The sequence below is a fragment of the Seriola aureovittata genome, chromosome 15 (genome assembly GCF_021018895.1).
Source record: "Seriola aureovittata isolate HTS-2021-v1 ecotype China chromosome 15, ASM2101889v1, whole genome shotgun sequence".
Lineage (NCBI taxonomy): Eukaryota > Metazoa > Chordata > Actinopteri > Carangiformes > Carangidae > Seriola > Seriola aureovittata.
The window spans coordinates 15818794-16395509 of NC_079378.1; the positions used below are offsets into that span (position 1 = coordinate 15818794).

At 39.7% G+C, this 576716-nt stretch overlaps 28 protein-coding genes and 3 long non-coding RNA genes across 62 annotated transcripts; 17 read left to right on the forward strand and 14 right to left on the reverse strand.

Moving 5' to 3' along the window:
- Window positions 1–1064: 1064 nt before the first annotated feature.
- LOC130182907 (voltage-gated potassium channel subunit beta-2-like) lies at window positions 1065–22701 on the forward strand. The gene is made up of 14 exons (XM_056398108.1): window positions 1065–2792; window positions 15322–15365; window positions 15450–15487; window positions 15777–15856; window positions 16104–16148; window positions 16792–16836; window positions 16953–16996; window positions 18309–18395; window positions 18553–18638; window positions 18743–18863; window positions 18965–19059; window positions 19223–19343; window positions 20019–20107; window positions 20285–22701. Exons 1-14 carry the CDS (start codon window positions 2476–2478, stop codon window positions 20372–20374), a joined length of 1302 nt encoding a protein of 433 aa, XP_056254083.1. The 5' UTR covers window positions 1065–2475; the 3' UTR covers window positions 20375–22701.
- A 3300-nt stretch (window positions 22702–26001) lies between these two features.
- On the reverse strand, window positions 26002–30838 carry LOC130181935 (sialidase-3-like). 3 transcript variants are annotated; one of them, XM_056396405.1, is made up of 5 exons: window positions 30304–30838; window positions 29415–29530; window positions 29208–29313; window positions 28218–28460; window positions 26002–28123 (listed from the first exon to the last, which is right to left on the reverse strand). In XM_056396405.1, the coding sequence occupies exons 4-5, from the start codon at window positions 28443–28445 to the stop codon at window positions 27104–27106; spliced, it is 1248 nt and encodes a 415-aa protein (XP_056252380.1). In that variant the 5' UTR covers window positions 28446–28460; window positions 29208–29313; window positions 29415–29530; window positions 30304–30838; the 3' UTR covers window positions 26002–27103. The 3 variants fall into 3 exon arrangements, with proteins under 3 accessions (XP_056252380.1, XP_056252379.1, XP_056252378.1); XM_056396404.1 differs by having other exon boundaries at window positions 29208–29530; XM_056396403.1 differs by lacking the exons at window positions 29208–29313; window positions 29415–29530 and having other exon boundaries at window positions 30304–30837.
- Window positions 30839–31001: 163 nt separating this feature from the next.
- On the forward strand, window positions 31002–38689 carry xrra1 (X-ray radiation resistance associated 1). The gene is made up of 17 exons (XM_056397668.1): window positions 31002–31203; window positions 32152–32291; window positions 32403–32474; window positions 32562–32634; window positions 32728–32825; window positions 33388–33536; window positions 34468–34572; window positions 35009–35127; window positions 35244–35296; window positions 35408–35473; window positions 35554–35647; window positions 35729–35847; window positions 35964–36098; window positions 36250–36409; window positions 36533–36648; window positions 36790–36895; window positions 36986–38689. Exons 1-17 carry the CDS (start codon window positions 31113–31115, stop codon window positions 37168–37170), a joined length of 1881 nt encoding a protein of 626 aa, XP_056253643.1. The 5' UTR covers window positions 31002–31112; the 3' UTR covers window positions 37171–38689.
- A 6554-nt stretch (window positions 38690–45243) lies between these two features.
- chrdl2 (chordin-like 2) lies at window positions 45244–51831 on the reverse strand. Its single transcript, XM_056398347.1, has 11 exons — window positions 51692–51831; window positions 51135–51247; window positions 50879–50972; window positions 50624–50769; window positions 48934–49027; window positions 48487–48548; window positions 47681–47849; window positions 47369–47557; window positions 47092–47265; window positions 46493–46585; window positions 45244–46364 (listed from the first exon to the last, which is right to left on the reverse strand). The coding sequence occupies exons 1-11, from the start codon at window positions 51756–51758 to the stop codon at window positions 46231–46233; spliced, it is 1335 nt and encodes a 444-aa protein (XP_056254322.1). The 5' UTR covers window positions 51759–51831; the 3' UTR covers window positions 45244–46230.
- Window positions 51832–52367: 536 nt separating this feature from the next.
- spag7 (sperm associated antigen 7) lies at window positions 52368–56496 on the reverse strand. Its single transcript, XM_056396410.1, has 7 exons — window positions 56349–56496; window positions 55039–55106; window positions 54820–54908; window positions 54637–54721; window positions 54433–54522; window positions 53664–53817; window positions 52368–53566 (listed from the first exon to the last, which is right to left on the reverse strand). Exons 1-7 carry the CDS (start codon window positions 56431–56433, stop codon window positions 53448–53450), a joined length of 690 nt encoding a protein of 229 aa, XP_056252385.1. The 5' UTR covers window positions 56434–56496; the 3' UTR covers window positions 52368–53447.
- Window positions 56497–57474: 978 nt separating this feature from the next.
- On the forward strand, window positions 57475–58964 carry defbl2 (defensin, beta-like 2). Its single transcript, XM_056397793.1, has 3 exons — window positions 57475–58022; window positions 58317–58428; window positions 58607–58964. The coding sequence occupies exons 1-3, from the start codon at window positions 57965–57967 to the stop codon at window positions 58626–58628; spliced, it is 192 nt and encodes a 63-aa protein (XP_056253768.1). The 5' UTR covers window positions 57475–57964; the 3' UTR covers window positions 58629–58964.
- Window positions 58965–62039: 3075 nt separating this feature from the next.
- mepcea (methylphosphate capping enzyme a) lies at window positions 62040–71834 on the reverse strand. Of its 2 annotated transcripts, none has more exons than XM_056396426.1 (5): window positions 71694–71834; window positions 69104–70989; window positions 66767–66985; window positions 66496–66619; window positions 62040–66400 (listed from the first exon to the last, which is right to left on the reverse strand). In XM_056396426.1, exons 2-5 carry the CDS (start codon window positions 70940–70942, stop codon window positions 66366–66368), a joined length of 2217 nt encoding a protein of 738 aa, XP_056252401.1. In that variant the 5' UTR covers window positions 70943–70989; window positions 71694–71834; the 3' UTR covers window positions 62040–66365. The 2 variants fall into 2 exon arrangements, with proteins under 2 accessions (XP_056252401.1, XP_056252402.1); XM_056396427.1 differs by lacking the exon at window positions 71694–71834 and adding an exon at window positions 71413–71539.
- On the forward strand, window positions 71553–113574 carry LOC130181952 (serine/threonine-protein kinase PAK 3). Of its 5 annotated transcripts, none has more exons than XM_056396433.1 (18): window positions 71553–71599; window positions 72755–72821; window positions 72941–73032; window positions 97349–97542; window positions 97658–97758; window positions 99189–99342; window positions 99483–99520; window positions 102514–102576; window positions 104060–104215; window positions 104307–104481; window positions 105237–105300; window positions 106564–106612; window positions 106714–106826; window positions 108021–108138; window positions 108367–108466; window positions 108615–108811; window positions 108942–109079; window positions 109678–113574. In XM_056396433.1, the coding sequence occupies exons 4-18, from the start codon at window positions 97371–97373 to the stop codon at window positions 109765–109767; spliced, it is 1728 nt and encodes a 575-aa protein (XP_056252408.1). In that variant the 5' UTR covers window positions 71553–71599; window positions 72755–72821; window positions 72941–73032; window positions 97349–97370; the 3' UTR covers window positions 109768–113574. The 5 variants fall into 5 exon arrangements, with proteins under 5 accessions (XP_056252408.1, XP_056252406.1, XP_056252405.1 ...); XM_056396431.1 differs by lacking the exon at window positions 71553–71599 and adding an exon at window positions 71918–72053; XM_056396430.1 differs by lacking the exons at window positions 71553–71599; window positions 72755–72821; window positions 72941–73032 and adding an exon at window positions 84090–84287.
- LOC130181951 (calpain-5-like) lies at window positions 113427–124223 on the reverse strand. 2 transcript variants are annotated; one of them, XM_056396429.1, is made up of 13 exons: window positions 124016–124223; window positions 121422–121596; window positions 121073–121204; window positions 119693–119901; window positions 119106–119298; window positions 118825–119015; window positions 118222–118299; window positions 117931–118126; window positions 117728–117850; window positions 115651–115853; window positions 115022–115143; window positions 114771–114907; window positions 113427–114313 (listed from the first exon to the last, which is right to left on the reverse strand). In XM_056396429.1, the coding sequence occupies exons 2-13, from the start codon at window positions 121584–121586 to the stop codon at window positions 114131–114133; spliced, it is 1932 nt and encodes a 643-aa protein (XP_056252404.1). In that variant the 5' UTR covers window positions 121587–121596; window positions 124016–124223; the 3' UTR covers window positions 113427–114130. The 2 variants fall into 2 exon arrangements, with proteins under 2 accessions (XP_056252404.1, XP_056252403.1); XM_056396428.1 differs by having other exon boundaries at window positions 121422–121610.
- A 4966-nt stretch (window positions 124224–129189) lies between these two features.
- Window positions 129190–156801, reverse strand: LOC130182715 (neuronal migration protein doublecortin-like). 3 transcript variants are annotated; one of them, XM_056397830.1, is made up of 7 exons: window positions 156641–156801; window positions 152393–152818; window positions 149303–149643; window positions 139446–139548; window positions 135807–135896; window positions 132304–132401; window positions 129190–132190 (listed from the first exon to the last, which is right to left on the reverse strand). In XM_056397830.1, exons 2-7 carry the CDS (start codon window positions 152754–152756, stop codon window positions 132134–132136), a joined length of 1053 nt encoding a protein of 350 aa, XP_056253805.1. In that variant the 5' UTR covers window positions 152757–152818; window positions 156641–156801; the 3' UTR covers window positions 129190–132133. The 3 variants fall into 3 exon arrangements, with proteins under 3 accessions (XP_056253805.1, XP_056253804.1, XP_056253806.1); XM_056397829.1 differs by having other exon boundaries at window positions 139392–139548; XM_056397831.1 differs by lacking the exons at window positions 129190–132190; window positions 132304–132401; window positions 135807–135896 and adding an exon at window positions 137700–138097.
- A 9866-nt stretch (window positions 156802–166667) lies between these two features.
- Window positions 166668–174901, forward strand: LOC130181938 (transmembrane protein 47-like). Its single transcript, XM_056396409.1, has 3 exons — window positions 166668–166988; window positions 169725–169865; window positions 173918–174901. Exons 1-3 carry the CDS (start codon window positions 166772–166774, stop codon window positions 174097–174099), a joined length of 540 nt encoding a protein of 179 aa, XP_056252384.1. The 5' UTR covers window positions 166668–166771; the 3' UTR covers window positions 174100–174901.
- A 3885-nt stretch (window positions 174902–178786) lies between these two features.
- il13ra2 (interleukin 13 receptor, alpha 2) lies at window positions 178787–189791 on the reverse strand. Its single transcript, XM_056396465.1, has 10 exons — window positions 189591–189791; window positions 189166–189292; window positions 188550–188701; window positions 187273–187429; window positions 187037–187157; window positions 186190–186374; window positions 185869–186023; window positions 184277–184424; window positions 181112–181229; window positions 178787–181010 (listed from the first exon to the last, which is right to left on the reverse strand). The coding sequence occupies exons 2-10, from the start codon at window positions 189254–189256 to the stop codon at window positions 180923–180925; spliced, it is 1215 nt and encodes a 404-aa protein (XP_056252440.1). The 5' UTR covers window positions 189257–189292; window positions 189591–189791; the 3' UTR covers window positions 178787–180922.
- Window positions 189792–193103: 3312 nt separating this feature from the next.
- Window positions 193104–226190, reverse strand: lrch2 (leucine-rich repeats and calponin homology (CH) domain containing 2). 2 transcript variants are annotated; one of them, XM_056397833.1, is made up of 21 exons: window positions 225753–226189; window positions 216013–216157; window positions 215652–215778; window positions 215460–215565; window positions 214501–214637; window positions 214158–214288; window positions 213841–213928; window positions 212979–213075; window positions 212757–212854; window positions 212492–212559; window positions 211417–211521; window positions 210888–210956; window positions 210289–210351; window positions 208433–208481; window positions 208213–208353; window positions 207733–207783; window positions 207577–207640; window positions 205236–205348; window positions 199888–200025; window positions 199578–199655; window positions 193104–198726 (listed from the first exon to the last, which is right to left on the reverse strand). In XM_056397833.1, the coding sequence occupies exons 1-21, from the start codon at window positions 226063–226065 to the stop codon at window positions 198607–198609; spliced, it is 2301 nt and encodes a 766-aa protein (XP_056253808.1). In that variant the 5' UTR covers window positions 226066–226189; the 3' UTR covers window positions 193104–198606. The 2 variants fall into 2 exon arrangements, with proteins under 2 accessions (XP_056253808.1, XP_056253809.1); XM_056397834.1 differs by lacking the exon at window positions 210888–210956 and having other exon boundaries at window positions 225753–226190.
- Window positions 226191–227410: 1220 nt separating this feature from the next.
- Window positions 227411–237538, forward strand: zgc:163098 (uncharacterized protein LOC100037380 homolog). The gene is made up of 24 exons (XM_056396824.1): window positions 227411–227544; window positions 228607–228691; window positions 228906–229017; window positions 229377–229486; window positions 229646–229713; window positions 229810–229925; window positions 230018–230082; window positions 230164–230329; window positions 230411–230610; window positions 231269–231312; window positions 232689–232793; window positions 232892–232958; window positions 233220–233389; window positions 233486–233648; window positions 233781–233860; window positions 233955–234042; window positions 234132–234260; window positions 234410–234599; window positions 234898–234978; window positions 235054–235117; window positions 235228–235378; window positions 235781–235891; window positions 236876–237054; window positions 237150–237538. The coding sequence occupies exons 2-24, from the start codon at window positions 228614–228616 to the stop codon at window positions 237268–237270; spliced, it is 2658 nt and encodes an 885-aa protein (XP_056252799.1). The 5' UTR covers window positions 227411–227544; window positions 228607–228613; the 3' UTR covers window positions 237271–237538.
- A 111-nt stretch (window positions 237539–237649) lies between these two features.
- On the reverse strand, window positions 237650–248264 carry wdr44 (WD repeat domain 44). Of its 2 annotated transcripts, none has more exons than XM_056396823.1 (20): window positions 247729–248264; window positions 246785–246818; window positions 245707–245739; window positions 244682–245300; window positions 242857–243005; window positions 242641–242736; window positions 242373–242509; window positions 241723–241806; window positions 241506–241612; window positions 240915–241066; window positions 240695–240833; window positions 240523–240587; window positions 240247–240363; window positions 240002–240124; window positions 239706–239897; window positions 239478–239579; window positions 239252–239367; window positions 239005–239132; window positions 238764–238898; window positions 237650–238676 (listed from the first exon to the last, which is right to left on the reverse strand). In XM_056396823.1, the coding sequence occupies exons 1-20, from the start codon at window positions 247803–247805 to the stop codon at window positions 238588–238590; spliced, it is 2694 nt and encodes an 897-aa protein (XP_056252798.1). In that variant the 5' UTR covers window positions 247806–248264; the 3' UTR covers window positions 237650–238587. The 2 variants fall into 2 exon arrangements, with proteins under 2 accessions (XP_056252798.1, XP_056252797.1); XM_056396822.1 differs by having other exon boundaries at window positions 245656–245739.
- Window positions 248265–251823: 3559 nt separating this feature from the next.
- On the forward strand, window positions 251824–290009 carry klhl13 (kelch-like family member 13). 4 transcript variants are annotated; one of them, XM_056397001.1, is made up of 9 exons: window positions 251824–251914; window positions 253275–253346; window positions 268274–268345; window positions 273469–273610; window positions 275910–276042; window positions 277388–277584; window positions 278796–279591; window positions 283382–283495; window positions 288912–290009. In XM_056397001.1, the coding sequence occupies exons 2-9, from the start codon at window positions 253294–253296 to the stop codon at window positions 289397–289399; spliced, it is 1995 nt and encodes a 664-aa protein (XP_056252976.1). In that variant the 5' UTR covers window positions 251824–251914; window positions 253275–253293; the 3' UTR covers window positions 289400–290009. The 4 variants fall into 4 exon arrangements, with proteins under 4 accessions (XP_056252976.1, XP_056252978.1, XP_056252979.1 ...); XM_056397003.1 differs by lacking the exon at window positions 268274–268345; XM_056397004.1 differs by lacking the exons at window positions 251824–251914; window positions 253275–253346 and adding an exon at window positions 259456–259791.
- Window positions 290010–301473: 11464 nt separating this feature from the next.
- LOC130182247 (leucine-rich repeat neuronal protein 4) lies at window positions 301474–304155 on the reverse strand. The gene is made up of 2 exons (XM_056397005.1): window positions 304017–304155; window positions 301474–303263 (listed from the first exon to the last, which is right to left on the reverse strand). Exon 2 carries the CDS (start codon window positions 303253–303255, stop codon window positions 302572–302574), a length of 684 nt encoding a protein of 227 aa, XP_056252980.1. The 5' UTR covers window positions 303256–303263; window positions 304017–304155; the 3' UTR covers window positions 301474–302571.
- A 3780-nt stretch (window positions 304156–307935) lies between these two features.
- On the forward strand, window positions 307936–312446 carry si:ch1073-224n8.1 (zinc finger protein 70). Its single transcript, XM_056398141.1, has 2 exons — window positions 307936–309112; window positions 309261–312446. Exons 1-2 carry the CDS (start codon window positions 308395–308397, stop codon window positions 310226–310228), a joined length of 1686 nt encoding a protein of 561 aa, XP_056254116.1. The 5' UTR covers window positions 307936–308394; the 3' UTR covers window positions 310229–312446.
- Window positions 312447–315203: 2757 nt separating this feature from the next.
- Window positions 315204–352016, forward strand: ltbp3 (latent transforming growth factor beta binding protein 3). 4 transcript variants are annotated; one of them, XM_056397611.1, is made up of 30 exons: window positions 315204–315302; window positions 317811–318367; window positions 333818–334093; window positions 334192–334355; window positions 334455–334560; window positions 336617–336703; window positions 336908–337024; window positions 337154–337309; window positions 337497–337589; window positions 337684–337697; window positions 337786–337852; window positions 338129–338206; window positions 339071–339199; window positions 340297–340428; window positions 340518–340646; window positions 340807–340926; window positions 341746–341868; window positions 342036–342158; window positions 342362–342481; window positions 342938–343066; window positions 343345–343515; window positions 343807–343887; window positions 344167–344295; window positions 344449–344586; window positions 344671–344811; window positions 348442–348570; window positions 350190–350351; window positions 350452–350541; window positions 350665–350793; window positions 350943–352016. In XM_056397611.1, the coding sequence occupies exons 2-30, from the start codon at window positions 318130–318132 to the stop codon at window positions 351092–351094; spliced, it is 3723 nt and encodes a 1240-aa protein (XP_056253586.1). In that variant the 5' UTR covers window positions 315204–315302; window positions 317811–318129; the 3' UTR covers window positions 351095–352016. The 4 variants fall into 4 exon arrangements, with proteins under 4 accessions (XP_056253586.1, XP_056253590.1, XP_056253588.1 ...); XM_056397613.1 differs by lacking the exon at window positions 315204–315302 and having other exon boundaries at window positions 317661–318367; window positions 339074–339199; XM_056397615.1 differs by lacking the exons at window positions 315204–315302; window positions 348442–348570 and having other exon boundaries at window positions 317660–318367.
- Window positions 352017–357820: 5804 nt separating this feature from the next.
- On the reverse strand, window positions 357821–387192 carry LOC130182002 (inactive serine/threonine-protein kinase TEX14-like). Of its 3 annotated transcripts, XM_056396515.1 has the most exons (25): window positions 387117–387192; window positions 386843–386995; window positions 384914–385065; window positions 384206–384320; window positions 382754–382919; window positions 382250–382395; window positions 380931–381009; window positions 379897–380030; window positions 378926–379021; window positions 377025–377148; window positions 374447–374625; window positions 372505–372656; window positions 372137–372327; window positions 369907–370024; window positions 368934–369736; window positions 367661–367751; window positions 367469–367553; window positions 363383–363516; window positions 362685–362797; window positions 362083–362497; window positions 361025–361141; window positions 360817–360922; window positions 359733–359822; window positions 359381–359468; window positions 357821–358074 (listed from the first exon to the last, which is right to left on the reverse strand). In XM_056396515.1, exons 3-24 carry the CDS (start codon window positions 385032–385034, stop codon window positions 359432–359434), a joined length of 3612 nt encoding a protein of 1203 aa, XP_056252490.1. In that variant the 5' UTR covers window positions 385035–385065; window positions 386843–386995; window positions 387117–387192; the 3' UTR covers window positions 357821–358074; window positions 359381–359431. The 3 variants fall into 3 exon arrangements, with proteins under 3 accessions (XP_056252490.1, XP_056252491.1, XP_056252492.1); XM_056396516.1 differs by lacking the exons at window positions 386843–386995; window positions 387117–387192 and adding an exon at window positions 385235–385375; XM_056396517.1 differs by lacking the exons at window positions 386843–386995; window positions 387117–387192 and adding an exon at window positions 385235–385342 and having other exon boundaries at window positions 361067–361141.
- LOC130182003 (uncharacterized) lies at window positions 385836–388644 on the forward strand. 6 transcript variants are annotated; one of them, XR_008829658.1, is made up of 5 exons: window positions 385838–385987; window positions 387315–387437; window positions 387572–387677; window positions 388045–388272; window positions 388503–388644. It is a non-coding gene; the product is annotated as an uncharacterized LOC130182003 (long non-coding RNA). The 6 variants fall into 6 exon arrangements; XR_008829653.1 differs by having other exon boundaries at window positions 385836–385987; window positions 387572–388272; XR_008829657.1 differs by lacking the exon at window positions 385838–385987 and adding an exon at window positions 386105–386322 and having other exon boundaries at window positions 387572–388272.
- A 1161-nt stretch (window positions 388645–389805) lies between these two features.
- Window positions 389806–395736, reverse strand: taf6 (TAF6 RNA polymerase II, TATA box binding protein (TBP)-associated factor). The gene is made up of 15 exons (XM_056398439.1): window positions 395528–395736; window positions 393666–393823; window positions 393431–393517; window positions 393168–393321; window positions 393011–393067; window positions 392801–392920; window positions 392537–392658; window positions 392284–392361; window positions 392074–392175; window positions 391787–391969; window positions 391422–391496; window positions 391213–391338; window positions 390869–391042; window positions 390453–390644; window positions 389806–390368 (listed from the first exon to the last, which is right to left on the reverse strand). The coding sequence occupies exons 2-15, from the start codon at window positions 393819–393821 to the stop codon at window positions 390078–390080; spliced, it is 1917 nt and encodes a 638-aa protein (XP_056254414.1). The 5' UTR covers window positions 393822–393823; window positions 395528–395736; the 3' UTR covers window positions 389806–390077.
- A 267-nt stretch (window positions 395737–396003) lies between these two features.
- On the forward strand, window positions 396004–401519 carry mrps31 (mitochondrial ribosomal protein S31). The gene is made up of 7 exons (XM_056397179.1): window positions 396004–396163; window positions 397422–397907; window positions 398026–398178; window positions 398345–398488; window positions 398574–398647; window positions 400686–400826; window positions 400916–401519. Exons 1-7 carry the CDS (start codon window positions 396057–396059, stop codon window positions 401152–401154), a joined length of 1344 nt encoding a protein of 447 aa, XP_056253154.1. The 5' UTR covers window positions 396004–396056; the 3' UTR covers window positions 401155–401519.
- A 388-nt stretch (window positions 401520–401907) lies between these two features.
- Window positions 401908–420589, forward strand: LOC130182335 (forkhead box protein O1-A-like). Its single transcript, XM_056397178.1, has 4 exons — window positions 401908–403871; window positions 416109–416300; window positions 416437–417647; window positions 417734–420589. The coding sequence occupies exons 1-3, from the start codon at window positions 403260–403262 to the stop codon at window positions 417622–417624; spliced, it is 1992 nt and encodes a 663-aa protein (XP_056253153.1). The 5' UTR covers window positions 401908–403259; the 3' UTR covers window positions 417625–417647; window positions 417734–420589.
- Window positions 420590–426268: 5679 nt separating this feature from the next.
- si:ch211-215c18.3 (uncharacterized) lies at window positions 426269–430612 on the reverse strand. 4 transcript variants are annotated; one of them, XM_056398185.1, is made up of 4 exons: window positions 430310–430612; window positions 429743–429860; window positions 428272–428619; window positions 426269–428174 (listed from the first exon to the last, which is right to left on the reverse strand). In XM_056398185.1, the coding sequence occupies exons 2-4, from the start codon at window positions 429810–429812 to the stop codon at window positions 428068–428070; spliced, it is 525 nt and encodes a 174-aa protein (XP_056254160.1). In that variant the 5' UTR covers window positions 429813–429860; window positions 430310–430612; the 3' UTR covers window positions 426269–428067. The 4 variants fall into 4 exon arrangements, with proteins under 4 accessions (XP_056254160.1, XP_056254162.1, XP_056254163.1 ...); XM_056398187.1 differs by lacking the exon at window positions 430310–430612 and adding an exon at window positions 429986–430272; XM_056398188.1 differs by lacking the exon at window positions 430310–430612 and adding an exon at window positions 429982–430272.
- A 612-nt stretch (window positions 430613–431224) lies between these two features.
- LOC130182953 (uncharacterized) lies at window positions 431225–437338 on the forward strand. The gene is made up of 4 exons (XR_008829762.1): window positions 431225–434581; window positions 435194–435237; window positions 435383–435706; window positions 435846–437338. It is a non-coding gene; the product is annotated as an uncharacterized LOC130182953 (long non-coding RNA).
- A 1088-nt stretch (window positions 437339–438426) lies between these two features.
- On the forward strand, window positions 438427–448126 carry f11r.1 (F11 receptor, tandem duplicate 1). Of its 3 annotated transcripts, none has more exons than XM_056398260.1 (11): window positions 438427–438546; window positions 438633–438732; window positions 442058–442117; window positions 442883–442999; window positions 443441–443581; window positions 443758–443960; window positions 444061–444163; window positions 444501–444608; window positions 446481–446493; window positions 446601–446661; window positions 446750–448126. In XM_056398260.1, exons 2-11 carry the CDS (start codon window positions 438681–438683, stop codon window positions 446783–446785), a joined length of 894 nt encoding a protein of 297 aa, XP_056254235.1. In that variant the 5' UTR covers window positions 438427–438546; window positions 438633–438680; the 3' UTR covers window positions 446786–448126. The 3 variants fall into 3 exon arrangements, with proteins under 3 accessions (XP_056254235.1, XP_056254234.1, XP_056254236.1); XM_056398261.1 differs by having other exon boundaries at window positions 438488–438506; XM_056398259.1 differs by having other exon boundaries at window positions 438468–438732.
- Window positions 448127–449966: 1840 nt separating this feature from the next.
- Window positions 449967–472230, forward strand: ubash3ba (ubiquitin associated and SH3 domain containing Ba). Its single transcript, XM_056396741.1, has 14 exons — window positions 449967–450611; window positions 464765–464818; window positions 465031–465217; window positions 466624–466822; window positions 467166–467335; window positions 467506–467714; window positions 468395–468539; window positions 468766–468886; window positions 468988–469110; window positions 469244–469336; window positions 469808–469952; window positions 470039–470145; window positions 470650–470759; window positions 470856–472230. The coding sequence occupies exons 1-14, from the start codon at window positions 450484–450486 to the stop codon at window positions 470991–470993; spliced, it is 1929 nt and encodes a 642-aa protein (XP_056252716.1). The 5' UTR covers window positions 449967–450483; the 3' UTR covers window positions 470994–472230.
- A 5820-nt stretch (window positions 472231–478050) lies between these two features.
- LOC130182123 (uncharacterized) lies at window positions 478051–534235 on the forward strand. The gene is made up of 4 exons (XR_008829678.1): window positions 478051–478369; window positions 496765–496817; window positions 518212–518315; window positions 528381–534235. It is a non-coding gene; the product is annotated as an uncharacterized LOC130182123 (long non-coding RNA).
- A 14879-nt stretch (window positions 534236–549114) lies between these two features.
- Window positions 549115–560034, reverse strand: LOC130182711 (carotenoid-cleaving dioxygenase, mitochondrial-like). The gene is made up of 12 exons (XM_056397824.1): window positions 559876–560034; window positions 557551–557755; window positions 557239–557450; window positions 556655–556770; window positions 556377–556479; window positions 556090–556218; window positions 555826–555986; window positions 555547–555714; window positions 555045–555182; window positions 552006–552188; window positions 551203–551313; window positions 549115–549818 (listed from the first exon to the last, which is right to left on the reverse strand). Exons 1-12 carry the CDS (start codon window positions 559901–559903, stop codon window positions 549702–549704), a joined length of 1671 nt encoding a protein of 556 aa, XP_056253799.1. The 5' UTR covers window positions 559904–560034; the 3' UTR covers window positions 549115–549701.
- Window positions 560035–560690: 656 nt separating this feature from the next.
- Window positions 560691–568990, forward strand: snx19a (sorting nexin 19a). 2 transcript variants are annotated; one of them, XM_056397825.1, is made up of 12 exons: window positions 560692–561823; window positions 562815–564329; window positions 564412–564550; window positions 564642–564742; window positions 564822–564941; window positions 565304–565422; window positions 565886–565976; window positions 566085–566235; window positions 566502–566625; window positions 567456–567640; window positions 567771–567858; window positions 568137–568990. In XM_056397825.1, exons 2-12 carry the CDS (start codon window positions 562839–562841, stop codon window positions 568279–568281), a joined length of 2754 nt encoding a protein of 917 aa, XP_056253800.1. In that variant the 5' UTR covers window positions 560692–561823; window positions 562815–562838; the 3' UTR covers window positions 568282–568990. The 2 variants fall into 2 exon arrangements, with proteins under 2 accessions (XP_056253801.1, XP_056253800.1); XM_056397826.1 differs by lacking the exons at window positions 567771–567858; window positions 568137–568990 and adding an exon at window positions 566958–567007 and having other exon boundaries at window positions 560691–561823; window positions 567456–567590.
- Window positions 568991–576716: the final 7726 nt, after the last annotated feature.

Consider the following 576716-nt stretch of genomic DNA (forward strand, 5'->3'; position numbering starts at 1 on the left):
GTGTAGAATATTAGTCAAACTGATTGTATAAAAAGTTCAGATACTTGGATTAAGATGATCTTTGGCAAACCGACTGCAACGGGGCAGCAACATCCAAATGTGTGTGCAGGTACTCACTGTGCTCGCACAGGAGAGGAGATCATTAGACCTTTCTCTTTCAAAGTGTCACAGTGGGTGGCACTCACATTTTCTTTCTGCATATACAGCTGGAAATTTCCCATCTCTCAACTTGTACTGAATAGCTCTTTAAAAAGAGCTGATTGCCAACTCGCTGGCAGCTCATCCTGGAACCACAGATCGCTCTAAAAGCAGGATATCATTGGGGCGTGAGAACAAACTGACAGAAACGATGAAAATTTGTATGTATGACTGTGTGTGTGTGTGTGTGTGTGTGTTCTGCATTTTTATTTGCATAAGTGAGGTTCTTTGCAGATGGTCCTGCTGCGAGAAACAGATACTGCAGAGCAAACACTTGCAACTTTTTGAGGATTGACAGTCTTCTCTGAGGCTGTGGCAGTTCACATTGTCAACACAGCTTTACAGGAGCTATTATCATTGCCTGGCCACTAAATGACACATCGCCTTTACTTTAACGTGATGTGATGTTGATGCAAAATGATATGATATGTCATTCTTACGGTGTGAGCTGACGTTGGATGAAATCATGAATCTGTTTTGTTCTGAAAGGATGATGATGATGACATTGATGATGATGATGATGATGATGGCGTTTCAGTATAATTTAGGTGAGTAGTCATATAGATGCACAGCATATCAAGTGAAAAAAAGGCACATGGAAAACTGGGTGTGGTAGAAAAACACAGATCCTTGCATATGGAGATGGAGAGTCATGTGTGAGAGATGAGGAGCTTTGTCGATTTATCATCGACTATAAATGAAAATTAAAGACAATATAATGAGGATATTGTGATATCGACTCTAACTGGCATTTTGTGTGCTGATATAAAAAAAAGAAAAGAATGGTGCATGGTGAATTTTTTTTTTTTCACTTTTTCAAAACGCAGTAGTGCGTATAAGCTCCACTAACATAATGTGACGATGTGATGAAATGTGTGTACACTCGTGTGATGAAAAATGTAGAGATCACACCCGAGAGAGCGAGAGATAGAGGGAGAGGAAGGGAGAGAGAGAGAGAGAGAGAGAGAGAGCGCGAGGGAGCATCTTGCAAACCCCCACACAGCTTGTGTGTCGTGAACATTTTTTGGAGCCTCTGGAAAAAAAAAAAAGGGAAAAAGGGAAAGGAAAAAAAAAAAAAGAAAAAACAAAAAGAAGTCGGACTGTGAACTGACAGAATGATGCTGAGGGAGAGCCAAGAGGCGGCATCATCATCGAGCGTTTGAAATGTCTGCTGCAGCTGATTTTTGGGCCACTATGCCGGCATTTTTTTCAAATCCGTGCACCGTGAGATTTTGCCGAATAACAGGAGACCTGCACAGTCTCTGCCGCCGCTGCCGGTATGTGAACGACCTCACTCACTGAAGGTAATAATAAAAAAAAAAAAAAAAAAAAAAAAAACCGGCTCGGTGTTTGCTCTTGAATTTGTTTCTGCTTCTTTTTTTTTCTTCTTCTTCTTCTCCTCACTCTCTTTCTCTCTCTTGCATCAAATTTGATGCTGCGTGAGGCTGCTGGGCGATGATGCATCGGTTGGGTCTGACGGTGTGAATACGCATCCTATCAAGTCTGTTTACCCTGTTAGGACCAAGGCAATGTAAATTCGAACAATCGAGCCAGTTTTTCCTCACCCACCTTGCGACAAATAGAAGAAAAGGAAAAAAATGCCTTATTTCGACGCGAGGTGTGAGGATGCCTGTAGCTGTGATTGTGTCATTGCTGCGGCACACTCCGGAGCTCCTCGGCTCAAGTCCGACACAACTAACCTCAGCTGAAGAGAAGACAGCAAGCTGGCAAGTGCTCCACCACCCAACATAAGCCATACGAGCCCTTGCATGTATGTGCGAAAAGGCCCAGACTGACTGACACTCTCGAGGGGGGGAGGCATCTATTGCACTGAGGTTTTGGGGTCTTCCCAAAGAACTGCCACATCCTCAAATCTGTCTGAGGACCGCTGTGAGCTTACAAGCTTCCTGATGATTTTTGGAGGGCAGCCCTGATGCATTTTGTGAGTGTGAAAACTCTAAGAGCCTTTTTGCCAGGTCTGCATCACCAGACAGGAGCCAGAGCAGACGGTAACTCTGTGTGTGTCATGTTAGAGGCTGGACTCCTGCCTGCTCCCACCAGCTCTCAGCCAAAATCTCTGACCTGCCCTGTCTGAGCCCTTTGTATGAGCATCACTGCTTTGCCACAACAGCACAACGGGAAGCAGTGTCAAGCAGTACCGACAATTTGCAGACATTACTGCTTGTGTGACTTCCTGAACCGGTTCCCCACACCCCCTGTCCCACCCCACAGCCCCTCAACTCTCAAAAATAAGAGACACCGGAAACCAGGGTCAAGATGCAGGTCTCATTCGCCTGCACTGAGCACAACCTCAAGAGTCGCAGCGAGGACCGACTTTGTGGCCTTCGCACCGCCCCGCCACCCGGAGGAAGCAGTGGAGGAGTAGGGGGCGGTGGTGGAGGAGGAGGAGGCGGCGGCGGCGGTGGTAGTGGAGGAGGAGGTGGTGGAGGAGGAGGTAGTGGACAAGGGAGTAATGGCAACTACATGTCCCAAGGCTCAGTCAAGACCAGGGAGGGGTCCGGGTCCCGTCAGACTCCACAGGGCCATGCCCACATGAAGGAGGCCATCGGGCGCCACACCAGTATGAAGTACAGGTGAGTATGGGCCTGTGGAGGAGAGGAGGAGCTGGAGCGTCAGGTGGTGGAGGAGGGTTAATTCATATCAGAGGGATCTGACTCAGAGATGGTTTCAGATTATCTCCTAGGTACTAGATTATCATGATGAGCATCAGTGGCAAATCCTCCATCATAAACAAGGTGGCAGGTGATTCTCTCATCATGACGCTGTGCCAGCCAGGCTTTCTTTTTTCCTATTTCTATCAATCTCTTTGTGGAGATGTGAGGTGAATTTAAGGTTAGCTTGAATTATCACCAACATGCATGCTATAATATAATGTGCTGACTGCCTCCATATCCATTAGCCGAGATGAAAGCACCTCAGTGAGAGCACATACAGCAGTGATGTTACTGACATTATAAAAAATATGACATTCACTCTCAAAAACGCTTACACTGATGGATGTAAAAATGCTTATATAATCCATAGGAAACAGCCATAGTGTTATCACAGTATAACAGACAGTATGCATGTAGGAGCATTTGCCTCAGGCTAAAGTGATTTATGCAGATTTTCCCCTGGCCTCTTGCTCTTCACAACAGATTAATAAAAAGCCTGTATTCAATAACAGCTTCCCTTAAAATCACCCCAGGACACCCAGCTTTTCTTGTGAGGTTTTTAAAAGCATTTCATTTTCATAAAATAGTGTTGCAGAGGACTACCCTATGCACAGAAAGCCATCGTTGCACACACCAGGTCTGAGTCATAATGTAGGAAAGAAAAGCAGACGAGATAAACAGCAAGACAGAACGTCACTTGTGTTTTTTCCTCCTCTTATTTTGTCTCAGCATCATATTCAGTTCACCTTGATGGATCAGAGCCTCAGCTTGACAAGGACAGCTGTTCATGCAGCCTCCACTCACATGGGGGTTTCTTGGAGCAGTGGAAAATAATGTATACTTTTATAAATATGTATATAAAAGCACACAGCATGCACTTAACATTATACCTTAAGAGCATAACCGCATACCATTTGTTTCCTTCCTTTCAACTGTAAAATTCAATAACTAGGTGGAGAGTTTTAATGACCTGTTTTCCCGTTAATCAGGTTGATTGAATTGCTGCCATTCTCTTCAGTCAATTTAGTTTTCATTTAATAGGATGTTTAAAAAGGGAATGAGGCACAAGATGAAACCCAGATATCTTCACCACTGTTTCTCCCTTCCTTGAGAATTACAAACACACACTTCTGATTGGGTGGGATCATTCTGGATGCTCTGCTGTCTCCGGGAAAAGTGTCACTAATAGGGAGTGCAGCAGCACAATACGTCTATATAGCATATGGCCAGCTCCAGTTGCCAGTGGCAACACCCTAGGCATTGCCTTTAGTTTTTGTCTGTCTTATTTCCTAATGAGCCAGCACTGCTGTCGCTTATCAGTCCTTTCTGCAAGTGGGTCCGCTCAAAGCCCCACCACCCGGCCACAGAGTGTGTTTGTGGCAGCACAGTGGTCACACGTTCTCCATTTTACACTGTTGTCGCAATCAGACTGAGGTCAGGGAGGGAAGAAACGGGAGTGTACATAAATCACATCCGCATGCTGAATGAATGAGTCTGTGCAGATAGTAGATGTCGCAGATTTCTTGACATGACATTGATTGAGGCCAAATTAATACCACAACAGAGCAGAAGTGAAGAACTGCAAGTAAATTCAATCTGTATTCCGTTTTCCAGATGGCACCCATCATTACCTCTATTTGCCCTGTTTGACTGCATGTTTTTGAATCCCTCCCTGCTATCTCATTAACCTCAGTATTCATCACTCACCGGCAGGTCACAGACAATGGCACCTGCTGCCAGTTATCACTCCCATGAGCCCCTGCTGTCGCCCCCTGCCCCAACTCTCCCCCTTTATCTCCTCTCTTTGATCAAAGTTTCTCAATTTCTGACTTAATTTGCCACAGCGAATACTGTTGCAGTGCACTGCACCATCCTCTGTTTGTTGAGCTGAACAGGTGTGCGTGCGTGTGTGTGTGTGTGTGTGTGTGTGTGTGCGTGTGTCTGTGTGTGTGTGTGTGCGTGCGTGCGTGTGTTTGTGTGTGTGTAATTTTTAAGATAAGAAAAAGGGTGATGAAAAGGTGCATTAATCTTTAATGCAACAACAGAGAATGCCTATTCATGTCTATAATAGAAAACCTGCTTCATTTCTTCAGGAGTAATTGATAATAAATGAACATTTAAATATCATTTTTTTGTCTTTCTTATCTTAGAAGAGTTGAATAAATTAGATCTTAATACAAGTATCACTGTGTGATTACAATAACTGTAAAATTATTGGACCAACTTGTCAGAGAAAATTTCTGTGGACTCTAAATGATGACTGCATACATTCCTCAAACCTAGATAAGAACATAACTGCACCCAAATTTACAATTTACAATCATATAATTATGTTGGATTTCTTCATTTAAAAAAATGTTTTGAAAACAGTAATGATTATTTTTGGACCTGTTGAGAGGTGAGTCTGGAAGTCACTCAGGCAAACCTCTGTCACAAATTGGTCGTTTCTATGGTAACAAGGCCCTCTCCTTTCACCAACAGCAACCTGATAAGCAGGTCAGGTCCATTTCCTGTGTAGATTTATCTGCCACTGGACATTTCTCATGGATTTTTGTACGTTAATTGCTGCTGGGCACGTTGTTGTCAGTGGCAGCTGAACTATCTTAATGCATGAGTGACAGGAAGTGCATGTAAATAGGAAAGAAAGCCACACTTAAATGAAATATGCAACACTACAACACACATGGAAGGAAGTCTGATAAAGAGTTAAACAAATTGTTTTGGGGCTGTAAAACAACTTCCAGGACCGCAGGGGAAACAGGAGGGGTCCAGGGAGTATGACACATGGAAGCCATTTTTGCGTCCATGTGTCATCCATGTGTCTGTCACCCTGGAGGCCTCAGCTCGTAATTTGTCAAAGGAATCATTTGACATTTTGGGAAATAAGGTCATTAGTTTGCTTGCTGAGAGCGAGATAAGATGAGCCAAAACCTGTAGCTAGTTAGCTTAGCTTAGCACAAAGACTGAACACTTCAGTTTTTGTAAGGATTAAACAAATGAGCAAACTAAGACACAATGTGTTAATTAGTGAGCTTTGTTTCCTTTTGACAGAGCCAGGCTAGCTATTCCCCCCTTTTCCATGCTTTATGCTAAGCTAAGCTAAGCAGCTGCTGGTGCTAGCTTCATATTAAATGGTCAGATGTGAGAGTATCAGTCTTTTCATCTGACTCTGTTGTCGAACTGTTCCTTTAACAAGTCCAAGTCTTCTAGTCTTGAAGAGACAAGTTGGACACTGCCACTTAACTGAAGGTCCATTTCTTAGCCTTTAGTTGCGCTCTCAGTCATACCTCACAGTCTAATCAGTGTGATCTTCCTCAGATGCTGTGATGTGGTAGAAAGCTCAGGAAAAAGAGTTTGATGGTGGGCCTTGAGTTAGGATTATTTTGTTAACCTTCTATTTTCAAGGTCAAGAATGAACTTACACCACCTCAACCGCCTATAGCTTGTTTTATTTAAAGAGGAATGACATAACAAGCACTAGTCAAAGTAGAAAACAAAGAGAAATGTCCAGTGGATGGAGATGTATGACATAGCTAAATACTGTAATGATAATAATAGCTAATATTCAGCTGCATGTTTTAGTGGAGAACAAGGCCTACATGTATTTGCATTTGTATCAGGAGTTGAAGTGTCCTGACATTGAACTATGCAGAGTGGCCGTGTTCACTTGAACAGTGAGCTGTGAAAGCCTGAACTCTCAGTAGCTGATGAAGTAATGATCGAGTCATTGTTATTGATGAACAGCCCTGTCAAGTTTTACAGATATACTGTGATCATTTAGAGCCACGAGACAGTGATCCAGTCTTATTACTCTCACAGCGGACCTGTTGTTAGAGTTAACCCTTTACACACACGCACACACACACGCACGCACATGCACGCAGACTATTCTCACTTTTATTAATACCCTATGGAAAGCATATGTATGTAACTTGTAATAAATCACAAACAGTAATAAAATGACTGCATTTCATAGAGTGGAATCATCATGAATAATAATCATGGTTAAGGTCAAGGATAATTAAGTAATTTGGCCTCATATTGTTATCATGATGAATTATCAATGGAAACAAAAGGTTTGGGTAGCAAGGGAGGAGAACAACAACCTTGGTCTCAAACCCTCCTCTCTCCAAAAGTCAGACTACATCTACAATTTTCAGATTTCTGTCTGGCTCATAACCAAAATATATCCAAACTATCTGTTTTTGGCTGCTAAACAGCAAAAATCTGGCTGCTTATTTCATCTGCCACCTACTGATATATATCAATGAGTTGCTGAATGTTATAGTTATAAATAATGAAACTGAAGAATACTTTAGACCATTATTATTTGTGCAGCTGCATGTTGGAGCTAAATATCCACACCACATCAGCCCTAAAAAAAGAACTTGTACACATAAAATGCCATAAAGCAGATCAGACTGCTTCATGCGAAGTAACTGCTCAGTGTCGTGTGATGAGGCCTGCATTTGTCAATACTAATGGATGCGAGGGCAGCAGCAATCAGCAGCAGGCTCTTTCTGAACCGCGAGCGTCATAATCAGAGGCAGAAAGTCCACGTCACGTCCTCTGAATATGACTGTCTAGTCAAAGTCAAAGTCTGATTTTGTCTTCTGGCAAAGACAAAGTCATCACTGCATGCCATTACGTAAGAGCAGAAACGCAGACTGATGGAAAACAATCTCCACAGGTCCTGGAAAAGGTCTCAGTTTTTCTGCTCTTCTAATAGATATACTTCTAATTAATAAATCATTTCGGTGTGGTGATAAAATAAGACTGTTCTGACAGATCATTTAGATTAACAACATTAGATTGATCAGATAAATAACAAAAGTTGTGTTTCAACGAATGGCTTGCCATCATATTTGGACTGTGTATTTGCATTTAGAGATAATGCCACTGAGAAAAGACAAAGAAAGATGTTGATGATTATGATTTTGGTTGTTGGGATATTCTAACTAATTCCAGGTGGCTTTAAAAAGTCAAACAGCCACCTTAAAATCTGGCTGCTTAGACTGTAAAAGTGATTACAGCATCTCAATATTACAAATCTGACCATGTCATTGTGGCAAAGTAGCTCAGTTGGGATGTTTTAAATTACAAGAAACAAATGGAGGCACGGTGTGATGCTCCAAAACTACTCTGTGACTGCATTTAATCATTTTAAATTCATTGAGCTGTCAGGGTCTGTGTTTATGAGGCAGCAGACCAGGAAACTGACGTATCATTCTAATATTCATCTTCATCTCTCTCTCAGCAGACATAAAACAGGTCGGCAAGTAGCAGCACAGTGCAGTGACCTTTGAGACGTTGAGGTGACTCAAAATTCAAAGTGATTGGTCATTTTTGGATTGTTTCACCTTCAAGTGACATTCAAAAACATAATCTGTGTCAATGAGAGGAGTCTTACACACACATCCTCTGTAAGTCCCAAACTTTGAATAGTAAAACACTTCACACTTTTAATATCAGCTGGTGGACTCTCAGCTGTGCCACTTCATTACATGCAATTGCAGTTAGTAAGAGAGTCTTGACCACTAATAAAGCGTCAGCGGTTCATAAAACCGGAGGAGAGCAGATGAGTTTGTGCGAGCGAGTCTGTCTCTGTGCTTATTTAAAAATTTGTTTTTTCCATTTGCTCCGCTCACAGCGTGTGTATTTTATAATTAGGACAGACCTACTTTCCTAAATGTTTAAATATAACTGAATTAAAAAACATCATGTAACATGAAAAGTCTGTAGTTTAGCGTAATTCATTAATAATAGCTGAAGCAGGAATTGGTACCCTGTCAGAATTACACTGTGTTCTTGTCCCTCAGAGCCGAGTCAGACAAAATAACATTTTCTCACTTATCTCTGTCGCTATGCCGAGAATTTGGGTTTATTTGTCCAGCTCCTGATTGATCTGTCTCTAAAATTTGTGCCTCTACCTCAATACAATGGAAGTGATGGAAATTTGTTTGTGGTGCTCACAGAATTGAAAAATATTCATTTTTTTTATTCAGCAACAACAGAAACAGTGTCCCTGAAATCTTTTCAGTGAAACTACTTTCTACAGAAAAAAATAGTCCCTTTAAAAACTGTTAACAGGACTATAGATTAACCAAAGTCACAAGGACACATGGACTATAGAAAAGAGATGTAGGTGTTTAAATGGAATTTGTCAGTGCTGTGAGCGCCACAAACAAAAATGTATTCACCTCCTCTGTATTGAGGTGGAGGCAGAAATCTCTGCATGGCTAATTACTCGAGAGAGAACATTTCCTCGTAATTTAGATGAACTGACCCTTTAAACCCCAGAAACACAGTGTGCAGCATTATTAAATAAGAACAGACAGTCCACAATCTTCCCACAGTTTGTGCTCAGAAAATGCATGTATACGCGTACACACACACACACACACACACACACACACACACACACACACACACACACACACACACACACACACACAGACACACTGATGTGAGTGTTATTAATATCTAGATGTGCTTCCCTCTGGAGAACAGCCTGCTCAGCATGTGTGTGGCATTTTATGACAACTGCAGGAAAAAAAACTCCACCTAACCATCTGTATAGAGTGTCTTCCTCCAGTCTCAGGTGAAAACTAACTGTAAATGTCAGCATAGGTTAAAATGCTGACTACACCATGACAGAGCACCCGCGTGCCTCCTTTCTCTCCATTAATAATGTATGTAACAGCCAAGTCTCTATATAATCACCTTGTTTGAGGTTCATGATTTATGGCGCGAGGAAAGAATGGACAGGAAAACATAGGAAGCCACTACTTATGAAGGCTGCGGAGAAGCATCTGTGTTTCTGTGTGCCCTGCTCATGAGTGCATTCATGCGTGGCCGTATGCAGATCTGTGCCTGTGTGCGAGTGTAATTCTCATCAAGCGTGAATATCCATGTGAAAGCATCGACCAGCCCCACTGACGCATAGCATAGATCTCTAACGTACGCCAAATCCATGTCAGATGAAATATAGGCCGAGTGTCTGTGTACATGCATGTGTATGTGATAGTGTGTGTGTGTGTGTGAGAGAGAGGGAGAGAGGGAGAAAGACTGCCATGAGGGAGGTAGTGTGAGGAAAGAGAGAGAGCATGTGTCTCTCTCCAGACTCACTGATAGTAATTTAGCAGACTGCAGCACTGCAGAGAGCAGTGGAGTTGCGAACAGGGAGGGGGCGACCAGTTGTCACACACACAGAAACAATGACATTCTCCATTGGCAAGAAATCAAAATGATAATGATTTTTAAAAAAAAGGTATTTTCTGTGGCACAGCAGTCGTGGAATTCACCAACTAATGCGCACTGGTTTCTCATTTGCCCCCTGTCACGATGTGCTCATAGACGGTGTGAACCAAACATGTTTGTGTGTCAGCTTCATGCGCCTGTTTTCCATCTTGAAAAAGCGTATTGAGTATGAGCACAGTCAGAGAGAAGACGCATGCATTTCTGAAGCAGTGGTGGATGCTACTGGATGCTTGACATTCTCCTAATGCTGACTCATGTTTTGTACTTGCTACACATAACCTTTCTGTTTTTCATCATGCCACCATTTTAAAAGGGGGACATTGAAAAAGGGGGACTGCTATGTGACTAAGGTGGTAAACACTCTCTCGCTTTATTAATGTAATTATTTCACACTATTACAAGAGAGCCCTGGGCTAAATAAAAGCCTTTTCATAAATGTATGAAAAGGCTCTCTAAAGATGTAAAATAGTTTTCCTTAAATTCCCTGAAACCTTACAGTATAGGTGATATAATAAAAACCCAACAACAACATACAGTCTACTGAATATAATGGCATTGTTTATTTAAAGGTGCACTGTGTAAGATCAGATAAGGGGCAGCATTTCACCTCTTTGCGCCCGTCCAGTCGTCCCTACGTTCCTTATAATAACATGATATTATAATATAATTATAATAATACACTGTTGCTCATGAAGTTGGAATAAAACATTTTTTACTTCTTTCCATGAAATGATTGTGACAATGTGATTTATTTCATTTCACCTGGGTAATTGGGACACATAATGTAATCATTGCACCTGGTCAAAAGTGATTACTGATGCATTTAAATAGGAATAAACAGAGGATTGTGTCTGAAAACAAAATTATTCCAACTTTATGGGCAACAGTGTATATAATAATTATTTATATATGCATTTATTGTTGATATTGTTAAAATTGTTGATAGCACTAAAACAAACTAATAACTATTAATACTTTGTTGAACTACTTTGTTCACCTATATAAATATGAAGGCAAGGGGATGCTGCATGGCACATGGGTGTTAGAGCAGTATGAAGAAGGGATGATGACAACATCACAAAGGCAGAATCAGAAAATAATTTTTATTGCCAGGTATGTTTTCACTTAAGATATTTCAGAAAGTTAAATTTATACAAGGATACAAAGATACATTTATAACAAAATAAAACAATGAAAAAGATACTACACAAAATACTATAACTATGTACAAAAGTGTTGACAAAACTCCTGCTGGGCGGGATGTGCAAAAGGTAGTGATTAGGGGATGTGCAAAAATCGTTGTTATGTGCAGGGATAATACCTCAAGGTGTTACTGTAATGTGGTTGTTGATGATTGATGAGGCCAGACTCAGAAGGAAAGGCAGGTGCTGGTCCATCAGTGGGGATGGCTGCACTGTAATTCTGGTCCTGATACAGACAAACATGTGATACGACAATTACTGTAGATCATACAAGTTCTTTATATTCAAACATGTTAGGTCTCTTGTGTGTGTATAATAAATAGTAAGGATAGATATGAATATGCTAAAATAAATACAGTATTGCTATTGGCATGAATATGCAGAGATATACACAATGTGAACACTAGTAACAGTATGAATATTATGAAATGTAAATGTAAGGAAATGAAGAGTAAACAACTAGCGGTATGATTAGAATTCAATGTACACACTGTATAACCAATAAACTATAGAGTAGTACAAGTATGGATATACTGTAAAATACATAACCAATATAGGCAATGGTATAATTGTGGTATAAATATTCATTATTATGAATCAGCAGTATGAACATGTACACACTGTAGCTCTGATATAATCACAGTGGTATAGACAAGTGGTGCAGAGCTGAGCAGGGTGACAGCTGAGAGGAAGAAGCAGATCCTGAGCGCACTGGTTCTTGAACGAAGATTCCAGTTGCAAGCAGTCTCTTTGTCTTACTTGTAAAAGTGAATGATGGAATTTTAATTACCTAGACCCTCCTCGCTGTGTCTGTAAACTCTCTGCCGTCGGTGTTGGTATGACAGGCAGAAGCGGTGTCTGTACTGACTACAGGTCTGCGATAAAGACAGAGGTGTGCCGAAATCGTGTATTCACTCTGTCTACTGGATCCATACAATCTGAATGTACGGTCATCAGTTATAAAATAAGCCTAAAGTTACTGATGTGACTAGCCGGCAACAGCTGGCAGGAACAGGCTAACTTCTACTAACCCTAATCAGTATCATGCATCTATGCCATTTGAATGTTTTTCAGGACGGTTTGTTATTAGTTGCACTAATGACACTGTTCACTACAGACCAACATTAGATGTCACTCACCAGTCTAAAGGTTGTGAGCTCGGCATTAAAACCGCATCTCTTTACTCGTCAAGAGCTGTCGCCAGTGGCACCAAGATTTACTCTTGTTTTGCTTCTTTTCTTTGCCGTTGAATGTGGTTTCTTGTCGGAAGTGGTACCTCGGGATGGAGATGAAGATTGCTTTCTAGGAGCTACAGCCATCTCTGTGTTTCTGTGATGGTAGTCGGGAGCTGTAGCATAACAAGCTCTGGAGGAAGCTCTTCTTCTTCATGGGCCTGAGGGCAGATTAGATGCTAAACTGACTCACACAGCATCTAGTTTCAAACAGTGGTATTACAACACAGGACGGGTCAGAGCTAGCTGGTTAGCATGCTAATTTCAGTAGATATCTCTGAAATACAATATATAGAGGTCTTGGTCATGACATCATCCCTTCACACACTGTTGATAGTGTTAGTTCATTTTTGAACATTTTAAACTGAAACTGTGGCCAGATCTTATATTGCACCTTTAAAGTTAATTTATTATTCACCTTTAAAAATAAGGATCAAGTTTGGGACTGCACTTTGACACAAACAATGGCCTATAATTAACAGTGTATACTCTCAGCATGCAGATACAGTTAGCTATCTTGCAGGTGCATGTTGAGACATAATTACTGTTGTTTTATAATTAGTTTCAAACTTCATTTTAAAAAATACAAATCTGATTAAAGCATCTTTGTACAAGCAGGGAATACTTTTGGATGCTGTTACTGGTGCAACCATGTCAAATGTTGTTAGAATTTTTTTTTCCTTTAACTTCCCCCTAGTGAAGTCAAGGCAAAATGGTATAATTTGATGGATGTCACAAAAACTGCCAGTAAAGGAGAGAACAAAACAATGAAAAAATATTTAAATAACAGATTTGAAAAAAAAAATGCTTTAGAAAAAGTCTCTGAAGTGTGTTTTCTCCCATGTGCCTCATTTATATTTACTCCCAGTGTTCAAAGTGACTGTCAGTGTGTGAGAACAGGCAGAGCTGTCATTGGTTGACAAACAGTGAACAAGAGCCAGATTACCATACAAGGAATCAACTACATCAGACCCCACTAACATTTTTCTCTTTATATAGTATCACTGACCTTCCACCTGTCTGCTATTTTGACAGTTTAAAGTAATGACACAAACAATAAGTGTTTCACACCCACATGCAGCACACACATGAACACTGACACCCCACACACCACACACACACACAAACACACAAACACACAAAGAAAGACACAAACGCTTACATATGCAGGAATCTAAAAATAGCTTAATGTCAGGCATTAAAAATAGACCAGAGAAAATAAGAGCAGGAGTCGTTCGACTGAGTCTAAATGCTCTGACAGTCTGTCTTTCTGCATTTGGCTATTTGTGGCGGACGCAGGCAGGCAGACAGGCAGAGAGGGGAGAGGCGCTGGAGATGAAAAGACGGCGAGCAGCGAGTAGCACTGCAGTTCTGCTGCCGCTCCAGCTGGCTCCCCGGCTAATTAGAATGGGGGAGAGCATGCATGGAGGAGGAGGAAGAGGAGGAAGAGGAGGAGGAGGAGGAGGAGGAGAGCAAGCATGAAGCCCACATCATTTTCAACTGTACATGCTCCTGTGGTCAGAAATGCAGCTCTCTGCTTCTCCCTGTGCACCCTTCAAAAATTCAGCTGTCTGGATAATCAGATGTGGCACGCTGGGTGACGACTCCTCTGTAGCTTATGGAACATTTTGGACCGATTAGCATACAGAACATGGCAGCTTTTGCCTGGACTCGATCTAAGCTGAGCTGAGCTCGCTTCCCTCCAGCTGTTTCACTGACCCAGTGTAATACACTGAACTGTTAACATACGAAGGATAAAAGGTCAATTGTTCAGAAATAATTAGACACAGGCTGTAATTTAACCACAGGTGAGAAAGACTTGAACTCAGACGCTTTAGTGGAGGAGGAATTCTTACCCAGGAACACTATGAAATAAATTATATGAGGTTATGGTTTTATCTTGTGTCATGTCTCAATTTTAAGCATAAAATCTGGTCATTCTATGTCATGTATTATAAATCATTTTATTTTATATCTTTGTGTATCAGTGATCCATTTATAGATTGAATGTGTCTTTTAGTTTTATGATAGACAAAAGTAAAAGTAAACATACCTCCACAGTGTATAAATACCGCTATTCTTCAATGGTACCACAATTGAAGTATTAACAGCAAAATGTTCACAACTGTCAAAAAGTATTAATGCCAAAAGTGTTATATCATAATATACAATATATTATCATATAATTTTTACTGCTACTTCTACTGACGTGTATGCAGTTTTTTAATGTTGTAGCAAATTGGGTTTGACCTGACTACTCCATAACCTGTTATAATGTATCATATTTTAAAGGCTAATCTTAATCTTTGTATAAAAAATCTTTTCTAACACAATATAATACGATTGTAAGCAGATATAAGTGATAACAGATAGTAGATGTAGTAAATATAGTAAAACACCGCAGTAATAATATCAAAGATTAAATAATATTAAACAATATTTCACTCTGAAATGTAGTGGAGTAGAAGAATAACATGGAGAAATAAGGTCAAGTACAAGTACCTCGAAGCTGCACTGACTGCATGGTAGCTACTTTCCATCACTGCTTAGTAGAAGTGGAGATCAGGTAACCAAGTCTCATCATTCAGGATTATTTTCCGCTTTGCTTGTCACTTACACACATCAGTGTACAGTAAGAAGGGATCTCGGCTATGATTGATGTGTGAGCAAACGTATTCAAAATGCCCACACATCATAGTGTCTTCTTCCGTTGTTTATTTCTGAGCCTCACAGCTTGCTTTTTCATCTCCATAGGAACCTGGGGAAGTCAGGCCTCCGTGTTTCCTGCCTTGGGTTAGGTGAGTTGGTTTGAAAGCAGGAAAATACTCATCTCCGTTCCAACCCCTCAAACAAAACAAACTTCTATCTCTCCTCTCGTTTAGGCACCTGGGTGACATTTGGATCACAGATCTCTGATGAGGTGAGAGTCTGTTGGCCCTCTGTTTGTATGAGAAGTCAATTCCCGAGCACTTTCACTCTTATTGCTTTTGTGGAAAACGCCAGACACTGTGAATGTGAATCTCGGTGTTTTCAATTATAGAAATGTTTCAAAATCCCACAGACCTTGAAAGTATTGCAGCTTAGTGCGATGTTGTGTATATCTCTACTGTATCATCCTCCCTGCATAGTGCCCTTCCCGGACGACCTCTGGGTAATTGGAATTTATCCATCGTCTCCCTTTCACAGTCTCAACTTTTGTGTTCCCTCAGATGGCGGAGAACCTGATGGCCATAGCGTATGAGAATGGAGTGAACCTTTTTGACACGGCAGAGGTGTATGCCTCTGGAAGGTCAGACTCCACCAAGCACCAATTAAATCTTCTGCTTTTCTTCCTGTTGAAAGTTTTTGTATCAGGACTTTTATGTGCATTTCATAGCCTCTGAGTGCAACTTCTCTCTGAGGCAAATGAACAGCTCAAAACATAGTGTTCAGGTTTCTTTAATATGTTTGCAGATTTCCTGTTTGCTTTAATGTTGTTGTACAGTGACTTGAAGTTAGCATCAAACTATCACAATCCATGATGTGCTTCTCCACAGAGCGGAAATCACTCTAGGGAACATTATCAAGAAGAAAGGATGGAGGTGATGTCACTCATTTTTCCAAATTGACTAACGTGCATGTGAAAAGAATATAAAAATATATTTTTTGAAAGCTTAATAATCCCTAACAATCGCTTGCTTTTCTGAAATGCACTGCATTAACACGTGTTTTTATTATTGTTGGAACAAATGCACTATTAAATTATCTTGAGGGAAATTCATTCATTTAAGAAAAATGAGGAGCTTTGGCCTCAGAAAGACTATAAAAGGACAAAAATGCAACCATGTGAAAATAGATTCCCAGCTCACAATACTGCCAAACACTCATTTGTGTGGGAATTCCTTGAGATATTTTTATTCTGGAGAAAAAATATATCAATAAAAACAAGTCAGACTTTATGCTTATGCTTTTGTAGTCTGTCACTGCCATTTATTATGTCAGATGAATTTGTCGATATTGAGAAAGAACACAATACTGGTTTATAGACACAATATTTTAATGAACCATACCAATAATAGCAAGCACAGAGAAACTGACTGTTATACTTACTTACATAGCCAAAGAGACAATGACACTGTACACAGTATTAGAAGTAGAAATAGAGAGATAGAACAAAAGATTTTTCTACTCAAATTCTATCTTCATATCTAAACTGTGCTCCTAACCCTCATGTGTCCTTGCCAGGCGTTCAAGTTTTGTCATCACAACAAAAATCTATTGGGGAGGCCAGTAAGTATAATGTTAAAAGACTATATACTGGACTATACTGTTTTTTTCAATCAGAATCCTTGTTTGCTTTTATCATTTCAATGGCGCATCAATCGTGTATTTTCAACACTCCACAGAGCAGAGACGGAGAGAGGACTCTCCAGAAAGCACATCATTGAAGGTAAAGTATGATGATTTTTTTCTTACAGTTAAGTACCTGAATACATTTATAAAGAATAATGACTTAAAAAGGTAATGGGCCTGAGCATAACTGTGAGCTCAGGCTCCCGAAACTTTGTTTCATCAATCAATACATCCTGCAGTAATCCTATAATCAGAAAGTGGTCAATTCAGAGCTGTGTTTTATTACTGAATTCCTATTTGTTTGCTGAAGATATTAATAAAAGTTCAAAAGTCAGTTTCTATCAGAATGAGTGGAACTTTTATTGTAGTTGAAATGTCTCCCAGAGAGCATTAGTTCAACAAACCTGAGTTGTGATGAATCATTTGATGACCCTTTATTCTTTGAGTGTAAGCATTGTTTGTCTCACTCAGTTAAAGCCACCTCATGTCACGTCACAGTAGTTACGTCCACATGCCTCATAATCAAATAAATTACTGTGTGTCGTAACAGCTAAAGAAAAAGAATGAAAAAAAGTATATTCCTCTGCAGTTGTTTATGATTGCTGGTAGGACATGAAGTGTAAAGAACATCTCAGGACTGTTGTTTCTCCAGCCACTTAATCAGCCCCCCACACCTCCATCTTCTTTGTTTTGTAAATAGTACGGCCTTAGGGTGCCTGTTTACCAAAGAGTTGAAGGGGCTGTTTCACCGTCATGAGGCTTTTGATTTGAAGCAACTGCATAATGAGCGAACTACATGCAGCTCTAAAGGTTTGCACGACATGCAGTGATGACTTCATACAGTAGTTATGTCACTTCATTTGTGATTTTAACCTCTAAATCAAATTGCAAACAAACCCAAGTTCGGAAAGTTAGCACACTGGCATTGCTTGGGAATCTATATCGTCAAAGTGTTTAATTGTTGCCCAGAAGCTCTTTTTAGCCATGCTAGCAGCATGGCTCTGTGTATGGCAGTGTGGGTCGGTCAGTTTGGCCCTGGTGGAAATATCTCAACTGTTGGATGGATTCCAGTGAAATGTTATACAGAGGTTCATGCTCCCCATGATGAATCACTGACTTTGGTGATCTCCAGCTGCTTTGGTTTATGGCTAAATAACTAACGACATCCCTGTCAGCCTCAGCTGTACTTTGTGTTTAGTGTTAATTGGCATGTTACATGATGTAAATGAAAATAGTAAACATGGTGAACATTATAACTGCTAAACATCAACATTTTCATAGTGAGCATTTTGGCATGCTGATGTTAGCCATTAGCTCACAGCACAGCTGTGCTTAAAGTCAGTCTGGCTGTTGACTTTTGCTCTTTTTGATGATCATGTTGTCAAATAATTGACTATTGCTGTTGACAGGTTTAAGAGGATCCTTATCAAGACTCCAGCTAGATTATGTGGACATTGTTTTTGCGAACAGAAATGACGTCAACAGTCCAATGGAAGGTCAGTGACACATGCTTGAAATTCTTCTTCTTCTTTGCTGATATGCATAGATCATGTAATAGTCATAGTAATATATGTTTTATTTGTGAATCAATTAGCTGAAAGTGATAAAAAAAGAGTGTTGTTGAAATATGATGTTATATACTGTGATTTGCAGAGATTGTACGGGCCATGACCTTTGTAATAAACCAGGGTATGGCCATGTACTGGGGAACTTCACGCTGGAGTGCCATGGAAATCATGGTGAAAGCTCATCTCCCATTCTTTACAAAATTTGATGCTGTCAGCTTATGGCAGAAATGCTGATCGGTAACCATGGCGTTTTGTTTCTGTCCTTTTGGCACCAGGAGGCGTACTCAGTCGCACGCCAATTCAACCTGATACCACCTGTGTGTGAGCAGGCAGAGTATCACTATTTCCAGAGGGATAAAGTCGAGGTCCAGCTTCCTGAGCTCTACCACAAGATTGGTTGGACATCCACAGTCTCACAGCTCTATTTATCTTTATTTTTTCAATTGAAGCTTCATTTTTGTTTCATTCAAATGTCTACGCTTATTCCAATCTTTCAGGTGTTGGAGCAATGACCTGGTCTCCACTTGCTTGTGGATTAATCACAGGGAAGTACAGCGACGGTGTACCAGAGTGCTCCAGAGCAGCAATGAAGGTCAGTTCGATTTGACTGGTCCTCCTCTGGGATTTCTCTCTCACTGAAAACCAGCCCCAGTGTGATTCTCTACCTTATCAGTGAGGTATTGTACTGTGAAATCACTATAGAAGTCCTGCACATTGCCTTATCATTGCTTCTCTCCATTTTGCTCCTGGTGAAGGGATACCAGTGGCTGAAGGAACGAGTGAACAGTGAGGAGGGCCGCAGGCAGCTCGCTAAAATCAAGGAGCTCCATCTACTGGCAGACAGACTGGGCTGCACTGCTGCACAGTTAGCCATAGGTATGACCCAGGCAAATGACATGATTATACAGTGCACATTCAGGGACTTATTCTGTGTGTATTGTTGCATGAGTGGAGGATAACATTTAGCTGTTTCTCAGATTTGGATTTTAAATGTGCACAAGACTACTGAAATGTTTGGTCATTTATTTCACACGAGTCAAGTCAATTTTTATTTATATAGATCACAAATCACAAATTTGTCTCTAAGGAGCTTTACAATCTCTACAGCATACAGTATGAAATCATCTGTCCTGAGATCCTCCATAAAAATTCTCCCCCCAAAAAAACCCTCAAATTGAAGTGCTTTGATTTATTATGCACAGCGAAGGTTAGGCCACAGATTTGAGCATGATTTAGTGCATCACACAAATCTTTCCAATGTGCCCATCTGCCTGTGTCCAACCACTCTATTCCTGAGCAATGGCTGTATTTGTTAATTACATAACTTTTTTTCCATCTTTGTGTTTATTCAATAAGGTTAATTTATTGCTTAGGTTTTCCCACTATCCTTGCCTGCCTACTACAAAATGTTCTAATTTGGGATCACTGTCACGATTAGCAGATCTTAGATCAGAAATCCTGCTCAAATATATTTGATGCATGTTTAATATGGCCAGTAGATTGAAAGTTGATGAGTTCTATTGGTTTTCTCTCTTTTTTTTAATTCTACAGCCTGGTGTCTGCGCAGTGAGGGAGTCAGCTCAGTACTTCTGGGAGTTTCTAATACAGACCAGCTACTTGAGAACCTGGGTGCCCTCCGGGTAGATATTTATTTTTCCTTTTTTCCTCCCACATCAATAATTCTGCCTGACATACTGAGCTACAGTTGTGTAAAACAATAGATAAACTACTTTGTGTGTAATACGAAGTTGGTAAATCTGACAGACCACAGAAGAACACATTTGTAACTGAATGCTGTCCTTCCCTCCTCCTTCCAGATTTTATCTCAAATGAACCCTCAAACCATTACCGAGATTGATGCCCTGCTGGGAAATAAGCCACACTCGAAGAAAGAGTCACGCGCTTGAAGATGCAAATCTGAGTGACAGATGATGTTTCAAGAAGATGAAGAAGACAATGACATTGGGAAACATTGCTTTTTGCTCTGCTGTATACTCAACAACTTGCATGTCCTCAGCAACATTATGCTTCCAGTATGTGCGCATATCCATTTTGCGCAGTACATTGTATCATGTATGAAAAAAAAAAAAATCTTTCAATTGTGAAAAAAAAAACAGGTCATATATTGCTCACTGCCGATTGTTCACAGATTAATTATTTCTACAGAGGGGGAGGCTAAAACAGGTTGGAGTGACATGTTTCTGCAATCCATAGAGACCAAGAGAGGTTGAAAAATATTCAACAGATTTGACTCTTGTTAATGAAATGTTCTAAAGTGAAAAAAACACACCTATGTGCTAAAAATGAAACTTTACTGCGTTAACGGTGCTTTCATTGGAGTCCCCCCTCCCCTCGCAGCTGCCTGTTATTCTGTATGATGTTTAGTACCCAGCAGCCAGAGAGCCAAAGGTTAGTACTCATGAGTCTAGCCTAACATCTCCCATAGTGTGCATGTGACTGGTCTGCCACGCTCACTGCTTTACAGGGTTGGGAACAATGGATTACTTGTAGAGTCATTACAGTGATGTGACTTTAAAAAAAAACTTAATCCATTCTGGTATTACTTTAAAAAAAAAAAAGGATCAGATCACATGCTTTAAAAAAAATAGCCCATTCATTTAAAGCAGCAAGACAGACAGTAACACATTTTACACTGAAATAATAACTGATTGTGGCTCAAGTTACTTGATCTAAATTGGAAATAATTATTACTGAACTGGCTTTTGAATTAAAGTATCTCAGTGCACTATGTTTTTACAATTTAAAATTGTCAGTCAAGAATCTATAGTAGTTGATTTTGAAAGTAACTTTCCCAACCCTGCTGCTTTCTCGGCAGTCTTTTTGCCTCTTCTGTTTGTAAACTGTGCGCATGTCCCTTTAAGAGAGAATAGCCCTAACAGGGTGTAAATGTGGCATGGCTTTTATGGCTTATGTAGATTTGCAGTGCCCTTGTAAGCCATTTTTTACTCTAAATGGTCTGGCAGTTTGATTCAGGATGCGTGCTGGTGGGCACTTTTGCTTTAAAGACTCTCTGCAGTCTGCAGACACAGCTGTGTGTCCATCTGACATATAATCTTTGTATTGTCCTAAACTGTATCAAAAGATGTTCACGTCACTTTCAATGATGCCATTCTTGTGAAGAGCATCATTGTTCCTAAATCAGAGGTTTGAGACAGTTGGACTATATGGGAAGGTCACTGAGCGTCTGACACAAAGATCTGGACACACTGTGGTGAACTAGTAGTTTTCCAATGATAGGACATAAATGATACGTCTGAGTTTATCAAATGTGATATTACTCTTGCCACAGGTCACTTGGGGTAAGATTTAGCAAATGTAACTTTTTTTGTGGAAGCCTATAAATATAGCTTCTCTGCTCATTTCTCTGGGAGTTCTCTCTCTCTGTATTATTTGTTCCTTTGATTCTTGCACACATGCACAGGTCCTTTTATACTGTGCATGCCCATGTCTTTTCCCTTTAGTTTTGTATTGATTTCCGTACTTTGTAATGTGAGGGGGATTTGTTCCCTTTGTGGTTTCCCATGAAAACAGCACTAATCTCTGGGGCAGGGTGTGTTTTGATACATGAAGTTGTTTTAGCTGGCACAAGGTTACATTGTACTGTAAATAGGCTTATCTGTTTCACAGTGAGATAAAAGATAAAGGTTACATTTATGAATGAAAGAAATTCCTGAAGGAGCAGCTGAAGCGTTGCTTCCCTCTGTGACTCTGTGATGATGTACAGTTCAACTGAGTGTAGCTTTCAGTGTACATAGATACTTCAATCAAACCTTGAAAATGTAACTTTGCCTGCATAACTTATATTTTACTGTCTTGCAAACAAAGAGAAACCAAATGAGAGACAACTCATACTGAATGTATCATGTCTGTTGCTCAAACCTATCTAACCTAAAGGGACAAAGCACATAACATGTTTTAAAGGTAGTTTCCTTTTTGTGTTTTTGAACCTGTTACATAAGAACCTGCAGAGCTCTCGTGCAAATATTTACAACAGGATTTGGGCAAAAGGATATTCACAGTAACTTCATGCATAAACACCATTCTGAGTCAAAATTGTGCTCACCTGTTTATGGAAAGTCAAAAAGATTTTGTATTGACTATTCATAACCTGAACATTTTAGCTGAAACAGGCCAATCATAGCTGTTATGTTGAACATTAACGTCAGCTTACCTTTCATGTTAACGTTTGGAATAAACTGTTTGTTTGAGTATATGTAAAGGGATATTAATTTATGAGGCACACAAAAACAACTTATGGATAAGTGTGGACTGTTACCCACATTGTGAATTGTAGGATTATAATATCATTTTCCATTCTCACACACAATGATGGTTTCTCTACATTTTACTGAACAACACGCTCTTGAGAACATACACTCACGTATATGACCTTATAACTAACACACTTTATGTGTACAAATTAGCAAAAAAGCAGCAGCAGCTCCTTCAACCATAGCTTTTTCTCATTGTAGTCAAACTATTAAGTTAAAACTGGCACTGCTTGGCAGACATGCTGTTACAACTAGTCAGTGTTCATAACCTGAACTAACATAACCTCCACACCAAATCCACACAACGATGCAAACTTCCACAGCTAACCAAACATTGAATCTACCTTTGACCCTGAACAGGTTTTCTACATCTCTGCACCCAGTGAGGCTCATAATGTGCGTTTGTGTCACTGCTGCAATAACAGAACTGCTTCATGGTCTCACACTAAAAAGGAGCAGAATTTTTTTTTTTGCAGGTGTAGAAAATGGCAGCAGCATTTACTGAGCATGGAAGAGCATGGAAACAATACCATAGTTTTGTCTGTTTCTTTACTAGCTAGATGTGGCCCATTTAAAGCTTGATTATCCATGTAGTATGTACAAACTGTGCAAATTCATATCAAAATACAAAACATACAGAAGTCAACATCAACTTTTCTCCATCGTGTTACAGTAGGACATATTTTGAGGTTAGGTAAGTGATGTCTCTTGTCATTGATATATTGCAATGACAAAGAGGCTGCTTATGACAATCAAAGTGGATGAATAAGACATTTTCAACTTGCAATAAACAAGCCATGCAATATCATTCTGCTTAACAAATCAAAAAAGAACTCGGACCACAAACTAAGTGTACTCCTGTCATCCTCACATCCTCCCATATGTCTGGCACCCCTTCACCTGTGGCGCCAGAGTCATTCAAATGGACTGTACAAGAACAAATATCAAAGCCGTGTGCCCAGCACTGTCTGTGCTGCTAAAACAGCAGAGCCTTCTGGGACGTCTCACACACTTAACACAAACAGCAAACATCTGCAACCTCTCTGGGGCTGGACTCCATAATGTCATCAGAGTGACAGATGACACATATGTGTGTACTACCATGAGCCACTCTCTGATAAAGATAATCATATGTGCTGAAAAATGTTGGATGTCTCACCACCGACCGTGTCAGAGAAAAACAGGTTTCACTACATGATTCATCCTTCCTGTGAAGAAGCAGGTTGGACAAGGTGATGAAAAACAGAAATGAAGTAGCCGTAGCCAGTTAATAAACACATTTGAGATACACAAGCCTTCACATAAAGCACACCTCAAACCTAGCTTATTTATTGCTTTTGTATCAGATCAGTGATTCTATTAATGATCAGGACAGGTGCTGAGGTCGCAAGCAGCCTGGAGCTACTGCTGTGTGTGGTGGAAATCTGTAAACTGTTTGGTGAGAAAGCTTCAAAGGAGAACGCCTTGTAAGGTTTTGATGTTTATTTGAATCACTCAATCAAGTGTAAAACAGACAAAGAACAAGCAAATGGAGTGCCTAGACTGAACCCTTCATCACTTTTAAAGAAGCAAACAGTTGTTCTGGACAACTGAGATAAGGGCCTCTCCTAGTTCGTTTAACCCACCTTCCATAGGTCCGTTGTTCCCTCCAAGGGCGGGCCATGAAATGCAGTCAGAGATAACATTTGGGTGTAACTATAACTACTCTATTCTATATCTAACAATCAAAACCTAGTAATAAAGACATTTTCCCCTACACTGTGTACCCAAGGACACAGGGAACAATTAAAAATGCATCTAGTGGTTCAACGCTTGTTCAGTTAAGTTAATATGTTCCTTCACTTTTGCATTTGAAGTGGGATAAGGCTGGTGGTGTTCAATAGTTTTCATATTGTAAAAATATCCCCACAAAAGACCAAACACTGAATTGATCTAACAAACAAGTTTTGCCTGTGTAGCCAAAACCTGATATCGGTTAGTCATGTGTCCCATAGAGCTCCATTGTTTCCAAAAACACATCAATAAGCCACTTCGTTGCACTGGCTGATATGTTCCTTCATTACCATGAACATAGTCACAGTATATTATCTAAAAAATAATTCCATATACACCATCCCCCTACCACAAACACTAATTAGAGCACCAAATGTGTATTCATCCACTGCTGAAAATAGTCCACAAGAAAGGAAGTGTTTACTCCTGTTTAAGAAACCTTTGATTAAAAACTAGTGCCCAGAAAATTGCTAAGCCTCCACGGTTGTATGCCTCCACCTCTTAGACAGGTTTCAGGTTTCATCCCTGTTCATCCAGAATCATATAAAATATTAAATTCTGTGGTAATTGCTGTGTGAATTCTTGAGTTATGGATTAAAACCTATTGTGTGCTGTCAAAGTGACCATGACCATGACCACCATAATCTAATCAGTTCATCTTTGAGTCCAAGTGAACATTTGTACCAACTTTGAAGGGATTCCCCTGAGGAGTTCCCAAGATGTTGCATTCACAAGGCCAAAATTGTGTTTTGTGAGGTCACCGTGACCTTTACCTTTGACCTTTAACCTTTAACCACCAAAATATAATCAGTGTAATTTTATCACACTGTACACAATAAGAATCAGGACAAAACTGTAAATGTGTTTCTAATATACACAAAGCACTTACTCTCTCTAGTGCGGCTGTGACAACTGTGAATCAGTCAGAATATAGGTACAAACCAACCAACCAATCAGAAAAGGGCTACAAATCAACCAATCCGAATACAGCTACAAGGCAACACAGCTACTTCTCATTTAACTGCAGTCTGACAAACACTATAACCCCCTTTACAGTAAAGACATCATATCTATTTTGTCAATCTCTACAAGCATTGAATGTCCAGATTCCACCGTCTTCTAAAATGTTCCCCCCTGTCCGTAATTGATCCCTGCTGCCTGCACATCTGTTGAATCACATTCAAATCCCCACAGGTTGCTTTACAACAAAACCACTTCACATAATTTCAACACACTGCAGCCCATAGTCTCTTTTGCCTGCTGAGGGAATAAAATACTCCCTACAGCAGATGAAGTGTTTCTCATAGTTGCTTTTAAACCATATCTATGCCCTATGCTTTTATGCCTTATCCCTGTTTGACAAATGATTGTTGTTTAACTTGTCTTCATAAATTCATCAGAATAATCAGCTATTAAAAGCAATACACTATAATCAGGAAGAAAGTGTACAAAATTAAACGCAAGATATGTCAGGTGATCACAGGTTACTTTTATTTTCTACTAAAATACACGTTTCATGCAGGTTTTGTCACTTTCCACAATAGTCAACAAAAAGACAATGAAACAAGTCACCTCGAGGCATTTTGCCACACAACATTAGGCAAAGAGGGATGTTAAAACCGTTCAGTACAAGGTGTGCAAATTCCTAGTAGCTTTATAAATAGTTAATCTTCATCGGCTGTATCATGCTCTCATGTGATAACCTACAGCCAATCAATCATACCTGGTCGTAATACTGCACTTATTTAACTATGCCAGGAAAAAAATGTGTGTCCTGAAAATCATGTTAAATACACTGGGGAACTGAAAATAAACAAGTAAATAATGTTGCAAAGTGATATAAAGCTTTTGGACATGAAAGTAATAAAAACCAGTGTACATTACAAAGTAACACAAATGCTCTTGACAGTAGCTTGCTGAAGGTAAATAATCTCTTTCAATCCATTAGCTGGTACAGTTTAGCTGGTCTCTTCCTTGATTAGCTGGCAAGTAAAAAGTGAATATTTATCTTTTCAGTCCAGTTTTTGTTGTCAACTTTTCGGCCCCCCACTGTGACCTACAGAAAAGGTTGTGCGCTGACAGGCTGTGGCACGGCTTAAGTTTAAACAGTGGAGTAGAAGGCATATGTGAATCAGAGAATACTAAATGTAAAGGAGAGACTGAGCATTGGAGGATACTCTACGCTCCGCTTTACAAGGCCTGCTATGATCTTCATATGAAAATAAAAAGAGGTAGGCAAACTCTCAGCTCTGCTCTGCTCTGCTCAGCCGTACTGACAGTCTAATAAGTTGCAGAAATGGGGATGAAGTGCTTGTCAAACATGCTACACACAAAGCCTGTTTTAAAAATGACAGCTCAGCACAGCATGCTTACATCAACCACCCTTCCTTTAAAAAATGGTTTCCTTCCTGATACAGCTGGTTGCATATTAATACTATAAGGACTTGAATTACATTTTCATGTAAACAAGGAGACAACAAAACACAAGACTCATGCATTATCATCTCCAGAATGTAGAACAACAGTAAACACAGACAGATGTAACTGCACAGCTTATTTAGTGGCTTCTGCTTAGATTTTTAGGTTGCGCATCTTCTTCTCTCTCTTATTGCCTGTCTGCATGACATCATTAAGGGTAAACGATATGAAGGCAATCTGCTCGTTTTCACTATGTGTCCCACACTCTATCACGCACGAAAACTGATCCTTGTCGCTGTTGTAGGCCAGGTCTGAGTAGCCACTGGGTCCGCTGTTGATGATCCTGGGCCTGTCCCAACCGGAAGAGTGCAGGGGGGATCGGTTCAAATACACGCCCATGTCCCTTCTACTACACTTATTGGTTGGGTGCATGAAGAGGAGCCAGGTTTGTGTGTCTGGAGACAAGAGCGATGTGCCACAAGCTTTGCTCTCGGCGTCATCATTTGGGAAAAATTCAGGAGCAGGAAAGCCAATGACACTGCCTTGACAGCCGGAAGGTGGTTCGACGAGCTCTGAGGCCATGTGGGGTTTGTCAAAATACTTGCCGCTGTCTTCACTCAGGGCCTCACATCTGATCCCGCCATTGTTACGAGCATTACAGTAAAGATAAGACCTGCCCTCGTGGTCTATGATCTCTGCCATTTCACATTCACATGAATATTTTTGAAGCTTCTCACCCATGTGCCATGTCTCCCCACCGTTGTCACTATAAATAGCCAGTGCATGTGGGTAGACTGTACAAGGAATGGGGAAGGAACAGCATCTGTAAGGGACGTAATAGGCGTATGCTGGGATGATCAATCTGCCATTTTCCATTTGAACACCGTGGCCGGGACCAACAGCAAACGTGGCCCACTCATGGATAGTTTCGCCAATTACACTCTCTGTCAAGTCTTTTGCTGATGTCCAAGTTTGTCCATCATCACTGCTGCTAACACAGCAAAGCCGTGCCTGGTTTCTACCTGTGATTACCTGGTATTTTTCTGTGATGGTTTCCAAGACGCAGATGAAAAATAAAAACAATGTTCTGCTGTTTTTTTCATACACGGGGCAAGGATTCATGGTGCGGCAGCCCGGTTGACGTGCTGTTGACAGCTCCTGACTGGAGGACCACTGGAAAAAACATTGTCAAAGGACAACAATTAGAAAGATGAGCACAGATAATGCTGACAGTTTTCAGTATTAAAGCAAAGGTGCCAATAATAACCTGAACAGATCCATCATCTTTCAATGTTCCGCTTCTCATAACAAGAATTTTGGCATCTTGGTCAGAAGGTGAGGACCTTTTCTCTGCAAAAGCAAGGAAGGTGTGACTGTGCTGCAGATAAATGAGAGCGGGAATTCTGTATGTTATCCCACTTTGCTGCTCTTGTTCAAACAAGATTGTTTTAACCGGTTCCTCTCCGCTGCCACTCTTTGATGATGTGTTTCCCATGGTGGGTCAGAGTTCCTGGAAATAGAAAATGTTCCAAATTAATGACTGTACAGTATAAGTCTTAGCCTGTGATTTAGTCTTGTTATAACAGTCTTTAAAAGCAGACTGACAGTTGAGAGTTCACACTCCAGCAGCTCCTCGTAGCCAAGGGCGGAGCAAGACATAGTATATAGTCAAGACATAGTCTATATTTCCCATGGGGAATTTTTTCCCCAGTCACAGCAGCTACATGTACTATTTACTGAATCAAGCCATTTGAACATCATTTGGGGAAAAAATGATAGTTGCCCAGGAAAAAAAAATCATCCAGAGCCTGCGTCATATTTTGAATCAACTTTTCCTCTGTCTCCATCATTCTGAAACGACAACACAACAAATTTTGACAATGACTAATTTTCACTTCTTCCACATAAAAAGAGGCACAACTTGTTTGGTGTTATTATTTTGAATTTCCATGACATAGGTGGGGAATGAATATGGCATAAACAGCATCACTAAAGTTTGAAACCTATTTTTGTCACACTATGCCGGAGTACAGTTCATGAATTTAATGTTTAGATGACAAATCTACATTTCATTCCCGACCATAATAATATGTGCTGCTCTAAATGAGCAGTCATATCCACAACATGGTCAAGTAAATGTCTTCTCTTCATTTCTCTGAATATTAGGCCAACAGAAGAACATTTACTCAATTAAATTTCTTTAAGGAATAGCATCATAGGACAAACAACATGGACATATACTGTAATATTATCGTACAGTATTTTATTTGATCCACTCCTGATCACTCTGTTCTCCTTTCCTCCCCTTTTCTTCTTCTTTCACTCTCTCTGCTCCACTCATCTATTCCTGGAAATGTCCTCCACTCAAAGAAAATATAAAAAAAAAAGATTTTTATTTCTCTGATCATAAACTGAAGATGTAAAAATATTAAACACATATTTTATTCTCTTATATCTGCGCCACCTCTGCTCTCTTTTCCTCCTCTTTTCTTCAATCCTGTCTTGTCAACACATTTTCATCTCTTGTTGTTGGATCATGAAGATACATTGCAACAAGGCCATATTTCATACCCATCCAATCTGTAAAGAGATAACTGGTGTAATTTGTTTTACTTTTGAGATTATTGGAATTATTCAATCAATTTGTGTAAGGTGTTTTATATTTACAGATTACACATTTACACACGGACTGTCAAATCTACGTCCATAGAAATCCCACTCTTACTTGTTGAAGTATTTGGGGAAATTAAACTCATAGAAGACGGTGTGTTCTTACTTTGAAAAAAAAAAGTCGATTTTCGTTCAGACTGGCGGAAAGTTTGTCTCAAAACTCTGTGTGTAAAATGCAAATCCACAAGCGTGGAATAGAGATCCACAAATGCTTTTTCGCCTCACAAATGGAAAATGGATTCACAAATGTCTGTTTGAAAGTTTTAAATGTTAGGAAGATATTCACAAATGAATTGTTTTCATTTATTTGTAAATTAATTGAATGTATTCACAGACATGTTTTTATTCCTGGAATTTGTTTGTGTATTTTCAGATCCTTTTTATATTTGCAAGATATTTGCAAAGTTTACAAATGTATTTTTTGTATTTGTGGAAGGTGTTTCATATTTAGATTAAACATTTACTCACTGTGTCAGTCTGTTCACACTGAGACTGAGAGGAAATGACACCAAGTTGGAGTTATATTATAAACTTTATATAAGATTCGGGGCTTTTGGGGAAAACGTCTCGGGCTGGAGCCCCACAAACCGCCCCTCAGCTCCGTCTATGCTCATAGCCACATATGATTGCATTGGTATAAACAACATGTAGCCTTTACTGTGCGTGCATACCAAAGCCCTTACCTTCACTTGTCACTTTTCCCATTCGTCACCTTTGATCTTTTCTTGAACGGCATTACACCATCTAATTTCAAGCCGAACCAGGGACCTCTGATGTTCACGACACTGATGCTATAGGTTCATCAGAAACGAAGGCGGCGCTGAAGTGAGAGGAACACACACGTACTTCCGTGTTCGCTTGGACACCACCTGGCTAAACTAGATGTCGGTGGTAAATGAGCTTCGTAAAATGGAGCGCCAAAGAGCCCCTTTATCGTTTATTTTCCCATTACTATGCTAACACAACAACTACGTAACAGACAAGCCGTTACATGAGAGGAGTACACAAAACAACATCCAATTGCAGTCACAGTGGTACCCGACGTTACATATGCGTAGTGTGGACGTTTCTGATTAAACGCCAGGTGCTAAACGGTTTAAACCAACGGTCGGACGTTAATTCGTCTTATTGAATAAATTACACCCTTTCTTACAGATAGAAAAGAACTGCCACATAATGTTAACAATTGCTGTTTAATGTTTTTAAACACTTGAGGCAGGCTAGGTGGTGTATTATCTTACCATTGAATTCCATCTTTGATAAACTAGGCTCGCCAGTCTCTTCCGCCGTAAAGAAAATACCCATGTCGACTTCTTACCGCCCCCCGCTGGACGGGAGGGGCAGGTATCGTTTAACGTGCTGTTGCTAGGATACGGAGCATTACAGTGGAGCTGTAGCAAGTAGTTTTGCCAGTTCAGTGCGTGAAAAGCGTAATTAACATTTGCATAAAGAGTTTTTTTTCGTGACAAATGGATTTACCCAAGCAAACAAGATGACTGCTGCATCGTATAAATTTGATGATGGGCAGAGCTATCCTACCAAATGTTTCCCGGCCCGAACATTACTCAGTCGAAGGAAAGACGGTGGGTTAAATTAATTTAAGTTATATATCAAATGACTTGTCCAGAAAGTTACATGAAATTTTCAGAAACAAGGACACTATCTCAAACAATAGGGAGAACAATTATATTAGGTTAACGCAATGAAAACACGATATTACAAGTTAGTAAGTAAGTTAAAATGTGACTTAATGAATCTATATGTATATTAAATCAGGCAGAAATGAATAATTTATTAAATTATTATGAAATTGCACAAACAGCCGTTCACCTGGAGGGGAGGGACTACAGGTTTAATCACAGTTTCCATGACAGACACTTTGAAGCAAAAATGTTGCAAACAGTGAGGGACTTTTTATTACTTTTTAGGACTAGATAAGTAATGAAGGATGTCTATCCTGGCAAATGGTACATTTCAGTGAATATCTGATCCAGAACATATATGTGTAAATTTTGTCAGCACTACGTGTTTTACAGTATCTGATTATATGAATCACATGCTTTTTTTAATCTTTGCTGATAGTTTGTATAGACATACAGTTTATTTTGTGCTACACAGTAGACTGCAGATTTGAAACATTTAGTGGATTATCTGCAACTTTTTTGATAATCAGTTTATAGTTTGAGACATTAATCAGGCAAAAATAGCAAAATATTCTTTGGTTCCAGTTTCTCAAATGTGCTACTATTCTTTGTTTTATGTCATTGCTCATTCTTTTATCTTTGGGTTTTGGACTAAAGGTTGGACGAAACACGCAATTTGAATTTGAATATGAAAAATTATGATGGCTACTTTTCACAATTTTATCACATTTAATAGACAACACAATACATAATTAATAAGAAAATAATCTGCAAATTAATCAATAATGAAAATAATTGTGAATTGCTGGCCTATTATATTGTATACATTTGTAAATCTGCAAACAGTATTTGCTGGCATGATGGTATTAAATTTGACCTTCCTTTCAGGTGGTGGTCATTGGCTTGTGGCTTACAGAAAGGCACAGGAGCAGAAGTACAGTAATGTGCACAGAAGAATAAAAGAGTCTCATAAAAAACTACAGAACGGTGGGGTGGCTGATGGTAATACATTAGATGGGCCCTTCCTGGTAAGTCACTGAGATCTAGTTATGTGAGAATTGGTTATCTGACGAAAGAGCACACCATCAGTTGTTTTTTGGTGAACGCAAATAATCACAATTTTAAATCTTCTTTTGTAGCTCCAGTTACATTGTGTTGATAAACCATCTGAACTGTGCTCTGTTGACGTCAGTGACCATAAACTGAATTCTGTAAGACTCATTTTTCACATTTTAGTCAAAATCACTTGGTAGTGTGTGGGTAAAACCGACTGAAGAGTTTTCCCTAACTGTGCACAGGTCAAGCCAGAAGACCTCAAGTTGTTTGATAATGTAGTTTACATCGATGCTTCTGTTAACTCCCTCTCTTTAGGTGATTATTTTTTACACATCAAGCAAACCCTGAATACAATCTTTTCTGGCAAAAAAGTTTCACGTGTCTGAACTGTCGCTTATTTTTCTACAGGGTCTTTCAGCAGTTTTGTGTCTTTAAGAGAACTCAGTCTGTCTCTAAATGGGATTTGCAACATGACGTTTCAAGCATCTGACTTCCCTTGTCTTGAGGTAGGATGACAGATTTTGACATACTGTACTAATTCGATACACTGTTGCTATTATTATTTTTAATGTTGTTTATTTGGATTATTAACATGTCATAGCATTAATACACAACTCGACCTAAATTTTCATTTCTCACAAGAACTCGAACTCCTTTTATTACCATCCAACATGTTCTCATTTACTTTTGCTGCTCCCTCTGTTCTTTTTACAGCTTCTTTCACATCTCCAGTTCTTTCATGTTTTCCTATAATCCACTGACAAACAAAGACACCCTGTACTGTTAGTTTAATCTCTACTGATGCCTACATCATGCCTTTTAAATTTCAATATTTGTGCCTGTTTGATGCTTGAACAAAGTTGATTAAGATGGAGGGAGGTTGCAATTCATAATTAATTCATGTTAGTGCAGGACAGATCAGCAGCTAATCTGTGTAACATCTGTAATATTTCAAACTGCATTATCTCAGATTCACACTCTGTTAATGCCATACACTCCTCTTCGTTCTCTATTTCATCCCCTTGATGTGATTATGTTCATCTAAATGCTTAATTTAAATCCTAACAGGTTTTGGATTTGTCCTACAACAGTTTGTCAGCTGATGATATTGTTTCCATCGGTCGACTTCCACGTCTAAAGGTCCTTCATCTGACTGGAAATCAGCTTCGTCATCTTCCTCCTAATCTGGGTTCCTCCAGCTGTGACCACACTCAGCTGTTAGTAGAGTATCTTAATTTCCATGCAGCAGCAATATAAGAGTGACGAGATACAATGTTTGTCATAGATTTTTTATTTTACATATAGCTTCACTTATGATCAGTCAACTTCCCGTTTCAGTTCATAGATTTTCTTTTTCTCTAATTGTTTTCATCTATCTTCATTGATGCAAATTTATGCTACGAATCAAAACAAATTAATCTGCTTCTCTTCTAACAACATTGCTCATTTGTTCAGGAAAAATTGAAAAAAACACAAGTTGATAATGAAACAAAATTCCGCTATGAGTTGTGGAGAAGCTGGCAGACTGAAAGACAACTAATCTGTTTCAATGCATATTTTCCACATCAAAATGCAAATTAATTCTCTAACTACAGTCTGACACTGCCTCCAGTCTGCTGCTCTCAATTATTCCTGCAGAGAACATCTTAAGCAGGCAGTGCACATGATACAGTACCCAGCCTCAGTTTATGAGAAGAATGAATAGTGATATATCCTAAATTCTTTTAATAATAATGCAAATGTTTTATAGTTATCTTTCAAATCAGTTGTACCAGTGATCACTTGGCTTGCAAAATCATCACATATCAAACATGCTTATACTTGTTCAGTGCATTGGTTATCATTCTTGTCAAAACAGTCAATTACAGAGAAAGGCCACAAAGTCAAGATGCATTTTCAAATTGACCAAAAGGGGGTGCACAAATGTTCCAGATTCACACTCCTGATTCTGGTCAAACAAATGTAATGACATTCAATACACCTGCTCCACAGCCAGGTCTATGATTGGTATGCACACATATATATCAGTAGTATGTAAATGCAGCTTTAATTGCATTATAAAATATTTTGACTGTTTATTAGTGTGTGTACTGTATGGATTTCATGATGTTGGTTGATTGTACTGTTGCATTTTTTTTTTTTATACAGGCCGGCTAAAGAAGAGGACACACACTTTAGAGCTCTCGAAATCCTGATGCTTGATGATAACAAACTGTCCTCTGGAGTCTTCAGCAGTCTTACAAATCTGAAGAGGTACTGATGAGGTTTTCTATATAATATTTTAAATAAAAAAGTGTTACTTAAAAGGACAATCCACCAAGTCATAGTCATATCCCTTGTGTACAATTCAGCCTGTGGAGCTGGAGGAAGTTTAGCCAAGCATGACAAAATAATTCCAGTGACATCATCTGAGTAATCTCAGTTTATGCTTGTAAACCAGTTGCTTTTTTACAGAGATCCTGTGTTATAAACTGGCAACATTGGAAGATGTGAACATTTATTTATCAAGTGCAATCATGTTTCATTATGAGAAGTGTGGGATCCTGTGTTTTTGAAGATGAACTCATATTAGGGAATAAAAAATGGGTTATTTTAGTCTTCAATTCTGACCATTTGTCACTGGAATACAATTTTAAAGCACAAAACAATCTGTGAAAACATTAATTCATTTCTAAATTTTCAATTTCAGGCTTAAGTATTTAAACCTACAGCGCAACCACATTTCAGAAGTACCATATTTACAAACTAAGGGCTGTTCAAAACCTGTGCAGACTTCGGCTGAAAGGCCAACTGAGGAAGAGGGAGCTGGTAAATGCTAAGAATCTGCTTGATGTAATTTGTAAATAATTTAACAATGAACCTGCATGTAAGAGTTTCCTCAGCATCCTCTGAAAAAAGTTGTCATTTTTATCCATTCAAACCAGCCCACACTGAGCCAGATCCTGAGGATGATGAAGATTTACAGAGAATCTCACAGGTAATTGATTCTGCAGTTTGTGTTTGAGATGTTTCATCACTGTGTTTCTGTAGCCCACATTTTAAATAAATTAAACTTGTGTGTGGTCTGTCAACCTGGATCAACCTGGAGGAGTACTGCAAGGGATCCAGTTTGCCTCTACCAGAGCTTCAGTATCTCAATTTATCTGACAACAAGGTATCCCTGTTATTTTATATAAAGAAATCAACTATTTTGGAAAAAATAGCAAACGTGTCTCATCAGTGTTTTGTCATCAGATTGCCGAGGAAGACGCACTGATGGCTGTCATTCTTTTCCCAATGCTTCGCGAAATTGACATTCACTCCAACCCTCTGACCACAAAGAGAAGTGGTAATCCTCTCCTATAAAATACAGTTTTTGAAGATCAGTTCTGAATTGGAATTGGTGAATCATGTCTTTGCTTGAATACAGGGGACCCTCCCTTACTGACCTATTACCTCCAAGAGAGACTGGGGATAACAATAAAGCGTAAACAGACGCGAGAAGTTGCGAAGCCCCCACTGAAGGTGTCCACTAATCCAAAATGGCAGGTTGGATGTGTTCTGCATAATTAATATTGTCTGATCATGACCCTCCAGATTTCACTATATGAAAGTTAAACAGTGTACAATTCATCTCCTTTTTTTGTGACATTTTTGTATTGTAGTTCGAAGAAAGGATCCCAAAGGTGCTAAAGAAGCAAATGCTGATGGATCAATCATGTCCTGCACAAACTCAGGAGGGCAAGGACAGCAGGGACCACACTTTCCAAGAAAATACAGAGCACTTCTTTGTTACTGAGGTATGTACATGTCCAGTATCTGTGATTTTCATATTGCTCCTGTTGGTTGGGAAATGTGAATTCTACAACTTATATGTTATTCAGAAATACACGGTGGATTAGTGCCTGCACAGTTTCTTTGTCTCTTCATGGGATGTTATTTCATGTTCAGGCAGCAGACATTTCTGAAAATGAGTTTGATCTTCGAGCTGATGAGAAAGAAACAGCAGGGAATGATGACAGATACGAGGATGATACGATTCCTGAAAAATTCAACTGCTACAAGATGTTGATGGATGCAAAACCATATCCTGAAGCCGTGGAGCCCACTGGTGAGGACTGTAGTTTCACCTGCAGCTGTTTATTTTTGTACATTTTCGTGAAGCCCTAAAGAGTTTGCCTATACAATGGCCCCATAGTGAAGGGGGAATATTCATGCTTTTTTTTTCCAACAGGAATTCAAACAGCTGTTCGGATGCTGGAACACGCACTGAAGAATCTTAATGTTTACAGAGACTCAAAACCAAAACTTGATAGCATCCAGATGCCATATAAAGAAAGAGAGAAAAGGGTTTGATATTTTGCTTCTCAAAATTTCTTTGCATTTGGATTTAATGTCACTGTCAAGTTACAACAAATAAAACAAGGACTGTTAAGAACAAGGGAAACAGTTTCACCTTCATGTTATGACTTCAAACATTTGTCTTCACAGATTAAGGAACTTCCACCTCTGAAACCAGTGAAGCAGCCGACTGAAAGGGTTGACGAAATGATCAAGGAAATCAAAGGGAGTACAACGATAAGAGAAGTCGCCTTGAGTATGCACAGTTCTGATACAATCCCGCTTCAGACAACTTGACCTTTCATGACCTTACCTTTCCTTATGTAATACTTTGTTTTGCGTACAGGCAGTGCCATACACGGCGCAGGCGTTAACAAGCAAGAATATAAGGAAGCTTTGTCGCTGCTGAGGGACATGAAGACAAAGTACAAGATGGTCCATAAGAAAACAATGGAACAAGCAGCCAGCATTGAGTCTGATGACAACACCAACCTAAATGGAGCTCAACCTCCACCTGTGCAGATGGTGTGATGCCTGCCTTGAATAACACCTTGTTGATGTTGGCATAGAACTGGTGTGAGTGGAATTGAAATCACTGTGTTTCTGTTCACATGAGTCTGTCTGGTTAATACTGTGACAAACGTATAGTGACGGTTTTGAGCAGCTGCACCGATGCTACTTTGACCACATTCAGTCCAGCGTGCTTGCATAGTATGCATCAACTGTTAATAGAGTTCAGCTGTAAGAGTCGACTGGGTCCTCCTTGGGGAGAGACAGTTTAAACTATTACATTACTATCTTTTCAAGCCAATAAGAGGTCTCAGTGTTTCCTCTGGCCCAAGCTGTTCCCATATGTATTCTCTTTAGCATGAACCTACTAGTGATATCTTTAAGTCCACTATAGGCCAACAGGCTGTGATAATAAGTGAGGAAGAGGTCAGTTCCAGCACCCATCTTGTAAGCCTACTGAAGCGTCCTTAAGCAGTGAAGCAATGCTGCTCTTTGGGTGACCAGTGAAAAAAAGACAAACAGGATTGTGTGGATTCATAAACAATGAAATCCACAATGAGCCCTGTGCTGACTTAAAATATAAATATTGTTCAGAATTCTCTTAATCTTAAAATAGCATTAGCACTATTGTCAACCGTGGATTAAATGTCACCTTGCTACTTGAGAACAAAACAAATGGGAGAAGCTGCAGCCTACAGCTTAAGTATAGTGAGTGTTACATCAGAACAGCAGTGATTGAGTTACTAGTTAGAGTCTGCAGTTTTTTTTTAAATATTGCACAGCCTGAGGTTGATCAGAATCAGATATTCTCCAGGGACATGCTATACATTTTGTTGACCAGGTCGACTTTCTAACCAATAGAATAAAGCTGAGGATGTGGTCCTGTGTATGGTTTGTTGCCATGTAAACGCTTTTAAGACCTTGAAATCAGCTACAGAACATTTATACTGCAAAGTGGCCGGTAATTCATTTGACAGATGATTGATCCATTGTCTCATGACTCTCTGACTCATGTCTCACTCTCTTCTGGTTTGTTGAGTCCCGTGTATTTGCTTTCATACTGTAGGTTTCAGATACCATTAGTGAAGCTACGGCTGTGGTCATTTCTGTCAGGCAGGAACAATAGTATTTAGTTGAGTAGTAGTTGTTTGTAGTTTTGAACGGACCTCTGTAGCTCAACATGATTTACAGTCCACATCCTTGAACGCATAAATGATCAAGTCAAGCTTTATAAAATTTCTAGTCATGTTTTGTTTTCGTTTTCCATTCCCTTTTTGATTTCATGGTCTTGTCCTTCATATGATTTCAATTATTTTTCTGCAGAGCAGCTTGCAGCTGTGGAATGCACGTTCAGCCCAGGTGGAATAAATCAATAGGTACTCTGAAGATATGTCATGCAGATTTTCTACATTATTACATTCATCTGTGGATATTCCCCTGCTTCTGTATTGAATGGTAAATAAAATATGAATTGCACACAGTAAGCAAAATGCTTTCTGTACACTGTATCTAGTACGCTGTCATTTTGTGCCATCTGTTTCACATTTTCATTTTGTTTCATTTCAGTTATTTTTCAACTGTTACATTCATTTATTAACCATAATAAAATTGTTGTAAAGCTATTCATTCATTTATAATGTAGATTATTATAGCTCTATATGAAATCCCTGAAAAAAAAAACTTTTTTTTTTCATTGACATTGACATTTTTTTTTTTTTTTTAATAAGAATTTTTACAATAACACAGTTGAAAACAGTTACATATTTGTATTACAATTTGAAAAGCTGATATTAAAATATCAGGGACAAAAAAAAGGCCGGGTACAAATAATCTAAAATATTTAAACATATAAGGTTACAGCAACACATAAAGAGTGTGTTTGCTCTGGTAAATAAATTAAGACACTGAGAACGAACAGTACTTTCATGATCTGTGCTATCAAGCACTTCAGTCTGCGGGGTTTTTCATCTTCAGCGGTATATTTGGTGGTAATGAGGAGACTGGCAATTGAAAGAGTTTTGACATAAAAACTGTTTTCCAGGTAATTGTCTTATTTTCCAGTACACTGTTAAATCTAATCAGAATTCCTTTTTCTTTTTAAACCACAATACTTTTACTGCTCTCTCCAGACGATAGTGCAACTCAAGTAAATGTCTTTTGAGAATTTGTTGTTGCTTTACAGGAACTTGTTGGAGTTTGTTCTTCAGCCAGTGAGTCCTGCCATGAATTTATTTTGCCTGACAAGAAAGCTGTTATGAAGTAATTTTGAAGTGATAATGACTGGTTCTTCAAGCATCTAGTGTTGCATAAGTTCAGTGTTTTCATGCTGGAATTCTGTGATGTAAGAGCTTCTTATACATGTCAGTTTTCCACAGTTTTGGGCAATGATTAGTTACAGCTGTTATAATCCATGCCGACAGGATAATATGAACAGGTTTAGATCAGTGTTTACTTTGATCCTTCTGTCACCATTTTTTTTATGATAAATATACTTTCTTCCTTTGTCTGCTTGTGTTTGCACCAACTATTATGAACCACCAAAACCTATCCTGCTTTGCCTTTTTACTACAGACATCAAAATAATCCTGGTCACACACCCTGACCACTAACTTTCTCTTCGTCCGAAGCTTAAGCTATATATGAAAGCAATGACCAGGTCAGGTGATCAAAATGAGTCATGTTTGAATCTGTCAGCACAGTTTAAACATTACACACATTTTAATTTGCTTCATATAGACTCAAATGCAAGTTTACAGGATAGCCAAAAAATACTCTGTTGGATTTGAGTACAGCACATCAACTCTGTCAGGAAAAAAAAACATCATTATAAAAAACCATCAAACAGAGCAACAAATTTTGTTTTGCACAAAAAACGAAACATACTATAAAAGAATGGTCAAAACCGAAGAGGCCAAGATATCCAGACTTTTAGTCCGTACAGTTCAACTTCCAAATACAGTGAATGCTACTGGGTTTCCCATAATGCAACTTGTAGTCTCTATGCCCAAACCAGGATAACCCCATGACACTGTGACATCTTTTTTTTCAGACTCTGGAGAGCTCCATCCAGAGACACAACAGACATTGTACCAATAGCTGATCTTGGTGCTATATAAATATTGTGAAGGTATCTCAATCTATGGAGAAATGCACACAGCCTTAATTCAGGAACTGCGCCTTATCCTAGCTGTCATTACTTCTGTAATTTTGTGACATCACAACTATACAAACACTGCTCTCAGCCATGCCCCCAGCACGGCCCACCTTGACCCACTATCCAACCTATTTTTTGGTTGTTGTTTTAACTTTATTAACAAGACAACACTGAGCTCTCATCACGTCTCTGAGCCAATGAGATAGAAGACAGACAGATGTCAAGGAGACGCTGCACAGCTGGTTGTCAGAAAGCTGATATATCATTGCACAGCCTTCCTAAGGATAGTACAAGTTTATTTTTTCTGAAATACCTAAAATTTTAGACCCAATTTTGACCCTCTGTTCAGCTCATTTCAGCACTGATGGACCATCGCCATTTGCATTAAATTAGTGAGTTTTACAGTGGTAGGCAACAATCCATCACCTGTAATTGGTCTGGCCTGTGCATCAATCAGAAAACAGTCAGCCAATCAGAAGAGAAGCTCCGAGACTGACACAAAATGCCCTGTTCCCTCTAGAGCTCCAGAGAGAAGCATAAGAGAGGAGATGTAAAACTGTATTGAAATAGTTTCATACTTAAACCCACAAATATGTCTTCTTATGAATATCAAAACTTCAAACACAACACTGGCAAAGTGTAAAATATAGCACGTTTAATGTCACTTTGATTAGTGTCACAAGTTGATCCCCATTTCTAACTTAATATCAGTGGCTGTTTTTTCTTCTTTTGAATATAATAGTGGGAGATTCTGACTGTGCAAATATAATCACTAAACATTCTCTGCTCTCTGGCCTGCCCTTGGTGATTTACACTTACTGACCTCATGGAGGCATGCGTGTTTAAAGAAGTGAAAATGGCCAAATAATGTGACAAATCACTTCAAGACAGAAGATAATTAGACAATCCACATATGTCTGTAATTTATTTCCTACATATATGTAAAGTTATTCCAGAGGTTTCACTTTAATAAGCACAGAATTAGATCCACTTAACATTGTAGGGTGAAGCTAATGGAAATTTATGTCTCTTTTTATTTTCATTGGAGTCCTTCTCACATTAACATCAACACAGAATAAACGGACAAACAAAAAGGCTCAGTTCTGCTTTTCTTCTGTAACCTCTTTGCTCTTACCATAAAAAACTGATGAGGTGAGTTATTAACTGAAAACACATTTTATCCATGCGCTTGGTGATATAACAGAATCTGGCAGGAGAGCCGGTTACTGTGTCCAAAAGCAAAAATAACAAAAGACATGGTGGAGAAAGGCATCGCCGGTCTGTGTCTTAGATGGATCTGTGTTTGTATATCTATATGATTTTTTTTTCTGTACATTTGAACGCAGAACATTTTCACATCTGGGGCAGTCATCGTGGCAATCAAGCCTGAGAAATGTTTGGGTAAGATTTGTTTGACTCTCAAATTGAGGGCCAACAGTTAAGCTTTGAGAATAACCCTGTGGAGACTCAGACACCAGATTTGGCTCAGGAAGAATAGGCCTGAATACCTCATCAACACTCCTCATTACTCAAGTGCCAAATGAGTTCACTGCAGACTGGACCTATTCATTATTTCTTTTGATGGACAATTGAACTGTAACACAATTATCATGTAATCCTGGAAAGGCTTCGGATACTCTGGCTGACATCTGAAAAGAGGCCATTATTAATTACAGATCATAACCGTAAAGTTGTTGTCGGTCTTCTTTCTTCTGCAAAACAAAAGATCTCACTGTGGTCTGTCTTTAATAGTCTACAGTCATTACTAGCATGTGTTTAAAATGTTGACCTTTAAGCTGAGCCGATCAGGATAAGGGGATGAAGACCAAAGTGTTCATGACATGTATCCCGGTATTGTCCATGTTTTCTTGGCCAGACTCCAATCATCAGCTAAAATGATCAGGGCCAACTTAATTAATGAGAGGGTAAGGGTGTAAAAAACAGAGCCCTTGATAGATTTCGGAAGTATTTTGATGAAGTATAAACTCAGGGGTTCTGCGGAGCACCTTAATCAGCTATGAAAGCAAACGCATCTATCAGACTTAATTAACTTAACACAGTTTGGCTCCCTTTGAATCAAAAGACTGCCTGATTGATTTGCAATGCTTCAGTTCCTCACAAACACTGTAGACATCTGCGAGGAACGACTTGCTGCAGCAGATCAGGATGCTTTATTCAGACTTCTGAAATAAGTTCAACTCAGCAAGGCTGCATGATTAATGCAGAGCTACAAAAGTAAGTGAAAATCTGTGTGAACTTTGACATTAACCTTCTCAAAGTCTTTTCTGTAACATGCATGGATTATTTCTTGTTCTCTGACTGTGTCACAAAGGAAGCGGCATATAGAACAAAAGCGAAACAGATTTGTTAATATAACAATGGTTAAAAGGTGCCTCCAATCCTGAGCCGAGACGTGACCATGAGTCTCACATTTTCTTCACTTCTCAGTGAATCTGGGCTACATGGGCAGCAGGGTGGAGTACACATACACAGAGAGCTGACCGACTGCATGATTTATACCTACTGACTGCCCCCAGCTGTTACAATTGCCAGAGCCAAGATTAAGCATGCATAGCTGAATTGGCCCGTGAGACAAATTCAAACATTCACTAAATGTGGGGCTGATAGGATTTCTATCAAAAATGACTGACAAAGATATTGAAACATGCAGTGCCAGATACATAAAAGTGGTTTTAAACCTGAACAATTAACATTTATCTTTTAATGATCTGCATGGGAAAATGACAACGTGAAAATGTTAATTACTAATTTAAGTTGGCAGCAATAAAGTAGAACACCCCTTTCTCACCAGACTGGAACAGCCACTTTGGACAACTAAGGCAGAGACTGTTGTAAACTGTCAGGTCCAGCAGCTTACACAAAAATATTTGTGTGAGTAATGAAGGCACACAAGGGAAGAACGTTTGTTTCAAAATATTGTTTCATGCCTTTAGTGAGAGACGGACAGAGCTGTCTGGCGCAAAGTGTGAAAGAAATACAATGACTCATTGTGGAAGGGGAGGGGACAGAGAGAGCATGTCGGGAGTTCACAGAGAAGGGAAGCAGCATTATTCTGAAGCACCCACTCAGTCTACCAAATCTGCAGTTGCACACTGACTGAGTCATGGGAACCACCGTGATAATTTGACACCTGTTGATCAAACAGGCCTAGGGACAGACTGCACACAGTGCTGCTGAGCAAAACCACTGTTTCTGGGCTGTAGAGAAATCACAGCTAGGCTACTTGTCTATAATAATGTTATTCAAAGTTTAAATATGTTTTTGGTGGCACCTAACTAATTATTAAGTATTATAGGCTACTTCCTTTGCTCAGTGTTTTGGAAATACAGATGTCCTACATTTTGGCCTACATTTAGATCTGCCAGCACAATCCTACACCACATGTTAACAATAGTGCAATCCCCGTGACAGAAAGTCAAAACATTTAACCAAAGATATGGTTTTCATCTTGTTATTAGTTTACAGTGAGCTCAGCCAAAACAGGGATGTGGGAAAAAATGCAGATAGAATAAGCCTATATTTGCAGCCATGCTATAATATATTTTTTGTCTATCACTGATTTCAAATTGCACTTTCATTTTTTTACAGATTTTATGGGAAAATGGTTTTATTTTTTCTGCATTTTTACCTTGTAAGTTTTTTTCTAAACGTTGTTAAAATTTAAAACAGACTATGTCATTTTTGGCCACTTGGGGGCAGTGGAAACAAATTATGTACACAACACTGACATAATAATCACCTTTACAGTTAATTAGGTCAATGTGTTTGCAAACAGTGGCCTATTACACATTCAGCAGGTACAGAGCAACATTGTCATTCATTTGGAGTCATGTTTCTGTCCACCTGGTGAATGTGTGCAACATTCTCCCTCCTTTAGCTCTGTGTTTGGTCTCTACCGGCTCTGGCTTTATGCAGCTATATGCTCCGCAATATTTGCTAGCTAGTAGCTAACTTTGTCGCACTGCTGTTTGATGCTCAGAGGGTCATGCACAGAGTTTTAAGAATCTTTTTGCCGAGAGCTAGTAATATAAAAAATTTCAGAATAGCAGCTTTAACATTGGTTAACACTGTATATGTATATATATGTATCAGTGAACCATATATATGTGGTGTATGATTTCAGATTGACATAAATAATTCAACTAGCCAGCACTTTTACATAGTGTGCCAGTTGAATGGATTTTGCAGGAAGCTGTTCCTGCTTTGAAACTCAAAGAGGGATTCCTTTATGGCACAGAACAGGAAGAGAACACTTTTATACCCGTGCACATGGAAGTGAAGTTTTCAGTTTGAAATATAAGACAGGCTGTTAAATAAGCTCCTATACACCATCCTAAATAAGCTATAACTTATCACAAGAGAGATTCAACAGAAACCTTTATGGACAAGGTATTATGGGGCAGTAGAATCTCACATATTAACCCTTTAATCTTGAGGGCAAAAGTAGGTGTGGGACATGCAACCAGTCATGTGCATCATGGTGTCATCAAGGTAGTAAAAAGCTATTTTTAGGAAAATATTGGTTCTGTAAAAAATATTGTGCATATGTGTTTGTGTGAGAGAGTTTGGTTGGGTGAAAGGAGTTTCAACTTCTGCTTTTGATTTCCATGTCTCTGATAACATTTCATCTCCAGCGGGAACACAGTTTATCCGGCCTTCCGGAGCTCTATTAAATGGAAGCCTTGAGGCGATGACGGTGTTAGGACGGCTCTGCTGCGGCTGGTGTGCGGACCATAGATGAATCAAAAAAAACGTTTTCAAACAACACCTTCAAAAACAAGCTCTGAGTCAGATCTTAAGGCTGTCTCCAGCACATATTCCCACTGTCTTACTACGAATGACTCCATGCAAATTATGTGGGCCATACAATATAAAACGTTAAAGTCACAGCTAGAAACAAATCAGACAGAAATGCTGGCTGGTGTAAAACACTGAGAAAACTTTATGGGTTAAAATTGTGAGCAGAGGTACAGAGTGCATTCAGCTACATCAACAATGACCACTTTAAAATACAAATATTTCTGGTATGTGGAGTTGTAAAATGTCATTAGGCTATGATAACAAACCAAATCCTGTGGCTGTATAAAAATAGCTACAGTAGGTCTATATTTGACAACAGAAAGAAAGAATTGTGAAGGCCGTTTTCTCACTAACAAACACACAGTTTTGGCAAAGCTGTGTATTTACCCCAATGCGATCGCCTTTTGCTACTTCATTCAAAAACAACGACAACATTCAAACAGTCAAATGTATATACACAAATCAAACAAGAACCAATACGCTTTAAATAAGGTGACATTTGTATTTACAATAAATATGTTGATCACATAACAATCCTTAAAAAAACTCATCACATTCTAAACAGAACGTGGCCCCTCACCCAGCATATTCTAAAATACACATTATATTCATATACTTAAGCAAAGGGTTTGTTTGAGAGATTCTGATCCAAAAATGTCCCTAAATGTTGCTGAGTCTAAAAAGTCTCAACACACAGACTCGGAGCTGGGTACTAAGGCTGTCTCCAGCTCTAAGCTCTATAATCCGCATTCACATTTAACTTTTGTTGCATTTTGTTTAGAGGTTCAATATAAATCAACCCAATCTAATCATGTTTGAATGATGACGGGTGGCGGCAGAACCATCTTCCAGTTTATGACCAAGGCAGGTGTCAACCACACTGCTATAGCCTGTGTTTTTAAACCCAATAATGAACAACACAAATATGTGACGATTAAAACATGATGGACAATGAGGTATGAATTAACTGATAAACAACAATATTATAAATGAGAAATTCCACAATTATGACAGGAATGACGCAGGACACCCAAGTGCAACATGCATGACTGAAGTATGTATGTCAACCATGTACTTATGGGGAGTATCAATATAGAGAGTGACTTTTAGGGTGAACACAGGCCTTCAATCTGCGTGGGATTTAGGAAAGTCACCACCTCCCGTATGCCGTCTTCACAAATTGTGGTCTGAGGAGCTTTACTCAGATTTTCTCCCTCCTCTTTAAATTTTCTCCATGTGTCTGAAAAATGAATTAACATAAATATGACACACACAGAAAACAAAATAATATTAAAATGAATATAAAAGTCTAATAGGTTCCCCAGAATCCAAACATATAAATTCATTGTGAAATAATTTTCAACAAACCTTCATCAAGTGTTGTAAGCATTGTGTAATTTTCGGGGTGATCCATAATATCTTTTCTTTGAACGTCACCAATTTCCATTAATTGTAAAACACCTGCATAAATAAAATAATCCAGATGAGAATCAATCATGGTGCTTAAATACTGTTTATTTGTCTTAAAGGAATATTTTTGGCCTTTTGGAAAATGCTGTTATTTACTTTCTTGGTGAGTTAGATGAGAAAACTGATGCCACTCTCATGTCTGTACACTGAATATAAAACTATGGTCAGGATACAAGAGGGTAGCTTAGCTTTGCATAAAGACTAAAAACACAGGGTAACAGCTAGCCTGGCTCTGTCAAATGGTAAAAGAAATCCACCTACCAGCACCTCTAAAACACTCATATCCCATTTGTTTTATTCTCACAAAAACAATGAGTTGGTTAACTGTTTTCCCCTGTTTCCATTCTTTATGCTAAGCTAAGCTAACCGGCTGCTGGCTTGAGCCTCACACTGAATGGCAAGTGCATTGACCTTCTCATCTAATTCTCTGCAAGAAAGTGATTTTCCCAAAATGTTGATCTATTCCTTATAATTGTTGCCACCAGTAGTTACAGTACCTTCTACAGTCTTCCATACTTGCACTTCAACTTCAGCAGTACTTTGTTTTTCAACAGCAATGACCCTAACTGTGTTGGGTGAGTCAATTCTCAAAGATGATTCCACTTTATACACCAAGAGGCTATTTTTAAATCCAAGATAACACTGCGTCTGGTTACTTTCAGCTTTACTCTCTAGAGAGAAAAAACAGAGGAATGTAATGTGCATGATGTATACAGTCGATCAACATCACATCACTATAAACAGCTCATTATGTTCAGAGCCATGCTTGACTACCTGGACAAGTCTTGCAGCACTTTCCCACTGATTTCATAGGATGTTGGCATGGGTACTGGCTGGGACATGTGATGCGTTTGCAGTCCTGGAGACCATCATTACAAGTGCACAGGATGCATTCCAGGACCTTCCCCAAAACTGGGTGCCACATGTCTCCATGAGAGTACGTCTTGCCATTGTATAAACAGGCTGAGAGAAATGGAAAACATCTGATGTTTGTGATACATATGGAAACAATCGTAAAAGTTGTGAGGAAGATGTCCATAAAATCAAACACCTATAAAGGATCTTTCTGTTTTGACAAAGTCTCACCTTTTTGGTGTTTCCTCTGCAACAAAATCTTCACAGTGGTCTCTGAAGCCCCTTTGAGGTTAAGTTTACTCAGGCTCAGGCCTCTGGGAGAAGTCCTGACCTTGGGTGGAGTGGCACGGTCAGACCGCGCCTTGTTCGGCTCTCCAGGACATTGGTCGACTGAATGCCTCTGTTGTAAACAAACATATAATAAAATGCAGTTATCTTTCATCTGTTCAGCTATTGGCTTACCTTCTGTCTTCCCTCAGTAATAGCTGAATAGCATCATATTTAGTCCTAAATCAAAAAAGGTTCACAGCCTGGCTCCAGAACGCTGAGTCACTGCCCACATTTTTTCAGCAATTCAAATAAAACAACATTGCAGTTCAGTCTGATTATCAGGCCAAATGGTCCATAAATCTTGGGGGAAAGTCTTTGTCTTTAATGATCTCAGTAAGATGGATGTTTCAGTGCTAATCTGAATAATGTGATGCCAAGCTGAGCAAATTATTCTGGCAATTCTTAAGGGAAAATAATTGATTTGCTTGTTCCTTTGCACAGGGAGGTCAATGGTCAAGATCAGCTACAGAGCAGCTCCCCTGAAGATTGCACTGATATGTGTCACATTCAAAGACACTTCATCAGAGCAGACACTTGCCTGTGAGACTTGAACTTAAGTCGGGTAATTAAAGTCCAGTTACTCAAACACATTGCTTTGCTACCTTCCACTGTATTTAAGTATGTTTTCAAACACAGGCAAGTTTCATGTTAAAGCAGCGGCTAAGGTAGGCTATGTTATTTTTTATGACAAATCAGCAAGGACATACAACGCCTCTGTTCAGTTGCTGGTTTCCATCCTCAGTTGATGAGGACCCACTGGTGCCATGATCTAAGGGAGAGAAAAGGATGAGGAAATTGTAATTAACACAGAAAATAATGGAAGCCTAAGTTCATTTATATTAGTGCTGGGCCATAATTTAATAATATCTCATATCGACCTTTAGAGGAATTGTATAATGATATGTTTTTTAACATGTGGGATTAATTGATCAGATTTATTGCGTTATATTTAAACAAAATGTATTGCTTTGAACATTAATTTGATCATTCTAAGTCTAATTTTGTATCTATTTGCATATGGCGATATGTATCAATATCAGAAAAAAACCTTCTTAGTAATAAGCCATATCTTCAACCCCGATGTAATAAATAATATTCCAGGTCAGAAACAATGTAAAGACACTTTCTCAGCTTGGAGCTTGGAGTTTGACTACCTTTACACACCAAACAGCAGGTATCTGGAACTGAGACTGGTGAGGAACAGGTGATTGATTGGCATGTTTTCAGAGCACAGAAGATGTTTCCATTCTGAGAAAAGAAAGGGAGGGAAAATTTCTTATTTTTTAAAATTTCCAAGTATGTGCTCCAGAAGGTGAAGTCTCAAGTACTCCAGTGCTTCTGTGGACCTCTCTAGACCTCTTTACTGTTCACATGGACTCATATTTACAGCATATGACTTGAAACAATAGAAACAAAGTCCCAAAAACATAATCGCAGTGTCGTCTGAGAGCTACTCTTCTTGAAGTATGAATGCAAAAAACATAATGAGACCTAACTTTTATTTGGCTTTTGTCCAGAGTAAATTACATTTTCTTTCTCCACACACAGACACACTCATACACCAGCGGAGGCAGAGGTGCTGTAACGGTGTGGGACAGCTCACTGGAAAGAATTGAGAGCTAAAGGACACTCGAACCAGCAATCCCATGAATAATGGACATGTTAATCTACTAGCTGAGCCACCTCAGGGCATCTCAAGGCATGTCTTGAAAAACTCATAATCAAAGGAAACTTGTATCAAGGTAATATGCAAAGCCATGAGCATGTTGCATTGAAATCAAGGCCTGAAGAGAAACTGCTCGAACATTGAGAACGCAACAAGTTACAACTGTCCAAGAGACAAATGAAAGTGTAAAGATAAACACAATTTGTACTGTTCTAAAATGTATACTAGGAAATTCATCTTGATTAGTTTATTGTTATGTGTTGTCTCCTTGGAGACTTAGAAACATATGTTAATGAACACCACTTAACAACTCATAAAATTAACTTGACAACGCCAGGGTGATTTCAATTTTGGCTTCTCTTCCCATTTCATCTTCATTATCTGCCTTTTGTTTTCTAAATTAAAACCTTCATCCAGTCTCTAGTGCCAATCACAAACAAGCTAAGCCAACACACAAACCAAAGCAAGATGCTTTCACCAGAGTATTCAGAATTAATTGAAATTCAACAATGCATTTCCACTTTGATTGCATATCATTAGCAGCAGGAAGTTAGCGGGCAGAGATACTCCTCATGCATATGCAGTGACCTTATTAGCGATGCCAACATGGGATGCAATAAACACACATACACATGCACACAAAATTAATTTTAGAAAAATGTTTAAATGCACATGTGGCCTTTAGTTAATGGTAGGGCTGTGGTATTCATTATTTAAAGATTGGCATAAACACAAGTTTCCTAATTGTCAGACAGACACTGTGTCGTTAAAGTTTTTCATTTCATAAACACCTAGTAATTAAAAGCTGATTTTTTTTTTCACCCATTTTAAGCTGTGATGGAATAAGGTGTCCCAATCAAACAAGGATTGTGAGGAACTCATGAATATTCAGAGGGAAAACAGTTACTAGTGACAAGGACTGAGAATTTGTAATATATTTTTTAAGATTAAGATGTAATTCTGCTATTATTCCATTCCTTTTCCTTGTATTTTATTTCTACATTACATATTTACATGATAAATTTGCTTTGAGAACAAATTCCACAGACAGTTTCACCACATGCAGGGCTACAATTATAGACCTTGCATGTCCTACCCTATCCACTCTATGCATTTGGCATATGATATTCTTTCACCAGAGCAACAGAAACAAAAGCAGTAAATGATCTGTAACTTACAGAGCATGTGCACATAACACACTGATTGCTTTGCTTGGATGGGAAGAGGTCGTGCTTAGTGAAGGTCTCCCCTGGCTGATAAATGCTTCCATTATACCTGCAGGATTTCACTGAGGCTCTCAGCCCTGCAGGGATCCTGGGCTCATCTGAGAGAGGACACATCACACAGGACAGGAGGCTTTGAAGTCACAACCAGAAATGATTCTCTCAAAAGCTCAGAGCTGGTGAGGAGGTGATTGGAGAAAGAGGGTCTACCTGTGCATCTTGGACAACACTGCTGAGGCTCAGCCACGGGGTTTTCACATGGCAGAGCGGGGCACTTGATCGTGCTACATTTCACATGGCCTGTCTAAGAGAGAGCAGTATTAAGACTTTACAAGCATGGGTCACTTTTAAAACCCCAGCCACTGTCATGGCAGCGGCTCAGAGCAGAGACAGCTGAACAGTGTTTGGTGTAATAATCCTTTAGGTACTCTGAAGTGATACGGGTTTGTAAGATATTAACAGTTACCTCTGTGCAGACACAGCGCATGCAGAACATAAATCCGAAGGGCTCCAGATAGGGATGCCAGCTGTCTCCTGGGCTGTATGTCTTGTCTTTGAAAGTACATACCACCCCGGACCCTGGGTGTTAAAAAAAAAAAAAAAAAAGACAGATGAGCCATTGGGAAAACCATATGGCGCAGATAAACTGAACGGGAATAAAACATTTGCATGTGAACTAATATAAACATTTGTCAAAGCGACAATCAGCTCCAAGTAATGCAAACTAGAGGAGAATACGGGAAACTACAAATGCCACTGATCCCACTTCAGCCCATAACTATCCAGACAAAAAGATTGAACTTTCAGTGGCTTCTGTCACAGAATGAGGTGAATAACTTATACAACAAAACACCAAAGCAATGTTTAGAGCAGGAGAGGATGTTGGTCTTAAAATATGAGTTCAGTTTTGGCGGAGTCCGACAAACTTTTCCTTACTTGAGTCACATTTAACACGCTTTTCCTTATTTTAAGTCCCACACGTTAGATCAGGACACAATAAGCATCAGCAGGGTCTGGTCTTACCTTTCCGTAGTTTTAGTTCTGCATCTGCAAACCAAATGATGAAAAAGAGCAAAAGCATGGACTTCATTTTTTACATGTGCGTGACTGAGTCTTCAACGCGCAATAAATATGTTTCTGCAGGACAGAAACTACAGGACAGTGTGAAGCAGGGATAAAAAAAAAAAAAGAAAAAGAAAAGAAAAAAAAAAGCAACATTTTTTTCTTAGTTAATCTCTGGCGCCTCCTTCAGGACAGAACTCTAATGAACTGGAGGGATAAGAGAGTGAACGCATGACCTTAAAATAGATGAGACAAAGAGTGACCACATAAAACCCACAAATGCACCTTAACGCACATAAAACAACATTTTGTCTGCTGGTCCCCTAAAAGGATTATGCTGACTGTCATTTTGTTGAATACACAACTGTGTATAATTCATATACTTTATATATGCAGATAACCAGTGAGTGCACAAAGCAGTCATTGTGCCATCTCATATTACATTTGGTGATAGTGAAATCACTGCTGAATAATGCTAACGTGGATTCAACTCTATGCTTATGTTTGAGCTTGTATTTCATGTTGTTGCATTGGATTAAGTTAGATTGTGTTCTTGTTGTGTTATTTTGCCCTTGTAGTCAACAGCAAAAATCTAAAATGCAGATTTGACTTTGCAGAAATGAAGGTAACACACAGGTACAGGTCTAATACTGTTCTCCATTTATTAACACACAGGGGGGAATAAAACAGTGCAACCATGTTAAAAGACATCAAGATGCCAATAAACTTTTACTTAAAAGACATGAAAAAAAGACAGAGAATAAAACGTAGTGACCCATATCTCAAAAAGGAGTCTGGCAATCCCACTCTCTACTATGATCCTTATTGCAAGCCGTTGCATAACTTAACAATAAAGCATTCGACTAGGAGTAAACAGTTTAATTCACAGTCAGTGCAGATGTATAGAAACAAAGAATATCTTAGACATAATCACAGATTACTAAAATCCACAAAACAGCATTTTCTAAAACGGGGTTCCTCCAATGACGGAGGAAATGGCATGCTTCCAATTTGACAAAGCTTTCGAACAGGTTGAGATTTTGGGGGGGGGGGGGGGTCACCAAACCAAACCAAAAGCTGGTCAATAGACGGCATTGCTGTTTCCCTTTTAAAAACTGCACTGGATATTTGGAACACTGTCAGTGGGACTTCTCAGCCATGGTTTGACTAAAACCTTGTTTTCAAAACTTTATCAGGCCTGGCCAAAGCTCAAAACTGTAAATATTGATAATGATAAAAATGTCCCATAGGACTATAAATGTACATCTGCATCAAAAATGCTAGTCACTGCCAAAAAAATTAATCCTTTAAAAATTATGTATGAAGATATTGGGTGTTTTTTATGTAGCTGAACACAGAGACACTTTTCAAAAAGGTTTCTCATACTGTAGAGGTTCCAATCATGTGTGAGAGAAGCTTGATAACTGACAGAAAGTCACTGACATATGTTAAACAAACATGTATAGTGACCCACCTCCAGGATCAGACACAGCTGAGCATCTTCCACTTAACAGGATTTCAGCACAGACTTGGTCATAGAGTGGCATACACACGAGATTTAATGTCTGTCATATAAGTTAAACTTTTAAATGTCTGAAGTAAAGGATATTGCATTACAGAATGAAGTGTTCAGACAGACACACTAACGCGCCCACACATACATACACATACACGCACACTCACACACAACAGTAGATAAAGCAAAAACAGTGGAGACTCAAGAGCTGCTGCTGCTTTGTGCCCCTGTGTCGTCCTCTCGCTTCTGCCGTTTCTTCGCTCTGATTTCATTCATGGCTTCCTCTATAGAGCGAGTGTCCCTCTTGTTGGCCACCGGCACTGGGAGAGAACATTAGCAACATAATGAGTAAATAAAAGGGGGGGGGGGGTCCAAAGCAATGCAGTGTTTCTATGAAACAGTGCAACATTTACTCACCACAGCCATAAGCCCTGTTGGCCTCTAGTGTATGCGCTGCATCTTTTGCGGCTGAGGTGCCGATCAGGTGACTGTACTTGTCTCTGTAGTTGGAATTGGGAGCTTCTGTCTTTTTTGTCTGACTGGATGCTGCCATTTCCAACGCAGCCTGCTCCTGCAGCGACAAAGAGAGGCAAAGTCAGACACTGTGACAGGAATTCTCTTACACTGTCTGAAATGTATTCTTGAATTTACCTGGCAATTAAATTTAAAAACACAAACCTGCTTCTATTTAGGCAAAGTTAGTTACATCTAGTACTAAACAAGACAGTTTCCAGCCAAGATAATGCAAGTCAAGGCATTTTACCAAACGCACAACATGTCTGGTGATTGTATTTCTTTACGCTCCACTAGAAGAACTGGTGTCTCTTTTAATGATACATTTTTTCCCTGTATCACAGTTGAGTGTTTGAACAAAATGGCAGCACTACAGATAAGTGCTTTCACTTTTATTCTGAGACATCAATATACATTTTTATTTTTTATTTATTAGGTACTTTCTTGTTTGTTGTTTCTTACAAACTCCAATGTACTGTAGGTTTGGATGCTGGAACATTATGAGATATTTATGGTGTAACATAAGTATTTCATGATGCTTATTGACAGGAATGAGAGAAATGCAGCACAACAACAAAATAGAACCAGAGGTTGCTGATTTTGTTACACAACACTGTCACCTAGACACACCTAAATACTTGAGTAAATGCAAAGAACGAGCATCCAGTCTTACTTTTAGTCTTCGCCGCTGCTCTGCCAGCTGGGGATCCCACTCTTCTCCTTTGCGATAGGCTTCCAGCTCTTCATCCGATGGCGCGAACTCCTGCCACAGCCCAAGGTGGAAAACAGTCACATTACTCCACACTGCTTAAGATGAGCCTAGCAAGCTGGCATTTTAATATGTCAAACACTGGATTAAGAAGAATTCAGTTCAGACCTTCTTGAAAAGCATGACATAGCGACTCTCTTCGTCCTCCCCGAAAGAAAAAGAAGTCAGACCAGCCACTTCTGCAACATCGTGTCTATAAGACAGGAAGAAATACAATGTAAATAGTTGTGAACATGTGACAGATAAAACTGAATTTTCTTATTTTGCTTATATGAAGTACTGACTACTTACAATATACTCCTTTCAATTTTCCCCATAGGGTTGTATTTTCGTTTCTGTTGTGAACTGTCTTGGATGAAATCCGACACTTCTTTCTCCATCTAAACAAGAGATGTAGGAAGTCAAAGTCTGTGTAATTTTGGATGTGATAAACCCCAACAGTCCAGGCCAGATGAGCTCAGTGCCATAACTAAAATCAGTGGGCATTATATGTGACACTAAAGCACTTACCTTTTTCCTGAACTCTGCTTTCTTTCTTTTCTCATCCTCCTCCATCTTCTTGAGTCTTGCTGCTTGCTCTTAAAATTACAGAGGAGGAAGTTTTCATGGGGTTCTGTTTGTGTTCGATAGCATTCAAAGTTTCCATTGTCAACACAGATCATGCAGTCTTATATAAACACCCAGCCTAAGTGTGTTTTTAAAGCCAAAAGTCACAACAAGGCTAATCAAGAGACAGAATTTCTCCAATCCCAAAACCACATTTCCAGATCATTCAGGGCTGGAGTGCAGAGTGACTCAGATCCTATTATTTGTGGCACATGACTGTGAGGAAACAGCCTCTGATGTTTTATTGGTAGGCATACTCACAACAATAAATGAAATAATTGTGGCCACTTTTTTATTATCACAGCCATATAAAAGTTATGTCTTTACAACAACTGAAATGTGGATTAAGTTGTTTATTTGTTGCAACACTCCACCCAGCCTTGCTAGTGTTGCAGAGCTTCGTTACTAAGGATTTCACCGAGAAGTTTTCAAGCTCTACAGACACGAGTTATTGTCAAGTATTCCCAATTTCATATATTTTGGTGTTGCCATATGGCAGTTGTGAATTACCGCAGTTTTGATCTTATATAAAAATGGAGCCAAATGGAAAAGTAGCTGCTGACTCTGAAGGTTTGGTGGAAACTTTCCGCAGCATATGACAATATGGCTATACCATCTGTCTGTGGTATTTAAGACTACAAATGAACAAAGCTAGAAATTATGTAAACGTTTTATTTTTATAGTATTTATTATTCAAACATATCCACTGTAACTCACTAAAGGCCCATACCCAGAATTAATCACAAATATAATGGTTTTCAGTGAATTCACTGGCAGGGAGAAAAAGAATGATGAGAATAATAAGGGCTCACAAGAGACTGATATCTAAAGGGCAGAGCACTGAGAATGCGCAGAAGTAACTTTCACTTTAAGTTAACATCCAGGAGGAGGCTGCAGTAGATAAACCGGAGCTGTTTGTCTACAGAGTGGTTTTAGCGGGTTTGTATTACAACAGTAGCTGCCTGTGGTCCCGACTCTGCCCTCTGGTCTGCGGAAATCTGCAGGACACGCGGGGCTTCAAGCTCCGTTGAGGCGGTGCTAAACCCGGACCACAGAGTTTACTTGAAAGCTCAACGAGCCAATGGCAGCACCAGAAGAGCTCTCCTCGCCTGTCCTTTCGGTTTTTTACACACTTCTAAGTTCCATCCCAAAGCTATCTCAGCAGCTTCAAACTAACGCACAATGAGTTGTTACTAAGGCAATACATGATGTACCTCGAGCCTTTCGTCGGCTCTCCTGGTCTCCGACAGTCGGAGGCTTCTCCATCGAGTTTAAGATTGAGCCTAGGAGGTCCGCCATCTTGGAATGATAGGGCAGACGGTCCAGACTGTTGTTGTTGGCTGCAGCTGTACGGGTTGCGCAGGCGCAGAAAAGGCCACCGTTTTCTTCGCGTGTTGAAAAAGTGCAAATAAAAACATCTATCGCCACCCCCTGTACCGGAAGGTTGTATCGCTATGCTGTTATGTAGGATATACACAATGTTACATATTCTGTTTAATGTTCTGATTAATGAAATAAGTCACAATACGATATAAAATCACATAGTGCAATCATATCTATCTATCTATCTATCTATCTATCTATCTATCTATCTATCTATCTATCTATCTATCTATCTATCTATCCGAATTAATACAGAAACCTCAAAGTAAGTGTTTTTAAATGTAGAGGGGGGTCTACAGGGCTCCACCTCTTTCTTGGCCTTTGGAGACTCAATACTTTTTGATCTTTAGGAGTATCATAGTGGTGGGCTTCAAATCAGGGCATCAAATACATCCTTCCAGTAATTTCTGAACTTTGGACATGCCCAGAAACTACAAAGCTCATTCTGACAGTTCCAGCTGTGGGGTTTGTGGTGGGAGACAACTGATTGAATGAGTTTTTGCTCCTCCTCAGGAAAATGTTTTTTAAATTTGGAAAGTTGCTGAGTGCCCTGTACTTTATTCTGTAATGCTGTTAAGCTCCTCACTCTCAGTTGTTTTCTGTTTTTTCCCAGACCAAATGTGGCAAAAAGACAGTGTTGAAAACACTCTTTAGACTGATAAAACACAGATTAGATCATGATTTATTCCTTTAAGGTGGTTTATCTGTACATGTACGTGTGTGTTAAGAGAGAATAAACAAGCAAACTAACATCTTTACATAAGCACTAGGGGGCATGCTATACAAATACATGTCCATTAGTCCATGCCTTGTGTTGTTATTGTTTTGTTAACAATCCACCCCTGCGTCACTGGAGCAGTGTGTTTTGTGCAGTTTGATTGTAGTTTCACAGCATCAGCAATAACACATGAACTACTGCCATATTCAGATGTGGGCAGAGCAGTGGACGAACAGAGGGTAGCCCTGAAAACACAGTAGGGCAGAATTGTACTGCTTACTGTGTCTAAAAAAACAGATTAGTTAGTTCTTCACCTGTAATTATAGCTTTTGGAGTCTTTTGTGGTCAGTGTTTATTCCTCTGTCCAGCCATAGGGGTGTATGTAAGTACAAAACCAAAGAACTGTCCCTTTTCATTTAGATGTCTGTGTTGGTGAACAGTACAGAGCATTTGTATCTCTAAATCACATTGACAGGAAATTACCGCAGCCGATGGTTCTTTGTAAAATACCTAAAAGCAACCTCATATTCTCAAGAAGGTGCAGCTGTTGACTAAGCTGAGTAAGCTGATAGTCCTGACCCTCAGCCCTCAGACTCCCATCATTCAGCGATACTTTGTTATTGTGATTTGGACAGAGCACGACGGACTCCTCCCCCGTGGTTGAAATGCTGTATAAATGCAGCATCAGCCTGTCAACTGCAGTGTCTGAAAGCTTATTGGTACCCAAACATGAGGGGACTGAGCTTGGTTCTCCTTGTGCTTCTCCTGATGCTCGCAGTCGGGGAGGGTAAGCAATGGATACACCCATTTTCTTACTGTGTGAGATCAAATCAAGCAAATCATGATATGGCAAATGCTCATACTTCACTGTACTCATATGGGGCCTGTTTGTGTGACTCTGAGGAGAAGTAAAACAAATTATGAAATCACAATGTGACAGTCTTAACCGTCAAGTAATTTAAAAATGTTTAATTTAAAAGATTTACGGTGATTACAGTTTATGAAACTATTACAAAAAGTTAAGTAAATGTTCATTGGGAATATGGGAACATATTTGTAATTCTTTTCTGATTATCTACAGGCAATGATCCAGAAATGCAGTACTGGACATGTGGGTATAGAGGACTCTGCAGACGGTTCTGCTATGCTCAGGAGTACATCGTTGGTCATCATGGTTGCCCTCGAAGATACAGGTAGGCCTGCTAAGATCATAATGTGGAGGTGCCCACAACTTTGTAATATTTGTTCTCCTATTACGAAGACAACGCTGTATGAGCTTCATCAAAACAAATACATGTGTTCTACAGAAGGCAAAGAGAAATTATTGCTAATTGTGATATTCCCTTTAAGTTGTACTGTGCTCATTTTCAGGTGCTGTGCTGTGCGGTCTTAGCACCGGCTAATGACCTCTGCAAGATGTCCCAGATCGAGGGCTGACATCTTCAGTTCAGGTAGCCGGGATCCTGGTAACTGACACAGCATTCTCCTGGATAAACCATTTTGACAACTTCACTCTCAGTCAGTCCCTCTTGGACCCCTATCATTCTGTGGGATCTAACAATGAGTGCTTTTCATGAGGTGTGCCCCTGCAATCATGTTGCTCATATTGTTCCCTGAAATATGGTGTGACTGATCTTGTACCTTCACGATTAATGATGTTTCATAATCAAGCCTTTGTGTACAGTGGGTTCCTCTCTCTGAAATGCAGTGTTGCCAATAAATGCATGAAAATAAATGCACTGATGTTTGATTTGTTGCGGTTTAATAAGGGTGATCATCACTATCAGCTTTAATTATATTGTCCTAAATATGATGCAAAGTAATGCATTCACTTTAAAACTGAAAAACATCTAAAATATAGTGTCTATATACAGCCCATTATCCACTTGGCTTGACCTTGGGGAAATAACAGCATGGAAAGCAGTCTGAGTTGAGTCTGGCATGCTGTCGCTCAGCGCTGTACTGACAGGAGACAATAATGGTCAAGTGACTGACCTAAATAACTGTGATGGAATAGAGCTTTTGTGAATGAAGTGTTATGTCTCTTGTCTGTGTTTATGTTATCTCACCATTCTGTCTGTCTGGACAACACTGTCTGGAACAGACGGACAACGTCACAATGCACCAGTCACGATTGCAAAGCAAATTCATTGTCTTAATGTCTGCCTATCTCAGATCATCGTAAGGTCAAATGTCTTTGCTGATGAACTTTGGCTTTGTACTTTTATTTATATTTTTTATGAAGCAATATAACTGTCAGCTGAAAACAAATTCACTCATCTTAGTTTGAGATACACCATTACTGGACGACAAAAGGCCTGTCATAATGAATTATAAAGTACTAACATCTAATAACCAACTCAGTGTGTGAGTCAATCGTTTTATTATCCATCTGATTACTAGATGTTGCACCAGAGTTAACTGAGCCAGGATCTGAAGAAGGTTTGGTGACCGGCCCGGGCTGGTAGGTGTTAAAGGCATGGATGCTATTTGTAAACAGGAGCCACTGTATTGTGCCCTGCATTGTCATCTGGGTTGAATCTTTGTACTATTCAGACAGCGCAGCGTGACCAAACTACAAAGGGGTAAAACCCCACAAACCTGTTTACACAAGGCTGTCTGTCTTCACAAAGCTGACAGCAAGCAACAGCTTAAAACAGAAAATGATCACAGGGTGGGTGTATTTTTGAACTGTAACTGTATAGACCTGTGTAACTGTAGGGAAATCAGGGTTTGGAGATGTTGTAATCACATAGACATACATGGAAACTCTGATGTTCAACATGCCCAAGTAAATTGAGTCCTGGTTTTTGGTTTTCTGATTAACTTATCAAAATAAAATAGTGACTTTAGAGAGAAATTAAACAATTAGGAGAGGAAATCAAAGAGCTGATGTTTGTTTTTAACAATGCACATTTCAATGGTGTCTTTATTGCTAAGTATATGTGAATATACTGAATGTTAATCTCATAGAAATGTGGGCCCAAACTTGATTGCTTTCAGTAAACATTAAAAACATGGCATCATCATGATTCATGTAAAAGCATCGAGGATAATTCTGACTTGTCTCCATTATAAAGAGTAAATTTAGTGTGTATGTTATAAATGTACCATTTGAGCAATTATGCCTGTAATCCTGTCATGTGAGAAAGTTTCCCTCTGCTTTGGTGTTGAAAGGCAGTTCTGAGACTAAAGTGATTTTTATTGACAGTAAGTGAGTAAAATAAAATGGCCTCTACCTCACTAGATGGCAGTGTGTGAAAAAAATCCTTCAGCTTCCAATAATGTTACTGTGCTCTGGTAAAGTGTAATGGTAATGTTGGGTGAAAACAAACTAGATTTTTTTTTTTCAGGTCAGATGTTTTGTGCTCTCTGTGTAGCAGTCTCTTAAAAATTAAAACTTGTGTTTTGCTACATCCATCATTACCTCAGACTGGACCAGTCTCTCACACACCCTGCGTTTAAGAAGCACCTCTCAGGATGCCGACGGCACCAGAGGGATTATCCAGGTGGTCAGCAATGCCTGACACTCATTTGAAGTAGTCCTTGACATTCAAGCTGGAGTTTAACTTCTGTGGAATCAAAGAAGAATTCCGCCATGTCTCCATGTTTTTAGGTCCCATTAAATACCATTATACAAGCTCTATGTAGAATGTCATAAGCCTTTTACTTTTACAACCATACAGGCCTGATCGACGGAGCACTGCAGACGGGGTGTTCCTTGAAGTTTGTTTGCCTGAGGAGGATCTCTGAAGCTCTGTTAGAGCGCACCTTTGGGTCTTCTGTCACTTCAAATGTGTCTTCACTCTTCCTTGAGTCTGTTCCTCGCTACAATTTTCTGAGCTGACTTCATGGATTGGTTTTTGCTCTGACATGAATCCTGAACTGTGTTATCTTTCATACAACGTGCTGAAGGGCAGGGAGTTTGAAGAGAAATTGTAAGGATGAAACAACACGTCTCTGAGGTCAGTTTAGAGCATCACAGCAAATGGTCTGAAATCATGTACATGAGATATTTCTGTAAATGGACAAAGATTATGTGCAGGCTAAATAATAATACACTTGCAAATCGACAACAACCAGAAGCAGAAAAGTATAAAAATAAAGATGAGTGAACACTCAATGGTGGCCATTGTACCACATAACAAAAGTAACACCTGTACAATATTATGCAATCCACTAAATAGCCCTGTAATAGACACTATCACTGGGATGCTGTTGTACTGCAATACCTGGCAGTACAACACATTGTTCCAACTGAAATTTGGACTGTAGGCCTGTCTTGGATTATCATGGAGGCTTTTATAGGGAGACATAAACTGCATGAAATGACTTCTCCCTTGATACAGCAGCAGCTAGATCACATGAAAGGTCACAAGACTTTACTTCCCACATACCTGGAAAAAAAAATCTCTCTCCTGGTGACATCAATCAACCTTGACCTGTTTCCAGATGAAGGGGATGGATTTGCTTTTAACTTACCACGTCCTTCAAAAGTAGGTTACTAACCTCTTTATAGACGCTGTGATGATCATCTCAATAAGGACAGATATGGGCAGACCACAGATATTGCTCACTACTTCTTGCTTATCAGAGGAGCTTTTGAATACAGGTCATGTGTGAGCTAGCAAACTGTGGCATGACTAATAAAATGGCAGCCCAACAAGACACATAACAGACTGTTTACTATGAAAACAAAAATTAATTAGAGAGAGTAGTCCATACCTTAATGTCTGTACCTACTTCCATCCAAAAAGAAATAACCTTTAAATGTTCTGTATAAGCAAATAGTGAAACCACCAAATCTGGAACCACTTTTAATCAATTAAAATGTTACATAGAGAAACATTCAGATATATCTTGTTGTTCAGAGGCATGAAAATTAAAAGCTTCCCTGACAGAGGGCTTATTTTATTCCAACAGTTTTTCCATAAAACTGGTTCTAGGAAAATTAGGGTACATGTAAAACATCAACTTGAACTGCAAAAAAATGTACTAAACTAGTTTAATTCCCTCGAGTCATTATCAGTGCAAATTCAACAGGAAGAGGTGAATTTTAGTGCCATTAAAAATCATACACCCCTTGAATTTATGCATTCGTTGTGCTCCAAAGAGATTAACATCTTTTTTTTCCTTTAAGACATCCAGTTTAAGCTTTATTATTTCAGTTTTAGAACAAATTTAGGTACATGTGTTACAAAAGTTCTAATAAATTAGAAGCGAGTATGCAACTGTAAGTAAAGTTGTTCCTGTGTCAGAGTGTTATTGTGTTTCTGACAAAAATTGTATTATTTCATTGGGATTGCTGTTCAAACGTTATAATCAGGTTGTAGCTACTGGTTTTAAACATTATAGTTTCCATTATTCCATTAGTTATAGGACGAGTTGAAGTTAAGTAAAATGTAAGCATAGTCTTGAATGTGAGGTTTACTTTCTGTGGCATTTACAGATCTGCTGCACAAAGCAGGATTACTAATTTACCTGCATCATATAGTTAAATAAAAGCCAGAGCAGCTCTTTCTCTCAACAAAATGCCAGATAACAAAATGCTAGAATTCACTAAACTACTTCTTGGAATGGCTCCCAGTCTTCAAGTTGCAAATACAAAACTATGTAAATACATTAAAATAAATAAAAAAAATTGAAAAATACAACAGGTTGTGCTTTGATTGCAATGTATCTTGTAATATTTACCTTTTGTGTTCTTTGCAACATGAAAACCTGGACGCTTAAGCTTTCACATTCAATGCTACACTGGTTTTCTTAACTTCAATCCATTATACACTTGAATTATGATGGAATCAATTTTTGCTGGCTAAAAAGGCAGAAGCACAAATGTTGCACAATATTGTACTGTAAACTACAACCGGAATATGAGGTCTGATCATCATAGGTTTTAAAATAGTAATATTTCTCATTAGCATTACACCTTGTCGATGCAAGGGGTGTTAGATTTAATACACCCTATTTTTGTGTAATTTCCTTTCATTCATGACTTTGCACAACTTTGTGCAAAACCTCAAGGGAAGTACAAAAGTTTTTACAGCACTGTATATAACAACATATCATTTCACATCTCCAGCAAAGACATGCTTTAGCTTGACTACCTGGAATTACAAGTCAGACCTACTGGGTTAAAATCTGTAAGATACCGCTGCTGAGACAGTAAGGTGCAATTTTTAACACAAGTTAGCTTTAAACAATTCATTTTTCAAATAAAATGCTTATTATGTGACCTGCAAAAAGCAAAACTTTTGTTAATAATGCAAAAAGCAAAATGCCCCTTGCAGTGGGCTGATCTAAGCCTGAGAATCCGATTGTCTGAGCTTAGGAGGAAGGTGTGATTTGGTGCTTTTGTGTCTGTTGGGCCAACTGAGGTTGAGGCCAATTCACTTTCAATTCAAAATGTAACCTGAAGCTTCATTTAATAGGTTAATCAGTGTTCCACAACTTGTTATAAAAAGTCTGATGGAAAAAGTATGCAAATCTTTCTTGATTTTGAATCATTTTAAAATGTCTATAGCATGTCAAATGAAGTGAAATGAGAGTGCGTTAACACAAACACTCCTTTCAAACAGTTTATAAAAAAAATAAAGAGCTAATCTAACAATCCATGTGCCTGCCAGGACAGAAAAAAAGCAAACACATCAGAACTTTGCAATGTACATTTTCATTTGTTGTTACAGAGCCGGATTAGCGATCCGTTTTAGGACGAAAAACTCTGACCTGTGACTCACCCGCAAATTGGCAGCAAACATTTGAAAACAAGACAAAAACAAATCCACTGGAAAATGACAAAAGCAGTTATGAACTTAATATTGACAACAGTGAAACAAAATTTGCAAACTTATTTACATTGATCACATACTAAAATAGAAACATACATTATCCATCATCTCCTACCCTAGTGTGCCAAACACTATGACTGAATCAGTCACCAAAAAAAGGAAGATTTTCTGTCCCAGCCACTTCAAATGAAAGGTTGTAGATGAGCAGTGCTCAGTGCACACCAATTAAGATACAATCACAAAGACTGTCATAACTGTCCTCATTAGGCCAAAGACTAAGATGATGATGGCATATTTTGTCAAATTCAAGAGCAAATGACCCATAAAATATTTTGGCAGCGCTTCAATACAAACAGCATATTAATATTCAAATTTGGTATAAAGTCATACGGATATATTCCAGTACTTTTAGTAACAATCCATTTTCTACAAATGTAAATTTTTGTTCATCCTCACAGAAGGTGAGTTCAACTCAGGAGCTACAAAAGCACTAGAGTATTTTAAGTGATTCTGATGCGGTTTGAATTAATGCCTGTCCAGTCGAGATGATCAGACCACACAAAACTATGTACGTGCCAGAATTATACAGCACTGAAGAAGATCTAGCATGTCTACTAACAGTTATACTCTCAGTCAGCACCTCATGAAGGACACTGCAAACACGTAACGTAGGGCTATGGCTTAACTGTCATGGAAAAAAAAAAAGAAAAGAAATAGATCACTGCATGCTACACATTGACTTTGCAAAATAGTCCTTGTGGTCTCTGGGCTGAATTATCTTGAGCTGAGCCCAACACCTGCGTGTCATCACAGCTCAGCCCCCTACCATTAGGATGGAGCATCGAAAATGCTTGAAGAACCCATGAAGTGATCTGTTGCTTCTTAAATGGTAAAGTTTACACTCAAAACAGCCCAAACCCCTTTTTCCTTGAAAACAAAGATATGAACATTTTCAATGTGCACTTAGGGATGTAACATTTTATCTGTCAGTTTTGAAATGCTAAGTATGCCCAATGATAGTAAGCCTTATTCAACTATATGCTGTCTCCATGTAAAATGATAGAATCTAATGTTTGTGTTTGGGTCACCGTGGCCACTGACTTACCAATTTGCCCAGCATTACCTTTATACAGCTACATACACTTAAGCTGCACGACAAATTTCACCGTGCTGATAAAGGGGGAAAAAAATACAGCACTCGGACGCAACACGGACTGGGTTCAACAGTCAACATTTCACAAGATCTTTTGCTGTTTTGGCTGTTTTGAGTGCACCTTTCTCATTGTGCATCATTATCTTTATCACATTGACATTTTTCAAAGGTCTCCAACTTGTGCAATCTAGGAGCTTTTTGTATTTCAAACTGTGGAGTTACAGCTCTGTAACAGATCAAAGTTAATTCGGCTCTTATGCCTATTTTGCAAAATAATGACAAAACAATCTACATACTAGGGTTGGGAGATAAGACAAACACATCAGCTATTAGTGATACACTGACTATGGCTGATGGTCTTTGGCTGTTTTAAAATCAACAAAATATGCGCATTTATATAAGACTGCTGCATCAAGAATTAAGGCCATAATGTAAATATTTAACAACTAAGAACATTTTCTGTGCCAGGAGTAGTTGCAATTGAGCCGGCAATATGGGGCTTCATTTACCAACAGCCTGCAGTGTCCTTTACCTGCACTCCAGAGTGGCTGTTAAAGAGACATCATGTCAGTGTAAGATCTGTTAAATGGCTTTGTAATCCAGTGACAAGCTGCAGTTTTGCAGTGAGCTAATCTATTGAACACACCGGCTACTGCCAGTTGAAGTTGTAACGATGGCCAATTGGGAAAGTCTGTCTTTTATCCCCCAACCCTAATATGTATAATGTATGGTGATGCGGTGGCACAGAACAAAGTTATGAAAGTAAAGATATATGGCCAAAGGTATTCAAACATGTGTTATGGCCTGCCATCAAATTGGGGCATCATTAGCACTTGGACAGTCTGAGGAACTGATCAGATGAGCACGTCTTCCACAGTCCGGCCAAACTATGATATTTGGCTCCAGGTTACACACTGTAGATCCTGTCTGAGTTCACTCGATATTTTAAGAATTTGTAGTCACAGAAAACTCTGATAGGTGCCTCTTCTTCACAGGTATTGTCTTTACAAAATTAATTCCACTTTTGGTCCCATTCCTCCTTTCTGAATTTCATCTTCAGCGTCTGAAGAGTCTGGAGTAACTGTTAAGGATTCACGATGATTCCTTGCAGTCCAGGGCAGCTGGCTGGCTTGAATGTATGATGGTGGTTCAGGCTACTCACATTCAATGATCTTCAAGGCAGGAGCGGTCATTTGTGAAATAAGTAGATTGGCCTCTGAAAACCTGTCATAATGGAAAGAAAAGTGGATCATGGCATCGAGCTACAACAGTAAATAACAAGAAGGACATAAACTGGCACTGACAAATTATTAATTTACCTCTTATTGAACATTTAGGGGCACCAAGGTACTCGAAACTGGTGAAGCCCACCTCAGTTGTAAGGTATGATGGAAACTGCTCAGGTTTGAGGTGGATGCTGTGATAATTCCTGCTAATATTATCCTGTCACATGAGAGAGAAAACAAGAATTTCTTATATTTCAGTAAAACAGTAAAAACGTTTTAAAACCACCGACTGCTACCAATATCTAGGCACAGTTGTGTTGTTAGAGAAGTCACGATGTGCATCACAATCATCTCAGTTTCTTACAGTCAGCTTTCTCCTCCTCACGTAGGACTCCCACGGCTGCGGCTCCAGGATGAACATGCCTCCAGGACGGAGATGTCTGTAGACTCTCTTGAAGAGCCGCTTGAGGCCACTGTCTCCCCAGTTCAGGTGAACCCATTTGGTAACGCTCAGGCACAGGATCACGTCGTACTCTGGCCGCTGAGTCACAAGCAGGTTATCATTCTCCAGTACATAATTGGCCTAAAGGAAAAAAAAAAAAAAAAAAAAGGTGCGGTGAGAAAAACATGGACTTCACTGGATGAACATTTTTGGGGAAATTTAGTGCTATACAACTCTAAACGACTCTTTGGTCCTTTATCAAGTAAAGATGTTAAGTTTAGGTGGCTCCCCGCTTCACTCTGTCTGGATCATTATAAATTATTATTATTTTTTTTATACTCTTTATTTGTCTTTGGGAACTTACAATGTCTATTTATTTTCTGACATTTTATATAACAATAAATCATTATTTGAAAAAAAATTGATTAATCAATAATGAAAATTATCTTGTAGGTAGAAACAATGAGTGCTACAGCTGAAAACGTTTGCATGCTATGATCAATAACAATAGTAAAGAATAGAAAGGGCAAAGGGTCACAGCAACTCCAGTTACAATACACAGATATTTTTGATTTTATATGCAGTGTATATATATATCATACAATTGCTAAGTATAGCAGTAGGACCCTAGAAAGGACTGATATGCATGATTGATGCTGAATGAGAAAAACAGATAACAGTAGAGCAGAGTTGAGAAGAAACAGATGGCGAGTGTTATTTGATCCTGATCATCCTTTAAATAGAATACAACTGAGAACAAAGTCTGCTTTTTTAGTATACATTTTGACATTTTGAAATGTCATATCAGGAAAAGCACTGGTGTAACTCATTAGCAAGGGTTTGATCTACCACAGATCCAAGATGGGTGATAAAGGATCAAGATTTGCCTCCTGATCACTGAAACTGTATTTTCTAATTTTTCTAATTTGGGAATTGATAAGAATTTAGCAATAAGGAAAAACAACTGTTATATTAAATCAATATATCCTTTCCCTCAGCTTTCCACGCTCTCACTCGATACCAGGGAAGGTTTGTCAAACAAATGCTACACAGACTGACATTTCTCTTTCAAATCCATCTTTTATTGTGCAGACTGAGGGAGTTCAGGCGTTCGTCTTGATGCCTCTCACTGATTTACAGAATAAGCTCTGTGCTACACTGCCGTTAACTCTAATGCTCAAAGCAAGGGGGGTGGTTATTGATTTCATTCAGAGACGCTACAGTTTCTGCATCTAACCAATTCATGTAGCTGCCTACATACAGCCTGTAGGCACAAGGCCAGTGGAGTGAAGTAACTTCCATAGAAATGATAATAATAAAACCCTTAATGAGAAAACTTTAAGCTGTAAAAGAAAAGCTGTCAAAATATTTGTCAAATTCTAAATGAAGGCTGGCAATTGAAAAGCTGATGCCATTAGAATCAACATCAATCTGGTGAAAAGGACAGACTGCTGCCTCTTTGCTGCTTCTATCTTTCAGTTCCCAACATCACCTTCAGAGATTAGGGAGCCTCTAGTTTTAAAAAAAAACAAACAAAAAAAAAAAAAACCCACACACACCAAGGTGCGCAACACACCAATAATTTTAAGCAGGGCAAACCTGTGGTCAATCCCTCTTTACTCACAGTTTGAGACAGTGAAGATAAATTTAAGATACATAAATGAAGTGGTGCAGATGCTTCTTTATTAGTAACTATGACAAGAGAGCAACATGTTTGCTTTATATATTATTATTAATCTATAAGAAAAGAGAAGCCTGGGTCTTTTTGACTGATAGCTGAGTATCTTTTGTTTTAACAGGAAAACAAGAACTTAAACAATGCATCCAATCATGCAATATTTCAATGTTAACTTTGCATGCAATTCAAGGCTGCTATTCCCTTTTCTGGTAAGTTAATACCATACATGTATTCTCTAGATAGGCTGCATGATTCAGGCTGCATGCTTTAATGAGGCTGACTGTGCTGTGACGGTGCTACCCCTAATTTAGATACAAGACAATTACCATCATCATCATCATCATCATCAGGTTCCAGGGAGAATAAGTGGGCGCACAAATTCTATGAAGTCCTCAGACAGTCAGAGCTCAGAGACTTTCACCTAACACAAAGCCTTTTTCTTATCAGATCTGTTTGGGTGTGTTTAAGGGCTAGCTCACTGTGAAGTACTGAATTTGATTCTACTATCATCTCGGCTCCCAAGATGCAAGAACATGGCAACTACACTGCATCAGATGTTCACACATAGAAAGCCATCTTACCTTGATGAAGGACACATTTGAGGGGAACTCCCCGGGCTGTGTGGTGGGTGTCTCTGTCAGTGGAGGTGCAGCGATGGGCCCCCTGGAGATCCGTAGGGACATAGGAAAAGAGCAGCTTACAGAGTGATCAGTGGGGTTTGAATCACAATCTTCCTGCTCCATTTCCTCTGTTTTGCTGTCCTGCCTCTGGGTCCCTGCCTCATCTGTGTGACAGGAGTCATTGTCATTTACAGCGTCTGCAGGGCCACTTTCTCCTTTCACTGGTTTCCCATTTTCATCCCTGCTCTCGGCTTCATTGTGCTTCTTTTCTGTGCCTGTGTGACTCTCATTTCCATTCCTCTCCTCCTGTTTAGTGCTCTTTTTCTCCTGCATTGCACGCCTGGCCTCTTGGGTCTGCAGCTCCGAAAGATAATGTCTAATGTTCTTTCGGGCTGCATGTACCAGTCCACTGTCAATATCCAGGCCCAATATTCGTGCAGGTCTAAGCATTTTGGCAATATAAAGCGTTAGATGGCCTGCGTTGCACCCCAAATCCAGTACGTCTTTACCTTCAAACCATTCTGGACGAAATACACGCATCCGTGGGTCTTCACTAGCACCTGGGTTGCGGTAGCCATAATACTTGTTGTAGTTCCCATACTGGAACTTCCTCTGTTGCTCCTTCGCCTGGTTGTGGGGCTGCTGGTGCTGGCGGCCTCCCAGGCCTGTTCTAGGACCACTTCTTGGTGTGTGGAAAGACTGAGAATTTTTCTGTCCCCCTGTACTACAACTTCTGTCTCCAGATCCTGACTTTCCAATGGGGGTGGAATGGGTTACAGGGGTCTCCATTTTGCCGGAGTTGCGCCTACGTTTGCGTCTGCTTGTGTGCTGGTTTGGTCCTCCCGATATGGAGGACGTGGAATCCTCCAAGGAAATGGATGTCATCTCCTCCTTGCAGCTGGCTGAGTTGTCAGCTGAGTGCTCATGGGAGTCCTCTGTGACACTGGAGAAACTGTTGGACTCTTTGGAGACATCTAGAGCAGAACATGAGGCTAACATACCTGGAAGCGGTGCGGAGGTGCTGGTTTTAACCTCACTTTTTCCTAATTCTGAGAGGTTGATCTGTGTGTTTGAAATCCCACTGCCGCCACCGCCGCCGCCGCCGCCGCCACCGCCACCACCGCCACCACCACCTCCACCATGGTGTCTATTGCGGTGTCTCTTCCTTCCACCACTCTTGAAGGGGGACACCAAAAAGCTGCTGTCTGCTATCCCGCTGTTCAGGTTCAACGGATCTGTGATGTCTCTGGGGATAAGGATCTCCACAGGGTCTCTACTCTTTGCTGGCAGAGGGGAGGATTTGGGCGTCTCTGCATTCAGTGCCTTGTTGACCTCCTCATCCAGCAGACTGTTGAGATTCAGTGGGTCAAAAATGTTCCCACCCAGAAGGAAGTTGGTAGGCAGGACGGAGTCACTCTCAGAGTTGGCCCTTCGTCTCCTCTTGCCAGATGTCGGATGCTTGAAACTGGAGTTTGCTGTGTTGCGCCGTTTCGTTAGTTTTGTTTGTTGCTGTTGTTTGGAATGATGAAAGCTGTTCCTGCGATTGATGTTATTCTCGTTCCCTCTGGCTCTCTGTTCAGCATTGTCTGAGTGGGTGAGCGTGTCAGTCGTACTGGTATGTTTAGGTGAGGCTGCAGTGCCCGGGACAGGACATGCAGCTGCAAAGTCAGGGGTGGCTGCGGTACCCTCCACCATTACAGATATACTACTGTAACCTCCAGTACAATCTGAGAGCTGCAGAGATGAAGTTGAGCTGGCCTGTGGGCTGCCAGTTTTTACAGTATCCTCATCGACAGACATCTCTTCTGGTTTCCAGAGCTGATGCAGACATGGAAGTTTTCCTTGATCTGAAAGTCCCAGAGAACATCAGTTAAATGAAAACATTTGAAATAATCTACTGAGTAGCATAAATCATTTCAAGCACGGTGAACAATATTACATAAAAGGAGGTTCTTCACACTTGCAAACTCAAGTCACTCATACCAGTCTAAGTTGGCTAACATTACTACTAGGTTATGCTTCTGGGATCCTCAAACCTACATCAAATCCAGGGACCTGCGCCCTCCAGGGGGCAACTTAAAAAGGTTCAGCTTAAGTTCACGTCGTGGTCAATTACTTTGAATTTACAGAGGGGGGTGTACAAGGTAACCATTTACTTTTTCACTATTGTTGCACTAACAACAAAAGTCTCACTTAAAATGCAGAGTCTCAATGATAACAACATTATCAGCCTGAGGATTTGAAGCATGTCTGCTCAGGGGGTTACTGACCTGAAAAGTTTGGGAGTCTATGTGTTGGATAGTTATCTAGTTAGCAAGCTAGCTCCTAGCTTCTCTATCGCGGGCCAGAAGACTGAAACGTCGAGTAAACGTTCAGCTCCACTCCGGTCAAAAAGCGGTATTAGACAAACAGTCAAGTACCCACATCGATATGCTGCTGCCTGAACCCTCTAAAACCGTGAGTCACATTTATGAAAGTGATACTATCTTCCAGATGGCCACCTATTCGCAAACAGTCAACAGTGTAGTCACCATCAAAATAACAGTCTCACCTCGCAGTTCTCCCCGCCTCCGGCCGGACTGTCACTACCCCGCACTCCCTCGACTCGAGCTAACGTTAGCGTAGCTAGCACACAAGTGTCCCTACATCAATACAACGCTGGCAGGGCAACACAAACACGTAAGAAAACACAGCGCGGTTGTTCCGTGCCACTCTGTCCGCCGCAACGGCTCCTCTGCTCTCCAAACTGTCTTGACTACTTCTTCAGTCAACTCCTAGTCGCCCAGTGTCAGGCAGGTTGGTGAATAAATTATTCCACTCGCTGATAGAGTCGGCATGGCGGCGCATCCGGGCTCCGAGCTGTAGCCCAAGATGACTGGGGCGGAGATCTCTGACTGGTGCCCGCAAGGTGGTGAGGAGGACTCAGTCTCTAGGATATTATAATGAGCCTCACTGATCTTCATGCTGGTTAACATGAGGGCTACAAGTTCTGATTGTTTTCCTTATCGATTAATAAGTCAAGTAGCCTATTGTTAAATTTAACCAATTCATTGTTCAGTTTGAATGAACATGAATGTGAGTAGATTAATCAACAAATCGCTCCAGGCCTTACTCTGGTGTATCATTGCAGAGTAATGTAGGCCTGTTAGATACTTTTAATATATTTTCAATTCAAAATATAGTCATCACTGTACATAGCTATAAGCTTAAATTGGCATTTTTTCAGTTTTCACTACGGATCAACACATTACTAATAAGAATGAACATTTTCGCTCTGAATATTCTAATTACTAAAGTGCAAGAAAGACCTTCTTGTCTGCAACCAGGTCCTTGTCAGGATTAAACACATAGCCTACAGATTTTCATATACTGACTTGAAATTCAAAAAATTTCATTATTCAGAAATTTATTACCAGGATTTCTACTGTTTAAGACTAAATGTAATGTGCAGAAAATGACTAAGGCCTAGACTTTTATGTTTCAGAGTGCATTTTGAGCAGCCACGATGACACAATGATTGTAGCCTCATGCAGTTTATATATTAAGGAGACTAAATCCCAAAATGTATCTTCTTTTTTTTTTTTTTTAAACTTTTGTCTTCTCTCTGCACAGATGGAGGAGTGACCTATATAACATGGACCATGAAGGTATGCAGTGTGAATGCAACTTCAAGCTCATGGTAAGGTTGCTCAAAAAATCATGCCAAATGCCAAATATTTGTTGTTGCTATATGTCAGTTCTAAACACACACTAAACACTTGGTTATTATCTTTTTTTTCTTTCTTTTTTTTATCACAGCATCGCAGCCATGGCTAAAATCCACAAACCAGCTATAGGTGCGTTGGTTTAATGACACCTTCACCATCAACTTCAAGGCCACAAACTGCATGGTAGGTTTGTTCATCCTATCATTGCCCCCCTGACCAGTATCTAGAATAAGCCTGAAATTAGAGCTCTGGACGTGAACCAAGAGGAATTTGCTGAGGTAGAAGGGACGCTTCTTGTTACTTCCATCCCTACACTTCGATCTCAGTAGAAGATACTGTATACAGTGGTACTAGTCTGGGGCAGCAAACTGGTCAGTGCTGCTGAAGCCAAGCAAATTCACTATTATTCTATGACCCACCTGTGTCTGGAACATCCTTGAGCTCTGAATGTAAACCTCCTGTTGGTGAGGAATGAAAGTTTTATACTGTAAAGGTATAAAAAAAAAAATATCATTGTATATTCATAAGTTACATCCTTTATGCAGAGTTACTGCTTATATCTGTGTTCTTAATCAAATTACACATACAATATGTTGTTTTATGATCTTATATTGTAGTAAAGGAGCTAGCTAGGAAACTAGCAAACATCTGTTTCAAGAGTGTTTAATTTGTCCATGCTTCTGTCAAGTTCTATCAAATTAAGATATCTAATCTATATATAATCTAATCTTATTAAGATTTCTCAATGCTCCTTAGTGAATGTGGGACACAGTAATTATGTAATGAGATATTGTGCTGAACTAGTCAGGAGGATATCTGAATTTACTGGAGATTTTAGCAGTCCTCCAAATAACCACTAGGGGGAGACAAAAACAAGCGTAATAATATGCAGCACACCATAGGCTGCATGTCCACTTATATACACACTTTAACAGTGTTTCAATTCTCTATCTCGCTCATTCTCTTTAGTCTCCTCTTTTTATTCATGTTGTTTGGTTGTAGTCATGATGATTTTATTGCTGCATCACTGCAAATTGAACCATAAAATGTTGCTGTTCAGCGTTGCCATTAAGTTGGTTTATTTTGGAATAAGAGATGAAGGAATACATTTCTTTTTAGTGGGTAATGTTGTGGTCATGAGAAATTCTCACATTGTGGTTGGTGTGATTAATGAGTCAAAACAACAGAGCGGCCTCTCTCCACCCGGAGAGAGGCTCCAGCCCCAGAAATCTGCAGCTGTGGCAACAGGAATGTTTATGTTTTTAGGTAAAAGATGCCTCCAGTGAAAAGAAAGGAAAACACTACCAACCCTCAAGGAATCTGGCAGGGTTTTGTTTTGAAAAGCTAAAAGAATCTGCAAGATATTATTCTGTAGTTTCTTTAGTGACACTATGGGCTGGACGTTGTTGCTGAAATATATTCTTGCTTTTTCTATTTATTCCCAAACAGTAAGTACTCTAGCAGCTTTAACTCTATCTTTTACGTACTTATGTAAAAACCCAGTATGTAGGCTATAACCACTTGAATCTGAGATGAAAGTACATTAAAAGACATTTTACTGATTTCACCACCTGCTGGCATTTAACATTAAGGGTATAATTAAATGATAATAAAGATAATGATAATAATGATTATAAATAAAAACGTATGATCTCTTATTCACTCAAAAATAACAGAAATCCTGCTAACATCATAAAACTCACAGGAACTGTATCCACACACACCAAAACACACTTTTTTATAATAAAAGCCTCAAATATTTTGTCTTCACCCATAATGTTGTACTAAAATGATAATCATGAGTTATTCTTAGAGGCTAATATGGCACTTGCAAAATGAAATTTCCTAAATAAAAGATGACATGGAAATCTTAATAAATATGCATAAGAAAAACTGCATTTTTTATGCAACTGTAGATGGGACTTTTTTTTTTTTTTTCAAATTGGAACCTCACACTCGATATTCTCTGCTGCTGAGTTGACAGCATGCTCCTAATTGGGTTCCAAATCAGTGCCACAGACTGTGTTGGGTAAATGAGTCACCCCCTCTCTAATCTCTATAGAAGGGGAAAATGGGAGAGAGGGTACCTGTTCCCCCGCCTCTGTCCCTCTCTTTTCTCATGTTAATGGGGGTGCGGTCCTCGATCCCGGACACCATCTGCCCTTCCTCAGGGTTTGGGCCCCAAGCACTCCAGACGTGTCCCATTGTTTGTGTGTGTCCAAGCAGAAAGTGGTGAGTACACACGGTTCTTGTGGCCCAAAAGGCTCCTCCATCAAGAGCACGAGCCTGCTGTTCATTAGCCTACATGTGACAGAGCTCGCGTGCCCTGTGTGCAGTAACATCAGGGAAATCCGCCGTTTGTTCTGCCGTGAGCCCAGTTCAGATTTAATGTGTGATGTCATTGTAAGTAACTGTTGGCTGAGGGGTGAATCGACAGGTCAACGTGCTATTTTGAGTATTTTTTTCACCAGTTCATTTTTACATTGATACCATCATTGCCATTACTTTTTTTTTTCACTAAAAATGGATCAAATAGCATTTAACAAAAATAAAATACATGAAGCACAAAACAGCAAAAACAAGGTTTATTCGTTTATTAGTGTAATAAGATGATTAACAAGTTTTGCTAATACCCATCGCCCTGTAAATGAACTGAAGGTGGCGGATGTGGAGCCTTCCTTGATCTAATTATTCTAGCTTTATTGACATGAATCAACCCCACTGAGCTTAGTCAGAATAGCGTTTCTGAGACGTGACAGATGGATGAATCAACTGAAGGCTGGAGACCAAACTATAGTTGCCCTTTCTCAATTTCATTATTGTGGGGGGATGATAACATGACGGATCAAAATGTCATTTGCAGTCTTGGGAAGAATAATTGCAAACGTGCCATGATAACCTTTGATATGATTAATTTCAGGCAAATCAAATAATTCTTCAGATACTGAAAGAAAAGTTATTCAACGTAGTAAATATTCAAAGATAATTAGTTAAATTAGATTACATGTCTGACCTGTGGAGAACATGCTGTTGGCTATGAAACTAAACCAGTAATAACTGGTCAGATGTAACAATAGTCCACAAGCACATCTTTGGTGAGAATGCCACTTCTTAACAACTTCATGAAAAACTGTCCACCATTTTTAATTTGGCATTGCATAGCCAAGGTGTGCGCACCATTTCTGACACGTCCATGAATCCTCATGTGAACTGACAAGGTACCCGACCAGTGACCCAACAACACTGACAAGCAGCTTATGACTTTTCCATCGGGCCTGCCCTCCTCATTTTCAAAGCTACATGCTGCTGGCTGCATTGAGATTAGTTATTGAACAGTCCAAGCAAAGGGAAACAAGGCCGCTTCAGAGGCACAGCACACAATAAGCCAGCTGTCAGTGGGAGGGACTTGTCCAGACCAGCGTTGTCATGGATAGTACTTTTATTGTTGTGTTGCCCTCTGAGAGCTGATAGGTGCTGCTGCCATCCGCTGATTGATATTGACACAAGGCTTGATTGAGGACAGGCAAGTGAGCAGAGTTAAAGCAGTGTGTGTTCAACACAGAAATGTGAATATGCAAACTCTGTCGTTTGTGAATATCCATGAGAAATGTTACTATGTGAATTGTGTGTTTGTGCAAGCAACACTGTCGCATATAACGACATGGTTAATATGAGACAAAACTTATTTGTTTGTGACATTGTGCTGAAAAATATGCTGAATTGTGCTCCCTTTATCTGTATATCCGACTGGATTGCTAACCACCGGCCATTAACAGTGTGAGGACATTTGCAGGAGCCTATCCTTTTAAATAATGTTTACTTGTACAACAACTGAATAATAACTGATCTTTATAGGCACACACACTCCTCTCTCTAATCCACAGAGGCTACTCATTTGCCTTCCCACACCTGTTTTACATTCATAGGTGTGTCTCTGAGCATCTTGTTTGCAGCATCAGACCTGGTGTCCTTGCTCAGTGTTTCAAATTACTCAACTGTGTGATTTCACGCTACTATGCTGAATGATAACCTGTGTTGTTATGATACACTAACACTGAAATAATATGGAACCAGAGTCGTTTGATTTTGCACTCGTTTGTTCATTCATAAACCTGTGTATGTCGATGCTTACCGGCTCCCCTGACATGGATCATAGACAAATCCACACCATTTATCACCAATTTGCTAATTATAACATCTCATAATGGCAATTTTTATGTTTTACTTGTTATCAGTTGCAAAATCTGGTTAACTTCACCTGTTTGCCAAACACCATTATAAATGAATGAATAGATTAATATTTAATTGGCACGGCTAACGGCTGAGGTATTTGCTATTTAAAATGTATATTACAATCCCCCATCACCTTTGTTTCACATCAGAATCACATCAAACAGTTTGGAGCTGCCTCATTTTAAAGTTCATGATTATTTAAGTGTAAGATGGATTTGTATATTTTAGATTCCAGTGTCACACAAATGTCATAATAAAAATCCCCAAATCCCTCTTAAGAACGGATTTACCAGACTGTGTTACAATCCAGAGGTTAGAGTGTGTTGAATGGTAAAAGTTGCATTGTAATAGTCAAAATACCAGCCTAATGTTTAAAAGATGAGACTGCACATTACTTTAGGAGAATAAAAACAAAGAAGTTATGAAATGTAGTTGTAATACAGCAGTTCCCATCACCATATCTACTGTGACACATTTCTATTACTTTGCAGTGTAGCTTGAATCATTGCCTGAACACCCGGGTGGATAGATATATTTCAGTGGGACATAAATGCATGTATTCCAGATGCAACACTGCCCCTGAGTGTAAATTAAATAGTTTGGTTGTCATTGTGTTTTATCAGCAGAAATGTTGCAAATTGGTTTATCATCACAGGCCATCATGTATTAGACTTACTGGGAAACTACTGTTGACATTAGACACACACCAGCCTCACAGTCATCAGATAGAGCAGATGATGCAAAATGTCAATAAGACCCCCCTCCTCGCCACCCCCACTGTGGGTCACCACAGATTAGCATTGTGGCCACAGAGGAGTTGTGTTTGAAGACATAAACTAGCATTCGTGATCGGAAACATACGGTAGCAGGAGTCAGATGAAATGCTCCCCCTTAGCCTTAGCATCCTCTCTGAGTAAGCAGGTTGAAACATGTAACATAGCTTACATTTAAAATCTTGGCAAAACAGCCGAGGTGTTAAGTGCACAACATTAAACCTGTATTAAACCACTGTAATCTGTAATTACTGCGCTCTGCTGACAGCGCTTACATTACTGCTGAGCATTTTTCATTCTGAAAAATGGGAAATAGACTTAATGAGCTCCTGTAAAACCATGTGGAACCTATCAATAGCCAATACCCATAATCAGCAGGATAGAGGCCTACTAACCTCAATTAGGGGGTAATCTCTGTATAGTGCCAACGAACACAAAAAGTGTGTTTTGTTTTTTTCCTGTTTGTGAATGTAGCTGTAGCATGGGTGAGCGTGACCCATTATCTTTTACATGCCAAGTTACCAGTGGAGGGTTTACAGAAGTTAATCTGATGTGGTAAAATGAAGAGCATTTAATACACTGTCCATACCAGCCCTCTCCCTTCTGTTTTATCCACAGACATCAGCACACTTAGACAAATACCATATAATGCCCTACATGCTTTTTGTTGGGTATTGTGCAATATATTGATAAATCATTTTATCAATCAAAACAGCTGCCAAACATTTTGTAAAAAGTATGAAGTCGCTTTAAAAGCTAAAGTCCTCCAGTGTAGTTCAATGGTGAACAACACTTGATTTAAATGTGCTTGATTCTGTGAATGTTACTGCTATTATCATTGCAAATATGCACTGTTTTAAAACAATATAACTTGCAGTCTTTACTCTTTTTATTGGCTACATCGCAAAAAAAATGTGTAACTGAGTTCTGTGATGTAATTGTTTTTACACAGGAAATTTGTGTAGAGTCTCATAATAGAAAGAGCTGCCTCATCACAGTAAACCACTGTTTACTGTCATAATATCCCTCTTGAATTTAGTCAAAGAAACTAAACTGACTTGGACGCATGAAACCAGAAAACAGACTTATCATGACTGTGTGCTCTCCTATATGATGTCAGCATTAACTACAAGAAAAACCGCTTAGTTGTTATCACCAGATGGCACAAGTGTGATATTGAGGGAGAGAGATTGTATTGATGCCCATAGCAGAGTGTGAAGTTCAGTTCAGTGGGATTCACCCACACACCTCATCTCTTCTCGTATATCATCATTTCCTGCAGGGCTTGCAAGTCTCTCTGAAGCTTTCCTCTACCTCTGCTCCCAAGGCACAGTGAGCTCTACCATAATAAGATAATGTAAACCATAATTTGATACGCTTTATAGAGTAGTGATTGACCAGTGCTATGATTATTTGATTCTAGACCAAAGGACCTTCCTTCTCAAATATCTTCCTTCCATTTTGCAGAATGAAACATTCTTCTTGATCTGATGTAAAAGGATCATCAAGAAATGCTGCTGCACACAAGCATTGATGAAATTACATTCATATTGCAAACAAAAATTGTATGCTGTGTCTGTTGATGGATTTTATGGCTGGCCTGGCTGAGTTTGTAAACCAAAGGGATATTTGAGCAGATGAAATAGATTCAACTGGATTGCAAATCTTCATTGCCATAAAATGAGAAAACTTGTTTTGCCCATTGCAGCTGTGCATGATATTTCCTGTTACCCAGAAGGCAGAAAACTTTCAAAGAACCAATAAAAGGTGCACAAATCTCTGAATTCCCTCTACTAATATACATAAAATACAAAATAAATACAAACAAGACTAGGAGACTGCACCCATGCTTTAGCAGCTCTGTGGGGCTGGACTAAGGCGCAGTGGTGCGCTATACTAAATGGGAACATCAGCTTGCTAACATGCTCACAATAGCACTGCTAACATGCTGATGGTGTAATGTTCATGCTCAAAGTTAGCATTTTAGAATGCTAACATTTATACTAAACACAAAATGTAGCTGAGGCTAATGGGAATGCCATTAGTTTTGGAGGTCTTTTAAACCAAATACCAAAACCAAATTAAATGTGCGACAGTGCTAAATGAAAAGTGAAAGGATCACCAGAGATGTTACAATTCATCCTGAGGGGGATATGAATATTTTTACAATATCCATGGCAATCTATTGAATAGTTGTCAAGACATTTCACCAAAAATCATTAATCATCCAGGAACCATGAATATCTGTAATACATTTTGTGGCATCCAGTACATGAGGACATCTGTCATTGGATAAGTTGGAGCACCGACCTGCTGGTGGCGCTAGAAGAACAGTCAGGGGATCACCAAAGTCATCAGGATTCATCATAATAAATGCTGTACCAAATTGGGCCTGCTGGTGGGACTACATGAAAAGTCTGGGGATGACGAAAGTCATTAGTATTCATCCTCTGGGCACCGTGAATATCTGCACCAAATTTGATTGTAATCTATCAAATACTTGTTGAGATATTTCACTAAAAAACAAAAATGTCAGCTTCACAGTCGCGCCTAAGGAAAAGTCAGGGCATCACCAAAGTCAGTAGTATTCATCCACTGTGGACCATGAATATCTATCTATACATAATTTCATTGCGGTTGATTCAGTTGTTATTGTGATATTTCAGTCTGGACCAGAATTGTGGACAGAAAGACCGTCCATAAAGTCATGCCTCTAGCATGGCTTAAACACCGTTAATATTTTCCTTACAGTCACTTTACATAATGCTCATGTTATGACAATAGAAGTAATATACACTTGTTTGTAATTTTCCCTAATAATCTTTTTTTGACACTGACATGTACAGAAAAGCAACACTTCAGTGTTAAGTGAATTATGGGTTGCAGTGAAATAACAACACTGCTTTACATTACAGGCAGTCAACTGTAAACTCAGATGCACATAACAAGATTACAACACAGTTTTCTTTAGGAACCTACCTGATTGTGTTACTGATACAATTATAAGTCAGGGTATATGTAGGTTATACAGTTATACAATGTAGATTCCACTTAGAAAGCATTTTTCCTGACTCTGCCCACCACACGTAAATTCCAGACAGGGCTTATTACAAAATGTCAACATGGAGATGTGCTGTGCCCCAGAGGATATTTATAGGATTCATTATATAAACCTGATCACTGACAGCAGCCTATGGATACTAGTAAATCATGCTCCTCCTCACTGCAGCTGCAGGTTGTCCTGTCAGCTCCTGATCTGAGCTTACACTGCCAAGCTTTAGGAAGTGATGTGCCTTGAGTGTTACTTGGCTAAGTTTATAAGTAATTGCCACATATTTAGCAGAATGTGGAATGGAGCAAGTATTGCATCAGTCATATTAATGTCAATATACAGCTGCTGGAACTGAAACAGTTTGAGACACAACAACAAATAAAAGTGGAGCAGCATCTGTATGTCTGTCTGTTGTGCTGGTCTTTAATTAAGACATTATATGCATTTCTTATCTATGGTGACTTACAGTGAGGGAGCAGGTGTACGGGTTCAGTAGTTCTAAAGGACACGGCAGTGGCGGTGAGGGGACATACAATGGCAGTAGTAGAAAGTCTGTGACCTTTCTAATCATTGTTGCCAACCCAGTTTATCGCTTTCGGAGTACAAAACATCTGCTCCTCTCACAGAGCAGACAAATTACGTTAATCCAGGTGGGAGGTGTAATCTTTTGTTCATTTTGCTGGTTAAATCAGTTTGAATCTACAAAAATGACGGCCAACCGAAAGGTTAAAGAAAAACTGGAGCATATACCTCAGTGCAGTCATGTAGGGAATTGGTTGTGTATTTCTTTGTTGAGTGGTGGGTCAGGATTCTGGCCAGGGCCACTTAAATGTTTGGGCCGACCCTGTTGATTGGCTGAAGGGGACTGACCTGAAGTGCGCACAGGAACTGATGGGTTACAGTAATTGAACTAACAGCCATTTATAACTTTGGAAGAAAACTCATTATGCAATGACATGAGTCGATCCGTGGAAAAAGAAACAAGCCTTTGATATTTGAGAATACCAAAGACGCGAATTGATCAATCCTCGGGGAAGCACGGTCACCTCAAGGGGGGAGTTTGCGTGTTTCTGTGTTTGTATGGATTTCTCTCGAATCCGAAGGCCTTTGGGTTAAATAGTCACGTGTTTGAGAGTGTTTGTCTAATCATGTGTTGGACCTGTGATGGACAGTTGACCTCACCACTGTATTTCCTCTCCATCAGCCAAATGCCTGCTGTGGCAGCCGCACTGTGATGCTGATTATTCACAATTACAGTCACATGTGATGAAGTCATAAGCATAGAAAATGAATGAAGTGGTGGTTGCTGCTGTTTTAAACTCGTGGGTGGACTGGATTGGCAAAATCTGACAAAAAAAGAGACTTGGATATAATATAGATGTCCAGAAATGATAACATTGAAAAGGCCAACATTATCCAAATGCAGTTTTTTTCATGTTTTCAAGGCTTTCTCGTTGTTTTGTTGTCTTGTTGTCTTGTTATCTCAGATCCAGGAGCATTTTGACATTTTTGTCTATTAACTTTGCCTCACTGCCTCTGTGTAAGTGTACAGTGATCCTTCGTGTCTGCTGTCAGGAGACAGAGCAAAACCTCCTCTCTGCTTTAAAATGTTTTTTGTGCCACTGCTGAGCTAAATTTACATTTTGCATTTCTTTTTCTCATCTATGTTGGCAGGGTTTAATCTGGTCTTGCAATATAGTCTGTAAAGCTGGAGGAAACTGTCAAAAAAAAGATGTGTATGGGATTATTTCTGATTTTTAATGTATCTTAAATCCCCAAGACTTCAGAAAGTTTCATATGCTTGTTACAAAAAAATAAAAAGAACAACCAACTACCAACATTTATTGTATACTAATCCAATTTTTTTCAAAGCTCCATTTTTTATGTAAAACATCACAAAGGCCAACCTCTGATGTAAATAAAGGATTATAAGGGACATTGTCTTCTTGTGATTATCGGGTTCTCCATTTGACTGAACACTGTCACAGAACAGCCATATTACTCTCCGACAAGGAATCGACATTACAGGGGTTGTCAGGACAACCAGCCATGATTCACAGAGCCTCAGATAGGCCTCCACCTTGGGCTAGAAGCACTAGCCATGAGACTGAGCAGATGCTGTGACAGTCAGCCAATCGCAGGTGAGATAGAAGAAAAAGATGACATCATAGGCAAATTAGGGCAAATGCAGTGAGCATTGTGGTTGTCGTCTCCGCCTGCGTATGAACCTTTTTACACTTATATTCACTTTTATCAGAAATCTGTTGGTGTTTGGCAGATACATCATAAAATCGAGAAAAGATTTCTTTTCATTTTAAAAAGTCGGTATCACTTCAAGATAAGGAAAAAATTCAAATAGGTGAAAATGTTGCATTACAGTTAATTAGCAACGTTGGATCAAAGTACAATGATCCTATATGATGTATTAGTAATATTTTAGTGATGTGCACATGTAAGTTATCAGTGGACCAGAATATTATTCTCTTTTAAATTACATTTTTTTGTTATCAAGTATTCATGTCTGAGTCTGTGGTTTGCAAAATCTTCAACATCTTAAGAAAAAGATGAAATGCACGTGGCTGGGTCTCATCAGCAGCGATTACCTTCTAAAAAAAGAAAATAGAAAGCCTTACCTTACCTAACTTTAGCCAGAATCGGCAGAGATTTGTTGTTTCTGTTTATTTTGTGGACTAAGATAACTCTGAAAGGAAAGAATCCCCCTTTCCTACACAAAATAAAGCTGTACTATTCCATCTACGATAACCAAATATCAAAGATCACTAGGTGTTTGTGATACATTTGAGTAATATACAGGGATCCTAATTACATTTAATCACATTTCAACATGTGATTAGTTGTTTACTACTTTTGTACTTGCAAATTCTTATATTTTCACTATTTATACTTAGTTATATATTGTTTTCTTTCATGCAGTCTACACATAGTGAAACTATAGTTATAGCTATAGCAACATAGACCCCTGCTTTACAAGTCTGCAAAAGAAAAGCTTTTGATCAGGACACATAATTCCTCCCTCCTAGCCTTCTCACTCAGCAGGTTTGGTCTGTTAAACAGAAAACCAAGTCTGTCTGGCCGTTGGCTGCCTCCTCCCCCAGACCTGCTGCCTGCATTAATATTCAGCCTCTCAGCCAATGGGCAAAGCTGGGTGGATGACATCATGGGCTAGGGAACAGTGAGCAGCCAGTGAAGCATCCAGCCTGCCGAACAAGCTTGCTTTTAGGGTCAGGAACTGGTCTGACAAGAGAATGGCAATCCTGCCTTTACACTGTCATTAGGACTGTACGGTTGACGATGAATCTACCACAGCTCCAGGCTCAAAGGCGAAAGACTGAGCAAGAGAATGTGAAGACATATTTCAGGTAATTCCCTCTCTGTGTATGCGATAGGGGATGTGGAGGGGGGAGGCAGAGGAGGGAGGAGAAGAGAGGAGGAGGAGGGGGAGGCTGTGTATGTAGGGGTGCTTTGTAGCCTTTTTTTTTTTTTTTCTTCCATTCTGCATTCTGCCCTGCTAAGGAGGCAGCTGTTTCATCAGCAGTCTGTCCGTGAGGGCGAGATGGAAATGGATGCCTGCATCAGATGGGCTGGATATTTTTTCTATGATCATATACCCCCCTCTGCATCACATCATCTCTGTATGTACTCCCTCGTGCCTCACAAATAGCATCTTTATTGATGGGGAGGTGTTAGAATCAATGGTGGCGTTTGTACAGGCCTTGTTTGTGTGTGTGTGTGTGTGTGTGTGTGTGTCAGTTCTGGAGAAATGCAGCAGCTGCAGTGGCAACACTGGAACAAAAAAGAGGCAATGCTATTTTGGGTCTGTAGACCCGAGGCTGACGGATGGATCTGAGCTGTATATGCTGTGGATAGGGTGGGGGGTGATGGATGGTTAATATGCTGATGGATGCTCTTTTGTTATCTCTGCACTGCCTCACTTATGGTCTTTCTAGGTAGGGTTTCACGAAGAAATGGCTTTTATTTCCATTTCTGTCTTTCAGTGATCACACTCACACACACACACACACACACACACACACACACACACACACACACAGACAGCAGAGACATGCCTCTGTCTCCTGCCTTTAACATGGATGTGTGTAGCGGTTTCATGGCGGCTGTAGTGACAGGGAGATATACAACATCTGGTCACCTGACTTCATTGGGGATCGGAGTGGGGGTGGGGGCCGGTCCTGTGAAAGCTGAGCTGTTCTGCCACGGATTCTTCCACAGCCATCGTTGGTGGAGGAGGAGGATGGAAGGACTGGCTACAGTACGAGCTGAATGTGTGTCTCCCCATCACTGCTGCTCATTTAGATTGTGGTGTCAGAGCCAACGTAGAGGGAGTGAGAGATTCCTCTCCCAGGAAGCGCAGTCATCCTCCGGTTTGTGAGAAGCAGGGCCTGATGGGAGACCTGTTGTCTGGCTGTCGTGTGAAAAGGGGATGTTAGGGAGTCATGTCAGTGATCGAGGGAGGGTGAAATGATTGTAGAGGGGAATTGGGGGATGGGATACTGAAGGTGCTACTCCCTTCGAACGTTGGCCTGTTATATTGATACACATCCATGCCCTTCCATTCATCACTAATCTGTCTGTCTGGACATCCTACACCATGACTGCACTCTATCCTTCTTTCACTGTGCTCATCCACGGGTTTGTGCTGTATTTTTGCATTGAAATATGAATTGGCTAAAACCTAAACTGTCCATAAACACCACCACCGTGCCCCCTCCTTTGTCCTTTTCCATTTTAACAACATAATTTTATCATCTTTACTGTTGTTTTTACTTAAAACTCACAGAAAATTTTGTCAGTGCATAAAATAGTTTGTGCTAGTACAGCACATTATTACACAGCACTAGTCTTGGCAGAAAAGACACCAGGCGTACAGTGGTAATCTAATGCAGTGTCAGGTATAGAGACAATCAGACAGAAAAGCTGTGTTTTATGTCCTGTTCTGTGAAACTGTTGCTGGATAATTGGTCTCCTCTCTGGACTGTAGACACTATGCACCACATGCCACATCCGATATATATTTATCACACCTTTATTTTCAGTTAAAAGCTCTGCATTTTATATGTCTTTATATGGGTTTGTGCAGGGCTGCTCGCCGTCATTTGAAAGTATTCATGTAGCTGTATAGGCTATTGTCTCTGCATAGGTTGCATGCACCTCATAAAAATTTCATATGTGCAAAGACAAAACACAGGCAGAAGCTGTTGCTACTCAACATGTGATGATGTGACTGCTCTCATACACCTTGCATTCTGTGTTCCTCAGAATAAAAGTAAACCTGCACCTCTCAGTATACCGTTTATAGTGTAAACACATGTTCTGCAGGCAACATCCAAGTTTATTGTGGTTTAGCTTTGATGCAAATGTTTTCACAACTGACCTTTATGACCGACTAACCAAGACATCCATTACCTTTATTATTCATATTCAGTGAACAACCAGCATTAGATTGAATGGCCTTGTAAGACTGAATGGAGAGAAACGTGGAAAAGAAAATCATTTACTAAATCATCACAGAAAAGAGATACGCATCATTTACAGTTTCTTTTCACTGTTATAAACTGGGGTTTTGACTTTTCTCTCTTCATTTTGCTTAAATAATGAATGATTTTATTGTAGCTTGATTTCTCAGGCAATACTAGCTAACCTGGACATCCTTATCTGTTTGGCACTTGGATAAATGTACTAGTAGATGTTTCATTTTACTTTGTTTTATTTATGTTTTCAATAGGATCATCTGCCCAGACCTGGGTGACCAAAATGAAACAGTTAATCTAATCTGCCACCTCATGTCATGCGCTTTTATTTAACATGGTCATAGAGGACACATGGTAAAAGCAGCACTTCATTTGTGCACCGAGAACATGTAAAACATTTCTTTTTTCAGTATGTCTGCCTGTTTGTCTCCCTGTGTATTAGCGTGCCATTCTGGGCTTCCCCATGTTTTCCGTTGGCCGGTGTAACCCAACACACACAGCTTCTCTTACCTCACCTCAGCTAACAAAAGCAGTAGACACAGGACCTCATCTTGGCCAGTAGCCTGCTAACTGGGCTGGCTGAAATATGATAGTATAGGACACACACACACACAACACATACAAGTAGGCCTCCATCTGTTGAGGACTTACTCTGGGTAAGTTGTGTTGCTATTGTTAAGTGGAGTTATCATTCAGGACTCTTGTTGACAGTTTATGAATGTGTAGTGGTCTCATGTTGGGGTGTGTGTGTGCTTGTGTGTTTGTGTGTGTGTGTGTTGTGCACGTGTTTTAAGGGCACAGCCGTCTAGATCGGAGCAGTACTCTTGTGGTAGGTGTGTCAGAGCTACAGTCTGTGTGTTGTGGATTAGCATCTAGGATTGGAAGCCATCTGGCCATTTTGTCTCAGAAAGAGGAGGGGGAGTAAGTGAGAGAGATGGATGGAGAGAGACAGGGAGAGAGAGAGAGAGAGAGAGAGAGAGACAGAGGAAACACTCACACACTGACACATTGACACAGCTCCCTCCGTAATCTCCCTACTTGATGTCTGTAGCTACTTAGAATAGGGTTGCTTGTCTGTGTGTCTGTGTGTGCGTTTATCCGTCGTCTCATTGTGTGTACTACAAATATAGACAGTCCTCGTGCGACTTGTTCTGTTTCCGAAGTATCAAACTCAAATTACAAACGTGGCGTCAAGATAGTCAGAGAAACGTCTTGGGAGGATTCAAGGTTCCAGAAAGTAAGAGGTGTTAAAGTCTTTACAGTAAGATGATGCAATGGGCGAAGACGTTCCAGATGGATGGAGACTGTGGAGAATAAAAGGATGAAATGTTGCAGAGGAGGAAAGGGTTCAGGGGGTTTAAGAGATTAACAAGTTTCACTGGGTCGAGAGTTGCAGGAGGACTGAGCATCTGGACTTGAATTTGTTTGAAGACGAGCAGGCTGCAGAAAGAGCAGCAAGATGTTGGAGGCTATCAAGTAGGGAAGAGTTTTCAGAGAAGGCAAAGACTGCCATGACCTCAGATGCGGTGTGCAAGGTGACTGTTTCATCTATGGTATAGAAATAATTGCTTTAGCTGGTATAAATTCACACCTCCTCACCATTGCACTGTATCTCCTGAGGTTAGAACTCAAAAGTATCTTATTGTACATGGAAACGTTACACGTTGCTGGAGAAAATGCTGTAGAGAGTGAGAACATGGACATGCTCCTTTGGTGTTTTGCCGTCTTCCCTTTCAGTGGGTGTGTTTTAACCCTTTCAACTTGACTCAGATAAGGTGCACCAGCTGGCATGGCAGGAGGGAATCCACTCCCCCTCTCTGCCTCCAGCTGGCACTCAAACGTGCCCACCCATGCCACACTAATGCAAGAAAACCAAAAAAAAAAACAAAAAACACATTGGTACCTGGAGAGCAGATAATACAAGATAAGCAGCCTTACCTGTGCTTGGTGCTCACATATTTATTGGAGATGGAGAGGTCATTAGCAACTGATAAAGAATAAGCAGTCAATGTATAGTTTGGTTCCAGAGGTAATTGTAGTGGGATTTGCTCATCTTTTTGATAATATGAAACCAAACCTGTCTGATTTCTGAATAGTCCTCGTGGGAAACTCAGAGATGCTTGAGAATGCGCCAGACGTATCAACCAACAGGGAACCGTCAGTATCTCTGGCTTGTCATCTTGAAAACAGATGTGTTTTACGGCTCGTTACTCACAGTGTATTCAGTCCATTCATGTATTCATAGATTACAGCCACCAACATAAGGTAAAATTATGAGGTTTATTTGGAATGTCAAAAGTGTAAGACATGTTTGAGGTTTTGGGCATCCCTGTGGCCTTGGCACTTGATTTTATAATTGCAATATCATTCTGTTTCCTGGAGACCTCTACTATCAACCATCAAGTAAAGACAGCATACATTGAAAAGGTATTCAAGCTATTCAGTTGGACTAAGCCATGGGCAACCACAAACTTCTGCATCTATCCCGTGTCTTTATTTTACACCTGAGAGAGCAGCAACTCATAATTACAATATCTGAGATCTTGTATACAAGTGCAGGAGAAGAACTTTAATGCATGAAATACATCAAAATACTTCACATTTTAAGATGGACTATCAAATGTGCTTGGAGAAAGGGCAGCTCATTCTGTCAGGAGGCATAGGAAAGCTGGTGGTATAATGCATTGGCTCTGTCAGGCAGGAAATACCCATCAGAATAAAGTACCAGTTAGAGAAATTTGCTTTGAATAAAATCAGGCCTTGTCTCAGAACAGACAAGCCGCCATATAAACTAGCTTAAAAATAATGTTTCTAATTTTATCAATAGCTTTTGTCCAGTTGAGCTGACATTTTTTTTTTTTAAAGCAGATTAATATTACTGGTATTCCTTTTTGATAGAAATTCCCCACCTGACAGAATAAATTGCTTCACTTTAAAGCACTTTTATTCCACTGCTAGCTCAAACTGTCAGAACACGGCGCACAGCAGTTTTGTCAGCTGTGACTGCTCCATAGTGTTATTTTCTGTCTTTTAATTTAATATTGTTTACTGCTGCTGCTGACATGTCATCATCAAAACAAAAAAAAAAAAAAAAAAAAGATGTGTGCACACAGCTTCTGAAATTACCTTGGAAACCACTTACGGAAACTATTATTTTGAGACATTGGTACAAGAATCTTTTGAAAATGAGAATAATAATGTGGCAGGTTGAAGAAAAATAGGGTTTGTCTGACATGAGAGAGCAGCGCTGGGGCGGGTTCACTAGAGCTAAATATTAAATGACAGAGTGAGTTCTCAGGCCTCCACAGCAGGGGAGTTTGGGAAAGGATGATGCCTGGTAAAATGAGAGTCATGGTGGATTGCAGTCTGCAGGGAATAAATGGGTCTTGAGTGTGGGCTGCGCTGCCTTCTTCTGCTTTGTTTTGAATATGAGGAACGTTATCGCACACCCTGTGAGCAGAGGCTTTACTTAATAGTAAGTAAGTCAACTAGGGAGATATTGTGTGGTAGGACCAATGAATCCTTTCAATCTGAGAGCAATTAGTGCGAGCACTAAGAGAAAATAAAGCAGGTTCTTATCACCGCGTTTTTCACTCTCATTAGTGTTGCTGCTGATTAGCATTGGACAAGATCAATGTAGAATTTTAACAGCCAAACAAAAGGTGCATTGCAGTCATCTAATTTAGATTAAATGAGGATCGGATCAGAAAACACTGTGTAATTTTAAAGCGGATTACATCTCAACTCAAACTGCTCGACCTGAGATATGTGGTGGATTTAGTCCTGTGGAGTGTAGGACCTTAGTTTTCTTTCATCTTTATATCCACAATAGAAAATTCAAGTTTTCTAATATGACCCAGTTTCATTGCGGCGTAATTTTTGTGTGATTTGCAAGGAAATAGAACAGTAAATAATATGAGTGTAATAAAAAAAATAAAAAAGTCACCAGTACGCTTAAGCTACAATAACATACAGTTTATCTAGAGCTCTCCAGTCAATCCAGGAAAATAGAGTGACGAAAGCGAAAACAAGATCAGACACAGACATCTGGGTGGCGGCTAATAATAGATCACTGGTTACTTATTAGAGACATTTATGCTCTGTGCTGTGTGCAAAATAGGACTGAATAACTACATGATTGCTTGAATAAATTGAAGTGTCTGTAATATATTATATGTGAGCTGATAGTTTGTCAGATCTCTGAGGGGTCAGTGTGAATGGACATTTAACGTGGAAGAGCTGCTATTGCATCCATTTAGGTTTGCCTTTGATATTGTGTAATCATGCTCTAGTTGGCATATTATGAACGGGTATAAGCCTTTTATACCAACATGATTAAAAGATGTTCATGTTCAACATTTTCATGGCTTTCCCCCAAGGCGTGTGTATCAGCTAAAAATAGAAGTTGAAAGAAAAAGTTTGACTTTGAATTTTTTATTTGGTAATGAAACACATGATTTTACTGCTGTGAGGCAATTAACAAGCGATGAAAGAGATGATTCTGCACTTCCCGAAAGGTGACAGGAACTGAATCAATATTGAGTTACTGAGTTTATATTCATTGTCGGTCTGTATATAGATGTTTATTAAAAACTGTTGCAAAAACATTGTCACAAAACAGTTTCTAAAATTCAGCTTTCCTCATGAACTTTAAACCGACAACTTGTGTAAGGCAAGAAAACTTATACACCCCTGTCTCACCTGCCGCCTCTTATAAGAAAACTCATGAGGTAGTTGTGACTTGTCCCTCTCATGAACAAAACGTTGGCAGCTGTATGCAAAGCAGAGTTAGTGAGTTTTTTGCAGGAGGGGAACCAAACCGAAGAGGTGGAGCCTCGTCAGACAAAAGCTTCTAAAGCAGAAATTTTTATAGCACAGAAACTACAGTCACAGTGATCAGTTGTATGACGCCACAGTGGCCAGGATTCAGATGTTTTGGAAATTCCAGGTTCAATGTACCGTACGTTTTGGATGTTGACTTTATGACTTTATGCTATCACAATGTCAAAGCTCTGTTAGACACTCATCTACGGATTAAGTATCAAACAGTGTAATTTTTCACAGACAAAGTAATGCTGACATATTCTTTGTTGTCTTCATCAGTGCAAAAACTGAATTGTAAAAATAACATGTTGGAGATTAAACAAACAAGATATAATGTGTTGATTAGTGAACTTCAGAGCTGCATCTGGTATCAATCTTTTCACCTGAACAAGAAAGTGAAAAAGCATATGTATGGTTATTGTTTAGTTTTTTTCAGACATTAAGTCCAGGTCTGTGGCTGAACACAAACTCTGGTGTAGTAGATGAGTGAGTTCAAAAGCCTGTAAAAAATAATTCATCTTTACAAGAATGCTTCAAAATATCTGTATAATAACACAATAACCATCAGATGTAAATGCGAAGTCAGATGATATCACAGCATTGGATCCCTTTTCCTTTATATTTAATTTTAATATCTCTATAAACTAAAACAAACAAACAAAAGAAATAAAAGGAGATGAGGTCATTTCTATGAGGATGCTGTGGCATGTTTGACCACATGAGGTTTTGATCTTGTGACGATTAATTCTCCTCATGCCCCTTTCAGAGTCCTTTTTAACAGAATTGAACACCGACCTCCTCCTCCTCCTCCTCCTCCTCCTCCTCCTCCTCCTCCTCCTCCCTCTCTCTCCATTTGAAATTAAAGGGGGATGGCACTCCGTGGCATCTACACTGTGGCTGTGTGTGTGTTTTAGTCTGACCTTGACAGACCAACCATGTGAGAGAGGAGTGTTTATAGCATGTTGAAATGTGTGTGTCGGTGGCCTCCAGTGCTTTAATGTCTGGGTGAAGTGTCTGTGTTTTGTTTTATTGTGGGGTTCTTTTGTTTTCTTTGCGTTGGTGTGTGCTTGTGTTATATGATGTTTTTCAGGTGAACTGCTCTTGTCTTTCTGTCTCAGTGTTTCTAAAAACTCTGCGGTGGTCAGTACACACCAAGATAAAGGAGATAACAATGGTAAACTGTGGCCATGGAGTTTCCCCCCTACCTCCTTATCCTTTGAATGTCCTCTAGCTGTCCATCCCATCCAAGTAATCAGCATCCTTCAAAGAAGCACAGCCAAAGCTAAAGCCAAGTCAAACAGAGAGCGTGTCCTAATCAGGGGCATGAAGAGCCAGGCTTATGGAGCCCTCCCCCCACCGCGGGGGCCATTACTGGGCCGCCATGGGCTCAAGATTAGAGTCTCTTCCTGTGTTAGCCATTCAAATTCAGCATTAATGTTTGAAAGAGCAGAGAAAATGCCTGCTCTTCTTGGATAGATTAATATTTTATGGAGGAGAAATGTGAAAACATCCCCAGTAATATGTGAGTTGAGCTGGTGTGTCTGTGGTGGGTCTGTGTGTGTTTTTGAGACACTTGAACATCCTCATATCGCTGTCAAAATGTCACATCCTACCACAACAAGCCAAGTAGAATGAGGTTTGGGGTTTTAATTTCTGACAAATTAGCATCTCGTGTGTCAGCGTTACAGCTGCAGTTTTCCTGGTTTACATTTACAGCCTCTTTTTTCTTTTTTTTTTTCTAGTGTGCTGGAATAGTGGAGCCTCATAACACTATCTCAGTATCAGTCAAAAGACAGACGTAGAGTTGATTTATGATGTTGAAAGACTGGCCTATGTGTGTTTTCAGAAATAGGAGCTGCTTGTTTCAGGGACAGTGCTCTCACTGACTGCCTGCCTGTCTGTCAGTGTGCACAGTAAATAGGTCAGTGTTTTATGTGAGTGAAGAATCAGTGATGTCTGGGCCTCCATGAATCTGCCATCTTTAGCCGTCTGACCGCCCGGCATCCAGCATGTCAGGTGATTAGCCAAATAGCCACAGAGTGGCGAGGACCAGAGTGAGAGATTTGTTAAATATAAAACCACTCAGTTCCTTGTGGTTTTATATTTTTCAGCTAGTGCCGCGGATTCTCGCTGTTGCCTGATATAGAAATGACCAGAGACGCTGAAGAGTTTTTTTCGTTCAGCCACACTGCTCTCCAATGGCTGAAACTATCATATTTATGAGCATGCGCTTTACCTGCACTGCTTTATGTAAGTGTATGCTGTCCCAAGGAGGACGTGAGAATCGATGAAGTGAAGGAGTACAGTGTGAAACACCCAAGAAAGCTCGAGAAAATATCCATTTCATTTTCAAAGGATTCAAAACCTCCTGACACCTCGTCATTATTTGATGTTGCAGCCATTGATTTCTCTCCCACTGTATCTGCTGACCAGATAGTGACCTGATTGATTAGATCCCAGCTACTGTTGTCAGGTCTTGCTTGTGCCATGTGCACATGTTGGTGAAGCCACTTCTCTGCATGACTACTAAAAAGCTGAAAGCTGCATGACAAACTGTAGCTGGCAACAATGTGTTCCCAAGATTATGTTAATGGCTTAACAGAGGCATCAGTCACAGCTGCATTAGTCTGTAGACAATGGACTCCAGACAAGGTGGATATATGTAGGGGATTATGCACAGCATTTGAATGCTTTTTTAATGCTGTTGAAAAGCTGGAGGTGTTACAGTGATTGTCTTTCTCTCAGTGAATAATCTGATATGATTTCTGGGGATATGAATGTATTTTTTTTTATTATTTTTGTAGTTTTGAAGCTAAGATGAGCTGTGAGCTACCTTGTATCAGCTAATAAAGACTCAGTTGGTTTCATTGCTATTTTCGTGAACATGTAGCCTCAGTCCACACCTTGCATTTTAAATCAACCCTTTAAAAAGCATTTTAAAGCCATTCCTTTCCAGCATGGGGAAAATTGAAAGCTCAACTCTCGCTCTAAAGGTCAAGATTTCCTGACTTAGCCTCTTGTGGTGCTCTATTATATCCTATACTATATCCTTTAACTAAATTTGGGTTCATTTTGAGTTCCCACTATGTCTTCTATACACTTATTGTTATGTTGGTATGATAGCCATGTTGTCAGCAGCTCCCTGTTGCTTCAGCTTGTCAACATTGTGACATTCTTCTGCAAACAGCGCAGTTCCACCAGGTTTTGTTGTCGCTGACACGCCTAACCTCCAACCTAAGAGAACCTGTTTGCTGCAGTTGTCTGGTCTCTCACCTGGAACTCACCCAGCACGGTAGAAACTGCCAGGAGGCTCACCCCCACCACCAGTATATATCCCATGAGAGCCTGGAAATACACCCGGAAACAATCTTAAAAATGTATCAGTACATTAAGACCATGAAGTCTTTGTCTGTAGCTGTCTGGTTTCACAAACATAGTGCGTGCCCTCCAGCCAAGATGGATCAACAAGTAACTTTTATTAGTATAGTTTACCAATCTGACAGGAGTGAGTCACCTTTTACATAAATCTGTCTTGGGGAGGATTAAATCAGCAGTTTCTCATGAGTGCAACTGATGTAATCTTTGTATCTTTATTTATATCATGTGCCACTCTGTGGCTTGTTCAGTGTGTAACTTGTGTCCACCATTTGCTGCATCTTGACTTAGATAAGACATGAAAATCCATCTACAGCAAGCTCTGGTACTGAAGGCCAGCACTGTATGGGCTGCTATCAAACAAATACTTTCCCGCAGTGATTATAGAAAAGTGCATCTGGCTGAAAAGACCTCAGTGCATTTTGCAAGAGTTAAATGCTGTTGCTAAGTGAAACAAAGATCTTCTTATTCTCATCATACGAGAGCAGAGAAGAACAACAACACTGCACAACTAATAGTGTTTTCATCTTAGACCGATGTTTGACTTTCACATGATAAAGATTATCAAATATTCTGTAGTCTGGTTTATATTAATATAACGTTAAAAATAGTCTCATTACTCATTAATTCATATTGGTAATATTATCAAAGGGAAGAAAGATGAGACAGTGTTCGGCTGTTTTGGAGATGGGGTCGAAATATGATGACTTAATCAAATTGAATGTGTACATATATGTGTAGTTATCATAAGGAAAACACAGAATGTGAAAGTGAAATTACTATGATAGTACGATAGTGATCAAAATATCCCTGAGTTAATAAATCAGTTTTTGTTGGACATCAAGATCTACAGTCATTAAGTTGTAAAGACAACTATTGGTTCTGCTCATACAGGTTCATGAGGAAATTACACAGTACCGCCAAACATGTTGCACAAAAGGACAAGCATCTTCCTCAAGATTTGAGGCAGCGGAAGGGAAAGCACAGAGCTCTTGTGTAATAATGCTGTTACTGTGGACATATCTGATTAAATCATGGCTTCTTATCATGTTACATCTTCCTTCCTAATCTAATTCCTTCATTCAAAACCAGTTCTTTTGGGAAGTTCACAAAGAGTAGGGCGTAACCAACCAGATTTTGCGTTGTGCTGGCGATGGTTATGTAAAATCGTAAAGGCCACTGGGAAGGCACATGTGTAATTTGTCAGAGGCAGTGTGCACTGTGTAAGAGCCGAGTAAGGCTCTTTGTTTGCTAATGTAGGTCTACACTAAGGGGGCGGCCTGGATGGCCCGCTTTCTGGGACGGTCGTGCTGCACATCACATGATGGGCTTGGCCTCGGGGTGAGGCAGTGAAGGAGTCTAAAATGTTAGTCGGATGGGGAGATAGAAGATGAGAGGATGAGTGATGGGAACGTTTAGTCTTGCCAGTTTCTTTTAGAATCAGCTCCTGGTTATTGTTTTAGCAGCTGAACAGATCCACTGGACATCAGACGCCACCTCCACCGTTTCAAATAGCCTCCGTTCAAATAGCAAGAGGAAACACGATTCTTGTAGAGAGTCCTTTTTAAACTAAATTTCAGTAGTTAAATCTGAATAATAGAGTCTAAATCTGAATAATATCTAAATCTGCAATGCAAAATAACAGATGTGTTAGCAGAGATCTATAAATATACACAATTTCATGAGACTTTTTCAGACCTGCAGTCAGTGTCGCTCTAACAGGATTCCTCATGTGAAAATGGGCCAAAGCTCTGAAAATACAGAACTTTGAGACTGTAATGAGGAGTCTTCTGTAAGAGTTTTATCCGTCTGAATGCAGCGATCAAGTTTTGATTTGTCTCTGGCACATTGATCCTTCTCCAGTTCTGCTGCTCCAGAAACCAGCCACAGAGAAAAGACATTCACCTCATTCTCTGCCCACATTTATCAGAAGTTAATGCAACAATTTTAGTAGATTTTCAAGGAAAAAACAATCAAAAACAATCAAAAAACAAAAAGCTGTTTTTCTCTGTATTATATCACTGTGGATTTAATATCTCTGAGTTTTGGACTGTTGGTCAGGGAAAACAAGCAATTTCAAAACATTACATTGGGCATTGGGAAATTCTGATGGCCAATTTCACACTATTTTCCAACCTTTTATATCTAATCTCAGAGTTATAGAATATGCATTTTACTTGCAGCTGTCCTTGATGTTGACAAAAACATTTTAAAAACTAGAATTGTACTCAGCGGAGCGCATACCCTCGCCGAGGCCAAACATTTTTTCTCCACCAGATCCGGATTAGTATCTGGGTGTGCACCAAATCACACAAAGTCATTGATCTCAACATCATAAATATGTCAGTGACCTTTAATTGGATCAGCACCAAAATATAATGGCCCGTGCCCCAACCCTCCAACAAGTTTGGTGCAAATTGGTTCAGTACTTTTTGTGTAATCCTTCTTAGAAACAAACAAACAGACAGACGCAGGTGACCACTTATCCTCCTTGGCACAGCTCAAAATCAAGCAGAAAAAAAAAAAGCACAAACAAACATGTATTTCTCAGTTAGGTCCCTTGATATCATTGTATTTTGTACACTTAAGTACCTGTCAGACTTCAAGGTTGTATGTGTGTTTGGTTCATCCAGAGGGATTTTTTAACCTTGCTCATGTGTCACTGTTCCTGCTGATCCAAAATCAGACTCTTTAACACTGGACTTCTCCATCTCTCTCGTTCTCTCCCACAGGACATTGTGAGTGCCACTAAAGATGTCTGATAGTGTCGATATTGAAGAGAAACCACCAGCCCCCCCCTTGAGAATGAACAGTAGTTCCCGAGACTCTTCATCAGTGAATCACGCCTCTAAACCACTTCCAATGGCTCCTGAAGAGAAAAACAAGAAGGTCCGCCTGCGCTCCATCTTCCCCGGGGGAGACAAGAGTGAGTGTCCGTCTCCATCTCACTTTTTACGCTCGGATTTACTCACGTGTAATTTAGGAGTTTACTTTCTGTATGAATATTCAGCCTGTAATCAGGTTTTATTTGTGTCTTGTAGCAAACAAGAAGAAGGAGAAGGAACGTCCTGAGATATCCCTACCCTCAGACTTTGAACATACCATTCATGTTGGCTTTGATGCTGTAACAGGAGAATTCACGGTGAGTTTCCCTTTCACCTGACAATCAGGCGTATAAACAGGGACTAATGTGCTTCTAAAATTCTCCTCCAAAGGCAGAAGCCCAGGCACACACTAAAATTCCGCAATTCCCTGAGGTGATGGAGTCAAATAATAATATATTTCCCCGCACATAAGGTTGGTAATACATGTGAATTGAATGACAATCACTCTCTCCTATCAAGTGAAACCTGCGCTGGAAGCCTTCAGCATTTCTTGGTAAATTACATTTTAGCTGCAGTTTCACTTTTCAGCAGATGTTTTATTCTTGCCAAAGCCTGGATAACGACACCATGACACAGTATTTCCTTATTCTTTTATTTCCTCCGTTTGATGTTCTTCACATTAAATTGATCTAGTCTTTTTTGTTTCAGCAATTCATAGAGAAGGTCTTAAAGTGTTTAAACTTTATTTTTTTATGCTTTATAGCATCTCAAACCACCACGCACTCTAACCAGATATGCTCTAGTATATTAGGAAGAAATAAAACCTCAATATCTGTTTGACACAAGAGGATCAATGCGATAGCCCTCATGCAAAATTTAAGAAACTTTTAATGTTTAATGTTTTTAATTTGAGGCCCCAGTCAGTGGTGATGGGTCATTGCACTGTAGTACATACAGTTTATCTTTATACAGTATAAAGATACACTGCACTGTAGGGGGGTTGTTGCAGTATAGGTGCATTATATTGTACAAGTGTTCATGATATTGTTTTCCTCACCCTTGAGATCATCTGTAATGAGAAAAGCATTAACATAATAATAAATACGAAATAGGAAAATAATAAGGGAGAACATGAATCTGAAATGGATTCACAACAGCACAGGACTAATCTGTAACACAAAAGTCTAGTTTTCTTTGTTTAGGCAGACGGATGCAATTATTTATTATTTCAGATAGAAATAACATGCGGGCACTTTAAGACTTATCATCATCACCCTTTAAAACCACCTTTACATTGAAGAATATGTAGTCTAACCTATTTGACTTCCAAATGTACAGCACTCAGTCCGTGACATCAGTGACACATAGTTCCTTGTTCATTTGATTAGCTGAGTGCCTGTGACACAGAGTTTAAAACAAGACCTCTCTGTATATCGCTCTTGATTTGCTCCGTGATCCCACTCAAAGTATCATCTTTTTCTGAGCCCCTAATGCCACTGCTTCTGCACAACAGTGGACTTACTTTGTCAGCACACTGAGTTTTGGTTTAGTGGTTAAAAAAAAAAAAAAAAAATATGCACAAGTTTAGAAAGATGATATGAATGAAAGACTGCACCAGTTTCTTGCTGTGGCTGACAGACTGTTAACAACCCCACATTCTTTCCTCAAGACAAAACTTGCATATTGTGGCTTAAATGTTACATTTCACTCAAGAACTAATAATTGATTTCCTTTTTTGATCGCACAGGGTATCCCAGAGCAGTGGGCGCGACTCCTACAGACCTCGAACATCACCAAGCTGGAGCAGAAGAAGAACCCACAGGCCGTGTTGGACGTCTTAAAGTTCTACGACTCCAAAGAGACCGTCAACAACCAGAAATACATGAGCTTCACCTCTGGAGGTGAGCGGCACCAAAATACTGACACCATAAAATAAAAGTTACCAATAAAAAAAAATTTCAGACAAAAACATTTCATTTATTTAAATTTCTAACACCAAAGATACGCTGTCTCTATAATAAAGTCTTCTATCTTGTTACAGACAAGTCGGCACATGGCTACATAGCAGCAAACACTTTGGTGAGTTGTTTTATACCTTAAGTTATTTTTGCTTGTGTTGGTTTATTTTCTTAGGCTAAATAATATATATTAAGTGATTTTTAAGAATATTTTTTTAATGAAAAATATTACCATAAATGATAATCTGACAAAATATCGGGCAGTTAATAGTATCCAACTACTTTTTAATGCTCCATTTTAAAATAATTGTGATGTTGTTAATTAAAAATGTGCATTTTTATTGGAGGTGGCTCGTCTGCCTGTTTTATGTGGAGTTTTATTGCTGCACTGTGTATCTTGTCCTCTCTAGACTGTCTGGTTATTATAGCCAAAAAAAATTACAATTACAAATCAAGCCAGTCTTTGGTTCTTAGCCATGCACCATTACTGCCATATTTCATTGCTTTGGAAAATCTCTCTAAGTAATATATGGAGGAATTTTCTTTTCTATGATTTATATATCTGTAATAATTTAACAGGTAAGTTGCAACATTATGTGGCTTCATTTCATCGTCTTGAACCTCAGAGGAATTATACCACTCCTACACTACACCACAGTAAATCTTCTTCACTTTACTCTCACTAACTCTGTGTGGGAATTCCTGGGATGGACTGTGTTACTCTCAAGCACATTCATTTCACACAGACCTCAGACCCTCTAATGGGAAAAATGTTTGTGTTCCCCTCTGGAGGCTCACTGCTCCGACTATGCAGCACAATGCCCTGAATTTTGCGTAAAATGCCACTCAGTTCTGCAGCTCGTGCACGGAAACGGTGACTGCTGCGTGAGCTGCTGCTGCCCTGCTCATTGTTTATTTTTCCAATCTACTTAACCAGATTTTGAAATACCCATAGACAGGCTTCACTGGAGGCTCAACTGCATCTAGAAGGACTCCCGCTGTGCTGACCTCATTCCTGGCTTTGACCAGAGTAATCTATGCTTTGAATGCCTTGGCCTGTACACGCTCAGCCGGGTGAAGAAGTGGAATCCAAGTCTGTTCAGTGGGATTCGCTGCCCCAGGCAAACTACACTGGGATCACTTCATGCAGGGCTATTGCTTGAAAAGAGCTCTTTGCCAGTGAAGGGCAAGCGGGTGTGGCAGTGAGTCTAAAAGGTTGTGCGAGCTCACTGAGGGTATTTGAGAGCGTCTCGGCCTTGGACTGTCACAGTGGTCCACGGCTGCAGAGATGACTCAGCTACTGGCTACCGCACCGCAGATTCTCTCCTATGGCTGGACCACACTGTCTGAGATGAGCAGAGCTACAGGAGAGGTGCCAATCACTGGTCTATAGAGGCAAACAGTTCCATAAGAAACCTGACGCTCTCTGTCCGAATATTCTGAACACCAGCTTCTGCTAACCTGCAATACAGGTAAATGTTTGAGATCTGGTGTGTTATTTACTGTAAGCAAATCACATTCACTTCTGCAATTATCACCTGCTACAGTCCACGTCTATCCTGCAGCTATCTTGTCTTGTCATTGAGGATTCAGAAAAATAACGGTTTCCCATAATGCATTAGGACGATGGGAAAAAACTGCTGGCCCTATTGTGAAATCTCTGGTTTTCATTTAAGATCTTTGAGCGTTCATTTGAGCCAGTTGTTCATGTTTCAGGTCGACCAAGTGCCTCACCTTGACCTAAGTGCTCAGCGTGCACTTAGAGAAACTGTCACATCCTAATCCAACCAATTAAAAAGTCATAATTGAATTTTAGATTCAGGGATTGAATCGGTAAGGAAATCTAAACTTTACTTCCTGTGCCTGATGTCCTCTCTGACATGCTAAATCTTGCACTCGCACATGCTTTAAGTGATTGTGTTTGTCAGACCACAGCAGTCATATGTCAACCAACAAAGACGGCTCGACCGCATAACTACATTCACGGCATTGACACTTTGTTTGTCAGAGTGTGACGTGCACCTCAGGTTGCACTGCTGAAATTACTGCTTCACAAAAACCTTAGACTCTAGTGTGGTTGGTGCATGGAAGCCACAATGTTGGGAAATGTGTCCCATGTTTGGTTAGGCTCACACAATACATGTGTGCCTTAGTAAACTTAAACGTAAATCTGTCAATTCCTGTAACTTCATTTATGGTCATTTTAAAGTCTTTGAGGTAAAAAGCTTCAAAATGGTTTGATGTTCAGAAGTAAAAAGCAACTGTAAAGACATGTTTAAGCTAACTCAGTAAAAGTTGCCACGCAAGCTGTAATGTTTCTTTGTTCATATTTGTTTTATTGTATAATGGAAAACAGCATGAATCCATCCAGATCAATGAAAACAGCCACTTCATTTTCCATCAGTGTTATAAAGCCAGTCTGTGGCTGTTCCCTTTTCTCAACGGTGAAACCATTTCCCTGTTACGCTGAAGAATCTAAAACAAATACAAACACAACCACAGCAAACACTGGTATCCTGCATTGATAATGAGGCACAACATAGTAATGCAAAGTAACATTGATTGAGTCAAACTTAGTGATGTAAAGTTTTATTTATAGTGATTTATAAGTTTGGGCCAAAAGGTGCTTTTCACAAAGCAACACTGACAAATACAGTAGCAAAGACTAATCCTGTGTATGTGCGTGTGCTTATGTGTGTGCTGTCACAACGCTGGACAATAATTGAGGTGTAATTTGATCATTTTTGTTTTGTAATAACTAATGGATTGCATCTTTAGCATGTGATGAGGAAATTAGAAACCAGGTACAGACATGAGATTGTCACTACTGAAGTGTCCAAATCAAAGGTGACTAAAACAACGTTTGAAGTGTAGAGGGAAACATGTTCTGGCCCTGTGCGAGGACAGTCCTCAGGTGGCATGATTTTGACTCTATCATGTCCTCTCCTCATGCTGTGTGTTAGGAGGACAACTTGTGGACTTAATGTCCATCCCTCAGTAGCGGACCCCTGCCCTCCCCTCCCCCCACCCTCCTCCCCCTGAAGTCCACTTACTCTTAAACATTGTGTGGGTTTGTTTTGAGTAAATCCTCCCATTTTCAACCTTCACATTCAGAACCGACTGCTGTCATCTGGGCCTCCTGTCAGCCTTAGAACCTGCAGCGCATTATTTGACAAGGTAACTCCTCCATATTACTTCTCCACATGATGTATCTCTGCATTGGCTTTGAAGCTAAATTCCACTATTTGATCTCCTAATTTTGATTATGCCAACTGGCTAATGCAAAATGCATACAAATACTTGATTTTAGAGGCATCATCACTCTCTGTATTGAAATTTCTTGGGGGGTATGATTGGATCTATTAGTTTAAACTGTATTTATTATCTTCCACAAGAGCACCTCTTATCTTCTTTTTTTTTTTGAATGGACTGTGTCTGAAATGGCAGGGCAGGGGCGCATGCCACAGAGGGTTGTGATGACTGTCGAAACTGCATGTATGAGCTCATATTCCTTACTATTTGATCCACATTGCCAATAATGTGCCTGTAACTTCATCACCATTGTAGACATTAGCGCATGGCTCTTTTAAAAAAAAAGAAAAGAAAAAAAAAACACATGGCACTGCTTACAGTCAGCCAGACACTCATTTCTGCACTGCAGTCCTGGCTCAGCACTCCTTGCAGCAGGTCAGAGGCCCAGTATGTCTGAATGAAGGACTGGGACTTTCCTTCAGCCAGACCCTTCCCCTTTAATCACTAGAGCTAAGCTGCACTGATTCATTTATGCATGACGACACTGGAAATGGATGAAATGTTTCCATTCCATAAGAGGAAGATGATCCAAGGCTAGCAGAGTTTTGGATGGGGGGAATAAAGGCTGAGCATTAGGCATAATAAATATGCCTCAGGCATATTAATCATGCTTGTTAAAAGGTATCTCCCACATCAAGAGGATGTCTACACTTCATCACCATATTGCACATTACTGCAGTGTTGCAGCATGTTTTCTCCTGTAGCACAGTTAAATATAGAAAAGTTTGTTCTTATGTAAAAAAAATCATTCTCATCACTGGTTCATGGCCACCTGACCCGACCCTTCAACTTAAAAGCCCTCAGATAAACTGCACTAAATGGCACCTCACTCTTTTTGCGCTTGTCTCTTTAGCTCTCACTTGACTCATATTGCTTTCCTCCACTATTAACAGAACTTAACCTGACTCATTCTTGGTTTTTTGCACAAAATGTCAGATGCACTGTTGCAGCGCAGAGTGTCACGACAGATTAACTGTATGTTGTTTATGTTGATCACATGTGCTCCTTTTTCTGGCTACATGTTAATGAATACGATGCATTTTTAATCTACACTAATCTGAATCTGTTATCACTGTGTGATTGACATGATTTAAAAATTAACTCAGCATCACTGGGGCCTGTATGACAGACGAAGTCCTGCTTAACTTCAACTGGCCAGAACTCAAACTCTGTACCTGGGCTGGTTTGGGGGTTTGCAGGCTCTTTACTGTGGTGACAACTCATCACAGAGAAAATAATCATTTTGTTAATAATTTGGGAAAAATTAGAAGATCTGCATCTTCTCTTTTTCACTCCATGCTGCTACGTGGCACATGCATCCACACTTACTCACATCTCTACCCTCCAGGGTGCCAAAACATCATCGTCAGAGCCCCCGATTGCTCCACCTGTGTCAGAGGAGGAGGATGAGGAGGAAGAGGAGGAGGAGGAGGAGGAGGAAGAGGAGGATGATGACGACGAATTGCCCCCGGTCATCGCGCCTCGGCCCGAGCACACCAAATCTGTGAGTATATATGGCACGACTGGTAAAATCGTTCTCCTGCAAGTACATTGGCCCCGTCTGCATTTTTTGTGACTCTTTCCTCCTCTTGCAGATCTACACGCGCTCTGTCATGGACCCACCAAAGCCCCCCACCCCTGTGAAAGAAGTTTTGACTCCACCGGAGTCGCAGGTGCAGCCAGAGAACACATCCAACACAATGTATCGCCACACTGACCGCCAGAGGAAGAAGTCCAAAATGACGGATGAGGAGATTCTGGAGAGACTCAGTATGTGTCTTTAGAGCTCAGTATGTGTTTGTATGTTTATCAGGACAGAGTTATAGGAACTTAGAGTCCAAATGAGATTTTATTCATTAAGGGTTAGTTATATGATTATTTCAGTATGATTTCAAATCTTTCTCCACACAGCCAGCAGCAATGGTTGTACAGAAATCCTAAGTCTCTTGATTTTTTGTTTATCCAATTTAAAGATATTACGTCAAAAAATGATCGCAATCATCCAAATATTGTAGAATGAAAACTCTTCCCCAAGGTTAAAATCCACACGTGTCCAAAAACAACACCGAGGACATGACCTCATTGTCCCTGATGTGTATCTGTGTGTGCTTGTCGATTTGTGGTTGTGTACGCAGCTGTATCAAATAATTCACTGTGGTAATACAGAAGACGGGCTGGATATCCGGTTTCTAGTTGAGGTTTTACACATTTACATTGCACAAATTCTGTGCATTTAGAGGAATGGTTATTATAAACAAAAACAATGGCAAAGAAGTTTTTATCATTAATTGTGGCCTTCATCGCGCCGCTCCTCTCCCTGCAATGCAACTTCAGCCCCAATTAAAGTGGAGCTCCATGTACTTGGAGTAGCTGCACTACGAGGCAGGCCATGTCTGAAATAGAGAGGCAGAAAAGGCTCTGCGGTGTTGTCTTCTGTATATTTGCGTGTTTGTGTGAAGGCTGTCATGACGGTGTGCGCCCACACAAGCTCAAACATTATATATCTGTTTTTCTCTCTGACTCAGGGAGTATTGTGAGCGTGGGGGATCCCAAAAAGAAGTACACGCGCTTCGAGAAAATAGGACAAGGGTAAGTCCGTCCGTGATCATCAACCAGTCATCACAGTAATTGAAATGGAGCAATTTCAGGAGCAGTCAGTCTCACCAGGAGAGATGGAGCTATGGTGACCACTTCAGAGAGGCAGAGGGAGGGTTAGGTTGAATGACTGGGAGAAAAATAAGTAGAGAGGAAATGAGAACTGTATCCTGAAATGGCCATGGGCCAGATTAGCTCAGCCAGCTCTTTCTCTCCCCCTGCTTGTCTTTCTGTTTTTTAAGGTCCTCTCTCCCTGTTCACTACACATCTGCACAGATAAAAAACTGCGTGGTTCTTATCTGTTTTAACGTGCTCACTCTTTCCACATTTGATCAGGAAGCTCTTATCTTAAACAATAGATAACTGTCTATTTACTCTCCACCAGGTTATCTTTAACTTATTAGTACCAGGAACTGTGCTTCATTATTCATAGCCTCTGAAGGTACACAGGTGCAGCTTACAGCAAGACAAACAGAGAAAGTGGAAAGACTAGAGGCTTAGGTGAAGGTTTTCACTATCATGAGTTTCACTTCCAAATAAGGTCAGAATGGCTGCATACCATTCCTTTGACCAACTATTGGAAACCATACACTCCTTGTGCATTCAGTATAAGTGCTCATCACTGCTAAGGTAATCCAATATAAGTTTCCATATTGCACACATACAGTTCGCTAAGCGTCTGGCATCAAGTGTAGACTATTTTACACTATGGCGTCTCTGCTAATTTATTATTTCATGACATCATTAGCACTTCATTTTAGCTAGTGATATTTTAATATCAAAGGAATAAAGGCATTTAGCCACCACGCTAACTCGTCCACTCAGTCTGACTGCCCTATCCCAGCAGAGTTCCTGTTTTCTAATTAAGTTAAATCAAGTTGTAACAACCAGAGTATGTCTGTGGCCTGAATATTAACTAGTAAATCTGATGTATTCAATGTAAAATTGTTCTTGCATTTAAATAAAATTACTCTTTCTCTATATTAATCTGCAGAATATACAAATTTAAGTGGCTCATACTGTCGTTTTGAGCCCAGTTAGCACTGCTCCTGTAGTAGCAGCACGAAATGATGATCACTTTAATTTTGCTGATGTATATGCTGTAAGTCTCTTATTCCTCACGCTTTACAGGCAAAATAGTAATCATATAATAACACCATTTAGTTTTGGTTACACTTCTTTATGATTATCAGTGTCTATGTATAATACATAAATGATGTATCATTGACGTGATTTTGATTTGTGTGTTTTTTACAGAGCATCCGGCACTGTGTACACTGCCATCGATATCGCAACTGGCCAAGAGGTACAACACTCTCACACTGTATATTATTCCTTTTTTTCCTCACTAAACCATCAGGCTTACATTTGTTCTGAGCTGCAAATTCCTCCCGTATGTTTTCTCAGGTGGCCATTAAGCAGATGAACCTGCAGCAGCAGCCCAAGAAAGAGCTGATCATCAATGAGATCTTGGTGATGAGGGAAAACAAGAACTCCAATATAGTGAACTACTTGGACAGGTCAGTTTTAGATTTCTGATCACCACAAAACAACATTTCAAATCATTTTCCTGGAGCCCAAAGTGACGCCCAAACCACAGTCCAAAGATCTTGAGTTTCATGTCATATATATAACAGAGAGAAAAGCAAATCCTCACATTTGAGAAGCTGAGACCAGCAAATGTTTTGCATCTATCAAACCCCAAAGTTATTCTTAATTCATTTTCTGGCCATTTAATTGAAAAATAGTTTTAGTACTTGTAGTTTTACACATTATCTTGCTCCTGCACGCATTTACATGACATTGGAAATACAAGGCTGATACAAAGATTTCATAAAACTCAGAGAAGACATTAGCAGGTTAGTGGCACAGCTGTTGTTGCTTTTCTAGCATATCGACACCCTCTTAAAATAATGGCCTAAGTCATTTTTTCAGGTTTTTCAGGAAACACAAAAAACTCAACAAAAGAGTCACACTTTTGACATAGGCCATTATACAACCGGGGGTAGAATTGCATGTTCCCCTCAACTGAGGATTCAGGCGATTTTACCAGAGGTGGCCAGCATCATGAGGGGGTGATTTAGGCAAAAAAAACATTTTTGTCAAAACATGACTTAGGCCATTATTTTAGGAAGGTGACGATATGTAAAATCATTTTTGCATTTTTTGTTTTCTAAGACGGTTAAAGGTTCTAACACGACTCACACAGCTGCATGAATGTATCTGATGTTAACTTGCTAAAAGCAACTGACTTGTCATCATAAGTTAAATGAGGTCAATGTACGTTGTTACCACAATGACATTGAGGGATCCTCTATGCCTCCTTCTCAGGTCTTTTTCCTTTTCCTCATCTTGTTCTTCTTCTTTTTCCCTCTTCATGGTAGTCAGCATTCATCTAAAGGTGCATTACCGCCACCTGGTGTTTTAAAAATCAAATAGGAATTAAACATCCCGAGTTTCTGTCACATTTTAGTACCTGGTTTACTCAGCTCTGATTTCTGAACTGTCCTGTTGTCCTGTCCAGTTTTTTTTTTTACCTCTAGCAGTAACATGTCTGAGGACCTTCTACCCTGTGTTAGAAATTAACTCTGTGTCAGGCTATCAAAGCAACAGCTGAGCTGAACACCACATTATGAAAGGCCACACTAGTTCAGAACCACAAGAATTTTTCAAATTTTTTTTTCTCTTTTCCCCTCCCTCTTTCCAATGTTTAGTTACTTGGTGGGAGATGAGCTATGGGTGGTGATGGAGTACTTGGCCGGTGGCTCGCTGACAGATGTAGTGACTGAGACCTGCATGGACGAGGGCCAGATCGCTGCGGTCTGCAGAGAGGTAAGAAGCCAAGTTTACACATCAGCAATACTGCCCACTACTTCTGTAGCTATGATGAGCTGACCCTTAAATTCAGGTGGGCACATTAAAAAAAAGCATGTGAACACTTAACCAGCCAAGAGAAAAAGACAGTCCAAATACTCTATGTGCTTAGTGCAGGCTTCCCTTTGTGTGTGTGGGTGTCGATCAGATATATATTTTTAGCTTTTTTTTCCTCCCTCTTCATAGTGTCTTCAAGCTCTAGACTTCCTACACTCCAACCAGGTGATCCACAGAGATATAAAAAGTGACAACATCCTCTTGGGTATGGACGGATCCGTCAAGCTTAGTAAGTCTTTACTTTTTTGACATTTCTGAATTGGTTTTAGCGTGGAAGAATTACAGTAAAAAAAAACCACCATTAATGACAAACAAGTGGCTCAGATTCAAATGTTTAACACACCACGGCACCTCTCTCCCTCTGCCTCCCCCTGCAGCCGACTTTGGCTTCTGTGCCCAGATCACTCCAGAGCAGAACAAGCGCAGCACGATGGTCGGAACGCCCTACTGGATGGCACCGGAGGTGGTCACTCGAAAGGCTTATGGCCCAAAAGTGGATATCTGGTCCCTGGGAATCATGGCGATAGAGATGGTGGAGGGAGAACCGCCCTACCTGAACGAGAATCCACTCAGGGTAAAACACAAACAGGACTCAAAGCTTTAGCTCGCTGGTCATACAGTATGCATGAAAATGAAATATTCAGATTTTTTTTTCTATAGTGCCCTCGTTTGATAATCTGTTTTGACCGCCTCCATCTTTCCAGGCGCTGTACCTGATAGCTACCAACGGGACTCCAGAGCTGCAGAACCCAGAGAGACTGTCATCCGTGTTCAGAGACTTCCTCAACCGTTGTCTGGAGATGGATGTGGACCGCAGGGGCTCTGCCAAGGAGCTGCTACAGGTGAAACTGAGACTCAGACCCAAAAATGCATGTACACAGTTTTGCCACACGTATTATCTTGTACATGAACTAGTCCTGCACCATGGGGGTGATATGGCATCAACCAGGTTGCGTTGGCCATGGACAAGTAGTTAGTCAGGTGTTGGCTTGCAGGAAAATACCAAAATATTGTGGGGAAAATTTGACAGTCAATACAATCTTATTCTTGCAAAATCAAAGTTCAAAGTAGCCGATGTGATTCTTCAGGATCTTTGGGATTTTTCAAAACCATTTAGCAGAAAGCACATGTCCATAAAACCAAACGACAATAATAAAAAAAAAACCTTTCTTAATCTTACTTGATATAATTTGTGTTAACATGAATAATTTCACATGTAAGTGCACAAACACTGTTGACTAATGTTACTTGTTCTCCTGGAATTGCTAGTTAATATTGCTAAAGATGGCTTCAAGATCAAGATTTTGCCTCCTACCTTTGCCTATCTTCTGCTCTGATTTGGTAACATCTGGAGCAGATGTTACCAAATCATCACTAAATGTCAACTTTTTTATATTTTTGTAATTCTGTATTTCTTCATATCCTCTCTGTCCTCTACAGCATTCCTTCCTCAAGCTGGCGAAGCCTCTATCCAGCCTGACGCCTCTGATTGTAGCCGCGAAGGAAGCCATAAAGAACAGCAGTCGCTAGGGAGTGCCCTCTGTCCGCACCCGAGGCTGGAGCCCTGCCTGTGTTGTGTGCGTTCGTGGGGGCAGAGACTTGGGTGTATGGTTGGTGGGTGGCGTGACAGTGACAGCACAAGGAGGGGGCTTTGTGTGACGTACAGTGACAGCACAAGGACAAAAGACCCCCAGGCCTCAAATGTAGGACGGACATCTGGCCTTGCAGCCTCTCGGCCCATGCTGCTGAAAAGACCTTGCCTCTTCGTTTACTTCTCCAGCACTCTGTACATGTAGAGCAGTCCATCACAAGTGTGTGTGTGTGTGTGTGTGTGTGTGTGTGTGTGTGTGTGTTTGTGTGTGTGTGTGTGTGTGTGTGTGTGTGCGCGCGTGTGTCTGGGCGTGTGTATGTGCGTGTGTGCAAAGTGTGCACATCTCTTTGTGTCATATGTCTATCTTTGGGAGGCAGTCGCTCCCCAAACACCCTCCCAAAAAATAGGGTGAAAAAATAGAAAAACGTGCGCTCAGTTTCGAGAAGAAACTTCAGGAGTGAGGAGGAGGAACTAACAAAACTGAGGAGCCCCCGATCCCTTCCCTGGCCAGCTCCTGGCTTGGCTTTCTTTCCTCTAGTCCCTCCACAGTGCACGATCAGGCCACACCTGCACCTGCAGTGACCAGCTGTTGTGAGAGAGTGACCCTGGACCCAACCTTTGCCTGCATGACCATGGCTCTGTGCAGAAACATTGCTGCTCCTCTGCAGATCGTCACGTCTCAAAGTGGTGGATTTGTGTGTGTGTGCGTGTGTGTGTGTGTGTGTGTATGTGTGTGTGTGTGTGTGTGTGTGTGTGTGTGTAGGGGTGCAGCTACAGGGGAAAAAAAAGTCAGGAATAATTTCACATGACCTACGTCAGCTTTAAACATCCTTCAGTAATCTGCTTCATGTCAGTGAAGAGATACGGGTCTCTATTTCATATGAGCCAACGTAGTTCAGACAGTCTCTGTCATAGAAATCACTGGAGTTCATGAAGGTTACCTGCAGTTCATTTACTGATTTCCGCTCTTTCCAAAACTGGCTACATGCTATCAGGTTTAATGCTCTGACTGTTTCAAATACTGAAAAAACTGAGTTTCCCTACATAAAATGTTGAATTCAACCAAAACTGTAGAACAGCATCCATCTATAATGTGACACAGCCGCAGATCACACCTGCAAATAGAAAATAATAAGTATATACTGTACATAATTTTTCATCATTTTCAGGAGGAAAGTGTTACATATTCAATTGTCATTTTAGTGATGTAGTGACACTGACATGCAGATGACCTGTCACATATTTAAATCAACGTTTGACACTGTAAATTCTGCATAGTCTATGTGGCAGAAATTTTTAGAATAACTATAATAGTGCACATTAACACTCAGTTTCATTACCAATGCAAGCATTTTATCTGCTAATTAGACAGATCCTTTAAAAGCACATGTCCACGTACACTATGGCATTCATTGTGTACAAGCATCTCAAATAGGATTATCCATGCTAGTATTTGTGGGTTTCTGTTTTCATGTTGTACCATGTTGTAAATAAATCAGAGCTAAACAGACAGTTCAACATCTATCTTAATTAATGTTCAGGCCTTCTTTTTTTATTTCATCTGACAATTATGTATGAAATAGAAGAAAAGACAAATACTAGATCAGAGACTCAACAGAAATGATATATGTTATCATTTAGATCTCTGTATATGTTGATGGATAGTAAGCTTTTTAAGGGGCTGGTACACAGTGGACAGTGCGTAATCCTAAAAATGCAACATTTCAGATTTTCAAATGAGCTCTTTTTTTTATGACAGTGGCGAACAGAAGGTCATGTAATTATTTACCTACAGTGAGTTGGACGTCCAGTGCCACATTTATCACAGTTTCCCAGAGTGTCCTAAGCATCCTCGTGCCCTTAGACCTTAAGCAGGAAATAACAAGATGCCCTTTGACGAAAATCTTTGCCAACATAAAATACACTGAACATAAATTTAGTCAATCCAAAACAACAATCTGCAACGAGACATTGAGGGAGAAAAAAAAATGTTCATGTCATTTGTCCTTTGACAGTTTAAATAACCTTGTCGAAGGTTATGAGAGATATGTATGGGCAGAAATGTAAAATGTAGATGAAGGTGGTCGTTTCAGTTGTTCTCCAGTGTGGGAAATGATTCCTCTGTTTTACAGGAGCATGGGGTATTAGTAAATCTTGTGATCTTAGATTGCAGAATACATGACATGACTGTGACTGTGCCAGCAAAATCCTGGCCTTATCTTTCCCTTTCCAGCTGAACAAGCTAAATATTCAACAACATTCATGTCTAATAAGGCACCGGGCACCAACCGTCCTCCTCACCCACCTGCACCCCTCCCTCCTCTTCTCCTTTGGTATTTCAGTGCTCTTCATTCATGCTTCAGTGTCCTTTTGTCTTTTAATGGTGTCTTATGTGACTTTTCTCATGTGATCTATATGTTTGTGGTGAGTTTTTTGGACAGATTAGAGAGGGGGAATGTTATCCACTGAGCGAAGTAGTGAGTGCCATTTCATGATTGTACCTTGAGCACTGAAAACAGAAACTGTGGTAGAGGTTCATATCGTTTCCTAACATTTCCTTCCATACCTGGTTTAGCGTTTAAACTCGTTCCTGTACAGAGGTTATCTACTTTGTGTCGTTATTTGGTAGCTTCGTCAGGCATTTCCCATGTAGCATCCCTCTGAGCGTGAGTGTGTGTGTCTGCGTGTTGTTAGGGGGCTACCTCAATCTGCACTAGAAGATGCCTCACTCGTGTTGTCCACCTTGACTTTGAGGTGCAGGGTAGCTGCTTAGTCACATTGTACCTCCATTGTACAGCAAATGTACAGAAGATGAAGGAGTGATGTTAGACAGGAGGATGCAACAGAATTCATGCATGTAAAACAAACTATACACTGTATCTCATCTTCAAATAGGTTAAGATTGTTAGGATATGTATGTATGTATGTAAATATGACGGGAAAACCCCCCCTTTTTTCAGAATTATGTAACTTAAAATGACAATATTCAGGTTGCTCTATGGTATGTATCAATAAATGTTTTGCACCCTGGAAATCAAAAAGAGAAAAACAAACACACACGCTGTCTCTGCACTCCCGGATCCAGCTCTCCTGTTTGGGCTTTATCGGACACTCCTTCATCTGGACAGAGAGAGCCGATGAATGCAGCACTCTGTGTGCGGGCCCACACAGTCTGTCCACTGCTGAGTGTTAGTACATGTATGTGTGTGTGCGGTAGGTGTGGGTGGCCTGTCAAGGAAGCTTCGCCGGCCCTGGGACGTTTGGCCTCTGCCCCATGTACAGGTCTGAACTATGAGCACAAAGGTGAATTTCGGGACAAGAGACACCGCTGACGTGCCCCTTTTCTGTGGTTGCGCCTGTACATTCCTATCTTCTGAATGTGTAAACCTGTACACGTGGTGTGAAAATTCCTCTATTAATGTGTATCAAGAGAATGGAACAAAGACAAAAAATGTTACTTTTTAAATTATTATCATTATTATTATTATTATTACTCTTATTATTGTCTAGCTTTGTAAAACTGCTGATCCATCTGGCATACCTCAGCAGGCCTTTCCCCATCTTTGAAAAAGGACAAACGATTGAAGGGGAAATGAGGTTTTGGATAAACTATTTTTAATTGTGGTTGAAGCAATAGACTTTTTGAACTTTGAATTGTGCATGGCTGTGTCTTGAGTGTAAAAAAAAACAAACAAAATATTGCAGTTTGGGAACTGGACTGAAATAAAAAGAGGAAGAAAACCAGAGTTGTGACGATGCTTGTTGGCTATCATGATTCTTAGGTTGGATTTATTTTAATTTGTTATGTTATTCATGGTTTTGCATTTTGTTAATAATCATGAGAACGAAACATGATGATATGAACTGATGGAACATGCATTAAAGAGACAGATGATACATGAATTATGAGTTGGGCATACAGTGAGTTCTCTGCATAATGATGATTATATAGGCCATAAATATAATTGTATCTAAGACTTGAATGACAAAGCATTGCCATATTTCTCATAATATTTGAAGTGTAAAAAAAAAAAAATATCTTCACAAGAAAATTGCAAAATCGTCAATATAAAAATGTTTCATAAGTTATTCAAAAGTAATTTAAAAAAAGTAATAAAAGAGAAGATGAAACATTTGATTAAAAGTAACAAACAGGAAGTGACATTCAGTCTATCCAATAGTGCCCTGAAAACAGGTCATACTGCTGTTGGTTTTAGTGCTTTGATGATGGCACGTGTCAAGTTCACACCACACAGCTCAGCACTGAAAATGATTCAGCTGTCTCTCGGGTCACCGGCGAGGTCACATGGCCGTCAGCTGAGTCGCAGTGATGATCCTCACGCCGATGCTCCCCGGCATCTCGTCAGCCATCTGCCGACCTCGCTTCCTCAGCTGAAGCCTCTGAGGATCAGTGGTGTCCTTCACCGACCCGGACAGCACCACTTGGCCCATGAACTCGTCCTTCACTGCGTTACTGTTCCACACCTGAGGAGGACCAGTCAGTTTTGAACATACAGTAGGACACTGTGCCGTATCACAAAGTGATCATAAGGGCTTTGACAAAGGGTTGGTGACTCTCATTTGATTATGTTGAGTTTAGGTAAACATGATGATGCTGTGCTCTCAGATATAGCCAAATAAAAGCTGCCATTACATATACATACAGAAAAATAACAACAACAACAAAAAACCTTTTAATAAGCATGTTAGGGGAAGGTTAACAAGTTCCTTATATTAGTAGTAAACCCCTTTGAAATCACACTGAATTATTGAAAAATAAAAAAAATGTCTTTGAGCATAAATCAAGGCTTTTTTTTCTGAATCTGTAAAATTTTCATTTTGGTGATACATGGTTTCCACAGGACAGTGACCAACAATCTCTCTGCACTGCCAGTCACTCAGATTAATTACAGTCATAAGGAGCAGACAGGTGCCATCTTACCTCAACAGTTATGGGCTTTCTGGGTTTCTTCCTATAGAAAATGGCGCTGGTTGTAAATTCTGGTTGCAAGGTGTCCGTCTTGATGATGGACTTCACTGACCGGCCTTCACAGGATATAATCACGTAGGGGTCTGCACCTGCGTGAAAACATGTAACAACATGTTTCAGTGAACTACACTGGTGGAATGAAGACTTTTCATAGCGTTTAGGAGACGTGCGGGTGAACTCTAGATTGTGGGACATCCTCCAACCTCCTGTGCTGTCCTGGTTCTGCAGCCCCTCAGCTCCGTGGACGTAGATGTGAGTCACAACTTGCGGGTATCCCAGAAATGAACTCCAGCATCTCACTTTCGGCTTATCCTCTGTCAGCTCCCTGTGAGAGTAGAGGAGAGTTAAACTTCCAGAAGAGAAGCTGAGTTTGATAGTCCAAACATTGTGACATTATGTCTGTGTTTCATAGACACAACACTGACTGGACTTGACAGCTTGGATTGCCTGTATGCGAGCAATCACGATTTGATGCTGTGTTTAGATTTGCCAACAAGAATGTCAGAAACAATGAAAAATTTGGTAAGACAGAAACTTTGGCCAAGAAAAGTAGTGGTAGAGCGATGTTTACAGACCACCGACATCCATTACGGGTAAATTTTTATAGTTTCCACTCTCCAAAACACTCATTTGTGTGCTTTTCTTGGAAATGATCCATTCACCAGTGTCTGAAATGAACAGTCCAAGAACAGCATGTTCCCCGTTTCCCTGAAGTGTCTCTTTAGACCTAATAATTGTAAGATAAAACTTACAACATTACATTTCTTTCTGCCAACATTAAGCGGAGCCAAACTGCTGATTCACACCGACTCCACTGTCACCACAGTCGTACCTGCACCCTGAGTCCACGTCAGTGAAAACCCGGATCATGTAATCGCCCAGCGTCTGAGGCCTGAAGGTGGTGGGGATGATGACGTAGCGGCCCTGCGGCAGCATGCTTCTCATAAACACTGTGCGAGCGTTGATGTAGGTGGACGTCTCCACACAATGTTGTGTCAGGAAGTCATGCATCCGATACTTCCTGTTCAGCTCCACCTGGAAAAGGAAAACCGTTTAAACTTTATTTAGTGTTCATTTACTTTACTCATCAAGTATAAAGTCTGGCACGTGATTTTTATATGTGCATTCATTGGTGTTTGCCCATGTAAACACCGGCTCACTGGTTCATATTTAATATAAACACATAAGTATTGTGGTTCAACCAGTTTAGGCTTGATGGACTGTGTGTGGTGATACATGTCATGCTATAACTCAAAGGTTACTTTTTGACACTTGTAAACCCACTGACATCTGAAATAAACACACAATACAAACATATAATACATACACATTTGATAAAAATGTTATTTTATGGATGTTAACCGTTCTAGTGGAGTAATACTTTGCTGTGTATTGCCTACACATATTATTCTTCCCCCTGGTGGCAGAATAGTGAATAAAATCTTGTGTGTAAAGTGTGTATTTTTTCAGTGTTATTGTAAGTTTAGAGTGATACAGTTCTTTTACTGGTAAGATGAGTGATGTGGTGATCAGTTAAGAAAATGAAAATCCTGTTGGACATGCTCCATAATTACACTGCATATACTTCTTGCTTATGCAGAGGATTAACATCATAATCATCGTAGTCCTCAAGCTCCAGCTGGGGACAAACTCAGAGGTTCACTGACACATATTTATCTATTTAATCAAAAGTCTTAAAAACTGGTAATTTGATAAAACAACTATTGAGTAAAAGTCTTCTTTTGACTGAGGACACAAAGAGTAGTGGACAGCAACATAAAACAGAGAATGTGGACACAGTGTCTGGAGTCCATCACATAAAGGAGGAGGACACATCTCTTACACAATGACCATAGATGACAAGGGTTAAATTCAGGTTAAGGCTTCAAGCTCACAGCATTTCAACAGGCCGCGTGCACTCAGCTGTTCACAGGCCCTGTGCTGTGTGGCACCAGCACTTATTGCTGTCCAGAATTTGCCCCTTTGGCAGCACTTCTGTGAGCATGATAAGAGTGTAAGAGCAGAACTTAGCCAGATCTCTGGACTCATGTGAACGTAGCAATCTAATCCCTGCATAAGAGATAAAATCTAGTCTGGCATGTTTTACAGCTGCTTTAAGGGAGAAATGCGTTGGCTTTGTAATTTAATAATCAGTTAAAACTTCTACTGAAAAACATCAAGAGTTAAATAGACTTTATGAATGTCGCTCACCACTGTATAATTCTACCCATAAATGTGTTGTGCTTTTTTTAATCCTTTAGTGAGGTTGTGGTTTCATATATATTCGGTATATTGTCACTCAGAAGGAATGTAAATGAAAGGCTTTTTTAAAATCTCCAGCAACCATCAAATTACACGAGATTTCTATAATGGCTGCACAAGCGCAGCACCAGCACACGGGCTGCTGAACAGCCTGCACCTCGCCTAGAGCCCAGGAAAAAACAGTCACCAAATGTATTTGTTTCCACTCTGTTTTTCAGCTTGAAACAATCAACTAAAGAATGTGCATTCTTTGTGTTTAAATGTATGATTTCACCACTTGTTAAATGGTCTGTTTTGGTTCTGATAAACTGATCAAGTAATGTCTGCCTGTCATAAGAAACACCCAACAACTCTTCACTGTTGGCTCAACAAGTGAGCAGAAAAGTATTGTGAAAGCCAAAATGTGATGAAATGACCCCGTTTTCCCCCAAAATAAACTAACTTTTGACTAACGACCTCATCCCAGACGAACACCATTTCCTCTGTGATGAACTTATCATTGCAGTCAATCTCCTCTTGATCTTTGTGCAATGTTTCACAAACTCTTCAACTCTCTTTTACTGTCATTTGCCCCTGGTTTGTAAGTCTCTTGGTGCTTATTATGCAGGTATATTAGTGGATGTTGGAGGTTTTACACCATATGTTACCTTAAAGACACCGAACCCAATGGTTAGATTTTCTCCTTGGCCAACTTTTCTGTGGATCTTCATGTCTCTCTGTTGCAGGGAGATCAAAACTTCATCGACCTCCTTCGTAACATCAAACAAATACTGTAAAAGAAGTTGAAAAGGAGTGAATATACAGGTGTGCATGTGCATGAACGCAGGTGATGTGAGGAGCGTGCGGGTACCTGTGGGTTCTGCAGGAATGTCTGCTTGTGGTTAGCACAGCCTCCACACCGGTTTAACAGCGGCTCTGCGTTTTTGGTCCAGCTCCCGAAGTGCACGACCTCATTCCATGTCTTGTGGATACTGATGAGCGAAGTATTGATTAGACGGCAAATGTCTGCATCTGTGAAGCACTTGCACCAGTCTGTGAATGACATCCTGCGGATGCAAACAGAACATGCGTGATTACAATGTCATGGAGGAGATAAACTCCGCAGCTGGACCGTTGTAATTCAGGGGACTTAACCACTTACCAGAACTCTCCATCATCCTCCACTGTGATGCCAAGGTTGCCCCTCTCCATGTCACCGACCTTTGACCATTCCTCAGAGCTGACAGACACCAGGCAGAGCAAATGGTTATTGCACTTATGAATCACACAAAATCCACCTTTTGAGTCATTAAATGTGTTTTTTTTTTGTTCACAGAATAGATGCTGTTACCAGGTTAGATATACAGCAGCTCCAGCATATTTCACATTGGAAAAAAGACGGACAACTTCTAAAGCAATGTCCACGTCTCTGCTGTCTCTCCATATGCTCAGTATGTTTCACTAAAATATGGTGAATTACTTCCATCTCAGTTATCATGCAGGGCCCAGGAGAGCTTGTGAGTTCTTCCACTGGTCAGAACTGAAACCTTTGGACCATACTGGGCATACAAAGGGACATATTTTTCTCATCCTTATTGGAATCTGACTAATATGAATTTAAGTTGACCACAGTGTCTTCTCCATGAAGGAAACTATCAACGTTTTACAGTCACCTTTTACATCTTCAGGCAATGAGTTTTCCATTTTATCATCTGTAATGAAAAAATAAACCATGGAGAATAAATTACCTCTATCAGCCTCTCACCTGTCACTCCACGCTCCTTTCCACTCAATCTTGCCCCAGGGGTTCCTCATGCGGATCAGAGGGATGGTTTCGTTCTTGAAGTAGGCCAACAGCCCATGACCCAAGCGCACCTTCTTCACTGCAGTCACTGAGTACGCATGGCCTTTCACCAGCCCGTTTGCCATCCTGTTCTCAATTTCATGAGGCTGCGCCTGATGAAATTATAAAAACAATCAGTTCACAGTGGCCAGTTTGTCTTAAGAGCAGAGACAAAGCGGTGAACGTTCAGAAACGGAACAAACCTTAATGGAGCAGCTTATAATTCCTCCACGGTCATACACCTTTAGTAGGTCTTCAAACAGCTGGTCTTGTTTTTTCTGTTCTTTATAGTAGGCGCCAGCCTCCAGGTTGATGGCTTCAGCCACGGCTCCACTGAAATCCACCACAGCATCTCCAGTGTTTCCCCCCTCCAGAGACTCATAGCAGCCGGAGAGCCTGGACACAGGGTGCAGGGCAATCACAAGTTTAGAGTTGGAAGTGTTACAGAAATATTAAAAGATATAATGAACTATATTTAAGAATACTGTTGAACACAAGACAGCATTCTATATATTTGTATAATATAATATACAATATTACAAAACACATTTAAAAAATTTTATAAGAAAAGCAGCAATAGTTGTTTTATTTTATCATGCATTATTAATGTATTGTTGCTATTAGTGTTATAAGTAGTAGAACTTGTATTGGTAAAAGGATCTATATTTGTATTTAATAATGCCAATTATTTATAATGATCATTTATAACTTATAGTTATATTTTTGAATATGAAAAAGAAGGTGAAAATCAATGTCTGAATAAGGGACAATCTGGTTTAAGTGCACTGACTTGGCGTAGGCCTTCTCCAGCAGGGCGCTCCAAAATTCATTGTGGTTTTTTGAGTGACAGTAGATGAGTTCTCCGTTAATTGTAGGCAGCCGGTCGTCCACCACCACATCTATCCACTCTCCAAACACCCAGAACTGAAAGTGGAAGATTCCTGCATAGTCCTCCGGGTGTTTGGGATCCCACTCCTGCTCCTTCCAGTCAGGAATGACCTGGAAACACACAAACACAATGCAGCAAATATCAGTGAGACTGCTGAGTCATTTTCAGATAAAGCTACTGTAAATAAAATGGCACGTGGCTCCCAATGTAATGTCACTGACAGATTTTAGTAAAACTACACATATAGCACTCAGCAATGACATAAGTCTGCTTAGACATACTGTACATTATAACAACTTAGAAATACATTTTTAATTTCTACTCTCATACATCAGTCATACAGCATTTAGAGCAAAGGAGAAGAGCCGTGGATATCAGCTTTTTTACACAACACGAACACATATATATATATATATACATATTTTGAAAGTACAATCTATAACCTATGGGTTGTACTGTATATATAATATATATTGTACAAGGGATAAATGTATGGTATATTTTCCCCACGTTTTCACAAACTCTTCCAGTTATTTAAGGAACACTTATCTTTTCAGAATATAGGATACATAGAATATACACGAAACATTGTAAATAGCATAAATCCAGTCATCAGTTGAAGGCATTTGTGGCTTTAGCAACTTTGTAGTGGTGGCTTGTTCACAATGGTGTAAACAAATATTCGATGCTTAAGTTTATTTCTTTTAGTTAATAAGCCACTTTGGGAACTTTTAACCCGATAGATCAAAAAAGCCCAAATATGTGGAGAGTTTACAATGACTCACTCTGGCTCTAACAGTTACAATCTGCACGCTCAGTTCTCTGAGCAGGAGAGGAAACAACTCTGAGCAGAAAGTTTGTGGCTGACATTTGATTCCTGAGTGTTCGGTTCTCTAGCTTCTCTTCTCTTCCTCCTACTACAAGTTTCTACACACTGTTTTCTAAATATTATTTTGAATTATTTTGAATTCATGGCAGTGGCACAACACAGTAGCTTATATGATAGACTACCATATACAAGCAAAGACAATCTGACTCAAAGTTATGCGTTATTGTACTGAAGGAATGTGGCGTCGTTCTAAATCATGAGTGAAGCCCCTCAGGTGAATTCCTGAGACGTCCAGATTTGAGTTGAGTATCAGCCGGTTACACGTTTCAACCCTAATCCTTTACCCCACTCCTGCTGTCTCATCAGAGCTATTAGCATTATTAAAATTTGGTTACCAACAGCAAATACACCAGCCCTTTGACTCACAGAGTAAATAAATCAAGTGAACTCACCTTCTTCCAAAGGTTTGGCTTCAAAGCCAGACAAGAGCAGGCAGCAACAAACCAGCAGTTCCCCACAACTCCCTGGTTCAGGTCATGGGAACTGATGCCCTCCACAAACAGATGGGGCTCATTGCTTATCTCCTGCAAGAGAAAAATGAACAGGGTGTACACTTTGTTCTTAAGTTTGTAGAACACTTTACCATAAACAAGAAAGAAGAAACAAACCTAATGGAGCGGTGTTATAGGATTTTTCAGTTAAATTGCAGTTTGTATAATTCACTCTATTCTTTTCAGCAGCAGTAATTGCATTTCCTGATGGATGCTACTGATGAACCGCTACCACAGCTGAGTCACTCACCCCGGGTCGTTTCCACTCCACAGTCCCTGGAGGTGATCTCTGATAATACAGCGACGCATTGGTGGCTGGAAATTCTGGATCCTCAAACAGCTTCTTGTCCTGGATGCAGTTCCTCCTCAGATCAGCGTAGTGCTGGTTTTTGTACGGGGCAGCGGAGGAGAACATGGTCCGGATGCTGATGATTCACAGCTGCGGGTTAATGACAGGCACCAGACGTTTTCAGACTTTATATAGTGTTTAGGAGCAGGATCTCTCTGTGGCCTATGACGGTGAGCATTTCTGGGCAAAGTCTCCTAGAGGTTTTCCTATAAATCCCTACACTACTTCACTCCCACATCAGCAACAGACTGCCCTGTGACCCTGAGTCCCTCTGGACAATCTGAATTTACTGATGAGCCTACAGTGTTGCATAAAAAAGGTTTTTTTACAGCATTGTAAAATCCAAAACATTTATCTTTGCCAACTGTGGTCTATTAATCAAGTTTCTATGGAAAGAGCACGCAGATCCAAAGCTAAATTTATCTCACAAGTATCTCACCAGAGATACTTTTTCTCTGGATTTTTCATGTCCATCATGACTGACAGGAAAACAAATTAATTACATACTGTATCCTTCACACACACTTCCTGGTCTCAGGCAAACAAGACTGCTCTAAATCCAATAAGATCACTCTATAACCAAGTCCTAAAAGTCTTGGATAAGAAACCACGACAGTTCCATCACTGTGATCTACTCTCAAAATACAAAATGTTGGGCCTTGATAACCTTGTTATGTTCGCAGATATTCGCTTAGTATACAAGATTATCCATAATGCTGATCCTAATGCCAACCTTGTCACTTTAAATGTAGCTATTGACTCTCGCATATTGCACCTTGAAATATGCACCTATATCTTCTATCTGTGGTTTTTACTGTTTTTATTGTGGTTTTTATTTTTAAAAATTTGGTTATTGGGTCCTCATACTTTATTTCGTGCTTTTTTGTAGTGTCTTTCGATATATACTGGGTCCCTGTATTTTCTGTATTCTGTCATTTTTCGTGATGGGATCTTTTCATTTCTTGTAAATGATCAATGTCATTGCACATTGTCCCTTTGTTAAATTGAAATAAATAAAATATGTTAACAACAGCCAACAAAAGCTGCCACGTATATGTGATTGGCATTTCATGAGTCAGTTTTAACCTAAACTCTCAAGTATTTTAAGAACAACAGAAATGTGTTTAAGGCCAGAAAGATTACTGTATTTATGACAGAGTCAGTGGTGAATAACACAGCTGTATTCTCTGGGGAATGATGATGTTTTAACCCTTGATCTTTTGTCCCTTCTCACTGACCCCTCAGGACTGAGTTGATTTATATGGATAGCTTGATGTTTTATTTTTGCCAAGAATAACACATTACAGCAAACCAAGATTACTTCACTGGAAGCAATAAGTTCTCGACGCACATAAAGTTTCTTCTTCATAAGAATCCCCCAGAAGTGGGTCTTTAGAAGTCAAATGTTAAGTAGTGAAATGTCTGGGGCAGCAAGAGCACTGACTGGAAAACTTCAAGTAAGAGAAATGAGGAAACTAAAGTGAAAAAGAAACAATAAATGCCAACCGTTCCTCTCAGACACCGCTCTACATTAAGGAAGTTTCCAGGTGTTGTACCTGTCTGTATCGCCCCTCCTACGCACCAGTGGCCTATTTATGCATGTGCATTGCAAGAGCCACACCCGGGCTTTTGACCCTGCGTTTGTTTTGTTTTACAATGGATTTTATTTCCTCCCTGTTATTGTTTTACTCCAGTAAGTGACATTAGGAAGAAGGAGTGTTAAAACTTCAGATGTCATACGCAGCTACCAGACTTTAAACTGAGAAATCATAAACATTCTGTGGCTCTGGTAAGGGGACAGCGTTGTGAGCCTGTATGCGCTTGTGTGTGAATGTTATCTGTTTGAGAGTTCCTGGCTAATGTGCTCAGGCAGGTTATTTTTGGTTGGTTATTTGCTCTTCTTTAGTGGACCATGAGCGTAGTAAACTTTGCGTCACACACTATTTGGTATGATATTCTCTGTTTAACCGGCGTAATATATGTAAAAGAGACAGCAGTTCGTTTTCCACACATTTCTGTCCTGCATGACAGGACACGATGGGAATGTTAAAAGTGTTTTAGTCTCATTCAGGGGTGGCACAGCAAGAAAACAAAAACATCAGATCAGAACCAACTATGGGTATCACCAGGCTGCAGGCATGCCTAAATGTTTTGCCACATTTTGATGTGGAGTTAGTACTGACTTGTATCTGAGAAAACCTCTTAATAAATCGTTACATGGACACAGAGAAGTATGAAATATTGCCAGTAGAAACATTAATGTGAGTGAGCACATTAATAAGGAAGAACTGGCATAGAGGTTTGAGGCAAAACTTTTACTTGCGAAACTAAAGATGTCTCATACAAAAGGTTGTGAAGTGATGGTACAAACAAACAAAACACAGTAAAGGTTAATCCTAGTTAATCCCATGAAACTATAGTGAAGCTAAACACTGTATATAAGATCACTAAAACTGAATTAAAGACACTAAGCTTGTAGTAAAAGCAGCTCTCACCTGTGCTGAGCTGTCTTATCTTGCAGTGCAGTCCTGTGAAGCCTCCTGAGAGATGTGTTCAAATCAGTCACCACATTTCTCTTTGAACATTCGTCACACAAAACGAGGCGTCTGTGACACAATTTTGTCCAAACAAAATCCAGTTTCTTGAGTTTCAACTTCTGCCTATGAGGACAAACACTGACTAAAAACTGGTCTGACGAGCACCTCTCTGCAGCAGGAGGTGTTATGCAAAGGCTGGTGATTACAAGGAGGGAGGGAAGGGAAGACTGAAACTGAACACCTTCTACCTCCCATTACCCTGCAGCTCATAGGTGAAACAGGCGAAAACTTGTCCTGTTCTATTACAATAACAACAAAAAAAACTTCTATATATTTTCCTCGATGTATGTACTGGATGACACATTTATCTTTGTTAAATCATTTGTTGTGTGTTGTTTATAATGCTAAAAAAAAAAATCTTACAGTTATCCAGAGGTCAATCAATTTGAATAAACATGACTAATAAGCCATGTGCAATCCCCAGACTGTAAGTGAACTGTGGTTATAAGACAAACTGGCAGGCTCTCAGAAGTGAGGGCTTAACTTTTAAGCAGCACAAGAAGCATTTTGACTCCCTCAGATGGACAAAAATCTTGTCTGGATAATTGCAGCTTTAAACTGAGAGCAAAAGAGGCTGCTTGAGAAGAATGCTTGGAGGAAGCCAACAGTAATAATTGATGCGGGAGTTAAGAGGAAAGGCGGATTAAGAAGCTAAACTAATTTTAAAAATAAAAATAATAATAATCAATTGGATTAGAAGGAATATGAGAAAGAAACAATGGAGGGTTTCATATACGAGCAAAAGTTCATGAGAAAAGGGTGTTTCAGTGGGGGGGAAGGGAAATATCTAGTCACACAGTGTATGACGGGAACCTATTTAAAAAGGCGACAGCAACTTAATGTAACAGAGTGCAGCGGGGCCTAATAATGCTCTCTCCTATCACTTGCAGTCTTCAATGCATTGGTTAAATGAAGTGCAGCCAAAGTGCAGCCTGATACTGGCTCCAGGGAAAAGTTCACATGTCAAAAAGATCTCTTCCTTGTGAGAATGTATGTATGCTGTGTTGTCCTCAGAAAATTCTTTGCCTGGACATCAGTTTTTTTGCCACTAAAAACAAAAAAACTAAAAACACAGAAGCAAATCACAGAGGTTGGTAATTGTACACATTATTCATAAAGTATATTTTTTTATTTCATGATGTTCTATTTATCTAATTATCTGAGGGACAATATATTGATTGATTATTAAAATACTTAAGACATTTCTGCTTATATTTTGAAAACAAATTGCAAAATATAAAAAAACAAACCAATTAACTGAAGCATTCAAGAAAATTGTAAAGCTCAGCTTATTACTATCAAATGCTATTTCATCATTCTGAATTTCACATTAAAGCACATTTCACATTGAATCAATATTTTTACAACAATAATGTCCCAAAGGACAAAGTGAAAACAATGTCACAATGTTAAAATCGTATGAACGTACGGAGAAGGATCACCCAAATCTGAAGCTCCACTCAGCTTTGTGGAGCTTTACAGTTATTTTCACTGTACTGTTTAGCCGTCCGGCCTCTAACTTTTCTGCCCTGGTTCACTAGCCTACTGTTGTTTTTGGCTGCAGCAGCTGCTTTCATCGACGAAGTGCAAAAAACCCACTGTACACCACCTGCTCACTGGACCATTCAGAATAACACTGGCACTGTAGTTGTTCTAGCTAATTGGAGCTAACTGGCTAAATTTGGTAGCACTTACTAAGCTTTATTTCTTAAAGGACAAGTGTAGGATTTGGGGGATCCATTGGTAGAAATAGAATATAATATCCATATTTATGTTTTCATTAGTGTATAATCACCTGAAACTATGAATTGTGGTGTTTTTGTTTCTTAGAATGAGCCCTTCATATCTACACAGGGAGCAGGTCCTCTTCCACAGCCTGCTGCCATGTTGTAGCTACCACCATGTTTCTACAGTAACCCATAATGGACAAATGAAACACTTTTACGTTACCTGAAGGCCACCGTAAGTTCTGCAACGGTGAGGGGAGAGGTATTCAGTTGGTTGCAATCTGCCGTCTCAGATGGTACTAAATCTTTCGTGCTGGTCCTTTAAGAGAGGCTGGGAGCGGATGATTCGCTGAAAGGTGAGGGAATGGTAACTGCAGAAAACAGCACTGTCACGTAAGTGACAAAAAAAAAAAACTGAAATAAAAAGTGACATGAAATAACAGTGTTGTTGTGAATAATGACATGAAATAAAAACAAATCTGAGGATAGCAGTGTCCATCATTGCTCTCTTGTGCTTCAGTTTGGTCCAAAAGAAATATCTCAACTGCTGGCCAGATTTTTAATCACATTTGCTGTGGACACTCAGAGTCCACAGAGAATGAATCCTTTTGTTGACCTCCTGACCTTTTATCTCACATCATCATCAGCCAAAAGAAATCTTCTTGCACACAAGAAACATTCAAATTCAAAAGCGCAGGTTTTTATGACATTTACTGAGTAAATGTATGTCCCCTTGAAGATGAACCTTTACACTTTGACTCCCCCATGAATTTTCATTCAGCTCTATTACCATCCAAATTTCAAGGCCAAAAAAACACTCATACACAAGATATTTCATAAACTGACGAGGCACATGGAAATAAAGTTAGCGCAGCATGATGATGCATTTGATTAACTCGTAGCCCTTCCTCCAGTGCCACCCAGAGGTTAAACTACATTTTGAACCACAGCACTGAGACTCCATAAATTGCACAGTTACAGTAGCACTGTGTTGTCCAGTGCTTTGCTATTGTGGAACAGTAAAGCCTCTGGGGATATTAGCAGAGATTTACACTTTTCATTGTGTTGTTACAAAAGAAACAGCTGACAGCAGAAATCTGTCCCACGCTGATACCTAACATGATTAGACTATTCCCTCGTCATCTTTTTAAAAATCTCTAATCGCCCCAGAGACACATTTGTGATCTGTAATGGATTCTGTGTTTGAATCTCATGAAGACTTGACAGGTCAAAGAGAAATATCTGTCCTATAAGGCTGCAGACAGTCAATATTATTGAACATGAGACAATCTCTTTCAGAGTCAGAAGGCGATGAACTTGAACCCTTAATGTCGTCAAGATGTGAAATCTGAAACAGACCCAGAGAATGAGTGGTGAAGAACGCAGTATTTGGAATAAAGGTGCATTCTCTGGCACAGAATAAATAACAGGACAGAAAAAAAATCCTACCCCACAATATCAACTGAGCTGCTAAGGACTTTCTGTCCTAATGTCAGCAGAGATTAGAGTTTTGATCATAAATATTGATTACACCGTACTTTACTGAACCCCACTCATTACGAAAATAAATTCTTAAATTAAGTATTTCTATAAAGCATGTTTTACTAGAGCTGTTTTTCTACTATTGGCTTGAATTTTCCCTCACTGAGCACATAACCACATGTCTAAAGAATGCTTGCTTTGAGTTTTGAGTTGAGTAATATTTCACTCTACCTCAAATAAATCATTGTTTCGGTGGTTGAAATCAGAGAATGAAAGGATCAAATTTCTGCTGATATCAACTCAGATGACAGCCAGACTCTGTCACAACATTTAGTCTCATGTCTGTGGAAAGTTACTACCACAGAAAAATTACGTTTTCCTGGTGACATTTTAAAGATATTCAACTATTAAAAAACAGGCTCATGATCTTATATGGCCTAAAATAGTTGCCAGGAAAGACAGACATTCAGTACTGTGACCCTGTGTTAAATATTTAGTCTTTTTATAGTAAATTTACAGTACGAGATAGTCACTGATAATAGCATTTTCTAGTTCCTTTTTATCTTTCTACAATTTTGGCAGAATCCCAGAGTTAATTTGAGTGGAGTCACGGATGTTTGTTTTAGTGGAGCTCCCCTTCAACTCCTTCCCCAGATTTGACTACTCCTTATGGAGAAATGCCAAATTGTAGGACACACACATTATAGCCAGCAGATGGCAGGACATTCATAAAAGGTGAATGTGCGTCTCCATATGTGTTGCTAAAAACGGCATCAGTATGTCCACGCTTGAGTCCTGCAGTAGGGGCCGCCAGAGCTGAACGGTTGTATTCCAACTCCAGCAGTCAGTCAGATCCAGCATCATGTTATAGCAGGAAGAAGAGGGGGCGTTCTCCAGCACAACACAACAATAAAATGTGCAGTCATGGTACAGAGAGGAAGTGCTGCACTAATGCTGCATATTTGTTATAATCAATATTGGATTGTATCATATAATGATGCACCACCAGATTAATGGCTTTCTGTGGGTTATTAATGAATTCATGGGTTTGTTCTGAGCTAAGACTTCTTATTTGAACTGTTGCTAGGCACAACAAGCAGCATATGTAGGGGCCTGTTAGGTGGATACAGGACTAATGAAGGTAAAAACTGGCCACAGTATTTGTGATGCTGACTATAACTACAGGACAACGAGGGAGGCTAGTTGCCAAATTTAAGATACAATTAGATACAATGCAGTTTAGTTATATTCTGCAACATGTTTGTACTAACATTTTTTTATTGCTCAATATACAACATTTTATCAATTAATAAAGAAAATTGATCAAACCTGGGCCACATACAATATCCCACACAAGTATCTGGCTCTACAAGCAGCTTACAAATGTTATAATTTGAATAAGCTGAAGCTGTTACAAACCTTGATAGAGACAAAGGAGCATGACACATCATATTTCTACACTACTATTTACTATTGTGTTATGAGAAAATTAGCAATGCTAACGGTTCAGTTATTGTTTGACATGTTTGGCCGCTGCTGATAAAGCGAGAGGCAGATCTCCTGTTCCCATGGTGATGAAGATGGTTTTGTAGTGGTCTCCTCTATTTTTTTACACACAAATCTTTTATCTATTTATACAACTAAATTTGTAGCACACATTAGTGTTGTACACATACAGAACCAACTTGTTCACAAACTTCCTTTGCCGACTATGCCAGCAAAAAATGTGCGTGTCAGAAATAGGTGTAAAAAAGAAAAAAAAAAGAAAAAAAAGAAAAAAAGTAAAGTACTGTTGCTACAATAAAATGTGTTCGACTTTGTAGATCAGAAAAGAAAACAACCTTTAAGTCAAGACCAGAGGGGTGAAATACAACTGTTTTAATTGCAAAAGGATACCGGTTAATACATTGAATGAAGCACTGAAACAAGCCACTGTGACATTGCAAAATACCACTAAAAAAGGACGCTGTAAATTTCCAAGAAAAAAAAGTCATTCATTCGATCAGAAAGGCATACATATGAAAGAACAGGGAGCGTATTTACACCATGATAAAGTGTCCTGTAACTCTACAAAACAAGATGTGTTGGGAGGCTTCCCCATTCAAGACATTTAAAAATGTTTTACAAACAGCTGTTAACAAAGAACAAGCCTTCGATGTCCCATTTCATTTATTTTATCAAACAGTAATCTTAAAAAAAAAAGAAAAAGAAAAGGCACCACTGTGGGTGATGAATTCACACCATCCATCTTACATGGTGGCGGCCGGTTTACACAAGACAACCAACATTTTCTGTTCATGTTTAATATGCTGTAGCGCTGTAATAAGCTGTAGAAAAATCAAGGAAACAAGACCATTATTAGCATGTAAGGTTATACAGAACTGATAGCTTGAGAAAAATGACAACAAATGGGGCGTTTGTACAAACTGGTGGGTAAAGTGAGGCGTCCCTGCTGTTGGATTAGCTGATATTATTAGCCGTTGTGCTGGTGTGACAGCGCTCCCTGCAGGAGAAAGGTGTAGTTCACAGCACCAGATATTTTTGTAGCAGTGTGTCATGAGCGTTAAGTGGCTGATGAAAACAGCTATTCAAAGCTTATCCAGAGGGCGGACACCGGATCTCTCCTAAGACATACAACTTTCAGACGGTCACGTCATCACAAAGGAATAACTGCATGGAAATCTCAGTTTTAGTTCATTTCTTATCATGATATTGGGTATAAAAAGGCCATCCTCTACACAAAAGAAAAACTTTTTTTTTTTTTTTAACTACTCTTTAATCCGAATGCATAGATGTTAATTTAAAAGATGCTACACGTGCAGCATTTTTACCACTTAATAAAAGCATTGAGAAATGAATTGTGGTCACGCATTGTAATGCTGGCAAGTAGACAGTAAAGTGTTTGTTGCCGTGATGAAAAAGTAGCTCCCTGCTTTGTGCTTCAGTGTTTTCCAATTTAGAGATTCTCAGGTTTGATTCCCTGCAAAATCTGAGAAAACTCCTAGCATTTTTGTAAGACACATGATGCAAGTCATGACTACAGAAAAAGACATATTGCGATAGAAAGTTGCACACAGAGGCTTGAAAAAAGTACTAGTGTTTAGAGCTCGTGTGAGCAAGTTAAAACTAGAAAAGAAATCCTAGACAAGTACCCTTGATATAAATTAATAAACTTTATAAAATTTAAAACCCACACATGGATTTAGACAACCGTTATGTTTTCATCTCCCCTGTATCTGAGAACTATGCTGAGCCATGCAAAACAGGAGAAATCCCACTAAAGTTTAGAGCCCTGACAACGCCAATTGCCTCAGATGAGCATGATTTAATCTTGACCTTTTTCTGATGTGTTTAAAAAGTAACATGCATAAATCTCCAGACGTGTTTCCTCCAGAACATTTAAAGAATTTTACAACTAATAAAATTACATATTTTCCCCATTTCTATAATTCTTTATCTAAAATCATACTTTGGCTTTGAGACCTTTATTTATCTTTGAATTTCACACATTGAACGATAAAATGTCACCACTATTTGTGATGAAGAAGGGAAAGGGAATTATTTAGACTTGGTCAATAAAACTGTATACTGCATGTGTGTTGGTTTTTCTTTTTTTTTTTTCTTTTTTTTTTTTAAACAAGGGCCTAATTGTTTTTCCTTTGGTTGTTTTATGCATTGTTAGGTCCTTTCAATCAGCTTTTTACATGCCCAAAATTTCATAACCATTCACCAATATCATGCACTGCAGTTTGTGAAAATCTAAAACACAGAGGGTATATATACCATGTATAGCCTACTGTCTATGTAGAGGGTCAAAATGGAGGAAACACCAACATAAAGATTTCCCATGAGGGCTATGTGAGATGCTTTTTCTCCGCCTTGTCTCTGATTGGACAAGATGAACGCCAATTACAGCATAAACATATGGATTTATGGTAGTTTAAATAGTATCATTTTACACAATTACGGTTTTATAATTTCTCATGTAGGGAACATGAATTGTCATCGAGGAGGTGTGGGCTTCCGACCAACAATCCTCTTCAGTCAGGAGCTGCATCCCACACATCCTCACCCTCTGTGGTGGGACTTCATTTTGGTTGCTTCTTTTACTTTGACCATACCCTGTATTATGTTGAGCAAATGTTAGACAGATATTGTAGTGACGTTATGGAAGCACAGCAATGGACATTGGGCAGAGATGTTATGATGGATAGCTATACACAGTATTTACAGCGGGTTAGAAAGACGTTCTCTGGCTTAGCAAACTTCCTCTGACGAGGAACCATTACCTTTCACACCATTAACCGTAGGGCAGGAGGACAGAGGGACATGGAGGAACGTCACAAATACAAGTGATACAAAAGTTGAGTCAGTTCTGACTAACACCCCTAAAAATGGCCATTTGCTGCTTGGAATTGTGTGACTGAAACATTGAAGTCAGAGTGAATCCTTCAACAAAATGTCTGAGACAGCTGAGAGAAGCTTTTACACCATGAAATCTGTGGGTCAGTGAAGTGTGTACCCTTTTAAAAAACAGTGGCTAACCTCCACATAAAAACATGTCTGAACATCAGTGAGCTGATTGTTACAAAGTGGTTGAAACTGATTTAAAAAAAGAAAAAAGGTGTTTGTGTTATTCTCAAGCAGCAAATGGTGTCATAGCCCTGGTGGCTAAGGCCTTAAAAAGAGACAAAGAGTGGTTCTCCTAGACAACAGGTGGCACTGTGAGTGAAGGTGGAAAGCAGCAGAGGTATAAAAACTTCTGTGTTTCAGGCCAAAAAAGGGAGGCAGGCTGCAGGAGGAGAGTCTACATGGATTCGCCGAGAGAATCATCATCATCCAGAGATAAGGGCAGGTAGAGATCCTGGAGAAACAGCAGAGCAAAATCACAGTCAAGAGCAAAAAAAAAAAAGACTGATTTGGAGAAAAACAGGGCAACAAGATGAAAGGGCAGGAGAAGGAGAGATGTCCGGGTACCTTCTGCTTGTTGTTCAGGCCTGGACTGGTGGGGGTGGAGGTAGGGGAATGCTTGGAAATCGGGGTGGAGAGCTGGCTGCTGGAGCCCGTCCCATTGGCTGAGAGAGCCCCACAGGACAGAGAAGAGAGGGGAGAAGAAAAGAGGGAGTGATGGGGGGGAGGGGGGAGGGAAAGAGGTAAGCAGAGTAGTGGATTAGAAAGTGTACGAGAGAAGCCTGGACCTCTTTCCTTGGCTGAGGAGAAAAGTCATTCCTGAACTGTGGCCTCATTTGGCGACAGTGTAGAGGGACGCTGTCTACAAGCTCTGTGTTTGTTAGATGACATTTTATTCACTCACTGTGCGTCCTGCCACGTTGCTAGGATTCCCTCTGTGTGGAACATTGTGTTTATATCTGAGAGCGGTGCGATGTGATGTAGCTGTGTGTTTTAAGTGCTTTAAAAAGAGTTTTTGTCTGCAAGAGATGAAAAGAATCTAAAAAGGACTATGAGCCAGATGGCCAGTGTAAATTTGAGCCAATGAGTGTTGAAAACGCGACGCGGATAAAGCTTTATTGTTAACTAACTTAATGCCACTGGCTTCATTTAACCACTCCACCAGATAAACAGACTTACAAATGTAGATTTAACAAGTGGTTTAAACACTATAAAGGACAAGCCCACCCCCCCCCCAAAAAAAAAAAACACAGGAAAATTACACATCCTATTATCTTGGGATCTTAAAATCAGTACATCTAAACATGAGCAGCTCTCCCACATTTACTGAACAGAGCAGCTGTTTCATTCAGAGACCAAACCTTTTCTATGCGCATCAGCAAAGTTGCCCACACTGTCTAGGTGGTCTTGTCTTTAGATTTCTACATTTGAGAGATTCATTCATCCTCTGTAGAAAATTCACCCCAGCATAGTGATGTTGAATTGAAGATCACTGTGTTTTCATCGTGGGCTTTCATCCCAGGACCTTGCCGAACACACTTTCAATACATTCAACTCATTAAACCCGATGCACCCTCAGACAAGTTGTTTTTGTTTTGTTTTTTTTGTTTGAGGTGCCAGACGCTGAAGAGAGAGCCGGTAAGCAGTCTAACTGCTCCGTAAACCAGACGTATATTTGAGACTGACTGAGCGCACAGGAGAACGAGAGCCTGCGGTTCAAGGCACATGTGCACCTATTGTTGACCCGCTGGCCAATAAAAAGCCAACAGCTCAACAATACCAGCTGTTGCCAATTAGAGGCAAGAGAAGCATTCAGAGACAGATGGCAATATACAGTACTTTATAGCTTTTCATGTTCCAGTAGAGTTTTACAGTGAAGTGCCTTAGATAGGGAGAATATAAAAGTATACATATTATCTGGCAGCTCCCTGAACCTGCCAAAATATCTCTGTTTAAATAGCAACCCCAATATTAACTAAAGGAATCAATTTTTTTGTCATATTGTGCATGTCCTGTGTAGATATCCTTAAATTCATGCCAGGAAAGGTTTAAACTGAATATGAACATGCACTAAAATGGATGAATATATCTGGCTTTATACAGTTGTTTAATTTATACGTTAATGCATAACCATGACAAAGAAGTTTCACAAATCTTAGAGGAGCCATGCCATCCCCCCGAATCATCACTTTCATCTTCTACCTTCAGGGAGACGGCACAGAGTCTCCTGTGCAAAGAAAAATGTCTATTAAAAAAATCATACATCAGTTAAACTGGTAATTAATGGACATGTCAGTGTTGTTCTGAATCCTCCCCCCTGCGGGCACTTCACTTCTTAAATTTGTCTAAAATTACTTTAAATTATTTTAAATTCCTTTAAGTAATTAATCCCTTTTTACAAAGTTACATCCAATTAGTGTGTTTAAATGTTTTTACTTATTGTTAATGTGATGTATGATATAATATCTGATGACTGTAATTTCAGCTGATTATCATGCAAGCTGAAGATGAATTACTCCTGCTTTGATCTTTTTTTTTTTTTTTTTTTTAAACTAAAGATCCAAAAAGATTGATTTCAGCCTCACAAAGACCCATTCTTATTTTTATTCTTTAGTACTAATCCTAGTTAAAATGGACAAGTCGCATACGTTTCCTTTGCAACGACCTCATTATCTCTCTGCTGACCTCTCAGGTCCTACAGAGGTGGTTAATGCTCAACAGTTTACTGCCCGTCCAGCATGTTGGTCAACCATCTGCTGTCTTAAAGGCCAGGCATCCCCCCCATCACTGATCAATAAACTATTCAAGACCACTGAAGGACCGAAGGAACCTGCAGAGCTGGCCAGCACAATGCCCCCACCCCACCCCTTCTCATCACATAAAGTGGTGTGAAACATGAGGCAAGGACTACCTGCTGCTACCAGGCCGCCAACTGTGAGAGCATCATCTCTCTGCGTTTACCTTGCAGGGGATTTAATAGCTAAACTGTTCTGTTCTGCCACTGCTGGGGAGACACTGTCACACTGTCCCTCATACTTAAATGGGTTTTAAATGGTTGTGCCATCATGGTAGATAGCAATAACCAGCTTTTTTTTTTTTTTTTCATGCCGGCACTGGATTAGATTTCATGGCACCAACTGTTCAGCCGAGTTACAGTGCAGCTACTACATAAACTCAGAAAGCACTGTAGCACAGAGGTATAGCAGTGTTAAATGCTGTTGTTAACATTAAAGATTCAAGCATGAGTAGGCACCAGTGTCTCCATTATGCTCTGTTGCCTACTGGATATTATTAAATGTTAAAATCCCTGATTGTGAAACAAACTGCTAAAGGCTATTTACACTGTCTTTGTTTACTTTTCATGTTTTATTCATGGTTTAAAAAAATAAAAAAGAATCTGCATTAGCAACATTACACTAGATCTCATCAGATTACCCCCAATAAACAAAGGCTGGATTTTTTTCTGTCCTCATTCTCATGGAGGGTTTTTATGGGGTGTTGTAGTGAGATTAAGGAGTTGATGTCTTTTGGACCACCCAGTAAAAACAATGCGACTCCAGCTCTCTAAGCAAAAAGCCTGACAACACAGAGAGGAACCACAATTTTATGTCCCTCTGTGCAAATTCCAAACAAAAATTGAGATTATAGTTGAATAAAAGAGAAAAAAAAACAAATTTTTCTCTCATTACCATCTCTGAATGTTTGCTTATTGGGAGGATCATTGATTGGTATTTGTACACAAACACAATCAATCATGAAGGAGAAATCCATCTTTATGCCAATTATTCTCTAGATCAGAGTAAGGTCAGAGGTCAAGGCCAGCTACAGACGAGCACCATTGGATTTGGTTGGGATTTAGTGTCTTCCACCACAACCCCAGGAGCTGATCACTACATCACCTTGCTGTCATATTTTATGTTGTATTTGAGTTCAGTTCCTGCATCAGCTTTAGCCTAGTTCCATTTTCCACCAGCACTTTGTTTTGATTCATAGAACAAGGTGGGGGCAGGTTCTGCTCTACTTTAAAAACAGGAAGAGTTACAGTGTAGGTGATGTAATAATGGGCTCACTCGATTCAGCAGGAGACTTGCTGCGCTTGATCGGACCAGGACTCTTTACTGAACCACGTGGAGTTTTGGGTCCCTTCATCACCCTGCACTCTGTGGAAAGAAAAAGCACAAAGAAAGTTAGAGATCATCACTTTTATCCCCCAAACCCAATGAGTGAGCAACATCTGCTCCTGTTCAGTAGCGCAGCTCTGTCCAAAACATGAGTTTAAAGTTAATCGCAATGTCTGAAAAGAAAACTAGTCAAAGCTCTACCTTTGGATAAACTGGCCAGTCAAATAAGACTTCCAACCGATGCTGTCCTGATAATGTGAAATACGTTAACATTTGGAAAGCTGTGTGCATACTTGTTGCAATAATATAAATTTTGTTTAAACAAAATGAATGATGACACACTGATTTGTCATGATGACTGGTGGAAATAAAATGTAATACAAGAAGATGGTGAAACAACCAATGCATTGATCTCATCACAGCCTCAGTATTTTTCCAGTTCTGATAAACCAGGGAGGCTGGTCCTGAGCTGATGTGAAGTTCATTTTAATGTATTAAATGAATTGCTTTGATTCTTGCCTACGTTTTTAAAATTGTCATTTTATAAATCATTTTATTAATTTAATCAATTTTAACAAACAATAAATAGCTTTAACGGTCTGATTACAACAGTATTATGTAGTTCCCTTGTTCCCTTTTGGGTTTTAGGAACAAGCAATGCATGAATACACACCCAGTTTTGTGTGACCCCACAGCACAAGTTGACAGAAAAAAACCAGCACAAATACAACATGAAACGACATGTAGGAACAGTTTTTTTGCAGAATATCACTGCTTTTTTTTTTGGTTGGTCTACATCACTTCACTTTAAAGTATTAAATTTGCTGAGGCAAGACAATTAGCAGCTTTCACATGCATTTTAACAAATGCATCCATACCACCAAGAAACAAAAAGCACTAAGAAGGGGGCATTAAATGTCTCATCAGATTCATCATCTCATTATGTTTCCTTTGATCAGATAGTTTGTGATTTAAATCAAAATCTTGGAAATTTTTGATTTCTTGTATGGATGAGCATGACAACATTTAACATTTAAGGGTTTGGCTTCCTTTGTTAAATGGAAAAAAATGGTTTTGTAGAAAAACATGTTTTTTTATCCTTAAGTATCATCACAGTAACATATTGGTATTAGTACAGAAACTCAGGTACTGAAAATGGTTTTCAACAAACATAGTTTGATCTTGATATTCCTGGATCCACTAGTGATCTCTGTTGCTTTTAAATTCATGTACTGTACATGTATAGCAATGAGCACCTATATAAAATCATAGAAAATTGCATCCAGTATATTCTGGGTCATTGTATTAATCAGGGTAGACAGACTCCAGACACTGCTGCTACTCCTCCCTTCTGCATCTTCCTCTCTGTTTGTACCGTCAGGCTCCCTCTTTCCTCCCCCTCCCTCCTCTTTTCCACTTTTGATGCTAATTATACTATCTGTCCTCCCTCCGTCTCCTGGGATCGCACCACGTCTGTCTCCTCTCTCTTAACCTTCACACACTACTGGATACAGGCGTACATTCATGTGCTATTGTTTGCAAGGTGTGCCACCACGCCTTTGACAGTACTTCAGACTGGCAGCTTGTCTAGTCTACTCAGTGGTCTCAAAAAAGCCCCTCGAGCCTATCTACACAGATTCTCTCTCAGCTTCGACTAACTCCGTCTCTGCGCAAACAGAGTTGCAGGTACACATGTCTGCACGTCCATCTGTATAGTCTTGTATTTAACATGAGGAGTGTGAAAAATAACCACAGGGGATTTCAAGCTATTTTGGTAATTCTGCCAAACCAAGCTTAAAAGCAGCACCAGTGGAAAAGAAGAAGAAAAGAGAAAAACATATGCAAAGTTTACCTCCGGTAACACAGAACATTTTATTACATGATCACTGATTTTTTTCACATACAGAATCTGGACTGTTATCATTCATCATATTATCTGAATTGCCTTCCAAAGCATCAGGATTTGACCAGACATCCTCCACAGTGACGAGTGTTATGGATACACAGGTAATGTAATGTGATGTATTACAGACAGGGCTTTCTCCGCCTCGGCTCCACTGAGGCCAACTCACTCAGTGATGTCTGGATGCTCGAGACTCTCAGCCATTTTATTTAGCATTGCCCCGAGGTTATTATAGACTAAATGAAACAATTTAGCTTTGGTTCCATGGGGGAGGTATGCTGAGAGGAGAAGGACCCAGATCATTATAAGTGACCTGGCATCGCCATCCTACCACGATCTGACAAGGAAAAGAGGGGAAGAGAAGGGATGAGGGGAACATGATGACAAATCAGGCCTGTTCTGTATCAGTGCTGTGTTGAGATTAAAAGACATTTATATGATACTGAATGTATCAAGTTGGGACATTAGGTGGAAGTGGGTTGTTAAAAATAGGGTTTTCAGGTCTGTGGAGAGCAGAGCGACTCAGCGAGAGGATTGGTTTCGCATTTTCTCTCCTTGACTTCTCGGCAGTATCAGCACCAACAGATCACTGGCCTAAACCTGTCACCGGACAGATTAATGGCTCTTCTTCTCTACCTTTTCCTCTCCCTGCTGCCTGCCGCTGATAACAGACTCTCCCTTGTTGGCTTCCCTCTCACAAACATAATTTTTCTCCTTACTATGAACAAGCACACAGTATTATGCATGTGAAAATAACATCTTTTACAGAAAAAGTCCATTATGATACCTTTAAAGAGACCCTAATGGGACACTGGTATATTAAATGACACCGCAGGGACTTTGGTGTATCTGGGCATTTTCATTGTGTGTATATATATATATATATATATATATATATATATATATATATATATATATATATATATATAATATATATATATATACACACAATGAAAATGCCCAGATATGTGTATATATATATATATATATATATATATATATATATATATATATACACACAATACATGATACATTTTATGTGCTAAAGTGCAATGCTGGAAACCAGGAGCAGTATGCAAGAAACAGGTTTTTTTTTTTTAAATATCAAACTATCACATCCATCTCACATTATTATGCTTATTAAAGAGATGAGATGGGATTTCAGAGTAAGAAAGTCTCTGTAATCATAATAAAGAGTAAAAAATATTGGGAAAACTAACCCTCTGTGACTGCACAAATTTAAACCATTACACTAATATATAAATTGAATTCGCATTACAGCGCATTTTGCACTGCCAGAGATTTAAAATCAAAGCATGAGCCAAAACAACAATAACGTCAACTTCAAACAAAGACAAGACATATATGGACAAAACTGCATCAGATTACTATTCAATAAAATGGTCAACTGTTTGACATAATATACATTTTAATATGCTTCTTCAAATTAAAATGAAAACATAATTGTAATTTGCTGCCATGTGTTTTATTAATGTTTTTGCTGCTTGATTGATTATTATAAAGCTCACCCACTATGTTTACCATGGTTTTACAAGTACATTGCACAAAGATGTGCAGGTCACAACTACAAAATAATACGTTTAATGTACAGTGAATATACTTTTACTCGCCTTTGCTTGCTGTATTACATGATGTAAAATACAGACTGAAGCTGTATCTCTCACCGTTCTCATCCAGAGAGAAGTCATCCTGGGCATAGCGGAATTTCTCTGGTCCACACGCAATGAAGACATCGTCATCACCAAAGAAATCTTGAAGGCAGGTAACCTGTGAAGCCAGAAGACAGAATTCCTGAGACCCTTGATAATCTGGCATCAGCTGGTATAATAACAAGACGGCGAGTCTACGCCACAGCAGTGCTCTGAGCTAACATCAGAGTACGACTTAGGCTGGTGGGAAAGTCATTACAAATGAAGGTTTTGACCTGATGATGGTACTAGATGAATATTAACGGATCAAAGTTCATCCGGAAGAGAACATGGAGAATTTCATGGCAACACCAACACCATGGATGTTGTGTGACTAGGGAAGAAGTCAGAGGATCACCAAAGCGTGGTCCCCTGATGAGGGCCAATTACAATCCTGCAAATAGTTATTGACCCTGAACCGATGCGATTGACCGCCCTTCAGGCCGACACTGCCGTCCCTATAGCCACGTCACTAACAGGGCTAACAATGTCAGTATTAAATGCTAACCAGTGACTCTCCACTTCTCACTGAGAGAGTTACAGAAACCAAGAGAGTGCAATTGCTAAGAAGGAATTATCTGTTCATATCCATCTGATTATATTCCTGTTATTATTCATAATTTAATGAAGTGCATTGGAAATGCTGATTCAGGACAAATTAAAAAAATATTACCCGTACAGACATTTACAGCATGAAGCACAGGCAATAGCTGCACAGAGGAAGCAACCACCATGATTTACTCACAGAAACGAAAGTGTTAAAGGCGGATTACGTTTTATTTATTTTTTTAGACAGAAAAGAGGATGAACTCTGTAAACAAACTGAGTAACTGTAAGGATTTAGTCAGCTGCAGGTGGTAGGGTTAGGCCTCTGTCTTTTACTTGTCATGTTAACATGTTTAGCTACAGTAGGTGCATGTAACCAAACACAAACACACAAAAAAGCCCAAACAGAGAGGATAATGTTACACCTTTGCTGTAATGTTTAAATGATTCAACTTCTTCCCCTTAGGACGTTTCACTCTATAGCAGCTGTTGACACAATATGGCCTACTTAGTGGACAGATGTCTTTGGGCCACACCTTCTCCTCTGCTCTCCATTATACAAGCCCCGTTACCAGCTCAGGCACGCCTATTAAAGCCATTCAAGCTAAAAGCTGTGTTTCCCCTTGGCTGTGTTTTTTTTTGTTTTTTTTTTTCCTTCCTGGTGCAGATGAGATTTGTTACAAAGCATCTCAGTCTCATTTTCAGTTTGCCTTTCAACACCTGTTAAAACCTCTAATTTCTCCCTTGAATTAATGGATCAAGACATGTGAGTGAAATGAACTACAGATGACTGGCTCCATCTTTTCTAAGCAGGCCTAATTGTTGGGCTTTTTTATTTTCTAAAAACACAGACTCCCACAGACAGAGTTTCTCTGAGGGCCCCGAAAGATTATCCTCTGTTGGGACGTTCGCCAGGATAGTCAAGATGCATCATGGTTTCCTTTGTGATACACATCCAAACTATGAGCTGCAGATAATTTGGGACCACCCCACCCCTGCAGCTGCCATGTTGGTTCTCTGTCCAGCTAGACAAGCTAAAAGTGTGTGGTGGTGACTCGGTGGCGTGGCATCCAACAGCTGTACCCTCTGTGTCCCACAAGATTCCCTGGATACAGGCCTGGCAGATCCCAGCTGAGATACAGAGATGGTGTTTTGACTCCAGGGATCAAAATCTAATTGGTTTTTCAGCCAGGGCTGATTTACAAGCTGCACTTTTGGGTTTTCTTCTGTGTTCATTATCAAGAGATTAGATACATGTTACTTTCATTAGGTTAAACTGTTGTGAGGCAACAAGGGCACCTGACAGTTAATCATAAGATGGAAGCATTAGGAAGGGCTCCTTTTCCCCCCAAGGCCAGCAAGAGGAGGAAATGGGCTAGAATGGGATGAGAGGGTAGAGACGAGTCCCTCTTTTAATAGCTTTAAGAACAGAGCTGATTAAAGGGATAAAGTGTTTATCCAACAGACTGCTAACTTAATCTCTCTTAACAGAATCGCCATTAGAAATGAAGATTCGGTTCTCTCTGTTGGTTTCTGATTGCTGAACAGGCAGCACCATTTTATCTCCTAACAGTCAATGTGTCTACGCATTGACCTTAGAGGGGATTCAATATAACTACCCCAAAACAAAGAGGTTGCACATTAAAAATTATCATAAAATCCAGATTTGAAAAAACTTGGTATTTTATTTGCTTTCAAACCCCCATCATTTTTTTCCCTCTTTCTCACATCTTGGACCAAAATAGAAGGAAAACTCCAACTCTGACGTGTACTGTAAGTTTAGGTGTCTCTGGCTCAGCAGATTTGACAGCAAGAAATTACTCTTTTCTTACTTAGCATTGCTCTTGAACCAGGATATTATTATAATGCAATATCTCAGAAACTTTTATAGGCATGACGACACGGTAAAAAAAATAACCTGGGTTCATTCCCATTTACAAGAAAGCCTCCATCCTTCTCATGAGTCCTTAGCTAAAACACTGAATCCTATCTAGAAGTCCTACTAATCCAGCTCCCTACAGGGATCGCTTGAGATCCACATTATCTGTACAGTCCTCTTTGCATTATCAAGCCCACAAATATACTATAATATAGGAATATACTATAATATAAAAAAGTTCATATACAGTGGGTTTCAAATGTCCTGCAAACAATCCAACATTCACACAAACCTGGGCTGCATGTGGACAACCTTCTAATTAACATTAAAATCGTCATCAGGTATTATTTTTCCTTCCATGTTGGATGCCTCTCATGGATAAATGGTTACTGTAACCTCCAGTGAATTTTGACATCTGTCAACAGTTGACAGAAATACTGTGGAAAACCGCTTTGCTTTGCATCCAATCAGACCGCAAGGAAAATGTCAGAGTCTCTTTGAAACATGGCTGCAGTGAAGAAAGGGCAGACCAGCTTGGGAACATTTGGATATAGGTTAAGAAGCATCCTCTCTCAATTTGAAAAGGTCAGTCAGCCACATCAGCCACAGCCACCTGGCAACAGTATCTAGGAGAACGACAATATGAGATGACAGGATGGCATTCGACTTCAAGACTACCAGAAGCCCTGCTATATTGCATATTTACATACTGCACATGCAATGCACGTGCATTAGAGTCAGTGTGTATATATTTATTTATGTCTTTATGGAAGAAGGCGAAAGGGCTTTTCTGAAAAAACTGGCTCCTTCCAGACTCCAGGTGCCCCCCCCCCCCCCACCACCACCACCACCCTCTGTCCCAACAAGCCCATCCCTAATCTCTGCCTCACCAGCTGTCAGGACCACATGACCCCCCAAAAACCACCAACACCACCAGCAGCTACGCAGGGATCCACCAACTACAGCAACTAAATTATTTAGATTTCCTTTGGACCGACTGACCACTCTTGGACAGGCCGCAGGCGTTTCATTAGGTGATGGAGGTCACGTGGTGAATACAGAAATTGAAGTGTAATTCTGCTCCTCTACTTGAGACAGTAGTGGGTCACAAGTTAGTGCAGTTTCTATAGTTTGTCTCTGTGCTGCCTAATCAAATATTTCTTCTTCTTTTCATATTACAAATAAGATAGCAGAGAGTTAATATGTCACTGTAAATGAGAAAACTCTTAGGTCATTCGAACCAGAGCCACAGTTTGAAAAATAACATTATAATTATAAATCATTATAATCTGGTGCTTATAATCTGGTGCTGAGCAACATCTATATATATATAGAGGATATATATTTTTGTGTAAGCAAGGTGCAACTAAAATGTTTGTTTTTTTTGCTGCTTTTGTTTTAAGCAACATCTTCTAAACAAAGCTCATGTGTCTTTTGTGTTGTCTTCACTTCAGCTCATCCTTTCAGCATCATGAGTGACTGATGAGTCCCAAGGTCCAGTATCTCCCCCGACTCCACACTGACATGTTAATTGATCTCCGTGCAGAAGTAAAGCTATTCAGTGTTGCATTACGACGTTTAGACTCCATGTCCTGACCTGGGTGGCTCATCTCATCTGTGTTTATCTGACGGACAGTAAAAGGTTTACCACCAGTGTAAATGAGTCAGCAAATGGCCAGCCAGTAAATTTAAATATAGCTAAAAAATAATAATCTGCTCTGCCCTGAAAAACACCCATAGAGGAGTGATCTCAGATCAGTTTATGAGAGAGTTTCGTTTTACTTCCACACAAATCAGCTGGAAATGCTACTGTACTGTACTACTGTTTAAAACAAAATAGGTAGGTTTTAGTGGTGGTGCACACTGCAGCATTTTTTTGTGACTGTGCTTTCTGTATGTTAGCAGAGGATATGACGATAGCTGTAAGGCTGAGTGCAGAGCATTCAACTAAAGCTCGAGTAAACGTAGCACGGCAAAAAAAAAAAAGAAAAGAAAAAAGACAAAAAAGATATCTCACAGTGAGCAAATTAGTTTTCATTAAACATCATATTGTGTCTCTGAGCTACGTGAGAGGAAAGTGATGTATAAAAAAAGATGAAGGCTGAAAAAGAGCCAGTAAGACCTTGCTTTGCAACCCATGGGGAAACTCCCACACCATTTCCTTCACTGTAGGCACAGAGACCTGATCAATATCAGCGCCTCTGCACCGAGTGGAATATTCCATCCAAAACGCACACACAGTGTCTCCATTTTGTCCGATCAGTGTTTCACAGACAGTACAATGTATTTTAAAAAAAAAAAAACACGGAGAAAGAATAATTGCTGAAGAAAAATCAAAATACAATCAGGCAATCAGTGAATCAAAATATAAAGGAAGCCCATATTTGGGCATCAGAAATCACTTCACAGAGCTGTGCCCCATGATTTTTACAGCCATTTGCCTTTTTGACCTCACTGTGACCTTGGTGCACCAGCACAGTGTCTGTGTGCTACTGTAGGTGCTCCGGATACATTTGGAGCACAGATGAGACAGTTAGGCAGAGATATCTGCACAGTCATGGGGACCAGCTGGTGCCTGATGTTGTTTTAACTCCACCCCTCCCCAACCCCGAGGAAGCAGGCTTTCCATTTGGCTGACTGATGTGGCCTTAGCATTATTAAATTGCGCTTCCTCCTCTTCCCCCCTGGGGTCATGCTCACTTGTTGATGTGGTGCTCCTGCAGGAACGAAGCGGCTGTGTGAGGGGATTCAGGCACAGAGGATGCAGACAGGCTTCCATGCTTCATCACTGGGACCACACCCCTCTATCAGCCCGATTGTCTACCTCTGTTGAACACTGCGCGTGAACGCGGGGGCGTGCATGTGCGAATGAAATGTGGCTGTGGTGAGCCGTGTTGACGGGTGAGGAACAGAGAGCAGGCAGGTAAGACCCAACGTAAAGAGCACACTCAGCGTATTACAGCCATTGTCACAAACTGAATCCATCACAGCGGAGCTTATTGCCATGACAACTGCTTCTGCAGCATGGCAAAGAACAGGCAGACTGCAAGAGCACTGATAACCAGGGAAAAGCAGGCTTTTCTTCCCCATTAGCGGATATATTTTAGTCGTTAAGAAGCCCTGAACCCATGCCTGTATCCATCTCCTGTTCAGTGAATAATTTCTTACCACGAGCTATTAACTTTTAAAGTGAATTGGAATCTTTTGTTCTCTGACAATAACAGTGTGACCTTGTGCCTGAAGCATGCCTGAAGCATCCGTTTCTTTCTTCTTGTTGACAAATTTTTTAATTTAAAAAAAAGACTGAACTGAAAGCCTTAATTCTAAACCAGGTCAGAATAATGGGAGCCCCCCGCAATCCCGAGGACATGTCAAGATAATTCATAAGGACAAATGGTACAGCAACACAATGTGCCATAGATATATTTCACAAATGATATTTGGATTTGGCCTCCATTAGACAAGAACCTTCCCAAAGAGAAATTCAGATGAACAAGTAGTGGATCTTAAATGCAAATCAGAACTATTCTTCTATGCAGACACCTCTATCAAAGAGGAATGAATACAAAATGGCTGCCGGCAATTAAATAAACGCTCTCTGATTTTTAATGTAGCCTTTAAAAGCAGTGAGGGCAAATCAAAAACTGTACTTTTTTTGTTAGGCACGGGGAATAATTACTCCCCATCAGCGAAAATAATATGATCCTAATTTGCTCTAAGAATGGAAAATGACTCCTGAATCCACTGGCCCCACCCTTCGTGGTTGAAGTGAAAAGCACCAGCATTTGAGGGGAAAATGGGAGTGATTTTGTTCACAACAGTGACAAAGAGAGAGAGAGAGGAGGGCAGTCTGTCTTTAGAGTCTACACGGCACTAAGCAAAAGAGGAGAATCAAGCATGAAAAGTGGCCATTTTAAAAATGCTAGAAAACACAACCTGAACCACCTTTTAGTCAATCACAAATGAATCTTTCAGACCTATTCACACCCCCACACGCTACAGTACAGTCCATCATGCTTCTGATTCACACCCAATGATGGAAGTATACAGGTAAAAAAAAAAAAAAAAGACAAACAAAAAAAGACGTGTTTTTTAAAACCAAAAGGCTTGCATTGATAGTAAACTCTCACACCCACTACAGGATGTGGTATCTGACAGACCAGTCCACACCAGCTGGGCTCTCTTTGTGCCTGGGATGTGGTCTCCTAGCAACCAGTCCCAGCAGCTATCGCAATGGAATGGGAAGAGGAGGATCAGCGCAGAGTCAGGGAGGGGCGGGCACTGCATCAATATTGCTTCTACCATATCACCTCGACCACAGAGCAGCTGCAGTGTGCCTCTGCACACAAAGACACTGCAATAATGTGTGCAGCATTTCTGTGCATTGCAATAAAACTGGGAGTCCCAAGCATGAGTCGGAGATCAATGGACACTAATTATGATATAATTAATCTATATCTACAGTGATGACAACAGGATCAATATGCTCTGATTGGGATAGCTACCATATGGCGGCTATTAAATTCATTTTGTTGAAAGATATCATCATTAAAAATGCATAGCGTGGCAAGAGATTCTTGATGATCAAACCCAACCACAGCCCAACCGCAAAGATAAATAGACAAAAATATAACAACAACTGCAATATACCGTAAGGTGAAGACAATCTCCAAACATCTTAGCAAGTGTTTCTGTAGGAAAAAAGCAGCGCGAGACCTGGGGCTGCCAGACTGCACCCCTGGGAGAGCGCATTAAAATCAAATTCCCCCATCTATCATTTCAGCGCACCGCCCCTCCTCCAAAACACATGTGAGTTGGGCCTTATTAATACAGGAGGAAAAAAAAGAAGTACAACACCTAAAGGAGCTCAGCAGGGCTCGATCCTCAGTCCATCTGTAATGAATAATACAGGAAAAAAGGTCCCCACATGAGGATTAGTGAACATTTAACCGTATCAAAGAAAAGGACTGAGGAACAGATGTCCACATGCATATCCACACATGCTTTCACACTGACTCCTCGTCCACGCTGCGGTTCACAATAATCTTGAAAAGCGCATGTATTTGACCTACGCTGCAAATTACAGCTGTGAGTTTTTGATGGATCTTTTTAGATCTATCTGCAAGACACATCTTCATCGTGGTTGCTGAATGCTTTTTTTAGGCAAAAGGTCACTTCCTACTGCACAGAGCACTGCACCCATATCCAAACTTGTCTGTTGGACCACACCACCCATTCATTTTATTTATAACTTTACAAATTAGCGCACACACACACACACACACACACACACACACACACACGCACGCACACACACACACACATCACGATACAAAGGAGAACTAGACCGGTCATCTCACAGACCTTTCCACAACCTTCCAGGTGGTGACCCTGCATGGTGGCTGTGGTTGTTCCTCAAGATTGCTCCACTAAAGCACAAACATGAATAAAACATCATGTCCTTTTAGCTGAGCCCATGTGTTGAGCAAACAATGGTCTTCCCCTGGGAGTGACTTTTAGCCAAAGTTAAAGCATGTTGTGTGCCTCATACAGATTGTTTGATTAGCTTTCACCATTCTTGTGCTTTTTTCCCCCACTGACGGTCGTTTCCCAATTCAATTCAACATATTACCTCTATATATTCTGCTTGTCTGCATTGGAGGTACTACCCTGTACCAGAAATGAATACACTTTATTATAAATCAGTAGTGTGGAATTGAGGCACAGCTTTTTTGTGCGACTGTTGCCAAGACAACCATCTAACACATTCTTTCCAATCCGCTCTTGATTGTGTTAAAAGCAAAACATGTGAGCGCATTTTCCGGCCTTTTCAGTGAAAGGCAAGTGGCTCCAGATTCACTGAGGCTTTGCACCTCAAAACTGGACTTATGTCAGAGTCAAAGAGAAAGTTATGAAATTATGTAGGCAATAAAAATATAGGCTATTCTGATGATTGAATTTGGCAGGTAAGCAAATTAGGGTAGCAATAACTAACAAAACTAGGGTAGACTCAGTTAGCCATTAAAGAAAACACAGATTAGGATGCGTGTTTCAATATTTCTTGTAAAATAAAGAATGTAGGATGTGCAGCTTAAATGTTGACAATTGGCAGTGTGATAACAAGGTCAATATGCAATTTTTGTATATGAAATCAATGATTTTTTTTAATTCGGGAGACACCATATTAACTTTACTCTCACACAACAGAGGTTTGATGTCATTTACTGCCCACAGCCAGCCACTGGAAACATTTCTCTGCAGGGTCTCCTCATGGGGATTCCTGTGCCCTGATTTCTGTTTGACCTACAATAGCCAACGGATCCCATAACTGAACACCAGACAGCAGTCAAGGTCGCTCAGGACACTTTATTCTGTGGCTTCTGTTACATGGAACCAGACATGTCTGTATTTTGAACATCAACAATTACAGCATCATCTCACATAGGGAGCTGATGCTGAGAATCCAGACGTGCCAGGTTTACTGTCTGATGATAGAAAGCTGATCCTTCTTTCAAAAATGTTTATCCTCAACCTTGGAGGGGCTCAGAAAACTGCAAGTTCGCAGAGTAAATTAAGTTTCGTTGACAATGGTTCTGATGTGTATGTTAACAAAGGTTTTCTAAACCCCTATTCTCAGTGTTTTACTAAAATGCCAGCAGGCCCCATCCCAAACACAGCAACAAAAGGGGACAAAATGATCAAACCCAACAATACAGGGCTTGGCCCTTTGTGCACGACCATAGAGGGTGGAAGACAGAACTTCCCAGGACTTTTGAGCTTTTCAATCACAGATGCACTCAGAAATGTCAGTGGCCTAAATACTAACCACACAACAAAAGGTGGGCAGGATACAAATGACCTGAACCACAAGACAGGAGAGTATGCTGTGTCAGACTGAAAGTCAGAATAAAGACTGTAGACAATGAAGGTCATTGTGCACACAGGTTGTTCTCATGGATGTTTCATGGTTCTCATGGACCCGCTGTGTCATTGTTGACGGAGGGTAGGACACGACAATAACGTTCTGTCCAGTAGCAGCTGCTTTAGTTTTTTTTTGCATTTCTATGCAAATAATTTGGTTTCCTGATTTCCTTTAATCCTAATGATACCTGCCTGGGTGTAGCTTATGAATGACAAATTGTCCTCAATCCACACCACAAATTTTCCTATCGTGTAGCTTTGCTTGAATAATGTACTATATCACCTTTATTCCAGTTCTTCTAGAACAGAGGCCCTTATAATGCATTCAGCAGAAAACCATCAACAGCTTGGTACATTTGAATTTTAGATGGTTAGAGTTTTTCATATGCATATTGTGACCCAGTTAACTAAGGTCTGCGGCTATGATCGAATGTCTTTTACCTGGGGGCGTGATGTGCTCAGGCCTTTGGCTGAAAGCCAGACATACCTGCTTGCCGTCAAGTGTGTAGATCCTCTTGACCACGCCACTTTCAAGTTTAATGGCCTCTGTGATGTCAGTGAGGACCTGCTCGAAGGAGTGCGCCGTTTTCTTGTTGAGCAGGACGCGCACAGCTTTGCGTGGCTTCACACCACTGCGCATCACGGTCACAAGTTTGGGTCGAACAAAGTCCTTGGTCTCTCTGGGCTCGTTCGCGGCCTTGGCAGCTAAGGACTGCATGTTCTTCTGGCTTGCTGAGGCCTTTACATTCACGGACCAGTTGGGGTTGACATTCTTTGTGTAGTCGACCTTCTTGTAGAAGTTCTCTGATGCACAAACGTAGCTTTCCCCTGTGACGGCAAAAAAAAGAAATTGGGTTAGTAACACATTCAGCTATTCAACTTCGACACCTGAGAGTCCCGGAGGTCTCCACTCGGAAACATCTGAACCTGGAGGAAGTCAAACTGTGAGATGTCAAGACCAGTGGGAGAAATTACCTCTAGGCCTCCACCTCTCAGATTTCATCTCAAATCGATCCAATATCACAGCTAAAAACCATTTTACTTTGTTGAAGAATACAGTACATACTGTAGATGCTGTCAGTTTTGTTTGCCGACATTGCTCAGAATGAAAATGGTTCATGGTTACTCGATGCTTTGAGTAACCAGATTCTGGAAAGACATGTTGCGCTCAAGGTTTTTTCATGTTTTTCATCCTTTGAGCACCACAAACTAAATTCCATTCATCCCCATTGTATTAGGGTGGAGGCAGTACCAGTAAACTACAGTACCTGGTTGGATAGATACCACTGGGAGAAATGGGAATGTTTATTCTACAAAATCTGTTCTGAGTATTGAAAAAATGTCAGACTAAAATACTGTGTGTATACAATGAGTGCATTTCTTTAAATGAATCTATGATGAACAAATGACACCTGAAATATACAGTGTGATCATGAATTATTATGTATAGTAGCTCGCACTTGCATGTCTTTGTCTGGTGTTGAAGGAAAAAGAAGAAGCTAAAATTTCAAGGATCTCCCATGAGACCACAGCACAGATCAGTCCAACAATACCTGTGTTTTACAGCACACACTGACAGTAATAACAATACATTAGAAACACATCTTCACACTTTCAAGATTCACGCTGGTTTGAGTTTAAAACATGTATCCCTCGGTTAGACTGACATTACAACAACCGCCTCCATCCTCCCAGATAAACTCTGACGGACTTCCTCACTGGACATTAAAAGGAGGACTCCAGTCACGTGAAGACTAAACATCCTCTTATGAAAAAACAAATACTCCCCAGCCTCACCACAAATGTACTTTTGCTAAAGTGGCCCATCCTTCTCCTTACTCTAAATAATCTTCAATTTTTATTGTCATTTATCAATGTTTTTACAGCGGATTGTGCTGTGGCTCAGACAGGGAGAGGAGCTAAAGTAAAGACAAAAGGCAGCAGGGAGAAGGAGATAGAGAGAAAGAGAAAGAGAGTTTTTGGCATAAGGGGAATCCAGAAGGCAACAATTAGGCCAAATGTGGAGAAATTACGGCAAAGACAAAGGCACAAAACAGGATTACACTGTGCAGAAGAGATTGAGCAATTAATTATAGCCCACAAGAGGAAGCACAATGAAATGCCCCCCACCAACCACAGTGCTTACTGTGCAGCCCCTTCTCTCCTGCACACGCACACGCACACACAAACACACACACTCCTATCTCTCCTAAGCAGCTCAAGTAGCAGAGATGATCACCTCGTTTTGGACAAATTAAGATGCAGTTCATCTTCCAGCTTTACCCCAAACTGACTCTGCCCATCACTTCTCTCATAAATAAATAAATAAGTCAGTCTCATAAATATAATGTTTCCCAGCAAGTCGATCAGGACTCACAGTTGGGTTGATTAATAAGGTGTTGAAATTACTCCTGAGAAACATCTGATTGCTCAACATGATTAAGGATTTACCAGGGTCAAACCATATTCAACAAACGTTGTTGTCCTCAAAAAACAACTTCAGCATCAATGTTATGCACTTCTGTGCAAAGGTTTCACTCGTATGGTTTTCTCTAAGCAGACCAACACAAGGATCACCCTGTTGGGTGCCAAGAAAAGACTTCATTCAATTGCCAGAAAGGTTTTCAAATCATCTTGGCAACTTGCACAACAAGAATCTGCAAACACAAAAATCTGTACTTGTTGTGATCAACCCTCCGATGCCAAATATAGACTATAACAGACACTAACAGCCATGATGGCAGCTGCTCATGAAGCTTGCAATACTGATCAGCTTCCCAAGCAGTGATAGCATAAATATGTCATGATGTAAAATACCTTGACCGCTGAATTTTTTTTTCCCCTCATAAATATTTTCTTATTTCCATCCATTGTCACCGCAGATGCTGATGGAGACATTTGACAGTAGAAACTCCTTTAAAAACGCCCTCCTAGATTGTGACTGGAGGTCTTCTTTTAAGAATTAGATCCTAATGCCGTCTGTTACTGAACTATTCATCCCATGCTGAGCCGCAAAGAACTGTCTTTACAGCTCAGTATGAAGCATGCTGAATCTAAGCTAAACATCCTAAAACTGAGACCTCTGAGCCTCATTAATACCAAGGCAGAGGAGCTGCCTTTAGGTTTGTCAGCAGAAATCTTTAAAAACTGAACCATGAAATACAATTTAATAAAAGTAACATCGGATAGAACTCGCCAAGAAATGTTTCATGCATGTGGGTGTTTAAAACCCATCCGTTTTTTTTTTTAATACAACTTTCAATACATTTCATCACTTTTGTCTACGATGCATTAAAGAAACAGGATCATTTTCAAAATGCCAATAGTTGATAAAAGTGGACCATGTCACTCAACTGCCCCAAAGTAACCCCTCAGATTAGGAGTTGCTACATCATATGAGAGATTACAGGAGTGTAGACTAAACAGATAAGACCTCTAATCTCAGTAAACTGGAAATGTTATGTTTCTTAATCTTCTCAGCACACAAACTGACTTCCAAAACTGATGATCCAAATGATCCAGCATCCCATGAAAGAGATGCATTAAAAACAGACATAAGAGTTTGGTGGATGCTTACCTTCCTCTAGCTCATCCATGGATCCGATCTTACGAGAGCCGTCAATAGTGAAGATGAAGCGGACACCCTGTGGCAAGTTGATGTGGTCAGACAGCGAGCGCGTGAGGTCAGCCAGCAGGGAGTCAAAGGTGCGAAATCGGTCGTTGGCCACAGCGTACACGATGCCCTTGAAGTAGCGGTCTCCGTTGCGGTAGAAGCGCACCTTTTTGGCTTTCTTCTCACTGGTGAGGGCCTGGAGAGTGCGCGTGCGGTAGAAGCTGCAGTGGGCGCTGTGGGTAGGGCTGGGGAGTCCATTCATGCGCCCACCCCGCGGGGTACGGGATGCCTTGTCTCGCTCGTCAAAATGTCCAAAGTCTAGCTCCATGATGACTGAAAGTTGTGATGGTTGTGACAAATGTGCGGTGGTGGTGACCAGCTCCGAAGAGTCTAGGAAAAGAGGGGAAAAAATGTATAGAATGTATCATCTTGTAAAATACTGAAATAATATAACTATAATACATCATTGTGATTTAATCTGTTGGCTCTTGTGCGCTTTTTCCTGTCCCTGATGACTTTAATTACTCACCACTATTATTATTAATCACTATGATGTTTAGTACAAACACAGTCATTTATTTTCATTCCATTTCAAAAGCAGCAACTTCTATGATTTGGACTTGAATTCCATGTATATAAATCTGCCATGATGTTAGTGGTTTCATCAGCATACAGGTGGACAATGAATGAAACAATCATTTTTGTTACTGGAGGAGCAACTGGGTCTTAAAGTCAATGAATAGCGGACCCGCCCACTGTGGTGGTAAAGGTACATGGACAGAAAAAACTCGCATGAATTAAAGGTGGGGATTATTTACAGTTATGGATGAAAGATGAAAGAGTCTCATATGTGGGAACTACATGAGGAACTTCTACTTTCTGCCAGGAGGTGAAAGTTAATTAACTGGTTATTTCATTAGCAAAGATTTGATGACAAAGAGAATATTATTAAAAAAAATTGTATGGCCATACTTTGTTAAACTGTTAAAAAAGTTAAAAAAGGTGGATTTATCGTTAGACAGGACACATCCATAAATGGCTTGGACCCTGCTGTGGAGCAAAATATACAATTCATGAATAAAAGTAAGATTAAAATCCAATGTCTCATTGGCTTTGGCTAAACTGCTGTGTCAGGCACGTAGCACATATGATATGCCTCAGTCACTTCTCCTGTCTCCCGCCTACATACACCTGTGAACAGTTGTCTCACTTGCCCAAATTAATCACAAACTAACACATGGCCACCAATAAAGTTCAAATGATCCTTTGATAGAGCATCTGGTAACTTGCTGATTGTTGGTTTAATTATCCAAAATCAATTAAGCCCCAAAATCATAAGGAGGCATGATCAACTTAGAAGAATCTCAGTGATTATGTGCAAAATGATAAAGGGGATCTTTTTAAATGTATATGGATAATGTACCGATATGCATCTTTCACATAGCAACACATCCATCCCCTACATGAGTGGGGGATGGATGATATAATCATATAAGCAGAACATTTTTATCTTAATATCAATTTGTTAGATTGTATATTTACAAGTAATATATAGAAGCAGATGGTTTAAGTTACACTTTGTTGTCTCATTGAGTGAAATTATGGGTTTTTTAGAACACAATCCTGAGTGTGGATATCAGAATCTATATCAACATTTGATGCAATACTAAGCTCTGCGTACAACATTACCTGTCAAAACATTGTGAATGTTATTACAGTGAAGAGTGTTGGAGTTATGGCTGTAGTACATGTACACTGTTCAGTAGAAATAATGGATTCTCAGAGTAGTGTTTAATATTTAAGTGGAGACAGTGTTACAGTGAGGGAGTTTACAGTAAGTGTTATCAGCGCATTTCTACTGAAATTTATGTTTAACATTGTGACAATTTAATTTTATCTTTTATCACTTAAGAGAAAAGGTTAACCCTGGTGGGGTTTTTTTTTCCAGAATAGTGGCTTGAGATTTATGCAGATGATGCACCTGCTCAGCCGTTAAACAATAAACCACTTATGCTATGAGATGGACTGGCATAAGGCTGGAGCAGCTTTCCCATCTAAATACCGGTCTTTTCCTGTTACCCTCCCACCTGATGACTACAACTCAGTCCTCAAAAACCACAAAAACCCATTGAACCAAACTGTTACACACCCATGAAAAAACACCCACACATACCCACATAAAAGAGGGAGTTATCTGTGCCCAGTTTAAAGCCCCACTCCATTGACACAATCTCCTCATTCATGCAGTGTTCTTTAAAACAAGTGTGATCTCTACAAATTCACAAGCTCAATAAAGATGTCAGAATAAGGCAAAGATGTCATGCATTGCTTCTCTTATATTAGCCTACAGGACTTGACTACATTGACTGGAAGGTCACAGCTCTTTGAACTCAATTCACCCTTAAGTGGCTTATTAACAACACACACTGTGTGTCTCTTAGGATGCTTAAAAGAAAAAAAATTAGTTTCATGTTTCAGGTCAGAAACGGTTTAGTCATCTCCTGTCACTGACAAAGAATTTTTCAATTTTCTACCAAACTGTCAGTCAGTTATTATCATTTATCAACTTTGAGTAGAACTGAATCATGATGATGTCAACATACAAAATTGTGTTATTCTGAAACTGAGTTATGTCTGAAGGGTTTTGTCTGATGGATGCATGGGATTTGTTCAGTGTAAACTTGAATCTCTTCAGGTTTTGATCTGTTGCTCAGTCGAAACACGACATTTGAAGACGTCACCTTGCTCTCTGGAAAATTATAAGTAGCACATTTAATTTTTTTTTCTCCAGCATTTTATTAACTTGTCAACTTATTGGGAAAATAATCATCAGATTAATCAGTAAGGAAAATAATTGTTGATTTGAACATCACACTGATACTACATTGTGATGTTGATTTCCAACATACCACTCAGTCCTACTTCCAATGAACATATGAAAAAGTAAATCAGTGCTTCTTTCACCATTTTGTTTCATGCATGCAAGCCAGTGAATGAAATAGTGTCTATTATGCCCATTTGCCCAATGAATTTCCTTCATCCTTCTTCATGGTTAAAAATCTTATATGTTACTTATGCATATACAGTACTATACAGATGAACACATAGACAAACATAAGCCATTTAAACAGAAGAAGCATGCTGCCGCCACCCATCCATGTGGTGGGGCCCTTCAATCCTCAGCTAACCCCTGGTTCTGCTGCTGCTGCTGCTGCTGCTGCCATGACAGCCACACCGGCAGGGGTGGGACTCCTGCAGAAAGGGTGCTCCTCAGCTGACAAAGGCCAGGTTTCAAGCCCATCTGCTGCACTAATGGGCAGAGCTAACTGTGACCCTTCCCCAGTGGAGCATCAACTAGGACAGTCCATTGTCTCAAACAGGGTGCCTGCCTTCAGAGTGACATCACCATCGCTGCTGCTGCTCCTGCTGCTGCTTGTTGGAGGAGCAGCCGGCTTATTCTCCAGCATGAGTCCATAAAGTAATATCTTCTTAATGAAGATTTTTCTCATAGCCAGAACAGCATCACAGATTTACAGTATTAAGATATATGACATGACACACCTTACATCATGATTATCTCTCTTTATGGTTGATTGATACACTGCTGAAAGAAAATCACTACCACAGCAGCATGCATGCATTCTCCCAAGCATTAAGCAGCACTGCAGTAACATTGTGTGGTATCACTGATATTATGGCTGGTTCTGTGTTCCTGACTGAGCCACCCACACAACACCCCGATGACTACACACTCCTGACAAAACCAGCACCACATTATGACTCTCCAGTCTTCTTCATCAAAGCTGATCCACGTACAATATCTCTCCTATATATATCACACCACGACACGCAGAGCTAGTTAATCTTAGTTCAATCACAGTCACAAAGAGGAAAAAAAAAAAGTTTCATGATACTGCACTTCTCATTTATGGTGGATGAGTGAGGCCACATGGCAGAGCAGCGGCATAAAATGCAAGTTTTTCCTCAAGAAAAAAAAAAGGAGGGGGTGGAGGGGGAACTGGGGTGTGCGCACACCTTCTCACAATCCACCTGCTCAAACGCGCATCTGAAAACCTAAAAATCCTTCCCTCCACACAGAAAATACCCGCAATCTAACCTCTACTTGCCCACTCCGAGTCAAAACCATTACTATTTCATGATTTCCTGTGATCAGTAAAGTCTCTGTGTAATCCCAGCCGGTAGCGGACTCACCTGCGTCGCTGCTTGCGGAGTGAAGGGAGTGTGTGTGTGTGGGGAGTGGATGTGAGTGTGTGAGTCGATGCTGCAGGATAGAAGCACGCCGTCTCTCCCCTTCGCCTTTGTCTGTCTGCTTCAGTCTGAGAGCCGAGCCGCTGCCTGCCTCACTGGAGGAGCCACTGGGTCCTAAAGCCAAACGAGCGGCGGACCCGCCCACAGTGGAAACAGTGGAGGTACCGGTCAGTGTGGGCTGGGGTGGAGCCGGCCTCAGTCTCACCATAGGTACATGAATGATAAACGCTTGCATGAATTAAATGAGGATATTATTTACAAGTATGGATGAGAGATGAAAGATCCCTCTTTGAGATCTCATGATACAGTGGTTACTGCATGAGGCACTTCTACTTTCTGTCAGGAGGTGAAAGTACATCTCATTCCCTGAATTTCTCCAGGAATTTCTGATTTCAATGTCCTGATTTTATTTTCTCATCACCCTACAAGATTGTGGTTTCCTGTGTGTGTCATTGCAGTCAACTGAGTCAAAATCATCACGAGTGTGTCCCTTTGAGACAAACCACAGTTTGATGCTTTCGGTCTGTTGGAGCTCTTTGTTGGTAGTAGATTGAAGCTTGAATACCTCTGTGCTAGTGTTTGCCTTCCCTTTCTGCTTCACTTAACCAAGTGTTTCATTGTCAGGTACCCACATATATGTATACTCAGTCCACTTTCTTACTGTTGCATTTGGCAGAACATCACACTGCAGTCTGAAAATATTGCCTGTTGCAAGTTGTTGCACTCGGTCTAGTAATTTCACATTTGCAGCCCCCAGGGGAGCAAATGTCTTGGGTTGGTTTTGCATGAACTTATAAGGCAGTTTCAGTGGTAGATGCACCAAAGTGATGTCACCATATGAATAATGCTGTCATTTTAAAGGTCTTTGCAGGCAGGGACTGTCACACTGAGGAAACCAAAATACCTTAGTATAAAGCCAACATCAGTCACTGTTTCACAGTGATGTCATATTAAATTACAAGACAGGGATGTAAACTTTTCTCAGCCTTGTGACTCTGTAGCCGATTTGAATAAGAAGGCTGTGTGCTAGTTATTGTAGTGCTGTATCAATTTCACTGAAAGCTCTGTCATGGCTGCTGCGGGCTCCATAGTCAGTGTCATACATCGGGGAAAGGTGAGATGTAGGACTTCAGAGGTGTCACATGATACTCCCAACGGGCTAAAATGTGCCAAGGAAAACACAAACGTAACATCAGGCCAAGCATCACCAAACAAATGAACAAATTCCTTGAACAGAAATTACCTCTGGGCCTCAAAACTGGGCCACAGTACAGATGTATAAGGTTGCATAAAGTTCATCTTTAAAACTCTATAATACTTGAACAGGACTGGCTTAAAGGCAAATACAAGATGACAGTATGTGTTTTTTTTTTTAAGAATTAGATCTATTTCACTTCACTGAACATGCACATGAACGAGAAATGTTTTTTTGATATACTCTGCGATATAAAAATAACTTTACAAGCCTATCCTGATATGAAATACTTATTTGCTCCTCAGAATCTCGAAATTCAAAATGATAGTTTCAGAGGACACAGATTTTCATGCCACTAAAGTTGAATTCTTTATTCCCTCTTCTGCTGATATTGGCTCTCAGATCCTGGGATATTTTCTTCATAAATCTCATCATATTTTGGATTCAGAATTAGAACCAAGCATCGCAAACATTCGTAACTCTCAGTGCATCTTGTGGATTGAAAATCAGTGTCAGAATCTGTTTAACACAAATCAAATCAGATCTTGCAGATTGAGAATTAGATTTAAAACCAAGTTTAGCAAGTTAGCATATTAAATCTGGCATGACGAACCGGTCATAGTATATATACTTGACACTGAAGACATCACTTAATAGTTTTAAATGAGAAGACCAATGGGTAACAGGTCTCTGTTTTTAAAGAGCCAACAAAAGGAGTTGACTCTTCTCACAGCAGGCTGTACTCTCTTTGTCGTCTATTCCTCTCCCCTCAGGCAGAAAAGCTTCACTTTAAAACTCAGCTGTTGTCACATTCTGCAGCCTCTCCTTTGCATGTCAAGCATAACTCTAATTCACTCTGATCACTGGCTGCTCCACACCTCCCTCAGTGAGCTCCCCAAGGGCTGCTGTCCACTGTCTGTCTGACGGAGGGGAGGGGGAAGAAAGTGTCAGTGCAGGAGGTAGTTTATAAGGGGGGGTGGGGGTGGGGGGGTCGGGAGAGGGCATATGGGACGAGGAGCAGATTTGGATACTTGGCTCTCAGTTGGGTGCTGTGTCACATAATGTCTCATGCCAAAAGTGAACATGTACTCAGCGACTTTCCAAATCTGGTCACATACAGTGATTACTTCTTTGGCTATGAGATGGCCACTAAAATGCTTTGTTAGAATTGGAGGCATTTTCCTGTCTGTTGTCTTGGATATGATTTAAAGAAAGAAGGCCTCTTCTATCTGTTCATGTATTGTTCGGTCCCACTGACAGTTACACCAACCAAGAGTAAACGTGACATCCCTACATGTGGGTTTAGGAGGAAGTGTGTCACACTGAATACATTAGATATCATTTGCCTTATGGTCTACTCATGTTTCACCACTGTTTTGCCTATAAAATCACTGGAAATGGATACTTCCCAATAACACACAAAAAATCATTCAGTATACAATAAACCCTATCACGCTGCTAAAATGTGATTTAAAATACCTATAAGTACAACCAATCCCGGCCTACGCTTTAACTATGTGACGATCCACATATAGACACGTCTTCTGCCTTTCAAAGCTTTTGTACATCTGTAAATGAAGTACAATATAAAGAGAGTAAGGTTTTACTGCTGGCACTTTAAATAAGTATACCAGCGACTTAAAGTCCCACTATGCTGAAATTATTCAACATGAGCAAACTGACACGACCTCAGCCCACTTCACGTACACATTCGTCACCGTCAAATAAAAAGCCCCATAATAACAGACAATGTGAAGTTATTTCAATTCTGCCTCGCAAATGTGAGGATATTAGGTGGAGCAGCTTAGTCACCATTTTCCCTTTTCCTGTTACTGATGACTTGCTTTTAATGCCTGTTCTTTCGACTGAATCTACTGAAGTAAAACTCAAATTCACTGCACAGCCTGCAGCATAGGCGAAGGTCAGCCAGGGTTTCCGCGGCAACAGGCACATGATAAATAATGTACTATTTCTGTTTCTTCCTACACTGATATCAATTTAGAAACATACAAAACATTATAAAATGTAAATCAACCCAACATGTAAACTAAAAATTGTATGACTTTAATATTCAAAGTAAGTAGGATACAAAACAGATACAATGGATGAATCCAAATCTGCATTTTCCAGTCTCTCTGCCATTCAATCATATGTACAATTTCCCATTCCTACTTTGTTGCATATAAATCTCAATGTACCCAGTCTCAGTGTGCGTATTTAGATAAGGTGTCTCTGGATCAGCAAACCAGTACACACAGCAAAGTGCAGTGACAGTTTCAGAAAGAGTGCTGTGCTGTCGATATGACAAGACTAGGTGGACTGCAGGATAAGCATAAGTGGTTCACAGCTGGTGTCTGGGGGAAACACGAGAGAGGGGTGGAGAAGGCCGGCCGGCGAGGGGAGGGGATGGGAGGGGTCTGGTGGCGGTAGCAGAGGGGGGGTTTGCAGCCATGACGACTGATGGAGGAGGAAGTAAACAGATGTCCACAAGCTGGCAGACAGGCCCAGAGTGGTCGAGCCACTGAGAGACAGGTGGACATCCAGGAACACAGTGGGACTGCAGAATGACTGTGAAGCCAAGCAGGGCTTTGTATATAGAACGCAAGCACTGGAGTCTCATAAATAAATCTGTCATTGTATAATTCAGTGAACTTAACATAAATGAGGCCCATTTTTGACATCTTTAGGATTTGTTAGTGGGATTGTGGTGATCACTGTGGCATCAAATAAAGGCTTTTGTTCATTGTTTTATCGACACATTAATCAAGCTCGTAAAATGAAAAGTGAACGTGACTCCATCTGGTGTTGTCCACATCAAAACTATTGAGTCTCAAATAAAAATTTTCAGCCAACTGATGATGACTCCCAAAACCTAAGAGGCCAAACACAGAATTTGACTCTTCTTCATTACCCTAATTGCTGTCTCTTCCAATTTTTTTAAGTTGAAATGATGAAATGATGAGACACTGGGGATGCAGTGAGAAAACCTTCATCACAGCAGTCGAGGTTTATCCACCACTGTTGTTCTCTTAACCCACATCAGCATTTTTTAGAGTCACTGCAGCAGCAGTAGTCTCTGGGAATAGACTTGAAACTGGAAAGCCATCAGTTTAAATCCCCTGGCAAGCTGGTAAATCTGAGTGCAGGAAGTGAAGGAGACATGCTGTCGCCTCCCTCAACACTAACTGTCAACATGACCTTGAGCAAGGCACTTCAAACCCGGCTGCTCTGATGCACTTTTAAGATGGAACTGACTTGGAGGACACTATGAAATACCCACTGAAGAGAAAAAAATGACAACATTTGAACAGGTGGAGGGTTCAAGGTGACTTGGAGCACGCCCCATGTTGCTCTGATGGCTGTGATGTTCAGGAGACAGCAGCATCGATGTGATGCCACAATGATGGAGGGAGGGACAGTGATGAGCAAAACAAGCAACACAGTCCAGAGAGGATGAATAGCGCAGTGTGTCTGTTGGCGCGCCTCTTAATGGGCCACTAGAGGGGGAGACAGGCGAAACATGAGTGTGTGAGTCAATGAATGAATGGATTAGCTTGTTAGTTTATAAATGAATTGATTAAAATGTGGGCAACTTCTATGTCAAAAAAATAAACAGATCACAGTAACAAGTGCTTTCACTCAATACTTTAAAAAAATGATGGGTCAGTCGCACTTACATCCCAAGAGCAATGTCACTATCATGGCTAAAATGAATTGTTTTACTTTGGGTCTGGTTGTCACTTTGGTCCAAACAGAAATATCTAAATAATTACAGGATGGAAAACAAAATTGATGTTGATGAATCCTAATGACTTTGTTGATCCTGTGACTTTTATAATGCCATGCACCATGAGGCTGGCATGTTTTGTTTTCAGTGAAATCTCTCAACGACTATTGGACCGATTGCGATGGTATGTGGTAAATGTTACAAGTCAAAGTCCTGCAAGTAGACGAAAGAAAGTATTAATATCAAAATATACTAGTAAAAGCACTCATAGTGCACAATGGCCCATTACAAAATACTGTATATTATATTATTGGATTTTAATTATTGATGCATTTATGTGTACATCACTTTATTGTTGCAGCTGATCAAGTGGGGCTAATAACTGTTTGCTTGTAAACGTCTTACTTTGTCTTAACCTATTATATTAAATAATTATATGATTCTTTTGTTGATTTTGTTTTGTATTATCTGAATCTGCAAACTAACTAACTTTATCTCAAGTAAAGTTAAAATACAGTATTTGTCGCTGAGTTGAAGTGGGTTGAAAAGTATAGTAGAAAATATAAATACTGAAGAAAAATACACACACATCAAACTGTAAGTACATTACTTAAGTAAATGTATTGTTACTTTCCACTACTGACTCGTGAGGTCAAAATTATAACTCCTATCATCCTCAGTTGTGCTTTCTGTTTAGCGCTAATTAGCAAATGTTAGCATGCACCTTACACCAGCTAAACATCAGCATTTTAGCATTTTCTTTGTGACATGTTAGCATGCTGATTTAGCTCAAATCACTGCTGTGCCTACAAAGAAACAGCGTGGTTATACACTTAATTCTTGTTTTACTCAAAAAAGAAAGAAGTAAACTGTAGATTTCAGCTAGATTTCTATATGAGCTGGTATTTGATCCTTTTGTTTTATATTTCTTTTAAGTAGTGACTTGAAAAGTACTGTTATTGCTTAAATAAAAAGTAACCGTGTGTAATGAAAACAAATACACTGAAAAGTGACATTCCACAACACTATGGACGAATGAATGAAAGAATGAGACCGTGTAAGTTAATATTCCTGATTCATAGGGTTTTAACATGTAAAATTTCTTCTCTACACGCAGTCTGACCACAGCATGACTCATGATGGTGTGACGGTGGTGTTACAGTAAAAAAGGAGAGATGAGCAGGGCAGACCTCTGTAGTAATGGCAGCATCATTAAACAAGACCTCATCAGTTACCATGGAAGCTTATTCATAGCCGGAAAAACCTTGAGAGGCTTATTCTGAGCCTAATCAGCTGCAGCCTCCCCAGCAAGACTGCAATGAGCAACAGAGGATGACGTCATGTGATGTGTTGTCTGCGAAGAAGCTTTTTCATCCTCAGAGACACTATGTAACCTTCATCATTATTAATTAAACTTCTGCTGAATCACAGATGTGTCATCGTCATGTGTGTTTACTGTTTTATATACTCTACCCCCTCCCCATTTTCCCATCGTCTCGTTCTCCTTACATCTTTGTCACTTTACTTGATTTGCTTTGTTATCTTTATCATGGGGAAAGGGTATTAACCATCTGGTGTGTTTGCGCCTGTGTTGGCATGTGGGAGTCTGAATAACATTACCTGAATGTTTAAAACATGGCGGATGAAATAAATCAGGTTTGTAGGTGGATGGCTCAGTGGATAAATTAGAATTAGGGAGAGAGGATCCCAAAAAGTAAAACATGACCTGGATTTCCTTTATGCTCTTTCAAATCACCATGTGGGGAGTCACCATTGTGCCATCTCAAGTAGCTTTGTCTGCTCGGCAGATTTTCTAATGAGGGGCTTTTGGAGGAGGATGACAGAGCGCTCTGCGTGCTCTGTCGGGGAGGAGGGGCATTTAAAGGAAATGAGCAATGCTCTGTCCATGGATACCCCTAATACTAGATCCCCCTACTCAGACACCCTGCTGGCAGCTTGGTAGTACCATTAGGACTGAGAAGGGTGGCATTAGTCTGAAACTCTCATTATGTCAGATACACTGAAAACCTCTAATCTAGGCACCAAATGATAGGGGTAGAATTAAACCAAACTGGGCGAGAGAGCAGCAGAGGTGTAATTCAAAGTACCTAAATCACTTCTGTTTGAAGATTTGTTTGGAGACCAAATGCTGTGCTCAGAATATATGCGAGTTCTGAAGTGCTTAAAGCAACAATTATTTATGTTTTCATATAAATCAGTTATATGTACCCATCTTCTCTAGTTGCTACACACAGTGACACTCAGTGTCTGTCAGGAAAAAAAAACCCTCACTCACAAAAGTGAGGTTTTTTTTTACCATTATTTATCAATACTAACATTAACATCATGTGTATCTATACTTCTTAAAGAAGTGAACTGAAAGAATGGAAGACAGGAGGGTAAATAAACTTAAACTTCATTGCAAGAAAATTGATTTTTCTTTAAAATCTCACAGGACAGTTAACACTCGGGGTGAGTTTATAGAAACTCATTTGTAAAACTAAAATTTGTCACCAAAATTTTAAAAACTTGGATCTTGCAGATTATCCATTTATATTTGCAATATAACTTATTATGGGTTTCATGGTATTTTCTTCTTTATCGAAGGAGAAAAGAAGCAGATATTCAAACAAATTCAAACACATTATCCCTCTCGTCATCATGCTAATATTGTTGTGAGGCAGATGCATGGCCGCTGGTCAGTGAATCATTCAACCAAAAAAGTGTGAAGAAGAAAGTCTGACAGGCTCATCTAAGAATATGTGGTGGTTTGTACTTGTGTCAACAAAAGACTCCTTTATTCTTAACAAATGTTTCTGGATATGTTGGAAGTTGTGTCATTTCTACACATTGGAGAAATGTATTTAATGCCCAAGAAATGCATCACTTTTTATGAAATCAAGGAATGAATTACTAATTTCCATAACAGCAGATCAGTGCATCATGTTGGGCAGCCAGCTTGATTCTTAAGATATGTGGGTAGTTTCTCATGTTTTTCTCTCGTTGGTGTGACAGACAGTTGAAGGTGTAGCATGGATGGCCATTCTTATGGCAGTGTGTAGAAACATTAAGGTGGTTGATACGGATTGTGTTGAAAAAAACAAAAGCCACCTTATAAGCTTCCTCCAACACATGGAGATTGAACAGATGTGGTTCAGAAAGGCCGTTTGGATTGTCCCACATCCATCTGATTATCCATATTTATTCCTGCAATTATTTGGTTCACCAGAAGATGGAAATATTTCACCAGACATACGGAGCAAGTGAAAATCACTGGACCACATTGTAGTCAAATCTTGTCTAATTTTATACTTGTCATTTCATTTAGGGGATTTATGAAGTGTATGAAATTCTGTGGCTGTTTACAAGAGATATTAAACCCAACATATGTTTGAGCATGGATGAAAGGGTTATTTCCCAAAGTAGTTAAAAATATCAGTGAGCTCGGCCTACACACTGGCTGTGTGAAGAAGCCAGAACGGGATTAACAGAAAAGACCAACAAGCTCATTGACAGCTCTACTGTTACAATGTCACAACAATTTTCAGCAAGCACTGGATTTTTGTCTTTTGTGGTCAACATGTTCATATGAGTACTGCTGTTCCTGCTACAAATCATATCTACTTCTGATAATTACACAAATCATGGTGTAATAAAGGGAATAGGTAGTAATAGTAGAAATAATGTTGTTTATGGACATTAGTAACCGAAATGTTGCATGGCTGCCATCTGCTGGATCATTACCACATTACAATAATTCACAATATGTAGTCTATGAGCTATTCTCCAATCAATAGCACTGCTAGTCACACCATCTTATGTTAATAAATATGTACTGGCCCTTTAATTCCACATTGCATTATTGTCTTACCTGAGATGGGGGAAATCAATGTTTGCATCACTATTTTGTCTTCCTATACGTTTTGGTATGTGCACAATATTTTTGGTTGCATGTGTCAGAATCACTCCCCCCTTTTGAAGTTATACATAGTGTCAGTATTTGTACTAAGTTGGTTTTACAGTGGAAAATTTGAGTTACTTTGAGTCTAATACAAGTTGTTTAGTACACACGATGTAATTTTATGATCTATTAGGTTTTTATCTTTATCTTCACTTTATATTCTGTGCTGCTTTGAATGCATACTCTGTTTAGGTGTGATTTTGTATTATTGTTGTTGCTCCAGTCTAACTCTACTCTATGTAGGCCACACTGTGTGTGTGTGTGTGTGTGTGTGTGTGTGTGTTTTTATGTGTGTTTTTATGTGTGTGTTTTTATGTGTGAAAAACTTTGTGTTACATTTCCCTCTGAGGGGACTTTGAAGGGGAACTGAATTAACTTTCTGACCCTCTAAAAATAAAAACATGTAGAAACTTCTAAAGAGGTTGTGGTTTCCTAATTTGGCTTTCAAAATAAAAGCACCAAAGTTGAGACTTTATGGGGCCTGGTTGAGCAGGACTTATCCTATATTGTTGTGGATGTCTGTTTTCCCAGAGGTTTTTGACATCAACTAAAAGTGGTACATCAGCCCATACCCTCTCCAAATATAGTCTAACTTCGATTTGGGATTGAGTTTAAAGAGTCTTTTATTCTTTGGTCATGTTTTGTAGCCCATCCCTTTTACCTATTGTTTTGTTGGTCCTAATTTTGTTTTTAATTTCAGTCCATGGAGTAAGCCTGACATATGGCCACCCAATTAATATTTTGAAACTGTATCTATACTAAGTGCACCAAAACTGACATAGGCCTAGTATTAGTTTAAACTCTGTGCTGTCCTGCTTTGAAATCTTTTGCAAACAAAATCAAACCACGCAGACTTACATTATAATCATGATTAATAATTAATCATTAGTCTAAATGTAAATTATTATACTGCAATTTATTATATTGTGGCAGACTGGAGCCACATGGCTAAAAAAAAAAAAATTTAAATAAGGGATAGGGTTATATATAGGGTCATATCTTTTTGGTCTAGCACAGCACAAGAACAATTATTTTGAAAACCCGATCTAACCGGATGTCTCTTGTTAAACTTTTCCAGCTGGACACACAGAAAAGCAGTGAAGGCTATGGTGGGAGAAGACGCACACGGACCTCCAGCGAGCTGATCTCACAGTGACTGACCTGCAGCGGTGTTTATCTCTTACTGAGAAGATGTCTGTGAACGAGGTGTATGTGTTCCGACCCTTCAAGCTGATCGCTCTGCTGTGCGTCTTTCTCGCGCTGTGTTTGGACGTGGTGGCTCTGCTGAGCCCTGCCTGGGTCACCGCCGAGCATTTCTCCCTTTCTCTGTGGGAGTCCTGCTCCCAGTCCGAGGCACGGGACCAGACAGAGGAGCCTCAGTGGAGCTGCTTCTCCACCCTCACATCTGGTAGGAATCAGTCTCTATGATTGTTTTTTGCACATTTGTTTTTTTTTTCTTCACATTTTATTGTTTTGTTGTTTATAACTTTTTTTTACTTTTGGTGTTAGGAAGCTGTTATTTTCTTTGAGAATAGTGGCAAACTGCTGTGGTTTTTGACCTGTTGTTGCTCAGTGTAGGACGATGTTGAAAATATGTGCTACATAAAGCTGAGAGCTCAAGGCTGAATCACTGTAGTACTACTTTTTGTGGAGAAGTACTTTATATGGTATAAATACCTTAACTCTGTAAGTTGTGGAGATGTTTTTAAACCAACATGTTATCAGTGACTTGTTTTCAGTATGTGTTAGTAGCCATAAAGAGGCTGCACATCCAGTGTTTGAAACAAACAAAGAGGAATATTTGTTGAACTGTACAAACCATCAGACTGGCCTCTATGGACATCATCTCCCAGCCAGAATTTGTTTTAGTTGGCCTCTTGGTCTCTGTCCAGGCATTCATGGTTTCTTGTGCTGCTGAAATATTTCCTCTCTTCATACCAGAGCAGTGACGTGGTGTCACTATGACAAACACACTGTGATGCTCAGCTCAGCCAGCATGGTTTGACTGATTCATGCATGAGCACAAGACAACAGAGTGTAAATTGTGACCATGTAGATTAAGTAATAGTTATCATTCTTTTCATTGTTGCTGTGAGTAACGAATCAGTCATAAAGGGTGGTGAATCAGCATCATGTTGAAACGTTGATTCTTTATGAGTAATTTAACATTACTTCTTTGTGAATGCAATGTCAGTTTCCTTAGTTGGGATAAAAAATAAACAATGATGGCATTCTGTGGAAACTTAAAAAAAAAAAAGAAATCCCTTTGGCACACAAAGAGTTAACACAGTCTAACCACCCAGAAGGCTTTGAGGGGATATGAAAAGACACATGCAGCATCTTCCCCGTCGTCCACCTCACTAGACCTGGACCCACCAGGTCGCCTTTTGTCAAGCATAAAAGCCACATGACAGGAGTGTTCACGCACCCAACCCCCTTCCTTTCCCCACCCGGGGAGGAAATCCGTATTAAATGTACCAGATTTACCAGCATTTGTCTGGTGGCTGGTACTGTGGAGCTCCATTAAACATACAGTAGCTGACTGTTAAGATATTCACAAAAAAGACTCGAAGGCTGAAAGCACGCCAAAGAGAATTAAATATAAATTTAATGAACATATATGATAGTTTTGCCCTAATTGGTTGCCAAAAGTATGATTTTTGTTATATGATTTTAACAGGAGAGAGTGACTTTTGCTGCACGTTGACCACCATCACAGACACAAACAGCTACAAAGAGGGAAACACAGGCTGCTCTCTGACTGCCCTCTGATATTGTGGAATGTGTCGGGGTGAATAGGAGGCGGTTTGTCGCTTTGAGTGTCTGCAGTGCTCATTAAAGCAGCGGTGGAGGGGTGTGTTAGGGTTAAAGGTGCAGTTCACCAAAAAGGCGAAGCAGATTTACTATGCACATATTTTCATACCTATCCCAGGAGTCTTAAATTTCAGCTCATCTTTGGAGTGATGTAATATGATAGACACGAGTCCATACAGGACAAATTGCAGGTGACTAAAATGATGTAGATGGGAACAGTATAATGACTGAATGTGTCAGTGAGTGACAGAGAGACATACCAGTGATGTGAGTACGCTGTTTTATTCTCTTTGAAGAGATGGTTTTTTATTTTAGTTAAAATTGTAACCACATAATGGCCCAAAGATGTCAGAAAAAAATGTCTCCCCTGAAGGATGAATCAAATCGAGTTCAGATGTGTCTTTGTCAAAATGTTGCTTTTAACCACCCTAAAGAAAAGTGAATCAGTAGCTCAGAGAGAGAGAGAGACACACACACACAAACCCAGCAAAGATTGTTCGCTGAGCTTGTTAGCTTCATCAAATGCAAATTTTCCTTTTGAGTCAAGTCTTTTGAGGTTTGGCTTTCTTCTGACAGTGATAAGTGGGACATCAAAGAGGGAATACTCAATGCAGGCAGGGATGGAGGAATACATTTCTGGTTTCAGACTCTCTCTCAGTGCTTTTCTGAATAAAGACTAAAGCTGAGTCCCAAAAAAAAACGAGCGTTGTGTAGGTATTTCCAGGGAAGAATCCTCTGACGCACTGGAAGCGATGAGTTTTACTTTTCCAGCAGGAGCAAATGCAGTTTGTTTGAAGTAAATAGAATAAATGTGCTGTTAAAAAGCCTCCGGGGCTGAACCGACATGGAACAGGCTGGAAACCACAAGTTAAAGACTTCATCAACTATCAGCTTGTTCTGAAGCTCAGAAATATACAGAGATTTATTTTCGGCCTATGTTGCCTTCAGAATACTGTAAATGAAGCGTGGAAATAATGATAATGTTTCAGAGGATGCATGTGGTTTGAATATCTTTGAAATACAAACTTAAACCCACTAAACATGCATGATGACAGGTAATAAGAAGTAGTTCAGGTACATTCTGCATATTTAATCTAATAACTGTGACTGCTGAGTTACTAATCAGGTTCTTGTTACGTGTATTCCTGATGGAGGCCGTGTGTCGTGCAGGCCTCAGTTTGTTCTGCTTCACTCACTTCACTCTGTGGGATTAGCACTTGTTTTGTGTTTGTCAGCACAGCGGTTCAATTCAACAGCGCTGCTCTGTGAATCGAGCTTTTGTTGTCGAGTGGGATGCTCCGCTCTAACCTGCATGTGTTCCGTCCTGCAGACTGGCAGATTGCCACCTTGGTGCTGCTGGTGGCCGGTGCCGTGGCAACCCTGGTGGCCTTTTTGGTGGCCCTTATTTCCCTCTGCCGGGGGACACAGAGATACCACTACCGCACCGTGGCTGTGTTCCTCTTCACGGCAGGTACGTCTTCCTCTTCTTTACTAGCACCTTCCCCCTCTGCACTTTCTCACCTTGTATGAATATTTATCCAATGTTCCAACACATCATACTTTTGCACATTTTGAAACAGAAAGATGGTACATTTACGCATTCACCACAACCACAACAATTTCCATATAGACAGTGTTTTTTTTTTTGTTCCAGTGCTCACATTAAATAAAAGGGTGCAGAAGAAAAGAAGCAGCTGAAGGAGGCTTGCTGGTTGAGCTCATGTTTTCTGTGGTGTGGAGTCTGGGGAGCTGCTCGCTCCTGCGCCAAGAAAAAGTAGCCGCAGAATTTGCAGAGTTACCAACACAGTGAAGTCACAGAGTGAAAAAAAAAACAGCCACCACAGACTCCTCAGCCAGCACTGCCTCGTAGTTGGACTTCTCATGCATCCTTGAAGCTGCTCCGGCTGAAACCAAATTTTGACACTGGTGAGGGAGGATCTATCTATAAAACTTAATTATGAGGAAAGGTTTAGCAGTCAAGATCCATTGTTCCATATACTATACAGGCATTGTAATAACTGACTCATAACCTGTGCTTACTTTACTTTAACAACAGCAATGAAACATTAACCACTCACCTCTACTTAACTCGTGTGTAGTTCCTGTTTTACCAGTTTCCAAAACAAAATTGGATTATATAAAACAGACATTCTTAATTATCACAAATAATGTTCCTCCTGCAGTTTTACCTCATTAACTTAAAGGACTAGTTGGCAAACCATACACTTATTTGGTTATTTGACATGAGTTTCTGTAGATGAGAAGACTCGTATCGCTCCTATACCTTTTGCATCTGTAAAATGTTTATTCATGAGCTTTCGAGGTGCTGGTCAGAACATTTAGTTGACTTTGGACAGAGCTGTTTCCCCTTGTTTGCAGTCTTTGTGCTCTGTAGCACACATTTAAGAGACAGACATTGAGAGTGGTGTCATTCTTCTCAGCTACAGAAATTCCTCCAGATAGATAATAATGTGTATATATATATGATGTTGTCAAACTGCAGAAAAATGTTTACGTTTAGGAAAATGTAGTCTTGTTCTGTCCCTGGAAACATCAGTCACAAAGGACCAGTGTGTGCAGTCGACATAATGGCCATGTCTTTGACTATTAGCCATTTACTGAAAAGCGTGGGAATGCAGTATTATCCTTTCCTGTGTGTAATTGCTTTAAGATCCTGGTGAGAATAAGGTCTCCATACAGGCACACAGTCATCAGCAGAGCAGCAGCAGAACGGTTGGTTGTTAAATGCCCCTTGGCAGGACTGTGGCTGTGTGGTATTTATTTTCTGTCCAGAAATATGACCTCAGCGGGCTGCGAGCTCAGTCTGGCCTCCATCAACACCGCCACATTCTTGCACCGCCACCCGTCCTCCTGCACGCCCACTTCTCCGTCCTGTAGGAAGGAAAGGTGGAGCCGTAGTTGCACACAGTCCTCTCCTCCGGAGTCACCAGGCGCGCATGCAAAGGAACTGCAGTGAGAGCAGACCGCAGAACGCCTTTGATCACACACATGCTCTTACACTCACAATGACGCCAACACATTTACCACCAGTAGTCCATGGTGCTGAATGATTTAAAGGAAAAATGATTCACAGTGATGGAGGCAATAAAAGTAATTTTGTTTCAAGGGCAAAAGAATAATGACGATTGTTTGATATTTCACAAAATAAAGGAACTGCACAGACTTTACTTTTGGGTGCGGAAATGTGTTGTGTTAGTCAGTCACTGTCAGGGAGAAAAGTCAGGCCTTAATTTTCCACTGAACAAAAGACCCACAGGAAGATGTGTCATACAAAGACTGTTGTCCTTGAAGTGTTTTTGCCTTTTTATGCAGATGACTAGTTGAGAAACAGAAAAACATTTTATGCTAAAACACATGCTTTATTTTGTTAAAGCACTTTTGGTCCTCACCTGAAATTTGCTATGAAAATAAAATTACTGCCAAATACATATAATACAATTTTTTAATAGATGATAATTTTTTTCAAATGCATCAGAGTAATAAATTAATCAAACCTTTTGTAGCCAACCCATTTATTTGGAGCTTCATCAAAGTAATAAACCCTGCAGCACTAAAGGTAAATAGTTCAAGGCTCAACTGAAATTACATAAACCTGTTTTGACATGTATCTTTCCTCATTTAATGGCTCCTAAAAGCACTCATATTTTATATTGCTCTGCCTATAATGATAAATCTTTATAGGCTGGTTTTGCTGAGATCATCTGAAGCAGCAGAAACACTGACTTGAAGAAGATAATCACTAATATAACGATTCTGTAGTTACTTTCACTGGCTCCCGGGTCTCTCCGCAGACACTGAACAACACCCTCCTTTTTTTCATCCTTCAGCCTCTTTTCATAAGCAGCCACAGTCACATCTCTGCATTTACAGCAGTGTGTTAGCTGTCAGATCCATGTTCTCAAAAGAGCTAGGCCATTACCATGACATGTTTTTTTGATTTGAATGGTGCATTTTTAAGGACTAAATGACTTCTCTGAAAGCACAGACCTTCTCCTTGTTAAGGTGTGAAACGAGGTGAAGCAGATGAAATACAAAAAATTGTTTAAAAAGTCTGAAAAGAACGATGACATTCAGAGTTGGACAAAAGCATTTTAGAAGATGGAAAGAAGAAAAGAAAAGTTTGAAAATTTAACAAATAAAGAGTGAAGTGCCAATGTGATGATGAAGAATGAGCAGGAGGATTAATGAGGAATAAAACAGATTTGTGCAGAGAGGACACAAGGGCAATAAAACATTAGGTAAAACAGACCCTGTAGTGATAGAGCTTAGGGTTCTTGCAACAGTAATACAATATGGTGGCAGCAGCTGTAGTAGCACAATAGTTTCAAGGATCTTTCAATATGTACATTGAAATGTGGGAGTGGCAGGATGTGCTGAAAGGCTCATGTACAATAATAATAATTACAATAAGATGAAGGATAAAATTTCAAAGATAAAAAAGTATATTTTCATATTTTCATAGGCAGACTATATATTAAAACATTGTACACTATTTATAAATACTATCAATACTACTATAACATTTGAGTGTTGGTAGCAGAAGTGGACCAATTGTAGTTCTGGTAATAGAAATAGAAGTTTAATAATGGTGTGTTGATAGTGGTAAGTAAGGTTTCCACTCATTGTTATTTTCATTACTGATTAATGTGCAGATTATTTTTTCTCTTAATTGATGAATCGTTTGGTCTGTGAAATGTCAGAGTAACGACAAATGCCAAAGCTCAAGGTGATTGTCTTCACACTGCTGGCTTTGTCCATAGACTGTATATAAAGATGGAGGTAGCCTCCGTGACGTCACCCATAGATTTCTGAAGAGTGGTTTTGAAGCTCAGAGTGGGCTGCTCCATCGTCGCCATCTTGGTAGTGCCTGACCTCGCCAAACTCTCGGCTAATCCAAAGATGGGCTAAGAGGTGGGGCGTGTGTGGAGCTGAGACTTCGGTGCATGCCAGTTTGTGGCAAGCATATGCCCACTCAATTGTCACTCAAAGCGTCCACAACCTCAATTATGCAGAACTTTAAGCCTTAATGAAATTTAAACAGGTAAGTTATATAAAAATTCAAGCCCCGTACAGTTGTCATTAAGAAGGAAATTAGCCATAGAGATCCAAAACCATTTTTTGTACCAGGCTGTAAACATGTTTATTTCTGCTGTAAAGTTGGGCATTTTCCACATGGGAGTCTATGGGGATTGACTCACTTTTGGAGCCAACCTCAAGCAGCCATTCCAAGAAGTGCAGTTTTTGGTACTTCCGTGTTGGCTTAATTTTTCAGCCTCGGAGGTCACCAGTTCAAACCCCAAATATATTCCATTTACTGTCATGTAAGACAAGAAGCTGGAACAAGAGGTGGAATCAATTCAATGATAAATGTTTCCACTCTCGTGGTAAGTCAACTAATAAGAATGAAAACTGTGAGAGGTAACAAGTGCAGAGCTCTGCTGGTACAATTTTAAATTTGTACGAAACAACATCATATTATATTTGACTCTCCTTTGGTTCTAGTGGTTCTGCAGGCCTGCGCTCTGGTCCTCTACCCAATCAAGTTCATCGACGGAACGGTTCTTCAGACCTATCATGAGTTCAACTGGGGCTACGGGCTCGGCTGGGGAGCAACCATCTTCATGCTGGGCGGAGGGATCCTCTTCTGCCTGCGGACGGACATATACGAGGATGCAATGTACTGAGTCTTCCGCTGCTGGAAATACACACATAAACACACACACACACACACACACACATACACAAATACAGCCCTTACAAGAGGCGTGCTACTTTTCTTCACTCTGCACATGGCCAATGCATATGTGAGCACAGACCCTGTTTCTCTCTTTCTCTTGCTGTCTAGCTCCCTGTTATTTTTAGACAGGTTGTGAAGGCCTAATTTAGGCCAGGGCTGTTTGAATAGGACCTCTACCACCCCCCCCCCCACACACACCCTCCCCACACATGCAGCTATAGCGGGTCCCTCAGCCCTGCCGGTATCAGCGGTGAGGCGGCAAAGCTAAAGCAAAGAGAGCTTTCTGGACAGGCACGAGCCTCCGATGCTGGACGTTTCCAGTGCACGTTGACCTGGATCTCTCTATTGTCAGAGAAACAGGACAGTAGATTCTCAGCACAGACGTGATTGTGCAGTGGCTGAACAATGAAAGAGACTGACTTATCTCCGCATTTACTTTTTTATTCTTTTTATAGCATTTCATGAGGACAAGCTCGTTGTTAATGTATTTATGGCATCATTTCCCACTTTATAAATATTGAAAAACTGAACTTGTCCCTCCATGTGTTTTAGCTGAAACATATCTAGTAAAGATAAGCCTTCTGATATTAGAAGTGTAAATTAGTCAGCTTTTGATATATGCTGGAGCTATCGAGTGTTTGTAGTTTGTTTGGAAACTCACACCAGTTTGTCTCAAAGGAAAAATGTAAATGTGTACAAAGTATTTCTACATGAAGGAAAATCCAGAATAAACAACAGTAGTTTTGGGAGTTTTAAGAGTGTAAATGATTATTTTCAATGGTACAATGTTTCCTCCTGACACCCCCCTCCTCCCACTTTTTTTTTTTTTCAGACGGAGGAGCAATGAGATAAAATTACATATTCATTATCCAGGAGCACATATTCCTCAGAGGCAGCTACAAGTGGTTTCCTCTGGTTGAAACATGATTAGCAACTGAAAGATTTTTATTGCTAACCGCACAACAAGTTTTGCAGTTAAACTTTACAACTGCCTGAGAGCTGATGCGTCCATGTCATGTAATTAGGTGGGAGATTTTTATTACGTTGTCATGCCTGTGATAGATGAATGTGGTTGAAGGCTTAAATATACTGTGATGTTTACTTATCAAACATTGCAGCCACCATTGATGAAAAATATGAAAACATGGTCTTTTTTTAACCCTTTACTATGCAGATCAAAAGATGGCTTAAGGCTGTTTATTTATACACTTTTTTTTTTAAGTGTGTTTATGAAAGAAAAGTTTTAAAAAATCTTTTGTGTGAAACAGAAGGCACCGCTACACTTGAGCAGCCTGTTGTGAAATCTCTCTTTTTTTTCTTTTTTTTTTTTATCCCAAAAAACAGCAACAGCTGGTTAAGGAATCTTTCGTAAGGGATAAACAATTTCCCCAGCTGCAGCAGTGTGAAAACGTACTCCCCAGCAGCTCCAAGGGGAAAAGACACAAAATACTTCACCGTGTGAACGTGACGCTTGGCTCCTGTGAATGGTGTAGTGGTGGGTTGAGTGTGTGAGGTGTCGGTGTCAGTGGTTCTCTTATAATAGCAGTGACCTCGCCGGAATCTTTGAAATGTGACTTACTAGTCAAAGGTGACGTGGTTACACGACAGGGTGGCAGAGATGACACACACATCATACAGTTTGTAAAGCATGACACCGATATGAGCATTTTAATTTGTTGTCCCACACACTGTACACGTGTCAGTAGTTGAACATTAGAGCACAAAGTGAAATATGTTTTGACAGTGAGGGGACTTGGCACTTTAAACAAGTGGAACATTGACTCAGGACATTTAAAGAAAAATGAATGTATTCTACTGTAGATGAATGTTTTGAAACTTTCAGGATACACACACACACACACACACACACACACACACACACACACACACACACACAATGTCTGCGTCAGTTGATCCACATAATATTCAAATCTTTTTCCCAGAGCAAATTTTTCAATGTTTTCACTTGGAGGGAAGAAGGTTTTAACATTATTCACTCTCTAATTTTGGTGTATTATAAAGGTCAAAGGTCAAAATTCCAGTGGGTCGTCAGCACTCCCAGCAATCCACCCACACAGTTACAGCTTTTTCTGCATTACGTGCTTCTGCATTATGAAGCGGTATATTGGCACTGGTCAAGTTTTACAGTAAATATAATAATTCTCCCCTGTGTTCAGAGCACCATGTTTGACCAGAACCACTCTAACCTGGTGATCAGACTCGATAACATCTGGAGCTGTGAGAGTGAGAGAGAGAGTGATCAACTAAGAACTGCTAAAAAGTGCTGATCCAAAATCAGTTTACACTGGTGTGTTTATTCTGATTCTCTCTCTTTCCTTTATGAAAATAAAGACGTGACAGAGACAGACAAAGAAAAAATATTAAGCGTTTACTTTTTGTAAGACAGTAGACAGGAAAACAAACTTGACGCCTGCATGCTTGACTGGAGTTGAGATTGCTCTGATAGAAATAGCCACAAGAGAAGCAACAGACTCCAATAAGACTGACCTGACACAACACACAGAATAATTGTAATGATTTATAATAACTGTATAACGTAAGATTAGAAAATATTTATTTCATGGGTGTCCAGCTGAGGATGATTCTGTGCCTCTGCAGCTGCTGCTACTTTTTCTCATCTCTGGATACTTTGGGTATGACAACAGCTTTCCACACTACTGTAGAGGATTAGATCAGCTTGCTGTATGTCAGCAAAGGACACAAAACCAAAGCAAGAAATATCTTTTACTCCAGCTGTCAGGACAGACAACACATTTAGTCACATTTGATTGTGAAACTCATGCAATGGATTCTATCTGAAGTGACGATAATATGGCCTTTGGAGAGCAGCCTGGCCCCTGGGTGCAGTAACCAGCCAGGCCCTGCACACTTTCACTCTGCAGGGACAGATTCCAGTTACTGAGCCCGGGGGACAGAGACAAACATGGGCTCTGACGCCTTGTTGCCTGAGGAGGGACATTAGTGTTTTAGTGATAGAATTATTCACAGATTGACTGAAAATCCAAGAAAATTATGAATGCAAACCTGAAGCTGTCCAGCTCCTCATTTGATCCTCAGCAGTGGAAGTTCTCGGCAGACTGGGGTCAGCAGACCAGTGAGGCAGATAAATGGGCTGAAAAGTAACACCCGGGCTATACATTACCCTCCAACCAATCCTCCATCAAGCTTGGCTCCACCAAAATTACATATTAACTTCAAAAAGGTTACTCACTTCTCCTCCGCTATCAGCTCGTGCTGCCCTGCAGTCCCTTTGGTCCTGATAAACCCCAGCACTGTGCATGGAAAACCTGGTGTAAATACAGCAGTCAAGTTACATGAATAACATTTGTGTGCCTCACCCATGACCCAAAAATGAGAAATATCTGTGTGTGTGTGTGTGTGTGTGTGTGTGTGTGTGTGTGTGTGTGTGTGTGTGTGTAAGAGAGAGAGAGAGAGAGAGAGATTCATTACGGTTTCTTTCATTCATTCTTTACTGAAAAATTAATTTTATAAAACACAATCACCCATAGACACACACAAGCACATGGACAGTCAAATATGGACAAGGCGACCTGCTGTGGGAAGCAGTCAGCTGCGTAGCTGACCTTGTGGATGTCAATGAATGTTGGATCAAACACTCAAAAAAAGCAGTCAGCCTGGAATCAGATGGTTACTTTCCCAACATGAAAGAAACTATCATGGAGTGGAAATTCTGTATTTAACGTATGCTTGCACTGCAAATTGACTCGTTTGGTGAGACCAGTATATACACTATCAACAGAGTAGTGTAATGTGTGTTAATTAAGAGCAAGGAACATAGCTGCACACAGACTCACAGCTGCCTGCAGCTTTACTGGCAATGCTCTGCTCTTCAGCAGCCAAATACCCACACATAAAGCTAATGACAGATCCTGTTAACAACAAGATGACAAGTAGCATCATAACCACTTTATCAGATTTACATGTGTCAGAACATGGTAATTAAAAGTTAAATGAAAAATATTAGTATGAGGAAGCATTGAGTTCACTTTAATACAAATATGTTTTAATCATAATTGAATAAATTTAATAATCATAATCATAATAATTTAATCTGTATGTCACAAGATGATCCACTAAAAATATCAAAAACACCCATTTCATCTACAAACCTGGTGGGTGTCATAGTTTATCTGGACACTAGAGGGCATCATGAGTATGGCAAAAATCAGGTGTAACCCATAATTATATACTATATTCTTAACAAAAGCAGGCTATCTACATAAGCAAATGGGGTAAACAACATAACAGGTCATCTTACCGTACATACAAGTATTCTGCCATGTACCTTTGACAGCCACTGCCCTGCCTTTCAATGTGTGTTCATTTTCTTAGGTGTCAGAGGAGCCTGATTGTAAGGCCCAGTCAGTTCCACAGCATTTAGGTCACTCTCACTCTCTCTCTCTCTCTCTTTCTCTATCTCTCACCCTCTCTCGCCCTCAGGCCCTGCCTGCCACATCTTTTTGGTTTGTTTCGACATCTTACAACACCTGTCATTTGATTGTTCACACATGTATTCATTCCACTCACATCCATATTTACCCAACTGATGCTATTGACTGACTCAGATACCTCAATTTCACAATACTGGTGTATTGTCTTTGCTGTACATAAAATATTTTTTCTCTCTTTTAGACAAAGGCAGCTGTGATGGATACATATGAACATACAGCATGTTAGATTGTTCTTCTATGACTAGTATAGAAGTTGCAGCAAACTTAGCAAATGGAGCCTCCTTCTGTGTGGTAAAATCATTCATAGAAACATTGACTTGCAGGTTGAGAGGTTGTCAAAATACTATGACTTGGTGAATATGCAAGTAAAACTATGCTCAAAGCAATCTGATAAGATGACTACAAAAGCATTATGTACAAAGTACAGCAGTGATTGCTGTTATTGTTCCTGACTTTATACAAATATACCATGATTCATTAATAATAAATAAAACACAGATTCCAGCTATTTTATTCATGAAACCAAGGTTGAGCAGATGTTAAATACTGTATCATTACCAAAGCATTTTCATTTTAAAAAGTAAATTACCCCTTCATGTTTACTTCTGTGAAATTTAATTGATTTGATAAGGGGGCATTCAATGGACCATACTACTTTTATGTTAGGGATCAAAGCTGAATCTGATAAGTCGGAACCAGAGAATTTTGCCTTTTACAGTTCTCAAAAGAGTCAGTTTTCAAACAGACAAGAAGTTGAGCAAATTCAGTTGATATGATCAATTTCTGCTACAGTCTCCTCCTTTTGCCCTGAATAACACTTTTATCAGAGGCAGGCACTTTCAAATTCATTGTACCTAATATTCACTAACAAACTTTCTTGAAAGAATTTATACTTCTACAGCGTATAGTAACTTCAACAGCAGACTTTATTTGAAATAGGCCACAAAATTAAACAGGAGTCAGTTCACAATGAAATACTTACTGGTTCCCACAGTTTTGTTTCCCAGAACCCATCTTACAAAAATAGCCTACTGGTTTTTATTAAACTGCCCAATTGTTCCCATTGACTTGTTTTCTTCCACTGTGCTCTATATTTAAGTGTCGGACAAAAAAGTAGTTGTGTATTTAAATACAGTAGGAGTTCAAAATATTCCCACAATATGAGAACATGGAAGCTACATCTTTCGCATTTTCTTTATTTCTTTGTTTTTTTTAAGTTGTTAAGAGTAGATAGTTAGGTACCTGGATGTGAGGTCACATTATAAATGATACTTTAGAGCTCATTATAAAGTGACGACAACATTCAACTCTACGTTTTAATACAACAAAATGTACCAAAATGTAAAAGAAGGGAGGGCGCATTTAGTGTAACGGTTGATGTAAATGAGGCATTTTGGCATATTTGAACAAATATTATTTAACAGTTACGTAAACATTGTTTTGCATTCATGTTATGATTCAAACCCTTCAAAACAAAAACAAAAAAAATACTAGAACAGGCAAGGAGCTGTGGCATTAAAACCCCCTGACACACTCATTTCTTCCGTATTAACCCATTTAAAAATCCTCTCAGTTAAATTCTGCAGGCAATTAAAGACTTCACTTACTGAAGTGTGCAGTAAAGACATAGTACAAAACCATTTCACATGTTTTATCTCTGTGTGGTGGATTTAAACACAAAACATATAATTTCTTGTTTTAACTATCTGGCAAGAGTTGAGGCAAAAAGTGAAAATAAAAAAATATAATAAAATAACCCATAAAACATTGTTAATTCTCCACCACACACAAAAAAAACCCTTACTGATTGGATTAACTATCAAATAAGTAATAAAACATCAAACACAAATTCCCAAAAGATAAGTAATTGCTCCTCAACACAACATCTGCAAACTATTCTCTGCTGACTAACTCAGCTGGCAAGCGGTAGCCATAAAATAAGCAACCCCTCATTATAACTGACACTCTTCTCCATAAACATAACATGTCCAGTTAACATGACATCACAGAGTAGTTCATAAAAATGTAAGCATTTTCATAAAAATGTAAACAAAAAAGGCAAGCGCAGTACAGCATGTTGAAATAGTATAATACTGTTTGTAAATATTATATTTGTTTGTAAATAACTTTCAGTCTAATACGGAGTATCTTCAGTATGTGTTAGCAGTGGTTACAAACACTTTGAGGGCTGCGTAGTGTGATTTTCAATATAGAGACCCTGAAGAATGAGAGAGATGGAGTGCAACATTAAAATATCCGTCGGATGAACGTGTCTTTTTAGGCCTCCACCACTGTAAGAACTGAATTTCTGGCAAATAGGCTGGTGAGCAGAGAGTCCGGCTTCTTCTCTTGTCTTGATCTCATCCTAGAATGGAAGCACAGTCTGAAGTGAGCTCATCTTCTAATATCATTGTATATCTTAGTGTGTGTGTTTGCATGAAGTACTGTATATATGTATGTACTCACACTTTGAGCACTGCCACCATACACAGAGTCAGCATCAGTATGGCTATGATGGCGATGGCAATATATACATAAACTGGTATCATGTCCCATTCTGGTTCAGGTGTGACTTCTTTCATTTCTAAAACAGACAAACACACACACACACACACACACACACACACACACATATGAGGTCTATCTTAACATTTATGAGTTTTTTTTTTTTTTACAAATCTCTTCATCAAAAAACATCTATCAATGAACAAGTCAACTAAAATCTACATAACAACAATAAATCAGCATGAATAAAATGTCCAAACAAAGCAGAAGATCAAGATCATTTTATAGATCAATGAGTAGTTTGGAGACATTTTGTGTTAGCACTATACTACAACATTTTTAAATGAGAAATTTAAAAAATGTTCATGAGGGTAAAAAGTGCTGACTTTCAGAATCAACTTTAAGATCACACTCATGTCACTGTTATCTGGCACTGTCTAAGTTGTTTCAAGTAAAGTATGGTGGAGATCAGAGCCAAAACAACACAACAGATGTCTGCAGGTCATCAAAAGCAGACTGTTACACTGTACTTGTCAGCAAAAATAAACATTTCAAGGGGCCTAATATTGATCCTTGAGGAACACCTTTATCAACCACCTGGAGTACAAAGAAGGAGACTCACACCAGCACAGAGTTTGATCATTTATTCTTTGTAAATGACAATGAGATACAGATGGAGATATTTAATGTCAATTTTCTCAGAAGAAATAGGAATTGGAATTTTAACAAAGATGAAGTCATGGAAGTCTAAATAAACTGGCAAGAGATTTGGCAAATAGTCAAGACAAACATTAAACATCAAAATAAAAAATTAGGCCACCTAGAAAACAGTGCACACAGCCAAATACAGCTGGGACAGCTGAGTCCCATAATCAACTAGCTAGATAATAATTGAAAAAACAGTGCCTTAAGAATTATAGTTATGTAACTCAAGTGACTAATGTGTCCATTTAAGAGAAAATACCACAATGTACAAAAAAATCACTCACTTGTGTCTTTTTTTCTCACAAAATAGTTTTTCTCGTGCCATGCAGTTCTTTTTGTGGACAACTCCCTTTACTTGGGGAGTGCAGACACATGGATATAGTATAGCTAGGCAGACAACTTGAGTCACTAATTGTGCAACAAAGGCAGAATTTTCTCCTTCAGTACCTGTACCTTGTTCTGGCTGTTTTTGTACACACTTGGAACCTATAAACTTTCAAACACTTTTTTCTAAGTTCCTGGTTTATGAAAAGTCTCTTGAGGACTCATTGTGTTTGTTATGGTACATCTGTGAAAAATGTTATTCTTCAGTACAACATGACTGCAACTGCAGCGAGGACTGTAGCCTCTACACATGGGGCGCCTGCTTAGACCACTACGCCACACGACACCCCCAAAATGACAGTAATTTACATTCAAAATTTTAATGCAACACTGAAAATAATCTCAAAAAACAAAGATTTTTAAGATAGATTAACATTAATGTTCAAATGACAATAATGTTGTGTAAGTGTCTAAATTTCCATACAAATTGAAAATGAATCCAGTTACCACAAATAAACTGACAGAAAGCGATGTTTCCTTTCTATTTAATTTTGTTCAGGACATTGCCAGTACAGCACGAAGCCTAAACAGAAGATGATCCTTCACCCTTGTGACGAACAATGGACAGGACCTTTGTGACATCTGTGGAAAGATTTTTTAAAAATTATGAAGTTTGCTTGTGTTTTTGTTTTGTAAAAGCCGAACTGTCATTTTGTTATTCTGACACACATGGTGGAGGTGACATAAATGAAATATTGAAATGCCAAACACGTTAGAGTGAAATTCCACAAAATGTCAGGTATTGTCAGTGCGTTATGTATTTTTATGGCTCTCTGTATCTGAAAATTTTTACGAATGAAAACATTTTGATTTACATTGTTACTTCATCAAACAAAATCCTCTTTAACACTGAAAATGGTATGGAGGAAAATCATAAAGTCTAATGTAATAATTTCAATTAAAGCTGACATTAGAATAGAAAGATATCAAGATCATGAAATGAATAATAATAAATAATAAAATGAATCTTACTATGATGAGGACATCAAGGTCTTCCAGCTGGTAATCCACAAAGTTAGCATGACTCATGAAGACTTGTTGATGTGGCTTAAGACTAAAAAGTTGCTTTACATCTTAATCTGTAATTCATTTACCCACTGGAAACACACTCTGAATATATCCTTCAGAAATTATTAAATACAAATCCCTCATGAATTTAAACTCATGATTAGGGATGTCCTGATCAAGTTTTTTTGGCCCATCCAAGTCTCTTAATATTGGGTATTAAATTAGATTGGTTTGATCCGATAACTTATATATTTTAGGAGCTTCTTGATCCAAGGAACCCTCCAAGGATCATGTTGTAGAAAATACATATTTCTGTGAGAATCTGTGGAAACGGATTAAAAAACCTTGCACATGGATAGTACACGGATCAGTAAACCATGCAGGCGGACTGGAAAACCGTTGCAAAAACACGTACAACTGAACTGTAATGGTGTCTATAGCAAAGTATTGTTTAAAAATATAATCTTCTTTGTCGGGTTCCCCAATTATGATAAGTGACGTAAAGTGTATACTATACTATACATTTAGAGTCAAGTAGCATTTCTTTGATATGATTGATCTGAATTTTTCCACGTTTCCTATCTCTCAATATCTCTTTATCGATGTGTTTTTAGGCATTTCAGACAGTTATACTAAAGTGTGATTGTAAAATCAGGTTTAAATGCAAAAAACGCTGGTGTTACATTTATGACATTCTAGGATTCTCCCCTAAATATTCATTTTTCTACCACAAGAGCCCTGGGGGGCTCCGTGTACTGAAGGTCATGGTTCAAAAATATAAAGTTTATAAGCCTAAATTATGGATGTGATGTGGATGACAGTGCAGTTGGAAGAAGGAATGAAGACCCAGTTCACACATGGTTGTACAGTAGTGTGTAGTGCAGACAGCAGACAAAGCACACACAGCACACAAACTGACAACAGCTAGGTTTAAATTCACAGTTACTCACAGAATTAACATTGATTAGTGACAGATAATGAATACTGATGTATTTAATGCAGTGATGTAGTAAATTTAAACATCATTACCTGGATGGCAGGTTGTACGACTCCACTCACTCCAAAAGCTTTTGTCTACACAGTACTTGTGCAATTTGGACCGAACCCTGAGGCAGTTTCTCTCATAGTTGTTGAGGAGGGGCAGAGTCAGGCTTGTCTGCTCGGTTAAAATCTTCTGCTGTTAATAATTTAAAAAGTAGAGAAATTATTTGAGTATAACATAAGTCAGAGTCAGAGAGTTAATACTCAGTGCCAAAACTTCCTTAAATTACGTATCAACATTTTCTCAAAGTAGCTGTCACAAAAACATCTGGCAGCTAAAGATCCAGAAAAGTTTCTCAGGAGTCAGCGGAGGACAAATTAGTGTTACATTGCTATTGGATTTCCACGAACCACAAACCTAATTATAATGTTACTCCATGTCTATTAAATGTGTTAAGTGTGTGGAATTTACAAATGAGGTTGTTATTATGATCATTTATCTACCAAAAATATTTATATACTTCTACTCATATGTCTCAGAACTTTTTACAAATGTCACAAACTACTGCTGTTCTGTTATGTGTGTGTTGAAGTCTTTGCATGACAAATCATAACCACCAATGTCTTTTATAGCTTGGGGGTGTGATCATTTTGTGCCTCAGGTGACTTGGAATTACATATTCTGACAGAAAGACAAAAACTAAGCTGTAGGCTGAATCCTATGATTGGCTGTCATCAAAACTAACAAGAATCTGAATTTGGTGTTGACATAATTAGTCAAATACTTGCAGAGGGATGGATAATTGGAGACAGATGACAGATAATTGCAGAGGGAATAAAGCAAATGGCTGGAATCAGGACTGGAACTATTTTCTACACAGACATTCTGGGAGTGTTCTTGGAAATAAGAAGACACAATGCTCAAGTTAAAAGAAGATGCTGTTGCAGTTTGAAGTTTTAAAGTTGTGTCGCTTGTTATTCGACTCCTCCCTGTATACTTATACAACTCTCACAGAAGCTCTGGCTCTGCAATAACTCCTGCGTCTGTTTAAGCCCATTCAAGACAGAGGTGGAAAGCTACACACATTAATAGGATTTCTGAAAGGATAGCTCTGGTTGGTGGCAGTGAGTGACTCAAAGGGATAGTTCGGGTTTTTTGACGTGGGGTTGTGTGAGGTTGTCACGCATAGTCAGTACATTACTTCAATCAAATCCTGAGCAGCGTGCTCCCAGTTATGAGATCCCACCGTGAGCACCGGCAGACTAGCAGAGCTATGTGTTGCTGTGCACCTGCAGAGCGCACTGTAGCGGAATGATAGGAAGACGGTACTTCAGCGGTTGAAAAATGTAGTTCCAAAGGAAAGTGCTTAAATGTTCTACATGAAGCATACATTTAAACAGGTTGTTTCGGTGGGGGTTCTTAAAAGTGTCTAAAACACGTTTTTTCTGCTGGCCCCGTGCTCTGCTGCCGGTGCCCTAGGTGGAATCTCCTAACTGGGAGTGCGCTGCTCAGGATCTAATGCAGGTATTGTACCGACTATGCATCCACCAAGTCACACAGCCCCACGTCAAAAAACCTGAACTCTCCCTTTAAGAGTGTTTTATCAGGGGGAAAAAAGGACTCATTAGGTAAACCATACCAATACAATCTTTCCATCAGGTCCCGCTTGACTGCGTTCCACCTCCCATTCTAGACAGTGCCCAGGAACCTTCCCAACAGGACTCTCCCACTGTAATTCCAACTGCCCATCTGGGCGTGTTTGCAAATGTAGTTTCTCTGTGGTTTCAGGCTTCACTGCATGAATATTAAAACAAGGTAGATGTTTACAGATTACAAACTGGAGGAATCCGAGAGGAAAACCAACAGCAGATCTGCAGTAAAGACTACAAATACAAGGTCAAAACATGAGGACAAAAATGACTATATCCTCACTGAGCAGTCAGTGAAGGCAAACATGTACCATGGTTTTGGATTTGCAGGGAGATGAATGTTGGTTTTAGGGGTCCGTGAGGTGAGGAGCCGTTTATGCAGATGTTGATGTCAGTGAAATCAGGGAGAGGTTTCCCTGTGAAGTTGCAACCGGTCCTGACACTGTGTGAAATCATATATTTCGGGCACTCCTCTGCTTGTTCCAGTTCTTTGTGCCTGGGGAAGAGACAGACCAGATGACACACTGCTTACAATGCTATTATCTATTCATCCAGACATGTTTTTTTGAGTGTTGCAAGCAACAATGACGTATGATGTAAATGATACTACAAGCTTGGAGGGTATGTAAACAAAAAAAAAAAAAAAAACTGTAAGATGAAAGTTGAGCTCCAGTTTGTATATGGTTCCTAACAGTCGTGGTTAGGTGAATATAAAATGGTTAAAAGTGGTTGATTTGGAACTGGCTGTCAATCTAACATGCTCACAATCACAAAGTTAAAATGCTGATGTTTAGCAGGTAGCGTATAGCTTGATCACCATCTGAGTTTAGCTTGTTAGTATGCCAAACATTTCCTAATCCACGATAAACACAAGGGGAATGATGTTAGTTTAGCAGGTATTTGTGGTTTATGACCAATAAACCAAGGTAATGGAGTAGGTGAAATTTTGATCTGCTGTTGGCTCTAGATGAAGATCACCATATTGATTAAAATAGGAAACATGAATGTCTATATGAAATTTCAAGGCATCAAAGTAGTTATACTGACAAAAATTTCATGGGAATCCATCCAATAGTAGTGAAGATTTTTTGCTTTGGATCAAAGTAGCTACTGATCATTACTGGTGTGGCTTAAAAAAAAAAAAAAAAAATGACATACCAGAAATATAAACTTTGCTGTGAGTTGGCTGGCAGCTTTTGGTTGCTTTCCCAGTTGCACTCCATGTTCTCCATGTTATGGAAGACACAGACGAAATCCTTGACTGTGGTACCGACAACACCTAGAGGTAGAACAATCAATGTCAACTGCATACACTTTCAAAAACAGTCAGGATCATATAAACATCTCCCTATATTTATTTTCAACCACACATTTGTACAACCTCAATGACTGACCTGTGGTGGGAGGTTTCTGGACCAGTTCAGTGTAGCTCGTACTCTTGATCATAGTGCCGTTGGTGCATGGTCCACTCAGCAAAGTGTACACTCTCACTCTAACGTCCTCCATCAGATCAAACTGGGCACTGTATGACCTGCTAGGTGTCCTGATGGCCTTTCAATCCAGAAACACAAATCTGTTATTCAGATTGCGTTTATTATGTGTATTGGGTGTATTTACAGAGATGCCAATGGAAACTGGACTTTCGATGAAATATAATCCGACACTGTGCTTCCCTGTGGACTTCTTTTTGATTATTGTTAGTTAGTCCTGTTTTTGAGAAAATTTGCCGTCCCACCAAGTAACCTGAGAAAACAATATCTCTGAAGCATTCAAGTATGGCGAGGAACTGTTAATATCCTGCCAACAATAAATTCACCACATCAAATGTGTGGCAATAACAAATGGAGTTTTTCAGAAAGTCACAGCCAAACTTTGATAGTTTATTTGAAACATCAGTTAAAATTGGTTGAACTGTATGAGACGCAGAACAGTCAAAATAGGCGACATTATGTCAATGTAGTCACAGAGATTATCACAGCATCACTCATTGTGACAGACAAGATCATTAGCATGGCTCATTGCCAAGTTCTCCACACCTCAGTTTCTGTAATTGCCTAATTCCTCTTTCTAATTGTTCACCTGCCTGCTTGACTAAGCTTCTGGCTGCCACTCCTTTGTAGCATTTCCTGCCTGCTTTGTTTGCATGGTTTTGGATATTCCAGTGAAAACTGTTTCCCTGCCATCACTGACAACATCATTGTACTTTTGGGTCTTGAATTTCTCAGAGCATGATAGTTATCATCATCCTTGCTTCTTGCATCAGATATCAACATCCCTTGCATCAACATTACTACATCTGGATTGTTGTCCCAGCCCTGCTTAGCATTTTATGGTTTGCTTAGTTTTGGTTAAGCACATCATGGTCATCCATAGATATATGACTCAGACCTTAGGCATTTTCCCAACAAAAAAACCCAACAATGATTAAAAAAAAATATATCCACAGTGATGAAAGACTTTTTTAACCAGAATGAACCAGGTTGTCTGAAGTGGAGCAAGCGGCAACAATAATGAGCAGCCCATTTAATGATCCTTTGAGGAGCCTGCCATATACTGTTGTAGCTACATGAATATCATTTTAGATAAGTATTCAAAATACAGACTTTTACATCTGTTAAATCTGTATTTTTATGCCTGGATCTCATACCATGTAGGAATGGGAATTACTTACAGTCCAGCTGTTCTTGTATGTGTTGAAGTATTCCAGCTGGTACAGTTTTGGGCACTCTGTCATGTTGATCAAGCTGGCTGGGGGGCTCCATGTAATCTCAAGATGTCCAAGATGACCAGGGTCTAATATCTTAAGGTCCTCGGGAGGTTCCACTGCAAGTGTTTCATGATAAAGGTTGAATGTGAATTCCCAGTCACACCCAAACACCATAATTAGATCCAGGGCCAACCAAAGAGTTCAATCAATCAAAATCTACTTTATGAGCATGCAGATGTTGCCTGGTAATTACAATTATAATTGGACTGCATGAGTAACTTTTAATAAAAGGCGTTATTGTTCTTACAGCAAGTTGCTTTTGGCGTTATTAGCGCAAGTGGATTTCTTTTCATTTCTCCAGGCACAAAGTTGCACCTGAACTGGCAACCATCCCCTGATTCTGTGGAACAACTTACTCACTGCGCGCCTCATTAAATTAAATTCATTTGGTTTTATTTGGTTACCTCGGAGCACCACAGAATGATTTCGGTTTTTCGGGGGGTTTAGGTAATTCAAGAACAAACAAATAAGAAAGACAAACGAATGAGTGAATAATTGTAGCAAACAAATCTGGACCAACCTGTAAGTTCACTGCAATGTATGCTTTCCCTCCAGCTTATAAAGAGCAGCATCAGTGTAGCTGGGTGAATCACCGCGGATTTACTTCCCATCAGTATAATCTACAGGTTACACGTTTCTAACCGAGACTGAAAAAACAAATAGAGTGAAGAAGATGTAAAAATGGCAAAATAGAGTCAAGATGTAGGCTATACTGCCAGAGCGAGCTCATTTTAAATTATACTATTAAACTGTAATGCCATTGGATTTACAGGTTGATTAAAAATGAAATAAAATAAAAATAAAAAGCATGGAAACAAAATTAAAAAAAGATCACAAAAAATATCTTGTCCAAAATACTGTCCGGGTGACTTTTCCCCGTGGTATGCAAGTAGATCAAATAATGCTGAGCAAAATAAAGCTGTCAGACGAATGCAGTCTACTTACCTGAAGAGAGGAGGGCTGCTTTCCTACTGTAGCAGGTTCAGGCGAAGTTTAGGAGACTGACACATCGTGGGCTGGACTGACCCATTTGTATGCTGCTCAAGTGGAATTGTTAACCTTGTAAAGTGTCCATCCCCCTCCCGTATAATGTTTTGGTTCTAAGTAATCAGGAAACTGTGAGGAATCGGTGAGTATCAATGTGGTTTAGGTTGCAGAGGAAGGAGAATGGGAAGGGTAGTGGCGGGGGGTGGGGTGGGTGGTGAAAAGACATTGCTGCTACAAGTGATAAGTGACTTGTGTCATGTTGGCTCTTGTGCATTCACCACTTTTGTGGATGGTTAAACATTCCACCGAAATGCTCGTCACGCCTGGTCACAGTGATATCTCTGTGGTACGTCTGTATGAGTCACACACTGACACGTACAACCAAGCACACGTGTCACAGATTTTTATTTTTAATCGGAAGGAAATATTGTCTTTAAATCTAAAATGATCATTACGTAATTTCATCACCAGTGTCCCCTGACAAACAGTGACTAGCAGAAATAAGGACATGATCCCTCACCAGCGTCCCACCCATAAACTCTTAATTGTTTGGGTGCATACGGAACTTGGATTGGCTGTGATGATAAACCAGTTCTTCAACTTGAACTTGGGCTTTTACCCTGCCTGACAATGATGTCAAACAATGGCTTTTGGGGTCACTGTAAAAGAGTACATGCTGTACTGTATGCTGCATCCCACTTACTGCACTTAAGTACAATTTTGAGGTACTTTACTTAAGTAATTCCACAATAATTCCAGTTATAACAATGTTGAAAACCTCCCTTTCTACATCAGAATATTAACTTTTATTGATTTTCAAAACTATTTGAAGAATCACATTATGCTCTTCATACACTAAATTGAAACATAAAGCATCCGTTACACCAAAGACTACAATGGGTTTTCCTGCATGATCAATGAATATTATACATATATTGAATATTAACTTTCAGTTAAGTGTTTAACTCTGATGATAATCTAATGTTCATGTTAGAACAGGTTGAGGTCTGTGGGTGAGTTTGAAAATGAGAAATTGCTATTTCCTCAACACAGAGTAAAAAATAGGATGTCATACAAATGATGTCTATGGTGATATTTATAGTACACTGTGGTGATTTGGTTGAGCATAAGCAGAACATAAGCAGAAACAGTAAGTTATTCATAATAGCTAAAACCAAGAACAAACAGACATGGTTTGTATCGACGGCGTTACAGTATATACTCAGATAAACATCCCCTTAATTTTACTGTAATTGATTTATCTGGCCCCTTTTGGGGATATTGGATCAAATGTGGTAACACCAAATTCCCTTTTAAAGTCACATTGGAAAAACCTATCTGGTTATACAATTACAATTAAGGTGATTTTTCTACCACAATTGCTTTTTCTCCTTCAAAATATATATACCAATGTTCCTCGCTAAATCCATTTTACTTCAAAGCTAGATTCAATAATTCTTCCCTTTGTATGGAATTATAAATCTCATAGAATAAAGAAGTACATATCAGCCAGGGGACTTTTACTACCTAATTTTATGTATTATTACAGACATACATCCCATTGCATCTTGGTTAGCTTTGCTTCCCAGAGATAGAATGAGATCATTGCCTGCCATACTTCATATATTCATCGAATATCATTTTATCTCCAGTTCATCTCAGTAAAACATGCTATAAACTCAGTCCCATAATACAATTTCTTCCTTGTTGTCAATATAAGCAAGGGCAGGTGATATCATGCAAGTGATTGTATTATTGTATTATTTATAGTGAGGCACACGACACTCAAAAAACATAGAACTAGTCAAGCAAGTGTTGGGCACAGTAAAAGCAGACAAGACTGCTCAAGAAATTATGCCAGGAGGTTGAACAGACTGGAGGAACCAAAGGAGTCAGAAGAAACCCCTTGAGCTGCAGACACAGTTGGGACCGCTGGGGATGGTAGCTCGGGAGGGGGAGAGACTCATGGAACAGCTTGGGAGGACAACCCAGTGGCAGGAGAGTCAGGAAAGGAGGAAACCCAGATGCTGGGAACAGGTAGCGTTTCGGGAAAAACATACAGACCAAAAAGATCAGGATGATGAGGCTCGGAGGTTGGATGCAGGACGAGGAAGGAGGAACCATAACACTGAGGCTGAGAATGAAGAGGAATTGACTTGGGCAGAACTGAGGCAGACCAACTTGAGCATAGGTTCAGAAAAGGCAGGCTGAAAAACAGAGGCTCAGTGTGAGAAGAAAAGAGGGGAAATAGACAAAGGAGAGATTTAAACAGACAAGGGTGGAATACATGCAGAGAGCTAACAGGGAAGCTTGCCAAAATCTATCTCCTTTTCCCAGGAAAAGAAACATGCAGGTGTGTGCTTGTACATCCAAGCACTGAAGAGAATAGTTTTTCCCCCATACCTCATCAAGGCCACCTCACAACCATTGAACCTAAATACAAGTCTGGCCTTGAAATGCCATCATTATGGTTTTTTACTGGATTAACTCTTCAGCCTCAGCAGTTTTTTCCAGGTGCTCTCCATGAAGAAATGGCAGCTTGGCAGCTGGATGAAACTACAGAGGCATGCAGACATGTAATTTTCATCCGCAAATAAGATTGCAGAGCAGCCATCAACCTCACAACAACTTACCATAAGACAGTGAGGAAGTGTTCAACTATGAGAAACATTATGAAAAAAAATGTGAAAGAATAACATAAATGACAGTATAAACCACTTTAAGATTGATTGGGCATTAGTGAGAAATTACATTATCCTTGGAAAAGAGTGATATATCACTGGGAATTAGTCATTCTCAAGTTATGGGAAAAGCATTTATGAAGCTTGGTGTAAGTTCAGTCAGGAAGACTATCTCTATTCCGCTTCCATTCACAATTCTCTCATTTTCTCCCTCTCTCACCGCACTCCTCGTAAACAGCTGACCTCAGGTGTTCGGCATCCGATCTCAACCAGCCAATCACATTGTCCCTGCCATACTTTATGACTTTATGGGGGGGGGGCTGAACACAGAGACTGACCATAGTACAGCTTGACATGAAACGAAGGAAGGCTCAGGCTGCAGATTCAGGGAAGCAGAAACAGAAAAGGGCTGTTACTGGGACACATGAAACATATCTGACTGGGAAACTGGAACAGAATAAAAACATCGCAGGTGTCATGTGACAAAGTGATTTTGCAAAAACAAGTTTTGAGTGACCTAAGACTGACTTAATGATGAGTCCCATTCATTGTGTCTTACCATATGAGTAACTACACTTTGTTTTTTCTTACAGTCCTTGTCTCATACATTGATCTGAATCTTCCAAAGAAGCCAGTTCCTGATTAGTCACTATCAATTGTAAATTTTATGAGCTGTTGCATTCCGACAATAAACCACTCTATTATTAAAAGATATTGCTTTATGTTGCAAGCAAGGGAGCCTACTATTTAGAGCCTGAGGTGCATTTAATAAAAACAAGACAGCCTAAGCTGCAAAGAATTTGACTTTATTTTATAGTGACCACGTTTGCTTTTTAAGAAAACCCTGGAATTTATACAGATGATATATACAGGTTCATTCAGTATCCTTGCATGCATTTGACTTGTTTTAAAATACAAAAAGCTTGTATACATGAGTTTTAAATGTTCTCGGCAGTGTAGTATTTAGACATGTCTCACTGTTTCACTGTTTTCTTTGGATGAGATGACAAGTGTTAAATCATAACAAGCAAAATTCCTGATATCTGTTGTGGCACATGAACCAATTACAGGTACAGGTGTAGTTGTAGTGCAATGGATTTATGACATACACATTGCAAAACAGAGATCAGCACCACTATCTGTAGAAAATGATGTGCCAGTTTGACTCCATGTTGCAGGTATTGCTGAATGTTCATTAAGTTGCAAGTGTGCTGTAAAGGGAGTGTCACGTAACAGCATAACGAAAAACATTCTATACATTGCTTTTCCTCAAAAACACGCAAACTTGCTCCCAGGCCTCATAAAACACCCTCCGTCAAACCTATCTGTTTGTCGAATCTGTACAAAAGAACTGAACCAAGAACTGGATAGAACTGTTCTTGAGGTAAAACACTATGTTCACAGATGACGACACACACATTAATGTATAAAAATGACAATCAGCTACAACTTTTGATTAACAGAAGTTCTACATACTGTTTGATTTCCACCTCCTTGAAGCAGAGCCAACCTTTTTTAAGGATAGGTTCACATTTTTTCAAGTCAGTCTTGAAACAACACTCACATGCCCGAATTTTCTGTTGCTACAAACTTTCATTCAGTCCATACTGGCCATGAAGAAACCCCTTTCTATAGGTAAGTGATGGGGGACAGAAACTCACAGAAAAAAAAAAGGAAAACTTCTTAAAGTTCAGCTAAAGTTAAGGAGTCAGAGTAGTTACAGTCTTTTTCGCAGCCACAACTCAGCAATAACTGTATTGTACTAAAAGAGAAATGTCGCAATAAAACGATTACATTTTGAAGATACCCAAATGATGCAGCCTTAATTTAGCTTTGGCTGAACTTCAGAAACCATTGGTGTGAGGATTTCTTTATGGCCAGTTTAAACAGGACAAATGATTACAGCCACTCTAAAGTGTGTCAGCATATGTACTATGCACAGGTATTAATGTGACTGCTGTTTTAAGATGATTTAACAGTGTGTATCGATCCTTCAAACAAAGGCATAGCAACCACAGCTAAACATGCAATCACACAGTATGTGATATTTAATATTCTGATTGGAAATCAGTACACAAACTATCTGAATACTCTTAATACAAGTTTTGCCGGAGCAGTGTGTGTGTGTGTGTGTGTGTGTGTCTGTCTATGCTTGCTTGCGTGCTTGTGTGTGTGTGTCATCGATGCATCAGCAGACATCTGACCATAAATGTTGATAATTGCCATGGTAATGCTTCCGCTGAATCTGTTTTGGTACGGGATTATTTACACTAAAAGTGATGAATGAAAGGGATAGTGTAACGCACAGCATTGTTAGCTGGTAAAACAAGAATAAGGCATCAGTGTGGTGACACAAGCACAGGTATACAAACAGAAAACAGCCAATCAATCTTGGGAGGTGCCGCCTCGCATAGACATCAGAGGAAGGAGGCGAGAGCCCCACACTTACCTTCAATGCATTGAACTTATTTATAAGGGTGCCCAACAACATCTCTTTATTAATTGGAATTCCAGCCTGCATGTACCAGCATGTGTGTGAGTTAATGAGGAAATTAACTTTGATGGAAAACAGACAGATGAAAAATAGAATCAAAAAGGAAAGAAAGCCAACTTTCACCAGAATAAATACACAAAGGGAGAAAAAAACATGCCCCAGCATAGATTGCCCATCACCTTGGATATAAAAAAAATAAATAAGAAATTATTTTTAAAAAAACAAACAAAAAGAACATTACACAAGATGTGAGTCATGTCTGCCATGTCTATAGGTGTATGAAATGTTGGTAATTGCCACTGTTACAAAGACAAAGAGTTTTCAGGGTTTTCCTGTGGGGAAAGGGTTTCATGTTACTACTGTTTTATGTTTTATGAAGCTGATAAAAGCTAAACCAAGGTTCACAATGGTTCTGATGTTAAGAGAAGGTCATACTTGGTTCACGTGATTCAACCTCTTTCCTCAGGAGAGATCATTTTAATTTGTTTGTGCTCCTCTCCTATGACACATTATATTATTCACCTTAATCCGACATGGTTCACCACAACAGTACGATCATTTTGCCACACTGTTCTCTTTCTGGTAGGTCTTTCTTTCTTTCGTGCCTCCTCTCACTCACTATGAAGCTATCATGAAAATGTATTCAATTTCAACCTCTGCAAAGTTGAATTTGTTTCTTTCAAGCTTTTCACTGATCTCACATAAATTAACCCTGTGTTATCTGGAAAACCCAAGACAACTGAATACATGCAGCGACATATGGGACAATATTGCATACCTACAGCAAGATACGGCAGTAAGTGAACATCATTTTTAGGCATCCGGAGCGATTTTTAAATTTTCATCACAAAAACCATCTAAATCTAAAACACCCAAAATTTGACACAGCAAACCTGAGGTAGGTCATGCATCATTTCAAGTTTTTCGTTGTCTCTGAACTTGTAATTTTAGACTGATGAAGATAGTGAGAAGTCACAGTGGTGCCATCAGTAATAATGCTTTCCCTGTGTGACTCTTGTTGTTAAGCTGAGCCAGCCAGCTTCAGTGATTCTAACAAAGCTGTGTCTGCTACAATTCTGAGTTTATTTTTCAAATGATCTGCTTGTGTTTCGTAATAGATGAACGATGCACTTTTAGTATTGTTAGAAATGTGTCTATCCATTAAAAGCTGCTCGATTGATAAATATATGGCAGCCAGGGCCATAAAAGATGGCGTGTGTGCAGCAACAGAAAACTGTGTAATGGACGAGGCTATTTCCAGAGGCAGACTGTTTTTGAGTGAGTGCACGTAGCCCAACACTGATATCATTCATTGTGATTTTCTGAAGAAGAGACAGGTGTGACTTGTGATTGTGATGATTTGTGCATAATTTTTTCACTGGAAGCCTGATAAACTGCAAGGCCTGTCTGATTTTTTTTTTCTTTTTATATCTCAGTCGTACCTGTTCTTTGGAATACAATGGCGAGGTTCTCATGAACAGTATTCATATCAGGACATCCATGGGACGTACAAGTTACAGCAGAGACGGCGCTTTTGTTAAATAAAGTCTAAAACATCCTGTTCACTTGTAGGTGAAAACAGAAGTACAGAGAATTGTTAAAACCATAATGCATGGGTTAAAAAGAAAAAAAAATGCATTTAATAAACTTATAAACCTGAAATAATTAAAGATACCCCTCTTTTAAGGCACAGTATATGTCATGTTTTTAGATGTTACAAGGCTGTTGAATATGATGACACAAAACTCTGCTTCGTGAGCCTAGTTGAACTCGCAAAGCCTGTGCCATAGTCAGAGGTCGTTTGATTGATATTTAATTGATGTTATGTCAATGTGCCAACAACGTATCTCTGATAGAGGCCAAGACAGGTCATTCATTTCTCTTTAGAGGTGCATTTTCAAATTCAGTATGCTCTGTGGCTATGTGAGAAATGGAGTAATGGAGCATGAATAATGATTACTCAGTAACTTTACACACACAGACACACACACAGACACACACACACACACACAACATCAAATGGTGTGTTTGATCCGATCATGACTCTCATGCCAACCACCTGTCAAGAAATTTTGCCCCCTAGAAAAATGAATTAATAAATAAGCAACAGATGACAAAGTGATTTTAAAATACAAAAGGCTAAATAAATAGGGTGATTAAATTAGCAGATTCTCTTATACTGTCACATAACTTGAATTTTCTGTTTACAAATCCATGAAGTCCATAAAGATCATGTGAATATGTTCAACTCTTGCTCAATGTTTGTAACAGAATTAAGCCTCTCTTGTGCTGTCAGCACTGATGTCTGCTATATTGACAAATGAAGTCAAAATATTTGTTTTAAGCTTCCAGACTGAGTGCTTCTCACAGACACTGGAGTTCCTCAGTTTGACATCCTAGATACAGAAAAAATAAGAGATACTAACTGCTCAGCCACACCTGAACAGTTAGTCAGGGTTAAGACACACAAAGCAACAACATATAAATATAGAACAAGTGAATAAATACATAAATAATTTCATTTCCCTGAAATAATTAACTGTATCAGAAACCGCAAACAGCAGGGTGGGCCGGTAGTTTGCAGGAGTGATGACCTCTTACTAGAGGCTCATCACTCAGACCCCTCCACTCACAAACAAATACAGTATAACATGTTTCATCTGAGCGTATGCAAAGTAATAAAATCCTAGCTGCTTGGGGTATAACGTGGCAAACCCAGGTTCTGAACTGAATGACGATTGATGATTGGGAAGAAAGTATAAAACCTTTAGAAAAGTTAGAATACTATTTTTCAAAAACAGAAACCTTGCTTGTAAACTGGAAAAACGCTACAAAACTGGACCGTCATGCTTTTGGCAACAGCCAAACATGTTCTCACAGTGGTCAAATGTCACCTTGTCCTGGTGCATGCAGGTGTGTATTGAGAAAGACAGGTTTGCACATGATTTGTAGTTAGACAGTAGACAGTAGTTTAAAGATGTGAAAAACACACCTACTATAGCGTGACTCCCACTGAGTTGCCACATCTATAATTAGCTCCTTCTCAGAGGAAAGCCTCCAAGAGCAAGAGGAGAGATGATTCCTCAAATGCAATATTGCCCAGCAAATCAAAACTACTTATGAATCAGGCTTGGCTGCTGAAAAAAAGGTACAGTAGGGACCTGATGTAAACATGTAAAAAACAGAATCCTAATAAATTCAAAAATGAATTTTCATGATAAAAATCAGTTGCACAAAAAAGAAGAGAAACTCAAGAGTGTAAGAACCACTTGAGGTTTAGGGTTAGGAGGCCAGCGTGCAGCTTATGTCTCTTTAGTGAAAGAGTGAGTTACATGTCTGTCCTCTCCTCACCGCCTATGTGTTCAACACCTGCATGGAAATGTTGTCAACACTGGCACTTGCAGGCTCAATAATCACTGAGCATGTTGAGAGGGATGTGCAGGTCTTTCTAATGACCCTTTGTCTTGTCTGTCTCTGCCCGGCAAGTCCAAACTGTGCAGCTCAGGAAAACACACAGTCACATTTCAAGTCCACACACATTAGTCCACACACGAACAGGATACAAATGAAAATGCGATGGACAGGAAGTGGGTGGCAGCTGACATCATATGGGAGGACAGAGGTATTTCAGCCGCCTGTCTCCTGTTTCAGTCAGGCAGAAGCAGACTCCCAAAAACCCACCGCCCACTGGGTCCTCACCCCGAGGGGCTCTCTGGTCCCTGGCAATATGGTGTGGGTTTGGGCTGGGGACAGGGGTTGACTGGATGACCGCAGGTTGGACGCAACATTCAGGCTTGCGTCAAACTGCTGACAGTTGTGTTGGTTTCAACGCGGGCAGGTCCAGCAGAGCCTGGACAGTCACTCCCACCTTCACCAGACCGCGCTCTTCCAGGATGTGATGGGGCAGACACAGCTTGTCCTGAGTAACGGCAGAAAAGACAGGTGCAGTTTACACAGCTTTTCCTCTCTGTCACTACTTAAGGAGTTGGTTCACCCACATTAGAAAGAAAAACATACTTTCTCACTCACTTCTAACAGATATCAACCAACCGTGCAGGTTTTTAGATATTAATCTCTCAGATTTCTGTCTGTGATCTTTATCATCAAAGATTTTCTCACCATGTTGTATTTAATTAAAATATTGTGTGTACTTTATATGATTAATAGTTCTTCAGGAAACTTGGGACTTATCCAAGAAAATTTGTGGTGACTTTCTGAACTCTAGTAATAACACACTGCTTCATTCTCTATAAAATTAATTTTACATATCCTTTATTAAAGGATCAGTTTACTCAAAACAAAAGAAAAAAAAGACATACTCTTCTCATCACAATAAATGTTTGATAGATAGTGATTTGATTTGTCTCAGGACCATAGTAGTGTATTATTAGGTGCGTGCAGAAATATCAGTAAAAGCTCCCTCAGTACCTGGGAAAATTACACCCAAACTACGGAATAAAAAAAAAATTGAATGATCTTCCTTATCAACCTTATATGCAACTATATCCCTAATTGTGAAACAAAATCACTGCTTAATAGACGAAATTTTCCATCTGTGGGAAGCTAAATGAAGGTATAAACCAGACCAGTGAGCATGAATTAACTTGCAGGGATACAATCAGTCATTCATGAGGTTTGTAATTTATTTTCCATAGCTAAGGTCACTAATCCTGGTAAAGCAATATAAATAAAATGTTAGCTTGTTTTGGCATATTGTAAGTATTGTATATAAGTATTGCATGACTGAGAATGAAAGGTATTTGATATTACCTGTGGAACACCCAGCTTCTTACAGGCATCCAAGAAGTTCTCCACATTCCTACGGCATTTAGCCATGCTAAGCTTTGGCTGGAAGCCAGAATATCAATCATGTTAGCCATTAAAAGCAGAACAAACAAAAACAGATTATATCGCTGTAAGGTCATGTAGACGGCAATACATGTAACAGCTAATAACTACATACAGTTAGTAAGCTATTAGGAAGAAAAGCCCTTTTATTATCACAAAGTAGTACTTTTGAAGAATCCATAACTCTATGGCACTTTGATTTCAAATAAAATGAACCTTTTTATGTGCTTACCACTGCGGGCGATGGCACATGGATGCTGGCAACAGACCGAGGACAAATGTGATTGGCTAAATGGCAAAGGACGACCCCATCCATTAGAGCAGCTCCAACATCGTCTGGGAGCAACACCTTCAGTCTGGACTCGATGTTCTGCAAACACATTAACAATGATCTCATGACATTACCGTCCTTAAAAAAGGTGTTTGATTCATTTATTTTTACTGTATTATTCACAGTGAGTTATGTCTCCTTTCTGTCCTACACTTACCAGGAATGTGCCACTGAGACTCTGTGTTTGTAAGAGTGGCTACAAGCAAGTGCCTGCTCAGGCAGAAAGTGCATGCGGTTGTGCGAAGCTGCCGAGCTGAGGAGATTATCCAGGCCTGCACTGCACTGTATGAGTTAGTCATATTTGGGTATGTTTACAAAATAATGTCACTACTGTAAATACGGTGAGGAAAGCTGTTTACGTTATCATATTGTGTGACTGATAATAGTCCTGTTTAATATTATTTTTGATTTTCCAGGGAGTATTGCTTTTGGAAAAAGAAAGGTTGACGTGCTTCACTTACACCCGAGGATGTGTATTTTTGACTCACAGTTCAGGTATTTACTACCTGGTGTTCCCTAGGACTGGAGATATAAATTACCCCAGTAGCAGGTCATCTGTATTGTTATTGTACTAAGTGTTGTTTTAAAAGACTGGTCGTGTGTGTGTCTGGAAAGTAAATGAAGTTCAAAACAGGTGCTTTCTGCTTCTAAAAGTGAAATATTAGTTGAATGGAAGACACTTTTGGAACTGCGATCGTGCTCTCTTCCTGCAAGAAGAAATATTAGTTTAATGGCCCAATGCTGTCAGTATAAAAACAATTCATGTGGTAGATTTCTGGTAATTCTTTAAACTTTAAAACTCTCGAACAGACTTTGAAACAGATGTCAAATTTCAAACAGGCCTACTTAATGACAGTTCAATCATATTACGCTCAACAATCCTAAGTCAAGGTCCACTTGCAAGCTTTTTACAGAGCTTTCAACCACAATCCATAGTCCTTCCTCGCCAGAGTTTGCTCAGTTGTCCTGAATATACTGCCGCTCAGTTGTAATCAGGTGAACTAAGTACAGAACATTAGTTGCAGTATATAGGGGAAGATGCTAACCCCTGTCTCTGTTCAAATATGGCCGCCTTAATGTTTCTCTAGACTGTCGGTGAAGTCTGACACCTTCCCACTCAGTGCTGTGACTAATTCTGTTTCTGATGACCACTACGAAAATTCCATTGGTTGAAGAGGGCTGCAAGATGTGGCTGATTCACACTCAACATATTGCACTAGACTGGAACTGCTGTAACAGTGACGGGAAACACACACTCAAGCTGGAAACCATTGAGGGAAAGAGAAGGGTAAAACCGTGTGAATATGAACAGGCTGTTGCACTGCTGCTGTTGTTGGAGTGCTGAACAAAAAGCTCCTGAAAAGTGACCTCATTCTACCTCAACTACTGCTGAAGACAAAAGTTGTCTTCACTCACCGTTTCAATCCCTCTCTTCAAGCCGGCTATAGTCTCTGTCCTTGTGTCTGTGCCTGATCATGTATTTTTGTCTCAATTTCCTCTGCTGCAATGATGATAAATTCTTGCTGTTTTGCACCTTAAATGGAAATAAAATGAAATACATTTTGCATAAGCCCAAACAAAGCTATGACACATTTTTCCCTAACCTTGATGAAGCACTTTCGTAAGTATGGACAAGCGTCATTTGACTGTTCAGCTCCAAAAGAGGGCTGCAAACCCCTAGTCAAATTTTGGAGCAAAAGATATATCCAAGGCGCCTCAGATCCTGTCTACAGGTGTGAATGTGAGCGTGAATGGTTGTTTGTCAGCCCGGACCGGCCACCTGTCCAGGATGTACCCTGCCCTGTCACACAATGGAGCTAATGGATGGATTCCAATATGCGTCAAAGAAGCCGAAGGCATAACTGAATTTTAATGAATGTGTCGTGACATCTTTTGGCACCAAAAGGTTCTTGCCAGTGTCCAGTGTTGATCTTGGTTTATCTGATGGTGTTTTTTAATCATGACCCAGTTATTGAAATATAAAGGACGTCAGACATGATGCATTCCTCAGATCGGATTAGACAGGATATGACTATTGTTCATACCACAATGAATTCACAGCAGTCACAGATCTTCATCTTGGTAATGCATTTTATTGAAGTTAATTGTCTGCAATTTGATGTTTCATGTGTACACTATAAAACGCTTTCTTGCTTTCTCCATAAAGCTGATGAAAAAAGTTTTTCTTTCTGATGTCGCCATTGTCTCAGTTTTCTAAATGTGAGACTCTGGTCCACGCACTCTGTTCTTTTCTGTCAGCGTGACGGTCTGACGTCAGTTGTAGTTTCCTTTCTGAATATTTTGCTGGGGCAAGAAAGTAGTGCAATTTCTTCCCGGCCATTACAATGATATCTTTGAGGTTGAAAGTTCATTCTTGACCATGGGAACAGTAAACCACTGTTTCCAAGGTCAAGAATGAACTTCAAACTTAATGTTCAGAAAAATGGAAATGAAATGACTCATCAACATAAATAGTGCCCCAGTTCCTTGTGAAAGAAGTCAGTGGTGGGTTTGCCAGTAAAGGGCACGTCCACTCCATTGTTCTCAGCATGGAAAGCATTGCTGGAAAGCCTTTTGTTGCTGTTGCTTCTCAACCTTTGAACACCATCTCCCTTTTGTAAAACACTTTGAAAGTGTTGTTTTGGAAAGTCCTTTGACTATATGCATGATTAAGTTAAATTGAGAACATCTGTAGTAAAAATGGTTCTGAATCAGATGTAACAGGCACATTGTCCATCTGTACACATCTGTAAATCTTTGTATTTCACAGACCATGATCAACAGATAATTTTTGTGACAAGAGATGACAGGTTGAAACTTCATTAGCGTGATGATCTCATGCGGGCTCCGAGATCTCTGTGGGGTGGATCCCCTGTCTCACTGACAAAGTGTGCAAGAGTAATGTTTGGTCTCTCCCAGCACAATAGCAAATGTTTACATCCTTTTTCTTCTAGAACGTGTAAGCCACCTTTCAATCTTATCTTCAAGCTGTTTTCCTTTTCTTATCGCCTTTGTCTACATTTGACTTAAAGCCAAGGACACCATGATCTTTTCACATAGTTTAGGTGTGTCTGACAGTCTCCAACATGCTGGCTTGATTCTCCTCTGTTTCTGTACAGATGTCTTGCAATCGAACCCTGTGTTTTTCTACAGGCATTAGCACCAGGGTGTATGACAGTATATGACAGGGTATATGGGCTAGACACTGTCAATATTAATGTGGTCAGTCTGGTTATTCAGCTTAAAAGTACCTCATCCACACAGTGGCCTGCCAACAGGGCAAGCAGTGCTTGCCCAGTTAAAGCTAAAAATATTTAAAAAATGGACACCAACTAGAACGATAATGAAGTGGAAGCGATATAAAGGATCCCATAAAGGATCAGATATTGTCTGTTAGCATCCATCATGTAATTTACTGCCCTCTTGTGGGGCTAGAAGGCTATTGTCTCTGGAAGCTAGCTTGACTTCCAGCTGTTGTATCTATAGTTTCTGTCATATTCGTGGGCATGACCGTGTCACCCATGACAAAGGCCGGGGCTTGTCAAGCCGAGAGGGGTGCAGCACTTTTTGCACGCATGCACATTGAGGCCTCAATGAGGTTTTGTTCGTGTCATGCGAGCACACAAGGACACACATGCATGTGCATGTGGGTGAAACAATATACAGTCCTGCCACTGGTTTCCCACTATTCCACTGATTGACAGGTGGCAGCAATGTGCCAAGATATGCAGCAATGGACTTACAAATACAAGCAATAAGAGAACTGCTAGCTTTATAAACATAGATGTAAACAACGCAGGATTTAAAATACTTAAAGTCCTACTCTACTCAAAAATGTATTTTGGTACTAAAAGGCTGTTTTCATCTGGTGAAAGTGGAAAGTTTCTCTGTGCTGACTTGTGAAATCAAGGCGTCAGTTTGGTAAAGTAACTTACACAAGTATGATACGGAAACCTGAAGCCTGCATTGCACATGCATTGAGAGTGGTCTTTCAATGATGTAAGAGACTTGTATCCAGCAGTTCAACTTTTGAAATGAAAAAGAAATTTCTGAACAGGCCGTTTAGTGTTTTGGAAAAATGTTATGAGACACGAATTATTATTCAAAGCAGAGTATTTATACAGTATATCTCTTCAAACGTGCCTGGAGGAGATCTTTCTTGTTTGTTCAACCCTATGATACATTGGTGAGTGACACTGAATGCTTGTTAGCCTGTGGATATTACTCCTGATTCCTGATTCATGCTGTCTGTGGACTTTGGAAAGTTTCAGTGTATATTTGTTTTGCATTTTGATCTAAATACTTTTACCCTCTCTATGTCGTTTGTTTTTATCTGCTGCTGTCTTGATTTAACATACATATGAGTTGATAGATTTTTCTTTATTTACTCAAAAGCACACAATATTATCACAGTAAGTTAAGTAAAATTACCTGCAGCTTAATATTTGGGATTGTAATGAAGCAACATCAAGTTAGTGAGCCCTGCACTCTGTGGCCTGAAAGGTGCGCAATACCCAATACTTAAAATACTTGACAAATTTGAGGTCCACATCAGGTATATACCGAGGGAAAATTACACTTGAACTAGCACTATTATACTATTATACTATTAAACTGACACTTAATTAACTTTATGTAATCATCTTGTCATTCATGTGCTATTTTTGAAGCATATCCTCATCCTCTGTATGAAGACATGGCAGCCCGCAGTAACAAGGCTTCTTTCTAGCAGTGCTACATTATAAGAAGCATGTTTTACATTTAGCATTCCATCAACGACTATTACAACACCCAAAAAACTACTGTACGAGTACTTAAGCAAGACTACTACTAGAAAGGTTGGTAGTTTCCAATGGGCAGCCATCTACTTGAGAAGAAATTAGCAAGAGCAAAGTGGTGATGAGGCATCATGGTCAGGCACCAAGTGAAAGATGAGAAAAGTTGAACTTGAACAGCACAATATAATGCACTGCAGAGGCCTCAAATATGAGATGAGTCAGTTATTTGTTGGACACACAGTACAGTAGGACTCAACTTATTAGGAAGCACGTGGAGTTGTGACACTTCTGTATCACTAAATGGGAACACTCACTGAGGAAACATATCCTCCAAACATTTGATTTAGATCACTTATTCACTAAGAGGTATAAACACAGGAACAAAAGCAGGATCTGACAGGTTTTGGCATCTGAATGACTCAGTGTTTTGTGTGAAATGCAAATGCATAAACAAGCTGTGAGGCTTCTGACCTGCCGCAAGAGTCCTATCTGTTCCATTTCCTCTCTCAAGTGCTCCATCTTCCTCCTCATAGTGAAACTGGGGTCTGTTGAGCTGTACTCCTGACGGCTTCCTCTGGTGAAGGCTGAAATAATAAAAACACAGGCAGATAACATAGTGAAATACGAGAGAAAACAAAAGTCCCAGAAATTTCTAATACTGACTATCCTAGAAGGTCAACTCTGGGCCACTTGAAGTCTGCTTCAGGTCAGTGTGATAAAAGATTCAAACAGCAAGTAAAATTGATTATTGTGTGGCCAAAAACCAAAGCCCTACATCTGCTATCAAAGCAATACAACTAGATATTATCTCTGTTATCAAGGAAAAGGTGACGCCGCTACGAAACAAACCTACATTGTGCAGAGAGCACTATCATTGCATCTTTACCTGTGTAGAGTCTGGAGATTCACAAGATAAACATTATTCTCTGATCTTTATTCATTTTACTGCTAAATAACATGGCAGAGTACATTTCCTCAGAACTCTTGATGAAATGTTTCCTCTCTTGAAAGGTTTTGTTATAATAGCAGCTGACAGAAATCCTTTATTTGAGTGTGCTGCTACTTTATTTGTGGAAAATAAGCTTCTTGCATTATATTGTAATTTAAACTTATTCACAATATCATTCCTCATCTTACCCAACATCTTAAGAAATCAGATAAAAGCGTCCAATCTTTTGCAACTCTTTCTCTTATTTATAAGATGCACCGTGAAATAAATGGACTTTTTCAGTCAAAGCATAGCAGCATTAAGCGGTTCAACTCGTCCCAAATACATATCTAACAGAAAAAGAAGCTTTTGAGAGATTGTCTTTATTTGGGTAAATTTCATAGCTTCACCTAAAACTCTCCAAAATAGTGAGGTAGTTTGCATGTTTTTCAGTGGTGGGCAAGTGCAGTACACTGTATTTCCATTTTATGCATTCCATTTATGTAGTTACGTCTTCCATTTAGAATTTGTATGCAAAACACAGAGCATGAAGAGGTTACAACACATGATGCCTTGCCATAAATTAAACTAACCAGCAGTATTTAGAATTAGAAAAGAAATGATTAGTCAATTAATCGATTAGTTGATCTGGAAAACAAAAATCAAAACTATTTTAATAATTGATTAATCAAATTAAGGAAAAAAAAGTCAAACATTCTCAAAAGAAAAAGCAGCTAGCTTTTTTTTGTCTTAAATTGACTATTTGTCAGATAGGATCATTTGAAGGTGTCCCTTTGGTTCTTGGTGATGGGTATTCTTCATTATTTTGCTAAAATTTTACAAACCAAACAATCAATCTTTCAATCAATCCACTGATCGAGAGAAAATAAGCAGATCATTTCATTATGAAATTATAAAAATTATCATTACTTGCTGCCCTATACAAAACACATGCACCTCAACCAAGTAAAAAAGCCAAATGCTGCTTACACATTGATACATAATAACATACATAACAAGGACCTAATTATATAAGACTCACTGGGGCAATTTTCTGCATTGAGTACTTTTACTTTAGATATTTTAACTACCTTTGCCTGATTATACTCACATACACGGGTAACATTTTCAATGCAGGGCTGTTGCTTGTAATGGAGTAAATACAGTATTTCTACAGTGTTGTATTTGTTTTTTTACTGAAGTAAATGATCAGTTAGTCCCTCCACTACTAAAGCTCTAAATCAGTAATGGAAACAAGATTGGTTGTGTACTGAAACAAATCTATTAATACACTCAAAATAAAACCATTCAGGAAAAGATAAATATCCCTCCTGTTCAGCCTTGTCCTTAACGGCTAATGCACTGATATAAAACAGATCAACAGTTCGCCAGAAGCCTTCCCCTCTTCCAAAGAAAGGGCGCTGGGACTCCACCTAAAAATATTTTGGCTTCATGTGAGAAGGAAAGTCTTCACATTACACACATGAGCCTTGAGTTAAAAAGGAACAGTGTTTAACCAGTTTTTATGCAAGATGAGTGTACACCAAATATAGACTCACTTAGCTAGTCCCACTGATTTGAGGGAATCCTAAATGAAAGAGACAGTTTTCTACTCATTGACATAGCAAATACATGGAAAGGACATTTTTCAAATATGTTTTGGATTCACCAATTTTTTTCTTTTAATTCCTCTGGAAGTAAAGCCTCTGGATTTATCAAGAAGTCTTAAGGGATTGCATCATTGTAGATTTTCAGCACACACTGAAAACACATGAGAGTCTATCCGTAAACCTAAGGTCTTTGTTTATTACCGCGCTGAAAAATGAAAAACACTGTCATAAACAGAAGACAATAGCAGTAGCACAACAAGCGCTTGTATATTACCTGATCTTGGCTTTAGACCAAACACTGTCAAAGTGGTGCTGAAATCGCTGTTGCGCAACCCTTCCTGGAAAGAAAAATCAGAAAGGGGCATTATGGTAACCCTGAAAGATGTGTTGAGATGATAAAATGTCCACACGGGATGTTTCTCGCACCCACCTCACAGTCGTCATTCCCACTGGAGTTTTTCCGGGCACTCTGACACTTGTACTGTCGGAAAAGGAAAAACTAATTTTAATAATTTGACTCCAATTGTTCCACAGATGGATAGATTTTCACTTGAGGAGACTTTCGATGACTGTTATTCTTGTAGATGTCATACTGACAGACATAATGTGGGTGAGTTGATAATGATAAATGTGTTCAAATCAAACTTTCTTGAGAAATCCTGGGACTTTCTCGAGGATCTTTGTGTTTACCAGATGCACATTTTGGAGATCTTCTGTGCTGCAGTAACAGCACACATTTACACAGCACACAGTTCACCCATGTTTTCTTCTACTACTGATGTTATCTAGCAATGCAGGTTTTATTGGCCAAGGTTTTGAGATATCTGCCTTGCAACAAACCATCCCAGAGTCAATGAGTTTATTAGAATATTAGTGACAGCTACGGATATAAAAATGTGCATGCTTATACCTTTAGATAATCCTTTCTCAAGTACTTGTTCCTCCTGCGGTCTTCATTCTGATTGAGCACAGGCGGGACTTCAGGCCATTTTGGCTCTGAATCTGACTGATCTGTCTTCAGGCTACCGTCAAAGGAGCAGGAAGAGGAAGGCTGGAAAAGCAGACAGTTAAAGTTAAAATCATTCCCTGCATCCTTGTGAGAAAAATTGTGAGAAATTAAGAGTTTGCACCTGTCCACTTAGCACTGTTGCTCCGCCACTTCCTTCATCCAGAGAAGCACTAGAACAGAGACACAACAACTTTTATTTTTGTGGGTCTAAGCAAAACATAGGCTACCGCATACTTACAGTACTGTGCAAAGGCTTTAGGCTATTTGTGAAAAACAAAAAATGCTCTAAAATGAGGATACCTTCAAAAATAAGGCCAAGAATAATCTTTATTTATTAATCAGCTTTGTATCATGCACATAACAATCCTTAATCAAAACAATATTTCATATGACCACCCTTCTGCCTTTTAAAAGGCACAAGTTGCAATTTTTCTGCAAGCCATGTCTTGTGTTTACATGCACAGGTGAGTCACTTGGCCTTGTTTCCAAATCAGACAAATTACTTCTGCAGCTGCAAGTCTTCCATGTAGACTACTTCTAGCCAGACTTCTCTGGACCGTAACAGAAGTCAATTTTTATTTTCATTCAGACTATAAAACAAGGAGTGCACAACAGAGACAGAGTGTGCAAATGATTGATATAAGTAAGACAAGTCATAACATATTTTGGACGAATAGATAATCATAACAGGTGGTTTACTGCACGATATGACTGTGTAAACATTAACACTACAGTATACTAATAAATTGCTGAAATAATAGAAGCATTGACTTGCACAGTGTAACAGCAGACAATAACAACAAGCGGTGTATAAAAAGATAAAATACTATCAGCAGAGAGAGAGGTGGATATATGTATTCAGTCAGTCCTTGTGTGTGTGTGTATGTGCGTGTGTGTGTGTGTGTGTGTGTGTGTGTGTGTGCGTGTGTGTGTGTGTGTGTGTGTGCGTGTGTGTGTGTGTGTGTGTGTGTGTGTGTTTTAAAGAATGGAACTGAGAGCTTGGCAGTCCTGCACCACATGATGCCGTAGAAGGGTGAACAGCCCATGGGTATGGAAGCATAAAAAGTGCCATAAAAAAGACTAAATCTGTAAAATAATAAGAAAATAAATGTTGAAATAGAAAACAAAGATTAATAAAAGAATAAATAAATGGGGAATTATAAAGACAAATATAAAAGAAAAATATTTTTAAAATGTGTTTTAGACAATCAGTCAAAAAGATTTCATCTTTTCTGACTGGAAATGTGAAGGTACATTTTCACTACTTTTACAACAATCTGTCAGCATGGTATGGCAGTTGCTCTGCATAAGACCGTAAAGAACTCCTGCAGGTGAGGAAAACTGGATCACCAGCACCCAATTTCCCACCAATAAAAGCATTTTCCATACACACTGCTGGGGCAGGGCGGGCAGCATTGTCAAAGCATCTCACGCTAACCAACTTCCCTAAGGCAGTGACCCTGCTGAACAGCAAACTCTACTGCACTCATTACTGCTCTGTCTCAATAGTTTTGTATTTGCACTGCTCATTCTTGCACAGCTTGACATTCTCACATTCTTCAGATTACTATTATTTATATTGTTCATACAACCAACTGGCGTTCCCCTTTCCAACCCTGTTCACCTGTCCACCTCTGTGTATAGACTTAAGGACAGATCAACCAAATGAACAAAACAAAATAAATATTATTTGCAACCCTATGAAATATTATGGCTTACTAGCTGAGTTCGGCTATAATATTAGGATTCAATGTAGCCATGAAGTATTTGCCTCTTTTTTTTTCTGCTTAATTTCTTTAAAATAAAATGTAGATAAATTGTAGTAATTAGAAATTCTGTCTCTATAGTTTCCTTTGAGAGAGGGACAGAGCAGATAAATTAGTGAGGTTCCTGGTTATCAATACCTCGTGGCCTCAACAACCGCTGTTCAACAGGACTCAACTTGTGCAGGTACGGTGCACATGACTGAGTACGTACCTTCGAGCGGTCTGAGGCGGAGGCCTTGGTTTGCTGCTGGAGCTTCCAGAGTGACTGAGGAACCTGCAGACAGAAAGAGATTCAGTCACAGTGCTGTATAAAGACAACAACTACTGAAATAGATATGACTTGAGCAAAATAATGCACTCCAAATTTTCCCAAGGTGAATCATTTACAGTAAAATGTTTACAAATGGGGCTGGCCTGAGTCAGATTCAACAGAAATCCCATCAGTTGAGCAACAAAAGGAAACTAATGGATTGTATTGTATTTGAGAGTGTCTCTTTACTGTCTAGACTTTGTTATAGCAAGAGTATTGATCCATACATGACTTACTCAAGTTTGCATAAACCATCTCATGGGAAAAATTAGCTAAATCCCTAAGGTAGAAACTTTTTAGTACATTCATAGAAAAGAAACTTCCTGATATCCATTTAAAAAAACCCTTAATGAAACCTGCATGGGAAAGTATGTTTTTACAGAATAGCATTAATTATGTGCTGTACTTGTTGTGAGGCAGATAATGAAACACCAGAGACTGGTTGTGTCAGTATGTTTGACCAGGGGTCATCTACCCAGTGTGACACACAGACTCTCTACCTGTGTGCCCGGCCGGTCACTCTCCGTCGGTGAATAAGACTCTCTGCTCTGCAAATTAAGGACCGTCGTCTAGAAGCCGTACATCAAATGTGCAGCGGCCGAGTCAAGGGAGAAAGCAGGGAACAAGGAATGAACAGAGAGAAAGTGAGGTAAAGCTGACTTGATACGATTTGCAGAAGGAAAAGAGTACAGGTGGTGCTGATGGAGCGATATTTGGGGACATAAGGAAAAACATCTATCTGAAAAATAAGAAACAGAGAATAAATCCACAAAAATTGGGCTGATGTGAGGATTTTTTCACACCATGTGCAGCTCTAATTCTTAGTAAGAGCCAAAGCAAATAAATATCAGATCCTGGGAAACAATCTCCCCTGTAAGCTGTTAGCCTGACGATGAATAAGCAGAGAGGATCACAAGAAATGTGGATTTAAGCAGTGAAGCGAATGAAGAGCTAAACCAACGCGTAGTGTGTCAGTAAGTATAGGATGGCTTTTGTAGTGCTGCCAAAAGAGATGTGAGAACCACACACCGATTCTGCTGTTCCTGCTGCAAAAGCTGAACGGCAATCTTCCTCAGATCCAGCACTTCTTTCAGCTCATCATCCTCTTCCTCAACCAGCTGCTCCTTGTCAGAACTGCAACAAGTTCAAAGTCAAAGTTAGTTCCATCACAGGCAGTGCACAGCTTCCCATTTTGAGTCATTAGCTTTGGCAACAACATACAGTCATCTGGACACAAATTCCCAAACCCTATATCACCAAAAAAACAAATTCAAAAAGCCTCAATATATCTGTCAAAACACTAAATCCTCGTTGGCAGCTAAAAGTTATTTAAAAGTTACAAGTCAAACCATCTTGTTTTTTTTGACCATCAATACTGCACATGACTGTGTAACATTATTCAGTACAATCTTGCAAAAATATTTGCAGACTGCACGCTGAATGTGGCCATTCATGATAGCTGCAATCATTGTAAAACAGATACTCTTGTGTTTACATACATAGCCTAGAGATGTCCATCAAACAGAGTAGTAGTTGAAGAAATCTGTCAACGACAGCAGATTGGTCATCATGCTGAGCAAGGTAGTATGTAACTGCAGCTGTGATGACATGAGTTATCTGCTTACACTGGGGGTTTGCCATCTAGATGACTGATGGAGCAGACAGCTTCTGCTCATTGTGGAGAATATGTTCTCAGCCTTCATTTCCTGATTTACAATGGCTGGTTTGAAGAGAAACCTTTACTTGTATTTCTGGAAACATGTTTTTTCTGCTTAGTGCTGCAGTATTATCACAGTCAAGGTGAATTAAAAATATATAGAGGTATACCATTGTCAAAATGTTAGATTAACACTGCAAAACAACAGCTGGACAACTTCTGTGTGCATATCTGGTCCATTACTGTTTTGATGCTCTGGTGACTCAAATCTTTGGTTACGGAACTCATTACTTCCACAGAACTGTTGCAAGTCTTTGCACAGGATGGTGCATTTGTAAGTAATTTAACATAAGTAAAAACATTTGCATCACAGACACAACATGTGTCATCACAACTCAAGCTGAAACAAGCGATTTGTTTGACTGATTTATTGAATAATGAACTCACCCTGACTCCTCTTTCCAGCTGTCTTTATCTTTGCTTTGGTGGGACATGTTAAGAACTTTCTCCAGTTCCTGAAACAGACCATGACACACACACACACACACACACACACCATGTTAGAGACCATTAAACAGAAACTAATTTTGTCTATGGTGAACCTCCCTTAGATTTCCCATACTTTTCTTGCTGTTGGTCATCATCCTTTTCCCAAATTGTGTTGTTTGTGCATGCATCTGTGTATACAGATCATAGATAGATTGATTCATACCTTTATACAAGACACATGGCTGCTCTGCTGTCCATCACACTCTGACAGAGCAGGATCCTCATCAGGGTTGGGCTCTATAAAGTCATAGAGATCCTGATCTGATAGAGGGAGGAAGCATCCGCGTTGATCACACAAACTGTCACATTTTAGGCACTTCATTCAACAACCCCGTGTCTCTGTTACTGCTTTCAAAGGCAATGTGTGATACTTATTTTCGGTAACCTTTGCAAGAGTCCATTTTGGAGAGGAGTGAGAGGGCATCAGCACGGGCTGTCTCTGAAACCTGAGAGTGCAGGCTGACAGTGTCGTCGTCTGAAGGCTGCAGGAGACGACAAGAATGAGGAGTAAACGGCCGATGAGTAACTGTGGAATTTTCACGGCAGTTTCATTTGATTCAACCGTGAATCTGTTTTATCTGCCTTGTTTTCTTTCTAACTTTGCGGCTGATATTTATGTTTGTATAGTCACCATATATCAGTGCTTTCATCTCTTGCCATGATTGCGATCAGTTGAATTTTAACAATCATAGCCCACTCTAAATGTCTACCCAGACATACCCCTGAATCTGACTTTCAAGTCTCTAAAGTTATTCTGCCGTCAAGAACGGCACAATACGTGGCTCATCATTTTAGACCCAGTTATTCCCCATCTGTCCACCAGTCGGCCTCAGAGAGCGTCATTCTTGCACTTGCAGTTTGTGCACTGCCTGTTTGATATGACATATCCAGCCACTGTTTTGTGCAGTCTGCCTTTTTTTTTATGACCCTCAGCCAGTGTTTCGCTCCTCTGGTGTTGACAGCAAGGCTGAATTTCAATCTAATAAACACAGTCATGTCCTCTACTGCTTTGTCTTAAGAGTCTACTTTTGATTCCCACTGCCTGAACCCAAAAATGGTAACAGACAGTTAACAGAATTAAACTAAAATTAACACTGGCTGGCTAGCAGCAGCAATTTAAATGGTGACTCAAAAAAAGTTCACAAGGTGTACGTTGACAGTTATGTATCTCAAACTGTGACATCCTGGTACGTAGTACAACACAAAAACACACTCATCATGTATTGGCAATGTGTTTGAATGCTGACCTCTGTTGTAGACAGCCTCTTGTCACCATTGTCACTACCAATTCCAGAGTCAGGCCCGTGGTTCTTACTGGGATAAAAATCTTCCATGCTGGAAATACGCAAAACAAACAGCTCATCATCAGGGTTTCTGTCCATCACGGTGAATGAACATGTGCTGATGCCATTTGATACCAATAAAAATAATAATGAAAAAAATAATAAATATATGTTACATCCAGTTGTAATATATATATATGTGTGTGTGAAACAGGAACAGGATATAATAAGAACAGAAGTGAAAAACTAATGCATTATGCTTCATGTCACGATGTCAGTACCTATCTGTAAGTGGCTGTGGAAGGCAGCGCTTGCCGAGGGAAGGGAGGTCCAGGGTGTCTGGTTTCTTGTCCATCCTACACGCCTGGATGTTCAGGTACTTGAATATGTGCACTTTGCCCTTGAGACAAATCTGAAACATAAAAATGTTCATAGGGTCTCTGTTTAGTCTGAGTTAGTATTAGTGTTCGCTCATCCACTAGATGGCGCAGTTGCACCAGGTTCATAAGACTGTGAGGGGAAATGACAACCTGTCAACTCAACCATATACAGGAAACCAGAAAACCCATTTGTGCTGCCTGTTTGCCACCACATGGATACATAGATACTGAACAATGCACATACCTGTGCGGGTGGAGACTGCATAGGGTTGTTGTCTAGGATGATGTGCTGCAGCTGCCTGAGTTTCCTATAGGCCGGAGGAATCTCTGTGATCTTATTGCAGGAGAAGTCAAGTCGGATGAGGGGCAGGTCAGCCAGCTCTGCAAGAACAGACAAGAAAAGAGTTTTAAAAAGAGCTTTTGTTGAATGTGATGCACTGGGGATTGGGGAACACAGTGTATGCTTTGTTATGCTGGTGAGTTCGACCTCATCAACGTGCTGCACCACCCTAAAGACTGTACCAACTCCATTTATATATTTCTGCTCTACCCTCCAAGTTAAGGGTGTGATCATGTTACATTTTGTAATTTTACACCAAAGACAAGATTTGTAACCAGAAAGCAGTCAATTTTTATTCACCCTCGTTCAGAGAGAGAGAGAGAGAGAGAGAGAGAGAGAGAGAGAGAGCACCTCTGCCCTTAAAAAAATAATTTTCTCTCCATTGACTTATTGACATAATTGACATAATATTTGTATTTTGTAATCTGTATAACTTTCCTCCCAGATAAACATATTGGCCAATTGCGCTGGTCTGGTACCTGTCACATCAACAAGTAGGGTTAGCCAACAAGATTAGCGGCCTGATGGAGCCAAATTCCCAACTTGAGTTATTATTTCAATCCACCCCTGCTTACCCTTGTCACTTCATCAAATACAAGCAAAATGAGAGGCTGCAAGGTTTGTTTTGCTTCAATCAAAAATCATTCAAGTGTGTCTTATTGCTGCTCTTCAGGAATGCTTGACTTTTGTTATATGAGAACAGAACTACATTTTACTCATATCATCAAGGTGATTTTGGCTTCACTCACAGTAACATGACAGCTGACACAAAACAAACACTGTATGTATGTAATTCTTGGCTGTGATGTGACTGTATTCTTGTCAGATGTATCAAAATAAATCAGCGATGAAAATGGACTGACCCTCAGGCAGCATGTGAAGACAGTTCTTCCTGATGTTGAGTTCTCGTAAGGCGTGAAGCCTCCCCACCTGAGCTGGCAGCACCTGGATCTCATTACAGCTCACATCCTGCAAGGGGAGGCAAAGTGTAAGAAATGGGATGTGCGATATACTGTACACAAGGTCATATGCACTGATGCATACACACTGCTCACCAGTTCCATCAACTCTTTGGCCTTGCCGATCTCCTCGGGGATGGACACAAGCTTGTTGTTGCTCACGAGCAGAACTTTGAGGGGGAGGTTGAACAGATATTTTGGCAAAACCGACAGGAGATTTCGACTGTGGAGAAAGACAGAACATTGACCTAGTTTTAAAATGGAGTACAGAAGCATGTAACAGTGAGTATCTGGTGATTGGGAATTGAGTTTCAGCAAAAGAGGAAATGCTTCTCTTTCATGTAAGCCTTTTCACCCTGTTAGCGTAGTGAAAGGGGAACAAGCGCCTCTTGAGAGATATAAAACTGAACACACATAAACATTACAAACTGAAAGAACAGTGTTAGCAGTGACCCACCTGATGTCGAGATAAGTCAGCATCTGCAGATTGATGATAGCTTCTGGGATGCACTTGATGCAGTTGTGGTAGAGGTTCAGCGACTCGAGGGGGGCGAACAGACACACTTCTGGGGGGATTTCTGTGAGGCGATTCTTGGACAAATCTGCAAGGTGGAGAAAGAGAAGATGATAAAATGTGTACACTTTGAACATACAGGAGACATACATGTTACCTTTGCAAGATCTGGGCATCGTCCAATATGCTTCCTTTAGGCATGAGAGGTCATAGGCATGAAAGACTGATCGATATGTTTCCATGACGGAGCAGGGGCTAGCGTTCCTTTTCATCGAACACGGGTCTAATGTTACACCAGAGTCTTGGGCCTTGAAGTTCTGAGTGCTACTGGCAGTGTAATATCTCAGTATTTCCAAGATCAATCTCACTGGGAGTGGCACAGTAATGGCTTTAGATTTGTATGAATGGGTGGAAAGCTTTTTATTGAAGAGATCAGTTTTAAGCAAGAGAAGATAATCACCAAATGGGTAAAAAAAAAGGAAGATTTGGGCAACTGTTTGTGCAGCAGAGTGGTAGGTTTTCTATACCACTGGATAGTCTAGAATAATTTACAAAAACAAATGTATAGGATTTATCTGTCTGAGCTTGATCATTGTTGTTTTTAATGGTCTTCGATGCCTGTGTTATGTAACTATACTGGACTGTTGTTGAGAGACGCATGCAATGTAAGATGGAGGCCATCTTTGGCAATACCAACCACCATCTCCGCAACATTCTGACACGACAGAAAAGCAGCTACAGCTGCAGCAAATGTCTCCTCTTGCTGTGCTGCTCTATCTATCTATCTATTTATCTATCTATCTATCTATCTATCTATCTATCTATCTATCTATCTATCTATCTATCTATCTATCTATCTATCTATCTATCTACTTCAACTAACTAAAGTTAGTGCACATATGTAAATGTAATATATTGACATAAACTTAGCATATTAGCAATGTAATGTAATTAAATCATGCTAAATGACAGAAAAGACAATTTTCTAATATACTGTAGCAAAAGTCATGAGCCATGCTAGCTAATGACTCTGTAGGCTAAGGCTGCTCTTAGACACAATAGTGATATAAGCTAACTGCTAATTCTAGCCGGGCAATAATCACAAAATACAGGTGTGGCTGATGATAATGTCTTTATAGTTTTGTATTTAGTCATAAACCGAAGTATTGAACAGACTGCAGCTTTGACCTGATGACAGCGCTTGAGGGAAAATAATAATCCATTCAAAAGCTGCTGAGACATTTCACTTAAAACGATAAATGTCAACCTCATGGTGGAGCAGGACAAAAAGTCAGGGGATCACCAAAGTCAGTAGGCTCCATCCTCTAACCACCATGAATATCTGTAGCAAATATCATCCAAGGGCAATCCATGCAGCAGTTATTATTGCCGCATTAATTGTTGTTAAGATATTTTAGCCTGGATCCTTCGAGCCATGCCTGTAGCATTGCCGAAAGCATTTTGCAAAGATGATAGAAATATAAATTAGGTATAGTTATTGTGTTTTTGTACTATTCTTGAAAAAAATATTAAAAAGGAAAGAAATAGAAAATATTTACTTGTAATTAAAACCCGATAATAATGCTTATGGTCTCCTTTACTACTGAATTTGCTGCAAAATCACGGCCCTGCATTATTCAGGTAAGAAGCTTCTATTCTGCAACAAGAATATGAATTTAATCCTTCTTCTAGTCAATGAATATGAGCATAGCCTCACATCTGCATCTGCCTCTTATGATAAAATATTTAGATACTGGCTCTCTTGCCCAAGAATGTCAACGTGAAGGAGTCACAGCACTCAAGCAGATACTGATGGTGAAGCTCAACACTCAGTCATCTGTCCTCATTTTTTCCCATTTATACAAAATTTAAAGTAATTTAAAATTGTATCATGAATGTTTTGTTTGAAATGTGAGTTTCCAATAAATCTTTAAGTCTAGACGCCTACAGCCCCGAGTCTGACTGTGCTTGATGGCTGCACTGTTTTTTACTTCCAGCAATAAGAAAGCGTGAGATGCGACCAGAGAGAGCAAACAACATACTGATGATTTTGCAGTTCTTACAGCCAAACTAGCAGTGAGTATACAAATGCAATGTATCCCTAAAGGTTTATACTGAAGAAACAACATCAAGTCCCTACAATCAAATATCTTATATTTGGTATGGGCATGGTGAAAACACAAAAATCTCAAATCTCAAATCTCAAAATGGAGAGGGCTCATCCTCTGAAGCATGAATGCACTCTCAATGCAGGCTCATGCTCATTCTGGAGGTCTACATTCTCTGCATGTCTGCATGAGTCTGGGTTAAGGCACAAGGTTGCTGAAATACTCACACAGCCAGACATTTCCGTGCAAATGAAATCCACACTATCCTACTGTCCTTCTGTCTCAATGTCTGTCTATTCTGTTGAATACAACCTGACACATCCATTTAAACAGGTTACACCAGGATACATGGGGACTTATGAGAACAGCGCACGCCAAGGCTACCTTACATTGTACAGAATTCACCTTCAGACAGGTATTGATTCAGTGTGTGCGTGTGTGTGTGTGTGTGTGTGTGTGTGTGTGTGCGAACAGTCCTGTCTCCTGAATTATCTCAGGGTGACATGGTAATTAGAGACCTATGTGAGGAGCTGCACAGCCACAGATAAACACTTTCCATTATTCAGTCCCATCTAACTGGAGTGCTACGTCCACACTGCTGGAAAAGGACACATTAACACAACCTCCATCCCCTTAATGCATGCAATTACATATAGCTACCACCCTGTATTAAATCACTAAGCTACTGCCTATGGGCTTTACTGAAAGCAAACATTCACTTACTTACTGTCATGACATTTCTCTTTTACTGTGGATGGATTAGAAGCATAAAGAAAATACAAAATGTCACAAAATGTCAATATCAGTGTTTTTCTTCAAAAAGCATTTGAACATATTTATGCAGATATCGCAGCCTTTAATCCCCACTCCCTGATGTTACGAGATGTCATGAGGAGAGCAAAACTATGCACGTCTGTGCGGTTAAATAGACTCAATTCTGACAAGCGTTCAATGACCAACAATAGACCTGACAGGCCTCACTCTGTAGCTGTGGTCTGAGCTCTGACAGCAGCCAGTAAGCAGAAGTGAGAAGCAGACCACGAGACAGTCAGCAGCACAAAGGAAAAGAAGTCGAGGGGTTAAGGGAAACAGAAATTACCACACGGGGAAAGACCAAAGCTGAGGTCATAGGGTATACTTGTTTTCCATTAAGAGTAAATTCTGCCTCTCCCTGAGGGTCGGACCTTGATGCTATAACCCAGCTGTACACGGATGACTCCCCCACCCTGCCTCCCTCCCTCCAGCCCCACAACTGGGGATTCTTCTTTAGCAGTGGAATCATGTGAGTCGATTGGATATGGGGATGGGTGGAGAGAGTCTTTGTGAGCCTGTCCATCTCCACCCTCCGACATCTCCCTCCTCCAACCCAGGCTGTACACCATCTGCGGCCCACAGTGGGTCTTTCATCCACCTGCTGCTTGAACTAGAGCTCCCGCAGGACAAGGCCAGCCAGGCAGACAAGCACTCCGCCGAGGTTCCACTCTGCTGCGCTGCACCCTCGCACCAGATCAGCAATCTATTCATTTTTGTGGGAAGCGCTGGCTATGTCCTCCCATGACACAGCAACCTCTGTACTAATAGACATCCTGCTGAGTGCTGGAGCAAATAACTCTCTCTCTCTACTCTCTGTACTGCAAGTCACTGTAGAGGGATTTGGAGGAGGAAATATTTCTGTTTACAGCTGCCATTAAAGAAAAATCCACCTGCTACCAGCTTAATACAACAAGACATCCCACCATCAAGGGCAAAAACTGCAGAGAAACAGACACCAAAATACTTCAGTCCTAAAGCTCTTTGCTGTAGCAATTTTGGCCGTGTATAGTCACAAGGTTCAGTTTAATGAAAGGAAAGACGGAACAGAACAAAAACATGATTTATTGGGGTTAATTATTTGCACCCCACAGCAGATGAGGCCACAGTTTCTGGATGGCAGGTTTTGGGTGTGGTCTGGGGCTCCGCTGGGTGTTCAGAGCAGGCGAGTACATTCTGTGGGGATTTAAGTGTTTTTCGCTCAGCTAGGTGCTCCTGCTATCAATCTGCTCCTGGAGATACCCTAATGGGATTCCTCATCAGGTTTTGAGGAGCCATTTCAAGATGTGCATGATATTTTCCCCTTAGTCTATGACCCCGACAACTGCTGACTGAATGGAATGAAATCATAAATGTGACCCATGCTCTGCATTGCAAATGAAGCTTTTAGCTTGACACTGTTAACATCCTGCAAAGTCACATGTGGGAGACGCCCCCTGCTAACCATTGAAATAAGATGAACACAGCCACTGTTGTATGACACACACAAGTTTCTCATTGTATTTGCAGGAACATCTATATAGATTCTAAGTTAGTGAATGTAGGTCAGTTTGAATAATCATTTAGTCCATTCCAAACACTTGATTATTATTTCTCTAACATGGAGGTTATCTCTGATTCATATCACCATGACTTTGACACTTTTTTTTGAAAATGTATATTAATACATGCGATACACAATACACTTTATACAGACATAAACATTGCCCGATTCATTTAAAAGGTAGTTACAGCTCTAAAATTAACCCCAAGCTAGCACACAAAAAACAACCTGCTTTAAACGTGCGTGTTGTTTTTTAACATCCTATTCTGGCCTAAATTACTCAAAAGCTTCTTTCACTTTTCTTTTGCTCATGAGGAAGGCCATCCAGCTCTTAAAACACCACAGGTTTCTGACCTGAGAATCTCCACATCTCTTTTTAATTTCTTAAGCTTAAGTTATGTGGCAACAGTCAAGGTACAGTGGACTTGTCAGAGAGAAGAAGAGATCAGTATCATATTTCCGAATGTACAGGCTGTCACTGCATGGAATAATCTCCAGTTAACTCAACTATTTAATATCCTGGAGACAGACAATAAATCATTGGACATATACATGTGGACATATACAGTATATGTGACTAAAATCTCCAGTGACAGCGGAACCCAAGCAAAAAAAGAGACACACACAGACAGTGTGTAACATAATAAACTCTTGTGATTGTGTTATTCACAATCATCACTTTATTTTTCAGTAAGATAAGGCATAGTGTTCCTGCTGACAGGTATGCATATGTCTTGCCTAGACATGAAGAGGCACATCTACAAAGACCCTGAGGGAAGAAACACTGTCAGGAATGTGATTCTTTTTCAGCCTACACTCAAATAGCATATAGCTGTAATCACTCAAAAACTACACCAGGGATTTTCTTAAAGGATGCATTCTGCATTCTGCATTCTGCATGAAGAGCAGCATCTGCTCTTCATCACAGACCAGCCTTGGCTGAACCAGGTACGAGTAGCTAGGTGCAGTGTTGTATTTTTAACTATCAAACCTCTTGATGCCTTTTAAATGAGTCAGCCGGTAATCTGCTTGTACTTGGGGAGTAACACTTAAAGTATTTACACTGGCTGATCCTTAAATCCAAGTGTGCTACCTTGGTACTCGTGTCCTTGTGGAGCTTGAAGAACCAAACTTCTGAAGAATGTGACAACAAAGGAGCATTCACACAGTGTGAGATTCACCATGTGCTTCACACAGTTAAATGAAATGTGCAATGTTCATTTTGCCGCCTGTTTCAACCATCTCTGGACACTACACTAAGGAAGTCTGGACATGGTCCACAGCTTTTAATTTGTTCTTGGCTGTCCAATCACTAACACATGTACCCTCCGTTAGTGAGAAAAATCACACTTCTTTATCGTTCCTTTGACCTCCCATTCTTTTCCTTTGAAGTAGTATTTGGCTGGTAAATATTACACCAAACCCTTCATTGAGGAGTCATGTACAAGAGGGTGAAAGATTTGTAGTGCAATGACAGATTTTGTGCAGTCTTACACAAGGGAAAAAAAAACTAAAAACCACAATCTCCAGCACGACCCATATTCTTAAGTATACTGTAAATAAATCATTATGTTCTCTCAGACACCAAACAAAGTTGTGGGTTTAAAAATCTGTTTGTTTACTGGCTACCACAGAGACCGCACAGCAGCTGCATGAGCCTCCTGCTGTCTATATACACTTTGTTGTATGTCTGAGAGGAACGCACACATGTAAAGACACTGCATGGTGCTGCAGTGGAAGCACATCACACTGCCTAATGTGTGTGTGTGTGTGTGTGTGTGTGTGTGTGTGTGTGTGTGTGTGTGTGTGTGTGTGTGTGTGTGTGTGTGTGTGTGTGTGTGTTTGTCCCCTTGGGAGCAGCGTTAATGGCAGGCAGGGGCATGCTGGAATATGAACCTGAACATCTGCCCAGGTTGATTCACTGCTCCTCAGCCCCTTTCCAAGGTCAGAGCAGCGGCTCCAAGCTCTTGCACTTTCCCATGGGAAAACAAACTGACTGGAGACAAACTGCCAGTAGCACACTGCAAACAGACACCCTGGTGTGAGCAGGCCTCTCTCTCTTTCTCGCACTCTACAGCGACCGCTGCCCATTAGTCAGATGGAGACCATTCACTTAGATGCTGTTCTTTTTATAAACCCCATTTCATTTCTAAAACCAGCAACGGGATGGATTGAAATTATAATAACGCCCAATTTATAGTGGGATAACCTGCTATTGCTTAAATGAGCAGTCCAGATCTAAACATTCCTCATAACGTATGAGGATATAAAATGCAAAGACACAACTAAAAATCTGTCTTCTCCTCTTTTACATCAACTTCTACATTCAATTATCTGGGGCAGCAAAAGAGTTAACCTGTTACCAGACACCCCTATTTATACAAACAAGCCTGAAAACATTGTACCCAAAATACAAAGCTACCTGTTCTTTAACCCTTTTGACTACAGTCATAACAATGATGTCTTTTGACAGGTGACTCTTTGAATTTTACAACCAAAAATTCAGAATGAGTGAAAGAGATCCTGAACCAAGGTTACAGAGGCACAAACATAGTAAAAAAAAAAAAAAAAGAAGAAGAAACAGGTCTTTTGGCTTCACCTTTTTGGTTTTTTGCATAATAAAAGGAATATAAGAGGTGTAGGAGTACCGAGTTGGAGGTAAAACCACTAGTCTAAACCAATTTTGTGTTATGCTATGGCAGTGATATGGGGATCCTAAAATGCTTTGTGCAAAGAGAATCAGGTGGCTTAGAGTTTTCAAATAATGTATCAAGACTGAATCCAGCACAGACCAAAACTATAAAACCTAAAGTAGTGCCACCAAAGTGTCCCATAGGTGGGACGTGTATTTATAAGGAACACTGTTTGTAAGTGGTGAACTATCTTAACTCATGAGGTGTGCAGACTGTTAAAGGGACTGCATCTTTGTCTTTATATGACTGCCACTCTTTAAATGGCTTGAGAGGGCCAATACTCACAGGTCAACTTCAGTTCAAATACCAAACAACTAAACTGTCAGGAGAGAACTAAGAAAGAACTGGTTTTATCTTCATTTCAGGAGAAATTGCTTTATTAAATAGGAATGAGCTTGGCTCAGATGTGGCTTCAGATGTGATTGATCCAGCGTTGACACACAAATGTAAAGGCTGTATGCAACATTGTAAAGGTTTTTCTTTTCACGACACAGATTGTTCTTGATGTGAAAATGGCGTCATGTGTTGATCTCTCTTTGCACATTTGAAAGTGAGACTTTGCACTGGCACGCCTTTAATTCCAGGCATCGAAATGAAGATGTGGGAAGAAAAGTGAAAAAGACTGCAGCATTCACAGTGACACAGTCTAAGCAACAGAACAAAGGTGTGACAGAAATGTACACTCTCTCATATCTCTTTTGATTACAGTCAGTTGTATAACATGCAGTTATTTAAAAATCTTATGTGCAAAATGTTGATAAATTTGAACATTTATCATGTTTAGATAGAGATAAGCTGATCTGATCATTTGTACAGTATGTCATAACAAGTTTGTACATTCGCTGCCCATAAACAGTGCATACTAACTAAGGCATCAGTCTGCCCCCCATGTAAGGCGGCCTGCATATAATATTTAGGGCTTCAGCTCTTCAAAGGTATAAGCTTCTACCAAGCAATTTGAAATGACTCCATTTTATCACATCACTTCACCATGCTTACTTGAATCATGGTTCATTTCTGGTTTGCTATCCATTGCAAGCAATGAACAGGGTTCATTCACTCACACTAAAAAGCATCATTCTGCATTCATGTCCGAAATATGATGATATTGATGACAAATCTGTTATCAATGATTTGTCTCAAGAGGTTGCAGCCCAGCTTATTATAATGTAATGTAATGAGTATTTTACACTCTACTACTAATATTTTAACTTTACTTTAAATCTGTCAGTTTTCCAGAAGGGTAGGATTTTTCTCTGGTTTGGAAAAAACTGTCTGGGTTTGAAGAGGTACCAAAATCTTTGAGCAGAAAATTTAAATCCCCTGGGGTTAGGGCTCTCCAATGAGCCAGCGGCTTGCCAGAGTAACACCATATGGTATGTGGACCCCTCAGAGGAGGAGAGTATGATTCTGAGATCCAGCTACATCTAGAAGTCCATGATAATGACTGAGGAGGTTCCCATAATAATCAATGAAAAAATCAGTTTTAGTATTATTCATTCAAATTACCTACAGTAATAAAATGTGTATTTCTGTACTAACACATCCTACATAGGGTTCCTTGGAGCTAAATGTTATCAGCAGCATGGTCCATCATGGGGTCTTTTCTGTTTAAAACTTAGTGTAAGCCCTTTTCCACACAACCATGTTTAATACAAATTAGTATGTATGGCCTGACCCTGATAACACAGCCTTCAGAAAACGTGAGTCTAATACTGACCCACTGACTGACATGGCTATTAGAATACAGAATAAGATTGGCTATTATTCTAACCACCTCTTGCAGAAACGCAATAAAATGCATGAAACAAAGATCAGATAAAAAGCTATCAACCAACATATGAAGCCAAAAACGGACCGGTGTCTTCTTCCTCCTCTGACAGATTCTGGGTTGTATGGGCACACATGCACCCAGGCAGGGAGGGAAGCAGGGGGGTGAGGCTGCAAGTACCCCCGCATCTTTTGTCTGGTTTTACCGAAAATGAAAGAAAGCATGTACGTGTATCACATGCTCAGCGCAAATGATATTCAGGGAGTAAGAATTTACACCCTGGCCTCTCGGTTCATTCATATTCTGCTCCTGCTGTCCGGTGCCAAATCAACTGCAGCTCGGTGTGCAAACCACTGCACAGCGCCTGACTTGGGTGCGCCTGCCGTCTCATTCATGTGTCTCAAGGGGGGCTGAAAAGCTGAAAGCTATCGGCGTCGACCAAAACAACCACACAGCAGCAACAGAAGCCCCTTGCGCAGTAAACTAGTGTGATATATGAGCCTGAGTGGACGTTAATTACAACCAGGATGTAGCCTATGTGTGCATTTACACAAGCCAGTTCAGTGGGCGGAATATCCCTTTAAATATTGTCACTTAAACGTTAATGCGCCTCTATCCACAAAATCAGACAAAAATCCACACACAAAGCGGGCGTGTTGCATTCACTTACACATTAATCTACATGCACATTTTTATATGAAGCCCACCGGGACGGACTCTCGTGGTCTCCGGTGGACCATGCATGCACGGCAACCCACCTGCTTGTGTTGTATCGGTCAGATCGTAGCTCATCCCCGGGTACTCTCTCAGCTTCCTACCGCTCAGGTTCAGTATCCCCGAGCACACGGCATCATCCAGAGCCCGGTCCAGGCTGCGGGCCGTGTGGTGCTGCTGCTGGTGCTGCTGAAACTGGCTGATGCCCGGGCTCCAGTGAGGTCCGCTAGAGTAGTGATGGCTTTGTAGCGCCGTGACAGCTCCCACACCTCCCTGACTAGACGCCATTTTCGTAAAAAAGAAATTACTCTTACAATAATAACAGCGCACAGCGGCAGTTTCTCCGCCCATGCGCATACAGGGTACATTCCCGGGACGGACGCTAGGGGATGGGCTTCTGAGGTGGTGGTGGTGCTGCTGCTGCTGCTGCTGCTGCTGCTGCTGCTGCTGCTGCTGCCGGTGATGATGATGATGATGATGATGGTGAGCAGGGTTTGGTGGCCATTTTAGGCTTTTACCCTTCTTCCACCTGCTATTACTAACATCACACCAGGGGCCCCAGTTGAGCACACATGGGGCAAGGGCTGATCATGAAATATCATTTTCATAATTGAGCTCCCAGTGTCTGAAGGCCAGTGGGTGGTTACTGACAAACTATGATTAATTACTATGATAAAAACAATATCACAGGTATTTAAACAATGCTGACTGTCCTGTGGTGCCATATCCTTCTGAACACTAATATGCATCAGATAGTCAATATGGCAGATAAAAAAAATAGTACAGCACCCTATAGCCTATAGACTTATGTACTAGCCTACAATCAGTTATTGATTATCATCTCTGAAGATAGTCACTGGCGATTGCCTGGCTGGTAAAGTCAGGTCAGCCCTGTGATACTTGTGATCAACTATGGCAACTTTATTTTAGCATTTACTCTCAAGGTGATTTCTCCCAGCTCCAAATTTCATTTGATTAATTGAAACTATGTTATTGTTCTCTCTGAAAAACAAAAAATTAGACCCTAAGAGCTTGTATGGTAATTTATGGGGGGTTTCAGAGTTGTTATAAGTACACTGAATATAGTGAATCTCAATTTAACTTATTTGATATCTCTATTTACTGTGTGCTTTAGTATATTTCAGTTTATTTTAGTTTGTGTTCATGCATCATAGTTTTAATATCATCACTTGTCAATGGCCCAAATGTAGCCTATACTGTTAACTGTACTTGGCATGGCATTAAGTTGTCAAAACCTAAACTGGTCCGTTATATAACAGGATATGTAATATTAATGCAAACAAGTGATTAGATCAGATTTGTTATGGTTTCATTATAGGACATGTTATTATACGATGTGGGAATATTTTCCACCAGATATTTAAGGTTGTCTTTTGTCAACTTGTATTCAAACCTGAACTTCACTTTATTCCACGATGCACTTAATTTAGATCACAAAAGTTAGGAATAATTCTAAGGGTTTAAACCTCAGGAAAACGTTTCTTCACGGTTTTTTTCTCTCAACAAAAACTGTTCAAACCAGAAACTTTAGAAAAGTACATGTGTAGAAAAAGCTCAGCATACATGGGAATATAAGCAGGAAGCAGCTAGAACATGAGGAATCTGACTTTAGGTAAATCAAGTTCCCATGAAAGATAATTTCTCTCTCATGAATATGTATGAGGACTCAGACAGCCTCGTTTATTATCGAGCACACCAACCAAGTAGGCGTCCTCACTCCACAGCTCCAGTCGGATGTCACGCCTCTTAGCATGTTGTGATAGAAATCCATTGTCGTCGCAACCAAAATGGTGCAGCAATAGCATGACACACATTGTAAGTTACAGTTTTAGCTAAGATATGGAGCTATGTGCATGCGTTGTTGTTTTATAATTTTTTGTGTGGTCTCTCGGTGCTCTGTGGCGTTATGGAGGAACACATTAGACCGTTATGTTAGCTAGCTGAGAACTGCATTCGCTGTATGTCATACGGGGTTAGCAGATGTTAACGATTAGGATAGATAGGGATGTTTGTATCTGTTTGGGTCATGAGATTGTGAAGATCACGGTAGATGGAGAAATAACGGCTGTATTAATATTACTTATCTAAAGGCTGACGCTACCTTCTCATCTCACTGCCGCCCAGCCACAGTTAGCAAAGCTAAACATTAATGTTAGCTAACGTTAGCAAAGTGAGGTGATAGCTGGTGTTAAGCCCAGGCCTTTTAAAGACTATCTGTGCTACAAATGGATAAAACAGCATCCAAAATATTTGTTGCAAGGTATTATCAAGTTGAAACCGCTACATTATGTGATGGAGTAGTTTGGCTGTAGCTAACATGACAGTTATTCAAATCCCAAGTTTCCATGAATGTGGGTAGAGAAAAGTACTGTTGTGTCTGTGCCTCACTCACTGTCTGTATCTACCATCTGACCAAAGAAGGGATAGTAAATGAAGGATGCAAATTAAGTGACACGACTGAAAACACCCCACCCTGTTCCCCAGAGGACCAGGGAGAAGTGTGTCACTGTTTATTGCACTCTACTGACCCTGAAAGTGATGTACAGTTTGTACAACATAAATCAAGGATGTCAGACCTTTTTGGATACATGTAACAGGAGTGCAGTAATTTAAACACTAAATGGGTGAAATGGTTTATATGCTTACTTTTAACTACTAAGTACAGTAGAAAGGGTTGAGTTGAACAATAAATGTAAGGGGATTATGTTATAGATTGAATAAATACAGTGGGGTCCAAATGTCTGTATGTTACTGTCATTGTTTTTCAAATATTACAAATTTAACTACTAAATTCTTACAAAATTAGCAGTTTGACAGTAACCTTTCCTTTATTTATATATATATATATTATATTATATTATATTATTTATTTTGCAGTTTGAGGATGGCAGATAGAAAGGGAAAACCTGTCACTCCAATCAAAACACTCACAAAGAAAGAACAAGAAGAACTCAAGAAAAAGGTAAGGAGGTGCAGGAGGGTATAAAATTAGATATTATTTAAAACAAAACTGCATTTTGTAATATATATTTTGGTTGCATGTTTTCCAATAAATATATTTGTGAAATAAATGCATATTAGGATTCACAAATCTTAAAATTTTGAATGTGATCAACAGTGAATTAAGGGATAAAATAGATACTATATACAGTGCATGTTTTTGTGTGACCCTCTAGGAGGAAGAAAAAGCAGCGGAGGTTTTTGAAGAATTCTTGGCATCATTTGAGACCAGTGAGAAAAGCAGAGTGAAAACATTTGTCCGTGGTGGTATCGTAAATGCAACTAAAGGTCAGCAGCTAGGATTTCATGATTTTCAATCTAGCATTATGATATTATACAGCTACATCGCAATTCTCTTCCTCTGTCTGGACAAAAGATGAATTATGAGTTATCTCTTCCTAAAATGGGGAAAAAAAGAGAACTGAAAGTAATTATTACAGAATATCAAGCTGACTCAGGAGTGAAATAGTTCACCATATGAATTTTTCAGTGCCCATATTTTTAGGATGTTTACTAAAATTCATTCACTAACAATAACCGAGCATTCTTCTGTTCTTACAGATATAAATTACTATTAACTCAATTACAGTTTCCACACCTAGTGAATTGTTAAGTTGTCAGTGTTCATGAATTTGTTCTCTTTGCAGAGGAGGAAGCAGCAGAGGTCAAGAAAAGTAAGCTGTATCGACCAGCTACGAAGTTTGTCCCTGTGTCCCAAAATGTTTTACCAGCATCATCTGCTGAAAGCAAAAAGTCTGTAAGTTTGTACTGGGATGTTTGTTTAATGAAACTGGAGTCAGTATACATGCAAATGTAATATTTATATGTTGCCCGTGACTTCTTACTTTGGTCAGCCCAGTTGGACAAATCAGTCAGTTGTAATAATGATCACAATGGCTGCCTGGTCATTTAACAGATATTTAAAAGAAAGACAGAAGAAAAGAAGAAGAGTAATCTTGAGCTCTTTAAAGAAGAACTTAAGCTGTAAGTGTAAATCTACCTGATTCCGCATTTCAGTTGAATCCGTTGTTGTCTTTTTGTCATACCGAAGCCTTTTTTTTTATATGTGAAAAATTTCAGAATACAAGAAGAACGCGAGGAAAGACATAAAAGGAAGAAAAATGACCCCGGCGGGGGAGGAGGAGGGGGAGGAGGAGGGTATGGGGATCTGGACATACCATTATCAGGGCGATCAAGTAAGAGTCCCTCTTCATCAGTGTCTGATTAGTTGAGAATGTCATTATCATCTAAATCATACTAAACTCAATCCCGTTTTTTTCCCCTACAGCATTATATGATGACCTAACAGTGCCAACGACCACTAACCTCTACATCAGCTGCATTAGCCCAAAGGTAGAGGAGCACACTGATATTGATTGGCTCAGGGCGGCAGAGAGGTACATTTCTCACTGATCACGTTTCATCATTTTTCAGATGAATGAGGAGATGCTCTGTAAAGAGTTTGGTAAGTATGGTCCCCTGGCCAGTGTGAAGATCATGTGGCCCCGGACTGATGAGGAACGATGCAGGACCTCCAACAGAGCCTTTGTGGCTTTCATGACACGGAAAGATGCAGAGAGGGCCTTGGCTGCACTTGATGGTACAGTTGAGACCCACTCCCCCCCTTTTGGCTTTTATTGTATGGTTGTGTGTCCACACTGACTTATGTTTTGTATTGTAGGTAAAGTGATTATGGGCTTTGAAATGAAGCTGGGATGGGGCAAACCAGCTCGCATTCCACCTCAGCCTCTCTACACACCGGTGGGGGTGAGGGCCACACCGCCACCTCCGTCTGGTCTGCCTTTCAATGCTCAGCCAAGGGGTCGCTTCCGCAATGACTTCACCAAGCCGCTGGGCATGTCTAAAGGGGAACTCGACAAGGTAAACTTGTCTCTGTTCTCTGGGGTGTTTGCATGACCATTTTGTCTCTAATGTGGAGTTTCACTTGGCACTATGGGCTCTTATATCTTAGTGACAAGTAATGAGTGTTGAAGGTGAAAATTAAGGAAGGATGAACCTTTGAAAAAGAAGACTGAAAATTCATCACTTGGTCTTTATGTTTAAATAAAATGCAATCAGTTCAAATTGCAGTGGGTTCTGCGACTGATTCAGACTATGACTAAGAAGCAAAACTGTAATTTGTCATAAATCACTTAAAAAAAATGGAAATCACGTTAAGATTATGTTGCATGTTTGTTCATTCATTTAATTTATCGCCTTGTCCATGTAGTGCGATTTTATAGGATGCTGGGGTATGGTAATGCACAAATTCAAAGTTAACAGTTTGACTGTGTATTCAAAGTGTTAATGCATCTTAGCCCTTTAATCTTATTTAATATCTTTAAATAAATTAGGTAGTTTAGATGGTGAAGCATTTTAGAATAATTTACTGCAGTAATAAAGCTGTGTCACCCTCCCCCCCATTTCACTGACTATGAATGCTATCGTGGTTTTCTATGCTGTATGTATCCTGCAGTGTTTCATCTGTACAAGTACTCACTTTTTAATATTTCACTATTTGGTTTGACTTCACAAACAGACTCTGTCCGAAGCCGTAGTCAAAGTGGTTATCCCAACCGAAAGGTACACACACTCTTCTTACTACGACTGACCAGCTGTTAATAACACAAGTGTTATAGGACAGAGGCTGTGGTGCTATGTTCTTATATCCATACACATTCTGTCATGCAGGAATCCCAGGCCTAAGAGCTGTTACTGTATTTGACATATGGGACATGGGAGTCAAGTATACACCTCAAACTCTTTGTAGTGTTGCAACACTTGCCATTGTCAGTGGACATTTTGACAGCTGGAGGCTCTTATCGTAGATGTCAAAGGTCCCTATGGCCTTAGATTTACATACAATGAATGTGCGTAGTATTTTTTTTTTTTAAGAGATATTTGGTGTTTTATCTTCTAGTTTGCTCAAATACCTCAGAAAATCCACATTGTTTCCGATATAATTTTAAGGTAGTTTTATGTGAAAAATGAATAGCAATAGACTTTGTAAATGACTATTAGAGCCATGGATTTATACCAACATCTTTGAGCCCTGGGTTTCCCTTGGGTTGGCTGAGACACTGCAGACCGATACAGCTAGAAGGCAGATAGATTTAATATTAACCCCAGTCAGATTATGACAGAGGTAGCTGGATGCTAGTGCCATAAATCAAAACAGGTAATGTTTCAGGTTAGAGTAGTGATTAATATGAACGTGCAAACCGCAGTGGTAGATCAGACACATAACCTGCAACACTGCATGAACATACTGTACATTGATGCTCCAGTTCAGAGAGATTTCAGGCCCGAAGCCCCTGTCCACAGTAACTATTCTATTAGACTTGTGTTAAATATGTCTTGTTTCAGTTATTGTCTTAAAGCGTGAATTTTGAGGCCATCACATCTAAAGAACATATCTTCAACTGGGTGGCCATACAACTGAAATGCAGCTGTGTATGAAGTTTGTAGTTGAGACGAACCTTGTCAAGTCCAATGACTATATTTACAAAAGTCTTGCAGAGCCAAAACAATTGGATTCTTCTCATCAATCAAGGTAAAATGGCTAAATTCAAACTTTGGATTGGGGCTTTTAATCTAAGTGTTCATGAATGGACATTGTGAATGATTGCTTTTACCCCTTTCATGGACACAGTGACCCAGGAATATTAAAATATGCTGACACAGTGTCTGTCCCACGTAGACGGCAGTAAATATATAGTTTTATATAGTGAAATGTCCCATGGGCTGTTACCTTATTATGTTCAACATTTTTTAAAATAGGGAATGATTTGACATGCAGTAACACTGTTCGGGTCAGTTGCATTCAGTTTGCCATTCAGTCAGCAGTTTGCAAGGGCCAGTAGTTCACTGTAAAGAGGTGTTAGATCTCATGCTTTAACTGACAGACATTGAGAGTTTTGACACAAACCCTGCTCTGATACTCTCCTCTTTCCCCTCAGGAATCTATTATTCCTTATTCACAGGATGATAGAGTTTGTGGTGCGTGAAGGTCCTGTATTTGAAGCCATAATTATGAACAAGGAGAAAAACAACCCAGAATACAGGTAAGCGTTGCTGTACCTGGTCATGTGTTGTTCTCCCAAGTGACCTTGTAAAGTACATATTTAATTAGCTCTTTTTTTTCCCTTTTTTTTTTTCTCAGGTTCCTTTTTGACAACAAAAGCCAAGATCATGTGTACTATCGCTGGAAACTGTTCTCAATCCTCCAGGTATGTCTTTGGAGCAAAACTTTCATTAAAAAAAAAAAAAAAAAAAGGTGCAGCCTTCAGGAGTCCATCAGGAAGAAATAAAAATATTTCTATACTAATCTTTTACATGTTAATCTCATTTTAATGAGGAATATCCATTAGAGTCATGCTGTTTTGAAGAGTTACAATTCCTTCCACATAGATTGTTTTACTCCATCAAAATCCAGCTGTGGTGTATCCCTGTGTAAGCATCCATGTATCTGGCCTTCATCTCTATCACAGGGAGAGTCCCCAACAGAGTGGAGAACCACAGATTTCCGTATGTTTCGCGGAGGGTCCTTATGGAGACCACCTGTCCTAAACAACTACTCGCAGAAGGGTGAGGAGAGGGCAGAAGTGGAGGAGGACGCTTCCCCCGAGGAGGAGGTGAAGAAAGGGCAGCTCAGAAATGAGTAAGTGTGTCTAGCAGGCACAGCGACATTTCCGTTTGTAAGCTGAGTTGATGTAGTTGAATGTAGACCTGTTCTTCTTCTGTACACACCGTTCAGGCACAGACAGAGACTGGAAACGTTGCTTAAAGAGCTCACGCCAAGCAGAGGAGACATTGCCAATGCCATGCTGTTCTGTCTGGAGCGAGCAGATGCAGCAGAGGAAGTAGTGGGACACATCACTGAATCTTTTTCTTTGCTTCAGACGCCCCTTCAGAAGAAGGCTAGTGGCATCTCTTTGAGTCTTTTATTTAAGAAATAAAAAAAACGTACACAGAACACCTCTGTAAAGTATAGGTGATTTAACTCACATCATGTTTTACTTTTTTTTTTTTTTTTGTCCTCGTTCCCACAGGTTGCCAGATTGTATCTAGTGTCAGACATCTTGCACAACTCATGTGCCAAAGTAGCTGGTGCATCATATTATCGTAAATAGTAAGAGACTTTCGCACAATTAAGCCCCACACACTTATTGTGTTCTGTTTCTTCTCCATCTGACAGTCTTAAAGTGTTTCTGTCTCTGTCTCAGTTTTGAAACAAAGCTAACGCAGATATTTGGAGACCTTAATGCAGCACACAAAAACATACAAGCCAGGCTGCAGGCTGAGCAGTTTAAGGTAATCCCGTCTTTCATTTGCCTCACACAAGGACATTTACCAAAAAACAAGAATTACAACAGAAACATTCTCATATCCTATCTCCACAGCAAAAGGTCATGAGTTGTTTCAGAGCATGGGAAGACTGGGCCATATACCCACAGCCTTATCTAATCCACCTTCAAAACATCTTTCTGGGCTTTGCCAAAGCAGGGGAAGAGTTGGCAGAGACAGCAGAGGTGAGCTGAATATTTATCTGCTCATTACAGACATTATAACCTTTTTCTAATGGCATTTTGTTCAAACATTTGAACATCATCTTCTTCTTGTTCGAATGTTTCTACACAAACAACCCTAAACGTATGTGCATTTGTGTGTCTCCTTGTAGGAAGTACCCTTAGATCTGGATGGTGCACCAATGGACAGCACACCTATAGATGGGTTACCTTTGGACAGAGCTCCTGTGGATGACCTGGACGGCTGCCCCATGGGTTGGGACCCTCTAGATGGAGTCCCTGTTGATGACATAGACGGTGTTCCTTTAGGAGTCGCCATTGATGACATTGATGGAATGCCCTGTGAGTCCACCACACATCAAAAGCACATCTTTCAACCACATCCACAGTTTCCTGTTGTCAATTTCTTTTTTTTTTTTTTTTTAGATCGGTACACTGATCCACCCCCTTGTGTAGCTAAGTGTGCACTCTGATCTCCATGAGAACAGGGCATGAAAATACAGAATTTTCATACTGGGATTTTAAAAGCCATCAACATCATTAAATAGCAAACATAACCCATAAAATCATGGTGTGACTCATACCATTTATTTGATCACCTGTCCTTGTCCTGACCCGGCTATCTCTTTCTTTCCCTCAGTGGATGACAGCAATGCTCCTCTCTCCAGAGTGCCTTTGTCAAAGTGGGAGAAGACAAGTGATACGGGGACATTTTCTCAAGGTAAATTGGGTCAAGATCTGTATCATATCACTCTGCTCCCCGTGATCCTGCTCATCTTTCCCCTTTCTCTCTCAGCAAAGGCTGAGTCGAAGTGGGACATTGTGGTGGAGCAGGACAGTGAAGATGAAGTGAATGTAAGGTAAGACCCCCGTGGCTGGTTTCAATGCATCTGTGAAAAGCATGCACAGTATACATAAACAGTCAAATGGTATGGAAATTTTACAGTTCTCCTCTCCCTCACGGTGACAGTGTCAACTCCCAGGATGGAGATGAGGACTCAGAGTGTGACAGCAGTGATGACTCCTGCAGTTCATCCAAATATGACAGTGCAGACTTCCAGAGCTCCCTCAGAAGTTTTCAGATGTCTGAGAGCAAAAGGAAGAGGTTGAGAGAGTTGGAGGCAAGTGCATATCTTTCAGAAATATCTTTGTCTATCTTTATCTAGGTTAGATTAGCTGAAAAAAGTGACTGTGGTTGTCATCCGGCAGTACAGACAATCCACTTTTGAACATCTCACCTCATACCATGCTCACCTCAATATCCTGTTTAAGCCAGAAGTATAGTATTTAATTCAGGAAGGAAGATGCTATTAAAATGTAGTGTTCTTGTGATTTTTAATTATCACCAGTTGTTAATTAGAACAATTAGAACCATAACTGCATTCGCACATTTGAATTCCCTTACACCAATTTACATTAGAGACTGTAGTTTGCAGCCTCCCTTCATCTTCTACACATTATGAGAATGTGTCAAGATATAGAGATAGTAAACATGTGGAACTGATGAGATTGATCTGACACAGGTAAAAGTTATGAAGATCCAAGATGAGCTGGAATCCGGCAAGAGGCCGAGAAAGTCTGGAATGAGCATACAACAACAAGTGGAGCACTACAGAAACAAACTGCTACAGAAGGTGGGCTACTGGACAGCTTCTACTAGCATAGCTTTGAATTAGTATTGCATGTTTGATTTGACCCTTTACATAGCCTTAAACTAACTTACCTCTAAACAGGAATTTTCCTGAATTATCATGACAGTTAATCACACACAATTCCTATTTACACCCAGCATTAATTCTGCTATGAGGGGTCTCTAAAGCAAAACTGCAAACAACTGTGATAGAAATATTTCTTTAATTGTGAACAATATGGGGCAAAATTTACAAAAGTGGTTGTTATCAGTTCCGTACATTAAAATTAGAATATCAATTGGCAGCGTATTGAACGGTGTTACTGATGTAAAGCACTCAAAACCAGACACAGTTAATGTGAAACTGCATAGCCACAGGATTAGTAGTTTCAGATCTGCAGATTCAGTCCCGTGTGCACCATCTATAGGGACGCAAAGTCTAGCTAGTTTTTCTTTCTAACTTTTGTCTCTTTGTTGTGTTTTGTATTTTACAAGTTAAACATGCAAAACTGATGTTTTGTTTACTGGAGTACAGTTTCTGTTGAATGTTAAAGTTAGACCAGAGCTTACACTGTTTCAAGCATCCTCATGTGTCCGTTTCTCATGGTTAGCTTGGAGAAGAAGAAACTAGTTGTTAGCAAGGATTGACACTGTGGTTTAGTGGTTTCACTGAATGACCTGAACTGAATTCTGGAGAGGAAAAAAAAATAAAAACCATGACTTTCTCAAACTGTAGGCATTAATGTTGATATGTATATATCTACAAGTCTGAAATCATGTTATTTTCCATTAATGTAGGTCCAACAGTTTAGCGTGTGTTGAACTGGTCTGACATTGACCAAACAGCTCCCCCTTGTGGAGAATCTAATCGCTATTGAGCACGAACGGGTTTGTTTTACAAGCCAGTTCCCATGTGATGTTTTGCATCTTAACAGACATAGAGGCCTATATCTGACTACGTTGGCATGTTTTACCCCGTCTACTATAGGAGTTTCAAAAAGATGAAGAGAAGAATGAGAGATCTACATCAAAGTCCAAAGATAGGTCGAAGGAAGACAGAAGGGACAAAGAAAGGAGCAAAAGAAGTGAAGATGGGGACAGAAAACAGGGACGGAGTAGAGATCCCGATGACCAGACTCGAAAATCGAGGAGCATCTCTCCTTTAAGGCAAGTGCCATGAGATGTTTTTGTAACGCACCAAGGAATTCACCCCAATTGTTGTTCTTGAAACCACTTAATCATATGTTCTACCCATTTAACAGGACAAGGTCTCCCAAATGGTCCAAACGTTCCCGATCACCATCCCCAGACCGGAAGGCAAGAAAGTCCAGGTCACGGTCACCGCACCGCTCCCACAAGAAGACAAAGAAGAGCAAACATTGACTCTCAACTCTGGACCTTGTCATCCATTAGCTTGCTGGTGTCCATGGGTTAGACAGTGCACTCCTGCAGTGCTCTTTAAACAGACTGATGTCTGCTCTCTTGGTCCCAACTTTAACTAGCCATGCAAGATTCAGCACTCTTTTGTATGATGAAGTTTGAACACTGTAACTAATTAAATATATTTTTGTTTTAATGTTTGTTTTTAAAATTATAACCAGAAATGTTGCTGCAAAGTTCTGACACTAAATAAATCCCTGTTGGTGATGAATGTGTGGAGGACATGATTGATAGGGCCAGGTATCAGAAAATATTTATACTGTTTCTCTACTGAATTACTGACATTGATTTTTCAAGGTTAAAAAAAGGTTATCAAGAAGAATTTTTGTGTGGATTTTTATTGAGGAAATTAATAGAGCATCATTTGGTTCTGTTTACAAAAGCAGTAAGTATGCAATGTTACACAGTAAATTTACAATACTATTTTATATAATGAAATGTGCTTTCATTGATCAAAGAAATGTATCAAAAGTACTAAGAGCCAGTACTGTTTCTGAAAAATTTAAGATACCCAGCCCTAATCATTAGTTACCGTATACAGATTTCCTGTACCATATAGTTGCTGTCATCTGCTGAAATGTTTTGATATATTTTAGAGGAAAGCTTGAGAAGTTGAATTTAGAAAAGCGATCTAGATTTCGTAGGCACAAATAGTTTGTAAATTATATTTAAAACCACTTTGCTTTCGAGACAAATGGTTATATCTCTTTACACAAGACACATTAAAATTTGTGACTGACATTAGGACAGGGTCTTGCACTTTTTAGGAGTTAATGTAGTTTTTCTGAAATGTGATAGCAAAACAAAATGCCCATACTGTTACAAATAGCCTTCTAGCTATACTCAGTCTTGACCATACAGCTTTGAGTTTACACATACAGTACGCATCTGAGCAGATTAAGTTTCTGCTCAAACATCACACGCTTGGCATTTCTGGGCTCTTCTTTTTTTCTTTTTTTTTTTTTCTTGATGCCAAACCATTCACAGTTGCTTGGTATTAAAGATAAAAAATAGTAATGTGACAGGGAATCACATCATGTTCTGCTTTGTAGAGTCCATTTCTTCCACCCATCCCCTCATCTTCTATTTTAAGGTCCCTATTATCCTGAAAAAGCTACAGACAGCTCTTTGTCTCAGAGCGATAATCATTAGGTAGTTGGGTGACAATGTACGACTCCCGACGGGCTGTCCTGCGTCCTTCAGGACCAACGTCCAACGGAAACAGGCCTGAACGTGAAGAGCTGACCAACTCTGACCTGCTCAGTACTTTTTTACATTGATGAAAACCTTGATGGCTCCAGTGAAGTCCGCAGAGAGAAGAACCTCTGTGTGATCTGTCTTAAGGGCACCTGCAAAGGACAGTGCAATTTTATAGCAATGAAATGACAGTCTTGGTGTTATGAAATCTTTACATGAATGAGTTCAAGCGGACTTACCTGAGGGTATGGTTTCTGAGTCTGTGGAGTCCAGGCTCTTACACTCTGCTTCTGGTTTCTCTGCCCCAGTTTCTTGAGGAACAATAAGGCCTGGGTGAGGCGCAAAAATGGCTGAGGTGACCACTGCGTTGTGTGCTGCAAGATAGGTAAAGCTTTAGTGACAGTTCAATCAAAAGGCAACACATTAATTAGACAAGTAGTAATAAAATGCTGTTTGTCATTCAACACACAGCACAGTTACCTTTAATCCCTTCCCAGAAGTCATTGCGGTCTCGTCGTACAGATGTGAATTTGCTCAGGTCGTGGTAAGTGCTCCAGATGTACACGTACTTATCCTCTGAGCCACTGACTATGAAGGAGTAGTCATGGCTGTAGGAAGATAGTCCCACAATAAACCAGTTTTAATAAACTAATAAACTATAGTACATGTTTCTAAATTTAGTTCAAAATGCTCAAGCCAGAACTACATGAAAGGGAACCATCCTCACCTGAAGCTCGCTTTGATCTGGCTGCTGCTGTTCACATAACCCTTGTATTTCATGGACAGAGACAAGTCCCTCAGGTCATACAGGCGAATGCGGGAATCATTTGAGGTTACCAAAATCTGTCAAGGGGAAAGAGGGATTGTGTCATTTAATAAATCTTTCTGACATACCTTATTACAGGGACATGAAACATACTGGAGATGTTTTTGTAATGGAAATAAGATGATACCTTATTCTCTCCAGGTAAAGGTTCAATGCCAGTGATTTTGCGTCCAACTTTGTTCCTGCCTCTTGTGGACCTCACATGAATTTGGGTGTGGTATTTCAGACGCTAGGTGATATGCAAACAGAAAAATACATTTGGTTCAACCTGGAATGAATACTGTCATGACAAAAATTGATAATAAGGACATAAAGAAGCCACCTATTTGCAGAGAGAAGTAGCTTGACTGGTTACCTCTGTGTCATAGAAGATGCATCGGCCATCGTAAGTGCCAATGACAGCATACTTCCCGTTTTGGCAGAAGTTAGCAGCAGTGATGAGGCGTGTTTGGCCATCCACCTCATTCCACAGCGCCACCTTCTTGTCTGGAATGTTCCAGAGCCGTAGCTTTCCATCCAGAGAGCCGCTTAAAAAGTATCTGTCATCCTGGGAAACAAGAACTGAGTGTTACTATAAATACAGTCTGGGAGTCAGAATGAATAGTTGTCTCATTTGTGCTGAGACAAGTAATGCAAGGTGATTCAACTTACTCTCGGATGAAAAGCAATGGCCGTAACAAAATCAATGTGCTGAAAGCAGCAGAGACACTCTCTCCTGGATATGTGCCATAATCTAACGGTTTTATCCATGGAAGACGAGAGCAGGAAAAAGTTCTAGATTGATTGAGACAAAAATAGACAAAAGTGGGACGAGAGATAAAAACCAGCAGGGCAAGCGTCTAAAATATATGAAGAGCAGGGACAAAAGGATGAAGACAAGACAGTAAGACCATCACCTTAGACCAGGACAAGTCCAACAGATCAGCTGTGTGACCCTTGTACTTGCAGAAGGGGACTTGACGGAAAGGGGCATTCCTATCTTCTGTGTCTGGGTCCTCTGGAGCACAACTTGCCTACGATAAGAGTACAATCTGTTATGAAGCCCCGGCGCCTCAAGACTGTAAAATATACAGTATTGCAATACTTGCACTATTAATAAAATACCTTAAAAATATTTTAATATTTTCAGGAATGACAACCCACAAATCAAAGGTGTTATTAATTTCACTCACCCCAGGATCAGTGTCAGATTTAGAGGAGCATAAACTTTCCTGAGACGGAGACGGTGAAACTCGACCTGGAGAAGCCAAAACAAAACGAATCTTATAGCAGCCAAAGCTGAGCATCTAAATTAAAATAATCAATCATCACACAACACATAATCTTAGACACTCATGAGGCTACCTTCAGTGTTGTACTTTAATCTCATGTTATTGAAGTAGTCGAAGGCAGTCTTCAAGACCCAGATGCGAACCACATTATCTTGGCCTGCGGTTGCCAGCAGCCTACCACAGTGAGAGAACTTCATTGTCCAAACAGCCCCCTGAAGAAAAGAAAAAAAATAATATAATATAAGCATTGATTTGTGCACAGAACAAATTCAAAAAAATGGAGATCCTCTTACCATGTGCTCTCCACTCAGGTCCTGTACAACCTTAATCTGATCAAAGTCAAAGGGACCCTTGAAGCCGTGCGCTGCTTTGAACTTGGCAGGCCGGGTGTAAGGCATGCCCTCATCGTCACTTGATGACGGATCATCTGGATCTGTATGGAACACTGAGCCCGTACAAAACAAAAAGCGTAACTTAGATTATCAAAACTTCCCGGCAGCAGGAGTATTTATATTTCATAAGCATGTGCTGGCACTGTTGCAGTTCAGAAATTTAACAACTGCTCTGTACTAGGAGTTACCATTTTCATGATTATGTAGAGCTTGTTCAAGATCTAACAGCCATACTTTCAACAGTAAAACATCGTTTTTGGATTCCTCAGGGAACAGAAACAGTTTCATCACCCTTTTATAATTCTACACATAGTGGATACATGAAGATTCACAGATGAGACAAAGAATAAGTTCAATGAAGATAAATGATCTGTTTTATTAATTCAGTACTTTCTTGAAGTACTTTTAAGGTCGATATAAAAGAAAAAAGAAAATCTAGTTTAAAGCTGTACATTTACAATTTAGACACTTCTCACATCAGATTTCTTTTACCTTCATCACGCACACTTTTCACTTTGTTGACTGCCTTCTCTCCATATTCCTCAGCAAGATGCTTGGCTTTCTTCACAGACTTGCCCAGGAATTTTTTTAACTGGGTTCTGGTTGGAAATAAATGACAACAAATCATTATATTTATATACAATCTTGTGATAGAAGGGCGGGGAAATCAATTCCCAGCAACAAACAACAAGAAGTCATTAATGCTTACGTTTTCTGTTTCAGTTTTCCTCCATCTGTGTCTGTCAGTGGTGCCTGAGGCTTGTCATCATCATCCGACTGTGCTGCATCATTCCTGTGAGGAAAAAACATAACAAATCAGTTTCCTCTAGAAAATGCACCATTTGTTTTTACATGATGAGGCTTAAAAAGGATTTTCACAGTGGGAAAATGTTTTATTCATGTGTAAATCCTCCAAAGACAAGAATGCTGTCATGCACTTTTCCTGGAAGCTTGATTTGATGCTAACTTGTCTGGATTAAATATATTCTGTCCACCTTCGACTTTTTATTTTGTACAGTGTATTGTATTACTGGACAAAGCACTACTTATTATAGGATTTGACGTATGAAGCTGTCACTGTTTCTCCTTGTCTACCAAATGTCTGTTGCTTCACTAATTTGAAATGAATGACCAGTGGTTGTTTTTGTCTCTCCTGTCTGCTGCTGATGCAAGTCCTTGGTCAGTGAATGTTCGATTTTTCCAACTCAGAATTTGTGTTACACCTTAGCAATTAAGTCTTCAAAAACACACTTGGTTTCTCATAAAATACTTTATGGATTGGACAGATGACACTAGCTTCCTGCACCAATCAAATTTAACAATTCTGCAGCTAATACTGAGAAATTATATTCTGCTTACGCAATGTACTCCTTGGTCCTCCTCATGATATGCAGAGTGAGAGGGTTAATCCCAGCAGGAAGTTTCTCTTCTGCTTGGATTAGAGGGATCTCTTCCCCAGTGTCCAGATTCTTGATCATCACACTAGCCAGGATTTCCTATTTTAAGATAACACATAAATGTACATTTAGTGCATAGAGGGTTGGAGAAAGTAATGTGCAAGAGGCTGGGTTATGGCTTGGATTCAAACTGATAAAAAGGCAATAAAAAGAAATAGAGGGACTCTTACTTCATCTGTCAGTTCTCTACCAGAGTTGGACCGCGGACGCTGAGGGCCTGGAGTTTGTCCTCCACTCTGAGATGACGCCTGTTCATCCTCATTTTCCTAAAAAAAAAAAAAAAAAAAAAGAAAACGAAACAGGAAATGAAGATATTGAAACTGCTACACCATATGTAGTTTTGAGCAGTTCTGAATAAGCAACAAAAGGACAGCAGCCTCACTCACCTGTGCTGTCACCACCTTGTCCCCACTGGTGGCACTGGCCAGATCCAAGGAATGCTGCAGCTCTTTGGTCAAACTCCTCACTGTGCTGCTAGGAGACACCAGGCCGGAGGGCTCCAGACCATCACCGCTGACTGGACTGACCACAGACACTGAGCAATCATACAACAGCACACAACACTTAGAAACAGCACTTAGAAACTTAGACTCAGAAAACCTGGTCATCTATTCTGTCTGCTTTGCAACTGTTTGTCATCATAGCTGATAAAGCATAATAATTAAAGACATTTTGCATAGATTGCCCTCTGGTAAGTAAAACCTTCACTACAGAGGAGAGGATGCTGTGAGCTGTTCTCCCAATTCTTTAAAACACATATTTGTGGAAATTCATGTGTATATTGAGCAGCACTGGGGCTCCACAGGGGACTGTTATGGCTCCGTTCCTGTTCACCCTCTATACAACTCTGAGTCCTGCCACATCCAGAAATACTCGGATGACAAAGCTATTGTGGCGTGTATCAGGAACAGGCAGGAAGAGGAGTACAGAGATCTGACGATGGGCTTCAGTGAATGGAGCGACAAGAACTGCCACCTTCTGAACACCTCCAAGACCAAGGAGATGATCATGGACTTTCGGAGGTCTAGGCCAACCCTTCAGCCAGTCAACATTCGAGGGAAGGACAGGTGCACACTTATAAATACCTAGGTGTGCACCTGGACAGTAAACTGGACTGGTCCCTGAACACAGATGCCATCTACTGGAAGGGGCAGAGCTGGCTCTTTTTCCTCAGGAGGCTCAGGTCCTTAGATGTCTGCAGTGAAATACTGCACATGTTTTATCAGTCAGTGGTGGCCAGGGTACTTTTTTCTGCTGCAGTCTGCTGGGCCAGCAGCATGTCCGATATGAACACAAAGAGACTGGACAAGCTGGTAAAAAAGGCTGGGTCTTTGCTTGGCAGGAGACTGGACTCACTCAGGACTGTTGTGGAGAGACGCATGCAATGTAAGATGAAGGCCATCTTGGACAATACCAACAATCCTCTCCACAACATTCTGGCAGGACAGAGAAGCAGCTACAGGTGCAGCAAACGTCTCATCTCACTGCACTGCAGAACAGAGAGGTTCAGGAGATCCTTTGTCCCCACTGCCATGAGGTTGTACAACACCTCAGCCAAAGGAAGTGGACTAATCTAATTATTAATTATTATTATTATTATCAACAATGAACTAATGGACACATGAATTTCCCCTAGGGGATAAATAAAGTATCTATCTATCTATCTATCTATCTATCTATTGTTGGGATTAAGCACATTTCCCTTTGAACAACAGGTTACTACATCTACTTGTTAATTGTTAGAACAGCTGTACAATAAACGCTGTCTATAGCAAGGGATGTGAGATGACAGCATAACCCTGAAACACTTGACTTTCTAATATGATATCAGTCTGAACATTGGGTGTTACTGTCTTTGTGTGGCAAATGTTTAGAAGTCATACCTTTGGTTTCTTTATGTCCACTTACTATTTTTCTGTGGTTCAAGCCATTCATCATTAATCCAACACACTATTTACACTTGGTTCTTACCGGTTTGTCAAACATTATCTCATGCGTTGCGATGCCCAGTACAAGTAAATCAAAAGAAAAACTAATGGGCTTATGCTATTGCTCTAAAGGCTGCACTTTACAGAAATGTCAAATGCCTTAAAACAGTTACTAATCCAGTGATGTCTTAAAGGTTGAGTTCAACATTTCAAAACACAATCTGTATCAAGGTAACACTTTTCAACCTCAGTGTCATTAACTGTACACTTCTTTTATTTTTACCTTCCAGTCCACTTGGTCTCAGACATTCCTGAGACTTCTTGGAAGGTACACTCTGCCAAGATGGGGGAGGTGGTCTCGGTGGAGGACCTCCACTAGGAGGGGGTGGGCGTACAGGAGGAGGCTTCTTGGTGCTGGCTACAATGTCTGGCTCCACTGTGAATTGACGCGGGGGTTTCGTAGGCCCAGAGGAGTCCGAGTCACCTGGCATGTCTGTGAATGGGACCTGGTCTAAGATGTCTGCAGGTCTCTGCTCCTGCTCTCCCTCTGCTACCACAACGGCCCCATATTGCTGACTCTGCCCTATGGTGCTGGTGATGTCTGGGGGCTGAACACGTTCTTGTGACCCAGCTGATGGCCCTGGGAGATCTGTGGGTTCAGGGGCAGGTACAGAGCATGCTCCATTTGTTTCTGCACTTTCCTGTTGTTCCTCTTGCCTCTCAACAAGCTGAGGTTCGACAGCTGGCGCTGCTACCTCCACAGGAACATCCTGAGCATTAATCTCTTCCTTTTGCTCTGGCTCTTCTCTTACATCAACATGTAGTTGATCTAGCAGCTGGGCTACTTCACCACCATCGCCAGCGCTTTCCTTTTGACTCTCCTCAATGATGCTATCAATGATCTGTGAGGAAGAAAAAAATAACAGTTATGTAATTTAACAATATAGGAACCATGATGCATGAAGTTCCCTTGTCCAGCTCACATACAAAAGAAATGTTATTGTCTGCACATGTACCTTGTCTGTCTTTCTTTTCACAGCAGTTATCACAAAACAAAAAGTCAGAGCAAGAATGAAACCCACATAAAACCTGGTATAGTAAAGGACGCACTGCAGGAAATGGCATTTCAAAAATACATCATCATAGATTTTGGCTCACTTGACAAATAGAAATATGAGAATATGATTTAACTCCAATATTTCCATTTTATCATTCATCTCCTGTGGGACACTATTCAACAATAAACAAAACCATTACTTGTAGGGAATCATCTTGCTGAGTCTCAGATGTGGCCGCTCCGCAGCTCACCTCTTGTGCAGCGTTAACTGATCTCTGCGAAAGCTGTTAAAAAAAAACAGTAAGGAACATTTTAACCTACAATATATACACATAGGAAATAACAAAAGCCAGAGACCAGCTGTGATTTACATTAAGGCTCATCAAGCACATCCAGACTGAGTGAAACCTATTTTGAGAGCAACATTAACTACCTAAAGATACGCATGGTTAATGAGCACATTTCCTTTAAATTTCCATAGTTGTCTCATCTAGCTACCCTTTTAATTGGTCTTTTTTCATTGGATGCAGTCTGCTTGCAATGAGGATGGATTTACTCTAAAAGTCAATTACAAGGTCTTTACACTGATTTGTATCCATGCATGAAACACTGTTCCATGATGCAACTTCCTTTTGCTTCAAACTCAATGTTTTCAGTTCACTTTACTGATTTTAAGTGCAGGGCTAATGCTAGTCTGTGAGCAAGCATCTCTCCTGCGTCCATTCCATTATCAGTTAACTACAGTGTAGATCTTATTTGCAATCTCTCATGAGCAGGTGTAATTTGAATTTCAGTTGTAACTGTCTGTGGTAAGTGCAGGCAGAGCAAAAAGTCCAGATGATCCATTTCCATGTCATTTACATTTTCCTAGCTGTCAAGAAGGCAGCACTGGCTAACAAATGAAGAAGGCAGGCATCATGGCAGAGGGCTGAATATTTGCAGTCAATGACTCACTGCTGAAAAGGCTGTGTTAAATCACTTAAAATAGGTGCAACTTCAAGGAGAACTTCTATAAACACTGCAGTCGCCTCTAGATTGTGAAACACTTAAGTGTATTGTATTAGTACAGTTCAATTCCAATTGTCATTGGTACAAAGCAGGTAGTAATTTTGCTAAATAACAAATACTTACAAACAGATATATAATCAATCTGACAAAAATAACTGCGATAGATTCTATAAAAGATCTGAGAGGGACCCAAAATGATCAAACTTAATTGAAGTCCTACCTAAACTTTATTTTCAAGCTTTGGTAACTTTTGTTGGAATAATCATTCTGATAGCAACTTACTACCTTGTTTCAACAGTGCCTGGGTTTAGATAAACATACCTTAGGCGAGGGAATGACAAACTTTGCAGGTGACCTAAAAAACACAAAGGGATAAGGCTCAAAAATGCGATGACAGTCAATGTTTGAAATACAGTAACCTAAAACAAATCTAATACAAAACCAAATTTGTTAGCATTTTACCCCCAACCCATTTCTAGATGAGGTTGCTAACAAGTATTAAGTATGAAAGAATGATTCAGTAGGGTTCTGAATGATTAATGATTAATACCTTGCATGTCAAATTACATAATAGTTACAGGGTGGCCTCTACCTTTCGTATTTACTTTGAGATTTTCTCCTTCAGTTAAATTTCAGAATGTAAGACAGACATAACAAAATCCAACAAGCACAGCAGCAGTCTAATTTTTTTTTTTTACATCAATCTATCATAAACAGGTTCTATTCCCTAACATTACTTAGAAATTGGCACGTTTAACGGGCTGATCGAGACTAGATGCTGTACACACCAGTCGAAAAGCAAGCTCCCACCATGACAACCAGTGATATCTTTTTTTGGTGTTGCAACACACAATGTGTCTGAATGGAAACTGTTGATTTGCATCTTGGTTTCAGCTTTCACAGGAACTTGTTCCTACAACAAACCTTCTCCTACAGTCCACGAGATCTAAGGAATAACATCATGTGACTTGTATGTTGGGCAGACTCTCCCTACTGTCAGACAGCTGGTGAACAGAAGTACTTGGTGACACTGCACAACACATATTAATTGTTTAAAATTGACTGGAAAATTATTTGAAAACAAAATCCTCCTTGAAGCACCAGAGGTAATGTTATCTATGCAGATGAGCATTTTCGCAAATTTACCGTTCCCCAGTTAGCTGTCCATGCTAAGTTTGCTAGGTACTTTGCTAGGTATGGCACATGAGATATGCAAGAAGAAGTCACTCTTATCAACGTACTATTACAAAAATTTGTTTCCTTACACTTTCGGAGATGGAGTAAAATTGACGTCCTCAGGAGCATCATAGAATTCCTCGGTGTCACTTGTATCTGACGCCATGCTAACGACAATTTAGCTCACTAGCTAGTTTAAGTTAGTCGCCAGGCAGCTGTCTAAAAGCCTAACCTGCGAATGACTTAAGTGTTGCACACATGTGCTTGTCTAGCTATATACTGCCTTCTCGATACTGATGTTATAATGTAAAATGCTTGGCCCAGGCGTCGTCAAACAACCACTTTCCAGTCTAACGTCACGCCATAACGTCAAAGTAAGTATGCTAGCCAATTGCTAGGCTAACAAATGTAATCTGGTCGTACGACTGACCAACACCTACTGCTAACTAGCTTTCAACCCTATTTTAAATCTGTCTCATTCACGACAAAGTAGATTCCATGAAAGCAGACACTAAAAGCGCGTTTTTACAACAGCGTACACTTGATCAGCTGTCAAGCTCCCGGAGCCAGTGTACCGCGTCATAAACAAACCAGCCCTACAAAAAATACATCTCAGCGAGGTTGAGTCAAAGGGCGGGGCACAGACTCCCTTCTTCTTCTGCTTCACTATTAAGGCAGCGGGGGATGATTTCGCCTCGAGACTGCCCGCTACTGATGGTCTACAATGGACGGAGAAACTGGGGATTGGCTGCTAAGTGCAGTGGGATGCCAAGGAGGGAGCTTTTCATTACATCCAAAGAATACAATACACACTACAATATTTTTCGGAGGCTGGAAAAACATTATCCAAGAATGAGAAGTCAATCACTGAACTGATACCTATATAGAATTTTAACATAAAAGCATAACAAGACAAAATATATTCATCAGGATCCCTTAAATTTGGTTAATAAAATATGTGATGGGCAATTTATGTCATAACACTGTAACACTAACACAAGCCACAGTGTTTCTGGAATAATGTTCTATGGACAGGTGGAAGGAAAGTAGGCTATAGAGCTCTAATGCAATACATCAGTTTGTTTATAGTTGATGAAGGAGAGTCATGGTGGAGGTTCTTTGCTGTGGAGCTGCTTTGTTGCCTGTGATACAAGAGGTACTCAATGTATCAAAGGAAAGATGAAATCAGAAGATTACCAAAGCATTTTAGAGCGAAATGTGTCAGAAAAGTAGGTGAAGGTCTTGGGTCTTTCAGCAGGACAAAGACCCAAAGCTCACATCCAGCTGCACAAAAAAATGCCGGAAAATTAAAAGATGGATTGTTTTAAACTGGCCAGCAATGAGTCCTGACCTATATCCCATTGGAAACTATGGAGAGAGCTGCATTGCAAACTGTTGCAAACTTAAAAGCGCTTGGATGCAGTGAAGGAATGTCAGAAACTACCACCAGGTGCAAGAAGCTTATAGATGGCCTCAAGAAACATTTAGAGCCTGTCAGTGTTGCCAAAGACCAAATATTAGTGAAAGGTGCAAATAATTGTGTTTATATTATTTTCTATTGTGCAAGAAGTTTAATTTGTTTTCACTTATTCAGCAGCCTTGGACATTTTATGAAAATATTCTGATTACACAACATCGGAAGATAATAATGTTTAATAATAATAATAATCATTTTTATCACTGTATCTATCAATCAATCTATTCATCATTTTTTTAATTCATCATCATATCTTTGTTAGTCCACTCTTAACCTCTACTCTGTAACTCCTGCTGAATACCTGCCGTTGGTGACCTTTCTTATGTAAAATTTTCTTCCTTGATTCTTCTTGGGCCCTACTCTGTATCAATATTTATTTCACAGTTCAAACACTCCCTCCTTCCCCGCCATGCACTATTTCTTCATGTTACATTAAAGCTTCTCATATCTCCCACATTCAGCTTATCGTCTCTACAAGCCCTTGCATAAGAGGCTTTATTCTTCTTCTTCCTGCTCCGTGTACCTGTGTGAGCCTGAGGGCAACTCACAGTGATAATCAAAACTATTTAAGAAATGAAAATGATACAGAAAAAACTGATCCTTGAAAGTGTGTGGGAATCTTTAATTACCTCTATCAAGGTAGTTATGTTTTTACCCATGTTTGTGTGTTTGTTGGTTTGTTTGTTAGATTGTTAGTAGGATTATGCAAAAAGGTAGTATTGAACGAATTTGCACTGAACTTGTAGGAGGGATGTGACATGGACCAGGGAAGAACCCATTAAATTTTGAGGCAGATGCTGATCATTTACTATGAATGTGAATTTTTATCTCTGAAGTCCAGTGTATGTTGTTTGACATTGGCCTTGGTGGAGGTCTCCGCTCTCTGAATGCCCCTCATGTTATAAACTTTAAATATACTAGAAATTGTAAACACATGATAACTGTTACCAGTTGAATGCTTATTTAACTAGGAGTGCAGCACATAAGGTGATAATAAGGTGGCAAAACATGCTCATAAATTAGCAGCTGTAGGTCCCACTCATTCACACATGATTCAGGGAGTCACTATTAACAGCTGTAGTTCAGCAACATGACCACTTTTATTCATTCAAAGCACTTTTTGTTCCAGATCAACGCATCAGTTGATTAATAATGAGCTGGCAATTTAACTGATGATTTGAGAGGACAAAAGGCTGGATGTGGTAGAGGTGTGATTATCGAAGGAGCCTCACTGCATGTTAATGAATGCATACATTATTTTTGTTTTGGTCATATTATAATTGGAGACTGTGGTTTCTTTAATGTTTTCAAGCTCAGGTTATACTGATTGCAAAAATAATCTGCAATCCCTTCACCTAATAAAATTCAATATCTCTTAATAACTAACTTAAGTGTTGGTAATGAAACCCAACTTTTTTTTTTCTTTTTTTTTTTGCATTACTTCATATGAGGTTTGGTAATTATTTTCATTGCCAAAACATAGGTTTTTCTCTTGAGCTATCTTTCTTCATCTTTTCAAAAGTAGATCTAAAAATATCAATACCTTTAGATGGATGTCAATGGTCCAAGAATCTCCAAGAATTCTCATTCATTGTTTATTGTAGATGTACCATTGTCACATGGGTTGATAATTTAAGAGTCTACATTATATGTCTAGTTAAGTGTAGGGACATATGTAAACTCAAGTTGCACATTTGTGGAGGAAGTCCCGCCTGGTAAGATTATTGCTTTGTGCAGCTGACAACACAAATTATCAGTCAAACCTTTCAGTTGCTCCATCAACAATTTTATGTTACTGTAACAATTAATCAAATGACATGTGAAATGGGCTCAGTTTTATTTATGGAACTCACAGAGATTTATCTTGCAACTCTGACGCTCTGTGTAGCTGTTTAGCCTATTTTAGGGCATTGTTGTTGTTTCACACCATTTTGTGTGTGTGTGTGTGTGTGTGTGTGTGTGTGTGTGTGTGTGTGTGAGAGAGAGAGAGACAGAGAGAGAGAGAGAGAGAGAGAGAGAGTGAGTGAGTGAGAGCGTAAAATAAAAGAGCCTGCTTTGTCAAAACTGTACTTTATTTTGGTCATGCAAATAAAGAAAATCTGAACTTGAATTGAGGATTTAAAGAGGAGAAGAAAGCAGCCTAACTGTTGGCTCTTGTGGTAAGAATAAGGAGGGAAGTATTATGCAAACAAATCTCTATCATTATTGCAATGTAGATTAGCACCTGTAAGAACAGATAGCTTCCCTGCTTCAACAAGAATAGCATCACATTACCTCATAAAAAAATCCCACTTTGATCACCCTGTTCAACCCAGAAATTCATAGTTCTGCTTTTTTTATTTTAAAATTATTACTCATATTACACTAGGAGGTCATTTATTTTTTCATTAACCACACAGTGTATGTCCTTGTTATAGATGTTCCCTGTAAGTTCATACTTGTAAGGGAACCCTATAGATGTCTTGAAAACTACAGCTAGGGGGTTTAAAAGGATATAGTACAAATGACCACGAATAATGGTTTAGGGCAAAGCAATGTAGACATTTCCTTCAGACTTCAAATGCTTCAAAAGTAAGAGGACTCTTATTTAGAGCCACTTTATATAGTAACGGAAGTTTTGAGCCAATGAGAAAAGATTGCCATACTCTTCCGCCAATGGAAAGTTTGGATGCTCCAGCTCTCCTAGTAAGCGCCAGTCGGATTGGATAAAACAAGGAAGGAGGCTCCAGTGGTATAAGTGGATTTGAGGGCTTGGAAGGAAAACAAGGACGCTAGTTAACGTTGTCTCGGCGTTGAAGGTAATGAATCTGTTTTTTAAAAGTTTACAGAGTCTATTTAAGACACATACAGGGATTGTAATATCATATATGTTGTATTGAGCTCAACAAATAGAAGGTTGACAGTTAGTCACAGTCATTTGTTGGTGGTGGCAAACCAACCAACCAACCAGACTAACTAATAACTAACCCAACTAACTCATGTCCAGACCCTGGTAGTTTACGCTGTCGTTAGCCAAGGTAACATGGCTAGCTGGGTTAACTGTAACCAACTTGACAGGCATACAGTCGACTGTCCTGATCCAACGTTATTTCAAGCTAGCCAATGTTAACGTTAAAGGGTTAGCTTAGCTAGTTAGCTTTAGCCTGTTCCCACTGGGGATGTAACGACAGCATTGAGGCAACATGGCCAGAAAATGAACAAAACTCCAGTCTGACAGGTTTGCCTCATTTGTCAATACAGTTGTTCAGTCCGGCAATGAAAGGCTGGCGTTTTAAATGATGATAGCCTAAAGTCTTTGCTAGCAAGTCGGCTACCTCGCTGTGGACTTAGTTTCTGTCACACTTAGCTTTAAAAGGACTAACCTCTCCGACTTGCTGTCTGAGAGCTACAGCACTTTGCAGAGGTAAACTGTCAACTCCATCGGTCGTGTGTCACTAAAATCATGTCATGCCAAAATTAACATGTTAAAACGTCGGACCAGGCTGCAACTTTTAAGAAAACTTTACTGGATCCAAACTAATGTTTGTACCTGTTAGCATTGTTTTTGTAGTAGATATCAATGCTACTACACCAGTTGTTTTGTAAATAATGTAAGCTGAATTTCAGAATACGAGGAGGATTTTTTTGTCAACTAACACATGACAGATATTTTTAGCGTCCATTAGCCTAGTTCTGCGTAAAGCAACAAGTTACAGAAATATGATGCAACTGTCACATTTCAGCACGGGATGAGGGGTCAAGAAACACCCATACATCTTGCCATCAACTTCTGTTGGACAGTATGCATCTAAAATTAACATGACAGCAATTATATTCACATTACTCCACTCTCATAAGTAACACAGCCACTGGCCGTAAATGTCATAAATACACACGTTCGCTTTCAGGATAAACTTGAAAGCAATTATAGCATTGAAATGTTATCACCATTAGGCAATAAATATTATCTAAAATAATGTGCAGACTGGAAAAAATAAATAAAATGAGTTCTGATAAAACTGCAGATGTCAGTCTGACTTGCAAATGCTGAAAGATAAGTTGTCTCCATTTAACAGCTTTATCTTGTTTTTCTTGCCTGAGATTGATATGATGTGTTTTTGTTTTTTTGGAAGGAAGACTTAATACAAATATTGAAAGTATCATGTGTCTGTTTTTGAGGTGTGGTTTTGGTGAGGGTATGGAGCACCCTGTACACAGAGGGGAGACAATGCCCATCGGACTGCATGACAGGTAATGTGCAATATCACATATTCCATTATTTGTTAGCTGCTGTGAATATGTTTAATCATTCACTTTAATTATTCACTTTATAGTTTACACACGTTGCTTCAAATTCTGGAGCTGTTAATAGACAGCATTAGCTGTGAGACAGTACAATATTTTCTTTTTTGTTGTTCTCAACATTAATAATTCACGGTTAACCATTAATCTGCATATATTGCAGTAATTATTGGTCCTGGTATCAGTCCTCGTTAGGAAATAGCTTCCACTTGGAGTCAGAGGAGTTAATCAAGTAATCCCTGATTAGATTGTAAGAAAGAAAAGCAGAAGGGCTGTAGCGCTCAATGACCAGGATTCAGAACCACTGCTGAGTCCACCAGAGTGTTACCTGTTGCAGTTTCCAAACCTGGATAGCCTGTGAATAAAACAGTTGCTTGTGTTTAGACAGCGCAGTGCCTTTTTTAACCTGTACACATGTCTATCTAGGGCTGAACAATTAATCAAAATAGTCATCATTTTTATATAAAATTTTATTTATTTTTTATTTTTTTCAGTGAAAATGAAATTCAAAAATGCAGCTGATAAAGTTTTTCTTGACTTTGCCACGGAGAAATATTAGTTTGTGAACGTGCTGCAGAAGAGCTGAGAGATGGTCAAATGGAGAATATACAGAAACTTTGGTTTGGTGATATAACCATAGTTCTCCAACTAGCATGTGTGTGTATCTCACATTAGGAACATCTTATGTGTGACTTCAGCAGGAACTCCTGTTGCTCCATGTTAGCCATGATTGGGCACACCCAAATACATGAATGTGAAGAACAAATTAGTTACACCTACATCACATAATTCAGAAACCTTCTCTTTGCTCTTCATAGTAACTCCCTAATTCTGGAGCTCAACTGTTTCTGGTGTGTTGTTGTGTTTATGTGGCTGTTACTCTGCAATACCAAATGAGATAGGATATGTTAGTTCTAAATTTGGACATAGTGCTCAGTTTCTTTTAGCATCAGTGACAAATGAAGACAAAAACCAGAAAGAGGATTGAACAGTCTCTCACATTATATCAGTATTGTAAATCACATCTGAGATGTGCTCTTAGAGACAGTTTTCGGGCTTTTTAAGTTAAATGGCTGTGTAATACTCTGACCATCAAGGAAGGAAGGAGCAGTGACAAATCAAGTGCGCCTATTGTTTGTATGTGAGATGTTGCCCAGGTTATACAGTGTTTTTATTTTTAGAAAATATCATACAAAAGAAATTTATGGCCGATGGACTCCCTTTTTTTCCTTGGTTGACTGAAATCAAAGTGAGCATCAACAATCAGCATTCAGTTTTTTTTCAAATCAAAGAATGGCTTTTTGAAGAGACATCATGTTGGTATATATGTTAGAATTGAGATCTGTTGGTATAGTACAGTTCTGTGCAGAACAGAAGATGCCATAGAGCTTATATCATTGACCAGTCCTAGTAGCTTACCTGCTCTCTGCCAGATTTTAAATCACCATCACTTTCCATCTTACCACATACTGACAATTAGATGACCTATGCGTGTTGACTGACTGGTCTAGTTGCAGTCTTCCGTCAAGCAGCCGGATCGTTTTTTTTCTTATTTTACACAACTTTTAAAAAGGCTAATACTGCTTTCAGTCTAAGGCTCTGACTTGAATAAACCCACGTTTGCTGTTGGTATGAAAATATCACCATTCATTTCCACTCCAATTCATGCACCGTAAGTTCAATGCTTGATTGACAAGACATTTTCTGATGAATGTGTGCACGACCAGCAGATACTGATATTAATATTTGAGAGGTTAAAAAATTAAAATATGATAATATACAGTATATCGTCTCATATTAATTTTGTTTAACAAACACATAACCTAAACAATCAATTTTGATGTAATAATAGTATTGTATCCAAGATCCATACATAGAAGGGACATTTTACAGTCGAATCAACTTGACAGTACACTGCCGGGCAAACTATGTAATTGTGAGACTGTTACAAAATTGCGTCAAACCTAGTTTTGGCATTTCTAACTTTTTGTTACTTATCAGCCGACATGTGCACCAATAACAATATCTTTAAGAAGCTTATAGTTGCTTTGACGATTTCCAGTCTAGCCCTAGTATTGAATAGAGTAGATGTTGACAATTGACCAATTACCATTCTCACTCAGCCAATCAGAGATTTGAAACATGCCTATAGGACCTCAGTTGCTGGATTGCTTTTTCATAAGGGGACACAAAGACAATAGTCATACTGTTGCATCACTTTGCTTGTACTGGTTACCATGTTAAATCTATAGTGCAGACAATTTAGCAGTGATTTGTACAACACAGTTGTGGTCGAGGTTTGCATGAACAACAACGACCGTTGTAAGACATGGCATTATGTTTTCAGCTATGTTGTTCATGACGCAGCTGTCAGCTAGTCAAAGCCTGGCCAGCTTGAAGATGTAATGATTGTAGATAAAACATCAATTGCATATTTATTGAGTTGCACAGATTTTGACTGTTTTATTTCTTACTGTAGGCAGTGTTAATTGGTTGCATAGATTCATCTCAATATTAGACCTGCACATTGAAATACTAGGGAAACGAGCTTTTGCAAAGGTTCTCCTTTAATTGTCAACAGAATTGTGATTATGTGGAGGTGGATGAGACACCAAACCAACTGGATGGGCAGTGTCAAGAACTGTTATTAATGCAGGTGGAAGCAAAGTGCAGACTCTATCCACTGCTTGAGCTATTAAAAACAGATACTTCACCACAAACACTAATAAGATTACTTAATAGTGCAAAACAAATTGAATTGGTAAATCAACATCTTTACATTGAAAATATTTGGTATTATTGTACGGCTACTAAAGGCAAACATACACGTTTTTCTGTACTATATAGAGCAGTGAAAGTGTAAAAGCCATGAAGAAATTTATGTGTGTGTGTGTAGATATAAAAATGTAAATATATAGTGTGTGTGTGTGTGTGTGTGTGTGTGTGTGTGTGTGTGTGTGTGTGTGTGTGTGTGTGTGTGTGTGTGTGTGTGTGTGTATATATATATATATATATATATATATTAGGGGTGGGACGTTTCGTGAAAAAATCTGTCATGTTCGGTTCGCTTGTCTGGTTTGGGGCATGTGTGTATTGTTCGGTTCAGGGCATGCGCAAAAAAGCCTTAACCCGCGCCAGTGACCCAGTGAAGTTTTGTGCATGCTAGCGGCAACACATCCAATATGTTGGCTCACCTACGGAGACAGCGCATTGACAGTGCAAGGAGTTGAGAGTCGGGTAGAAAATAACAACTTCTACTCCCTGCAGCTTTTAAACAGCCTCTCAGGGAAAAGGGATACAGGGCAAAAGCCATGACGAAAGCATTGGGGGGTTTCCTAGCGAAAGATATGCAGCATTATGCCATGGTAGAGGATGCGGGATTTCAGCATAAGATTAAAGTACTTGAGCCGCGGCATAGTTTCCCCTCCCACCGACACTTCAACACGGTAATTCCTGAGTTTTATGAAGAGACGCAACAAGGAATTGTCAGAGTTGTCCGACACAGCCTACATAGCTCTTACTACTGATAGATGGACCTCCAGGGCCACTAAAGTTTCCTAACTGTGACTGCCCATTACATTACTTCGTGGTCAGAGATGAAAGCTCCGTTTTGCAGACCCGCCCCCTTTGCTGTACCAAAATCTCACCTAGCTTTAACCTAAGACTGTCACAATGATGTACTTATTATCAAACTGCCTCATTCTTTTAGTTTTTGCATTACAACATGACATGTACTTGAGAATAACTGGCTATATATCTTATGCTGATGTATGGTATTTCTGGAGTGTTCGAACCGAAAACCGTGATCCCAAAACCATGATACGAACTGCACTGTGGATAATCTTTTTAACCCAGATGGAAGGGAGTTGCAATTCTGGGAGGACAGTAATATAGTAGAACTGAGGATAACAGGTGTAGCGCTGAGCTTTTAGGCTTTGACAGAGGAGACGAAATGACTGCTGCCTTTTCTGTTGAGATGAGGCCATTCTGCCACTTACAGTATAGGCTGTTGAGGCTGGATCATGTGATGAAAGGATGTAGCTGCAGGTGGTAAAAGACGAGGAAAAGGTCATGACCAAGATGTAAAGGAATCTTATCCTCCCCAGGAGACTTGTAAACCAGCTATGTGGTTTTAAAAGTGCAATAACAACCACATAAGGTAGTCATTTAGTATCAGCTGGTTTGAGATTTTCTTTTATGTTTTTCCTAATGCTATAGTAGAGAGAAATCTATCTGGTGTTGGTTGGTTTGCGGTTAAGTGATCAATACTACTGCAGCCATTGTAGTATGTTTTGGGTGGTGGTGGGTTGGTATGAGTAGACAGATGTATTTGATATGCAGAAATATCTCTTTAGAGACATGACAGTGTATTTCCACATGTAGTATAGTTGAAATTTGAATAGATTGTCTGGACAAATATGCAGCTTGTTTTGCTATTGCTATAGCCATCGTAAGCATTAACAGCTGTTTACTTGGCAGTCTAGAAGAAACATGAGTACAGCTGACAACTTGTGAGCTCACCAGCTCACAGGGCTGTGTCCGGTGGTGGAAAGCCACCCTCTTGTTTTGCTTCCATCTCTGTCACTTCTTTTATTCTCCTGAAGTTAGCTAGCCCCAAAAAGGTATTGTTGCTCACAGGATACACATATTTGAACCTCTTGTTTTGTAAACACAATAATGGCTGAAGCTCTGACAAAGACTGGTAAGTAAACTACATTGGCTATAAAGTGATAGCAAAACTTACCTCCTTTAAGGTATTAACCATGAACCACAAGGTTGTTGCATATCATCACCCCCCCCCCCCTTTCCTGTCATTTCTCTACTTTCAACTACCAAATAAAGGCAATAAATGAACAATAAGCTTATTATAAATTACCTTTTTTTTTGTTTTTTTTAACACCAAAACATTTGCTAATGCCTTTGGATAGCTGGAACACTTGTACCGTGAAGCCACTGCAGGAAGTGTTGATGATGCTTCATAAAAGTTGGACCAAATCTAGATGACATTTTGCAACTTTATGCTTATAATATGTTGCCCTGCGCTCATGTTTATCAAGATCAGTAAGGTCATGAAATTCTTTGCTGATGCAAGCTGCCTGCAAGCTTGTTGTTCAGTCTAGTTTGTATGAGGCGTCTTTACTCTGTCAAGGTTACAGGCATCATCACAGCAAAGTTTTGAGTTTACCTGGTGAATGTATCTGAGGAGGAAGGACTGGCATATTGCAAAGAAAATTCTGATTCAAAACTTAATATATGGAATAAATAGAATAAAAATACATTTAGATTTATAAGAATGTAATGCATAGCCAAACATTAATAGGTGTTTTCTTAATTGTGTTGGTCCATCTTTATTGCTTTACCTTGATTGTACTTAGACTGATAATGTCTGCCTCCACCCATGAATGTTCCTGAATAATGCACATTTATCCCACTGTAGAGAAACACAAAATACAGCCATGTCCACAAATGATATGTGGAAAAAATCCTATATGTAAAGAAGATAACTTTTTTCAAAATGATTAGTTAATTCACCCTCACAGCTCTCCAAGTCTTAAAACTTGGACTGCCATGGTGACAAGACATGTGGTAAAAAGAGAATACAAATTTAAAAGCTGTAGCATTTCATTATTACATCAACTATAAAACAGTATTGTTTTCTGAAACATAAATGATAAACTTAATTCACACAATTCACTGCATAAGGAATAACTGGGGCTCACTGGATTTTTACAGACATCCAGTTTTATCTGGTAGATTGTATTTTAGCATTACAACTGACTTCCTCAAAACCATTTGTTAAACCTTAAAGGCTAGTAAAGTTATTAGGTTCAGAGTAATTGAATTTTATGAATTTCATTATAGTTTGATCTTTCTCATGCTATTTCTCCCACCTAACTTCCTTTTACTTCTTTTCATAGCAAGCCCAGCGCTGTAATCACAACTCCTTTAACAAGGTGGCACTGTTGCTTAGCTACTGGGTTATTCACAGACCCTGAAAGGGTGATGGGAAGGCAGGGCTTCTTCCCCCTCCTACCACGAGACAACCGTGAATGCAGCAGGGCAAGTAGTCGTGGTGGATGCAATCTATTGGCTTCTCAGTGCTGCCGCTAAAGTCACAACCCTGACTGTAGCCTGCACTGCCTCTACCAGTGTATTTCTATAGCTGCTGCTGCTGCTGCTCTCCCTCCCCCTTAAATGGTGTGGGCAGAGTGGGATGGAAGACTGCATTGGAAACCTTTTCATGGAAATGGTCTTTGCTGTTGGTATTGCTGTAGCACCATTCTGGTGACAACAACATGCCGTTGAAATGGAAAAGCGGTTCTCCTGTCAGCTGGAAATTCCCAGTGCCAGTTCTTAAGACATCCAGGTCCTCACCCCTTTCGCCTGCATACATGTGAGTAAGAGCTAAATAGCATTTGCATTATGCCATTTTGGCAATGTATATGGAGATGGATTTGTATGCTTTCCAGTTTTTTTTTTTTTTTTTTTTTTTTTTTTTGTGACATTATTTTTTGTTGCAGCCCTAATTAGGCAGAATGCGATTGAGCCTTGCACTGTGTCAAGAGATTTGCCTTGTCCAGCATGTATTTTATGGTTCGCCGGCAGACTGATTTTCTCTTGGGCAGAGGGACTCATTTTGCCGCTAGTCTGGACATGGCAAGCACCACATCCCTGACTCTTGCCCTCTCCCTGTGGCTATGTTTATTTGGGATTGGGGACTCAGCAGCTTGGGAGGAGCCTGCCTTTGTCAGGATGTCTGGCGTGCCCTGGTTTAGAAGCTATTGTCATCTGCCACTGTTCAGGAGGGGGGGGGGAGGGTAGAATGGAAGTGCTTCACACAGCCTCTCTCCATCCCCTCGCTTTACCCCTTTTTCTGAGCTCTGCTGAAAAGGGCAAGTGTCTTGTTTGACTTTTGATCTGTAAAATGTCCTTGGCCAAAAAGAGTGAGAACTAAAATCATGACAAACAAAAAAAAAAAAAACAACCACAGTTTTCAAGGCAAGCTAGGCTAGCTGATAGCCTAAAGGTAATTTCATAGGCTAATAGGGCTTACTTGGATGGATTTTTACAAAATTGGATTTATGCAGTACACAGTTATGCAGCTTTACTTATGAGCTTAAGAGCTTAATTTTACTAGTTTTACAGAAATGTTTATTTTAGTGCATCACAGCAAGAGAGATCTGTGCTCTAACCTCTGTTTTGGTACATTTTTCTTTAAATGTCAGTGAAACAAGTGATATCTTCAATGTGGCTTATTGGAAATGTACAAATATAATATGTCTTTACACATATATAGCCCCACCTTCAAGTCCTAAACCCTACAGAAGTCTTGACTAAATAATGTCACTTTGTAGGCTCTTTACAAAATGACACAATGCTTCACTGTTGACTTGCTAATTATGGGTTTAATATTTATTTAACCAGGGTAGTTTAACTGGAAGCTGCTGCCTCACACATTATTCATATCCACACCTGGAAGCTGCCCAGTACGAGCACAATCTTAGCTGTTGGCCACTGAGCAGCTCCACTGGAGCAGCTGGGGGTTAACGGCCTTGCTCAAGGGCACCTCAGTACTTTTAGAGATTGAGGGGGAAAATGTGCCCTTCTCGGACAGTTTGTAGATCAAACTGGCGACCTCACACTGTGGTATACTATCTGTAATATGACTTATAAATGTAGATCGGCCAAAAATACTTGTAATATTTGATAATGAATGGAATAGGTTGAACTGACATTTCTATGTGAATCTCCATCATGAAAAATATCCATTCAGCAGATATGTTGACTGTGCATGTCATTGATGGTGATTGGTTTGTATTGTTGGTGTGTGATGAAGCGCCTTCAAAACAAAACAACATAAGCTAACAGTAAAGTGAGACCACAGCTACAAAAAATGTATTTCTTACAGGTAATTTTTCTTGATAGTTATGGACCTCTTGTCTTTCTAAAAGTATTTTTATCACTTATTTGAATACTCTATTGTATTTCTTTAGCATCACAATCATTATACTGTTACATGATTTTGAATTTCTATATAAATAGTCAGTCATTTTTCTGTTACACTACCTTTTTGTAAAAAAAAAAAAAAAAAAAAAAAAAAATCATGCTGTATCAATGACTTAGCTACTGTATATTATGTCTGCCTTCATAGAAAATGGTGTGCACACACTGGCAAGTGAAGCATATTCAAGCCTTGAAGCTCCACCTTAATCTGCCCAGTGTGGCTCAGCCCCACCAGAGCACCTTCTATTTTGAAACATGTATATTGTAAGCTGTGTTTTTAGGCAGACTGATATTGGGCCCCCAATTATAGGTTACTCTGTGGTCAGGGAGAAGTCACTCTTTATAGGCCATTTGAGTGGTGCCTCTGTTTGGCTTTAGGGACATTTTTAACTTGGTATGCTGGTAGGGTAATCTTTGTATATGTAACCAAAGCAGCAGAATGACACAGGAGAGAGCTTTCGGAATATCTGACATACATAATGTGTAAAGAATTAAGAGGTGTTTTGCACAATGTGCTTGGCTGTTGTGAACCACCCTAATCTATATATAGACTGGTGAACTGCCTGTGGTGCAGATTTCATGCTAGCGAGGAATGGTAAAGGTTCCCTGCCAGTATGACCCCTGGAATAATCTTCAGCTCAGTAAGAAGTCATTGGGTTTATCTTTCATTCCACAAAAAGTCCTTGAAATGAATGTCATCCCTTATCTTACAGTGATTCAGTGCTAAGCACTTAATATGTGTGACTGCTGTCTTTAGTAATCACCTCTTGGAGGCGTCATGGTGAGCCAGCAGCCTTAACTGCGGCAACGCCTGTTCGATTCCAGTCAGGGACATTTAGCACATGTCATACTCTCTTTTCTCTCTCCCCTTGTACCCTGTCACTCTTTGTCAACAATCTAATGGAGGCAAAATGCAAGAAAATCAATCTTTCAAAAACAGACTAAAATAGGATAACATCTTGTATATTTTGACCTTCATATTTTGTTTTAGCACATTAGAGTCTTATCTGCTGCTCTCCCTTGGTGCTGATTTATGTATTTTTTTGTTCAAGTGTTGAGACTTTAGTTAATACCAGTGTGACCAGATTAAATTCCATACAGATAGTGGGTAAAATGAAAGCTTTGAAAGTCTGTTTAACAGACTTTTGCAAATGTGGATGCTTCACATGTCTCATGTGGCTGTCAAATCCTGCTGCTGCTGCTGCTGCTGCTGCTGAGTCCTCTGTGCGGCTGCTATGAGATTATTTTAAGTGTCTGAGGTAAATGGCCAATTAGTTTACATACATTTCTTTAAACCCTACTCCATTACCAACCTAGATTAATTAATTAAATTAATTAAATTAATTAAACAATTAATCTGTTCTAAAATAATCAGAACAGTTGATTTGACAGCTGACATAAAACTGAATAAGAGGTGCATTTGCGCTGGAGGATTTTCATTTACTTTGACTTTGAACATCAACTTCCGCTGACAAAAAATACATTTTTCATGGTTAAAAATTCATAAAACAGTGGAGTTATACTCGAGGGCCTCACCAGATATATCCAAGTGTGATTTATGTGTTAATTGGACTCAGGGATGATATGCCAGTAGAGATGTTAAAACTACAATGCTGCTCTTAGCCAATATACTGTATGATTTTAATGGAAGGTGGAGAATCAGCTGGTGTGCTACATCAGCTAAAAAGTAGTTCAACTGAAATAGCCTGCTCTGAAATGAAAACATTAAAAGTGAATGATTAATATGCTCTCTAAATGCCTGGCTAGATGGTCATTGATCACAATGATGTGAAACAACACATGATAATTTACATAAAACATATTAGATTGCTTAATTGTTTGCTTGAAAACTAAAACAGAATATTGAATGCCACCTTCCTGAGAGCAGCATCTGCCAATGTTTTTAAATGAGGCCAGTATTGTGTCATGGTTTTGATATTCATAAGTATCCAGCTTCATGTGGACACACACACACACACACACACACACACACACACACACACACACACACACACACACACGCGCGCAATTGCATGGGCCCCTGGTAAACCTGAGTCACATGTGCCTTGCTACGGGAAAAATTATCAACTTTAAAGAGTTGTGGTGGAGCTTTTAATTCACCTGCCCTTTGGAATGGACATTTAGTTCTTGCTGACTTGTGGCCATTTTGTACAAAAAATGCAGTAGCCACCCAGGGATCATTTATTTTCACTGAAAGGCCAGAGGGGAGGCACAGCCAGTCTGACTGGCAGACCATCAAGTGAGTTCAGTCAGGTGAAACAGTCATGTCTGTGCTCATCACACACACACACACACACACACACACACACACACACACACACACACACACACACACACACACACACACACACACACACACACACAGGTGCACACACATTTCCCTACTCAAAGCTGAGCTGTAATGAAGTTGGGTGGAGTTTCAACTCACAGTTGACCAGTCATAGGCTGTTATTATGTATGAGTAAGATGAATCATAAAATCCTGACGCATCATAGAAATCCCTCATTGGATAGATGATCAGATTCACCATGTTCCTGTCCACATGTCAGAACATGGCTTAGAATAAGAAATAAAACATGAAAAATCCACCAAATAAAAGTGTGACTTGTAAGATTAATAATGGTAAACTTCTGAATCCCAACACATTCAGCAGCTCAGGTCAGTCTGACTTTACGCTTTACCACTTCCATCTTTTTGTAGGGGTATAAGGTTGTTAACACTCACTGATGTTCCTTCCTCAGTATTTGCTCTGCTTACGTAGCTGCAGATTTAGAGGTTGTAACTGGACTCACCTAATGGAAGGTGTACCCCACCGGCACAGTCGTGGGAATCAAAAATATATACATTATATACATTTCAATATTGCTGACCTACAGGGACACTTCCCATTATCTAATGCCTTGACTCATCTGTTGAATTTTTGTTTAGAATCTGGAGTCAGTCCTCGGGTACACGTACCCTGCCTGGTCTACATATGGTGAATAATACCACAGATATGCAGTGACTATACAGAACAGCCTATTTTGTAGCTATTTCTAATTTATAAATGTAAACTAATATTAGTAAAGTCAGTATTATTCTGGCTGTCCTTTTGGATTACACTTACTCAGCTGGATCATGTTTCTTCTTATAGCATCCTTCAGGTTAATTTAGCATTTGGTACATGTGGACAGATTGCTCCACCCACATGCAAACACGCTCTGAAGCTTGTTTTGCTTAACCACTTAAGATGCAGGTTGAAACTGTGGTTTTGAGACTTAATTTCAGGTACTCATGAATTCCCCAGTTCTCTCTGATGTGAAAGCCTTGACCTTAAAGTGCTCTCTGATTATAAAGTTTAATTACAGACTCATTATAGCATACAGACGGCTACGATTATTAGCAGTGAGGAGCAATTATCTGGAGATCATGCCCAGTCTGTCCTGGACAGAGTGAGCCGCAAATATCTCTTGGAAATATCACTGGACTCGCTCACTGGATGCTTAACAGTTTCCTTGACAGTTCTTACTACAGAACTTACTAGTTCGTACTTACCTGATCAAAAATGTGAGGTGATGCAACACAGTCAAACAACATGATCACAGAGGCTTCATGCAAATCACATATCTCTCTTACCATACACTTTGTGACACCCTGGGTGGTTGTTTTTACATTTTGTGTTTATCATTTCACTGTGAGACCTTCATTGCACTTTTACTGAAGCTCATAAAGGACGTCCTCTCATAAATACAACTCCGGTTTGTTTGTAATAGAACCTACTCAAAGTTTTTTGTTTTTTTTCAGCTTCCAAGAGTTCAATTAAAACCTAAAGTGTTTATGGTATTCCGTTTTTAAAATCAGAAGTACATGTGTTATTTCCAACATTTTAAAAGAGTTTTCAATAGTGCATTGCAACTATCCATTCAGTTAGTTAAGGCAGAGCATTAATTATGGAACATGCATCAGAATGGGCAGAGCAAACAACATTTGTCAGACATATGGGACACAGATGTTTGAAATATTCTGAACTGAATAGATTATGGCTCATTTTTAAAAAATATTTTTCTACATTTAAAAATATCTATGTTCATTATGATGATGAACATATTCACATTTTCATATTGTCCTCTATCCACCAGACGCGTTGTCACATTTTAGACTCACCAAAGTCTGTTTGATGGGACGGAGACGGTATGGGAGAACAATTTAAAGACTGCACAACTACCTCTCTTTCTCTGCTGTATTGCTTCTCGCTGGGTGTGTGGTTGGGAAAGGGAAACAAGAGCTGCTCCCACTTGTGTGAAATTTTGAGAGAAATTTCTCAATAATCATCTGGCTAGTCTCATTCTAGGTTTGGTGTTTGGAAGTGTTTAGCATGCTAATAAGTAAGCAGAATATTTTTTTGACATGACATCCATAGACAACCTCGGCAATACTGGAAATCCAAGTGATTCTATACGTTAGATTTGCAGTTAGTCCTTCAGTTCAATGATGCTGCTGACACAGAGGCTGTAGTCATTGCCTATATGATGTAGGGGTTTCTATTTTCTGCATCTCAACAACTGCACTTCATAAAGTGTTTTTTTTTTTCTCCCAGGAGAAGAAGCTGTTCAACATGTAGCTTTATTGCATTGTTGTGCTCGTGATTGAGATGATTCTTCAGTGTAGGTGTCTGTCATTGCTCTGCTTGCTAGAACAAATGGGGATTTCCCTTCTGACTCCACTCACATCACTTCAGAGGTTTTTAGAGTGTTGCCCGTGTTTAGTTTCCATGTGCCTTATCACCTTTTCTTGTGCCTTTCTGTTTTATATGTGAGTGATTTTGGAACACTTGCCAGACTCTACGAGTCCTGTGATGTTTTTTTCCTTGTTTTTTTTTTTTTTTTGTGTTTATACTGCTGCCTCATTGTCTTGTCTCTTTTGCTCCCAGGCTCTTCCTGTGTTCCTGTTAAAACGGTGTCACATTAGTCCACTGTAACCATAAGCAACTAGAATGTAATGAAACTTTTAAATGGCTGTGTAATGCAGTTTGTACAAAAATTAGTCCAAGAAAAATAGGCTGCAATCAATTTTTTATTAGCACTACACACATTTTATCTGGGATGTCTGGCTCTTTTACTGATTGTGCTTCCTGTCTCCTGTGAGTAAAAGTTGTCAAGTACGGCCTGTAACCGACTCCATAAAGAAATTCTGTGATAGAGACTTAATCACCCAGTACATCATCATGTCTAATATCTTCTAATGGGTTAGGGTTACTCACTGACCAGTCATAAAACACATCACAATACTGCAAATTCATTCCTGGCGGTACTGATCTTGTAAGATAAGATGAAGTATTTGCTTTAAAATAGATGTGAAAATATATGAACCTATCCTTTAACATGGGTGTAAATATTTTCAAGTAAATTCCACCATACAAGTTCTTAGTTATTTTGCTCCAGAAACCATGGCATTGCTCTTTCAGATGTTCAGAACCTGAAATAGATTAGATTAATGAAGTTTCCATCAATGCATGGCTAAACATGACAAGACAGCAAAGCTATACTCATTAATCTTTTAAGACCCTTCCACTGTCATCCCCGAGAAAAAGCCAAGTTGAGTTTAGCTTCCTGAACTGTCACTGGTGGAAGGATGTTTTTTAAGCTTTCCACTGACGTGAAGGGGCTGGATGGACTCTTCCCCATGTTACTTCATTACTTCTTTTTCAGTCCTCTTGCTTCTTAATTTTCCCTCAGGCCCCTTTTTTCTTCAAGCTCTGCTCAAAACCTAAATTGATGAAAATGAAAGTAACTTTGCTGCTCGTGCAGATTGTCACTAGCATTAAAATAGGATCCATAGCATGTCATGCCTCCTATTTGTTCTTTTCATTGTAGTTAACAATGTACTTTCCAGTGCTTACTGTGGGAAGAAAAAAACCATGTGGCCAAATGGCCCATAGTGTAAACACAAGCAATCCACACTGCACTCCAAGCCAGCCATAGCTCTTCTTTTTTTTTTTTTTTCATGTATCCATCAACCAGGATATTTTTTGCATTTGTTGAAGTTAGACTCTGAAATGAAAACCTTCCTGTGTACCATAACTATGTGTGTGATTATTATAAGTAATGATTCTTCTCTAATTGAAATGATACTGTGAATGTGTCAGCCAGCGATTTGGGATCTAACATACTACCAAATTTGGGAATATAAGATGCAGTGTATAAGCATGAGAGCATAAGCCGCCAGTGGTCTTCTTATCAAAGACAAAAAGGCTTTTACCTTTGTCTATAATCTATCACTTCCAGCTTGGCTTGAGGTCAGTGTTTTTATATCGGAGAAAAAGATGAAATTGGAGCTTTTTGTGATCATTTTAATATCCCCCTAGTTTTAGTTTTTTCACATACATTATACCCTCCAGGAGATAAGTATCATTATGTGTCATGTTAGTTTGATATGGGGTTTTATATTCAATTGTGAACAAGTGTGAACAATATACTGCTGTATATCAAATTAAACTGTAAAATCAAAACCATATTTATCAATGTATCTGAGCGTTCATTTTAATCCCTGAATTGATTTAACAAATGAAATTTAAAATGTAATGTTATTGTTGATACACATGAAACAGACTTAAACATACCTAAAATAAACCAGTAATAGCCATCGGTAGCAGGCATTTAACAGGCTAACAGTTTATGAATTCTTCTGTGATGTTAAATAAATGATTTCTGCACTGGTCAGTGCTCAGCCGCTCTAAATCTTTATTCATAACTATCGTCAAACACACTTTGGTCATGGATACAGCTAGAGATTCAGTCTCTGGTGTCTTTGGGAAGAGCAGAACTTTTATGTGGGATGCTGTAGCTGTTGTTTTCTTTGTTTCGTTCCGGCAGCCACCAACACTCCTTTGTGGTTTGGACAACCCACTCTCTCCTCGCTGCCTGTCCGACTTACCACCTGACGGGGTAAATGTACCAGTACATTGCCTGTGCTGTGTCTCAGTGTGATTGTGACCGCTGTTTAAGCCATGCCAGTTTCTCAGCGTTTAGTGTTGGTGGTGTTCACAATTTCCTACTAGTTGTAGTTCATGATCATCCTCCTTGTAAAATGTACCTGATTACTGATCCCGTCCTCTCATCGTCATTTTAAAACTTGTACTATCTAAGTATTAATCTTCAAGATTTGTATGTAATAGACCTTGAGCATGTGCAGGGTAGATCATAGAGTTGTACCTGTTTTCCTTACCTCTTGTGGTAGCAGAAATCTCCATGTTTTTGTGTTTGTTTTGTCTTTTTTGTTAATGTATCCTCATTGGTCCTCCAACCTGCTCCTCAGTTCTTGTATGGCATGTGAAAGGAATAACAATTAGAATCGACCTAACCTTTTCTTAATGTTTATCCATCATACCCCCAAAATGTCTTTGGCCTAATCTTCTTGGAAAGAAGACTGCAGCTGACTGCGAGTCTGCTGAAGTCTTCTTGGTGTGTTCAAGTGCAAAGATGTGAGGTGACACAAAACATTTGATCAGTCAGCCTTTGTCGTATTTGAGGCTCAGAGTATCCGAGCCCTAAAGTGACATTTTTGTGAGAAGAAAAGAGAAAGTTTTCATTCCACAATTCCTTAGACAAGTGGCCATGAAACGTTTTATATCTGTAAGACTAAACGTGTCAAATTGCATAACTTTTTTTTTTTTTTTAACTGTTTTTTAATCTCAATGACATTTCTAACCAGATTATGCAGCCAAAGCAGCGCTGACATATTTGTGGTGTGGGAGTTAACTAATTTTTCTCAACTCCAGGTGACCTTGGATAATTGTGACTCACAACTTTGCAAGTAAATTTCATTATTATGCTTTTCCAGTAACAACTCCATGCATTCACATTCAGTCTGTACTGTGTAATAGTTACTTTAAAGATACTTATTAATAGCACAAGCACTAGCAACAGTTTCATATTAATTTGCACATTGTGAACATCACAGGACTATTCTGTTCTCTACTCATAAGCAAAGCAGAGTAAAACAAAGGTGTTGGCTGTTCTCTCCTGCCTTATCGGCTCATTTTCTTCACAAATCAAAAGCATACCAAAACAGCAGTTATAGACCATAATATGTAAATGGGTGTTATTAGTTTATTTGTCCTTCTGAATGCTGTTGTTGTTTATCTCATGGCTGAGTCATAGAAGTAAGATTTTAGATAGAAATAATATAAATCCTTTCAATCATTCAAATGACAGATTATTGATTGAGCCATTAGTGTAACCTTAGCCTGAGCCTTCATTTTGATTGTCAGAATCATCAAAATAATAACAGACTACAGACATTTTCTTCAAATCACATGTCATGTTGTGCTCTGTGTGTGAAAAAAAAACAACAAAAAAACATTTTTATGTGACAGATATATGAATATACCAGATAACTCTTATAATACATCTATTACAGATCTCCTACCTTACCATTTACATACAAGACTTGTTTTTGAGGAGCAAAGATCTGAAGAATGTAGATCACTAAAAATGTTTTTCATTTATAAGTAAAACTATACACATGCTCCAATCACATTGATCTATATCAGATGCAGTGCAGTTGTAATGTCCGTATATTAAGTCTGATAAGTGAAAAATATTTGTACAGGAACCTTTCAGGAGCGAGGACATTTTAGCCCTTTATTTTTGGCATGCATGTCTTTTTATCCTGCACCTAAAAAGAATATTAAATTGCGAATCTTGACATTTGTCTTATTTTTGTGTCACTGTCATGATTTCAGCTGAATTGAAATAAGTTTTGAATGAGACTAGTCTAAATCTGCCTCATTAATTAGTTAATTTCAAATATAAAGAAGAACTGTATGACAGTAGTCTGCCAAACATTTTAATAGCATCTAAAATCTATGTTTTATTATAAAATGTTGAATGATGTAGCCTCAAAGTACAGATGACATCCACTAACAAATTCTAAAACCACTCTGCTAACCGCAAAAAAATCAAGGGGACCTGGAATTGCTTCATTATATAAATAGTCCACCCAAAAACCATTAGTCTTCTACATCTGACAAGCGCTGCCTGCTCATGGGCCTGTTTGAAGACACAAATCTACTGCAATGCTGAGCCAGACATTTTTGTAAAAGAACATTTTATCAAAACCAGGCCAATCTTCATCTGAAAATGAACGCCTTTTAAGTCTCTGATGCCACATTCAATGACTATTCTGTCATCTCTATATACTGCATGGAGAATAGTTGTAATATTTTAAGCTCACTTTTCATTCAGTGTGTGAAATGCAGATTTTTATGCATCATTGTGGTTCACAGCACTTGTGTCTGTGCATCACCTCTTATTAGAGGTGCAAGTTCAGGCACCTTTTTTTTCTTTTTTTTTTTTTTTAATACACAAACCGCCCCATTATTATCAGTCACAAGTTGTTCCTTTTTGGTGTTAGACTTACTTTATCACCTTAAACACTCTGTGTGCTTCACCTCCAAAAAACCTCCATAGTCTTTTTGAATTGCACTGTTAACACCAAGGCCAGCTGTTTCTCTTGTTATAGAGGCAGCAGCACACAGGAGCTTGACATCAGTCAAGGAGGCGCAGTCCTCACTGACATAACCTTTAGAGACAGTTGTGCTGTTTGCTAGCAGATGACAAATGCTTGGCTGGTTTTGTTGATTAACAGACTGTTTATAATTTTTTACCCAAATGAGCTTCATACTCTAATGGCATTTTTGTCAGCACAAAATGTACCCGTATCCCTAGAGTATTCCCCTTGGGGCTTTTGAGTCACACTTGCCATCTTTCCACATTCATTCTCCGTGGGCCAGTAAGAACTTTAAATTATATTACATCACAGGTTAAGTCCTGGTTGTAGCAGAAATTTAATACTTTTGCACAATTTTGGTTCGACTGTCCTAGAGCACAAGGAATATCATGAGAACTGGGCCATGCAGATTATAAGGAAACACAAGAATATCAGAACAGAGCATATTTCTTTTTACTCAGGAGTCTGTTAAAGACTCCAGATTTCTGGTGTAGTGTAGAATCCCTGGGTTATGAATCAATTACACACTCTGAAAAAAATCTTCCATTTACTTCAATTATCATTAGCAGTGTTTGTGTCTCCTCTGAAAACCAAGAAGTAATGACTGTACATGTATTGTGGTTTCATATTTTAGTCAGTGTTTTTCTAAAAACTAATGATCTATTCACCACTGCGCAGCCCATTTCAAAATAGAGTAATTTAATTTCATGTCCTCATTTAACCCAGATCCACGATTCATCCCATAGCTGCGCAGTTTATTGAAGGAAAACGCTTCCACAACCATGAAGGTCCTGCTCGGGTCAAAACACTCGAGGCAGAATAATTCTGTTTATCAAAACTTCACCCATAATTTACAAAAATATCCTAGTAGCTTTAATTTAGTCATTTCACTTTCTTACATATTTTTGCAAATACTTAGGTTCAATGATATTTCTGTGAAGCATGTTTTATGTCTTGGGTACTAAAGCCTTGCCTGTGGCCCTTAGAGGCCACAATATACCTTATAACCCACATACAGAAGTATTGGATGGAGCAAACAACATGAAAAGGTCTTAATGTCTTATCCATGCACAAGTGATCCATGCAAATTGTATGGCAATGGATCTATTATATTTATGAGATATAGTTTATGTTTGAAGTTGATATCTTGGCCTTTTTTTCTTTTTTTTTTTTTTTTTTTTTAAACTGCTTTTTAGATTTGGATATTGTGTTCAAGGGGTAAATGGCTGCATTTATATAGCACTTATATCCAAAGGGCTTTACAATATGCCTCTCATTCACCCATTCTCTGATGGCAGCAAGAAGCAGACTGCCATGAATGATGTTGCCCAGACCATCAAAGAGCAATTTGGTGTTCAGTGTCTTCAAGAAAATTTTAACATGTGGACAGGAGACACTGGCATCAAACCGCCACCCATGTGGAAGGACACTATGTCCTGAGCAATGGCAGCCCCTAGGAGAGGTGGTCAATTGTGGCAAGAAAATAGGTCAGGGTCTCAGTATAATACCAGGATTCATTCTATGGATACAACAAATATCTATGTTAAATATCATGGAAATCCAGCAAATAGTTTTTGACCTTACAGTTGCGCCAGGTAAAAGGTCAGGGAGACACAAATATCAGTGGGAATGGTCATCTTCAGAGGACTATGAATGCTCGAGCCATATTTCAAGACCCTCTGGGAAGCTGTTGACATAATTTGCTTTGGACCAAACTGTTGAATGGACTGACTAACCAAGTAGCCTCACCATTCCTCCCGCAAATGTGTCTTGCTCCTAGCTTGTCAATCTGTAAAACTAAGCAATTCAGTGAGATCATAGTAGTTCAAGTAAAACATTAATTTTAGGGCTTCACAATGCAAATTTCATTGTTTTAGTATTGATCCTCAACAGCTTAGTTGGTCGGCATAAGCATATATATTTACACACCATCGTTTCTGATATAAAGTAGTTGCTTTAGTTTCATTAGCCATGGCTATTTTGCAGATTACAACCTACACATTTGACTTCTAAATGATCATAAGACTGATAAGAGTCGCATTCATCACTAATGTTTTGGAGGAAAATGTCTTGCAGCTAATGTTTCTGTTACTTTCTGAGCTTCTGTTTTCTAGCTGTTATGTCATACACATATTTCAGTGAATTACTTAGAACATGTATGCAATGTGCAATTCTTATTTTCTTTTTTAAAAACAAGGAAAACACACATTTTCAGAGAAGATGGAGATTTACAGTGGCACACAAAATCAAATAGGGAAGCAGTCAAGTCATAGTTTAGACCACTGATTTTAGTCCCCCCCCAGGGCACTTTGGGAAGGTCAGAGCATGCATGGTTCACTTCCCCTCCATTATTTTCCCAACCGGCCCAGGCTTGCAGACCTGCAACTTTTAGGTGACGATTTGTCTAACAATTAGGCTACCATCACCCAATATGTCCTTTTTAAGTAGTGTCACTTTGAAAACTTCTCTGTCCTACTTTCTATAAGCTAAAATTAGATGGAAACACGTGTTTTTGCTACCCTTTTGAAGTAAAAACTTCTTTCTTTTTTCCTAATAGATCCCTCGTGGAGGACGACGACGCTCACATGAAAGTTGCTCTGGGCTATGGTGATATGGGCATCTCTGCTCACCTTCAGGCATCAAAGACTGGAAACACTCGATTTTTCACAAGCAACACACACAGCTCAGTTGTTCTTCAGGTGAGAGTTCCGACATCTAGTGACAGTTTCTTATGAAAAAGTGAATGTTAAGTCAAATATTGTCATAATGTGATGATAATGTTTTTTTTTTGTGTTCGTTTAGAGTTCAGGGAAGTCATGTGGGCTATATAGTAATTCACATTTCTTAGCATTATTTCTAGAATGAGATAAGGCTCTATCCAAGTTAATCTATTCCTACTACAAGACTACAAATGCAGCAAATGTCTTAATTTAATTTCTTTGCACACTACAAAATCAAAACTACCTCAAAGAGCCCACGGCAAGAATTACTGGAAACAATTAAATAGCTTAGATAATGTTGCAGTAATTAACCAAAAGCATTTGGGACTTGGTTTCTGTCTAATTTGATTGAGTGAGCACAACCTGAATATTTTTGATTATATTGCTTATCAAGAATGGAACAGAAAAGCTTTAATAGAATGTAGCAAGTTTTTGAAGTGACATTTTGTTGTATGTATTTGAAGTCATTAACAGTTGAAGTACATAACACCATGTTGACAAAGAACATCAACTACCCTGTCACTTAGGTGCAGTCACAGTTTATCTCAGCTTGCTAATGCTATCTATGCTCACAAAAAGAAAAAGTAAACAACTCGCATACAGCGGAGCACTGAATAATCTAACAAATTACGCCATTACGAGAAGCAGGCTGCTTCAGAATGTCACCACTTTGCATATAGTTACAATCACCCTAAAGTTGTAGTGGGTGCTGTTTTTGTTGAGGCCACAGCAGTGTCTGCCCTTCATCCCCAGCTTTCATTGAAAATGACTGGCTGTTGGCTGCTTTTGCTGCTAATTAATCGTTTGGTGTCAGAGCACAGTAATGGAATGATAATGATTTTTGTCGGCTATCTGATCTTACAACCTGATAGTGCAATCAGTTAGTCTCAGCTAGCTGGTGCATTTGGAAGAACCCCACCTAAAAACAACTCGCCATTGATTATTGCATTCAGTTGGTGTAGTGTGTTACAGGATCAACGTGTGCTGTCTATTTTCTGGCTGGCTCAACATTAGACTACCTGCCATCACCATTTATTTTTTTTTATTAGATGTGGTTGTCAGTGAAATCCAGTGTGTGAATAAGTGAGTGGATGTGTGAAGAATGTGGTGTGAGGGTGACAAAAAAGCTCAGACTGTAAATGTGTAGCTTGAAGCACGCGGCAGCCAAGTGATTAAACAATGACAAAATGTGCAAAGTCTGACTCTCCAAGGAGTCACTGCAGTTGACTTCATCCTGTAAATGAACAGTACAGCCATCTTGGGATTATTTGTTTTAAATATCAACAACAGGGTGAAGCCAGAAGTCTGATGTACTGTAGCTAATACCTCCATGAAGTACAACTCTACCTACAAGGTTATGGGAATGGGAATTGATAATATTTTATGGATACCAATGCCATTATCTATTTTGCTTATCGGTTCGATTCCTTATTGATCAATTTTCTTGTGGCAAAAATAGTAGGCCTACACAGTGTCAATCCAACATTTTTCTGAGTCTGAACAGGAAAAGGACATGTGGGTGACTCGAGTGTGCAAAAGCTCCACTGTTTAACTGTTATTTTAATTTAGGTTCTCTTAGTCAAAGAAAAAAATCTGCTAGGCCTGCTTGCAAGGCACTAATGTTATTATAACATTGGATATTTACCCTCAGTAACAGACATGCTGAATTTAAGACCATGGTGAACAGGAACATATGTGAAATTACCATTTTACAGAGATTACAGCTAGCACTGTCGTCATCTTTATGAAATGAAGCCACGCTTGGGACAGTTTCTTCCTCTCCGCCATGAGTCCTCCTTGTTGCAAGTTTCCGACAGTGTCGATGCAATGCTTGCAATGTGCAACTGTATGGAAAAACATGCCGGCATCATAAAGGGGATTGATAAGCTTGTAATCATACGATTTCGATGGTTCACACAATTCGGAACCGACTCTCAACTAGAACCGGTTCTCGGTTCCCATCCCTGCAATGGTACGGTAAAGCTGTAGCTCTAAACGTACAACTCTGAACCAGTTTATGTGTAAGAAGGTCAAGAAAATGAGCAGGCCGCAGTCAGACAGCTCAAGTAGACTAAAGGGCCATCACATACTGTGAGCTCACATCTCACTGGGCATGGCCAAGATGTGTTTTGGTGGGAAATACCGTTTTGTACCAAACTCACCTTTGGTAGCTCAGACGGAGACGGCCTACTTTTCTGGAATAAAAACACTGCATATTTCAGGTCCTCTATGCATAGCTCAGTGACACTCATCTCTCTCTTTCCTCTTCTTCTCTTAGGGATTTGATCAGCTGAGGATAGAGGGTTTGCTATGTGATGTCACGCTGGTGGCCGGGGACGGCGATGAAGCTTTCCCTGTACACCGTGCCATGATGGCCGCCTCCTCAGACTATTTCAAAGCCATGTTCACAGGTGGGTCTGCACAGCCTCACACTGACCAGAGCAATCTGCCCAACAACGAGTATTTTATTGGTACCACTTAACGCTGATGTACTTTTTCATATGGAATGTGTTTCTTGTTGCTTTGTCGCATGCATTTGATTGCTTTATATCTTCTTCTTCTCTGCCTGCACTGTTTTTTCTTTAGTAAAGCATGATCGATCATGACCATCTCCATGCTTCACCTCAGTAATGACATGTCACTGTGATTTTGTATTAGTTCCCACGTCCCTCCTGTGTGTGTGTGTGTGTGTGTTTGTGTGTGTGTGTGTTGTGTGTGTGTGTGTGTGTGTGTGTGTGTGTGTGTGTGTGTGTGCATGCATAATTCATAAAGATTTCCATGTTATAAAACCAACCAGGTGAAGTCATTGCCATGCATTCATGGTCGTTCATACTTGTAATGAATGTAAGTAATCTGCGCTTTGTATGCAGAGGTAGTAGAACCTTGAATACCTTTTTGAAACACATACAGTGGTGTGAAGGGTGTTTTCAGGAATAGTTGAAAAACTGTAAAAAGATAGCTTATTTTTAAACGCGGCAAACGTTTCACAACAAAAAAGGTAGTAAAACTAGAAAAGACAGTTCTTGTGTACTGTACTGGGTTTTATTTGGCTTTTTTCAGTTAAACCCAAAGAAAACAGGCAACAAAGTGGTTGCTAGTAAAAGTGACTTCACTGACATGATTGGAAGTTGTATTGACCTGTAGCCTTTTCATATTATGATGTTTTTTTTCATGACTAGAGCTTTGAATATAGCACTATAGTCATTCACATTACAAAGTTACAGTAATGAGCAATGAAAGTGAATTTTAATTTTGGAACAGCTGATGGGATTACTTTTGATCTCATTTCGTGGCAGTATTGGAAGTAAGTTTGGACGTTTGGCATTTAAAGTATATGATGAAGATGAAGAAGGCTCTGCAATGAGAACAGAGGAAGAGCTTATTAAAGTAGGAGTAAGGGGAAACTGTACTTAGAGTTAGGGATTTCTTATTAGTGATAAGGAAGCCGTGTGAGCATAGACGCTGAGCAAAGGTTTCTCCCTAAGACCTTCAATCCTTTCTAAACGTAAGTCCTTTGACATTAAAAAATACATGACTTCATCTAGATGCATATGAAATGTTTTCACATTTTCAGCTTAATTGAATTTGTTCAGTCGTGTAAACTTTATTCTTCAAGTTCTTAAAAAAAAAAAAAAAAAAAAAACCCAAAAGAAACAAATAAGCTGCTAGCAGGTCTGTCAGTCAAATAAGATTATGTATGTTTGTGCCACATGTAAGCATCTACTTTTATTTATCCCCTCCTCTGTCCTGATGCAGGTGGAATGAAAGAACAGGATTTAATGTGCATCAAGCTTCACGGAGTTAACCGAATAGGCCTGAAGAAGATCATTGACTTTATCTACACAGCCAAGTTGTCACTCAACATGGAGAACCTGCAAGACACACTTGAGGCAGCCAGCTTCTTACAAATCCTTCCTGTGCTGGACTTCTGCAAGGTCTTTCTTATATCTGGGGTAAGGAAGCAGACACACAAGGATCAGCTGTACAGGGCACAGCTTTCCTATAATCTTCACCAGTTGTAAAATAGCAGTTGTTTTCATTTGTATCTCATAAAAGAAATGCTGTTGTGTGTTTAAATGTTTAAGAGCATTGGCTAAAATAATGGATTTTAGGATTTCAAACCAAATTTTAAATAAATTCAGTGGTTTAATCTCATTAAATCTTGCCAAACTATTTTCAATTTAAGTTTGACACTCTAGAAATCCTGTGAGAGTGTCTTTGAGTCAGACCCAGCGAGCACATGCATAAAAGCACATCAATAAGGGTCTGTTTTCTCTTGTCATCATTATCTAGAAATTTCCAGTCATAATCATTTCTGCTCTCACTAAGACTTGATTTGGTTTTGCTTGCTGTCTTAAAGTCAAAAGCTAAGGTGGTCAGATTCTGCTTGGCAACATGTATGTTAGAGCAACCTGCTGAAGACAAGTGACAAGTAGCCCCTGGTTAAGGGCTTGTTTCACAAGGCAGATTACTACTCTATGTAAAACGTAGAGAACAACCTAAAATTTGGAACATGAACTGAAGTAAAAAGAGTTGTATCATGTTTTTAGTGCACTTACTCAGCTAACTTGATAAATATGTGCTTCCAGGTAAGTCGTGAAATATGCTATGTGTATAAATGTCATTTTTATAATAAAAAGGATATGAATTCAAATCATGTATGTCGACTTTGGCATGTTCAAAAGGTATGTAGTTGTTTTTACTTTTGAATACACTGCTAAAATGTAAGTAAAACTAATTAGTGTGGATGCAAATTAGAGCAGCAACGAATGATGACTTTCATTGTTGATTTTTATTTTTTTTGAATAAATCCTAGAGCCATAGTGACATGTTAAAATGGTTTATGTCACTACTCTTGCCAAATGTCTAAACACTTAAAAGGTATTACATTTAAAGGTATTACATTTACTATGATATAAAACAGAGGCAGTAAATCCTCATGTGCACTACTTAGCTGTGTACTCTGTGTTACAGGGGGAGACTATGTTAATTTGTCTTATTGCAGCATCCGTCAAAACTAAATCACTGATATTTTGTATCAAATCATTCTGTCTAATGATGAGTTTCTGGTTACAAGCTGAGAAGATCAAGTTACTTTTTTCTATGGATGAGTGCTCAATGTTAGTTGCAGCTTTCCATGATTTTGATTTCTTCTTCCTTGCAGGTTTCTCTCGACAACTGTGTAGAGGTGGGCCGCATTGCCAACACATATAACCTCACAGAGGTGGACAAATATGTCAACAACTTCATCCTGAAAAACTTCCCGTCACTGCTGGGCACGGGAGAGTTTGTCAAGCTACCATTTGAACGACTGGCTTTTGTACTGTCCAGTAACAGCTTGAAACACTGCACTGAATTGGACCTGTTCAAGGCTGCGTGCCGCTGGCTACGCTACGAAGACGGTCGTATGGACTATGCCCCAAAGCTCATGAAGAACATCCGCTTTCCCCTCATGAACCCACAGGAGCTCATCAATCACGTGCAGACAGTGGACTTTATGCGCACGGACAACACCTGTGTCAACCTTCTCCTGGAAGCTAGCAACTACCAAATGATGCCCTACATGCAGCCAGTTATGCAGTCAGAACGGACAGCCATCCGCTCGGACAGTGCCCACCTGGTCACCCTGGGTGGTGTTCTGCGCCAGCAGCTAGTTGTGAGTAAGGAGCTGCGTCTGTTTGATGAGAAGGCTCATGAGTGGAAGGCGTTGGCTCCCATGGACGCACCACGCTACCAACATGGCATCGCAGTCATTGGCAACTTTCTCTATGTGGTGGGTGGCCAAAGCAACTATGACACCAAAGGCAAGACAGCAGTGGACACCGTGTTCCGGTACGACCCTCGCTACAACAAGTGGATCCAGGTGGCGTGCCTTAATGAAAAACGTACCTTCTTCCACCTCAGTGCACTCAAGGGACACCTCTACGCTGTTGGTGGAAGGAATGCTGCCGGGGAACTTGGTGAGTTTATTTCTCTGCTTGTTTGTTTTAGCTATCCTTTTATGTAACAACAGAAATCTTAAATTAATATTGTATGAGATTGTACACTTAAATATCAAGGAGCATTAGGAGAAAAAATGTGCAGTTTAAAAAGGCTGCAAGCACACTGATGGTGGTAATCAAGTGTTGTGCCTACACATGATTTGCTGTTTCAGCATGTCTGTGCATAATCTAAGAGGGTGTGCACATGATCATGACCATCTTTACAATCAAATGTCATCCAATAGAGGAGCATCTCAACACATGCAGAATCCTGTCTAACATTGAATGTTCACATTTAGTTCTCACTGTGTCACAGAAATGTTTCATAATTTTTGGGGCTATATTTTGGTGGATTGTTGTTGTTGTTGTTGTTGTTGTTGTTTTCACCTTTCATAATGTAGTGCAGTTCAATACAACAAAGCCACAGCCTACACCCTGAAGTGTGTCTGAGTTGAACACTTTATTGATACAGTCTGAACAAATATGTAAGATTTATGCCGCTCATCCTTAACCAGTGATCTGATCCCTTTCATAGTTTAAACATTCACAGTTCACCTTTTCTGGATGAAACACTTTAATGATTTTCATATATTTATATCTGTTCATTGTAGTTTGTTTGTTGATGGTGAGTAACCAATCTGGAGTCTCTGCACTCGTAACTGTGGACCACAGAGAGGTGCCACCCAGTACTTAAATTCAGCTCGATGACTGCAGTGGACAGAGCGAGGCCACTGTGTGAGCAGTCTTCTCTTCTGGGTTATAATTAGACCAAAGAGCACAGCCCCGGTTCACTCCCTGTCTATGCCACTGCCGTTTTCTGCTTTACATTCCACTGCTCTTTCACTGCATGTGGTTCATCCTTTATTATTCTGGATGTGCCCAGCTGCTGCGTAATATTTGTTTACTCTGGGCAGGTCATAGGGGTGTGGTTTTATTGTTACATCTGAAATGGCCAGATTATAGATAAAGAGGGAAAAGAATTTATTAAAAAAGGTTCACTACATCAAGATGGATATTTACAGGCAGAGGCTTTGAATCTTACCTGGTATACTTTGCATTTTTTCATTAGATAAGTTTTCTATTGATTTTAACTTTCAAAATGACAAAAATATTACATTACAAATAAGTGACATTAGTTTTAATCCAGATTTGTCAGACACATTATCCTATATTTACCCCATTGTAAGACCTTGTGTAGGTGTTTAAAAAAAAAAAAATAATAATAATTACAACATTGTTTACCTCAGTCACAAGAACGAGAGAAAATATTTTCTTACAAAGTGTTACATAGTCCTTTGATAATTATACAAGATTCTTAATTTTGTAAATGGTTAGCTGCACATTTTTTAATAGAAGAATATGTAAATTTGCTCTAATGATCTTTTGGGTTTAAATAGACTCTTTTATGACCCACTCTACTGAAGCAAAATGTACAGATCAGCAAAGATCACTAGGTCAGTGGTTCTCAATTTTTTTTTTTTTTTGCCTTGCCGCCCATTCAAACAAAGCATTATCTAAAGTTAAATTTAAAGTCTGAAAAAACAGAGCAAGATTTTGTGTTACACAGTGTTTTTCTTCTGTCATCTCCCTTGAAATCATCTGAGGTTATTGGGACCGATCAGGCTCCACAGATCATTTATAGTATCATTCCGTCCCAGCTCGGAGTCCTGACCCCTATGTTGGGAACCGCTGCTGTAGGTCAGAGAATAATGTTGCATAGTAACCACTGCCAGATATCACCAGCTACCAGCTTGATCCATGGAGTGTTTCATTCATTTTTGGCGAACAGCTTTCAGGAAGAGAAAATTCATGCTAATTAGGAATGTGACCTTTTCAGCTTATCATAGGAAAATATGATTAAATCTGATTGAGTGGAGAGGATATTCAATGTAAATCAGTGTACCTGTGAATTGAATTACTTAAACTGAGTGCCTGTTCATTTTTTATAAGTAAACAATTTAGTTAATTTGACAAGCTGTAATTTATTTATTGATATTGGTACATTCCTTTTTCAGTGCATTTGTACAATTTAACTACTGTGTTTTAGATCTGCTCAGTACAACTGTTGTTTTCTAATGTCTGTATTACTTCCACTGAGTGGCTGCAAGGTTTTGTGTACTGCTCAAGCTGACTTTGATGATAGCTGTTGAGCAAGTAGAGCAAGGTGTTCACTCATTTTCCCCGCTGAGATTTCCCCAGCTGGCCCAGAGATGCCTCACGCTCCTTTTTGGTCCTGAGCTTATTGCTGTCTTTTGGAACCAGTATGAATCATTTTTATGCTTCTGCACCAGCGTCAGCCAGGGCTGCAGGCATTATGTTTTCAGATCTGTCCCATTCTTATGAACATGATATCTCCACTCAAATTTCTTCAAATTTGGCACAAACATTTACTTGGTTTTGAGAATGAACCGATAAGATTTTGGTGGTCAAAGTCACTGGGACCTCACAAAAAACGTTTTTGGCCATAACTCATACATTCATATGCTAAATATGACACAATTTAACACCAATCTCTGAAAGGATAAAATTATAATATTTTATATCCAAATGGTCAAAGGTCAACTTCACTGTGACGACGTGATGACGATGTTCTGTAAAAACACCTCTGGCCTTATTCAATGCTGTAACTCAGAAATGGGAGGTTGTGACCATATTTCCTGCAACTTGGGTGGTTTGTGGAGGCATACAGATGTGAGGCAGTAATTCTAGCTTGTCTCCGAAATCACTCACTCATTCACTACTCCCTTCTCACTATCCAGGGAGTTCAATGCAGAGGACTATACAGTGAGCTCATCTGTGAAATGAACAAACAATTTTGGTCACTACTCTGGTAATTTTTGCACAGTTTTTCTGTCTTTCAGTATGAGCACAATGCATGATGGTATATATTGTTTGGTTAGTGACCATCAGTTGTACACAACTTTTCACGAAGTATTGTGGGATACTATGAGTCCTCTATATAGGGTATAATAATTCTCACTATACATTCGGACAGCACTACAAAATGGCAAACTCACTATATAGGGAGTAGTGAGTGATTTTGGACACAGCCCTAGTTTAATAATTTTTCAAGGTATTGATTTAACCAAAGTCTTTAAAAATGCAGAATTTTACTGCTTGAATTTATTCTCTGAGTTGCATTCATCCCGGCTTGTGACATGCAACCAAAAATGCAACACCACTGTATTCTGTTATCCAGCTGGGAAGCTAACAAGAACAAGAAGGTAACTCGATAGAGACATCTATGGTCCACAATCTTCTGCTAAAATGTACACTTGTGTTCAAAAAAGCACAAAGCACACATTCTATGTTGTAATGTTAAATTATAACACTTTGAGGTGACGATCCCTTGTTATTTAGGTCCACAGTTCTCCAGCTAGTTGTCTAAGTTGCTCTGCACCCAATCAAAACCCTTTTCCAGACAGACAGTGAGCCCACAAGCTGATGGACCGTGACTGCTCGGGAAGGGCTCACCTACAAGCATCACTCCTGAATCCCAGTGTCCCTATTCCTGGTTCTCACAAATAGAGTGAAACCATCCTAAGGGACCTTAAGATAAAGGATTTTACAATCTCCCTATTTCCTGTGCAGTCAGTGCATTCAGTGCTGGTGGCGTTATGGGGATGTGTACTCTGTATTTAAATCCGTGTTTTAGCTCCCACGCTGAGACCCTCCAAGGCCTCATTTGCTGCTGTTTGTCCTCCTTAGCTGTGTCTTGACCTACTTTCTACTAATACGTTCTCCTTTTTTTCATCTTTTTTTCTTCAAGCTACTGTGGAGTGCTACAACCCAAGGACAAATGAATGGACATATGTTGCCAAAATGAATGAGCCACATTATGGCCATGCTGGGACAGTGTATGGTGGTTATATGTATATTTCAGGTAAGTGACTCCAGGGAACTCAAGTCATTTCATTTGTAATAAGCCCAAATAAAGAGGGATGTGTAATGCTGTGGGAATGTGTATGAGTTTAAAAATGTACTTCATGTCTTTGAGTCATAATTGGAATTAATTGCTGTTTGTTGTGATTTCCAATTAGACAATTTTTTTTCCTCCCAAGTATTTCATGTCAGCAAACGGCTGATTACATCTTATTACATTCTAGGCCATTGAATCTATTCTGTGGTACCTCATCTCATACCTTTCCTCCATGATCCACTGCACGTATCATGTATTGCTATGAGTCATTGAGAGAGGGCTGTGTGTGTATTCTTGAGACACATGATTGACACATTAGAGGGCTGTAATGGAAGTAGGGTCACAACAATAAAACATAGGAAAGTATTATTAAAATGATTTCATAAGGAATTAGTGAGTTTAGGTTTTTGATTTAAAAAAAACAAAAAAAAAAAACACTTCCATACAGTACATTCTAGTGTGAGAGTTATGAGATTAGGTAAAATTGCTAACAGTATGCTAATGCTAGGTATCTGAGTGTCTTTAACATTTGGAGACTTTTGCAAGTCATTACTCAACAGGGTTGGGTTAGATTACTTTGAAATGTAGTCAGTTACTGAATTCAAATTATATGATAATTAGTATTACAATCCATTGGATAACAAAAAAGTAATCTAATCTCCACTTCCACAAATATTCCTTCTTCTCTTGAACCATCTCAAAACAATTTAAATGCAAATAAAATGCATTTAGCATAGTCAACATGTACATTTGGTCAAATCAAATTAATCTCACAAAAACATTACTGGCACAATCTACAGATGTACTGTGTGTATTTTACAAGAAAGCCCGTATCTCAGATGAGCTTTTCATTGGTTATCATAATTTTGAAATTGAAAAGATGAAAATTATGAAAATGTAATCATGTAATCCTTGACAGCGTAACAATGTAAAACTAATTGCACATTTTTTTCAAATGTAATCTGGGTTGATTATAGTTTTTTTTTTTTTTTTTTTTTTTTTTTTTTTTTTTTTTAATTCTGTTTACATAATCCGGATGTAATTCATGACTACCCAACCCTCACCTCAAACCTCACACACTTTGTTCATCGATGCTGAGCACCCAGGTGAGGTTAGCGTGAGTGTTGAGTGCACAGGGCAGAGGGTGGACACTGAGGTTGGGCCTTTTGGCAGTCAGTACTTTCTCTTTGGGGGTCACCTCATCGCTTGTTCACTTCATAGGATTGAAAACAAATCCTGCATTATGGAGATGAGCCCTAGTTTCTCAGTGTGACTAATCCAGAGCGATGCTACAAAGAAGGGGGGGGAGGCTGGAAGGGAAATTGGGAAGGATGGAGCAACGTAGAGGACTGAAGCTTGTGTAGGAGGTGTAACACAGAAGAGCGTGTGTTAATCCCTCCTGGCCGTGGATACTGTCATCCGTCTACAACACAGAAACATGAAAAAGATCCCCAAAAAAAGGGATCACAAGGTTTCCAGAAATATAGATTTTTTTTCTCTGTATATATTTTTTAGCATGAAAGAAAAAAATTGAATGAAGTTATCTCTTAATACATATACAACATACATATATATATATATATATGTGTGTGTATATATGTATATATATATATATATGAAGATCTAGTGAATATCTGTAAGCCCATCCCACCAAAGAAGTAAACATTGAAGTAACTATAAATAATAATGTAAGAATTTAAACTGATGCATTTCAGCATCTATGGAATATCTGAAAAGGCGGTATATTGACATTAAAATCAGGCTAGTGTTTTTAGCCATGGTGAATTAACTTACAACACCACCTGGGAAGCTTTGGTAAATGAAAATAAAATATTGAAAAGCTCTTAAGTAGTAAAGAGTAGTATTAAGCTTATTTACAATGTAAGGCGCTGACCAGCATACACACCGTTCTATTAGATACACTCCCTGATTTTTGATTACTGTGCACACCCCCAGTGAATGTAATTTCATAATCCACGGATTTCATTATTCCTGCAAACCTTTTATCAGTGGTGTTTAGTTCTGTACACGGCACATTAACTACTGTAGTAGCTCTAGTTATGTTTTTTTATAGATTCAGTTCCGTGAATGTTTTAGTATATACCCACGTAGTCTCTATTACCAAAGATTGATCTTTGTTTTTTATTTTATTCTAATTTTAATTTTTTTTAATGAATTGGAGTGCTGCAGGAAGAATAGTCACAGTGTGTATGCATGTGAAAAGTTAATAATCCGTGTAGCCCCTTTAATTTCATTTATTATTATCTAATGCAGACTGAAACAGGCCATAACGTAATATATACCTTCATACATGATTATGATGATTTACATAAACAAAAAGCAAAACTTTTAAAACATTTTTAATTAGTTAGTATTTCACTTGGCAAGCACAAGAACTGGGGCATATTTGGGACCAGACAAACCCCATGATTTGGCAAGCCTGACATTGCAGTGGAGGAAAAGATGAAAGCCACATTTCCACTTTGTAAAATAAACTGAAATGATGAATAACATAATAGTCACGGACTAAGCTAATCTGCTGGTAGCCAGCTGTTTCTCAATCTCTGCCTCAGGCTGCACTCTGCGGTACATGGTATTTATTGCTCACCCTTTTGATATAGTAATGGATTCCTATTTTGTTGGCATCATGTTTCAGTGGTGCAGTTAATAGAAAGCCAATAGCTTGGTAAATTTCGCTATTGTAACAGCTGGCTGAGCTGTGACACAATGTCACGCTTTGCACCTGCAGTAACTAAAACTGCATGTGTGGGGGAAAAAAAAAAAGATCATTTGTAGGATCAGGATAGAGCTGGTCAAGCAGTTTTGTGAAAACATCTGTGGGTTACAACCCAAGAAAGAAACATGCATGGCTCATAGGAACAGACAGTAGTGCTTTTAATGCAAAGGGTACAGGTAAACGAGCATTTCCCATTTGAGGAATTTTGTTGCACTTAGGCCCTACCTTAGTGCCCACAGTCCCAGAGGTTACAGTCTAGCTGTGCTGCGCTGTCTGAAGGTATTCTGTCAACTGGATGAACCTGACAAATGCACTCAGCCCGCAGACCATCACAGCTCAAGTGGTGTGGCAGAGTTCAGACATGAGTACTGAACCGGTGCAGAGCCACACTGCCTCTGGTGCACAGTCTTATCTGAGAGATTAATATCTGTATGAAAAGCCTGTGGTCTTACAGTTCATTTTTTAGTTATTTATCTACAAAAAGGACACTGCATGCTTTGAGTAATTTAGACTTGGGTGTCGTGACAGACCAGAGTTATGATTATGATGATTTGTGATAATTTCAAGTCATTTTCCAGTGATTTGCTGTGGTATGTGCAAGAAAGCTGTTTTTTATAGCCTCATAACTGAGTATTTTATACAGAAAAGAGTGATGATCTGTAATGTCTGCATGCATCCTCCCCACTCAATCATAGTTGAAATACTACCTTTATTGACATACTCTAATTGCAGCTCTTACAAACAATGTGGGGATTGGTTAAGACTGTCCCTGTTTACTATATAGAGCACTGCAGTATATTCCTCCTCTGCCATTTTATTTGAGTGTGAACTTTATGCTCAATATAATAAACTGAAAAAATTCTCGCAATGGAATAAATGCACACCTCTTTCTGTTTACAACCCCACAGTGCAGTGTGTGCTATAGATGTAGAAATTACAGTCGTATGACTCAACATCTGTTAGTGATGACCCAAAATGAAGATGATTCATAAGTGTCTGAAATTTCGATTTCCTGCTCACTACAGAGTAAATAGCTGTCTATTGTATAGAGCTTAGTGAATGTAGGTATTGAGCAATGCAGTGGTTTTTAGACACAGCTGAAACTTGTTTGTTTGATCGTATGTTTCTGCAGAGACTGATACCCAAACTGAAATGTCAAAATGCTGTAAAATCAACTTGCCAGTATGACTTGAGGAGTGTGATGACAGTCAGTGGAGTGAGTGAATAAGGACCCTAAATGAAAAACACTGGGTTTGAACTTGATATAAAGAAATAAAGTGAAATTAGGAGCCAATGAGATTTCATTAGCTTTTACAATCTATACATTGATCACTATATGCTAATGTCCATTGATACGTTCCTGGCCATCCTGTAGAAAAATGATCAATCGTAGCTGTAGCTTGGTTGTGTCTTTTAGCAATGTGCAACCTTGAGGGATCTGACTGTGCATTTGTTTGTTCAGAGACCAGTACAGATCATTAGAAGTTGATATTTATGTTTAAATTATATTTTTAAATGTCTTTAAATGGTAAACTACTGGCATATGTAGCAGACAGTGTAAACAATAACCCAGTCTCTCCTGCGCTGTCTGAAGAAGGGCAAAAGCTTTTAGGCTCAATTTGGCAAAGCCTTGTCCACTCTAAATGTCTCACTAATGGCACTGATTAGATATTAGGACAGTGGGATACTGATCAGACATCGTCGTATCAGGGAAAGGCCAAAGCCCTTAAACTGAATCAGAATAGCAGCAGGGCCTCTTGAGAGGAATTAGGAGGGCCCTGCGCTAACTCCAGCACTGTTCTCTTGTCAGGATTTTAATAGCAGACTTGTCCCGTGGACTACTTGGATAAAGAAAATGGATAGTCAGACTATCATTGGATTTGATCAGAGGAGGCGCAGCATCACAGATCTGAGTCATGGCGGCTGAATAGACAGCTTAGGCTGCAACAATAAACCAAGCACACGAGCAGTGGGCAGCAGCAAAAGAGGGATACTGCCTGTATTCGGCATGCTCTGCAAATCTTCGCTGCATTTGCTCCTAGTCAGTCTGCCCGGGGGGGGGGGGGCTGGCTTCCACCCAAATGCATGCTGGGATTGTGTTCCTCTTTATTTTAAGCCTTCCCTGTAGACATGTCCTGTTTTTTTTTTTTTTTTTTTTTTTTTCTCTCCTCCCCACTTTCCCTCAGCTTTTTGTGTCCCAGCGTCTACAGACTGTGCGTATGTGCATGAACGCTTTGTAATGGTGTTCCCCTTTGTACTGAGTGCTCATCATCAGCATTATTTCATGCTGTAGAAAAGAGGCTAAATGAATATTGATATCACTCTAGTTTGTAAAATTAGGGTTTACCCTGTATATTGGTTGTTGAGTTTGAGAAATAGCGATTGTGAGAAGGCAAGATTTAAAAATATACAACCTTAATCCTGATTCTTGGTCTTCATAATGCTACTGAGGCAAATGTGACCATTTCCAGTGTTATGGCTGGTGCTCCACATGGCCCACATAAATGACCATGTAGGTTGACATGGGTCAATGAGTCACTGATTGGTCTGATTGACAAGTCTATAAAACTCTTTTCCTCCCCCAAATGATCAGTGTGGAGGCTAATTTGTGCTTTTTCTTTTTTTTTTTTTTTCTCGCTGCAGGGGGAATCACTCATGACACTTTTCAGAAGGAACTGATGTGCTTTGACCCAGATGCGGACAAATGGACTCAGAAAGCACCCATGACGACAGTACGCGGCCTGCACTGCATGTGCACGGTGGGGGACCGTCTTTACGTGATCGGGGGCAATCATTTCCGGGGCACCAGCGACTACGACGACGTGCTGAGCTGCGAATACTACTCCCCCGCCCTCGACTTGTGGACACCTATCGCTGCAATGTTGCGAGGCCAGAGCGACGTGGGCGTGGCCGTGTTTGAGAACAAGATCTATGTGGTGGGGGGCTACTCGTGGAACAATCGCTGCATGGTGGAAATAGTACAGAAGTATGACCCTGAGAAAGACGAATGGCACAAAGTGTTTGACTTACCTGAGTCGCTGGGCGGGATCCGAGCCTGCACACTCACAGTTTTCCCCCCTGAGGATATTTCAAGCTCGCCCTCCAGAGAGTCGCCCCTCTCAGCACCTTGATGAGTAAAGGGGGAGGGGGGGCACTTTGCTCATACCCCCATCACCCCTTGTCACCCCCAACCCCCTCAACAAACACACCTTATAGACATTGTTTGCACTTCCTCTTTGGACTACATCTGTACTGCATCCCCAAGTATCCCCTCCACCTCCACTTCCCCTCAAGCTGTGCAGAAACCCCTCCCCAAGTGGTTAAACCTACATACCGATACGGATTGGCAACCTAATTACATGTTAATGTTGCATACTCGGTATATTTTGGCAGGAAATACCTTGACTTGAAAAGTGACTTTGCAAATCAACTTTTCTACCTGATGTCTACAAAGTTTTTCTTATGTCTTGTTTCTTTAGGCGTTCTACATTGAGATGCTGACTACCACACTTGACAGTCTCTTCTAGTCTATGCCAGGTTAGATGCAGGTGACCCGGAGAGAGCAGAAGCGTAGGGACAGTCGAGCTCTAAAACACAGCTGGTTTTTAACTCAGGGGTTGGCCCCGGCCCCATCGACGTCTGTCTCTCTTACAGTTTCAGTTATTACCTGCTATTGCTATGGAACTGTTAACAAAATGGTGTTTTCTAAATTTAATAAACATGATTTTGAAAGTAATTAAATGTTGTTGTCATTACTGACTACAGCAGATTCAGGATGGTCCTCAAAACCCCCAAAAGTGGAATTGATTGACTTAAATGATATGCATCCATATGGAGATTTCACAGAGCTCTTTCCACAGAATAGAATAGAATAGAATAGAATCAGTTTTTGTCGTGATATGTTTTTGGTGGATAATTAGTAGACTGGTTTGCCTTGGATTTGATCTCATACGTACAGTTTTGTTGATAATTTCAGTGAGGCCTCCTGACTCTGCTACAATATGCGTGGTCATTAATCAGCTGTGGGGGAGAAGATGGCTTCCTCTGTCTTTGTTTAGTAAACTTCACTGCAATGAATGATCTGCAGAGGTGTTGTTTGCAGGGAATGGTCAGTTTGCTTACCTGATAGTTGCAGATTACACTGCATGGTTGGACATAGACATTTAGATTAAACATTCAAATTCTTAGTCTGGTTTGCTACAGTACAATCAAGACTAGCAGGGACATTCAGTGCTTTTCCAATCTCTACCTTGAGTTAAATATCAGCCTTGTCACTGGTGAGAGGCTTGTTCCTGACATGTGCTCATGTCAGCTAAAGAGAATTGTTAACATCATCAAACTGCCCTCCACCAACATACACATCACACCGCTGACCAGTGTGAACTGGAAACTGGCACTTCCGCCACTGTCGCCTCTCCTCCTGGCATCAAGACAGACGGCAATGTCGCCCACAGTCTGCCCACCTGCTCCTGGACGATTAAAGCCTTAATAGCAGCATATGGTGTTCGAGACGTCTGCCTCATGTTGTTACCAGGAACAAAAGGTTTGTGTAATCATCAGGTGAGTTTAGTCTGGAGCTTTAAATCCTCATTATATTCTCATTATATTCTATTAATGAAATGCTGCAGTGGTGCTCCTGGTTTCAAATTTTAATGCCTGTCTCTGCGTTGTTCATGGCAACAGGATTTCAACTGTAGGACTGTCATTATATTTGGTTATTTTACATGTCTGAAATTCATGACCTGGATGTTTTGTTTTTGTGCCTTTTTTTTAATGATTCACTTTTAGCTTTTAAAGCTCTTTGTGTTACATTTTCTTTCCAAAATCTTCATAACATGTCATATACGGTTGTTCTGTTCTTTTACCAATGAGTCTTGTTGTTTTTAGTTATTTTGAAGCATTGTCACATTGTTCTGAGAGGTGCTATGTTAATACCTTTTTTGTGACATTTCAAAAGCTCTATTTTGCGCGGCAGGTTATTGTTAAATCCTTTTGGTGATGGAGCAGTTTGAATCATTCTTCCAAATTTAAAAATAGGCAGGTTGTAATCCTATAATGGAAAGTCACTGAATGAACAGAAGAGCAAAACTGTAACGGGCTCAGCTGCTGGTGAATGCATTCATAACAGAAGACGGGAGAGGAATTTAGTGCCATCCTTCACTGAAAATAAATCATCCACTGCTAACCATCTACCCTCTGTATTACCTGGATTTGGAGGCAGGAGAGTCTAAAGAGAGGACGGGAGTGGTGCTGGATATAAATCAAACCCACAACCATAACAGGGACCCTGATGAGAAGGCAAAACAGGATCAGTTAGGCAAGTAAGGGACTGAAAATATGTTGCCTGTTGTCAATACTGAGTAGTCGCCCAAACATCTCTGATGGCTGATATTCTAAACCATCTTATATAAGCGTAACTGCAACAATTTAAAACTCAGAATTTTTGGCAAATCAAGGTTTTTACATATGTTGTGACATACACTCTGTTTTTAAAATACAATTTGTTGTAAGAAAATGTTTTCCGTTTGAGGCTTTGCTTAGTAAAAGGCCTCCCTAGGAGTGGGCGATGATATACTGTGAGATGATGTAAATTTGCCAGCCATTTGAGATTTTGCCATACTGTTTCATACTGATGCATTTATCTCTTTAATAATATCTCTGGATGTATTAGGCCTGTTGCAGGCAGATTTCCAAATCCATGCAGGGCTTTAAGGCAATATTGGATTTTTGGCCACGCCAGTCTCATGGCACTGGGGATGCTAATGTTGGTCTGTTGATCAGTCAGTTGGATATTTTTTTTTTTTTAGTTGAGACTGAAATATCTTAAACACTGTTGGATGGATTGACATGATATTTTCTTCAGACATTCATGGTCCCCAGAGGATGATCTATGCGAATTTGGTGATACCGTTTTTTTTTTTTTTTTTTTTTTCTTCCAGCGCCACCATGAGGTTGCCTTTTTTAGTTCTCTCAACCATTGGATGGTTTGTCGTGAAATTTTGTGACATTCATGGTCCCCAGAGGATGAATTGTAAAATCTTTTATTCCCTAGTGCCGTCACCTAGTCCGAACGTTTGTTTTTTTTTATATCCGATACTTTAGTTTATGACCAAATACCTGCAAAACTAATGACATTCCCATCAGTCTCAGCTGTATTTTGTCTTTGGATCTAAATAGCAAATGTTGGCTAATTGACAAAACTAAGATGAGGAACGTAGTAAACATTACACCTACTTGCCAGTATAGCTGTAGACTCTTAGTCTTGTATGATTTTTGCAAAAATGAGAAGCACCTTGATTACTCATGTTTAATTCACTGTTTCTCAACTGGTTTTCTAAAAGAATTACTATATCCCCTTATTTATCCATATCAATATAAAATTACTTATACCATGTTGGAGGATTTTATCTATGTTGCCACACTCTTTTCCTTTGGTAGTTCCAGCAGTCAAACCAGACAGAGAGCAGCCTGAGTTTTACAAAAGCACTCTGCTGTTCTCAGACATATTTTAAAGCATTAATTGATTTTTAAATGGATTTGAGAGTTACATGCACTGACATTTTAATGGCCATCAAGAGAAATCTTTTTGGACAGTGCAGTGCACTTTAAGGACAGATTTGAAAGAAAAAGAAAAAATCACCTTCAGCATATCTACAGTGTCTGTAGATATGCAGCACATGATGTTCCAGATCCAGTGTGTAATTCCTGCCACATGGCTGCATTGCTTCCTGGTATTTATGCAAGCCAGTGTCAATATTACATGATACAGAGCTTTGTGTATGCTGAAGACTGAAGGCTTGGGTTTTTAATGAACAATGTGTCCTCAGTGCTAAAGCAAAGAGAACTGGAGCAAGAAATTACAAGCGTTCACCACTCCCCCACCCCCTCCCCCTACCCTCCGCTTCACTACCTGTGTTTCTCAGTGGATTTCATCACCACTAGAGGCATGTTCACTTGATTCATGAAGCAGATAAAAGAGGTGCGTGTGGATTACAGCCTGACTCTTGACACATGAACACAGCACACATTTGTGGCTCGGTGTGTCTCCAGACAGCTCCTCCTCTCTCATCTCATCCCAGCCAGAAAATGACCTAGATTCTCCAGGCTGCTGGATGTGTTTACATACACAGCACACTGATGACATTGTCAGTCAGAAAGCATCGCTCTCAGCAGCGAGGAGAGGGATGCTCTTACTGTAACTAAAGCTCCGATTCGCCTCTCGTCATGATAAAATACTCTGCAGAGCCACAGATCCCTGCTGTCCTCTGACTGCATAGATGATGGTGTTAATGGCTATTGATCCTTCTGTCTGGCAGCCTGCCAAGATATCCTGATGTTACTCCTGCAAGATATATTTATTTTTGCAATCACAAAATGCCTCTCATTATCAGACTCCACAAAGGTTTTAGCTCTCAGATAAAGTTTACATCTCTCTTTTCTCTCTCATCATGAATATTCAGAAAAGGTCAAGTCCTTGCTCTCCTCTCGAGCTCTCTATCCCCCGTGACTGTGTCCTGAATTATCTGTCCCTAATTCATCTCTTGTTCCAGTGCTTGTTCCTGCCCTGGCTGTAGTCTGTGCTTTTTTTTTTTTTTTAATAATAGCAGAGGTGGGAGGGGAGTTTTGGATTTGTTTTGTTCAACATCTGGCCATGTATTAGTCCTAGATTTGAGTTTATGCCTCAGTATCTCATCTGCAGATATTCTATGTGTAAGCTTGCATGTGTGGATTGAAGCTCCTAACACATTATAGAATGTAAAGCTCACCATTTTAACCTTAACTAATGTGCACAAAACTACCTCCCTGCATCTTGTATTTGAAAGTTGCCGCATTGTTGTCGTGATGCTGGTGAAGAGGCACTGCTCTTCAGTTTTTTGGACTTTTCTGAGTTCACTTCCAGCTTCTCATGCACGTTTCCTGGAGCGGAGATTTCATGACAGACTGACAGCCTGTCCAAGGTGTCTCCCTACCTTCAACCCAATGCATTCTGGGATATGCTCCAGTGCCCCCTTGACAATGAAAAGGAAAACGCAGGCAAAGAATATAAATTGGGGGGCGCACGGGTAGAGCTGTGCAGTTCGTACACTGTCAGCTTTAAACTGTGAGTTTCTCCTTTTGAGGCGACAACGAACAACATGTTATTTTATAAAGTGAATTAAGAGCCACTTCCTCCGGATCAGCTGAGAAGAGCGGGCAAACTGGAACAGTGCAGCTGCTCTGGGAGAAAACTACTTAACCTCACATGGTTAAATACAGCTCCAGCTCCAGCTGAATGTCCCTCCAGATTTCCTCTGCTCTTAAAGATTTAGCAGACAGCACCTGAACTGGAGCTGAAGCCTTTTTACAAACTCAAGGACAGCAGAGGAGCGGCCAAACATTTAAAGCATATAAACAAAGCTAACACATGTCGATTCTGAAAACGTGCCAACATTTTTCTTTTACATGCAGCCGGCTAGTTTGACAAGATGATATTATGTACAAAAATAAAATGAAGGGAAAAAATGATAAATGAGCTTGGATTGTTGCAGTAATTTATATGATATAGATGTTGATGTATGTTGTGTCATATTCAAACTCGTCAGATTTGAAATATGAACAAATTATTACGAATTCTGATGAAATTACAGGACATATCCTTAAATAAAAAGGCTGCAAATCACACGGTTATCATGAATCGTCTTTCAGCATGTGCTATAATATTCTGCATCCGAATGATGAACCTTTCCTCTCATGTTGGGAACTTGAATTACATCTGCATTTGAAACACTGCTCTTTTTTTTTTTTTTTTTTACAGGTTTGTTTTCGCTCTTTATTCGTGTTATTAATTTGTTCACATTTGTTGTTGTTACAAATATCAAAAATATTCATCATGTTCTTATTCAGTGTGTGCCTCTAAATCACAGAGATCTTCAGTGTGTCCAATAAAAATTTCAGTTACTGCACAAAGAATAACAGTCCTGTCTTTCTATAGCAAAGCAAACTGAGGCATGAAAATCTAAAAACTGAGAAATCATATTCTCCTTTGATTTCAAAGTTGGCCCTTTATAATCGGAGTGGACTCTTCTCGTGTGACTGAAAGATGATGCGTTATAATCTGGCAAACTGGTTTTGAAAACTTGTGGCGTCTGCAAACACCATGAACTTGAGTTTTTGATGTCTCCACGTCCATCCACCGGACACTAAAGAGGTGAAGGTACTCGTGCTCATGACAGGGCTGATGCCAAAGTGATTGATAACTCTCCAAGCTGAGCTCAGTTTCAAGCTCCTCAGCTCTGTCCTGTATAAAGCCAGGTTGCCATGGTTACCCTAGCTCTTCATACAAGGAAATAGGGGGGAAAAGGGGAATTTCTTCCTCATATCCTTTATGAAATGCTCCTGCTGAGCTATCCTGGGGAACTGAGGGGAGAACACTGACCTGCTTGTCGTAGTGAATGATATTTTTTGGGGGGGTAAGAAGCAGTGACAGGAAGCAAACATTTAGCAGCCTCTTCAAACACAAACTCATCCTCTCTGCTGTGATGGAGAACAGATCACTTCTGCAAACTCATTTTCATCCCATTTAGAGCAACTAATCAATCACTGAGAGCATACCAGAGGAGGCTTTGATATCTCCAGTGCTCTTTGCAATAATGACCTCTAGTGGTCCCTGTGAAAATAAAGAATGGTAGCTCTGACTCGCACTGAGCACATTTTGAAAGATGTCTGGATGATGAAACATATCGCGCTCTTGTTTTTTCATCATCAACGATGCCAAAAGAGGAAATGTAATCTAACATACGCCTTGCTGCATTTACATAAACCCTGATCATCCTTCCAGTAACATTGGAGTTACACTCAGAGACAGAAGTTAATCTTTTTATTTTCAGAGTTGTGGTTAGAGCCAAGGCAGACACAGTCTAAGACATAACAGGAGTAAACAGGATTAGATGCCTGTGGGGGGTGGAGGGGAGATCAGTTTCTACCACCACCCACTTAGACCCGCAGTTTCCTCTGATGAAGGCCACAACACGGTCCAGAGTCCCCTTGTTTTTAATGCTGAATGACACCTAGCTCATTTTGTATTTATTCTTTGATTGGCACCTTTTCACTTGCCTTTCTTTTTAATTCATTGTGCTGTCGACAAAACGCTGAGAGGGCTAAATAAAAGGAAGCCTTTCTACATATGAATAAAACCAGTATGTGTTCATAGTTCTTGGCTGAGAATAGAGGATGGTTTAGTTCCAATAATGGACACTGATGGATGCGTGACCTACTTTGAACATTTTATGCCCTGTAAAAGCTGACCCCAGTGGGCAGAGAAAGCAGCCATTAGTGCCCCTGCTGGTGGAATACTAATGATAAAAAAGAAAAACATTTATTGTCCTGGTGCCAAATGCAAATTAATTTTTCATGAATAATTAATTGCCTGAAAATGAATGAAGGTTTTGAATAGGTACAAGTATAATGTTATGAGATGAACATAATATTACAACCTATGATTACTTTCATTGCAGTAAAGCCTCTTAGAGCCTCGGCTACAAGCTTTTGCCCTGAAAAAGGAGGCTGGGTTTATTTAGACATGAAATATTCACTCCTTATATAATGTAATGTCATATACAATACGGAGGGTTGCCTAAATAATGTAAACACAATAATTCAAACTTGCAAAAGCTGCTAAAAATGAGGTCAAACCTCTTTTTACTGTATACAGTTTATTCATCATACTGAAGTTTAGTCTCAACCTCAGCAGCTCTTCATCTTTGCCAATTCTTTCTTTTTGTTAAACGTATGTTCTCATGGTCATTATTATTATTATTATTAATGTTGTTTTCATCATCATCATTATCATTATTGTATATTTTTTATTTACACTCAAGTAGAATTCTGAGGTAATTCTGATGTAATTTACTCGATTATTTTTATTTTATGCAACTTCTGCTTTACTGATTAGAATATTATGCTTTTTATTTTGTATCTATTTACAGCTGTTAACTTAGCATATTCATATTTTACATACCAGACCTACAATTATCTTCAAAAATACAATATGAGTAATATGAATACGTTATGATTACCTCAATGTCAACCAACTACAACATTAAAATGCTTCTTACATGTTACTGCATGAGAAATAACATACAATAATAACACTTACAGGGGCGACTTTGCATAATGATTCATTTCACTTCTGACACTTTAGCCACATTTTACAGAGAATATTTGCATATATTTATCTAAAAAAACCAGGACTTTTACCTGTAATAAAAATATTTGTCTTTCTCCTCTTTTCTACCATGTCAATTTCTACATACACTACTTATCTATATATTGCATTTTTATATTCACCAATAAGTCATATACTTTTATATTCACTAATGGTTTGTGCATACTAGACTCCACTCAATAAAAAATGTTTTTTTTGTTTAGACACTGTAGTATCGTTACCTTTACTAAAAGCTATGTACAGTGTTTTACAGTGTCTAGAAACAGCATTGATGAGAATGAACCAAAACAGTAAAGTTGAAGGCATGAAAGCCAAAACTGTGAGAGCTGAAAGAAGCTCAAATGTCCCACAGAGCTGTGGGAAACTGCGGTCAGGTCAAGCTTTGAATTTGTCAGGATGCACAACAGCTTTCATTCCCCACAGTCATTCGATCCACTGTTAATGTAAAATATTGATTGGAACAGCTGTAAATAAAGTATCCAAATACTTCTCACATCTCTCATTTTGCAATATTGACTGGTGCACTTGCAGCTGAGAGCAGGTGACTGAGCCACTTTGAAGATCTGTTGTGTCTCATGTTGCTTTGAAACCTCACATTTCAAAGTGCTGTTTCCCAGCCAGCAAAGGCTTTTAATTGCCTCTGAGCCTGATATGATCCAGTTTTGTAGACATAATAATTATTTTGATTATGCCTCTGTTGTCTTAACATCCTTTTCTGCCCTTTAGTACAGTCAGGCTTCTTCTCTCTGGATTGAATGTCGCCAGCAAATGGCAATAAGGTAACTGTCTTTCCCCAAGTCTGGAGGCAGTTAAAGGCCTGTAAAAGGTACTTTTTATATGAATGATGATATAGGGTATTATACCACTTCAGTTCATGGATATCTGCTTAAATAAAATACCAGTACCACTTTACAATAAGACTACCCTTATAAAGGATTTACGATTGGTTTATAACTAGTTTATTAATTAGCTTGTTGACATTTTATAAATCATTTATAAGCTGTTATTACACTAGATAAAAAGAGCGACAGTGACCTGCCAAATAGTGAGCCCACATTTATCTGCACTGTTAAGCCTCATATCTCATTAGTTTCTGATCTTTCTTTGTTTTCTACATCCTCCAGCATTTGTACCTGTCTGCTTCATCACATATTTAATAAATGGTTATAAATGGCAGTAACTCATTAGTAAGATTAATGAGTAGTAAACATTAACTTGATCGTGAAAAATAGTGAGCCTGCATCTATGTGTGAAAACTGTGTTGATTTATAAAGTGTTAACAACCAAATTAATAACCTAATTATAAACCATTTATAAATCCTTTATAAGGGTAGTGTTACTGTAAAGTGGTACCAAAATACCTTTGTCTCTGTTGTAAAAAATGGCTTTGATGGAAAAAAGCATCAGCTAAAAGTCTTGGATTACATCATGTCCCTTGAACATGTCACTTCTGCTCCAGGGCCTACGTAACATTTTTATATATAGTAGAGCTAATAATGTGAGTCAGTTCTTGCAACGCTGTCTGTTTAACCATAATTTGCCACATAACATAATGCAACACCTGCAGGGAGAATCCAAAACTTCATAAATGTACATAAAAACACGTCAAGCATCGGTTCATTTATTACACAAATACTGATTATTGTCCTGGTTAGTCACACAGGCACAGTAACAAATACACACAGCCTGAATTCAGCTGATTCAGTGTTCTACAGGTGATCGCTCTTCCGGAGAAGGAACATGAGTCACTGGATGGCAGAATGAGATATCAGTGATTCAACATGACTTGTCCCGAAAGAGAAGTATCCACATCCTTGTTGCAACATTTGGCCGCAGTTACAAAAACAGTGACCACTACCAACGTCATATGAGATTCATCAGTATCGTTACCTGCTTTGTCTTAAGGTGCTTAAAGTGCCAAACAGTTCGCCAGAGAAGAAGAATTAATGGTAACATTTCTTTCACTTTCAGTTCTTCACATCTGTGCGTCTTCCAGATAATTCTTTCACTTAATTCCTTAAGTCAAAAGCTGTTTGGAGAGGCTCTCTGCCGGCTGGGGAGGTGTGTTATCTATCTTTGCAAGAATGTGGAATTTTTCCACTGTCAAACTCATCAGATTTATTACAAGCACAAAATATCCCCAAAAATTCAGCATGATTAGCAAATCCTGTTAGTCTGTGTATTTCCTGTGCCATATATTCATTAATTATCAGTTATTTTGCTTTTTATTTAATTTATGTATGAGTTTATGTGTGATTAAAGTCATTAGATTACATTTTTAATTAGGAAATTTGATTAATAAATTAATCCTCAAATTTGTCCACACAAAACAAGCCTGAATTTCAATCAGTAATGGGATTCTTACCAAGAAGAATAACATCACCGGTGTATGGAGGAAAAGAAAGGCCGGAAGAATTTGAGTTTTATAAACAATTGAATACCCAATTTGGAAACTGAATCACTTGATACTGAAAATCAAATATTGAATTATTTTACCCTGATAAGGGTAATGCAGTCTTGAAGGTTGTTGTTGTTGTTGTTGTTGTTTTAATTCAAGTGTTTAATAATCAAAAACTACATTCACATTGTTTAAATGGTTGTTGTGTGATCTAAAAATCAAGTTGCTCTAATCGTATTGGTGATATTCAGATACTGCAGCTGCACAATTGAATTTTCATCTGAATTTGTGAACCAGATAAATAAAACCAAGTTTTTCAAACAGAAACACTTGAAATCAATTTCTTGATATTTGAGAGTTCAGACATAAATTCAGAAATACAATTTTCAACTTAAAAGATTTCAAAGCAATATATTTGGGATTTTGGTTTTATTGTTCTGCAGTAGTTACATTTTATTGATAGGTATTTTAAATTGCTCTTAAAATTCAAATCATTACAGACCTGTTTTTACTTTCATACCAGCAGATTATGAGGGTCTCTTAAAGAGAAAATGGTGCCATTTATCAAGTCCCCTCTAAATATTCTTTATAGGCATGTAATATTTCTATTTTAGCTTGATGTCACAGATTACTTGGCTGTTTCTTATGATCAAAAAGCTGAGAAGCATTCAACAGCAGCATCAGATGCTATGAAGGCTACACCCAACTCCCTAATTTTAGCTGAATGACTGGATACCAGTTTTCTCATTGAGAACTTTTTAACCTTGTGTAATATTGCTGATTGTGTAGGCTACATTCAAAAACATTAAAAGTTTCATTAAAATTGTTTATTAAAAAAAGGCAAACCACATCAATGTTGAAATAAGATTCATATTTTTCACATGTTGTTCTGTCCTGCCTAGTTTAGTTAAACTTATTCTGCATTTCCTTCAAGTACATTACATCTCGATCTGTGTAAAACAGGCTGCTGCGACCACATGATATTACACACGTTTTTTGCATTTCTTCTCATGGTGGCCCATTCTTGTAAAGATTTCCCTCCCAGTTTGAGAGTGGCTGCACTCAGACTGAATGTGTGTCATAAAAGCAACATCTTCAGGCCATTTCAGTGGCAGAAATAAACAGTTAGTTGTGTCTCCAAATTACAGATTTTAGATGACTTTCTTCAGGTCTGTGTGGTGTAAATTGTGCAGTGAGGTTGGAATAAGAAAGATGCCAGAAGCGGTGGAACAACTCCATGGCAGCAACCAGAGCAAAAAGGAATTATAACATGGCTTCAAGACATGCAGATGGAGGCTTGAACATGAGATAAATTGGGAGGATTTAACTATCGGACTTTCTTCTCTTTCTCATCATGGCAAAGAAGAAAAATAAAGCCTGAAGCTGCTCATAGGCCCAGTGCTGGATGACTGGAAGTGTCAGCTGGAATGAGACAAGCCTCATGAAATACATATCCTCTGAAAGTCTATCGTGTGACAGCTGGAAAAACAGCACTGAACACTTGTGCTCATTCAGTGCGCTGAGACAACTTCCGACAGTGCGACAGATGGAAAAACACACCCATCCAAAACGCTGTGAAATAACTACACAATGTGACACATGGGTGCAGCAGCAACTATGGCTAATTTTTTACTTGGGTTAAACAGTCAGACATTTTTACAAACATGTACAGTAGCTCTAGTTTGAACAGTAAACTTTAGACTTCAGTCTCTTTCTCCAAACTTGAGTTTGAGGAAAATAAAGAGTCAAGCTCTTGACAAGATCAAAGACAACATACCAAATGATCATAAATACAGCACATAACACAGCATATCATCCACTCTTTAATTAAATAGACTACATAACATGAGGAACTCTCACAGAGAGTTTCAAAGAAACTACATAACACCATAATATATATGTTTATATATTAGCCCACTGTATTTTTCTATATACAATATGTTTTGATGTGTCAATAACTGCTACATAACCCTGATTAAATTATTCTAACATGACCACAAATACAACCAGTCCATGTTTATTGTTCCCATCAGCTGTTGCCTCTGGTATTAATCTCCTGTTACTGTCATTGTTCTTTATGCTATTGAAACATGTCTCAGTGTTTTATCAGTTGTGTTTGATTTGTATCAGCGGGTCTGTCTGATTTTGATCCGTTCATTTTTGTCATCTGTTCAAAGAAAAACTCCCTAGAATCATGAGGGAGAAAATCCTGTTTAAAAACTCACTGGAAAAATGAAACTTACACAAAGTTGAAAACAAGACAGTTTTCTCAGCTTATAAAAAGTTGATGTTTTGGAGATACACAGTAAAGCAGTTGCAAGCAGGGGCTACATGCTACCTGATGTTTTACGGCTGTCCACCAAGCAGCTACTTTTTGAAATGCAAAAAGAAAAAAGATTCTAACATTCTTATCTTTTGTCTCATGGGAATGATTTTCAGAAAACATAGATGATGAATCCAATATTTTTCTGCAGCTGGTTTTCAAATCACCACCAAGGGGTTATCAAAAATACACTCTATTTGCCGCAGAGAACATAACCAGCAGGATATATTTATGTCGGATGATGGAACCTGTTTTCTCCTGTGCTTTCAGAAAGCCTCTTTGTGCAGACAAAGCCATAGACATTAAATTTGATTCAAAGTTCATTAACTGCAATAACGCTGAAAAGTTGCTGAGCGTCCAGTCTTGCTCTGTTTTCTGTTCACTGTGCCCCAACTGTGTCATGCATTGAGATGCTGGCCTCCTGTTTCCTTTGCCTCTGGTGCCTCCAGAGCAAGACAGCCAACGAGAGGAGCAACAGGAAGCCCAGAGCTCCCCCTATAAGTCCTGCTGTCAGAGGCAGACTGGTGTCTCTGGGATGATACTCCATACATGACCCATTGCTGGCTCCGATGTCATTCACTGCAACCACACAAACCTTTGCAATGTGCTCTATGTCACCCAGTGTACCGCTCCTTTGCGCCATCCCAAACTTCTGCCACTCTTGCCCCTTTACTGTCACAACATAACCTGTGACATATGAGTTAGGTGCACACCACTTAATTACAACCTGCGACCCATTCCAGGACACTGATCTCAAGCTGGGAGTATCTGGAATCACATCATATAAAGTGGCACCTGGACACAAGCAGCGGGTGGAGGCCGCTAGCACAGCACAGGAGACTTGACCCTCGAGACAGGGATCGTATTTGCATCGTTGATAAATCACTCCATTTGGAGACACTTCATTGGGTGAATTAGGGGTGGGGTCATCAAATTGATCATAATCATCTGTGGGAGATATGGTCCCTGTCACTCCTGATGTTGTAGGCAGGGAAGAGTAACCTCTGATGAAAAGCAGGCAGACGATCACCAGGGGAAAAGGAAGGGTGCTGCTGATAGCCATCGTGCTGTCTGGAGATTAGAGGAAATAAAATTCAGTATGTTGGGAAATCTGTTGGGTTTTTTTGCCAAGGAATGAAAAGTATCCCCTTAGGTTTCCATACAGTATGTGGATTGAATTGTTCCCTGATGCTTAAATCACTGCAGAGGGGAAGACTGTTGATGATATGTTTGTCTTAAATGTGAGCCAAGTTTCAGTTGAAACTAAAAAACCTCCCAAACTCTGTGGCATAAATTGTTTAATTTAAAAAAAGAGCACTGTTTTACTCTTGAGAATGAAAAAAAAATGTTGACACTTAATTACTGGAAAAGTATTATTGTGTGACGTGTTTTACGGTGATTTATAGTCTTGTTTATAGAGCTGCTAGCAATAATCCACATTTGTTAAGATTTGCAGGATCTTCACACTAATTCAGCATTCCAGGCCGTATTGCACAACAGGTCCAAATGCCTACACACCCAAGACGGAGCACAGCCCTGTCAGCTGGATAAAGTTACAGGAAAAGTTACATGTGCGGGTTCCACAAGAATCCCACACAAACATACCTGAAATATGCTCCGTGCTAGACAAGCATATAGAGGTAACAATGAAGTCCATTCAAAAAATTCTTACATAAGTCTGTGCTTAACTGCATGGAGAGCAGAACAGGAGCCCCCACAGAATACTAATGTACCTTGTGCTCCTTCTTTTTTTGCCACAGCTTAACTGCCCTTTATTGTGTAAAGGGTGAAAATGTGTTACAAGAGTAAAAGACATGAGCTTACCTGTTGCTTCCAAAAGTTCGTGAGTTTTATCAAAAATGTGAGGGAGCTCCTTTCACCTCGTCTTTCCTTCCACTTGATCCTTCTCTTTCTCTCTCCCCCTTTATATGTTTTCCCTCTCCCCAACAATCACCTCCTTCTTTCTGCCCTCCCCACTCCCTCCTTAATTCCAGGCCCTTCTGCACAGCTCCACCCTCCTCCTTGCTAAACGGTTTAGCAATGTGAGTAACTGAGTGAGTGTGCATGCTATTAGGAGAATCACTATAGTCTGCTATTAGTTACATCACTGCCGTCTAATGTCTCGTCAAATTAATTCTGGCTGCATTCCGCCGCAATGGGCAGGTTTTTCAGAGCATGTCTCACTTGTTAATGAGCTGTTTTTCCCTTTTAGGGTTAGGGAGGGAGATTGAATAAGATGGGGAATTTTCTGTATAAGGGCTTCAATTCTGTGGAATTTGTCATTCCCGACATATATTTGTGACTACAGACAGCCTATTCCATCCTCTTAGCCGCCAACCTCTCACCTAAATAAAATTCATGACTAAACATCACTTAACACAGCAGTAAAACAGAAAGGACTGAAGCTGTTCCATGGAAGACCGGGAATCAACCTGACTGGACTTGTCCTGGGAATGATTTGAGATGTATGAGATAGTCAAGCTCCTACCTTTCTTCAAAAACTTGAATGAAGTTAGAAAAAAAAAAGGTAAAATAAAAAGAGGTGGTGATTAATTTGAGACACCACCAACATCACAATAAGTAAACTCCACACAGCACTTCCAGAATCTGGGGAACAGAGGAACTGAACAAGATGTTTTGTTTATGTAACAAAACCAACTTTATGGCTTTAAATCCAGCTGTATGCTCACATATCCACTCTGCTTTTGGGCTTAGGCTGCAGAAAAAGTGACCAAAATTACCTCATAGTGTCCTGTACCACATGAATTCATAAAACCAATGAAGTTATCCATCTGATCAAATCTATCTGATTCTATATTCCTGCTACAGTATGCAAATATATAATATATAACATCTTGAATATCTAATTTTTCCCCAAGATATTTTTTATTGGGCCTATATTTATTTCTTAAATCATTATATATATATATATATATATATATATATATATATATATATATATATCAGTTGTTTCTTTCTTTCTTTCTTTCTTGCATTTGCTTCTATCTGTGGGTGAGTGAATATGTTTTGGGTCTAACTACACACAGGAAGGAGTGTGGGTGTATAAGTGTGAAAGAGATGCATATATTTACATCTATGTGTGTAGGTAATGCCATATTTATATGTTGTGTAATATGGGTTGTGTTAATGTATAATCCAAATCTAATACTGAAAAACATGTATCTATTTTTGCCTTATTTCATAGTAATGTGTTTATGATAAAATAGACCTGGTCAGCTCTGGCAGGGTGAGTGAGTAGCCGGTCTATAAAGGGTTTATATCCACAATGAGCCTAAGTGTTTCCAAGAGGAAACTGACACACATATGTGTTTATGACAGGATCAAAGATCGCATGGGTAACAATATGAAATACCAAGAAACAGAGTCACGGAGTAAGAAATATTTCACTACAAATGCCACAGCCCATTCAAGCAGATGGTAACAGTTGAAGGGCTAGTTACATAAGCCCATTATGCACCCCCCCTCTTTGCTATGGACCACGTCACTTTTTCCCCAACCACTGCGGCTGGCTGGGATGGGTCTGTTTTCCTCTTCAAAAACAACGCCACGACGAATCAATTATTTTTATAAATGAAATGGTAGCAGCCCAACTGAATACTACAAGAGCTGTCCTAGCAGGACCAGAGTCTGCAGAATAAATAGCATGTTTGAGTGTTGTTTGTACACAACATATGCTGCAAGGCATGGCAACTTACTGGTTTTTGGCTGAAGAATTCTGCCTATATTTACTTATTTATTTATTTATTTATCCATATTCACAAATGATGTATTTATCTATTTATTTTCACAATTTATTTTCTTATGGTCAAGTAAATTAACAGCTGTGATTTTTTGACAGCCAATGGTAAAACAACGATCACTTCAGGTGTCAGCCTTTGGCCCAATGACCCCCTGAATGAGACAAAGACGATCCATATAAAACCAGCATTAACAAGCCAATGTTTTTCTTTATTTCATTCATTTTTTAAACTTCATTTCATCTTTAAAACTTCCAGCCCACTTCCTGTTAAGAACATGCAGGAATGTGGCAATGCAACGCACGTTATCAATAACAATGTAATAGACTCTACAGGCAGTAGACATAGTCTATTCAGGGTCAGTCATCTCACCTCATCCTTCTGAAACAATCAGTTATAATGTGATAAAGAAAACCATTCATTTAAATTAAATAAGTGCTCATTATTTTAATGTTAGTGAAGAGCTATTACAACGGGAAATAATTAGTCCTAATGTAGGGCTTATTACCTGACCTCAGTATCATTCATTACTAAAGCAGTCTACAGTGCCTCCTAGAGCCGACAACACAATTATAAGCAACACTAGAGAAAAAAAACACATAGCTATTGGGTGTATTAAGCAAAGAGCTAGGTGGTGACTTTTCAGTTACGTAGCTGGGTGTGGATGGTTTTAGGCCTAATTAGTGTCGATGACGGATTGTGCTGCTATGAGCGGGACATCTGCGAAGCATCAGAAAGTTGGTCTGACCCACAGCATCCTGCTTTTACAGCGCAGCCTCCAGCAGGCTGTCAGTGTGGAGTAAACTGCTGTGTCCTCCACCAGATACAGAGTTTGTAGTAAACACCACCAAGAGGTCGATAACCTGCGACTGTAAACCGTAGGCGTGTAGCCTAATTTTAAACTCTAAAGGGCAAACATGAGCTTTTCTCCTCAAATGGCTGCTGCACAACCTGAAAGTTGGGGGAAATTTCACCCCGACTTTTGACTTGTAGGCTGACAAACAATGTTACACTTGTACAGGGACTCACATTCTGGCCTTTTAATAAATAAAGACTTAGAGAATACCAGGAGCGCACAAAATGCCAATAAAAGTCACTACGTTTGCACCAGGGATGCAACAAAAGCCAATACGCTGCAAAACAGGCTTACTGAAAGAGATATTATAAATAATTATACAAATTATTAAAGGCTACAAGACAGGACTGGGCTTTGGAGGGCCAGAGTGTCATTTGACCGTTTTTTGGTTTCATTCATTTGTAAAATCTCTTATTCATTATTGTTTTTATTGTCCAATTATAAACGACTTGTCCACCATAATGGTTTAACAGTATTCTTTAAAGGGAAAAACAGTGACATTTATTTCTCACTCTGAGAGGTCAGCGCAGGTTTACTGGCTCTATATAAATGCCCTTTTGCCTACCATACCGGCCAATGGATAAGAAGTGATTGGACTGACTATCAGAGGAATAAATAAAATTAATAGAAATGAATATTTTACCAACTTGTGCCTGCTGAAGGAAAAAAACATATGTTGAACATATGCACACACAAAAGATGAGGCTTTATTTCAGTATCAGAACTGATCGTTTCAGATGGGAAAGAGAAAAGCTTGGGTGAGTGTGGTGTTTAGAAATCTCATTTTATCTGATATTAGATCAATATAAAAAAGTTTTAATATATAAGACTGAATCGACACAAAAGTGGCTTGGTATGCAGAAGGTAATTTAATGAAAGGAAAGGGGAAGGGCGTTTAGAATTAAAGACACGGGAGTAGGCAGAGATAACTCGTTGAGGTTAGCTTAATAGCTTAGGTTTAGGTTCAGGGACGGAGACAGAAAAGACTTCACTTCCCCTGCATCGACTGCCGAGGCTTGGGATATAATGCCAACCCTTTTGGTGATACTCTGCAGAAGCGATTAAACTCCCTTCAAGTCAACACTCAGGTCAAGCCAAACCTCGCGCAGAGTCGCTGCTCTGCTTGCGTCATTTCAGTGCGACAGGCCTCTGTGTGCAGTACAGTACGGTACAGTCCTGCAGACAGTAGCTAGAAATGGGTGAGTCGCCGCTGAGGGCCGTGGTATCAGAGTTTTTGAACATTAATGTACGGACTTGAGTGACGCAGTTAAAGACGACCAGCGCACTTCTGCAGCAGAACCATAGTGTTTGCAAGAGTGCGTCTTTTGACCGACTGGTGTTGTTAGTTTTAAAGCTAATAGGCTAATGTTAGCGAGCGGAGCCAGGCCCAACGAAGAGTTCACCACGGTGTTTTTGTCAGCGACGCCAGTTAAACTGTTAATGAGGCAGATGTAACTGGTGACACTAATAGCAACACAAACAACAACACCCGTGTAAACAACCCAGGTCGGTAGAAATCTGGTCTGGTGTGAGTAGCACATTAAACGTTAGCATAGCCTGTCAACGCCGTGCTAACTACATTAAAATCATGACTTCCAGGAGGACAGGCTATGCTGGTAGCATGGATTCATCTCCGTCAAATAGCGGCAACAGCTCGGTCCACAGTGGAAATCGTAAACAGAGTATAATCAACATTACCGACCGAACCGGGGCAGAATCCTGTTATGACCGCAAAGCAGACAAGGCTGGATACGGAGCTTCGCAGGGCAACATGACTGTAACATCGCTGAAATCGCGTCTGGCCCCTACCATTCAAACTGCCATGTCCGCTGCAGTGGACACTCTCCTGGGCGAAGTGGTGCTTGTGCTCAATGAGACTCAACAAGAGCTGCTACATAAGGAGCAGGAGAATGAAAGACTCAAAGTGCGGCTTGAAGTGTCAGAGAGGGAGTTGAAGACCCTACAGGAGTGCCTGTGTAGTGCTCAAAAGCTCATAGATCAGCTTCAGATCTCATATTCGGGCCCTCAGACAATTAGTCAGTCAGTTTTTGCCCCATCACTGTCTTCCATGGCTTCACTCACTCCAGGTTTGGACCGGGACCACCAGAACCCCCGAAATGTCAATGGAGCCGGTGTTGACTTGGGTCTTGGTGGATCTGTGGATGAATCGCTTCATGGGTTTGAGCCAAGAGATGACTACAAGATGTGCCAGCTTTCAATCCAACCAGATGGCTCTGTGACTAACCACGCTCTGGACTCCTTTGCATCCAACACATCTCATATGTGCTCCGATTCCAGCAGGCCAGGTAAATACACAATGTGTGCTGGTGTGTTTTCTGTATTTGTGGGTTTCCTTTGCAAAAAAAACTTTGATTGTGAGTCGGAACAAATGAATCAGTCACCCATTGTAAATTGATACATGGATTATCTCTGCATGTTTTGATCTGTCTTTAGATGAGAGGCAGTCTCAAGGACCAGGTGGAGCATCCAGGTTTGAGATTAAAGAGGAGCAGGGACCAGCTTCAGTCTCTGGTCAGCCCAGCAGGAAGGAGTCTGGGCTGCGTAATGACAGCAGAGTCGGGGATGGGGAACGATCGTCCCACAACGTGGGTGACCTTGGGTATGTTCAAGTTGGGGAGGGAGGTTCTCAGCGTTCCTTTACTCACCCCCTGCGTCACCAAAGGCCTGTGCGAGAATGCAGCGGTGCCTTGCAGCAGGGCGGACTTGATGGACAGAAAGTGTTGGCTAGGATTTCTGGAACTGGGAGAGGAGACAGTGTTTCACCGGGCAGAGCAGAGGACTCGGCAGGACCTTCAGCCCCTGACACAGCAGGAGAGCCCTCTGGAGATCGGCCTCACCACTGCCTGGAGTGTGGAAAGACCTTCCGCTTGATCTCCAGCCTGAAGAAGCACATCCGCATCCACACAGGAGAGAAGCCCTACCCGTGTGGAGTCTGTGGCCGCCGCTTCCGTGAGTCAGGTGCTCTTAAAACCCACCTGCGCATACACACAGGTGAGAAACCATATTCTTGCTCTGAGTGTGGAAACTGTTTCCGCCACTTGGACGGTTTACGCAAACACAGGCGCACACACACTGGAGAGAAACCCTACGTGTGTGCCATCTGTGGGAAGCGCTTGAGCCGCCTGCAGCACCTCAAACACCACCAGCTCATCCACACTGGAGAGAGGCCATGCTGCTGCCCCTTCTGCAACCGCAGCTTCAAAGAGCCTGCAGCACTGCGGAAACACATCCGCACACACCGGGAGGAAGGCGGTCACATGGGAATTGGTGCCAGTGATGACACAGACCCAGATGCTATGGATGACATAAACAACCTCCATCCAGCAGCTCCATCCCCTCAGATGAGGTTTGGGGAGTGGGGAGCAGAGGAAGATGACAGCTCAGTTGTGGACTGTGTGTAGGGGATGATTAAAGGAGTAACTGTTGGATGGTTATATTACCATAAAACGTGGAATACGGTGTTTCTGCAGTGTAACATGATGATTAAGGAGTGAAGAATCAGGCTACATATAACTCTAGCCTTTGAGTTTTTTCTATATCTGACATTTTCGTGTTTTCATGTCAGCAGCATGTTCCCCCCCCCCCCCCCCCCAGACATCCATCAAGCAGCAACAGCAGTGTACAGGTTGTTCTTGGCACAGGGAGTTGCTGGCTTGCAACTTCCCTGCAATAATTTGGGAAATTGACAGCAGAAGTGGACAAGATCTGTTTTCCCACTTAAAAAATGTAAGTGCCTTGAACACTCACTCAGCAATCACCTGAGTCACTGCTGTTGCTGCTGCTGTTTAAGATTGTACCCACCTTAATATTAGTCAGGACAAACTGTTAGGATTCTAGTCATGAGTTCCTAAAGGCTTTTTTTGCAACACACTGAGCTGCTCAAATACCGTAAACAGAATTAGATGCATAGTACTGGTTCATGCTTCATGTTTAGGACAAACCATGTACATTGTGTAGCTGGATGTTTTTGACTAAACCAAATATCACTTTATAATGGTTCAATTCTTTGAGCTTGATAAAGTGTTCATGTTTGGGTCTATACAGTTGGTGCTTTTACACATTATATATTAACCTAATAGAATCTATAACAGAAACTGACCAACACCATTATGTGGGCATTCCCATTTCACTCAGTTTGTCAGAAAATTGAAACATGATAACAGGCACCTATGATAAGGACATATATAGATATGTCTCCCAGCTCTACCTCAGTACTCATCCTCCTTTTTTAGTTTAGTTGTAGTCATCTGATGTCTTTGACTGATAATTAAGACGATTTAATGAAAAAGTCTGTTAAATTGTTTCTCCCAGTGATTGTGACCCACTGTACGTGGCTGCAGTCACATTTTAAGGACCCAATGCTTATGTAAGACCAAAGCACATGTGTGATTATTGCAATGCCAGAGATGTTGCGATTGTTTTCAAGTAATAATTAATGACTATAGAAATACCATTAAAAAAATCACAAAAATATAATTCTTAGTTGACATAGCGGGTTAGATTTTACTGTATTTATACTGTCAAGGCTGTGTAGCTTGATGAGGCATGAACCAGTTTTACTCTTCCTCTTTAGTCCCTCTCTGCTCTGTCTTATCTCTTCTTTTCACTCTGCAGAGCCCTCATCAGTTACACAATCATAATGTTTTGTCATGCTGAAGTTATCTGTGTCAAGTATATCTAGGTTTGAAGACATCAGTATGAGCATTTTATTTCTTCACCACGACATACAGGGAAGAGAGAGAGGACATGAGCATGCATCCAGAAAACGGCTTAAACGCTGTGTTACTGTTGTCCCATTATCATCTTTCTCTTATGGACCATATCCTAGCATTCCGTTTTTGTTTTTTGTTTTTTCATTCAAGCTGCTGCTGTATGTCTAGAAAACCTTTCCTTTTCTGGACAATTATTCTTACCAGCCAGTTACTAGCAGTTACTCGCAGACAGACTTTGGTGCTTGCATGTGCATATTTGTTCTTCCGCTTGTAACGATGCCCCCTGGGCGTTTCTGTAAATAAGAATGTAGTTTTAGCCATTTTATCCGGTTTAACAAGGGTCAACATTTGTGGAAAAGTTAATGTGCAACAAGGATTTTTTTCATTTTAAACGTAACGTGCTTTGTAACCATCAATATGCTAACATACAATGTAAATACATAAAACCTTATTACATTTCTTCCTGAAGTACTTCCTGCTGTCCTGATTAGACACGACTGATACATCAGGTTTAACAGCAGAGCATTATTCTTCTCAGCCATTTGAGCTATACTGTCGGCTTCTGGTGTCATTTACCCTGTATACTACTATAATGATCTCTATGTACATTTACAAGTGTAAGTCATTTTACAAGGCACTCAAAATGTTAAATATGTGTCTGTATACCCAGAATACAATTTGCCAAGGTAGTCTACCCCAGATAATCATATTTATTGTTTTTTGTATTACATACAGGGGGGCCTTTGCATGTAGGTTTAAACTGAAATGGCATTATTCCTTAACAGGTCAGTGTTAAATGTGAAATTAATTACTTTTTTATGCTTCTGTGTTCAAAATCTATGCCCACACATTGCATTCATTCTGTTACCTACTGTAAATGTTACTATATTAAAGGGCCTTGTTTGTATGTCTTCTCTCTCTGTGGCTGTTTATTCAATACATTACATTGTGTAGAGGTTTCTTTGAAATAATGAGTTTATACACCCAGATGATTATTGCTGACAACATATAATATATAAACTTAAAGTAAAGTAAACATTAAAATAATCTAGCAGTGTGGCAACACGCTCCAAGATCCTAATTTAAGATCACCCCAGCTGTTTATTCCAGCATTATTACTTCACTTCCAGTCAGTACATTTCATTGTATCAGGGCAGGAAAACCACATTAACCCTGGAGGAAAGATTCCACTCCTTCTGAAACTTTGCCAAACAGACTGGAGGTGCTGTGGACACACCCAAAAACAGGCACAAATAACATCTTACTCTTCTCTCAATGCTGAGTAATGACAGCTGTGTTCATACACACAAACTGCTGTTTGAGGCAGCCTTTGATATGATTACAGAAGCTTAACAGGTTACTTTTGTAACTTAACTTTTGTGTCAGTCTTTTGTGTTACTGATTGATTAAATTCTCAGATTTTCTCTCCATTTCCAAAAGGTACATATATTGTACAATTCCATACTGGATCTTCAAGGTTTTATCTTAATTTGCAAGTTCCTCCATAGTGTTGAAGGTCAATTTCTCTGATGTTAAACACAGCACAGGATAAATATCTCTCAGAAAGATCAGACTCATTAAGGTTCAAATCAAGGTAGTTTTACAGCTCAAGGATATGTGTTGGTTTATGAGCATACTGTACTTAATGCACTTGATTCTATGAGACGTCCCTTCACTGCACTGGCCGTATAGTGTGGAATAACGGTTTCTTGTCGGTAGATCATCCTGCTCTTTCCCACAGTGTGTTAACATGAAATACTGTTAAAGGTATGTATAAATCCAAAATCCAAAAAATGCATGTAGAAGATAGTGGTGTCACTGAGATGCAAAGCACCCAAACAGGAAGTGACGTTACATCTCAGGACTTGTATGTATCAGGACCAAACTTGATACATGGTCTTGGGACCGAATTTCTATGAAGCCCGAAGTCACTGGCGTCAATTGCCACCCAGGGGATGCTGCAATAAGTCAGTAGATTTTGACTAATAACCATGGACGTGTTTGCCTTAACAACACAATTCTTGTTCCTTTCTAATAGTTTCAGTGTAATCCAAGTCTAGAATGGATTTTTATCACAAACTGTTTTTTTTTTTTGCTGCTCCTTGGACAACCTTTGTCCAATCTTTACCAAAGTTGGCAAAGATGATCTTGAGACCAAGACTCACAAAACCTATCACATGGATTTTTGATATATGAAGCATTCAACCATAACAGCTAATCAAAATTGGTAAAGGTGCCAAACAAAAAATCAAGTCATATCTCAGCCAGTCTTTAATCAACTGACATGAAACTTGCTCTGAGTGCTTATGACCATGCCCTTGACATAATGATATGTTTCCATGGAAACTATGGCCTTCTGGGCCCCCGCATTGCTGCTTGCAGCTAAATTTGCTGTAATGTTTTTGTTGTTGTTTCAGAAGAACAGGAACTGCAGCAGACATATCTAAAGCTGCTTAATTACATGTTGCTAATCTGATTGGAATTTGATAAATCGCTGTTTCTCTAACTTATACTGGGACTCAGTTCATGCTAGGCCTTGGTTTGGTTTTGACAAAATAGACCACAAATGGGAGTTATAACATCAAGTTGAAGCAAGTGCTGTGGAATCCACTGAAACACAGTATTACACCTGAATGCATCAGTTGAAATTCACAGAGCACCTTCACAGTGCTCACACAAAGTACTACTGCAAAGTTTTTATATGCAGGCTTATTGACATGTTTTCAATGAACTATGAATTTGTATAAATTACTATAGTACAATTTACATTTCATCTTCGAATGAACAGTCAAAGAAAGTAACAGGCTACATTTACTCAAGAACCGTAAGTACAATTCAGAAATACTTTAAACTTCTACTCGACTAAATGTGATAATATTGTACTTTTAACTACACTGCATTTACTTTACGCTTACATTAAGTGGTTACTTTTAAAATTAAGATTTAAAAATACTGGTTGATACAAGATAGTGTGTGTTGTTACTCAATAATTAACAACCTGACAATATGAGAAATTTTTTCAAATAATAATTTTATACCTGTAATAGTTTTATATCCTGGTCAGCGACAACATTAAAATGGTACTTACAAAATGCCTCTGTCATACAGAGGCCACTTTGCCGCATTGAGAGTACTTTTATTTTACTTTGACACAACAGGATTTTAAATAATATAGCAGCAAACAATTATTTTTTATGTAGAGATAAAGTTTCTCTAACTTAAATGTTTCATGGCGTCCTGAGCAGAGAAGTCCCCCTCTGATTATGTTGTAATCCCTTTCTCTGTTCCTTTTCTTTGTTTTGGTATCTGGAGGGCAGCGCGTGCGTGTTAATACATGTAGGCTACCTGTGCATGTTAGTGGATGTGGGTCCCTCTTGTTGGCAATAATATGTTCCTGCATTACCTGCCCCTCCCTGACGGGATGGCAGTCATGGCACAGTGTAGTACGCAGCATTCAGGTGAGAGGCACTTTCCACCTCCTCGACTTAAAAAAACTATTTTTGCCTAAATAGGCTTCTGACAAAGAAAGATATGTCGGAGCACAGGTGGACTGGCCATGGGGATTACCGGCTTAAATCCTGATCAGCCAGTGGACCGTCAAAACATCTATAAAGTTTTTAAAGTTTTGACGGCTCCATCAGTGTCTTTACCTGCTCCAAGTATGTGCTTTCCCAGCCTGACTGTGGAGCCATAACTGGTCTGGCTTTACAGAGATGGAGAGACTATGAGCGGCTAAAAGGCTCCAGCTTGACTTGGAACATGTGTAAGTAACCTGATGGCTACATAATCTTACATGTATGTTTTCATTAGTAACTACAGAGGGCCTGAAAACGCTAGCTAATGTCCTGGTACCCTAATTATGACGTTGCCCAAATGTTGCTATTGCTAGCTGGCTAACTGTCAGCATTGCCATGGAGCATATCACGGCAATGCTAGGGTGGGCTAATGGTTGTGGCTAGTTTGCTTTTTGTTGGCTCTCGTGTACACAGGCTAACTTTATTCAGTAGTGCCTCTGGTGTGTTTAGTGGCCGCTTTCACGGGGCTTCTTAAAACCTTGCTGGCTGACAACGTGAATGGATGGGTGGGGGAGTTTGGGCCGAACAGATGCTGGAGATTTAGCTGACGAGGCATTTCTTTTGGTCAGAGATGCTGGTGGTTTAGTGCGACATCTAGTGGCAGTGACGGTCGTCTACAGGAGATTATGCTGATAACTCTTAATCAAGTAAAGTTTTGAATGCCAGGGTTTTACTTGTAATGGAGTGGTTTTACATTGAGGTACTGAAACAGATTTCAGATAGATAAAGTTCCTTGTCTCTGGTAACAGCTGTTTTTGTAAAGGCTTTGTATATTTATGTTTGTCACTGTTGTCTGGTGCAGTGAGTAATGTTAAGGTTTCAGTGTTCAGAGGGAAAGTAATTATTTTGTACAAACAAAACTCAAGGATAGTTTATGTGTGTGACCTGCAATGTATTTGCATTGTGTGTGTGTGTGTGTGTGTGTGTGTGTGTGTGTGTGTGTGTGTGTTAGAGTCTTGGCAGCCACTGATGCACTGATGGCGAGTAGCAGAGGCAGAGAGAAATGTGAGAGTGGCCTGTGAACTCTCTGTCAGCCCATGCAGTCATTTCCTCAGCGACTGAAAGTAAACACTCACGTTTTGGAGAGGAAGTGACTCAACTCCCTTTGTCTCTTTCTCACTTTCACCCCTTTGCCCATGTGACCCCAAACACTGGCTGGCCCATGAGATCCTTACAGTGGCGGCAACTTCACATTTTTTATGAGCACATTCATTTTTCCCAGGCACGAGGGACACAGTTCAGTGTATGACAGGAATGTAATGAGATTTTGTTGTCGAGGCCTTCTGCTCTCTGGACACGAAGCTGCAGCCTGTTTCATTCAGAGTGGACTGAAGCAGATTTTGATAATATTTGGTCACATGCACAGATTGCGAAGATATAAAACTGTAATTTGTTGCAGTTGTTGAAAAAAGCACATCATCCGAAACTGCAGGCACAATAAGTCTGGCAGTCATTCAGTCATGTACAGTAATGTACAGAGATAACAGTTTTGAGATGCTTGTAGTTGTTTCTGTCAGTGACTTTTTTTTAATACATTATATCATGGTTTTATTTACAGAAGGTCGTTTTTACCCCTACAGTTACTGACTAAAATAAAGGTTTACGTGCAAAAACACACAGGAAGTTCATGATGCACAGCTGGAGTTCAACCCAACCAACAGTGTATAAAGTATTAACATCAGCTATGACAATAAAACTTAAGCTTTATTCACGCTTGGAAGAAGACCATCTTTCAGAGATGACGCTTTTGCCTTTAGTTTGCTTAAAACTTGAAGATCTTTTGGTTTAAATTGAATGTTTTTCCACTGTGGTATAGTGACTTATTCTTAAAGCATTTCAGACAAATAAAGTGATAACGTCCGTCATCACTGAGAAATGTTTGAAAAGGGCCGCACAAATAACTTTTGTGGTTAGCGTGGTGTATGTTGAAGTGTGAAATCTGCCACAGATAAACTTATGTCTGATGTGTGATCAAATAAAAAGATAGTAAACAGATCACTCATCTGTAAAGCTGTAGCGCCAATGTCCTGTTAGTGTTCACATCTAAACTGATTTACTTTTATCAATTTATGTAAGTTGCATATAAGACAAAAAGATAATGTCAAAATAGCTGCATTCATTTAACCTGAGTAACCTATCTGACCTCATCCTGACTCTGATGACCCACATATAATGTCTACACATTTTGAGTAGGCCTATTTTTTTGATTGACATTTTAACACTCACCAGAGGCTATCAACACTTAACTGATCAAGGTGATAATGTATTTTCTTCTGTAAGCAGATCAAAGATACAGTAAGTTAATGATTCTTAGTAACCTCATTGAGAGTCATGGTTGTAGATTTATCAGCATCCACAGCTCAGTCACATGCCTCTACATTGTATTCCTAAACTCACCAAACACAAAGGTGTATATCAATATATATTTTTATTTTCAGTGACGCACACAGCTGTGTAGCTATGATTTGCAGAGCGGGGTCTGTGCGGGGGCAGCAGAGGAGAGGAGGAGTTGGGGGGTGGGGGGGTGTTAGGAGAAATAACCAACAAGGAAACTACTCTAAGCTTTGCTCCTGCGCCGCCTGGCTGGCCTGCCGCCAGGTTTCTCCAGAGAGGGTTGGCTCACCCCTTCTCCTCTCCTCCCTCTCCTCCCTTCTTTCTCTCCCAAACCCATATACGCACTCTCTCCAACTCTCCAGAGCAACAGGCGAGAAAAAGGAAGAGCTTCAAAAGCGGGGGCAACTTTGGAAACAAAAGCATAGAGGACAAGGAGAAACTTCCAAAGATGCCAAACGTGTTGGTTTTACAGACGGATCACTTGGATACGCGAGGGAAGTGATTTTTTTTTGTTTTCCTTAAGGAGAGAAAACAGCAGTGAGGACGCACTTTTTTTCGCCGTATGAGACGTCAAAAATCTGCCTCGGTTAACAAAGCAGGCGCTTTTGAGCTGGAGCTGAACTCCTCAGCTTGTGATTTAATGTCCCCGGGTCTCTGTGGAGGGCAGTGAAGGATGCCAGGATGCCCTCTCTGATCACCCATCTGCTTGTCATCTGGCTGAGCGTCCACAGGCTGGTGTGGTGCACGGAGCGCTCCTCCACACGGGAGCGCTTCAAGGTGGTCATCGCTCCGCTCATCTGCAAGAGGATCTGCCTGAAGGGACAGTGTCAGGATACCTGCGAGCAGGGCAACAACACCACGCTGATCGCGGAGAACGGGCAGGCGGCCGACACGCTCATCGGACAGGGCTTCAGGGTCGGTGAGTGACGGTGCGAGGCTGCAGAAACAATGCTGTTTATTTACGAGGAGATATAACTAGGCCGCTGCGATTAACTAATAGTTCTGCACTGACCTCGGGGTTTATAGTTTTTGCTCTATAGAGCCCCTGCAGAGGTGGAGAGAGGCCTGTTTGGTTGCTCATAAATGGACTTTTTATGGAGCTTTGCTATCAGCAAATGTCACATGGTATGATGAAAATTACTTATCAAGATCATCAGAAAACAACTCACTATCACTGTAAATCTGTTTATCACATTGTGCTGCACAGTAATTCGCATTCAGCAGCATTTCAGACAGAATAACTACTTTGAATAGTCAGTTTAGACAATGAAATTGTGAATTATCACTATGAAACGCCACAAAATGGTTAAAGTGGGACAGAATGATATATTACTTACGTCAGTCATAATGTTGTTAGTAAGCAGTAGAGGGAGAAAAGTGTTAAGTTAAATGAAGTAGAAGTGGCTTTTTGCTCTTTTACTAGTAAAAGTCCTACAATCATATTCTTACTTCAGTAAAAATGCAGCAGTATTAACAGAAAAAATGCACTTAAATATGAAAGGCCAAGGTACTCACTAATACATGGATTCCTTTAAGTGTCTTTCAGGGTTAATTTCAAGTATGAAGGTATTTAAATCTGTAACAATGTAACATATTTCACACTCATACAATACGTTTCTTATGTAAAACCTTTGCCTGCAAAGTCACTTCAGCTTTCAGATCAGTGAAGTGCAGTTGAGGAAAAAGATCAAATTTTACCTTTGTAGTGTGGTGGAGTGAAGTAAAATGTGTCCAAAATAGACAAGATGAGTACAAATACTGTGTCACATAATGGTGCTATAGTACAGTACATGAGTAAATGTTCTTTGTCACTGTTCCACCTTCATTTAAACTGTCCAAAATATGACAGTGAGCAGTATAAACAAATATCAAGTATATCTCATTCATTAATGCCCTTATCTCCTTAAACGCTCCCATCCTCTTTATTTCATACATCAGTGTAATACCAGCTACCCGATCCATCATGAAATCATGGCATTAAGATTTATGTCAAGTTGGTATAAACTCTGCTTTGCAAATAAATAGGTGGTTAAAATGAGGTGAGGTGGGTTTACCCTCCACTGCACTGCAGGAAAATGTTCCCATATTACACTTTAATTAGTGAAGCACGGTTCATTACATAGCATATAAATGTCCTCTTTAGATCTATACTTTTTGCCCTCAGCTCCAGTGTTTGGTTGGCATGAGTGGAGCCTTTCTGCGCTGTATCAGATCAGCTGTGGTGAGACATGGAGCCTTGCAGTCTACGTCAGTCTCCAGCCCAGAGCTGGCTCACACTGGTCCGCCTTCCTCCGCCACGCTCAGTGTAGAGAATAAGACACTCGGCAAGGCACGAGATGTCCAGCTGTGTGAGTTTAAAAACTAATAAAGGAGCTTCAGCTTCTCACTGACGTCTCTGTAGTGGACAGTGGTGTTGTGTCATAAATGACGCTCCAAGTCATTTCTTTCTTTTTGTCAGCAGATGCTAATTATTAGTCCCTTTGTTTGGCTTTTATTTCTCCAAAATATCTGAACGTGGGTTGATACAAACCCCATTATCTTAATGAAACTGATACATTAAGCAGCAGTGGTCATAAAATGATAAATTATAGACGATAACAGCACTTCAGAGGCAGCGATATATGATGCAATAGTTTCATATTTCTGTGGACATCTCATTGGTGCCAGAACCATTTTCCAGTCTCTTCTGTCTTAGTAGAAATGGAGAACATTCAACAGGACTGACCTCAAAACTCATATCTTTTAAATCCTTAAAATCAGCCTTTTTCCACTACATGTTAATTGTGATTTTGTCCAGAGTAAACCAGCCCCTCTGTATGAGTACACACATGAGTCTGGATTTTTAAGGAGAAATTGAGATACAGTAAAACTTGAATAAAAAATGGCTCTTAAGCAGTGCCTGATATTTATCTGTGGCTGTAGAAAACCAATAAAGAAGTCGGTAAGAATAAATCATATGAAAGTTATGTTGCACGGTTGTGGTGCTTCTTACAGTTATCTCACACAGTTTTTGCAGTACAGAGGAGTTGTAGATGGTCATACAGATGTAGCCTCTCCAGCTGTTTTCTTTGGTATGCCCATATGGAAGTAAGCAGGCTGGATTTAATTGAGGTCAAGTGAATCTCACTTGCGGTGCCAGGGCAGTACTCTTCCTCCTCGACATCGTGTAGGGTCAGGCAGTTGGCTTGGACACCAAGGCCTCCCTCTTCTCCTCCAGTTTCCTTGTGCTGCGTCACGTTTTGGGGCTTCTGCTGCAAATAATTCAAGAAAGACATTTTAAATTCCAGGAATACCTCCTGGTGCTTCACGTTCCGTCTGGGTAGAGAAACGGTTCTACAGTCACCTGTCTCCTGGATTTCACAGTCAAAGTATCTGAAAACAGATCCTCACGGAGTTGTTTGAGTTTTCGCAGCAGGGAATAGTGGGTTTGACTTCAGCTTGGAGAGGAGATGTGTGATGTTCAGTGTCAGGGCTGGAATGTGGTGCGGACAAGTGGAAATTTCTCTCCCCTGTGTTAAAACGGCCATGGCTATAGCAGCAACAATATGAAGACTTTTCCATATTTGAGCGGCTGTGACGTCAGCACAGCGAGGCCGAGCAAACCTGACCAAACCCAAAACCTTTGTTTGAAAGAAATGTAGTTTCTGTCGATGTGCCGAAGTGCAGAAGTACCTTTCAGTATGTTTCAATATGCACAAAGATTTTCACAGTCAGTAAAGTAATTGTCTGAATTTTTGGCTGGTGTGGACAGACCGAGAAAAAGTCAGGTTTTAGTGGTGATGTGGATCTGGGATTTCCGCCAACAGATGAAGATTATTTTAATGGCCATAACTTTGTAGGTAATAAAGAGAAAGTTTTTTTTTTTTTTGTAAGTGATATTTTGCCTTTATTCTGACAGCAACAATGAGAGAGATAGGAAAGTCAGGGAGAGAGAGAGAGAAAAAGAGAGAGAGAGAAGGGATGACATGCAGCAGAGGGCCAACCTGAGCCGCTGGGGTCACGATTACGCGCTCATGGTGCACGCTTTACCAGGTGAGACCCCAGAGAGAAAGTTTTTGAAAATGATTTTTTAACCTTCAGTGGGCAGGTTGAAATGATCAAGTGACCGAAAACACTAACCCTCAAACTGGTAACATTGCAGTTACGTAGTTGACGTCAGCTCCACTGAGATACTCAGAAAACATATTTTAAATCATAAGGCACTGTTAACAGGATTAAAAATTCAGGGAAATGACTGATAATCCCAGTGTTGAACAGCTGGAGAACAAACTGGTGAGCATGTCAGTGTTTGTGCTTCCAAGGAGTTGTTTGACATTGTTTAATTTTCTGATCAGCAGTCTAAAACACAAAGCAGAGAACAGCCAGATTTATTAGGTTGAACCAGCAAATGTTTGATAGTTTGAGCCATGCCAGTAGCATGGTCCATGACTCTGGTCCAAACCGAAATATCTCAACAATTATTGGATGGATTGCCATGAAATTTGGTACAGACACGGATTTCCTCATGTGGGGACATTTTCTACTAAAGATAGCAGCCTGGAAGAAGTGAGAGTGAGCCAGAACAGTGCATCTGTGGGCTGAAAAACCTAAATAATCAGCTAAAAGACATGAATACACGCCATGCACGTCATGATGAACAACACCTTCCACATTACATAAACATTTGATTTTTTCTTAATATAAACATATTGATTAAAGCTTTGGATATTTGCTCTGTAAATTTTTAGCAGATTTGTTTGCACAGACACATGCTTTTTTATTTTAAAAAAAGTCTACTCATAAACAATCATCTAAATTTCAATCAAATCATAAATGTATATTATGACCTGTTTGATCTATGCTGTCCCAGCCTGAGACAAACAGACGACCCCCCAGATGTTCAGCAGAGCAGATCCTCTCAGTTTTCTGTACATGAGGACAAACCACTTGGATGACAGACAGCTTTGTACTTATATCCTATTCGAGAGAGCTTCTTCTGAGCTGTAGCGCTGCAATCATTGTCAGACAGACAGTCAATCATTACAGAATATCTGTTATGGTTAAGAAAGTAGCAGTTAGACTCAGCACTGGTCTATTAAATGTACAGTGTCCACAATACATCACAGCAAACTATCTGCGTAATCATTATCTTACACATGTTCTCTGAGCTCTAGCATACACTACAATTCATATTTCATATACCACATACTTATCAGATTAAGAAACTTCATCATTAACAGCTGAAACACTTGACATATTTAAATCTGCGTAACACAAACTGAAAATGTGCCACATATGCTCTGGTCACATGTTTCCTGGGAATCCACATGTCATTGATAGATCTAAAGTGCATTCAGAAAGTATTCAGGGTCATTGTCCCGTTGGAAGACGAGCCTTCAGTCCGGTGTGAGGTCCTGAGCGCTCTGGACCGGGTTTGCATTAAGGATGTCTCTGTACTCTGTTTAGATTTTCCTCAACCCTGACAAGTCTCTCTGTCTCTGCCAGTGAAAAACACCCCCACTGCATCCCTGTTGGGATGGTATGGGGCAGGTGATAAGCATGCCTGGTTTCCTCCAGATATGGCGCTTAGAACTGAGGCCCAACAGTTCAATCTTGGTTTCATCAGACCAGAGATACTTGTTTCTCACAGTCTGAGAATCCTTTTTTTTTTTTTTTTTTTTTTTTTAGCAAACTCCAAGCAGCTTTCATATGTCTTTCACTGGGGAGAGGGTTCTGTCTGGCCACTCTTCCCTTTATTACTCAGTTTGGCCGGGCGGCCAGGTCTAGGAAGAGTTCTCGTTGTTCCAAACTTCTTCCATTGAAGAATTATGGAGGCCTATGTGCTCTTGAGAACCTTCAATGCAGCATCATTTTTTGTAGCCTTCCCCAGATCTGTGCCTTGACACAGTCCTGCATCTGAGCTCTGCAGGCAGTTCCTTTCTCCTGTGTTTATGTGATATTTCAGTCTTTCTTTCTGAAATTCTGTTTTTGCCTTTTCTTTGTCTTGACACTTTCTATAACTAATGGAAACTGATGCCTCTGATGAGACATTGTTGTTGTTGTTGATGTCAGGAATAAAAGAACGAGTGCATCTTATTCTGTGTATTATATAGAAGAGTTGGGAGGAAGAGAAAGGAGGAAGAGGGGGATTGCATGTCATGGAAGCTGAATTTGTAAATTGCGAAATTGTAAAAATCTTGAATGAACTTTTGCATGTTTCTCCGATTGCATGTCCTCTTGAACTTGGACCTGTTTACAGATGAAGACTGCCTTGTAATAATCTCCATGTGTTTGGCTGACAAGATATCAGCCAGCTATTTTTAAAAAAAAAAATCTTCAGGACTTGAAAGTTGGCCGTAAAAATTGTAGGATAGGGAGATGAAGACAAAGTGAGATGCCTTTTCGCTCCTTGGAGACCGGGTGTCTTTGTATATGTGTGTGCATTTTTCTCACAAAGGAAAGGAAAGGAAGTTATATTTTCAGTAGTCTGCAAAGATATTCTTTGAAAATGAAGCGGTTACTTAAAAATAGTATCTTCAAGCATACATTGATTGCTCTGACTGTATTGCAAGTATGTTTTATTTGCAATTAAAATGAACACAAGTCTAGTTTTTCTTTGCTGTTGCTAGCACAGAGGTATCCCATCTATCAGCCGTAGTGACACCTGCTTGGCTCCCAGACAGTCCAATGAGCCTTATCTGTGCCCTGCAACTTCACAGCATCTCATCTTTAACAGGCCTCCCGACGTCCCGGCTGCTCTAGATTCTCGTCTTTTTCTGGAATAACTAAAAGCACAGGGAAGTGGTCTTATCATATCCCAGTCTAGGCTTGTCTCACCTAAAATGGGCATCATGAAAAGTGGATATGGCTATTTCAGGAGTTCCCATGTGGTTCTGTATTTAGAGTAAAGTGACAGTAGTAGCCCTGTGGTTTGTTTTGGTTTTCCCTTGGCATGGGTCAGAGGTCCATGGGAGCCTGAAAATGAAGACAAGTCAGTCAAATACTGTAGATGGAGCTGGTTCTGCTTTCTCTCTGTTTAGGTGATGAGTTTATTTTACCTTTCAAAGCCCTCTGCTCTTACTCACACGCTCTTCTTTCTCTTGTGCCAAGCTTTGGAGAAGGCGGTCTAACACGGGCAACCAAAAACCTGCAGCACTCCGGATTTTTGCCACAGGTTGGACTGAGCTCAGAGGCGAAGTCGGGCAAGGCTCCTGTGCTCACACCCTCTCAAACACAAACATTCACGCTTGGGGACGCTCATGCACATTCATGTACAGCTTATTTTTTGCGAAAGCTACGTACGTTTGATGATATGTGCATCATGTGTGTCTGCAGGCTGATCTTCAACTCCCTATCAAGGATGTGTTTTTATATTTTTGGATGCACATTCTGTCACCTCTCCCTGTCTATTTATGCATGCTGGGGAAATAATACATGAGGTTATTCGGGGTCTGCCATTTTCATTAACCTTTTACCACTGTTTTGCAAGTGGGACACTGTTAATATGTAGAGCTTTAACGGATGAAATTGTGTAAGAATATAAATGTGTTTGTATTAATAGATTAGATGTTAAAAAAGAGCAGCCAGTCATGTGCAATTCACAGCTGGGTCAGATAGAAATATGTTTAAATCTATCACAACGCTTCAAAACTGTGCTTTTTTTTTTTTTAATTTAGCAACCATTCCCATAAAAAGGATGTTTGTTTAAAGGGTTAAAGCCACAGTAATTTCTCTCTGTATTTACATTTGTCAAGATTGCACCACATTTCTCATTCAGAGCGAAAATCCACATGATCCCATGATGAGTTTCCCGTCAAATCAGACTCCTGCATGTCATTACTTTCTGTGGGAAATAAAAGGCAATTTGGCTGTGCAGGTTGCAAAAGGCATCACAGTAAATTACGTTTAGAAAACAAAGCAGCAATTAGAGGTGTCTTTTCTTTTTCTTTTTTTTTTTTTGAACCTCACAAGGGGACAGTGTGTATATTTGCATGCGTGTGTGTACCTAAGTGTGTTTGGTGCTCAAGAGTAGTGTACTGAATCCAGCTCAAACAAACAGCCTTCTTTGCCATCTTTAACACTCTCCTCCCATTTGCTTAGCGAGGGGGAGAAACGGAGCAGTTATTTAAAGCTGCTCAGAGGAATGCGAGCGCAAGGGACTGCACCCACACCACGCAGGACCCTGTAGCTGTAGTGATTAGCCAGGGTAAACAGAATAACACGGCCTCTGCCAGCGCTGCCTGCTGCCGTGGCCTGAGAGTGTGCAGTTTGCAGACATTACCTGTTACGCTCTCCGGTGGTGAGTGCTGAGTATCCCGCAGGGCAGGTATCTGACATAATCTCAGCAGAGCACTGTCAGCACTCCTCTACCTGCCTGCTCTCCAGGTCCTATAGCCGTGCTTTTAGACTGTCATTATATGACATCATTCACATTTACGCCAAGATCCTGTCTGACTCTCTGGCTCTCCTTCCACAAACATCTCTGCCAGAGGGGTGTGACAAGGTAACATTGGATATGTGCCCACCCAAGAACTATTGAAACCACACCACATATTTCCATGACATGTAAAAATCACATTGTGCAAGGCAGGGTTTGATTTAGATTTGGATAATTGCAAACCTCCTTACTAAGATCCGTCCTGATCTGCCTGACAATGGCTGCTCCAGTTTCTCTGGAAGAGTCTGCTCGTCATCATCGTCCAGTTTCTGTAAGGTCAACAAACTGTTGTTTTAGGCTGACTGCGAGAGGTAATGAATGCCTTCGGTGACAGTGGACGAAGGGCGGCACTATTGTTTGGATAGCTGAGGCCGAGGCCGCTCAGTTTTGGGGGGTTGATGGAGCACAGAGTTCGCCGGGGGGGGGGGGGGGGGGGGGGGGGGGGGGGGATGTGTACGCAGGTTTGTGTTTTCAAAAGGCAGTGATTATGTCATTTACTCCCAACGTCTGGCTCAGCTGCAGGAGTCTGACCCATCCCGTACGTCGCTCTTTCTCACTTCGTGTGGTATGTGGTATCGCAGTGCCAGTTGATGGTAGGCGTATTTGGGGATGTGGTTTTTTGCTTTGGACCTGATGGTAAAGTGAGGCACGTCATACAATGATAGCCATTCCCCTATTCTCTTTTTAAACAGTGGCTCTAGTGGCATGTGTTTACAGTTTATGGGGCCCAGCGTTGTTTAGTCACGGTTCTCTCAGGTCATGAAAGATGGTATTGGATAGTAGTAAAACACTATATCAAGAATACTCATGGAACTACTTTTTAAACCTAGTAAACTTTTGACAATAACATTCAATCAAATGACTGTGTGATGTGAGAGGGCCACTCATAGTGCTGATCCCACTGAGAATGAAGACCCGATTCTGTGCCACTCACCAGCTTTGAGCTGCTTTTCACTCATTGTTTTGGTTTCCCAGCTTGGAAGATGGCCATATGGTTGAGCCTCACTGCTCCAATGCCCTCCCCTCATATAATAATATATAATAAGTTATCCAGTTTAGATTTTACAGTGGCTCATGTTTGTTTATTTTTTGTCCAGGTGCAGTGACTTTCTGTAGTATCCACTGGTTGCCCTGACAACCACATGGTGACAAAAGATATATGATATGATGATGATGATGACTGGTGAAGCGAGAAAAGATGTTTGAGTAAATATGTTCGGAAGTTTTATAACAAAATATGCTTGGTTCTAAATTTAATCTGATGTAATCTGTGATCAATTCTTCCACTGAAACTCCAGTGGGATATAGTGTAGAGCTCAGTAATAAGGTGTTGTGTGTTGCAAGTCTGAATCTGCATCATGTATCACTGTTGCTGTATAACAACTTGAAAACTCCACTAGTGCAAACATGACTCAGGGTGGTATCACGATGCATATTCCTGTAACAGTATCAGCCAACAAGACCGTGGAAATGATCACATATTGACCAGAAAGTGTTATGGAATCCATTTTTTATATCTTTGTGGGGTTCGCCTCAGACTGGGACTGAATCATAGTGAAAGTGACTCAATGAGCATCATCGCTGATTTCGGTGTCTGAATCTTGCAGTCTGGCTAAATTTCTATTTTTCGCCAGAACATGAGTGTGTTCAAAGAACAGGATGGATCAGACCACTGTATCGTCTGCATGGTGAGAGATGATGTCTGCTGTAGCTTTCGGTTCAGTGAGCTGAGGAGCTTTTCGACTGTGGTTTGTGGGGCTGTAATTTGTTGTTTTTGTGCTGGGAGGGTGCGGCTGCGGCTGAAAGGACGCCGTGGAGGGAGGGGGCTGACGATGCGTCATCTCCAGACAGACAGGAGTGAGTGGGTGGGTGGTCACAGGCCACTGAGAGGGCAACTCTTTCTTTCTTTCTTTCTTTCTTTCTTTCTTTCTTTCTTTCTTTCTTTTTCTTTCTTTCTTTCTTTCTTTCTTTAGTTGTTTCTTTCTTTCTTTCTTTTCTTTCTTTAGTTGTTTCTTTCTTTCTTTCTTTTCTTTCTTTAGTTGTTTCTTTCTTCAGTTGTTTCTTTCTTTCTTTCTTTCTTTCTTTCTTTCTTTCTTTTTCACATGCCTGTGCAAAGACATTTTTCTGTTCAGCTTGCAAAAAAAAAAGGACAGACTAGTATAATTTTCCCACTGCCAGTTGTTACCTGTAATTTGCTAAAAATATGAAACATGGTGTCTCTTTTAAGTATGTCCTGTTAGTTACACTAGATGTGCTTATTTAGCAGTTGGGGAATGTGCTGTAAGGAAAAAAAAGTGTCTGGGAATCACAGTAATCCCACTTAAACGTCACACTTTCTATTCTCTGGATTTTACATCTCTCCTCTCTGCCTCTTTCTTCTTTATTTCCTCACTTTCCCAGATATACGATCTCTTCCCTCTAACATCTCACGCTGTGAGGAGATCTGTCTTTCTCCTCTTTGGGTGAATCATGACATGATGAAGAAGGAGCTCTCACTCATATGTCACATACGAGAAGAGCTTGAAGACAAAGACTTTCTTCCCTTTCTTTCTGTCTCTTCAGTCAGTTCACTTCACTCTTCTAGTCGGAGTGAGCTCTGCATTGGAAAATTATACGCTTCCAGACCGTCTTGGAACGTACCTGCAAGCCGACGTTCAATATTAAATTAGGTTTCAAAGGAATGACAGCAAAGAATACAGTCAACTTTGAATGTTTTCTTAGCTTAACTGAGGCCATATATGGTCAAATGTGGCTATATATTAATAGGAACACAGTGTGTCTTCATTCAAATTGTTATAAAGTGATTGAATCACTACTTAATGCCACAGATGAGAGATGAGTAGTCTTTGAATGGGATCCTACAAAGTTCTTAACTTCCTCCATTTTCTTTGACAGGGCCATGTGGAAAATGAAGTTTATGATACCATAACTGCTTCACATGCACAGGTCGCACCACCCCCACCACCATTCAGACAGTCAGCACTGTTCATGCCTCGCATTCATTCAGACCACCAAATTACTCTTAGGTGCATTTGATCACACCACCTCTAGTCTCAGGAATGTGTTAGATCCATAAAGGCAAAGGTGTGGTAGAAAGCAGAGGGCTGGCTGTCTCTGAGGCGCTACGCTAACTGACGAGGAGAGTCAATGAGCGATTTCGGATCGTAAATTCTGCTAATGAACTCTGAGGTGCTGATTTAAAGGGAAAGTCCACTGGAAAATAAAATCGTTGTTATGATCTCAACTTTAAAGCTTTGTGCTCTTTTCAGTATGTAATGTGGTTCAGTCACCTAACCACAGCAGCTCTCCAGGAGACACTGCAACCTCCAGTTAATAACTCTCTCACACACACTCACACACACACACAGCCAGTCACATACAAGATCTGCAGAAATCATTAGCCCATGCGTTGCCAGTATGGCTTCAGTTCCTTCAACTCAAGGAGGTAGATGTGAAGGAGGAGTCACTGTATGTTATTACAGCATGCAAATTATTCAGCCCTCCTGGAGCTCAGAGGAGAAACAGAACAAACAGAAATGAGAGAGCTAATTTAAACAGAATCCAATAATCAGGCATGAAGTGCAGTATTACCACCTGCTGTTCAGAACTTCAGTTTGATGCTGTTTGGATCTGGGATGAACCCAGAAACCCTCGCTGTATAAGGATGAATTTAACCTCCTGCAGTGTTATTGATTTAAAGTTTATTACCATGAGTGCAGTTAAAATGTGTTTTTTAGTCTTAATTCTACTGTAAAAAAATAAAAAGGGCAGTTAGGTTTGGAATATTGTAGCATTTTTCCACATAGTCAGAGACTAATGGATGTTTCTAATAGCTCTGTGTGCAGTTTGAAAGTATGCTGAACACACACATCAAGACAAAGCAAGACATAGCCTTTAGGTTGATTTTTGTTATCTCGGATCTTTTCTTTCACTTCCTGTGTTAAGTGTTTCTGAGTATCTCGAAAAGCACTCTATGAATAAGATGTGTTTTGTTAAACTGTATTATTATTGCATTTAGAGAAGAATATAATGAATAAAATTCAAGAAAGTCCAACAGTAATAAAAGAAAAAGACGAAAAGAATTAGACCATCTACAATAACATGGTTCGTTTCCATAATAAATATACATCAAAACATCCCATTAACTGTAGAAGTCTACAGTTTCTCCTGATGTTGCTCTGTTCTCATTTGACTGTTTATAATGAAATTAGAGAGTTTATAAATAATGTTACATAACTTATAAAAGGCTAACATCTAACAGACATTCGACAAGTTGTATTTCCCAGCACTTTCCTGGAAGTGCTCCTGATGCCAAAAACATGTTTGACATGTCAACAAAAACACAACACAAACATCTTTCCAACATAAAATTCCCCCCAAAACTGAGCCACCCTTCATATCAAAACTGCATACTTTTCTTTTTTTCGTGACACAACAGTCATGAGTCAGCATATGAGATTATTATTCACCAAACTGAATGTCACAAACACTGCATGAACCAGTAAGCAGTATAGTAAAGGGAATGCAAACACTGACCTGATTAAGCAGATTTGGTGTGGACTCTGAGGTGACTCCCTCTCATCCATTTTGTTTGTTTTTCTCTTTTTTTTCAAATGGATTTTATTGGTATTATTATTAAACTTTCATCAATATATTATGTATTGATATATATTTCTGTCTTTTTGATACGTAATCAGTCATCTCTTAAGTACTTCTGTAATTGCTCTAACCTGTACGTGGTGCTTTGTGGTCCACATTAAATACAACATCTTTCTAATGTCGTTCTAACAGTGAGTGTTTCTGCTATCAGCTGCAGACTCGGTTTCTAGTGCCCTCATGGCCTCATGTTACCTCACATAAAAGTGTGCTCCAGATGAGATATACAATTTAAATTTGGTGAAAAAGAGAGCACTATCGTCTCTTTTTCTCTTCTCCTGCCTTTGAATCCGTAGAGTAGCAGTACACTTAGTAGTGACAGCTCTAACTACAGTGATTTTTTTAAACAGAAATCACTCCTCTCTGAGCCTGTCTTTGAATAATTAATGTTAAGTTGTCATCATTTTAGTCTAGACATCGCCTGCACAAACTTCTTCATGGAAGCTCTTTGAAAAACTCTGTCAAGACTGTAGAGAGATGTGTGCTGACATTGGCAGCTGTGTATTGGACTTTGTGTTGTATAGCATCACACTGGGCTTATCCTAACATCAAAAGGTTTCATTCACACGACCCCCACCCCTGTACCCACCCAAGAAATAGAATCCGAAATGTGATGTAATATGTAATATGATTTCTCCCTCTGCCTTTGTGTTCATGAGTTTCATTAGTGTTGAACTGACCCTGACCGTGCGACATCAGAGCACCCGGTCTCACTCAGACACCTTCCCAGCCAGACGAGGCCACAGCCCAGACTTTCCCTACATCGTCTTTCCAGCCTCTGTGGGTTTAGATTGTGTAATCACATTTGGAAAGAGGTTCTTTTCCTGTCTCGCTGCATCTGCAGTCCCAATCTTCAACCCCCGCATCTTTCCCAGTTTCCTCTCATTCTAAATCCAGTACTGAGACAAAATCAGAACTATGGAAAATCTCTTATGTCAGAGAAAGTCGAACAAAGTTGAGTAGTCCTTCTTCAGTCTGCGCTGCTCGCCTACTATTTCCTGAGCCTTCCAGCTTGATTCCATATTTTGCCGCCTGCACCTAGTCCCATTGGGTTAACACCACGGTCACATGGTGTTCAATAGTGGAAAATGGCATCTTTAGTATCCATCATGCTTCAGATTTAAACATTTTGTACCCCACTAGTTGGATCTTTTATTGAAGTCCTTTAATTTTCTGCCTGACTTTCACTATGTGAGGATGTCCCTGCTGTGTTGAAAGTGATCTAGTCTCCTAATTACGCCGCAGCCCAGACTCCTGGCAGTCCTCACCTAATTACTTCCATGTGTGCACACTTGGCTCAGCAGCAGAAAGAGGCCTCCTGTCCTCTCCTCTCCTCTCATCTCCTCTGGATATTGTCTTTGGATATTTTCTATATCCAGCCTCCTTTCTGGGTTTTACTGTTGAGATGTGTTTATGTTTGTCTCAAAGTTCTCAATGGATCTCAAGTGGTCAACGTCATTGTTTTGGCGGCTCCAAATGGCAACAAAGAGTAGCTGAAAAATGTGAACTTTAATAGTCATCATCAAATCACGATAGTAAACTGCACAGACTGCTTGTGTTTACTAGCCAGAGCGGTTTGTGACGCATTATAGTGAAAAATACCAAATTTACCAGGAGGAAAAAAAAAAAACCCATTGGTGTGCTTTCTCTCCTGTTTTGTTATTTGCAATTTAGTGCATAAAAACCAACACACACAATTTAACTGATTATATTTTTATGATACATGTTACTTTGGTGTAAACCATAGCACTGCATTTTAGTACTATTTGATGAGAGTAGATAGAGTTGATGTAGGAGAGATGATGGATGTAAAGAAAAACTGTAACACCTGATGTTTAGCAAGATCATGGCATGAAAGAGGACGAAAGATGCCTATTAGTTACTAGTTAATATTGAAAAATGTCCATCATAGTTTCCCGGAGCACAAAGTCGTATCTTCAAATAGCTTATTTTGTCTGACCAACAGTCCAAAAGGTGAAGATACCCCGTTTACAGCACTATTACAGAAGAAAACGTCTGGATGTTCACATGTGAGAAGCGGGAACTAGGGAATTTTGGGCATTTTTGCTTAAAGGAATATTGGATAATTTCGGAAAATGATGAGTGTTAGATAAGAAGATATGGGTACATACCATCTTTTTATCTGTCTTAAATATCAGGCCAGCACTTGGTTATCTTAGCTTAGCACAAATACTGGAAACGAGAAAACAGCTAGCCTTGCTTTGTCAAATGGTAACAAAATCTGCCGAATTAACATGTTATACCAGTGTTTGTTTTAATCTATATAAAATGGTAATTCCACCTCTTTAAAGATTGTTGTCTGGCAACTACTCAGACCCAAGAAAATGTTGCAGATTAATAGCTCACTAACTGACTTCGTTTTAGCTTTAATCAGATATTTACTTATTAAAATAAAGTTCTTAATTTGTTTTTAAGCTGTATGTAATGTAATTTAGGATCACAGCGTTTCAAGAGTTTGACTGCTTTGATTAAATGAGAAACATTTTTGTTGAAAAATATGCCTATCCATGCTTCCAACATACAAGGAAAATGAGATATCAAAAATGTATCTTTGGGATATTGGCTGCCTTGTCCTGAATTTTCACTATTCATTAGCTGTCTCAGTACTGCTGCTGTTCGGTTTTAGTTTTCTCTCCAATCGCTCCCTGGATTCATGACTTACTTGTGGTTTTTCCTTTGCTCTCTCTCTCTCTCTCTTTCCTCTGATTGTTCTATTGTGGGAATTTCAAAACCAACTGGACTTAAAATAAACACAATGGGAGACCCAATAAAACTGCACTGAATACTGTATATGCCACAGACTTCTATCCAGCCAGCAGCTTTCCCATAGATTTCAAGATCTTTCCCATATGTCAGAATGAAGCTGTTAAACACATCAGTGACATTACCTGCTTCTCTGCTCAGACACTGCTGCTGACTGGCTGCAGGGACCTGTTAGTCCGTCAAGCTGGTGTGACTTTTACAGTGGTACAGTTCACAGTGAATATTTTACGTGGTCCTGCTCATGCCACAAACTTTTGTGTCTGTCTGCCATATTAGTGTTATATATAACTAAATCACCAGGCTGTTCACATGATCATATAAACCGCAGTCCGTCTCTGAATAAATGAATCCCAAATCAGCTATTTTACTCTGTTATTATATTCTTGTGTTGCTGATGTTTGTAAGTTTTTCCTCTTCCTCTCCTCTGATGTGATTCTTAGCTATGAACTGTTGACCTGTGAGAGTCTCAGCCCAGTCTCTTTGTGACAACTCTCCTCCTGTCTCTCTCTACAGTTGTGTGTCCCCTGACGTGTATGAATGGAGGAGTATGCAGCTCGAGGAAGCACTGCCTCTGCCCGCCTGGCTTCACTGGTCGCCTCTGCCAGTTTCCACTCCAGCAGACACAGCAAGCACAGGCAGCGCGAGGCAACAAGCAGCCTGTCTACCCCGTATCTTTGAAGCCAGACGGCCAGAAACTAGTGGAGCAATCAGGCATAGGGCGTACCCAGTTGACGCAAACAACCTCAGTTTTCACCCTACCTTTGTCACAAGTAGGGCACCCATCTGAAGGTACCCAACATTTGTTTCAGCATCTCTCGGTTGGTTTTGAGTGATGGTGAAAATATGTTTTGTGATACATTTCGTTCCTCTGATTTTTTCAATTTCAGTGCAGATTAACGTGCGTGTTCACCACACGCCGGACACCTCTGTAGTCATTCAGCCTCTCGACCAATCAGATGTCAAGCCTCCTCACAAGACAGGGCCGCGCCCGATCCCTCCACGACACAAACCAAAGGGGCGCTGCTTCCAGGAGACCACACCCAAACAAGCTGTGAGTTTAGTCACATTCTGCAGTGGTTGACATTGAATGTGAAACCTTTTGGGGTTGTTTTTTCACCCCTTAACATTTCTCTTTCTCATCTTGCTTCAGTGCAACAGCACCCCACTTCCTGTTTTGACCAATCAGGAGGATTGCTGCGGCAGTGTGGGAAATTCATGGGGACAAAACAAGTGCTATCAGTGCCCCAAACTACCAAGTGAGTTACAGTAAACTTCAAGAAATCGCCACTGCCTCAAAAGTTAATACTAATTCATTTTCGAGTAGCTCTAAATCCCGTTTCCAGCTTTGTAGATCTCAGTCTTTGTTTACTTGTGTCTAGTGTTTATATTCAAAAGTGAAAGTTCAACAAATTGTTTTCATGCTGTAACTTATTTAACCCATCTACTTCTTGTGGGTTCCTGGGAACAAATTATTGTTTATTGGGCCAAAAAATGTCAAGCATCCCCAGCAATTTATACCTTCCACCTTACGAAATGATGGCCCTAGATTAAAACAATCACTTCGTACCTCTATAAAAATGTGTTTGAATGTGTACATGAAAGTTAGTGGTAAGGTGGGGTAGGGAGTGTGTCAAACGCTGGGTAGGGAAAAAACGGAAGAAATTACGGGAATTACACACAGACAGTGAGACAGAAAAAGAGAATGTGGAAAATAACCCTCTACTTAAGCATGTTCCTATGGGCCTGCCCAGTGCAGGACTGTCATCACATTGCTGAAGATTGAATTTCAAGAAAATGTTGGCTACTCACGTTTTTCCACTCTGCTATTATTCCGCCTCTCAGTTCTGACTCAGACAATGCACCCTTTGACATAAAACTTAATACTGTACGTCTGGTTAGTCTTTAGATAACTGGATTCCTGCCCAGAGTGCTGCCTGTTTTTGTTACATTCATATCCATTTAAAAGCTCCTCTTTTTTTTTTTTAATGAAAATGGCAAAAGTAAGCTGTGCGCTTGCTCCTTTCTTTCATTGAACTCTCTAAATGTTTGTGTGAGTGCAGTCTTCCCACAGCTCTCTAATAAAACTGCCGTACACGTTTTGCTCCCTCATGGAAAATTGGACATTCTTCTGTGTTAGAGGTTCAAGGCTCCTTTAGGGGGAGAAAAATGCATTGAGTTAAAACCTGATGAAAAACTACTCTGCACTACACTATTCTGTGACAAGCTACTCTTCATCATAGGCCTCATAAAAAACTGTCAGTAGAAAAGAAGAAGTGTTAAAGGACTGGTTTGACATTTTGGGAAATGCGCTTATTTGCTTTCCGGTGGAAAGTTGACTAAGCAAACAAGCTATAACGTGTAAATTAGGGAGCTTTAGAGGAGCTAGTAGGTGAACTTTCTCTGGTTTCCAGTTTTTATGCTAGGTTAAGCTAACCTCCAGCTGGCTGTAGACTTACATTGAACACACAGGCGTATAAATCTTGTCATCTAACTCCAGCAGCAAGCAAATAAATGTACTGTATTTCTCAAAATGTCAAACCATTGCCTGTCAGCGTTGGCTACAGTAGCTAATCACTCCCACACTGTTACAGCATCACTGCCAAACATATGGTGCTGCTTCTATAATGTGACAGTATGTAATAAAGCTGAGTGTGTTGTTTTTGGACTAATAATAATACACATATTACACTTAACATTTGTGCTCCAGTAAAGATTAAAGAACAGAGAGACAGTGTGGTTTAGTCAGTTATAGCAGCATTTAATGCCATTTTCCTTTTTTCAGTCCTAATGCTAAGCTAAGCTAATCACCTCCTGGCTCCAGCTCCATACTTACAGCACAGTCATGCAGGTGATATCAATCATCTTTATCCATGTCTCAGCAAGTGAATAACTGCATATCCCAAAATGTCAATCCATCCAGCCATAACTGAACCCCTACAGGCCTCATTAAGCTTAAAATTACATTTAAAGGCATTAAAAGTTTTTATTTTTATATACCCCTCCTGAATGTTGACAATCAAAGGCAAGGAGAAAAACTCGCCATCATAGCCTCCTCCTGGGTGCATCCTATGGCCTCGCTGATCTTTCTCCAAGATTTCTGTGTTTGTTGTGGCTTTGTTGTCTCAAATCAATGAATCTTAATAAGTGGGGAGTAGCGTTAATGTTCAAACTCTCTCCTCGACAACACTTCATGGTGTTTTATTCTGGTTTGTATCATCCGTCTACAGCTCTTCTCTCGCCATAAACAGTATTTCACTCAGGTTTTTGTTATACCATTCCCTCTGTGTTTTATCACATCTTCTCCTCCCTCAGATGCATCAGTCAAACAGACCATTGTGGAAGACTACGGCTCTACCTGTCCACAAGGCTATAAAAGATTCAACAGCACTCACTGTCAAGGTAACACAGCAGGATGTAGCTTATAACTAGAACACAATCAGAGCTAGAAGCTCAGTCTGAGGGTTGTTTTCTATCTTCTATCACTTTTTATGTTATTACTTATGTAATAAAGCTGCCTTATCACTCGCTTTCTAAATCGTTATCATCTTTGACAATATATCAAAATAGCCTTTTAATTTTTCCCCCCACCTCTGCACCTTGAAGATATCAACGAGTGCTCCATGCAAGGTGTCTGTCAGAACGGAGACTGTCTGAACACACTGGGCAGCTTCAAATGTTCTTGCAAGGCTGGTCTGGTGCTGGACAGAAATCGATGCGTTGGTGAGTAAGAGCCCTCTTCACAGAACATCCACTTGAATGACATTTAAACATTTGTTTGAAAATGTGATTCCCATCTGTTCCGACAAGTTTGATAATTCCCAGATGAAACCCTTTTGTCTCGTCTGTCAGAGTCTCCAGCTGAGCAGGCCCAGTGCTTCCTGATAGCGTCCGAGGCCAGAGGCTGCGAGCACGCTCTGCCAACCCATCTCACCCAGGAGATGTGCTGCTGCACGGTGGGCAAAGCCTGGGGCCGAAACTGTGAAAGATGTCCTCAGGTGGGCACAGGTGAGTGGACAGGGACTGAGATGAGCAGTTACAGGCTGGGAAAATCCCCTAAGGAAATGTTCAGCAAAAACGAGCTGCAGTTCATTTTATGTGGGTCATTATGTTGTCATGTTCTTCTGCATGTATTTTAACAAGGTGAAATAAAATAAGTTTAAAATCCTCCCCTTTTTCTCCATGTGGTGTTCAGTGGCCTTCAGTAAGATCTGCCCTGCTGGGAAAGGCTACTTTCTCCAGAATATTAGAGAGACCCACATCTTCTCCCACAAGCCTGACAAGGAGGGTGAGTCAAAAACTGAAACAACACATTTCTTCTGCTTGTGAGTCCTTAATGTGAATTCACAGTTGTAATACCCCTCTATGTGTTTTCCTTTCAGAGCCAAAACGGCCGGTAAGACATTATTCCTGTTTTTAAATGCAATGACAAAATAGCTGGTTAATTTTAGTTGTTGTGAGATCTAATTAACTCTGTCAATCAGGAGAGACCAGCAGAGACAACGACCCCTGTGCAGGCTGCCACCAGCACCAGCAGTCCTCGTGTGCCTGGTAATATAACCAGTCAGATGTATACTCCACAACTCCAGTGATAGAGCATGTTGAAACGCAAGTGAAGATTTGTTTGCTACCGGTGCTTAATGTACTTCAGCTGTCACAGCGGGGGAGGGGGGTCTTTCTTGCTGCCAACTGCAACATGACTGATAGACAAGTGTACAGGAAAGTTCCCCATGTGTGGTGAAGACAAAAATATCATGACTAAAGTTCAACATGTCATATTCCCTCCTAAAGTCTGTCCCCTTCATCTGTCTTCTGTTGGATCCACAGTTGCTAAACCCACCCCTCCGACAATCATCCGAATGACCCCAGGCAATGACCCCTTCGAAACACAGACAAAAGTCTTGCGTGAGTTTCCTGCAAACCTCAAACTGACTCAAACACCTATTCTGGTTCATGCTTCATGCGCCTCAAAACTGGAAATTTCCAGCTCTCCACATTCCCCAGTAAGAGGAGATAATTTGGTGAGCTTTGGGTCCATCTCTCATGAATGACATGTTGACTTTCTCCATGTAAAAGACTTAGTTTATGCACATAAATTATTCTACACTGAGATAATCCATGTTTCTGGAAATGAAAATAGAAATAGATTAGAAACAGAAATGAGCTCAGTTCAACAGTAAGCTGAATTTGCTCAGATGCATGCTTCTTTAATGGTTAACTGACGCTTTTGGAAACTTTGGATATCGTGAACATTCAGCCATGAAGCATGAGCCATTCTTATCGCCATGTTCACAGTGTTCAAGTGTTGGCATAACTACTTTAAGTGCTGGTATTTATAAGTAGGTTAAGTGATACTCACTTAATTTCCATAAAATGAAAAAAGAAAACTGTTAGTGATCACAAACTGGTCTTTTTTTAGGAATGGTTTTCTACCTTTACAGTTTTCTCGGTCTGATTTTGGTCTGTAACACCTGTCTTGTGCGTTCATTTATGATTATTAGAAAGTACTAACCAATACAGCCTCTCTCTGTTTGTCTGACTGACACCTGTCACTGGCTTTCATGTGAAAAAGTCAGAGGTAATTTAAAAACTTGAATAGTGTGAACATGGTCAAAGATAGAGGAACATAGGCATAGCATGGATATTATCAGGTTTATATATATATATATATATAATATAATAATATAATTACATATATACATCTATGTATCTATATATATGCATGTGTATATATATGATGCTGGTCCACTCTGTGTTCCCTCCTTGAAGCAGAGACAGATGAATGTAGGCTAAGCAGGAACATTTGTGGTCATGGAGAGTGTGAGAACAGCCTGAACGGCCACATCTGTCACTGTCACCCTGGCTACCATCTCAACCCGCAGAGGAACATCTGTGAGGGTAAGAGGCGATGGTAGAGACGGTGGTTAGAGGAGGTGCAGGGATGGGACGGTGATAAATACTGACAAGAAATTTCTCATGAAGTTTCTTATGCATGTGTGTTCCCCAGTAAACACAAGTCACTCTGATTCCTGGAAACTTCTGTGTGTGTTTCACGCAAACATTTCCTCTCATAGAGAGATGTATAGTTACTTCGCTTATATATATTATCTTTGGATCTTATCATTCTCAGTGTTGGTTGTTTCCTGAATCAAAATAGATAAAGGTTTACAGATGTTTCTCATCAGTTTCTAAGCTGTGTTTTATCTGAACCCAACCTCATCTGTGTCATGTTTGTGTTTTGACTGTTAAAGCAAGTTCACATGTTAAATTATAACTAAAAAGATAATTACAGCTTTTATTGGTCTGCGCTATAAATATAATAAAGGATTTTACACATGGAGGTCGGTTTATTCGTCAGCGCTACTCAGCCTGAAAAAACAGTTGTCTTTTCTGGCTCTGAAGGGAGCTGTTCAAAGTTTGAGAAAATATTTTGGCTTAGAGACAAACTGAAGGCTTGGAGTTTGAAAGATGTGGACATTTCCCAGTCAGAGAGGCTCTAATGAAAGATTCTATCAAGTTGCATCATGGGAAATGTGGGATCCAGAGTTTTAAAAGCTTGACCCATATCAGGATATCATGTCTTGTAATTTGTCTCTTTGAAGTCCCTCAATTTTATGCAATATTAACAAGCTGGGATGCCCCTTTCAAAAGTCCATCGAAAGTGAATTTGATTTTGATTTAAAGATTCGCAAATTTGAGACATGTTTTATTGATGGGTTTATTAAAATAAGATGTGAAAGTGGACAAGCTATAAACAACATTTCTGCTAAAGCCGTGAACCTCACTGCATCTGGTAGTAGGTAAGAGGTTGTTGATCTAACACATGACGCACAGGCTGTCGTTAAAGGAATGATGTTAAGTGATGACAAACACTTCCCGGAATCAGAGCACTGTGTCCTCTGAGCTCTATGACCCTTGTTTGTCTGTACTGTTCAACACTGCTTCCATTATATGTACTTATTGTACCTTTCTCACTCCTCCCTCCTCTTGTCCAGATGATAATGAGTGTGAGTCAGAGCCATGCGGCCACGGCAGAGGCCTTTGCGTCAATTTAGAAGGAAGCTACAAATGCCACTGTCGTCAGGGCTATAAACACATGGTGCAGCATGGGAGACTTAAGTGCGTGGGTAAGTCAGGTTGGGTGAATCCCAGGCTAAAATGTTTTTTTCTATAAGTTCTCAGATCCTGTTTTGGCCTAATCCTTACTGTTTTGCAGATGTGAATGAGTGCTCTAAGCAAGACATCTGTGGTGTCGGAGGCCAGTGTGTGAACCTGCCCGGATCCTATAAATGTGAATGTCACATCGGGTTTAGGAGCAAGTCACACCGTCATCCAGCATGTGAAGGTGCAAAGACACTGATTATTATGACATTATTACCACTGACAAAATGCTTATTATGTGTTTGCCACTATGATGCGCTTGCATCTGTGCTCTGCATGTGTGAATGTCGATACTTGTGGAGATCCAAACACAGGTATGTAAAATATATTCTCCTTCATTTCAGACATAAATGAGTGTTTGAGTCCCGACACCTGTCCCAATGAGCAGTGTGAGAACACACCTGGCTCCTATGAGTGTGTTCCTTGCTTGCCTGGTCATGAGGCCCGTGCCGGCACCTGCTATGGTGAGTACAACCCTGCCGGGCAGAAGAATTCACCACTTGTTAACTTATTGTTTTCTGTCAGTGTGCTTCTGTGGCGCATGGCCAAATTATTATCGTGTTAAAATTTCAAATTCAAGAAAAAGGTTAACCTGCTCCTTCAGCAAAAGGAATTTATAGTTATGTCACTCACATTTGTGTTGTCTCGCTGTTAATGTGCTCACCTGGTAGAGTGCAAACCATGAAGGCTCAGTCCTTACTATAGCAGCCCAGGTTCGAGTCCAGCCCGAGGCCCTTTGCTGCATGTCATCCCCTCTCTCTCTTTCTCCCTGGTTTTACTGTCTCTCTTTCACTGCAGCTATGATAAGGCATAAATGCCAGGAAGATAACTTTAAAAATACACATTGATCACAGTGAGCAGTGATTCCTCCAGATCCACTCAGCAGCAGAGGCCCAAAAAACAGCAAATATGCTCAATAGTATAGTACATGATAATTCAGTCATTTTATCAGTATTAGTCATAACGTCTTAAAAATATGCTTTTGCATCAGGACAATCAACTTGCATCAACTTGAGCGAGCTAACTTGTTTAATGTTAAATCAAAATAAATCTTACATATTATATTTGCACACAACTGAATAATTTGTCCTTCACTTCCTCAGGGTTTACGGACATTCTCACTTTGAGTTATAAATCATGTTTTAAAGCACTTTTTCAGGCCACAGGCCACTTTCAGTCCACATCATGGAAATTATGTAATGATTTCAATATAGTGAATCTGTACTATAATGATAATGATGGTAATAATAGTGATGATTAATCCCTCCTCCATGTTTCACCAGACATTAATGAGTGTCAGAAGCCTGGCATCTGTCCTAACGGGCGCTGTGAGAACCTCCCTGGTACTTACCGCTGCCTGTGCAACGAGGGCTTCCTTCCATCTGCAGACAGCAAAGGGTGCAGTGGTAAGTAATGCTCACACAGCCTTTACATGACAGTACCTAGACTAAGCTGCTTATAACGCACTTGAGTGATGTGATGACTGAGTATGTAATGAGGAATCCTTAGTCATTAAAGAAGTGGTGTTTTTCAGATTCACACAGGTTGTGTTTTTCTTCTTTCTCCCAAACAGACATTGATGAGTGTGAGGATGTCAGGCTGTGTGCTTATGGGCTCTGCATCAATACAGAAGGCTCCTTCCAGTGTCAGTGCTACCCGGGATACCAGCGCACACAGGAAGGCAGCCACTGTGAAGGCATGAATTATTCAACAACCCAATATGCAATTGTCTAGCACCTTATTATTGCATATTAGTGTCACTTGATAGTCGGCATGTCAAAATAAAGTGCAACTGCATTCACTTTAGTTTTGTTCATTAGTTAATTTAAAAAAACAAATCCAAGTCTACTCAACACATGTTTCACATTCCTATTTTGTTTTTTATTCCCTTCCCTTCAGATATCAACGAATGTGAGAGGCCATCAAACTGTCAGAGAGGCCACTGTATCAACAGCATGGGCTCATACCACTGTGAGTGCCAGAAAGGCTACACGCTGGTTGGAGGCAGGAGATGCCAAGGTCAGTCTCTTCAAATCTTAAAAAGTCAGACCGATTATCAGAAAACAGGGCGCTGTGTATTTTGCCAGTAACTAGGAACTAATGCATATATTTGTTGTGTTTACAGTATATTTATTTTTATCCTTAACTTTAAGCTTTCAACATCTTTATCTCTTTTGAGAGATGTTACTGTTAAAGACTTAGAAAATTAGGCACACATTGTCTTTTGTCTTCTTTACAATAAAATCAGGATAAATACTCACTCAATACTGACAGGTGTAATCTAGACACCTGCGATGGACACCACATCGGCTGATATTTAAAATGTCTGAATATATATCGATATCGATAACCAAATGTTTTCTTACTTTACTCTGAAAAAAAATGTGTTTAAAAAAAAAAAAAAAAAAAAATCTATTTGTTTGCAACTCAGATGGTGTTTGGATTGAAACAAAGCCTGTACGATTTCCCTTTCAGACATAGACGAATGTGCTGCAGACAGAAGTCTCTGCCAGCCCTACGGTTCCTGTGAGAACAGACCGGGCTCATACGTGTGTGCCTGCAATCATGGTTATGTCCTCTCAGAGGACAAACACAGCTGTGAGGGTAAGACTGCTCTGATTCCCTTCTGCTTAACTCTACACCCAAATTCATCCTGCCTGTCCCAAACCCACAACATTTCAGTTCAAACCCGAACCAAATCTGAAGTCCTTTAAAACCAACACATCTGCATTAGTCATAAATTACTAGATCCTATATTCTATGAGTGAACCAATGAAATTAACCAAAATTTGAAAGCAGTAAATTAAAAGCCCATTTAAGGTAATTGGAGTAATACATCAAATCCTCTGTTCCCCTCACATTCAACACGTTTGCTTCTGCAGCAGTTCGAGTGCTGACAGATGAGAAGAAGGAGTGCTACCTGAACCTCGACGACACTGTGTTCTGCGACAGCGTTCTGGCCACCAATGTCACCAAGCGGGAGTGCTGCTGCTCCATTGGCGTGGGATGGGGAGACCATTGTGAGATCTATCCCTGTCCTGTGTCCCAATCAGGTACATGTGCATTGTACTGTGCACATATGCAAGTAAACTCACATTAAAGTCATACAGTAGTTTAGTGATGGTCCTGTAGCTCAGTGTGTTGAATATATCATGTGGTAAAGGGCTGGAATGATTGTTGCTCATTTTAAGATTGCAAAAACTTGTGCCGACAACATTATAGGGAATTTCTGTTGCATTCATCAGTGCTAAATACATTTGGCTTAAGTGTCACCTCATTATTGTAGTCATATACTGTATCTATATCTTGTGTACCATTTATTAAACCTTTCCTTCATCACCTAGCCGAGTTCCACTCCCTGTGTCCAAACGGCTATGGTCTCTACCATGAAGAAGGAGTCCAGTACAGCCTGCCTCTCCTCCATGGTACATATTAACTTTTATATTAACACACACCAGGGCTACACAGTGCTAAAATATTCTTGTATCGTCACCAAAACTTCCATTCTCATTCATGATAGCAGTAGCACCGGAATTAAAAACTGTACCTTTGTACTTATCCTTGTCCAAGTACTGTGTGCTGTCAGTTCCTGTTGTTTACAGTTGTAGTCACTCATGAGACTGGTAAACCCCATAAATAACCCCTGCGGTCTCATCAGCTGTTCGTCTGTTACTGAGAACAGATTATTCCTTCCTCACCTGCAGACATCGATGAGTGTTCTTTGTTTGCTGATGAAATCTGCAAGAAGGGTCGCTGTGAGAACACGCAGCCGGGCTACGAGTGCTACTGTCAACGGGGCTTCTACTACGACAGCAACCTTCTCGAATGCATTGGTAAGTGGTTCAATACACACCATTAAATGCTAATTCAGAGGTTTCTTACAAGAAATGCTGTAAAAGCTTTGTTTGCATTTTAAGGCAGAGCAGTTTTGTAGACGCTTCACAACAGATTCATGTTACTCTTTATGGTTGTACGGTCTTTCTCAGATGTGAACGAATGCCACGATGAGTCTCTGTGTACTAATGGTCAGTGCATCAACACCGAGGGCTCCTTCTACTGCAACTGTAAGCGGCCTTGGACTCCAGACTCCAACAAGAAGAAGTGTGTGATGGCAACGGTAGCAGGTGATTAAACTATCATCCTCTCCCATTTATCTAGGTACTGGAGGAATTATCTCAGAAACTGACCTTGACCTTGTTGTTATACAGATGTGAATGAGTGTGAGGACCCAGCCAACTGTAAGAATGGGCATTGTGTGGACACTCCAGGGTCGTATTACTGCATCTGCTCTCCGCCCTGGACTCTGGCCACTGACCGTAACAGTTGCGTTACTCCTGAGGAACAGGCTGGTGAGTGCAGACCCTCTGCAGCGGGAGGGTTACGAAGAGCAACAAGGCAGTGGTGGGCAACAGCAGAAAAGAGCGAAACAAAGAAATCATAGTGTTAGCTGTCTGTGCTTGTGGGAGGCAGTAAATATATATGAGACAAAACTGATTTCAGTGCCAAAGAAGGTGAAGGAATCTACTAACCTTTTTGTAGATAAATTGATCAGACAGATCAATATGAGCATGCTGAATCAGTTTCTAAATTTCAAGTGGCTGAAGAGGGTTTTTTGCAATCTTGTTTTATCACTTTCAGTCTGTAGTTGACATTGTTAAGGAGGTACATTACAGACAGACATTTGCAAACGGTGACGGCAGGATGATAATGTTACAGGAAGTATTATGGTCATCCTGAGCTATACCATACAAACCGCACATAGCCTCACATAAATATATTAATAAATATATTTCTGTAAACCAGTTGAGAATAGAACTTTAAGTTACTTAGTAATGGACAAATAAACATACAAATTATACAGATACAGATAAAATATACAGATTGTAGACTATCACATTATTGTTTGTTTACGCAGTTCAGTCCTTTATTTTAGCTTCATTAAAAATATAGGAATGCTTGAATGAAAAAGTGATGTTAAAATATAGTGATATAAATACACACTGAGTGGCTCAGGAGTCTTATTAATATAAATAATAATTGTAATTTACTGTCATTTCTGCCTGAATTGCTGGTGCATTAGTTATCAAGGAGAAATCTATATTTACATCCACAAATGGCCCCTGATTGAAAGTGGTTACTTTGTTCTAAATGACATATAAAGGGTTTTGTGACAGTGATTTCTAAAGCTTCAGGGACCAAAGTGCTGAAGCTACGTGCTACTAGATGTAACTTCTACACAAAGCACTGGCTCTAGTTCTGTGGCTAAACTCCTTGATAGGATTGGTCTACCCCCTCGTGAATTGTAGCATAGGTATGCCTGCAGCACAGCTGGGTTCCTCCTGGTGGATGATGGATGATACCTTGACAGATGTGATATGGAGGAATGGTGTAGCCTTCTGAATCCATGTGTTGAGATGTTGTTGGCCAAACGCCATGTTGGAACAAAGGAGTGGTAGTTGTTATAGTTGCTTCATAAAAACTGAAAAGAGAAGTGGGCTGTCAGCTGGTTACCACATCACTCTGAAGAGCATCAGATACCAGACAGACCTGGTTGACCCAGTCATTGAGTCAGGGTGGAGAACTCGTCATGGCCAGATGTTGGGGACATGCACTTAAATTGCACCCTGATTAAAAAAAGCAAGGCTGCAACAGCAGAGTGGTGATGAAGAATGACTTTCAGGTGGCTACACTATGACCATGTTGCCAGACCTATTTTGTATGAAAAGTGCGTGTGTGTGTGGTGCACTTTTGCTCCCTAGTTCCCTCTTCAACTTGTTCTTTGACAAGTCTGTGTCCATGTCAACTTTTTTGTTTGTCATAGTTATGGACACAGCTGAGTCGAGATTTTGTCCTTATAGTCTGTGACGTCCAATATAAGGTAGTTTGCAGCTGCGTCTGGAACGATTGGGACAAAGATGAGTACAGCAACATTAAGACTGGGTCTGTCCCACAAAAGGGAGGACTTCTTCCAGGTGACAGGGGAGCAACAGCTCAAAGTGGAGAAGTTAAAGATCTTTACAGGGACCTCTGGTTACCTTGCTTCAAAAGCCGCATTTGAAAACCAGTTGCGTCACAGCGACGCGACGAGGCGGCCCCATTTCCAAGGCTCTGTCAAATGTAGCTAAGAAATGCATCCTTCGTTTCCCTGGCAATGACAGATCTAACTGGACGATCACTGCGGCTCAACCTATCCCAAGATTCATTGTGCGCCAGTGATGAATCTGGATGAAAGGATATGGCGGACTCTGCAAATAAAACAGCGACCGAGGATTAAATGAGGAATCCTCCATAGACCAGACTGTCTCATTTCAGTTCAGCCTTTGCGGTCTATGGAGGCCACACCTCTGAAGACCGTGTCATCCAAAGGATGTGGTCCCTGAATTGAGTCACAGCTATTGGCTTTATGTGAGTTTGGATAGAGACTCGAGTTTGGATACAAGCTGTCAAAACGGGATTTCTTTGGCTGCGACTCAGAAGGACCTCTATATCAAACTGCTGCATCTTGGCTGGAGCCATTTAAAGTGGTCTGAGGCCTTAGAAATCTGAAGTGGAAGAGATGCAAATGGGGAAAATCTGTCGGATAATATCTCTCATATAACCTGTTAGTTCGGGATAATTCCTGGGTTCTTGAAAATACGAAGTATGGACGCCTCTGATCTCCCTGTTACCACAGCAACCATGACAGGGTGTCATGGTTGACTAGACAAAATTACTAGAAAATTGAAGGGTGGATGGACACCCACGAGCTTAAGACCAGCTTACTTTGCCACATGCTTTGGCCGTTAACCTGTAAATGTGAGAAGGGGTTTGGTGATAACTGTTCACTGAACATGAAGCTCAAACTGGATCACAAGCCTAAGTGACTGAATGAATGTGAATACGGCTTTGTCCTGTGCTGGCCGAGGCCTCTGCCTGGGTTTAGAACTGTTGGACATAAAGAAGAGTAGGAAAACCCAGTAGCTCTTTATTATGAACATGCCCAAATACCTACTATAAGTAGGATCATTGTTCACACATGCTTCACAGGTTGTTTTGGTGTAGTGACACCAAATTTAGTTTTATTCATTCTCCAAGAAAAAGCATAAACCAAGAGCAAGGCTATGAAGTAAAGAACAGAAACATCTAATAGCAAAGCTGAGCCAGTGTCCCTTGTCAGTCGGTTGAATTTCACTCCACAACACAGATCTAATCCTTATCCAAGAATCCACCAGCTGTTTTATGTCACAGCCCACAGCAGCCTACATGGCGTTATAATTCATTTTCTCTGCAAATTGCCTGCAAACATCTTGACAGATAAAGATTCCTCTGTTGATTTGTTGCTGCAACCAAGCTTCCTGTATTGCCCTGCAGCCTTTTTGCATGTAGCGCAGCGTGGTTGCATGTTAACTAGAGACCAGCTGCAGTACGATGCATGACTAAAGTTCAGTGTCTCATTAGTTTTACAGGTGAAGGAAATATGTTGCATGCAACATTTATGGTAGAAGCCTAAACAGAAGGCAAACAGGATATAAAGGTGATGGACACAATAACAGTAACCACTGTACAAAATTATCCAAGACAGTACAATGTCAGTGCAATAAATGCTGCATCTGAAGCTTGAAAGTTTCAGTTTTTGTTGGATTGTGTCAGAGTGAATTCATGAATTTCGCCTAGGGGATAAATTAAGTATGTATCTATCTAGAGTGGTGTTTATTTAACTTTCTTCTCTAGCCTTTTCTAAGGCTGGATCATAATATAATATAATACAGTATAGAACAAAAACGCCACTGGACACAGCCTCAGCAATCACCACAGAGTTGGTAACTTACAGTCTCAGCCAAAACTGAACTTCACAAAGGGAGCATTTATTTCAGGACTATTGTATTGAACATGAATGAATTTGTACAAGCGTTTTTGTTACTGTGTCCATCACCTGTCAATAAGAGCTGGCCCCAAGCAGATGTTCATACTGTAACCAGTGTCTGTGGTGCCCTTTGCAGATGTGAATGAGTGCCAGGACCCCTCGTACTGTAAGAATGGGAGGTGTGAGAACACGCCCGGCTCCTTTCACTGTTTTTGCGACCCTCCCCTCACCTTCAGTGCAGCGCTGAAACAGTGCGTCTATGACGGTGGGTAAAAAAAGCGTCAGCTCACCTGAGCCTGACCAATCAAAATGAGTTCTGGCTTACCTCCACATCTGCCACTCATGTTGCTCTTTTGTAATTCCTCCCAGTTTGTGTCCCATCTGGCCTGTACTGGCTCTGTGTTCTACCATTTCCCCTCTTACCCACTTTATAGAGACAGTTTCCCATTCAAGGAGAGATACCACTTTGTGTAGTTATTAAAAAAATACACATTGAATGTACGCATCCATCACACATAAACAATATCAGAGTCTGTCCAGTGTGAGAAAAAGTGAATACTTTTTTTTCTTTTTCTGTTTTTGTGTCTTTTGTTTATATTATGTAGATTATTAAAGGGAATTCTTCTGGTAGAGAAAAGACAGACACAGCATTTGAAAACAGTTCATTTAGTGGAGAAGGGCCTAACTAGCAAAAACAAAAAATGACACTGATCACTTTTATACTTGACTTTCACAATTGTAGAACACAAGGAAGTCTACTGATCCAAGAATAACTGAACTGTACATCTTCATTGTGATGCAACACACGCCACTTTTATGTCAATCAAACAGCACTGCACCTGCAGCCATGTTTTATTAGTAAGCACAGTGAATGGAAGATTGGTAACAGGAAAACAGACTTTTCTGCCTAGAATTACTCTGCAAAACTCTTTAACCATAGGTCATAGACTTTTGAGCTTCCATTTACATCTACATCTGATCTCATCATCGTCTTACAGCAGTTCATCTTTCACTGGAAACAGGGAGGCTACAGGAATTTCAGATGATCAACCTGTCACTTCTGATAAATGTTATCAGGTTGCCAGATACACTGCACATATTAATACGTGCACATACTCTACATACATTTACTGTACAATGAAATCTTACGGATGTGACATGACTTAAAGTATGATAGTATTGTAAAACGGGTTCTCATTTGTATACATCACATGTTTTTGTATGAATTTGGCAACATGATCACTTGTCTGTAGATTCTAATGTTTGTAAGCGCAAATCAATAATTTAATTTTATTTATTTATTCATTGAAAGCATATTAGCTTCCATGTGCCATGACCAGGTCTCTATACTGTACAAACAACACACTGGATTTAGTTATTTTTCTGTATTTATTACTTACAGAGGGAATATACTGTATGGCTACTGTAGGCTATACAGGTATCTACTTTATTATGGGGTGGACTCATTTCTACACTTTCTACATCTATCAACTCACAGACAGTGTGATGTGATGATTTTCTTCCAGGGCAAATACTGCATACTTCTTTAGATTTTATCATTATAAACATCAGAATTTCCAGTTTCACATGCTGTATAGACTTTAGACGACATTTATCTTAAAAGTTACAAATTTATATACACTATAATTTTTGTGTGTGGACTTTCCCCACTTGCTTGCATAACACTCTTTTACTTAGAAAATATGATATTAATCTTAAAACTCAGGACTGCCTGGATGTGGTTTCCTGTACTTAAACTAAGTACTGTAATGCAAATGAAAGAACTTTATGTCAATCTGATAGTCTATATCCTTATATTTGACCTTTAACTACATTTAACTTTACACTTCATGTCTGTTTTTATATCCTCCTTTTTTTACCCAGATCGTACTGCAGCCCACAAGGACGTGTGTTTCCTGCAAGTTGACGAGGGCTTGATCTGCAGCGAGCCGAGAAACGGCATGGTGGTGACCTACTCGGAGTGCTGCTGTCACTACGGTCGTGGCTGGGGGCCCGAGTGTAACACCTGTCCACCCAGAAACTCAGGTGTGCAAACCCGAGTCTCGACTGGCCCTCTCAACTGCGACTGCTGACAACCACTTTTCCTTTCTCTTGAAATATAAACCTGTTTACTCCTTGTGTTCAGAGATGTTCAGCCGTCTGTGTGAGATGCATCTGGAGACTGAGTCTGACGGGGAGCAGGATTTCCTAGCTGCTTTCGCCAACTACAACCCAGGTAGAACCATACAGCATCTTGTTGTCAGTATACAGTCAGACATTTGCCTCCAACCAACGCTTATTTACTTATCTCTCAGTGTCCCACATTTTCTCTTTTCCTCTTCCTGTTTGTCCATAACAGGCGACAGCTCAGAGGAGGATTCAGATGAATGTAGCTGTGCAAATGGCCGCTGTGTCCGCTCCTACCTGGGCACCATGTGTGAATGTAACACAGGCTTTAGGCTGGACCACTCCCGCACCCGCTGTATAGGTTTGTCGGTTTTACTTTGTTTTTTTCATTTATTACTTTTTATATTTCAAGGAATATACAGTAGCCAGTAGTGGTACATGCACAGACTGATATGTCTGTGTATCCACAGCTTAAATTTATTGATGAGTGCTTTTGATGCTTTCTTTCAGACATTGATGAGTGTGCAGAACCCGCAGCTCGTGTCAGTCCGTGCAAGAACGCTCGCTGTGTGAACACTGCCGGCTCATACAAGTGCTTCTGCAAACACGGCTTTGTGGCCACACGCAGGCCAAACATATGCATCCGTCGCAGAACTCGGTAACCTCTGTGTGTCGCTCTGTTTATACCTGACTTAAGTACGCAACACACACAAATACCCCACACAATGTGTACATACACGTCCGTCTCACAGGACAAACATGGGACTGTGTGTAGGCAGTGAACCTAAAAACATGCTCTCATCCGGAGCCAAATCATAGGAATGGCTCATATGATAGAACATAACATAACATCAAAGCAAAGAAATAATCAATACAGACAAAGAATATGTTTGTTTGTTAAACGTTTTTGTAATTATTGTTTGTTAAACTGTTTTTTGTTAAGATGAAATTGTGCATTTTTGTGATTTTTTTTTTTTTTTCGTCTTCTGATCTCCCTGTTGCGTTGATCTTTCAACTCTAACTATGACTCTCTGATCTCAAGCCACCTCTTGTTTTAATAAGGAAATATGTTTCAAAGGTCTATCTGGTTCTCTAGTTGTCTACTTCAGCCCATTTAATATTTGTATACTGTAGGAGTGCCACAGGAACTTTTAAATGTTATGGTATTCCCCGTTACATTCCCGGTAGTCCACATTCTTTAATGTCTAATTCTAAATTGACGTCCTCTGAGTTGTATTTTCTAAACACCCACTGTTGATTTTGTGTTATTGTACAGTTGTCCGGTGGATTAACAGTTACTGTAAGAATGGTCCCTGTCCTACCCCTGTTTATTTGTTGATGTTGCTGTTGATATGAGAAACCTGAGGTTTTTGTATAATTTGACATGTGCACCTAAGTGGACTTTAAGCTAGAAAAAAGGTCATGCACTTAGCAATAAATATAGTGGGAATATTTGCTTATTCCAGAAAAAAGAAAGTTTGACATCTTTTGTCATATTTGCTGCATTAAAGTATTTAGAAAACCAAAGACGCTGTTCAGATGAGAAGAATTTAATAAAAAAAAAAAAAGATGATGTCAACCAGTCATGGATTCGTTTTTCTTTTGTTTTGAAGCATTAACTTTTGTTTACACATATATTGGCCTAAGAAAGTATTCGGTCATGGATGTGACCAAGAACCCGGCGGCTTCAGAAATCCTCTGCAGAAATGGACGAGCGCCACAGCAGAAATCCATCAATCAGGCCTTTATGGTAGAGCATCTAGAGGGAAGCCACTTTGTTGCCAAAGGGGTTTCTACAAAGTGGTGAGGTAAGGGTCTGAATACTGTTGTACATGAGAGATTTCCATTTTTGATTTATAATCATTTACAAATCAATTTTATCCATTTGAAATAAAATCTACAAACAATAACAATACAGTGTGCAAAAACCACTGTATGAAGACGTTCTAGTCAGGTTAAGAACTGTGGATGATTTTCCATAGATCTAACATGGGATTTACTTCTTTACTCATTTGTACGATACTTCAGTAGAGAAATCTGTAACAATCATCAAGGTTTTCTTTTTGTCAAATTTTGAATGTGAGTTTTCTTTTGCTGCTTTGCATACATCCTATAGTAATGCATGGCCATTTTAAACTTTAGCTATTCTGCAGCAAAAAAGCATTTGGTTTTTACTCTAGGATTCAGCTCTCACCTTAAACAGAAAGGTTTCAAATACTAAAATGGAAGGAAATTTGCCCTTCTTTCACTGATGCAGATTCTTATTTCCTGTAGATGTTTGTAGCACTGATGACAAACAAGTCCCTACAGGGTTCTAATATACTAATGTATAGCTGTTTATCGTATTGTGTTGTTCTGTTGTCTTTGTTACTGATTATCTCTTGTGACTGCTTCTTGTCTTGCTCTTGGAAAAGAGATTTTAATCTCAATGAGACTGATTAAATAAAGGTTATATTAAATGAAAACACTGTATATACAGTATATGACATGGTATTGTGTAGGGACAGAATACCAAATCAGGCTGCATGTAACACTTTACTTTATGGATCTGAAATGTGACAAAATTGCTGAGAATTACATCTTCAGTAATAAGTAAGTAATTCATGATTGACTAACTATGATCAGTTATTTACCCAGCTCTGTTTAAAAGTACACAAAGTCCAAATGAATAATAGTTTATAATAACTGATGGTATGAAACTCAGTAAATGAGGAACTTCACAGAAAACCAATGAAGAAGTTCAACATGTTTCCTTTCTTTCCATGTAGATAGATAGATAGATAGATAGATAGATAGATAGATAGATAGATAGATAGATAGATAGATAGATAGATAGATAGATAGATAGATAGATAGATAGATAGATAGATAGATAGATAGATAGATAGATAGATAGATAGATAGATAGATAGATAGATAGATAGATAGATAGATAGATAGATAGATAGATAGATAGATAGATAGATAGATACTTTATTGTATGTTTGTTTGTTTATGTGGGCTAATGTTATCTTTTACAGTAAGTCTGTCAGTGCATATGTTCTTTTGCTTGCTGGTCCAGTAAAAGTTCACTGATGTTGACAGAGGAATTTAAGGGGAAATTGTAGGAATGCTTACAACCTGATCTCTGTAGTCTGACTGCACTGAGATATGTGGAGGAGTGAGTTTTCTTTTTTTTAGTACATCAGAAATCAGTCGTATTTGTAAAGGTTTTCTATGCTCAGGTGTAGAGTGTGATTTCACTTTGGCTTTATCAGACAAGTACAAAAAATTAAAAAATGAAAGCAATTCCTCCGTGGTGGTTGTTACACTAGCAATATGCTCATGAAGTGATGAATGTGGGAGAGTAGATGACAGAGCCCACAGAGGACACCACCTACCTGAAGAACAGCATCTTGTGGCCTCTTTTTGTTACTACAGCTCCCACCAGTAACCCAGTAAACACAAGCCGGAGTGCAGCCTTGTGGAAGCTACAGTGACATCAAGTTTTCTAAAGTTATATTTAAAGATTAAGATATGTCAAACTAAAGGAAAAAGACAGGCTTGGTTTGAGCAGAGCAGAGTGATTAGCAAAGCATGACTGATCGCCATGATGTGGTGTTGTTCATTAAGATCATGTTACTGAAGATGGTCTTAGTATCTGGTCCTGTCTGTGTTAGAGGACAGCATGAAAGGGCTCATATCATTCACTTCATCCATGAACACTCTGGAACGACCAGGTGAGTGCAGTATGTTTATAACATACTGCACATGCACGCATTTATATACAACACATCATGTCATCCAAGTTACAGTGTTTCCCATAAGTGCAGCAGTATCATTTTTAGACTAGTAATAAAATACATGTTGCAAATTCTGTTTTCCACGAATGCAAATACTGTTACAAATGAGCAACAGTGAATGAATCAAAGAGAGTTGTTATCAGGACATCCAGCAGATGACTTGCTGTTGTTTTCCTGCTTCCTCTTCAAAATGTACAAGAGTTTAAATAAATATAAACAAATTTTACAGATACATACATTTTTTTTCTTACTTCCCAAACCAAAGAAAAGCAACAACATACAGATGTTAACGGGAATGATTTGTACAAATATTAATGTAAATTCTAGTTAAAAAAAATGTACCACCACTCAAGGTCAATGCACACACAACACTGTCCTGCATCGTTCAGCTCTGTAGGATTTCATCGAAGTCTGCTGTAAAATCAAGTCTTGCGTTCTTTTGCAAGAACATGCGGCATATGGTTGTGCAATGTGCCTGCTCACAATGCCAACGAGGCCAGGTAGTCGTGGCTGTGCCTGCCTTAGGTTGTCCCCAGGTTCTGCAGGGGGGATCTTACCAGTCATATTTGAACCAGTCTTCCATACCTGCCTGCCTGTGTCTTTTCCCACACTGTACAAAAACACTGTCACAGTGTTCTCGCGTGCTGTGCCTGCTCACAGTGGCGTTAATGAGAAGAAATAAGGGGAGGACGAGGAATGAGAGACTCGAATGATGGAGGAGGATTTTTTTTATTAAAAAAAACCTCTTGTCCTTAAGCTTATGGGTTCCCTCTTGGAATGAAACCGACCAACAGGGGTTCTCTTACTCTGATTGGCTAACATCAATTACTCACGCAAGGAATGTGTCGTTCAAAAATCAGGACCAAGTCCTAAGGACCGGCATAAATCAGGAACACTCCAAGAAGGAGGATACTCACTTTTGCAAACAATCACATTTCACCAGTTTAAAGTTTGAAAAAGTGCAGTCTAACCGCCCCCGCACCTTGTGGTCTAAGTCTCCGAGAGAAAGACTCGTGGGTGGCAGGCTCCTGTTTATGCACTCACATGTACACAGGAAACACCCATGTGGGGTCCCGAGCCAACTCTAGCCTTTTCAATGAAAACAAATAGGATGAATGTAATAAAAAAAGTTTTTTTAAAATACATCTAGTTTCTCTGTCCTTGTCCGGTTGCTACCGTGGGCCCCTACGCAGCCACCCTCGCTCACTGGCCTCATCCCTGACTTGAGGCACTGTATGAGCACTGAGGCGTGTGGACGCGGGAAGGGGAGAGGGGCGGAGGGAGGCCCTCTTATGTGACTCTACTCACTGGCCTGTGCGGACACGCAGATGCTCCCAAAGGCGTGCCCTGGCGATACTTTATTCACCGTCCTGGGCCTCCGCCGGTGGGGGAGCACTCCTGCGAACCCACAGACCTGCCTCTGTACCTCCATCTCAAGAACCCTATCAGGATTTATACCCTTAACCAGAAGAAACAACAGCTATGAGGCCTTCACTGGGTCGGAACACCTGGTTGCGGGGTCCCTACACAGATTCTCTACCCCACGTTGTGTGGTGTGTGTGTGTGCCGTAAGGTTGTCAGTGGTGTCGCCGTAGTGTGGATGCACTGGAGCTTACCTCTCGGGGGCTGAGCAGTGTCCTCAAAAAAAACAAAAAACCTCTTGTCCTTAAGCTTATGGGTTCCCACTTGGAATGAAACCAACCAACAAGGGCTCTCTTATTCTGATTGGCTTACATCAATTACTCACATAAGGAATGCCTGGTTCAAAAATCAGGAGCAGGTCCTCAGGACCGGCATAAATCAGGAACACTGCACGAACGATGCACTAACTTTTGCATACAATCAACTTTCACCAGTTTTAAAGTGTGTAAAAAAAAAAAAGTTACAACAGTTTAATTGCCCCCGCACCCTGTGGTCTGAGTCTCCAAGAGAGACTCAGACCACTTTTATTACTTAAAAATTTGGTCTGGTCCGGGACAGTGGATAAAGTGTCGCCAGGTCATGCCTTTGGGAGCCAGAGGGTAGAATCAAATAAGAGGGCCCTCCTCTGCCCCTCTCCCCTTCCTGCATCCACACGCCTCAGTGCTCATACGTTGCCTTAAGTCAGGGACCAGTTGTTTAGAGTGGCTCCACAACACTTTTCAGATAGATAGCAATGTTGTTTTTGCCTATAGGACTTTTACTGTCACAATTTGCTTTTGCCTGCCATTGCTTGTTTTAATTGTTTTTACACACACACAGACACAGACACAAACACGAACACACACACACACAAACACACACACTCTTGTGCCTAACCCTTGGCCCCCTGTTCCAGCTGCTGGGTCCTGATCAGAGCAGACTCGGTCCGGCTCTTGTATCAAGTGGATGCTACCCGGGACTGAGACTATAAAAGCTTGGGGAGCAGCGTGCCTCTTGATTATTTGAATTTATGTCGATTTTTGAAATGACTCTGAACTTTTGAACTGTTACTCTGAGACCAGACCGGGTGCACTCATATCACTGGATGTTTGCCCCCTGCCTGCTCTTCACCACCTGTCATCCCGGTGTGTCACTTCCTGCTGCAGCCTCACTGTGTGGTGTGCTTCACCCTGTGCCATTATCAGTCCTATTACACAGAACAAAATGTTTAAAATGAATAATGTGCATGTCATTCAGAAACATGAAGGAATTCAGCAAAACACATATAAAGAATAAATGTCTCCTGTTTTTACTTTCCATAAGGTTCACACATAGAAGCAGCTGCATGATGACGTATTGCAAAGAGGGTGGAACATCTTGTAGTTGATGCCTTACAGCAGCCAATGAAAACACAGTTCAACTCTTCAGATCTGATAATAGCCATAAAACAAGAACAAGTTCTTCAGACTAGTATTTTAAAAAAGCTGTATTTCACTTCCAACAACATCCAATGAAAGTGGTTGTTATGCTGTTGCACCTGTAACCAAACCAATGGTGATGTCACAGGGTCCTGGAGTGCACCTGTCTGCATCAAGCTAAGTAATTAAACCACTGGACAGCAAAAACTAGATTTTCAGGGACTAAGATACTTGTTTACTAATCGCATGACTAACAAGTCCACTGCGCTGTCTGTGGTTTCTCTGACTTCAGACTAATCTCAGCAGAACACCAGTCTTCTGACAGCGGGACTGGACCAGTTTCTTTACTCTACTGACACATCCACTGCATCTGCCATGAGTCAGAGTGGCTCTCTTTCAGATGTGGGGCTCATCACATCTCCATCACCTGGTCCTTTCATTGTAAATACTTCAAATGTAAAAATACAGATTTTTTAAAATTTTGTTCTGTTTATTCCTGACATGGGTCAACGTTAGAAAATGTGAACTCTTAGTGTTGTGTAACAGGGCTGGGTATTGAACCTCAATACTTTTTTGTTACTGACCAAACTGTTTATAGAACTGATCAAAAACTCAGATTCATAATCTGGTTTATATATAATCTGAGGAATACAAAAACATGCTCATACTGTATTTCTCAAAGTAAGTTATCAAGAAAGTATCATTTGATATTGGAACAAAAACCTGGGTGTGGGCTGAAGTATAGAAATATGTTGTTGGGATGGGACTGTTTTAAAATCAGATGGTATTGCATTGCATATGATTTTTATTTGCACATCCTCAAACAGCACAATGTAAACAAACACCTTTACAGACAGTGTATTCACAGCTTCAGCAACTGTTTAAGTCAAATCTTCAAGAATAACAGAGCTTTCTTAAAAACAGCAAACTACAAACAAAACACCCTGGGAAATACAACACCAGTAACAAAACTGCAGTTTCACACATTAAAGAACATGTTGGTGTAGTTCATGAAGAGTCTGCTCCTGCTCCCACACAGTCCTGTATTTACAAAAACAGAGCAGAAAAGACAGTTCTCTCAAACACAAACGAAAAACATTTATCTACTCTTACAGTGAGAGATGTCATACATTGGAACCCAGTGAAGCCCCCGTCACGACAGAGGTCTCTGTGGTGGATTTTTAGCAGTTTTATGTAGTTAGCTGAAATTTGGCTGCTTCTCTCTGTTGAGCACAAACGGGTTAGAACTCGCGAATTGCTGAGTAGGGTGTTCCTGTAGAACTGGGGACTGCAATGCACCTAATGATTTGGACCTCAGCACCACATTTTGTACGAAGATGAACAACGGAGAGTGAGTATGACAGCTAACATAAACACTTTAGTGAGTAGCAAACTAATTACCTTATTAACACAACCATCTACCATATTTATATTAATTAAATTATATATAATTATTAACAATACACAACTACGGTCCTGAAACTGCAGCCTCCGGTACTGCAGGAACATGTCTTATAATCTTTTAGAGGCTATGCTATATATTAGCAACATTACGATATTAAATTATAGCGGCTGGAAAATTCGTATTAAATTAGCATTAATTCTGCTTTTTTGGTCATTCAATTTTTTACTTTATATACAAAATGTATTAGTTTAAAATGTATTTACTGTACTTATTTTAGTTGCCCTAATCTTTCATCCCTGGGGAGAAGAGCTGAGGGAAATGGAGCCTGCCACTCATGGACTGTACCTCGCTTTCTGCTTTATTAGCATAAAAGATATTCCCATCACGTTTTGTCACGTACTGTTGAGTAAATGAATCCATCCAGTCACAACGCAGAGATTTACACTGGTCACATCATGTACCGTATAACGTATATCCTTAGTTAAATTTAAATAACATGTTATTTCTACTCTCTCTCCCTTTCAGGAGTCGTTGAGGTTCTTTCCCAGAGTGTCCTCCACTTGACCACTTGTTGCACACATTTGTTTACAGTCCTTGTTATTGTTAGTCTTTATTATTGTATTAAAAAAAAAAAAAAAATTACAAAATATACTACAAAATTTATTTGTAGTATTTATATAGTAGTATATATATATCACTTAGTAGTATATATGTAGTACAAGTAGTATTTGGGTGGAATAAACCTTTATGGCAGTTAAATAGGGTCCTGAAACTGCAGCCTCCTAATCGCTAGGTGGTGCTGGCACAAGAAACTGGGGTCCTAAAAATTTAATTGCAGTCCTGAAACTGCAGTGCAGGAACATAGTATTGGAGTTGGAATTGACGCTTGTGGCTATAATTATTTATTTATTTTTATTCAAATAGGAGTCTTAATAAACTTACCAGTTGAGACATTTGGGTGGTGGACCAGTCATCACCGGAGCTGCCTGCGTGTCATTCATCACAAGTCTGTCCTTCAAACACCTGAAACCTACACATGGGATTTACTCTTAGTATATCATTCACTACATCCTTACATGTGAGTGAGTGAGTGAGTGAGTGAGTGAGTGAGTGAGTGAGTGAGTGAGTGAGTGAGTGAGTGAGCGAGTGAGTGAGCGAGTGAGTGAAGTTACACCATTGGTTTTTCACCTCAAAAACAAACAGAATAAAAGTGAGTAATGAATTTAAAACATATCTTTCAGTTGTAGTGACATCTTACTCTTTAACTCTGCCCTTGTCTGTACTTGATACTCACACTGTGGTGGCTTCTTTACTGGTTCCTGGACTCTTTCTGGTGCCGTCTACTACAAGACCCTGCAGCACATCATCTAGTGTTGAGTGGGCTCTGACAGAGAGAGCACACACAGACCATATGGTCACACCACAACTCAGCTACAGGCACTGGAAAGTTTAAGTAATCCTGAATTTTCATGTTTATGTGCTCAAGTGGATTGAGCTGATTGAGGCCTGAGACTTAAGAGACGAACAATCAGCTGGAGGTTCATTCATGAAGCAACAGTTGTGCCAAGAATGTTTCCACTGATTCTGTCTACAAGCGCAAACTACTGTAAATACTTGGATCAAATGAGCAACAAAAATGCAAAAAAGCTTCAAATGTAATACTAACGACTAATTATTAATATTAATACCATAATAAATATCTATACTGTAATACTCTCGAACCAGTGTTTAAATCAGCACCAAAAATTATTTTTAATGTGATTAGAGCGGGAACATCTGTCAGTGAGTCTGCATTTATCTACATTCAATATCCCATAATGACAAAGTGAAAACACAATTTTAGAAAATTTTGCAAATTTAAAAAGAAAAAAGTTAAATATTACATTGACATAAGTATTCAGACACTTTGCTACTTTGCTATGTACTTTGCATCTTTGAGATGTTTTTACACCTTGACTGGAGTCTACCTGTGGTAGATTCTATTGATTGGAAATGATGTGGAAAGACGCACACCTATTTATAAAAGGTCTCACAGCTGACAATGCAGCAAATGGACAACCAGTTCAAATCATTATGCCTGGTTTCCTCCAGACATGACACCAAAAATAAAATACTAAATTAATCTTACTTTTTTCAGAAATTATCATATACCTCAGCTTGATCACATGCAATGATCCAATCACAGAGCTTTTCTACTGTACTTGCTTCATCTTTTCCTCACTGCTGCCTCAGCACTACTATAAGTGTCAGGTCAGCTGTCTGTCAGCAGGTTACTGCCAATGCCTCTGCTACACCTTCATATTTGGGGTAGGAGAAGTAGTAGGTGTGACATGCTGAGCAGGCTATGTGTTATCAGAGCAGTAGCTGCCGTCACCTACCTGTTGGTATCCTCCAGTAAACTGAGACTCCACCATGACTCCGGACACACCCCCATCTCGTTCTTCTTCTCAGGATCTGCAGTGACTGTGTCTGCACCCAGGTCCCCTGAGTGAACAAATCAACACTTACAAGCCAACAATGCACACATCACAGTACTAATGCCAATTAACCTAATAGAATCTCTTACAGTCATGTGTTATAGCTTACTGATGTTAACAAAGGTGTTGTCTCCTGTCTCTTCACTGTTACCCAATAATCCTGTTATGTTCTTCATCCTGTCATCAATATCTTCATCCTCCTCTTCCTCCACTTCTGATCCCACATCTGTAAAGTGAAGTAGAATGCATAAAGCTCCATAAACCATGATGAACTTCTCTTGCACGCTATTCAAAGATTTGTTTGAGTTCCCTTCATTTCAACAGTGTTATTTTTATGCAAGTTGATCATCAGCCATAAACATCCAGTTACACTGACATTTCTCATCTTACAGCGTTTTTGAGAAAATATCAACATCAAAATATAAACATCAATATTTGAGGACATGTTTTAGTTCAAGCTATTTCTGTTGTTTGAGACTCAATGTAATATATATTTGAGAATTTTCAGTAATGAGTCGCTGTTATTTGCTCCACCATTCACTGTTATTTGCTCTATTAAATAACATTAAATTACACTGTTGATAAAAACACTTTATATTTGGTTATTAAAGTTTTCATGTTAAGATTTTCATTAAATCAAATCCAGCTTTTCAAACGGTTTGGTCAGAACTTCAACCATTCCCTGTATTTACATTAACAATAATTATTTCTCGATATAGTAGTTTTCATTATTAGTGGTGGAGCTACTGAGTACAGGTTTACTACAGTTTGTAAGAACCAGAACACCTGCTCAACCTCAGTACTGTTGTGTGGAAAACAACTCACACGGCATGAGACCAGATTTCATCTCATAATCTGACCGCTTGTGTTTTTTGACCAACAGACTTCTTCATCCTGTGTTCACAGATCTCAGCTGTGAACTCGTTAAGTACAATGTTTTTTTTGTTTTTTGTTTTAAGTTATTTTTTGGGAGAGACAGGAATGTCAGGGAGTTGGACTTAAACTCTGTAAGTACAATGTTATTATTACTGACAGGAATAATGGAAAAAAAACGCTGTAATAAACTGGAATGTTCTTCTACTGTGTTTTTGGTATTTTTTTTACATTTTTTTATATAAATGTTAGGTGCTTAAGTTGGTGCTGCATGTACAGCCTGTTGGTTCTCACCTCTCTGTGGGTCGTGCTCCTCCACCTCACTGCCTTTTATAACATGTTTCGCTATCTCGTCCTCCTCTTCTTCTCCTTCAGTGCACTGTTTGACCATCTGTAATCCTTTCTCCATTTCCTCAGTCTCCTCTTCTGCCTTGTCTTCCATTTCTTCCTCCTTTTCTTCCTCAACACTGGTTCCCTCCATTTCCTCCTGCCTCTCTTCACTCCCTTCCAGCTCAGACACTCCTGCTCCCTCTCCTTCCTCTTGCAGTTGTACTCTGTGCTCTCCTTCCTCAGTGCTGTGGCCTCTGTGGACACTGGAGCTGGGAGATACACTGTCTGTGAACAGCTTTTCTTGGCTGGCTGTGATGAAGCACTGGAGACTGTTGGCAGAATCTACCTCGAAGGGTGGAGGCTGACAAATGTTTGTCCCCTGGAAATTCACAGAAAGTAACAGCACATAAGGGTCAGCTTTAAGATCTAATTCTTGTCTTACAGTAGCCAGTAAATGTAAACAGTATAGGATATCGTTGCTGGAGGGAATTAAAAGTGGGTAAATTAACACTAATGGTTCAGGTCTATCCAGAATTGTCTGAAGAAACCCACACCTGTACTTGTACCTGTACAGTGCTTTCTCTTGGTGTGGTGAAATTTTCACTCTGGAGATGGCTGCAGGCAGGGGAGTCTGGGAGATTAGCCTCAATAACATCCGTCATCATACGCCAGTGTACATCTGTCAAAACACAACACATGCATCGGGTAACGGCCTAATGTCACTTATATTCTACTTTACTTGAATCCAAATTTTTATTGCTGTACATCAGTGTGTTTACAGGCATGAAAGTAACCAGACTACAGTCAGTTTTCTTCAGTGAGCCAATTTCGTAAATGTTTGAAAATGGTTTCTCTATCGAGGTAGAGGATTTGGGAAAGATTTCTCCAGAAAGGTCTCTCCTGGGTTAGGGGACAAATCTGAAAACGGCAGTTTTACAATAACCAGGTTACTACAGTGCTTGTACACTGCACCTGTTCCTAAAACAATGAAGGACCAGGTTTCTTCCACAAACAGTATGTAGTGCTGATCTCAGGGGGTTGCGCAACACAACACCTAGTGGTTCTCCAAACTGTGTCTTCTTGTAACTCCCTGATGTTATTCCTACAGTGTCTGCCTGCATGTAGACCCCTTGTTTTCTACATTTCTAGATTCTACATTTTTTGGAGATTTGATCCACCTCCTCCTGTTATTATTAACAGTTTAACTTGGTAGAATTGCCTAAATATTTATGGTGAAGAAAACCAAGTCAAGTCATACTTTTACCTGGGCTACGTGGGGTACTATTACAGGGTGGGCCATGTCTGTTGACATAGATACTGTGGAGTTTCTCCTGAGGCAGAGTTGGAGAATATGAGCTGCTGGAGACTTCAGCCAGCAGAGCCATGTCTGACCAAGCCCTACACACACACACACACACACACACACACACACACACACACACACACACACACACACACACACACACACACACACACACAGAGAAAGAAAGACAGATTATGTTATCTTCTCATTGCTTATTATTCTGGGATGGGCTGTATATACAGGATATATAGTTACAATATACAAATACACTGATTGGGAAATCTGGATTGGAGTCCACCTGTGATAAATTCAGCTGATTGGACAGGATGTGGAAAGACACACACCTGTCTATATAAGGTCTTACAGCTGACAATGCAGATCAGAGTGGAAACCATGAAGAGGAAGGAACTGCTTGCAGAGCTCAGAGACAGGATTGTGTCGAGGCTCAGATCTTGAGAGGGATACAAAAACATTTCTGCTGTATTGGAGGTTCCCGAGAGTGGCCTCCATCATTCTTAATGAAAGAAGTCTGGAACAACCAGGTCTCTTCCTAGAGCTGGCCCTCCGGACAGACATGAAAATGATGTCCACAGACATTCCCCTCCAACAGATGCAGAGACAGACAGAACTTTAGAGGATGTGCAGAGAGGAATGGCAGAAAATCCCCAAATCCAGATGTGCAAAGCTTGTGATATCAAACCCAAGAAGACTGGAGGATGTAATCACTGCCAAAGGTGCTTCAACCAAGACCTGAGTGAAGGGTTTGAATACTACAGCAGCTAACGGTGCAGAACCCCAAATCAAATGAGCTGCACTTCCATTACAGCAAATACACTACATTTATTACATGTGCTAATGACATCGACAAAAGCCAAGAAGATTAAACCACACTGGAGGTGTAGGTTAGAAACACTCAAACATTTAGAGAAATCAGCTGATGTAAACCAGGCCTCATAACAAAGATCAGAGAAGACTCAGGATGAAGAAGAGTTGATGAGCATGAAGCTGAAAGGGTTACAGATTCATCTCAAAGGGTTCACCACAGAATGATCAGTAACAAAGAAGCTCAGAGTAACAGCTAAAGGCAAAAGGAAATCATTGGAGCTGGTTCACATCTCTATTCATGAGTTGAACACACACACACATCATGGAGCATGAAGGATCAAGTCCTGCAATGGACAACACAGAGGAAGCTGCTCCTATCCAAAGAAACATCACTGCACCTGAAGTTTGACTCTCCACAACACTACTTGGAAAATGTTTAACGGACTGAAGGTTGAACTGTTTGAAGAACATGCAGCATCATGATTTGGGGCTTTGCTGCCTCTGGGCTTGGATAGCTCCACATCATCGTGGGGTAAATGTTTTCCCAAGTTTATCAAGGTCTCTTCCAGGATAATGTCAGAGTGGCTGTCCACCTGCTGAAGCTCAGGAGAAGCTGCTGATGCAGCAAGACAATGACCCTACACAGAAAATCCACCTTCTGGAGTGGTCCAGTCAGAGCCCAGACCTTAATCCAGTAGAGATGCTGTGGACTGAGCTGAAGACAGCCGCTCACACCAGATATCCTAAGAATATGTGTGAGCTGAAGCAGTTCTATAAGTGAGAATGGTCCAATCTTCCTCCTGGATGAGCAGTTCTGATCAACAGCTACTGGAAGAGCTGGTTTCAGGTTATTGGAGCCAAAAGAGGTTCAACCAGTTAATAAATCCAAGGCTTCACTGACTGTTTCCACCAGCACTGTGAATGTTTAATGGCTGTGTTCAGTAAAGCCACAAAAGACTGTAATTGTATGTGTGTTATTTCCTTAAGAATATTATATTTGCCTGTACTTGTGACTTAAATGAAGGTCAGATCACATTTTATAACCAATGAATTCAGAAAACAAGCATCTGGTGAGCGAATGGACAGTGGCAGGATATGGAGGCCAGGTGAATCCTTAATAAAGAAGAGTTCACTGACTTTTTCTTGCCACTGTAGATTTTTCAAGTATAAAAAAAGAATGAAAACCTATGATTTGCTGTGTAGAACATTGCTACTGGAATTACCCATACAGGAATGTAATATATGATATATACTGCATATCCCTATATTAAGAGTGTTGCCCCATAAGTCACTTATATTATTATCACATATATACATCCTCTGGATATATGAAGATATACTGTAAGTTCATAACATATATTAAATACCCAAAGTACAATTGTATATGTACATATAATTAAAATATCTACAATGAATTTTTGCATGGTATAACATGTCTTCCAAAGTGATTACTGGCATTTAAATTGTGGAGGATTGTGTCTGAAAACAAAATTATTCCAACTTTATGGGCAACAGTGTATAATGTCCCTCTCCAACAGATTCAGAGACAGACAGAACTTAAGAGGATCTGCAGAGAAGAACAGCAGAAAATCTGGGAGTGAACGGTCGAAATATAATATAATATACATAATATATGTTCATATAATACATTTGCATATGGGTAGATAGAGCTCCGGATAGGGATTCGGTTCTGTGGGCTTCTCATTAATGAAGTGGAAAGAGCAAATATATACTTTCTTCAGAGGACACACTAATCTGCAAGTGCTGGTTTCCTTTCCCCCTTCACTGGCATGGAATACAAGGTGTAGGGCACAGGACACTGTTCTACACAAATTCTTCAGCTTCCTTGAACTGTTGTGGTAACCAACGGCAGCACAATCTGAACTTGAGTTCAATTTAAAAAGAACCCAACATTTGTCAGCTGGCTACTCAATATCACGTTGGTTTTGGTTAGCTTTGCTGCTGCACTGTGTTGTGCAGTCACAAGGCACACGGAAACAGAAAACTGGCAAACAGTAATTTCTCATCACCCATAGTGGATACATTTCTCCCCTCAAAAATCAGACACTCTGAGAGAGTAAAGATGTGTGTGAAAAGTGCACCACATAGTGCACCACATTTGCATATTCTGGGAGTAATTATGGACACAGCCTGAGTGCTTCAAAAGGAACATTTGGTACATTTTAAAAGAAAAAAAAGAAAAACAGTAGACTGTCTGTCAAAGAGTCCCTGGATTCTCAGGCTAACTGTAGTGTATGTCTTCATTACACAATTCAACTTTGGGTTCTGTCTCCTGTCACTCTCCATCCGCGCACCAGATGTCCTCAGACTTTCCTCCCTATCCTAGTCACCTGACTGTCAAATCCATCTGCTGACCTGTCTCCTATTCCCTGCTTCCCTTACACCTGTCAATCCAGCCTGCCTGTGTGTCTGCGGTTGTGCACACAATCTTTCTGCTGTTTTTGACAGTCCCTGTTGTGACTGCAAAATGCTCACGCTCTCTGACTGTTCCAAAACTTGGAGGAGTGCAGTAAAACACTGAGGATGAATGAATTGGCTCAATTTTGCATTGAGAATGAATGAGTAGAGAAACTGAACCTCAGGCAGATTATGGAGAACACCATAATCAAGATTTACAGAATGACGTTACGACAATACACTTCTTGATTGTTGTAACTCAACATCCAGAGGAGCACATAATAACCACTGCGGTGCCACGCATTGTGCGTGTATGTGCATACACTGTGCAGGCTTTCTTTTTTTATAATACCTTTGTGGGCTGCAGGCACTGTGCAGTTAATATTGTTAGTAGTTTAATGTCACTACATAAAGTTTATGGCCATCAGCCGTGGTGTCCATACTTTTTATTTATTGTTCGTCATTCTTGTTTAATTGTTTGACTTTATCGTCTTTTCTGGTTAATTCTAGTAAAGATATGGGGATGTGGTTTCATATTTACGATTTATTATCAGTTGCATGCACAGGCTGCAAAGTGCTTCTATAAGAAGGAAATTATTGTTGGTTTGGATTTAAGGGCTCAGTGCAGTTCTCACCCGGGAACGACATTTATGCTTTAATGCATATATATCATACATATCCATGGGAAGTAGTTATAACCAAAAAAAAATTCATATTTGATTACTGTCAGTGCTACAGTGCAAAGTGACAGGTGTCTCAATACACTGCAATATGAAGTCCAGAGGTCCGTGTAAGAGTCCTTACATGTTAGTGTTGGGTGTATACTGTGTCTGTGTTCCACTGACATCTGCATCTGTTTCCTCACAGATGTTTGGAAAGCTCTCGCATTCTGGGGAGAGAGACAGAGAAAGCAATCAAACATTTACAGCCCTTTGCAAACATCTCCCTCACACAATTTTCACAGCTCAGTGGTGACAGGAAATATCAGCGTCTTACTGTTGTTGCAAGTATCGAGCAGTGGATTCTCACTAGGTGCTGGCCTGCACACCTCCACTGTAACATTTGCATATTCTGGTGAACTGGATGTCTGGAGGAGACACATCACATTTACTCTGTAAGCAATGGGCATTTTTGTCTTTACCCTTTAATTTCCCCTTAAACAGCTTGGAACATAATTTTATTCCTCAGACTGAGCGTGTCATATAGTGTATTATCTTGTTCCAGCTCTTCATTTAAGCTTTATGATGTTTACACTAAGTGAGATCATTCAAACCGACACAATATCAAATGAGGAGATCCTTATGCATCATTTTATACACATATCCTTTTTGGATCTCTTGCCATTTTCTCAGAACAATAGAGGGCCTACATGAAGTCCAGAAGCCTGACCTCACTTTTGTGTGTAGTTTGGGATTTGAATTCAAACTCTGGCCTCTCACAAAACTCACTGGAGTTTCCTATGACCCAGCTGAAACATCATCCAGGTAAGGAGACAGCTGTGCAGCACCCACACACTGCTGTCTCCTTCGAATCCAAATGTTCACCCATGAGTTAAAGACTCATCATATCACCCTCAGCTATCTCTAGAAAACTGCTCCCTGTAGGCTGAGTTCAATGAGAAATGCACATTCTGCTTTTATAAATACCACTTTATGTGCGGGAAATTGTGAATACGCATAATTTACAGGCCAACAATGTCTCTCCTGAAATCAGTGAATGCTGGATGCCTGAACCATATCTGCAGAGGATTAACAATGACTGATTAGACATGCAAACAGATTTGCCATTGTGTTACTTCATGAGTGACAACATAGTTTTCATATGTCTAATCCATGCCTGGTATTCCTCTACAGATATGTCCACACATCCAGGAGAGACATTTGATTGTGTGAACTGGTGTCCTCAACTTTCTATCCACATGAGAAAAAAGGATTTATCTGTGGAGCTGAGATGGAGACGGGAGCAAAATCACCTAAGTAGCTGTGGCTGGTCTTTTTTTATTTTTCATTTATTTAGATGTGGCAAAATATAACAAAATGTAGTTATTTGCTGCTTCTTTTATGTTATGTTAAGGTTTATTTTGAACAGTTTTTAAATGGTATGTAAACATGCAAAATGGGCTATAAATCCACGGATAGTGGCAGAGTTTGAGTTAGAAAACAATTCTTGAATTTATTCAAAGCAAAAAAACTTCTACACAGATTGTCTGGAACCAATTATAAGAAGACGACGCCCATAAAACACTTTAACAGTCTTTTTAATAACTCACCTGCAGCTTATTCCCAGAGAAGACGTTGACAAGGCTGTCGTTCAGAGCTGATCTGTACTGGCTCAGCTTGTTTGTGCTGTGATCAGCTCTCTCTGAATGGCTCTCTGTCATATAGCTACGTGAAGAAAGTTGCAGCGACCAGTCCTGCTCATAATGCTGCTGTTCAGCTGGATAGTGACTCTGCCACAAAGCCAAATCTTTATGGCTCAGCAGTTCCCAATCTCTGCTCAGGAGCTGGGCCTCCAGGTTCTGTACCCAATGATCCTCCCTTTGCAGAAAGAGACTGTAATGCTTTGAGGGTGGTGCAGCAGCAGTATTAACTCCAGAAGTATTTGTGGAGGATATGGAGAAGGAAGACATGGAGGAGGAGGGAGGAGCATCTCTAAACCCAGTCAGTGAATCCAGTTGGTCCTCCGTTCTGTGGTCCAGCAGGAGAACTCTCTCCACTGTGTCTAGGCTCCAGTTAGCCTGCTGCAGCAACTCCTGCGACACTTTGAGGTTGACCAAAATGGTGCTAAGCTGCTGATCCACTGTAATTTTGGACAGCTCCACTATCTCCCTGTCTATGTCTGCCTCTGTTTCAGATTCCTCCTCAGCACTACCTGAGTAAAACTCTTCAAGCAAAGAGCACATTTCTGTATAAGGCCCCACTTGCTGGAGCATGGATTCTACCTCCGTACATTCATCTCTTTCTCTCTCCAGCTCTGGCTTTGCTCCACTGTACGACTGTCTGTCCAGCTGTCTGTCCAGGTGGGTCTGTCTTTCCACCGCTGTTTCAGCCTTGATTGTAACTGGCCGGACAGCTTTAAAAAAAACAGACAAAGGAATTTTATAATGAAACTGTGATGAATTATGTGCCGAAGCACATGCAATAAACAAACTTTTATATACAGTATTTCCAAATCATTAGTTGTTTAATTGCTTTTTCAGTACACCTAGGAACACCTATATGTTTGTGTGTTGTGCTCAGTACCGCTCTGTACTGGTTCCCCCACAATGTTATGCTGTGTTGTTCTCTGGACGCCCAGCCCCTGATGTTGTTCTGGAAAGACACACAGCCCACCACTCATCTGCTCGTCACGGGACAACCTCTGTAGCACATACATACAAACAAGGGGATCATGTAAGAGCTCGCTTCTCAGGATCATAGACAACAGGATAGAAAAAGTCATTGAAAACTCATCTAACTATTCCCATGTATTTCTACCATTAAATATTTGATAAAATAAGAACAAAAACATTACAAGAATGATAATATATATAAATATTACAAGAATATTGATTTTCACTCAGATTTTTTTTTTCATTTTCTTCATACTTTGGCTTCAAGGAAATATAATTTTCTATAGCTTTTACTCAAATTACAAAAGAAACTTTCTCAGTTACTCATAATTGTTTTTGCAAGTTTGGAGATATCTGTCTATAAACACACAGGGTTTACTGGGCTGGGTGCAAAACCACCCATACGGTCCTTTAGCAGCAGTGTTTCATTGTCCTCTCTGGTCAATCAATGACATGCTGTACATATTGTACATACTAGCATGCTAAAAATGTGCACCTCAATATCTTCTAGCAGAGTGGTTCCCAACTTAAGGTATTATAAGTGGGCTGACAGATAATTTGAAAAACAGTCAAATTTAGGTAAAAAAACAAAAAAAACAAAACTTATATATATATATAAGATCTACAACAATGACATCGGAATGTCATCTGGACTAGATAACTGTGGTCGGATGGTATCAAAAAGAGGAAAGATGAAGAACAGAGGGGGTTGAACTACCAGAAAGCAGCATTGCAGATGTTCAGGACAGCTACAAATACCTTGGGATTCCGCAGGCAAATGGGAACCATGAGGAGGCCACAAGGAAGTCACCCACAGCCAAATACCTGCACAGAGTAAGGCAGGTCCTGAAAAGTTGGCTGAATGGGAAAAAGAAGGTCTGAGCCATCAACATGTACACTCTGCCAGTCATCAGATACCCCACTGGTATAATAAGCTGGCCAAAGGAGGAGATAGAGGCCACTGCTATCAAGACAAGGAAGCTCCTCACAATGCATGGAGGGTTTCATCGAAAGTCCAGCACCCTGACACTGTACACTAAGTGGAACGAGGGAGGCCGAGGACTGGAGAGCGTCGGAGCTACTGTCCAGGACGATATAACCAAGATCCAGTAATACATCAGGAAGATGGCCCCCGAAGATGAGCTGCTAAGTGAATACCTCAGGCAGCAGAAACCCAATAATGCTGAGGAGGAAGATGAACCATCATGGAGGGACAAGCCCCTATATGGCATGTACCACCGACAGATAGAAGAAGTGGCTGATATCAAGAAATCCTACCAGTGGCTGGAAAACAGCCACATGGATTGATAGACACAAAAGCACTAATCATGGCAGCACAAGAGCAGGCACTTAGTACAAGATTAATAGAGGCAGGGATCTACCACACCAGACAGGTGCAAAGATACTCCTGAGACAGTCCAGCACATAATAGCATGGTGTAAGATGCAGGCAGGAACAGCATACATTGGACGCCACAACCAAGTGGCTGGCATAGTGTACAGGAACATCTGCACTGAGTATGGGCTGGAAGTCCTAAGGTGGTTGAGAATGATTGAGCTAAGATCCTGTGGGACTTCCAGATCTTCATATATATATATATATACACACACACACACACATATATATATATATATATATATATATATATACATACACACACACACACACACACACACACACACACACACACCCACACACACATGTTGACGTTTCATTGTTTATAGGAACTTGTGTGGTCACTGGCCGGACCACATTGTATACTTGTTTGCTGTCTCAGTCTGATTGCACGCTACAAAATTACATCCATGGCAAAAACTGGAGCATCAAAATAGATAGCTGATAAACAACAGGAAGAGTTAAAAGGAAAAAGAGTCAATAGATAGATGATGAATTGACAAGTGATCTCTTCCTTGTCAGACATAAAAGACAAAACTGACTTTCCGCAGCTTTTAGTTACATTCTGAATGTTCGTTATCATTAAAGTGCTTCCATATTGTAACTGGGTCAGGTTTGGTTTTTTGAGATTTTCAAGTGGGCCATAAGTTGGAAAAGGTTGGGAACCGCTTCTCTAACACACACAAGTTGCATTCAACCTAAACCTACGACTTTGCAGACACGCCAGCATATAAACTGAGGCACACCTTGATGTCATGTTGCAGTATGGAGCACAGGCTCTGCAGGCTGCAGGTGCGGTCCTGTGGGTGTTGCTTCAAGCCTTTCAGGACTACATCATAGTACGGCTGTGGAACGCTGCTGTCTGCTGCCAGGGCCTCACCTGCATCCATCACCTGCTTTATCCTGTCCGGGTTCACAGTGCCCCATGGTTCACTGTCTGAAATAATGTTTAAAACATACTGTTAATAAACTGTCACCCTCTTTATATCCTCTTTATATGTTGGAAATATCATCAGTGATTCATTTAACATGTAACTCACAAAATGTTAACTGTGAAATCATCTGAGCAATAAGAAAAGCAATGCCTCATCCCCTGACACGCAATGACAGCTACCTGTGTAGAGTTCCTGGATCAGAGCACAAAGACTGTAGACATCAGCCTCCTTTGTGCAGGGCCGCTGTTTAATGACCTCTGGAGCAGCCCATCTATAAAGGCTGGAGGGCAGGACTATACTCTTGGGGGTTTGGACACATGCACTTTCACTACTGGATGGACACAAACACACACACACACACACACACACACACACACACACACACACACACACACACACAAAGAGAACATGATTATTATACTCAAAATTACAAAATTTTACCAGGGTTTAATATTCTCTACGTACCCGACTAATGGGAAATATTAATCAGGTTTGTCTTGTCCGTCTAGTTTCAAGTTTATTGTTATATACTTCATAACAATGAAAACAATATTACCAGTTATCAAATTCTGGGTCTCGGAGCCAACTCAACTACAAATTGAGTAAAATAAGGACATAGTAAATGATTAAAATAGTATACAGTACAGTATTTATATATATAGACTGGAGTATAAAGAAGCGGTGTAATGTATACGGTGGCCCTGAGTGCTCAACACACAAGAAAACACATGCAAATAGACAAAACACAAACAACTTCTCTTTTTTTTCAAAGTTATTTTTTGCCTTTCTTCCAATAGCGACAGTGAGACAGGGAAGTCAGGAAGACATGTAGCAGAGGCCTACGGATTGGATTGGATATTCTTAAGTTGCAGTGCGTTAAGCTCTCAGAGCCACCGTAAATGTAAATAATATAAAGGTATTTACCTAAAGAAAAATTAAATGATAGTGATAGAAATAAAGTGACTAGTTTAAAAAATGTAAACAGTAGTTTTCCTTAAGGGTCCAATCCTTAGAAACAGAAAAAAACTTTATTGATCCTCACAGGGAAATCATATTGTTACAATTGTTTCACCACTAACCAGTTCATCTTTTGAACAGGTTCTCGCCATTCAGCGACACTCCCATTGAGAAACCATAAAGTTAGTGACACTGGTGACCATAGTCAAATGTGCTCCTGGTGCAAGAGCGGGCGACATTGAAACCCATTTAAAAACTGCTGGCTGCACATAAACATAAATACAGTAAGACTGTTATTCATGTCAGCAGTAATGACACCCAATTACGCCAATCAGAGATCAGTAAGATTAATGTGGAGTTGGTGCGTACATATGCAAAGACAATGTCTGACTCTGTAGTTTTCCCGTAGTTGGAGCTGCTCTCATATCTAGAAGTCTGACTGAGTTTATTCAAAAGCCAAAACGTTGACAACCCAGAGCTGAGACCTGGAAGCAGAGTCACAGAGCCAGGGATATAACTACCGACCTGGTTAGTGGACAACTTGCTCTATTTCCTGAGCCACTGCCCCCCACGCCAGTGCAGTGGTGGTGTCAGAGAACTTGATGATAATGTTAAAGCTGTGTGGCCGTGCAGCTGTAGGTAAACAAGGAGAACAGCAAGGGCCAGGGCACACATCCCTAGGAGGCATTGGTGCTGAGTGTCAGTGTGGAGGACATGAAACAGCCAATCTGCACCACCTGAGGTCTGTCTGTCTGGAAATCTAGCTGCACAAGGAGGAAGTGATGCACGGATCTCAGAGTTTCATGATGAGTGAAAGCACTATGTTGTTAAAAGCTGAGCTATAGTCGATGAACAGAATCCACGTGTTTTTCTGGTCCAGATGGAAGAGGCAGTGTGCTGTGTGAATTCTATCACATCGTCTGTGGTTCTGTTCGGCCTGTAGGCAAACTGGAGCGAGTCTCGTGCAGTGGGCAGGGAGGATGCAAAAATGAGTCTGTTCAAAGCACTTTGTGCCAATGTAGGTAGTCGACAATGCCATCCGATTTTACCCACCATTCACTTCATTTCATTTAAAGCAATTTTCAAACTTAGATGGAGGAAAGTTAAATTGTACCTCCTCCATTAAGGCTGCATTGAGCCTGACGTAGGCCTAGACCTGCCTACCTGGGGACCATGAAGCCTAAACAGGTTAGTTTGGCCACTCTGAACTTTGTGAGGACCACACTGTGGGAAGACAAGGCCCTCATCACCAGACCTCCTCCGTGGAGGTACTGCAGACCTTCGCAAACCTGCAACATCACTGACAGCAGCCATCTGTCCTGCAGCACTGGGAACTCAGCACGCTGCAGAGTCAGGGAGAAGACACACACACACACACACAAACACACACACACACACACACACACACACACACACAAAAAAAGACACAAGACTGAGTCAGTGGAGATTTGAGTTCAAACTATACAGCCTTATCACATTAACACTAGGACCACCAAGACGATCTGAAGGACCGTTTGAGTTTTTATTATGTAAATCACTTTGTTTAAATAAAAACTACAGGTCCCTCACTCCATGACCTTTCCAAATATATGTTTCTGATGTTTTCTGAAGCCTAAAAGGTATTAAAATAAAAAACAAAAGATTTCTGAGCATTTATTCCTCGGACCGCCAAAGCGGTCATATAGACCGCTGTGGCCAGCTGTGGCCATAGGAATTATTACAATATTTCTATTTCATGGTTTTTGCGCATCTTCACTTATTGTTTTGATTTATCATTAGGCCTACATTTTTATATGCGGATCTGGAGATGCGGATCTGGAGATGCGGATCTGGAGATGCGGATCTGGAGATGCGGATCTTTCTCAGGACCTTAGCGAGGGGGGAAGCTGATGGTTTAGTGATGAGGAAAGTCACAGTCGGCTGGCACATCTGTCAGCATGTCCACTCATGACGCAGCCACTTCGCAAACTTTATTTTGTGAGTACAAACTAGACCTTGATTTTGTAAATAGTCGGCCTATAGGCTATAAACAGTAAGCAACATCTAAAGTCACCCTCATTTATAATGAATAAAGAATTATAATACAGCCTAATAAATCTCCACTGTGCTGCCGGCGGCTTTCTAGTCCGGTACACACACCACACCGGTCTCTGTGAGAGCTTGTAGGCTAGGTCAGATCCAGGTGGTACGATTGCAAAAAAAAAACCTCTGGCTGTTGATAATAAACAATTACAAAAAATAACAATCCAATAACCCTCAGAGCGAAAAGCGACAGTTGCTCTTGACATGAGAGCACACACACCGTCTCCAGATTTAGACTTTAAATACAACTCTGAGTCCTGCCACATCCAGAAATACTCGGCTGACACAGCTTTTGGCATGTATCAGCAACGGGCAGGAAGAGGAGTACAGGGATCTGATGATGGCCTTCAGTGAATTGAGCAACAACAACTGCCTCCGTCTGAACACCTCCAAGACCAAGGAGATGGTCATAGACTTTCGGAAGTCTAGACCCATCCTTCAGCCAGAAGATTCAAGGGAAGGACATTGAGGTGGTGCACACTTATAAATACCTAGGTGTGCACCTGGACTGTAAACTGGACTTGTCTCTGAACACGAATGCCATCTACCAGAAGGGGCAAAACCAGCTCTTTTTCCTCAGGAGGCTCAGGTGAGTGAAAGGTCTCTGCAGTGAAATGCTGCACATTTTATCAGTCAGTTGTGACCAGGGTACTTTTTTATGCTGCAGTCTGCTGGGGCAGCAGCATGTCTGACATGAACACAATGAGACTGGACAAGATGGTCAAAAAAGCTGGGTCCTGTGCTTGGCAGGAGTGTGGACTCAGTCTTCCCTCTCTGGTCCATCTTGGACAATACCAACCACCCTCTCCACAACATTCTGGCAGGACAGAGAAGCAGCTACAGCTGCAGCCAACGTCTCATCTCGCTGCCCTGCAGAACAGCAAGGTTCAGGAGATCCTTTGTCCCCACTGCCATCAGGCTGTATAACACCTCAGCCAAAGGGCGCCTGTGTCGTGCGACATGGGGGGTAATAATCATCTCCCAGTCCTCACCTCAGCTTACTCTGCCTTAGTTAACTTCACAGTTCAACCTACTCATCTGAGTCTGTATGCTGTTTCTGGGTCCAAAGTTACTGGTTATAAAAGAAATTTAAACTGGCACATTTAATGATAAATTTCTACATGCTTTACCAAGAATTGTCTCAGACAGCTTAATTTAAATGTAAAAACTACAGACTGGTGTTTGGAACATGAATAATATGTTTTCTGTGGTTGAAAAGCCACTGAGACAACCTTTCACAATGTTTTTGGCTTAAAACTGAGCAATGTCTCCCTGTGACACACATGACAACTGCAGGATGATTATGGTATCGCTAAGGCAAAAATAAGTATTCATTTTCTGGGAACTATGAAAACATCAGTACATAATTAATGGTAATCAATCCATCTTTCCCAATGACTGGCCGACATTGTTATTCCTAAAGCCATAACACTAGTGTGGGTGAAAAGCCAATATAAGAGGTTCCCCAGCAGCATGATGGTAAGGTTCATACCATATAACCACAATGTGCAGCCTGGGCCTATTGTTTCTAGGGACTACACTGTCAGTTATCAAACCAAAAAGGTCCCAACAATCTTAAATAAAACAAAAGTACACAAATCACATGTATTCTATGTGTCTGAATGGGCTATAAAATTACAGGCGTGTCTTGTCCTGTTACCCTGTTGTGTAGCAGATTGTGCAGTGTGCCAACAGTGACGCACTCAAACACCAGACCGGTCCACTGGAGGTCATCAGACAGACTCACTGCCATCAGCTGCAGCAGCTGTGGGTGGAACAGCTTGCTATGTAGAGAACACACACACACACACACACACACACACACACACACACATACACACACACACAGCAAAAGGTTCATTAACAACTACAGGGGTCAGTGATCATTCATTGAGCAGACAGTGACAATGTGCAGCACTGGCTGCAGCAGCGGCTGGAGATGCTGTTTCCTGTTTGCGAGAGCTTAAAGTAACAGTTCAGGTTAATTGACATGAGGTTGTATGTAAGGAGCCATTTGCATTGAATATTTTGACCACTTTATCCGCCATCAAACAGTCCTTTTTTCGAACTACACTTTGTCAACTGCTGAACTACCGTATTCCTACTCACAAGCACACCTATGCTTAGCTCTTTCTGACTCAAACAGCTGATCTGTGGAGTGATACAGTGTGCTTTGTAGATAAATGTTAAAACCAAAACCCTAATTCCAAAAGCCTAAAAATAATTTGTAGACTGTATTGAAAAGAGATGCTTTCATGAGGCACAATCCATACATATCCTTGGTTAGGTCCGAAAGACATCTTATGTTTCAAAATTCTTCAGTAATCTGGTAGTTTAGTCAGTTGCGTTACATGCATACTGTATGTTTAATATCACATATTTAATGTTTAAAAAAGAGACATTAATGTTATTTCTTTAGGGCCACTAGTACCTTCACACACTTACGTTTGCTGTTTCTCTTAGTTTGCTACAGAGTGCAGGAAGGGACACTGAGAAAAAGTATTCATCCATGGGAGACTTTCATAGTTTTATTTTAGAGCTTGGCCTAAAATATAAATAAACAAAATCATGGCAGTAGGCATGGTTTTCTGAAGACAATACAAGCGAACTTTCTCATCACAAAGTTTATGATTTCATATAAAACAATAGCACAACATTAACAGCTTATCTTTCATTAGACTCCTTGCTTGGTAAATACCCATATCTTTCAAACGCCATATGTTCAGTTTGTAATGCAGTCTTTCTTTTAAAAATATGATGTCTCTGATCCCAAGCCAAATTACCCCTGATCACTATGATAACACTATGACAACATAAGAGTATGTTTTTTTAGATTTGGTCGAGTTCCTCCAGAGCCACAAAGGACATCAACAACTGTTGTCACAGGCGGCACAGAGTACTAGATATCATATGATCTTTTGTGTAAGATTGGTGGAGTATTCCTTTGAATGATTATTATGAGATGCATGAGTTATATAGGATAATGTTGAACACAATCATAGTGAAGATAGTGCAGTACTTCAGCTGAACAGACAAAAGTGTTGCATTCAGGATTTCACTGGTGGATGTGTTTCTTTTCCCTTGCCTTGAATCTATGTATCTAATGTCAATGACTAAAATTTCTGTTTGGTGGTAACATTCAGATACCACTACTTTGTATTCAATTGCATGGTGTGACTCACAGTGGAGGTAGTGGTTTGTGTGGGTGGCTTTTCTGTACCTGTCATATTTCATTCATTCATTCTCTGTCTGCCTTTGCAATAGCACTACCTCTCCTTTCTATTTCAGACCTGCCACTTCCTCCTGATCAGCAGTAACCCCTGCGCTCCACCTTGCAACCACATAACTGTTCCCCAGCCACTTCCTCACCTGTTCCTAATCCGATAATCAGCTCCTAGTATATACACCGGCCCATTTCCCCTTATTCCCTACCATATTGTCAATGTTGCTTAAGTATAAACTTAAGTATAAACTTAAGCAACATCCATGCTGCCAAACATACAGTTAACAAAACCACAACCAAAAATGTTACTTTTCCACACACATGCTGTCCTCTCTCACCTACAGTAGTCTTGTTCTATGAGGAGCAGGTCCAGATGGGCTTTGTGACAATCCCGCATTGTCTTCACTGTAACCCTGGAGCCTCTCCAGTTGTACCTGAAACACACGATGGCACACGGTTGGTGATCAATGTAATAAACTATGGATTAAAGAAAATGCTGGTACTTTCATATGCTCCTTTCCAACTCCTGATCACATCATTTTATACCTGATCCCATTTGGCTTATTTTAATCTTATTTAATGTGCAGGTAATAAATATAATAATTCATCCTTGTTTTGACTTTATGTCTTTCTGCCGCGTAGAATAATAAATCCGTCAACAGGAAAACTAGTAATAACTTAAGACTGACTGACATATTTTTCAATTAGTTTTTGATAAAAGAAGTTTTGTGTAATCGCTACCAAACAGTGGCAGCTTAGCCTAGCATCTTTAACACACACAGACTGACAACACACCTGTCTATCATGGCCAGGCTGGCCATCGGGGCACCGGAAGAAATCCCACCAATGTACCATAAAAAAAATCTGTCAGGTTGTTACAGGCCCTGTCTATCACTGTCCCGGTCCTCTCTATGTGTCTGTGTGCAGTGAGTGTGCTGTGTGAGCATGTGCCAGGGCTGGGTTCACGAAACACACCCCACCCCATTGCCACAAATAGAATCTAATTCAGTGGATGGCATGGGAGACAGTCAATGAAAAATTCATACCTGAATTACAACAGAATAATGCATGAACAGGCACTTAAACACAAACACAACAACTTTTTGTGTTTTTTTTTTTAAAACCAAAAATGATTGAAAAAGTAAAATGTTGTTTTGAATTTCACACTGGCCATCATGGGGTGCTGCAGCCCCCTCAGCTCCCTCTCCCTGCAGTAATGCTTCTCAGGTCTGTGTGATAATATTGAGGGCAACTAGATACTTTATAGTGTAGTTCTAGTGATGGTTGAGTGACTTAATAACAGCCTTACTTGGTCATGGAGGTCAAAGACCCACAGGTGAAAGAGAGCAGAGGTCCATCATCAGCCTGGGTCAGATCACTCTTTCTTATCAGTGGAATAGATGCTGGCAAAGCCAATTCCTGGCATGGCTTGTTTACACACACCTAGACAAACATACAAAGGAGAACACTCAAGCCTCTAGTTTTGCAATGCGGTGCAGTGGTCTGTGCTGTATATTTCATGAAGGCAGCAGATGTGTGGACTGCATAAACATGAAACCAGTGTGTGGTAGGGTGACCCAATAAACTATAGATTAAAGAAAATTTGAGAAAATATCTGAAGTACCAGTTCACTTTTTCAATGTTTTTCAATGAAATCCCAGTAAACTTTTCCTATAATATTATTACAGCTGCTTCAAACATATCTGATACTACATACTAGGAATGCTGTATGTCATGGCAAATATAAAAATTATACTCTAATATTTCAATATCACTACATTATGATATTTAAGACAAAATAAAAAGTAATGAACAGTGAATGAAAATCATGGGGGAAACCCAACTAACTCAACCCTGATGCCACAGGATGATCCAGTGATTTGCACTGGAACCAGGTGCAAGGCTCTGGTATTTAGCTCCAGACAAAGTCCAGCTGGAGGACTTTAGTCTGAATTTGATTTTCTGTTTGGCTCATTTCAGCACGGACTGACCACCAGCATTACGGATGTGTTTTAACAAGCTACAGTAATAGGCTAAAATCTGTTGCCTGTGGTTGGACTGGCCGTGTGTCACTCAGAAAAAAGTCAACCAACCTTTTGTTGCTAGAGCTCCAGAGAGAACAGACAAACTGACCCATTAACATTGCCATCCATTAAGCCATGCCACTGGCACGCCTAAAAAGAGCTCACTGCTTGAAGCATGATATGATTTTGAACAACTGTGCTACTTAAACATTACTGGGAAATTAAAAATTTAACTTCATGCTACATATACTGTCACTACTCCCCAACACTGACTGCACACAGAACCAGAAATGACTGTATCCTGTATTCAGTGATATACCTTTCCAAAGCCCAAACAGTGGGCTGTCATGCAGGAGGACCTGCTGTTCATCCTCTTCTTGAACTGCATGTCCATTCCACTAAGAGTAGTAGAAACACACATAAACATATCAGTTGATAAACACATTAGACAAGACAACAAACAATTTGACTGTGAATTGTTAATTCTAATTCTATTTTTTTTTTTTTTGTTATTATTTCATATATATTAGATTATGTGGTAATATTTTAGTAGAATAACAAGTTCTTTTAAAGTACACAATATCTATTAAGTTGACAAAATACAATACCAGCCACACAGAATCATTTGATCCTCTGTTCTAAAACAAATCCTCTTCATCACCTTTAATGTGTCTCAGTGGTCATAAGGGAGGGCATGACCATCTCTATGGCTCTGACCTGAGGTCATTACTGCATGCAGTGCCAAGGGGGGAGGGGTTTGCTTGGTTTTCATTTACACAGTTTCCTTTGCATTTCATTCATATTTATTCTAAAAAGTCATTTTCAACACAGCTAAGCTCAACACTGCCATTTTATCATGAAAAGTTATCTGAAGAAATGGCTGAAGATGAAAAGCTGTTTCACTTATATGACCACAATAAAAGCATTGCATGGTCAGACTACTCTTTAGCAATAGTTGTGTGTGTGGCATTAATGCGGTTGGGATACATTTTTTTGTACATATAATAGTCTTCAGTAGAGGAACAAACAGGAGCAGAACCCAAAGACAAGCACCACACACAACCAGGTTCAAGGAAGAATTCCCGATGAAATCTGCATTTCCAGTTTTAAATCATAGTCCTACTACTTCCTGTATAATAGGAAATTGATCATCTATGTACAGTATTTCACTCCATTGAGTTTATGTATTCTTCCATCTAGTTTAGGAATCAGGACCTTTATAGACTCCCAAACAGAAGGGGGTCTGCTTACAGCACTGAATCAATCAATACATTTAGGTTAGAGCATCAATGCAACCATTTCCTCCTATGGATCAACTGGGCTCATGTTTCTTGGCAACCACTTTCATATCATTTCTAGTTATTGGGGTGAGTTTCATGTTTGTCTCTCTTTCAAATTCCCGGCAATTTGAGCCTCTGCAGAAGACAAATAATAATGAACCGACACCAAAATAATAAAGTTCTGCTCCGTCAGGGCTGGAACTTTGATAAAAAAAAAAGATAATTCTCAAACATATTTCTTAGTTCTAAAGCCCTATTTGCTTGTCTTGACTTTCCAATGTGGAAGTACACATCTGCTTTCTTCTGTACAACATATTTGTATAGATGTATGATGAATACTGCATCTTCTGCACCATACCGTGATTTAAAGCGATCCAGCAAAGATACAGGGTGCAACAGTGTGGAGGTTGAGATGTGGGGCTGGCCACTGTACAGCTTCTTCATGGCTGAGCTCTGACACAGCTTTTGCATAGAGGACAGGCAGCTCTCCAGGAAATCTTGCATCTAATGAAATAGAATCAGTTTGAGTTTCGGGCCACAACAAAACACTGATTCAAATCAGTAGAACACTGAGCAGTCTAATCTTACCTGGATACTGTACCATAGCCCATTATGGGAAATGCAGAGTCTGACCCATGCTAGGAACTGAAAGTCACTTTATCTCAGCCTCTGCTGCTTCAGTTTTGACCATTTTATAAAAAAGCTGCTCACTTACTTTACTTTATAGAAATGTAATAACAAAACACGGGAATATCCCTTTTAGCAGTCAAACTGTATGTTCATTTTAAGTTACAGCTGCATCCACTGTTGCAACTATGTAAAAAATCACACTCCACCAACATCCAGAGAGAGGTGAGCTTACCCGGGCATTGCCTTCCTGCTTCACAACCCTGAGCCATTCAAAGGGGGTCCTGCCTTCCCCATCATGGAGTCTTAGATCTCCTCCAGCATCCAGCAAGCCACTCACCACTGAAGTGTTGCAGGAGAATACACCTGCATGAACTGGGGTGCTCCAGTCCTCACAGCGACTAGATTAAAGTTGATAATATTAATATGTTGTCTTCTGAAATGTATCATTCTCTTTGTTGTAAGACGGTGAATGTAAATACCAGTGGTGGAACTAAGCCAATCGTTTGAAAGTCGCATGTAAGTCTCATGTTTTGGGTAGGAAGTACCCGGTCAAATCCAAGTCCTTAATTGTGCATTTTGTGCTCTAAAAATTATGCACCCTTCACCAACAACAGAAATAATAAATACTTTTCCAAATTTGTATTCAAAAACCTTTATAACATTTAGAAGTATATTATTCCTGGGACTAAGGTTGAGGTTTGATATCATTTTAAGCTCTTATTGAATGCATTTCTCTGCAGCTTTCAACATTTGCAACAACAGTTAAAATAAAAAATAGAACAAAGTTTTAATTGAGATCTATCTCTTTTTCTGGCAGAGAGGGAAGACATACTGCAGTTTTGAGTTGCAAAATGTTATTCTTAATCCATATAAACATGAAAACTAGAATTATTGCCTCACCGTTGCCTGCCTCTGCAGTCTAGTTAGTTTATATCTACGTTTGTCCAGTTTCATATATGTAGTGAAAACTTTAATAAATAGGTACAAAGTGTATTTTGTCATAATTAGTGTATGAATTCTTGCGTTACGGCCAAAACATGTTTTATGAGGTCACAGTGACCTTGACATTCGACCTTGACCACCAAATTCTAATCAGTTCATCCTCCAAGTGAACATTTGTGCCAAATCTGTCTGTACGTACAGATGTAAAGACGAACTAAGAGACAGGCAGAAAAACCAAAAACATAATGCCAGCCATGGCTGCCACAGGTGCAGAGGCATAATGGGATTAGCAGCAGATATGGTGTATTGATTAAATATGTACCTGACACATTGAAATAACAGTAACCTACTATTTTTCATGCATGAACTACTTGCTCTACATCTAAATGACATGATTTGACATTAATGAGACAACAGCCAAATGTTTAATTCTGGTCTTTTGACAAATAACTTAAACCATTAACATGAGATACAGCTGTTATAATTTGCCATGGGAGAGGTTTGTCATTTAAACCTGAGAGAGAGAAAAACTCTAGTTATCAAAATTTTTTAATATTCAAATGTGCAGATGTCGACATCTCTAGGATAAGCTGGTTCTTAGTAACAAAGTTGCTTTTAATACAAAATCATTCCATCAATATGAACAAGACTTCAGAAGCAAGCCTTTTCACAATGGGCAAGCTATATACAGTAAGTATCTTTGCAGTGAGTGCCAGGCAGAGACTGTGTGTCAGAGACTTACTGGTTGGGGTCAGCTCCATAATGAAGAAGCAGCTCCGTCACCTTCACTTGGCCCAAGAGAGCAGCACAGAACAGTGGACTCTGACCCAGGTGATTCACACAGTTCACATCAACACCTGGAACACATCAGAAAACACTGGGACCATGTTTTTGTTATTGTTCTTCATTTTGAAGTGCAAGTGTTCCTTTCACCTAAGGGAGCTATTTGTATGTTTTGGTATTGTTTCATAGTCAACATCAGCATTAACAGCAGTTTACTTACTAGAAGAAACGTTGTGAGTTCATCATCACACTTCATTCCTACTCACCAAGAGCTGTCTGAAGTGGTGGAAAGCAACCCTTTTGTTTTGCTTCTGTTTTTATCACTTTATAATAACCAGCTAGCCCCCAGCCTAGTTGGTCTCTTCATTTTTTGATAACAGCTCACTGTAGCTTCCAGTCTGCCCCGAGGAAGTACCTGCTCAGAGGACATATTATAACCTCTTGTAACGTTTCCTGAAGCTCTTAGTAAGCCTGGTAAGTGAACAGCTGTTACTGCTACTGTTGGCTATGCTGCAATAGCAAAACTTACAAAAAGCTCTTTTAAGCGCTTGGTGTCACATATAAGAAAAGTATGAAATTCATCTTTATTTGCATGATGCCAAACTAGATGTTTTATAGTACAGTTACACTACAATAGTTGTAATATTTACTGTAACTAGTTGCATACCCTTTTTAAGCAGTTTCTCCAACTTGGTAAGATTTCCCTCCAAAGTGTATTTGTGCAGTTGAGTTTGTAGGCCTCCAGTGACACCCATATGGACAGGACAGGGGAATGGCAACGCAGTCATCTTGTCTCATCTGGTCAACCAGCAGAGGGCACTGTCAGTGCAGTGAGGTCAAACTTGTTACTGCCTGTTTGTCTTTATCAGTGCTTTCATACATAACACGTTTGGTACAGCTTGTATATTTTAGGCTCCAAGGGAATGTTTGTGCCAACTTTGAAGGGATTCCCTTGTATTCACAAAGTCAAAACGGTGTCTAAACTTACCTCTACCAGCAGTCAGTCACATCAGCAGCAGAGGGAGGAGAGACAGGACAGAGGACAGAAGGAAGGACTGACAGTGACTGATGTCTGAAGACAGGGGACAGGAGGAAGGACTGACACTGACTGATGTCTGAGGACAAAGGACAGGAGAAGGGATTGACACTGACTGATATCTGAGGACAGTGGACAGGATACAACTTATACCATCCGCAATGCAGGCCATATACTATGCCAATACTTACAATTTGAATGCAGCCTATGTCCAATTTGAAATCCTACTATTCTTTAGTTTGCATGATGCAACTCAGTTAATGTTCTGAGACATATAGCCTTTTATTTATTAGACTATTTGCACTGTTTAGCCTATTGAATGGGCTAAGCTATTTTCTTTTCAGTCTGTTAATAATGCGATGGGACAACAGGGCGAGTGGAGGCAGTGAGAAGGAGAAAAGGGAAGGAAGATCACATGGGGTGACATGGTTAAGGAGGCCAGCAGAATACACTTCCTCCTTCACAGCATCTGCAACGTCCTTCCGAGCCCCACAAACCTTGTCACATGGGGCCTGACTGCAAGCACATAACTTTAGGACATCTTGTCCTCTTGCAGTACAGCACTGACAGAGGGGAGATACTGCTGGAGGGTACAATGTATTAACAACACTGCCAGCATTTGTGGAGGAAGCTGCATGGAAAAGCAGGAAGACTGACAAGACCCCAGGAACGGAGAAAGAGCCCATCAGTCAAATGGAGAGCAATGTGAGGAAAGCAAATACTTATTAAATATTTTGCAGATTACAATTTTAAATATAAAACATTTTATCAGTTTATAAAAACTAATACATTTTTATAGATTGAATTCCCCAACAGTATATAAAGTAGATAATATTAGCCTTACCCCAACCAGCTAACTGACGCCACCAGGGCAATTCATTGGTAATAATAATAATAATAATAATAATATACGATAATATAACACAGAGAAGGGTCAGTGAGCATTTTATTTTCTTTTTGTACTTTTTTACTGCATTTCTCAAAACTGCATTTTGAAAGCCTCCATTTTTTCATCTTTCTCATTTCATCTGAACTGTTCTGTGAGTTGTTCTGTGTGTCTAAAGTTGATCCAATAAAATGTTACATTTGTATCATAGTTTTCTTTATAATGAGTATTTTCAAATACTTATCTTTATACTGTAATATTGCTCCTCAGCAAAGGATCAGAATATATGTTACTTAACATTGATGTTAACTCTGGTTTCTCCAATCATTGCTATCAAAAAGATCGTCTATGTGGGGTCACCTGTTGGTAACAGCAACAGTTAACATTATCAAAATATGTAGTGTATCAAGTAATATGGTGTAGTGGCATTATAGTGTTTGCTAAAATTCATACAGCCAAAGGTCGAGGAATACATGTGACAAAGATAAATTTGAATCCAAATAATTTGGCAAATTAGCAACACTGCTAATAGGATGCTAGCTAGCTAACATTGTGTAACGTCTGGAAAAACCCCGGTAAAATAATAGTAACTCCCGACAATACTCCAATCATATATGTACCATTTACATGGCTTATAATTAATAAGCCTCCTGACTAGTAAAATCAAGACTTACATACAGGTAGCAGTTGTGTAATCTCTTCTTTTAACAGCAAACTGTTGATATTGAAGGTTTTGCTCTGTGCGTTATTAGAGTCTTTCCCCGAGGCTTTCACCGTCCTCTTCAGTCGCTCCCGCCTCTTTCCACCAAACAGATGCTCAGTAGGACCTGTATAAAGATGGGCGACATAACAACGCCAAAGAAGTGAAGCAGAGTTATCTCATCTGGGTCAGGATCAGATATGATACTAGCCATTGTGGAAGGAGGGTCAGATAGCGGACTAGCTTACTCAGGACAGGAGGGCTTGGCTGAAGGATATGGCAAGCTGTTTTAACATGTAATGGCTAAATTTGACTATATCAACAACACAATCAAAATGACAGTTAGAGATGTCTGTAATTCAATTTTGACTAGTCAATAATATGATATATAATTGTTATTTCTTCAAGAGTGAATGACGAGTCCATCTGTTGTCTTTGTTCTTCAGGGCTTTCTTTGGGCGGCTGCAAGACCCCAAACAACAGAAAGACCCAGAGAAACCTAGAGAAGCAAACGATGACGAGAGAACAGGCCTGATGAAGAGATGAGCGAGAGCTCCGAGTAACAAATAGTAAGTCAAAGAAATCAAATGGCTCTACAGATATGTTAATATAAATTAATAGTATTCTCTCCTGAGAAAATGTATTTATTTATCTCCGAATCAATGACAATCTTCCCCATGTGTTTTCTTTCTTTTTATTTAAGGTTGTGTTTGGGAGACTCCAAGACCCCAAATGATTTCAAAGAGCCCAGAGGAGCCCAAAGATGAGACACAGGAGGAGAAACAACCTCAGGATGCAAAGAGAGATGAGTGAAGCAAAATTTCAATCCTGACATGGAAGAGCAAGTTGAGGCACATATGAGGGCAATATGTACAATAACAATGTGTAACCAAAAGAAGTAAACTGGCTTCAGAGATAGTCTACTGTATGTTTATTATGTAGTAATGTATGCTAACGCCACTATATTTCAGTAGCTTGTGTGCAGTGTCTGCAGTGAGAAAGTGTAACCACTAATCTTAAATGGCTCTCTAGATATTGTATGCTTCGATAAGAATATAGTGCTGTTGTAAATGCAGATTATTCATCTCAGAATCAGAGACAGGTATATTTGAACTGTTTGTGTTTTCACTGGTAGCTGGTGGCATGTCTTCTAATCTTATTGTCCTTTCTCTTCAGGTTTCACTGGTCCAGCCTCATTACACAGTTTATAATGAAAGAAATCCTACCATGGTCTCTGTCTCCTCTCCGGCCTCAGCAGCAGCAAACTAACAAAGTGTCTGAGCTGCAGAGAAGATGCTCTTGAAATCTGATGGTTACCTAGCTGGTGAAGGAGAAATCCAAAAAGCAAGCAGAGAAGCAGGAGTCCAGCTGTGAAGACATGCAGACCACACTATACTTTACAATGTAAGTGGAAGGTCACATTTAGGTGCACGCCATGTCGAAGTTTATGCTTTTTCATTTTTAAGAACTTTTCTTATCCCCTTTGCCAGGATTGTTTAAGTGAAAAATATGTTGTGCTGTGTAGATTCCTCCCTTAAAGATGAAAACTGTATGATCTCCTGATACACATATAAATGTCAGACTGCACCATCTCTGTGTATTTGTCCACTGAACCTTTGTAATGTCTGTTTCAGCCGAGTGCAAACAGAGGACCTGACTGAACGCTGCATTGAAAGAAGCTGGGGACAAGTTGGCAGAGAACATACAGAGCACTCAATGGAAGATTTGATGACAAACTGTATAAAGCGTTCCTCAAATAAAAAGTTAATACATGAAAAATCATCTCTGTTTATTTGTTGGTGTTTTCTTCAATATTTTATGTGGGTAAATTTACATAAACCTCCAAAGAGACCCTTTCAGAAACACTGGCAAAAGTGTGAATCCTCACTCAGTATTTTTCTAATTATTGAGATGATGTATCATTTTTCACAAACTTTGAGTTAGTGGCAGCTCACAGTCAAATAGTTTCAGAACTTATCATCATAAATCAGTAATTTAACTTCAAAATGATGAGTTGACTCGATGTGCATCTTGCTAGGTTAAATTTCTGCAGAGAATCTTGTCTTTATAACTTGAATGATGGAGGCTTGTTCAAGAGCGACAAACATGAAGTGTCTTAGTAAATTGTTGGGTGACCATTTGCCACTAGTGCAGCTGCAGTGTGGCTTGGCATCAATTGTACAAGTGTCTGAACTCTGCTGGAGGGATGGACATCAGAGACTGTTTCCAGCTGTGTAGTTAAAATATAAGGACAGAAAAAGTAATATTATATAATCTGTAGTATGTGTTTATGTTTTGCAACTAGTGTCCCTACAGAGGCTCAGGTCAACTTTAACTAGTTGAATAAGTAAGTATATCTCTTTTTCAGTAGTGACAGAAAGCTGTGACAAGATAATGTCATCGTACTAAATATAGCAGCACCCTGCTTTCTTAACTCAACTGGTTTGGTGTTTCATTCCTTAAAAAAACTAAACAAAAAACATCTGAAGTGACACTGTGTTATGCAAGATTATTTTAACTTCAGTGATGTTGGGTTCACCTAAAATTCATAAAATTTGTAGTGGCTAAATTTTATTGATGCAAGTTTTGAAATATCTAGACACCTTCCCTCTGAAAATATAAAACAGGTAATAAACGAGGTCTGAAATGACCAATTTTAATAACATAGCTATGCTTTCGTGTTTCCTAATGATGTCAGACTGGTGCACAATGGTATCCTTATGGTTCCATCACATGGTATCTGTCAACATTACACATCCAGGTCATTTGCTGCACTGACTCAATCACAATGTGGATTGCATTGTATGTTCAAATATTTGTCATGTAATAATTTATGAAAATTTCTGATGAAAAACATTACTAATAACTATGAATATTATAATTAAAAATTATCTCTTAAAAATTACAATAGAAACATAAAACAAATAGATAAAGAAGTTCATACAAAATCAGATTTATTTTAGAGTAAAAAAAGAACATGAAATCAATTAGAATATAAGCTGAAACATTACAGATCTCACAGACTGACCTCAAGTTTTCATTGGGCATTAACATATTTACAACATCTGGTCACATTTGCATCAGTCAAGAGTTCAGATATTCCCCTTCATACCACTCCAGAGTTTAACCCTTTACCTTCAGCCCAAACAAACCTCCTTGTGTGTTCAGCTGCACCAACATGGTAAAAATCTCCACTACCTAAACAAGTCTCAGTGTGGCGACTGCGTGCTCGCTCCGGGAGACTCGGACCGTTCCATCTTCATCCCTGCTTCTAGTGGGGTTGAGGAAATTGAGGTTGGTAGCACAGAACTCTTAGGCTCCAAAGAGGAAGAGGCAGAGGAGGGCAGAGATACCACTATGTACTTCTGCATAGGTCGTGACCCTGTCAGTCCAGGGCCACTGCCAGACTCCAGTTTTACCAAAGGCTGCAAGGTCGAAGTAGCACTGGGAACAGTGCTTGTTACTGGTGAAGCTGACTGGGAAGAGCTGAGGGTGATTACCTAAAGGGAAGATGCGGGAGATGTAAATTCAAGTTCTGGGGAGTTGTGGATCTTATAAAGAAGGGTTTCAGTAAAGTAAAGTACCTGTTGAGTTGAGGCTGCTCCTGCACTGGTTGCCATGACAATGTACTTCGTAGCTGGAGGAGATGGCTGCGATGGGGTTCCTGGTCGAGGGGACATCAGAGTAAGGGAGCTTGGAACCTTAATGATGCTGGGAGTGCGAGGCCCTGTCGACCCACTTAACCCACTCTGAGAGACTGAAAGAGTGGGACGAGGCTGCAAGAAGAAGTCATCATTGATTATTGAACAGCTGTTTGCTAGTTTACTCACACATCATACTGCAGAGGTTCACATAAACACTGAGCTGTAAGAGGGATGCCTAAATGATATGTAATATATCAATTACTTCATGGCATCTTTATTCTTTTATTGCTGATTTTTCTAAAATGTCATCCCAGCTTTCCACTGTTATTTATAATTTCATCATGTATTTAATGTACCTGTGTGATTGTTAATGTGGTTCTGTTGACTTGCTGAGCTTGCAGTGCTGCTTGAGTCCTGGCTTTCATTACGTGGGAGCAAAGCATGGGTCCGAGGTAACCATAGTCTGTCCGGTACTGCTCCACATTGTCAGGCTGAGGTCGTATCTTGGCAATAACACTTGCACAGTGTTTCTTTGAAAACAAAACAAAAACACATTTTGTACATATGAAACATGAGAACTGGTCTGATACAAATTAAGAAACAATTACTGATTAATACTTTGTTTTAGTTTACAAATGTATTAGTCTGTTTGAAGCTGGCTACTTTTAATGCATAATAATTGCAAAACATCATTCATTACCAGTAAGAGACTTTGAACATGGTCAGCTCCTATCTTATCAATATTGGAGACCACCGGTCCTTCCATCACTGCTTTGATGCGAGCACCCTCTATAGTAAGCCGAGGAAGGATCAACGTCTTAATCACCTACAGAGGACAAAATCAGGATGTTGGTGCCGAACAAAAACCGTGAAAATGATAAAAGGCTCAAAGAAAACAATCACACTCACATCAGGTCCCAATTCAGCAAGTCCAGCGATGCAGCCGTAACGTGTCGTCCACTGGGTTTTTTCATCCAACCAACTCTGAGGAAAACATGCAAGTCTGGTTTAGTAAATGAGGTGTTTTTGAAACAGTGGTGTCAAATTCAAGTGTAAAATTTATGGTCCTTGAATTTAATCACCCCAAACATACAGTATCTGTGGTAAAAAAAAAAAAAATTCTCAAAACAATCGGTGAGTGTTTTGACCAGAGAGATATTTGGTCTTTATTTGGCTCATGTTAAATTGGTTGCTTAAACTATGTTTCTATATGTTTTGCTCTATTAACAAAACTTGTCTTTACCTCAATATTTTTGGCCAACTGAATAACCCACCTTAGTAAAAGTCTTGGTAATACGGGACTGGATGTTGTTGGTCGTAGTACTGAAGGTTTTACAACTTTGGGCCATGAGGCGAGCTGCGAAGTCTCGTAAAGCCCAGTGGTTGTCAACATCTGGTCGCAAACACAGCTGCTTACTCACAATACACGTCACCACAGCTGGGATGAGCTCATGCAGCTACAAATACAGACAGAAAAAAAAAATATTAGAATAAAAGTACTTGTTGAGATTTGAACCATCAAAAAGATAACACAACATTTTAATTTGTTTTCTTCACTCACATATTTCTCCAAATACAAGGTGGGGTTGTCCATCAGAGCTTTGACCATACGCATTAGATAGATCAGCAGAGCCAAGTTGTTTTGGACCACATTTACACGAACCTTAGAGGAAAGCATAAAGTCAGTACTCTCAGTATAGACATGACTGGGTGTTTAACATGAGGTGAGTAGTGTTTCAGAACATTAGAAAACATTGGAAAAGATGCTCACTCCTTCAGAAATAAATGTGCTGAATCTTGGAAGCATCTGATACAGCCCAGGATCTGTGGCAATGCTCTGTAGAGCTTCCTGAATGAAACAAGATCGAAAAAATTTATCAAACCAAATTGACACGACAAACAAGGTTAAAACAATAATTTGAAAATTTGGCACAATTCTGTTAATTACTCGAAACTTCCTTTAATTCCCACCTTTCTTTCTTCCTTTAATAAACAATATATAAAGACAGACAGGCAGAACTTACAGCTCTCTTAGCTTCGCAGGAGCCAACACATGCTTCTGTGATTTCCTTGTAGTAGAGCTGCTGTTCCACAGACAGTTCATGAGTGCTGCGTGGCTTCAACCTTATTAGACCCTTCTCCTTTCCTGAAAGACAAAGACACAAACATGGGATGAAGTGGACAACCATAGTCATAAATGATTTGGGAGTGAGGTAGGAAACAATGCAGAGGCACAGGAGAAGAAAACAGAAAACATGTTGAGTTTTAATATAACACAAGATACTGACCTTTGCCATCAGCAGTAGTTGCCCCCTGACCCTTGCCTTGAATTGTCGCTTCCTCCTCCTGACCAGGTTTGACAACTTTGAGGGGCTCTGTAGATTCAGCCTTTTGTTGCTCTTTTGGTGCTAAAATATAGTAAACAGAATTTATCATCTGTCTGTCCTTCAGATTTTTTTGCATTTTTAGAGAAGAAAATTTAAAAAAACAGGGCTCACCTGGTGGTGGATTTTCTGGAATAGAAGGCTGCACCCCCTCAATACTTAACCAGTGGGCTATGGATAAACAGAAAAGTGTGATGTATGAGCATACTAACCATACAGTCAAAGCACGACAATACAATATCCCGGCTTGTAATACTGATGATCTGGGTACCTTTGAGAGACACGTCTAGTGGAACTCTGGGGAGCGGTGTGTTAATAATGTCACTGAGGTCGACTTCCCTTTCCTCATAGAAATGAAGCTCTCTTCCACCTCCACTTGCAAAGCGGAAAGGGATAAACTCTTGCGACTGGAACCCATACAGGGGCTATAACGAGAAGGGTTTACTTTGAAAGTAAGAAAGAAAGACCCACTTCACGCTGTCCTTCAAATAAGTATGTGCTTTAACAAGGCAATAAAAAACAGTTCTCCCTTACCTCCACATTTTTTAGTTTGAGAGCATTATCTATGTCACTGGTGGTTAATTTACGTCTCTTCCCGTGATGCATGAATTTGAGAGCATCCTATGTAAAAAGGGGAAAAGAAAGAGACTGCATAGAATTCAAATATAAAGCTCATGTATGAGATATTATGTAAACTAAGACATTCAAGGGTGTTGTTTCAATTTACAGAAGGAAATAAAACATTCTGCTTCAATCATACATGATTTACCTGTGCAATTTCTTTTATTCTGTAGCTGACTTCTTCACTTATGGCTACACAGCTTTCCTCTTGTAACTGCCCCACTCCAACAGACTCTGCCATGGCCTTCATGGACTCTGTGGGCAGGACGACCGAACACTGCTTCTGTCGTCTTTCCTCCGCCATGGCTAACAAAGTACACAGGTCTGTGAATATCACCTCTCACATGTACACACAAATGCATTGCACTTACTCAGGAGAATTTTTCACTGCAGCCCTAATCTTTTGGTATAACATTTTCTGTTCTACTAAATTTGAATGGTTCAATGTCAATAATAAACATTCAGTGGGTCTGAAGTCACAATCTCAACATACTGATGTATTACTGACACCCCCGATTTCCTTATGTGGAGCGCTGCAACAATAATTCAATTAGTCGATCAATAGAAAATTAATCGCCAACTACATTGATAATCAAATAATTGTTTAAGACATTGTTTAAGCAAAAGTTTAGTTTTAATTTGCTGTTTGTATCTTCTTAAATTTGAGGATTTGGTACTTTCCTTAGTCACACATAATAGCAAACTGAACATCATTGGATTTTGAACTGCTGGTCAGACAAAACAAGACACCTGAAGATGTCACTTTGTTGTGTGGGAAATTATAATGGGCATAAATAATTACTGTCAGATTAATCAATATGAAAATAATCAGCCCTAGTTATGTGATGGTCCAGCTGGTATTATCAGCTTATAGTCTATTTCTATAAACATAATTTTGCTGAATGTAAATTTGCAGTGTGTAAATATGGGAAAGACTATGTCTAATTGCAGCTCACCATTTGGATATTTTTCAACAATATGACACAACCATACATCAGCCTAAAGCAGGGCATTGAAACTACTGCAGGAACCCCAATAAGGAAGCCAATCACATCATAGGAGGAGCTACTGATTTCCACGGCTGAATGTTAAACTGTAGCTTTGTGGGACAGTGACAAAAAACAAGTCAGTGGTGAAAAGCATTATAAGACATCTCAACTAGTGTTTGCCAGAGGGCATGTAGGAAACAAATTTACACTTTCTCCTGATCAGCATCAATCAAATTTTGGCTTTAGCCAAAAAACCGGACGTCACGAAGCAACAGTAACCTCACTATGAAACCTCGTAGTAACAACATCATGTTGCGGGATGATTCTCTAACATAAATCAAAATGAACATAACAATCCCCAACATAAAGCCAAAGCTATACGGAAATGGATTCAAAACAATAATGTTTATGGTTTGGGGCGGTCAAGTCCAGACCAAATCACAAACGATTTTTTTTAATCGTAACTGTATTTATAGCAGAACCTAATCACTTAATCATGCAATTTGGTAAGGGAGCAATTCTGCAAAAATGATGATGCAAATGTGCAAAGATAAGACGGTCCTATTCGCACAAACTGAAGGATGTGATTTCAGTAGAGGATGTCTCAATTCAATATCGACTTGAGGGGCAAACTTAAAAGTTTTATCTCTGTAGTTTATATATATCAATGTATAGGAACCACAAATCCTGATCACATCTATATGGTTCATAGTTGTAAGTCATGAAAAAAAGAACACCGAAGAGTTTTTTTTATACATACTTCGTGTGTGTAAACAAACACTGAGTTGCACAGAAAGCGGGTTAATCACTCCGACGGAATGACCAACAAGCTACACGCAACAGAAAGGACACATTAAAAGTATATTCAATCAAACGCAACAACTTAATTGCAAAATCATTTTAAGCGTTAAATTTAAGCCCTTTAATGACCGCATATTTCTTTAATATTAACTTACAGTAGGCTAAATTTGCTGTATGTTAGCTTGCATGCTAGTAACTTAGCTTCCGTTGACGTTTTTACCTGTGCGAAGTTGTTCTCTCCTTTCTGAGTTCAAGCAGGAACTTATGCGAATAAAAACAGTCAATGGTGAGATTTACAGCAGTAACTATTTCGCAAAGCTAATCCATTTCTATGCACATCCATCTCTTGATTTAAATAACTAACTAATTCACGGATTGCAGCTGGGACCTCCGGTCGTGAATTAGCGCTTGTGTTGCGTCGCCATTTTGAGTCACGTTCCGACCGGTTGTGCTATCGCGAGACTACAATAAAGGACTTTACAGATCGAGTAACCGCCTCAAGTTTATTGAAAAGTAACTTACTACAATTCAGGTATGGAAGTGAGTTTTAAGTGGAAAAAATATCCAGTGCCACAAGTAAACAGTTACATATTCCAAATTATTATTAAATGGTTTCCCTACGATAAACACAGTCCCTTTAGAAAAGGGACCCCGGAACCAACATTTCTTTCGAGTTTACAGGGGGCACCTTATGTTGCAGTAACGGAGACAAATGTCAGGAACGTGGAAGGACATTGCAAGAAGCAACCATGTATAGGTTTTTTTTCAGGACTGTTTACAGGGCTCGAAATTCTGCAGTCAGTGTCTATGAGTTGAGTTTGTTGCCAGCTAAATGCGACAAGGCTGCAGTTTTCAGGTGAGTGGAGTGTCTGACCGAACGGGATACATGATCACACACAGTCTGCTAACTCTAACCACTGCTACTACTGTTAAGTGATTTATTTTTGCTGAGGAAACGGGTGACTTTGTACAGGCGAAAACGCTTGAGTGTTACTTGTTTCCATAAAAGCAGAGGAAGAGACAGTTAGCTATTAGCTTGCTTAACCTGCAGTGGTGGGCGGGACATTTTGATTGACGTTTCTTTGAGCGGCGTAGGTGCATCGCTGTCAGTTCGTTTCCATGGTAACCCCCATATAAAGTTACAGCTATTATGAGTCTAGAGAAGATGGACCCATCCATCCCCTCAGTCAGGAGCAATTCACTTCCTAATGACAGACATTCATGTTTTCAATGCTTATCTTATTTGTAGTTGTTCTTTGTCACACATGAGAGTTAATTGACTTGTTGATTGATCTATGATTTATCTAAAAAATAATGGCAGGTTAATTGATAATAAACATAATTGGTAGTTGAATAAAATGGCAGTATTGTATTGGTCTTGTATTTGTCTTTGGTTGGAGAGGAGTTATTCAAAACAATATCCTCTGTTCTCTTTTCACCACTGTTTCTGTGCAGCTTTAGGTTTTGCACATTGTGTTTATAACTGTGCCGTTCAGACCTTTTTATGAAATTGCATTTACAAATTTACATGTTTACGGGTCGTTCCAGTGAAAATGATGTGATCTGACAAAATGACTTCTGATTACTTATGTAGACTAAACTTCAGTCCTATTAGTGGTGTGTCATACCATATTACTCACAATAGTGCAGGAACAATTTTGAATAAGATAAGAATTTGTTGTAACAGGATATTAACAATATTATGCATTGTGTTTATATTAGCATCATGACTGTGTACAGCAGCAATAAGCATGACAGAAAACAAAAGCAATAGTGCTGCCAGTTTCAATGTGGATAAGTTATAAAATAGATGGACTTTTGTTGAGTGTGGAAAGTGTAGAGTGTGGAAAACCATTGTAAACCAATGTGAGAAGATATTAACCGCAAAACACACACAGTTCAATGACATGACATTTTGTTGTTGAAAATAACAAGAAAGAATAGATTGTCTTATTACATTATAAATCATGATGTTATTTAAGACAACATTTCCCACCACTAATAATAATTGCCATATTTTGATATTGAATATTGGAATTATATTATTAATAGTTCTGTTATCCATTCTGGTTCTTACCCTTATGATAATTAACTGTGTTTTGCTCTTAACATAGGGTTGCAAATGGAGGTGGAGTCAAAGCCATCAGCACAAGTTCAGTCAGGCTCTGTGAAAAGAAACCTGATGTCCTCTCTAATCACGATGAAAAAACACATGCAGATGAAAAGGCTGACCCAACGGAAAGTCCAACTTTGGCAACACAGAAAGCTGAAGATGACGGAACAGTCATGAAGATGGCTGAACAAAGGGAAGAACCAGTGGTGTTAAAGACAGATGATGGAAGAACTATGCAGCAGCAGATGGATGTTAAAATTGACCAGAGTGTCAAGTCACAACAAGTAAAGACTGATGCAGCTAAGAGTGGGAAGGAGGGTCTCCTTGACCTTCTTGGAGCCATGAAGGTGGAAGTTACTAATAAGAGGAAGCTCAAAATAATGAAAGTGAAGCAAAATCATGAGTCTGCCCCCAAATCAAATCCAGCCTCTATGGAGAGCACCATCAGTATGTTTCAGAAGGCTACAGGGGAGGCTTCATCGCAGAGGTGAGAGGGGGTGGGTCTGTGCCTGTAAAATGTGTCATTTATTGCCTTAGGAGGATATCCAGAAGCTTTGGTCTCTATTCATCCACTGATTCCAGCTTCTTTGCACTGTGTTCTTAAGTGTGATCCTGGATCCTGAGCTGGTTGCAGCTGCATCTGCTGCTGCCTCCACTCTGCCCAACTGTAGCCAGGCCGAGTCTGATCTGCTGAAGCAGCTGAGGCAGCACGAGGCCATCACTGAGGTTCAGAAGAAAGGGGACATGAACAACCTTGGGTAAGTGTCCTGGAGTCTAGTGTACATGTCTCCAGTATATGAATGTTAATGGAATAACTATTTTAAAAAAGAATGGGACATTTCTTTTCTGGTTTCAGCCTGGATAGTGAAAAATACAAGGCCTCATTCTGATGTAATGAACATTATTCCAATAATATTTTCTCAGAGAAATTATTGCTGACATGAAAGTAGGAAAGAATCCCAACCGACAGAATGCTCGGTGGATTAATCACATCCAGTTTGATGACGACGGGCGAGGATACAAGCGGGACGGAGGAATCACTTCCGAACTGGACAGTGTTCGAAGAGGGTAAATCTATTCATCACATCTTTACTCAGATCGTTTTTAAGATGGACTGTGTTTAATGCTTGTTTTACTTTTATCTTTTTTGAAGGAACTTGTTGAGAGTGAAAAGACTCAACATCTTCTCCCCCACTACTGATGCAGATGGAGTTGAATCAGCAGTTGGTAATAATGAATTTAGATTTTTGTGGTCAAAGGTCACTGTGAACTCACAAAACATATTTTTGGCCATAACTCAAAGATTTATACACTTCTGACAAAAATTCACATTAATATCAGTCATCATATATTCATCATCATCATCATCATATATCATATATAAGTCATGACATTTTATATTTAAAAGGTCAAAGGTCAACTTCTGCAAAAATACTTTTCTGGCCATTATTCAATGCTGTAAGTCAGGAAGAGAGGGGGACCATAGTGACCATATTTCATATTTGGTTAGATACTGAAATGGTGACGCTAATCTTGGGTGCCCACCTTGAAACTTTAGTGATTGTATAGATCTGCTGCGCTGCCGGGTTGAAGATTTGTGTGAAGCAGCAACATCTATATTTGAAGTCTTGTCTACTGTCATGGCTAAAGTTGCGTTCTGTCAGAATCAGCTTTATTGGCCAAGCCTTACACACTACTACAGTAGAAACACAGCAGAACAAGAACAACAAAGCTTAACAAAGTCAAGGCGAGTTGACTTATATATGCCTAAGGATCTGAGTCTCCTTAGGAAGAACAGTCTGCTCTGTCCCTTCATGAAGAAGGCTTCAGTGTTGTGAGTTCAGTCCCATTTTTTCTTTTATTGATTTGACTTGTAGGAGTTCACCAGGACAGGGCACCTCCTGTTCCCACCACAAGCTCATTGGTTTTTGCTAATATTGAGCTTCAGGTGATTGTTGTTGCACCATGTGACAAAGCTCTCTATCAGTCCTCTGTACTCCTCTGTAAAAATAGTCTCTGAGCAAAGACAGCATGCCTCTCACTGGACATTATTCACTGGAACTTACACATATGAATATAGTGATACCTTCAATTTCACCTAAAAATACACTTAGCACCTTTTTGTTAAATTGCTTCAAAGTTTTCACTACATATACTTTGTATTCAGAAGGTGTTCAGACCCCTTCCATTTCTCACATTGTGTTATGTTGCGGCTTTATGGTAAAAGAAAACAAAAAAACACATTTTCTCTCATCAGTCTACTATCAATATTCCGAAATGAGATAAAGTGAAAATAGAATTTTAGAAATGTTTGCAAATGTATTAAAAATTAAAAACTGAAATATCACATTGAAGTATTCAGACTCTTTGCTATGACACTTAATTTAGCTCAGGTGCCTCCCACTTCTCTTGATCATCTTTGAGATGTTTCTACACCTTGATTGGAATCAACCTGGGGTGAATTCATTTGATTGGACATGATTAGGAAAGGTCTCACAGCTGATAATGTATATATCAAAGCAGAAAACAAGCCACTATTGCAATAATAAACTCCTAACGGACTCTCAGGCTGTGAGAAACAAGATTCTCTGGTCTGATGAAACCAAGGTTGAAACTGTTTGGCCTCAATTCTAAGCGTCATGTTTGGAGGAAACCTGACATGACTCTTTTGAGCCATTGAATTTGTAGTCCTTCTCGAAGTTTCTCCACACAGGATCTCTGGCGCTCAGCAACAGTGACCGTTGCATTCTTGGTGAGCTCGCTTACCAAGGCGCCTCTTGAAAAACTCTATTATCACTTTGTTATTATAGGATATTGAGCGTAGATTGATAAGGGAGAAAATGAACTTTTTGATTTCAGCATGAGGCTACAACATGACAAAATGTGCAAAAAGTGAAGGGGTCGAACACTTTCTGAACACACAGAGTCTGAACAGACATGGATGTAAACTGCAACTACAACTGTGAGGCAGTAATTCTGGTTGGTCTGGTTGGATTTTTATCCTAAATTTATGTTGCTCAGCACAAGAATCTGTCTTTTCTTGGAGTTTTTGTTTTCATTTTTCCTCCAGAAGTTAGCCACTCCTGCTCAAATTGATTAAATACGTTGCTGTAACACAAACTGTTTTCATGAGCGCGCAGCTTCATTAATGCTTATTGTCATGCAGTTTCTCTCTGTTTCTCTTAAATTGAACGTCACCTTGCAAAATCTTTTGGTTTAAACTTCATTGGCACATTTGCTAATAATGCTGGTGTCATATTTTCAGAGCGGCCAACTCTATGGGACATGGACTTTGCTAATCAGTTGTCTCTGTTGGTCAACAATATGCCCCGCAATGCGCTTGAGGAAATGATCCAGTGGACCAAAGAGGGGAAAATGTGGCAGTACCCAATCAACAATGAAGCTGGTAAGTAATGAATGCTGTGTTTGTGTTCATTATACAGATAAAGTTTGGCCAAGGGACATTGTGACAGTGTCTTCTTGTTCTTATGTCAGGCCTGGAGGTGGAGGAGGCCAGTGTTCCGTTCCATGAGCATATCTTCCTAGAGAAACACTTGAATGAGGGCTTCCCCAGTCAAGGACCAGTGCGTCACTTCATGGAGCTTGTGGTGGGTGGTCTGTCCAGAAATCCCTACTTGACTGTCCAGCAGAAGAGGGAACACATTTCCTGGTTCAGAGACTACTTCCACCAAAAAGAGGACGTCCTCAAGGAGGCTGATGTTTACCTGAAGTGAACTTACACTTAAATATATTTTCAATATTCGCTTGACTGTGAACACATAAAAGCAAGAGCCATTTTCTCAGTGGGACTTTGCAACCATGACTGTCCTTATTCATACAGTTTAACAGGAGCCAGTAGAAACCTGGCTCGATTTCTGGGCTTTCCAGGAGGCCTGCGAGAGTGGACTGGCATAAAGTCTGTGTCACAGTGTCAAACATTATACTGTATCTACTGTCTCTAAAACATTGATCAGACCATAAAACCACTGTTTAATCACTTCAATATTGTCTTGTCACATGATGAAGAAAACAGTGCAGGAGGAAAGTAAAATGTTGCTTGTATTAATTATACAAACAATATAAAGCAGCAAAGAAACAGTCTTGGCTTTTTGCTGATTTCGGCCACCCACATGTACCACTGATCATTGTTCACACTATTTGCATAGTCCAATGCTAATGCAGGCAGTCACTGTGGTAGTGTGGTACACTGGTGTATTAAGTAATGTACAAAAATACTGGTTAACTTGATTAGTTTGCAGATTAGGTTGCACATAAAACAACACTAGACTGTTAAGTTTGATGGATTGATAAAGACCTCCACATTAAAAGAAAATAGGTTTGATCAAAATATTTTTTGTATTTTTTTTTAGTGTCGGGTCATGCAACAGCTGTGATAATGATTAATGGTGTTTTTCCAGGCAGGATAACTTGTGTGCAACATCTAGGACCTAAGATCAGGGTTGCAGTAGATGTGTAATTAGACCTTGAACCTTGTGCACTTTGCAAGGGAAGTGCTTTTAAAGTTAAAAAACATGTTAACAATGTACCACACAGATTCCTTCTGGTCTAAAAACACCCATGGCAATCTATTGTCTGAGAAAGTGTGGAAACTGAGCTTGACATTTTAAAGTGCCTCATTTCCACATTTTGTTCACTTTTCCTTAAACACAGCCGGGATTGGCATGATAAGAGGTTGGCAACATTTCCTTACTTGTATGCGTGTGGACTGTATAAAATACAAAAAAAATGTGTGTGGAAAGACACCTGGTTATGTTCCGAAATTCCTTATATGCTAATAATCCACTAGATGGCACTGCTGTCAGCTATGGTCCCATACAAGGCTGTGATGCACTAATGTGTTGGAGCTGTTGTATTAACTAGTGTTATAAAACTTGATATGATGGACCAAGCTATAATTTAAGTGGTGTCATAACATTTCGTGAAGTAATAACAGTGTATTGGATATCAAAATCATAGGTAACAGGTCAAAAACACAAACTGATGGCTGGGCTGTTCATGGAATTGAGGTCTTTTATGAAAAGTACAGAACTACCTTATAGAAACATGCCACTTTTCTAAAGGAAGACCACCTGTTAGAGATTTTATTATGAAAACCACAAGGGACAAAGTTTACTTTTCAGAAAAACCTTTCTCTGGTAGTGACATGGGTAAAGTGTTTCAAAGCGCAAGGGGAATTCTACATGTCCTACTGCATCTATGGTGCATTTAGGTGCCGTCAAAATGCGTTGGAATTATAAGAATTAATGACATGCGTTTGAGGTGGCGGAAAGAACACACAGCAACAATTGATAATGACTGGACACTGATTACACGTATATACAGTCTATGGATTAAAGTCATACCATCTATGAAGAGTACAGATATGTCAATAATAGCCGAATTAATTATTTAAGGTCGACTGCAAATTTTAAAGAAATAAATTGCATATATGATGCACATTTGGTTTCAAGCAGGGTCCATTTAGGCATGACTTCCAACCAAAGAATACTTTACTTAAATACTTGAATGCGCCCTCAATTTGTGAAACCCAGAAGACGGAGCCTGTGATTGGGCCGTGAATGCAGCACCAGACTCACTACTACTTGTTAATAGTGATAGAGCGGCAGACTTGAGAGTTGCAACAGTCTGTGCAGGATGGTGTGAACTTCAGAGAAGACCTTGAACGAAACAGTTCTCACTCGTAAATTGTAGACCTCTCCCAACTGGTCTATCTTAGTACTGGAACCTAGTGTGTGAACGCAACTTTTTCTTTGATTTTACCTGGGTGATTATTTTTTGTGAGTGTCTATGTGACAGTTAGCGCCGGTTTGATCCTGACATGGCTGAGGCACCGCCACCACAGACACAGCCGGTCGAAATAGACCCGGACTTTGAGCCCCTCTCTCGCCCGCGATCGTGCACTTGGCCGCTTCCCCGGCCAGAGCTCATCGATCCTGCCGGCTCCAACACATCCTCCCCGGCACCGTCGGTGCAGCAGGAGCAAGGAGGAGGAAACACCGAGTTCATTAGTAACCTCGGCTTGTTGGAGGAGGACTATGAAGAGTATGCAGAGCAGAAACAGCCTGTGGCCTGCAATGATTTTCAGTGTCGGGACGGAAACTGCGTGCATCCACATCACCACCACCACCGCCGCCATCATCATCTTCAGCAGCAGCAGCAGCAGCTCCCGGGGCCGCAGCTGCCGCCTCAGCAACAGGTGCCTCCTCCTGGCGTCGCACCCCTGGGCAGCAGCTCCGGCCAGAGAAAGAGCGGCCACAGCTCGTCCCGCCGTAACGCCTGGGGGAACATGTCGTACGCTGACCTGATTACCAAGGCGATAGACAGCTCACCTGAGAAGAGGCTGACACTGTCTCAGATTTACGACTGGATGGTCAAGAGTGTGCCCTACTTCAAGGATAAAGGAGACAGCAACAGCTCCGCGGGCTGGAAGGTGAGTGTCTGCGTGCAAGTTACAGCTTATTGTCCGTGTGGATGCGAGCGCACGTTAAGCATTAGTTGTTTTTTTTTTAGAATGAACCTGAGATGGTTTATGGTTGTATCTTTTAGCTTCTTTTACTTACAGCACACCAATCAAGTCAAAACTAAAGACCCCAACACAAAATTAAGTACAAGAAAGACCAAATCACGTGATTTTGAAAGAAAACGATAAATTATGAATATGGACTGTAAGTGCCATTGAATGCAGTTAGCAGAACATCTACACAACATTGTTCAAAAGACTCAGTTACTGATCCCTGATCTGCTCCTCTTACTGTGCAGAAAGTGGAAAAGTGCAGAAACTAAAAGACAAACATTTTGATGTCAGATCTTCATTAAGTGTCTTTCTGCACTGATTCACCTTATACACTTAGTGCAGGTTATGGTGAGTGAAGTTCATAAATGCTGGGGATTTTGTCCATCAAGTAGTCTGCATTCACTGTCTGTCCAACAGCAAACACAGCTAAAACCCAGCTCCATCCTGCATTACAGGATATATATGGATTAAAAGGCCTTTTTTATGTCATGTCACAGTAAGAAAATCTGTAGGTGTAAATAAAAACATCAATGATGGCAGAATTCCAGTTGTTTTGCTATTAGTAGCATCTGTGTTTTCCTACTTCACAGTCAGTGATGTCACAGCAATGGTTTTCTATCAACTGCAAACAGCAGATTTGGTGTGATATCACTTGTGATGTGGTCAGTGTGACATTACTGAGACATTTAACTCAAAGAGATGGGGCAACAGCGCCTCTCCAACCTATGCATATGTTGACTTGATTTTGGGAAAGCGGTAATGCAGTAAGGGCTGAATTATTATTATTATAATCATTATGTCTACAGGCAGCACAGATAAGTGCTTGGTTTTGTACGGAGATTGATTTTTAAAAAACTTATTGTACTAAAAGAAAATCTTTCACCTCCGCCAGAGCAGAACTATCTGCACTTTGCTACAATCAGGGTGCTGCAGATACCATTTTTCATACTGCTTTTAAGTTCTAACCTAATTCTTATTTCAGGTTAATATTGAGTGCACATTCAGTGGTGGTGATGGTCATACATTAGGCATGAATAGCAATACTAAAAATTATTGGAAAATAATTCTTATAAGAGAGAGAGAGCAAAATATTTATTCTTGTGTAAAAAGGTTAAAAAAATGAACCATGAACGTGGTTTCAGAAATGCAATGGTTGTTAATTTAGCTGCTGAACTTAATGGCATCTCAGTAACCTTTGAAGTTTTGGAGTGGTTTCCTCTGTCAGTGATAGCACACGCCTCTCTGCTGTGTCAGTGAGGAAACGTACAGCCCTAAAGCAGCAGAGAACCAGCCAGCATGTGTAAACGTAAACATCCCATGCATCTCCCTGAGAATATTTCTGTCTAAACGGCCTGAAAGTTAGCGCCCTGCAGAAATAATGGTAACATGGTGGAAAATAACTGAGGGCATCAGAAGAATGACTGAAGGATGCGGATTTCAGATATACCTTTTCCTGAACAAATCTTAGTGGGAACAGACTTTCCAGTATTGCCACAAAACATACTGACTCATGGTCTGTGCAGCATTTCCACAGTCATGGAAAACCTGGTACAGTCCTGAAATTTGAAAAGCTGGACATGTATTGGAAATATTTAGTACAAGGGACAAGTTGGAAAAGCATTTAATTCCCCCACAAGAATGTTAATCCAGATCTTGATAATGTCTCGCCAGATGAGGTGAAGTTAGCCATGACGGACAGAATTGAGGACAAAAGAAAGAGAGAAAGCCATAGATGTGCCCAAAGCAGGCGTTCATTATAACCTACACACAAAACAAAATCTGAGTCAAATTCATACTTCAGCTTGCAGCCTTTCCTGTAACCCCTGCATCCTTGTGAAACGCATTTTTGAAGTTATGTCAGGAAATGCCTTTGTGAACCTCAATCAAATATAGTTTCCATTGTTTAACACCCCCATGTGAAAGCTTGATCACAGCTTGTATCATGACTTATGGTGCTGCTAAACTTCCCTTTGCTTCCTTTTCTTAGTCTTTCTGAGATTCTTGTTTTATACATTCTTAAATATAGGTGCACAGGTTGGTGGGAAAACAGACAGATTTTTTTCCAGGGAGGCAGCGAGGCAGGGAGTGAGTAAACCTTTTAACCTGACAATAACAGGAGGCGACACAAACAGCTCAATCAGTGTTGGGGAGTGTGTTGGAGGGGAAGGGGCTGGTTGAAGGGGATGCTGGGAACAACGTCATACATCCTCCATTCCTGAGCTGTGCGCTCATATCTCTGTGTTCCTGTCTTCTAGAGTTTCCTCAGCGGATGCTACAGCTTGGAGAAAGGGATTGTAGCTCTTTATCCTATCACTTCCCTTTGTGCCCTCTCTCAGGCTTTTTGCTGAAGGTGTTTGTGTTTGTTCAAGAGAAATTCAGAGAGTTTGCAGAATTACAAACGTTTCAGTTTTAAGACCAGTGTAGTGTAGCACCACGATCTGTAAACTATGGGACCAATCCCTGCAGCTCTTTGAATAACACACATATTTCATATTGCGTAAGAATTTGCAGTGTTTTTTCAGTTTGAAGCCCTGGTCTACACGTCCTCCGAGGAGGTGATGGTTGTGCAACAAAACGCACTGCTAATGATAAGTATGAGATCTGCGTATCTCCAGATTTGCTGAAGTTGCTGGTGACTTAATCTACGTCTAATCGCAATCTACATGACTTAATTTGGATAATTTTCCACCCTATTATCCCCATTTAGCTTGAGAGAGCCTGGGGTCCATGTAATCCTGGCCCCTGTGGCCTGCTGTGAAACTGGGAATTAGAAAACAAAATTTTTAGATAGATCCTATATTGATCTTCTTGTTGTAACATTATAAATAAACATCTATATGTACATTTTCTTTGCCAAATTTGTTGAATACAGCTTTGGAAAAATAACAGATGACTCCTGGTTTACTGCTAAATTAGTATAGAGCATGTACGCGATTATGTTAAAAGGGACTGATATAGGCACTACTCTGTACCCTCTGCTGCAGTCATCCAGGAGCTTTGAAGTGCCACAGTGGAATGGTGTGCTGAGCACATAACATGAACTGACATCACTGTCAATCCAGCTGATGATCTTTTACTGCTTGTAATTATTTTCTCTCTATTTACTGAATGCAATCAAATACAACTACTAACACCTTTCCATCAAGAACAACAGTTCCAGCTTGTTTATCTTTACCATTAAATCAACACATCTCTGCTTCAGCCCCTGCATTTTTCTAAATGCTGGCATGCTCACCGGGCCTTGGAACCACCGGCTTATAGTTATTTTTACACTTTCCTGTTAAAAAAAACATGGCAGTCCCCCCACAATGAACTATGATGCATTTCCTGCCAAGTGGATGGAAAACAGTGCCATGTGTTAACATCCCCGCCCTGCAAAACACGAGGGTCAGGGCTGGGAAAAAAAAAAAGGGAGAGACCATATACGGACCATGTTTGTGCATCTAATTCTACATGAAGTCATTTTCTTCCATTTCAGCATTCCCACCACATGGTAAAAGAAATCACCAGCCTGCTTTATGATTTATACTTATGATTTGTCTCATATCCTGCCCTTTGTATTGACTTTAGAATCCACATGCATGAGCATGAACACTGATTGTAATGACAGACAGAGATAAGCCAGAGACCTCTTGGTGGGTGGAGGGCATTGAGTTTGAACATCAGTGATTATACTGCTCCACCTAGAAAACTGAAGGTGGGTGGAGGACAGGACGGGGGCGATACTAGAGCTGCTAGAGCTTCCTGTCTCCCTCATGTCAATCGAGATTCTTTTTTGTTTTCCCTCCAAAAATTGGGTAGCAGCTTAACGATCACAATGCCCTTTGCCACAAGCGAGGGCCTCAACCAACTGAGAGGACTGGTTCCCTTGGGATATTGATGGGTATTTGAGTGGAAGTGTGCAGTATGCAAGGTACTTTACCATCTTACATATACTGCCACTGTTTTTCTCAGTGAACTGTGACCTTAAGTAATGGAACAGGAAGTAGCACCCCCGAGTTTAACTGGCAGTGAGGTTCTGTATTCATTTCAAAACATGTAAATTGCGAGAGAGTATTTTACCTACTGTACCTTCTTGAATGTTATGAAGTTTGAGTAAAAGCCAATGGTTTGTAGTGCTACACAAATCTAAAGCAGTCTGGGTATTTATAGAACAGTCCTTTAATGAATGAATAGATAGTTGTGGTTACAGCCTGCAGTAATGTGTGCAATGGCTGCCCATCATCTAGTATGGCTGTCATAGGGCCCTCTGCACAACTGTTGCTGTCTGGTACCTAATGTTTTCATATGACCACTGTGGAAATTAGTGGCAAACAACGCTGACAGTATTTATTCAGGATGAGCGGAGCTGCGCAGTGGAAAAGCTTACTCTACGTCCATTTGAACAACATCCCCCGGATCGAGTGACAGCTGATGAAAGTGCCCAGTAGCGGAACTGCAGAGCTGGCAAAATGCAAACTGTCCTGCAGCCCAGGTTGACTGCAAGTTACATGAAAATCTAAGGTGATGCTCATGTACCGTAAGTAATGTTTGTAGATGATAGTGTGAATGAATTGAAATTTGCGGCAGTTGTACCTACTCTGACTTTGATCCAATTTCCTCAAGTGTCTCAAGTAATTTGCTCAATACAAAGTTTCTATAGTGTATAAATGTAGGCTATACAAGTTTTGAGTAGAATAAGGTAAATATGACCTCTCATTTACTGTGACTCCCCTGTCAGAAACTAGAACTACCTCAACATGAAGCCAGCTATGTTTTTGTGTCCGTTGGTCCTCTACTATGGTCCAGACTGAAACATCTCAACAACTATTTGTTGAACTGCCAGGCGCTCATAGTCCCCAGATGATGAATCCAATTGACTTTGATAACTTTTCTTCTAGCGCCAACATGAGGTTTACATTTGTGATTTTTACTGAAGTGTTCTGATAACTATCGTTTGACATGAAATGGTGCCAAATGGTGGTATTACAAAGAAAAAAAATTCCCCGGGGCTCAAAAAACATATTCTCAGTAGACCATCATTATAAAACAGACATGTCTGTAAAGTTGATGACAGGACATCGGCAACTGCAAACATGGTCAACAATTATTCTTTGTATTGTACATTTTTAATCCATGAGGGTTGCATATTTTCAAAACTTTCCCAGACTTCAAAACTTTCCCACTTCAAAAGCTATTTTAAAGTGTTTGATTTCATCCCAATGTAAAGTCTGTGGGCTGAACAGGAAGTTGGGCCAGCAGCAGAAACACTAATGCACATGTGCAGTAGGCTGAACAACATGGAAGCAAACTTGGCTTATTTGGCTTTAATTAAATGAATGGGCACTATCATTGAGTCTGGTATCCAGTTTGTATAAGACAACCATGCTAAATACTTGACATTCACACCAGTCTCAGATGTACTTTATACATAGGGCTTATTAGCTATTGTTAGCATGCTGATGTGACAACCCCAGGTCTTGAACATGGTTAACATTATGCCTGCTAAACAGTATGTCAGCATTGCCATTGTCAGCATGTTAGCATTCTGTTGTCTATAAAAAATGTAGTTTCACTTTACATTTTTTTTAAATAGAGTAAAGGTTAAATTTTGAAATGAATCATCCTCATAGACATTTTCATGAACTCAGTTTGGGGACACTTGCCTAAAAAAAAAAAAAACAACAGCTACTGAAAGAGGCAAGAAAAAAAACCTGAATAACTGCCAGCTATTTGTCTTTGGATCACAAGGTTAAAAAGGGAGGTCCGCCCTGAACTTAAGAGGCCCACTGAATGCTTCAAGTAACCCCATGAAGAAAGGGAGGCTTGGGGCAGGGGCTTTCAAAGTGGAGCGATCGTGGCTTGAGGGAAGGTGGAGAGCTGTCAGCTGACTGGCTGGCAGTGGGCTGAGGCCTGTGTACAGTCTGCTGTCTACACATGTGTGAGTCTGTGGAATCTGTGGCATGTGGGTTTCTGCATTGACCTCCAGCCTGTGCAGGATAATAACCCCCCCTCTATGTTATGCTCACAAAAAGAACCTGGCCTCACAGCCTTTATTCAAAATATAAAGGACATGGGTTGAGGGGAGCAAAGAAATATGGTGCAAAGAAAGAGAAACAGGGTCAAAAGTGACTAAGATTAGTGGCCAAATCTTGTAAAAATGAGTTAGCCTTTTTACCCTGTAAAGTGTGCAAAGAATGTGTGTCAGTCTAAAGATCAGCCTGAGAAAGATTGGAGATTAAGTTTCTAATCACCTTAGTATTACAGAATATTTGCTTATCATTTAAGTAGGATTGTGTGTGGATTTTTTTTCATAATCAACAGCACACCACGTGAGGATGTTTAACTGTGTCTATCACTCTCATTTGCCCCCTCCTTGTTTATCTAAAGCTGAACTCCCAACACAAAGCTCTCCATTCCCTTTCATGGTCCCACTTTGAAGCCATTGCAGAAGTAGGTCACTCAGTTTGATGCTCAGTGTTAATGAAGTAGCCTGCATTGTGCCTGGAGCCATGAAGAGGCGACATGCTCTCCACACTGAGCTGCAGGGTTCTTCTTCTTCTGCAGCCGCGCTTGCCTTTTTTACCACACTGTAACAGAAAACTTAGGTCCCACGCTCAATTTCATTTTCAACTCAGCTTGCGCTTCTTGGGTCAGAAGAGAAAGGGGGGGGGGTTCACAGGAAGACTGTGTCAGGAAGTGGCTCATACTTTTACTGTAATCTCTGCAAGTGTTGTGCTCTGTTATTCTCTTATTTACACCAGATATCTGACTTCTCTGTAGGGTTAGTAGTATGATAGCAGTTATTAAAGATAGAATTTATTTTTGTACCCTGTGTCCAGACAAATCCATCATTAAAGAAGCAGAGGGTTGACCATAAGCAGTGTTAACTCTTGTCTCACAAGATTACCATATTATTTTCCTTTTCCACAAATTATCTTGTCAAATTAGAACAGCTGGTGACACAGCAACTGTGATCACCGCCTATACCGTACAAATTCAATATCTAAGTTTTTGTTTTACAGGAGTTTTGTCTGATGTAGTGCATACCAGTGGAACAAACTGATCATACAGTATATATCACTATTGGAAAAATAATCATTAGTATTATGATACCGATTACAGACACATTGTGCAACACTAATAGGGAGTCACTCTTGGCACTGACAGTGAGGGCTACACAATCAGCTAGTTAACAGAAGTATTATTTCCTACATGGCAGAGGACCCAGCCAACACGTACACACAGTCAACAAACTGGTCAAGAAGTTTGCCACTGCCGAACTCTTTGTGGTTACAGGCGAGATTAGCATACTTCCTTAATTCAGTGTTAATGTTTTGATTTATGTACAATTGTTCCATGTTTTTCCTCATTCTTTACAACTTCTGTTTAAAAACCTTTGGCCAGAAGCCAGTTGAACCCATTGCTGAGGTCAATGAAGCTTTGATTAGAAGTAATAAAATGGTCCTAACACTAAATCACTGCGTAAAAGTACCTTAAAATACATTTAAGCTTAAAGTGAAAACATGTAAATAAAAAAAAAGAAGAAGAAATGAAACGTTTGTATTCTTACAAATGAGCAGTTGACCTCATGAGTAATAGATTGCATCTTTATACACTTATGAATTTTGCAGCCACAGCTAATGTTAGCTTTAAGACAGACATTGTTGCGTAACTGATATTGCTACATTAGTTTGCTGACTTCTTTGTTGGTGATACTGTTACATGTTTTAGTATCTCACAGATGAACATTTTAAATAAACTTGTGTGTTTACAAGAAAAACTGTAACAGCAAAACCTCCGAGTGTATTGAAATGATTAAGTCATTGTCTTATTGCTTTTTAACTTGTAAGAGAAAAAATCATCCTCTCTAAAAAGCGACATAGTCTCACTTTAATATTTTTGTTATAACTGTAGCTGCATGTAGTAAATGCAAATTCAAAGTAAGTCTTTTTTCCCTCCAGTCTTTCAACACTGACTAAATATCAGACCTCATCAATGAAATAAAACTGAGTTACTGATTTTAGAAGCAGCTGGTCTCCAGCAGTCAGCCTCCTGGGAGATCCTCTGTTCTGTCTGTGGTTTTGTCTGGTGCTGAATGTAAAATGTTTGGACGAATTGCAAGTAAGGCCACTTTCACTGTGGCTGCACCTGTCACTGCAACTGGGCCTTGTTTGTTTACTTATCCTGCGACCGTTACTGCAAGCCTCATGCTTCACTACACAAGAAACAGCAGCTGTGTCGATTCGATTGTTTTGACGTCCAGTAGGAGGAGTTTTTTAATGCTGAAGCAGTCTGTCTTGATGAAACTGATCACAGCTGAATGAGATCATTGGGTACATCGGAAGAGTTGTAAGAGATTTGAGGATTCTCCGTAATTTAAAACAGGTCTTCTAAGTACAACCAATTATCTGAGCTAGCAACAGGTTGACTAACAGCAGCTCAGTCTGCAGAGGAACAACTGGTTTCTCCTGCACTGCATCTACAGCATGCTGCCTAACATATAGCACTTCTGAGGGCAAACTGAAAATAGATTTTGTCACAAGCAAAAAGACCTTTCACATGTCAGGAGACCTTGCGCCAGATGACTTAGGATCAGTGTGATCTCACATAATCTTCAGTGTAGAGCCACTTTGGGATGGTGTGATGCATCATTTTGGACAAAAAAATGCACTGTGAAATGTTGTTCCTTCCTTTTTTATGGGAAAGGGAGCAATAAATTTCCTTATCACATAAGATTTATTAAGGGTATGAATCTAAAGAGATCTTGCTGAAAAGCTAGAAATGATGCCAAATTCTTGTTGAAAATAAATTTTAAGCACAAAAATATCAGTTGACATCTCCACCCGCACACACAAAGACTATTTGCATTTTGTCCTTAAGTTGAGAGCAGTGAAGGACAAATGTAAACAACATTTTGATTGACATATATTGTATGTAATGCATCTTAACTCTTGTACAAGCTTGTGTTGCATCACTGCTCTTGCTACTCAATATAGCTTCTCTCCAGCCCTCCATAATCTGTGCATGGGAACTGCCTTGGTTGCTAAAAGAGATCAGTGAAGATCAAATAGATTTCTTCATTCAGATGTGCTGTCATGCAGCTACAGGTGCACATATTTTACTACTTCAAAGATGGTTAAAAGTGAGGGTCATAACAATACGTTTTAAAAGCAGTTTAGTGACAATGAAACATATAGGGCACCTTGGGTTGGGCTTTCAGAGAAATAGTGTCTGAGTGGGGCACCTCATAAATTAGTGACGGGGATGTCTTTTGTTCTCTTTGGTCTGAGGTGAGGTCTGTCTCAGACAAGGATTATCCCAGGCCGAGTAGAGAATACCCCTTCCCAGGGCCCAGTCATGCAGTCCATGATCTATTGTGGGCTCTGATCAGAGGCTGTAGACATTTGCATATCACCAGTGATCTCAGCCATGTGTGAGCGAGACATTTCATTTGGTTAGTAGAATATAAGTTGGCTTACAGACAGACTCTATGCAGCACACTGCTCAGATCTCGGGTCCTCCACTAATGACTCATATCCTGTCGTCGCTTACAGATTGAGATCATATAAAAAGATAAAAAAAAGGGAGAGAAAAGGTCATTAGATAGATGAACACAAGTCAGAGTAAGCACTGCATTTTGTGGCCATGCACTGTGTTTTAACTCCAACTCAAGCACCTCAAGTTTCTCCAGCCTGCATGTGCAGGATGTCCTCTGACACAGGAAGCCTTATTTAAACGTCAGTGGAAGAGAAGGGAGGAGTCCGGTTAGAGGGGTGGGGGGTTGTTCTGTTGTGGTGAGTCAGAGAGGAGACTGTCCGACCCAGCACGTCACATCTGATGCTTCTCCTCCTCTCTCTGTTCTTGCTCCATCCAACCTGTTTGCATGTCTCTGTCAGCGCCGGCTGAGGAGCTCGTGTTCAGCACACAGTGAACTCATTGACCCGAGCTCTGCCGGCAAAAACATCTCACTCTGCCACCCTCCCCATTCTCACTTCGAACTCTGTAACCTCCTTTTGCCCACTGCTCCCACTCTTAGCATCAGGCTTCAGAAGGCTACTGTTGATGTATAGCTTGAGGTTGAACTTGCTGTGGTCCAGTGCCTTTGTATGGGAACAGTCATCCAAATGTTACTCAAAATACTTTTAAGTTTGTTCTGTTTCTGTTATACCTAAAAAACTTTTAAATTAAACCTTTTAAGGTACTTTACAGAACTATCCTCAGTAGTTCTTTAACCACTGGAGTTTTTTTCTATTGTCAAGTAATAATTATTAATATTCTTGAAATAAACAATTCAGTAATAAATCAAAATCTGATAAGATATAATTCTGTCATGTTAATATGATTGATTATGAGTCATTTTCTGATGATTAATAAGAATTGAATGCATCTGCTGAAAGCCTATTCCCAACCCAAGACCAGTATTTCACAGACACACTCAGACAATCTGTCTGTTGTTTTGAATGAGTGTCTTTATCTCCATGCTTTGTACATCCCTGTTGAATCCTGTGGTTGGGGACATCTGGCTTTACTAACTGCAGGGAGCTGCTTTTGGGTTCACATGGGTATTGAGGGGAAATTCCCTGCTAGTTGGTCTTGTGTTTCTCTTTGGTCTTTTATTGTAGCCTCCATCCAGCACAGCCGTGAGTTGCATATGAGGGAGATTTTGTCCAGAGAGACCAAGCAGTACAGTACGTCTGTGTCCTGTGTGACCGCCACACTGTTCCTCAACCATCAATGTTTTTCTTCTTGAGAGAATTACCGGTTGAGGTGCTTCTGCGTCCTTTTTCAGGGTTCATAACATAGCATTAGAGAAAACGGACTGAATGAGGCTTTAGGTGTATACATGTTAGCGTAAGGACAAATGTGACCACATACAAAAAACAAGGAGTCAGTTGGGTAAAACCAAAGAAATGCAGTCTGAATTAGCAATTTCAGTAGTGTTATTGTCAAACTAGGACCCTGGGGTCAAAACACAGACAACAGCGGTGATGTTTCTGATCGAATATTTTCTTTAATGTGTCTTCTTAAATCTAATAATACCCCCTTTTTCTTGTTTTGTCTGTGTTGTCTTTTCAGTTTTGCTGGGGCAGTGCTGCTGCCAGTGGAAGGGTGGGATAGGGCTGTGCCGATAAAACTGTGGAAATCACAGGAAACATATGAATGTTTCATACTGTGAGGGGGCAATAGGATGACCAACCTAACAAAAGCAACACTTTTATTAAAGGATGACAAAAGATAAACGGCACACATAACCTTAAAAGCTAAAGTACTTTACTACCTGAAAATGCACTTTAATGTGATAGGAGAAGAGGCTGAGACAAGATACATGTCATGATACAAGATACAAGTCATGTAAAAACTGTATAGCTTTATTTCTTCAGCCCTCCATTTCCTCTCAGGTATTTCAGAGACTTTCCACTTTTCATTAGGTAGGTTAGCTGATGTTGCTGCTAGTACTTTTCATTTTGTTTGGCAACTTTTATTTTGTTAGAGGTTCTTGTCTTTGGACAAAATAAAATCTGGTCAGATTTTTTGTTGTGCATTTAGTCTCTTCTTTTGTTGGTCGTCATATTCAATAATTGATACTCTGCTGTTCTAAAATCTGTCTTTCAAGGGTACTGAATATTTAGTGTAAAATAAATGACACCACATATCCCATCTATCTCTCGCTCCCTCCTGCCAGAGTGAACTGTTCATTGCCTGGAGAGCATGAGGAGGGAGTGGAAAAAGCTTGGTAGACATAATATTGTTGGCAGAGGATGTGGATGTATGCGTACTTGCTGTTCATCTATTGACTTTGAAATAACACTCAACTACCCGTCACTGTTCCACTCTGTATGAAAAATGTTGAATAAAATACCTTCTCACTTCTCACTGAGTTCCCATTTAAAAGCAACCAGGGATGACTGACGGTTGCTTTTTTTTGCACCAGACTGTCAGCATTTATTTGCATAACATGACTATCAAACCTTTAAATGACATTTAATAGATGTACTGGAATAGTTGGTCATTCATGCGGAAAATACTGACCAAGTTGTTGCCCAATACCACCGAAAATAATTGTTGGAAAATAAATCTAGATGCTTTGTATGCCTCTAGCTGCATTGTAGCCGACTCAGAATGATGACGTCCACAGACAACTTAGAAATGATTCACTCTTTTCCAATCCAGAACTCCATCAGACACAACCTGTCCCTGCACAGTCGGTTTGTGCGCATACAGAATGAGGGAACAGGAAAAAGCTCCTGGTGGATGCTGAACCCAGAAGGAGGAAAGAACGGAAAGTCACCTCGACGGCGAGCTGCCTCCATGGACAACAACAGTAAGCTCGCCAAGAGCAGAGGAAGGGCGACCAAGAAAAAGGTACAGTTCCTTTCATTAACCCTATAATTAATGTCCATCATTACAATTCTGTTGATTCTCATTTTAGTGTAAGTTAATAACACACTGGTATGTTTATGACAGCTTATGTGAGATATTTATGTTTTTCTTTTCCCAGATGGCGCTACAAGAAGGGGTTGAGGGAGGCTCCGCCAGTCCTGGTTCCCAGTACTCTAACTGGCTGGGAAGCCCGAACTCCCACAATAACGAAGACTTTGAAACCTGGAGCTCCTTTAGGACGCGCACCAGCTCTGATGCTAGCACTCTGAGTGGTCACCATTCACCTTTCCCTTCTGAACAGGATGACCTGGGGGAGTCTGACGGCCACATGATGTATCCTGGAGCAACAGGGACCAAGATAACCCCCGTCCTGCCCAGCCTGTCTGAGGTGGCTGGATCCTTGGGCCAACGTGGTTCAGAGAACGTCATGGAGAGTCTGCTGGATAACCTGAACCTGCTGTCTCCTAAAAACTCCCCACTGGGTTCTGACTCCTCGCATTCATCAAATGCTGCCATGCTTCAGAGTAGCCCCTACAGCTCAACTGGCTTGGCATCCCACTCACAACAGGACTACCGAAAGTGCATGTATGGTCAGGTGAGGATGAACTCCCTCTCCCCTGCTCCCATGCAGACACTGCCAGAGACCAAGCCAGGCTTTGGGGCATATGAGAACCAGTATATCTGCACTGCTGGCCTACTCAAAGAGTTACTGACCGCAGATGCAGATGCCAGCAGGGACATGATGCCCTCTAGGGATACAATGGTGTCTCAGGTTGGGAGGGGAGGTTGCCTAATGCCCACTTACAGCAGCCAGAGCCATGTGGGGGGTCATAGTGGAGTAAAAATGATGAATCGTCCTCAGAGTCACCCAATTCCTCATGTAAATCCCCAAACTATACATAGCCAGGGTCCTTCAACCTCACGAGACTTGAATAGCTGTAACATGATCCCACTGACTAGCCTGAGTAGTCTTTCAGGGGCCCCTCCTCGAATGACCAGCCTGAGGACATGCATGCAGCTGCCCCAGGGACACCCAGCACACACTAATGATGTCTTGGCAAGCTACGGCAGAAGCAATGGCTACAGGGAACTGAACTCAGTTCACCCACATGGTCATCATCAGGAGCGGCTGCCCAGTGACCTGGACAACATGTCCATTGAGCGGTTTGAATGTGACATGGAGTCGGTCCTCCATGACACCCTCATGGATGGTGGGGCGCTGGACTTTAACTTTGACCCCGCAGCTGGGAATCATGGGTTTCCGCAGAGGGTGAAGACCACCACACACAACTGGGTGTCAGGCTAGGATGCATGGTGGATCACAAACAGGTGAGAATTAGTCTGGCAGTAATAATTATTTAAACTTTCAAATAATAAAATGTTCTCTGAATAACATTTCTCATTCTCCCTTACAGGTTTTCATCATCATGCCACTGCTCACTGTCATTCAGAGACAGGAGAACGTAAATCCAAAGAAACCACCACCATCACTCTCACAAAAGTTTTTTTTCAAAAAATGAACGTTTTGAGCTGGAGCTCCATGTATGACAGCGTATTTTCAGAAGTTCATCATTCAGATCTATATATTGAAATAAGACATAACAGCTAAACTGAATGAAAGACAAGCCTGCATTTACAAACTAGTCTTGTTTACAATTGCCTGTCAAAAACTGGAAATATATATATATTTGTCTATTTTTGTTGATTGGTGGCATATCAAAATATACAGTACAGTATATTGTATAAGACAGAACACAGTATCAGTGCCTCTCAAGAACGGTTTCAAAAAATGTACGGTGTGTGACCATCTGGTGAAAGCAGCCAGTACTGGATTAATATGGGGCCAACACAGCAGTATATAAATATTCAGGGAGCATGGATATATCTTTCTAGAGTTTGACTAAACTTGTTAAGCAGTGTTTTTTTGGTCCATTGCTTAAAATTGAATATGGTTTGAAAATGGACAACTTTTATTATACAATGTGTAGTGGATAGTGGATTCAAAAGTAGATCTGATGTTCTGTATGGTCTGATCAGTGACAGGAATTTTAGATTTTAAGGGTTAAATTTGAGGAGCATCTTTTAGCATCCAGCCCCCAATAGCAAGTGATTACACAAGTGCTAACCCATTAGGCTTAAATGATAGATAAACCAGTGCATCATCTGCATAGTGAAACATATTAACATTATTAAGATAGTGAATGAAATAACCCAGAAGAAATGTACAATGACAAAAAGGATATGTGCATAGCAGATTATGAAACAAACACCCATAAATTCTGAAAATATTCTGATTGGTCTACACACATCTTAAGTTTTTACAGACACATGTCATAGTACTGTGTTGTCAAACGGCGCTCAAGTCAAATATCAGCCATATCTGCTTACCATTAGATATAACATCTAATGGCAAGACTATGAGACAAGCTGCATTTCTGACATCAAACATATATTGTATAATATTTATTTTATTCTAATTGTAGCTGTTGGATTTTTGCTTTGTACTTAGTAAGCTTGTAAAATATGTGTGCTGATGCTGTGTATAATTTATATACTGTATTTGAGTTCAAACTAATATCGAAGAAGGAAAGTACAGATTCATTAGAAATGTTGCCTTCTGAAAACAGTTTGCTGAAAGTCCATATCAATCTCAATTAATGTAGAAAAGTCCACTTTGTGAAAGCTCACCATCTTATTTTGCCTTAGACTCATTGAGTATGTATGTTACTGACATGAACCTCTGTGGATTTAGGAAATTATATTCTACCCTTGAATTTATGAAAAATATTTTAAACTGCTTTGATTAAACTGAAAAGTCATGGTGATCAAGTTGGAATCAAAGCTGTTTTTTAATCACTTTCTGAAAAAGGGACATTTTGGAAAATTTTCACCTGGCTAATGTTGAGCAATACAGGGGGAGTAGGAGTAGGAGTAGGTGGAGATGATGATTCTAAACTGACCAGTCTTCAAAGTTTAGCTACAGTTTTTATGTACCAAAGAGTTTCCTACTCTGCCAAACACAGTTCAAAGAAAATGTTCCAATTCACTGTGCCTATGTGGTCTCTCAGACTTGCAATTTTGTACATATTATTTTCTTTCGTAGTACATTTTTGTATATGAAGGTTTTAAATGACTCGTAAGGATTGTACTGAAATATTATACTCTTATGTATGATTGTGTTAGAAATGGTTGTTTACATATCTCAGTCCAACCTATATCAATAAACATACAGTGGGGTCCAAAAGGAAAGTGGTCTCCGACTTTTGGATCCCACTGTATGAACACTCATACCTCAAAATATCTTACCTCTGAAGTGTTGAAGGGGTTTTTCCTGACATTTTCCTCAGTGAGTAATGTATTGAATCTTCATTTTTGACATACAGAGTTTTGTACATATTTTTGTGTATTCTTTTTTTGTATTTGATTAATGCTGAAACCAGTTATACTGTATTTGGATCTCGTCTTTGAATTTCTAGTGTTTTTTTGTGCTTGAGGATTATAGCCATTAGTTTATAGTAAATGTTATGAGACAGCGCAACTAAAAGTTTTAAATTAAACATGAATTTGTGTGAAATCGTACATTTTGGAAGACTTTGTGTGAAAATGTATATTTAATGAATAACTTGGTATCACTAAATGGCATATAAATAACATGTCAATTTGTGTGTTATCACTACGCTTCTTTTTTGCTTTTCGCACATTGTTTCATGCCAATTAATTTCTCTACTAAACCTAACTAAAATAACGTTAAATGAAATGTGAAAAGCTTAAAATGCGTAGACATGACACGTGAAATGTCCTGAAAATTGGCGTGCTATTTGTGCGCCATCCCATGATATCATGTAATCTGTTCAGTCAAAACTCAATGAAAGGAATTCAACAGAATTTATTTTTATGTTGTGGCATAAAAGTACTATGTCTATAATTATTGAAGCCTATTAAAAATAAATATGTGATGAGAGCATTTTAATAATGGGTCAACATAGCTACCTTGCACAAATGAGATTAAACTTTCAAAAGCACTTGTGCATGTAAAATTTCATTATGTCGGAGAGTAAAAGGCATTTGTGCATGTAATATTTGACATTACGCAAATGGCAACACTTGCTTACAGTATGTACAAAAATTATTGTCAGGAAAAGCAGAATGTTTTATTTTGTCTTTGATATTCACATCCAGGTATTTTTGAAAGAATGCAGTTTTTTTCTACATAACCCATTCCAGTGCATAAATCACCATGTGAACTTGAAATTAAAGGAAGAAAAACAGAATTGCATTTGTGTGTCTTTACCTTAGTAGCATTATAAGGTAAAATATTGCCAGCTATCATCAACTCCTACCTCAGTCCAAGTGTATTGGATCTTTACTGCTTGTTTAGTGGGTTTTGGAAAGACCAAGACTGTTAAAAACTTGACTTTGCATGACTTGAAGTCATAACTGTATGCAGCTCCAGTGCCACAGAGCATCTTAAACAGTGAGGCTGGTGGTGAGGAATGAGGCTTGTGCATGATAAACACCCCTCATTAAGCACATACAGTACGAAGCCCACATGCTCTCATCGAGATCCTCAGAGGTCATGCCGGGTCACACAGGTCAGTAGCATTTCCAGGTCATATGAATGTCATGCATGAAACATCACAGTATGTACTTCTGTTGTTCAGTTGTCTTTGAGCAACCTTTAGAAAATGTATCCTCTAATCTCTGAGACAGTCACTGTGTGAGTCACCAGTGCAGATTGCTCACTGTGGGCTACAATAAATTTTATCAGCCAGGAAGTCAGGTTTAACTCCATGAACACTGACAAGTCCACTACTCTTAACCACAGTTCAGTTCTGGCAGAAAAGAGAAGCTTATTAAGGCCCCATGAATTTATCAGTGTTGATTCCTTGAACCGGCAAGCAGCATTCATTTCCATAGCTTGTATAAATGTGTGTGTGTGCGTGTGCGTGTGCGTGTGCTCACAAGCATGCAATAAAAGCAAGCCATTGAGTCATGCGATTGTTATCGTAAATTACATCTAGGCATTTACTTGTGGGAAGTGCAGTGAATGAATGAAAGGTGTTCTTGTTGATTCACATTCTATTAGCTAAAAAAAACATACTGTACCTCAAATGCACTGCCCACATATAGTTTCCTGGTTATCAGTCCAGGGCAGACCCCCAATGAAAAGTTCTCCATGACTTTTGATCACTATCAGAGCACATTTTCATTCCTTCCTACAGTGACTCACACAGTCTCAAAAGTTTTCTTGGCTAAATGGTATTGAATGAGCTGCACATGGGTTCCTACAGATAGGGCCTTAACCGAAGGTGTGCAGCAGTGGGGCAGTAAGTCTAAACATTTCCTAATTAATATAAATGGAAACCATTAGCACAGATTATGGGTCTTTTAAGGCCTCAGTATGCTTCAAACAAACAATGTGTCATTCAACCACATCTTAAAGTGTTTGTACTTGTTCTAAATTGCCACAGTCATTTTTTAATGAATAATAATGATAATAATTATAATAATAATATTATATATAGTCAAATATATGGTTAAATGTCTACAAATCCGCTCTATATACTCTTCTGTATTAAGAAACAAGCCCAATTACCAGGTTTTACTGAAAATATTCAAGCATATCTTAATAGGTTACCAAATGGAATAAGAGAAAAAGCAGGTCATTACAGTATCTCAACACTCTCTCTGTCATAAGTGACAAACTTGATGTAACTGATTTAGTTCAGATTCATTTCCTGTAAGGAAATAGGCCACCTTACAGCTACAGAAGAAGCCTCGTGTGTGTAGGAGCAATGTTCCGTGTAGCTGAATCATCTACAAAGATCATTATCATTTAGATGATAGATAATAAATCATCAAGATTCACTTTAATTATTCAAGAGTTATTGCACTTTTTTGTCAATGAAAGATATTCTTTATCAGCACTGACAGTCAGTTTCAGCACACACAGCATCTTATCTCAAAGACATTCCTGTCACAAATAAACATATTCAAAAACATATGTAGTTGTGCTCGTCCTCGATTGTCACTACTCCAAAATATTTTGTTAATAGTAACACACCCAGCCATCTTTACAAAAAATGAATCACACAATGAGAGCCCTTCACCAGCAGGGCGGCAGATCACAAATAGACTGCCTAAGTGGTTGTTGTTTTCAGAGCCATCGAGTCACCTCTGCTGCCTGACTGGTCAATAAAGTATGTCAGGAGAGGAGAAACTAGGTGGGTGGCTGAGTTCGAACTGTCACTTATTTGTTTGACTGGGGCACATCTTCTCAGCCTCAGTGGCTACAAAACGTGCACTCTCACATAGCCCACATATACTGCTCAACCAAAGATCACTGAGACACTTACAGAAATAGTTGAAAAAAAATAGAAATAGTTTAAGAGAATTTTTTTCTTTGCCAAGAGTTACCATCTGTCAAGACAGAACGCGAGGCAAATTTATACAGATGGCACAGTTGCATAAAAGGTCAATGGAAAGACACAGTCAGACACAAATTGACACATGGTGATCAATCTCCTGTTCTACCCCATCCCAAAGGTGTTCTACTTTATTCATATCAGGTGACTGGGGAGGCCACCAAAGTGAACTGAACTGATTGTCATGTTCATGTTCACGAAACCAGTTTGAAACGACTTTTCCATTGTGACAAAGCGCATTATCCTGCTGGAAGTAGCCATTAGAAGGTGGAGTCATAAAGGGATGGGCATGGTCGAAACAATACCTGAATCCTCACCGTAACCCTCAGATTGGCTGTGGCATTCAAACCATGACTGTTTGGTATCAAGGGGCCTATCCTTACTTGTATACCAAGTGTACCAAGGAAACATTCACCACACCCTTACAACACCAGCAACCTGGAGTGTTTACCCCATGCAGGTTTGGTCCATGGATTCATGCTGTTGATACCAAATTCTGACCCGACCATCTGCGTGTCTCTCTAGAAATCCAGATTCATCAGACCAGGATACATTTTCCAGTCTTCAACTGTCCAGTTTTGGTGAGCCAGTGTCCACTATCACTAATCATTTATTCAACAAATTACAAAAATGTGTTTTTTGTGACTGAATGTAGAGCTTATTCTGCAGCACAGCACATACACGATGAAGGATTTGTTGTTTGTTACTGAGACATTACCTCATGACACAGATTTGGTTTAAAGGTGTCTTGCTGTGCTCTTGATGCTCCTAATTGACTCATAGAAAAAGCAGCAGAACCTCTATTAACATCTGCATGAAGTGGAACACAAATGTTTGTTTAATGCACCTCAGATCTGAATTAGATCATTCCTGCCATGCTTGCATAAATGAGGTGGACCTTTGTTCAATAGTTTCTCCCAAAGGGGGGCATCGGCCTGCAGGGGCTGCACAGCAAGGAGGGGCAAGCTAATTTATCCGTGTAGCCCAGGCACAAAGCCAGGAAATTAGGTAGTTTGGGTTGTTGGAGCTTTGCTAATATAAAACACAGTATGCACATGCACACCGAGCATCAGAGCAGCAATGAATCTCTGTATCTCTCGGAGGGAAGCCAGGATAAAGATGAATCCATGATGAGGTTAACCTGGCAGCAGTCTGCTGATCAGTCAGATCACATCATGCTTGAACAGGAAATAGAGAAGATCAGGGTAGTTGTATGGGTGCAACCAACTCTGGTTACCTGTGACAAAAACTGCTCCATTAAAATGCTCTTATGTTAGTTAGCTACAGTATGTTTAATTTGGTTTCAAGCCACAAGCAGTAAAAGAGCTTTTGAGAGGAAGAAGAAGGAGAAGTTGATAAGACATTAGATGTTTTTTTTTCTCTTCAACACTTTTATAATATTTGGGCACTCCAGATTCAAATAACTGGGTTGATGGTGTTTCATATCGTCACCTTCCTAAAATAATGGCCTAAGTCATGTTTTGACAAAAATGTTTTTTTTGCCTAAATCACCCCCTCATGATGCTGGCCACCTCTGGTAAAATCGCCTGAATCCTCAGTTGAGGGGAACATGCAATTCTACCCCCGGTTGTATAATGGCCTATGTCAAAAGTGTGACTCTTTTGTTGAGTTTTTTGTGTTTCCTGAAAAACCTGAAAAAATGACTTAGGCCATTATTTTAAGAGGGTGTCGATATGTAACAGTATGAATGTGAACTATTACAATCTAACAGAAACTAATAACATGTCTGTCCTTTGTGGTTTTGAATGTCATATGCACATTGTTTTTTTTTACAACTAAGAATAATTTTATGACAGTTTTAAGGTAAAACTTGAGCTTGTCGCACTGGGTCATCAAGCAGTGTAGGCCCTACACTGGATCCCACACTTCCCATAATGCAACCAATCAAACCTTTTCATTATCCCTGCCAGATTAAGGCTAATGTCTCTTCACTCAAGTCTTAAACCAATCAGATATAACCTTGATATTAAACAGTTATTTTCTTAGCTTCCTCCAGAGCCAAAGAAGGGTTTTATTTTGGTGATGTAGTTAAGTTAAAGGTTATTTATTTTGTTCCTTTGTAGAGCTCATGTCATTTCCATGTAGAAAATGTTTCCACTGAACCGCAGTATGCTTATTATTAAAGGAAGTGATGTCAGCTTCAGTTTTTGATGCTCTTTGCATCTTTACCGTTAGTGACAATGCTTTGCTCATGCAGCACAGTTTTGACGCAGCTGCCAAAAACAACTAAATGTGATACCTTCCATCTCATATCTCCCTTCACATGCGTGCTGAGTTCTCCATGCCACTGTAACCTACATCTCCTCACTGGACGGTTTCAGTGTGGCAGATGTATTAGGTAGCATAAAATGTGAATAGTCAGTTAGTCACTTTTCACCACACTAATACCAGCTAAAAACCTTAATGGCAGTTGTGTTCAGTTTAAACGCTCAGGTAAATCATGACTAGGAGCCAGCATGCACAATCAGCACCCTGGAACTGAATTGCATCGTTATGTCAAATAGACCTGTTGACCCTGATGCACATGGAAGCTCAATTGTATAACCTCAATACCATGAGTATGTTTTTAGAGTGCTGATAAAAGTTGGTGTGAGACAAGAGTTCCCTCTGCAGGACAAAAGCTGGAAGCACAGTCACCACCACTACAAAACTGCTTAACACAGTAACTCAATGTTTTGGTGACCTCTAGTGTAAGAGGGAGGTGTGTGTATGCTATGTATCCATGATACACAATCCAGTATTGGCTTCCAAAACTCTAAGTTTGAGAGCTTTGAATTCTTTTATACTGATTTGGCTATTGATAGCCAAATGGTCTGTGCGACTGAATTCCCAGCATGCACTGGAGGTAGGATACACCCTGGACTACCTCCCACTGATTCTGATGAGGGAAAAACTTTAAGTGAGGTGAAAGGTGCTCTTTAATATCAGTTTTACATGTACATGGAGCAAAAGTTTGCACACAAATTCTTAAGTAAAATGTGCAAAGTGTTCTGACAAGTACAAACAATAACTCCTCTGTAACAGAATTCGGTCAACGCCTTTTGGCAAAGATGCAAAACACCAGAGCAGGCTGTTACCCAATAGGCCAAGTTGGATCCTTTCACTGAAACACTACATTCAAACATTTCCCAAGATCCGTCTTTCTCCATCATTAGTAAATTCAACAGGCAGGTCGTCGCGACTCAGCCAAGGACAATGTCCCTGCCAAGTCTTCACGCTTGCTTAAGTGTTAGATTGATAACACTTTATTATTAACTCGAACAGCAAGTCAGGCAATGAACTCCACACAAGCACAAAACACATCTGTTCCATCACAACATCAGCATTTCCCTCATACTCTATTTTGGCAGCATTAGGGTCCGAGGGATGACTGTGGTTTGGGGATTCAAGTGTGATTCTTTTCTTATTCCAGCTTTTTTGTGGCTGCTTGAATATATTTCATCTATAAAAAATGTACTCATACATTTAAATTGTCTTGAACAGTAACAAGAGAAAAACACTGGAAACCTTTATTGTGCATAACCTTTATTTGTTACTATAGTTTTGCTCTTGAATTTAGAGTAAAATAAACAAAATGAGCTGACTTGTGTATTTGAAAAATATAAGGACATCTTTATTACAAGAAGTATTGCGCAAATAATACTGAGCAGCATAGCATCAGAAAATGATGGCAACATAAAATAGAAACATAGTGTGAACACAATTATACTTCTGAATGTGACATCAAAGTAAAAAAAATGAAGTAAGCAGCATAGAGAGCATACAAAGGCTCTAAATGTGAAAGGTGTGTACACTAAACATAAAATATTAAAATGGAAGCAGCGTTGAAAAATCACATAAAGCTTGAATATTTTTTAATACTACAGACATACTGTGTACATTAACACATGCGTACAGGAAGAGAGCATTGTCTTATTTAAACGCCAGTATTATTAAAGCGAATATTTGCTGTGTAAAACATTACAGTTCCACTGTCTCTTCTTCTAACCATATACTATCTTGGCATTGTCTGTCCATCAGTTATTACTTGAACTGCATAGGAAATGTGTTACTCACTCAGCTGCAGTATGACTCTGACTGCAAGGCTGCAGAGCTAAGACCTCCACCTCGTCTGCAAACAGTTAAAACAGCGACGCTACGTCTACATGTGTTTTTAGGCTGTTGGGCAGATTAGCAACGAAGCACTGAGTGAAATGTCATGCACTGACATGAGAGTCTGGTTCCAAGGGTCTTCAAGTAAAGTATCATCACCCCAATCATGTTAAGGATTTGTCTTATTGCTGTCTGAGGGGGAAAATCTGGTTTTATTTGAGCTGCTGTTTTATAACCAGGTGAACCTCACATAGGGGTCCAGTGTACAGATGACTTCTTAATGCTTTTTAAAGGTACTGGAGGTGTCTGAGGTTAGCATTGCTAGCAGGAAAGGCAGTGTTTGAGCAGTTATTCATTACTATTTTTCAAAAGCCATAACATCCATCTGAATACTTATCTAGGTTACATACAGTACTGTAAGTATAGCTGAGCAAAGTGGTGAGACTTTTAACTTAACACAATTAGGGGCAGAACTGACAGACAAAAAGCTCTAATGTTTTCACTCTCTATCTGTAGCACAATACATCCAATCCAAGGGCTCTCCACTCTTTCATATACAACTGTATGTTGCAGGAGCACCAGATCTAAGTGTTTTAATGTCAGTATATACAGTATAATCAAACCCATTTATGTTCAGGACAGCAGTAAGCTGCAATATAAATCTATAGGAAGAATCTGTTTAAAAAAAAATACACAAAATTAATATTTATTTGACCATTAACGAAATGATTGTTTGAATACAGATACCGGTAGGTCCCAATGCATCTTATTTACAAGGGAGCCCTGATCGAGACAACAGCTCAAAAGATTGTCTGTAATCTGCTTTTTTTTAGTAGCCATTATAATAGAAAATAATATTATTCACTGTTGCATTTGCTTACACTGTAATCACCATGATTTCGCTCTCCTTTTGATAGCATTACCAAACAATGGTGTTCAAGGTACAGTGGTTAGAATGAGTTTTTTTTTTTTACATAAAACCTTTCACACCAGATACATTTTTACACAGTTGTCCAGTGCTAAATTAGAGGTTGTTTTTATTCAGTCTTATTTATTTAGTGGTGTTTTCATGGCTTCTACTCTCTGCCTAAAAAATAAAATAATAGAAAAAAAAATCTTCCCACTTGGTTTCAACCACCAACCATCAAACCAGCGTGAGTCAAAAATCATGTAAAATGTCCACTGAGTTTTTATGCCGTGAAAATGAGAGTTCACGGACTCAGAAGACCCACAGCCACAGGAAGTGACATCACCAGTGACAAAAGCCATGGTGCAGATTTGAACATGACACTGATTGCAGAGCAGATTGGCAGGATCCCTGCAACAGAGCAGAGTGTGAGTTTAGATATTGTGACTACTGATGTTCAGAGAAAACAAAGAGCCACATAACCTAAAAATAAGTAAACTCTACTCACTGTGATGCACAGCCATGCTGTTCTCTTTCCAGCTGCTGCCCTGGTAAACTCTGCAGGTGTAGGTGTAAGGCTTTTCATCAGCCAGCGGGGCCCAGGTGAGGCGGCACAGAGTGGGAGTGACCAGGCTGACATTGCTCCTTCTGCGGTCCTCAGTGGACACGTAGATGACGGCGTTGGGGTAGGTGCTTCCCACCAGCCGGCTGTCCTGCCGATACTCACAGTAGGGGCCAGGGATCTGGTAGGTGGGTGGAAACTCACAGTCCACCCTGACGTTTCGCTCCAGGTAAGTTAGACATGGAAACATCTGGGGCCCGCGTGGAGTGAACAGAAACGTAGACACTGAGTTCACTGAAAGAGATGCAAACAGTATTACAGTTATACATTATGCCCGTGAAAGTAGTTATAGTCATAGTACACACAAAAATATATTGTATTGCAGTTGTTTCTTTTTCATCGTGAAATGAATGCAGCAAGATTGAAAGGAATCCTGGATAAAATGTTACTGTAGTGACCTGTAATATGGGAGAAGTTTCATCTTCCAGGACAATGATCTGAAGCGCAAAGCCAGAGCTACACACCATGACTTCAGTCAATATCTAGTACAGACACGAATACCAGCAAAGACGGTCTTGAATCAATTATGAGCACAGGTCTGTATCAGTTTAGAAGATCTAGGGCAGCATCTTATTCATAAATGTTTTATCAAGCTGCATAATAAGAACATAAATGACTGTGTTCAACTCTGGATGCTGACTTGTGAACATTAATACTGTTGTTTTTAAAAAAGGTATTATATGGAAAGTTTTCAATATGAAGTAAATAAAATAATCATTATCAAATAAATAAACATGTGAATAAAATGTGTAAAATATAGAAACTTGGATGGAAATAATGTTAACTTTGTCACATAGGCCTAGGTTAAGAAAATGTATATGAAAAAGTCCAAGTGGGTGATGGCACTGTACAGAGATTTTGGGATGATGTAACCTACAGTTGCTACTCATTTCAACCCCCTCCTATCCTCCATTCAGCTGAGTGTAGGTAGAAAGGAACTACATCATTTTGCGATAAAACTAATGTCTTTATTTGTTGTTGGATTACATAATCCCAATAAAACTTTATTAATCCATGTGGTGAAATCAGGTAATGACACCATTGCTGCAGTATTATTGGATTTTGATGGAGGACTTGATCTCAGATTGCCTATAAGTTTTATTCACAACACAGATACAGGTATTTTATTACATTTACTAGCCTATAAGTCTGTTTTCTTTTTTAAACAATTCACCTTTATGGTAAAACCAACAACAGTAGCCTTTATAAAACGCGCTTTAAATGGATGAGTGCCAATCATCACATTCATTTATGGCTACAGCAACCTCAAATTACAGCCATATCCTACTTCAGTAAATCTAACAGTGACATGGCAATATGACAATAAATAACTACAAGAATACATAATCACACGTACTGTGAGTTTGGTGCGTTATCATTATCCTGGCAAAGAGGAGACAGGCCGTGGCGATCAGATGCAGCTCCATGGCGATTTGTATCCGATCAGATCAATAACCTTCACACCACGTTATCACCTGGCAGAGTTCAACATGGGACAACATGAGAAAGTTGAACATGCAGCTCCAGAACACCATCAGTGATTAAAGCAAACGAGAACAAGATGCTTATAATCTATAGAAACACAGTGTAAACAACCTACTGTACCAATAAGCACAAACTGCAGCATATATTAAACTGATGTGTGCCCGTCTCCAGCGAGCCTGGATGTGCTGTCCTCCCTGCAGCCCAAATGCAGATAGGACTACGCCCATGCGGTGACTTTGCACTGCAGCAAACTGCCGAGCTCCCTTCACTGTATATGCGCACATTCCGTCCTTACTGCGGGTGAAGGAGCCGGACAGACCATGCAGACATGTTTTCTGACACATGCAAGAAACCGACCGGATAAATGCTGGATTCTGTATGCTGACATGTCAAAGCCTTGTTCTTTAGCCTGCAGATGAGAGAGAGAGAGCCGGTTTACCTGATGTTCGGTCCCCGTCTCGAGGGTTGAGATGCACCTTTGTGCCGCTGTGCAGAGCAACGCTGACTGTCTGACCAGGGCTCAGTTATTGCTCTGTACGTTCTCACTCAAACACACATTCACAGCGAGTGACGGCTTTTAATCCTAAATAATTATGTTCTCAATGCATACGTCTCCTTGGCAGGGATCCAGTACTAGTGGAATATGGAGAAGAAATGCATTTCAATTTCCCTCCATTTATCAGATAAAAAAGTTACTGAGCTGAGATTTCATGCTCATTATGCCCTCACCTATGACTCCAGCTTTATGCATTTAGGTTCCTGTCGTCGAACTGGAACTTTGTGTTTTTGACACTGTTTTGAGATGTAGGTGTCTTTTTGGATTTTTTTTTTTTATACATAATGGCAAGCAACCAATCAATTTGCTTTTCCACCCTCTCATCTTTGTGCAAAAGAAGAGTTCCATCTGCAGGACAAAAGATGGAAGCACCACCACAGAACAGACAACGCTATCAATGTCTTAGTGGCATCTCATGTGAGGCGCATGGACAACACCTTCACACCTCCTTGTTTCAGTGTAATCTTATTTGTTAGACTTAATTTGTTCCATGCACACTTCATACCACTCATTCATCCCACGCCTGTGAAGGGGAATTAGAGACAGAGCAATAACTGTGACTTGCAAATGCAGATGTGATCCTTCTCCTGCAAAAGTTTTCTTTGTTGCAGTTCAGAGACTTTTTTTTAAACCTTTGTTTGCAGCAGGGGATTTTTTTAAATTGTGAATGAATTCCAAAGTCCAACAGTGACTTGTGCAGAGAAAACAGGAAACCTGTATTTTGCATTTCCTTCATTTGTTACTGCAGTTTTTCTGTAGCGTTTAGTATAGTTTTGGTGATAAATTAAGAAAATACATATAAAAATGAAATATGCATATAAAATATCGCGTATTACAAAGTATTTTCTTTGCATAAATACTGAGTTTGTATTGTTTGTTTGTGTGTTTGTCGCCCATAAAAGACAAACAAACCAAACAGTTTGCTATTTGCCTAATGAGAGGATGTGAACCCAAACTGAGACAACGACAGTCTGTGACAAGCAGGTGCAGCTCAGTGGAGATTAGTGTCTGTCCGATTAGATCAATAACCTTCACACCACGTTATCACCTGGCAGAGTTCAACATGGGACAAGATGAAAAAGTTGAACATGCTACCATCAGTGATTAAAGCAGAAGAGCACAAGAATCTTTCAGTCTGCACAGAAACACAAAGTGCAAACTGTGCTGTATATAACTGTATCCCACAGGCCTGGATGTGCTGTTCTGTCTGCAGCCCAACACAAACTGCAGATGAAGCTATACTCCTCCAGTGTCTCTAAACTGAACTTTGGGTCACAGGGACACATAACAAGCTAATGGAAAAAATTATATTTTTACATCAAAATAATCTTTGTACAGAGTAAGTATGGTGCAGGGTGCTGGTTAAAAAAATCAAAAGTGAACAGATGACACCTTTACATGCAAAATTATTTTTTGGAGATTTTTAATATAAATCAGTCAATCAAAGATGGAGGAATAAGAATCACATGTAACATAACAGTTATTTATTGAGTTTTGGGAGTGGGGAAGGTACCCTGTTTAGATGACCCAACTCTGTGCCATATGTTCATGTATGAAAAATATACAAACACAAGTATGTATTTGAGTTATACTAAATGGATACTGTGAAAATTAACAGCATACAAGTTTTCTGCTTTTCCAGTGTTCCTGCTCACTGTGCTGCTCTCATGGTCTGGACCATCAAACTTTCCAAAAACTTTGCAGACAACAAAATCTGCAACCAGCCAACAGCAGCATACAACATCAGTCATCAGTCATTTCCCTCAGAATGAAAGCATGTTCACAAAAAACATATTTTTTTTACACTTATGAAAATAGAACAAGAAAATGAAGTGTTTTTACCACAAGTTGGTCAAGACTTTTATAGTGAAAATCTTTGTCAAGGACCTGCCAATTATTATTATCATTATTATTATTTTCTTTTAAATTATTTTAGCATCTAATGACAAATATTTTGTGACAGATGCATGTAGCGTACACAGTGTCTGGTCTTGCAGGCACACTGAAGGAGAATCAAATTACCCTGAAACAGACCACATCAGGCACATGAATGTTAAGAGTAATGTTCATAAAGGGTAAGAGAGATACTAGAAAATAAACCAACACACTTGGATTGCTGTTGCAACACGAAACTACACAGTTTTTAGTGACCTTAAGGCAAAAATAGTGGAAAATTGTAAAAAGCAGGGCTTTAAAAGGCAGAGACTTAATCAATACTTGGTGATAGCACAATGGTAGGACAGTACTCATAGTATAGTGTGTATCATTGACGAATGGGTGATGACTGTGTGTTTCACCTGCAGCGTATCAGCAGCAGCATCCAGCACAGGAGCAGCCAGGATCACAGCAGAATCTGTAATGAATACTTCTCTACACCACACCTGCTCTCTCTGCTCCTGGTAGTCAGGAGAGAGGAGACAGAACTAACTGTAAAAATATCTCTTCTTCATATATCAAATAATACGCAGAGTGAAGTGGCTTTCATTGTTTACTGTGGCTTGCGGTTTTCATAGACCTCAGCAACACTTCTGTCAGTGTCCTGGGAGACCGCTTCAGTATGGCAGTCGTTCAGCAACTGTCTAGGAAGGAGCTTGACAAAATGGATGAGCAGTGTGAAGAGGGTGAGGATAGGATACAGTTGGTCTAGCTCAGTGGATCTAATGTTTTGTAGGTGACATGAACCAATGTTACATCGTTTTACATTGCCATAGAAGTTAATATTTAGAGCAACATTTTGTCGCACTATATTTCTCCAACTATACAGTTGTTGAAGACAGCAACTGACTTGGCACAGCACTAGCATTTCTAGGCTGATTACTGACTCTCCTTAGTTTTCAAGTAGCCTACTACTTAAAGAAAATAGATATGTGTGCTACTGTTAACAGTGTAGTGTTGTGAGGCATCATATTGATGATAAAACCCACTACTGTGTCCTCTGCAGCTCTTCACTGGGTCTTAGTTTGTATATGGTATCAGTCATTTCACTGGGTTGCAAATTCCGATTTGTGGGTTACCAGGCAATTAAGCTTTTGCTGTGCTAGTAGTTTGACTCAAGGAATAACAATGTTGGTGAGACAGTCAGTCCACCACTTTGGTCCTGACTGAAAAATCTCAACAACTATTAGTTGGATTGGGATAAAATTTTGGATCCATCTAGAATCAGGTGGTTTAGTGGTTTTGAGTTACAGTAAACATCTGAACAACTGTTTTTTTAAATTTGTCACAGACATCCAAATGGTTGCAAAACATTGACATTCATGACATGACGTTCAGTGTCAGTAGTACTTTGTATTTAGTGCTAATTATGAAATATTAGCACAATCATGCCAAACTAAGATGTTTGTGAACATTACCTAACCAGTGTTATGTAATATTATCTTTTTTTCATTTTGTGCATGTTAGCATGCTGACATTAGCATTTAGCTCAAAGCACCATTGTGTATAGCATCGCTGTAGACTCTTAGTAGCCGGCTTAGTGTGAACGTACTCTACATCAGCCATGGCTTCATCATAGCCCATTCAATAGTCTAATTTTAGCACTTCCGCTTCTTTGCAATATTAATATAGTTGTTAATGATACGCCTTTAAGCAGAATACTCAAATACATTTTCTATCATCCTGTGTTTTATTTTGTTTTTCCTTTATGATGTAAATGGAGTATAGTTGTTGTGATAGAAGTGTCTGCATGTTTATATTAAAAATGTACATATTTTAATTTATGCTGGTAAAAGTAGCTGAGAAACTGCTGACAGGTAGGGTATTACTGCACGGCACACTGAATGAGGGAATGTAGAACAGCTGCTGAGGTGTCCCAGCTAATCAAACCCTCATCACAACATTTAATTTTTCTTTCTCATTCAGCAGCCTGAATTCGGACTTTTGATATGAAGCCAGGGGTTTGTGTATTGACATGTGATCCTCTGTCCTCTGGTAAAGCAGAGGGTAAAGATCAATAAAAATCCGTATACAATACTGAGAAATGTCCCCAAAGTCCATTGGAGCAGCATTTTCTCCCACCTTCTCTCTCCCCCTCCCCCTTCTCTCTTTGTCCCCCTCCCTCTCTCCTATGTTTCTTCTATAAGCCGACCTCTACTGTATCTACCCCTGGCATCACACTGCAGAGCACTGAGGAAGGCTCAAACTGCATCAGACAAGGTGAGAATGATTCAAGTACTATTATATGCTGAATCAGAGCTAGGATAAAATGTTTAACTCTGTTACACAGACCTCTCTTTTTTCTTTCTTTTAGTCTGCATGAAATCCTTGAAGTCAGCACTAAAGCAAATATATGAATGAAGGCGAGAATAGGTTTGCACCAAGCAAACAAAATATTGCTGAACTGCTGTATGTATGATCTTAACATCTTGAGTCCAAATAAAAGGCAAATGAAACAACCCATGTTCTCGAGAGAGAAGCGTTAAGGACAGAAATGCGTCAATGTTGGCAGTTCACCAGTGAAGTTTGCAGTTCATCTCTTTGCAGCGTAAACAGTGAGGCTGTATTGAACCCAGTTATTCAGTATTATGATACAGTGACTTTTCTACAGTAACCTCTGTGGGTTTGAATAACAGCTGCAGAAGTGTGGCATTCATGTCTCTGAAATCTGACCCTACTCTTTACAGCATTGTCAGCTTTATTTGCTTGGAAGCTCAATAATGTAAAGATGTAAAGACAGGAAAGCCAAATAAAAAAGCTAGTTGTTTGTTTCTACTGTGCAGTATTTATCTGGTGTGAGTTTGTTGTGACTTTTTTTTTTTTTTTTTTCAGGAAAGTTGAAAGAATGTTCTTCCTTACCACAATTTTACTCTTTGGTAAGATCATTTATGGTTTACATGATGTTAATTGAGGATACTTTTCTAATATTTCCATGTTTTTTCCCATCATTGCATTAATGATGTGATTTTAATGGATTTAATGAATAAATCAGATCATCTCTTTGTGTTATAATGTACATAGGCTTTGCATCAGCCCAGAAGGTGATTCAGTTGAACTACTGCTCAATAGATGAGCACCACCTCAGGATGGACTGCAAATATGCGATTTCTGCTGAGTCACCAGAAGTATTTTGCAAGTACACACAAGGAGAAAGACTCCTTGACACCACCGACCCAGATGAGGAGCAACACGCCCCCTTCAAGAAACGTGCCAAAGCCCGCATCTTTCCAGGAAACAACTGTCGCCTGCTGTTTAAAAACCTGCCCAACGGCAAGTCCAACTTCACCTGCAACATCAAACAGCCTGACTCTGCCACGGCATCCAAAACCTCAGTGGTTGACAAAAGTAAGCCGTGTGAGCTCATGGACATTATTTACCACAGATGTGCACATCCGGTTATTTTACACGCAAAAAGGAAACATTTGAGTGTCCGCCAAACAAAATGCTCCTCCTTCTGAACTTGCATTATTTTTTCTTATTGCAGAGCTCCTCCTCCCCTGCTCAGCGTGGAGTGTCCTATTACAAAGCTGCAGTGGCCTACTGCTGACCTTGATGACACTTCCCATGCTGCTGGAAATTCACTGGCTGTGAACAAGGCGCCAAACTGCTGCATATACTTAAACACGGCACCCATAATCATCTGGTGACTGCTATTGGCCTTTCCACAAATTGTGTGTATGCACAAAGTGCAATGAGTTGAACTGAATGTATGTACAATATATGCTGTATTTGGTATGTAACAGGCCTGCATACTCAGCATTATGCACTCAATACTAAGCACACGTACTACTGCATACACTTTATACTCTACAGTACTCTCACATATAATCAGTTGCTGAAATGTACAGAACAAATATGTTGGCTCCAGATAAATTTCTGACAGACTTGCCAAGCGGGTGATGAGCATAAATGTGACTGAGTCCTAAAATTGAAAGTCTATATTCAGTTATGCTTAATATCTACATTCAATAATCTTAGTGATTTTATTCAATGTAATGAAAGATATTGAGCTTTAGCCTACAGTCTTAATAACAAGATGGGGAAAAATATCAGCGAGGGCTGCAAATAGGAGAGACTTTAAAAAGAGATGAAAACTTTTGCTACTATCTAACAATTTAAATTTTCCTAGCTCAATAGTGATGCAAAGTTGCCCCGTGTGACTTTATTGCTGAGTTTCATCGCTCTTTAAGGTAAGCAATCTATTTTGCCTGACTGATATCTGTCCCCTGTGTCTCTTCTTGGCTGCCAAACGATGAGAGGAGATAGAGGCGACCTTGTGCCACACAGATCTTCTAGTGGAAGATTGTGTCGAATCAGTCGATAAGAACTGGGTAGGGCAGCACCTTTAGCTTTGGAAGGGTTTAGTATAGTGATAAACAGAGAAACAAAAACTTTAAAACTGTTTTTGACTGTTTAATGATGCATGCATGAGCAATAAAGTCTCTAATTTACTCTATTCCGAGGAGACAATGTATAAAAGCCTGCAGCGATTGTGACGAAGAAAACCTAAACACAAACTCAGTGTTTATTTTGCCTTTCACTTGTGCCTGAGACACATGATCCATGTTCAGCCGAGGCTCATATATACAGTACGTATAGCACATATACAGTATGTCTCAGAGGGCTGTAAGTCAGATCCTCATTGATGGTCCTATTTATACATTTACATTGAATATGCTTTTTATGGTGCAATGTTTTCTCTGATAATGTAAAGGATTTTTACTCATGTATATAGTTGAGTAGGTGGTGTGTAGCCAAAGCACAATCATTTAAATGCACTGAAAAGCACTGCTGTACTATGTACTGTATACTGACAATAAACTGAACTGAAATGTAAAGGTATAAACAAAGAAGAACAATGCTTGTTAAAAGGAACAAACAAACCAAAATGAAATGTGGCACTGAGCTTTGAGGCACTTTTCTTGAAGACAAATATAATGTAAAAGTAAATTAAATATATTTATGCATGAAATCTGACATACGTGTGTGGAATTACTATTTTACTGAAGGTGCTGTTGATCTCCTGTAGAGGGTAGCACTGTGTTCAATCAGATTGTACTGGAAAGTGTCAAAAAGAAGAAGGAAGTGATTACAGGGTTTACAGTCATGAAGAAATAGCAAAGTTTAATACTATGCAAAGGAGAGTATCTAGTTTGAGCAGGTGGTTTTGAAGTTAACATTTGGTGGCCCCTAAGGAGAAAGCACATACATAAACAGAAATGTGGCACAAATCCAGAAATGCAGCAAATGCAACAGAAAATACGTAAGTCTCTCACGTGGGATAGGTTACATAAGCAAAAGTTTCTGTTGCTGTTTATTAAATTAATGCGTATTAAATTAAGTATGTGAATGTCCAAACATTACACCTGCCATTTCAAAACGATGCTGCTACAACAGCCTCTACTTCTCTGGGAAGCCCACAAGTTTTCGTAACCTGGCTGCAAGGATTTGCTCCCTTTCAAGAACATTAGTTAAATCGTGCACTAACATTAATCAGTTTCCCAATTAATCTAAGGTTTTCTTAGGTCAGGGCTCTGAGATCTGCAAGTATACTAATGTCTAAAATATCATTATTAGTTGTAGCCTTATGATTTCCCTTGTCTGAAAATAAGGGCCCAAAGCCAAATCAAAACAATCCAAGCACCCTAAAGTATATGCCTCTATGTCTACATACTTTTGGCCACATAGTGTAATTTTATACCTTTGGACAGAGGTAAAAGATTGGAGAGTGAAAATAATTTGACAAGTTATATTTCCCTTGTGGCTAATTCCACATTGTAGACACAAGCTCAGCAAATCCTCACACATTTAAAAAAAACTCATCATGCAGCACATTTTGCTCTCTGAAAAGCAGGAGCTGAAAGAGATTAAATATAAGAACATGAAAATCAGTATCACAGCAGGACAACTACAATTAAGCGAGGAGGAGGGAGCAAAGAGCTGAACCCAACCTGTCCTGTGTCCTGAGTAAATATCGCATTCCAAAAACTAAACAACTAAATTGCCCCAGTTTTGTCTTTGTGTGTGTTTTCTAACAGGGTTGTTCTGGTCAAACCTGTTTTTCCAGTCACTCGTCACCAGGCACCTGAGAGGATCTCATTACCGGAAGTTACCGAGTCTGTTGTCACCTGGGCAGGCCCCTTAGGTGAGAGCAGTCGGTTACTACAGCTAGAGACGTCGATACAGTGAGTTAAAAGTTGGAAAATATAGGAGCTTAGGTGTTCATTCGACGCTAGGAAGATTTCTGTGCATTTTCTGCTGGTTTTCACAGGAGTATTGTTGGAAAGGGACCGTGTCGTGGAACAAACAAGGACCAAACATGCTTGTCAGCGGGTTGGTTTCGGCGGCTTTGTTCTTTCACGCAGTGACAGGTGAGTGATGTGGGCCAAAAGTTTTTTAGTTTGAGGACAGTCAACGCTTTATTGTCTTTACTGTTGCACTCTTAACTCTACAACAACAACAACAACAACAGTAATAATTATAGTTGCTATTTAGCCCTTAAATACTAAATGAACTGTTAGCAGGTGTGTTGTTACGTCGGGCCTGGTCCTGGAAAGAAAACGATGGCCTGCTTAGTATCTGTTCTGCTTATGTGAGTACAGGTGGTTTATGATAAGTCGAAGCTGATATTAGAGAGCATTAAAAAACGGTTCTTGTTTGTAGTCTTAAAGTTGTAGGTTATTTTCAACTTTTGCTACAATGTCTCTTTAAAAACAACGTGAAAGACCAACAGATCTATTACGCCCTGGGAGTTGGGATCAGCTGAATATAAGCAACCACAAATATGTGGAAGACGGAATATTTATTATTTCCTCCCCATTTGCAAGAACCACAATAGTAATTAGATCATGAAAGTAAGAAGGGTGCTTTACAAATACAGCTTGTAATATTAATAATTTTACAGTCCTGTTGTGACTATTATATATATAGGTAGCAATATTTTAGTAATATTAAAACCAATTGAAGTTATGTGAGGCCACAGTTAAAATAATATTGAGCATACTGAAGGTCCCAATAGAGTTGATTTCCACCATACCTATATAGAAAGCAACAATGTAATCAGTAAGTAACTTGTCAGTGCTGTAGATCTATAAATTTGTGTCTGAGTTCAAATATTATGTTTGAGAAATGTCTGTTCACAAATCCAGCAGCCACTCATCATGTGATCAAGGTATTTGAATCTAATTTGTTTGGGAAAAACTTTTGACCTGGTTATTGAGAGACCCTGTACAATGCAGCTTACAGAGAGAGAGGCCTCTTCAAAGTTGTTGCACTGAACGTAGAAATTTTACTTTAAGGCTTCAAAGTGAGTTTCCCATGGGTTTCTTATCTGAATGTATTCTCAGCAGTTTACCTTGAGAGACATTTATCTCCCCAACCCTGAAACTCGCAAAGTATGCAAACAAGGAAGTCATGGAGTGCTCTGGTTTCATTTTACACTGAAAGTCTGTATCTCTCTGCCAAACCAAAACTGTGACTGAGCTGCCTTATCTCAGCCGAGACCAACTGTGAAAGACGTGTGCAGGATTCAAGGAAGTCTGCCTGTCATTAGTGTACCTACAATAAAAATGTCATCTGTAAACTTGAATTATTAACTTAAGTTACTTTGGAGTTTTTGTTATATTTATATTTTCATTTCATTGTAAGTTGCGTGGCGTGTACAATGAAAGACTTTGCACACAGTTAATGATTAACTGGCCCCTGCTGCTGTTCTCTATAGTTGAAGCTTCTCTATGGCTTGTCAAACAGCAAGGTAGTAGTTATATCGTCTAACTCCCAACACTTAAAGTAATGGCAGTGGTGTCATAATGTAAAGTGGTGCAATAGATGCATAAATGGTGTGACAGACAGTCTGGTCACTGTATGCATTAATGATTTAGTTACCCGTGTCTGGTGTCAGCACTGCTGTGCCTGAAAAGACCCAGTTTCAGCCAGACTGTTGACGGTTTCACCGGAAGTTTTCTGGCTCAGCAGACAGGCATGAGCCACATTTTTTTGTCCACACCCTGAAGGCTTGTGAGCATGCTCTGCCTTTTGCAAGGGGTGTGTCTTTGATCTTAAGTTGTTTTTCTTTAACAGAATATCAGTTTGTGAACTGCTCCTGTGGGGATGATGAGCTTCGATCATACCCCTTCATCTATTGGTGTCACAGCAGTAGATCTTTTTACCCTAAATAAGCACAGCACAGTACAGTTAAATATTGTTTGTAGGCAGAAACTAACAATTATTTTGATTAAAATTCATATGCTGCTTATTTTCTTTATTAATCGATCAGTCATTTAGTCCAGTAAACATCAGAAAATAAAAAAAACTACCTGTAGCAAATTCTCAGAGGTCAAATTGACCTATTCAAATTGCCTAACCTGAAGAAGCCAGTGGTTATTTATTCAGATATTCAGTTTACTATCATAGAATATGAAGAAATCCAACAAATTTTCATTACCTATATTTATTACCTGTTGAGTGAGATGATGACATAATTAATACAACTCTACAGCTGTATGAATTTTCTCATTACTACAACTGTTGCTGTTATTGTGTCATTTTATTATTTGCATCTTCAATGAAATGATGATGTAAGCATTAGCATTCCTAAATGGTGCTGGTGCCATATGTACTGTCACTCACTATTAATAATAATAGGTATAACTCTCTGTGTAATGCAAATTCAGCATTTTCTTCCACCAGATCTGGATTATTATCTGGATCTGCACCAAATTGTAAAAAACTCATAGATGTCAACATCATAAATATGTCTGCTTTTATACATAAAGAGCCAAACATTATTTCCTGAGAAAGTGACAAAAATGTCTCTCAGGCCTCATCCCTCGAACAGTTTGGTGCAAATTGTTTCAGGACTTTTTGTGTAATCCTGCTGACAAATTAACAAACAAACCAACAAATGGACACAGTTTAAAAAAATAAGCTCCTTGGTGAATTAAGTATTAAAACAGCTGCAGATTAATTAATTCAGTTGGTTAATCAACTAATCATTTCAGGCCCACTAGTGCCCACAGGCATGCTACTGAAAATTTTAAGGTATGTTGCTGTTTGGCATTTTGATGACGGAGTACTTCCTGTTTCTCCCATCAATCATCTTTTGACATTCTGTGTAGTGTAAGAGAGTACATAACATTACATAACATAACATAACACAGCCTTGGTTTAACCAGGGTTCATGTCTGTTGCTGCTTCTTGTGAATATTACAACACAGAGTGTTTTTATCTTGCTTCTTACCAAGCTTTAACCTCATATTGAAGAGATTAAAAATATAGGCTTCCAACCCAGAAACTGCAACATGACTGTTTTGTCTGCTTTGGACGGGAACTGTTACTGCATCCACTGCAGTCACTGACCAAATCCATCAAGACTAAAAGCAGAAGCTGTACTTCAAGGAAGTGAGAATTTAGACATTGCACAGAAAAAAAAAAAAAAAAAAGCGGTGAATGTCTGTCACTTGGGTCTTTAGAGGCAATATTTCATCATAAGCAAACTCAATGAATGAGCATTTTCAATATAAAATATGTCATGTACTTATTATTCCATATATACTGTATATTGTGTATGAATGTTTTTCCTTTGCCTGTTTCCAGTATGTATATTATGTTTATATATTCCAACGTCAGTTCATTAAATACAAAGGTGTATTATTTAAAGTCTAATTACCTGTTTTATTTCAATGTTTATGTGTCTAGGTATAAGTGGCTTTTCGGTCACTACCAGCACTCCAACTGTGCGTGTGAGAGAGAATGAAGGTGAGTCCCTAAAAATATAAATTGATTTGAATGTAGAAGAAAAGCCAGGAAGTAAATAAACAATGTTATCAGTGAAGTATCAGCTGAAGATTTAGGCAATGGTACATCCATTTTATATATTTTTCAACAAAAAAGTATGAAGTACAATAAATGTGGGATTATACTTCTGTGTACAGTGGTCCCACAGTACGTGTCTCTGGCATAGGAACTGATTTGTGTGTGTACTGTAAAGAGGAATATAACTGATCTTTTTTTCAGCTTGGTGTATGTTGGCCTCAATCAGAAATCTCCACTGGCATCGTAAACTTGTAGAAGAAAACACAAACAACCAAAACCACCCATTCACACTTCTTATGGTCACCACATGGCATTGTTTTCGCCATTGTAGCCAAAGTATAGTTACATTTTTTTGAGGTGCACATTCACCAGCACGTAGCTAATGCTGTGTCTTTTTGCTGTAATTTCTTAATGGAGATGCAACACAGGTAAATTAAAATACAGAAAAAACACAGCACAAGGTATACACACACACACACATACCCACATAGCTGATCAGAATTTCTATGATTAAATTTGAATTCTGTAAAAGTCATCTGTCTTATCAATGGTCTTCAACCTGGGATTCTTATCTATCAGGGCCTCAGAGAGGCCATTACACAATACATAGTATAATAATATCAATAGCAATAATTGTGAAAACCTTCCCAGTCTAGTGGTGTGTTCTTTTTGGATTTATTGTGAACTCTGTTGTTGCTGTTATTTCAGGTACTGACCTGAAATGCAGTTATTCAGCGGACTTTGGTCGAGATGCCAGAGTGGAGTGGAAATTTAAGAACTTAAAAGGCTCACAGACATATGTGATTTTTGATGGTAAACCAACAAGTAAGTAGATGGTCATGTCTTTTTTGTCTGCGTCTATCTGTAGCATGTTAACATATCTCAAAATCTACTACAAATCTACAATGAGATTTTTAATTTATTTATTTCCAGCTGAATAATTTTTTTAATACGACTACAAAAACTAAAAAAAATCCCATACTTTATTCCTATATTTTATTCCAAATACTTAAATTCGCTTTGCACTTGCACATGCATATCACCCTAAATGATCCTGCCAAATTTGATATGACAGTAGCAAATTTTGCATGTTGATAAGTCACTTGATGATCACATGATTTCCTATGTGTTTATGATTCAGATTCAGATTGAAAGTTTCCAAATATTTATAAACAACAATTTTAGACGAGGCAGCTTTGGCAGAAGCCCGTGCTCTCTGAATGCTTTTGTTATGTTATGTTACGTAATTCAGCAACTTTTCCACAGCACCATATTCCAGCAGAGTGACGATGTATGAGAGCAATCTGAGAATCTCCAAAATGACCGTGAACGATAATGGAGTGTACGACTGTGAGGTGTCTGGCAACAGCAAGTTTGGTGAAGTCAGGGTGACGGTGACTGTTCTGGGTAAGGATCCTTTTTAATCACATTCTGAAAACGCATCTATCCATTTATACTTCACCCACAGTCACAGCACCACCATAAGATAACTGATATTCTGTTGTAATCTTTATTTATGTTCTGTAATGTAATCCTGCTGTACGTGAGTAGACCAGCTGTAAACTGAACGTTATGTCCCGCAGTTCCTCCATCTGCACCCGTGTGTAGGATCCCCTCCTCAGTGACGACAGACAGGCCAGCCACTCTGTCCTGCCATGACAGCGTTGGCTCACCTCCTCCCAAATACAAGTGGTACAGAAATGGCACCCCTCTGCCCATTGATCCTCACAAGATGTCTGGCTTCCAAAATGCTACCTACCGCCTGAACCCAGATAACGGCGACCTGGTCAGCTACAACTAATTACTTTGCACATCTGTACTGTGACAGCTGTGGATTTTTAAAATGATACATTTTGTGTTGTCCATTGTCTTTTGTCTGTCTGCAGAAATTTCCCAAGACAACCAAGATGGACATGGGTGATTACTTCTGTGAGGCTTTCAACGATGCTGGTCCTCCTCAGCGCTGTAGAGCTGTGAAAATGGAAGTCCGTAAGTGCTCCTCACTTTAATTTCAAAAACACACTTAAGTCTGAGCTGAGTTGAGTTTTTCCTTGAGAGGGAATGGAATAAAATAAATTACAATAAGGTTATGTATTCAACTGGTGTCAGCGGGTGTAGTGGGCTGTACAATCGTAGAGAACAATAAAATGCTTTTGCATCAAAAGAGTATATAATCAGACTTTCGTCATACATCTTTCATTTCCAATTATGTTTTAATAATCTGGGTACTGGAACAGTTTTAGAGTTTACTGTACTAGTTTACCACACCATGATGACTGACTGTAATTCAGCTAATGAAACCTCAAAATGTCATGTTTTCTTTAAGGTGATGTAAACGCTGGAGGAATTGTTGCTGGGGTAATAGTGGTTCTGCTGCTACTGGTTCTACTGGGATTTGGCATTTGGTATGCCAACAAGAAAGGATACCTGCCAAGTGAGTTTTCTACATTATATGAAAGGCATAGCATTTATTGTGATCATCAATATTGTAATACCCAGTGTTGACATTTCCAGAAACCTTGCACCTCTGAATAGTTAGTTTGTTGGGAATTAAACTTATTCAAATTAAACTGAAAAAAAGTTTTTTTTATCTTAAGTAGCACATTGTGTCCCAAACAGCAGTAAAAGAAAGCAAGTTAGTGGCAATGTATGCTTTTTTCCCCCTTTTTAACAAGTTAAGGAGGTAGTCAAACAAGGTAGCTGTTGTGTTCTACAGCTTATTAAACTATCAGCATGAAGTCTGTCATTGACTTCCAATAGGCATTAAAGTGAATGAAATAACATCTTTATAATATGTCATACTGAAAACACTTTATGAAAGAGAAGTTTAAATCGGATAACATGGGCTCTGCTGTAATGATCTAATCACATGGTGTCCAGATCCACCTTTCTTATTTTAACAGCATAAAAATGGTTTTAGCAAAAGGGGTTGCACTTAGTCTCTTAATTAATCATCGGTGTGTTTTGGGTGTAACAGGCAATAAACCGATCAGAGTGCCATCTCCCTTTCCCTTTAAAAGCCAGGTGTGCCTGCACCTCTGCAGATTGCAATTATTATGGCAGATTTGCCAGGTAGTAAGAGAGAACGCTTTGCAGCAGAAAAAATGGATCTTCTCATGCTCAAATTGAAATCGTGCAAGCAGACTGACTACAGCAGCAGCAGGAGAGCTAGCTACACAAATTAGCAAAGACACCTGGCTGTGTTTGCTGCTGCTTTGCGCCAGGTATAAGATAGGGCCCTCTAATAATTAAAAGTTCCCATGACCTGCACACAGTTATGTGTTAAGTCTTTGTTTCATTAGAGGGAGGAGGGGAAAACAAGATTGTTTGCAAGATATTGCCTATATGGTTTTCCATGCAGGTGGGGGAGACTTGACAGGGTGTCACAGTAAGACGGAGATGGGAGGCAAAGATACTGTGTGAGGTGAAAGGGGCAGGTGCATGCTGGTGTTCTAAAAACAACCTGAGGGTAATGATTGTAATTTGGCCTGCTGATTTGCAACTGACTGACAGTTGATGGAGGCAATGAAGGTATTTTAAAATCCTTGGCGCCTGATTGCTGCACTTTGCAAAATTCATATTTCTTCTCAGAGTCATTACTTAGTCTGAATCCAATCTGAACACACCAACATGACACACATAGTTTTAGATTCAGTGTGACTTAGACTTTCCAAGGATATCGTTATTTCCATTAGTAATAAATGTCCGTAAATCTGTGAAAAGATGCTGCTTACAACACCAGAGTTTGCCTGAGAATCATCACCTTTTTAAGTTTTCTTCAGTGTCAGAGTAATTGAAATTGGATGGATGCGGGGACAAAAATCACTATTTGTCCCTACATCCATGGTTACATTGTAAACAGCAACTGTTAAAGGCTAATTCGTCATACTTTTGATGGTGTCTATTTGCAAAAATGTTAACAGCTAAAGTTTCAGCCCACAGCTAACTCACTGACACGGATGCCATGACATTATATTTCCTGTTTACATCCCCCAAAGCCCCCAGATAACGGGGACATGGATTGTCTGGGTTGAAGCACACAGTGTCACATTCACTTTCATTTTCAGCATAATCATGCTCAGCATTAATTGGAAGATTCAGATGCATATTCATCCTTTATGTCTTTGAAGAGACAGTGTAAAACCTGCCCTTCATGTCCTCAGTGGTTGAGCTTGGTCCCAGCAACATCAAGCATGTCCTATGTGAGACACATAGCAAGTGTCAGTTAAAACAAGAGCAGCTATATGTATGTACTTCTCTATCATGTCATTTATCCTTCTAATGTTTCCTTTTTTCCCTTTTAAAGAGAAGAGCGAAAGGTAAGACGGTTTTCTTTTTTATACTTTTTTTAATGGATTTAGCAGATCATCAATAAAGTAGATGGTTATCCGTGCCTCTGTCTCAACATGTTTCTTTTTCCCTGCAGCAAACCAAAGTCCAACGTGGTCTACCAGCCCCCATCAGTGTATGGTGGTGAAGATGATGATGTAAGTGTGAACTTGTTATTCCAAAAGCTTTATATCACAGTCAAGTTAATTTAGATTTTGATGATGTTTATTTGATGTTTGTTGCCAGGGGGATTTCAAACAGAAGTCATCCTTCGTGGTATAGCCTGCAAGCAGAAGTCACTACAGGAGAGCACCTTGGGTTTTAAATTGATCTCAGCATGTTTTTTTTTTTTCTCAAGGTTTTCTATTGACTGGATTTGTATTTAATAATTTACTGCAGATAGGTAATGAGCCGTCTTTCATACTTTTATAGGTTTTTTTTTTTTTAATAGAATGAGCTGTGACCACTACTGACCCATTTTAGCCTCAGATGTTTCTCCACCTTTGTTTGGAGTTTGTGTTTCTGTGTTTCTGATTTTGTCGTCCTCCTAATAAGAAAACTTTGTTTTTTTGTTCCAAATATATAAACACAAGTCAAATGGAGAACGGATAATGCCAGTACAAGTAGGAAAAAATCTGTGTATTTGAATGTATTCAGTTATTTTCTTTGCAAGGGAAATGAAGATGAGTGCAATAGACACCCTTTTCTCAGCAAATGCAGTTTTGATAGAGCATTTTAAAAACTCTCACAATCAGATTTTTATTACATTTTTTGACTCTGTAGCATAATTTCTTTCAGTAGAACTCCCTCATCTCTGAGTCTGTGTACCTATCTTTTTCTTTTCTTTTTTCTTTTTTTTTTTTTTTTTTACACAAACTGTTGTAATGTAAAATATTCTGCTTCTGTTAAGGTTTATTAAGGTTTATTGCTTGTAAATATAATGTAATAATTTTACATCTGTAATTTAGAACAATTAAAAAATCAGGAAAAGTTATCACCAAGCTTCCTGACACAAACTAGAAACAATTAACTTGGCTTCATTTGTGGCTGTGGTGGAGACTGTTTGTATGACATTAACATTTTAAGTGCAGTTGAACTAATACTACATTCGTCTCCTTTGTGTTGTCTGATAAATACGTTTCTAAACCTAAGAACTACATTGACTGAGCTCATGCATTGATCTTTAAAAGTGTGTAGGCTGACAGTACAGGGATGAAGCAAACAAGTTGAAGCAAACAATTAACGATGATGTGTTAAACAGGTTTTTAAATGATTACCAGCATGTTTGTAAGCCTTGCCTGTAGCCTTATCATTAACTACTCAAACAGTTTTGACATGAAGGTCATATTACTAGTTCTGTTGTATACCCCCAACACTAAAATGACACTCAATGATTTTGTATCATTTGTTAACCTTGACATCCACAAATTCTCAGGTCGTGCATTCAGGTGTTTTGAAAAGGTCAGACATCGGTACATATCTATAATCTATAAGGTACGATATTGAAATTGGGAAACACTGTTATCACATTGCTTGACCTTTGTAGACATTTTGGAGCTGATTGATCAGCTGATGATTGTAACTTTGCTTGACATATTGGTTAATAAAACTTGTTAAATTGAATCTGCTCTCGTGTCTAAAAAACTTAATATTCAGCTTTGCAGAAACACAGTTAAGCCTCATTAGCATTGCTTGTCTTTACTACCTGTTTTTCTTTTAACCAGGTTGTGCCAGGGAAATTACGCAAGCTAGTTTTACTGACAAGGTCACTGGCTGCACATTAGAGAATACAAGGTGAAGACTGACAGTTTGGTGCACTCACCGCCAAATTATGTCTTTAGGAGCCAAGAAAAACAAACTGGAAGGTACATTATTGACCACTGAAACTTTACTACCCCAGTGAACAGCTTCATTAGCCCTCTGTTTTGAACATTGTACTCTTCTGTTACGTCATTAAAATGCTGACAAACACGCAATCGTTCAGTTAAGCCATATACCACTCCAACAGTAATGATCCAATGAAGTGCATGAAGCATACAGTTGCACACATACATCAGCAGATTTTCCCTGGAACCACATCCTCAATATCCCTTTGTGTTCATACAGTGTACACTACTATTATGACATTGAGAACACAACACATACAGTATAATATACTAATATAATCATTTTACATCCATCTTCAACCAGCTGTAGCACACATTTCTTTTCACCTGTGATGGAGAAGCACAACCCAGATGATTCTAAATATATTTGCTCAGATTTTGAAGTTTATAGCCACTGTTGATTCAGTGAACTTTATATTCCTAAAAATCAAGATATATACATATAAACAGAACAGTGGAAAGGTTTGGCACTTGAGATGTTGAGATTCTTACCCATCATGCAACACAATCAAGGAGGCATCTGATTGAACCCGAATTCATTCAGCATGATTACAACAACCCCAGTCTTATAGCCAGAGTCATATAGAACTATCTTCAGAAACAAGAAAAACAGGGAGTCCTGCAACTGATGTAGTGGCCCCCACAGAGCCCTGAAATCAATATCATAGGGTCAGTTTATATGATAACATGAAGAGACACTCTGAGGCAGCCTCAATCCACAGAAGAACTGTACAAGTTCACCAAGATGTTTGGAACAGTAGGGCCTCAACTTTTGCTGTCCCAGCCTTTTAAAGTCTACATGAGTCCTGCTCCTGAGCATGGTGCATGTGTATCACCCAATCATAAAGACTACACTTTCTATTACAATATTGATAAGGTTTGTTTTTCCTTTAACCGCAGTCAGATAGTTTCCTTAAATGATACACAACAATGCTATCACTTATATAAATAACAAGGGAAAATAAGGGAAAGAAGGCCAAGTTGTGCCAGTCCATGATGTCACCACAGGCAGGTTTCAAAACAAAATGTATACACCCAATTATATAAGTAAACATGCAATCAGCATACATAAAGGTACATAAGTGTCCATCCAGCATTATACAGTCTACGTGAGTCTCATCATGAGCGCGATGAGCTGTTGATTGCTTAATTAGCAAAGGCTATTTATTAGTATTATTATGATTATTACAATATTTCTAGTTTAGTATTAGTTCCCAGCTCACATAAAACTGTAAGCACAAATATTAAACAGCTATAGCTGCCAGTTACATTTCAAAATAAAATGTATAACTTAATTAAAAACTACTAATAGAATAGAAATAGATATGTTTACAACGTTTGCTACCTTTATGTTGCTATGGCAACTCGTGATGGCGTGCTCTGTGTACTGCGCATGCGGGGAGTGTCGACACCCACTTTTGCAGACAGGAAGTGTGACCAACTTTTTCCATTCTCTAGCCCTACATAGCCACTTTCCATCACACTACCTCAACTAATCTGATTAATCATGGTGCACAAGCGTAACAGCCGCACGTCACACCGAGAGGACTGTATGTTACTGTCAGTTCAGCCCATATTCCGCATGAAAACCGCACTGATTTCCTGTCCTCTCGCAAACTGTGCACTGTCCCTTTAACAAAAGGGGCCGCGCAGTTGAAGCTTCAACCTTTAACAGGCTGAAGCTCCGCTCACTCAGGATCCATTCATAAATAAGACATCGTGTGGAAAGGAAGCCCAAATAGGCGCATCTGATTTTTCATTCAGCGGACCGGATGCGAGAAGCGAGCAGGAACCAGACATGCTCCCCTCGGTCGGGGACTGTGAATCGGGGGCACGGCTGAGAGAGCAGAAGTGACTTCCCATGGCTGACCCCTTCATGTGCGAGCCGTCAGAAGGCAGCTTGATCCAGCACAGAGCATTTCACAAACCCTAGAAAATGCTAGTTTCCTCACAGGCTTTGGTGTTCTCTACGTGCTTCCGCTTTATACAAGTCATCCTGGTTTAAAGGGTCTGCCGATTTATTCCTGCTTTATTAAATAAATGAAAATATACCAGAGGAGTCTAGGACCGGACATACCGATGGAGCAGTGAGTTATGGCAGCTAAAGAGGACCTGTATGCCAAAGTGACCCCGCGAAGGCAGCGCCAGAGCCGGCCAAGCACCGTCAAACATGGGTCTACTCTGGACGTGCTGCTGTCCATGGGCTTCCCCAAGACCAGGGCGTGAGTACACAGCTGCACTGTCCCAAGACACATACACACACACACACACACACACACACACACACACACACACACACACAATATTATAACTGAGCTGAATCAGGATTTCCAGCAGCATCCACTAAATCCACACTCTTTGCCAAACTTTCCTCTCTTTGAGTGTTTCAACATCAGCAGCTGATCTCAAGCATCTCTGCAGCTGAGAGGAGACGCTACAGGTCTGATTTGCAGTGCATGTTGTTAGCACATGTCATGGGCTATGGGGTCATGTCAGTTGACCCCTTCTAAAGTTAAGCTTTTGCTCTTGAATCCACAGCAGAGCTTTGCAATAAGATTTAATGTCACTTATTCAGAGTTATGAGCCACTGTCTTGAGAATAAACCTACATACGTACTTGCATTGTATGTTGTGAGAGTAACATGGTTGTTATATGGTTGTTGCTGTTTTGGTTATATGATACTACAGTGGTGGAGGAAATATTCAGATCCTTGCAATAATACAATAGTGTAAAAACACTTTCACAAGTCCTGCAATCAAAGTAAAAGGTAAGCAAAAGTACTTATTACTAGAAAAAAATATACTCATGTGTACTTGCACACAGAATGGCTGCTGTCAGCTCCTGTCATATATATACATATATGTATTATTATTACTGATGCACTAACATGTAAGCAGCATTTTAAAGTTGTTGATAGCGAAGGTAGAGATAATTTTCACTACTTTATACAGCTGAGCAGTTACATTTACTATATAACAATGCAACATATGTTATGTGCTTACCATATACTATTAAAGTCTAGTTCCTATAACGTAGCTGTTAAATAGGTGCAGTGTGGGAGTTATAAATAAATAAATAAATAAAGCAGAAGTACCTCAAATTCGTACTGAAGCACAAGTACTTGTGTGCAAACATAATAACGATTATTTCAATTATAATCGACCGATCTGCTGGTTATTTTTACAATTAATCATTTGGTTAAAGAAATGTCATAAAATGGTTAAAAATGCATCTTACAGTTTCCAAAAGTGACATACTCAGATGTCTTGTTTTGTCTGAGAAACAAGAAAATATTCAGTTTACACTGACAATAAATGCCGATGTTTTTACTTAAATTATTGTTTGATTATCAAAAATAGTTACATTTTTTGTACATTTGGTAATTTTAACAAATTGATCAATCACCTAATCTGAAACATTCAGCTTTAGTGTACACCTGTCCTTCTGTTGTTTGGAGAAGATGTGCAGCGTTGTCTGAGTCAGGCCAGCTCTACTTGGTTTTCAATGAAAACCTGATCCTGTGGGCATTCCAGTGCTCCTCAACGCTTCTTTTCATTCATTCCTGAGAGAAGAAGTTGCCAGGAAACAAGCAGTATTGGCTTGTGATTTTAGTCTGTAGATTATGTAATTACATTAAAAAAATGTTGAGTATCCTTGTGATGTGTTGTCTGCTTGGTGCTTGTGGCCTCAAACAGCATCTCAGTTTAACAGTTAATCTTACTAAACATATATGAACATAAGTGTATTTACATGGGACTATGGTAGATTGTTTAAGTCTCAGTATTTTGGACCATGAATCAACAGAAGTATAAACCAGAACAATGGGAGAAATGCAGAATGCATTTATGTTGTAAAGTGTGCTTTATAAACCCCACGTGTGCTTATTTTACTCATTGTAACTAAGCCTGTTAACAAAGGATGGTGTGCTAGTAACTATATCTTCTTAGAGTAAAAATACTAAAGTAACCAGTTACCTTTTAACACCAGTTTGACTCCTTTTACACCTGACTCCGGCCTTTGATAGGGCTTGTCACAGACACTGAATAGGTATCAAATTTTAATGTAAGTTTTGCATGGCTGGGTTTTTACGCCTCAGCCTCCTCTCACTGTACAAACTCTACCTAATCACGTGATCTATAATCATAATGTCCCTTCTCATTGTTACCGTTGTCAGTGACTCCCACATTATATATTAAGCCTGATGATTTGAACAGCCTCCTCTCACACAAAAGCCTTTCTGTATCTACAGCGTGCCTCAAAATTGTGCCCCATGTAACAAAAGAAATCTGAAAAAGTTCACTCAGTGGCACCTGTAATCTCAGAGTGCCGTGATTAACTCACAGATCTATTACTTGTTTCAGCATCTGAGTTGTAACGTATAAAACTGTCTCCCTGGGTAAAACAAGGGATCGGAATGTATCAATGAGTGTTGACAGTTATCTGAGTTTTGCTAAGTAGGCCAAAAGTGTTGAACAGTCATTTTTCTTTCAACTAGACAGATACAGTATCTCCAAAATTAAGTCTTTTTATCCTCCGCAAAGCCGGCTAAGGTCATGCAGGCTTTCATCCTGCTTGACTGCAGCTCTCTCTCCTCCTGCCTAATGAACCACTGCAGACAAAATGAGCAACTAGATTCGGTTGTATTCGCAGACTCACATCTATTATTGATGACAGACTAATACACTTTGATTTGATTGAGGCTATAAAATTATAATGAAGGAGAATAATTTAGCACCATAACCTTCAAGCCTGTCTGAGTTACGTAACACAAAATGTGCATGTGAATAGTCCGAAATCAACACAGGTGAGGCTGTAGGATGCTTCTGCACATCACTTTGGGCGTTTGAGTTGTTCGTAATTGGTGCGACTTTTTTCTCAGGATCTTATGGCACAACAGATATTTGAATAGTGATATACAGATTAAATAACTGTGCGGGCAGGGCAGGATATATCATATGAAATTTTTGATACTACAGCGGATATGATTCGGCACCAGTGCCAAAAACGTACATATTTGCTACTATAATAATATTGAATGGGTTGTTAAAGAGGTTGCTTCTATTTGTGTTTCAGCTTCTTTCAATGTAAAAATTTTGTTTTTTTTACGACCCTGCTGTGGCTCACTTAAGTGGTAGTCACACCACAAAGTGACATTCACTCGTCCATGCAAAATAGATGTTGGCAGAAGCAGGGTGATCTACTCACTATTAGCAGGACTAGTTAGTGAACTGCTGCAGCTGGCGAGCTAACCAATAACTTGCTAGCTGGCCGAGCCGGACTAGCCCTATAATCACAACAAGTTCCCTCTATTTTTAAGTTCCCTACAGTTCTGTCTACTTCTTTCTGGTATTTTGTTGACCATTGCATGACATTTCATTTAATAAAAAGTCAAAGAAGAGCGAAAACAAGCTTGCTAACATTCAGTTTGCAAACCCACACATTTTTTTCACACAGTTTTAAATCCTGGTGTGAATACACCTATACACCGCTTTCATCAGCCCTGTTTCCTGCAGAAGCAGGCAGCTGTTTGCAGCAAAAAAGCTCTGATAAACCCACTGAACGCTACCTGCCAAGCACCAAACAGCAAACAGACAAAGTTAGCAACTAGCTGGTGAACATAACGGAGCATTTAGAAGTTTAAAGAGCCCAAAGACTTGGTGGAGACAAAAACAGCCAAAAACGAGTGTGAATATTGGACTTTCACTCGCTAGGTGGAAGAACGAAACATGACTCCAAATGATTTGTAGTGTTGCTGTGTATCTGATCAATGTGAAAACATGTTTTTCATAGTAACTTTATAGTTGAGGGTTTTAATTTTGTGCAAACACAAGCATCTGTGCAAAAACTTTGGCTCAATAAAGTCTGAAAATGGCAAAATTATGATTTCAATCAGAAAGTGATGATCAGCGAATAAGTAAAGAGGTGTACGACACTGACCAGACGTTCAGAAGTAGCGTTTAGTACATGACAGCCTTCGATACTCAAACACCTTTGACTTTTAGCCTGAAATCTAGAACATCTGTGCAGATCATGTTTTGCTCTTTGATTCAACCACCAACCCAGTCACATTGCAGTAAAATATCAAAACACATGTCAGGTTTGCATATTTTGCTATCAGGCCTTTCCCTCGATGTTGGTGGGAGAGGAAGAAGGAATAATAGGAAAATCAGCTATCAGTCATAGCTTCAGGGAACAAGGGCTTCATTGTGTTTGAGGGGTTTTTTTCCCAGTCAGTAGGGAGCATGAATCATGTACACACAAACACACACACACACACACACACACACACACACACACACACACACACACACACACACACACACACACACACGAACCAGCAGCCCGTCCGTTTTAATCGGGGGATTTTCTGCTTAGTCATTCAGGAATTGACTAGTGTGGTCAGATAGGAGCTGGATGGACAGTGATCTCTCTCCCTGTCCTGATTCTGCCTGATGGTCCGAGGCAGGTCTGGAAACTGATCTGGCTCACAATGTGACAGATACACAGAGTTTCATCAGGTTATCTCTCTGTAACTAGTAACTAGTTTTTTTTTTTAGTTGCTTTGGAAGTTTTTCATCTTCTGTGGGCTGTGGACATTTTCACCATTTTGTAGACAAAACAATTAATAGCAAGAAAATTGTTTGTTGCAGCCTAAATATATCAACTGTTTAAAAGCTCAACTAAACAGCTAACCAGCTAAAATAACTGTGTAAGTACTTTGTCTCTATTTTCTCTAAAATTATGACCAACTTAGACCTCTCTGTTAAAATTGTAAACTTGTAGACTTGTAAAAGAATGAATTGTCATTGTATTTCTCACCATGAAAAAAGTCTGGTGGAACAACACTTTACTTCCTTTTTTATATATATTTTGTTGGCCTAAAAGTAATTAAAATTAAGTATCTTTATGTCTTTTAAATTGTAGAAACCCAGGTTAAAATCTTTCCAGAATAAAATCCTGAGGACGTGATCTTAGTATCCGAATAAAAATGTCCAGCAGCTTCTTTTAAGGTTCACTGATCTCCTGTTGTGAGATAAACACCAGGCCCACTGTAATATAATTTCCTCTAAGAATTCTGGGGATGGCCGAGCACTGTTTTGTTGTTATGACTTTGCTTGTGGTCCATTTCTTCTCCAGAAACCTGCTCTTATTTAATGATACACACACTGAGGAAAAAACTGATACTAATTTCTCCCTCAGTGTGTGAATCATGTTGTTCTCTAATGTTTCTTAGCCGCACTTATGTAAACGACACTTTCTTGTATCACTATGATGATGGTTAGGTATTAACTTTTTGTTGTGCTTTCCTATATATAAAAAGAAAGTACAGGTTAGTCTATCTGTTGTATGTTTCAAGTATATTGGTATCAAGGAAGCATCTTTGAGTGTGTGAGACCCAGGTGGTATGAAGCCTGGTTCATGCTTAATGCAGAAACACACATGATAGTGTGTGTGTGTGTGTGCAGTTTTAAATGTTGTGCTTGTGGCCAAAATAACTGGACATGCTGGAATTACACACCTTTAAAATGGAAACAACACAAACAACAACTGCCCTGAAGAGTCCCTGTGCTACGTGGCTGAACACAGACAAATGTGGTTTTCAGTGGTAAAGCATCATAACATCAAGGTAAACAGATGGCATGTCTGCGGCTCCGGCATGTCAGTCATGCGTGAAGCATGGACCTGCAGCAGCTGTGTAAAAACATTTGACTGAAATTGAAACACATTTGAATATGATGCGGGATACAGATTTCTATATTATCATCTACTGCAGCTTTGTTTTGTTAAGCTCCATCAAGGTATTATGTGAGAGTTGTCAGCGACAAAAAAGTTGATGACCAAAATGTCCCAGAATGACGACTGCAGTGATGGAGATCGAGCAGGAAAATAAAAGATGTTAGAGCCTTTTTGCTCGATCTGCTAACATGATGTAAACAGTGACATTGAACCAGAAGAGGAGAAGTTTCCCGTAAGGCAATACAACAATGTCATGTGATGTTTTAGACCAATCACAGATGTTCTTACAGTGATGACAGTTTTTGGAAAATTCAACCACCACACTTTGGTCAGAAAGCCTGTGCTCGATTCTGGAGCCTGAAGCACATATGGTGTTTTATTATTTCCCATCAAATCTTTAAATAAGGAGCTGAACGTTTATGTTTATGACATGCAAGTGTTTGGCAGAACACTCCATTGATTAAGCAATTGATAAATTGACAAATCATTCTAGCACTAAACTGATCCCATGAGAAGGGCCTGCAAGACTGATGACATCTGACAACACAGCCATATGTGATAACAGTTCACTGAAATGTGAAATTTGTTTTGTATTCTTCAACAGTGATACAGCTCCTCAGGTTGCTCATTTGTTACAGATGAAATTGTCTTTAGGCGCCAACATGGTTAGTGTCTGTGTTCCATCGTGCTTCTTGAACAAAAGCTTCTAAGCCACTGTGGTTGCTGAGCTGTAACGCATCTAGCTGAGATCAGACTGTGTACAGTAAATTCATGTTTTCTGTCACTCAGACTGTGAAGCCTTTAACAGGAAGTCAGTGTGTATGCTGACAGCGTGAGACTCACATCAGTTTTATAACTCCTGCCTTCACCTTAACCAATAACTACAAGTAAAACTTCACTGTTTCCTATGCAAAAAAGCACGACTCTAGGTCATGTGAGGGCTCCACATTGTCCTGGTAATTATGATGTGTATATTTATATATATATATATATAACGTATGCTTATATGTGACACTTTGGTGCATGCGTGTGCAGCTCACAAGAACAAACTATGAGTCTGTACTCGAGCCGACCAAGAGGAAGTCGCCCATTTCCGGAAGTGGTTTGTGACCTTTACTGAGCGCTCTGTTGAAATGGTGGTTTTAGGGCTGCTGTAGCAGAGGATTCACATCTCACTTGCATGTGGGACAAAAGTTTGATTTACAGACTGAGTTAAAACTTTTTTCCTCATCAGAGAAGGGCTAAATATTACAAACTACAAACAATTACAGATTAGACAAATATAAATATTTAAAACTTGTACCTCCTTAATCTTTTGACAAATTGATCCTAGAAGTCAGATTTTGAGATTTAATTAAAAAGAGATGGTCTTGATTTGGGTGTTTAAAAGTATATTCTTTTTAAAATGCCTTGTACCAACCATGGCTGTATCTTTCAAACTTGTTCTTTTTGCCTCATATGACACATCCCGGGACTTTGAGGAGTGCTGTGTGATGCATCACAGTTTTGGCACTGCGCCTCATGTATTCTTAGTGAAATATTTGCTTTGTGCACTTTGACTTGTTCCACTGACGTCAGGCAGCTCTAAAAATAACACTCTCGTAAAAAAACAGCACTCTTCATTTTAGTTTTAGTTTTGACATGAAGCATTTATAATCATTTGTTCAAACTGATAAGCTTGATGGACACAATAGTCTAGTGAAGAATATTACAAACATCTTTAACTCACACACAGGCCCACACAGTTCATTTAAATGTGTCAGTCTTTGACTTGCTCAGTCGGACCTTGTGGACTTCTCATCTCTCTTCTCCAGACAATGAAGTGAGAGGAAGAGAAGCAGTTCCAGACACCAGCTGTACACAGCTGGCTTTGTTACAGATGTGGAACTGAAATGTTGCCTTATCAGCTTCAAAAAAAAGCTTTATGAGTGTACAGTACCAAGATCTGGCTTTATTAGTGCCTTTGTTGACCCTAAACAAAATAAACACTCATACAATCATAGTGACTCCCACCAGTAATAAAATAGTTTGACATTTATTGATGAGTTAGTTAGATGAAAAAATCGATATTGCTCTCATGTCTATGAAGCTACTACTAAGCTAGCAGTATGTTAGCTTAGCTTTGCATGGAGACTAGAAGCAAACAGCCTGGCTCTGTCCAAAGTGAAAAATATGCACTAACACCTCTAAATGTATCTAATGAACAGGCTGTATCTCATTTATTCAATACGTACACAAACAGAGATGTAAAAGGAATTTGTAGCTTACATGCCTAGCTTACAAGTGACATGCTGTAACTATCAAACCACAGCTTGTCGTCTTTACATTACAATTTGTGTCTGGATTAAACAAATGGGATTCTGCATATTAATTAGTGAGTTGTGAATTTTAGCCTGAGCCAAGCTAACTGCTCCTTTCATCTTCCAGTATTTGTGCTAAGCTAAGCTAATCAACGCTTAGCTATAGTGTTAACATACGGACATATGAGTGACGTCAACCTTCTCATCTAACTTTGGCAAGTATATCACCCAAATGTCAGACTGTTCATCATCATTATGTATCACCTCTCTAAGAGGATAATTCTGGGATATTTGAATCTTTATTTTCCAATGTTTTTGGGTTTAAATGATTGATAGCGACACAAATCTTTGCATTCAATCCACTATTGAGCAAAATCTCTAATGTTATGTAGTCAGATGGTGCATTTGTCTGCTTCAAAGTATGTCCACCAAAGGTGCTTGTTTTTGCCACTGACAGATTCAGATTTTTTTTATAGTCACTGACAATGTGATGGGTAGGATTCTTACAGAGATAGCACATTTGGATAAATAGTAAGATCCTCTTTGTTTTACCAGAAACAGTCTCCATACAGCTCTGTTCAACGCTACCAGACTCGATTGACTAAAACAGTAATTTTACCCCCCAGAACATGGGAGTTGCTGGTCTACTGCTGCCTTGATTGGTCAGTTTGTTTGTGATCTGAATATTTCTTCCACCACTGAAAGCCGCAGTGCCATTCTAGTTCCCTCTCTTTTTGTGTGCTACTTGACATCCTGAACTGATCTGTTGTGTCCAGAATGAAAGTGCAAAGAAAGCTGGATTCAAACTCTGTCCACTAGTCAGCTAGTGAAACGGTTGATGAAGAGGCTGGAACGTCTGTTGTTTGACTCGGCGGGGCAATGTCGGCCAGGCTGGATGTAGGGAAGCACATTTCCTCTGCTGACGGGGCTCTCCTTAGGGTGCAGTCTGGTGTTGGGCAGCAGCAGTGCTCTCACTGCTGTAAGTGCGATAAGTGGTTAGTGATGTGTGTTCGCCACCGGCTTGTAAACAGGAAATGTTGATTCGCCCTTAGAGCTGAGTCAGGGAGGGGCCCTTGGGAGCATGTAGCTATGAGTGTTAGCGTGTGTGTGCAGGGACAGGGTGACATGGTTTTTGTTCAGTTCTACAGGCTTGTTACTTTTGGCTTTAATTTATGATTTCATTTCCTCATTCTTTCTTGACTAATATTTAGCCATGAAAGGCGTGACATTAATGCAGTTGAATTCAAAGTAATTTACAACATGATGTTTAAAGGAATCCCAAGTGCTCTCACTCATGCGATACTTTGAAAAGTGTGCAGATTGCCTGATATAAAGCGATAACTTTCTCTGATACCTGGAAAATATCCAAGTCTAGCGAAAAGGTCAGCTATAATAAACAGTCCAAAGAATGTTTACATAAATGAAAAACCAAAAACATCACTGTTTAAACATGCAACAGGCAGCCAGCACATTTTGTTTGTAGTAGAGTTAAATGTGGGAATAGGAACTGAATGCAGTTACCGTATGTGGGTGAAATGAAAAGCTGTTTCCAATATTGCCTGCAGCAGTGGTGCATGTACAAATGAAGTAAAAGCCCTGATCTAATAATGGTCACTGTCATTTATGCAAACAGTGCTGCTGGTTTGAAGCCATACCTTATCCACAGCGAGTTCTCTCCCTTGCACTCTCTAATCTTTTTCATCTTCCTCTAGCTGTGAACAGGAAATGCAGTTTATAAATAACTTGCTCAGTTCTCTCTAAGAGCAAAGGAGAGGCCTCGGGGTTAGATGCAGTTATTGAGGACAGTTTGTCCATGACTGTTTCATCTACGTTGGAACAGACAGAAAAGGAATTAGTAATAGGAATATTCAGTTTAGCAAAAACAAACTTTTGGTCACAAAAATATTGATTTGTTCTTTAAAAATGCAACTGGATCAAACAGCAGCTGCTATGCACAGGGCTGTGGTGAGGGACGGGCCATCTTCCTGGCCAAAACATCGACTAGCTGGTCCGTAAGGGAGAGAAAGCTCCTGTGAAATTCTCTGTCTCCTGTCACCTGGATGCTGCCTCTGCCTCCCTTTCCAGGATTTGTGTGACCCATTCCCTCTGCGGCTCCCTGTCACACCTCTCCTGCTCTCTGTGGGTGCTGGTGATGTCGGTGTCCCACTTTCTTTTGCTCAGGGAAATGGAAACAAAATAAAATTAGCACTGTATCATTTGAACACGTTATTCATTACATTCAACGTGAGAAAGGCAGCACTGACAATACATCTAATGTAGTAGCTAGCACGTACATACTAGAGGTCACCCGTGCATTATAAAGGCCAGCAGGGACATTGAAGTGGGGAGGATAGTAGAACTGACTATCCAGGGTCCCTACTAGGCAGGGCTCCCTCAAGAAGCCTGGAATTAAAAGTTTGTCTTTTTCTGCTATTTAATTTTTTTTATGGTGTTAGCATTGTCAGTACATTAGTGTTGTTGGTAGAATAAATAGTTTGACAGACTATTTCTGTGTCTAAAACAATACTGATTCCTTTGGGAAATGGGTGTGGTAGGTCATTTTCACTATTTTCTGACAAACTATACATTTATTAATTGAGAAAATAATCAAAAGCATAATCAACAATGAAAATAAGTTTTAGTTGTAGCGTTGCCAGAAACAAAGAGAGTATCAGCAGACAGATCTGTCACCGAACTGAAGTGAAAATGTCACGTGCTGCGAAAACTCGGTTGAAATGTGCTGCGGTTTCAGATTGTGCAGACTGAAACTTCAAAAATATCGCTGACCTGATGTATAAGTTTCTGTGATAACCACTAGACAAGCATGCATGTGTTTAGTTGTTGATAAAGCTGTTTGTATATGCATAAGAATGGATGTAATAAGTGGGGAAGGGGGTCACTGAGGCTGCATCGTGCTAAAGGTCCAGGTTTCCAAATTGGTATATGTTTTGTGTCAACAGTGAACAAGTAAGACAGTGTATGTGGTGCCTTTTGAAAAAGCACTATTATACTGTATATCTCATCTTTAAGATGCCTCTGGCAGTGAACTACGACTTACCTCTGGTTTGTCACTTCATTCTGAGCCAGGCCAGATTTCTTATATATACTATTTTTTACAACCTTTATTACTGCATCCATGTAAAAGTTCAGACATCCCATAACATGACCTTTATTACTATACAACTGGTATCCCAACTGCCAGATAATTTAATAAAGAAATTACATAAATAAATACATAAAAGTAAATTATTAAATGAAATTATGGATTTCTTATACCCATTATGTTAATTATAACATCTAGGATACTTTAATGATTCAATAGTAGCTTTATAAACTGTGTACAAATAAACCTGTGGAGTAGGAATATGTATTTTCTTTTGAATTGCTATTATTTATCTTGGTGGAGCTACAACCACTGAGGGCTTCTGATAATACGCTGCCACTGTTGTAGTCTAATGTGTACTAAGCTTTGACTCTGATTGTTACTTTACGCAACAATTTAATCAGAAAAGCAAACACACTATACATGGTTAGTTAACCTTACTGTCTCTTTTCCCATCAAGCAGAAGAACTCTCTAGAAAACAAAACTAACCCGACCCTGGGGAAAAGAAATATTACAATTTAAACATTTAAAATTCAACGTTCATGCTGAATGTTAAATAATTCCTGTTTTTCAGAAACATAATGATGTTGTAATATTCAGCTTTTCTGTTTGATTATTAAAGGCCCACTGCTTCTGTGGTAGTTACAAAAATGCAAGCATAAAATGTTTATACTACCTTGGCCTCTTGCTATTGATTGCTCTTATGTTGTTGAGCTGCCTCCATCAGCTGGACTGGAGCCATGGAGCTGCATCCAGTTCAGCATTTAGACATTGCTGTTATTCACCCTCCTGTATAAAATTATGTCTCACATCAATGATTAAAAATGGCAAGCAACACCATGCCATGTTATTATTTATGTCTATTTCTCTTCTGTCGTATACTATTTAGATTGTTAAACCCCTGAAGGCAAATTTATGATTTGTGGTTTTGTGCTACATTAATGAAACAGGAAACAGGGTTTCTAGTAAATTCAGCAGTCTAAAAAGATTGAATTCAAGTACCGTCTCTGTGAGCGTGCTCACAGACACAGTGGTAAGACTTTTTCTATTATTTCATGTCACAAGGGTTTCATAAAATACCATTGAGATAAGAGGCAAGCAATCCAATGTTCTGGCCTGGATTGGATTTTGTGACGTCTCAGTCACATCTGCCTGTAATCCCATCATGCCTTCTGAGAGAAAATCCCCTTCTTTTCCTCCTCCACACAGCACCAGGTGGAACCTCTGAATAATACGAATGTAGCCAACAAATGACTCTCTGTCTTAAGCCTTCCACATGCAGTAGCGGTTTATACTGAAGGAATAAAAAAATGAATTAGGTAAAATGTTGTCAAAATGCTGTCATATTACAGTTGAGCAGCAGACTAAGTTTTGACTGTACTTCTCTTTCTTTGAAGCGTTTATGCAGTTCAGGTTCACTCTGCATACATTTGTCTGTGCGTGTTGCAATAGATCTGTGTGAGCCATCTGTTACGATGCTGTAGCTTTGGCGTTCCCACCCTGCCCGCTGTGCTCTGTCAGGGCACACTGCCCCGGGGTTTGGGGACTTTGCTGTATCTAGGACCCTCTCAGTGGGACAAATTTAAAAATGGCTCATTGAATTTGAACGCTTGAGTGGCACTATGAACACTGTCAACATTGACAACATGTCTATATTGTGCTGTGAATTAAGTCAGTGGCTGTACAATGGTACAGATAACCACACTTCCTGCTTGTTCATTTTACTTTAACATCAGCTATAGATTGTTCTTTTCTATTCATTAGAACGGCCATTCAGACAAGCAGTGACAAGCAGTGCTGTCTTTAGGGGCAGCACAGTTACCCTTTAGATAAAGCATGGAGGTTTTGTTTTTGGTTATCTAATGAAGTGACTGAGTGAGTAATTCTCACTCACTTTGGGCTGTGCTTTATTTTGCATAACAAACAAGAACTTAACTGAAAGGAGGAGAGATGGGATTGCATGGCTTATAGTTGAATTTTAAAGGTTAAATGCTGTGGAGACAATGTGCTTCTCATCTCCCGTAACTTAATAATAAATACAGCCAGGTACCCAAACATTGCTTTCTTTAGTTATTTCTCTGAGATTCTAATTTTTATAGCACAATAAAACAAATAAACAGAAATAAACTAAATATGAATCTTTGCAAGTGTCCACTGTGACATACAGAGGCAGCATGCACTGATCTATCTAATCTATTTGCATAGAGAAACTTTAAAATGAATAAATAGACACCTCACATATACTCTCAGCTGCCACCAATGTGTATCATCATCCTACATACTCTAATCTAGGATTATTAAATGGAGAGTTTGGACTATTGTGTGTCAAATCTTTACAGATTAGGCCGTAAGAGTCTAGTGTGTTCGATAAGTATGTCACTGACCTGCTGACTGACTGAAAGAAGGGCAGAGATGGAAACCTTCAGAATTACAGTCACGTCTAGAACCTCTGCGATAGTCCCCTCTAAACCGAAGAAAGCTGCTCTAATCAGTGAATCCCTTCAGAGGCGGCCTGCAATACCAGAGGTTTTATAAAAAGACACTAATTAGATTTTGAGCACTCAAGAGTAATCATGTAATCAGCTCTCTCTTGTTTCAGAAAGACATCTTAAGACATTTATGAAAGCACTGAGATAAATCAAGTCACAAGACATGGACACTACATTTTTCTTATTAATGCCTATTATGCTAAAACACAAGACGTGAATTATGTTTTTCTCAATGTTACTGTCATATTTAGGGGTCTTAATGTTCTGGCTTTTGTCTGCTGCGGAAATGAAATGTTAACCAAGGATGTGAGCAGATTTGCTTCAGAAACCTTCTCCTCTCTAACACAGCAGTAGGTATTCAATGATGGACTGAATCACTTGTAACAGAATCAAGTCCAGAATCAGCTTCATGTTTAACCCACAACACACTGAATACGGGGATTGGCATCTAGTGAGCGCACTTGTATTGATGATCGAACCAGATTGAGTTTTTAAATATTTTCATAGCAAATAATCTGGCCGTTTCAAATCTGTATCAGTGCTGTTCCATGAACCTCTGGTATGAATAATGAACTCCTGTTATGAATTATAGTGTGCTTGTTGTCATTTCACTGCTCTCTTGGGATGTTTGTTCTTTGTTCATTGTCACGTGGAAGCTCAGCAATCTCCTAATAAAACCGCTCCGGAAGCGAAACCATTGATTTTGTGACTGTGCTTTGATCTCCCTTTCTTTTTGTCTCTGCAGTTTGAAAGCTCTGGTTTCGACAGGAGGCAAAAATGTCCAGGCAGCTTGCGACTGGTGAGAACAACGTTTTCTACAAATGCTCTCTCATACTTCCTCAATATACAAGTGGAATGCCAATAGAAAATGTTGTGATGGTAAACCTGACATGTACTGACCTAGCTCAACATTGTATTGACGTGTCACTTTGCTGCTGCAATGGTAGTGCCCTCTGCTGGACATTAGCTGTCCTCACCGCCAAGTCTTCTTGCCTGTGTCTGTCGCTCCAGGCTCTTCTCCCACCTGGATGACCCTTTCCTGGACGACCCTCTACCCAGAGAATATGTGTTATACCTGCGTCCCAGTGGACAGCTGCTCCAGCAGCTGTCACACTTCTGGCAGCAGTCCCGCCTCTCCTGTGGCAAGAATAAGGCACACAACATCTTCCCGCACATCACCCTCTGCCAGTTCTTCATGGTCAGTCTTAGCCATACTGTGTGTATGTGTGTGTGTGTGTGTTTGTGTGTCAGTCTTGTGTCAGTGCTCATGTAGAGGGAGTCAGGTTATTTCTTCGAATATATGTGGCTCTAACCAAGTCTATGCGTCATACATCTTGTTAAATGCTGTCTCATCGTTCATTAAACATTAGTTCCTCCAGGTTTAGGGTTCTGTTTCTCTAAGAAAAGAAGTGTAACTAAATCAGCTTTGCAAACACAGCAAATATACAAATTATCATACCAGTTTGGCATTTGTTAACCCCCTGTTGTCTCTTTACAACTTTCAAATCCCTGTTGTTTAGTTTCAACTTGTGACTGCAGTTCCTCTTTGTTGATGCAGCTTGTCAGTGTTTGGCATTTGCTATCATTATTTCTGAACCTACTTTTTATTACATCATAAATTATTTTACGGGGGTTTGTTTTGTTTTGTTTTTTAGCAACGCTAGCAAATCTAGGGAAGATAATATTTGCTGGTCCATCACTTTTTTATCCAGAATGAAATATCTCAACAACTATTGAATGGATTGCCATGATATTTTGTACAGATATTTATGGTTCCCAGAGGATGAATTCTACAAATTTTGATAAACTTTGCCTCTAGCGCCACCACATCTAGGATACATCTAGGATTAGCACAAAGATTTCAGTTTCATTCAGACATTCATGGTTCCCAGATGACGAATCCTAACAACTTTGGTGGTGCCTTCATTTTTCATCTAATGCCACTATCCAGTCAAAACATTTATTGGTTGAATATTTGGTTTATCACCAAATACCTGCAGAAATAACATTCCCATCAGCCTCAGCTGTACCTTGTGTTTACTACTAAGTGCAGCCTCTCAGAACCACTAGCATGGTTATAGTCTTGTTTTTTCCACTTCTTTTATGTCCCATGTTGCTTTTGATGTTGTCAATGTGCTGTTTTGTGTACTGTCCCTTTTTTAGGTGGACTTAAACAATGTGTTGCCCTCCAATACAACAGGTCTAACACCTTTTATAATGGCTGCAGTTTTTGACAAAATTTTGTAGTCATTCCAATGTATGTTTAATACTGAGGTTGTATTTAGTGGTGGTGTTGTACTGGGCTGTATTGTGTTAGAATATATGTTGAATATTCTTCTCCCCACATGTTTAAAAATAGCACAGGCAAAACATTAGTTGAATTAATACCTATGTCACTCTCAATCAGAAGTGAACATTATTATTTGTAAAAGATGGAATTTATGGCTGAGCTGTTGTATTGGATTGTGTTAGATTTTACAGGTGGCCACAGAGTGTCTGTACACATGTGCTTGTATATGCATATCTCATATAATGACTGGGTGACTCAATATTGCAACACTGATGCTGATCCTGATCCTGTTTTACTGTCTCCGCTGTGCTCAGTGTGCTGATGGGAAGGTGGAGGCTCTGTCCGACGCTCTCCAGACCACTGTGGCGAAGTGGAAGGGTCGCATACCCCTGCCTCTCCCCCTGGAGCTCTACACCTCCACAACCTTTATTGGCCTCTTTGTGGAGGAGCAGGTGGCGGAGGTGCTGAAGAGTTTCGCTGCTGATTTTGCCACTGAAGCAGCAGCTAAAGCAGGTTTGAGTCCCTTTGGAACACTGTCTTGTAGACTCGATGTACAGGGTTGATCAAGAATGATGTAGTTTAAGAGGCTCTCGTTTGTATTTACAGCTTCATATGTAAAGGATTAAATGTGTATGTGTGTAATTGCATTTACAGTAACCATATGTCGGAGATGAGCCGAGCAGTATCACCAGACAATACATTTTTAGTGTTTTGTGTGTCAGCGTGTAAATTTTAGCTGAGAACCATTATGTAGTTAAAATTATGCAAAGTGAACATTACATAATAGTTATGAGTATATGTACAATATATATTAATACATCTGGTGTGCACATTTTCCTCTTTTTCTTTTGTCCAGATGTTCACGTCGAGCCGCATAAGAAACAACTTCATGTCACCCTGGCATACCACTTCCAAGTCAGTCACCTTCCAGTTCTGGAGAAGTTAGCCAAAAATGTGGATGCAGCGTCAGGCTGTGATTGGCTGGCTGTGCTCTTCTCCCGGGATATTCGATTTGCTAACCATGAGGTAGATCTGCTTCCTTTTGAAATGAGTACTTCCTCTTAACAAGTATGTTTTCCTCAATGCTAACTCTGGCACTTGTTAGTTCCATTTGATTATGTTGACATTTAGTGAAAGAAATGTTAAAAATCATAATTACCACTGTCTAACGGTAGTCAACCATCTGCCCCCTGCAGACACTGCAAGTCATGTACCCGTATGTGCCTCAGAATGACGATGAGCTTGAGCTGGTGACAGGAGACTTTATCTTTATGTCTCCGGTGGAGCAGAGCAGTGCCAGCGAAGGCTGGGTGTACGGCACCTCTCTGGGCACGGGGCTGTCCGGCTTGCTGCCCGAGAACTACGTCAACCGTGCCGATGAGTCGGACACCTGGGTTGTCCACGGGTACGGCAGGGAAGCACAATATTCAACACAGACACAAGTGCTTGCATTAAAAAATTCCATGACACATAAGGAGTCGCACTGGGAGGTCCTGGGATTGGATTTGATGAATGAAGTGCATAGCGACAGCACTAACAGCAGTGGCAGATCATTACTGCCTTCCCTTCAAAACCACAAAGTCCCTTTTTGCAACCACTTCACAAAAACATCACTGAGTCTTATCTCGAATTTACAATCCACATATCCCCTCAGTTTTTTTTTTTTTTTTTTTTACAGTTGAGTAAGGTGATGTTTCTTAGCTAAAGAAAAGAAAATGAATCATCATCTTGGCCTGGTTTCTGAGTAGCGCTTCGACTGGGCTCCTTCGCCCACATTATTACACTCCCTGAACAGGTTATGTTTCACTGTCATGGGGCTTTCTCAGCAGCTGGCACACGACTATAGAATTCCCTTCCTCCCTCCATTCATAATTGTCACTCTGTTGATATTTTCAAGACTCACTTGAAAATACACTCACCAACTTTTAACTGTGCGAGACAAGTTTGTATGTTGTGCGCTGCATACTTTTTTACTTTTTTTATGTTGAGTTCGTATGCTTTTCTACTTGTGGATAAACTGTGTAATATTTCCAATGCTATATGAATAAAGTTGAATTGAGTTCTCTGTGTTTGTCTGATCCTCAGGTCTCATTCCGTCCTCAATTGTGCCTCTCCGTCTAACTCTGGCAGCACTGTTGGTGGGTTATTGTTGGATGGACAGCTCAACGACAGTCTACTTGACAGTCTTATGGATCCTCCCGGCCTCACCGGCCTCTGTCCTCCTATGCAGGTACAATGATTTGTATTGTGTGACTTTTCCAATTGCATGCAGAAAAAAAAGTTTCCTCAGGCGAAGTGAAAAGAACGTCACGAACTTCTAGCAATAATGTTGCGCATCCCAATAAGACTGTGTTTAATGACATTAATTACAGTGTAGGCATCTAGCAGGAGCTTGAGATTAGTGCTGTGCAACTCGTGTCTAATGCCTCATAATGTGAAATGAATCTTTATTGCAGGTGTCAAGGCCAACTAGTCAGTCGTCCCTCTCTAAGATGAGACTCTTTGTGTGTCGCCATGGGGAGAGGATGGATGTGGTGTTTGGGAAACAGTGGGTCACTCAGTGCTTTGACTCAAAAGGTAAGAATGCAGGGGAGCGTGCACATTTTCATTTTCATGTGGCTTGTATCAGACACTTTTGACTTTAGCGTTCTGTAAAATTCTCATTTGTGTCTGTGTAGGCCGATACATTCGCTCTAATCTCAACATGCCATCCAGCCTGCCAGCCAGAAGTGGAGGCCACCGGGACTATGATAAAGATTGTCCAATTACTGTGTTTGGCTCCACCCAGGCCCGTCTTGTAGGTCAGTTACCACAGGTTACCAAAGGATTTAAGTTTTTAAGGATCATTAAATACAGTGGATAATATGTTTACCAAATTACATAACAATTAAAATGCCTGACAATAGAATCACACTGTGTTTTGGTCCATCTCAGGTGAAGCTCTGTTGGAAAGCCACACAACAATAGACTTTGTTTACTGCTCTCCTTCTCTTCGCTGTGTCCAGACTGCTCAGCAAATTCTGCAGGGTAGGTCCTCATCTTCATCAGTTCTCTAACCCGAGTCACAGATGAGTTACACAGCGTTGATTCAGGTTCCTCAGCTGGTATAGTATATGTATATTTAAAATTATTACTGCTGCATGATGATGTCAGACTTTTCTGTATTAGGTTTTGGATCTGAAACCTTCCGTTTGCTCCAGTTTCTCAATAGGATTTGTCTCATTATTTACAGCTTGTCTCAATTTTTACAGCTTTGATAAATTATAACAAAACTTCCTCGGTACCTAGAGTAATCATTAGGAAAAAAGAAAAGAAAGAGGTTTAACAAGAGGTCTAACTTCTTTTCCCATCCCTTTATATCTAATTAATGTGTTTTTCTTATTAGAAATATTTTCTTTGTCAAAACCTTATTGCACCAAGTCTTACATTTCACGTGAAGATGTATTTTTAGAAAGAGAGATCTTCCTCACAGCTTCTCTCTGTGTTTCACTCTGTCAGGTCTCCAGCAGGAGGGAAAGACAAAAATCAGAGTGGAGCCTGGATTGTTTGAATGGACCAAGTGGGTTTCAGGCACATGTTTACCGACCTGGATCCCCCCAGCTGATCTGGCTGCTGCTAACCTAAGTGTGGACACAACATACAGGTACACAGCAACACCAACGCCATACGTTTTTATCTGTGATGCTGCAATTTTACAATAACCTTCTCTACCTATTGTTTTGTCCATAGACCTCATATTCCCATAAGTAAGTTGGCGGTGTCAGAGTCTTATGACACCTACATCAGCAGGAGCTTCCAAGTGACCCAAGAGATCCTGGCAGGGTGCAAGAGTCTGGGTAAAGTGGGACTGGCCTCATGTAGCAAAGGGTTTTGAATTAATACCAGTTTTCTTAAGCACAAAATGCTGTCAACATTGACTGGCTATATTGTCTACTTGCTTTTCAAGATGATTACATTTTAAAGCTTCTTGTTAACTGATTTGAAATTGAATCTGTGGTGGCTACTGTACACTGAGCATGCTAGTAAAATTGAAATTAAACAATGGTAGCTACTCTACACAAAGAAAGTGTACCTGACTCCACAGACACACCCTAAAACCTTGAACTCGAAGAGGGTGACACAATTGTATAAAAATAATTGAGTTTTTGATAAGCACTTTGTTCTTGGCTTGCTGGCCTTCTTAGTCAAATGTTTACTTTGGATGTTGTCCCAGCCTCTATGTAAATGTGTTAAAGAGCCTGAACGCCTCAAGTTGCATATTATCAACTACTGAGTGTCCATAAACATTATAGCAAGCTAATGCTATCTGTGGAATGTGGTTCTATACTTCTTTCACACAGGAAACACAGTCCTGATTGTGGCCCATGCCTCTTCCCTGGAGGCCTGCACTCGCCAGATACAAGGCCTGAGCCCCCAAAACTCCAAGGACTTTGTCCAAGTTGTCCGAAAGGTCAGTCTGCTCCTTTAGTTACAACGCTTCTTTTAGTTTTATCTTCTACTTGTGTTTTTCTTTGATAATATTTACAGCTATCTCTTTTTTGTGCAGATTCCTTACTTGGGTTTTTGTGCTTGTGAAGAAATGGGAGAGACTGGGGTGTGGCAGCTGGTCGACCCACCCATCTTGCCTCTGACACATGGACCCAATCACAGTTTCAACTGGAGGGAAATGCTAATGCAAGACTGAAAGATTTGCTGTTTGGCTTTTGGCTGCCCTGAACTGCTGAAAAGTATTTATTTTTAACCCACACTGCTATAAATCCAGCCCAATTACCAAAAAAAAAAAGAAAAAAAGTCTGGCTTCCGTCAAAGACATCATGCAAAAAAAATGTGCATTCACTGATACAAATGTTTTCAGATGTACTGCTCAGGAAAGAGAAAATACCGTTTGTGTAGGGATCACAGCAGAAATGGGCTACAGATTGGGCAGCAGTTTGTTGAATTTCCCTCAACATTCCACTTCTTTTCCCAAAATGTGGAGGTGCTACGAGAAATCAGGATATTTCTTGATGGTTGCTGATGAATCAGGTTTTGTGCCTCGAGAAGGTGTGTCATTAAGCTCTGCCTGTGGTTCCTCCTCAGGTGGGGCAGTGAAGACTTTGTGTTCTGCTGCCTTCTCACACACTGTGACAAGAATTAGATGAGGAGACTTGTGCCACAGAAGTATTTTTCCACGTCAGAAAATATTATTTAATTTATAGCTATGACCCTCCTGCGAAAAAGCACAAAAGAAATGTTGACAATCAGACATGGGAGAACTGATATTCATTATTTCTGGTGCCGAGGTGGGTAGTTAATTATACATGTTTTATTCCTGTAAATGTCATATCATTAAGTGAGTCTTCTAATTTAACATTTATGTGCCCTCATGAATCCTTTTAAGCTTCCTGTAAGGCCATGGTCCACAGGCATTATGTGGAGGCAATGCAGTTTTTGATTACCACCACAGGAGCAACCAAGTCAATATAACAAAAGAAGATTATTATAATGAAATGGAGGCTGTTGTTGGGTTGTTAATTATGTCCAGGTGTATTGACTAAAACTTTTGCTTGTTTATCATGACCCTGAAACTTTGTAAGCCTGATAACCACACTGCTTTTCAAACACTTGTTGCATTTAATTTTTTTGGTTATCTCAGATGATTTACATGCTTACTGCCTATACCAGTTATTTGTTGTATGACTCAGAAAATCTATTGATACTCTCAAAAATGAATAAAGCATAGTCGGGGAGTTATGTAGGCACATATCACCCTGTGCCACGTGCTCTGTCAAAACATTACTTCTTCACGCTGGTTAGCAGTTGGTTGTTCTTAATTTTTGATTCTGTTTTACACAAACTGCAGCGAGGCTGTTCTCATTCAAAGAAAATAAGCATGAGTGGATATTGGAATGGACAGATAACAATTAAACAGTTACTCTCTGTCTTGCAGCAGTATTATTTTGCTGTTGATGCCATTTCCCCTTACAGTAAACTGGTCTCTAAGCACAAGTGAGAAAATATACATGCAGATATGTTTTATTGACTAAAACGTTTTACTTTACTTAGCCCCATTTGCAATATCTGCCACATGCAGTGCAAAATTGAAAAATAATTAGGGACAGGGAGCTTTTTGACTTGACATGGCAGGAAAAGCACAGGTGGAATAAATAACATAAAAGATGGCTCCATTCCATTAAGTGCCCCAGTAAGCTATCCCAGTGAGCCAGGAGGCACAGCACCGGGACCTCCACTAATTGGAATGCAGCCATCATTAAGCGTATTAAATACACCTGTGTTCGCCCTGCTGCGTGAGTCAGCATGGCTCCCTCGAAAAAAAAACATTTTAGTCCTGAGACTCTGGTAAGTAAATAATTAAATTAAAGAATTTAGATGTTTAAGATTAATTTCAGAATAGTGGCTAATTTCTTGGTATTGTGAGTGTTCATTTAAGTCTGACTGTTTTTCTGAGAATTTGGCCTCTTGTCAGACTTCTTTATATAGACATACTCACTAATGTCTCAACTAGCGCCATGAAGGAAAAGTGGCCGAAAAGGACCGTCTGGTTGAAGACGCACTTTTGGATAGTTTGGATACTAAAGTGGAGTCATTGCTACTTTAATAAGTGTCCAATGCGTCACCGGGAAATAGAGAGCGGTTATAAATACTATATGAAGCACTGACTTGTGTGATAAAGTAGCAGACAAGCCTAATAGAGTAATGTAGTAACAGTTACTAGCTAAAAGCTAGTCAATGCTAGCTGGCTGTTTTTTTTCTTCTTATGCAAACACAGGTGAGACATTTTGTGTGTTTTTTTTTTTTCAATCCTTAGATATGAGAATAAACTGCATATAACTAATGGCTGCAGTGAAAAGCAATATCTAATTGAGCCTCAATCATCGGTTAACGTAAGGTTTACCTTAAAGAAAATTTAGTTCAGTCTTTTATATCTTCACACCAAATACTAAGGGATACAACATCATTTCAAGATAGCAAGTGATGCCTTTAATACTTTTGATACTTTTATTTTGATGTTATTGCATTAGTGATTGTATATTATCACTTCAATGTATGTAAATCAAATAATAATTATAATGATAATACATTTTATTTATAAGCGCCTTTCAGGACACCCAAGGACACTTTACACAGCAAATAAAAAAATTCTGAAACATAAACAATGTATGAATGAAAGAATTATATACACACACACACACACACACACACACACACACACACACACACACACACACACACACACTGAGGATTTGAGAATTCTCTGACAGAGGATTTGAACCTTGGATCTCACTGTTTGTGGTAAACACAGATCATGTGATGAGTACAGAACTACATTTAGCACTCCCTTAATTTTGAACTTACAGTTGGTGCACTTTGCAGAATAATAGCTGCATAACACCAAACCATCCAAAAAATAGTAAATGATGAATTTCAAAGGTAATGCCTAGCCAAACTTAGATATGTCATTAATACTTTGCCTGAAATGCAACTTAATGTTGACAGTGTAAGCTGTAAAAAAACCCAAAAAACCCAGAATCTCTCTTACAGGATTTGGAGTCCTCTAGAAAAAGGTAACTTTATTCTCTGATAGTATAATTTATTAAATTTTCTTATTTGGTAAGCAGGGTCCTTCGATAACAGTCGAATGAAAGCCAACTTAAGATATACAGTACTATATCTTACACTATATTAGTAACTATATTCGAACGTGTGTCTCAAAATAGTGTGAAAAGAAATAAAAGAGAATTAATTATCACCTACATAAATTGCCAGCGGGCTTTTGATATTGAGACCGAGTGCCTTTGATGTTCAAAGATGTCTCACTCCCGAATTGGTACATTCTCAGACGCAGACCTAGTGTGAGACAAACACTAGATGGTGGTGTTTGATGGCCAATATCAGTAGCAGATATTCACAATGCAACCCAACACTTGGACTGTGGGTCAGCAGTTTCTGGTTTTCGTATTTCAATGTGCAATATGTCCACAAAATTTCTAGAGGTTCTTTATTTTATCAGCTTTTACCAAAACATATTTTATAAAACATTTAGACGCATTCCTCATAAATAGCATAAGTAAAAGAAGATGCTTGGTGTTTACAGATTGTGTTGGTTTATACTTTATCCAGGTATTTACCTGCGTGGTTCAGACTGCAGGGGCAGTGAAGTCCAGCATCCCTGCAGGTAGCAGGTAGGCCTTCAGTGACTCACTCGTCTATGTATTTGAACATTTTGAGGTTGGTTCTTGTCTCTGTTTCCACTGTTCTTGAGGAACAATGAAAGTTAAGAAATATGAAAAACACTGAAAATATGACAATTTTCTAGCATAGATTTATATTTACTCTATATTATATACTCTAAGTTAATGAACTTGAGAAATCTCAAATCTCATTTTATTAATTGATTAAATTGATTTGTAATTTCAGTTTCACTGTTCAATCTTTGAATTATAAATACATTTATATTTACAAATTTAATAAAATATTTTATTACATTTTCTTTTCAAAGTATAAAACTTTTTCCTCTGAAAAACTGTTTGTAGTTTCCCTTTTATCCACACTAAAAAATTTGAATATACCTTATTTCATTTTGAAGCTATCCAGCTACTCTGCCACGCTTAAAATTAAACAATCAATCCTCAGACAAGTAATTGGAGGAATCGTTGGCAGGCCATTATTTTCAATGTCATAGGATAGGACAAAAATAATCTTTCTTGTCTCCCCTCATGCACTTATTTTCTATCATCTGAGTCGTGGGCATTGAGCTTTGTGTCAGAGATCGACCAGGAGCTGTATTTAGCCCCAGTATTACTACTTAAAACCACAAATGTATGATTTTTTTTCTAAATCTGGCTTGTTAGTTTGTCGGTTTTTACTTTGGTTGCATAGGGAAACTGATACAGGAAGATGGCCCCCTCAGCCATGCAACTGTTTTGCAGTATGATCTACATTATAACCAATGTCGCTGTGCTCTGGCATTAAACCAAGGCCACTTTGGGGCAGTGGAGCATGCTGTTAACACATTCACGTTTATAAAGTTGATGGGTGACTGTAATACTAAACAGAAACAGATCAACACTAGCATTCATTTGAAGTCATGCTGCTCGATACCTGATGAATTTAAGTCCAATAATAATTTCACTTTTAGCTCTGTTTTAGTCTCCACCAACTCCTGTGGGAAGTATCTGGTTCTTTATTTGCTAGGTGCTTTACTATTTTCACTAGGAAGGTGCTTATTTTGTCTGTCTGCTGTTTGAGCAGGTAATGTACAGTGAGTTCAGTTTTTATGAACAGTTCTGAAAGCAGCTGACTGCTGTGGCAGGACACAAGATTGATGAGAACGGTGACAGTGAATCAAAACAACCATCTCAGAGACCTTAAAATCCTTTGTGGAGCTGAGGGGAACTGCAGAGTCCGGCAGTAATTCTGTTGTTTGAATGTTTCAGAAACTCTGACTTAGACCCATTGTCACCTTCTGAGGAGGGCTGAAACTCGGTTGTGGAGCCTTATCCATTGGGTCACAACAATTTTGAGTTGGGATGGCTTCTGTGTTCTGACAAAGCATATGGCTGCTGTCCCTTTGCTGAACCTTTGGAGGGTCTTCAGACACATTACAGAGCAGCTTGACAGTCTGAAAGTAAGAAGTATCTTAACTGTTGTGTAAGACTGCTACACTTTCTGTTGGGAATGACATCAACTAGGACACTCAGGGAACTGAAATCTTTCTTTCCTTTAAGGCCGTGTGGAAAGAGTCAGAGGTGTCACCTTACTCTACATAATGTTAAGGTCGGGTAATGGCAAAACCTAAATGACCCAAGTGGACCATAACGTAAAAGGTATGACCCAGCTGTCATGCAAGGGTTTGAGCTTTGTGTGATAGTTCTCAGGATAAGGAGACTGCTGTGAAACATGAACTTGTTTTGTTTCCTTCAAAGAGATTCAGCCATGTGGCAGTTTATGTGCACTCTCTCCTGAATTTGTGTGAATGCTGCACTTAATGTGGTAAAGTAATGTAAGGTGTAGGAAGTAATGAGGAGACATATATACAACAAGCTTGTAAACAACCCTGGAACTCTTAATTATGCCATCTCGTTGCGCCCTCTTCTTCTACAATGGCTTAATGGCTCCCAACTCGAGAATCAGCGCCACCAGCTGTCCTCAATGTGCTCAACTCCGAATATTTGCATAATGGCAGTGGATGGAAACACATTAATTTGCGTTTTCTTTTGCCAACAAAATTTGATTAAAATCTGCACTACATTTCGATGGGAAACTATGATTGAACTCTGATAGAAAACAGATTAATTCATTAAGGCTTTAAGATCGGAAGACAGTGCGTATTTCTAGAGTAAAAAGGCTCTTGAATGTTTAGATCATAAACTTTGCTTGACTGTGGCTATAGATAGAAAAATCAAGGATAGGATAGGATCAAGGCAAGCTGTTTGCTGACTTTAAAAATGCAACTGACTTACAGTAAAAATACTGTAGGGGGGGCAGCAGAGTCAAATTAATGGAACAAGGATTAGGCTACATTGATTGAATAATGTAGTAGTTTCTCATTTGGTCAAAGTTGATTTTTTTACTTACCTAATATCAAATATAAATATATGTAAAAATGGTCAAATGGTTTTAGATCGAGGGTTTCTTTGTAATTACACATTTAGCCTTTTCCCTTTAAACGACAGAGCTAATCATCCTGACCACTAATAGGGTTTGACAGAGTTGTCATGAGTTAATGAGGCTTCTACATAAACTGCATTATAGAAGTTGTACAATATAAACATTTTCAATACTGGAAAACATTTCAGTTCTGCTTTGGCCCCTGTAAACACTACTTGGTGTTTCTGAAATTAGAAAAGTGAGAGCTAGCATGAGCTGTTTGAGGCCAGCTTTTGCCCAAGGGAGGCACTGAGTGATGTTTCCAAAAGTCTCCTCGAACCCTCCCCCTTTCCTCTTTTTATGAAGCTGACATTTCAACACTATTGTTATAGGCATTCTTAGCCTGCCTTGCCAGGCTGACAGCCACTAACACATAGTTACTGTATTTATAATGAATTTCTTAATGAGGGTCAGTTAAATTAATGTATTCTTTAGAATTTGGCCATTGTGTATCAGGGCATTTTATGTGAAAGATATGACATTCAATGCTCACTGACCTTTGTTTGCATAGAACTACATTTTGCATTTCAGTTCTGTATAGGTTTGACTCTAAATGAGTCAGAAGGAGCATGCTTTCTAAATGGAACAGGTAAGCAAGTGTTTTGCAATGAAAACAACATCTAAACATCTTTATTGTGTTGCATAACTTAAATGTATATACATGTAAAAACATGTAAAAAATGAATGCTTTCATCTCCTTTCTAATATCTGTGCCACTGGCCTCAAAGATATTAGTAACAAATAGCTGAAGGTCTTGTTATGGTTATGAATGGCTTATCTCTTGGACAGTGGAAAATACTAACTTGGTCTGAAATGCTTAATTTTGAAATGAGCTCCATGTGAAGAAAGAAATGCTATTGCTGTTGTTCTGTAAGTTATGCAAGCAAAAAGAAAAGCTTCTGTACTGTACTCACAGCTGTCCACAGGAAGAAGCTCAAGAAACAGCAACCTCTGAGTTGTCCTTTCTTTTCTGTTCTGTCTTGGAGCTGTTTGGGAGAGAGGGAGGGGAGGTGCAGGGAGGAGGAGGAGGAGGAGGAGGAGGAGGGAGGTGGAGAAAGGTTGGACACACAAGGGGAACCACTGGCAAAGGAGCCGTTTCATACTGTGCTCCTCTGAGCTGTCTGTGCCTCTCTCTGTTTGTATTCGCTGGGAGTCAGCATGCACCTGTGTTTCAGTGGTCTCTCTCATTCCAACTGGTTGTTTATGAATGCTGTCATGTTAGCAGCTCGTGCAGCAATCAGCAGGAGAGAAGCAGAACTGGACCTGGTAGACTCAAAATAACAAAAACTCAGAGCAAAGGAATTGTGTTTGGAGAGTTTCTGCCTCCATTTTGAGACAAAAGAAATCTGAGGAACAAACTTGCCTAGCTGGAATGAAGGACTGACAACAAGCAGACCTTTGTGGAAAGGGGTAAGTTACTCACAAACAGCTGAAGTTAGTCTAGGTTGTTTGGTTAAAACCAGGATCAGTATAAAAGTTTTTACCTTCTTGTACAACTGCTCGAAAACCCTTCTGTAAACTGTACAATATTGTAGCTGTGTGCACACGCGTGTGTGGGGGCGTGTTGTGTTTTTGAATTTCAACATGCGTTGGTTGGTCTGTGGTTCTTCTTTGGATTAGACTCAGCTGCTCTGGTTCTCTCAGGGTATGTCTTGTTTTCTCTTGTTCATTTGTTCAGACATCTCACATGTCCAGAAATAAACACGCGCACACTCTTTCATACACAGGAAGCAACTGGACAGTGTGATGTCTTCACTCTAGGCCAGACAGGATTTACTCCTGCTGGTTCAAATAACAGCAGTCTAGTTGTAAACCAATCATCTGTAGTACTTACTTCAGTTATAACAACATTGTAAACAACTCAGTCTGCAGTGTTGGTAGATTATCTCTGACTCTGGAGAGTTCAACATTGTGGGTGAGATTGCTAGTTTGTTACAGTCGTTCAATAAATTTGTGTTCATCATCAATCATTGCTTTATCCCATTCGTCGTCGTGTGTGATCAGAGCTACTGTCCTCGTACAAAATTCGAATATTTGTAAATATGAACAGAAAGCCACTCATGCACATTGGTGAATGTAGTAGAGAGAATTTTGTGCTTAATATGTTGCATAGCTAGCCTGCTTACTAGGGCTGGGTGATATGGCCAAAAATGTTATCGCGATAACAATTTTCATATCAGTTGATATAGATAATTATTGATAATTTTTGATAAAGACCAGGAGAAAAATGTTGACTTCACCATTTTCTGAAGCCAGACTTTTCAACCACGCTGAGTGGTAGCATATCCTTAGCAATGTAGTAGGCTACTGTGTGTATTGTGTCCTTGTACCGTTTGGATGTTTTGTTATACGGTGTTGTTGCTGGGTAGAGAAGTGGAAGTGGCTAAGGTGATAAATACGTTTTGTTGTATTCCCGCTCTTGTTTGGGAAGGTTTTCCTGCACAGTTTACATATGATATAGGTTAGACTTAAAGAAACAAAAAAACTGCCATACTGGTGAGCTACCTGTCCTTTTTTGTGAACAATTTCCTCACTGGCTGCACTCATATTCTCACTCCACACTTGGTGCAACCAAACAACACACCTGTTAAATGATTGGCTGTTTGCGTTTCACTCGTAGCAACCTCCATTATCAAGGATATGATAGGCTGCATTCATGAGCCAGGGAGGAAGCAACCACAGGGTTTGTTCACGCAACCATGAGACTATCGGACTTCGTATCAAACTATTTTCTTATTGCTATTGATGACGTGTCTGTCACCGATACATATCGCTATTGTTTTATTGCTCCAGCCTACTGCTTGTTTGAGGGCAGTAACGTTGAACATTGCAACTGAAAGGATCAGTGTGTAGGATTTAGATTTTAAAACAATATTCATAATTATGTTTTCATTAGTGCATAATCACTTGAAAATAAGAGTCATATCTAGGGAGGGAGGTTCTTTTCCACAGAGCCCATCATGTTTCTGCAATAGCCAAGAACAGACAAACCAATCATTGGCTCTTGAGAGGGCCTTTCGCATTTTTACGTTACACACTTTTAAAAGGAGGGGTGAGGAGAGGGGTATTCAGTTGGTTACACTCGGCAACCTCACTACGATGCCACTAAATCCTACACACTGGTCCTTGAAATGGAAGTTGACAAATGTGGGCAGAATTGGTCAATCTGGCTGGAAAAAAACAGCAGAATTAAATAAGCATCATGGACTCTTTACATGAGCATCATGGATTTTTCATCTGTTCATGGTTTGAGTGTTCATCAGAACGAAACATAACATCATTTCCGATCAGAATGTTATCATTGGGACCCAGCAGCATCCACATACAACAAAATTTTACAGCCAGTCGAAAAAAATCACTCAACCTACCAAACCCTGGTGTGCATAAATTAATTTCCTATAATAAAGAAATGTCCTTTACTTGGAATCAGTAATCTTTATCCGTAATATCTTACTTCTGTACAACATTTAGGTTGCATTAGTGAGGATTCGGACCAAAAACAGCCCCGTTGCGGGTGAAATACAATCCAGGAAGTTCAGTTTCAGTAACATTAATGTGTTTAAATGTTTATCAGATAGCAACACTCCACAGCGCTTTGTAATCCTCAAACGTAGGATTTTACAAAATAATCACAGTGAGGTATTTTATCTTTTGTTGTGATAATTGCAAGGTAAACAGTAGAAACACTAAGTTTACGTTACATTACGTTCCACCAACAGTGTGGATGCACATTTATTTAATTGGATAACATTTTCTTGTGTTGCAGCAAAAGTTGAGTTTGGTTGAACTTTTTTGCGGGACAACCCTGCGTTGTTCGCTGGCACCTGCTGGTTTGGCTTCCCTGCTGTAGGTGGGTAAGTGGTTGCGTTTTTTCACACAGGGCTAAAGTCAGTCTGACCACAGCCTTATTCATCCAAAATGTAAAGAAGAGGTTGAAGTAAAATGGCTACAACTAATAAATAACCTTAAAACAGCTTTAATACATTTATAGCCACTAGTGGGCAGAAGAACCCAAAACAAGCTGACAGACACAATCTTTATATATTATTCACCTTAAATGGGGACTGTATTGGCAAACTATTGCCTGTTTACACAACTAGCAGACATGGAGCAACAGTAAGCATTTGCAAGCATTTGTAAGTGTTTCTTGTTAAGTGTCAAGGTCTGTTTTAGCCATGTTGTTGTCCCCACAAACTCCTGAGAAAAGCCTTTACACAAGAGCCTTTAGGTAACTAGATGTTTGGGTTTCTGCAAAAAGCGCTCACTAACTTTTTCTGTCTGCTGTTTGGTGCTGAAATTAAATTGACCGTTCTGTAGCACAACTAATTGCGTATATTCTGTATATAACTAACAAACCTTTGCCCTCCGTGGTTTTGTTGCTACAGTAGCTTTGTAATAAACAACCAATGTTTGGTATTTGGCAGATGGATGTCATTTTCTGGTATGCTTTCCTTGCAGTTTACAGATACAGTGCAGTATCTACATGAAATTGATACAGATACATGATACAGTGCTTACTTTTAGGTGCTTCACAAAGCCAGTTTATTTTTCTGAAAAAGATTTCTTCATCTTGTCTAATTGCAGTCTGTAGCTTCGTATTATGTACAGTTTAACAAAGCAAATGCCCATGATGTTAAACACAGTAACAATGGCGGACCATTCTTGGTGTGTGTGTGTGACCTGCGTAAGGCAGTTAGGCAAAATCTACATGCTATCCTGCAGGGAAAAAGATTAAAATAGCTCTCCTATTTTCCACAGGTCTCTCCAATGATTACTGCTCTTGGAAATACTGACCAACATCATTATGACACCATATTTAGTGACCTAGCTCACGATGCTACAAACGTAGGAAGTTAAAAGTGAGGGACAGGCACAGCACAAGACGGGACATGGACATACAGAATAACGGCGTGACCTTAGTGTATGCTTCAAAACGTACGTTAATTTTAAATCAACAGTAGTGGAGGTAATGTATACTAATAGCACCAAAAATTATTTACAAAAAAAGTGGTGGGGGTTGTTGGGAAGAGAAAGGCATGTTTCAGGCTCCACATGCTTCACATTCTTAGCTGCTGACCTCTATGGAAAATAACAACAGCCGGGGCTTGAAGGTCACTCTGCTGTGGCCAGTGGCTGAGTTTGATTCGTTACTGGTAGCAAACTTGATATTTGTAAGGTGCTGTTCTTCGCTGTAATTATATCATCTGTGAGGGGAGATATTGCAAACTGATGATAAAAATGATAGAAGCAGACCAGACCCAAGTGATGTAGGCATTTGCTTCAAGTGTTATCAATTATTTTTGTCCTTATCACTCAGATTTACCGTCGAAGACTAAAGTGTTTGGGATGCTTGTGTGACTTTTTAATGTCCATCTCTAATATATGTTAATAGTGTGGACTATTACATTCACATTAGGATTTAAGTTATTGGGAGTTATTGTTGTTTGGCTGCAAAAGCACCATGAAGTGCTAAGAGTACTGTACCTGTTAATCCATATGGTATGTGGTTTGTTCAGAAGAAAGAAATATATTTCAGAGAATGACCAAGGTATAAATTACAGAAATATATGTTTGGTTGTGAGGTGTCATTAGTTTGAAGTGGATTATTGCAATCTGGAAATCAGACAGAAATGAAAGCGCTGAGGTCACTGACACAGGCTAAAGTTAATCTCAGGCAGCTGGTGAAGGGATGTGACAGAAAACTGTTTTCCTGCAGTAATTGGCATGAGGCTTAGGGCTGAAAAGACAGTATCATTGCAGTGATCACACACCATTCGACTAAACGGTTTAGAGTAATCCCTAAACAAACCAAAGACCAAGGCATTAGTGGCAGTGAAAACCTCGCTTGACTGATTACATATAAAAGAAATATCTCTTAATAAAAATATCCATGTTCTTCTTTGACAGAGGGTTTTTGAGTTGATGCCACTGCCATGGTGATGCACCCATGTGACAAAGTTCAGCCCAAACAGTACAATCAGATTTTGGTATGATGCTTTCACATGGATTTGAATATGTGTAGGCCTTGTGTCTGTACTGTTTTATGCACATTTATGCAACAAACTACTGGAGCATCATTGGAAGCAAAGTTTAATTTTAGTATCATCCACAATAGTACAATATAGCAGATACATAAACTATAATGCTTCTTTTTGTGAACATATGAGCTTAAATCAATATTTGTCAGTTAATATTTGCAGTAATTGTAGACATTTTATTACTGGATGACCTTTCACCCACTTGTCCCACTTTCCCTGCTCCTGGTGTTTCCTAATAACACAAAGTAATGTCCACATTTCCAAAGGAACTGCAGTAACTTGACCATTTCATATTTTCAGCTAAGGTGATTTGATTGTGGTATTTCATAGAGTTGTTTCATTTTCAAAATCTTTATAATAATTTCTTCTTTCATGTATGAAAATGGTGGTGGACAAAATATTAGAAAGTATCTGTGTCAAAACAACAAGACAGCATATTTTTGTTTGAAAAAATTAAATAGTTAGGGTAACAGTCTTATTTTTTCCAAATAGTGCAGCTTTATCATTAAACCAATAAGATTAAGAACATTATTAAGCAATATTTTTTGTTAAGATACCCTCAGCTGCTTTCAACTCCTTGTTCTAATTTACTGGTGTGTATCTTTTAATCCCACAGCTTAGTGTGGCAGTATAAGTTTATGCAAATCTGCTTGAAATTTAAGTTTTTACCTAACCACTTTATATAATTGAGCTGTGAACTGTTGGGTATAAAGTGATAAAGTCTGTGATATTTGCCTTCAAATGTGCTTGAAACCTGATGGCCCCCACATAAGTGTCATGCAGCCTTGTGACACATCGTATGAGTACATTTATCAGGATTTATGGGTATCTGTGCATCTTTACAGGTGGATCTGTGGTTCTGTGTGGATGGTATGGATAAGGTATCTGAGGAGAGAATCAGTATAGTGCTTTAAGGATCCATAGGGTAAAGACAGGGAGTAGAGATGACTGGTCTGAACCTGCTCAATTTTTTTTTTCCGGAAGGACAGTCCCTCGTAAATGAAATGACTCTAATAAACAAACTCCTGGTGCGCCTGCCAGACCGCACGCTTTCGGCTGTAAAATATGACCATGCTGCTTCCCTCTTTCTACCCTCTCTCTCTTTCTTCCTTTTCTGTCTGTTGCTGTTCGGCTTCTCTCTTCCTTTGTCAACAACCTGCCTGCCTTTACTGTAGGCTGTTGCACTGTCTTCCCTTTGTCTGGTTTCAGCACTATGTGTTATTGTTAACTAACATAAGGTCAATACTAGGGAAGTGTAATAGATGCCATACCTTAGCCTACATAAACCCAAATTTAAATCCAAAAGTTTTATTTATAATGGAAAGCAGAGGCTGGTCCTTGACACTTCAATCTATCATAATTTACACATTGAATAAGTAATTCAGCAGTACATCCTTGCAGTAAAGTCATACTGTATTTAATATATTCAATTCATTCAATCATCTAGTGGCAAAAACAATAGATTGAGTGACTTTTGCACTTGAAGTCTGTTTTTTGACTCTCTACTCCTGTCAAACAGTCCTTCTGCCTGTAAAACCAGAATGCCCAATTGTGTAACAAAGTTGAAAATCCTCCACTACATAGTTAAATGATGATGTCAGTCAGGAGACAGCATGCATGAAGACTAATGAAACCATTTTTTACTTTGTCCCTCTAGAATGACTTTTAGTGATCCCCATCTCTGCACTGCTTCAAAGAAAACGACTGACCTTTTCTGTTTTCAGTACACTTACATTCAAGCTAGAAAAGCTTGCTGAGGGTAGATATTAATTTTTATATCTTTGGCAGTCAGGTTGAAGTCAGCTCCACAACCTGATTGTCACAGAAATAAAAACAGATATTGCATCACAGGAAAAACAGATAAATTTGGATGTTGTACTGAGGTCAACTGCTTTTCCTGGAATGCAAACAAAACTGCTGCTCACAGAAAAAATGTCAGCTCATGATGTAGAATGAAGCAGGCATAAAGTGCCTTGACAAATATGCCTATTGACCGGTTGTTAACTTTTTATGGGAAAGATGGCTGTTTGCACTGTACTTGAAATGTGCTTCCATACCAGCCAGATCTTTTTCTACTTTGTAGGGCCTCACCGTGTCAATCCCAGTAACCTGGTGGTTGCTTCTAAGAAATCTGGCTATTGACCAGAGAACAGGACCAAAATAAACAACATACTGTGAGGGGATTAAGAGTGTTAGAGAGCTTCTAAAATTACAGCCCTCAGAACATATCCAGATGTTGCCTTTCTGATCCTCCTCAGGTAACACACGTGACAGAGCTGGAGTGTGCAGAGGAGTTAAGAGTGGCGCGAGTGGCTCATGTACAGCAACCCTCTGGGTGAACCTCTTAACATTCTTTTGCCGTCCTGGACTCCAGCCGGTGTGATCAACCTGCTAAAAAGGCAGAGGGTCTCACAGTATGGAGCCGGCTCTGTGTCTGCAGCAGATCCCGTACTGAGCCAGTGAGAGAAACACAGGAGAGGGCTTACTGTAAAGACAGGTTATTAACTTTAAGTCACTCACTTGTTCATCTTCACACAGTATTTAACCTTTAAAGTTATTGTGAGTTTTACTTTCACTTGTTAGAGAAAAGGATTAAAAAATGCAGGTGATGCTGCAATATTCTTTGTTTTTGTGTGCTTTCCTACAAAGCTAAGAAGCAGCAGGCAAATTTTAACCATTGCTTAAGATCAGATGCTTACTAAATACCTAAATTTGAAGCACTGTTGTAGTAACTAAGAAAAACATTAGACCTAAATCTTACAAGAAATTTTTTTTCAGTGGATGCATATAAATTTTTTTCCAAGTAAAACAAGTATACAACAACACTGACGTATAATATATATAAAAGTTGTAATCAAATATTCATTCATCAATTATATGTTTTCTAATATTTTGACCTATACATACATATTAAAAATACCTGTTCAAAAGTGTATGAATAATTGAAGACGCATTTCTTTTTTTATAATTTATTAGGGAAACCTGTAAGAGCCAGTTGTGCTTAGATCAGTAGGGGAAATTAGGCCGGTTTGTATAGCTGGGTGGCATAAAAATGAAAGGACAGCCTGTTAAGTTTGTAAAGAGGAATAAATTAACATGGAGAATGAATAGGACAGTCAGTCAGTACGTCAGTCTGCTTCTAACCCTGTAACAGGCGGTAGGAGACATGAGAAACGGCTGTATTCCCACAACATTGCCCAGCACCCTGCCGTGTACTGCCTCCAAAAAGCTCAGCCAATCAGCTGCTTATGTTTAGGTTATAGATTGTTAATGTTAGGGTTTGGGGTTGTGGTTGGAGTTTGGCTATGATAATTCTGGTAAAGGATTTATGGAGTTTTAGAGAATGTGTTTCCTTAGTGAATTGTAACATGGCAGCAAAATATCTTGTTCAGCAAAAAGGATTCGTTTGAAACATTTTCAGTGATTTTTATTAATTCAAAACTCTGCCAGATAGTTGAATGACAGCAATTAAGGGTTTGATTAATCTGGATTAAACACAGAAACCAGCAATAGTTTAAAGATGCAATTTTGAAGGTGAACTCCAGTGATTTTACACATCAACGTCTGTTTGCAGTTCTTGGGGAGTGCAAGTACATATGTGGAAAAAAGTTGTATGTTGTAGTGTTCTGTGGATTCACAGGGAGTTCATTTTGTTTGGGTCTGAAAGTCTGACAATGAAAAAATAATTCTGGAGGTGTAGAAACGAGTGAGCATAGGTCTCTGTAACATACTCCTCATCTCTGTTTGAGGCTAGTAGCTTGAGGCTACATAAGCCACGTTTAGCTCAACACACCTGACTCTCTGTCCAAAGTGTCAGTGAGCAAGTTTCATTGTGGGCATGTAAGTGCCAGGTTTTTACAAGGAGAACAAGAATGCACAGTATAAAAAATATATCTGGTTCTTTTGCATCAATTTTGATTGTGTTTTTAAAATAAACTATCCACCATGAATCCGACAACATTATTGGAGTGTGTTGCTAAATTGTCAATGTAGGAAAAGCACAGGTTTTCGTAATAACATTAACAATGAATCCTTTCTGTTCATGTGTCCCAGTGAGCCATGATAGTGTGGTAGTGAGCCAGCATGCACAATAATAGACATTATTAATTTAGTCATTTATACCTTTGCATTTCCTGTGGTAGCAAACAACTGCTTTTGTACATATATGACCAAAAACAAAGCAACACCACATCTCATTTGAGTCCTTTGTCTTGGCAGTGGTTGAATGCAATTCTAAGAGTCACTGGCATTTTAGCTTTTCTCTTGGTTTTGTTTTTCTACCCCCTCTTGTGAACAGTAGTCTCTTCAGTGTGCTACATGTTGATCGCTCTTAACCAGCTTCATGTCTGTGTTGCTGCCTATGGTTTTAGGGGTTAGAAAACACAAAATAATAAGAATAGAACTTCAGCTTGGCCTCTTGATTGACAGTGGGATCAGTGGTACTTGCAAGTTTGTCATACTACAAGGACTGATTTAATTTGTTCTTCTGAAAAGGTTGACTGTAGGTTTAAAAATGTACAAACACAATATTTTCGAACATCTTTTAAACCTGATGTAATTCACGTTATCTAGTGTAGAAATAAGATTTTTGATGATCTTGTATTCTGAATGTGTGTACTGAATTAAAGCCTCACCAATACTGGACTTTACAGGCAGATACCGACAAAGACCAAGATATGTACTGAGCATAACTTTTGAATTTGAAAATATACTTGAGTCAGTCCACTCTGGTAGAAAAGCTATGCAATCAAACATATCAACTCTGTACTGTTTCTGAATATCTGTTGGCTGCTGATATATATCTGCAATATGCCAATATATTGGTCCATCTAATTTATCAGTCTAGCTCTATATTGTAACTCGTGTCTGCATGAAAATATACAGTATGGAAACATTTATATCAATGCATGGGATGACCATCTGTGAGTATGGAAACTAAACACTGGGTTTTGTGCAACCCTGCTTTTCCTCTTGCTCTCTATCATCCCATAAGGATGGCTGCATTCAATTATCCCGTCACTCATCTCTTCTTTCTGCTTTCCACTTGCACTGGTGGTAACCTTTACTGTTAACTCTGAAACAGAGTCAGTTTAATGATTATTAGAATAAAGATATATTTGCATGAATCATGTGTGATTGTTACAGTTAAACTGATAGACATAGGAGAGACAATTCCACTTTTTAAACTATTCACATTACCACCTGACAGAACCACTTTCTTTCAGCATAAGCACCATAATGTTTCCACAGTCACACCATGAATTTTCTGCAAATCCTCACTGGTACTTCTCATCCTAATCCCACTTCTGATCTACGACTCAATACGTATCCAGAGTTACTGCATCTGAATGACTAACTCAACTAACTTTCTGCACATCCAGCACTGGTTCAGAACACAGGTCTCAGCTAAGTGGATATCCAGATCAAAAGATGTTTGCAGTGTACACATGAAAGACAGACAGGCATTCTTGAAAGTGATGGGGCCAAACCAAATATCAATATATTTATACTGTCCAAAGGATGGCATGTGTTTCTGTCTCAGGAGAATGAGATGCAGCAGCTTTGTGAAACTAGTGACGAAAATGATAAAGTTTTTATCCAACAGCGACAGCTAGGGCCAGAGGCATTACGTATTTGGGTTGTACGTACATTTGTCTGTTCGTCTATTCCTTTCTCATGAATGTGATATCTCAGTATCCCTTGAGGGAATTTCTTCAAATTTGGCATAAACATTCAGTTGGACTCAAGGATGAACTGTTTAGAATTTTGTGGTCAAAGGTCAGGATCAATGTTACCTCACAAAACTGCATAACGCAGAAATTCATACACTAATTATGACACAATGTAACACAAATGTCTAATAGGATAAAATGATGAAGTGATGACATTATATATCCAAATGATCAAAGGTCGACTTCACTGTGACATCATAATGTTCTGCAAAAACACTTTTGGTCATTATTCAATGGTGTAACTTAGGTATAAGCGGTAATTCTAGTTGGATATGTTTGTTTTCAGCATGTAGAATAGGCTTGTTAGTAAAATAAATTGTATGCATAATTGCATTTGAACATTTGGGGAACTAAGATTTCAGTGCAATCATAAAACTATGCATTTCCTCAGAAAAGCCCCACACAGAGACTAATGAGTGTCATCCAACTTGCATAAAAAAAAATTGCAGGGCAGGCATTTTTCACCAAAATACTGCCCTAGAAATGGACATTCCTCTCATTGAGTATCCTAAAATTTTGTCAAATGCCGCATATTTCTGGGACCGGGTAATTTATCATGGGCTGAAGTAAATATCTATCACATAAAGAAAGTTAAAGATCTGTGTAATCTAAGTATTACTGTGCGTCTTTTTGCCTTGAACCTCAGATTCCAGGGCTCCAGGTTATAAAATTAGATTTTTTTCCTCTTGCCTTTTCTATATTACTGCCAACAGTGCCAAGCATCCTTCTTTCTATCCTGCTATCCATTTCCCATAGAAGCCTCTACATTGTGGGCTGAATCAGCACCATGAGTGGAAATACAGACCCTTGGGCCAGAGAGAAGGCATTATATCTCCTTCCAGTATGTGAAATATCCTTGCTGAGCGTGCATTTTCTTTAGAGGCAAAAAGACAGAAGTGTACATTTCCCGAGTTTCTCCGTACCTTGGAGAATACCCATAGATGTTGCCAGATTTACTCTCAAATTCTTCATTCCTTATAATTGCAGTTTGATAGTTAAATAGGTTGCTGCTCAAATGAAGCAGAATATGAATAAAAGGCATGAAGCTAACAGTTACTTGTCTGCTTATTTGTTGTGATGGTGATCTGTCAGGCCAAACATGATGTCTGCACATCACACATCAACAGGTTAGACCTGTTCAAATGCTACGTCTGTCACAGGTAAAGTTATGGTAATTTGTGTTAGCAGAGACTCAATTTTGGATTGTAGTTAAATATACTTAACTCCTAAACTAAAGAATCAGTTACATAATTATCAAATAGGTTCAGTGTGGTCTTCTGTTGGAATTCAAACCAGGATGTTGCACTTATATGGTATGCGACCATCAGGACACCCCCTAACCATGCAGTTATTATAGTAACCCCTGTTCACTCATGCACACAAAAGCTTGCAATGGCAATCAAAAGTATTTTCAAGGTGCATGCTTTGACCAAAAAGGGGGTATTTGTGTGGTGTCTGGTTACCACATTATGTGAATCAGTGAGGCCTTTGATGAAGTAGACCTTGTCATTGCTCTAGTGTTTTTATGCATGACTATTGAGCCCCTTTTACACTGGACAAAAAACTTGATAACACCTGATAACATCTGGCTTTTCACTCCTGGTCAAATGAATCTGCAGTAACAGGTAATCATCTTCAGCTCCGATTGGCAATGATGTAAACCTGGGTGAACACAGTAATTTTGCCCCTTTTCCATGCTGTGATGTCTTTAAGAGCACACAATCACTGTAAACAGATCTGCCACCTGCCCAGCATGGTGCTATTAAACCAGAAACACCATATCTACACCTTCCACTGACAGTGGTGTGCTTGGGGCTGCAAGAGTGAGGGCAGCCCAGAAATAATTTTTTGAAACACACAATCACAGACTCAGGTACCTCACACAGATGCTCCGACACTTAGAGGAACCGGGGAAACTAGCAGCTCACTTGTAACTGAGTCTGTGTGAGTGCACCGTAACTGCATGTGATGATGTTGCTCCCTGCAGTTGTGTGTCTGTGTCCTCACAGTCTGAACAGATAGACAAACTCATCAGGTGGTGATGGCCTTTTTGTTTTATGAGTTTAAGCCACGTTTTAAAAAAAAAAAACCCAGTCATATGCAATCATTTTGGTGTAAAAAGGTACAGATTCCACAAGACATTTAGTTAAGTAGCCAATACTCAAATCAGTAATTTTGTCATGAATGTGTCAAAGTCACTGGAAGTAAGTGAATGAGAATTTATGTAGAATGTGACAGCTTGTTTTAGTCATTATCATAGTACCTTTACAATAACTGAATTAAGGGCAATACAGATGTTGCATTCCTTTTAGCATTGTTATGAAACATGGACAAAGACTGAAAATAAAATATACAGTATATATATATATATATATATATATATATATATGTTTGTTTTTTTTTCACTGCCATGAAGCAAGTAAGGAGAAAATAATATAGGTCTACCTAGCTTACAACAAATAACTTTTTTACATTTTTGGATGTTTACAAGAGTCAAAGATAGTCGGAATGGATCAAAATGGAAGTAGTTGTCAATTTTCTAGTTTGTTTGTTTTTGTTTTTGTTTTCTTGTTTGCGTTAAAATCCGATTTTACTCGATCAGTTCAATGTGGAGATTCCAGATAATGTAATTCAGACACAGACAGTTGTTGTGTTTGTGTCTGACAGATAATTAAAAAAAAAAATGCAGAGATGCAAACCAAATTAACATTCCAGAAACATCCACAAATGCATTCTACTGTTTGTGCCTCAGGGCAACGCTCTACCCGTATCAACTGAAAACTGCATACTTCATGTCCCATACGCTGAAGACCATACTTTCATATCACTCTTTTCCACTTTGTTCTGCTTTAGCTGAACTTGTAATGCTGTAAACCACAAATTCAGTCTGCTACTAAATTAAGTCCACCTGGAATCACATTTAGTTATTAGTCAGAAATCATGTCAAAGTTATTTTTGAATTTATTGTTAATATGTTTTCATTGTTAAAAAGGAAGAAAAGTACTCCAGGGAAGTATCAGATCATTTTGCTCTTGACTGAAATGCTCACATGTCCTCTCCACTCACATACTGAGGCCTGTTAGGGGCAAGGAGAAACAAAGTACACAAACTTGTGCTGGGAAGTGTAGCTAACAAGCCATGGACATGTTTTTTTAGCAGTGGTATTGTTAGCAGTTGTATTGATGAGTAAAGCCCACACAGCATCAAGTTAACGGAAGAACCATTTGCAGTTTTTAGAAATGCTATCAATGTGGGTCTGTCCGGCCAGCTCTCCACATGTCTTCGATGGATTAGCATGACATTTTTGTACAAACATTCATGATCCCCAGAGAATGAATCGTAATGGCTTTGGTGATTTCCTGACCTTTCCTCTAGTGCCACCATGACATTTTCATTTTTGGTTTTTCATGTACTAGCTTCAAAAATATTCAATGGATTGTCATAAAATTTGGTGCATGATAGTGTGCCATCATCATCTCAAGCCTCAGCCTCAGCCTCAGGTGTACTTTGTGCTTAGAGATAATTAGCAAAAGTTAGCATGCTAGCATGTTAAAGAGGAACTTAACACCCCAGTTAAGCTTGAGCGCTACCTCACAGATTTCAGGTCTTTTAATGCCTAAATATATTGTCTGATTGTCACCTAGAATTCATAGAACCATAATCAACCAGAACCATCTATGCTGGCCCATAATAGCTTGGCTCCAAACTCTCCACTTTCTCTGATAGCTATGACGGTTCAGAGCTCATTGACATGCGAGTTGAGCCAAGTCAGGAGGCGACAGAGGTACCAACAGAGGTAGTGGAGAATGAATAGTACGAAGGCTGCAAATTTGTCACAAAACTTAAACACAGATCAACACTTTAATCTACTAGCTTACAAGTAGTAGAGGCAGTAATTCTACTGTGTCCTGAAGTATGTCATTTCTCTGATTTTTTGGGGGGGTTTCAAGTGAACAGAATTACTAGTGTTTCTTTGAGAAAAGGAAAATAACATGGGTTGCAGTAAACACTATAAAATTGTTACTCTTTAAAGTAAGATTGCAAACATGTTGAGCATTACACTTGCTAAACATCGGCGTTATCAAAGTGAGCATGTAATCATGCTGACATAAGCATTTAGCACAATGATGTCATGTTGCTGCCTTTTTCCCTCTGCCTCCGTTCTTCATCTTTTCTCTTCAGTTTTAATGAGGCTCCTCCTCTGTGTATGAATATGGCTGACTAATGACTGGCAATCATCCTTATAATAGTTCACTCACAGCATAGTTTGATTAGTTTGGTTATAAGTTGTTTTGTCAGAGCCGTGTTTGCCAAATGTCTACACTGGCGGTGGCAAGTGCAAAGTTGTTATGACCCATAGTCACAATGGCCATAATTATGAGAACAAGACACAGGTTGAAAAATACCAGAATGTCCCTTCAAGAGAGCAACGTTGTACCTGATAATTTACCTTGCACTATTTGCATTTAATTGGCTGCAGCTGTTTCACACTCCACAGAAGATATGTGCCTCTTGTGTTCTGAATCTGTGTGTGTGTGTGTGTGTGTATGTGTGCACTTTTCATTCTGTGCTATGTGTACAGAGCTGAATCAAAAATCTCATCTTAGATTTCACCTTATTTCTTACAGATTTGTTTAAAATGCAATTGTCCATGTATATGCATTCTGCTTTTCCCCCACACATGTAAACAAACACATTTGAGCACACACATGCTTATGCACGCTCTACCTAAATAGCAGTAAATTGAACAGAGAATGGCCACCTGGTTCCTGAGTGTTTCAGAGAGCTTTACTTTTAGGGCGAGCCTCACTACATAGTTAAACAAAAGGGCCTCCGTGTTGGTCCTCTAGATAAACACACTTTCCTGAGAAAACATGGACATGGTTACACTTTAACTTTCTCAGGGAGGCCACAGCTACATCCTCCTGGACAGTTTAGGTCAGACTGGGCTAGAGTTCAGACCCGCAGCGAGAATCATGCGCTGCACGTGAAACCATGCTGGCCTGTCAAACAATGGAGCCTTTGACAGCCACAACCCCCCCACCCAGTCCACAGTACAGTCAGAGCACTGTCTCTCTAGGGCTTGGGTGTCACTCCCCATCTCTGTTGTGCTCCCCTGGAGCTGACCAGCTGGCTTGTAGGCTCTGGGATGTGAAAGCAGCAGCACAGAGGAGGTACAGTCAAAGTTCAGCCCAGATTAGCCCAGCAGAGAGGTCAGCAGCATCTCAGCCCAGCTATGTCCAAGCTATTCCTGCATAAATAACCTGATAAGATGGGCCAGTTTAGAGGTTTAACGGTTGAGCTGGTCTCAACTCTATTCTGGTTTATTTTGGCTAAAAGCGAAACATTTTTTTGTGCTGTGTATTTTGCATATATTTGAGTATACACAAGCAATGTGATTTCATAACATCTTTACAGAAATATATAAAATATCAGAATGGCTTTGAAAATAAAATAAAATAAAATGTATTTACTTATTGCAATAATAGTGTAGCCTTCTAGTACACGTATTGACAAGGGTACAACTGAAAGGTGAGATATTTGTTAGGGGTGCATTAAAGGTACTGCCAGCTATGTTTAGGTTGTACTGAGTTCATACAATCATATCAGAGGGTTTTACTCAGTATCTCTGTGCATGTAAAACACAAAGGAGAAAGAATGAACAGTTACAGTATATCACTATGCCTTTATCACCGCATAAACTAAGTGTTGACTGGTGATATGCAGAGACACAAATTCTGTTTCTTTGGCTAAGTCTACTCTGAGGCCATTGTGAGTGGTAGGATTTATGTACAGTAAAAATACATGGATTAAATGAAGTAAAAAGCCTGAACAATTGTCAACATTTGAAACAATGAAAAGGGATCGTTATCTCCCTGGTAGATGATGAACATAAATGCAAGCAATAAGTGTTATCTGATGGTGTAGTTATGCAGAACTGCCACCTCCCCCCAGCCCAGCGGCAGTCGTGTAAACAGACAGCGCTCTAGAGGAATGCTGGACTCTGTGACCTCCTGCCCCGAGTGCTGTTACAGTGCACTGAGTTCAGCTGAAACAGCCCGCCCCATGCTGCGCCTCCCCAAAGCTCCGCCTTGCCCTACCCCAGCCTGAGGCCCCTCAGGGTGGAAAAAAACACACCTCTTTCACCCAACACCACAGCCTCCTCACATACACACATATGTGAACATGAACAGACACACACACACACACACACACACACACACACAGGGACAAGTGCTCACGTGCTCCCTTTCTTTACCACCCCAGCTGTCAGAGCAGCAAGGTCTTGTAGTTTTGACAGTTTCACGTTTTCTTTGTTTGAAAGATCTCTAACAAGTTAATTTTTTTTACTGACCCCTTCTATGAGCATTTTATCTTGTTCAGTAAAGAACGATATGTATTGCTGTTTGAAATATTTTATGAGATTTAGACATTTTTCAGGGAAAACACATTATTTCAACCCATTGTGAATAAATTTGTGTCTGGCATTAAGAGGCGCCTTTACTTTCACTCTTTATTTTCTCTTGTCAGTCAGTATTTGATATTTGCTAACCTCCTGACATGCTGAGGTACTGAGCTTGGTTGTGGATGAAAAATAATAGCACACATGTTTTTAAGCACTTTTTTTTCATCATAAAAGTCAAATATGTGTTTTCTGAGAAATTCATCTATTTCACTGCTTAGAATGTTGTGGATATAGTTTGGGAGAGGCATAGTATAGTGTCAAGCAGACACTGCCCTCTGCTGGAGTGCAAACAGAGGAGAGAGGGCAGGTCAACAATGAAAGGAGCCCTAAGATGTGAGTTTCTGAAGTCACACACATTCACACTTTACAAAGTACAGAAAAAGAGCAGAGGCAAGGCAGAAGCTTCTCCAATAGTTGCATGCCAGCTGTAACCCCATTCACATCTCATGCATAAATCAACTAAGTCATTAGATGGAAGACCTATTTAAAACATAGCATGAAGTTGAGGTGCAGCTGCTTAGCTGTCATGGATTATGAATCTTAAGTGGATTTTGTCACTGATTGCGGTAAAGACACAGTAAACCAGACACTGCACTGATGATTATCACTTTGCTGCACCTCATCACATTAAACACAAGGGGCCTTACACATATTTGCATTGGTTGTGCACACAATTAGACATGTGGAGGCACACACACACGAACACACACACACACACACATGTACATGCACGTGCACAGGCACACATGCACACACAGACACACAATCGCAGTTAGCCGTTGTCTGAGGAAACGAGGAACTGTCTGGTGCCATAGCAACCAATGCGGATATCCCACCCTTCTAGAGCAAGAAAGAAAAAAACAGAAGTGGCAATGACAGATTGACAAGACCCTAATGAGATCCTTGATACAGAGATGAACAGAGACTATCTATGTATTTATCTGTCTTTCTGTCTTTCTGTCCATCTGTCTGATTTATCTGTCTCTGTCTTTCTATCTGTCTGGCTGGTTGTCTGCCAGTTTGTCAGAATGAGACTAAATGGGGAAGTAGAAACATTAAAGTGTGGCAATGGTGACATCAGGGAATTTGAGAAAAGAAAATGTAAGAAAAAGAACAGCAGAGTGTGGGCGACAAAAGGGGAGAGCACAAACTGATGGGGAAGAAGAGAAATGAAACGAGGCAAGAAGAAAAAGATTTAGACTACTCTCTGGGGCATGTCTGTTATGAGCACAGAGCCACAGCCTGAAAACACAGACACTGCCGCAGTCTGCATCAGCCTGCCTTTTACCACTGTGACTCCCATTTGAACTGCAATCTCATATGTAATACTATTATTCTGGCCCATATACCAGGTTACATAACACTCCGAGCCAAATCCTGACCTCATTCTGCAAAACAGCCACTCTTGCTCTGATCAAAATGTTAGACTCCACATCAGCACTGAAGTACGTGGAGCACCAGAACGACAACAAGTCAGACATTACAGCTTTGGTATTAGCCGATATCTGATGATTTGGACAGCTACTTGCTCTACATGTGATCTATTCATCATTGTTTTTTCTTCCTTAGGTGGCTGTATGAAGCTCTGTAATGGATGGAAAGCAGCAACCATGTTCCCACCGGTAAGTTGAGTCTTTACTTAGCCTCACTTCCTGGGCTGGCCTGCAGGTGGAAGTCACACCCACTGCTGTGTGCTCTACACACAGTACAATACCAGCACTAACACTGTTGGAAAAAAAAACCTCCACTCTCATTTCACCGTTTCTATCTGCCAAGTTTGGTGTGATGTGACAAAGCGACAGATTGTTGATGGTCACTTCACCTTAGTAGTACGCTGTGCATGTCTGTGTTTTTGTTTTGTCTGTTTGGTGTTGCTGCTGTTTATGTCAATGGTTTATGGCAGAAAACCACATGAAGTGACTCATAGCACTAGCGTGACCTAAATTTTTTTTTGCTCCTCCATGCTGGTGACAGCCGTGGCCAGAGGCTTTATGTTTTCGGGTTGTCTGTCCCATTCTTATGAACACGATATCTCAGGAACACCTTGACAGAATTTCTTCAAATTTGGCACAAACCTTCACTTGGACTCAAAGATGAACTGATTAGCTTTTGGTGGTCAAAGGTCACAGGTCAAGGTCACTGTGACCTCACGATCGTCCCATTCTTGTTACCTCGCCTGGAGGTAATTTCATTACATCTGTCACAAACATCCACTTAGACTCAAGGATTAAATGAATAGAATTTGGCGGTCAAAGGTCAAGGTCACTGTGACCTCGAAAAACATGTTTATCACCATAACTCAAGAATTCAAATGCTAATCATGATACAATTAAACACAAATATCGCATTGAATAAAATGATGAAATGACAGCATTTTATATAAAAAAGGTCAAAGTCAACTTCACTCTTGCATCATTATGTTATAAATAATACACGTAATCTCTTTTATTAAAGTGGCAATCGAGAAGATTTTTATTAAGTAAATGTAAAGTCACTATCTATCACACAATTAGCGAACACAATGGTGATTGAGCCTCTGGACCATGGATGAAAGTATTGCAATATTTATATTTTTTCAGTATTAAAAACTGGGTGTCTGTAGCGACATTCCCAGAAAAAATGCTGCATTAAGTTCCTGCTAATACAAACTGAACATTTCCTACTGCTGCAGCTTCACATTAAGAACATTTAACTAATACGAGTCTTTATGACGTACTCAAAGGAAATACAGTGAGTTGGTCAGTGAGCTCAGCACTTACCGCTATCATTCACCAAAAATACACCTACAAAACAAGACAACAGTCATGTTCTGCATTTTTTGACAGCGGATCAGTTTGGATTATTGCAGAGAGTAATGGAACAAGAAGGAGCTGCCACAATGAGCTGTTAGATGAAGAGCTGCAGGCTAAAGGCTGCACACCTCCAACTTCTCAGCTAGGTTACCAATTACTTTCACTGTGCCTTGCTGTTTGCAGACTCATGCTGTGGGCAGTATAAAATCAGACCATGGTTGCTCACAGAATGATGGAAAAGTCCAATTATTGCCTGATTTCTTTAATGAAACGACAATAATTTGTTTTCTGCCGCCAGAATTCTGTGACTTGTATTAAACCAAATTTGCTTTTACCACACGTAAGGTGTCACCAAATCAACCAGGACTGAAATCTAAGTGATTTTCACTTTACATTATTCCTTGAAAGTCTGCCCTTCATATGTTATATGAGTCTGGACAGACATGAATGTAAACTGCATGGATGTAAACATACAACGTGGTGTATGTGGGATACTAATGCTGTTGAGATTTGATGTGCTGTTCTGATGTGAGCTTCGAATGACGGTTGAATGAGACTCGAGAGAGCTCACGACTCTATCTTTATAGATTCTAGTCTGTGATCATCATAAAGCACATAACCTTTCATATAAGTCGAAATGAACAGCTTTTTTATAAATCCCTTTTCCTTGAAATACTTTTCCTTTAGAATTTTTCACTCTGGGTGAATGCAGCCCTGCATAAACTAAAACAGGTGCATTAGTCCTCCATTGCATCCCTGCACTCTGCCCTCTGTGAATGAAAATTTATCAAGGGCAGTGAAAAGCATCCAGTTGCTCCACTGTCCCCATGCTGGTGCTCTGTTACCTTGGGTGGCCTCGAGTGCCTCCTCCTCCTCCTCCCTAGGAGTGCAGCCCCACCTGATGCACGCATCTGCTTGCCTACTCATCTACGCCATGGCTTGAGGAGGTGGGTGGTTGGTGAGGGTGGAGTGGGGTTGGAGCATCAGCCAATAACACTCTTTATCCAGACAGCATTGAAGTGACTTGACACATGTATTCAACCAATCACAGAGCACTGCAGCAAAGAAAGCAGCAGTAGTAAAAAAAAAAAAAAAAAAGAAAGAAAGAAAAGAGTAAATACAGTGAGAATTTATTCAAAAGGGGCATCTTTGCTGTTCTGTATTTTCGCACAGTCACAGTGTTCTGTATTTAACTGAGATGACAAAATTAGCAGTTAATCCATTATTAGATGATAATTATTCATATAATTATGCAATTATTCCTTATTATAAGATATTCATAGTTAATATCATATATTAATATTCTTCTGTTCACTGTTAAGAAAAGACAAAAGAAGACAAATATGAGTGGGGTCCCTGTCTGAATACCATCTCCTTTGAATTTCAACTTTGGATTGCCCCTCAACTCACCTTGATCTGAAACAGGATCATATAATTGTTTGGTATAATAACTATGGGTCACAACAATTCATTAATACAAGATTAAAACAAGATAAATGTAACAACAATCAGTGCCTTTTATTGAGGAGAGGAAGAGTAGAGTTTTGTCTGGGCATTCTCAAAGAGGGAAGCTCTTTTTCTGTTCATACAGCCATAAACCTCCATATACCCCATTAGGTATATATACTTGCCACCTGCCTTGTTGTCACTGTACTGAACTCCCACCTCAGCCCCTGTCAATTCTTAAAGAATCAACCCCCAGGATTTGGCTTGTCAGCTTCAGTGTCTGTCAAGTCAGTCACAGCAGAAAAACAGCCCATTACCTTGTCTGACACAGTGTGGCAGTACAATCTTAACGGCTGCAGATGTATGCCAGACATCAGTGGTCAGCCAGCACAGGACCTCTCTATCTGTGTCCACTTTACTATACTTGTCATCGTTCCCTTGGTGCTGTCATTTCTGTGTTTAATGAGTGAATTAGGGGAGAGCTTAGCTGAGTGGTGAATGTCTACAGGTTTTACTTGCGGTGCTTGTTGTTGGTTGTGTTTTAATGACGTGTATCTGTCGTTTTTCATGGTGTTGACGTCACAAAAAGCAAGTGGATACAAGTTTATATTTCACCATTATGATTCAAGTCGGATACAGTCTCTGGTTGGCAACCATCTTTCTGTCCATCTGTGGGTAGATGCACACTCTTGTAAATGTGCTAACTCATGAACAATACATGGCAAATACCTCATACAGCGATAGAGTAGATGATCTCAGCAGATGCCTGAGCTTTTAGGGCTACCTGAGAAATATACACATAAAAGAAAAAAAAGGACTTCTGCAGCATATAGTCTCAATGTTTATTTTCATACAGATCCTCATCCATCTGCTCATTAAACATTTCGAAACATTTGATCCTATTGAAATAAAAAAAAAAAAAATTGCAGAATTTAGCAGAGATATGCTCCCTCTAACTGCTCTGTAATGTTTATTACAATACGATGATGATGTCTAGCATTTTAAGCACCTTTTTAATCTCTGAAAAAAGTCCTTTCTGAAGAATCCTTCTTCAATTCAGCACAGAAGTAGCCACTTGGATAAAGGATTACATTTTCTCAACTTCTCAAAAACCTGTTCACTGAATTTCCTTAAAATCCGGGGGAACCAATTTCTCTGAGGTAGGGTCCAATGCACTGGATTTAGTGTGTATTTGTAACATAACTTGACAAATAATCCACATATTTGTGTGTGAAGAAGTTGAAATGAAGAGTAAGGCTGTTGTGAAGTTGATGCCACTGCAATGATTACTCACCCGCATTATGTTTGGGCTTTCTACTGCCAAGACAAAGCCGAATATAATATAATGTCTGCAGTCCCCATAGTCTGTTCCTCAAATTATGGCAAAAACACAGACAGATTGATTGACATTATAGAGAAGACCATATCTCACTGTAAATATTGTCATTTCTGTCTCCAAAAAGCAACAGAAATTCATCATTTGGACTATTCTTTATGTTTGTACAAGTCTTTTATAGATCTTATATGATTTACTCTCAATGGAAGGTTCTAAAATTAAGCTTTGATGTTTTGAATAAGCAGTAATTTTAACTGATATTTTTACATGTACTGTAGTCGCACAAAAAATTATTTTTTTTAATTATTAATTTGGTAAAACTAAATTTTACATGTTTAACTGATTTATAACCATTGTTTTTATACATTAGTTACATTACAGTCAAATAATGTATTAATATATAGTGGCACGCACTGTATGCATTTGAGAACAATAACAACTTATTTCTGTACTTTTACAGTAGAATAACACAACTCTGCATGTTTTGCCCAGTAGTTGGTAAAGTTATAATAACTGTCAGTTTTTGAAGTGTGCATCATGATGCTGTACTTTCTGTCTGCATTTGATTCAATAATTTTAGTGTTGGTCAAGTCCCTGCTGGGATTGCAGCCACATACCTGAGATTCTTACTGTTTTTTTACTGGGCATGATAGGAATGTCTCTTAATTCTCATTTAACCACCTCAACGCACGAAGACCTGAACAAGTCAAAGAAAAAAGCCAACCACATATTCCCTCTAACCAAAGTTAAACTGAAACATGAGAAAATCTGCCTCTCAATCAGGATGAACTGGCATTACCTTTCACTTTACTATTTAAATCACTGAAATGGTTGGAGATGTGAAATTATACAGATGTCTGAAACTGGGAGATCTTGAATTGTAATTCAATAGATCTCTATTATTTTGAGTTGATCCGTTATGACGTAGCTTATATTTGTATTCTCTGGTCTTAAAATCTTTATTACAGATTAATTTTTTTTTAACCAATGTCAAGTTGTTTCAAGTAGTTTATGAATTTTTTTATTAAACACTCCATGCTCTGAGGCTGAGTGTGATGACAGTGTCATACAGGTCCATGCATAATGAGGGAATTAGGAATGTGACTGTCAGGTGCAACTTCTGTTGTAGCTACACTAAGGAGAGAGACTGACGTCTACCTGCTGTCTGTATCTGTCCCTCCCTCCATCCCTCCCTCCCTCCCTCCCTCCCAGCTATAGTTCATGACTCACTAGATAGAGTTTGTACGTGCGTGCGTGTGTGTGTGTGTGGAAAGTTTAAGGAGGATACAGCACAGTGTAGACTTGGGTGGATCTCTGCTTCATAGTGATCGACTACTGCACAAAACTATGTGAAAGACATATATTCTTCATTATTCCAGATTGTGGGTGTGTGGGTGTGTGGGTGTGTGTGTGTGTGGTAGAGGATATGATTCAGTTTTGGTGGTGGAATTCTAGTTCTTACCGCAAGTGAAAGTGCAACTGAGTCATCAGAGAAACACAGACACAATAGTGCAGGAAACCACAGTGGTGTCTACACACCCTAGTGCCATAAACACACACTCACTTGATTGCAGGAACTTTTTGCTTGTTCATGATGGATTTCCACTGTTGTGAATCATGTCCCTATTGGTATTGGAAAGACACACCCAACAAAGTTGTTTGATTTATTGATTTTAAAACAAAAGCATTTATTCAACAGAGAGACACAGACAGTGTTGAGTCATCTGAACTACTGACCCAAAGTTGAAGAAGAGTACAGTGACACTAATGGCGCTCTTTTCGTAGCGCAACTACAGTTGAATACATGTACACAAAGGACATGATTCCACAAGAATAAGGTGAATTTGCAGTATATGTATATATACTGTAAGTGAAACACACTTAATTAAAACAGCATATGCTGTAATAGTTTTTCTGTTTAATATATTATTATTAATTACTTGTTGTTGAAAACGTAAAACTTGAACAGGCACTAAGACTAAGATTATTTGGTTAATTAATAAGGAAGCATTTGTTGTAATTAGCTTATAACTTGTATTTATTTAAGAGGGCTTTCTTGAATAGACTCTTCTCCCTTCCTTCTCTCCTTTTTAAGCTTTGTCTTTACAGAAACACATGCTGAAACTTGGTGGAATCCAGTGCAAATTATTCCACCAAGTCAGTTAGTGTTAAGTTATTTTTCACATTTGAATATCTCATCACTTATAGTAGTGATGGTGTTTTTGTTGTAAAAACATTCACAGGCGAACAGAAACAAACTGGAGATTCTGCAGTGTACCTAATTCTTGTGGAATATTAGAGCCTACTTTTAACAGAATTATCCTCTCAGCTTTGTTATACCAATTATACATCAAATCTCCTTATCCAGTGTTTGCAAACATTACAAAAGCAAATTCGCTGCTGTATTATATTACAACTGAGCTCTATAATTTTCCCACACACCAAAGAAAACTTCTAACCAGAATTAAAAAAGAAAATAATTACCAAACTTACCATGGATCACAATGAGAAAAGATAAAGGGGGCCCAGCTCATGTTATGCCCTGTCTCGAGGTGCCTGAGCTGCGATATGAAATAGACCCATCTTCCCCAAGGTCCCAAACGACCACAGGGACAGATTGCAGAATATATTGTATTTATTTATGATGTCATTGAAAAAGAGATAGAGCTAAGTTTGGCTTCAGGGTGGTCAAGACCAAAACAACTAACAAAACAAAAAATTAAATAAAGAAAATCAAAGAAAGCAAATGAAAACAACTTAACCTTGCCAACTAATATATATATATAAAAAATTATATTAACAAAACTGGCAGCCCACTCCTAAACTCCATAAGGACAGAGGCATCAGCAGGAAAGAGAGTATAGCTTACAAATCACAGGTAGAATGCAAACAAGTTTGGCTGGTTGGGGACAGAGGGGGATGAGTGTTGCACTGATGCCATTTCTGCGTTTTATAAAGTTCGTTTACATGTGGGAGGAGAAATCACCTGTGGAAGCCGTCATCCTGTTGATCAATAGCATTTGCGGCCTGTTAACCTCCTCATATCGGCTTCAGTCACCATATCTCCTTGGTGATGCATTTAAGGGATAATGGCCTTTACTGCACCTCATCAAGAATCTGAGGCTCAGACATATGTAAATTTTTAGAATTAATAACTAAATGAAATCAACATTGCTAGTGAGCCTGCCACTGACTGTTTGCATGATGTAGGTACAGTAGCTCAAGTCAATGAACTGTTATTGCCTGAGAAAAGCTTGTTGCAAACTTTAATTGCCACTTGTTTGCTGTTGCTGACTGCGACTCATTCTTTCAAACTAATTACTGCCATCTCTCAGATTCAGATGATTGGCTGTCCTGTTCCTCCTCCACAGCAGACATGTGTAACAGTCTAGTAATGTCGGTGTAATGTTTGGTATTTTCCAAACCAGAGAGCTCCGTAAATGACTTCAAGAAAGCGATGTCCAAAATGAAAAAGAAGAACTTGTTAGAGGTGAAGAGTGTGACCACAGACTGTAGACACTACAAGGATACAGTGTCTGTGACATCACCCACAGGTTTTCTGAAGGGAGGTTTTCAAGCCTGGGTTTGGGTTTGCCAATCCAAATTTGGGCAAAGGAGAGGTGGTCTGCTGTGAAAAGCAAGTGTAAACTATCATGACTTACTGTGAGAGGCTGAGAGGCCTGTCAATCAAACAAAGACATTCTCAAACAAGGGATCCTGCCGTGGATTGCTTAGCTTCCAGTAATCTTCATTAAAATAAGGAAAGCGTTTTAAATGTGTGTGACAGCTCAACAGCTCTGCATTAAGAAAATATAACCTCACCTTTCCTTTGATGGTTTCCTGTAATACTGTATATTGTATCTTGGATACTGGCTGATTGTGTAATTAACTGTATATTTGTGGAGCGAGTTCCTGTGGATCTGTTATGGCAGTCTTCACTTTCTTAGACCAGCTTTGGGAACATTGCCGCTGTTCTATGGCTTCACCACTTAGCAGTATTGGTTGTTGTTTGGGCTTTTTACCTGTAATTATGATTTTGCGGTTCACATGATAATTTTTTATAATTTTTACTTTAAGATTATGATTTCATGCAATTACATACTATTAGAAACTACAGTGGATAACTATGGTGTTGTAGTTGTGCTATCTTTTCCTTCTCTGCTTTGCTTCATTTCATTATTATTACTTTTAAGCGTTGCCCGGATAGCCCTCAGTTGCACAAACTTTCTGCATGATTCACTGAGATGTTAATGGAAATCAAATCGTGGCAAAATATGCCCCCTAAAATAGTAGTTGAACAGACCAATCCAAATTCAATCACAGTTCAACCATACTTTGCACACAGATGGAATGGCCTCTCCCTCACATGCTTGGTTCGTTGGCTGCTTTTCCTGCTGAGGTCCTGCAGCAATAATCACATCCAAATGGAGCAAACAGAACAGTCTTTTGAATGACCTGCAACTTTAAAAAAAAAAAAATGTTGTGCTTCAATAACCGACAGAGCTGACAGTACACAAAATTTTGTGCAACTGGATATAACAGAGCCCCTCCTTCAGTGTCTTAATTAGATACAGGTATACATGTATGGGCAAAGCTTCACTATATTTACCTTGCAGTCAGTTCATATTAATTCAAATGACAAATTATGGCCTTATAAATTGGAAAAGTGCATCACATTTTGCTCAAATTTTATTATTTTTGTATGCCTCCTTTTCTCAGAGAAGATTTGATCATTCTACACAATAATATTGTTCATTTAAAAATAAATCAAACAATTTAAATGTCTTTTGAGATGCTTTTGTAGACTATCCCTTGTCAGCTGAAGACTATCTATTAGGCCAGCCTCTCTGTAAAGCTGGCATGGGTCTTGCGGCCAAGCACACCATTAACTGGGGAATTAGAAACCCTGAGAAGTTGTTAATCACCACAGTCATTCACATTCCACATAGACTCTACTCTGCTCAGGACCTCTATGAGCTGCGGAAGGGGCATGGTCTGGGGGAAGCTGGGCCAATGCTATTGGACCCAGTGGTCTTTAATTAGAGGGAGAGCTTGGCAGGGACTGATGGAGGAGAAAGGCTCTCAGGATGTGAGTCCAGGGTGAGAGGGTTCACACACAAAACACTGGCTTTTCATCACTGCATGACTCACTCAGTTTGTGTGTAAAGTGTGGTGGATGTGTGTGTGTGTGTGTAAGGCAGAAAAAGTGAGAAAATGTGTGTGCACTCGTACTGTATGCTTGTGTGTGTGTGTGTGTGTGTGTGTGTGTGTGTGTGTGTGTGCACGTGACTGTGCGCGCATGTGTTTCTTACCTCACTGCTCAGGCATTCCAGTAGAGAAAGTGGTGTGAAGTGAAAGAGCGGCTCTCACAGTGTGGGTATTCATGGATCTGGCCCCCGTGGGCCGGTCCGGGCTCCAGTGTTCACAGACAAAGCCTCTCCAGCAGGACCCAGACACACTCACACAGAAAGGGGAGCAACAGAAGGAGAGGAACGCAGGAGAGGGGGAGACAAGGTAACAAGGGGAGAAGAAAATGGAGAAGGGTTGGGAGAGGGCAATAGGAGGAGGTCTGTGTGGCAGCTCCCATTCCTCCAAGAATGCAGGTGTGATGAGTTGTCATGTATAACTGGAGAACCCAAACCTGCTCTGCTTTGATCCAGAATCTGGAGTTTTGTTTGAAAATCCTGATGACACTTGTATATTAAGGCCTTATCTTTCAGACTTGTCGGTTGCTAATAGAGATTCTTTGTAGTGCCTCTCATCTGTACTGTAACTTTACAATAAGAAAATGTCATGTTTGAATACACTTGTGAATCCCCACCCCCCACGGCCTTTATTCTTTTTTCTCCTTACTGCTGGCAGAGTCCATGAATCTATCCTACTCTCCTCCTGGGGAACAGGCCCCTCCCTCTCTTTTTACATCAGCCAATCCTGTCTCTCTCTTCCAGCGCTCTCTACTCCCTCTAGCATTAAGCCAGCAGCTTGAGCTCTTAGGATTCCATGAGAATTTCTTCCACTTGGCCGTCCCGTCACTGTTCCCCCTGCCTGGCCCCTTCCCTAGATCGGGTAGCCTGGTTCACTGTGTCCTTAAACAACCCGTGTGCATGTACAGGAAAGGGGCCCCAAAGTGGGGAGGCCCATCTCTAACCCTTAGTTTTCGAAGAGACAGACTCGCACTGGAAAATCTCTATACCAGCCTTTCTTTATTGATGAACTCAAGGGTGTCATAAATACCACAGTCTTGATTGATATCAATATATAGACATACATAGTGTATGTACATATACTGTATGTATTCAAAAAGTTTACAGTATGTGTCATAGGTTCTCAGCAATAGACAGAAAGCTTTTAAAAAAGTAATAGACTAATATAAAAAAACATTCATATCCTAAAGATTAGCATTTCAGGGTATTATCTGGGATATGTGGATGTACAGCTTTGGTGATTTTGACAATATTTATTATAATCTTACCTTCGTGGGGTATTTTCTTTTTGCACAGTTTGAGAGAATTTAGTGAAGTACTTAATTCTGAAGTCTTTGTCTAATTGAAAAATATTTGTGATACTTGGTGAAAATCTTCATGTTGACCATTAAAGATTTTGTATTGTTATAAGGCCCTGCTGCGTCACTGGGTAGGTACACTGGATTCTTTATTGAGTTTTGCACTTAGGTTTGGCAGATAACAATGGGTTTATGAAGTGGACTAATTGTAAATGTTCTATTTTACAAGTATCTTAAATAGTAGCACTCTTTATTCAGATACAAGTTAACTCATGTAGAACTTGGGCCTCCTATCCCTCTCTCTATAGATAATGTGCTCCTTAACATGGAGCACCTGTCTGTTTTAAGATGGATGGGTGGGTGGATGGATGAAATTGATGGCCTTCGCCTGAAGGTGCAGTCAATAGGCAAGATTGTGCAGCAGCCAAGAAATGGACAGAAGACGAATTATGTCCCTTTTGAAGTTAAATTAATGTTTTAGGTAGCAATGTGCATAGTTGGTTTTACACTGAAAGGAAGCAAGTCACAAAGTAACTGCAGATACAACTGACTCCTTTTTAATTATTGATAATTCCCTGCAATGTCTATATAAATCAAATACATTTTTTTTCAGTTTTCTATTTGTTAAGAATTTGTGTAAAATTAAAAAAATATTCATATTCAATATTCTGAATGTGACTTGATTTTGCAAACCAAAACCATGAAAGCAGAGGTTAATATGTAGTAAGACCTGATCTAAAGAAAAGGAGGCACAAGCTTCATATTTTCTACTGAAATACACTGAAGTGCACCTGATTTGTTAGAATTCCTCTCTAGTGGAGTTTCTCCCTCCATTTTCACACAAGTAATGTCTCTGTGAGCCATGAAATTACCAAACTTGTGCAGGCAAAAAAAAGAAGAGAGAAACCATTTCACCAAGGTCACCACACTGGCACAAATTAAGATTTACAATCTTATATTACAGTACATGTTGCAGCTTACCTCTGTGCTCACTTTCTCCACCAATCCAACAGTATGTTTGCATCCTAAAAGTTATATTTACTGATATAAGTACAATAGAGGTTTACAACAACACATGTATATAAAGCAGATATGGCTTATTTTGCAACAAGTGCACAGGAGAGTCAGTGAACACGCTGATTGTAAAGAAAAATTGTGACACTTATACAAGTTATAAAGAAAAAAAACACAAAGCCCAGTTAGCAGTAGAAGGTCATACTAGGGCAGCAGCTGAATGATGTATTTGTCCCCAGTCTGATGGCTTTGTAAAATTCATTTTTCAAGATGACAGTGATAAATGTCTTGGCTATACTCTGTCACTAGATTGTCCCACAATTTTCCTTAGAAAGTAAGTAAAAAATAAATATGGCCAACATGTTCTTAATTTATCTGTAGATATGTATATTATCTGCTTAGTCCCCCTGCTGCTTGAAAACTCTCAAAATCATTTCTAAAGGCTGAATCTCAAATTAAGTGCATGAAGCTCTAAAATGAGTCAAAGAGCACCTTGATTGAGTTTGATTTGCAGATGTTTTGCACTGATTAGATTTAGTCTAGTCTTTGGTAAGTAATGCATGTTTCAGTGAAGCTGGATATTTTCAGAACGGCAATGCAGCTATTCGAAAGGGTGCATGTTTAGTAGAAATGTACTTGGCATGGTATTTAATACTCTGTTATATCCTGTTTATAGTTGAATACCGGTACCATAAAATAGATTATATCATATTTAAATAATCTTCCCGGTATGAATGTGCTTCACTGACTTGAAAAATCTGTAAATGATGACCATACATGTTGTGGCTCTGTCTTCATTCTTAACATATCTCAGTCAGCCAACTCACATGGAATGGATTTAATATAATGATACAGTTTAGAGTTTACTTTGGCTCTGACCTACTCTCACTAAACTAAGCAAAAGTCAGAATGGGGATTGAAAGGGGGAGAACTTAACACAGAGCTCACAGGTGGATGTAGGGGTGGAGGTAGGGTTTATGAAATCCTTGCTTGAGCGGCTACAGCAGCACTGGTGGTGGTGCATGCAAACAAGCAATGGATACATAGGATATTTGTCACAGTAAGTAATGTAAGGTATTCTCTGCCTGAACTAGAAAGTATTGCTACACTCCATATTTAAAGATGCATTGTATAAATTTAGGAAAGCCTGAAACCATGACTATAAATCATTCATCTGTCACTGTTGGACAACTCTGCAAACTGCAGATGAACTATTGTAGGTCAATAAACCCCCCCCCCCCAGGATAATCTGCTTTCTACACTTTTAACTGGATCATGAATGAATGGCTCTTGAATATGAGGATATTGAAAGGACATTATACACACTGTCATATAGCTTTATGATCCCTTTGAATCCTGATCCTCTCAAATCCCCGCTGACCTCAAGGCCACGACCCCAGCATCTGCCAACAGTGGCAGGAGGAGAAGCGAGCTACAACTGTCTGAGTCCCACCTAGACAGATGCTCTGTACGTTTTTCAGTGAACCTGCCCTGAAGGTCTCATAGGGCAAGATGAGTCATTAGACATTGATCCTGACTTGTAGCAGACACTTTAGATGTTAGGAACGCCCAATTAAGATTATGTTTGGTCTAAAACTGTAATGAAATGTGTGTCAGTGTAAGATATGAAAAGTTCAAAGCCAAACACCTTAATCCTTCAGTGTTTGCTTAATATTGGCTCATAAAGGATGCCATTTAAAAGTCAGTAACAACATTATTTGTTGTTGTTGTGTGTGAACTTACACCAGAGTCAAAATTCTGTCACTGTGTACAATCAAGTGCCTGCAACTACCTCAAGGGGACATGGTGACTTGGCCTGTCAACACACCATTGTGCAAGTACTTGTGAGTCCAGATGTGATTTTGTGGAAGATTTTGTTGATATTGGCGCCAACATTCAAAATTTACTGTAATTGATAGTGTATGTGTCACAGATGGAAGTATCAGGCCCAATAAGTATCATGCTCATACTTAACGATACTTGAAGTGATAAGGACCAGAAGTTGCACTGTGCAAAGTCCTGAAAAATGCAAAATCGCAGGGGTGAGTAGTAAACCCAAACCCATGCTTCAAAACATCCCTTCACAAACCTACTGGTGTCTTAGGCGCTATGTCCATGTTTTTAACGGTTTGTCAGTTCATCTTGTTGGGTTGGTCAGGCTTCATGTACCTGGCTTTAGAAAAATAAATCCTAATCATAAAATGCCTCTAAATGGCCAATAACAATTGAAATTACACTGCCACAGGTTATTGATCAAAAGGGAAAATCAAAAATGCCAAACACAAGACAAATCTGATACCTGGTGGCACCCGTTACATATAAATGTATAAATAACTTGATAATAATAATACTAGATAAAGTTTTCTTTGTGAATAATGTCTTATAATGTCTTACATATGTCTACAGCTTCCTCACACGCTCAAGCAGCGTTCTTTTATTATTTTTTCAAATATTTATGACAACATACCATCATAATTTGCAGTGTCATTGGTGACACTTTTTTGCAACCGAGTTTGGTTTCTACTCGCTCACTGCTCATCTCTTTATCCCTGAAAAACACATTTTCAGTCACGTCCACTAGAATTTAGATGATTTTGGTCTTTTGAGGAATGTTCAATTAAAGATTCAATTTCTTCGTCTTAATAGGATCTATATTTAATCTCCAGATCCTTGGATTTGATAAATAGGTAACAGTAACTGTAGACATTATTGCTGGAATGTTTCACGTGTTCTTTGATCATCTTAACCTTTTAATACAATTCTGGTGCTGCAGCTACACTGACTTGTACACTGTATGTAGGCTGGGTTTATAACAGTGGTTAAATATAGTGCACATTTCTCCGTGTACTATTTATGTGAGTTAGTATTGGATTTATTTGTTTGTGCTCTTATTGTGTGCAGCGGTGCATGAATGCGAGCTAAGTTTGATGTATGTAAGTGAAGCTGTTTGCCTCTTTCCTTCCTGTGTGTTCTGAAATCTCCTTTGCTGCAGACAGTCTGGGGTGCAGAGATGGTGGGTGGTGTAGGGTGTGGGGTGTGGGGGAGGTAGGCAGCGGACATGGCGGCAGGCCAGAATCAATTGGCAGTGTAATGAGATGGCCTGGTGCCAGGTAACCATGGAGCTACCCTCTTTGCCTGTCTACCAGTGCAGAGTTCAATATTAAACTGAATGAATGAGAGAGAGAGGAGGGAGGGGAACGAGGGCAGGAAAATAAGGGTCTTAAATGGCAGGAGTGGAGGGTGAGAGAAAGAAAGAAATGGCAAGAGAGGAGGGTGGCTGATGAGGCGCTGTGGGCTATTTCTAAGCACTGCTGCAGAATTTCACTTGAGAAGGAAGATGGCAGGAGTAAACTCAAGATCCACCCAGGGTTTTTGTACTCTGGAATATCTGGAAATATTGTGTCTATCCATCCACATCTGTCCGTGCACTGCCACATAAAAGAAGACAGTTAAGACAAAAAATAAGTGCACTTCACAAAGAAGGAAAAAAACTCCCTGAGTTTTCTTCCTTTATGTCGATGTTGAGCTGCTTCATTGCTTTAATTTCCATGTAAATCTCTGCATATTTCTTCATCCCCATTCTCCTCGACCCGCACTCTTCCTCCTGTCACGGAAGATGTGTTAATATTGAGTATTTGGCCGCATTCTTAAAGTGATTAGTACAAGCCAGTGGATCCTGTAGATGAATAGAAATTAAGTAATTAATACAGTAATTAGATCTTTTTCTCCTTCCTAGAGCCTTACCCCTGCTATGTCATTGTGCTGCCTCCTTGCTCAGCTCATTCTGCAAAGCATCTTTAAGAAGCTGTTGTACTGAAGCTGTTAAGTTGTACTTTGTTCTTTGTCTGTGGTTGATGAATACTATTTACTGGTATGTTGTCAAACACTGCAGTACAGTCTAGCCATGATTAGTAATACTTAAAGCAAAGCATCAGATTAAGATTATAATAATGATGAAAGAAAATATGTAACATTTCAGATGATTAAAAGTTTATAAATTGAATATATCAATAATTTACATAATTTAAGTGTGTGAAGAGGAAACCAACAGTTAACTTAAATGTTTATTGATATGGTTGAAGTGAGATTAAAACGGACTGAAGCAGGCTTTTTTGTGGTGCTTTTTCTGTAGTGGTGAAAGTAAATGTTAAACATGGCTGAACATACAGGTTGCATACTGTGTTGTGTGAGTAACGATTGAAGTCCTGCGTATCCTGATATGACCTTTGCTTTGACTAGGATGCTGTCTTACTCTTCTTAATCAGTGGTGTTAAGAGGGAGGGAGAGTGTGATATATTACCCGTCTGTACAGTAACAAGAATGTTCAGCAGTGGGCCTCATGGCCTGTGAAAAATGCTCAGGCACTCTCTGCTGAAACGGCCCAGACTTTGAGAGTTTTGAGTGCACGTTAAGAGAGAGACGAGACAGTGGGCCAAGATGTCTGTGGTGTGGATTAATGGGGAGGACTGGAGAAAGGGTGCCGCAGTTGTGCGTGAGCAGAATATTTGATGGGGGAAGCGAGAGGAGGGAACAGTGAGGGACAAGCAACTGCAAGAGATGGGTGAGATGAAAGGAGGAAAAGAGATAAAAATGGACTGAAACATCAAGAAGCAAAGATGTATGAGCGTGAATGAAAATGTACAGTAATAAATACTGCTGCTGTCTCGTGTCTCCCACTGGCGCTTTATCCTGCTCTCTTGTCTGATTGCAGTCTACAGTGCAGGCTTTTTACACATTCATTCTGTTACACTGGGCTGAATATCTACATGAAGGCCTTCTTCACAGACAACTGAAACACCTCAATCAAGTTCAGTTAAAGATATCTCCAAAGACAACACATGTAGGACACAAAACCAGGGAGAGAATGAACAAAGCAAGTGAATGTTTATGTGAGCACACTGAGGTCAGTCAAGTATGCTTTAGTGAGTATGCAAAGACAATTGTTTACAATTACAGGCAATTTTACTTTCTTATATGATACTTTAAGTCCCAATGAGACAAACTGTCGGCACACCTGTACCCATTAGAAAGTCAGTTTCTTATTTTATGTGACTCGTGCTTCTTCTCTTTTTGTTCCTCTAGCAAGTCCCTGGCAGACAGATGGGTACATCTAATGTCCTTATGTCTGCTTTTGGTTGGAGTGAGCAGCAACATTTGAGTAGACAAAAACATTAATCGGTAGATGAAATGTTCCAGCGGCTTTAAATATACACCATTACTTAGATGTTAATGCTTTCATGATCCCTAATGTACAGTATGTAATGTGGTGCTGTAATTAAGCAAACTGAGCAACTGAAGATTAATGTCCCAGTATTGAGTCATTTAAATATGAACTACTAACCACTATCCAGCATATATGTTTTACAGCTTTTACCTACATCCAGTCTTTGTGTTTCTGAGCTCTGAACAATGGTGGATTTCAGAGGTGTTACTGTAGGTTTAAGTTGCTTACGCAAGTTCCTCAGATAATATAGCAGACAGGCGTGACTGTGGGCAGTTATGTCATGTTTTGACTGCTGTATCCAAACAATTAAAATCAGCCATTTTCAGTACCTGTCCCCCGGGATGCTAAATTTTGCCTCTGGGTAGCTACTCAGAAAAGGATTTAGATTTTCATTAAAATGCAACTAGACAAGAGCCATGTCTGAAAGAGGAACATAACTGGACATATTTGTACTATGAGAAGCACCAACTGTCCAGCAGTCACTTGGTACCAATGGCTTCCAATGACAGCATAAACACAAATAATGAATTACCAAAGAAGTAAAATAATTGATCAATAATTGAGGAGGGTAAATTATTGCTTCTGGTTGTCTTCCTTGTATGAATATCAATATAATTTTTCCTTTAGGCATTTAAACATATATTATACATAATATACTTAGTTGTACTAAATACTTTAATGTTCACATTAAACAGACATTTGTGGGTTTTAATCCAATATTGTAATGAAGATTTAAAAGTATTAGCAGTATTGTTCAAGTTCAAATGTACACTTTATTCCAAATTTAAAAATTACAATTGAAATGAAAATTTTCTTTCTTCAATCGAGAGTTTAAAAACAGACAAAACATGAAAGCATCTCATTTGTATGATTGCATCAAAATCCTGAGTGCTATAACAGATCTGGGTAATAAATTAATCATGTGAAACAACAGTGTGAAGACATTTAAGTTACTTTATTAGGTTTAGTGTACCTAGTCTGGTGATGAGATTGAACTCCCACAGTCTGTTATGTGTCTGTCTAAAGAACGCGACAGACCCACATATGGGCAAAGACTGAACCCACAAAATAGGGTTTGCCTCACAGAAAAACAAGCAAGGTGAGATTTTGTGTGCAAAGTTGTGCTGCAGTGACACCTCATTGATAATGCTGAACAATGTTTTAAGACCATTTCATGTCAAGAAATGCAACAATATTATATCATCTGACACTTGCTTTAAAAGGTCATTTTGCACCAATAAAGGTCAATTCCTAGAATGTCTCTCACGCATCAATCAGACAAAAAGGCGTGGGTGGATTTTTAATACAGCCTGCCATTAAAGGTGGTTCTCAAATGTAAGATTTAGGCCACCACACTGATGGGAGGAGTTAACATTTCATTTCTTTGCCAACAACTGTAACAGTGACACTGCAGTAATAAATCTTTCACTCGAACACTAGTATATCCCAGGAATTTACACCGAAATTTTGTTAGTGAGCATAAGGAGGAGATAATCCATGTTTATGATTGGGTAGATGTACAATACTTATACTGTGAGGCCCAAAATGGACAATAATGAGGACACATTCTGTAAGAAGATAGTAAACAAACCAAAAAATCTAACTAGAACAATCAAATACAATGATAACCTATGTAACTCAGGCCTGAATTTTTCAGCTCAGTTGTCACTGCATTTTCTTATGTTATGTTACTGTACGAAAAAATGTGGTACTGATTTTTACCCATTGTTGGCAGCCCACTTTTTCTTCTACACTTTCCCAGGCTCTGAGAGTGGCTTTAAGGGGTTACCTTGTTAGAGGTTTGGGGTTATGCCCATGTTGGTCACTCTGTTTTCTTCAACCTTCTGTTTTTGTAGAGGCCCTTCTCTGTGTCGGCACTGTGACAGGGTTCTTGGCAATATCCTGAAAGTCAAATCTGTTCATTTAGATTCAAGTGGTGACCATGGAGCAGACAGCAGCCCATTGGCATGCTGTGGCAAAACTAGTATCCAGGGCACTTAATATCCTGAACCCAACATTTGTTCTTTTTCATAACACTAACAAGATGATATACATGGACAAATCTGTGTGTGAAGGCCGTTCTTATTTCTAAAATATAGCACATACTGTGGCTTCTTGCGCAGTTTGTAACTGCTTATAATTTGCTTATAAATGAGCTTATAGTTCTTCCAGGAATGAGAAGTCAGGGTTAGAAAGAGCAACACGCTGATGGGGATTTTCATGTCTTGCTTAAGGACACTTTAGTTGGCCAACTGCTTACTGGTACGTGGTTACAGTTGAACTGCACAAGTGTGTTTTGAACAACAACTTCAACATCTGAAATAATGGCCTCGCTGGTGGGTTAATTTGTCTGATTAAGAATTGGATAAGGAAATATTTTGTAAATTATATGTTTTGTGTGAAAACTGTGGAAACCCACATCTGAATTTTTTTAACAGAACCAAGTAGTGCACTGTATAAAACAAAAGGCTTATTGCCGTAAAGGAGGAACAACAGGATCAAGTGTATGGAAGTGGATTTCCCCCACCCTTGGGTTTTTGCAATGGGAAAAACCAGGATGGGCTCATGTAAAATAATCTCGCCCAGTTGCGTCACTTCTTTATTATATGGGAGTTTAAAAAATAAATTCCTTACACTTCTGAATGTTGCCATTTGTCTTTTAGCCCATTGTTGCTTTTTGTGGTTGAATCAATCAGTGGTGGTATTAGAGCAGAAGCACTACATTTCCTTATACAATGCAGTACACAGTCCTTATATCAATGATGTGTCAATTTAGGAATAGTACACACATTTTATTACTTTTTTAAAGCTTTTTAGTGTGCAGTGTTTGGTCATATCTCAAATCTGCAGAGCTTTTCAAGGGACATGTGGGCAAAGAGACATTTAACAGAATCGGCCCGTGGATAGAGCCTTGAGATGCTCCACTATATAAGGATGTAGTACTACTGACTGCAGCGGCGCGGCTATTGAACTACGTACTGTACTGTTGTGATGTCAGAAGTGGTGCTGAGGTTAAATACAGAGAGAAGGACACATACTAAAGGAGTCCATTCAAATAATTTAGCCTTCATGATAAACATTGTACAATGATTTTGATAGAGAAGTTTATATATACAGTGTACATAATTGAGGACAACATGGCTATGCAAAGGACAACAAAGTGAGGACATTATTTACTGAAAAACCAAGGCACAGTTTGCAAGAATGGTAAACAGGAAATTTGAAATTGTAATGTTGACATACCATGCTGAAAATAAGCCACACAAAGATAAAATAATAATTCCTCAATCATGGATTTAAATTATTTTTTCTGTTTTGAAATACAAAATATATCATGGTCAAACAAGAGTCCTTTATCCTGTAATGCATTCTAGGCACATTAAGAAAAAAAACATAAAACATAGAGCGTCAGGAGGACGACACATTAACACAGACGACAGTGGAGAACATCAGGATGTGGGCATATGGGAGACACACAATAAGCCATATCAGCCTTACTCGTTTACAGTTGTAGTCTTCCCCTGCATGGTGGGCCAAGTAGAGTTTCTTATGGACTGACAACACAGCTGTACACCATTCGTCCGGTCTGAAAGACGGCTAATGGGACAAAGGGCATGAGTGAGGAGAGGGAGACGAGGGAGAGATGCTCGCTGAATCGCCCAGCCCTCCCCTGAGCAGGACGGGGAGCACCACTCTTCCTCTATGCTCAAAGCTGCTTTCCCCCGGCCCTCAGCCATTTTGGAGAGAGGAAAAAGTGGCTGCTTTCTCTCTCCCTCTCTCACTACGTGGCATATCTTTGGAAAGGCTTCGGCTGCTGTGTTGTAGCAGCAGAGAAGGCACACTTTGCAGCTCGCACTTGGGAGATAATATGTTTGCAGAGAAAAAATTCTGATGCGAAACAACCTTCTTCCATCTTGACTTTTTTTTTTTTTTTTTTTTTTTAATGAATTTTTTGTGTCCCTTGCACTCAACTGCTAAGCCTCTCTCCTCTTTGCTGTGCACTTTCACTCATGCTGTGTCCTTTTCTTCAATAACTTGCGCTTTAGTTTTGGTGACCGGTCCTTTCCCCTTGTCTCTTTTAAGTAATATCTTTTCTCATCTCTCAATTTGATTTTATGCAACAAAGTTTAAGACAAAGGGATATGTCCAAATTTTGGCAGCACTAAGAAGAGACAGAGCTGCAGCCAAGGATCCTGCTGAGATCCAAAAAAGCCAAGCAGAATGAAGCACCAAAAAAAAAAGAAAACACCACCCTTTCCTTTGCTTGTCACAAATTCCACTTTCTCTGTAGCCAGCCCTGCGCTGCGACTCCTCCTCATCCACATCTTACCGCATTCAACCTTTTGCCATTTCTCTCTTGCCGTACCTTTTTTTGAAAGGCGATTTGAGGTTTTTGTACCCCGGAAAATGGGGACTGGACAACGGGTTAGGAGGGCGTAACTGGGAGAGAACGAAGGGTTGTTATCTTCTTACTTTTGAATGTTATTTAGCTGTTTTTTTTTTTTTTTTATTGTTACTGTTATTGAATCGCTGTTGTAGTGCCTGTAGTTTTTAGTCTGTGTTTTAAGGGTGTGCTTGGATTACCACGTGTTTGTAAGAGTGTGGTGTTAGGAATGTGTGTACGGGTGTCTCATCTGTGAATGTTAGACTGTTCTCACTGTTCACAGTCAGTTTGTGATTATTTGTATTTTTGTTTTTATAGGTTTCTTGATTTATGCTGAAGCATTGGCCTACGCTAACCCTCAAGCCTGACTCCATTTGATTCCAGAGGATGTCTGACCATGAGATCCAGCATGTACCCCACTGGTATGTTGGCGATTTATAATATGTTTTTTCTCTGTTAGCTTGGTTCGATGTAGTTTCTAATCCGCACTTTATGATGTGTACTTGGTGACTTTTTTTCATAGTGCATGTTTTTTTGACGGTGTTCGCTGTTCACACCAAATATTTGCTTGAGTTTATGGCAGGTCTTAAGGTCAAGAGAAACAGTGTTATTACACATTATGGAAATGCACAGATTATCAGATAATCGCGCAGAAATATCGCGTAATATTTATATACGACCGCTTCTCTTTTCAAAATAAAACTGGTGTCATTTTATGTATCCATACAGGTGCAATTTACATATGATTTAACAGTATCACTTAGTCTTAGTTTAAAATATTTACCCAGAAATGTCAGATTTTATTGTGTACTTGTCCTTGGTCCTTTAGTTAAGACTACACATGGTTTCGTGAAGGTCTTGGAACATTTTATTCATATTGTGGTATTTCATAAAAAAAAAAAAATAAAAAAAAAAAACTCATGCTAAAATGGTATTTTATACAGCACAAATTTATTTTCTAAAATCAAGTCATTCATTAGTAGCTGGCATTTTGCTTTTTTTCTCTTCCAGATGTGAAACAACGTACAGTATATTTATTATTCTGTCTGACATTTCAAAAATAAATGTTGACCTCAAAAGAATGTGATCAGTAGGTTACACAAACACCACGTCCATCTCACAGTCATGTGCTCTGGCCTGCTCAGTGCACCATGGTTTAATTTCAAGGCTCACCTCGGTAAGATACAGAAACAGGAAATATGTTTTAAAGCCACACTGAAAATGTTTAATTAGATATAAAACATGAACAATATATGAAAGGATCACTTTTTTATTTTATTGTTCGGTACTATCAGGCAAAGATTTATTCCTTAAATATTATGAAGACAAAAGTTAAAGTGGACTGAACTCTTAGAAGATTCGACATAAATGTACAAAGTTATGAACATGATCAACTCTGGTTCTTGATAAATACAGTGTTCATTGTGATGCATTTGCTGAATGCCCACTGAGATGAGTTGGGTTTACAGGTTCAGACAGTAGACTGATTTGCTGTTTCCATGTTATGTGGGTTTCTGCTTCCTTATTTGCTCTTGAAGGGGTAATGCCAGCTGCCACAAACCCGTAGATCCGAACTTGTGGTGACTGGCTGCACAAGCTCGTATCTATAGGTATGTGTCTTCCTGGCAAACACAGCACCTGCCCTGTGCCAGTAAGAAAAATGACTAGCTCAGTGTAATTATCTTCAAAGCAGGTTTTGACTGGAAAGACATAAAGACGGGAACTGTCAGACTTCTTTAAACTCTTGTCTATAAAGTCATTTATAGCACCATGCTCTCCTTGCCTGTTTTCCCATGATTAAACGACACTGACCCTATCTGACCCTGAATCCTTGGATACACCATATTCTCTACCAAACCTATCCCACGTGTCCCTTCTTTACGCAGTGACCCCACCCAAACTAGTAAGGTTGGGCTGTATGACTATATGACGAGATTACGAAAGTCCCTTTAATATTTCTGGCTGAATTAGGCCATTTGGTCAAACTAATGAACAGGACTGCTTCAAAGCAATGTTTGAATTTGCATAATATTGATTTGTCAGGTATGTAATTCGATGGATAATGGGTAAACGCATGTTCGCATCTGGTTATTTTAGCTGTAAACTTTTACTTAAATTTATGTACGAATTTCCAGATATCATAACATACATTGTTTGCTATCAGAGTGTACTGTAAAATTGCTTTAACCATGGTAGATTTGATCCACATGCCCACACCTACTAAACAGCCATCCTTCAGTCTCCTGCAGTGTTCCGCAGGTTGAGGTAGTAGGTTGTATAGTTCAGAGTGACACCACAGGAGATAACTGTACAGCCTCCTAGCTTTCCCTGAGGAAACACTACACACTCTGGACTCTGATGGATTTTTTTTTTTTTTACCAAACACCAACTCTTATGCTGTATTAGAATGGGATTGGAGTTTATCAGTTGGATGTAAATAAACTGTCTTTATAATCGGGTGGTTTTGTATCTGACCCTAAAATATTGATTTTGAATTTTCACAGATTCTTTTGTTTCGAACAGCGTTTCACATTTATAGTCAGAGGTAAACTCGCATGAACATGGTAAAATTGCCTTTCTGCCTTTCATACAGTATGACATTTTTTGTAGCATAAATTAAAACCATCACAGAGTAGAAAACAATGATTGGGAAATTGTTTCAGATTTGTGGAGAAAGCTCCAAAATGCTGCAGCTAGGTCTGTGGCCCGCTCTAATGAAAGAGATGCCACTGTAGGGAAACACCATACAGCCGCAGGGGGAAGAACACGGTCTTGGCAGCCAATTATGTACAAAGTTCAGTTTCACTTAACCAAAACGATATATTTCCTCTGCACAGCCATGTGGTAAAGACACTGCTGTGATCAAAACAGCCAGTAACAACTTTCACTGCTTCAGACCCCTGAAATCTTCTTGGACCCTGACAGCAATGTAAAATACCCTGATTTATTGCTTTATTTGAGGCATATTCTAATGATTCTTTTGTGACTTTTAACTGCTCTTCTCAGGAACATTTTAGTTGCATAGTTTTGATCTCTGTTGGAGTCTACATTTTTCAAACCTCAGTTGAAGGTGTTGGAATTTCAGTTATGAGCTCCCATCAAAAGATGCTACTGCTGAATGTGGCATACAAATGAAATCAATGTTAAGCAAAAAAATAGATTTTCTTTTTGATAGATTGCATTATTTGTACGGGTTTTGATTAAAATGGAACATTATCAGCAATTTGCAGTAATTTATATCAGTTGCATTTCCTCCTTATTTCCCAAAGTAACTCACATGAAAATTTTTGTTCCTGCTACATCTTTTTTTAGTACGGCAATGTAACTATGTTCCTTATACAGTTTGTAGTCTGAACTAATCTTTGAAATAAAATGAGACAGTGGATACAGTCCTGTTAGGGATAGATGGTATCCCCGTAGTGTGGTGTGCTGCTGTGTGCAGATGTGTAGAGCAGGGAGTGGTGTGATGATGAAAGACTGTTTCCACTTAAACTCTTCGCTCTCTGTCCCAAGGCCACCGGGTTCGATGGAGGTGGGGTAAGGAGCTCTGTGGGCCAGAATGAATTAGGGGCCCTTGGTACGGGGCAGCTTCAGCAGTACAAGAGAGCGAGCAGTCAGATACAGTAGATACAACATGTTTCTACTGTGTTTTTTTCCCTTCTCATTGCATATTAGACTTGCTAGTCTGGTTTTTCCTGATACAAGAAAAGTGTTTTTTATTTACATCAACGCCTGTGTTAAATGTTCTTTTTTGTGGCCGTGGGGTAGTGTGTTACAGTATACGGCAGGAGGCATACAGGAGCTCTCACTTGTGAACCCCCCAGCACACACACCCCCTCCTCCTTGTGGAATCTAAGTGTAGGTTTTTGTCTTCATTGAAAATTTCTATAAATAGTCCTGTTTAGCTGTTCTAATGTGAGTTCTGTGTGTGCCCGACTTAAAGTGTCAACGTTGCGGTAGAGGAAGTGGAAGTAAAGAAAGGAACTTTGTAAAACTGAGATTATATGAACGGACACTTGCGCTGCACTGAAGTGCATGTGATGTGTTAATAAAACACAGCATGTGATTTCTGTGACCCAGAGAAATGTATTTGTTTTTAAAAAGTGATGCTATACAGTCAAAAAAAGATGATACTCAGGTCAGTAATAAAGGAAAATGCAGATTAGGCGAAAGCCTTTGTTTCTGAGTTTCAAATGACCTAGAAATTCAAAAGAGAATACACGCTCAGAGAAATACATTTTAACCAGTGGAGGGAAAGAGGCTGGTAGTGTGGGACCACACAGGCCATTTTTCTGCTGTCACTGATCTCAGCCCATTGTGTGTTGTCCGTCAGAGGAACCCTGTTCCTCTAATTCCCTCTTCTCCCCATTTGTCGCGCTTTCCTACAATCTTGTCTCTCTTCCTTTTTCACAACGCTTTTCTGCTGCTTTACAGCAACTAATGCTGATAAAATATAAGACTACCACACCACTAGGCTTCCAGTTACATTTCCTTTACCGCTTACCGCTTGTTCCCACCCTCCTTCTCTCCATGAAATGCACGCTGTAATACCCAGTCACTCTCACAGACAGAGGGAGAGAGAGACAGGAACAGAATACCGGACTTGCCGACTGGGGAAGGATTTTTTTTTTCTTCTCTTAAATGAAAAGGAGCTTGAAAGGAGACACTGTAAGATGAAAATGTGATTGCCTATCTTTGCCTTCTTTCATTCTCTCTTCTGCAACTGTATGCTCTTGCTCTTTTTTCCACTTTCTCCCTCCCTCTTTACCTTTCCTTATCTCTCCTTCTCTGCATATAGCAGGCCTTTAGAGTCTAAGTGATTTCAGCTGTGGGAGGAAATGAATGGATGATATTTATTTCTCTTTCCCCGCTCTGCTACTGCTGTTTCAATGCTGTATGTAACAGGCAGAGAGCGGCAAGCAGAGGCTCTACAGTTTCTCTGCCCTGGGGACTTGAGCCTGCAATCCATGAAGCATGCAAGGCAGAGGAGGGAAAGAAAATACAGAGGCACAGACACAGACAGAGAGGTGTGATATAGCGAGACTAAAGCACCGAGCAAGAGCAGAAAGAAAATGTGAGACAGATGGATCCGGGAGACAGACAGACAGACAGACAGACAGGGGAAGAAAAAGATAGGTAGTAATGTCACATGGAGAAAGAAGGGTGAGTAGCAGCAGGCAAAGGGACCACAGCAACAGGCGTTACACATTTTTTCCTATTATTCACTCCTGTGGCTGGTTTGGCGCTCTGCGTCTGAGCCTGTTTTCAGCTTTTAACCGTATCTACAAAAACCTGATGATAACAAGAATTTTTTTAAGGTCTGATCTAAAGCTGTGATTCATATGGAAAACTTTAGGGAATGCTGAAATTGTGGGTATATATCTACTTTATTAGATTGTATGTGGCATGCATGTGTGTCTTAGCGTGGTTCATTTGAATGGGCTTTTATTTTACTTATAATCAGTAACACATCTTACCTTAACTTACCTTAGTACTGCTTTTCTTCCATTCTTTCCATCCTGTTTTTTTCATTCTTTCTGTCTCTCTGTCATTTGTCCGTGCTCTCCTGCACTAGTGAGCATGCATGTAGCGGTACAGGCCCATTGATCTGCTCTTTTTTTCTGTGTGCTTCGTTTTTCTACTGATTTCCTCTATAGTGCATTGTGCTGCATTCTTATTTTGTGACAGGATTTAAACAGCATTTCCCTTTTTTTGTCTATATTTTCTGTTGCTGCTTTACATTTTTATATCGTGGCTTCTTTACTCCCTAGTTTCCACATTTACTGTTGTGTCAGTCATTGGGACTTCTTTTCTGTTTAAACCCATCTCCTTCTATTTTTTTTGTTCACCTACTTTAACCCTTTAACCTCACACCTGCCCTCCCTTTCATCTCTCTTTCTGTCACTGTATCTCTCTCTCTCTCTCTCTTTCGCTCTCCCTCTCTCACTCTCGCACTCACTCTCGTTCTCACTCTCGCTCTCTCTGGCTGCACATGGTATAGTCTTGCATGTCTGAGCAGCAGACGGCTAGACAGCAGCAATCTGCTACAGCAGCCTCATGTGCTAGTTCGAATGATCCATTCAACAAAGCCTGAGCTAGCAGCACTAAATTCTCTCCCTCTACTTCTCTCTCTAGCTTTCTGTTTTTCCCACAGATCTCTCTCTTTCCATTTTGTCTGGCCACATCCTCTCCTCCTCTGTGCTAGGCTGATCGGTGCAGACATACAGAGAGGACTGCGGCAGACTCCGCCACCACAGTCAGCTGGGTGAGTTTTTCTTCTTTCCTTCCCCCCTTTCCTCGCATCTCATCTCATCACCTTCCCAACCTCCTATTCCTCCTCCTCTTTCATCTGGCGGGCAGTCAGATCTCATTCTGTCCACCTGACGAATGCGCTTTCCCTCCATAAAATCAGAGCCGCATGATTGACAGGTGTGGTCTCAGAGGACTGACAAGCCTGGCGTGTCTGGAGATGGGATATCTCATGGGGAGAATGTAAGCGGTAAGGAGCTTTGGCTTTTTTAGTGATGGGGAGGGATTTTTATCTGAGTGAGACACTGACAGCCCATTTTCAGTCTCTGCTGCTGTCCTTGTCGTCTGACTGGTGCTGCTGCGCATGTGCACAGTGCGGGATTATGGCATTTTAAGTGAAAAATCTATGATGTTTTACTGTCGATTATCATACCATTGTTCAGCCGAGCCAAGCTGTGGCAGCGACAGACAGGCCAAAATACGCTGAGGCAGAGCCATTCTTATGAACATCATGTGATAATAAAAAAAGTGCAGTCTGTCTGGGTGTGTATGGCCATTCAATGCTGACTACAGTACAAGTGTGTACAGTATGTGTGTGTTCACTTGCAATAAGATGATATGTGATCAGTATTAGAGTCTTGCGTGATGTGATGTGCTTGTGATTTTCGGCATGTATCGGTATTTGACTCATGCACTGAATTGCATGATTATCTCGTACAGTATAAAATGTTATGGATCAACTAATACATGTGCTGTGCAGTCGTGCAGACGCCGACTTCTCAAAACCAGAGTGGACTTAGTGGCAAAACTGAGACTTAGGGTACAGCACAGCACAAAGCCAGGAGGAGAGGAAGCTGCCATTGTCTGCTCTAGTCTCAGCCATGGCGCTCCACCAGCTGATGATCTACTGTATGTCGCATAGGCAAGGCCAGACAAAAAGCAATCTGTACCTCTCTCATTCCCTGAGACCCTAACTTGTGACGTTTTGCTGTGATGTGCACGGGTTGGGTTCTTGGGAGCTGCGAGGGGCACTCACACATCTCTGTAACCTAAAAAAAAGGAAAAGACTAACATGGCGGAAAGACAGACAGCGCAGCAAAGAAGGGACGGCTCTGCTTTTTTAGCTAGGCGCGGTGACAGGGAATGTTCATTTGATCCACCCACACAGCGAAAATAGAGATAGAGGGAAACGAAAAGGGGGAACATTGGGTTTTTTTCAGGATATGTAGGGGTTTGGACCCAGAGGCAGGCACAGCGTGTGGGGCGTTGGGTGGGGGAGTGGGGGAGATGGATAGAGGAATGTGGCTATGAAGGGCATGTGACTGGGATGGAGGGATGTCCAGACAAGGTGGGGTGATGTGGCAAAACGCTGTCACATTTACAGTATTCCCATTTATTTTGAGGCAGGTACAATGAATCAAGGGTGAATTTGTGACTATGGTTACACCCACAGTGACTAATGTTAAACATGCTGAAATAGACGAAAAGCACAAGGACCTCACTCAGTCTGTAAAAGACAGTTGCACACACACTACTCTGTGGGTGAAGTATAAACAGTCACTCGTATGCAGAAACACGAGGACAACAATATATCAGAAACATGTATTCATTTACATGCAATAGAAAAATGTTGTAGTACACATATGAAGCACAAATCACATTTTTACGCTTTACTATATTACATTTCCCTCATTAAAAAGAGAAAAGAAGTTAAAATTCATCATGATTCTCCTTAATCCTGCCACTCAGGCTGTCCACGGGCTCTTCATGCCTTATCTTGAGAGCAGCACAAAGTACTGGTGAGAGCGTGACACTGAGAGCTCAGTACACTTGTGTTTGACCTCATGAAAATTCTCATCTTTCTTTTTCTATACCTGGTGTGTTTGCGTCTTTGTTACATGTGAATGTACTGAATACTGAACTGAATAGAGAAACTCAGTGCAGAGGTGAATGAGAATTGTAAGATACTTGAACATGTGCAGGAGGATGCCTCCCCCCTATGGGTGGCAAGTTATTAAACTTTGGATGATAGCAGGATTACAGCGAAATGAAAATGTTGTTATAAGGCAGAATGATTGTATCTTGTGTTGGGCCAATGCAGGTCCTCAGTTGCTGATGACCATACTATCATGTTAAGGACTGTCGTGTCAGTGCTCACAGTTCTCCTAAAACTACTGTTCAGTGTGTTGAAATGTGTCTGGTCTGTTACTATAATTGGTCGGTGATCTGTGATCACAGTAACGGCTTCATTTCTAGCGATCCCCTCCCTTTATCCACACCTACAGTTTGTAACCCTTTGCATGTCTCCTTTTCTTCTTCTTCAGCTACTCTGAAGTTGCTATCCGTCTTTCAAGGAGCTTCAACAGCATTTGAACAGCGATACTGTTTGATGTTTTGTCCTCATTCTTTCATTAGTTGGGATTGAATGTGATTATGCAGTTGAAGGACAGGTAGCTTTGAGCTCTGATTCTATTTTCAGCTTTGATTTGAAGGCATTTTTAGCCATATCAGATGAATGGTTGAAGAAACGGCTGCCATTTTGGTACGTTCTCTCCATGCTTAAGGAATTTAGAGATTCATTAAATAGGCATTTTTACAATGTGGTCAATTGCTTCTAATGAGCAATGACTTCTGTAAATCTGCAACTCATTTACATTGTCACGCACTTCATATCTTATTGGGAGCTTTGCTCCCCAGTCTGCTGCAGCTGTAAGAAAGGTTGTCTCAGAATGACTTCAGCAGCACATAATGCAGGTTAGCCAAATTGAGAGTAAAGAAGCATATCACATCTTAAATTGTCTCTAAACCTCCTGATCCTGCAGCAGAGCTTAATGAAAAACTGGAATCCACATTTTGTGTTGGCCTTGATCTTTGCATTGCCATGGTAAGAAATACTTATTGTTATTTTAATACTATCTTTCCATCTATCAGATTTGCATCTTAAATGCAATCAGTGATAGAAAGCAGGTGTTGTCAGTCAAATTACATTATCTGAACTTTTCTAATTTGTCATGCATCTACATACAGAGGGAAAAAATTCCTTGTTATTTTACATTCAGGTATTTGGTGGTAAAATATAAATGTAGTTGTGTTGTCTCAGTTCAGTGGGGTTTCCTACCCAGAGCAGCAGGTCTGAAGCAGTAGGTCATGGTGTCAGTGTTAGCCTTGTTCATCAAAACATGCAGAGACAGAGTACATCCAGACAGATTGAAAGGAAGAAGAAAGGAACATGAAATGTACTGAATATTTGTAGAGTGATCGCAGATATGATTTCTCTTTGGTTTTGAAATATCATTCTCTGCTCTGACAAAAGAAAAGTAATGACTCATTAACTTCCACATGTGCAATTCAATTCAAGCATTCACACTGTACTTTTATTTGTGTGTGTGTGTGTGTGTGTGTGTGTGTGTGTGTGTGTGTGTGTGTGTGTGTGTGTGTGTGTGTGTGTGTGTGTGTGCGTGTGTGCGCAACATTATTAAGACCTCCCACCACAGCCTTACCCCCCCGGCCTCTGCTGGATTTTTTCCAACCTGTGAAATGGCCGACCATTGAGAGAACTATAGATCTTTCAGGTCTCTCACTGACATCTTGCTTGGTGCTTGGTGCGGATGTTTTTTGTACAGGGTTACACTGTACACTCGGGTGTAGTGTACACAGCTGTACTTATAGTGGTGGAAATGACTTTGGATACGAGAATCTTTTGAATGGCAGTAACCAAGCAGATTAGAAACATCCAATTTTTAGGGGTGAAGGAAAAAATAGACTGCAGTACACCATTCTTATTATTTTTTCCTGTTTACTTATTTAGATCAATTAACCTCACAGTTAAGTGTATGTGCAGTAGTTTATTGCTGTCAGTCAGTTGTGGACTCACCTGTGCCCATTATTTTCATTTAATTAAAAACAGATTTAAACAGGTTTCATTATAGGTTTTATAAATCTGTTTATATTATAAATTTGATCAGAAAACGTGACACTGTAACAGCAGATAACATGTCCTGGAGTTGAATATACATTTGATATACTAAACGAAGAGGTTATTCTAAAAAACACAAAGCAACCATCAGTGATTTTCCACATTTTCCACATTTAAGATGCAGCTTCTTTCTATATTATTTTTCATGTCTAAATGCATGAATAAACTCATCTGTGTTTTGTGAGTGTACAGCATATATCAGTGAGTGTGGTTTTGTCTTTGTCTCTTCCCCTGTGCTGTGATCTCACTCATGCTCTCACAGAGTCCTGAGATGCCCTCTGATCGCTGGATGAGAGGCTGGACTCGTGCTTGAATCCAGCTCAGGCTGTTGCAGTCTCTGTTGCTCCAGCGGCAGAAGCAGGTGTGTCTACCTCCTGTGCCACCCTCTCTGCCCCCTCCTTCCTGTTCCCTTATCACTGCAGTACGGCAGCTCTGTCTGGGAGGCAGCCATTCCATTGTTCTCGCGCCCCCCCTCACCTATCAATGCTCGTGTGGGTGCTGGCGCCGCTCTGCCCGACCCAACCCCTGGAAAGGACTGGCTCCAAATTACTGTGATACTTGGCACCTAGGTGCCCTGAGCGGGTTACGCTTATGGCTTTCTGACTCGTCTCTCCCTGGACAGAGCTCACTACACTCTCTGCTGCAGACCGCCGCCATCTTGTTACTGCTTGTGCTGCCGGTCTGCCTGCCTCTGCTGCACTCAAACCAAATCATCTTAACACAGCCTCAAGTGTTTGCCAGCATCTCTCCCCTGCTTCTCTCGGATCTTGCCTTAGCATAGCTTTATCGCAACACTTCCCCGCAGCCAGCGCATGGACACATATTATCGCTGCACAGAGGCAGACACACCTGGAACTTTGAGCAGTGCATTATACCTGAATGGATGTCATAGAGGTTGCAAACACTGTGATCAAGATCTCATGGCAAATTTATCCATATTTGTACCAATAGGATGCAGACTGTGTGGTCTCAACCAGATTAGGAAAACCAAGACGAAAACCTCAATGCTATTGTCACCAAAATAACTCATCTTAACTATAATAATTGACCAAGTTATTTCATACTATGCCATACAATACCATACCATACAATACAATTAAAAGAAGCAAACTCTTTGTCATTTTACTGATTTACAAATTCTGTTATGAAAACGTGGCTTCTTCTTTTGGATATGATATATTTTGCTTTTCAATGGTGAATATGAACCACAGTCTGTCCTTGATCCTGCAGGCGTTTATGTATAGACAAGATGAGTGCATATATTTGCTATCTTCGTGTGTGTGTGTATGATATGTGTTGTAGACACAGAGAGAGAGAGAGGGAGAGAGGGAGAGAGAGAGAGAGAGAGAGAGAGGGTGGGAGAGAGAAATTGAGCAGTGGTAAGAAAGTCCTCCTAATTCTGTTTGGCAGGAACTGTGCCGTTTGACCATATGTCCTCAGAGCAGACTTCAAACATCATGAAATGACTGCTTCACACTCACTCACACTATTTTCACAGGACACGTACACATTACTGTACACTGTAATTTTTCTTCATAGATAAAGGTATGAGTGAAGTACTTTTGCAGTGAGAGTGAAAGCAAAGGCTAAGAATTCAGAAAGCATATTTCAACTTATGGAAATCTTACTGCTGTATTGAACTGTGCTTTGGTGAAAAGCAAATGGATGTGTGTAGGTGGAGGCCAAAGATATATAGCTGTAAATTCAGAAGGTCTTCCATTCTCTCAGACACTCTGCCAGGAAGAAACTATTCTAATTAAATGATAAAGAACGTGAAGAAACAAAGTGTCCCTCGAGAACATATCCTTATATCTGAGGTTGCCAGTTTTATTTTTTTTACTTGTGTCTGTGGACGTATGTACACCGTACCTTTGCTGTGATACTGCATATGCAAGGTCAATGGCTGCCTTGCTTCAGGGTTAAATGTTGTCAGCTTTTATCTGATGTTCCCCTTTTTCAGGTCAGTGGAGATGGCCCTCTGTCGCACCAGCTGTTAGTCAGTCACAGAGCTATCCAATCACAGCTACTAGAATTATGCTAATCACAAGCATATTTAGTCTGAATGTGATGTGGGTCAAGAGGAAGCAAAGAAAAATGGACAGAATTTAACCCATTCTAGCCAGTTTTGTAAAAGCAATCAATCCTTCATTTACTTAAAATGCACAAGCTAAAAACATAAAATGTTGACTAATCATTTATACGCTTCCTATGAAAAATTTTCTTTGATTAAACCCTTATTCTGTACTGCTATTAACAAGTACTTGTGATTATTAACAGATGATATACAGTTATATTTTACCGACAGCTGAAATAATGTTGGGCATTTTTCTTTAGAGGGCAAATTATTGAGGCAGTACACACAACAATAAAACAAATAATGGTAAGACAGATACAAAATAATATGAGGTACTTATGATATAAAGCCAGCAAAACAACAAATGCTGCATTTAAAAGCCTCATAAATTAATTGACAGTACAGTCAATAAAAAGCAAGCACAAGCTTTAGAAATGTATTTTGATTGTATTATATTGTACTATAAAGTATCCCTGTTTTGTCCGCTCCATGATGTACAGGAACTTACCTAATGGGGATTGAAATGTCAGTCTATTGGTCGGTTCGTCAGTTTACCACTTTGCTCCAGACTTAAATATCTCAACAATTATTGGACTGATTGCCATGAACTTTTGTGGAGACATTCATGGTCCCCAGACGATGAATCATAATGACAAATGACCCCCACACTAATTTTAAACCTATCCGGTGAAATATCAAATGTGTCAGACAAACTGGCACAAAACTTACTACAGATGTTCATGGTACCTAGACGATATATCCTTATGACTTTTCATCTAATCTTTCCTCTAGTGCCACCATGAGATTGATATTTGTGGTTTTCATGTAAATTTCTCAAGAACTACTGAATGGATGCCCTGAAATTTGGTGCAAACATTCATATCCTTTAGCGATTCACTAACATCAGAGTCAAATTTTTAATTGTTCAGTACTTGGTTTGTAGTTAATCATCTATAAAACTAATGACATTTCCATCACTTTGTGATATGTGCTTATTAGCAAACGTTAGTATGCTAAGACAGCAAACATATTTGCTAAACATCAGCATTTTAGCTATGTCAGTGCGAGCCTGTTAGCATGCTCATGTTAGCATTTAGCTCCTGCTGTGCCTACATACAGCCTCACAGAGCTGCTAGCATAACTATAGAGTCTAGTTTCTGTAGTGGCTAGGAAACTGAACTGTTTCACTGCACAAACATACTTCTGTTAACAGTTGATTTCATATTGAGCTGACAGCACTTGTACAAAACACTGCAAGAAAATATTGTTTTTTTAAATGTTGTATTGTTTTTTCATGTATATTGTCACATTTATCTGAAAAGTAGTGTAGTGCCTTTATGTGATATTCCACTGATACAGGTGACTAGAGAATACATCTCTGATGTAACTGTGACTCTACTGGGATTGTTTTTTTATTTGTTTTCTATTGTGTATGTTTCTTTTTATGCTCATACTGCATATTAGTTTGCCCATGGTGATAATAAATTTATTCAATCAAAAGAGAAATTTTGTTATAAATGTGGAAAACATGCAGGAATGAACTATAATAACACTGCACAGCTATTTGACTGGTCACTGACATGTTCAAAGTACAACAAGCTATCCATTATCAAACGATTAATAGTTGCTACCTGTACTTTTACTGTAACTGTTATTGAGCTGCATTACTGTGATACTGTAGTCAGGAATAAGAGTGTAGTGAATTATTTTCACAGCAGCAGCAGAGTGGACATAGATTGCATGACATGGTGCAGTTTGCACATGGAATGTAGAAAGATTTCGGGCACTCTGTGATGAAGGCCAGATGTTTGAGTTATGCATAGGAAGTCAATTGTCTACAGTTGCTACTGGGTATGACAGTGATGCAGCCAGCACTGGTATCTGCTGCATAATCAAATTTAAGAAGGCCCCCTCACATATTACAGCTTGTATATAACCAGCACATGTGCTCAGTTTGAAAAACAGTCCTCAAAGAACATCATGTATACAGAAGTGCATAAATAAAAATAGAAACGGTATATGAGTGAGTAAGTAAGAGGAGTTGGTCATGAATTCCCTGGTTACAGTCTGCATAGCAACTTATCCTGTTGCTCATACTGTAAAGCAATACTTTCTAAACCTTAACAGAGTCAGAGAGTGGTCGACAAGGGTGTTGATCACAGTGATTGGTTAAAAACTGAAAGAAAAGGAAGCATCATAATACTGCTGCCAGGCAAAATAACATCGCTCAGATTCAGTTTTTTTTTATATTCATGGAGTATGTTTCTTCATGGGGAAGGTTCCACAGTCGGTTGGCTCTTTAAAACTCTTTACACAAGCCGAGGAACAAAGAAAAGAAGGTTGATTTGCATGAAAATGTTTTGGATGGATAAAGTTTTCACCACAAAACAGTGATAGGAAATCAATCAACTGCTGAATTCTTCAAATGTTTTTGAATTTTGGAGGACATGGGGGTTACAATTTGCTTGAAGAGAAATGCAAATCTGTACACAGCAGGCAACAGCCCATTTATACTGAAACTCATCTCCTTCTACTGTAGCCCTTTTCCCTTGTTCCTTCTCCTTGCTTTTTTTCCTCCTCATCTTACACACAGTTACACACACACACACACTCCCAGCCTGTCTCTGTGTCTCACACAGGCACACACATACACACACCATCTTTTGTTTGGAGTCAGACGGCATTGAAGGCAGATCCTGTGGCCCTTCTGAGGAGAATGTTAATATGCCCGCTCTGGTCTCTCTGGGGACGCAGAGAATGGACTCTGGCTGCTAATGCACTGTCACACTAACCCTGCTCACTTTTCTCACACAGTTAGCAACAGCAGCTCTACTGCCAACACTGAAACACTATAATGTATTTAACTATACTCACAACTTAGTGGATCATTAAGAGTTACTCTAACTAAACTCTAACTACAGACAGCTGCTGGTGAGGAAGCAGTTCACCATGCTTTCTACACCTGATCTAAACACCATGTTTATGTTGGATGTTTTTGTGGGCATGTTACCATACAAGACAGTTCCTCCACAATTAATTCATGTATATTATAAAAACATTTTTACAATTATAAAATATTGAGTCACCAGAGTTGAAGTTGGCAAATGAATTTACCAAACCAAACTGGTCTGTGTATCATCTGTTCTCTTCATTCTTTCATTCAGGCTGGAAAATGGTTAAAAAAAACAACAAAAAAAACAAAAACAAAAACAGATCAATTTCCTCTTTCTGCTTTTTGTGTGTATCCAAAAATGGAAAATGCATCTTAAAGTGGGTTTCATAGTGAAGAAGAAAACTCTTATTTTCTAGCTCCTCATGAACAGATCCACTAATGGTTGAAGGTGAGGTTTTGTTTTGGAAAGCCCTTCAGAGTTGGTCATTCAACTCTCTCACCCTGTGATCAGTCATACAATAAGATCCAAATTATCTTAAAGGTGTTAAACAGAAGTACTTTGATGGTTTGTGGATACTGAATGTTTTTCATTAATATTTCAATTTTTTAGACATTGCAGTAATTCAACAAAATGGAAAAAACTCTTAACTCTATGAACTGTAAAACAATGAGTTCAAGCTTTGTAATATTGTTTCACAAACTGAATGTCTCTGTGTCTGCTTTCTGAATTAGCTACACGCATTTACTGTATTGTACTGTACATCTGTAGCTATAGGGCAAGTGAACACAGCTATTTATATAAACAGACTTTAATTCCCAGATGATCCTCCTGGGGTTGAGTACAAGAAATTAATGTGTACAAAAATTTTACCAAACAATCCCAAGTCAAGGTCCACTTACTTGCTTGTTCTGGAGCTTTGGACTGTATCACACAGTTTTCATCAGCAGTGGGTCAGGATATGCCAATATCCAGTGTCAACCAGCATCAGTATGCGCTCAACGCTTTACAAAAGCAGCAACATTTGCTCCCAGAATCTGTACACCTTGGTTCCAGGTTACTGAGGATTTCTCCATTTTGTCCGGTGTGTGTTTCACTTACTGTAATACTGTACTGTTGTTTTTCTAAAACAAATTAATGTGAAATAAAAACATGCAGAAGATTGTATTACAAAAACAGTTTGTGGAGGTGGATTTTTTTTGCATGGTTCCACCATAGTCGTGGATTTTATTTAAGTATGGCTAATTATTATTCATGCAAAATCAAGGATCATTTTAAACTTCCTCTCAATTATTTTTGTAAAATATACCATTGGAAGAAAGAGAGTGTGGTTTTACAAAGTTAGCACTGAGCTACGGTCAAAAGTAGAGAGAAAGTGAGGCAGACAATCGACTTTCCTGCTGAAACAGGAAAAATAACACAATTTTAAACGTGCACAACCTTGCTGCTTCCCAAAATACAAAAATTGTCGAGCACAGATGACATTAAAGCACTAGCCACACAAAAGAATGCACATGTGGCCAACACTTCCTGCAGAGTTAAGATGCAGGGAATTTTCAAAGTACCCGGTAACAGTTCTGAAATTTGCATTGTCATTCAAATATACTTGTTCAGCAACATTTCACTGTCTTGAATGATCTATTTTATAATCTCTTGACTCATATTTAAATCCCTTGCATTAATAAACTGTTATACTGTAAGAGTCATTGAACTTTGCTGCACTATGCTGCATAGTGGAGTTTTTCCTTTTACTCATTCATTTCTCCTCAGTTTCCCAGCTGTGAGCAGGGGAAATGCACCGCACAGTCCTCAGCTGAAGTCTTTTCATAATGAATGGCAAGGTACGATAATGGCCTTCAGGTTGCCATAGAAATGAGACAGGGGCCCTGTATGTGATTTTTTTTTCTTTTTTTATCCAAGCGTAAATGACACAGGACTGTGTGGCAAACTCTTCTCCCCCACCCACCCAGGCAGCTCTGCACTTGGCTCCCATATTTTCCTCTCCTCACATCTTTTCTTAATCAGCATTTCTTCTTTCTTCTACACCTCTTTCCACCTCATCTGATTAGTTGTGTTAATATAAGAATCATGACAGCTCAAAGAGATTAAGTTACCTTAAATTGAATAAAACAGAAAACTCAAGTGTATGATAATAATTTCAGTCCTGCACCACGCAGTGTTTGTTCATTCACATATCACTGATGCCACAACCAATCCATTCTAAGCTCTGAGGTGACTTGTGGTCAGTCCATGCACAATTAGATCACAAACAACTTTTCAAAATTAGTCTGATGCTTAACAACGTTCCAAGATTTGAGGGAGCAGATGGAGCTTTATTACCACACACGGCATCCGCCCAACTCAGGTCTCCTCCCTGCACTGAGCATCTCAGGGCAGCTGCTGGCATAGCCGTCTCAGTTCCCCGCTAACAGCTGCTCTCAAGCTAAACAAAGTATTGATCCACTCTATCATTTTCACACTTGTGTGTCTGAAGGTTGATGATGTTGGTGATGTGTTTATGTCATGTTTGTGGTGTCAAGAAATGGCTTGGTGAAAGTTATATGTGCTAGTACATGTGCATATTTCTCAAATACACAGTATGTGCACCTGTGAATATGTATGTTCTATATCAGTAATGAACTTTTAGCCATAAGCCAGTGTTGATTTGAACACACTGCAGAAATGTTAAATATCTGCAAATGCAAATACAGAAGTGTTGAAACTACAAGTTGATTATTGGCTTAAGTAAGTGACAGAAAATTAATCACCAATGAATTTGATAATTGTTTATCAAGCAAAAATACCAAACATTTGCTTTTTCTGGCTACTCGAATACGATGTTTTGACTCTTTTCCCGTATAGCTTTGTAACAAACTGTAACAAAGAGCAGCTGGTTTGTGGTACAGTGGAATCAATACATACCATCAGAGCATTGACATCCATACTGATTTGTTACAGCAAAAGCAGAATAGAGATATGTTAATATTTAAGACATAAACAATTTGCTAAAATAAATGTTACCGCCCCCTCTTTCACAGCGAACAAGTCTGATGCAACTTAAAACCCCTGAATGCTGTTCAGTTGTTTATGATTTCTCTTTAAGATTAAATATTCACAAAGTTGATGAACTGATGAACACCAAATTTTCTTTTTTTTTTGGCTGCTAGCTATAGCAGCTTCAGAAAGGAAGCTAAGACCATCAAAACAGAGTTATCCAGTTATCAGATTTCCTTTTTTTTTTTTTTTTTTTTTTGTTGTTGGTGTCTCTAGGCAGAGAAAAAGTTAGAAGTTCATAACCAGGCAGTAAACTAATCAGAACTTATAAAAAATGTTGTTTTGATCTGTGGAACCTTATGGACTAAAGGACTATAAATAACCGAGGAATAGACAGTCAACAGAAAGACTTCATGACCACTTTCAAGGTAGGGATCATCACCATTTAGCTGTCATGCTGGTTTACATGGCAGTAAATCTGAATTGATAACATACAATTTTAGACTTGTGGTATCTGTAAAATGAACTGAACAGTTGAATCATGGAGAATTTATCCGAGCTAACAACGTGTAACATCGAGCTAATGATGTCAAGCTAACAATGTTCAGTGTATTTCTATCTTTATGGTTGTTGTAAAGCTGCTTTGCATAAATGGTCTCCAGCGACCAGGTGGTTTTTAAGTGGACTCAGCCCCCTCAGTTGTATTCTTTGTTCCCTTACGCTCCCTGTAGAAAAATAGCAAAAAAACAACAAAATTATTGGCCGAGATACATTGTGCATGAGTCAGGACCACAATGTGCATTCTCTGTTTGGGTAGTGGATCAGGCTGAGGGAGAACAGGAGGGTTTCATTTTGTCTTACACAAATCGAGTTTTAAGAGTGTTACCAGTAATATACAGTATATCTTCTATAGGTTTGCACTGAACTGCGTCTCAAAAATAGGATACAAAGCACTTCCCTTATCAGTTCAATATGGAACTTGTGTTTTAGTTTCCAATAATGGGATGATTCTGTATTTTGCGGGACACTTTTATCCGTGAGTCTTCAACATAGTTTAATACAGGACAACAATTACCATGGTCCATGGATCTTTATTGACAAAACAGTTGATTGATTGAAAAATAGTGGCCAGATCAATCTATTATGCATGTTATCAGTTGCAGCCCCAGTTTGGTCCATTTGCTTGTTCTGCTGTGCATTGAGGTCTCCTTGAAGCTTCAATGCTCCTTAATTGAAGTGCAGTACTGTAGAAAGTGTTGTGCCAGTTCACACTTAAAAAGAAGTAGTTCAAAGTTCAGTTCATACAGATGAAAATTAACTAGTTCACCTTCATAGTTCATTTTTTTTAAATTTTTGAACTATGTTCACAGTTCCAAAAATGAACTAGTTCATATTCATTTGTTTTTTTTTTGTTTTTTTTAAATAAATAGGCTGCTTTTCTTTTTCAATAGAACCTCCTTCTACCCATCCATCACAAGCCCCAAATCATTGCCAATCCCAAACTAAATGGATTATTGTATACCACTGAAGAATCACAGACATGAGTTACATTTAAAATCCGTAAATATAATAGTCTTCACAAGTCTTCACTTGTTTGTTCATAAAACTGCTTCAACTTTTCAAACAAACTGGCTTCAGCAGTAGTAGATGCGTCTATCATCTGTACCATCTGTACCGCTAGCATCAGTCATGCTGGGCCGTGTTTATGAAGACGTCATGTGGCATGCTGTATAACTGTCGTGAAATGTGAGCAGCGTTCACGTTCATCTTCATCATTTGTAAACTGATTCATTCAGTTCAGTGTTCACAAAAATTATGAACGCGTTCATTGAATGTTCATGCTCAACACTGACTGTAGGAGTACTGTGGTCAATGCATTATACACTAATGCTGTAATGTCATCCACTGAGTATTTAATTCTCTTTACCTTGTAGATTATTATGTCTCCTAATCAATCCATAACAGATTTCACCCAGACAACTGGTGAAAATAGAAAATGTTTCTGGTAAAGTCTAGTAAATGTGTATCTCTCAACAGCGTGCACTGTTGTGCAGTTAGATCTTGATGATGATGATGTTTGTTGATACACCACCACACAAGAGTTTAAAATTATACCAAATTGTTCAAATGTCAGTTGTTAATTTATCAACTTGTTTCTCTCATTAGTAAAGTCCCAATTCCAGGTTTTGATTCTATAGTTTTTCTGAATAAAATGTCACATTGATTTGGATCTGTGGTGTGACCACAAGTCTCACTGTGTCCACACCACAGCAGCTGTGAAACTGTTGCCCACATGATTCTCCTGTCACCTTTTGAAAAAGATGGGTTCATCCTCAGTGCTGCCAGCACCTGTTTCTTTCTTTTCTTTATATTCACGTCTCATCTTGTTTTTAAGTTAACCACTAAGTCCAGTCATTTACAGGATGCCCCTTCACTTTGCCCTGTAGTCTTTCCAGTGGTAGCTTTAAGATTCATTGCAATTTCACTGCTCAGTAGCAGTCTCAGTATCCTTTATGTTTTGTATGAAATAAGCAAACAGATAAGCAAAGTAATTAATTCATCTACTGTAGCAAGGTGAAGTATCCTTGATTATTTTCTGGCTCCAAGTTGAAGTGTCCCCTCTTTACAGCCACAAATAATTTTACTCTGAGTGAGTAAATGTCAGTTTCTTTGGTGGCTGGTGGTGTCTGTTTCTGACATTTCTTGATGAACTCTGTGGGATTGAAGGAAACTGTCTCCTGAAAGAACCGAAATAAAAGAAGAACTTAAATGTTTTCCATTTCTCTGATAAATCCCCTCTTTTACTAATGAGTTATCTTAAAGAAAAAAAAAACATATATACATACATATATATATATACAAATATATACATATATATATATATATATATATATATATATATATATATATATATGTATGTATATGTATTTTTTTCTTTATATATATATATATATATAGCCTACATCAACAGATCATTTTTTCATATCCTCTCAGTAAAGTTTGCAGAGCACATTAGTGTTAATTTAGCTGTTCATTTTATAGAATGACTGAAAGCATTGATTGGCTGACAGTACTGATCGGTGTTGTGAAACTCTGCTCCCCTGCTTGCTGGAATTGGATGTTGGCTAAACAGCAGTGATCAGTCAAGTGAGCTGCAATCTGGTTTTCAAACAGGAAAAAAACAGACAGAAACTTTGATGTAATTTCACCTTAACAATCCACTAAAAACTCTTTCTGAAAATATTAGATTTTCTTTCATTTTTTATTTTTTGGCAGTTTTGTCTTATGTGACAGCCAATAGAGAGAGACAGGAAATATGGGGGTAGAGAGGGGTATGACATGCAACAAATGTCCCCCGGCTGAGAACTGAACTGTGGACATTGCGGTTATATGTGACTTAACCATTAAGTGACTTTTAAAATAAAATATTTTAAAACTAATGTAAGTCTTACTGACCTTACTGTTCTGTAATTACAGAAAGCAAAAGAAACATAATGCGAGTAGACATGAAGAAAACCAGTAGAAATCCAAATGTGTAAGACAAGGCTCATAAGGTTTTGGGCAAATGTTTGCCAGATAACAACCACAGGTTTGCCACATAATTGATTTGTGTTTGAAAATATGCATTTGCTGTAACGCTGCCAGAGCAACACTGAGGTTTGCCGCAACAGTTTGTCTGTGGGTCTGGATTTTAGCAATGCTGATTGTAATTGTAACTGCTGTGCTATATAGATCTGCACTATAAACATTTTACTGCCTTAGTGAGCCTTACTGAGCAGAATGACACATCTTTATATTATCATCTTATTCAGCCTCAACCAAGGCTGAAATATCTTCCATGTCGAGGTTCATCCTTTTGATAATTCGTCACCTCTTTGTAAACTCTGTTGCATGCTTTTTATTCATATGCCACAGTCGATGAAAACCAGAGAATTTAGATGAATGTAGTATGATGTAAAAATGAAATAAATAGAAGAATTTAGTCTGTGAATGTCTCACAGTACAAATGTCCAGTCTTTACCGCGTCTTTTTATTCACCTAAACTATTTGTCTGAAACAAACTGTTTTGTGAAGGACTGTCACAAAAGAGAAGGTGGTTGAACACAAAAAAACACACAGGCAACTTCAGCCTTGAAAATGCTACTTGCACAGTAAGTAGCCAGTTCACTTGAATAGAGGCAAAACTTGGATGTTTGTCAGTGATCAAGTGGTTGGCCTGTCATGCTGTTTGTTATTAAGTCTTATTACACAATCAGATGAGCATAGGCTTAGAAAAGTTCTATATTTTGTGTGTCTGTGTTGATAAAAACCTAAAGCTGCTTAAGTTTCAAAGGGGCTTAAACTGTTGCGACTGCTCAGCTTGAATCTCTGTATTTTAAGGATTAGATCACACTTCAGGTGTTCAGTGCATCTTTCTTTGATGGAAGTTTATTCATTGTTAAATAATGGTATGGTGTATTGTATGCTTTCCTGGATGATATTTTTATATGTTTGTTCTTAAATGGCATTATACAATTTGATTAGCTTCTTGTCATTTTCTTTTTAATACCCAGTGTAATAAATCATATGTCCTGTAAGTCAATTTTATGTCACAACTCATTTAGATCTCTGTGCAAAGATTTACACACACAGCTTGTAGCTGCACAAATACATTAACAACTGAGTGGGATGGCAGCATAGGAAAAAGATATTCAAACCGATCCTCCCTTAATCCTCTTCCTGCAAGGTCATGCTCATGTGTGGTCTCCTGACCTCAACCTGAAATGTAAAATAAGTCTGTGAAAATAACCCCAGTGCAGTGCGTTTGTCTTTTTTTTTTTTTTTTTTTTATCAATATTTTTTTTTAAAGCTGACAAGTTTATAAAAGTTCATCAGGCTAATTAAGACATTTGTTTCAAGCAAGGAAATAAAAAGCTTCACACCTACACTCCACACATTTTACTGAAAAGAAGTCATGAAAACCTTGACCAGCAGTTTGCATTTGATACGTTTTCATCTTTTAGTTCTTTACTTTGCACTTAAATTTATGTAAACATTATTGAAAGACTTTTGAAAGATACTGAAGGACAGTAAACATTGAAGAACTTTTATTCTCCAATTTATTAAATGTCACTGTCAAACAATTAATACGATAAACTTGCCCCCATGAAACAGGTGAATCAGGTACAAGACAACCATTCCTTCTGTCACTGTCCACTTGACTAGCTGGCTAGCTAACATTAAGACGACCGCACTGAGGAGTGTCCATCTTTCTGTCATGGACCTGTTTTTCGCAGGTCTCTGTGGCCAGTGTAACCAAAGGCTTTTTTGGCCAAAGTCCACGTGGCACAAAAAGGCCGCGGCATTCCTGATGTCTGTGGCTAATCTGTGGTGTCAGCTTGTGTTAACGCCGCACCGCCAAATTTGAGGGCACACAGTGCCGGGGAATATTAAAAACTCCCATCAGCAGCATTCCTCCAGAGGAGGGCGGGTCTGATGAGAGCAAGGGTCACCTAAGGTTGAACAGTGGTTGTGTGTTAGAGCCGCTTGTACTGTAACGGTCTGATCCACTGGACAGGAGGTGGGGCCGGAGCAGAACGGAGGGAACACACTTCAAAGAGAGTGCGCTTTTTCCTTGTCTATCCTCATTGAAACTGGGCTAAATGAGCTTTGTGGGGGCTTTTGTTCCTGCTGTTAGACAATTCAGAGACTGGACGGAAGATGCCGAAAAGGACAGGAGGTCATATGGGCAGTTAATTATCTGCTTCTCAACCTGCCAGACGCTTTCTACATGCCACCCCGATTGACCTATAATGACCATGAGATATTGTTCTGCTAAATTTGAGAAGTCTAGCAAGTGTAAGGTCAGACTGTTCCTACAATTGCCACATGTCAAATTTCACACAGCCATGAGACAGAGACTTTGTACTTGAGTGCAGGCATTTCTCTTCAGATATCCAACCCTGCGACATCCTACTCTAAATTGAGTACACTAATATGCAGAGTGAGACAGCTAGATAGATTGCTTAGAAGCTCACAAAGACATAAAACATGGCTGCAAACGTGCTGTTTTTTTGCTTTACCACAGCAAACTGCGACCGTACCTGAGCTCACTGTGAGCAATATGATAGCCGAAAAATTCAGCATATTTCTGGTTGTCTCAGGCTGCTGTGCAGACAAGTAACATGTGCTCCGCTCTCCCCAAGTCCCAGAGGGGCAAGGACAGGAATGCATTCAGGGTCAGGGGTCGGACAGCCATGTGCACGTGCACTGGTGTAGCCTGGCAACAGGTGCTGTGCAAGGGCCAGAGCAAAAAGTCATCTAAGATCGCAGCAAATCTTCAATCAAGCTACATTTTCCTCTATTTTATCTAACAGGACATTCCCATACTACTGCCTTTCGCCCGTTGTTTTTGTAATGTCTCTTTTAAAAGAGTACTGCATCTTATAATAGCCTACTTTTTTATTATAGTTTTGTTTTAAACTGTTAGATATTAAACAAGCTGAGCTGCGAGTGGAACATCTGCACAGGGAGAGAGAGAGGCTCATAGCTGAGAGGTTGGTAGTGTCTCGGGGAAATGATAGCTCTGTGCCAAGGTATTCCTTCTCCCTCCTGAGAGAGGCCCCGCCATTCAGCACTGTGAGGTCAACAAGTACAGACCATTACCCACAATGCCCCTGAACAGGAAAAAAAAGGAAAACTTAAATATGCAGGGCTGTTCCTTTAAGATGGTAAGACAGGAGCTGCCTGAATGCACTCAGAGACAGAGCTGCAGCCAAGATGGAGAGGAGGAGGGAGAGGGAGAGAACAGGCGGACAGAAAACAGATCTTCTAGTGATGTGCAGAAGAATAAACTTGTGTTTCCCTGCTTCTGCTGAAAAGCTGTTAAGTTGCAATTATTCATATCCTAAAATTATGGGTGTCAGTTTGCTGATTGCACCGCTCAGAGAAAAGGAGTCTTGTTGCTAGGAGAGGAGAGATTCAGCCTGCTCTTATTGGCCACTAGGATGCGTAAGATGGCCCAATGAGAGCCCTCCCCCTAACAGCAGCGCAATAGTAGAGCTACCCCCACATGCAGACCTGATTAATATGTCAGACATGTTTTATGGGTTAACGTGAATCGGGCTAGATGAATCGAAAAGACTGCAGCAGGGAGTTAGAGTGTGGATACTGTATGTGTATGTAAGTCTATACAGTATGCATGCCAGGGGACATATCACACACAGTACTTTGAGGTCAAACGATGCTCTCGATTCTGAAGAAGGCTTACATACACACATAAGCAGCTCTCGCACTGTAGTAGTGAACTAACTCAAAACAGACTAGTGTAGAGTTGAAATAGGAAATAGGATTCCTCACATGTACATGATTATCACGAGAATGCAGCGCACAAAAGAGAAACAGAAGCTAAAAACTTGACTCAGCTTTAGTAGTCTGATGTTACTTCAAAGAGGACTCGTGTGCTGCATTATATTTAAAACATGCTGTACACACTGTAGTTGTTAACATGCTGCGGATCTTACAACAAATCTGTCAGAGATTTTTGATATACTTCGTGTCCGAAAGCTTTGCCACAGTGAGTCAAACTTCTCTGTATCTTTAAAGATTTGCTGTTTGTTGTTTTCCATTTTACCTGCTGTCAGAGAAGATTGACATCAGTTCCATCACGTCTTGTTCACTGTAGAGATGAAGTCCAGGACTAGTTTGGCCTTGCTAAGTTCAAAGACTGGAAAAACAGGGGTAAACATCTCACCTGTCAGATGTGAAAAATACCTTCAAAGTAGCTAGCTCGTATCTGCAAGCTGGTCAACAGTACAGTCACGATTCACCTCAGTTTGGTTTACAAAAATAAGGAAATACTTTTATTCACTGTTTTGTTGGGGCTTACATGAGAAGATCGATACCAGTCTCATATTTGTCTGCTACCTACTGACCTATAGCTAGGAGTTGATTAGCCTAGCTTAGCATAAAGAACAAAAAGAAATGCAAAAACAACATCTAACGTGGAAAAGGAGCAAATAAGTGTATTTTCCCAAATATCAAACTATTCCTTTAATATGAGAGGTATACAATCAGTTTGGGCAATCGGCAAACATTTTTTTTAGCGCTATTCTTTTGACATAGATTCACTGTATTGCTGTATATTCCACCATAGACCTTAGCTGCTGTAATGTACCTGACCTCTGATAGTGTCACAGTGAACCAACATGCACAATACCAGGACCCTGAAACCAGAGCAGCTAATTGGAATTCAGCCATCATTAATTTTTATTATTTAGACCTGTGCTGTTTCTACTCTGACATGCCTAAATGTCTTCTATTTAAATCATTAGGCCTCAGGTTAAGCCGGCAACAGTAAATGCTATCACATGCCAATAGTAGTCAGTAGATGTCTTTAAGTTTTTTTTTTTATCTTAATATTTGATGTGCAGACTTTATTCCAGAGGTTCAAGACTAAAACAAATCATATCATATATTAAGCTTCTGGGGCACCCAAATGAGCAAGTTGGATCTGTCTAAAAAGGACAATTTCAATGAATTACAATTGTGTGTTTATCTTACCCTACTGGCCAATGCCAGGGCAGTACATCATTTGTACAAGGAAACTGCTGCAATATAATTGTGTCTTAATTTCTGTCTGTGAAACACAATCACTCCTGCTTAAATTATTTTGTGGACTTACTGCCATCTCTGCTATTAACTATCCTGGTGCAGACTGAGGCACAGTATGCTTTTGCATGCTATAAATTAAGTTGATTATTTCCCCATTTAAATGTGCTTTATGTTTCGATTACTGTCCGCAGAGTGGATTTTCCACACGGCCATGTTACAGTCAGCCACACAGGTGTTTTCACTTTCACTCATTAGACCTCTCATCAGGACTGTGTGGGTGTGTGCAGACTGCTTCACTGAAACGTCCCTCACTCCCCTGTTTGTTTCCTTGCAACTGTGAGGAGTCTGCGCTTTTACTTGAAAAGTGAATTAACTTTTGTGCAACTCTGTGCATGTCACAGCTCTTGTCAATCTAATGTATTTGTATTTTCATTTTGAATTTTATTTAATACTTCATCTTTGTTTGAGTAATTATCTTTGGGGAGGGGGGCTCACATTATTCTTGTCTTAGCTCCACCTTCTGTCAACCTGAGCAGATGTCCAATCAAGCCAGTATAATTGAAAACACCTGTGTGGGTGTGCAGGGACAATTAAGGTTTCATGTATATTAGCTCAATGAGGGAAAATATCAAATTAGATTAGGAGGGTAAATAATTTTGGTGGAGTGCCAGATTTGGCACATGGTGGCTGGTTTATGACCTCTGGTAGAGAATTTATATTTCCTGTAAGGTATGTTAAATTTATGTTTTCTTTAATGTCTCATTTTCTGATTTAATATAGACTGAGCTGACTCTGTGCTAATGATAATGGTGACCTACTGCACTGGATAGCACCTTTGTGTCTAATAGTTAAAGCTGCTCTAATCAATATTTTCATTAACAATGGATCTATTGACTATGTGCAATGTGAAAGATTTGTCTGGTAGTGACAAACCATCAAGAACTTAAAGTGATGTTCACAAGTAATTCCAAAGTTTGTAGTTGTAAATTAACTTTTGTAAACCAGTTAAATACAGCTGCATGAGAAATGCACATGTAGAAAAGATTAGTATTATTATTTGTTCACTGTATTTTTTTTTTTTTTTTGCAAATCTTTTCTACACGTTCAAAGTGTACATACAAATTTGAATTTCTGAATTATTTTACAGGTTTATAAAAGTTAAGTTACATCTACAAACAGATTTGTGAACATCACTTTAAAGGCTCAAAATCTTTATGACCTTAATTTAAGCCCATATACTTTTTACATTTTTAGTCTTTCAGCTCGTCGTTTTGGTTTGTGGTTTCCTGTTTTTGGTGAAAAGCTCCGAAGGCCCACCTTGCACTACCTGCTCAGCACCAAACAACAGAAAGGTAAAGTTGTGGAAAGCAAACCAGAGTGACTTTTTTCGACTAATCAGGTGGACACAAAATCTAAATGAATGCTAATGCTGCTCTATGTCTACTTGATGTGTAAAAACTTTTCTCTATCAACTTTAAAATTGTGATAATAGGTCAGTGTTGTGCCCCCAAGTGGCTGACAGTCAATAATCGCAGGCTAGGAGCTCAGCTGTTAGCTTAAGGTGAATACAAGCAAGTAAGTAGTGCAGGCTCAATAACCAACTGCAGTGCCCTATTTATTGTTGCTAGAAAATTGTTCTGCCACTCTTCATTGAAGCTGAACTGAAAAGCAGAACATTTTAGAGTGGAGGTCTGCTGTCTGCTGTTAGCCTATATCTAGTATAAACAAATGTACCAGTATCAAAAGTATAATTCAATTTCACCATAATATAATATGTCTTAGCAGGGCACTGGTGCCTGTGGCAGTACAGAAGTTCTCCATGGTTTCTGACTTCAAACCTTTCCTGAATTTACAAAAACAGGCAGCAGCTTTCAGAACTATTCATACCGCTAACAAGAAACAAACTAAAAATAAATGTGGTGCTTCTTATGCCACATCTGATCACAAACTATCATCCTGCCAAAAATTCCCAATTCCTGACCCGAGACACAGCTGACTGCTTCAATAGATATAACACAACTGCTTCCACAGAGCCTGTGCTAAATATGAAAATTAAAGCAGTGATGAGTAGTCCATGTGAAAATGGTTGTTCATACATCACTTCCTGCCTGGTACATGTTTATATTGTAGGTGGCTAAAATTAATTAAGCAAATAATTTAAAAAACAAATACAAATCTCTCGGTATATTTGGCATACAAAAACTGCATATTCTGAATTGATAATAACAGGGATGTGTTTGCTTCCAAATTTGCTACAGGGAAGATACTTTTATCCGTCAGAATAAATAAATAACAAAAGAATCAGCTGGTGGATTCATCTTCAATGTTCTAACTGAAGTGGTTCAATGTAAAATCATAACAAATGACTGACTGATCAGAAATATTATTATTTTGATAGGTTTGCTTTGTCTTGTCCTGCCACATTCCTTCAGTTGGAGTATATCAGTATACTAATGATTGTGCAGCTTCCCTGTAGAGAATAAAGCACGCTCAAAGGCCGGTGATGCGTACTTGAAAGTTTCAGACAGAGAAAACAAGTGTACGGTTGTATTGTTCTTGAAATCCTTTTTGATTTTTTTTTTTTTTTAGAAATCACCATTGTTCTAACAAAAAGTACCATCTGCAGTCTGAGTTGTAACCATTACGAATTCATGTTCTGTACTGCAAAAGTATCCCTAAAAGTTTAAAAACTTAAATTGGCTAGAAAAAAACTGTTAGATTTAGAGGTTTCCTTTTAAGAGTTTGGTTCCTGTTGCTTTAACCGGCTGTAAGGAACACAGAGTTTTTTTCTTTTCCCCTTTGTTCACTCCTCTATGGAAATGCACATCTGTTCTGTGGCCACACACGCAGCCTAAAAAGTGAAATGGCAAGCTGCAGTTAGTCTTCTGCTTGAATCCACTGTTTTGATTTTGATTTATTCCAAGTCTTTATATTTTTTTGTTTCATTGTTGAATGAAGGTGTTCCTTTTCCTCTTCCTTTTTTTTTTTTTTTTTTTTCTTGCATCTTGTATTTTCTCTTTTTTTTTTTTTCCAGTGGAGGCACTCGGTTTCAAGTGCCCTATAAATGCTGTTGTTAAGGTCACAGACTTGGAAATAACCCGTCTGAGATTCAAAGTCAGGCTTCTCTAGTGTTTGCAGTACGTTTTTGATGAGGCAGGGTTGGCTGGCGGTTAGAGACTGTCCCATTGTCAGAGGGTCACAGGTTTGATCCTTCTTATAGCCAATGTGGTTGTTTTGAGCCCGCCTCCTTCAGAGACGTTACTGCTGCCTCACTCCTTTGTTGAAACGGTTGTATGAGCCAGAAAGTGGATCCGTTAAGATTCACAAGCACACAACTGAAAGCAGAGAGCTTCTGCTCACAAGGGTTACAATACAGAGTGCAACACGGTCACGTTGTATTGTTGCTGCTCACAAGCCCAAACGTCTGACTGTTGTCCAGTCTCACACAAATACAAGACAACATGCAAGAGACTTTCTTTCTGTCCTTTATTCATTCAGGGAAATTTTTATCAACAATTTCTGGTCAGGTAGTGACTTCAGGTCCTGACTCTGCATATTCATTATAGACTGAAGGTGCTCACAGTAAATGGCATCATGTGCTGCCCTCTGGTGGAAAATGTCTGAATTTCTTACGGCAGACAAAAAACCTGAGTCACAGCCATTTAGCATGTACTTTAGCATGTTTTTGTTGGCTTGGGGTCAAATAAAACAAGTGCAGCACTGGACTCAAATTTAAAATCAAAAGCTGGGAATACAATTACTTAGTGGAGATTTTAATAATAAACTCTTATATGAGAAAAATTAAGTACCTATGAAGTTTCCATGTGTGCATTACATTATATTGGCAGGCAGTTCTTTCTCTGTGACCACTGAGAGCATTAAAAGTTAATAATATTTACATTGATTTATGATCTGCTGCAGAGCCCATTTCTAGGCTTACAGCAGGAAAACCCATGTTGTAAAACAGAACAATTCCTTGCATGTGTTTTAACACTTAACCTGTGACACCCTTCATAATGAAAACACAATTATTTGCTCTGCTCTGAGCACTGACAATTTACAGATCATTTTTGTGAGACAAATCTAATAGGGTGAAATTGGATTTTATGACCTTTTTTCTGTCTTGATTGGAAGACTGGAGTTAGATAATTGAGAAAATTGCTAAGATTTATGGTGAGGCTGATCACTTTAGCTTTACACTTGTAAAAGTGTAAAGTACAAATATAAAACTTGATATAAATTAGTGTTAAAAAATAGCATGGAAAACCATCCAGAGCTATCCTGAACTTCAAAACATAATATATTGCTATCCATTGATATATTTTAATTTTAAACCTATATATAAAATCATGTCAGCATATGAAACAGCTGTTTTAATATCTGAGGCATATTTCTGAACATGACCTCGGAGATGTGTATTAAAGATGCACAAACAATGTAAATACTTGGCAGTTCACAGAAGTAAAAGTTTAATGGCAAATTGTATAAAACACATCCAGCTTTTGAAAAATACTGTCAAAGAAAAAAAAAAAAAGAGTACAAAAGACTAGAGACCATCTTGTGATGGGATTACATCAGCTTCAATGCCCGTCAACATGTTGACGTTCTGACCCATGAGTACTCAGTAGTCAGACTACACCCATCTTCATACTCGACTCGTACCAACTGTATGTTTCACAGTTGCAGTTATGGTGGTGACACAATCTGTCCACAGACAGACAGACATAAACACCTGCCAAAGTATCCAAAACTGGCTCAGTGGTAGTTCCCTCTACAGTAAGTGTCTGGACCACATTTTGCTATGATGACACACATACACACACGCACACAGGCTCACAAGGTGAAAATAGTACCAGTCACGCTGTCACGACTGGTAAAAATGTTCATTTGGCACTTGTGGTGGTCTGAGAGTTGGAGCATCCTTCAACCTAAATATAACAGGCTGAATGCCGAGAGTACAATAACGCATGTACGATTAACACTGCATTTAGCATTCTTTGTATAATGTTATATATCAGAAACAGAATTAGATTTATGCCGAGGCATTAAAGGTACCATGGAAGCCATAAGGTATGTTAACAGGAACGTTGGCTCTTCCCAGCTCTTCAAATGTCTTGGCATCCAAAACCAGGAGGAATGTTCCTTTATCCTGGAGAGACAAATGTGGTGGAATTATTATTAAAAGCCAACGTGAACAACTTCCAAACCAGCTCCTGTGTGCTTCAGAGATACATGGTGTATTTGTTTCGAAGAGCAGCTCTGACAACAATGAAATCATGCTTTCAAGTGAAGTTGAAGTGAAATGCATGTGCACACAAGGCCACAGAGTACCAAACATATCTTCGTTGACAGTTTGACACAAGTGGTGAGACAAATAAAGAAAGTGATAAATAAATATATAATTAAATCCATTTACAAATTTAATTTGCCATGTTAGATTAGACTTTCCATTTACATTGCACTCTCTGAAAGTCTTCCACAGTTGATTGACAGAATATATCAAACTGCTGCTGGTCACGACACAGTTTAATATTAGCTTTAATTGTCCTTCAGCATCTCATTTGCTTCACAGCAACAGCACAGCTAAGAGAAAGGAGGAAATTAATAATATAGTGTAGCACAACTTAGACTCAAGATGCCAGAAATGGTGTCAGGAAGGAGCATAACAACACCTCAAGACAGTTCAAACTCTTCTCTCCTGTGCATCTTAAAGTAGAAATAACAGGATTTAACTCCAATTTCAATTAGAGGTGTGAAATATGTAGAACTAACTCATTTGCTGTAATTATTTCAGATGTCAAAAGCCCTGTTTGGAAAAAATGTCAGACATTGTAGTTCACATTAAAAAATTAAAGTTTTTACATAAATCATAAACCCAAAGTAGCATTTGTTTTTGCTCCTATTTCCAATGAAAATCTCATGGACACAAATCTTTGTAAACTATAATTGTGTAATTCTATACATAGTATGTATTGTAATCCTCTTTTGGTATACTTTATACCAGATATTGTTCACGTTACTGGCACCACTGACATGGCCAGAAACACATTTATTGCCATTAGGCTTCTACACTTGAGAAAGGTTTTATTTTCCTGTGTGTAATTTGAAACTTTCACTTCGTGTAAATTCATCTATGAATATTTATAACTCTGCTCATCTCACTTTATGCATATTTATGATGGATTATGTTCCCAGTTGATAAAAGACTTGGAAGAGACAATGAACTGAGCTCAGGTCAACTTACAGGCCAGCTGCATGGTGGTAACTAAAACTCAAGAGAGCCTCCACCAAAGACAACAATACAACAACCTGCAGTAGTTACACAGTGATGTGCAGATTATAAATGATTATTTCAGAGGCAAACGTAGATTAACTGAGACAGATGCTTGTTTCTCCAAAATTTCTCCAAAATGATTGATTACTGAACAACACTTTTACTGCTAAACCTTTGAAAAAATATTGTTTTCTTTTCACATCATGTGGGCTGTCCTACACCTCCTGCATATCCTTCAGTCTTTAATTAACAGTTTTACCTGTGAGGGGGTGAGAACCACAGAGAGGATGACACCATCATCTTCCTCCACGGCATCAGGTGACGGCACGAACACAGGCTCTGATGGGTAGAAACCCTTCTGGTACCAGACCTGCCAGATATCATATTCACAAATAGCAGCTTAGTGCTTCAGCATTTTACATTTACTACTGATTTATTTTAAAAGTAATCAGTGCAGTTCTTCAAGTCATGTCTCTTCATTACAAAGGACCTTAAAATGGAAATTGTATTTTGTACCAACTATTTCTAACTAAGTAACACTGTGCACACATTTTGGTAAATGTGCTTTTTCTGTTTTCTTGCCAAGAGTTACTTGAGATCAATACCTATCTCATGTCTTTAGGTAAACTAATGCCAGCAGCTGGTTAGCTTAGCATAAAGACTGCAAATGGGGGAACGGGTAGCTTGTCTCTGTCCCCACCAAGAAATAGTCTGGCACATAAAATGTATTTAGTGAGCTTTAGAGGCACTGCTAGGTGGTTTTTGTTACCTTTGGACAAAGCTACACTGGCTGTTTAACTAGCATTCTTTATGCTAAGCTAAGCCAACCAGCTGTTGACTGCAGCCTTGTTGAACTACACCTTATATACTGGTTAAATGTGGTCAAAGTCAAGTTGTATTGTAATGCAGAAATAGAGAAGCTACATTAAGGCAGACAAAGAGGATGTTGACTAATTCTGACAAAAAAAAAAAAAATACTGTTTCAGGATTATTATCCTCGAAATCAAAATAACAGTGGTAGCAGCTGTTTTTATTCACATGTCACACGTAAACCACACACACCTTGAGGGTCTTGTCCTTAAGATCCATCTTGAGCAGAGAGTCTCCCACCAGGTGTCTGAAGCCACAGCCGTAGAAATAACGATACGGTCGTGTGTTACATCTGCCGTAGTTGATCTGAGGGAACTCCAGGCCGCCGTACTCATGCAGGTCATCTCCATGGAGATCCTCATGCTGGCAGAACACCTGTTGACAAAGGGAGGATCAGAAGTCTATTGTTACTTATCGTCAACAGTTTTTGTCATCCAGCTCATCCGTTCACTGGGCATCAGTTTTAGTTTGGGATGCTCATGTGAAAAGGAAGAATTTTATCAGAGGCTGGCAGCAACTCTAAAATGTTTCCTATGATAGAGGAATTGTTAAAACTTGTCTTAAGCCTATGCTGCACAAGTGGCCTTTTTATACAACCCTGCAGAGGACAAGTAAACAGGCTGACATTCCCAGACTTTTCTATCTCTGAATTTTGGAACATTTTAACTGGCAGAAAATTATTCCCATCCCTACAGTCTTTTTTGAAATGCACCAGTAACTCCCCTTTGCATATTATTCATACATCTCTGGAGAATGGAGTTAGTCCTGATGCCTTCAAAACAGCTGTTGTAAAGCCACTATCGAAGAGATCAAACCTAGAATCCAGAGTCTTAAATACTACAAACCCATATTCATTTTTACTGTTCATCAGAAAAATCCTTTAAAGAGTACTTTATAATCAGGTTAATAATGTCCTGGACAAATTTCTGTCTGGCTTCTGAGCCAACAACAGCACGGAAACTGTTCATGCCAAAATAGTGAGCGATTTAAGACTGAAGAAAAAAGAAATGTGCTATTTGAGAAACTCTGTAATCTGACGGCTCTGGTCAAATCAGAGGTAACAAGCCTTGGAGTCATGTTAGACCCTGATTTGAATTTTAAACATCATATAGACAAGGTGACCAAAACTTCTCTTTTAGTCTTAGGAATATCACAAGGGTACGGCCTACTTTGAGAAACTAATTCATGCCTTTATCTCTATAGCCGACTTGACTATTTTAATGCTTTTTTCATGGGTCTCCTTAAAAAAATTATTGATCCAGAATTCAACTTCCATGCCCATAACTAAAACACAGTACAGAGGACATACAGTTACTCCAGTCTTAGCTTCTCTGCACTGATTCCCAGTTTCTTCTAGAATTAATTTTAAAGTGCCTTTACATGTTTTTTATACTATTAATGTGTTAGCACCACATTTCGACATATTATTGTCCCCCATGAGCCATTAGGTGGAGATTGACCAGCCACAACAATGAAATGCTGCTTACACATCAGTGCATCTGTAATATCAATTCAAAAATAATTATACAATTATACAACAGCAACTGGGGTCATTTTTTTACATTATGGTTTTGTTACTTCTATTCAAGTGAAGGAAAAGAGTACTTCCACCACATTTAAAATTAATATAGATTGATGTTATGTTTGTTGGGACTCAATCATTCAATAGACCAAATGTTTCTTTGCTCCACTGGACAAAGGAACTCACACTCCACAGTTCCTCACCATTCACACCTGGGGACGACCCTTCCCCCCACGGACCCCACTAGCCAGCCAGTGTGGGCCAGCGTGTGACATGTGACCCCCAAGGGTGTAACCAAACAAAACCAGTCTTCTAGACCCCTTCTCACTCTCTTCCCTTCTTGGCTTGCTCTGGAGAGCAGCTCCAGCTCTCTCCTCTTGGTTCTTCAAAGGGCAACAAGGCCCCAGCCCAGGTCAGCTCTGCTACCTGAGAAACCAGCTCTCGCCGGCCTGCAAACGCTCTTCCCCTCCACAGCAGCGACCTGCTTCGGATTAACTGTGAGTGAACCAAATCCTCTTCAGAATCAGCAGCTACAACAAAAGGCTAGCTGATTTTCCAAGCAACAGGAATCGTAGCAGAGTTAGCATGGAACAGCTAACTCTGTGAGGAGAACAAGGGAGATAACCGCAAAGCAACACAGCCAGACAGGACTTTACTCCATCAGGAAACCTCCCAACTCACTGGATTTTACAAAACACTGGAAAGGACCTCTTTGCTTGTTCCAAGGATTGGGTAACGTTAACGAACTGGGCCTAACCTTTCCCAGCACAGCATAGCACAGCATAGCTAAGCAGCAGAAGTCTTAACTTGTTAATGTACTTGTTGATTGATGTCTTGTTGTTGCAATGTTTGCTTAGGTTGTGGTCAGTCATACAGTTAATCGAGTACTCGTATGTTCACACACATAGCAGTACGTCTCAGTCCTAGAACCTGCATGACGCTAACCTCCCCCCTCTAACCTGGTACCTTTAGATTACATGAGCTAGGCTAACAAAGAAACTCACACCTTCCCTCTCACACACACTAGGTGGTCTCAGCGGTCATTTTAAAAGTTTCTTTGTTTACCGCCATCTTGTGTAGTCTTTTTTGTTCAGGTCATGTGGTCACAGTGACCACTTTGAGTCAGCCATCTTGCCTTTGTCTGTGTCTCCACAGACACACACACACACACACACACACACACACACACACACACACACACACACACACACACACACACACACACACCTGTATATACTAGATTAGACATTGTATTTTACTCTGCTCCATTGTAAATAAAGCCTTTTTAAGTAACTGGTGTGTTTAATGTTGCACAAGCGTGAATATTGCCAACCTCTACTCGGTAGAATTCCAATCCTTCAACTGTAACTTACTGTTGATTTGGTAATTTGGTTATAGTTAGTAAGCTAATGGTTAATCAGAGTTCCAGATTAATGGTAATAAATTGAGACTAAACCCATATTGGCTATTTTGCCTATTAGTTTAGGCTGGTGCCCCGTGAACTTTAATTCATTTTAAAGTTATTATTTAATATTAATATTTTCTTAATTTATGATAGCCAATAAATTGATAAACAAACGTAATCTAACATATTTGGTGTCCAGCTCATGAGGTAGAGCTCAGACCCAACATGTTACACAGTCTCTTCTGATCTCCTGTAGAAAATGAATCTTAAGAGGTTATCATGTACAATTCATTTTCCAACTCACCTTATCTTTGCTGATTTTGACACACTTCGCTTCACTGGAGGGCCGTGTGTTCAGGGCCTGGTCTATTGGTGTTTCATTGGTCACATTAATGGGCAAAACAAAGCGCCTGGGGAAAACCCTGCACATGGTGTTGTACACCTGGGAGGTACAGGAACAATACAGTATGAGGGCATTTAATAAATTAATCTCACACAGCATGTCTTTTTTGTCTCTGGGTGCAAATAGACTGAAAACTCGATATGCAAAAAGCAACAGTACCCTTGAAAATATGATTGATTATTTGATAAACAAATCTATGCACAAGGCAACACATTTTATAGCAGCTATTTATTACCCAAGACAAACTGAGTAAAAAGAGATGCATTAGAAAGCTGAAGCCCAATGGGGAACGTTAAATGATCAAATCTATGTAACTGCTTAATAGTATCTGAGGGTGGATGTGTCCCTTAATAACTACACAGAGAGTGTTAATTTGTGTGTGTGTGAGTAATTCATTTCTGACCTCATCTAATGCGTCTCCTGACTTGCGTAAGTTCTGGATGAGATAGTTGTTGATGGCTTGGCCGTCATCTGAGCAGCACATGTCAAGCATCAAGAATCCATCTTCCTCGAAGGCGTTGATCTGGTGGAAGGTGGAGATGGCTTTGGTGTGGTACTTCACTGAGCTGACCTGTGGAACAGAGTGCATGATTAGACCACCCAAGATCTACGCATAATTTCCATGACGTTTTCTAGTGTAGATGGAAGTAAATCCTCACCCCTAACCGCCACTGTCACCCACCTCGCCTGTGTGCTTGTCGACAAGATGGAAGACAGTTTCCTGCTTAGGATCCCAGTAGATGCCCTCACTCAAAGCCTTCCCCCTTAGCTTACATGTCACTATCTTCAACAGGTCCATCTTAATCGGCTGCTCAATGAACACCACGTAGTTCTCAGACATGCCTGGAAGCAAGAGAAAAGTATCACTTGACTTTGTAGTTGAGGGCAACAGATTGAGGATACAGACCCCTCTAATGGTGAATCATATCCAGGAGAGCTGGCTTACCAAAGCTGTGGTAGTAGGAGGGATGGGACTTGTTTGCAGGCACAATTGAGCAGAGTATTTTGGCCCCCTGTAGGGTTTCTTTGGCATCTGTCCTCTCAGGAGGCACTCTGATGATGTTGTACAGGGCTCCTGAAATAGCCGAGATTACAATGCATCTTTTAACACCTTTTATACACATTTGCTCTGAGATGACATGCAAGCAAAGCGATGCTATCATAACGGAGCATGAGAAATGAATAATTCAGCTGGGAACCAAAATGAGGGTCTTGTGGGTGACGAGACAAAACCTTTGCTTCCATAGGAGTTGCCCATATTGTAGGTGGTACCGTCAGGGTCGTAGTGTGGGTGTGCAGTGGCTCCATTTACAGCAATGAACTTGCTCCAGTCCACCTACAAAACACAGCAGAGAATGAGAAGAGTCAGTGTGTGTTGACGCCGCTGTCAGAGTACAAATATGATGAGAATGACTGATTTAACTGGACTAATAGAAGAAAGAATAAACGTGTAATTAATGAAACTGATTTTAATATTAACATCTGTTACTCCATGACGATCATGTTTGTACCTTTTCCAATGTTTCTAGACTCTCTGGGTTCACTCTGTGCATGAAGTTTGTCTCTGTGCTGACATAATAGTCACCTTTGTATTTCACAAAGCTCACACTTGCATTGTCCGTGGGCTCTGTGACAAAGAAAAACACAGGATTACTGAGGCCCTTTAAATGACTGAAAGCATTTTTCTTTTAGAGAAAATTGTGTAAACCATTCTGCTTCATCATTTAAAGCTTGTAGTTACACTAAGTTGTTGGAAATGCTGGCTTCCCTCTCTGGTTCCCCCCTGTAGCTCATGTTGTTATGTAATCTTTGTGTATATTGAGTTCCACCCCTGGCCTCGTGACATAATTTAACAAAACAAAGTTTGAACACTGTGTTCTTTTCTCCCTCCAGTTGGTCCTTCTCAAATGACCAATCTGGTCAAACTGCATCACAAAGTCTGCTTGTTGTTGTTTTATTTATACTTCAGATCAAGACGGACATAGAACAAAACAACATTCATGTAGAATGAGTTGACAAGCCAACTTCTGATGATTGCCATGAGACCTCCTCTTTGTCAGACATTATCCATATTCTTCCACCCCTTCCTACTCACCCATCATCTCAAATCGAGAAAGGAAGCGTTGAAAGAAGTTTTTGCAGGGGTCGGGCATGGCGAGGGTACCGAATTCTGACATCATAATGCGGTTCCTTTCACTGTTCTTCTTGTAGGCATCACTGTGCAGGAACCGACTCATGTATGTCACCTGGCCTTTGTCCATCTTGAACTGGTGTAGCATAGCCATCCCGTCGAACCAGTGGTTGTAGCTGTAGTGGTGAAGAACACACGTTAAGGCTTAATCCCATCCCCTTGGAAACGTTTTTGTTTGCGCTGTGCAGCAGTACATAGAGGTGTCTCCAAACTCACTGGGTGTTTCCAAACTCAAACTTCCCCGGGCCGTTGCGGAGGAGGTTGCCATTGATCCAGGAGGGAATGGTACCTTGTACTTCGGTAGAGATTGGCTCAGGGGTCTCTTCTACAGAGCCCACCAAAGGAGCAATTGTCTCCAGCCCCTTCAGTAGTGTGTTGATGCATTCCTTGACCTTGCCATTGTCAACAGGCTTGTTATCATCTGTGGGGAATATGTACATACACAGTATATGATACACAAATTGCTTTTACCTTGACAGACATTAGAGAGATGGCTGTCTACGGTGATGTTGCTCATTTTTTGGCTGCTGAGCCAGGGTCAGCTCTGGAAAAGGGTAATTTTTTCTTGTCTGATAAGAAAACAGGCAGCAACCTAAAAATTCCAATCAAAGGTTTTTACCATACCTCCGTTTAACCGCACTCTGAACGTTGCACCCAGTGTTATGTTTTACATTTGAAGAATATTTCTTAGAGCTGAGCAGCTTTTCTGAGGTAATTGGATGAGGCCCTGCGGCTTGTGGCAAAAAGAGGAAAGACGTTTTTATCTCTTGGAAGGTTTGAGCTGAGAGCAGCCTCGTCATAAACCTCTACTCAGGGAGTGTTGACATAAAAAAGGCTGGATATGATTCGTTTTTTTTAAAAGATTACTTCTACACAGTTTCATGTCTAATATGTTCAAAAGTACAAGATGGTGATCAAATGCAACTTTCAACCTGGTCTTTGTTCATACATTTATTTAAAAATTTGCTTGTAACAAAAAAATCCTATAAGCTTTACTTGCTGCTAATGGGCCAAACTGATACATTTAAAAAAAACCCCAATCCTATCATGGTTTAGAGGGAATGGATACCAACATGAATTTTAATTAAAAAAACATTTGGGAACAGATCCTGATAAACAATGGAGGCCACAATAATTTGCAGTAATATACTTTGTATATTAGTAAGATTAGACTAAAAGTGGATGACTCCAACAAACACAATCAAAATTGTGAAAAAAAATCTGGTAATTAAATGAAGGAATTATGTTTGCTCAAAAAGAAAAGAAAAAAATAAATAAAAAAAAGAAATCTCCAGCTATTTCACTTGGCTCTGAAGCAGTGCCTTGCAGCAAGCTTACATTTGGGGAAAAGTTTGACTGTGCTAAAGTTCAGTTCCTCAGTTGAAAAAAAAAAAATTCCTGCACACCGGCAGCTGGTCACAGTAACTGTGCTGTTTGATGTCACTGCAGTGTTTTACTGACTCGGCCCTCTCTATAATTTGAAACATAGAACTGGAATGAATGGTGACTGCTCCCAAATGAGTCCAGTGTGTTTAAAGGCATCTGACTTAAATTATTGTCAACAGTCAGCTCCTGTTACCATGGACTGACGCCCTTAAGCTCATTTACCCCAGCACTGCTGACAGGGAGTGGTTGTTTTTCTTAAAAAAAAATACAGAGTGTTAAACGAATACACAGTATTTTTCAGGGAAAGGGACAAATATACAGATGTTTAGAAATGTTTAGTTTGATATGATAATCCAATTCCAAATAATTATCAGCATAATAATGAGTTTTCAATGAGGAAGAAGCAGTACATAAGAATTTTTAAGGTAGCCTAACTGTTTTTTTTAATTTTAATTTTTTTGTAAATATAGTACATAATATAAAATATCATATAATATAAAATACTACAGCGTATTATTTATAGTAGAGTATTTCTTTATGTCTTATAACATGCCTGATAGGGAAGTTTAAGTTCTTAACACAACACAAAGGTAATTACATCATGTCAACTAAGATATAATTTTTGTTTAAGAATAATGCAGTTTCCACGCCTTGTATATCACAGTTACACTCAGGTATAAGTAATTAACCATCTGTGGAGCAACCTCTTCCGGTACCGGTAGCTGTGTGTGATACTCATGGCGTTGCGACTGTAGTTCAACAGTATTTAATCCTGCAAATGCAACCCTTTATTATAGTTGCTGAATAACAAAATAATCACTGCAGTCTTGTTCCTATGCAAAACAGATGTAGCCTGAAACCACACAGCAGGAGTTGAGCTGAAAGAACAGTTTGTACTGCCATCACACATCAGGCTTCCTCGCCCATCATCGCACTGTCAACTCCACCGCAACCAGCAGTCAACCCACACAGTAAACATGCATGAACAATCTAGTTCCAGCGCTTCGGCTACAGTATATCGTGCTTTTAAAGCGCACACGGCTCTGACAGTGTGCCCTTCGCTGCCCGCAGTAAGTGCTGCAGACATCAGCAGGTGAATGACGAACTGTTTCCTCTGTACAGTAAAACACCCTCAGAATGGAGGAGGGGGCTTACCTGAACTCTCGAGCTTCACAGGAGACATGGCAGCGGCTAACGTGGATGGATATAGCTCCTGCTATCTACATCTGCGTCCAGCTCCTGCGGTACGGCCAGCCTCCACTTCGTAAAACACGGTCAAGCCAACCGCATCTGTGTTTTGTGGTACGCTTTTTTTACCAGCGATTACGGTAAGAAATTGAACTACTTGATTTCAAAATAAAAGCGACCTTCCCATTATCGTTTCCCCATTCACCTATTCATGATCAAATTAAAAACACAACATAACGAAATTATATAATATTAAATAATGATGATATTGAATTTCTGAATTAAAGTTCTCCAAAAAGTCATAAATTAAGAGGTTTCCCTATGATTTCAAATTAAAAGGAAACTAGCTGTTTCCACAGACTCATTTCATTTCAGAGTGATAGTACACAACCTCAGGATGACACTCACAAAATGTCAGGCCATTCTATTGTTGAATTTCTGAATTAAAGCCCTCTTAAATGTCACAAATGAGGAGTTTTCCCTATGATTTCAGATTGATACTAAAAGGAAACTACCTGTTTTGTGACATTTCAGAGGGCTTTGATTTACACATTCAATATCATCATTGTTATTTCATATTTATTCAATATTACGTTGTGTTTTTAATTTGACTAAGTGACTGCGAAAACGATAATGGGAAGGTCGCTTTTATTTTGAAATCAAGTCTTTCAAGCATTGCCCGTAATCGCTGGTAAAAAGCGTACCACAAAACACAGAGGCGGTAAACGCTCACCAGTGAACATGAAACCGCCACTAGAGCTGAGCGCAGCAGCGCTGTTATACAACCCGGTTATGTAATACAGTATGGACCGAAGAAAGAAAGAGAGAGCGGGAGGGAGGGAGTTAAGGAGAGAGAGAGAGAGAAAGAGAGAGGAGAGTAATGATAATAATAATCTTATAATTAAATCGTAGCTAATGCTTTGGTAATACACGTGGGATCAATAAAACATGCACTGCATAGACTTTGATTAAAATTTGAGAAAGAGAAATATAGAGATACATAGATAGATAGAGAGAGAGAGCGAGGGAAAGAGGGGGCGGGCTAACAGATGAAAAAAAGTTGTTTGCTTTTCCGTTGCGTTGTGTAAGAAATGTGGCACGAATGTAATCTTTCCCTATAGAACAGGCACTTATACCAGGCTCTGGTAACAACTGAGCAGTAGGCTGTCATAATAGATTCTTCTTTTTCTTCTTCTTCTTCTCCTTCTAAAATTATTAATCATCAATAAATAATGATAATAATAATTTATTTTATTTATTTCTCTTCATATTTGTACATTTAGATTTGTTTATTACTGTATTTCTACATTCATTGTTTTATTCATCACCAAATTTCTTCATTTAATATTTCTGTTTGTATAGGGATGGGTTTATTCTAATGATGTAGGAGTTAGAGAGTGAGCTAACTCTAAAGCAGGACCAGTCAGCTGGACAAACCAAGCAGAATAATGCAACCAATTTTCAAAGATATTAGTAACTTACTACCTTCTGCTGTACCTCAACTGAAGGTACAAGCACTACAAGGACAAAAAAATCAGAAAACAGGACAATGATGATGACATCAAATCTGGACACTCATTACCTGCTACACCTTGGGAACCTTTTTTTAAAATCAAGTATTCATGTACCCTATCCTCATTCTATCATATCGGTATTTTTTTGTGTTGTTTTGCCCCCCCCACCACCCCCACAAACTCCATGTGTTAACGTTTTAGTGTTGGGATGTCTGTCTTGTTGGCAGCTCAAGTGCACACCTAACAGCTAGTTATCTCTACATACGGGCTGTGTGTATCTAGCTTGACTGGCAGACTGATCCAGATAATCTTTGCTGGAGGATTAAAGCAGTGTCCCAGAGGAGGAGGACGTCCCATATGGCTTGTTTTCGTGCTATAAAGCTCCAATAACAACCTTTTGGGTAATGTATGCTTTACTGTCTCCTTGCTGGCTTTACAATGGGGATAAATATTCCTAATATATGCAGTCCCATGTCAGAACAACATAGACTACAGAGGACCTATGCTAGGTGTACATTAGCACAATCTGTGACCTCATCTTAGGGCTGTAGGTTTACATTAGGTTTGTAAACAGTTTTTCAAGTGGCATTTCTCTTAAGCTTTAGTCGAAGTGGCTAAAAAAACAATAAAGCAGTTTGATTATTTTAAGTACTTGTACTTGTGTTTTTCCATTTTCTGCTACTTCATGTACTTCACTATATTTCAGATGCAATTATTGTAGCCTAGCCCACGTCTTACTTCACTGCATTTATCTGATAACTTTAGCTACTAGTTACTTTGGCTATTAATGATACAAAAATATAATCAACATATATGTTAAGATGTATTATTATTATGTTATTAAGACTTGAGCTTGACTTGATTTACTAGCTGCAACATTAAACTAATGTACATATGAATGCATCAATAATTACATTCCAATAATACAATGTACTTTATTCTGAAATGGGCCGTTCCACCTTTTCCATTGTGATTATTAATGTTTTTGCTTGTTTATTTTGTTGTAAACTGAATATCTTAAAGCTTTAGACAGTTGTTTGGACAAAAAATGATTTTTTTTTTGTCTTTTTGCTTTTTCTAACATTTTACCAACCAAATGACTAAACAGTAAATCAAGAAAATAGCCAGATTTATTAATAGTGAAAATATTTCTAACTTACAGCCCTGAACAATAGTGAAAATCTCATCAATATACTGAAACATTGTGCAACTAAGTTTTTGCACCCAAGAATTTCAACTGGCTTTGTCATATGATGATTTAAGCACTGTTGTTTGGGTATTATTTATTTATATTAGGTTTATAAAGCAATTAATGAAAGCAATCCAAAGCAACAATGTCTTATTCCTATTGCTTGTTATGTAACATCATGTGGCAATGTATTTTTTGAACAGGACACATTTCACCTGCTGACTGTGATGCCTTCCTCAAAGAGCTCTAATCACTGGACTTTATCAGAGTTATTTGGGCAGCGGCGACTCCTAGGGCTCGGAGCTCTGCTGGCATGGCTTGTCCTTTTCCATCTCCTTGTGAACGTTTGGCTTCTCTGCATCTTCACCAGTCTTTTGGTGGTCCTCGGGGGTTGGCTCGGGTCCCGTGCCGTACTGGATGCAAACAGCCTTCTCCACTTGGAACATTTCTTGCCTCTTGGCCCAATTAATCCCCCTCTGTTTTCACCTGAACATGAGTGGAGGTTGAACCATGAGATCGACAGTGCCGTCCACAAAGCAGTGCGTGACTTTGTGTCCTCATGGTATCGTACTCTGCTGCCAGAGGTGGAGGGGGAGTTTGAACGTGCAGTGCGTAATTCAATGTTGGAGTCAGTGATGGAGCTGAAGGAGCGTGCGCGGCGAGTGGACAGAAAAGCACTGGTTCAAAGGCTGTTGGAGCTGTACGGCCGTCACCTGCAGAGCTACATGACGGCAAGACAGATACAGTCAACACAGAGAGAGGGCATTAGTCTGTGGCAGCTGTACAGTGAAGTAGATGCCCCTCACCCAGCTGTGAGTAGTGCAGCCGCTGAGCTCAGCTGCTCAAGAGCTCTAGTTAACCTGGTCTTACATGTGCTTGTACCATACCCTCAGATGGAAACCAGGACTGGAGGTTACATGGTTACAGAACTAATCACGTGCAATGTGCTGTTGCCGCTCATAAGCAGGGTGTCTGATCCTGACTGGCTGAACCAGACCATTGTAGACATATTCACCAGGTCCAGAGAACCACAAGAAATCAATGTGAATGAGCACCAGGCAGCTGCACTGTACAGATGTCAGATCCAGCAGGAGTCCTGGACCACCTGCAGGTCCCTGTCGTCCTCTGAACAAGCAGGCCTCTCCAGCCAAAGCACCTCTGACCTTGATGATCTGCAGAGCAAGAGTCCGACCAGTGACAGAGACTCCTCACAGAGCAGCATGGTTAGCCTGACGTCTGTGGAGAAGTTAGAAAGTTGCCACCCAGGTTTGCTCACACCATGCAAAGTGAACTGCTGTTCACTCACATCTGGCCATTACTCCCAGTCGTCAGAGTCCAAAAGGATTTCATTGGACTCCTTAATTCAATCAGACTCGGAAGATGACCTGACAGGAGGCTTTTGTGACTGTGGTCCTCCAACAAACTTCTGTAACAGGAGCACTTTAAAGGACGACGAGGTCTTCGGCTGCTTTGGTCCTCTGAAAAATATTGGGCCGAAAGTGGTTGTGCCTGAGGACTCCCAGTGGCCGGCAGGTATAGCACAAGAGAAATCCCCATCTTGTCCTCAGAGAAGACTTTGTCTAACATCTTACAACTTTGATACTCCCAGCAACCAATCTTCACCTGTGCATATCCAGAATGTGCAAATTTCTGGTACCGTCACTGCAAAGGAGCAGCGTGGCACTGGCACACACCCCTATACTCTCTACACTGTAAAGGTAACACCACCTCCTACTGCCTTTTATGTTTGAATCTGTCCTATCGATCGTCACACGTTGCCCTCCACTTTCTGTTTTACAGTTTGAGACAGTGGCTGAAGCAGAGAACACTGCCTCTCTGCAATCTGCGGCCTGTCACGCCGTCAACCGGAGATACAGCGAGTTCCTCAACCTGCAGACACGTTTAGAGGAGAAGCCTGAAGTTAAGAAATTAATCAAGAGTAAGAAATTATAGTTTCTTTTAAAAGACAATTGAACTTTATTGTATCAAGACAGACACGTTGTTGAAAAACTCAACGTTCTGCATTTCAGATGTCAAAGGCCCGAAGAAAATGTTTCCTGACCTTCCATTTGGCAACGCAGACAGCGAGCGAGTTGAAGCTCGTAAAAGCCAACTGGATACGTTTCTTAAAGTAGGTGTTAGGATCGTAGCTTGACTCTGTACGATCGCTTATGTTTAGTGTGCTCCTGTAATTTTATTGATTTTTCTAGCAATTAAACAGCATTCCTGAGACGGCCAACAGTGAGGACATGCAGGAGTTCCTGTCGGTCAACACAGAGGTTTGCACATATTTTGGAAGAAAGCCTTTTGTCAAGTCAAGAATTGATAAGGTGAGAATACATCTGCATAATGTAGCTCTTATGAACACCATGTATTATGATTGTGAGAAAGTTTTAATGTAATTTTTAAGCATTTCTTTGATAACATGAGAAAAAAATTTACATAATCCAGATAAAACGAATCAAATCTTAAAGGAATCATTTTGGAAAATACACTTATTTGCTTTGAGTGTTAGATTAGAAAATTGGTACCTTGTCTATACACTAAATATGGAGCCGAAGCAAGCAGCCATTTAGCTTAGCTTAGCATAAAGCTCACTGATTAACACTGTGGAAAATATTGGGTGTTTGGTATTTTTTTCAATAAGGACGATTTAATTACCTTTTGTGTTCTCCAATTCTTGTCAATAAAGATGATGGAAAATGCATTAGACACATTGAAGACAGCTTTCCCTCATCCTGAGCCCCTCAGTCCAACAGAGGACCTTGAGGGAGATGTTGATGGAAGAACGATGGACAACAGGAAGTACAGGTGAGGGCTCTATATCAGCCCAACGCAGAGGTTACCAAAATGTTTGTCCTGTGGCCCCTCAATAACGAGTTTGCATTTGTATATGAGCAGTGCACAGTTCAACCAAAGAGCAATTTTCCCTTCTTAGACTGATTCATCAAGTACAACTAAAAGGAGGTAAAATGATCCAAGATTTAAAAAGAAAATAAATAAATAGAAAGACATTTGCCAAAAATAAATCAAATTTTGTGCAGAAGGAATGTTTGTCCTTTTGTTTTATTCCTTTAATGGTCTCATGACCCCTTAGATTTGGTTTGAGATCACTTGGGGGCTCCCAAACACACAGGCCCCTGATCATGCTTCTGCGTCTCTTATGATTAAACAGTCAGTTCAGTACAGTGTGAATCAGTGCAGGTTGTTCTGGTGCTCTGGTTTGTTTTTTGATTGTATGTGTAGACTTCTGGTTTTGTGTTTCATGCAACAGGAGGCTTATGTTCCCAAGCAAAATTTCCCCATCTCTCAATATACCTGACCTACATCCTAAGGTGACATACTGCTTCAGTGAAGGCAGCGCTGTAAGTTACTGGGTTACACCAGTTACAGTGTTTATCTTCTCTGATTGATTGATTGTTTTTGAAATGGGCACAGTTGACATTTTCACTTTGCTCATTGTGACTCTTTAGGTCCTCAATGGTATGTCTCTGTCTGGCCTGGAGAGCTTCGTCAAAGAGCAAGAGAGCCTTTTATGTGCGCAGAATGGGAAAGAGACGGCCAAGCGGAGCTGTGAGCAGCATGACAAAGACAAGAAGGCTTCAGGGAAAACTCACGGGACAGGTTGAGATTTACACAACACTTATGTCTCAGTTAGTTTTATCCTGTGTTGCATTCCATGCGACTCTAGAGACGGAACATACAGTTACATAGCATCACCACTTGGGTGCAGCATAACTCCACTGTTTGTTAAAGCACAAGCTGAGGAGTCCTAGTAGTCACTCTCCAGCATTGATGGACTTGTATTTCATGTGTTTTTTGAGGCATCCATCTGTTCCCATTATTGTGTTATTCATTTATTGTTGATGTTTTTTTTATGTGTACTGCAGACACAGCTGTTGCAGATGTTGCTTTGAACATCTTGTGTCTGCTGATGAAGGACCAGTGGAGTTGGCTGTGCACTGAGAATATTCAGAAGACCATCAGACTGCTCTTTGGCACCTTCATTGAGAGGTCGCTGTTTCTTCCATCTTCTGTGTAGCAAGTATTTTCCTACTGCAGCTGTAACATGTAAATGACTGTGTGATGATAGGAATTGGTACATGGGGATAATACATTTATTTATATACATTTAAGTATGCATAAATGTATTTCCCAAACTATTCCTTTAAAACACAAATGTGCCTCAGTGTTCAGGTTAACTAAAAACATTAATCCATTATAATAGAGACACAGTTACACATAAATTGCAACTGATACTACTTATATATGAAAGTATGTGACTTCAGACTTGAGTTTCACTGGCAGGTGATATTGTGGCACTCAATTATTTTTCCTTCATACAGCTGAACATCCAGACGCTTGGTCCTTCTAGTATTAGGGGCGGCTTCATGAGGTACTAAATGGTTTGCAGCAAATGATCGCTGCATGAGATTCTCTCAGATTGCCCTTCAAAAAATGATTTTTCTTTTCCTCAAATGTTTATGTTTTACTGTGAACACAACTTTAAACAAAAACTTCTCTAGAATTACCACTGGCTTTGCTTCGCCACACAGTCTGTGGGAACTGTGCTTGTCTAATCTCTAGTGTTCTGCGGTCATTAACTGATTATACTGGCCTCCATTTTTGGACTTGACATATGCCTCTGGGAGTTTTATGGTTCACAAAGCATGTCAGTAAATAATGTTCATGTTTATGTTTCTTCCCCTTGTGTGCACATCTTTCACTCTGTCCTAATCAATTAGCATGTTTGCATGTATATGCAGTTATTTTCATTTGTTTCTTATACACAGGGGCTTTTATAAGCAGACAGTGTTGCACTAAAATACTGACTTTTGTCTCAGATGGTTGGACGTAGGAGTTGCCCACCTTACCAGTGCCCCCTGCTGGGTGATTTACCTGCAAGTGCTGCAGGAAGCTGTGTGGCCAGGAGGCACGCTACCTGCTCAACCAAGACCGGAGCGGAGTGCTGCAGAAAGAGAGGAAACTAAGGAGCAATGCCTGGACTGTCTAATACAGCTGCTTCCCGGTACGTAACATCTGTTAGATTCAGACCGTAGCTGTTTGATTGCGTGAAAAAAAAAATGCTGTTTTGATTTGCAATGCTCCTGAAATGATCTTGACCTTTTTGGTTTGTTTCATTATGTGTACTTGAACAGAGCTCATCACTGACATGCTGGGCAGTGAGAAGTACAGGCTGAGCTTGGAGACCATGCTGGAGTCTTTGCAGGACCATCAGATAAACAAGTGAGTCAACAACCAAAGTGTCGAGTAAATATATGTCTCATGCTGCTATTTTAAGATGGCAACAAACAATGAAACCAAGAGCTGAGAGCAGTGTGTCACTACTTACTGTGATTCTAACTGTAACTATACTATAATACACTACAATAAAAATAAAACGTTAATGTTCAAGATGGAAATGAATACATCTGCTGTATGAAATACTTTTCATATTTAAGCACCTATTTTAATAACAGTTGATGTCAGTCTGTCATTGACCCTGTTTGTATGATTATGTGCAGGCATCTGATCTACTGCATCTGTGACCTGCTGCTGGAGTTTCTGGTCCCTGAGTCGTGTGACGAGGCCTTCCAGAGGTCTCTGCTGCAGAGCCTGGCTAAAGACACAGAGAGGGACAATCCTCACATTAGATCAGCACGTGATTGACACTCTGGTGCGTCACAGTTGGAGGCAATTGCTAGATGATATGCAATGCACCGCACGTATATCAGTGTTGTGATGAATTCATAATGGTCAGTAGTAAGTGGAAACTATGGGACGATGGCATAGAAAATCATTACCCAATTGGTCAGCAGTAAAAGGCTGCCTGTTAGTCACGTGTCATGTGTCGATTATGTGCCTTACCTTGTGACTTACTGCAATAAAGATGAGATGATGTGTAGATTTCTGAAACATCCGGAGGAGACAGATCAGGAGGAAAATGAAGAATGGGCTCACAGTTATGATGTGAGCATCAGCAAACCGTCAATAACACAATCAAATATCAGCTGTTGTTCTAATGAGCTGTTATCTAACGAGGTCAAACCAGATCAAATGTTAATAAATAGGCAATTAGGAAACCAGTACTTACATGCAACAGGCATGTGCTCTGTAACTATTGCTTGCTTATTATTTTTATTAATGCAATTATCAATTCACTGATTCAGATCTTTGTTCAAATGTTGCACAGGCTTTCCATAGAGCCTGGTCAAAATATATGTAACATATCTGTTTATGATTTTCTATCTTAAATATATATATTTTAAACTTTGTAGATTATCATGTTGAAGTATTTTGATGTATACTGTATATACACACGCACACACACACACACACACACATGCATATATATATATATAAATATATACTGTATATATGTGTGTATTCAGAAGTGTGTTTGAAGTAGGGGAGGCTGGGTATGGTTGTACATGGGGAGAGTTGTAACACCACCATATGTCATATTGTCATATGATTATTTCAGTGTTTATCCCACATGGTGGTTGTCAAAGCTGGAAACAGGCTCATTCAGATTCTATTGAGAAAAAACTAATTTTGAAGTAAGAAATTACATTTTTTGCCCAAGACTATATTTTGTTTAGTACTTATGCTATTGCAGGTAAATTCACATGGTTGTGACAAATCTTTGAAAAGTGCTACGACAATCCTTTAACATACAAGAGATGTACAGAGTATATGGATTTAAAGTATCTGAAAATACAAACAGAAATAAATAACCATGAATGGGTATGCAGAGGCATATTATTTTACTAAATACTAAACTAAATAATTCCTAAATTCTCAAATTCCTTCCACTAGCACATTAGGAGATCTGACAGCATCTCCTGGCATCACACATTTGGGAAATAAGGCATAAAGATGACCACAGTTTATTTTTTTGAAACACAGCACTGCAAAAATCAAACATCAGGTAGCTGCACTCCACCTTGTCCAACTTTCTACATGGTAACATGCAAAGAAATGAGTAGCACTGCACCAGCAAAAGGCAGGGAAGAAGAAAAGATGAAATGACGTGTGGATCATCAGACAGAGAATGATGAGAATTTGTCAAATTAAAAGGGATGTTTTGTAGAAAACATGTTTCCTCAATCTAATATATATATAAAAAAGTTAATTTGACACCAGTAATGAAAAATGTCAAGCTTTTGAAACTACTATCACCTGATATAAACATGGATGTAAACAACCAGTTTATCAAAAAATTCTGAATAATGGCTTTAGAAATGGTTTATGATGAAGAAAATGCATTTGGCTGATGTTCAGCCTAAACGATACACACGATACAACAAGCAGTCATTTGAAGTTGCAAGAGCCTTTTGAAGGCCTGCCTATGTCAACTCAAATTGAAATCAATCATGAATTCTTAACAGCCATTTACAAGCAAAATGTGGACATAGAACATTGTTATCTGATGAAGTCCATTCTTTAGTTTCAGTTCTCAAGATTTAAAAATGGAATTAAATAATGCTGCCATAAATTTCCAAGAAAAACGCTCTTTTTATGTTAATTATGTGATTTGCCTGAGGTCATTTACTACATGTCAGGTATCAGCCCCTCTGACAGGCGGCAATAAGGCCTTACTTGAAATGTGCAAACCTGCTGGAGAATAAGTTTAGTGAATGGGGATGTGATTGCGAGGCGAACACGTGCTGATTAGCCGTTGATGACCTCCACTCCCCTCAATTCAGCATCACTGTGAGCTGCGTTTGACTGGTGTCTGAATAGTCACATACTGTAACTCTGCACTCACTGTCTGAATGGCCAGTGATGAGCGGGAGCTTGAGATTCAAGTGTGCTGATTAGAAAATGTCACATGAGTGCCAGCCTAATCATAATCTATACCCTCTTCACATTCTAATCATGATACCCGATGATACCTGTGAAGATGGAGTATGTTCAACACCAAGTCTGACTCACACATTTGAATATTAATCAGAAATCTTGCATGGATTCTGAACATGGCCAGGATATAAAATAATTCAGCTGTAGTTCACCTGTAGCCAGTCACTATGTTACTGACATTATATTTTATTAAGGTTTCCATCCCTGCTGAAGCCTGGATGCTCCACACATATTAAGCATTTCAGACTTGATTATCTGAAGCTAAATTGCATAATGGAAAATGGGTGTTTTAAATGTTCAGTTTAAAGGTTCAGTTTTTCGGTCTTGGTTCCAGTATTGTCAATATGTGAAATCATATTTCGCACATTCGACGTGCAACGTCACCATGACGTCAATCGTAGAACATCGCCCGCATGGTCAGAATATATGCAATATAATGACATAATTGAGAGCTGTTATTAAACTAACATTGGAAAATAACAATATAGTATGTTGAGCTTGTGGAGTGTACTTCTTCTTCTTCTTCTTCTTCTTCTTCTTCCTTTGTTTTGTAATATTTTACCACAAAACCACAAGGGACCTCAACTTGATATGGAACAAGAAGCAGATGGCAGGGCCTGACTGATTTACAGAGACATTGTTCTGGATTGTTCTTTTGTTTCAGTAAACCTCTTTCTGAAGCATATGCCATGGTGTGGCCTCTGTTTTTGCTTCTTCTGTCTAATTGTTACAATTTACCCCAGCATGTGCTACTGGGGTAGGTTGTAACAAAGGAACACCATGTATTTGACATGAACACACCCACCAGCTCTTTGATATTCTTACAGATGTTTGAACTGGTGCCATTTGTAGTAAACAAATGTGGAGACTTTGTATAAAAGTTGGAGATTTCTAGCTAAAAAATTCAGTGAATTACAGGTGTTAGCAATAGTGAAGCAATATATAATTACATACATATATACATATGTATTTGTGTGTGCGTGCGTGTGTGTGAGGATTTTTCCTGTGCTTTGTTTCTCTTCATCTCATGATTGGTATCTCACACTTCTCAATGCAGTCAGTGAAATCAGCTGTGTGAAGGGGGGATTGAAGTTATAAATGGTTTCGATCCTGTTTGTTTCACCTCTGATGAAGGTCTGTTGGGACGGAGACTTTAGACTGATGTGCTCATTCAAAGACTGGTGTTCTGAATTTCTTCAAGACCCATACATACAATAGTCGTAAGATCTTACATTTAGCTCCTCCCTGGATGTGTTTTATCTCCATTTCCATCAAATTATGAGTATTTCCAACCAGGTCCAGCTTTTATGAGCAGCTTTAGGCCAGGATTCGTGTCTGTACACCGTCTGGTTCAGTTTATACCTTCTCTGAGAAACCAGCCTCAGGGTGTTGGTTGTACTGCAACTTTTAACATATGGTTTAAAGTTTGATTGACATGAAGGAAACTTTGTATGATGACAGCTCTGAGGACAAGACAATCAGGGTAATAAGTTACAATATATGGGTTTTGAGTAGACACAATAATACATTAATTTATGTTGAGCAACCAACGTTGAGGCGGTGTTTTATGTTTTATGGTAACATTGTGTGTAGTGTAGCTTTAAAGTAAAACTTGAAAACTGGATTGTCATAATAAGAGCATGTACTGACACTGGCAGTGATGTTTCCAAAAACAACGAACCACCGCCACAACATGACAGTAAAAACCTTGCTTTCACATGATAGTCTATGGGAACTATATTTGAATGAATAAGTAAGTCGGACCATGATAGTAAGAGATTTGGCAGATGTACTTTCAATGATTCACCCAAGATCCCAGACGGATATTTCATTGATAAAAGTGATTTCACAAGAGTTAGTGCAGACAGTGTTGTAGTCTTCCCATGATCTTTTGATCCTAACCAGCCTTTGAAAAACGCTCACTGCTTCACAGACGATTTCTTTGATGAGGCTATAATAGCCTGAAAGATTAACACCTTACTGCATGACTGATGAAACCACAGTGAAAATGTTCCTTTTATATTTGACCTAAATGGCAAATTAAGAAAAATGAGGAACAAAATCACCAGCATCTATAAAGTGTTTCCACATGACACATAACATTTTTGCCCACAAAATATGAAGTATTTCGTTCTTGTGAATCTGTTAAACGTTTTTCTCAAATTCATCAAATTCAAATCAATGTATTTTTGTCACATTAAAGCAAAAGCAAAACCTTAAGTGTTATCATCAGAGATTATAGTCAACATACTGCTGGTATTTATTCATAGTCTGTATACTGTATAGTCAGGTTTGATATTATGGTTGTGAAGCAGTGCATCTCATGTAAAACTATGTCAGACTTGAGCGGTTATCAGAGAAATGACCTTTTAAACTCTGCAGACACAAATCCCTCTGGATTGCACTAAACACTGCAGTGTCTCACTGTGTGTCCTGTCCAGGGATGTGATGATGTGCCAGAGATCAGCACAGTGCAAACACTGATCTTTCTAGTGTGAAAAATTGGGATTTACCCTTTAGTGAGACTGAAGTGCACTAATATTTCCCCTGTGCTCTGTCTTCTCCTGTAGGCATCTCATATACTACTATACTATACATGGGCTGTACCACAACGTGTAGACCTCTTAACGGGAAGATTTGATTACTTCAAGGCTCCAAGTAAATACTGATAGAAAACTGGTTCTTCTGACAGAATCAGTCCCTTTATACAAATGGGCTCAAAATATTCCGACATAATTAAAGGGCCCATATTTCACACTTTTCTGGTGCTAAATGTTGATATCCATAAGAAGATGTATTTGTGGTTTTAAGAGCCGCAAACCATCTCAATGCAATTTTATATCTTCTCTCTCAGGCTCCTCTCTGAAGCTCTAGCAACCACAGGTCATTCAACCCATCAGAAGAGAGGCTCTGAACCTCCCTTCTGATTGGCTGACTGTTTTCTGAGTGATTCTATACAAATATAACAGATTTCAGGTAAACACTTGGCGAAATCAAATCCTGCAAGGTTGAATGCTGGATCCAGGGGCAGTGCTGGGGGCATGGCTGAGGGTACTGACTTTTTTGTTGTGACATCACAAAGAAGTCCAGACGGCTTGTTTTTAAGACGCAGTTTCTGAATATAGGCATTTCTCTATGAGACCGAGCACTTTGATACTTTCACAGTATTAATACAGCACCTAGACCTGCTTTATAATCCAAAAAAGACATGGACATCTCATGTTCTACATTTTGGAACCTTTAAACCTCAGAGGCTTTTCGTCTGCACTGCTGACCACCACAAATAACACGCTGTAGAACCAAAAGCATCATCTACTTATCACTTACCTCTAATCAAAGAGAATTTATAAATTTCGGGTTAAATGCAGAACATTTTTCTTTCAGTTTATTGATTTTACAGTTGTGATTCAGTTCTTGACAGCAGGATTCAATATATGCTTTTTGCAATAGAAATACAAGAGGACACAACATACAATTGAATGTAATCTGTGTACAATTCACTAAAATCATGATAATAATACAATATCTTTGTGATGCTTTAAGATGACAGAGCGTCTAAAATGTGACGTTGTGTCGGAGGTGGACACAATAGCAGGAATACCTGACGACACAACACAGGAACTCGTGTAAGACGTCAGTGGGTAAATCCGCTCCCTTTGTTTCCACGTGTAGTTCAGAAAGACTTTATAAACTGGATCTTAGGAACATTTATCACAGCTCGCTTCCTTTCTCATGATATCATGGGCTGATACTGGCGGGCTCCCACCTCCTGTCTCATGCTTTGGGACTTCACTGGCAGCCAGAGGAGACAAAAACACTCAAGCTGCATTGATGGTGGCCCCATACGTCTCAAAGTTAAAGCAGCTGTAATTTCACCACAAATCTCTTTATGGGACAAACATCTGTGAAATTTCACAACTACTCTCTGACTGACACATGGAATGCTACAATCTCAAATTCACCAACTCATTTGTTCACTCATTTCAACTGTGTTTATAAATGTATATAATATAAATATATAATGGATTTGATTAATTTCACTGAGCAATGAAACTACTTGAAATAGTTTCTCTTCATCATAGTACTTGAATGTGGAGAATGAAGTATGCTTTGTGTATATAAAGACACTACAATTACAAAACAAGACTCTCTTCTTAGACTAGTTGCTGGTTTGTTTAAAAAACTAGCATTTCAACACATCTAGAGATCTTATGTTACATCCTGGCAGATGCTTTTGTCCAAAGCAACAACAAGTGCACTCAAATCACACAGGAGCCAACGCTAGATCTCAAGCAAAATCACATTTGGGAGTTTTTCAAACAAATAACCAAAAGCCTGTTTACTGCTACAGTACAAATGTTTAGAATTTTTGTGTCCGCAAATAAATTACAGATTATTTTTAGACAGCACGAATAAACTTTCTGTTGTGAAGTCAGCCTGTGATGAACAGTTAGATGTTTCCAGTTTGTCCGTGTTAACCTTCAGGCCTTTTCTCCTATTTACTGTATCCATAGCAGAGATGCTCACGAAATGTAACATACACTTTAAATCCCTGCATTCGAAGACAATTAGGAGTTATTTAAATTACATCTTTTTTAGCTGTTCAGGTACTGGTTAATACCATGATCATTATCTTGTAGCCTCACCATGAGGTTGACATTTGTAGTTTTGACTGAAATCTCTCAATAACTATTACACAGATTTCCATGAAATCTGGTGCACACACTTATGTCCCCCTTTGGATTAATTGTAATAACATTGTTGATCCCTTAACCTTTCATCTACCACCATCAAGTACCTGCAGGACTTATGAGCTGTGCTTTGTGTTTAGTGCTGATTAGAAAATAATTAGGTAGCATTAGAATGTTTGATCGTGAATATGGTAGACATTATATCAGCTTAGCATCAGCATGTTAGCAATTTCATGGTGGGTGTGTTAGCATACTGATGTTAGATCACGGCACCGCTGTGTCTACACACTGCTGCTCTTGTTTTATCTTTATTTGACTATTTCCCCTCAATTTTCAACATCTTTGGTCCAACATATTTACAGACATCCACACTCTACAAGTCTGTCACAGCTTGTTACTTCTCTGTGTATTACGGGGATTTTTATTCTTCATTGTGCAATTCACTTGCCATGCTTTTAAACATGCAGAAAAAAACAGCACAGAAATACCAATGAAAGTAGTGTAATGACTGCAACCAGTGCCATGTAGCTGTTATAATTTGTTTTTTGATTTGACATTGTTTTACAGATGTTCGTCATTAATGAGTCACTAGTCTGAAGTGTCGCTGGGTGTGTACTCGACCCCTGATCCAGACAGATGTTGATGATGCCTATTTATTCACAGTATCGTTTGTCTGTATTCGGGGCACTGGGGATGATGTTTATTGCTACTGTTTTAAGATTTGGTAAAGTAATTAGCAAAAGCCATTGAAGCACAGGTCCTGTCTGAAAACATGTCTTCTGGATGAGGCTCATACTGTCCCATACCACCTGAGTAGAGAAATGAGACAAGATGCTGCTCTTGATGATGATGCACAGAAACATGTACCACTGACATGGTGAGGATGAAGAATTATACACCTGATGACTCCTCATGGTGCCAAACAACAGTCCTGTATATGTGTGCAGTATTTGGGGTGCCAGCCAGATTTCACACTTTGCTCACTGACTGCAGTGAGTCCCACCTTTAAACCACAACACTGACAGTCCAAGTAAAGCAGAACAACAGCTGCAGTATCATGAAGAGCATAAGTTTTATGGGGGAATTCCATCTTTAAAAGATGAATGTACATTCTCATGCACATTTGTGCACACACTTCCAGATGTAGCGATTACTCAGAGCAGAGTAGTATCACCAGTTGAGGATAACAAGTGTGTCTGTGCTACATCTGAATTTTGAGGTATACCTCTACTTTTTCCAATCTCGCCGTTATTACCACACATTGTGATTAAAAACGGGATAGTTGAATCTTTGCAGTTCACAAGTGTTGTCATTTACAATAACATCCAACAACAACGTCAGAATATGACGTATGCAAGAAACGCACCAACATCTCCTGGCGTAAGCGTAAGCGTAGTGTAAGCGTGCCTAACTGCTGATTCTAGCATCTGACCTTTAGATCAAGTGAATCTGGTTCCTGTTAGTGGTGTGTCCTCTGCTGCACAGTGCAGATGTGCACTGAGGCCTTTAAGGAACTCTGACACCCCGCCTCAGTGCCCTACTTCCATCTAC

Bases quoted from the DNA above. Each gene is read 5' to 3' on its own strand.
- LOC130182711 (XM_056397824.1), bottom strand. From the start codon at position 559,903: ATGTCTCCTGTGAAGCTCGAGAGTTCAG. The intron at 556,771-557,238 runs GTGAGTAGGAAG...TCTTTGTCACAG, and splicing joins TTCTCGATTTGAGATGATGG to AGCCCACGGACAATGCAAGT. The intron at 556,480-556,654 runs GTACAAACATGA...TGTGTTTTGTAG, and splicing joins GTCTAGAAACATTGGAAAAG to GTGGACTGGAGCAAGTTCAT.
- LOC130182002 (XM_056396515.1), bottom strand. From the start codon at position 385,034: ATGACTGCGTTGCCATTCCCCTGTCCTGTCCATATGGGTGTCACTGGA. The intron at 370,025-372,136 runs GTGTGCCTCAGT...TATGTGCTACAG, and splicing joins TACTGCAACATGACATCAAG to AGGTTGTCCCGTGACGAGCA. The intron at 359,469-359,732 runs GTGAGTATCAAG...TCCCATGTGTAG, and splicing joins AGTAAAGAAGCCACCACAGT to GTTTCAGGTGTTTGAAGGAC.
- LOC130181935 (XM_056396405.1), bottom strand. From the start codon at position 28,445: ATGGGAAACACATCATCAAAGAGTGGCAGCGGAGAGGAACCGGTTAAA. The intron at 28,124-28,217 runs GTTATTATTGGC...TGTTTTTTCCAG, and splicing joins AAGATGATGGATCTGTTCAG to TGGTCCTCCAGTCAGGAGCT.
- LOC130181951 (XM_056396429.1), bottom strand. From the start codon at position 121,586: ATGTTCTCCTCCGCTGCCCCGTACAAAAACCAGCACTACGCTGATCTG. The intron at 121,205-121,421 runs GTGAGTGACTCA...TTTCTCTTGCAG, and splicing joins TGGAGTGGAAACGACCCGGG to GAGATAAGCAATGAGCCCCA. The intron at 115,854-117,727 runs GTAACATATGGT...TTCCTTTTCCAG, and splicing joins TTGGGTTCGGTGTCTTTAAG to GTGGAGCTGAACAGGAAGTA.
- snx19a (XM_056397825.1), top strand. From the start codon at position 562,839: ATGCCTTCCTCAAAGAGCTCTAATCACTGGACTTTATCAGAGTTATTT. The intron at 564,330-564,411 runs GTAACACCACCT...TCTGTTTTACAG, and splicing joins ATACTCTCTACACTGTAAAG to TTTGAGACAGTGGCTGAAGC. The intron at 567,859-568,136 runs GTGAGTCAACAA...GATTATGTGCAG, and splicing joins CAGGACCATCAGATAAACAA to GCATCTGATCTACTGCATCT.
- mepcea (XM_056396426.1), bottom strand. From the start codon at position 70,942: ATGTCTGTCGATGAGGATACTGTAAAAACTGGCAGCCCACAGGCCAGC. The intron at 66,986-69,103 runs GTAAGATGGCTT...TTTTTCCTTTAG, and splicing joins CAAATGTGTCCTTCATCAAG to GCCAATTATGTACTGGAGAA. The intron at 66,401-66,495 runs GTAAATTAATAA...CCATTATGACAG, and splicing joins CCCTAAATGTTCAATAAGAG to GTTTTCAGAGGCCAATCTAC.
- il13ra2 (XM_056396465.1), bottom strand. From the start codon at position 189,256: ATGGGAAGTAAATCCGCGGTGATTCACCCAGCTACACTGATGCTGCTC. The intron at 187,430-188,549 runs GTAAGTAATTCC...CTGGATTGAAAG, and splicing joins CATACAAGAACAGCTGGACT to GCCATCAGGACACCTAGCAG. The intron at 187,158-187,272 runs GTCAGTCATTGA...TTCTACCTCTAG, and splicing joins CCAGAAACCTCCCACCACAG to GTGTTGTCGGTACCACAGTC.
- LOC130182907 (XM_056398108.1), top strand. From the start codon at position 2,476: ATGCAGGTCTCATTCGCCTGCACTGAGCACAACCTCAAGAGTCGCAGC. The intron at 18,864-18,964 runs GTTGGACATCCA...CCAATCTTTCAG, and splicing joins TGAGCTCTACCACAAGATTG to GTGTTGGAGCAATGACCTGG. The intron at 19,060-19,222 runs GTCAGTTCGATT...CTCCTGGTGAAG, and splicing joins GCTCCAGAGCAGCAATGAAG to GGATACCAGTGGCTGAAGGA.
- ltbp3 (XM_056397611.1), top strand. From the start codon at position 318,130: ATGCCCTCTCTGATCACCCATCTGCTTGTCATCTGGCTGAGCGTCCAC. The intron at 336,704-336,907 runs GTAACACAGCAG...TGCACCTTGAAG, and splicing joins CAACAGCACTCACTGTCAAG to ATATCAACGAGTGCTCCATG. The intron at 343,888-344,166 runs GTACATATTAAC...CCTCACCTGCAG, and splicing joins CAGCCTGCCTCTCCTCCATG to ACATCGATGAGTGTTCTTTG.
- wdr44 (XM_056396822.1), bottom strand. From the start codon at position 247,805: ATGGCGTCAGATACAAGTGACACCGAGGAATTCTATGATGCTCCTGAG. The intron at 242,510-242,640 runs GTAAGAGTCCCT...ATCTTAAAATAG, and splicing joins GTAGAGAACTGACAGATGAA to GAAATCCTGGCTAGTGTGAT. The intron at 240,364-240,522 runs GTGAGTGAAATT...CTCTTATCGTAG, and splicing joins AATCTGACACTGATCCTGGG to GCAAGTTGTGCTCCAGAGGA.
- LOC130182335 (XM_056397178.1), top strand. From the start codon at position 403,260: ATGGCTGAGGCACCGCCACCACAGACACAGCCGGTCGAAATAGACCCG. The intron at 403,872-416,108 runs GTGAGTGTCTGC...TTTCCAATCCAG, and splicing joins ACAGCTCCGCGGGCTGGAAG to AACTCCATCAGACACAACCT. The intron at 416,301-416,436 runs GTACAGTTCCTT...TTCTTTTCCCAG, and splicing joins GAAGGGCGACCAAGAAAAAG to ATGGCGCTACAAGAAGGGGT.
- LOC130181952 (XM_056396433.1), top strand. From the start codon at position 97,371: ATGTCTGATAGTGTCGATATTGAAGAGAAACCACCAGCCCCCCCCTTG. The intron at 97,759-99,188 runs GTGAGTTTCCCT...TTGATCGCACAG, and splicing joins CTGTAACAGGAGAATTCACG to GGTATCCCAGAGCAGTGGGC. The intron at 109,080-109,677 runs GTGAAACTGAGA...TGTCCTCTACAG, and splicing joins CTGCCAAGGAGCTGCTACAG to CATTCCTTCCTCAAGCTGGC.
- zgc:163098 (XM_056396824.1), top strand. From the start codon at position 228,614: ATGGCAGATAGAAAGGGAAAACCTGTCACTCCAATCAAAACACTCACA. The intron at 230,083-230,163 runs GTAGAGGAGCAC...ATCATTTTTCAG, and splicing joins TCAGCTGCATTAGCCCAAAG to ATGAATGAGGAGATGCTCTG. The intron at 235,892-236,875 runs GTGGGCTACTGG...CGTCTACTATAG, and splicing joins GAAACAAACTGCTACAGAAG to GAGTTTCAAAAAGATGAAGA.
- defbl2 (XM_056397793.1), top strand. From the start codon at position 57,965: ATGAGGGGACTGAGCTTGGTTCTCCTTGTGCTTCTCCTGATGCTCGCA. The intron at 58,023-58,316 runs GTAAGCAATGGA...GATTATCTACAG, and splicing joins GATGCTCGCAGTCGGGGAGG to GCAATGATCCAGAAATGCAG. The intron at 58,429-58,606 runs GTAGGCCTGCTA...GCTCATTTTCAG, and splicing joins GGTTGCCCTCGAAGATACAG to GTGCTGTGCTGTGCGGTCTT.
- lrch2 (XM_056397833.1), bottom strand. From the start codon at position 226,065: ATGCGCATGGGCGGAGAAACTGCCGCTGTGCGCTGTTATTATTGTAAG. The intron at 213,076-213,840 runs GTCAGCATTCAA...CGTCTCCTGCAG, and splicing joins AGAGGCTGTCTACAACAGAG to CCTTCAGACGACGACACTGT. The intron at 212,560-212,756 runs GTATGAATCAAT...GGTCTGTTTCAG, and splicing joins GCCATGTGTCTTGTATAAAG to GAACTGGAGAAAGTTCTTAA.
- si:ch211-215c18.3 (XM_056398185.1), bottom strand. From the start codon at position 429,812: ATGGAGCTGCATCTGATCGCCACGGCCTGTCTCCTCTTTGCCAGGATA. The intron at 428,620-429,742 runs GTACGTGTGATT...CATCTCTTTCAG, and splicing joins GATAACGCACCAAACTCACA to TGAACTCAGTGTCTACGTTT. The intron at 428,175-428,271 runs GTGAGTAGAGTT...GCTCTGTTGCAG, and splicing joins CAGCATGGCTGTGCATCACA to GGATCCTGCCAATCTGCTCT.
- LOC130182715 (XM_056397829.1), bottom strand. From the start codon at position 152,756: ATGGAGCTAGACTTTGGACATTTTGACGAGCGAGACAAGGCATCCCGT. The intron at 132,402-135,806 runs GTGAGCCCATTA...GGGCTCTCTCAG, and splicing joins CAAGTCTCCTGCTGAATCGA to CCAATGGGACGGGCTCCAGC. The intron at 132,191-132,303 runs GTACCCGGACAT...CTGTTTCTCCAG, and splicing joins GCCTGAACAACAAGCAGAAG to GATCTCTACCTGCCCTTATC.
- xrra1 (XM_056397668.1), top strand. From the start codon at position 31,113: ATGACTGCTGCATCGTATAAATTTGATGATGGGCAGAGCTATCCTACC. The intron at 35,128-35,243 runs GTAAATGCTAAG...CATTCAAACCAG, and splicing joins AACTGAGGAAGAGGGAGCTG to CCCACACTGAGCCAGATCCT. The intron at 36,410-36,532 runs GTGAGGACTGTA...TTTTTCCAACAG, and splicing joins TGAAGCCGTGGAGCCCACTG to GAATTCAAACAGCTGTTCGG.
- ubash3ba (XM_056396741.1), top strand. From the start codon at position 450,484: ATGGCAGCTAAAGAGGACCTGTATGCCAAAGTGACCCCGCGAAGGCAG. The intron at 467,336-467,505 runs GTAGATCTGCTT...TGCCCCCTGCAG, and splicing joins TTCGATTTGCTAACCATGAG to ACACTGCAAGTCATGTACCC. The intron at 468,887-468,987 runs GTAAGAATGCAG...GTGTCTGTGTAG, and splicing joins TCAGTGCTTTGACTCAAAAG to GCCGATACATTCGCTCTAAT.
- chrdl2 (XM_056398347.1), bottom strand. From the start codon at position 51,758: ATGAAGTCCATGCTTTTGCTCTTTTTCATCATTTGGTTTGCAGATGCA. The intron at 47,850-48,486 runs GTATGTCCTTGC...TGTTTACAACAG, and splicing joins AGCAACTGAACAGAGGCGTT to AGGCATTCAGTCGACCAATG. The intron at 46,365-46,492 runs GTTTGTTGAAAA...TTCATTTTTCAG, and splicing joins GCTTACAACACTTGATGAAG to ACACATGGAGAAAATTTAAA.
- LOC130182247 (XM_056397005.1), bottom strand. From the start codon at position 303,255: ATGGCTATCAGCAGCACCCTTCCTTTTCCCCTGGTGATCGTCTGCCTG.
- LOC130181938 (XM_056396409.1), top strand. From the start codon at position 166,772: ATGTCTGTGAACGAGGTGTATGTGTTCCGACCCTTCAAGCTGATCGCT. The intron at 166,989-169,724 runs GTAGGAATCAGT...TCCGTCCTGCAG, and splicing joins CTTCTCCACCCTCACATCTG to ACTGGCAGATTGCCACCTTG. The intron at 169,866-173,917 runs GTACGTCTTCCT...CTTTGGTTCTAG, and splicing joins TGTGTTCCTCTTCACGGCAG to TGGTTCTGCAGGCCTGCGCT.
- spag7 (XM_056396410.1), bottom strand. From the start codon at position 56,433: ATGGCGGACCTCCTAGGCTCAATCTTAAACTCGATGGAGAAGCCTCCG. The intron at 54,909-55,038 runs GTAAGTGCTTTA...TCTCTTGTTTAG, and splicing joins AAGCAGAGTTCAGGAAAAAG to ATGGAGAAAGAAGTGTCGGA. The intron at 53,567-53,663 runs GTGAGTAAATGT...GTTCTCTCCCAG, and splicing joins CAACAGGGCTTATGGCTGTG to TGCCGGTGGCCAACAAGAGG.
- mrps31 (XM_056397179.1), top strand. From the start codon at position 396,057: ATGTATAGGTTTTTTTTCAGGACTGTTTACAGGGCTCGAAATTCTGCA. The intron at 398,179-398,344 runs GTAAGTGTCCTG...ATATTTTCTCAG, and splicing joins GGGGACATGAACAACCTTGG to AGAAATTATTGCTGACATGA. The intron at 398,648-400,685 runs GTAATAATGAAT...TCATATTTTCAG, and splicing joins TGGAGTTGAATCAGCAGTTG to AGCGGCCAACTCTATGGGAC.
- klhl13 (XM_056397004.1), top strand. From the start codon at position 259,694: ATGCCGTTGAAATGGAAAAGCGGTTCTCCTGTCAGCTGGAAATTCCCA. The intron at 273,611-275,909 runs GTGAGAGTTCCG...TTCTTCTCTTAG, and splicing joins ACAGCTCAGTTGTTCTTCAG to GGATTTGATCAGCTGAGGAT. The intron at 279,592-283,381 runs GTGAGTTTATTT...TTTTTCTTCAAG, and splicing joins GAATGCTGCCGGGGAACTTG to CTACTGTGGAGTGCTACAAC.
- taf6 (XM_056398439.1), bottom strand. From the start codon at position 393,821: ATGGCGGAGGAAAGACGACAGAAGCAGTGTTCGGTCGTCCTGCCCACA. The intron at 393,322-393,430 runs GTAAGGGAGAAC...TTCTCGTTATAG, and splicing joins TCAAACTAAAAAATGTGGAG to CCCCTGTATGGGTTCCAGTC. The intron at 390,645-390,868 runs GTACATTAAATA...TTCTTCTTGCAG, and splicing joins CCACATTAACAATCACACAG to CCTCGTCCCACTCTTTCAGT.
- f11r.1 (XM_056398260.1), top strand. From the start codon at position 438,681: ATGCTTGTCAGCGGGTTGGTTTCGGCGGCTTTGTTCTTTCACGCAGTG. The intron at 438,733-442,057 runs GTGAGTGATGTG...TTATGTGTCTAG, and splicing joins GTTCTTTCACGCAGTGACAG to GTATAAGTGGCTTTTCGGTC. The intron at 442,118-442,882 runs GTGAGTCCCTAA...CTGTTATTTCAG, and splicing joins GCGTGTGAGAGAGAATGAAG to GTACTGACCTGAAATGCAGT.
- si:ch1073-224n8.1 (XM_056398141.1), top strand. From the start codon at position 308,395: ATGACTTCCAGGAGGACAGGCTATGCTGGTAGCATGGATTCATCTCCG. The intron at 309,113-309,260 runs GTAAATACACAA...ATCTGTCTTTAG, and splicing joins CTCCGATTCCAGCAGGCCAG to ATGAGAGGCAGTCTCAAGGA.